This window comes from Cervus canadensis, chromosome 22 (assembly GCF_019320065.1).
Source record: "Cervus canadensis isolate Bull #8, Minnesota chromosome 22, ASM1932006v1, whole genome shotgun sequence".
Lineage (NCBI taxonomy): Eukaryota > Metazoa > Chordata > Mammalia > Artiodactyla > Cervidae > Cervus > Cervus canadensis.
In genome coordinates, this window is record NC_057407.1 from 33280149 (window position 1) to 33856864 (window position 576716).

The 576716-nt window shown below is 38.8% G+C and overlaps 1 protein-coding gene, 1 non-coding gene and 1 pseudogene across 13 annotated transcripts; 2 read left to right on the forward strand and 1 right to left on the reverse strand.

Annotated features, from left to right (window-relative positions):
- Positions 1–229644: 229644 nt before the first annotated feature.
- Positions 229645–452800, forward strand: CHL1 (cell adhesion molecule L1 like). 11 transcript variants are annotated; one of them, XM_043442808.1, is made up of 28 exons: positions 229645–229663; positions 276193–276266; positions 362257–362437; positions 367681–367786; positions 370899–371086; positions 384189–384311; positions 385377–385547; positions 386491–386538; positions 388638–388758; positions 393757–393941; positions 400899–401030; positions 409482–409622; positions 410213–410324; positions 411781–411947; positions 416618–416783; positions 422482–422606; positions 425992–426093; positions 426271–426468; positions 427851–427921; positions 432551–432773; positions 434018–434133; positions 434373–434577; positions 434789–434911; positions 439943–440122; positions 443339–443500; positions 444093–444224; positions 446219–446291; positions 449172–452800. In XM_043442808.1, exons 3-28 carry the CDS (start codon positions 362347–362349, stop codon positions 449386–449388), a joined length of 3678 nt encoding a protein of 1225 aa, XP_043298743.1. In that variant the 5' UTR covers positions 229645–229663; positions 276193–276266; positions 362257–362346; the 3' UTR covers positions 449389–452800. The 11 variants fall into 11 exon arrangements, with proteins under 11 accessions (XP_043298743.1, XP_043298739.1, XP_043298737.1 ...); XM_043442804.1 differs by lacking the exon at positions 229645–229663 and adding an exon at positions 230991–231256; XM_043442802.1 differs by lacking the exon at positions 229645–229663 and adding an exon at positions 230991–231222.
- Positions 247178–248809, forward strand: LOC122424708 (annotated as a pseudogene). Its single transcript, XR_006264500.1, has one exon. The product of XR_006264500.1 is annotated as a calponin-2-like (transcript).
- LOC122425217 lies at positions 320822–320924 on the reverse strand. Its single transcript, XR_006264763.1, has one exon. It is a non-coding gene; the product is annotated as a U6 spliceosomal RNA (small nuclear RNA).
- Positions 452801–576716: the final 123916 nt, after the last annotated feature.

Below are 576716 nucleotides of genomic sequence, written 5' to 3' on the forward strand. Positions count from 1 at the left end.
TTGAAATAGTTATGGCTTCCCTGGTAGTTCAGCTGGCAAAAAATCTGCCTGCAATGCTGGGAGACCCTGGTTCGATTCCTGGGTTGGAAAGATCCCCTGGAGAAGAGATAGGCTACCCACTCTGATATTCATGGGCTTCCCTGGTGGTTCAGCTGGTAAAGAATCCACCTGCAATGTGGGAGACCTGAGTTTGATCCCTGGGTTGGGAAGATCCCCTGGAGAGGGTCATGGCAACCCACTCCAGTATTCTTGCCTGGAGAATTCCCATGGACACAGGAGCCTGGCAGGCTACAGTCCATGCGGTCACAAAGAGTCGGACATGGCTGAGCGACTAAACACATACATAAATCTAAAATATGTTCAAAGATGTGAGAAATAATATGACTATATTAAGAGAGAAATAGAAAACCTCAGAAATATCCAAATGAACTTCTAGAGATGAACAACTCAATATCAGAAATATAAAAATGACACCGGATAAGATTAATGGAAGAGTAGATAACCCAGAGAAAAGATCAGAGGAATCGAAAGCCTAGTAATAGAAAATTTCCAAAATTAAGCACCTGGAAAAAGGACTGAACCAAAAAAGGTACAGAAATAATGAACTGTGAGACAATATCAATCTATATTTGCAAATCTGATGAAAACTAAAACCACAAAATCAAAAATTTTAACAAACCCAGACAGAAGCAATATAAAGAACACCACACCAACTTGAATAACAATCGAATTACTAAAAACAAGTGATTAAAAAAATTCTTAAAAGCAGCCAGACCAAGAAAAAAGAAGATTACAAAAGCAGCTAGATAAAAAAGACAATTATAGAAGACTTCTTACCTGAAACCATACAAGGTAGAAAACAATAGAGATTTGTGAAGAACTGAAAAAAGAAACTTCATCTAGGAATTTTTAAGTAGAATATGTTTCAAAAATGTAAGTGATATAAATACATTCTCAAACAAAAGCTGAAAGGATTCATTGCCAGCACATTTGAACTCCTAGAGCTGTTAAACAAATTTTTTTTCAGGCAAAAATAAAATGATTCCACATGGAAATTTTGATTGACACAAAGGGAAAAAAGAATGTCAAAACTGACAGACACGTATTGGTATCCTCATTGTCTAGATATTTTACTATCACCTTTAACCAAACTTTCACTGAAAATGCTCACAGTGTCTTGAATATGTAATTCACTATAGATACATGCAATTCAGTTATCAACCAAGTTTTTGCTGCTTGCTCAACAGTACTTTTTTCATTATTCTTTCGTTTCTGAGTAAATTTCCTAGAGGACTCTTCTAGAAATTGTGCAATCTACTTTGCCGTTTTCATCTGCTTTCTAATTCTTTCAACTACATAGGGGTAGTTTGACAATAAGAGAGAATTCTCTTACTACTGAACAGTTGGCAGTATATTCAGAAATTTAAAGAAACAAAACACAGGCATGTATGGATTACCCTCGAAAGGATAATGTCAAATGAAGGAAGTCAGGGAGAAAAAGGAAGTCGAGAATAAAGGACTTCAAAACACATACTATATAATTTCATTCTGTAAAATTTTAGATAAAGCAAAATTATAGCAAAAGAAGCTACATTAATCAAGACATTGTGGTATTAGCATGAAAAGGTTAATGTACTGAAAAAGAGAATCTAAATATAGACCCACATATATCTTGTCAGGACTTCCCATGTGTTAATAGTGGTAAAGAACCCGTCAGCCAGTGCAGGAAATGTAAGAGATGTGGGTTTGATCCCTGGGTCGGGAAGATTCCCTGGAGGAGGCCATGGCAACCCACTCCAGTATCCTTGCCTGGAAAAATCACAAAGAGTGGGGAACCTAGCCGGGTACAGTCCATGGGGTTGCAGAGTCAGACACCACTGAAGTGATTTAGCACAGCACAGCATGTATCTTGTCATTTGATTTTCAACCAAGCTGTGAAGGAAACTCAATGAGAAAAAGACAGTTTGTCCACAAAGGCTGCTGAAACAATTAGATATGATATATATTTAATGTGTATATATTGAAATTAGACCCTTATTGCATATCATGTTAAAAGAAATGAACATAACATAAATAAACATAAGAATTCATTATTATTAAAATTTTATAGGTTAGGCAAATATTTTTAGATATGGAACATTAAGAATGAGCCACCAAATGAAATTATTGAAAATTTGGAAGTTCATCAAAATTTGAAATTTTGCTCTTTGAAAGACACTGTTAGCAAAATGAAAACTCAAGCCATAGACTTGGGAAATAGATATTTCAAAACATATTTCAAAAGCTTATGTCTAAGATATATAAAGAACTCTTACACCTTTATACTAAGAAGACAAAATGAAAATATTGGGCAAAAGGTAAAAGAAAATATATGAGTGGTAAACAAATACAGGCCAAAAGGCTCAACAATGTTAGTACATATGCAGATGAAAACCATTAGAAGTTGCCACTACACATTCACTTTCATGACTAACATTTAGAAGAATTACCACACCAAGGGTTGTAAAGATTGTGGAGCCCTTGGACCTCCCAGACCTTGCAGCTGGGAATGTGAAAATTCACAACCACTCTGGAAAACAGCTGGTCAGTTTCTTAAAACTATACATATTCCCATCAGCTCGATGTTTGGTATTTACCTTCAGTTCAGTTCAGTTCAGTCACTCAGCTGTGTCCAACTCTTTGTGACCCCATGAACCGTAGCACGCCAGGCCTCCCTGTCCATCACAAACTCCCGGAGTTTACTCAAACTGATGCCCATCGAGTCAGTAATGCCATCCAGCCATCTCAGCCTCTGTCATCCCCTTCTCCTCCTGCCCCCAATCCCTCCCAGCATCAGAGTCTTTTCCAATGAGTCAACTCTTCACATGAGGTGGCCAAAGTACTGGAGTTTCAGCTTCAGCATCAGTCCTTCCAATGAACACCCAGGACTTATCTCCTTCAGGATAGACTGGTTGGATCTCCTTGCAGTCCAAGGGACTCTCGAGAGTCTTCTCCAACACCACAGCTCAAAAGCATCAATATTTCGGTGCTCAGCTTTCTTCACAGTCCAACTCTCACATCCATACATGATCAGTGGAAAAACCATAGCCTTGACCAGACAGACCTTTGTTGGCAAAGTAATGTCTCTGCTTTTTAATATGGTATCTAGGTTGGTCATAACTTTCCTTCCAAGGAGTAAGTGTCTTTTAATTTCATGGCTGCAGTCACCATCTGCAGTGATTTTGGAGCCCAAAAAAATAAAGTCTGACACTGTTTCCACTGTTTCCCCATCTATTTGCCATGAAGTGATGGGACCAGATGCCATGATCTTAGTTTTCTGAATGCTGAGTTTTAAGCCAACTTTTTCACTCTCCTCTTTCACTTTCATCAAGAGGCTTTTTAGTTCCTCTTCACTTTCTGCCATAAGGGTGGTGTCATCTGCATATCTGAGGTTATTGATATTTCTCCCTGCAATCTTGATTCCAGCTTGTGCTTCTTCCAGCCCAGCATTTTTCATGAGGTACTCTGCATATAAGTTAAATAAGCAGGGTGACAATATACAGCCTTGACGTACTCCTTTTCCTATTTGGAACCAGTCTGTTGTTCCATGTCCAGTTCTAACTGTTGCTTCCTGCTATTTACCTTAGAGAATTGAAAATATACGTACACACAAATATGAAGCAACTGTGGCAGGTAAAACAGTGTATCATGAATGAACAACTCCTATTATAAGACATTGTGGAATGTCTTAGTGAATTTCAATACATAGATCATGGCATAACTGTGCTAAAAGACCCTGGAATAAAGACAAGGATGGGTTTCTGTTTCCACCAACCATTTAATTAAAAAAAAAAAAATCAACAGCAAAGAATTGAAGGAGCTGGGATATATGATTGAGAAAGCAACTAGCTTGGAGAGTTCACAAATGAATAATCATGCATTGATTGGATTTAAAATACTTGACCCTCTTAGGTCAATAATAATAATTCATACTCCAGGTCTCTTAAAAGCACTTGACTGGTTGAATAAAAAACATGCATATTCCAAGTTAAAGGTTTACACAAATCTTATTCTGTGCCATGCTGTTAGGGTTCAGTACTGAAACAGAATATCCTTTGCCGCTGTTTTTGAACACTAATCTTTTCAAAAGGAAATGCATTCTCTTTGTTCTTTTTTAGACTCCAATAAATCTAATAATTGAAAAGATTTTAATAATTATAAATGCTGACATTTATTATACTTTAAGAGAAAAAGTATAATATATATGATTGAACTATTTGCATTTTCATAGGGACAATTGGCATTCACTTAGCAATTTCAACATGATCAAAGATAATCAGATTTTTTTTCCCTCAGACTTCAATGTAATGCTTTGAACTAGCTATTTAAGTATAGGCTCTGCAAATGAAGAAACAGACAAAGGATTAATCTCAAAAATATACAAGCAACTCCTGCAGCTCAATTCCAGAAAAATAAATGACCCAATCAAAAAATGGGCCAAAGAACTAAACAGACATTTCTCCAAAGAAGACATACAGATGGCTAACAAACACATGAAAAGATGCTCAACATCACTCATTATTAGAGAAATGCAAATCAAAACCACAATGAGGTACCATTACACACCAGTCAGGATGGCTGCTATCCAAAAGACTACAAGCAATAAATGCTGGAGAGGGTGTGGAGAAAAGGGAACCCTCTTACACTGTTGGTGGGAATGCAAACTAGTACAGCCACTATGGAGAACAGTGTGGAGATTTCTTAAAAAACTGGAAATAGAGCTGCCATATGACCCAGCAATCCCACTTCTGGGCATACACACTGAGGAAACCAGATCTGAAAGAGACACGTGCACCCCAATGTTCATCGCAGCACTGTTTATAATAGCCAGGACATGGAAGCAACCTAGATGCCCATCAGCAGATGAATGGATAAGGAAGCTGTGGTACATATACACCATGGAATATTACTCAGCCATTAAAAAGAATTCATTTGAACCAGTCCTAATGAGATGGATGAAGCTGGAGCCCATTATACAGAGTGAAGTAAGCCAGAAAGATAAAGAACATTACAGCATACTAACACATATATATGGAATTTAGAAAGGTGATAACGATAACCCTATATGCAAAACAGAAAAAAGAGACACAGAAATACAGAACAGACTTTTGAACTTTGTGGGAGAATGTGAGGGTGGGATATTTCAAAAGAACAGCATGTATACTATCTATGGTGAAACAGATCACCAGCCCAGGTGGGATGCATGAGACAAGTGCTCCGGCCTGGTGCACTGGGAAGACCCAGAGGAATCGGGTGAAGAGGGAGGTGGGAGGGGGGATCGGGATTGGGAATACATGTAAATCCATGGCTGATTCATATCAATGTATGACAAAACCCACTGGAAAAAAAAAATAATAATAATAATAATAAATTAAAAACAAAACAAACAAAAAAAAACAAACCATATTTCCTTGTAAGAAGCTCTAAAAAAAATAAATAAATAAGTATAGGCTCTGGAATAGCTGTTCTAATCATAAAGGTGTGTGTGTGTGTGTGTGTGTGTGTGTGTATGTTAAGAAATTACTGATGGCAGAGAAATAGTTACATGCAACAAAACACCAAGAGGGATTTAGTAGGTCTCATAAAATGCTACATCCAGTGCTGTGACAAGCCTAATAATGTCAGAGAAATGAGAGGCAATAAAGTCTTCCTTTAATTTATGATTGGTGAAGCATCTGCTGAGATGAGGTACATAAACCACAAAAGGCGCAAGGAGGAGAATGTGTATGCCTTAGCATAGGTTGCGGTGGGAGGGATATAAAGGAAACACTGTACAAAACAGGAAATTTTATGTCTTCTACATTTAATGGTGCTGAGAATTACTGACTTGTATCAGCATTGCACAGTATTTACAAGATTAGACAATTCCTTTCCCCACAACTTAGCCTTTAAGCACTTATTTCATTTTTTTAATTTAATGAGCAGTTTATTCTAATGAGTGGGCACATTAAGACTTTATCGTTTATACTTGATTGTTCAACGTGTGTTTTCATGGTGTTATAAAATACAGCAAATCTTATAGTCAAAAATGCACTCCTCTGGCACCTGGCTTTCTATCAAAGTTAGGTTTGAATCCCTAGCACTGTGATGACTCCTTAATAAATACATTGAGTGTTTAAGAAATTTGATTTATTTTGTTCAACATTTGTGCATGCCTGAAAGTTAATTGCACAAGATTATCTTAGACTCCTTAAATTGTAGGAATTTGGGGTAATAACACAGGATGTAACTTTGGGAAATTGCTGCAAAATATAAATAACTTTAGTATTTAAACCAGTGATACCTTGGCTCTGATTAAGATCATCTTCTTATAAAGAAAAGTGAAAAGTGAAAGTGAAGTCGCTCAGTCGTGTCTGACTCTTTGCGACCCCCATGGATTGTAGCCCACCAGGCTCCTCTGTCCATGGGATTTTCCAGGCAAGAGTACTGGAGTGGGTTGCCATTTCCTTCTCCAGGGGATCTTCCCGACCCAGGGATTGAACCCAGGTCTTCCACGTTACAGGCAGATGCTTTACTGTCTGAGCCACCAGGGAAGTTCCAAAGTGATTGGGCTCGAAAACCCCTCCTTAATTCCCTAGTGAAAATTTATTTAAATTCCAAAACTTGTTCTTATTTCAGTATTTTAAATAAATGAAATTTTATATCACATCTAATAGTAATGCAAGTTCCCACAGACGTCAACTTGCACAGGCAGATATGGCAAGAGGTCCCTGACAAATTTGTGTGATGATATTCATTGAAGACTTACACTAAGTAAATCACAGAGAAGTGGATTTGAGCATATTCTGATGTGCTTAATATTAAATGAATTTCCTTCAGTATTATACAGACATTCTAGAGTGTTCTTTTACCCGGAAATGAAAGGAAGAAGAAAGAAGGTCAAATGTAACAGTTTCCATTTATTTGTGCCAAATTTTACAAGCAGATTTTAATTTTGATTCCTTTTATGTTATAGCATTGTGCCTGCTGATTCTGCATACTAATATTGATTAGTATTGTATTAGACTTGTTGATGTAGGTTTTCCAAATATAAAGTCTTAGAAGTGACTGTGTTTCACAAGCATAAATACGGTGACATAACTCAGTACTGACTCATAGACATGGTTATTCCCTTTTCACAGGGGAGTGCTGAGAAATAACATTATTCTTCCTATGTTACATGAATAGTAAATTGTAGAAAGGTAATTCAAATGTAGCTCTTCAATTTTCAAATGCATTAGATATTCACTATTTTCTTAGTCAAATTGTGAATAATTTTTAATTTTAATGAAAGAATTTAAACATATAGAACTCAGCTCTTTCTAGGGTAACTGTTTCAGTCCTATGAAAGTAAATTTCTTGTTGATTCCTATACCTAGCAGGGCTTTGGAATCAGTTAAAGGAACTTAACGAAAAATAGTAAAAATTCCTAGGGATGAATCCTATAGATTCTGAGGCAAATATTGGGTGGAGCCCAACATTCTATCTATAGACTAAGCTCCTTTGGTATTTCTGTTGTGTAGCCAGGTGTGGGGTTCCTGGGAACTAAGATATGTGACTTCTCTGAGAACTTCGGGGCTTCCCACGTTCCTGTGGCTCTTATTGCGCAAGTATTTTCCCTGGCCTAAGAGGACTGTTCACACAAGGTGGTAGATTAAAAAAGCTCCCAGGACTTTCTAGAGTGAGTTAGACCATTGGCAGAAATTAAATAACAGTTACTTTCCTTAGGATTGGCCTCTTGTTTTTCATTCCCCTAAAGAAATTCTGGTCACATGCCTTAGTTACTTACACAAGTATTTTTCAATATGTATGTTCTTATTAAGTCAGCAACTATAAATATTTCTTATTTAATGAGCTTTTTCAAGCATAGAGAAACATAGAATTTAAGGTAACAAATTCTAGACTTACAGATGGATTATGACTTGGTGACTATAAATATCAGACAAAAATACTGACTATGAAATTATGTTGTGCAGAAGATATATGATAGCACTTTTTACACTGGTCCACTTTATTATTAGTATTTTTTTGCCTTATTATTTTAACTAGAAAGTTCTCATTGAACATAACAATCTGTAACTAAGCAAAATACTACAAATAACATAATCTTTTATATCATACAGAATGTTTTCTTCAACAATCAGTCTTTCCAAATATTTTTGGAAAATTTCAAAAATTTTCAAAATTTTCATACCTACAGAAATGCTGAAGTAGTATAACATTGCATGCACTTTCCTTTATATTTATGGCTATTAAACCACACCCTCTGCATATTTATCTACCCAGACACACCTTTTTTTTATCTGCTAAACCTTAAGAAAACAATATATAGGAGTTCAGCTTCTTGTCTCTAAACATTCAATGTGCATATCCTAAGGAATATACATTGTCCTCCATAACCTCCATACCATTATCACACTTAGGAAGATTAGCACTAATAAATATCATCTAACATAGGCTTTATTTACATTTCCCCCAGAAGTCCCCAGTGGCATTTAGAACTATTTCTTTTAAAAATTCAATTCAAACTCAGTCAAGTGTCATGCACTTTAAAAATATTTTTTAGTCCCCTTTAACCTCCCCCTTGCTGTTTTTATTACTTTTTCATTAGATGACATTTTTTTTTAAGAGTTTGAGCTCATTTTTGTTTATCTGTTGTAAGAGTCAGACATGACTGAGCGACTTTCACTTTCACTTTTCACCTGGTAGAAAAGTCTAAATATTTAGGCACTACGGGCATACCAGGTTTTACTGCACTTGACTATGTTACACTTGCAGATACTGCGTTTTTTAGTAAAATGAAGGTTTCTGGCAAACCTGTGTCAAGCAAGGGTTGATAGCACTAGCACTATTTGGGAATATCATTTGCTCATTTCATGGTCTCTGTCATATAATTTTCATAATATTTCAAACTTTTGCGTTTTTACTATATTTGTTATGGTGATGTATCATCTGTAATGTTACTACAACTCAGTGAAGGCTCAGATGATGGTCTGAATTTTTTAGCAACAAAATATTTTAAAATTAAGGCATGAACGTTGTTTTCTAAGACATGATGCTATTGCAGACTTAACAGACTACCGTATAGTGTTAACTTTATATGCACTGGGAAACAGAATGATTTGTGTGACTTGCTTTATTGCAATATTCACTTTATTGACATTGTCTGGAAGCGAACCCACAATATTTTGTTGAAACACCTGTACAGCAGTTTCCCCTCTTATCAGTGAGGGAAACTTTCCAAGACCCCCAGTGGATGCCTGAAACCACAGAAAGTACTGGACCCTATATATACTAGGTTTTTTTTTCCTATATATACATAGCTATAATTACATTTTAATTTATAAATTAGGCACAGTAGGAGATGAACAATAATAAGTAATAATAAAATAGAGCCATTATAACTATATACTGTAATAAAATTTATGTGAATGTATTTTCTAAGTATCTTATTGTACAAAGCTAATGCCTTTTCCAGCTTAACTAAGCACTTACCTCACACTGTGGCCATAACTTTTGCAGTTTGAGGTAAGATAGCACAACTAGCATGAGGGTTTTTTCCCTCACAATTTCAGCGATGGAAGATTCATTCTTACCACAGATTTTAGTAATCAGCAAATGATTTTTAGACTTTCCTTAATAAGCTGAGAACTTTCAGCTTTTCACAGAAAAGAAGCATCTTATGGCTTCTTTTTGGCATAATCCTAATTGCTAACATCACATCTCTTTGCTTTTTGTGATCATTACTGAGTGAAATAAGAGTTACTTGAACACAAGGATGGCAGTCCTTGGACAGTCCAGTCCATCTGCTAACCTATAGAGCTTTTAATACTAAGTGACTACTATGTGGGAAATCCTGGATCAAAGGAATATTTGGGATGCTTCATGTCGGGGCAGGGGACCAGTCTGGAGCAAGATTTCATCATGCTACTCAGAATGGCACTTAATTTAAAACTTACAATTATTTATTTCTGAAATTTTCCATTTAACATTTCTGGACCTACACTGACCTCAGGTAACTGAAACCACAGAAAGCTCAGCTGTCAGTAAAGGCGGGGGAAGGACTACTGTTACCTCTCTTCTTTCATTCTCTCTATCCCTCATATGCTGTGTCTCTTTTCCTCATCCTTTAACCCTCCCTGTCTTCTTTCTTTATTTTAAAATTATTTTTATTCATATATGCAATATTTATTTAACGCTGGCTTCAAACATACACTAAAGCATCTTCAAAAAGTAACATAATACATTTTCTGCAAAGTATTTTGATAAGATCTCCTCATATGGAAAAATAACATTTGGCTTAAGAATAAAGTAGCCAGAATATTTGGTTTAGAGTACTTTTTAACTTTTCATTTTGGAACAATCTCATACATAAGAAAAGTTATGATCAAGTCAGGGAACTCTACTATGCTTTTCACCCAGATTTCAGGAATATTAATATATGAACATTTTACCAGACACATTTTCTCTATATTTTTTCTAAAGTGTCTGAGAGTAAGTTGGAGACATGAAACCCCATGTCTCCTAAATTTTCCAATGCGTATTTCTTTGAAACTAAAATATTTCTCACATAACCTCAGTATAATTACTAAAAATAAGAAATTGGCATTGAAACTTTACTAGTTTCTGATCTATAGGCATTGTTTAGATCAAATTTTAAATTCATATTCTGAATTATTTCACTAATGTTGAATACACATTAGAAATACAACAGAAAAAATAAGCTTTCCTGTCCAGGATTTCATCCAACAGCACATACTTCATGTTGTTGCCATGCTTCTCTAACTTTCTTTAATCTGGAATTGTTCCTCAGACTTTATCTTTCATGCCGTTGACATTTTTTAAGAATAAAAGTCTTTCTTTTGTTTCTGCTTTTGTAGATTGTCCTACAATTTGGGTCTAGCAGATAGATTCAGGTTATGCTTTGCTTTTTTCACAGGAGTACCTCAAAGGGATGATGTGTCCTTCTCAAGGAAGCAAATCACTATTAATGGTGATTTTAACTTTTTTTTTTAATTTTTATTAGTTGGAGGCGAATTACTTTACAATATTGTAGTGGTTTTTGCCATACATTGACATGAATCAGCCATGGATTTACATGTGTTCCCCATCCTGAGCCCCTCTCCCACCTCCCTCCCCATCACATCCCTCTGGGTCATCCCAGTGCACCAGCCCCGAGCACTTGTCTCCTGCATCCCACCTGGGCTGGCGATCTGTTTCACACTTGATAATATACATGTTTCGATGCTGTTCTCTCAGATCATCCCACCCTCACCTTCTCCCATAGAGTCCAAAAGTCTGTTCTATACATCTGTGTCTCTTTTTCTGTCTTGCATATAGGGTTATCGTTACCATCTTTCTAAATTCCATATATATGCGTTAGTATACTGTATTGGTGTTTATCTTTCTGGCTTACTTCACTCTGTATAATGGGCTCCAGTTTCACCCATCTCATTAGAACTGATTCAAATGTATTCTTTTTAATGGCTGAGTAATACTCCATTGTATATATGTACCACAGCTTTCTTATCCATTCGTGTGCTGATGGACATCTAGGTTGCTTCCATGTCCTGGCTATTATAAACAGTGCTGCGATGAACATTGGGGTACACGTGTCTCTTTCAGTTCTGTGTGTATGCCCAGGAGTGGGATTGCTGGGTCATACGGCAGCTCTATTTCCAGTTTTTTAAGAAATCTCCACACTGTTCTCCATAGTGGCTGTACTAGTTTGCATTCCCACCAACAGTGTAAGAGGGTTCCCTTTTCTCCACACCCTCTCCAGCATTTATTGCTTGTAGACTTTTGGATAGCAGCCATCCTGACTAGAGTGTAATGGTACCTCAATGTGGTTTTGATTTGCATTTCTCTGATAATGAGTAATGTGGAGCATCTTTTCATGTGTTTGTTAACCATCTGTCTGTCTTCTTTGGAGAAGTGTCTGTTTAGATCTTTGGCCCATTTTTTGATTGGGTCATTTATTTTTCTGGAATTGAGCTGCCGGAATTGCTTGTATATTTTTGAGATTAATCCTTTTATAAAACTCCTAGAGGAGAACATAGGCAAAACACTCTCCAACATAAATCACAGCAAGATCCTCTATGACCCACCTCCAGAATATTGGAAATAAAAGCCAAAATAAACAAATGGGACCTAATTAAACTTAAAAGCTTTTGCACAACAAAGGAAACTATAAGCAAGGTGAAATGACAGCCTTCAGAATGGGAGAAAATAATAGCAAACGAAGAAACAGACAAAGGATTAATCTCAAAAATATACAAACAACTCCTTGATCACTTGTCTAAGGAGGTATCTGCCAGTTTTCCTCACTATAGAATTCCTATTTCCCTCTCTGAATTTATTTATTTTTTTTAGGGAAAATATTATGTTTATCATCAAACATTTACCCAGTAGTTTTAGTGACAATGATGATTCTTTCTGAAATGATTTTTTACCCTAGTTTTACAAATAGTGATTTTTTTTAACTACATAGTTACTTCTATATTTATTAGCTTACATTCTAAAGCATGGAATAATTCTATCTTATTCCTTCATTCACTTATATCATATTGAACACATAGATAGTTTATTCTCTCATTTCAGTCATTCCAGTCGCTGAGTCATGCCTGACTCTTTGTGACCCCATAAACTGCAGAATACCAGGCTTCCCTGTCTATCACCATCTCCCAGAGCTTATTCAAACTTAGGTCCATCGAATCGGTGATGCCATCCAACCATCTCACCCTCTGTCATCCCCTTCTCCTCCTGTCTTCAATCTTTCCCAGCATCAGGGTCTTTTCAAATGAGTCAGTTCTTTGATCAGGTGGCCAACGTATTGGAGTTTCAGCTTCAGCATCAGTCCTTCCAATGAATATTCAGGACTGATTTCCTTTAGGATGGACTGGTTGGATCTCCTTGCAGTACAAGGGACTCTCAAGAGTCTTCTCCAACACCACAGTTCAAAAGCATCAGTTCTTCGGCACTCAGCTTTCTTTATGGTCCAACTCTCACATCCATACATGACTATGGGAAGAACCATAGCTTTGACTAGCCAGACCTTTGTTGGCAAAGTAATGTCTCTCCTTTTTAATATGCTATCTAGGTTGGTCCTAGCTTTTCTTCCAAGGAGCAAGTGTCTTTTAGTTTCATGGCTGCAATTACCATTTGCAGTGATTTTGGAACCTGAAAAAATAAAGTCTCTCACTGTTTCCATTGTTTCCCCACCTATCTGCCTTGAAGTGATGGGACTGGATGCCATGATCTTAGTTTATGAATGTCGAGTTTTAAGCCAAAATTTTCACTCTCCTCGTTCATTTTCATCAAGAGGCTCTTTAGTTCTTCTTCTCTTTCTGCCATAAGGGTGGTGTCATCTGCATATCTGAGGTTATTGATATTTCTCCCGGCAAGCTTGATTATAGCTTGTGCTTCATCCAGCCTGGCATTTCGCATGAAGTACACCGCATATAAGTTAAATAAGCAGGGTGACAATATACAGCCTTGACTTACTCCTTTCCCAATTTGGAACCAGTCTGCTGTTCCATGTACACTTCTAACTGTTGCTTCTTGACCTGCATACAGATTTCTCAGGAGGCAGGTTTGGTATTCCCATCTCTTGAAGAATTTTCCACAGTTTGTTGCGATCCACACAGTTAATGGCTTTGGCGTAGTCAATAAAGCAGAAGTAAATTTTTTTGTTTTTTGGAAGTCTTGCTTTTTCAATGATCCAACAGATGTTGGCAATTTGATCTCTCATTCATCTTCCTTTTCTAAATCCAGCTTGAACATCTATCTGGAAGTTCACGGTTCACGTACTGTTGAAGGCTGGCTTGGAGAATATTGAGCATTACTTTGCTAGTGTGTGAGATGAGTGCAATTGTGTGGTAGTTTGAAAATTCTTTGACATTGCCTTTCTTTGGGATTGGAATGAAAACTGACCTTTTCCAGTCCTGTGGCCACTGCTGAGTGTTCCACATTTGCTGGCATATTGAGTGAGCACTTTCACAGCATCATCTTTTAGGATTTGGAATAGCTCAACTGGAATTCTATCACCTCCACCAGTTTTGGTCATAGTGATGCTTCCTAACGCCCACTTGACTTCGCATTCCAGGATGTCTGGCTCTAGTGAGTGATCAGACCATTGTAGTTATCTAGATCATGAAGATCTTTTTTGTACAGTTCTTCTGTGTATTCTTGCCACCTCTTCTTAATATCTTCTGCTTCTGTTAGGTCCATACCTCTTTTGTCCTTTATTATGCCCATCTTTGCATGAAATGTTCCCTTGATATCTCTAATTTTCTTGAAGAGATCTCTAGTCTTTCCCATTCTTTTGTTTTCCTCTATTTCTTTGCACTGATCACTGAGGAAAGCTTTCTTATCTCTCCTTGTTATTCTTTGGAACTTGCATTTAAGTGGGTATATCTTTCCTTTTCTTCGTTGCCTTTAGCTTCTCTTCTATTCACAGCTATTTGTAAGGCCTCCTCAGACAACCCTTTTGCCTTTTTGCATTTCTTTTTCTTGGGGATGGTCTTGATCACTGCCTCCTGTAAAATGTCATGAACCTCTGTCCATAGTTATTCAGGAATTCTATCAGATCTAATCCCTTGAATCTATTTCTCACTTCCATTGTATAATCATAAGGGATTTGATTTAGATCATACATGAATGGTCTAGTGGTTTTCCCTACTTTTTTCAGTTGAGGTCTGAATTTGGCAATAAGGAGTTCATGATCTGAGCCACAGTCACCTCCTGGTCTTGATTTTGCTGACTCTGTAGAGCTTCTCCATCTTTGTCTGCAAAATACAATCAGTCTGATTTCGGTATTGACCTTCTGGTGATCTCCATGTGTAGAGACTTTTCTTGTGTTGTTGGAAGAGGGTGTTTGCTATGACCAGTGCGTTCTCTTGGCAAAACTCTGTTAACCTTTGCTCTGCTTCATTTTGTACTCTAAGACCAAATTTGCCTGTTACTCCAGGTATCTCTTGACTTCTTACTTTTGCATTCCAGTCCCCTATAATGAAAAGGACATCTTGTTTGGGTGTTAGTTCTAGAAGGTCCTGTAGACCTTCATAGAACCATTCAACTTCAGCTTCTTCAGCATTAGTGATTGGGGCATAGACTTTGGTTACTGTGATATTGAATGGTTTGCCTTGGAAACGAACAGAGATCATTCTGTCATTTTTGAGATTGCACCTAAGATCTACATTTTGAACTCTTCTGTTGACTTTGAGGGCTACTCCATTTCTTCTAAGGGATTCCTGCCCACAGCAGTAGATATAATGGTCATCTGAGTTAAATTCACCCATTCCAGTCCATTTTGGTTCACTGATTCCTAAAATGTCGATATTTACTCTTGCCATCTCCTGTTTGACCACTTTCAATTTACCTTGATTCACAGACCTAACATTCCAGGTTCCTATGCAATATTGTTCTTTACATCATCAACTTTAATTCCATTACCAGTCACACCCCAGCTGGGTGTTGTTTTTGCTTTGGCTCTGTCTCTTCATTCTTTCTGGAGTTAGTTCTCCACTCTTCTCCCATTATTCTCTAGCCCATTACTATTTTATTCTATATCCCATTACTATTGCTATTTATCCTCTGTCAGTAAGTTCAGTTGTTTAGTTGTGTCTGACTCTTTACAACCCCATGGATTGTAGCATGCAAGGCTTCCCTGTCCATCACTAACTCCCAGAGCTTGCTCAAACTCATGTCCATTGAATCGGTGATGCCATCCAACCATCCCATCCTCTGTCATCCCCTTGTCCTCCTGCCTTCAATCTTTCCCAGCATCAGGGCCTTTTCTAATGAGTCAGTTCTTCGCATCAGGTGGCCAAAGTATTGGAGTTTCATCTTCAGCATCATTCCTTCCAATGAATGTTCAGAACTGATTTTGTTTAGCATTGACTGGTTTGATCTCCCTGCAGTCCAAGGGACTCTCAAGAGTCTTCCCCAACACCACAGTTCAAAAACATCAATTCAAGACATCAATTCAAAAACATAAATTTTGCACTCAGCTTTCTTTTTAGTCCAACTCTTCATCCATACGTGACTACTGGAAAACCCATAGCTTTGACTAGACAGAACTTTGTTGGCAAAGTAATGTCTCTGCTTTTTAATATGCTGTCTATGTTAGTTATAGTTTTTCTTCCAAGGAGCAAGCATGTTTTAGTTTCAAAATCACTGCAGATGGTGACTGCAGCCATGAAATTAAAAGATTATTTATCTTACTGTTCACATTTTCTGAAAGGTAATCTTCTCACTATATATGTGTATCAAATCATCACATTTTACCCCTTAACCTATGATTTGTCAATCATATCCCAATAACGCTGAGAAATTTTTCTGAGAGTTGGCTGAATTTCAAATGAATAACATAATTCAGCTAAAATTTGTGGGGGAGGGAATCTGAGAATCCTCAGTAGAGAATACCTGAGACATTGTTCAGCCATCCCAGAAGTTTATAACTCTCACTGTGAACTAGTATATTTGCCATCATCATTTATACATCAGTGTCATGTTTGATTACTATGAATCTGTTCCCTGATTCTTCTGTAATTCTGTCCCATGAACTACCATGTTCTGCTGGTAAATGAGGTTTTAGTTACAAACCTATAAACCAGGAAGCTCTGGGGGAGCAAACAAGCCAGACTTGCTTAAGTAAGCAAGCACCTTTGGATCTCCAAATGAGGCTTGCTATGGTTTTCAAGTGTCTAGAGTCATGAATAAATTATTTCAATAATTTTAATGTATTGAGTACTTTCTATTGTCCAATCACTATTTTAGGGGTTTACCAGGAGAATTAGATTCATCTATCTTACATATCAAAAATAAATAATGCTCAAGTTCACTTTTATATATTGCAACATATAATCAACATTAATTTTTAAACTAAAAAAATAGCCATGATTTTATAAGAAGCATGAGTAGAATCTGATGCTCATTAAAATCCCCTGCCATTCTCTATAGCTTATTTTCTAAGAAGTAAGACTGATAAGGACTTAAACCAAATACTCTAAAATCCTGAGTATTTTTTAGAGGATTACCTTTGATATATTTGGCTCACACTGTCAACTGCCTGAAAGATTTTTTTTTCTTTTGTATGAGCACCTTTAATGCCTTTTGATCAATTAAAAAGAATGGACAACAATACAGTGCAGCAATCTCTCTGCTAAGAATTTACCCCACAGATGTATTTGAAATTGTGTGCTTAATATATAAATTGGGATGCTAGGTGCAGCATTATTTTTAATAGGAAAAATTTGCACAAAAAAATGTTTATCAGCAATTGGTTAGATAAAATGTGGTGATGGTGGTGGTTTAGTCGCTGAGTTGTGTCTGACTCTTCACGACCCCATGTACTGTCGTCCACCAGGCTTCTCTGTCCATGGGATTTTCCAGGCAAGAATCCTGGCGTGGGTTGCCATTTCCTTCTTCAAAGGATCTTCCCCACCCACGGACTGAACCTGAGTCTCCTGGGTTGCAGGCGAATTCTTTACCAACTGAGCTAGCAGGGAAGCCCTCTACCAGATAGAGGGAGCAAATACTGCTGTGTCATTATGTACAAATAAATGTGTATTTATTTATACCAGAGACACCTGTTCACATTGAAAATGTGTGTAGACACATTAAAAGTTAGCATTCTGATCTCTTCCTTTTAAAAATTAATTTTCCATTTATTGAAAACACCTATATGAGATTCCTTTTGTGCACTTACTGAATTTCAGCTGCATATTATTTGGTAGTCCAGGGCAATATATTTTATCTAGTGTTTAAATTGTCTTTACTCTTCAAGTAAGATGACTCACCCAGCAAGGAATTTGCGGTGACAAGTATTATTTTAATCTCATCTTGCTCTTAGTTTTACTGTCTTTTTGTGAAGGGTGAGAATCCCTAATATTTAAAAACTTATGTTAGTATTATACAACAGTCTTTAATGCTCTAGTAATAATAATTGCTCTTTAAAAATTGAGTTCTGATTCTTGCCCTGCCATCTAACTAAAATAACAAGATGCACCGTTATTTAGGATTGATGTTCTTATCTTAGGGTGGTCTTAGGGTGGTCCTAGGGCTTAGTAACACTAAAACCTTCAAGACCTTAAAATGAAAAAATGGACTCAATTTCTTCAGAACTAAAAGCTTTCTTCCTTCTAGACAGCACTTTTGCTTCTAAAAACTACGATTAGTGTCTCAATGTGCTTTGTGAGAACCTAAACACAAATACACAGCTGATTGCTGAAGCTGAAGCAACCGCAAGGGGTTGAACATAAGCTACAGGTTTTTTGTTTTCTTTTTTTTAAGTGTAGTATCCTCTTTGTCAGGTTTTTTATTTTCTTCAAATGTAGTGCAATAGCATAAACCTTTTTTTTATAGCTGATACATAATGTATGATTGCCTATAAATCTGAGATTTGTCTACCGATGGACATGTTCAAGCACCGCAGTATAATAAATGTATTACAGTGATTGACTATAATAGCCCCTCACAGTCTAAGTTCAAAGCATTAGAGCTTCTGGAATTTCCAAAACTTTCTATGTTCCACCTATTCCATCCCCTTCACCTGTTTAAATGGCAGTAAACTAATTTATGGGGGCTGCCCTGCTGGTTCAGATGGTAAAGAAACTGCCTGCAATGCAGGAGACCTGAGTTTGATCCCTGGGTCTGAAAGATTCCCTGGAGAAGAGAATGGCAACCACTCTAGTAGTCTTGCCTGGAGAATTCCATGAACAGAGGAGCCCAGAGGGCTGTAGCCCACGGGGTCACAAAGAGTCAGACACAGCTGAAGTGACTTTTTTTCTTTCTTTTCTTTTCTAAAACTAATTTGTAAATCAGTTAACGTATAAATGTTTGGGTCACCCACTTGCACACAGGAGACTGGTCGTCATAAGCCCACTGACACTACCAAGTCCTAAAACTCTTGAATTCTTTTCATAACGATGAAACAAGTTAGTATCATACATTTCTCAGGAAATGCTAAGTTAGAAGAAAATTATGCTAAATATTTTTTTGATGTTCTCAATGTAGTGGAAGTATCTAGCCATTCCTTGTCCCCAGTGTGGGTGGTGGGCTGCAGCTTCCAGCTGATGGGCAAGCAGCGGTAGGACCTGCTCTTCAGAAGCTGTCAGAGCGATGTGTCTGCCTCCCCAGACCACTGATTCAGTCAACAGAAGGTACACCTAGAACTTTGCTGGGATATCATGAACTGAGGAGGCATATCTCCTTGACATGGAGATTTGAAAATAAAGTCTGAATCTTCCAGACACCTTCATGCAAAGATATTTGAACCCCATCATTGGGTAGAACAGAGCTGACCAAACACTGGAAAGGGGCCTGGTCTGGATAGCATCATGTGTAATCCTGGATCCAGCTTTACCCGAAAATTTTCTTTTCCTTGAATTTTCTTTCACGTAAGACAATAAATTCCTCTCCCCCTCACACACACATGCACACATGCACATGCACACATTTCCCTTTCTACTTAAAAACCAGTTTGAGGTGTTTTTTGCATCAAAAGTGTCATGAAAAATATACTTTCTAATTTTATTGAAAAAGAGGTTGATGCACTCAGGAGGGCTTGTCTAAGGCTGTTTATAAGCACTTCACAAACAGCTGGCAAATGGGGGAATTTCTGATTCAAATGTCAAGGAAAAGAGTGGTCACATTTAAGATTTCCCTGGTGGCGCAGTGGATGAGTCCACCTGCCAATGCAGGAGACGTGGGTTCAGTCCCTGGTCCTGGGAGACTCCACATGCTGCAAAGCAACTAAGCCCACTTGCCACAATCACTAATTGAACGCTGCAACAACTGAAACCCACACCCTCTAGGGCCTGTGAGCTGCAACTACTGAAGCTCGTGTGCCTAGAGCCTGTGCTCCAAAACAAGAGAAGCCACCGCAGTGAAAGCTCTGACACCACAACGAACTAGCCACACCTTGAGGAAGCATGTGCAAAGGTAAAGGATCCAGCGCAGCCATAAATAAATAAGTTTTTTAAAAGAGAAGTTTGATCTGGAGGCATCATCTTAAAAACAAACTAAAAAGAATGGCCAAATTTATTTTGACAAGGTCATGCAGGTATTTTGTATGACACTCCAGACTTGAATAAAAGAGACTTGAGTTTAAGCCCTAGATCTAGCACTTACTGGAAAGTCACTTATTTTCTTAGAACTCTACTTATAAAGTGGAAATGATAATTGCCTTCTACTTTACAGGACTGCTATAAGAAAATTAAGTAGTGGATATGTAAGAGCTTTTAAAATTATGGTGTACCTAAAAATAGGATGAATTATTAACAATAATAGTCAAGTGTGCTTTTCCACTTATGTTAAGTAGCTTATTTCCATCTTTGTATCTATTTTTTTCCTTTAGATAATCTATTCAGGTTTACCATACTCTCAGAATTATTAAATTTAGACCTGGAAAACTGATGCAATGCATAAAGCTAACAATGAGTAGCAGCTTAACATGGAGTGCTTAAAAATATTTTCACTTGAACATTTCATCTGAGGGGATCTTTTTGACATTGGCATATTTTGGGAAATTTTACTTAAAGATTAATAGAAAGAAAGCTTCTTTTCTTGAGACTATAATAAGGTTCCCATGAAACCAACTAAAGTTTGATATTTTTTTTAATTTTCAGAAAGTCAATGTAGAACTCAGCTGTTTACTCTCATTAATCTCTTTCTTTAAACATAACAGGAGAACAAACAGATGGAGCTGTAATGTAATGTAAATCAAACTCTCTACTTGAACATATCCAAATAATAGGGTTTCCACATCAAGTGATTAGAAGCCCTCATGTGGAAACTCAGAGCAGGAATTTGTGCTGAATCACCCAGGGAATCGAAGTTTTGGAAGTATCTGAGGTACTTGTTAAAATTAAAGATTCTGAGCATAACTTTTGAACCCAAATTGATCATTAAGTCCATGTTTTTAGTAAAGCCTGTGCCGTGATCCCTGTCTTCCAACTTAGAGGACCACTCTATTATACTGCATTAAGGTGAAACAAAATAGAGTCCAAATAACATTTCAGAGGATGAAAATAAGTAACAGTGATAATAATGACAAAATTAAGACACTAATAAAAGAATCATATTCCTCCACCCCGATTCCACCCCCATCATCAAAAACTCTTCCAGCACAAGGAGCATAATTGCCTGCTTCTCTCTGCCTCTTTGATTACTCATATGATGCTATGGCCACAATGAAGGCAGTGCTTCAGAAACTTGGTGGGTACTTGAATCCCCGAAGAGCTTCTTCACAGCACAGTTTCCCTGGCTCTACTGTGTGCCATGTCAGATAAAGGTCTCCAGCACTGGGACATCAGAAGATGAATTATACACAAATACCAAGTTTGATTCTGATCTGTTTGGAGGGCCAGACTCTGGGAAACCATGTACTAAATATGACCTTGACTTTTTCAACTTGTTTATGGATCCTGAGGATCAGTAAAGACTAAGAAAGCAAAGATCAGGCAACTGCAATAATACTATCCATAGAATTTATCCATACATATATACCTTTAACCATGTCTTCCCATGAACTTAAAACTCATATCCCAACTGACTACTTAACATCTCCAACTGGATGCTGAATAAGCATCCCTTAATTGTTCAATCACCAAGCCGTGCCCAACTCTTTGGACTGCAGCATGCCAGGCTCCTCTGTCCTTCACTATCTCATGGAGTTTGCTCAGATTCATGTCCATTGAGTTGGCGATGCTATCCAACCATCTCATCTTCTGCCACCCTCTTCTCCTTTCCCTACAATCTTTCCCAGCATCAGAGTCTTTTCCAAAAAGTCAGCTCTTCTCATCAGGTGGCCAAAGTATTGGAGCTTCAGCTTCAGCATCAGTCCTTCCAATGAATATTCAGGGTTGATTTCCTTTAGGATGGACTGGTTGGATGTCCTTGCAGTCCAAAGGTCTCTCAAGAGTCTTCTCCAGCACCACAGTTCAAAAGCATCAATTCTTCAGTGCTTATACTTCTTTATGGTCCAACTCTCACATCTGTACATGACTACTGGAAAAAAAAAAAGCTAAGTGACTACTGTAAGAATGATCACTGACTTACCATGAACCAAAGAGAACTGTCATTCCCTTCCCGCCCAGGATGCTGCCTTAACCTAATTGCATCCACCTAATTTCTGAGGCCAGAAAACTAGGAGTCATTGTTCTTTCCTCTCTGTCTGTGAGCCCTCTTGGCTAAAAGTTTTCTGCTCCGTATTAGCAAATCCTGTTGCCTCTACATTCAGGTATAACACTCAATGCTGGCACATGTGTGTGTTCAGTGAAATAAAATTTTCACTACTTCCACACTCATGAAAGCTACCATTCTTTCCCTTCTAGGTTAATGAAAATAATTTTAGTTATTTTCTCCCTCCTTCCATTTTTTGTTGTTGTTCAGTCACTCTCCTGTGCCCGACTCTTTGCGACCCCATGGACAGCAGCACTCCAGAATTCCCTGCCTTTCACTATCTCCCTGAGTTTGCTCAAACTCATGTCCATTGAGTTGATGTCACCATCCAACCATCTCATCCTCTGTTATTCCCTTCTCCTTGACTGCTCAGCATTCAGAGTAATCCTTGAACATTGCAATCAGGTCATGGTTCACCACCTCTTTACAAATATGATTAATATATTGGACACACTTTGCTTAGAATGATTCCAGCTTATACCTGTTGCCCTGATACTTTAACTAGGAAAACTACCTTTCTTTCTTAAAAATATCCTGATTTGGAAAAAAAAAAAAAAAAATATATATATATATGATCACTGTTTGCAACCTTCCATTTGTTTTGAATTGTGCTTAAAATTAAATGTACCTATTGATTCTGAGCTTTAATGTCCTGAAGTGTTGTCTGGCCCTCCCTGTTCCTTAGCTTCATCTCATGTACTACACCCCTCCCATCACACTTGCTCTCTGATTCTTCACCTCAGAGGTTTTGCACAAGAGCTTTTCTTTTCCTGGGAACAGGCTTCTTCCAGAGCTTCCCAGGGCTAATTCCATCTTCTTATTCAAGTCTCAGTTTTAATGTCACCTACTCAGATAGCCTCAGCTCTCAAATAAATTTCCATTTATTATCTACCAATGCTTTGCATTTATTGTTATCTATCTTCTAACCACCATGTCGTATTTTGTTTCATCAATTACTGGTTTATTACCTGTCTCTCTTACTATAATTTCACAAAACCAAAAAATGTATCTGTCTTGTTTACGATTTTATTCCCAAAACCTAGAGAGCCCTCAAAAAAATGTGTGGAATGAATGAATAAGTCCAAATAATGAAGTTCTGTCTTATCCCAGTAGAGCTTACAGGGTCAGGCAAATTCTGCCTTTCTAGCTGAATCACTAGTCAAAATTTCTAAAGCAAAATTTTATAAAATGTCATTTTTCATATCTTTTTATTCTTTGTTTCTCTTTTTTTTTTTTTTTTGCCAAAATGCTGTAAAACATTACTCCAAATATTTTCTCAATTTAGGTGGATACTGAAAAGTTACAAATCTGTCTTGAATTTGGTGCCAAGTCTATCTCCATCATTCTTCAACTCAGACTCTGAGCCTTTGTTGTGAAAATGGTAGTCCCTCTGAAACTTTTTCTGGACTCTGAAAACGTCTAGTCTGTGAACTTTTTGTAAAGTATCCTGGCATTATAAGATGCCTGAGGGCATGAGGGATGAAGTAATTTGGTTAGCATCACTGGATTGCTCAAGTAGTTTATCCCCTACTCACCCATCTCTATCTTCTTTCAACAAACTGGAAGTCATAATTACTCTTACCTTTGTCCTTACCTTCAGAGAGTAGCATTTAACCTCCTACTTTTTGTCCTGGGCCTCTATGTACTTTGACTCAAAGAATACACAGGTGGGAGGTAGCGTCCTTTTTGTTACAGTTCAGTTCCCAAGGACATGGGAGAAGCAGGAGAAAGTGTTTCAGATCAAGGGTCCCAGGCTGTCCTCCTGATAAGTTGTGACACCTTGGGTTGTATCCCAGTTTCAAAAAGTGGCAATAATAAGAGTGCTTACCTCTAGGGAACACAGCTCAATGTTACGTGGCAGCCTGGATAGGAGGGGAGTGTGGGGAAGAATGTATATGTTTTTGTGTATGGCTGAGTCCCTTTGCTGTCTACCTGAAACTGTCACAACATTGTTAATTGGCTATCAGTTCAGTTCAGTTCAGTCGCTCAGTTGTGTCTGAATCTTTGAGACCCCATGAATTGCAGCACGCCAGGCCTCCCTGTCCATCACCAACTCCCAGAGTTTACTCAGACTCATGTCCATCAAGTCGGTGATGCCATCCAACCACCTTATCCTCTGTCGTCCCCTTCTCCTCCTGCCCCCAATCCCTCCCAGCATCAGGGTCTTTTCTAATGAGTCAACTCTTCGCATCTGGTGGCCAAAGTATTGGAGTTTCAGCTTCAGCATCAGTCCTTCCAATGAACACCCAGGACTGATCTCCATTAGGATGAACTAGTTGGATCTCCTTGCAGTCCAAGGGACTCTCAAGAGTCTTCTCCAACACCACAGTTCAAAAGCATCAATTTTCGGCACTCAGCTTTCTTCACAGTCCAACTCTTACAACCACACATGACCATTGGAAAAACCATAGCCTTGACTAGTCGGACATTTGTTGGCAATGTAATGTCTCTGCTTTTTAATATGCTATCTGGGTTGGTCAGAACTTTCCTTCCAAGGAGTAAGCGCCTTTTAATTTCATGGCTGCAATCACCATCTGCCGTGATTTGGAGCCCCAAAATGTAAAGTCTGGCACTGTTTCCACTGTTTCCCCTTCTGTTTCCCCAATACAAATTTCAAAGTGTTTTATATGTGTGTATATATATAGACAATTTAATTTTTAAAAAAAGAGTGCTTACTGCATCAGATGTTGTAATGAGTCATACAAAGCACTTAGCACAATCATTGGAATTTATTAAATACGAAATAACTATTATCAGTCCACTTCCCTTAGGATTATAGCTTTTATACCTGCCTCTAACCTGCATTCTTCCTGTTAGTAACTGAAAAACATTTGAGGTAGCAGGACCAACACAAATCAGATCCATGAGTTTAACTTGACAGGAAGGCCCGAGACAGCTATCTAGTTGGCTGGAACATAGAAGTCAGAGGGCAGAGAGAGCAGACAGTTGTTATGTGTGTGGAGGTCTGATAGCTCATGGAACACCATTAACAATGAACAAAGTTTCTTTGAAGCACCAATTTCTCCTCTGATTCTGTACAAGAAGAGACTGTATATGAATTGATGGGCTTTTATTTCATTTAAAAAAGAAAGAAAGAAAGAAAAGAAACAATAAGGAAGTGTCTTAACTTATTAAAACATGTCAGGTTTAAATGTGTATAAAATTTGGAATTGGCCTGTCTACTATCATTACCCCTCTCTTCTTCACCTTCCTGTAATCATCAAACCAGTGTCTCTTGGAATTCCCTTGTGGTCCAGAAGCTAGGACTCTGAGTTGTCACCGCCGAGGGTGTGGGTCAATCCCTCGTCAGGGAACTAAGATCTCTCGAACTTTGCACTTTCACCTTAATTTAAATGAGATTATTGAAGAACTAGACTTGACTCCTGTCTGAGCACAAAGCTTTCCTAAAATTTCTTTTATATTTCCTTTGAAAAACATGCAGCCAGCGGTCAAATATATATCTGCTGAAACCATATGGTAATTCAAGTCTATGATAGAGGAATTTTCCAGTTTTTATCCTCCAGGCCTGACCTCAAACTTCTAGGTAACAGATTGCTAGGTAATTTTTAATTAACTCTTCATCCTTAGAAGAATTTGTTATTAGACAAATGTGCAGTTGACAGCATGCTGTACAATATTCTCATTATGTTTGTAATCTAAGGAGAGCTTTCTTTATAGTAGTCTACTAACAGGAAATTGGTGCTATTTCATTTTTTAACTACTAGGCTAGGTATGAACTGCTCAGTACATTCATTGTGCATCATATTTTAAAATATAAAAACATATAAAAGCTACCTGCAGAATGAAACTGACAAAAATAAAATTTTCTGATATTGCTAACCTCTGTTTTTTCCCTCCTCAGGGGAAAACACATCCTATTTATTGCAGCTATAACAATATTTGTGTCATTTCATCATGTCATTCCATTATCACAATTCAGCAGACTCAGCTGAATTTGAGACAAATTTGTTGAACTCAGTTTTTTTTCCCTTTTGGTCTTTTCAAACCAAATGTAGATATAATGTCAAAGAAGTGCAGAGTTGACATTTATTAAACTATGTAATATTTTGGGACGAAATAGTAGGTCATACATAATTTTCTTACATAAAGCTAATTTTAAAATAGGCAGCTTGTAATGGATAAATTTTATCTTATTGAGTATAATGTTTAAAAATGGATATGAGACTTTAATTAGGGCTATGTTTTACAATGACAGTTGGCTCAGAATTTTTTTTAACCTAAGTATAGTTGATTTACAATGTTTTAGATGTACAGCAAAGTGATTCAGTTAGCTATATAGATAGATTACTTTTCAGAATCCTTCCATTGTATGTTATTACAAGATGTTGAATATAGTTCCCTGTGCTATACAGTAGGTCCTTGTGCTTTTCTATTTTTACGTATAGTATTGTGTGTCTGTTAATCCCAAATTCCTCATTTATCTCTCCCCCTGCCTTCCCTTTTGGTAACCATAAATTTGTTTCCAATGTCTGTGAGTCTATTTCTGTTTTGTAAAGAAATTCATTTGTATCAGTACTTTTTAAGATTCCACATGTAAGTGATTTCATATATTTGTCTTTCTCTATCTGCCTTATTTCACTTAATGTGATAATCTCTAGGTCCATCCATGTTGCTGCAAATGACATTATTTCATTCTTTTTTTTTCATTCTTTTTATGGCTGAGTAATATTCCATTGTGTGTGTGTGTGTCTGTGTACATAAAATCACATCTTCTTTATCCACTCATGTGTCCATGGACACTTAGGTCACTTCCGTGTCTTGACTATTGCAGATCGTGCTGCTGTGAACTGTACATACATTTTCTTTGAATTAGAGATTTTTGTCTCTTCCAGATATATGCCCAAGAGTGGGCTCTCTGGATCATATAATAACTCTGTATTTAGTTTTTGTTTTGTTTTTCTTTTTTATTAGTTGGAGGCTAATTACTTCACAACATTGCAGTGGGTTTTGTCATACGTTGATATGAATCAGCCATAGATTTACACGTATTCCCCATCCCGATCCCCCCTCCCACCTCCCTCTCCACCCAGTTCCTCTGGGTCTTCCCAGTGCACCAGGCCAGAGCACTTGTCTCATGCATCCCACCTGGGCTGGGGATCTGTTTCACCATAGATAATATACATGCTGTTCTTTCGAAACATCCCACCCTCACCTTCTCCCACAGAGTTCAAAAGTCTGTTCTGTATTTCTGTGTCTCTTTTTCTGTTTTGCATATAGGGTTATCGTTACCATCTTTCTAAATTCCATATATATGTGTTGGTATGCTGTAATGTTCTTTATCTTTCTGGCTTACTTCACTCTGCATAATGGGCTCCGGTTTCATCCATCTCATTAGAACTGATTCAAATGAATTCTTTTTAACGGCTGAGTAATATTCGATGGTGTATATGTACCACAGCTTCCTTATCCATTCATCTGCTGATGGGCATCTAGGTTGCTTCCATGTCCTGGCTATTATAAACAGTGCTGCGATGAACATTGGGGTGCACGTGTCTCTTTCAGATCTGGTTTCCTCAGTGTGTATGCCCAGGAGTGGGATTGCTGGGTCATATGGCAGTTCTATTTCCAGTTTTTCAAGAAATCTCCACACTGTTCTCCATAGCGGCTGTACTAGTTTGCATTCCCACCAACAGTGTAAGAGGGTTCCCTTTTCTCCACACCCTCTCCAGCATTTATTGCTTGTAGACTTTTGGATAGCAGTCATCCTGACTGGCGTGTAATGGTACCTCATTGTGGTTTTGATTTGCATTTCTTTAATAATGAGTGATGTGGAGCATCTTTTCATGTGTTTGTTAACCATCTGTATGTCTTCTTTGGAGAAATGTCTGTTTAGTTCTTTGGCCCATTTTTTGATTGGGTCATTTATTTTTCTGGAATTGAGCTGCAGGAGTTTGCTTGTATATTTTTGAGATTAATCCCTTGTCTGTTTCTTCATTTGCTATTATTTTCTCCCATTCTGAAGGCTGTCTTCTCACCTTACTTATAGTTTCCTTTGTTGTGCAAAAGCTTTTAAGTTTCATTAGGTCCCATTTGTTTATTTTTGCTTTTATTTCCAATATTCTGGGAGGTGGGTCATAGAGGATCTTGCTGTGATTTATGTCGGAGAGTGTTTTGCCTATGTTCTCCTCTAGGAGTTTTATAGTTTCTGGTCTTACATTTAGATCTTTAATCCATTTGGAGTTTATTTTTGTGTATGGTGTTAGAAAGTGTTCTAGTTTCATTCTTTTACAAGTGGTTGACCAGTTTTCCCAGCACCACTTGTTAAAGAGGTTGTCTTTTTTCCATTGTATATCCTTGCCTCCTTTGTCAAAGATAAGGTGTCCATAGGTTCGTGGATTTATCTCTGGGCTTTCTATTCTGTTCCATTGATCTATATTTCTGTCTTTGTGCCAGTACCATACTGTCTTGATGACTGTGGCTTTGTAGTAGAGTCTGAAGTCAGGCAGGTTGATTCCTCCAGTTCCATTCTTCTTTCTCAAGATTACTTTGGCTATTCGAGGTTTTTTGTATTTCCATACAAATTGTGAAATTCTTTGGTCTAGTTCTGTGAAAAATACCGTTGGTAGCTTGATAGGGATTGCATTGAATCTATAGATTGCTTTGGGTAGAATAGCCATTTTGACAATATTGATTCTTCCAATCCATGAACACGGTATGTTTCTCCATCTGTTTGTGTCCTCTTTGATTTCTTTCATCAGTGTTTTATAGTTTTCTATGTATAGGTCTTTTGTTTCTTTAGGTAGATATACTCCTAAGTATTTTATTCTTTTTGTTGCAATGGTGAATGGTATTGTTTCCTTAATTTCTCTTTCTGTTTTTTCATTGTTAGTATATAGGAATGCAAGGGATTTCTGTGTGTTAATTTTATATCCTGCAACTTTACTATATTCATTGATTAGCTCTAGTAATTTTCTGGTAGAGTCTTTAGGGTTTTCTATGTAGAGGATCATGTCATCTGCAAACAGTGAGAGTTTCACTTCTTCTTTTCCTATCTGGATTCCTTTTACTTCTTTTTCTGCTCTGATTGCTGTGGCCAAAACTTCCAACACTATGTTGAACAGTAGTGGTGAGAGTGGGCACCCTTGTCTTGTTCCTGATTTCGGGGGAAATGCTTTCAATTTTTCACCATTGAGGGTGATGCTTGCTGTGGGTTTGTCATATATAGCTTTTATTATGTTGAGGTATGTTCCTTCTATTCCTGCTTTCTGGAGAGTTTTAATCATAAATGAGTGTTGAATTTTGTCAAAGGCTTTCTCTGCATCTATTGAGATAATCATATGGTTTTTATCTTTCAATTTGTTAATGTGGTGTATTACATTGATTGATTTGCGGATATTAAAGAATCCTTGCATTCCTGGGATAAAGCCCAGTTGGTCATGGTGTATGATTTTTTTAATATGTTGTTGGATTCTGTTTGCTAGAATTTTGTTAAGGATTTTTGCATCTATGTTCATCAGTGATATTGGCCTGTAGTTTTCTTTTTTTGTGGCATCTTTGTCTGGTTTTGGAATTAGGGTGATGGTGGCCTCATAGAATGAGTTTGGAAGTTTACCTTCATCTGCAATTTTCTGGAAGAGTTTGAGTAAGATAGGTGTTAGCTCTTCTCTAAATTTTTGGTAGAATTCAGCTGTGAAGCCATCTGGTCCTGGGCTTTTGTTTGCTGGAAGATTTTTGATTACAGTTTCGATTTCCTTGCTTGTGATGGGTCTGTTAAGATCTTCTATTTCTTCCTGGTTCAGTTTTGGAAAGTTATACTTTTCTAAGAATTTGTCCATTTCATCCAAGTTGTCCATTTTATTGGCATAGAGCTGCTGGTAGTAGTCTCTTATGATCCTTTGTATTTCAGTGTTGTCTGTTGTGATCTCTCCATTTTCATTTCTAATTTTGTTAATTTGGTTCTTCTCTCTTTGTTTCTTAATAAGTCTTGCTAATGGTTTGTCAATTTTGTTTATTTTTTCAAAAAACCAGCTTTTAGCTTTGTTGATTTTTGTTATGGTCTCTTTAGTTTCTATTGCATTTATTTCTGCCCTGATTTTTAAGATTTCTTTCCTTCTGCTAACCCTGGGGTTCTTCATTTCTTCCTTCTCTAATGCTTTAGGTGTAGAGTTAGGTTATTTATTTGGCTTTTTTCTTGTTTCTTGATGTGAGCCTGTAATGCTATGAACCTTCCCCTTAGCACTGCTTTTACAGTATCCCATAGGTTTTGGGTTGTTGTGTTTTCATTTTCATTCATTTCTATGCATATTTTGATTTCTTTTTTGATTTCTTCTATGATTTGTTGGTTATTCAGAAGCGTGTTATTTAGCCTCCATATGTTTGAATTTTTAACAGTTTTTTTCCTGTAATTGAGATCTAATCTTACTGCACTGTGGTCAGAAAAGATGACTGGAATGATTTCAATTTTTTTGAATTTTCCAAGACCAGATTTATGGCCCAGGATGTGATCTATTCTGGAGAAGGTTCCGTGTGCACTTGAGAAAAAGGTGAAGTTGATTGTTTTGGGGTGAAATGTCCTATAGATATCAATTAGGTCTAGCTGGTCCATTGTGTCATTTAAGGTTTGTGTTTCCTTGTTAATTTTCTGTTTAGTTGATCTATCCATAGTTGTGAGTGGGGTATTAAAGTCTCCCACTATTATTGTGTTACTATTAATTTCCTCTTTCATACTCGTTAGCGTTTGCCGTACATATTGCGGTGCTCCTATGTTGGGTGCATATATATTTATAATTGTTATATCTTCTTCTTTGATTGATCCTTTGATCATTATGTAGTGTCCTTCTTTGTCTCTTTTCACATTCTTTATTTGAAAGTCTATTTTATCTGATATGAGTATTGCGACTCCTGCTTTCTTTTGGTCTCCGTTTGCATGAAATATTTTTTTCCAGCCCTTCACTTTTAGTCTGTATGTGTCTCTTGTTTTGAGGTGGGTCTCTTGTAGACAGCATATATAGGGGTCTTGTTTTTGTATCCATTCAGCCAATCTTTGTCTTTTGGTTGGGGCATTCAACCCATTTACATTTAAGGTAATTATTGATAGGTGTGGTCCCGTTGCCATTTACTTTGTTGTTTTGGGTTCACGTTTATACAACCTTTCTGCATTTCCTGTCTAGAGAAGATCCTTTAGCATTTGTTGAAGAGCTGGTTTGGTGGTGCTGAATTCTCTCAGCTTTTGCTTGTCTGTAAAGCTTTTGAATTCTCCTTCATATCTGAATGAGATCTTTGCTGGATACAGTAATCTAGGTTGTAGGTTTATTCTCTTTCATTACTTTCAGTACGTCCTGCCATTCCCTTCTGGCCTGGAGGGTTTCTATTGATAGATCAGCTGTTATCCTTATGGGAATCCCTTTGTGTGTTATTTGTTGTTTCTCCCTTGCTGCTTTTAAGATTTGTTCTTTGTGTTTGATCTTTGTTAATTTGATTAATATGTGTCTTGGGGTGTTTCGCCTTGGGTTTATCCTGTTTGGGACTCTCTGGGTTTCTTGGACTTGGGTGGCTATTTCCTTCCCCATTTTAGGGAAGTTTTCAGCTATTATCTCCTCGAGTATTTTCTCATGGCCTTTCTTTTTGTCTTCTTCTTCTGGGACTCCTATGATTCGAATGTTGGGGTGTTTCACATTGTCCCAGTGGTCCCTGAGGTTGTCCTCATTTCTTTTGATCCTTTTTTCTTTTTCCCTCTCTGTTTCATTTATTTCCACCATTTTATCTTCTACCTCACTTATCCTATCTTCTGCCTCCGTTATTCTACTTTTGGTTCCCTCCAGAGTGTTTTTGATCTCATTCATTGCATTATTCATTTTTAATTGACTCTTTTTTATTTCTTCTAGGTCTTTATTAAACATTTCTTGCATCTTTTCAATCTTTGTCTCCAGGCTATTTATCTGTAACTCCATTTTGTTTTCAAGATTTTGGATCATTTTTATTATCATTATTCTAAATTCTTTTTCAGGTAGATTCCCTATCTCCTCCTCTTTTGTTTGACTTGGTGGGCATTTTTCATGTTCCTTTACCTGTTGGGTATTTCTTTGCCTTTTCATCTTGTTTAGATTGCTGTGTCTGGAGTGGGCTTTCTGTATTCTGGAGGTCTGTGGTTCCTTTTTATTGTGGAGGATTTACCCAGTGGGTGGGGTTAGACGATTGGCTTGTCAAGGGTTCCTGGTTAGGAAAGTTTGCGTCGGTGTTCTGCTGCGTGGAACTTGATTTCTTCTCTCTGGAGAGCAATGGAGTGCTCAGTAATGAGTTTTGAGATGGGTCTATGTGTTAGGTGTCACCTTGGGCAGCCTGTATGTTGACGTTTAGGGCTATGTTCCTGCGTTGCTGGAGAATTTGCTTGGTATGTCTTGCTCTAAAACTTATTGGCTCTTGGGTGGTGGTTGGTTTCAGTGTAGGTATGGAGGCTTTTGGTCCGTCTCTTATTACTTAAAATTTTTAAAAACCTCCATACTGTTCTCCATAGTGCCCCCCCCCCTCAATTCATACTGATAATTTATTATTACCAATGGTGCAGGAAGGTTCCTTTTTCTCCATAACCTCTTCAGGTTTTATTTATTTACTATTTAAATAAATTTATTATTTATTATTTGTTGACTTTTTGATGATGGTCATTCTAACAGATGTGAAATGATACTTTGTTTTAGTTTTGATTTGTATTTCTTGATAATTAGCAACATTAAGCATCTTTTCCATGTGCTTATTGGCCGTTAAGTATGTCTTTTATGGAGAAATGTCTGTGTAGGTCTTCTGCCTATTTTTTGATTAGGTTGTTTGTTTTTTTGATATTTGAGCTGTTTAAGCTGTTTGTGGTTTTTAGAAATTAACCCCTTGTTGGCTGCACTGTTTGCAAATATTTTCTCCCATTCTGTAGGTTGTCTAAAAATTTTTTTAAGTATATTGTCATAATAAGGGAAGATTAAAAAAGAATAATGTATAAATTTATAAATGATTTCATGGTTTTCCAAAGGCCTAAATCTATATATTATCCTATTTTTAAGCTTATGAAAAAGCTAGAAAATGACTAAGGTGCCTAGAATAATGACTGCTGACTGTTCTGTAGAATTTATGGAAACATATAAAATAGACATGTTGCTGAGTTCAGTAATTAGATTATCTGGCCTTTTAAAATATATAATACCCATTATTCACTAAGGAAAAAAATTCCTGCTTGATCAGATTTAAAACCTACTGAGGAATTAAATATGTGATAAAAATGGCATTTCTCATTGGTGGGGAAAGCACAGCCATTTAGACAGTGGTTGGCTTTCATTTAGGAAAAAATAAAATTAGATGACCTACATTACAAAATGTATCAAAATAAATCACAGATGGAGTCAATATTTATCTATAAGTAGACTAATCAATAAAATATATAGAAGGAAATAGGGGAATTTTAGTACCTTGAGTTAAGCATGGTGTTGTTGAACAAGATACACACCACAGGGAAAATATTGAAATGTTTAATTGTATAAAAATTTTAAGATGGGATGGGATGAAAATACAGCAAAAAAGACAAGTTAATTTTGTGACCCTATGGACTGTAGCCCACCAGGCTCCTCTGTCCGTGGGATTCTCCAGGCAAGAATATGAGAGTGGGTTGCCACGCCCTCCTCCAGGGGATCTTCTGGACCCAGGGGTCAAACCCTCAGCTCTTACATCTCCTGCACTGGAGGTGGGTTCTTTACCACAAGCACCACTTGGGAAACTCACTAAGTTGTATTCAGATCTTTGTGACTCCATGGACTGTGGTCTGCCAGGCTCCTCTGTCCATGGAATTCACCAAGCAAGAAAACTGAAGTGGGTATCCAGTCCCTCTCCAGGAGATCTTCCCGACCCAGGGATCCATTGCAGGCAGATTCTTTATTATCTGAGCCACAAGGGAAACTTGTATTTATGAAAAGGACGTCTCAAGTGAACTTTTGCATTACTGACAAATCCCACTCTGGTCTCCTTCGTGAGAAAATACACTTCTCAAGACCACTGGGAAGACTGGTGGCTCAAGAGGAGAACCTGCAAAATGTCCATTGCACTTAAAAGTGACAATTGTGCCTGATTCTCTCCAGAGAAATGTCGGGGTTGAGAAGTGGGTTTGTGAGCCATCACAGAAGTTGCTGTTGCGTTAGGTTTAGTTTGTTCTCCCAGAATGTGTCTGACTCATGAGTGACCAGGGTCTGGGTCATAGTTTGGAAATAGGTTGAGTGAAGAAGGCATTTCAGGACCTGTCCACACAGGTCAGTCAAACCCTAATGGAAAGTAACTGGAGCTGAGTTACTGCAGGATTCCCAAGCATTTGCCCAGGTCAAAAGATGAGAAGGCCAGGACTTCATTGGTGGGTCAGTGGTTAAGAATCCAACTGCCAATGCAGGAGACATGGGTTCAACCCCTGGTCCGGGAAGATTCCACATGCCTCAGAGCAACTAAGCCCACGCGGCACAACTACTGAGCCCATCCTCTAGAGCCCACGAGCCCCAAGCACTGAACCCATGTTCCGCAGCTACTGAAGCCCGTTCACCCAAGAGCCAGTGCTCTGGCTCTGTAAGAAGAGAAACCACTGCAATGAGAAGCCTGCAAACCGCAGCTAGAGAGTAGTCCTTGCACGTAGCAACGAAGACCCAGCACAACCAAAATTAAATAAATAAACATTTTAGAAAAGAGATGAGACAGCCCAACAGGATCCATGCAAGCCCCACGTGAGAGTCCATTTTAATTGTCTGCCAAGCAGAGAAAACTCCACGTCATCTTACTGCAGTATCTATCAGTTAAGGGCATTTTGCTAACCCCTGCCCCCTTCTTTCCCTTCCTCCTTCCTCAAATACCTCAGCCCTACAGGGGCTAGAAATTAAAGTTAGTAAAGCTGGGAGAATAGAAGAAAGCATACAAAAGCCAGCCATATCCCTTTTTTTCGAACTGTGGCTCCCCTGTACAGCTCAGACAGAGCCCAGATAGGCTCAACCTTCAAGCCAGTTTCAGAGTTTTGAGCATCAAATGAGAAAGTGCTCTTTCTAAATCTGTGCTGTTTCCATACTATCTATATACTGTTTGCATTTTCCAAACCTGTACTATTTGTATACTTTACTAAATCTGTGCTACTTGTATTACCTAAACATGACTAGAAATGAAGTTACCCAATTTTTCACCCAACAGCTAGGGAAGAACAAGTTTCATTTAAGTAACAAGCAACAACAACAACAAGTTTCATTTCAGTAAAGAGAAAGCAGAGTGAAAATGAATTAACCCCTAGAGTCCTGCTGATTTCAATACTGGTCACATGTTTAGCATATATAAGGGACAAAAGGGTAAGTCTGTAATTCTTAAAGGTTGCCTAGAAAATCAGTCTACTCATTAAAATATACAAATCACCGGCAAACACAGGAAAATATGCTCAACCCAACAAGCAATACAGGAAATGCAACTCAAAACAAATTAAGATTTGTTTGGGCTATTAGACTGGCAAAGACTTTTAAAACTTAGCTATGAAAACTGTTTATTAAATTGCAGAGAAGCACATAGTCTCATATTATTTATAGGACTTTAAAATGGTTTGATCATTTTAGAGAATTTATAAGAAACTATCAAATTTTAAATGGGTCTCCCAGCAGATCCAGCAATTCCATTGGCATGGATTAAACATGAGTACTTGGGGATACTAATTTATTCATTCAGCAATATTTTAAACCATCTACAGTGTCCACGATCTGTGTTAGAAACTGGCAACATAGATCAGTGAATAAAAGACAAAATGAATAACACTTGTCATCACTGAGCTTATTCTAGGGTGGAGTGATATATAATATGTACAAATTTTTTAAAAAATGATATGCTAGTTTATAGAAGAATGCTGTGGAGACATAATGCAAGCTAGTGGACATCAGGTTTGCTTCTGTGGAGGCAGCAACACATGAAGTGGGGTACTGAGGTTATACCTATGAGCAAGGTGAGCAGGGGATAGTGTGGTAATCTGGAAAAAGGAGATTTCTTGGTAAGGTAATACTGAACACTAAGCCTGTGAGATAAGAACAAGTGTGGAGTGTTTGAGAAATAGAGAGAAGTACACTTCAGAATGGGCTTCCCTGATGGCTTAAGATGGTAAAGAATCTGCCTGCAATACAGGAGACCCAGGTTCAATCCATGGGTCGGGAAGATCCCCTGGAAAAGGGAATGACAACCCACTCCAGTATTCTTACCTGTAGAATTCCGTGGCAGAGGAACCTGAAGAGCTACAGTCCATGGGGTTGCAAAGAGTTGGACATGACTGAGCAACTAACACACACACACGTGCACACGCGTGCACACAGACACACAGACACACACACACACACACACACTTTAGAATCCAGAGTACAAAAAGAGGGGCTGGATTTTGGTGGAAGAAGGAAAAAATCAATAGAAACTGGAGGTAAGAATGAACATGTGGGTGTAGACTTATGAGATGTGTTGATGCAGTGGATGGAGTGGGTGGAGCTTTTCTAGTTTTTTTCTGACTGCTTTAATGTCATAGGGAAAGGAATGTTCGGGATTTGCAAAGACAGGAGGAAGTATGAAATAGTCATCAAGGAGACCTGGAGAGTGAAACGACTAGGTGATTTCTCTTAAAAATTAGTTAAATTTTTTAATTCTTTTTTAAATTAGAAACATAAAGGTATACTATATTTTCTCTAATGTAAGCATTAGTGAAAAAGAATTTTGTTGACCCAGAGCTCCTGGCAATTTCACATGTAATTCCACAGTGTATCTCCCAGAAGCATTCTCTGAATAGGGTAAAACTACCGCTCATACATAAATACAACGCAACCACATTATGCTGATTAAAATTGAGCCATAACTTTCATAAGCTTTAAGGCAACTACTTTTTTAGTGCTGCTTTGTCTCTGCTTGTTCACTATTAATTTATGACTCTGATTTTCCAACTTTACTATATGATGTTTACTTACACATTTACAGGAAGGAGTTTTATAGCAACATAAAATTAGATATGGGGACTTAACTGTTTTTTTTTTAATATGTCTCATGGAGCACATTTTTATTTAGAAACAATAAACAAATTGCTAATAAAAAAAGATAATCATTTCTTGGTGTGTTTATGTAGGTTTGTTAACCACGGATTACTGCAAGAAAAGAGGGGACATTCAGGAACCCAGGAAAGTGTGAAAATCCTCTAGTTGTAACACAAAGAGGAAGGCAGGGTTTACTTAAACTCACTTTCATAAAGATTTATAAAATTTAAGCAAAGAACATTCGCCCTCTACTGGATTATTTTGGAAAGAATATAAGGAAATGTTAATTTTTTTTTTTAATAAAGGAAAAAGGAAAAGGAGGATGGAAGAATAGAAGGACAGAGAAAGAGAAAGAAAGAGGAAGGACAGGAGGAGGAGGTAGGGAGAGAAGTATGGTCGAGAGAGAAGGAGGAAGAAAATGTTTGTGGAAGGAACTATGTTACATCTTACATTGCTGCTGTCAATCTTGAATCTAGTCTATATGTATACAACTCAAATTCTTTTATTTTGTTTTTTCATTTCTAGTCTGGAGATGGTCCCCAGAATAGAAGCCATTTAATATACAACCTTTCTGTGGTATTGAATGTCACTAGACTAATAGATAATTACTACCAGTTTAATGGATGACTGAGTATCATTGTCATATAAAAGTTAAATTTGATTTTGGAAATTTAACAAGATTTCCCCAACGTTAATTAGTTATTCATTAATACAGTTTAAAATGATTAATGCCTTTCAATAAGTAAAATCTGTGTTTAAATTTGCATTCATTATCTGAAAGGTTAGAAGTTTAGTGAGAGTATCTACATCTTCATAGGCAACCTGGAGGCAAAAGTAATGGGCAAATATGAAAGGGAACACCAAGTTCATGGTGATCCAGGCCAGGGACTCGGACATCTTTTGGGGCTTAAAGTTAGTGGAGTTGGGGGAATTTCTCTTCTGTCTCAGGTTCATTACCCCAAAGATACTAATTGTTTAATCTCAAAGATTCCTTCCCCCATACCTTGTCTTTCAGTCTAAGGCCTAAAGGCATGGCACGACCAGAATTCTCTCCCTCTTCTAAGTTTTCCTGTGCTCGTAAGAGAGTGATTGCCTAAGACATCACATCAGGTGGCCAAAGTATTGGAGTTTCAGCTTCAACATCAGTCCTTCCAATGAACACCCAGGACTGATCTCCTTTAGGATGGACTGGTTGGATCTCCTTGCAGTCCAAGGGACTCTCAAAAGTTTTCAGCACCACAGTTCAAAAGCATCAATTCTTCGGTGCTCAGCTTTCTTTATAGTCCAACTCTCACATCCATACATGACCACTGGAAAAACCATAGCCTTGACAAGATGGCCCTTTGTTGACAAAGTAACGTCTCTGATTTTCAATATGCTATCTAGGTTGGTCATAACTTTCCTTCCAAGGAGTAAGCATCTTTTAATTTCATGGCTGCAGTCACCATCTGCAGTGATCTTGGAGCCCCCAAAAATAAAGTTAGCCACTGTTTCCCCATCTATTTGCCATGAAGTGGTGGGACCAGATGCCATGAGCTTAGTTTTCTGAATGTTGAGCTTTAAGCCAACATGTTTGATCTGTACCCCTTGAATTTCTAGTTGTGAATAAGGTAAAGATTTTATTTTGTTTAAGCTTGTTGGAGTTAAATTTCTGTCACAGACAGAAGTTTCTTTCTAATTTCTTTTTATTAATGTTATTCAAATTATGCTTTTGACAGTACATTTTCTTTTTTTAACTAGATAAAACTCTGCTCAAAAGCCCTTATTCTTCCTTGCTATAGAAAAAGATAACCTTTTTATTAGCTTGAATAAAACAAAGTATTGTGTTAATAGAAGATAAAATGTTGTTTTTGAATTTGAGGCTCTTTATGAATTATTGTAGCTCAAATCACCCAGGTTAAGATTGATTTATCCTTTAATTCTGCACACAATTTGTCCTGCTGGCAAATCCTTTTTTGTAAGAAGTAGGCTGAGACTAATGTAAACATAAGTCCCAGAAAAACTGTATTCAGTGAAAATAACATTACTCTATATCTCACCATCAAAGCAAAGGACAACCACTTGTCTTTTCAAGGGGTTGTAAGTCAAGAAAAATTCAGTTCAGTTCAGTTGCTCAGTCATGTCCATCTCTTTGTGTCCCCATGGACTGCAGCAAGAAAAATTAGGAATAGTTAAAGAGATCATGGGGGCTTCTCTGATGGCTCAGTGGTAAAGAATCTGCCTGCCAATACAGGAGACACAAGTTTAATCCCTTGGTCGGGAAGATCCCCTGGAGAAGGAAATGGCAACCCACTCCAGTGTTTTTGCATGGGAAATTCCATGGACAGAGGAACCTGGTGGGCTGCAGTCCATGAGGTCACAAAAGAGTCTGACACAACTGAGCGACTGAACAACAAGGAAATCATGATACTATGTGGATGTGAACTAGGAGCCCAAGGGAAATTAATGGAAGACTTGACATTCATCAGGAGGTACAAGGTTGGACAGATAAAATGAGAGCACTGTGTACATTTTTTGTGAGTGAAGAAGCAGAGCTATGGGAAAGTTCTCTGTGGCAGAACAACAAGACCAGTGTGCAAAGACAGCCTAGCAGTCTGTGATCCAGGGACCCGCTGCCACAAGAATGGCTGATGGATCATTCGAAATCAATAGTTGGCACTGAGAAAAGCTGTATTCTGTCCCTTCAGTGTTCAGTCTGTTTCCTTGAGAATATTACGATGGATAGAGTTCATGAGGATGAATTCATTAGAGAAAAATGTAGTGCTACATCTTAACTTTTTCTAGAGATATGGATTAGTGGCCAAATACCAATAACCCATTCCATTATAAAAGGATAGAGAAGGGAGGACATCTGTAAGACTTTAATATAATCTGCTTTGAGATGACTAATAGGGACTCTGAATTCAAACCAGCCTGAGCCTATGAATGCTTGTCACCAGATCACAGCACAGAGGAGAGAGGCACTCCCTAGCCAAGCAGTAGTCCCCAGATTGTTGCTAGTGATGCAGGATGTGCTGGGCTCAGCCTCAGTGTGGTTCACCCTTCCTGTTGTGAGACATCACTCCTGGCTCAGCCAATTTCCAACTCCAGTTTTTGTGCAGGAGGCCTTGTCTTTCCCCAGTTCATCTTCTACGCTAAAGTGAAATACGCACAATGAACTCCTGACCTCTTAGTTTAAAAGCCACCATTAGTTCCTGTTTTCACACTATAAAGTCTGAACAACTGTATTAGCATGATGCATGAGACCTTTCATATCCCGGTCTCTATTTGCCTCTCTGGGCTTACCTTCTAAATTAAAGTTTACCCTTTCAGAACACACAGTTGGCCATCATATGCCGTAGTACACCTTTGGTGTTGATTATGCTGTAGATGCTTGAGATGCTGTCTATACCATCCTTCCCTTGTCCAGTGCCTACTCAGCGGGCAGGACCCCAGCCAAGGCTTGATTTTCTGGAGGAAGTGTTCTCCAGACCTTCAGGTTCATATTAAATTCTCTTTCTATCTACCTTGAAAGTATCCTTACACACTTATTGAGAGTTTGTGGTCGTATGTCTAGTGCTCATCCATTGCGTTTTACTCCTTCTAGGGTAAGAAAGTGAAGTCGCTCAGTCATGTCCAACTCTTTTGCAACCCCATAGACTGTAGCCAAGGCTTCTCCATCCATGGGATTTTCCAGGCAAGAGTACTGGAGTGGGTTGCCATTTCCTTCTCCAGGGGCTTTTCCCAACCCAGGGATTGAACCCAGCTCTCCTGCATTGTAGGCATACGCTTTACCGCCTGAGCCGCCAGGGAAGCTCCATGGCTTTAGGGTAAAGCCATGGTCTATTTACCTTCCAGTGGCCCAGAAGAGGTATTCAATAAATATTTGTAAACTGAAAGTAACCACAGTTACTGATAACTTGTAAGATGTTACTGTCTCCTGTGTGAACTTCCTGTTGTACCAGATAATTTATTAGGAAGTTAATCTGGGTTTTATTCTTCCCTAATTATTTATTTTCCTTTTCTTCTTGCAGCTAGCTTCTTGCGCTCACTTGTATAATAGTTTCTTAGGAATGCTATAACAAATTACTATAAAGTGAGTGGTTTGTAACATGTTCTGTTATAGTTCTGAAGGCTAGAAATCTGAAATCAAGGGCTGGGCAGTACCATGCTTCCTCTTAATGCTCTTTGAAGAATCCTTCCTTGGCTCTTCAGAGCTTCCAGGGGTTGCTGGCAATACTTAATGTTCCTTGTCTAATAGTTACATCACTCCAATTCCTTAATCCATTTTCACATGGCTTTTCCCCCGCTGTGTCTCCAAATCTCTATCTTCTTATAAGGATATGCGTCATTGGATTTAGGGCTTCCCTGGTAGCTCAGCTGGTAAAGAATCCGCCTGCAATGCAAGAGACCCCAGTTCGATTCCTGAGTCGAGAAGATCTGCTGGAGAAGGGATAGGCTACCCACTCCAGTATTCTTGGGCTTCTCTGATGGCTCAGCTGGTAAAGAATCCGCCTGCAATGTGGGAGATCTGGGTTCAATTCTTGGGTTGAGAAAATCCCGTGGTGTAGGACATGGCAAAACATGCCAGTAATTCTTGCTACCCACTCCAGTACTCTGGCCTGGGGCATGAAGAGTTGGACATGGCTGAGCGACTTTCACTACGGCACTTATTTTCAAATAAGGTCATATTCACAGGTACTGGAGATTAGGTACTTCAACATATCTTCTGGGGACACAGTTCAATCCACGATACTTTGTCATAACACCCAAAGCAGATGTTGCCTTTACATACCCCACCTTCCCTGTTCTTCTCACTTTTGTTTTCAGAACTGATTGTGCTTCTTGTTGAAAATATGCTGAAAGGATGGTTAGTGAATCTGAAAGAGGGACTAAGCCAAGGAGAGAGGGGAAGAAACAGAAGTTTTGATGGAGAGAGAGAAAGTGAGAGAGAGAGAGCAATCCCCAAACTGGAATGGATAGATCCCACGTGCCACAACTAAGGCCCAGTGGAACCAAACAGATAAATAATTTTTTTAAAAAATGAAGCCTTTTCCAATGCCAGTGGGTTTGCATGTCTTTTTGTCTACCACAGAATATGCTATAAGTAAAGATAGGTAAAAAGTTCTGTTATATGCACAAAGTTCTGTTATTCTTACTATGTGTTGGTGGTTCTGTGTTGACTTTGCAGAAGACCCAAATTTAAGAGAAAAGCCAGTGATCTTAAGCAGCTGAAGACTGTTTTTCTTGGGAGCTAATGTTCTGTTGGCACCGGCTGGGGTCTGGGACCCATTCTCCTCCTTAATCAGAGGTTTAACTGAACACTCTGATCTCCTCCTAGGGGCTGGAAAAATCAGTCTTTTCTTTAAAGCAGAGGTGGGTTTTGGTGGGTGAGGAGGACACGTGAACACAGTATTAAACAGAAGAGTGATCAATCGCTCCCTGTGAAGACATGTCCAGTGCTGGCCACTGGGAGGAAAGTCTGCAGAGGGATTGCTGCAATGGCCTCCTTAGAGTTTCCTGACACCTGCCACAACGCAGAGTTCCTGAGCCACCTCACTTGCAAGGCTTCCCTCAGTATGCTTTGGGTTTTCTGTTTGTTAAGATTTAAATAATGAATTTCTTTTCTCTCTCTCACTATATATATATATATATTTCCTGCCATAGCCACTTTTGAAGGGAAGTACAGTTTCTGTAGTAACGAATCTGCCTGCCAATGCAGGAGATGCAAGAGATGCGAGTTCGATCCCTGGGTCGGGAAGATCCCCTGGAGTAGGAAATGGCAACCCATTCCAGTATTCCTGCCAAAACCCCATGGGCAGAGGAGCCTGGCAAGCTACAGTCCATGGGGTTTCAAAGAGTCGGACACGACTGAGCACACACACACACACAATTTCAAGAGTAAAAACATTAGATGAACAGATGGCAGAAAGATACAGTTTTGAGGTAACCAGTGGGCAGTTCAGGACAGATGGTGGATGTGAAAAATGATGGCAGGTTTCCGAATGACTAAACATTAAAATAAAAGGTTTTTTATCATTTTTTTTTAAGTACCAAATGATACTGTAAAAATCTGCATGACACATCTGTAGAAGAGATTCTCATGTTTTTCAAAGTATTCTCCATTGCGAAGTAGACCTAAAATATTCTCAAGTAATATCACAGTTCAATGGTTAAATACCTTTGTAAAACGTGCAGATCACCTTTCTTACTTGGAGTTACAATGCACATCAACAAATGAGATGTTTTAAGAAACTCCTGCAGAGGAAATCTGCTAACCTAGTGGGTCCAAAATTATCTGGTCATGTATTCCTTTTCTGGGCAACACCTACAACATCCCCAGAACTGATAATCCAAGGGACACACTTTGGAATAGAGTGGTGGGATTTACATGAGTTTACCCAAAAAAGGCAAAAAAAAAGTAAAGGCAAACAAAATGTCTTAATTGCCAGGCTCGTCAATGTTTTTATATCACATACTTCACTTGGGAAATTAAAATCATGTGGTTATAGAATGCCCTAAAACCTTTCTCCCTGACCTTAACTTTCCTATTATATGACTCAGGTGAACAAGATATGATAAAGCAGGTGAGATGATAAAGTGTGTGTGTGTTCATGCTAAATCACTTCAGTCATGTCCAACTCTTTGAGATCCTATGGACCGTAACCCGCCAGGTTCCTCTGTCCTTGGGATTCTTCAGGCAAGAATACTGGAGTGGGTAGCCATGCCCTCCTCCAGGAAATCTTCCCGACGCAGGGATCCAGGGATCCAATCCGCGTCTCTTTATGTCTCCTGCATTGGTAGGTTGGTTCTTTACCACTAGTGCCACCTGGGAAGCCTGGGACGATAGTAAGGTATTTTATTTATGAGTGTAAAAAAACAATTGTTACACAGCAATGTGAGTGTACTTAATGCCACAGAACTGTACACTTAAAATAGTTAAAATGATCAGTTTTATTTTATGTATTTTATGTAATTTTAAGAATGAACTCAGAGAAAGAAAGAAGGGGAGAAAGAATGAAAAAGAAAGAAGGGAGGGAAGGAAGGAAGGAAAGAAGGAAGGAGCATACTAGTGGGGGAGGGAAGGAGAGTAAGTAGTTTTTGGTAGCAGTCCCTCCAAAACAGTATTTTCAAGGTGGTACAGTCTCCCTATAAAAGGAAAGAAGCAGTGTTCCAAAATACAAAAATAAATGTCTCCACTTATCACAACTGAAAACATAAGTGTTTTTCTTTGATGCACATCGTATACCATAAGTTTTTGGTAAATTATCTTTGCCTTCATTAATTTTTTTAATGAAGCTTGCTTAACTCTTTACCTTCTTTTTTCCTTTCTTTAGACAATTCTTTTATTTTACAAAGAGAAAGATCAATAAGTAAGTCATCTTTGGCTTGTCAGAGCTTTGACAAAGGGAAGATTGCCTTTCACAGTGGAACCATTTTCCATTTTGTCATATGCTGCAATTGCCTCAAATTAAAATGTACTTTTTTCTTGTTGCTTTTTAATGGAAACTTTTGTAGTTTAGAGATTTTTACAAGTTGGGGATTTTTCTCTCTTGCTACAACCTCATTTTAAGGTTGTGTTGCATTTTAAAATGTTTTATTACTGTCAGAAGATTGAACAGTTAAGAGATTTCTAAGCTACTGGAACTTCAAGGATGTTCTTGACAGGTTTAAAACATTTTTAAGGGCTTCCTTGGTGGCTCAATGGTAAAGAATCCACCTGCCATTGCAGGAGACACAGGTTCCATCCCTGATCCAGGAAGATCCCACATGCCTCGGGACAACTAAACCTGTGTGCCCCAACTGCCGAGTCTGTGCTCTAGGGCCCAGAAGCTGCAACGACTGAGCTCACTAAACCCACGCCCCCTAGAGCCTGTGCTCTGCAACAAGAGCCTGTAATGAGCAAGTCGTGCACTGCAACCAGAGAGGACCCCCTCACCAAAACTAGAGAAAGCCCCTGCAACAGTGAAGACAGCACGGCTAAAAGTAAATAAACGAAAACAAACGTTAAAAAATAAAATAATTTTTTAAAAAAATTTAACTGACCTCTGACACCCAGTTTGAGTGAGGCAGAAAGAGGGTTATAATAATTGAGTAGCATGACAGAAAAGCTCTATTTGTCTCAAAAATGAAATTTTAAAATAGAAAATCATTGAAATATTTTAGAATGATAATTAACCTTATTGTTATAAAGACATTGCATGAAATCATTGTGCAGTTTTTCTGAGTGTGAAAGAATTGATAAACTTACATATATGTTTTGAGTAAGTTTTTAGCTTATGAATCCAAGTATAATTAGCAGCAAAAGAAAGATGGAGAAAATAGTCACACAGTTTAGAAAAAATTTCCTTTATTCTCCTCCTGGGAATATTGCTATAGAGCTTGATTCAATCTTGAATAAAAATATATAAATTTGATCATATTACAGCATCATTCCCCAGAGGACTTACCTTCTGTTGCAAATAGCTTCCATGTTTTAATCCTTATCTTTGGATGGTGATATGTCTTCACTAAGAGCAAAGAGCTAGCATGTTTTTTGGTATGTTCTAGTCTCAGCAACCTGTAGAGAGGATTTAGAGATTTGCAGTTAGACATTTAGTTACTAGCCATGAAAGTCTGGGCATACTATTCAACTGAAATCTCAGTTTCCTCATTTTTTTCCTTAAGTGAAAAAAAAAATCACAATCATGCTTAGTAGGCAGTTTAACATTTACTTTTCTTAGAAAGTAGATGCTCTTGGAAAGCATTAACCATTATTATTACTTATTCATTCACTCATCTGAAAAATATTTTTGGACATAGGGCTTCTTCAGGATACCCAGGATACATCAGTGAACAAGAAAAATAAAGATTCCCACTTTCGCTGGGCTTGTAAATATAATAGGAAAGTAATAAATTTAATTTCTAAATGAACCACATGCAATATTAAAATGTGATGAGTGCTATGACAGTGAAAATATGAGTCTTAATTGCTCAGTCATATCCGACTTTCTGTGACTCCATGAACTGTAGCCTGCCAGGCTTCTCTGTCCATGGGATTCTCCAAACAAGAATACTGGAGTAGGTTACCATTCCCTTCTCCAGGGGATCTTCCCCACCCAGGGATCAAACCCAGCTCTCCTGCATTGCAGACAGATTGTTTACCATCTGATCCATCAGATGGTATAGGAAAAAGAAAAGAACAGAGAAAAATAATAGAAATGCTAAGGGCTAGAGGTGGCAACTAGTAGCACAATTAAATAAGGTGCTCCTATAGGTCTCTTTAAGATGAGATTTGAGCAAAGACTTAAAGGAAGAAAGAAAATGGGAAGAATGTTCCAGGCAGAGAAAATGGTACAGCAAACTCCACCATAGATATACACATGTGTGACCTTTTGAGGATAGCAAGAAGACCAGTGTGACTGGGCTGGAGAGACTAAGAGGGAGAGAGGTGGAGATGAGGTCAGAAAAGAAGGTGTGGGTAGGCATAGGGATGGATCTTGAGCTTCTTTTAAGAATGTGGGAAAGTACTTAATGAAATAGTGAGCCTGTAGAATCCCAAACAAAAGAATGACATTATTCTAAACTGTTTAGCTAATTATTTCTTCTAGGTCAAAAAATATTATCTCTGGTCCAACAGCCTGCCAGTCAGTCATTCAGCCAACAAATATTAACTGAGCATATTTCCAGACATTGTGAAATGGGGAATGGACAAATGTTTGATAAAATATGCACAATTGGCTTAATCTTTTGAAACAGCAAGAAGAAAAGCAAAAATACTCAGGAAAAAATTCTCGGTATTTATATTTTCTGAATGATCCAAATAAGTAGCGCTATAAACATAGTTTAGAGGGCTCCACATACAATGTATTTCATTCCCTTTGATAATGTTCTATTACTACCCATTAGATGAGATTACTTTTTCTCAAACCTTCCTTAATTTTGAAAGTTAAGTTTAATTGTATCAGGTTTATCACTAATTAAGGTTAACAGATTTTTTATACTTAGAGTACAAAGAAATTTTAATTTTCAAAACAAGGAGAGTAATGAAAATATTTCTGTCATGCTAAATTCTTCATAATATTAAACTGCTGATTAGTAACTCCTCATCAATATTTTTAATGTAAATACAACTAAGCAAGTTTTTTTTCATCTTTCTCTTATATTTCATCTTATCTGAAAGAGAAGATGCATGATAGAGCTGAAAGAATATGGGACAAGTTTTTTTTTTTTTAATTTCTCTGAGTCATTCCTCATCTTTTACAAAAAAATAGTAGTGATTTTATAAGAATTAGTTCAGATAAGTTTTATAATGTTCTAGCCCTATGCTGATAAATGTTAGATTCCTAGTAAATATTTGTGGAATTAATTATTTTAGCTAAAATAAATTTTTCATCCACCTGCTTTAAGTGAACCCTTCTATCTCTCTTTATGCTATTTCCCTTTTCAGCCCTTTTCATGATTTTCTATTCCCATCCTTCAGCACACCCTCTATTAAATCCTTCACCTTTAAATATTTTCAGGATCCACTGTCTCAATAATTTTAACAATATTTTAATTGATTAATTAACTCTACCTCCTATAACCCAACCCATCATTCATATCATTTCATATCACTTACCTGTTGGCTTTCTGGTTCAAATGGCTTCCAATATCCAAGATGGTAAAAGGCATTTGATCTGATGAGAAAATTGTGGTAATTTCTTAGTACCAAGAATTAAAGAGTCTAAGTTTCTTTCTAGCCTCAGGGAGATGGAGCCCTTTGATCAAATTGTCATATATGATGTATGACACTGAGAACAAAGCCAAGGAATGCTGGGTGTTTGAATGAAATGATGTGGCAATATAAATTCCTCAGGTGTAAGAAATGTACCACTCTGGTGGGTAACGTTGATAATGGAGGAGCCTCTGCTTGTGCATATGGGAAATCTCTGTACCAATTCATCAGTTTTGCTATGAACCTTGAAGTGCTCTAAATAAACTCTTCAAAAATTTGATGCCTAGTGGAAGAGTGGGGGACTTCTGAAGTAGCATTAGTGGTAAAGAACTCACCTGCCAGTGTAGAAGTAAGAGATGCAGGTTCAATCCCTGGGTCAGGAAGATCCCTTAGAGGAGGGCATGGCCACCCACTTCAGTATTCTTGTTGGAGAATCCCATGCACTGAGGAGCCTGGTGGGCTACGGTCCACAGGGCGGCAAAGAGAGTGACTTAACAGGCAGGCACGCAGGGAAGGGCAGGTTGAGGCTCACATTCTGAATAACTGTGCACCCTCACCTTTCTGGTCAAATCCAGACTACTCAGCCTATTTTGAAAACCTTTAATAGTTGGTCACTATATTCCTCATCCAAATTCAGACCTCTTTCATATCTTTTGACCCCATATAAATCCCTCATCTTGTCCTTGAAACACATGTTAAGTTCATGTACATTTCCACTTATACTGTGTTCTTCCACTTGTCTGTTGTGGACAGAAGAGTCTTTGTTGTCTTCTCCATCCATCTTTGACAGCTGATGCAGTGGTAAAGAATCTGCCTGCCAATGCAGGAGACTCAAGAGATGCATGTTCAATCCCTGTGCTGGGAAGATCCCCTGGAGAAGGAAATGGCACTCCACTCCAGTATTCTTGCCTAGATAATTCTGTGGACAGAGGAACCTGGTGGGCTACAGTCCATGGGGTCGCAAAGAGTCAGACAGGACTGAGCAACTAACACAACACAACAACCATAGTTCCAACTCCAATCTTGATGAACCAGCTCAAATTTGACCTCTTTTAAAATGCCTATTTTCCCTGCTGGCTCAGAGGTTAAAGCGTCTGCCTGCAAAGCGGGAGACCTGGGTTTGATCCCTGCGTCAGGAAGATCCCCTGGAGAAGGAAATGGCAACCCACTCCAATATTCTTGCTTGGGAATCCCATGGACGGAGGATCCTGGTGGGCTACAGTTCCCGGGGTCGCAAAGAGTCGGACATGACTGAGCGACTTCACACTAAAATGCCTATTTTCCCTGCTATAGTTTATATTTCTCTCTCCCTTTTCCAGGCTATTATGGTAATTATTAAACTTTGTTTGTTGGAAGATTTAATGACAGTATTTTTATGTCATCTATTGATAATGTATGTGTATTATACTCCCCAGGGCAATGGACAATGAGCCCTGACAGAGAACAGGATGAGGATAAAATGATTACTTGCAAATGGTGATCATTTGCAAGAAGTATTTGCTGATCATTTTCAGTGTAACGCAACTAGACTATGTGCCCTCTTACAATGTAGGGAAAGTTTCACACTTTGAAAATACATCCATAGAAACTATTCATTTGCAAAATGAGCTAGCAAAGTAAAAGAATGTGAGAAGTAATAGTATATAAGTCATAGCTTTGAGATCTTAAGATTTTAGCCTTCCCCTAATGCAAATCTCTCAAAAATAACTTAAGCAAAGAAAATAGGAACATTGAGTGACATGGTGTGGTTGAATGCATCTTTTGATTTAACTTGTCTGTTTTGCTTTATTCGATAATATATTTTTCCTCTGTCTTTTCACATCACTGACTTTTAGTTTAATGGTTTTCAAAGTGTGTGATGGGGCTTTAGAAGTGAATACAGGCAGACAAAAAGTTTCTCCATGTGTTTGTCCCATGCCTATATTTTACACAAGGTCAATAACAGGCTTCAGTGTTTTTACAATTACCAAGAGGATGAGATTTGTTATTGTGTGCAGATCGATGTGCTGATGCCTCCATTATTTATGGGATGAGATGAAAGTCATACAGCCTGCTGAGAACAAAGGCAGGTGTATGTTTTATATCTATATTTTTGATGAGTTCTTTCATAGACATTGTACCTTCCATAGACCAGTGACTACCTAATGTAAATTTCAGGTGGAGTAAAGCTGTCCACATTTAGTATTTTTTATGACTTACATTTATGGAGCTAGGGAACAAACATCTCACTTTGGAAAACTATATGTAGCAGGTAGATTGGAATGGTTTGTTTTTAGTTCATATTAGTTTAGCTTCTAGCATTTACGTTAGAGAAAAATGACCCAAACTTGGGGCTCATCTCTAAAGTAATTTTAAGAGCTCATCAGTTCAGTTCAGTCGCTCAGTCATGTCCAACTCTTTGCAACCCTATGGACTGCAGCACGCCAGGCCTCTCCGTTTATTAACAACTCCCGGAGTTTACCCAAACTCATGTCCATTGAGTGTGTGATGCCATCCAACCATCTCATCCTCTGTCGTCCCCTTCTCCTCCTGCCCCCAATCCCTCCAAGCATCAGGGTCTTTTCCAATGAGTCAGCTCTTCGCATCAGGTGGCCAAAGTATTGGAGTTTTAGCTTCAACATCAGTCCTTCCAGTGAACACCCAGGACTGATCTCTTTTAGGATGGACTGGTTGGACCTCCTTGCAGTCCAAGGGACTCTCAAGAGTCTTCTCCAAAACCACAGTTCAAAAGCATCAATTCTTCATCACTCAGCCTTCTTTACAGTCCAACTCTCACTTATACATGGAAGAAAAATGTATCTCAATGATTAAAGTGCTTCTGAAATACTTTAAAATAGAAAATATAGTTTCATGGGTTTAGAAACTAGTGAAGTGGTTTTACAGTAAACAAAATACATTGTCAAGTATACAATCATATTTTCGACTATCAGCAGAAACTTAATCCTTTTTCTTCCTTGTAGTACATTTGGGTTTAGGCATGACCATGGAACAAACAAAGATTATTTGTCTTCACTGGGACTGGGTCTGCATTCTTAATTGTATGATCTGTTGTCTAATTGAGAATTATGTCTCCCATGTTAATGAAACTCATTTTTTTCATTTGAAAAATGAGAGAGTAATGTTCAGTTGTGCACCTCAATTATTTTTTTTTCAGTTTCTGTCATTTTAGCATTGCATAAATACATTTTAGCATGGATCAAATAGCCTTTTTATAAACTCATCAAGAAGTTAGGAGTTATAATTATATTTTCCCTCTAAATAATAATTTACTAATTTAATCTCCTAAAACAGGTACCATAAAATGCAGACATTATTTTTAAACAAATAATTACAGATTAGTAAATTAGTTTGGGAATGGTTATCTCTAGCAGATGAGAATGGAAATATCAGGAAGGGTGAAGGGAGATTTTATTTTTCTGTAATGTTTACATATTTATCATGACAATGATAATGAGTCATAACTTTAAAAAAATCAGGTAATAAAAAACAAAAGAAATATAATTCACCCCCAATGTTGGCATGATTGTATGGAAAAGGGCATTTTCAGAAAATATTGACAATAATGCAAGATATTGTAATTTTTCTGGGACCAAATTTCATGATATATACCAGAAAAGCTAAAAACAGTTCTATTGCTTGAATAATTCAACATTTAGAAATTTATCCTAAAGCAATAGTTTATATTTAATGATGAAATATAGGCATTTCCTTTGAAATCAGGAAGAAATTATTGCCCATTAATACTGCTTGCAGTCAGCATTTTATTATATGTCCTAGGCAGTGCAGTAAGATACAAAACAGGCATAAGAAGCAGCTAGATTGGAAAGAAAGAAACAAAATCTTAATTATAGCTCATATGATTATCTTCATAAAAATGTATGAAAATCCACAGTTAAATTGGAAATAATAAAAGATTTTATCAGTGTTGGTGGATGTTAGTAAGCATTTCTACATATCAGCAATCAGAAAATATAATTTAAAGATAACCAAAGCTGCCCCCTAGAACTGTGCACATAAGCATCTTCATTACCGCAGTATTTAGATTCAAAATAATCAAGAAAAGCCTAAATGCAAAGTATTAGGAAAATAGTGTAATAAATAAAGATACAGTCCAATAGTGGCATGTTGCTTCAGCCAGGGACCCTGAAGAAAACAGATAGTTTTCACTAGCTAAAGCCATTTGAAGAGGGGCTAATAAAGGTGTGGGAAAGTAAACCATGAGGAATCCAACAATGGAATGGGGAGGAAGCAATAAATGGGAATCTGGAGGGAGAGAAAGTCTCTGATGAGAGCAGTCAGTCAGAGCTGACCCAGCAAGGAGAGACAAGTGGAATAAAATTCCATGAGCTCTGGCTTTGTTATTTGCTGTCCTTCCCTCTGAATCCAGAGGTTAAGGAAACTGTTTTATCTCCTCAGAGATTAGCCTCAGAGAAAGAAATCCATGTAGGAAGATGTGACACACATTTGGAGGATCAAATGGGAAATACAATATAGTCTTCAAAGTTTATATATTAAAAAAAGTGACTTAGTGAATACAGATATGTTCCCTCTCCATATAGTAAAAAATAAATAAAACAACTGTATATTTAATATGATTCACACATTCTTTCTCAAACAATCTTGAAGAAAATAAGCAACTATGTTTATGGTTTCCGCTTTGTTGTTGTTTAGTCTATAAGCAGTGTCCGACTCTTTGCTACCTATGGACTCTACCCCGCCAGGCTCCTCTGTCCATGGGACTTCCCAGGCAAGAATACTGGAGTGGATTGTCACTTCCTTCTCCAGGGGATCTTCCTGACCCAGGAATCGAACCTTCCTTTCCTGCTTTGATGGATGGATTCTTTACCATTGGGCCACCAGGGAAACCCCATGGGTTCAGCTTAAGATAGTCTTGGAGGTGACTTTTAACATTTGATATACTTCTTTTTACTTCTTTATTTTCAATCATTCTACAAGGAATAAATACCCTACTCTGAGTCAGAACAAGAGATTACTGTTTTTGTAAAATTATTATCTCTTAACTTGCTTTTCCTTTTATTCTTTTCTGACTAGTTTAAGGGCTCCAAGAAAGTTATGAATTTTTAGTCTTTTAATTTTTTCTAGGAAAAAAGAATCATCTAAGAAACAATTTTTTAATGTAATAAGTACCCGACTCTTATGGACTATCCAGTCCATGGAATTCCCCAGGCTAGAATACTGGAGTGGGTAGCCTTTCCCTTCACCAGGGGATCTTCCCAACCCAGGGATCAAATCCAGGTCTCCCGCATTGCAGATGGGTTCTTTACCAACTGCGCTATCAGGGAAACCCTTAAGTACCCCATAGAGACAGTGTTTTCAAGATGAACATTGAGGTCTTTGACTCTGTTCTGAAAGAATAGTGGAGTTTAAAAATAATTTCATTTCTGACCCATCACAGTTTACTCCAAATCAAATAAGATGTAGGAGAGGAAATACCAGGCAATTTGAAGTAAATAGATATCAGACAACTGTTGTATCTGCTGGTGTTGAACCTTTTATCACAAGAAATGTGGCTTTTAAAATTTCCCCCCAATACTTTTTGGCTTAAAGACTCCTTTGTCAGATAATAGTATTGCTGCATCAGTTTTCTTTCTATTAATGTTTTACATCATTTACTTTTTTATATCTTCTCAGTTTCAGTGCATCCATGTCCTCATATTTAGATCGCATGTAATTTGTTTTATTATCCAAACTGGCAAACTTTACCATCTATCAGGAGTATTTTGTTTAATTAATCACTGCTTTACTTGGTGTCATTTCCTCTTCCGTTCATCCCACTGTATTGTCGTTTTACTCTTTAACTCCCCTTCTTTTAGACTAGAAAAAAGGATTTATTCATCCACTCCCTCTGTTAGCTTGTAATTATATACTTCTTTATTATTCTTCCTGTGGATTGTCCTAGATATTGTAATGTGCATATTTGACTTACTAGAGTCTATTATAAAATAGTGCTTTTACTATTTCCCAGTCAATAACAGGACCATTGAACACATGAACTGCCTTTTCTATATTTGTGGTCCTTAATTTTAATTCAGCATATATTTTAAATGATTAAAATATTATTATTATTATCATTTTGGAAATGTGATACTATTTTGTATTTAACTAAATGTTTATACTTTTCATTTTTCTTCATAGCTTCCTGACTTTCTGTATTATAATCTAAGACAATTTGTTTTCTGCCTAAAGAACTCTCTTTTTAAGTTTTTTTTTAGTGGGAGTCTGGTGAGAACAAACTATTCCAAATTTTGTCTCAAAATATCTATTCATTTTACCTTATTTCTCTATTTTCTCTGCATATAGAATTCTAGGTTATAGTTACTTCTTTTAGCACTTTAACGGTGTCGTTGTTTGTCTTCTGGTCTTTTACTTTTCTCTGTTTCTTCTTCTTCTTTTTTTTTCTATTGAAAAATTAGCACCCTTGTTGATGCTACTCTGAAAATACTGTCCATTTTGTTTTTTAATTCCCTCTGGCTTCATTTAAGACTTTTTAAATTTATTACCGATTTGTATTTTCATTCTTTTTATTATGATGGGCCAAGGTGTGGTTCTATTTCATATGTTTCCTTGTGGTTTATAGTGGTTCTTGATGCCATTAGATTTGAAAACACCTTGGTCACTGTAGTTTTTCATTTGTATCTTTTCCTTTGGATTGGATATTTTCAATGCCAATTGTACTTACGTATGTCACCTTTTATTTATTTTTTATTCTCCTTTCCATATTTTCCATTCTTTTTTTTCCTAACTCCATACTTCAGTCCAGAATATCTTGGTGAAAGTCTTTCATTTTTTTTCTTGAGCATAATAATTATTCTAAAATCCCTAAGTTATAACTCTAATATCTGGAATGTGTATGATTTAGTTGATATTGTGTAAATTTTTTTTGTTTTTTCTTGATTCAATTAATTGATTTATTTAATACCAGACATGGTGAATGAAAAAAAAAATTTAAACTCTGCAGGCAGCCAAAGTAAGAACAGATTACCTCAAATTCAGTCAGGGTCTGTGGTGACTTGATGACCTGCAATCATTGTCAGCTCTACAGGGGCTACAGCTGAACACCTGAGATGTTTACTAAAATATTCCCTACTTGCTTGTCCTGAACTCCAATTTTCTTCTCTCTATCACACTGAAATCACTTTTTAGTCATTCTCTCCTCAGCCTCTAGCTTCTTGTCATGCTCCTCTTATGAACTGGATGATATCTCAGGAGACACTGGCAAAACATACTGGGGTCTCTTCTGTGCACCTTCTTTCTCTGTAGGACTTAACCCCTCCTTGTTTTCTACCCATTCTCATGAGATGGCTGGGTGCTCTACCAGTAGACTTTTACTGACTGCAAAATCTCTCACTTTATGCCATTTAAGAGCTGGCAGATTCCGTGGGTGCTGGGGCAAAATTAAGGCTTCCCTCAATCAGTTTACTTCATTCCAAGATATTGGCTTCTGACATCCTGACTGCATCACAATGTTCTCAGGGGTTTCAGTCATACTTTTTGTGTTTCCTTTTATCAGCTTTTCTAGGTGGTCTTGATGAGAGTGTTGATCTGACAGAATGTATTCTTTTACAATCAAAATGAAAGTCTGTTGGTGTCATGACACATTCAGTAAGAAACTCCAAGTGCCTACCGGTTGTCTCTAATTTTGAAACGATAAGCCTTCATAGAAACTTCAAAATAGATAACATTCCTTTTGTCTGATTTTGACTAATGTATAGCCTGATAAACAAGAACCACAAGCATTACAAAGCAGAGGAGATCTGATAGAAAGAAACCTTTGCAAAGGTGTTGGGAGGGCTTGAAGAGTGAGAGGGAAAGATGAAGTTACTAATAAATGAGCAACTATGGGAAGCTGGTATTGCCCTTAGGGATGAATGCAGTCCAGAGCTCAAGATCGATGTTTCCCTGGGGCTACTGGATCACCTGTTGCTCCAACTGTTGCTTGGAATGACTGCGGTCCCACCATGTTGAGATAGGGGCCTGCTTTCCTGCCGATGCTTGTGCAGTATTGAGGCTCGCAGTTTCCTGGAGCCGCCTTCCCCACGGTCACTGCATTGCCATGGCGCCTGCTGGGCCTGTGGCTGCTGCTGGCACAGGCTCATTGACTGAGTATGAATCCAGGGTCCCAGAACTGTCTGCTGCTACTGTTGAGACTACCTCTTCCTTCCTTCTTTCATTCTTCCACCTTCCAATTTCCTGTCACTTCCTCCTTTTGCTGTCATCTGAATGAAAGCTAGCCACCAAGGAAATCTGGGAAATGTAGTTTTGAGACTTTTGGCCCCCTTGCAAAACAGAAAAGGCCACAGAAGGGCGAATATGAAGCCAAGAGTCAAGTACCAGCACAGCCAGCTGGCAGTAGCATAAATCAGACAGGTATGTTATTTGTGTATTTATTTCTCTATTCATTTTTCAGGTAAGTTCATTGAGACTCAGATAAGTGAAAAGATGTGCTCAGTATCACTTAGTATTGCTAGAAGGAATCAGACCTATTTTCCCTTTACTAGGAATTTCAGGGCTCCCGCTGTGGTATAATTCTATTGTAGACAAGGAAACCAGTCCACACACTTAATAATACACACATACACATTTAATGTTCTTTTTAAAATATATCTGAGTGTAAAATACTTTTTCACCCTTTTATAATTTGTAGATCCAGATCCAAATGTATATGTAAATAGTTAGGTCTAGTAGCCCATGTTTTTCTAATGAGTGAGGTATGCTATTAGTCTAAATAGAAAGATGCTATGTAACTCACCTTCCCTATCAGGGACTGAAAACCTGGCTATGGATCCAGGTTGTTATTGTTCAATCACTAAGTTATGTCTGACTCCTTACAACCCCGTGGACTGTAGACTGCCAGGATCCTCAGTCCATGGGATTCTCCAAGCAAGAATACTGGAGTGGGTTGCCATTCCCTTCTCCAAGGGATCTTTCCAGCCCAGGGACTGAATCCAGGTCTCCTGTATTGCAGGCGGATTCTTTACCATCTGAGCCACCAGGGAAGCCTTGTCCTTCACTGTCTCCCAAAGTTTGCTCAAACTCATGTCCATGCAGCCAGTGATGCCATCCAACTATCTCATCTTCTGTCACCCCCTTCTCTTATGGATCCAGAAGGAACATCCAAATCACACTCACAACTGCTCAGCTCCCTTGGCCATGAATACTACACTGGATTCTGACCCATGAGACTAGAATTTCTGCTAGTGGGATCGCCAGAAACAGGGGCGATGAGATGTGCAACTATCATGGCAGAAATGGATCAAGCATGATATCTACTACTGAGGTTAAAGTTTTATACTAGAAGACTGATATGTGTGTATCTGCTTGGTAGATCATATGTTACAGTCCTCCATTCTAGCTTCAAGAGAGGTTGAGAACGTCAATTTCTGGCTCCTACCTTGGGAAGGATCAGACTTCTAAGCTGGGGAATTAGTAAGCAAAAGCAGTCAAAGAGAATATCACATAGCAGAACAGACCTTGAAACCCCACTTCCTGTGCCCTCAATCAGGGAAGGAATGGAGATGCATATATAGAGAATGGACTTATGGACACAGTGGGGGAAGGAGAGCATGGGATGAATGAACAAAGTAGCATAGACATATTTACACTACCAAATGTAAAATAGATAGCTGGTGAGAGGCTGCTCTATAACACAGGGAGGCCAGCCAGGTACTCTGTGATGACCTAGAGGGTGGCATGGGAGGAGGGGAGGAAGGTGATATAGGTAAAATTATGGTTGATTTGCATTGTTATATGGCAGAAACCATGACAACATTGTAAAGCAATTTTCCTCCAATTAAAAAAGAAAACCCACTTCCTGTGTCTAGATCAAAAATATAACGTTCATAAAATGCATTGTATGTGGCCTTTTATAAAATTTCAAACAGTCTTGGGAGAGGTTAACACATGTCATATTCTTCTTGTTGGATTACTACCACACTAAAACAATGAATGAAAATAGAGTGTAGCTTTTCCTTTAGCAGTCTTTTTACTTGGAAATATTCTTTGGCCTTCTCTATAGCTATCAATAAATTTTCCTCACTACAATTTCATTTTTATCTCAGACACATTCTGTCAGAGGAAATTATTTCTTGTTCCCAGTAATGTAACAGGAACTTATACATAAAGAAATACCTCTCTAATTCAACATGTAAATCCCCAGTAATTTTAATACTGAAGTAAGAAAAAAATCTGCATTTAGAATTGTTCAAATTTTGCCAGAGATTAATATGTAAAACACTTCAAAGGAAACTAATTTCCTTTCCTATAATTAATGTCTATCACAATAGCATCTACAATAGAATTCCTCACTTAAGGATGAAATTTGAAAATATTGCCATACTCTATGATAGTTTTTGATCTACCTTCTATGGACTCTGCATTTAAATCACATTAAAATTATATGAGAAGATTGCTTTTGTGATATTCATGTCTATGTAAATATTGGTATCAAAGGTGTTATTAATTTTCATTCCAACTTATGGTCAGGTCCTTAGTTTATTCATTTCAGCGTGACTTCCCAAGTAGATCACTACACAAACTCCCAGAGCCCTACACTTCTCTTCTGGATTTTCTAGTAATTAGGTCATGGGGCGAGTTAATCAGAGCCCAAGTAAAGTCCCAGGATCAGTTAGGCATACCTCTTATGGGTCAGTGAGGGAGATTCTAGCTGCTGATGCAGTAAAGTCTGCACCCACCTTGGGTAAATTTTGCCAGTGCCTGAAAACAAGAAGTAGGAGGTGGACACAGTGGTCACAGGGAGTCCTGAGGCAATAGTGGCTCTCACAGGACTACTGCAGACCCAGAATATTTCCTTCAGGTCTCTTTGCCAGATTTCCCACTCAGCTCTTTTTGAGCAGTGGACCCTCTTCCTTCTTTATAAACTTCTTACTAGACAGTATCCATTTTATCCTTCTGGCTTTTTAAAGTTAATTTTTGATTGGAGGATAATTGCTTTACATTGTTGTGTTGGTTTCTGCCTTCTGCACAACAGTGTGAAGCAGCCGTAAGCATAGCTTTATGTGGGCACGTGGCTGCCCACTAGACCACTGGTGACTACATTTCCCAGCCTTCCTTGCACTTGGATGTGGCCATGTGACCAACTTTGGCCAATGGAATGTGAACAGAAGATACATAAGCAGGTTCCTTCAATATCTACTTCTAAGTAAAGAAAAGTTTTTTGCCACTAACCTTCTCACTTGTCAGCTTCCTGAGGGCTGAGTCCTGGATGTGGCCACGAGGCAGGTTTGATCACAGACACAAGAATAGCCCTCTAGGGGATGACTGAGCAAAAAGATGCAATAGATCACCACCCTGGAAAACTCAGCACTATAGTGATAAGGGAAGGGCTGTGTGATTTCATTCACTGTATTTTGAGCTATCACAGCTGCAAATTATCTGACTGGAGTGGATTCCAGGACTCTGGGGCAACCTTCATCTAATTTCTCTTCTGGGTCTTCCGACTGTTCTTTGATTCCATGTCAATCACAAGGAGATTCTCCTTCCTGCTTTCTTCCCTGTTAGTCACTTTCTTCCTTTTATGTTCCCACCACTCCCCAGCAGTATTACCATTTCTTTATAACATTTCTCCAAATCCTATTCACACAATGATTCCATTTTCCTCTCAGGAAAATAAAAATTCTTTTGTTCTTTCAAAATAAACTTTGATATCCTTTTAAACCACGAATCAAATTTATCAGTAACTCCAAAATTATTTTCTATTTCTCTGAAGGCCAAGAGAGTTTAATCTTCAGATCATTTCTGATTCAAAGGGGAACTATTTGTAATTTTTTTCCTAATATGTCAGAGAAAGGAAAGTAAGATGCCAAACAGCAAATTTCCATATTCAATTTATAATGCAGTATTTTTCCAACACCCACGAGTCCCTCTGCAATATCTAATTTTAAAAGCATATATTACTTATGAAATTGATAAAATGCCATAGCATGCATCTTCCACCACTGACTGAAAGAGTGCCTTTTCTTTCACAAAATACTTTTCTCTTTCTTCTAATTTCCACAGCATACTAGATGGGTTTAATAAAATTCTAAAATATTAGAGCAGAGAGGGATTTAGTGGAGCAGTTGTTTTGGTTTCTCTACTTCCAGTAACAGGTCTGAGAACCGGGTTAGCTGGGCAGCTTACTCAGACTGATGGGTGGGGCAGTGGCAGGCGAGAACTGAACCCAGTGCTTTTGCTGTAATAAAATGCCTTCTACCTTTCTGCGTGTCTATTGCTATTGAAGGGTAATCTTGTCACTGACTGTCAGTGTAAAAGCAATAGTGTTATGATAGCAATTGACAGTTTGCTGAATTTCATGACAGTCAGTATATAAATTAACAGAGTTCAAAGGTCCCAGTTTAAAACCACTGAGGCATTCAGCACTCTGAGCCCTTCTCATATCTTGTTAAAACTGCACTCTGATACAGACACAGCACTGATTCACAGTCTATTTTAATTAATGTGCTCTTTACAATTGACAACCTAACTTCTTTCTCCTTTATTTCTTTCTCTCTGTCAGCAGAACATGTACTTGTTAGAAAGCCTTCTATTTGTTTATCTATACTACACACTGCATGCTTCTCATCCTTGGCACTTTCATCCTCTGTAAGAAAATGGAATATGGTTCCTTTTGATCTCCTTTTAAGAAACCTGTCAATAGTGGTAGCACAGTGACTGTCTTGTGGGCTGTGTGCTACGGATGCCTTTTTGTTGTTGTTTCACAGTTTAAGACTGCTGATTGATTGCTTGCATATTCAGTGCACTGACTCTTACATCCAGACAGCTGTTATCTGTAACAACCAGGCCTGGGAGGCAGCTTGTTTGCCTCTCCACTCTCTATCTCAGCAAGAGCAACATCATTTTGCCAATTGTATTCCTTCCTTTCCGTAGTAATCACTTTCCTTTTATTTTTCCCAAGTCATTCGTTTCACAGTACTCATGAACCTCTCTAAATAATGCAAGGTTGTCATGACATTCCCTAAGGGTAACAGGAGGGACATCTCATATGTATGGGCATCTTGACTTGATGTCCTTTCATTCCCGCACGTAGGGCTAGATACTGTCCTTTCCACTACCCTGTGGCCTTTCATTCCCACCTGCATCTCCAAATCTGAGAGAATTGTTTAGTGCCCGTACTTTGTCTATCCTGACAATCGTTGGGGACAGCACAGAAGACCTAGATAGTTATATACTATATAATCTGAACAATCAGTGCTTACATTTCCATTGCCAATGTTATACTTCAAACTTCATTTTAAATAAAGAAGTTAAAAGTGCCGTGGAGAAAATGAAGGTCTCTGACTACTCCCCAAATCTCATCACTTATATTCCTTCCCAGAGACATTCTCTATCAAGGGGTCATTGAATATCATTCCAACCCACTTCCTATATTTTAAACATAAATGCACTTGTATAAACCATATATATTGTTTTGGCTTATCAGTTGTCTATTTACACAAATGGTAGCATGGAGAAATTATTATCTTGCAATTTGCTTTTTCCCCACATCATTATGCTTTTTAAGATCTATCTATAATACTTCAAGATGTTAACTGCTATATATATCAGTCTTTTGTGATTATAGTCAATTTTATTTAGTCATTTTCATCTGGAAATACATTCATGCTGTTTCTGATTTTTTGCTATTACCCCAAATGCTGTAGTGAATATACTTAATTATGTCAGTAAATGATTTATATATATTTATAGTGAAAGTTGTTCAGTCGTGTCCAACACTTTGTGACCCCATGAACTATAGAGTCCATGGAATTCTCCAGGTCAGAATACTGGAATGGGTAGCCTTTTCCTTCTGCAGGGAATCTTCGTAACTCAGGGATTGAATCCACATCTCCTGCATTGCAGGTGGATTTTTTACCATCTGTTGAACGGCTCTATGAAGACCTACAAGTCCTTCTAGAACTAACACCCAAAAAAGATGTCCTTTTCATTATGAGGGACTGGAATGCAAAAGTAGGAAGTCAAGAGATACCTGGTGTAACAAGCAAATTTGGCCTTGGAGTACAAAATGAATCAGGACAAAGGCTAACAGAGTTTTGCCAAGAGAATGCATTGGTCATAGCAAACACCCTCTTCCAACAACACAAGAGAAACTCTACACATGCACATCACTAGATGGTCAATACCAAAATCAAACTGATTATATTCTCTGCAGCCACAGATGGAGAAGCTTTATACAGTCAGCAAAAACAAGACCAGGAGCTGACTGTGGCTCAGATCATGAACTCCTTATTGCCAAATTCAGACTTAAGTTGAAGAAAATAGGGGAAATCACTAGACCACTCAGAAAGGACCTCAATCAATCGCTTATGATTATACAGTGGAAGTAACAAATAGATTCAAGGGATTAGATCTGATAGACAGAGCGCCTGAAGAACTATGGACAGGGGTTTGTGACATTGTACAGGAGGCAGTGATCAAGACCATCCCAAAGAAAAAGAAATGCAAAAAGGCAAAAGGGTTGTCTGAAGAAGCCTTACAAATAGCTGTGGATAGAAGAGAAGTGAAAGGCAAAGGAGAAAAGGAAAGATATTCCCATTTGAATGCAGAGTCCCAAAGAATAGCAAGGAGAGATAAGAAAGCCTTCCTCAGTGATCAGTGCCAAGAAATAGAGGAAAACAAAAGAATGGGAAAGACTAGAGATCTCTTCAAGAAAATTAATGATACCAAGGGAACATTTTATGCAAAGATGGTCACAAAAAAGGACAGAAATTGTATGGACCTAACAGAAGCAGAAGATAATAAAAGGTGGCAAGAATACACATAAGAACTATATTAAAAGATCTTAATAATCGAGATAACCATGATGGTGTGATCACTCACCTAAAGTCAGACATCCTGGACTGAGAAGTCAAGTGGGCCTTAGGAAGCATCACTATGAACAAAGCTAGTGGAGGTGATGGGATTCTAGCTGAGCTATTTCAAATCCTAAAAGATGATGCTGTGAAAATGCTGCTCTCAATATGCCACCAAATGTGGAACATTCAGCAGTGGCCACAGGACTGGAAAAGGTCAGTTTTCATTCTAATCCCAAAGAAAGGCAATGCCAAAGAATGCTCAAACTGCCACATAATTGCACTCATCTCATACGCTAGCAAAGTAACGCTGAAAATTCTCCAAGCCAGGCTTCAACAGTACATGAACCATGAACTTCCAGATGTTCAAGCTGAATTTAGAAAAGGCAGAGGAACCAGAGACCAAATTACCAACATCTGCTGGATCATCAAAAAAGCAAGAGAGTTCCAGAAAAACATCTCTGCTTTATTGACTATGCCAAAGACTTTGACTGTGTGGATCACAACAAACTGTGGAAAATTCTTAAAGAGACGGGAATACCAGACCACCTTACCTGCCTCCTGAGAAATCTGCATGCAGGTCAAGAAGCAACAGTTAGAACTGGACACGGAACAACAGACTGGTTCCAAATTGGAAAAGGAGTGTGTCAAGACTGTATATTGTCGCCCTGTTTATTTAACTTGTATGCAGGGTATACCATGTGAAATGCCGGGCTGGATGAAGCACAAGCTGAAATCAAGCCTGCTGGGAGAAGTATCAGTAATCTCAGATATGGAGATAACACCATCCTTATGGCAGAAAGTGAAGAATAACTAAAGAACCTGTTGATGAGAGTGACAGGGGAGAGTGAAAAAGTTGGCTTAAATCTCAGCATTGTGAAAACTAAGATCATGGCATCTGGTCCCATCACTTTATTTCAAATAGGTGGGGAAACAATAGAACCAGTGAGAGACTTTTTTTGGCTCCAAAATCACTGCAGATGGTGACTGCAGCCATTAAATTAAAAGATGCTTGCTCCTTGGAAGAAAAGCTAGAACCAACATAGATAGCATATTAAAAAGCAGAGATATTACTTTGCCAACAAAGGTCTTTCTAATCAAAACTATGGTTTTTCCAGTAGTCATGTATGGATGTGAGAGTTGGACTATAAAGAAAGCTGAGCGATGAAGAATGGATGCGTTTGAGTTGTGGTGTTGGAGAAGACTCTTGAGAGTCTCTTGGACAGCAAGGAGATCCAAACAGTCCATCCTAAAGGAAATCAGTCCTGAATGTTCATTGGAAGGACTGATGCTGAAGCTGAAACTCTAATACTTTGGCCACCTGATGAGAAGAACTGACTCATTGGAAAACACTCTGATGCTGGGAAAGACTGAAGGCGGGAGGAGAAGGGGACGACAGAGGATGAGATGGTTGGATGGCACCACCGACTCAATGGACATGAGTTTGAGCAAGTTTCAGGGGTTGGTGACGGACAGGCAAGCCTGGCATGCAGCAGCCCATGGGTTAGGCAAAGAGTTGGACACAGCTGAGCGACTGAACTGAACTGATATATATGGAGTATGGAGTTCGATCCCTGGTTCTGGAAGATCCTCTGGAGAAGGAAATGACAACTCACTCCAGAAATCTTAGCTGTGAAATCCCATGGACAGAGAAGCCTGGTGGGCTATGAGTCAGACACAAATGAAGCAAGTTGAGCACAAAGAGAGAGAGAGAGAGAGAAGTAAAATGGTAAAATGAATGGGCCAAAAGGATGTGTGAATTTCCATTTACTTACTTGCCAATCATCTTTCCAAATAGAACATGTAAACTTTAACTCTCAAGGGTAGTGTATGAGAATACAGTTTCTCTGCTTCCTTCTCAAAATAAATGTAAATAGACTTCCAAAAATGATATATTAACACTATGGTTTTAACTTGCATTGTTCTGATTATTTCTTATTAGGAATCAGAAATATTCCTATTACTTTGAATTATTGTCAGTTAATGAGCACATGAAGTGGCAGATATAACCTTAATTTGAATCCTGAAATACCTCAATTTTCCTTTAAATATAAGAAAGTCTCGTTCATTCATTCATTCATTCTTCTTCTTCTGTTTATTGAATGTCTTCCAAGTTCCAGAGACTGCACCAGTGTCTAGAGTTCGAATGTTGCACAGTGGCACTGTCCCCTGAAGGAGCATACTATCTCGAGGGAGAAACAGATATGTAAACCAGAAGTCACAAGGAAATGGCAACCCACTCCGGTATTCTTGTCTGGGAAATCCCATGGTCAGTGGAGCCTGGCAGGCTACAGTCCATGGGGTGGCAAAGAGTTGGACTTGACCGGGCGACTGAGCACACACTGCAAAGTCAGATGAGTGCCATTTTAGAGGACGACGAATGGACAGAGAAGGACAGTCATGATGCCTACATAGAGATTATCCAGAAAAAATGTGAGGTTAAGGGAGGTGAGACTGATAAGGCCAGAGAAGAAGTGAACCAGGCAGAAGAACAACATGTGCAGACGCCTGGAGACCAAGGAGCACAGCAGATTCTCAGCTCTATCATGGAAACATAGAGCCTATTTGGGAGCAAAGCTAGATATTGTCTGGTGTTGGATCATGACTCAACTCTTCTGAGTCTCAAGAAGAGCTCTTGTTACCATTCAGGAGTTTCAGTGGCTCTTGCAAATAGCAAGGATGATTTTTTTCTCTGTCCACACCTGTGCTTTATCACCTTCCCCCCTGCTTCTCCTATCAATGAAGCAGGAGCCTATTCCTCAATGGACCATCTAATCTCAAAAAGTGGAGAACAGAGGCAAGATTTTTCAGTGGCTTATTCCCACCTATGATTTATTCAAGAGAAGCAGAGGCAAATTATTATTAGTTCACCAGTTGTATCTTATTAACACAAGGCACTAGGTTACTATTATGATCAAACTGAAATGATCAGTATATGTTGTTACTTTTGTTTTTCTTTGTAATAGATTTTTCTAATCATAAATAGTCTGATATCTTTCTTCTCTCTCCTTTCTTTTTTTTTTTAAATGGAACCTGGAATAATTGCATATCAAATTTTAGAAACTATTGTAAGTGCTAGAAAGCATCTCAACATTTGTCCCTTAAAAATTCCAGTTTACCTATATGCAAAACAGAAAAAGAGGCAGAGATGTACAGAACAGACTTTTGGACTCTGTGGGAGAAGGCGAGGGTGGGATGTTGTGAGAGAGCAGCATCGAAACCTGTATATTATCAAGTGTGAAACAGATCGCCAGCCCAGGTTGGATGCATGAGACAAGTGCTCGGGGCTGGTGCACTGGGAAGACCCAGAGGGATCGGGTAGAGAGGGAGGTGGGAGGGGGGATCGGGATGGGGAATACATGTAAATCCATGGCTGATTCATGTCAATGTATGGCAAAACCCACAATATTGTAAAGTAGTTAGCCTCCAACTAATAAAAATAAATGGAAAATATATAAATAAATAGATTTAAAAAAAGAATTCCAGTTTATAGAATGTATTACAAGCTACTCTGTCAACCTGTTCGCAACTTTAAACTCTTAAAACCTAAGCTTAGAATTTTGTAGCAAAAATCTTTCACAAAAGCACTGTTTCTGACTCTAGAAAGTAGCCAGATTGTGGAGTAAAAAGAAAATTAGAGTGTAAAAGTAGAGGGCACGCATTTATCCATGTTTTTCCTACAGAGTTTCTTCCTAATGAGACATTGTGGTAAGCAGGGTTGCAAGTTGAGGAAAGGTTAGACTGTTTATCTTCATTATCAAGAGTCCTGGGGAACTTAATAAGCCTCAAGGCACATGCTGAATGGCTTCTGTCCTACTTAATCGAGTGTGCTATACTTCCAACCAAGATAAAATCCTCAGAATATATTTTCAAGTTATTTCTGTGAAGGCATACTATACTTTCAGAGGATTGATCAAGCTTGATACAAGCCCTCTTGTCTGAAAATGTAACATCATTTCTGATAAGAGTTCAGTTTGTCCAATCCAAAAAGGAAGAATTCATTTTATTTTAAATTGATCGATGAATTATGAGATCATGTTTTACAAGCTGAAAACAAGTTCATTATTTTTATCTTAGTAATAATCATAAACTGTCTCTTCTCTGAATTGTGAAGATGATGCGGCCAAGCTATGATCAGTCACTAGAACTGTAGTGTGTCTTCCCTGTAATGATGGTGAGTTCATTGAGATCCGGTCCTCAGTATTTGCTTGTTTCTTTCTGTGTACCACTCTACATGGGTGAGATTGCTGACTCTGATGAAGCTGTAATCTGAGGCTTACACTGGAGTTGAAGTTAAATGAGCTTCAGTCTGTAACCGCTTCACGGAAGGTATCATGGACAGATATTTGCCACATGTTAATACCCAATTAGGGATTCCATTATTCATAAACATTCTTCTCAGCTGGGCCAAAGGGGACAGGTTGGCTAGTCCTAACAGTGGGTCTATAGATTTTGAGATGATTAGTATGTCTGAGTATTCCAGGCTGAATAAAATTAATTCAAGTTATCACTGATCAATGCTGTGTCAACAATCCCTTAAAAATGGGGACATCTGCTTTTTTATCCATCCATCCAAGACATCCATCCACCCACCTACCCACTCATCCCTGCATTCATTCACTAATAGATCACACAAACATATTGAGTATTTATTCTATGCCAACCATGTGAATGTGCTTCTAAGTTGCTTCAGTCGGGTCCTACACTTTGCAACCCTATGGATTGTGTCCCGCCTCTGTCCATGGGATTCTCCTTCCTAGAATACTGGAGTGGTTAGCCATTCCCCTCTCCAGGGGATCTTCCTGACCCAGGGGTCGACCCTGGGTCTCTTATGTTTCCTGCATTGGCAAGTGGGTCCTTCACCTCTAGTGCCACCTGGGAAGCCCTGTGCCTTCCATGTGAAGCTACATTAGTACGTAAGCATAAACTCTTACCTTCCTGGAATTTCTGAAGAGAGGGGAGGATAAAGAGATTACCAGAGGAAACAGCTCAATGGCCAGGACAAGTGCAAAAGTAGTATATTTTGAGGACCTGAAAGAAGTTTGGCAAAGCTGGGCTATGGTGTACAAACTAGAAAATCATATTCCTACAAAGGCATATTCTAATGATCTACAATCAGAACGATTGCAATAATGCTGATAGAGTCAAGGTTTTTTGGATTTTCTGATGTGGTAGACAGTATCCTAAATGCTTTGTACCTACTAACTTAGACCTTGCCTGTCAAGGTGTGGTCAACAGAATAGGTAACAGCAGCATTACCTGGAGCTTGTGAGAAATGAAGAATCTCAAGTTCATCCTAGATCGGATGAATCAGAATCTATGTTTTAACGAAAGCCCAGGTGATTCCTGAGTATGTGAACAGTTACCAAGATTTAGACGAAGAGATGATGCTGTGAAAGTGCTGCACTCAATATGCCAGCAAAATTGGAAAACTCAGCAGTGGCCACAGGACTGGAAAAGGTCAGTTTTCATTCCAACCCCAAAGAAAAGCAATGCCAAAGAATGCTCAAACTACCTCACAATTGCACTCATCTCACACGCTAGCAAAGTAATGCTCAAAATTCTTCAAGCCAGGCTTCAACAGTACATGAACCATGAACTTCCAGATGTTCAAGCTGGCTTTAGAAAAGGCAGAGGAACCAAAGATCAAATTACCAACATCTGCGGGATCATCAAAAAAGCAAGACAGTTCCAGAAAAACTTCTACGGCTTTATTGACTATGCCAAAGCCTTTGACTGTGGATCACAACAAACTGTGGAAAATTCTGAAAGAGATGGGAATACCAGACCACCTGACCTGCCCCCTGAGAAACCTGTATGCAGGTCAAGAAGCAACAGTTAGAACTGGACACGGAACAACAGACTGGTTCCAGATAGGGAAAGGAGTACGTCAAGGTGTATATTGTCACCCTGCTTATTTAACTTATATGCAGAGTACATCATGCGAAATGCCAGGCTAGATGAAGCACAGTTGGAATCAAGATTGCTGGGAGAAATATCAATAACCTCAGATATGCAGATGACATCACTCTTATGGCCGAAAGGGAAGAAGAACTAAAGAGCCTCTTGATGAAAGTGAACGAGGAGAGTGAAAAGGTTGGCTTAAAGCTCAACATTCAGAAAACTAAGATCGTGGCATCTGATCCCACTTCATGGCAAATAGGTGGGGAAACAATGGAAACAGTGAGAGACTTTATTTTCTTGGACTCCAAAAATCACTGCAGATGGTGACTGCAGCCATGAAATTAAAAGACACTTGCTCCTTGGAAGAAAAGCTAGGACCAACCTAGATAGTGTATTAAAAAGCGAAGACATTACTTTGCCAACAAAGGTCTGTCCAAAGCTACGGTTTTTTCAGTAGTCATGTATGGCTGTGAGATTTGGACCATAAAGACTCATTGGAAAAGACCCTGATGCTGGGAAAGGTTGAAGGCAGGCGGAGAAGGGGACGACAGAGGATGAGATGGTTGGATGGCATTACCAACTCAATGTACATGAGTTTGAGTAAGCTCTGGGAGTTGGTGATGGACAGAGAAGCCTGGTGTACTGCAGTCCATGGGGTCACAAAGAGTCGGAGATGACTGAGCAACTGAACTGAAGTGAAGACAAGAGACATTTATTGTTGTTAGCTATTCACCACAGATCAGGAAAAGAAGCTTCTGTAAGAATAAGTGTCTTGCCTAAGATCAACACTTAGCAAATATAGGGGAAGAATTTGTATTTGGAGGTAGAGTCTTTTCTTAAAATATTTGTTTACTTATTTATTTGTCTGCATCAGGTCTTAGTAGCAGCAGGTGGAATCTTTGTGGCATCATGTGGGATCTTTTGTTCAGCGAGCAGACTCAGTAGTTCTGGGCCTGGGCACGTGGGATCTTAGTACCATAACATCAGCGATCGAACCTGTGTCCCCTGCATTGCAAAGTGGTTTCCTAAGCACTGGGCCACCATGGAAGTCCCGAGACTTAAGGTTATTCAGGTTAAATGAAGTCATCATGACGGGGCCCTAACCAAATATGTCTGGTCACTTTTATGCAGAAGTGTACTCACAAAGGAAGGGTCACATGAAAACACAGTCAGAAGGGATTGCCTTATCACACAGTAGTTCTCATTTTCTTTTCATAAGAAACCTATATCCTGCTCAGCATAGTGCCTGTAGTAGTAATGTAATGTTACTTGCTCAGTCGTGTCCCACTCTTTGCGGCCCCATGGACTGTAGACCACTAGGCTCCTTATCCATGGGATTCTCCAGGCAAGAACACTGGAGTGGGTTGCCATTCTCTTCTCCAGGGGATCTTCCTGACCTAGGGATCGAACCCAGGTCTCTCCTGTTGTAGGCAGGTATACCAGTTTATATCCACCAACTGTGTAGAAGGGTTTCCTTTCTTCCACGACCTCCCCGGCATTTATTCTGTGTAGCATTTTTCATTAGGGCCATTCTGACTGCTTCCAGGGAACACATCGTTGTTATTGAAGGGGTACTTCTGTAATAATCGGTTATTTGGGGCATCTAATCTGATGGTTTTCTTTGAAATGGTGCAAGGACAGTGTATCTGCTGAAATTGGCATCTTGTAAGTTGGCCGTCTTTTGAAGGGCTGTGCTCTGCCCAGGGACCTGTTTTTGAGGGCCGGGGATGTTTACAGCCCTGCCTGCCTTGTGAAGAGCAAGTTCTGAGCGGCCGTGATTTTAAAGTTGTAGTTGCAGAGCAGAACCACAAGGAGGCAGCACTTCCTCATGCCCCACCCTGGTTACTGGTGAAAAAGGAGCCAGGGAAAGTCGGGTCCTAGGTTGTAAATGAGTGTTGAATGTGTTAGCGCAAACACCAAAAGGTTTGTGCCGCTTTCCTTCATTCCTCTTACCCATTACAGTCCACAGAAATAGCATCATCTGCCAAACCTCCCTCCTGAGGGTGCTGTGAATCTGGGTGCGGCCACTACGAAAAAGAAGGCTGAAGCTGGGAACCCCAACAGCCGGAGATGTGAAGACCAGGGGACTTTTCAGAGCTCTTCCATCCTAGATTGTGCACCATCCCTGGGGTGCCTTTTGATTGGTTCAGCTCTGCTTGCGTGCTAAGTCGCTTCAGTCGTGTCCGACTCTTTGCAACCCCATGGACTGCAGCCCCCCAGGCTCCTCTGTCCATGGGATTCTCCAGGTGAGAATACTGGAGTGAGTTGCCATTCCTTTCTCCAGCGGATCTTCCTTCCGTTCAGTTCAGTTCAGTCGCTCAGTCGTGTCCGATTCTTTGAGACCCCATGAATCGCAGCACGCCAGGCCTCCCTGTCCATCACCAACTCCTGGAGTCCACCCAAACCCATATCTACCGAGTCGGTGATGCCATGCAACCGTCTCATCCTCTGTCGTCCCCTTCTCCTCCTGCCCCCGATCCCTTCCAGCATCAGGGTCTTTCCCAATGAGTCAGCTCTTCGCATGAGGTGGCCAAAGTGTCAGAGTTTCAGCTTCAGCATCAGTCCTTCCAATGAACACCCAGGGCTGATCTCCTTTAGGATGGACTGGTTGGATCTCCTTGCAGTCCAAGGGACTCTCAAGAGTCTTCTCCAACACCACAGTTCAAAAGTATCCATTCTTCGGCGCTCGGCTTTCTTCACCATCCAACACTCACATCCATACATGACCACTGGAAAGACCATAGCCTTGACCAGACAGACCCTACTAAGTATCAAACCCGTTTCCCATGTCTCCTGCGTGGGCAGGTGGGTTCTTTCCCATTAGTGCCACCTGGGAAACCCTCACGTGTCGGAAGGGCCAGCTGGATCTGGAGTTTGTGGTGCCATCCGGAGGTGGACCAAGCACTCCAGGTCCAAGGGAGGTTCATTTGCTGCTCATTCTCCCAGCTCCCTCAGCCTTAGGACAGTCCAACCTTGATTTGGAGCCTGCACGGGTCCAGGTTTGTGACACCAGCCCAGGTCCCCAAAGCCTGAGGGGATATAGTAGGCTTTGTTTTCTGCCTTTTTTAAAAAATTACATTATTATTTCATGTTTGAGTATAGTTTATTTTACACTGTTGTTTTTCTTTGCAGTATCAGCAAACATGATTTATTTCTAGATATATATTCAACTATTAATTTCACAATCTTTTTTTAATGAGATTGTGTTGAGTACAGTTCGTACGCCCTACAGTAGGTCCATGTTGATTATCTATTTCATATATATTTGTGTGTATATATTAATCTCAAACTCCTAATTTCTTCTTTTCCCCACATGTTTCCTCCTTGGGAGCCATCAGCTTGGTTTCTAAGTCCTTGAGTCTCTTTCTCTTTTGGAAATTAGTGCATTCCTATCAGATTTTACATTCTCCATGTATGTAATATCCTAAACTGTTATCTTTCCTGTCTGACTCGGTTCACTTATTGCGTGATCATCCTGAGTTCCCCCAAACTGCTGCATGTGGCAGTGTGTCCGGCTATTTTATGTCTGAGTAATATTCCCTCGTCTGTATTACCACAGATTGTTTACCCATTCATCTCTGGATGGACATCGTGGTTGCTTCCGGGTTGTGACTGGTGTCATAGAGCGTCAGTGAATAGTGGAGTGCAGTTGTCTTCCTGTGTTATAGTCTTCTGTGGATATATCCAAGAGTGGGATTACCTGACCATAAGGCAGCTCTTTTTTTTTTTTTTATAAGAAACCTGTCTACTGATCTGCCTACTGCCTGCACCCCCACCCCCACCCCGTCAACGACGTCTGCAGCATTTATTGTGTGTAGGGTCTTTGCTGACGGTCACTCTGACTGCGGTGAGGGGACATGTCGCTGATCTTTGGATGGATGTGTGATGCGTGCTTGGTCGCTTCTGTTTTGTCAGACTCTTTGCGACCCCATGGTCTGTAGCCCACCAGACTCCTCTGTCCATAGGATTCTTCAGGCGAGAACATGTGCCCTCCTCTAGGGGATCTTCCCAATCCAGGGATCGAACCCGTGCCTCACGTCTCCTGCATTGGCAGGTGTGTTCTTTACCGCTCGCGCCACCTGGGAAGCCCCTTGGGTGGGTACATCTCTATCACTGGTGGTGTAGGGGCGTCCAAACTGGTGTTTTTCTTTGACATGGTGCGAGAACAATGTACTTGCTGAAACTGACGTCTTGTAAGTCGGCCCTTTTTCGAATTCTTCTTCTACTGCCCTTGAGGGCAAGGGATATCTTCAGCCCTTTCCAGCCTGTGAGGGCTTCCCTGAGAGCTCAGTTGGTAAAGAATCCGCCTGCAATGTGGGAGACCTGGGTTCAGTCCCTGGGTTGGGAAGATCCCCTGGAGAAGGGAAAGGCTACCCACTCCAGCATTCTGGCCTGGAGAATTTCATGGACCCTATAGTCCATGGGATCACAAAGTGTCAGACATGACTGAGCAACTTTCACGTCACTCTGTGAACAGCAAGTCCTGAAAAGTTTTAAATTGTAGTTGTTGTATATTTCCACAAGGTGGCAGCACTTCCCTATGCCCCACTCTTGTTACTGGTGAAAAGGAAAAGAGGGAAAGTCTGTCCTGGGGTGTAAGTGAGTGTGGAACGTGTTAGCACAAACACTAAAGGCTTGTATCCCTTTCCTTCATCCCTTTTATCCTTCACAGTCCACACAGATAGCTTCAGCTGCCTAACTTCCTTCCTGAGGGTGCTGTATGCCAGGTGAGCAACTGTGAAAAAAGCCTAGAGCTGGGAACCCAACAACTGGAGATGTGCAGACAAGGGGACTTTTCAAAGCTCTTCCATTCCAGAGGCTGCACCATCCTTCAGGTGCCCTACACTTGGTTCAGCTGTAGGAAGAATCAACTGGATCTGAAACTTTCTGGTGCCATCCCAAGGGGGGACCAGGCACTCTAGGTCCAGAAGAAGTTCATTTACTGGCACATCCTCTCCAGATCTCACAGCCCTAGGACAGTCCAGCCTTGGGAATGGAGCCTGAATGAGTCCAGGTATGTAACACTTGTCCAGGTCCCCAAGGCCTGATGGAATATAGGCGGCTTTGATTTCTGCCCCCTTTTAAAAAAACATTATTATTTCGTGCTTGAGTATAGTTTACTGACACTGCTCTTTTTCTTGAGGTATACAGCAGTGAATCATTTCTAGATAGACATGAACTGTTCATTTCACCACACTGTCTTACGAAATTGTGACGGTGTTGAGTATAGTTCCCGTGACCTACCCTATAAATCCACATTGATTATCTATATCATATATTGTTGTGTGTATATATTCATCTCAACCTCTTAATTTATCCTTTTCCACACATGCTTCCTCTTTGGGAACCATCAGCTTGGTTTCTAAGTCCTTGAGTCTCTTTCTGTTTTGGAAATGAGTGCATTCCTATCAAATTTTAGATTCTACCTATCAGTGATACCCTAAGCTATTATGTTTCTTGTCTCTCTCTCTCTGTTCACTTATTGCATGATCATCTCGAGTTTCCCCATCTTATTGCACATGGCAGCATGTCATGCTATTTTGTAGCTGAGTAATATTCTACTGTATGTATGTTCCGCAGGTTGCTTATCCATGCATCTTTGGATGGACATTGATTGCTTCTGGGTCATGGCTATTGTCAATAGTGCTATAATGAATATCGGGGTGCAGTTATCTTTGCGAATTATTGTTTTTTCTGGATATATTCCAGAAGTGGGATCATCTAATCATAGATCCCTCCCTTGTTTTGTAAGAAATCTCTCTACTGGTCTGTGTAGTGCCTGTACAAGTTTATGTTCTAAACAACAGTGCAGGAGGTTGGGGTGTGTGTGTGTGTGTGTGTGTGTGTGTGTGTTTCATCCATGATCTCCTCAGCACTTACTGCATGCAGGGTTTTTGTTGATGGCTATTCTGACTGCTGTCAAGGGACACTTCGTTGATCTTTGGATGGGTACTTCTCTAATAATTAATGATTTGGGGGATCTAATCTACTGTTCTTCTTTGAAATGGTGCAAGTATAATGTATCTGCTGAAACTGGCATTTTGGAAGTCCGCCTTCTTTACCTTCTTATTCCACAGCCCTGCCCTGGGACGTTTCTTGAGGGCAGGGGATGTTTACAGCCCTACAGGCCTGGTGAAGAGCAAGTTCTGAGCACCGGTGGTTTTAAAGTTGCAGTTGCGAGATGTGTCCACAAGGAGGCAGCACTTCCTCATACCCTACTCTAGTTACCCGTGAAAAGGGAGACTTAGGGAAAATCGTGTGCTATGTGCCCGCAGAAACACCCGAAGGTTTGTGTCCCTTTCCTTCATCCCTCTTACACTTTACAGCCCAGAAAAACACCATCATCTGTCAAATCTTCCCACTGAGGGTGCTGTATACCAGGTGGGCAACTGTGAAAAAAGGAGGCTGGAGCTGGGAACCTCAACAGCAGATGTGAAGCCCAGGAAGCTTTTCAAATCTCTTCCATTCCAGAGGGTGCACCATCCTTCAGGTGCCCTACACTTCCAGGTTTAGGAAGAGTCAACTGGATCTGGACTTTGTGGTTCCATCAGGAGGGGAACCAGGGACTCCATGTCCAAGAGGGAATTCATTTTCTGGCACATCCTCTCCAGGTCTCTTAACCTTAGGTCAGTCCAGCCTTGGGAATGAAGCCTGCATGGGTTCAAGTTTGTGACACCAGCCCAGGTCCACAAGGCCTGAGTGAAATATAGTGAGCTTTTCTTTCTTCTTTAAAAGAAAAAAAAAAAGGATTGCTGCTTTTGAGTTAGTGATATATATAACATTTTGTATCTTTCAGTTCAATTCAGTCGCTCAGTCATCTTTGCGACCCCATGAACTGCAGCACGCCAGGCCTCCTTGTCCATCACCAACTACCGGAGTCCACCCAAACCCATGTCCATTGAGTCAGTGATGCCATCCAACCATCTCATCCTCTGTCATCCCCTTAAGACTCCATTATTTCTAAACACCATAAAGGACCTTTTTCTGTTTTTTTCCAGCTTCTAGAGGCCACTCACACCCTCTTCTTCCTTCAAAGGCGACCAGGCTGGTCTGAGTACTTCTCCTGCTGCAATCTCTTTTTCTCTGTCTTCTACCTTTTTCTCTACATTTACAACTTCCTCTGATACATTGGAAGAACTTGATAATTGTGGTTAGTCTTTCTAGTTTAAGGTTAGCTGATTACCACACTTAATTTTCCTTTGCCATGTAAGATACCATATTCCTATGTCTGGAAATTAGGCCATGGACATCTCTGGGGGAACATCATTGTACCTACTGTAAATAGATAGATGGAAGGATAGATAGATAAAATTAGATAGTTTGATACATAGATCAGTAGCAGAGAGATATTCTTTCTTCAGAACATATTTGTGAGGTAGGTGACAGTGGTTTTATGAATGGGGCACATTCAAGATTTAGGCAGTATAGAGCAAGTAATTTATTAGGTTTTAATTTTGGCCATCAAAATAGCAGAGGCAGATTCCTGGAAGCAAGTTACATCTAAGAAAGGTACATTGAGCTGGGCAATAAAGAACTGGATATATACTGGCTGAGGCAGGAAGGGACCTTTATGAAAGGAGGGACAAAGCAGAGATCATGGATACAACAGAGGGCGAGAAGCGGCTCCAGTGGATTGGAGTGTCCTTTTGGTAGATACTGATCAAAATGTGGCCAGAAAGCATGATCCAGTTCTGCTCACTCTTACAGTTAGGGAGGTCTAATTTAAAACAAATCCAAGTATATGGTGTGTGAATTATCCTGGGGATTCAGAAAAGATGCTGGCAATCAGTAAAGGATTTGTTACAACCATAACACATGACATCACCATGTTTATAGGAAAAAAATTGTCAAATATAAGCAGTTTGCTGTGGTTCACCCTAAAAGCCTGTCAGTTCAGTTCAGTTCGGTCGCTCAGGGTCATTATTACTTAGCAATGGAGGTGGGAGGTCAGGAGAAGGTCGCGGGGATTTTGTAGAACGTCATTCTTTAAAATCACCACAAGAGGGCGGTAAGGAATCATGCTTTACCTACACAAGACAACAGAATGGCTTTTTTTCTTTAAACACAAAAATTATTTGTAGAATGTGTTACAAAATGGAGCATTGAAAAATGTTTTTTTTTCTCACTTATATTTTGTTAATCATGTTTAAAATAGCACTGTTTGCATCCTCAGAGTGTACTGGGTGCTAACTGGACATCATTCATACAGAGAACACACATAAAATCACACTTCTTCCATTTTCCATATGTGTGTCTGGGCACACTTAAGATGCAACCGATTCATCCATAAATTATAAGCACCTCATCACTGTCAAACTTCTGATCTATGATGAGAAATTAAAAAGAATTTTAAATGGAGAAATCTCTATGTTAAATCCATTTCCCCTTCCTGTTTCTGAAATGAAATATTGAAGTGAACGTAAAGGGAGTAGACTCCTGGTTCATGCTCAAAGGTAAGTCAAGCTTCTACTGTTTACTGTTCCTACTGACCTTGATCAAATTGCTCAACTCTGCTGGGAACTGAATTGTGTATCTAGAGGATTAAGCAGTGCCGCCCAGCATTTTGGAGTTAGACACACCCACCGTAACTTGCTATGGCATTGATACTGTAATGGTAACCTCCATTCCGCAAAGGGAAGCCTCGGAGGCTTGAAAACCTGGCTATTCTATCCTTTTTGTATAGATTTCCCCTTTTCCCCCCTTTGTCTTGTTTATAACAAAAATTGACAAGCATTTTAATAGGGATATACTTAATTTCTCTAGAATCTTCTGAGTCTTCCTCCTTACTGTTTGTGCACATGTGTGTTGGAGCTTATCTATGTGTGGGTCTAGGCGCATGTGTGCATTCTTGGTGTGTACATGGGTTTTTGCCTAAGGCGTGTCCGTGCACCTCTGTGTTCATGTTGGTGTTCATGTGAGCTGCATGTGTGCATGTGTGTGTTGCACATGTGAGTGTGCCTGGTTGTGTGTCTGTATGAAGTATGTGTGTGCGTGGACATACATTGTGTGCTAGGTATCAAAGTATTTGCATTCATGTGTGTGAGGGTAAGTGTGCGTTATGGTCAGTTCCCATGTGATGTGTGTTCACATGTGATGCGTGTGCACATGTATGTGTTGGTATGTGTGTTTGTGTACATATGTATGTCCTTGATTTGCATGTCTGTGTATAGTTGTGTTATTTTAGGGGGTAGGCAGGGAGACTCAAATTACATTTGTGTGTTTATGTGTGTACATGTGCAAAGAAGGATAAGAAAGTAGACATTGTCATTAGACTCTTCATAATTAGACAGTCTACTGTGGCTCAGTCTTTATCTGAGCCATGAGAAGGTAGTGTGCTGTCTACACCCATCTCTGGGTTCACAGGAAATGCTTTGAAATCTAGTGGCTGGAACTAGTACAGATTTAGCCTTTGCTCTATTTCCACCATGGAACTCCTTTTTTACTATGTTGTGTAAGAACCATTTTAAGTCCCACCAACCCTCCCCTTAATCTTCATTTCTGCTGTGTGAAATTTGTGGTTGAAACTAAGAGCGCTTTAGAGTAAGAACACAGGTGATTCATCAGTGGGTGAGGAGAAGGTATTTGTTCTGTTACTTGATAGTCTTACTTTGGCATTTTACAGTTTTTGCTCTTAGGTAATATGAGGAACTGTGAGTCTTCAGAAAAGAAAGGTGCAAGCTATCCTTTGAATTGATCATTTCACTAACACAGTATTTGATTAACCTCAACAGACTCTTGAATAAAAACATTTTCAGCTAATGTTTTTAAGGCTCCATTTATGGCAGGAGACACAGGAGATGCAGGTTCAATCCCTGGGTCAGGAAGATCCCTTGGAGGAGGCAGTGGTGATACAGCGAGGTGCCCCCTGGCAGTGCTGGCAGAATCCCAAGGACAGAGGAGCCTGGCAGGGCCCAGGGGTCCATGGATCCGCAGAGTCAGACACATCTGAGCATGATTTATGGCTCTCTGATAAAGAAGACTCAGTGTTTTTTGTCAAGAGAACACACTGATCATAGTAAACACCCTCTTACAACACAAGAGATGATTCCACACATGGACATCATCAGATGGCCAACACTGAAATCAAATTGATTATATTTTTTACAGCCAAAGATGGAGACACTCTATACAGTCAGTAAAAACAAGACCTGAAGCTGATGGTGGCTTAGATCATGAGATCCTTATTACAAAATTCAGGCTTAAATTGAACAAAGAGAGGAAAACCACTGGGCCATGCAGGTATGACCTAAATCGAATGCCTTATGATTAGACAGTAAAGGTAACAAATAGATCCAAGGGATTACACCTGATAGACAGAGTGCCTGAAGAACTGTGGACAGAGGATCATAACATTGGACAGGAGGCAACGACCAAAACCATCCCAAAGTAAAAGAAATGCAAGAAGGCAAAGTGGTTGTCTGAGGATACTTTACAAATAGCTGAGGAAAGAAGAGAAGTGAGAGGCAAGGGAGAAAGGAAAAGATATACCCAACTGAATGCAGAGTTCCAGAGAACAGCAAAGGGAAATAAGAAAGTCTTCTTAAGAAAACAATGCAAAGAAGTAGAGGAAAACAATAGAATGGAAAAGACTAGAGATCTCTTCAAGAAAATCTGAGATATCAAGGGAATATTTCATGCAAGGATGGGCATGATAAAGTAAAGAAACAGTAAGGACTTAACAAGAGCAGAAGAGATTAAGAAGAGGTGGCAAGAATACGCAGAACTGTACCAAAAAAAAAAAAAAAAAAAATCTTAATGACCCAGATAACCACTGTGGTGTGTTCACTCACCTAGAGCCAGACACTCTGAAGTGTTAAGTCAAGTTGGCCTTAGAAAGCATTACCATGAACAATGCTAGTGGAGGTGATGGAATTCCAGCTGAGCTATTTCAAATCCTAAAAGATGATGCTGTGACAGTGCTGCACTCAATATGCCAGCAAATTTGGAAAACTCAGCAGTGACCACAGGACTGGAAAAGGTCAGTTTTTATTCCAATCCCAAAGATGGAGAATGCCAAAGGATGTTCAAACTATTATACAATTGCATTCATTCCACATGCTAACAAGGTCATGCTCAAAATCTTTCAAGCTAGGCTTCAGCAGTATATGAACCAAGAACTTCCAGATGTTCAAGCTGGATTTAGAAAAGGCAGGGGAACCAGAGATCAAATTGGTCGCATCTGTTGGATCATAAAAAAGGCAAGAGAATTCCAGAAAGACATCTATTTCTGCTTCACTGACTACACTAAAGCCTTTGTATGAATCACAACGAACTATAGAAAATTCTTAAAGAGCAGACCACCTTACTTGTATCCTTAGAAACCTGTAGGTGGATCAAGAAGCAACAGTTAGAACCAGCCATGGAACAACAGGCTGGTTCCAAGTTGGGGAAGGAGTACCTCAAGCCTGTATGTTGCCACCCTGCCTACGTAACTTATATGCAGAGTATATCATGTGAAATGCTGGACTGGATGAATCACAACCTGGAATCAAGATTGCTAGGAGAAATACCAACAACCTCAGATATGCAGATGATACCCTCTAATGGCAGAAAATGAAACGGAACTAAAGAGCCTCTTGATGAGGGTAAAAGAGGGGAGTGAAAAAGTTGGTTTAAACGCCAGTGTTCAAAAAACTAAGATCATGGCATCAGATCCCATTACTACATAGCAAATAGAAAGAGAAAAAATGGAGACAGTAACAGATTTTATTTTCTTGGGCTCCAATATCACTGCGGATGGGGACTGCAGCCTGGAAATTGAAAGATGCTTGCTCCTTGGAAGGAAAGCAATGAGAAGACTATACAGGATGTTAAAAAGCAGAGAGATAACTTTGCCAACAAAGGTCCATCTAGTCAAAACTATGGTTTTTCCAGTAGTCATGTATGGATGTGAGAGGTGGACCATAAAGAAGACTGAGCATTGAAGAACTGATGCTTTCAAATTGTGATGCTAGAAAAGACTCTTGAGAGTCCCTTGGACCACAGGGAGATCAAACCAGTCAATCCTAAAAGAAATCAACCCTGAATATTCACCAGAAGGACTGATGCTAAAGCTGAAGCTCCAATACTTTGGCCACCTAATGTGAAGAACCCATTCATTGGAAAAGACCCTGATGCTGGGAAAGATGGAAGGCAGGAAGAAAAGGGGTAACAGAGGATGAGATGGTTGGATGGCATCACCAGCTCAGTGAACATGAAATAGAGCAAACTCTGGGAGACAGTGAGGGACAGGGGGGTCCTGTGCACCTCAGTCCATGGGGTCGTGAAGAGTCAGACACAACTTAGAGACTGAACCACAACTACAAATTTTTCTTTAGCAACAATGCCAGAATAGAGCTTGCAAGTCCTTTTCTTGGAAAGAGTTTTCTTCGTTCCTAGTTAAGCTAGCTTTCCAAATTAGCGCTTGCTAGTTGAAGAATTGTTTTTTTTTTTTTTTAAAAAAAAAAAAGGCAATGGGCTTGCAGTCAAAGGGGTCCTTCTGGAAAAACCACATATTTGTTTAAACCCCTAATCTTTGAAACTTTTTATTCATGACATCATATGAACACCCACAATATTTTGGTCAGCCTTGTAGAATAAGGAGTTAGATTATATGTTGTTTTATGATTTCCTCTTTGTGTCTTTTCTTTTTTTAAAAAACAGGAGCAGCTTTGGCTTTTTTTTTTTTTTTTAAATCATACCCCGCACACCAACAAGTTATGTAGTAAGTTTGCTATAAACTTGCTGTCATTGAAATTTTATGAATTTCAGTACTCTCAAAAAACTAGTATTATTCAGTCAGGTTATATTTGAAACATGTTGGTGTAGATGATTTTCTGCAAAGAACCAGGATACTTCAATTCCACATGACCCAAAATAGTGAGTTTTCTGCTTCTGAAGAATGTAAATATTCAGTGCTTACTGGCATTATGAGAAACAAGATTTGAGGAATAAGATACTGCTTAACTACCTGAAGTTTCTAGAAATGGACAAGATTTTCAAACTTTACTCAAAAGGAGCAGAGAAGTTTAGGTCATATTTTAGTACATATCCTATAGGAGTATGAGTTCTCTCTTTGAAGAAAATACAGGCAGATTATGTTTCTTAGTTGACACTATCAAAACCAAAAGTTAGAAATGTGAATAATGTGATCAAGAATTGATCAACAGGCTACTTCCATTACAAAGCTGATTGATTTTTCTAGATCCATGGCTACTCTCTCTATTCTTCTGATCTGGATTTCTTGATTTATCTTTCCTCATTTCTTCTACTTTCGATTATTTCATCCATGATCCCACATTTTTCTTACCCACTTGGGCCTATAGCTAATCTGATTGGGTGATCTCTACTGCCTACATGGCTTAAAGGACAACTTTCAGATCTATATGCATTTTCCAAACTCAGTTTAATTCAACTGATGTTGATCAGTTTCTGTATGTAAAATAACAGCTTCAGATTTTGAAGATACACAATGACGGCTTTCTTCCCTATACTTAATTTAGTTATAGCCCCTTAGGTGCAACCACAAATCCTAGTCAGTTTACGGCTTCCCATGAGTTATCTCATGTGAGACTCAGTTGTTCAGTGGAGTGCTCAAGTGCAAAAATAAAAACAAAATATTTTTAATAAACGAAGAAAGTCTCCATTTACTTCACTGCTCTTGAGGTAGCCTACTCTTATGATATCAGCTTCATGTTTACACAGATTAGCTGATAAAAGCAAGAATGATAGTAAATTATTAATAGTAACTGTGCGTTTTTGTGTTCTTTCAGTCATAGCTAATTAACTGTACTGTTAATTGTTACTGCATCCACATGGTTGACCCTGTGTCTCACTGAGTCCAGTTCTTAAGAGTTATGCAGTCTTCCCTGATCAAACTCACTCTTCTACTTTAGGAATGGAAAGGACAACGGGAAATTATACTAAATGTTGTAACAATAAAGTTGGGTATCATTCCTGATTGCAGATATGTCCTGGGTAAGACAGACACATTCGCTAATAGGATGCAGAGATAAGTGTGTAGAGACCCATGAGTGATTTTTACACACATGAGCAACTTGCCTCAAATTGTCTTTCCGTTTTCCAGCCTTTGTGTGTGGGTATTGTGTTCAGTCGTTCAGTCATGCTTGACTCTTTGTGACCCCATGAACTGTAGCCCACCAGGCTCCTCCGTCCATGGTGTTTTCTAGGCAAGATTACTGGAGTGGGTGGCCGTTTCCTTCTCCAGGGGATCTTCCCTACCCAAGATTGAACCCGGGTCTCCCGCATTGGCAGGCAGATCCATTACCACTGGTTGCCACCTGGGAAGCCCTACTTCAGCCTCATTTACTTTGTGTTACTTATCTTCAACAAATTATATTTAATCAGCATCTGTTGAGTGGGGGAATCCATGATAAGTTCTAGGCAGATGCTAATACAGTTGGGTGAACATGTATACAATAAATAGTTAAGATCAAGCATTGAGTGAAAAGCTAAATAAAGGAATGCAGGGCTTCTCAGACATGGAAACTCTTGTTTACCTTGCACTGATCCTTGCATGTAACTGACATTTATGGGCCCATAGTTGAACTGTTTTTTGATGATGTCTTTCTTGTTGGCCCTCTGGGCCCTGTCTGCATGTGTGGTACTTTGGTGCCTGCCTACTCCCCTCCTAGAATCTTCCACATACCTTCTTGCCTGGACCTTTGCTAACTATTTGCTCTTTGAAATAGTTAGCTGGAATCTTGTGCCAGGACTTCCATGACCAAGTGATTCTATGTTGTCTGTTATCAACTTCAAATTTAGGGTACTCCATATAAAAGCCTGAACCACTCAATTATTTAATCACTCCATTTTTCAAGAAAAATCATGAGCATCTATTAAGTTCTAGGCCATGCTACAAGAAGGGGATCCTCCATTCAATAGAAGGCATTTACTACCTGGAAAATGAACAGAAGGGCAAGGAAACTGTTAATTTCCAAATTTCCAAAAGACCACCGGGCTTGAGCACTAAAAACCTGTGTTATACATAAAAACACAGTCTTAAAATCTCTAAAATGATCTCAAACTGAAAAGTATTCAGTGAATGATTTCTGATGATGTCAGTGGATATTTGACAATATCCATTCTATTTTTTTTTAGATGGACAAAACCTATTCTATTAGCTCAACATGGAATAAATGGCATCAAACAAAGGAATTGTAGTAATTGGAATTACAAGAATTAAAACAAAGTGGCATTTTACAGCATAAATTAATGCAAATTAGATCATTATTAGCATTCTAGAAGAACTACTTAAATGGGTTAGCTAATAATTATTTTGATTTTTCAGCTTTTAAAATGGTGCCTCTAAAGTGATAGCAGATGCTTTGTAAGAGTTTGCTTTCCTCGATCAGTTTGATATAACTCCACTGAGTAGACTGTGCCCTGTTAAAGGTCACTGCAGCTATTGCCACACGATCATAAACTCCAAATGAGTGCCTTCTAAATGAATGAAATTTTACTGCAGAATAATTCTGCTCATTTCTGCCAGGCTCTATGTATGCTTTAAAAAATTTCAGGAACGCAATCCTAATAAGCTGCTAGGAACTCAACTTCATTACACAGTTATGGTCACCAATTTTGCCTGGGAATGACATATAAAATCTCTCAACTGAGCAAAACGAGGTAGATTAATGTTGCATAAAACATATACAGTCTGGATTACAAAATCACCAAAGCTATCTCTTGAATAGAAAAGTCATCCTTCTTTCGATATCTATAATTGAAAGAAAAATTTACCTATGACCTAATATTTCTTACTCTCACTAAAAGAAAATTCTGCATAGTAGAAGTAAACCTTGGTATAGGAAAATTTTAGTAAATATTGTTTTGTGTGCTTGCTCAGTTATGTCTGACTCTTTGCAACCCCATGAACTCTAGCCCATCAGGTTCCTCTCTCCTTGGGATTCTCCAGGCAAGGGTACTGGAGTGGGTTGCCATTTCCTCCTCCAGGGGATCTTCCCACCCAGGGATCAAACCCATGTCTTTTGCATCTCCTGTATTGGCAGGCAGATTCTTTACCACTGCACTATCTGTTTGCTGGCTAGGAAACACAAGTATTATTTACCATTTTGATGAACCCAGTTGCATTTGCACATTTTATCTTCAAAACTAAAGTACAGTTTTTCATAAGATTTTCCAAATAAATTGATTAGATTCATTGGAGTTGAAAAATTAAAATAAAATCAATTTCAGTGAATAATTATTTTCAAGTAAAATGCTGAAAATGGTTGACATGTTTGCAGTGTAAGAGTCCACAAGGGAAGCTGGCTGCATGGAATGCCAGCTGGCCTGTGACTGATCTCTTTGTCTTTCATTTCTTCCTCTTCTGCAATCCTTCTCTTAATCCTCTTCAAATACAGCTTTTATCCTGTCACTCTTCTACGCAGAATCTTTCAACTCTACTTAAGGTGCATATCCTTGAGCTTCCACTTGTATACTTAACATATCTTTCCAACAAGAGAATTGGTCTGGATGATCAGCCCTTAAGGGGTGAATAGGGTAAGTATAGATACTTAGGAGCTGTGCCGTATTGAAATCCACACATACGGACAAGCCACTGCAAACTTAGCTTTCCCAGTCACCAGGAGCAGGAAGGATAGTGGGAGAGTGTGCAGGATGATGGCAATAACAGCTTCCCCACCCTGGCCTTCCTCTCTGGGGAGGTTATAACAAGCAGGTAAATGCTCCCTGCAGGCAAGCAGCTGTATGGGGTGAAAAGGCTTCAAAATTCCATCAATTGGATTATCAGTTCTTAAATAATCGGGAGCTGATCATTGTACAAACAGTGCCTTGAAGCAGAGTTCAAATGCCACTCAAAACAGGAGTGAAGCAAGTATTCTTATACCCATGCCTTAAAATATATGTATATATATATGTGTGTGTGTATATATATATACACACAGCATTTTATTTATTTATTTATTTATTTTTTTTAATTAGGTGGAGGCTAATTACTTCACAACATTGCAGTGGGTTTTGTCATACATTGACATGAATCAGCCATAGAGTTACACGTATTCCCCATCCCGATCCCCCCTCCCACCTCCCTCTCCACCCGATTCCTCTGGGTCTTCCCAGTGCACCAGGCCCGAGCACTTGTCTCATGCATCCCACCTGGGCTGGTGATCTGTTTCACCATAGATAGTATACATGCTGTTCTTTCGAAACATCCCACCCTCACCTTCTCCCACAGAGTTCAAAAGTCTGTTCTGTACTTCTGTGTCTCTTTTTCTGTTTTGCATATAGGGTTATCGTTACCATCTTTCTAAATTCCATACATATGTGTTAGTATGCTGTAATGTTCTTTATCTTTCTGGCTTACTTCACTCTGTATAATGGGCTCCAGTTTCATCCATCTCATTAGAACTGATTCAAATGAATTCTTTTTAACGGCTGAGTAATATTCGATGGTGTATATGTACCACAGCTTCCTTATCCATTCATCTGCTGATGGGCATCTAGGTTGCTTCCATGTCCTGGCTATTATAAACAGTGCTGCGATGAACATTGGGGTGCACGTGTCTCTTTCAGATCTGGTTTCCTCAGCACACACAACATTTTAATCAACTATACTCCTATATAGTTGATTAAAATGTTGTGTTAGTTTCAGGAGAACAGCAAAGTGAATCAGTGGTAGTGGTGGTTTAGTCACCAAGTTGTGTCTGACTCCTCTGAGACCCCATGGAGTGTTAGCACATAAAGCTCCTCTGTCCATGGGACTTCCCAGGCAGGAATACTGGAGTGGATTGCGGTTTCCTCCTACAGGGGATCTTCCTGACCCAGGAATCAAACTCATGTCTCCTGCATTGCAGGCAGATTCTTTACCATTGAGCTACCAGGGAAACATATGTACATATATCCACGCTTTTTTTAGATTCTCTTCCTACATAGGCCTTTATAGAGTATTACGTAGAGTTCTCTGTATATAATAGGTCCTTATTACTTATCTATCTTATATATAGCAGTATGTATACATCAATCCCAATTTCCCAATTTGCATCTCCCCCCATTCCCCGGTAACCTTAAGTTTGTTTTCTACATCTGTGACTCTACTTCTGTTTTGTAAATAAGTTCATTTGTACCTTTTTTGAATTCCACATATAAGCTATGATATTTGTCTTTCTCCAACTTAACTTCACTTAGTATGACTCTAAGTCCATCCTATGTTTCTGCAAATGGCATATTTTGTTCTTTTTGGTAACTGAATAATATTCCATTGTATATCTGTACCACATCTACTTTATTCATTCCTCTGTTGATGGATATTTAGTTTGCTTCCATGTCCTGGCTATTGTCATTGCTGGTGGGACTGTAAACTGGTGCAGCCACTGTGGAGAACAGTATGGGGTTTCCTTAAAAAGCTAAGACTAGAACTACCATATGTGCCAGAAATCCTACTCTGAGGCATATACCCAGAGAAAACCATAACACCCATGTTTTCTGAGAGACAGTGTTGCTCAGTATTAGCTGTGTAGACTTCATTAGCACACTGCATGGGTTTGAATCAAAGCTCCAACTTGAACTGGTTATTTGCCCTTGAACAAGTTATTTAAACTCTACTTCTCAGCTTCCTCATTTGTTTCACTTTGATTATAATGATAACTATGTAACAGTGAATATATGTAAAACGCTTAGAACAGAGCCTGGCACATAGGAAGTAGTACACGATTATTTGCTGTTATTGTAAAAGATTGATTCACTGCATAGTATGTTCTAGGAACTGTGCTAGAAACAAGGGGTAAAATGGGGAGGGATTTGGCTTTCCTGTCCTAAAGATTCCTTAGGAATGTAGTGCTTGACCTGGAATGAAGCACTAACAGGTTAAGGTGGTAAATGCTGTGATCAAGGTGGATGTAGGATGCTTTGGAAGCTCAAGACAGGGGTGCTGAAAGCAGGCTTTTAGGGAAGACTTACAGGGAAGGACTGTCTGAGTGTGACTTGAAGGCAGATTTGCCAGGATGCTAATGGAAAAGACCCTGATGCTGGGAAAAATTGAGGGCAGGAGGAGAAGGAGACAACAGAAGTTGAGATGGTTGGATGGCATCACCAACTCAATGGACATGAGTTTGAGCAAACTCCAGGACATGGTGAAGGACAGGGAAGCCTGGTGTGCTGCAGTCCATGAGGTCGTAAAGAGTCAGACACGACTGAGCGACTGAACAAAAACAACAAAGGAAGCACCAGCTTTCCAACCCCTCCCTTAGTAAGGTGCCTGGAAATTCTAGGGGTGTACCAGCAGGGGAGGAAATCCAGGAGACAGTCAGATATCATTTCCACTTTAGCATTTCTAGTAACTTGTCTAGAAAGATTCTGGTGGAGAGTGGCCTGGATCTCAAGTGTGAAGTTATTCGTTTTGGTTTATTTTCTTTTTCTTAATATTCACTTCCAATATACCGGTTGTATTTACAATTTTTTTTTTTCTTAAAATAGCCCCTCCAATCTATATAAGCTTCAGGTCCCACAAAATCTCTGTCTACTTCTACCCCTGAAACAAATAGCTTTCATTTAAGGTGGAGGTCCCAGGGGTTGAAGTTGGTAAACAAGCCTTTGTTGTCATTGTTTGGTCGCTAAGCCATGTCCGACTCTTTGCAACCCCATGGACTGCTTAAAGGAAGAGATACCACCTTGGACCAAAGCTCCAGGTTGAAAGAGCTCAGAGCTTTGGATAATCCCAAAGAAATCAGTAATGTCTGCAATAACACATTTAAAGTTGCTCCTATCTCTGCTCAAGAACTTAATTGTGCTGAGATTTGGATCCTTGGTTTATTTAATGCTCAGTTCACCTTCTCTTGACTTCTTCCTTTCTTTTATCTTTGGAAGTCATACAGAGAGAGCAGGCTCAGAATATGTGCTTTCATGTTTTATAAACAGCACTGAAGCTTAAAGAACGAGATCATGAGGCAGTGTCTCCTTAGATATCAATTGAACAAAAAATCTTCCCCAGCTTTTTACACTGAACACCATGATAAGTAATAAAAGGATCTGTCTAGGTATATACAATAATATACAATATGTACAATAGTGTATATGCAGTAATATTTCTATGCCTTAGTCATTCTTAAAATAGGCCAGAATGAAATATTAGAAAAGCCCATTGTTCACATGAGTCCATTATTTTTGTTTATGCTCATAATGGCTTTTTAAATATGGGAAATTCAAATGCACACATTTTAATCAGTATACTACCTAATGTATAAAATTACTTTTTAGAAGGGAACAAGGAAAAATGATAAACAAATACTAAAATCTTCATAATGGGGGAAACTTTAAATGAAGAAATCCAGCACATTACATTTGAACTCTTTCAGAACAATATGTTCTGGCCACAGATGTTAATGCATCTCATTTTCCTAAGAGGGAAAAAGAGAAAGAATGAGAAAAACAAACTAACAAATGCCATGGAATTATAAATCAATAAGGGTTATTATGTTCTGTGCTTTTAAACCTCTATTTATTCTACTGGACTATAACATACCGCTTCTTGCCCTAGTGTAGGCTGAGATAAGCCATGGTCTCAGGTACACTCAGAGACTGTACACATTCTCAATCAATTGCTGAGAGGCCAACAACCTCTTCTTTTTCAAATAAGCTTGAGAAAAATTGGGTTGTTTTTCCAAAATGGAGGAAGTAGATGAGAAGCGCTCATTCTCTGAAAAGAAATCATGTTAATGAAATCACAAAGAGAGCTTTGTTCATTTAAATACCATAAGGTCTATCAGAATTGGTAATAGACCACATAATTGTCTCTTTTATATCTCTGTCCAATCTTTGCTAAGAGGCTGGCCTCTCTCGTCCTCCTAATGAGAAAGAAAACTGGAAGGAACTCAGCTTCATGATATTTAAAATCCTCCCCAAGGCACATGGGCTCCATAACAACCACAAAAATCTATTACCACATTAATATAATTCTTTGAACTGTTAAGCAAACAAACAAAATATATCAGATAAAATACTGTGCTACTATAAAAAAGTGAGACTTGTGTTATGCTTAATAGTGTTTTTCTAATTAGTTTACAATGTCTATGTATATTACTTGGTTAATTACTTTTTAAATGAATACGCTTTCAATTTGTAAAACTTCCAATAATGTTTGACTACATTTATATTGATACATATGCAAAAGCAGAATGGAAATGAATCATTCTCTTGTCTCTGTGTATTGAAAATTTTCTTTGTTATTTTCTCTATTTTATACATTTTTCAGAACAATCTTATACTCTTGTTGTGTAGGACAGCTTTGATTTAATTTTAAAAGCTACAACATAAATAGTATTATTCATTAACATATATACCAGAATAAAGATTAATTTCATTTTTAGTGGAATATTCCTAAGAGCTATTTCATTATATCAAATGTGCCAGCTCTACTGGCATGAGAAGGTTCACCCAGGTTATTTTTTTAATTATCTAACCACAGGGTGAATGTGGCGCATGGAAATTAATTGGGAGCACCTGTTCCAAGGTAGCTTTCTGACAGAGGAGCATCAATCTTCCCATTGCATGTAATCCTTCTTCTAAAGAGACAGGAGATATCTCTTTTTGGTAAAGTCAACATATTTAGCTGTGGCAGCAGATTTTTTATTCCAGCAGCCTCCTCTAGTGCTTCTAGCTCCTGTAACAAAGGGATGGGTCGATCAAAGTATTTTTAAATGTAAGTCGATTGTGCAGCATTGTTGGGGAAACCCATTCAGAACCTGCAGGTATGTCCCTTGCATTTGAAGTAGGCCTGCGGGCTTTAGATGTGATAATGGCAAGTGGATAAATGACAGCTCTGGGCATCAGTTTCAAGGAAATGCTTATCTTAACAAAGAAATCAAATGGAGGAAAACGAATAGTACGTTGTGGGTCCTCCTCTCCCAAGCTTGAATTGTTCCTTGCTGTTCCCTGCTTCCTGAAAGAAGGCAAAGGTCAACTGTTCACCTTCCTCTGCTGTTGGAGTTGGCTGGTTATCTTCTGTTTATGCAAACTCTCTCTCTCATACTATACACACACACGGCTCTGAAGGCGTGGTTATCAATACAAAAGTTCCTGGTTATTTCACTGATGCAGAGAGATTCTGTACCGCTTCACCAATTAACAGAATTTTTTTTAAATATGGCTCAATTCTTTTCACAGTGATTTGAAATCACAGTCCAGCTGACTGAGCATGGCAACTTCAGGTTCAGTTTCCTCATTTGTAGAATGTGAGCCAGAAGGACTAGAATATCTCTAAAACCCTCCTCGTTCTCCACTTAGTAAGGTATGCTTTTGACTCTGACTCGTAAGGTGTGATTATGCAAATTGTGCTACATAGAGGTGTGTGTTGCACAACTAGGAGGCAAGATGCTGGAGTTCAAAGCCTGACTTTTTCAGTTAATAGCTACACGGCTGGGCAAGTTAGATTCCCTCGTCTTTAATGAAGAGAGCAGTTCTCATAGGATTGTTGTGTGAATCAAGTAAGATATTATTGATACATCTCAGTGTAAAAGAACAGCTCAACACATAACTTCTGGTTTATTTTTATTATAAGTTTTATCATATCATTAATCTTCATTTTGCTTAGTATCAATTTCTTGTCTATAATGTGAGGAAAACAATGTTCTCCTAAGGTTATTATGAGGATCAAATTAAATGAGCTAACTGTATTTACTAAGTATTTAAATGATAGTTGCTTTATATTATTATTATGATGATTAGTAGTTGAGGATATGCAAACTTCAGCATTCCCCAAGTTTAGTCTATGTGCTATCATTTACATATGGAAAGAAAAAGGTAGTGAATCTAAATATCCATGGTGCCATATTTATGTACATATGTATTATGAATAACTATCAAATGATGCCTATATTACCACATTTTTTCTTTTGTAACATATTTATTTAAATAAAAGAGGCAAGTCATGTCGGACAAAAATTTTAAGGAAATAATCGTTCCAGTGGTACAAGGGAATGGTAAAATTTTTCCACTTTTTTTATGTACCGCCTTAAGTGCCAGTGATATGCTAGACACTGCACCACTGCTGCGTAACCAGGACCTGCCTGCCTGACATTATTCACCACCTCAGAACTGCACAATGGATTTCACATGGTGGTGTGAGATTGCCTTCATCTCTAAGCTGAACTGCTTACTTTATTACCACCACAACACATACCCTACCACCTGGGCTGAAACTGCCAGTAAGTAGATTCCCAACATCACATACTAATAAAGATCAAGATGAGAGCACATGCCAATTATTCCTCACTTTTCTGCATCCTAGTGTGATAGAGGGGATTGCAGAATTATTTCAAATCAAATCCAATCAATGTACCAGATCGCACTTTCTCACAAGGGAAGCTTTAGAAGATTATGGCATTTGAGCAGGGGATATCATAATCTTTATTACCACTGAGCTTGGTTACTATCAAGGGGGAAAGAAAGAGTTAAGATCAAGGAAATGCTATCCCAACAGTAGATGAAATGAATGAGTTTTACTAAGGAAAACAATACATGGGGTAGTTATAATGGCTTTTTGCTTCAGGGAAAGGTAATCCATAGCATATTTTTCATTAAAGAAATTAATTGTGATTGCCTATCACTACAAGAGTAAACAGGCTGGGCATGGCTTTGCACACTGTTGCTGAATATAGAAACAAGAAACAGCAACGTCTCATAGCCTTTCTCTTGCCAACTCCTTTGTCTGAAGCAGTGCAGCACAGCTCTTCCTATGCACGGGAACAAAGAAGCAGAGGAGAGCTCTCACCAAAAATGCAGACTTCAGTTACAGTGTCATTTGATTTTGCTTCTAGAGAAACCCTTTCTTGAAAATGTCCCTGCAGTTTGACACCACGTCAGTAAAAGGAAATTCATGCAACACAAATACTAAATCTATATCCTTGCAAGCTCCAGTGTAGCTGTGAAAAATTGCTAAATGTGTTCAAGAAGAATCTTGATGTAAATTAACCTAAACTTTCTCTATGGATATTATCAATAATTCATGACATAAATTATGCAACAGGGCTGACAGTATTTGATAGAATATACAGAATGAAATATGTATGTACAAATATACATGCATATTTATACACTTGTTTCTGCATAAACATTCATACATGTTTTCACATATAAACAAGTATGTGCATATACATGCATGCTCATGCGTAGACACACATATATTTCTGCACACACACATACAGAAATGAGGTAGATGAAAGAACACTGCACTTTGTGTGAGTGATTCACTTCTGCTTTTAGGTCCTCCATCACCTTAGTATTTGGACCAGTGGTCCTTTAAATCATAAAAGTCTTTCATTCTGTGTCCTCCAGGTCTTGTCTCACCAGATGTGGCACAGGTATCTTATTTAGAATAAGCCAAGGTGATTAAGCTCACAGACTGGTATGTGTTGTTTTGGGGGAGTGAGCAGGGTGGTCCCCTCAACTCACCATCACCTATTCATATCTCAGACCTTCTGTGGGCCTCACAGACCTTGTCTGTGGCCTTTTTTTACATCTCATTAGTGTCTTTTCCTAAAAGCTGCAAAGTGATTCTCTTTCTTTAGTGTGCTTTGATTTTAAGGCCACCCTTGACTTCAGCCAAAGTAGAAGACTAGATAGTTAATTATTTCACCAAGTATAAAGGAGTCATGTTAGATTGTTTTTAATGTTTCTGTAGTATTTTCTAATTTTCACTGGTTTTTCAAAGTTAACAGAAGAAGTCTAACTGGAATTTTGCAACAAAATTGGGTTTCCTTATAGCCCAATCCAAGAGAAAAATGCCTTCACTTATCTGTTAATTTTCTATTTTTAGGTGAGTTAGCCTTTTATTATTATTATTATTTTTTTTTTGGTTGTGCAGGTTTCTCATTGCAATGGCTTCTCCTCTTGTACAACATAGGCTGTAAGCAGAGGAGGCTTCAGTAGTTGCAACCCATGGGCTCGGTAGTTGTGGCCCATGGGTTTAGTTGCTCCAAGGCAAGTGGAATCTTAGTTCCCTGACAAGAGTTGGAACCCACATATCCTGCATTGGAAGGCAGATTTTTAACCACTGGACCACCAGGAAAGTCCCTGTCATTATTATTACCTCTGTGGATGTTAGTTGGACTTCCATGGTGGCTCAGTGGTAAAGAATCTGCCTGCCAATGCAGGATATGCAGGTTTAATTCCTGGCTAGGGAAGATCCCCTGAAGAAGGAGATGGCCATCCACTCCAGTTATTCTTGTCTCGAAAATCCCATGGACTTCTCTGTCCATGGCGGGCTGTATTTCTTGGGTCACAAAAGAATCAGATGTGACTTAGCAGCTAAAGAACAACAACGAATGGATATGAGTTAGCAGTTTTTGAAGCCTGATCATAAGAGAATATTTACATTTTATTATTTACTTATATAGTTTTTGTAATTAACTTATTATTAACTCAGATTTACAGATGAGAAAATTTTCACAGATATGTTAAGTATCTGTCAAAGGTCACACAGTTAGTGTGTGCCAGAGCTGAGATTTAATTTGGAGCCATCTAGTTGTAGAGTCTATATTGTTAACCAATACACTGCACTGCCACCATTGAAATATTTGCCAATGGGACTATGAGAAATGGCTGAGAGTTCTGACTAAAACTCCTTGAAATACAAAGTCATCTTTCAATATCATGTTCCCACACACTGGGACTTCTTGACAAATATTGCTCAGTCATGTCCAACTCTTTGCGACCCCATGGACTGTAACCCTGCAGGCTCCTCTGTCCATGGGAATTCTCCAGGCAAGAATACTAGAGTGGGTTGCCATGCCCTCCTCCAGGGGATCTTCCCAACCCAGGGATCAAAACCAGGTCTCCCACATTGTAGGTGGATTCTTTACCATCTGAGCCACCAGGGAAGCCCATGAATACTGGAGTGGATAGTCTATACCTTCTCCAGGGGATCTTCCTAACTCAGGAATCAAACTGGGGTCTCCTGGGTGGATTCTTTACCAGGGAAGTGGAGCGATGAGGGAAGCCCAACTAGCTATGTTACCTTGCACTGATTACTCAAGTCTCTCTATTTCTGTTTCTTTTAACTCTAAAATAGTTGTATTAATAGTAAACAGTTGTTTACCTCACAGAGCTGTCATAAGAGTTGTATGAGATGGTTCTTATAAAATACTTCTTTGTCTAGCATATAGTTAGTGCTCAATAAAGGTAGCAGCGGTAGTCTCATCCTTGTCATTGTTCAGTGGCTCAGTCATGTCCAGCTATTTGCGACCCCATGGACTGCAGCATGCCAGACTTCCCTGTCCTTCACCATCTCCTGGAGCTTGCTCAAACTCATAGCCGTTGAGTCGGTGATGCCATCCAACCATCTCATCCTCTGTCATCCCCTTCTCCTCCTGGCTTCAATCTCTCCCAGCATCAGGGTCTTTCCTAATCAGTCAGTTCTTCACTTCAGGTGGTCAAAGTACTGGAGCTTTAGCCACAGCATCAGCCCTTCTAATGAATATTCAGGACTGATTTCCTTTAGGATACACTGGTTGGATCTCCTTGCAGTCCAAGGGACTCTCAAGAGTCTTCTCCAACACCACAGCTCAAAGGCATCAGTTCTTCAGTGTTCAGCCTTCTTTATGGTCCAACTCCCACATCCATACATGACTACTGGAAAACCCACAGCTTTGACTCTCTGGACCTTTGTTGCCAAAGTAATGTCTCTGCTCTCTAATACGCCATCTAGGTTGGTCATAACTTTTCTTGCAAGGAGCAAGCATCTTCTAATTTTGTGGCTTATCATCGTAGAGGAAAGAATTTAAATTTTGATGTTAGGGAGTGCTGAGATTGAATCCTGGATTTTCGACACCTGTATTTTAACTACCCCTCTAGCCTTGCTGGTATATTGTTATCTGTTTTGTATGGTTATTTTATATGTATGCATAAGTTATTATACATTTAATAATCCTTTGAAACAATATAAAACCCTATGTGTAATATATATCATTATATGTAATATATGGGCTTCCCAGGTAGCTCAAACAGTAAACAATCTACCTGCAATGCGGGAGACCTGGGTTTGATCCCTGGGTCAGGAAGATCCCCTGGAGAAAGGCATGGAGAATATTTTCCAGTATTCTTGCCTGGAAAATACCATGAACATAGGAGACTGACAGACTACAGTCCATGGGGTTGCAAAGAGTCAGACACAACTGAGAGACTAACACTTTCACTTTTCATATATAATATATAGGTTATTATATATGTAATAATCTCACAAAACCCTAATATATATATGTAATAATCCTTTGATATTAATATAACATTACATATATAAAATAATTCTATAAAATAAACATGTACATGTGTATATGTCTACATATGTATATATATACACGTTTGGGAGAGTGTGTATAATACACACAGATACATAAGGGAAAGGAGAAAATGAGACAGAGAATATTAACATTGAATTACTGCTGGGACGCCCTTGCTTCTCGTTTGAAACTGACATATCCAGTTGATATGCATAAAAGTTATATATACACAAATAATTGTCAGATCAGCAGTTATAAAAGGGTAAAATAAGGTACAACTTAAATACCCCAAATTAGGGAATTATTAAATGAGTAACAATATACCAATATAATTGATACACAGCCCTTGAAATAATATTTTTGTGAAATATTTAATTACTTGAAAAATCTTTACAGCAGGTTTCTAAGTAAAGAAATCAGTATATAGGACAGATTGTGCATCAGAATCCTAATATCAAAAAAAGTGTATAGATATGGATAAATATACACAATAGGAAGAACTCAGAGTAAAATATCAACACTGGTTATTTCTGCAAGGTGTCATTATCAGTGATCATTATTGTCTATGTGTTCACTAATGTGCTTTTGTGATTTAAGTGGTACTGCACATAAAAATAGATTATGTTTGTAGTAATAATAATAGTAAAAATGACAAGTGTTATTTTGTAAAGTAAAAATGACTCAAAGTCTTGATAAAAATCTCGAACCTGCCGTCCTTTCCAATCCCATCCTTGGGTTCTGCTCCATCACACATGTATCCATGGCATCGTCCGCCCTGCCATCACCTCCATCTGCTTCCTCTTTTCTGTCTGCCCAGCCACATGCTTCTAGGGAAGTTTCTGTGTGTGTTGACTTTTCAAAGTAGCTTCTTCCATCTCAGGTCATTACTGGTACTTGACTTTCTACTTTCCAGGGTGTCTTTTCCAACGGCATAACTTTTCTGGTGTGTCCATTTACATGTGCATGAGCTCCTGCTGCCTTCGTTTAGGAAAGCGCTGACTGCCTCTTCTTTCCTTTGTCTCTCAGCTCGGGGCCTCATAGGGAGTCTGAGACCAAGTTGTTGCTGTTTAACGGACACGGATGGTGACAGTTGGCCACCTCGGTTCTTCATCTGTCTAGGATCCTAGCTCTAAATCTTGCGCCAGATTGGAAACATGTAGCAAAGCGGTGATTTGAGTCACGCAGTACACCCCCGCCTTATTGCCTGAACTTAATACAGCCGTCAGGCAACCATGAATCTTTCACCTGGGGCAGAGAATGAGAATTAATGGACGTTTGTAATCCAAAAATCAATGCTACCCCCACAATACATCTGCTCGCAGTTGAGTCATTCTCCTTACTGGGTATTTTTTAAGTGTGTTGGACGCAAAGACAAAGGGGAGCAGTCTTGGATTATGATGAAAGCTGTAACTATTTTGTGTATATGTAGCTTTAAAAAAATTTTTTAAATTAAAATATAAACTTCTAAATCGCCATAGCCACATAGAGGTCGTGTAACAGTGTAAATAAGGGCTCTGACCTCCAGTGTCACAAATTGGCTGGGAGACTTTGGGAATATTTTACTCTGATTTTACTTTCTTCATCTTTAAAGTGGAGATAATAATACATTCTTTATATTTTTAAGGGCTGCAAGAAAAGACACTGTAAAATGTTTAACACAGCATCTGGCACATAGTAAGATGTCATTGGATTGTTAACTACTGTACACACTAAGTATGCCCCACACCCAAAAAATAGATATGTCCATGACCTAATCCCTAGAACTTTTGAATATTACCTTCTATGGCAAAGGAGTGAATATTATTTTATACAGCAAAAGATGTGATTAAGTTAAGGATCTTGAGAGGAGGCATTTATCTTAGATTATCCGATGAATCTAATATAATCACATGTATCCTTACAAGAGAGAGGCATAGGGAGTTTGGACGCAAACACAGAGGGGGTGAAAAAAAAGAAGAAGGAAGGAGATGACTTGAAGATGGAGACAGAGATTGGAGGGATTTGTCCACAAGCCAGGGAATCCCTGCAGCCCCCAGAGCTGAGGAAGAAAGAAACAGAGTCTCCCCTGGAACCTCCAGAGGGAGCCCAGCCCTGCTTGATGCAACCTTGATTTCAACTCAATGAAATGTATTTGAATTTCTGAGAGAACATGAATTATGAGAGAGAATGCATTTCTATTGTTTTAAGTCACCAAATGTGTGGTATTTTGTTACCACGGCAATAAGAATATAAAACAGATTTTTTTTTACACCTGCTGTAATAAATTCCTAAAAATGAGGAAATAACTTTGCAATTGGACAATGGATAGAGACTACAAGAATTTGGAGAAGCCTGAGAGCAAATGCCTAGATTTTCTTGAAGAGACTATTGGCAGAAATTTGGACACTAAAGGAGATTCCTGTGAGAAATCAGAATAAAGTGAAGAACATGATAGAAAAATCTTCTGTAGTTTTAGAGCCTATGTATATGCGCATCACTGCTAGCTCAGACAGTAAAGAATCTGCCTGCAATGCAGAAGATCTGGGCTCAATCACTACGTCAGGAAGATCCCCTGAAGAAAGGAATGGCTACCCATTCCTGTATTCTTGCCTGGGGAAATTCCATGGACAGAGGAGTCTGGCAGGCTAGATTCTTGTAAGAGCTCGGAATAGGGTAAAGAGTATGATAGAGACATCTTCTTTAGTTTGAGAGGCAATATGTAGGTGTGTGTATATATATAGTCATAAATAAAATGTTATCAGGAACATGAATGCAAAGGCACTGCTGGTTTGAAGTCAGGATGAAATAAGGAATTTATTATTGGAAAAATGAAAGAGTATCCTAGTTGTATAGTGACGGAAAATTTGGCTGCATTGTGTCTAATAGTTGTGTCAAAAGCAGGACTTCTAATCAGCAAACTTGGATAGTTAGCTGAGGAGATTTTGGTGCAAAATCTTGAAAATGCAGCCTGATTTTTTCTTGCCACTGATGGTAAAAATCCAACAGGAAAGAAATAAATTGAAAAGGGAACTGTTAAGTAGAAATGAGCCAGAATTTAATAATATGAGGAATTCACAGCCTATCCAGATTGGAAAAAAGCTAAAATTGGGGGTGTCACTGTTAGGAAGTAATGTTTTTGAAAGAAAGCCAAGGATATGCGTGAACAACAATGTGATGAAGGCTTTACAGGTTTGTGACTCATGGATACACTCAACCATCCCAGACAAAGCTAGGAATAGAGATAGTGTTCCAGGAAAATCTGTGGAGGCATTCTTGCCTAATGGTTTGACAATTTATGACAAACATGGATGACCCACAAGGTTTTTTGAGAATGTTTTGTCGGCAGAGTAGAAATACCACTTGACTAGAAAGAAGGGGATAAAAATGAGACAAAATGAAGATAGACTATTAGACTGGGCTTTTACAGGAGCAAACACCTACAACCCATCAAAGAAAAGCAGTAATGATTCTAAAGACAGAGTGTGGGGAGCAGAAGGCAGAGCTGCAGACCCAGAGGGTATAACTTCAAGCTACAGAGAATAATTATCAGGCCTTGAAACCCCAAGAAATTTGCCTACCTGATTTTGAACTTTGTTAAGATCAGTGAACCCTTTATTCCTTTTATTTTCTCCCTTCTAAATGGGAATGTCTGTAATTATTATCCTATCCTTTTCCCACCATTGTGTTTTGGAGACAGATAACTTTTTGTCTAGGTTTCACAGGTCCACAGAGGGAGAGGAATTTTGCCCCAGGATGAATCATACCCAGAATGTTATCCATATATGATTCAGATGATTTAAATGCTGAGATTTGGAATTTCAGAGGTGATATGTTTCGATGACATTTTGGACTTTAGTTGGTGCTGTAATGATTTGAGACTTTGGGGAATGTTGGAATGGGAGGCATATATTTTGCATGTGAATGGACAGAAATCTTCAGAGGCCAGAGAGATAATAACTCTGCTAGGCTGAAAAATACCCCCCCCAAAATGTGACATACCCCTATCCTAATCCACAGAACCTAAGAATATCACCTTCTATGGTAAGAGAGTGACTATTACCTTATAAGGTAATTTATGTGGTTAAGTTGAGAATCTTGAGAAGAGGAGTTTGTCCTGGATTATCTGGGTGGAATTTAAATGCGATCGCACATACTCTTATAAAAGAAAGGATTAGGGTGTTAGAGCTAGACACCACCAGAAAGAAGATACACTCAGCAAAGAAGACCACATAAAGAGGGGATCAGAAAATAGAGAAATGCAACTACCAGCCAAGGAATGTGAAGGGTTGATTGATGGCAGCTCCCAGAAGATAGGAGATTGCATACTATAGATTCTCCCCAAGAGCTTCAAGGGGGAGTTTAGCCCTGTCAACACCTTGAATTTGAACTTCTGCCCTCCAAAATTGTGAGAATGGATTTGTGTTGTTTTAAGCCAAAAGGTCAGTTGTCATTCCAATCCCAAAGAAAGGCAATGCCAAAAAATGCTCAAACTACTGCACAATGGTACTCATCTCACACGCTGGTAAAGTAGAATGCTCAAAATTCTCCAAGCCAGGCTTTAGCAATACATGAACTGTGAACTTCCAGATGTTCAAGCTAGTTTTAGAAAAGGCAGAGGAACCAGAGATCAAATTGCCAACATCTGCTGGATCATCAAAAAAGGAAGAAAGTTCCAGAAAAACATCTATTTCTGCTTTATTGACGATGCCAAAGCCTCTGACTGTGTGGATCACAACAAACTGTGGAAAATTCTGAAAGAGATGGGCATACCAGACCACCTGACCTGCCTCTTGAGAAACCTGTATGCAGGTCAGGAAGCAACAGTTAGAACCGGACAAAGAACAACAGACTGGTTCCAAATAGGAAAAGGAGTACCTCAAGCCTGTTTATTGTCACCCTGCTCATTTAACTTATATGCAGGGTATATCGTGAGAAACGCTGGGCTGAAAGAAGCACAAGCTGGAATCAAGATTGCCAGGAGAAATATCAATAACCTCAGATATGCAGATGACAGCACCCTTATGGCAGAATGTGAAGAACTAAAGAGCTTCTTGATGAAAGTGAAAGAGGAGAGTGAAAACGTTGGCTTAAAGCTCAACATTCAGAAAACTAAGATCATGGCATCTGGTCCCATCACTTCATGGCAAGTAGATGGGGAAACAGTGGAAACAGTGGCTGACTTTATTTTTATGGGCTTCAAAATCACTGCAGATGGTGATTGCAGCCATGAAATTAAAAGATACTTACTCCTTGGAAAGAAAGTTATGACCAACCTAGATAGCATATTGAAAAGCAGAGACGTGACTTTGTCAACAAAGGTCCGTCTAGTCAAGACTATGTTTTTTCCAGTAGTCATGTATGGATGTGAGAGTTGGACTATAAAGAAAGCTGAGTGCCGAAGAAATAATGCTTTTGAACTGCAGTGTTGGAGAAGACTCTTGAGAGTCCCTTGGACTGCAAGGAGATCCAACCAGTCCATCCTAAAGGAGATCAGTCCTGGGTGTTCATTGGAAGGACTGATGTTGAAACTGAAACTCCAATACTTTGGCCACCTGATGCAAAGAGCTGACTCATTTGAAAAGACCCTGATGCTGGGAGGGATTGAGGGCAGGAGGAGAAGGGGACGACAGAGGATGAGATGGTTGGATGGAGTCACCGACTCGATGGACATGGGGTTGGGTAGACTCCAGGAGTTGGGGATGGACAGGGAGGCCTGGTGTGCTGCGATTCATGGGGTCTCAAAGAGTCGGACACGACTGAGCGACTGAACTGAACTGAAGCCATCAAGTTTGTGGTAATTTGTTCCATCAGCCTCGAAACCAAACAGAACTGTTTTATTCCTTCACAATCATCAAAGAATGAAAAAGGTATTCACCCAAGATAAGTATAAAGTGTTACTGATAGTGTCTTTATGCCTTTATAATTCATTTCTGATGATATTTCTGATACACTCAGTAAGCACTTTTTGACTGAAATGTGTGTCTCCAGAATGTGCAAACAGGCATCTTGAACCTTTCCAAAATAGTCTCAAAGGCCACATTTCAAAAGGTTATCCTCTTCCCAAACACCCTTTTGAAACACTCATTTCAGGTAAACAATTTTCCAAAAGCAAGCTTAAAAATGCAACTTAATCAATGGCATATCAGCAGCAAAGAGCCACTTTCAAAACCACATATTTACATGGTCAGTTTACAAATTACACATGAGATTTCCCTGAGATCATTCTATGAACCTGTTAAAACAAACACCGTTTTTACACTTCATTTTGGGGTAGGAGATTACTCAACCCCCAAAAACACACTTCAAGTTATTCAAGGCATGGAAAAATTCTTTGTTTTGCTTGATTAGACTTGACTCAGAATTGCTGCAAACCCCTTGCTTAGTAGCAGAATGTTGACTGAAGCTGCCTTCCACCATGAGGGGGAGGAGAAGGCCCTGTCAAAACCCACAAGGAATCTTTTTCTTGTTTTTAATCATCTCACACAGTGCTGAATAGTTTATCTCTCATAGGAGCTGTCTTCTTTGTTCTCCCTGTTATGAAGTGAAGGGGCGGGGGAGATGGTCTGCTCTCAGCCGAATCAAATACAGTTTTGGAAGATAACCGGGGAGCTGAGCCTTCTTCCTACCCCTGGTGAAACACTGTGTCTGGGGAACAGTCTGCTCCACTGTATACTTGTTGCCTTCATCTGACTTGGTGCCAAGACCCCAAATGAGCCTTACCCAGGTAACCCAAAGCCAAGGAGAGAAAAATGAAAGCCAGGAGGAGTTTATTTATGAGCCCCAATTAGATAACCTAAATATTGCATCCAAATGGTGAGTAAGCCAAGACTTGAGAAATATCAGCATGAATTAGGAGACTGTGAATAGCAAAACTGACAAGGAATAGACAGAATGCACAGTGAATAGTCAAAATATTAAGAACATATTTTAAAGGATTAAATGCCAGTGACAGTCAATTTGACTTGGTTAAACTTCAATATGCCTCTCTTTTTTACAGTTTGTAGATTTTGGCTGGTAGGATCTGGTTATGTAGATAAGAGTACGTTACTATGGAGAAATACATTACCAAATTTTTAGCCAGTACTCCATGCCAGGTACTGCCTTAATATTTTATATTCACTTCTAATATCCTAGGAAATGATGTCAGGTGTAGATATTGACCAATAAATATTTTAAAAATTTGCTTCAAATGACACAGCTTATAATCACTGAAGCTAAGGTTGATTTCAGGCGTACCATCTTTCCATTAGATTTGCTAATGGCTGCTTAGTCAAATCCTCTAAATTTTACTAGAATTACTAAAATTAAATTTAATTTACTCTTCACCAAAGACTAATCTGTTACTTAGTAGCTTCAGTCATGTCCAACTCTTTGTGACCCTATGGACTATAGCCTGCCAGGCTCCTCTGCCCATGGGATTTTCCAGGCCAGAATACTGGAGTGGGTTGCTGTGCCCACCTCCAGGGAATGGTCCCCAACCCAGGCCTTGAGCCTGCATCTGTTCTTTACCACTCCCTGTTTAATGTTGCAGGTGTGATCAGGGGACTTCTCACCAGCACTCTTTTCAGATGTAGGTGGGGTAAAATAATAAAGCAATTTAATTAAGCAAGACAATGCAACATTTTAAGAGCAATCAGCACATATTATATCTAGATACCTCCTTCAGCTTTTTTTAAAAGTATGTTTATGTTATTGTTTCTACATTTTAAAATGATTATTTATTTTTTGCTGTGCTGGGTCTTTGTTGCTTTTGCACAGGCCTTCTCTAGTTTTGGTGAGCGGGGGCTACTCTCTGTTTTCATGCATGGTCTTCTCATTGCAGTGGCCTCTCTTGTTGTGGTGCATGGGTTCTAGGTGTGCAGGCTTTAGTAGTTGCAACATGTGGACTCCTGTGGTTGGGGATCACCAGCTCAACAATTGTGGTGCCTAGGCTTAGTTGCTCTGACGCATATGGGATCTTCCCAAACCAAGGATCGAACCATAGTCTCCTGCATTGATAGGTAGATTCTAATCCACTGTTGTTCAGTTGCCCAGTCATGTCTGATTCTTTGTGACCCCATGGACTGCAGCACACCAGGCTTCCCTGTCCCTCAGCATCTCCCGGAGTCTGTCCAAGTTCATATTCTTTGCACTGGTGATGCCATCCAGCCATCTCATCCTCTGACATCCTCTTCTCCTTCTGCCCTCAATCTTTCCCAGCCTCAGGGACTTTTCCAATGAGTCGTCTATTCACATCAGATGACCAAAATACTGGAGCTTCATCTTTACCATCAGTCCTTCCAGTGAATATTCAGGGTTGATCTCCCTTAAGAAGGACTGGTTTGATATCCTTGTGGTCCAAGAGACTTTCAGGAGTCTTCTGCAGCACCACAGTTCAAAGGCATCAGTTCTATGGGATTCTGGCTTCTTTACGGTCCAGTTCTCAAAACCGTAGGTGACCACTGGGAAGGCCATGGCATTGATTATATGGACCTTTGTCGCAGAGTGATATCTCTGCTTTTCAACACATTGTCTAGATTTGTCATCGCTTTCCTACCAAGAAGCAATCGTCTTCTGATTTCATGGCTGCAGTCATCGTCTGCAGTGATTTTGGAGGCGAAGAAGAGGAAATATGTCACTGTTTCCACCTTTTCCCCTTCTATTTGCCATGCAATAAGGGGGTCGGATGCCATGATCTCAGTTTTTTTTTAATAGTTAGTCTTAAGTTGGTTCTTTCACTCTCCTCCTTCACCCTCATCAAGAGACTCTTTAGTTCCTCTTCACTTTCCTCTGCCATTAGACCTATCCACTGTGAATTCGCTAGGGAATTCGCTCCTTCATCATTTTTAAAGAGGATTATTTGTTCTGTTTTGCATGGGACTGAAGAAAGTGACATTTTACTAATTGAAGGCACTTTTTCAATTTATTGAGAACCTGCTCATACACCTTGAGAGTTGCAAAAGGAACAAAGGAATTAATAAAGGCTCTGCTCTCAAGGAACTCCTAAATCAAAAGGCAAAGAGTAGCACTTCATGAAATAATTAGGGAGTACACAGGAAAGTCGGTTTAGGACAGAGGTGTCCCTCATTCAGATCTCACTTTCTATTGCTTTGTAACAAGTTCATTGTCTCTATCTGGAGAATAAACATGAACTTTTTCTCATCCAATATCCATCCCCTGGGGTTTGCACCAGTTCTTTGTCTGTTGTACTAACACACTCTCTTCATTAGCCCTGCAGAATATGAGTGAATATCATAAATCAGTTACTTACAATTAAGGAAAGTTGAAAGAATACACTTCAAAATGAACACAGTACAGGACTTGTTAGATACAGGTAATGAGAAAGACTTACAGGCAAAGAGGACTGCAAGGGTTTTTTAATTTGTTTTTTTGGCTGCACTAGGTCTTAGTTGCGGCGGGATCTTAGGTCTTCGTTGTGGCATGTGGGATCTTCAGTTGTGACAGTCCAGATCAAGTTCTCTAACCAGGGATTGAACCTGGGCCTCCTGCCCGGGAAGACTCTGGGGGCACAGAGTTTTCACCACTGGGCCACCAGGGAAGTACCAGGACTACAATTTTTTGAGATGGTGGGACCAAATCAATGGCATTCATTCGTTTATACATTCAGAACATAGGTGACATAGAGGGAGAAGCCATTCATGCATTGTCTTTCTTCCCCTACTTCTTTCCTTGCCAGCAGAAAAGGATCCTGATTTTGGCTCCTCTTTCCTCTGCTCCCTGCTAGTTCCCGGACTTCTACACAGTATGAGTAATGCAAGAAACAAAAGCAGGAGGGATAGAGAGTGAAAACAACTGAGTGTTTATAGAAAAGTTTAAGGTACCTAGTGGAGAAATGGGAGCCATAAGAAGATGACAGAAGAGGAGAAAGAGGATTTTATAAAGTTTTTATTTGAATTTTGAATTAACAGTTCTTTTCTTCTCTTCAGTTCAGTTCAGTTCAGTTCAGTTGCCCAGTCATGTCTGACTCTTTGCTACCCCATGGACTGCAGCACACCAGGCCCCCCTGTCCATCACCAACTCCCGAGGCCTGCTCAAACTCATGCCCATGGACTCGGTGATGCCATGCAACCATCTCATCCTCTGCCATCCACTTCTCCTCCGGCCTTCAATCTTGCCCAGCATCAGGGTCTTCCCCAATGAGTCTGTTCTTCGAATCAGGTGGCCAAAGTACTGGAGTTCCAGCTTCAGCATCAGTCCTTCCAATGAATATTCAGGACTGATTTCCTTTAGGATGCACTGGTTTGATCTTGCAGTCCAAGGGACTCTTGAGAGTCTTCAACATCACAATTCAAAATCATCAATTATTTGGTGCTCAGCTTTCTTTACGGTCCAGGTCTCACACCCACACATGACTGCAAGAAAAACTATAGCTTTCACCAAACGGAAGTTTGTTGGCAAAGTAATGTCTCTGCTTTCAAAATGCTAGCTAGGTTGGTCATAGCTTTTCTTCCAAGGAGCAAGCGTCTTTTAATTTTGTGGCTGCAGTCACCATCTGCAGTGATTTTGGAGCCCCCCAAAATAAAGTCTCTCACTGTTTCCATTGTTTCCCCATCTATTTGCCATGAAGTGATGGGACCAGATGCCATGATCTTAGTTTTCACAATGTGGAGATTTAAGCCAACTTTTTCACTCTCCTCTTTCACTTTCATCAAGAGCCTCTTTAGTTCTTCACTTTCTGCCTTAAGAGTGGTGACATCTGCATATCTGAAGTTATTGATATTTCTCCTGACAATCTTGATTCCAGCTTGTGATTTTTCCAGTCCAGCATTTTGCATGATGTACTCTGCATATAAGTTAAATAAGCAGGGTGACAGTATACAGCCTTGACATACTCCTTTCCTGATTTGGAACCAGTCTGTTGTTCCAAGTCCAGCTCTAACTGTTGCTTCTTGACCTGCATACAGATTTCTCCGCAGGCAGATAAGGTGGTCTGGTATTCCCATCTCTTTAAGAATTTTCCACAGTTTGTTGTGATCCACACAGTCAAAGGCATTGGCGCAGTTAATAGAGCAGAAGTAGATATTTCTCTGGAACTCTCTTGCTTTTTGATGATCCAACAGATGTTGGCAACTTGATCTCTTGCTCCTCTGCCTTTTCTAAGTCCAGCTTAAACATTTAGAAGTTCATGGTTCATGTACTGTTGAAGCCTGACGTGGAGAATTTTGAGCATTACTTTCCTAGCATGTGAGATGAGTACAGTTGTGCATTAATTTGAACATTCTTTAGCATTGCCTTTCTTTGGGATTGGAATGAAGACTGACCTTTTCCAGTCCTGTGACCACTGCTGAGTTTTCCAAATTTGCTGGCCTATTGAGTGTAGCACTTTCACAGCATCTTCTTTTAGGATTTGAAATAGCTCAACTGGAATTCCATCACCTTCATTTGCTTTGTTCATAGTGATGCTTCCTAAGGCCCATTTGACTTCACATCCCAGGATGTCTGGCTCTAGGTGAATGATCATGCCATCACAGTTATCTGAGTCATGAAGATCTTTTTTTGTATAATTCTTCTGTGTATTCTTGCCACCTCTTCTTAATATCTTCTGCTTCTGTTAGGTCCATACCATTTCTGTCCTTTTTTGTGCCCATCTTTGCATGAAATGTTTCCTTAGTATCTCTAAGTTTCTTGAAATGATCTCTAGTCTTTCCCATTCTATTGTTTTCCTCTATTTCTTTGCATTGATCTCTGAGGAAGGCTTTCTTATGTCTACTTGCTATTCTTTGGAACTCTGCATTCAGATGGGTATATCTTTCCTTTTCTCCTTTGCCTTTTGCTTCTCTTCTTTTCTCAGCTATTTGTAAGGCCTCCTCAGACAGTCATTTTGGCTTTTTGCATTTCTTTTTCTTGAAGATGGTCTTGATCACTGCCTCCTGTACAATGTCACAAACCTCCTACTGTCTTGCTGGGGCTTCTTCTTTGCCCTTGCATGTGGGGTATCTTTTTTTGGTGAGATTCAACATTCTCCTGTTGATGGTTGTTCAGCAGCAAGTTGTAATTTTGGAGTTCTCACAGGAGGAGATGAGCACACATCCTTCTCTTCTGCCATCTTGATAATGTTGTTTTTTCTTCTCTTAAGAAACAGAAATTAATGGATATGCTATAGCTTTTATCGCTTCTGGCCCCAGCAAGATAATTTTGACTAGAATATTAGCAAGAAACTACACCAGGTAGGTGCCAGCTTGCATTCAGGCTTCATTTACTTCACACCTTCTATGAAGCAGCAGCAGAGCCATTGAGCAGCAAGCCATTGAGTATAAAGCAGCGATCAAGGCTGAAATCATCTCCAGGTCTCAAAGAACTTACACTCCAGTGAAAAGGCAATGACATCAAAATTAATGCAATAGGAGTATAATTTGTGAGGATACACGGTGATTTTTACACGATAGTGTTTATTCCACAGATCAGATCGTTGAGGTAGTATAATCAGTCTCATCTGACCATGACAGAGCTCACAGAGTCCAAGATCTGTTCAGAGAAGATAGATACAATCCGTAGCAGGGCTGCGATTCAAAACATAGGTTTTTCTGATTCCCAAGGCCTTCACTTTATCAGTGGAAGATAGCCATTAGCTAAGAGGGGAAAGAACTGGGAGTCTAGAACTGACGTTGGGGAGATGCCAACACTGATGGAAAGAAAAGCTGTTGGAAAACAACTAAGTAGAGACTTTAGGATGTCAAGGAAATACAGGACAAGATAATACAAGGTTGTGTGATATTTCTGAAAAAAGAATATAAGTAGACGGTATCATCAGGAAAAAATTAAGGATGACATATGGTAAAAAAAAAAGGTCTATTATTTTTGCCAAGGCTCATATGAAGAAGTATAGATTTCATTACGGTGTGCAGCCCCTTGCTTCTCCTACAATGCAGAGCTATGCAAAGGCAATATGTTTTGAGAAAATGGTGTGCAGCACAGACCCCTTTATTCAGTTTAAAATAATAAGATGTTGCAAGGATAATCACTAAAATGAACAGAAATTTCTAAATATTCGAACAATGAGCTTCTTGATAAGTATTTGAAAGAGGAAAGAAAAAGCCAGTTGAGATGAAGCTATTAAACAATGCCACTTGGCAACACAACTCCAAGGGCCCCATTCATGTTCAGTTTCAAGCTGTGCTTCAGGGCATGCCTTGTTTGTAGTTCACAATATGAATGGTGCCCTCTAGAGTTGTGCAATGAGGCCTCCTGTAAATATGCTGCTTTGGGAGCAATGTCCAAAAAAAGTTGGCCTAAGAATGTTGTTTAGAAGTGTCACTTTGTGTCCTTGCATAATTGTTCTCATTATCTGGGCCTTTGTGTATATAAAATTGAGAGATTGAATCAGGAGAATTTTGTGATAATCTCTAAAAGCGTTGACTAATATTTATGTTTATACACTTCTTTCCACTAACACAACCTCATTCAATATTAATAAGATATTTAAAGAAGTGCTATATTAATTGTATTATCATCATAATCTTTTATGAAAATAAAGAAACTAAAGTTCAACAAGTTTAACCTATTTGTCTCTGATTTGTCTACTGACCACTGGTGGCCAAAACAAAAATTCCCAACATCACACCCTATGCAGAAGGGAATGATATCTAGAAAACAGGACTGATGGAATGTTCACATTTCTTTCCATAATCTGTTTGCATGTAGAGTTGAACAATGTTCCTGTTTACCAATGCAGAGAAGCAATTACTGATATCTAGTCCTTATTCATGGAGGGATTTTTAAAGACCCATGAGTTATTGCTATCTATTAAATGTTTGCAAGGAAATTTATAATTGGATTTCTGGTAGCTCTACATCCATTAAGACTTTATGGTAATTGCATAAACAACAAATACATGAGGCCAGTGTCAAGCCTTAGTAAAAATATCGTAGTAACTTAAATAGGAAAAAAAGATCTTAAAGTATAGTTTTCACTTTTCGCTAAATTAAGTCCACCTTGCCTCTTGATAGCTCAACAAATGAATGATAAGATTTTGAAGCCACATGAAACAGAGGCCCAAGTGTTTGCAAAGGCAGGCAGTCTTATCTAGTTGAAAGAGCATAAGCACTTACAGTCCCCATGCTGAAGTAGTCACTTTAGTAGTGTCCAACTCTTTGTGACCCTATGCACTATAGCCCCCGGGCTCCTTTTTGTCCATGGGATTCTCCAGGCAAGAATACCGGAGTGGGTTGCCATGCCCTCCTCCAGGGGATCTTCCAGATCCAGGGATCCAACTCGTGACTCCTGCGTCTCCTGCATTGCAGGCAGATTCTTTACCCACTCTACCACCCAGGAAGGCACACAATCCCCATACCTTAATTTAAATTGCTATGCACACTTTAATATCTGTGGGTTTTTGAACAAGTGATTAGCCCCTGTGTGGCTAAGTGTCTTCGGCCCTGAATTGGAGGTTCTCCCCATCTCATGCAGCTGGAGTGATGACTGAGTGGGAGAAGTGTGTGAGGTGCTAATGGGGTATGGCAAGTGGTGGTCTCTGAGTTAAGAGTGGTCATTTTTATTAATACTTAAAGTTCTGCATGGAAATCTCTAACTGCATGTTCATCTACTACATTTCAAGTGGTGGTTCAATTAAAGCATTTCAGTTTGACATTTATTACAAATAGGCATGTTTCCCATGTGACCATGTATAATGCTGATGATGAAGGATTACATGTTGCAGATTATTCTTGTAAAAATATACGACAGCTAATTTAAATTCATACTATTGATTAGAGAGGTGGAGACAAGGTTTATTAAAACTAGGCAATCGATTTGATTATATCAATATGCGTTTAGGGACCTGTGGTCAATAAATTAGATCTACTGTTTCTTCTCTTCCATTGTAAGATATATGGGTTTTGATCAATAATTCTGAAGTGGCTTTCCTTTAACTCATGGACACTCAGCATAAACTGAACTGAATGACATGGATGTTAATAAAACTTTCCTGGCTTTCCAAGCTGTGGTTTTATTCATAAATGAATGGACATAAACATCATCTCATTTGTCAGATAAAATTCAATCATGAAGTATATTATGGTTATTGATATCCCTTTGAGTGGGAAAGAGCTGGGCTTAAATCCGAGCTTTGCTATTTATAGGTTGTGTGTTACCACACAAGTTACTTGGTCTCTCCATGGTCTGCCCATCAGTGTAACAGTCAGTAATAATACCTAACTCATAATTTGTGTAGAGGGTTAAATGGAATAAATATTATTTTCATTGAAAAAATTAATACATTATCTGGCATGTAGTAACACCTCAGTCATTGTTACTTTTGTTAGGATTATTATTTATATCATTCCATGATTTTGAAATACTTAGCAAATGTCTTTAGAAAAGTTCTTTGAAAAGTCTTTCAGCTAAGAATTTTTATATTGTAGATTAATGAACTTTTATGTTTGATGATATTTTTAGAGAACATAGAATTAAAGCCATCATTTTTAGTTTCTTCTTTTTGGGTTAGAACATCACAAGACAGAACACATGAAATAATCAAAACCAAAGTGGTGCCATAAATTCAGAAAAATTGTCACATTCTTTAGAAACATTTTATTGAAATAAAATATGTATAGTACACTGTTGTGAAGACATTAGTAAAGCCATCACACAGGAAACAAAAGGATGTAAACACTTTGCAAACCATTGCTTCCCCCTTAGTTACAGAAAAGCTAGAAGCTGCTAAGAGCAGAAAGTAGAGGCATTTAGTGTTTCTGACACAACTCAGGTTGGCAGCTTCTGGGTCTCAAAATACTTCTCATTTCCTTGGCAGTGATGGGAATATTATGGGGTAAGAGTGCACTGAAATTGTGAAATGATATTTTCATACAAATATAAGGAATTTGCTGAGGGCAAGTAAGGAGAAAGCGAATTCCAATTGTGCAAATCCTCTGACCACCCAGCCTTAACAAATAGGAGCAAGTGAAAGCAGAGGAAGTCATTTCCTTAGCACAAGGGTAATTGCACTGAAAGGAAACTTGTGTTTTCAGTAGCTCAAGCCCAGTGGTTCTGAGGGTAAATAGAATCAATAATACTAGCAACATAGTAAGTGCTAAATGAGTATTTAATGAATTAAAAACAGACTAGAAAGCCAGCTATCAAGAGGCATTCGAGAACCATAGAGGGGAAGAGACAATCAGATCACCAATGAAGCACAAGTTGCAATTATATCTTCTTAGTTGACTTGACATCCAATTTATTTTTTAAATTACAATGCAGTTTATTTCCACAGTGTAAAATTGGGAAATGTAGAAAAGAAAAAGGTAATAATTTGAAAGATAGCAATATGTGATTTTTCACCTTAAAATGATTTAACATATAGTAGTATGTAATTTTTCACCTGGCTCAGCATCTTTCTAACCTTGTAACCTCAAGTGACTTAATTAAACCTTCTTAAGCCTCAGTTTACTCATGTGTAAAGTCATAATGCCTTCTTAGTGTTTTGAAGGGGCTTCCCTGATAGCTCTGTTGGTAAAGAATCTGCCTGCAATGCAGGAAACCCTGGTTCAATTCCTGGGTTGAGAAGATCCCCTGGAGAAGGGATAGGCTACCTACTCCAGTGTTGTTGGACTTCTCATGTGGTTCGGCAGGGATGATTAAGATAATACATAGGTTTAATACAACACCTGGAACATAATAATTGAATGTCAAACAGGCAGAATAGGAAAATATTATATTTCACAAATGTATGTCTAGTATTTTTTTTTTCATTGTATGGGTGACAGCGCATTTCAGAACTCATATGTTTATATCCTGCTTTTCTCATTTTTATTATAAGCAATTGCTAACATCAGGAAAACCTCCTCACAAATAACATATTGAAGGGTCACATAAAATCCTATCACAAGAATTTATCTAATTTTCTTGAATTATCTCCTATTAATGGAAATATAGGTTGTTTCCTCTCATTCTCTTGTAACCAAGTCTCCATGAAGCTTTGTTCATCAATCTTCCATTAATGATTCTTCTAATGCCCCAAACCTCATCGTGCCATTTCCTCTGCTCTACTCACCTCCATCATTCCACTTTAGCCACATGCCTTAGTTAAATACCTCAAAACACTTTCAGTTCAGTTCAGTTCAGTCGCTCCGTCGTGTCCGACTCTTTGCGACCCCATGGGCTGCAGCACGCCAGGCCTCCTGTCCATCACCAACTCCCGGGGTCTACTCAAACTCATGTCCTTTGAGCCGGTGATGCCATCCAACCATCTCATCCTCTGTCATCCCCGTCTCCTCCTGCCTTCAATCTTTCCCAGCATCAGGGTCTTTTCCAATGAGTCAGTTCTTTGCATCAGGTGGCCAAAGTATTGGAGTTTCAGCTTCAACATCAGTCCTTCCAATGAATATTCAGTACTGATTTCCTTTGGGGTGAGGAGGGCCATGGTTGATTCAATTTTTAGTCCTGCCTATGTCTTTTGACATCATTCGGCCTCAATTTTTCCCCTGTAACCTAAAGGACCAAGTGACCTCTGGGTTACTCCCAAGCCTAACATTCTCCTGTTTTCTGTTTTGAAATTTTTCTATAAAGGAACAGGTGTAATAAAAAGATCAATAGCTTTCAAGTCACCAAATCCACTCCGTACTGTCTTAATATATGTGACTAGATGCCAGTGTTTTGACTACACAGCCATAAGACTGTCACTCATTCCCTTACTCCATCAAGGTGCCCTTTTGAATCACTGGATCCCTCACCCCCAACACACACATATTTGCCATTCTGAAACTCCAAGGCCGACAGCCATCTAGATGTCCAGCCCAGTGAATCACAGCCTACAGCTTAGCATACTCTGGTCTCTATTTTGTCTCTGACCTCTCAAGCTGTTTATCTCCAGTCAACTACGCTCTGCTCATATTAGTGTGGGTTTTCGTTTGCTTGGTTTTTGTTTGTTTGTTTGCATTTTGTTATGAACTCTTTTCTTGTCTCGCGACCTCTCTACGTCTCTTCTATGTCTGTTGTTCTCCCCAAAACTTTGCATGACTACCTCTATGTTCTTTCTTAGATGTCCATTAAAGGACTGTTTCCTTAGAAGAATCTTCTTGCCCATAGCATGTCGCTTTCCCTCTCCCCATTTTATAACTCAGCCCCTAACTGGATCAGTGATTTCCTAACAATGATCACAGTTTGAATTTATATTCATCCTTTCATTCATTCATTGATGTGTATATTTTTTGTGTGTTTGTGTCTCCCACTAGAATGCAAGTTTCATGAGGACAGGATCTATAGCTGTCTTTTCTTTTTATCAAGGTATAATTGATAAGGTATAATATTAACTTCAGGTATACAACATGATTCAATATCTGTATTCAGTATCTGTATTGTGAAATGATCATCTCATTAAGTCTAGTTAACATCAGTCACCATACACAGATACAATTTTTTTTTGAGATTTTAAGAACTTTTAAGATCTACTCTCTTAGTAACTTTAGAATATACAATACAGTATTATTAACTATAGTTACCATACTATACATCCTCATGACTTATTTTATAACTGAAAGTTTATGCACTGTTACATTAACAGCCTCTACTATGCCACATGCCTGGTGTATGTTTTTGCCCTCAAATATTTTTCTAGTAAATGAAGAAATATCAGTTGGCCAGATTTCTACAGAAATTCTTCGAACACATTAGTAAACAAGGAAACAAACAAAAAACCTTATCTCAGCTTTGTTCAAATATGAATGAAAGAGGAAACGGCAGGAGTGTTTAATATGCACTAGCTAGCTGTCTTCCTGCACAGCCCTCACATCTTTTGAATGGCCAGAACACCTAGTAAATCAGCCTTCAGCCTGATAGAGGATGAACTGTAGAGAATGGATTTCAACAGAGATGAAGTGAGGACGATCATAGCAATCTTCAGAGTACTGAGGTGATTTATACATACAGACTTCTGGATAACCTGCCCCTGAATTTCTTCTAGCCTCCTTGTAATATCACTGCCCGAGAAAGATACCACAGCTCTGGATGCCCTATCAGTATTGAATTTCACTCAGCAATATAGCTGTAAAAAATGCACACATCTTCAACATTAATGATTCAAGTGGCTGTATCAAGAGAATAGCCTTTTGCATGGAGTCCTGCTTTTTCTGAATAAGGCACACATGCTTTATGTTTCTATTTGGGCTCTCTTTTTTCTTCCCCTCCAAAAATTTAGGTTTATCTTATCACTTCCAAAAATTTTCTTTCTAGAGGTTATAATGTCTTGGTTTTGATTTGTCTCATCCTATTATTAATAGTAACTTAAAAGGGACAAAAAATCAATATTGAATGTTGGCCATTGTCAAACTACCATATATTTTCCACCTAATTAACATTAGACCTCAGAGACTATAATGGACTCTAGTTCCTGGAGTTAACCATTGGCCAAGGAAGCATTTGTTCTGAGGTCAAAAAATTTCATTCATGCTGCAAATCACTTTGCTCCCAGTCACTGTGCAAAAGGCTGTGTATGTTTATCAAGGATTTTTGGATGGCTCCTTCTATCTGTTTTTGTGCCAGGATCTTTGAAGGGAGCATTGTGCTTGTGCAGTGAATTCCAGTTCATGACAGAAAAGAACATTTCTTCTCAAAACAACCTCTTTAGAACCAAGCCTTCCATGTCGTATTCCCGTCCTGGGTATTTGGTTGAACTTTGCTGTGTATTTGTGTGTGGGTGTGGGTATGGGTGTGTTGATCCTATAGTTTTATGTCTTAGCACCACGGGTAACCTGTTTCACTACTCATGGTAAAATGTGCAGAGGCTGTTCTGCTTTCCAAGTTTCCATATCTTTCTCAAGCAGATTTCCCTCCTATTCCCCTTCCCTGTTCTTTTCATCCAGAGAGCCTCACGTTGGACACGCATTAAAATCAAGATTCAGAGAAGTAGCCATTTCCACTACCTTTGTAAACACATGCTATTTCCGTTTTCAAAGGGAAACTCAGAGAGCGTTTTCCACTGGACCATCCGGAAGGGGCCAGTCTGGATTCTTCGGGCTCAGGTTTTACCAGTTGCTACCAATAAGGAATCATTTTGTGGTGTCTCCAGGATTGAAACCCTCTGCCACTTTGAATCCGGTTTTTAAATGTCCTTTTGCAAAGGCTGCCAAGAAGGAACTTGTGTTTAGAGAGCCAGGGTTTCATTTGCAATTGAAAGGGACAACCATATCTTTGTGGTTTTTAAAGGCACGGGAAAGAGCAAAAGTTGGTTAAAGGAGGCAACTCACGGGAGCGTCCCCTTTAGCTTTGTGTAGATTTTACGGACAGCAATATTTTTGGATTGTTATTGTCTCTTAAATGCTCTCCTTAGCGCCTGTCATGGGCTGCTTGGCTTCTGACTGTGGGTGGCTGGAAGTCAAAGTTATAAACCAGGTCACTTAAACCCAAAATTTAGCCAGTGGCTCTTTTACATTTGTAAGCAAGAATATCTCTAGCCTCCCCACAGAGCAAGTGTGAGGACTGACCTTTCATGGATCACAGGAAGGAAGTCCCACTTCTCAAAAGAGAAGTCAGACTAGTTTTGACATAAAAAGACTTTGCCAACAGAGCTCTGGGCAGAGACAGGAATACTCAACACCGGAGGAAGCAGAGTGCTTGCCAGTGGTAGGAATACGAGGAACTTGAAGGTAGGAAAAGGGATATGGGGTGGGGGGGAGGTGCCTAAGAGGTAGGGAGAGGAATGTAAGAAGCTAGAGTAAGGAAATCAAATGGATCACACTTTATCAGGACAAATAATATGCTATGCTGTCTTTTTCCAAATGTGTGGCTGGGAAGGATGTAACTTTTCCAACTTTCTAGGGTTTTATATTTTTAAGGCTTTAACCATCATTAAAGGACTTGACAGGAAGGAGGAAAATAAGATATATACAGGAAGCACTCACAGGGAGGTACATTTTTTGAAATTAATTTTTATTAAAATATAGTTACTTTGCTATGTTTTGGTAGTTTCTGCCATACAGAAAAGTGAATCAGCTCTACATATGCATGTATTTCCTCTTTTTTAAGTAATGTATCTTTGTCACTCAGCTGTGTCTGACTCTTTGTGACCCTGTGGACTGTATCCTGCTAGGCTTCTCTGTCCATGAAATTCTCCAGGCAAGAATACTGGAGTGGGTTGCCATTTCCTCCTCCAGGGGATCTTCCTGACCCAGAGATCAAGCCCAGGTCTCCTTCATGGCAGGTGGATTCTTTACAGTCTGAGCCACCAGCAAGCCCCCTCTTGGTAATGAGAACCTACTGTCTAGGGCAGAGAACTCTACTCTCTGCTCTATAGTGACCTAAAAGGAGGCACGTTTTTGAAAAGCTGTTTATCACTAAAGGGAGAAGCAGGTACAGGTTTGGTCCGCCCCTAATTACCCTGTCCTTAGAACTGGGTTGAGGCTTCCCTGATAGGTCAGTTGGTAAAGAATCTGCCTGCAGTGCAGGAGACCTGGGTTTGATCCCTGGGTTGGGAAGATCCCCTGGAGAAGGGAAAGGCTACCTACTCCATTCTGGCCTGGAGAATTCCATGGACTGTATAGTCCATGGGGTCGCAAAGAGTCGGACATGACTGAGCGACTTTCACTTTCACTTTAGAACCTGGTTATTAAACAGGGTGGGTTGTTCAGGTAACGTGCATGTCACGTGAAGAGCACTGAAGGAAGGAGGAGCGTGGAGACTTGGGGAGGGTGACTGCCGTTCATCAACTAGCTACAAGGCTTGGGCCCAGGCCCTTCAGCCTCTGGCCCTCAGGATCTTTGCCTCCAGAGAAATGTGCTTTGGTGAAAAGAAAGCTTTGTGTTTCTTCCCAACTATAAGTCAGCCCAGTTGGATTAATATTCTGACTCAACAGCTGTGTGATTGTGGGTGGATATTTCAGCTCTCTGAGCTAATTTTCTCATATTTGCAGGAAGATAATACGACCTGTTTTACTGGAATGGGTGAAAGTGAAAAGTGTTAGTCACTCAGTTGTGTGAGACTCTTTCGGACCCAGCCAGACTCCTCTGTTCATGGCATTTCTCAGGCGAGAATACTGGAGTGGGTTGCCATTTCCTTCTCCAGGGTATCTTCCTGGCCCAGGGATTGAACCCAGTCTCCTGCATCACAGGCAGATTCTTTACCATCTGAGCCACTAGTGAAACCTGGGTCTGATTAAGAAAGAAGCTATATAGTGTCTGGCATGAGGTAGGTGCTAAGTCAGTGATAGCTGTTTTCTGTAAAATGAGGGGCCAAATGACTTTTGTTCTTTTTAGCCCCTAGAACTTTGTCATTCCATGGATCACTGTTAATGATTTAACATTTTTGAATATGGACATATTCATTACAATAACATAGCACATATTTATTTCTTAATATCTTTACTAAGACTGTTTTTCTTTTGCTGATTTCACCAATTTATTTCAAAAAGAAAGAAATGATAGAATCACTAGGCCACATTAAAACAGTTCTCCGCAAGAGAAATTGTTTCCATAATGGGGACTTTTCAGAATATTTTCACTGTGTGTCTGCACCTTTGCAAACAATCTAAGATAAAGTGCCTTCTATCTCTCCTGGGATGTGATTTTACAATCCAGTTATTTTACTGACAGGAAGCATCTTCTTCTTTCTAGTCAAAATTTACCTTAATTTCCACTTGTGCCATGCTAAATAATTCACTCTTCTCTTTGATCTGCTGGATATATATATGCCAAACCTGTTTTTCAAATTTTTCTCTCTCTCTTTCTCTTGGTTTCTGTGTACATAATGAGATGAATAGCCTTTAATCAATAGCTTCCTTACCAAAAATATATATGTGCTTTTGCTTTCAGCATTCACTATGCTCCTTTGCTGCTGAGAATGTGTGAGGTAAGTAGATGCAGCTAATACAGTTCTCATTAAACTGAAATCCTTGGATTTTAAGCTTTATGGAAACATATGAAAAAAGCAAAGATATGAGGAAATAATTTAAAAGTAAAATGTTCACCCAGGTATTAGTAAAGCCACAGTACATTGCATAGTCCTTGGTGGCTTAAGTGTCACCAGCATCACCGTTTTCCACATTTATGAAAGATACTCTAAGACTATGCAATATCTGGACAATATCTGGGTGCATTTATGTAGTATATCAGAACACCTGGAATGTAGACTTGGCTGTGTTTTTTGTAGAAAGGAATTCCTTTAAGAGATAATGTGGAAGGCACAGGGAAGACACAGAAACCCACAGAATGCCCTAGGTTCTATGCTAGAACCAGCATTGGACTTAGAACAGGTGTGATTTCCCTTCATTCCCTGAAATACGATATTTAGTTATGGTTTGGGAGACGCGTGTGGACACAGGAAACCACAGTGTATATTGGGGGAGGGGTTGTTGTTGTTCAGTTGCTGAGTGGTGTACAACTCTTTGTGACCCCGTGGACTGCACCACACCAGACTTCCTTGTCCTTCACTATCTCCCAGAGTTTGCTGAAACTCATGTCCATTGAGTCGATGATGCCATCCAACCACATCATCCCCTGTCACTCCTTTCTTCTGCCCTCAACCTTTCCCAGCATGGGAGTCTGTTGCAGTGAGTCAGCTCTTTGCATCAGGTGTCCAAAGGATTGGAAATTCAGCTTTAGCATCAGTCTTTCCAATGAATATTCAGGGTTGGTTTCCTTTAGGATTAACTGGTTTGATCTCCTTGCTGTCCACAGGACTCTCAAGAGTCTTCTCCAGCATCAGAGTTCAAAAGTAGCAGCTCTTCAGTGCTCCGCCTTCTTTACGGTCCAGCTCTCACATCCATACATGACTACTGAAAAAAACAAAGCTTTGACTATTTGGACTTTTGGTGGTAAAGTGATCTCTCTGCTTTTTAATATGCTGTCTAGGTTTGTCATAGTTTTTCTTTCAAAGAGCAAGCATCTTCTAATTTCATGGCTGTAGTCACTATCCACAGTGATTTTGGAGCCCAAGAAAGTAAACTCTGTCACTGTTTCCATTGTTTCCTCGTCTATTTGTCATGAAGTGATGGGACCAGATGCCATGATCTTAGTTTTTTGAATGTTGAGTTTTAAGCCAACATTTTCACTCTCCTCTTTCACTTTCATCAAGAGTCTCTTCACTTTCTGCCATTAGTGGGGAGAGCTGTGGGTGGGTATGTTTTACTTTATTGGGGGGAAGGCTCTTTCTCTTATAATTGAAAGATTAGGGATTATTTGCTGCTGCATTACCACCACCTTGTCCTATGTCTTATATACATATATAGATTGATTGATTGATACTGGCCATTTTCTGTATGCTTCCTAAACTTAGTGAACCCATGGTTCTACATCATTATACATTGTTTATTGTTGAACTGTCAACTTTACTTCACATGCTCAGCCAGTAAAACAGAAAGTACATCAAACCCTTGATGCCTTTGTGAAAAGATCAGAAATTATTCTTGGCAATGAAAAACTAGATCTACTACTGTGTAACAAATCTACATATCTGAAATATTATATTGTGCTATTTTTGTCTGTTTCCCTGAAAGAGGGAAAGAAACATTTATTAAAGCAGTTAATATTGGGCAAAGCCTTATGTTCAGTTCACTCAGTCATATCCAACTCTGCGACCCCATGGACTGCAGCACACCAGGCTTCTCTGTCCATCACCAACTCCTGGAGCTTACTCAAACTCATGTCCATTGAGTTGGTAATGTCATCCAACCATCTCATCCTCTTATGTTAAGCCTGTTAAAAACAACATCATGTAGAATTCTTTCATTGACTCTTAGAGTTAGTTTTCAGACATTGTTTGTGGTCCACAAAATAGTTTTTCTTCCCTTTTTTCTTTCTAACAAAATGCAGGTGCTCAGCTAAAAGTACTTCCCAGATTCCTTTGTCTCTTCCAGCCAGGGTGGTAGAATTCTTACCAGTGGAAAACTATGAGAAATCTGTTGGGCATGGGGGAATGTCAGGAAAAACTATTGCTTTCCTGTTACAAAGTCCACCTCTTACAGGTCTCTTTCAGTCAACTTTTTCTTCCTCAGGATATACTTGTCTAAATATTTCCTCTACATATAGTTAGAATCATATCAGCAGAGTCATTGTTTCTCTTTCAATCATCAAACATACTTTAGAAAACTCAAGAGGAGAACAGAAGTCTAATGTATTTATCCATATTTTTGCTGACCATGTTTTTTCCTCCTTCCTGGTGTTTCATTCTTTCATTATTTCCTTTCTTTTTAGAAAACTCCCTTTAGCCATTCTTTTAGGGTAGGTCTGATGATGAAAATTTTCTTGGTTTTTCTTCATTTAAATATGTCTTGACTTCCCCTTCCTTTCTAAAGGATATTTTCACTGGTTAAAGAAATCTGGCTTGACATTTCTTTTCTTTAAGGACCAGAAAAATATTTTGTCATGTTTTCTGGCATATATAACCTCTGATAAGAAGTTGTCATTCCACTTGTTTTCTTCTGTAACTGTGCCATTTCCCTCCAGCTGCCTTGAAGAATTTTTCTCTTTGTCTTCAGTTTTCAGAAGTTTAAGTATATTATATCTTGTCATGGATTTCTATTGGCTCATTTTGTTTAGCATCTGATTAGTTTTTGAGTTTGTAGGATTATGTCATTTGCCAGATTTGAAACATTTCAGTCATTATTTCTGTGGATGCCTTTTTTTCAATTTTGCCTTCTTTTTTTATCTCTCTCTCTCTGGTACTTTGAAGAGGGGTTAAATTGAATAATGTTTAGTTATAGTCCAACAGGTCTATGAGGCTGTTCATTTCTGTTGTCTTTTTTCCCTGCTGTTCAAATTGGGTAATTACTGGTTTTCCATCTTTCCGTTCACTAGTTCTATCCTCTATCTCCTCCTTTCTGTTTTCTTCAATTCTAAAATTTCAGTTGGGTTCTTCTTTATAACTTTCATTCCTTTGCTGAGGCTTTCTAATTTCAGTTTCTTTCATGCATGTTTACGATTGCTCGCCAAAGCATTTTATCATGGCATCTTTAAAATATTTGAGAACTCTTAGAAATTCATCTTGTATCCAGAGCTGTTGGTTTTCTTTTCTTTTTCTTTTTTGTAGAGTTTGAGATCCTCCTCGTTCTTGGCATGATGAGTACTTTTTTTTTTAATATAGAAACATGCACATTTTAACAGTATAAGACAATGGATTTTATTTAAAGCTTCTGCTTTAGCTGACTTGCATTGACATCCTCTGGCATGTCTGGGAAGAAGAGGATGTTGTTTCCTTACTGCCAAGTAGAAGTCCAAGCTCCCTACTCAGGTTCTGTTGTCATCAGAGGGGTAGAGCTCATTAATGCTGGGTTGGGGTGAAAGATCTGGTTTCCCGTGTAGTCTCCACTGACAGTGTGGAGGCAGGAGCCCCATTATTTGCCTGTGGGGTGACACTCCCAGCTCTGAAGTTTGCCTTCTTTGACACTGCCCAAAAGGAAAGTTGTGGCTCCTCATCACAGCCTCATGTGGGAAAAAGCCTAGGCCCTTCCCTTGACTTTTGCGCTTAGGCTTGAGGCCATAGTTCTCTTTGTGATGTTTGGCTAGTGTACAGTGGTGACTATGCAGTTTTTTGTTTTTTGTTTTTTTCCTATCTTGCTAGGCTTCTCCTGCCTCTAACTATAGCTAGCACACCTTAGCTTTGGTTGGGCCTTATTTATTTATTTATTTATTGGCCTACATTCATTCATTCATTGAAATTCTCAGGTTGCCAGCTTCTTCAACTCCAGGTCTGAGGTATGCCCAAGAAACTCACTGCCAGGTCATGCCTTGGGTCTTTTTTGTTGTTGTTGTTGGACTCCTTGGGTCTTAAAGTCTCTAATCAATCTGCATTCAATCAATATCAATCAATCATATTCTCTCCACCTTTCTTATGTTTGCTTTAGCTATATTGTCCATGGTTTTTAGTTATGCTTAGTGGGAGGTATACAGAAAAGTATTTCTATTCCATATTCCTTGAATCAGAAGGCACTCAGGAATATACATTTTTACTTAGTAATTTTTATAATTACTCCCAAGTGATTCTGAGTCAAAGATCTATGGGTTACCCTTTGAGAAACATTATCTACATAATGAATCTGAGAACAAGACAGACTAACTCAAAAAGTAAATGTCAAATACTCAGGTTGTACAACACAAAGTTTAAACTAGAACCCATATCTCCTGGCTTCCCTTTCAAAACCCTTTCTTCCTCATGACACTAAATAAAGCAGCTAAAAATACCAAAAGGAAATAATGTACCAATTTCACTAGTATTTATGAAGATCAAACAGTTTGCCTAGAGATAATGCATAGACTTAAAAAAATGTAGAGGCACAATCTTTCTAATACATTTGTTTCCCACAAGCTGCAATATAATTTCTACTGAGGAGGATTCCAGGCAATTGCTCCAAGATAGGGTATTGTCTGCACATGAAAGGATTGTTCTTGGAAATAAAAGTCTACACAGTCTACTGAGGGTGCTGCACGCTGCCTGCATAGTCTGACTCACACACAGGGAAGCTTTTCCAGTTATGTTAATACTCATCTGGCAGTGGCCTCTATAATTGCCTAAGTTAGTTGGTAGACATGCAGGCAATGTTAATTCCCTGCAAATATAGTTATTCATAACTTGGTGTCAAGTGCATCGTCCTCAATAGAGACAACTCTTCAGATGTCACTGGCATTGGGGGCAGGAGGGCTGTATTCAGTCATCTCTGGGGAGCTCATGAAATCTGGAGAGACAGGAAATGGTGTGGGAGCGAAGGCAGCATACAAATGCTTCTAATGAAATATGGGCATCCTTCAGTGGCTCCCTTTCATTTGACTGGCCCCATGCACAGGTTGTACCAGATGGCACTCTCATGGTTTCCATCAATGTGGAAATGCGATGAAGGAGGGGAAGAGAAGAATAGATGGGGGAAAAAAAAAAAAAACCAACAATCTGCACAGCTGAAAATAATTACGATTATGTAACTAATGACCCAGGGAATTAGAGGAAGCCAAACTGGTTGGAACTCGGGCCACATGCAGGCAGATGTCACAACTTAATGACAAAAGATGAATTGCTTTATATCCTGCATAGTAACACATGATGAGGGCTTTTGATTCTTCGTTCCAAACCCCTGTCTTAGAATATAGTCATAAAGAGAACCATATCCTGAGTATCTTTCCATTTTGAAGGGAAATTGAGCTAGCAGCAGTCCTGAATTGTTAAAAATGTCAAAATAATTTCAGTAAATCTTAGATTGATATTCATTTTGACCTGTAGGAGTAGCAGGAAGCAACCTGAGGGATGTTGGAGATAGCCCTTCTGCCACTGAAATATAGACTATGCATCCCTGGAGGGTTGGGTTCAATCTTACACTTTTGCGGTCATTTAAAAGCATTTATTGAGATTCTGCCATGTATGTGGCCCTACTTAACAAGTGTGTTGGAAAGATGAAAGAGATGCTACCCCTGCACATCCTGGAGGAGTTCACAGTGGTGTGCACTTTGTAAATATTGATTGGGGTAGATAACCAATTGCTATTCCTTAAACAGACCCTGTCAAGGTTGCTGAAATTCCCACTGTCTCCTTTCAAAGCTCTGAAAGCTGACATTCAAATGCTGGTAGTTCAAGCATTCATTCTGAATTCATTCACTCAGTCATTCAGCAAATCTCCACTGGATATCTATTATGTTCTAGGTACTGAGCTTGGCCCTAGGTTTAACCTGGTGAATATCATTGTTTAATATTAACAATATTTAATTATTATTATTAAGTATGGACAATAGTAAGTTAACATAATATTAAATAAAAACATAATATATGAATATATTATGTCTTAAGCTATGGTTTGTTTAAAAAAAATCAATGGTAAAGGTGGAGTCATAATCTCAATATTTAGAAATCAATGGTGGAATTACTGTTACAAAGTTTTATGAGAAAAGGTTAGATGCATTAGTGTCTCATCTAATGTATCAGCCAGTTAGGGGGAAAAATGTAAAGCAGATGCCATTAATATTTTGAATCTTATAAAAACATGTTTATGAAAAACACATTAGGGGAGTGGATAGCTCACAGGTTTGGCAATGAAAGACCAAACATTTTAAATCCATATAATTGGTTGAAATCCAGCCAAAACTGGATAACAAACGCAACTCTTCCCCATCTGCTGGTTTATGCAAATGGGTTGGTGATTTCATTTAGTTTTCTAGGAGACAGGTGTCTCTATTGCTAAAGCAACTACTCAGTTGGCATCCAGCCCCAGTTTCAGGAAAAGTCTTGAATTTAGCTGTGGGGTAGGGCTCAGCTTACAGCATGATCCTCAGAATCCCTAGATAAGAGAGAGAGAAAGGCCAGAGCTGAAAACCACTGGAAGTTGGCGTCCAGTCTGTCAGAATTTGGATCAGCCATGGCAGACAAGACTCTAACTTGCTGCACATGCATTCTCTACCTGATTTCTTCAGAATTGAAGATCTGCCAGGAAGATAACTCTGAAAGAAGTTTTTGCTGGAGACTGTCTAACTCAGATACCAATACCAAGCCTGATTGGATAGGACCTTATTTCTTTCCATATTCTCCATATTCCATATTCCAGATAACCAGAGAACACAAATATTTTTAAAAACTCTTTTAGGGATAAAATAATCACAGATACAATATCACAGTTAAAGGAAACCCAGTTTTTTTAGTGTTCATTTATTATTTGTGAATAGGGAAGTGAAGAGCACAGACTATGAAATTAAACTACTTCTGGTTCAGATCCTCTCATTGTCACTTAGCTGTGTAACTCTGGGAAAGTTACTTAACTTCTCTGGTCCTCATTCCACCCATCCATAAAATGGAGATAATAGTATTACCAAGGCCATAGAATTGTTATGAGAATTGAATGCCTGCAATATATTTAGAACTGTGTCTGGCATATATTGAGTCTTTGTACAAGTTACCTCACATTACTGCTTCTTTAATTCAATGAAAAAAACTGCTCTCATTATTTAATTCTAACATCAGTTCTTCGACATAGGTATTATGCACCGCCATTTTACAGTTGAGGATATTAAGCTTCAGAATGGCCAACGGCAGGGAAGAATTAAGGTGGCTCATTGAATCTGTCTAAGGCCAAACCAAGATCTCTCTATTGCGGCCAGTTGCTTTAGATCACACAGCAAAGTAGGAGAGCAGACTGCTACCCAAGATTTCTTAGTTCAACAAACCTGTCAGTAATTTCTAGTTCCTGGTTTTGTTAATGCAAAGACAAAATATGTGCAAAAATAAAAAAAATACTGATTTTTATGACCTCTACCAAAAATAACAAATTGAAGTCCAAGAAATTTTAATTTTTCTTAAAAAATTATTGATTGCTACATTTTAGCAATTATTATGCTAAATTCTGGGCTCATAGTGATAAATAATACAGAGAAAGTGATTACTGGAAATTTTCTAATAAATTCTAATTACTCAGATTATTTTTTTCTTTCACAAATTCCTCTGATAATTTTTTTAAACCAAGTTGCGAAACTGGTTCTGATTCTGTTGACTTTTATTTATAGATAAAAAATATATTTACTTACCCATAATATTTAATAGCAACTAGGATCTTAAATTTTTTTAAAATTATCATTCAAGGCCCTTGAAGGAAGCGATTGTTTTAATTATTATTCCACTGGACTTGGCTCATTAAAATCTCTGTGTGTTCTTGATCCTCTCACAGATGAGTGAATAAACTGGTGACTGTAGGATGACACTTCCATGACTTCATAGGCTTCCAAAAGAGGTAGACCATAATGAAGGCATGCATGAGAGGACTACGAACCAGGGAGGTGGCACACATTGAAGTTCCCACATCATCATTCATACTAATCTGATTAACTCTCTCAGTTTCATTTCCAGAGTGCAGGGATCAGGAATTTTGGCAACCATCTGGGTAACAGAAGTCCCTCCCCAAGGATCTTGTAAATTTCTGCCCATATGTTCCCTGTAAAATTGCATTGCCTACAGCTTTCTTCCCACAGCTCATGTCTGCAAAGATGACCAGCCGACCAGATCTTGTGACAGAGCCCCTCAGCCTTTCAGGAATACGCCAAGGTGGTCATTTCTCACTTGGACTTATGTGTGATTTTTATCGATAATATGAGCACTGCGAACAATAACAGATATATTAAAGATGAGGAGACATTGTCTGATACTAAGCTTGCAATGCCCAGAGCCGTTAAAACAGCACTTTGCATCGTAAGACACAACTTCCCAGATAGTTCAGGGTAAAGAACCTGCCAGTCAATGCACAAGATGCAGATTTGATCCCTGCGTCAGGAAGATCCCCTGGAGCAGGACATGGCCACCCACTCCAGTATTCTTGCCTGGAAAATCTCCTGGATAGAGGCGCCTGGCAGACTATGGTCCATGGGGTCGCAAAAGAGCCAGACATAACTTCAGTTCAGTAACTCAGTCATGTCTGATTCTTTGCGACCCCGTGGACTGCAGCAGGCTAGGCTTCCCTGTTCATCACCAACTCCAGGAGCCTACTCAAACTCATGTGCATCCTATTGGTGATACCATCCAACCATCTCATTCTCTGTCATCCCCTTCTCCTCCTGCAGTCAATCTTGCCCAGCGTCAGGGTCTTTTCAAATGAGTCAGTTTTTCACTGTGGGTGGCCAAAGTATTGGAGGTTCAGCTTCAGCATCAGTCCTTCCAATGAATATTCAGGACTGATTTCCTTTAGGATTGATATAACTTAGTGACTAAACAAGAACATTATAAGACACACCAGAAAATACTGCCCCCTTCTATCTTACAGTACAACACCTGGGAAGCAGGCTTTAGGAACACACAGTCTAATGTAATTCTCTCCAGGTGAGCACCCTTCAGGGAAAAAGAAAGATACAACAGATTATCTTATCTGGATTATCTTACATTTGTCATTTTTAACAACTTCAAACTAAGGCTTGATTCATAGAATTATGATTATTAAACTTATCTGGATTATCTTACATTTGTCATTTTTAACAACTTCAAACTAAGTCTTGATGCATAGAATTATGATTATTAAAATGTTTGTCGTCCTCGGCAGGACTTTCTCTTATCTGATTTCTCTAAGTCCCAAGACAGCCCTTGGTAAGAATGTCTTAAACTTGTAAGCAACTTTCATCAGCTGAATAATAAATGCAAGTTTCCCTATTTTGAAAACTCAAAGGATCATGTGCTTAGAGGTTCTGTATGTTTTCTGTATGTTTTCTAGTTTTCAGACTAGAGAGAATATTTATCTCCCTGGGTTCATTAGAAAATATATATGATGTTCCATCATGGGGGTAACCAATGAATATTTAGTTCATTGTTCAAAGATACGGACTTCTAAGAATGGGCTTCCCTCGTGGCTCAAACAGTAAAGAATCTGCCTGCAATGCAGGAGACCCAGGTTCGATCCCTGGCTCAGGAAGATCCCCTGGAGAAGGGAATAGCTACCCACTCCAATATTCTTGCTTGGAGAATTCCATGGACAGAGAATTCTGGCGGGCTACAGTCCATGGGGGCACACACAGTTGGACACGACTGAGCGACTAACACTTTCTCTCTAAGAATATTCCTATTCTTATAAAGGTTACCCTCACAGCCTTGCTGTTGAAAGCGAGAACCATACAAATATTGGGTGTAGATCCATTACAGTCTGCCTCCTGTGCGCCATCAGAAACCACGTGTTACAGGGTGAGAATGGGCAAAACTTCACCTCACATCACTTTGATCTTTCAATGAAGAAACGTATTTTGGAAACTAGATTGTGTCTGCTGCAGCTCAGCCTGGCCTAAAGTACCAAAATTTCTCTCGTGTTATATCTAAAATTACTTTGGGAAATGAATAGATATCAGATTGTGTGATTTTCTCATGGGGGCTATTGGCAGATGACACCCTCATGGGGTGGGTGGTACATTCTCATGGGGAAATTGTTGGTTCCCCTGTCAATCATCCTATAGAGATGTGGGTCGTGGAGAAGAGGAGAAACGCATTCAACTTTAGAATTACACAAATTATAATCATCTCTTCTTTGTGGGGATATGGATTATTTTGGTATAGCCTCCAAAGCTCAGGGAAAACTAGAATGATTTCAGTCAGTTGTATGTGTAAACTGTCACTTGTCATGTAGACATGTTGAGATAAATTAAGAACATGGCTAGATAAGGGATCCTGAGATTATATATGAATCTGTGCACAGATTCTGTTAATCAAACTCCACCTGATTAATTTGCCAGATATACCGGTGATCTACTTCTCATCTATAAAGCATAGTCACTGACACCTATAGCTAGGGTGAGCAACCCAGGTGGTTTGCCTGAAAGTGTCTTGGTTTCAGCACTGAAAGTCCTGAAACCCAGGAAACCATCCGTGTAGGGAAAACCCAGATAGTTGGTCACCCACTGAATCTGGTAACACAGTGAGGTCACACCTCACTGACAGTTAGTAACACACTGAATTTACCCAGGAAGAAGCTCTGTGGTGACTCACGCCCTTTTCTTCCCACCAGTTGAACTGAACTGAATGTTTACCAAGAATCTGTTAGAACATTTGTTCCCAAGCCTGTTTAATCACTTGCTTGTTGTTATAATTATATAATTTAATTAAATATGATGTAAACAGAGAAAATATCCATGTGAAAATGGAGAGTGGTATCTCTATGGAAACTAATTTGACAGTGGAATGTAAATTTGCTACAAAGAATGTTAAATCTAATGTAACAAAACAGTTGTAAATGATTCATAAAATAATATATATCACAGACTTTTACATTCTCATTCCTCATTATAGACATTGAAAATGGAAATTACAAACAACCCATTATTAGTGTTGTTTATGTAAGAGAAATGAAACACTGATCAGATGATCCATGCATAAAGAAAAGACCTTGGTCTTCAAGAGATCGGTGCTGCATTTTTTTATGTTTCAAACTAAAAATGTGTAAGGCATGTATAGTTAAATTTTTTATTCCATGATCTAACGAATTTCTTCTATTAGCTGATTAGTCTAATAAGTTCTTTAAAAAAAGGTTTTTTAATTGCATTTGTAATTATTCCCTATATTGGTGTGCTCTGCTTTTCCTTTATCATGTCCAAACTTTCAATAAGATCCTATGGACATGTTACTCTCCAGCAGTCACTGTATGTTTGGCTTTTAAAAAATATTTATTTATTTTAAATTTTGGTTGCATCAGGTCTTAGTTGTGGCATGCGGGGTGTTTGTTGTGGCTTGAGGGCTCATTAGTTGCAGCACTCCAGGTTGCAGTGTGTTCCGTAGGTAACCCTTGGTCATTTGGGATCTTGGTTCCCTGAGCAAGGATTGGACCTGAATCCCCTGCATTGGAAGGTGGATTCTTACCCACTGGACCACCAGGGAAGTCCCCATCAATCACTGTATGTTGATGCTTAACATCGTATATGGGGAAAAACAAAGAGTGCAAATATAGGTTGTAAGCTCTGTCTGCCAAGGACCAGATCTATTTTATTTGCTATTTCCTGGTAACTTACAGGCCTGCAGCCAAAAACTAAGAGATCCTTATGTGAAGAATGCTTGATAAATAGTCAGTGAATGAAAGAATGAACATCTCTCAAGAACCCTATAGTCAACCTTGAAGTTTTAAATGTTAATTATTAAATATTTAAATATATCTTATTTATTTAATGATTCCATTTTTTTCCCTTGGAAAAATAATAGGCAGATCAGGGCACTTTTATAAGCATTGGAAAGACTACAAAGATGAATAAGATACACAAAGTACAAATATGAGAATATTTGAAATTTAATGTTGAATTTAGCATTGGTATAGACCACTCAGAACAGAAGACTGGAAAATCAGATAGGATATCATATTATGCAGTACTGGGTGCATGCAGACTGAATAACTGAAACTAAGATGAGGGAAGAAAGTAATCAGCGCTCACTTGGCCTTAGCATTTAGTCACTATAAGCTCAAGTCTTGGTATCAAACAGACCTGCATTCAAGTCAGGACTCTGACAGTTACAACTATTTGACCTTGAGTAAGTTTCTTAACCCCTCTCAGCTTCAGTTTTCATATCTTGAAAGTGGAAATAATGATGCTTGATTGGTTACCCAGGATCAAATACAGTAATATATTTGCAGATGTTAAACTTATGCACGGTTTTTGATTCACAACAATCACTTGGCATCTATAAGCTATATTTAAGGAAAATGGGCTGTAAAAATTAGAGAAAAGTTTCAGGAAGAGAGTAACATGAGAGCTTCCAAATTGATGAGCTTCCAAATTCCAAACTTCCAAATAAGTTTGGATATGGGTAGAAAGGATTGTAGGAAGGACAGAGGAAAGAAGAGAAAGAGTTTTCAGGTATAAGAACAGTAGGAACTGCATACACACAGGAGATATTGGTGAATGTACAATGAAGAACAAAAAGATTGGACATCAGAAGAAAAGGAAGTGATTACTTCATATGGAAAACAAGGGAATTGCTTTAGAAGTTCTGAGAAAAAAAAAAACATTTATTGTAGCCCGAAACATTTAGCCATTCTAGGGTAGAGGGTAGACACCTAAATTAAAGAGAAAAAGATCAGGTATCAGGCATTCTGTCTCTCACAAAAATAAGAGCCCATTGAAAATTGCTCGTGCAACCATGGGGTAACTGAGAAAAGGAAAAGAGAGAGGAAAAAGGGCAACCACAGAAGCTATCCAGTCTCTACATCTTCCCACTTGCAGAAGCAATAGTGCACTGTCTATAAAAACCTTCATTGCTGCTGTTGCTGCTAAGTCGCTTCAGTCGTGTCCGACTCTGTGCGACCCCATAGACGGCAGCCCACCAGGCTCCCCCATCCCTGGGATTCTCCAGGCAAAAACACTGGAGTGGGTTGCCATTTCCTTCTCCAATGCATGAAAGTGAAAAGTGAAAGTGAAGTCTCTCAGTTGTGTCCGACTCTTAGCAACCCCATGGACTGCAGCCTACCAGGCTCCTCCGTCCATGGGATTTTCCAGGCAAGAGTACTGGAGTGGGGTGCCATTGCCTTCTCTAAAAACCTCCATTAGGACATCGGATAGAAAATTTCCTCATCTCTTGATTCTGGTATAGAGTTTGCAGTACTTAAGTTATTCAATTCAAAATAGTCTTGTGCACTATGCTTTCAACCACTTCATTAATTTTTATTTTACGGTCATAAAGTTTCTGTTATTTCTGCAAATTTCCTATCTGGTTAGTCTCCAGGAGTTCTTCCCTTTTTACCTTGTCTTCACAAGAGCTGGTTCTTCTCTCAGTGTTTGCCCACTCCCTCTCTTCAGCTGGAATCTTATTCCTCTGCCAAAAAGATCTTTTCCACCCATGCTAACCTACATATTTTTTCATTCTCTAATCTCCTATGGATGCTATCAAACATGTTTCTCATTGACTTTTATTTACATATAATTCTTAGATTGTGGGTAAGTAAATATGTCATGTATCTTTCTATTCCATTAAATCGTAATCTTAACCCCCACAGTATTTATTCAACAAGTATATGAGCACATACTATGTACTAGAGACTACTCGAGGAGTGTGGTTATAGCAGAAACTCAACAGGCACAGTCTCGACTCTCATAGACCTGAAATGTAACAAGGCAAGAGAAATGAGAAATAACTAAGTTAGATATTTTCTGAAAACGATAAATCCTTAAGGAAAATAACCAGGGAATGTACTTGCAAGGGACTGTGAGGGTAAATAAAGCAGGGCATATAAAATAGAGGATTCAAGAAAATCTTTTTGTTGAGACTATGCTTGGAATGAGACCTGAGTGATGAGAAGGAGACCATGCAGGGACCCGGGAGCAGATTATTTTGGGCAGAGGGGACAAAAGCAAGGTCCCTGAGGCAAGGCCAGGTTGACCTGTTTGAGAGAAAGTAAGGTAGATAGGGCTGGATCCCAGTAAGCAAGCAGGTAGTGATGCACAGGCGGAAAGGAGTGGACCATGTAGGTCCAGATGATGTGGACAGAGTTTGGATTTTACTCTGAGTGAAATGGCAAGACAGGGCAGGCTTTTAAGCAGAAGATACCATAACTGGACTTGAATTTTAAAAGATTCCATTAGCTATTAGATACTAATGATTTGGAGCAGGGTCAAAAAGTAAATGTTTTAAGTTACTATTGCTGAAGTCCAGGTGAGACATGATGAGATCCTGTGCTAGGACTGCAGCAGTGAAGTTAGAAGCAGCAAGTGACTTAGGGAGACATGTTGAAGGCGAGCCATGTAAGGATTTGCTGATGAAGTGAATGTCAAGAGCAAGAAGAGACTTTAAGGATAAATCCTTATGTTTTGCCTGAAGCATTTTAGTGAATGGTGCCATTACTCAAAAGCTGTTTTTTTTTTTAATGTATTGATCAGTTCTCATCAGAAAGAGAGGTTTTTCTCAATAAAACTAATGGTGGCTCTGTTTAAAGGGAATGTAACTCTACAAGATATGCCAATGTCTATCAAATAACTCCCTAACTGTTTTTTTTATTAAAAATAATTCCCAGTACTATATATCTGGCTTCCCTGGTGGCTTAGATGGTAAAGAATCCACCTGAAATGTGGGAGAACTGGGTTCAATCCCTGGATGGGGAAGACCCCGTGGAGAAGGGCATGGCAACCGACTCCGGTACTCTTGCCTGGAGGATCCCACGGACGGTGGAGCCTGGTGTAGTCCGTGGTGTCACAGAGAGTCAGACACAACTGGGCGACTAAGCACAGCGCAGCATAACACACATCAGCAGTTGGCATTCTTCTGCAAAGGACCAGAGAGTAAATGTTTTCATCCTTGTGGGCCACACTTCTCCAAGCAGAGGCAATTTATAAGTGAATAATTATGGCTCTGTTCAAATAAAGTTTTGTTTACCAAAAAATAGGCATGAGCTATAATTGGCCAGCTTATGATCACCATGATTATAAAATTACTTCCTGACAAAGCTAATAGATGACCCTATTTCATACAATTCCTCAAAAATGTGTTTTATTTAGGAAAGAAGTCTTCACAAGATAATGCTAAACCAGACTTACGACCTTTTTTATTTTTTAGAATCATTTTATTTTCCTCATTAAGAATTCCAGTAAGCATCTGTGCTCAGAATACTTACCTCCAAACGTGCAAGGTATAGAATCTGGAACTCTGATATGAGCCCTTTGATTAAAAGATCTTTCTGTTTTCAAATCTCACTAGAAAATGGAGGTTAAAAGCCCTTTTAAAATTGAGTGGCAGAAGTGGAATATTTATTGTTCTTTTAAATTCAGTTCAATTATTCCAAGTGGCATTTCATTCTTCTAATTTATTTTTTGAATCACCCATCTTTGAAAGATGTCATCTGAATTTGACAATTACTTCCCCTTTGTGGGGGTCAAAGCTAGTTACTGTCTGTATCTCACAGAAAAATACAGCCCCTATGCACTAAAGGTTATTCATATTTACTCCAAATTGTGATGTATTGAAGTCACAGCTTTTATCTAGCCTTTGAGGTCCTGATAACAAAAAGGACAGGAAGATCAATAATCACATGATGGGTAACTAATTGCTTTTGCTTCAACCTGCAACCTTCTATCCTGCTCAAAGCTCATTCCTAAGTCCATTTGGCAATCTCAGATATTGTTTTCAACCTTCACTCTCAATAGTCTGGATTCCACAATGAGTTAAAAAAAAATATGTTAAAGCATTTTCTACTGACAGTGCTTTACACATACATACTCCTTAACACCACCCATGTAGGAAATTTATTAGAGGTCATTACTCAGATGACTATTGAGAAAAGGAACTTCTCTTTGCTAAAAGTGATGGTCTACTACATGGGATTTAATTAATTTTCATTATGCTTGTAATGATTTCATTCACTATCGCAAAGTCAATTTTCTCATTCAAAAAGCATTTATTAAGTGCTTATTTAGTAGCACTGCTTTTAGCTAATACATTTGCATCAATGACCAGAGGCAATGTTCTTGTCCAAGGCTTTACAAAATTAAAATATCGAGTCTTTGCATAAGGTAGGTTCCCCAACTGTGTACATTAAGACACAAAAATGTCTATAACTTCTATGGGAGTTTTTATAGGTAAAGGATTCTGGAGTCTCTACTTGCCAGTGTTGTAACCATGGGCAAGTTCATTAGTCTCTTTGTGCTTCAGTTTTCCCGCCTACAAATTAGGAATAATAAACCTACCTACATCAATGCATTATTAAAAAGGAAATATTAAGTTAATACTGCAAAGCACTGGAGTGTGTTAAAGATTTTTAACTAATAAGATAAAGTAACTTGTCTTAAATCACAAAACTAGCAATGGCAAGGCCCTTCTGTACAATACGCTCTGAAGAATACAGAAAGAAGTAAACAAACGGGGAGATCTGGCATTCATATGTCCCAGTAAACAAGAGCATCATGGTCCTCAGTCTGGTTTTTCCTTTAAGCTTCATAATTTTAATATTACTGAGTGGGAAATAAATCTCCACCCATGCAAAGTGAGAGAGAAAATGTGCCTTTGCCCATTAATTTCTCTCTACAGGTGGGCAACAACTCATCTGTGAGCTAAGAGGCCGACAATTAAACTGAATATATGAGTTCATTCTTGTTGGTGTTCTCAGGGTGGCATTGAATTACAACTGTTTTCACACCCTCCTCTTGAGAATTTGCTGGGTGGAAGCGATTGTAAGGGGTGGTTTTTCCAGTAAATCAAATATGTGCAATTTTCCCATTGAAGCACTGCTTAAATTTTTGTTGTTAACTTTTAAAATAATGAAACTTTGTTACCAAACTTTAAGCAGTATAGTTATTCATAACTAAAAGATTTTGAAGGTCATTTTTTATTCCTGTGGTTGTTCTTATAGCTCTTCATGTCCGACACCCTCAAATGTGATATTTCTTTTGCATTTTGATGAGTGATTAATCTTAAAGATGATTGAGATAATTTTTGCATGACCATATGCTCATTCTTTTCCACTCGTCTTGCCCAGTGGCTGCCCTCAATTTAGATCAGAGATAACTTTTCTTGCTTTTTCTTCTTAACTACCAGTGCTTTAATATTTCATCCTTAATTTAAACCCTTGATTTAAACCCTACTTCCAAGTGTGAGCCCAAAGGTATTTCTTAGCTAGATGAGAAATAGTAAAAGGAAATAAAAGGAAAAAAAATGGCAAAATATTCAGCTCTCTTTCCTTCCTCTTCCTCTTATATTGGATGGTAATATTGCTAAGAGAGATCCTGACTAATATGAGAGAAAAGAAATATGATTTTGCATCTCTATTAAGAACGAGCTTCTTTGGTTGATTAGCCTTCTATGCCTAGGCCCAATGTTGTGTCACTTGAGAATGTTTCTTGGCCAAAGTACAGATATATAATCCCATCCTGGTGTGTGGACAAACTGATGGGGATGGTATTGGGAATAGGTCCTGAAGAGATTCAATTAAGTCAGGAGACAGTCTCAACAGAGAATGAAATTGTTCTGTATATTGCGAACTGAGTAATGGACATAGCCATTGCCTTAGAATCATTTCCTCAGTGTTGCAAGTCCTTTAAAAGCTTTCTCGAATAAAGCCGATTTGCTTTCTTGGAGTCTTGTACTTTTAATGGGCTTCATGCTGTTACAAATACTCAGACAGGACTTCTCTTTCAATTCCCTGAAATGTTAGATTAAATTCCCTTTGTGAGTCTTTTGGAAGTAATCTTGGACTAAGGCGGTGGGGAAATAATTGCTATAGATTAGTGTGTTTCTAAGTGTGGTCTCCTAACCAGAAGCATTAGCATTGCCTGCTAATTGTTAGAAATACAGATTTTGTAGCCTGACCCCAGCCCTACTGAATGTGAAGTGCTTGGAGGTGGCCCCCATCAACCTGATGCTCTCAGGTTTAAAAACCTATGTCATAGAGAGGTGCTTAACAAAGAAATGCATGCCTTTCTATAAAGTCTGCAAAAATGCTCTTACCTATTGTTCTGATATTGGACTCTTTCGGCATCCAGGGTGAATAATTATTTCAATAAGTAATCTAACCAAGCCAATCGTCGTCATCTTAGCATAAAACTTTCCTGACACTGTCATATACTATATTCTGATGTGATATGGTCACTTGCTACTTGCCCACCAAATTATACCAGTGATTGACTTTCTCATTTTGATCAAAAACATAACTCCTATTCTACATGTCCTATAACATTTAGAAAAACTCTCAATGCTTCTTTTGTGTCGTTGTAAGTGTGGTTTCTCCCATTGTATAGAGAACTTTATGAATTGTGGGTATATTCAGTCAAGAAACATGTGTTAATCTTATGTGTTGAAGTTGAGTAATTAGGCTTTATTTAATTACATCTCTGTTCTATAGGTCAATTGCATTATGTTCTCTGGGCTTAGTTTCATTACCTTTAAGATGAGGATGATAATTTTTGTAGTTAAGTATTTGTGTAATGCTTATATGCCAGATATAAGTTTTGAACTCTTTATATGAATTCATCTTATAATGATGAAGTGGTAAGTAATTCTTACCACTGCCCTAAAATGTAGGAATCATTTTAATCACCATTTTTCGGATGAGGAAACTGAAGCAGAGAAAAAATAACTTTATCAAGGTCCTAGAGCTAGTATATAATGAAGGCAAGAACCCAGGAAACCTGAACTCAATAACAGGTACTGAACATCAATGCCTATTTCTTTATAACCTGATGTTGTACAGTTATCTGAATATCAGATGAGGTAATACATGTAAATTAGCTCAGGACCTAAAATGAATACTTTTAACATAGGGTAGCTATTTTAAACTACTTCAAAAAACATAGTTAGTCCTGTGGAAGGAGAAAGACATGGGCACAAATAAAACCAATAAAATGTTATGAGTGTGTATTAGTCTATTATTGCTGATGTAACAAATTACCACACACTTAGTGGCTTAAAAAACATGAATTTGTTATCTTACCACTCTGGAGGTCAGAAGTCTCAAATGGGTCTCAGTGGGTTAAACTCATGTTTTTAATAGGGTTGCATTCTTTCTGGAAACTCTAGGGAATAATCTGTTTTCTTCTCTTTTCCAATATCCAAATGCTACCTACATTCCTTGTCTTTAGACCCTCCCATCTTCAAAGACAGCGATGACATCATTGCTTCCTCTGCTTCCATCATCACACCTTTTCTGACTGACACGCCTGCCTCCTCCCTCTTCCATTTTTAAGAATCCTAGAGATTACAGGGAATAGTCCAGGATAGTTCCACCATCTCAAAAGATGTGTGACTTCATCTCATTGACAAAGATCCTTTCACCACATAAAATAGCACATTCACAGTTTTCAGGAATTAGGATGTGAATGTCTTCCGCGGTGGTGAGGGCACTTTGTTCTGCCCATCACAATGCATTTTATTATTTATGTATTTATTTGGCTGCATCAGGTCTTAGTTTCAGCACACGGGAATCTTTGTTGCTTCACGTGGGATCTTTCTTTCAGCTCACATACTCTAGTTGTGGTGCTCAGCCTCAGTAGTTGTGACACACGAGCTTAATTGCTTCGTGTCATGTGGGATCCTATTTCCCCAATCAGGTATCGAACCCGTGTCTGCATTGCAGGGTAGATTCTTTGTCACTGGACCACCAGCAAGTCCTCCACAATGCATCTTAGAGAAGTGTGTTCACACACACAAAGGACACACATGCATACACACGTACGTGTGTGTACACAAAAATTACAAAGCGGAGAGTGAAGAAAGTCAGGAACGTTTTTTGAAGAAGCAACACATGAACATAATTTTTGTTTATCTTTTTTTTTTTCATTAGTGAAACAAAAAGGGAGGAAAGATAGATATTTCCCAGATAGCCCAAACTTGAAAACAGGCCGCCCTATCTCAGTTGTAGTTTCAACAACTGGAAGGTTGGATTCTGGGGGTAGTAAAGTGTGGAGTGGAAACCAAAATGCTAAATAGTGGAGAGATAATTAATTTCACTGAATGACAAGCTAAGGCATTGGATTTTATTTGTTGATAGTGGGCTTCTTTTTCTCATGAGACACAGTAGGGTACACATTGCAGATACTTAGTCAATACCGCTGATTCACAAAACACCCAACTGAATAAACACAGAGGTTATCACAAAGTTTGGTCAGGAAAAATAAACCTACTGATAACTCCTTCTCTGTTCTGAAAGCAGTATCTGACTTGAGCATTTCATTGATCTCCATTATGTTCCATGGGGAAGTGGAGGAGCATTATTTGTCCATGAGCTGCTCTAGGCAACCTTAGTTACATACTGTGGTTGATTTAAAGGAGCTCTTGCTCTCTTAGGCCAAAATGTGCTGTCTGATGGTCAGTTGCAATGGTCAACTTGGGACCTAAACAAGTATGATGGCACATTAATGTGCCAACTTGGGGGCATCCCACCTGACACCTTGGTTCTCATGCACAGAATAATGTCAGTAAGCTATGAACCCAGCTGTGAGCAAGACCGTGTGTGCGTAGGTGAGACAAGGATGCTCACCAACAAGGCAAGGTGTGTTCTCTGGACTCACTGAGTATTCCAATCACATTCTTTCACCTCTCTGTGCTGACATGCTTGTCTGAAAGCAAGCTGTGCCCTGTGGCCACAGAAGTAATAAATAAAATCATCGATTTGATAGCTTCTTTCTACAAGTGGCTCCAAGTTCTAGAGTTGTCTAATCATTGCAGCTCCAAGCCTCAGGAGAGGAATGGACAGGTGCTATCAATCATGTTCTGAAGAAAGAGAAAAGGACAGAGCTGTGGCTTTACCATAAATTCCCTCCTCTGGCCACTTAGTGCATTTTCTTTCTCCAGACTCATTTGCTCATCTCAAGGTTGTCTCAATGCTTTGTCATTTTTATAATTTGTTTCTTATCTGTACATCTTTCCCTTGGTAGAATCAAGGAGAATACTGGAATTTCTTGAGTTGAACCATCCTGATCACAGTTTTCTGCCTCAGTCTCTAAAGCAGACAAAGAAGATCCTCCTTTCAAAGAAAATAACCATCCTCTATTCATTTGCTTATTCACTGGCAAAATATTAGCTGAGTTATTACATACTCTGTATGTGACAATTTGCAAGATACTATATTGCTATATACAAGGCAGAAGCACTGTTGCTATTTTCACCAAATGATCCAGTTAGTAGGGAAGTTTGAGCTTGGCAAAATAAATAAATGAATAAAATAGGAACGCTTCACTGAACCTACATCCAGGGCAGGGTTGGGCCTAAATCAGAATGCTTTATTATCTGTAGATCCCCACATTGACTCTATGAGGTATAGATGATACTGTCCTATTTCTACTAACTTGTCAGAGAGTTCATAATTGTTGGAACCAGGATTCAGCTTCCAAAGCTTGTCCTCTTATGATCACGGCTCAGAAAAGAAGTATGAGTGCCCCCAGGAGTCTGCCATCAATTAAGATTTGACATTTCCCCAGAAAACCAGAAACCCACAGCCCCACATCCAGGCAACCTATTTTATAGCCAGAGCTGCATGTTGCATCTCATCATCATGGTAATGAGATGCATTCCTCACTAACCTCTCCCTAGACCTCCCCAGATCTCCCATCCCCAGGGGAGCTCCTTGAAGATCATTTATGAAAATCAGCGGTAAGCACCAGTGGCCTTTTGAAACCTCTCAGAGAGTGCTTAATGCAGTAATTGTTTACTCTGGTTTGTAATGAGAGAGAGTAACATGGCGATGTTAGAGACTGATTAATTTTTCTGAATGTATTCCAGAGCAGAGGCACCTTGAAGAGCAAAACTCATTTTCTCCCCCTGTGGATTGGCCTGTCTTGATTCAGGCAGCCTTACTGTACCCCACCGGCACACCTCAAAGCACAGCTTGCTTTAGATTTGCATAATGTAAAATTGCAGTGCTAAATTATTATCATATGTAGCATCACTTATCACTTTCTTACCTCCAGACTGGCGAAAATGTTTCCATGGAACCACTGATATAATGAAGGTGGTCCATGGCTCGCTAGTTTACTCAGGGGATCCACAGTTTTATTTCTCCCCTGTACAACAAGCAGAAAGCAGCTAGCATTTACAGGGCTCAGAGTGGCCATTTTGAGATAGCTAAGAAGAAAAATAAATACTGAGCAGATGTTGCAGGCCATCAAATAAATAAGAAAATGATGTTTTTCTATGAAATAAAGCAAGTGAATGCGTGGATAGAGCGGAATTTCTAAGATATGTGTGTATGTGTGTGTCTTCTATTTGGAAAAGGCTCATTTATGCCAAGTGGGCTTTTGTTACAGGGCAGCATGTGTGTTGCTGGGAACTGAGGCCTTGTAAATTGGCCCTTACCAGCTGCTTTGTCTTGTCTTCTAAATTGCTTGAAAACCTATTAAGATATATGACCCACATAAAAGGAGGACCAGAGGGTTTCTGTATGATGGCCCTTGGGGATCGGATTTTACTTTATCGCCTATTAATGCAGAAGGGATTTCATCAGTCAGCTTACCCTTCTTTCACCCCCAAGGGTTATAAAAATCCCAAAGATTAGCCTCCCTAGGATATAATCAAAGACGTGAATACCCAGACAGTCGTTTGACAAAAGGATATGCAGGGAGTGAAGGCAGGGAGAAAGCATGGGTCATGGGGTAGAGATAGAAGTTGAGTTTGTGCAGAGAGTTGGTTGACAAGGCAAAGCCTCAAAATATTAGAAAATTTGTCTTGTACTTAGAAAGATATGAGCAGATCTTTGTTACTGATTTTATAAGGAGATAGCTGGTCTTTTGTTTTTCTTAAAAAGAAGGACATCCTCACCAAGCCATCTCTGTTTAAAATCCTGGCTTCAGTGGCCTGGATCATGCTGCTATCTCAGCATTTTAACCAAGTTTAGAAGTTGTATGTTCAGTGCATGTGTGTTCTAAGTCACTTCAGTTGTGTCTGACTCTTTGCAACCCCGTGGACTGTAGCCCACCAGACTCCTCTGTCCATGGGATTCTCCAGGCAAGAGTAATTTAGTGCCTGGTCATGCCCACCACCATAGGATCTTCCTGACCCAGCGATCAGACCCCTGTCTCTTACGCCTCCTGCATTGGCAGGTGAGTTCCTTACCACTAACGCCACCAGGGCTGTGTGTTCAGATGGAGCTTCAATGCCTTCATGCTTAACACTGACAGAAGAAAGCTGAGGCTGGCCATTCAGCCAGAAGAGGTTTGAACTTTGAGCCGATATGTTTAATTTCCTAAGCCAAAGGGCATATTATACAGGTCAAGAAGCCACAGTGAAGAAGTCACAGTTATAACAGAACAGGGAACAATGGATAGGTTTCGAATTGAGAAAGGAGTATGAAAAGGCTGTATATTGTCACCCTGCTTACTTAACTTATATGCAGAGTATATCACTCAAAGCATTGAATTGCCAGTATATATAAATTGAGAGATCCAAAAACACAGCTGGTTTTCTAGGTGCTCTTGATAAGCCTTCATTGTCCCCTATGATTGTGCACCCTCCCGCTTTGTCCCTTTTGTGCTCCTTCCTGACACCGGTGAATATTTCAGCTTCTTATACTGGAATGTGCCAACTGCGTCACTCGAGCTCCCAGTGGCCTTGTTTAAAGGTGTGTGATGGGTCCCTCAACCCTCTGCTTCTATCTGCATGACAGCCTCATTGAGGTCACCCTCACTCTAATCGCCGGACCTCCCTGTGCCTCAGTGTCCCAATTTGTTCTGTGCTTTTGGGCTCACTTCTTTTGCCAGGGACACCACAGAGATTTAATAGAAAGGGTCTGTGAGATTTCTAAGTTCCCAGAAACAAAGGCACCTCTCAGGTCAGACATGTCACATTACTACTCTTTGAACGGGTGGTTTTGATCTCGCCTCTGAGAGCTGGTCTTGGGGCTTCTTCCAGCTTCAGCTGTATTGTGCACTCTGGGATCATAAGGACACAAAGCGCAGTCGCTCCCTCCACCCCTTTTATTCCTCAGCCCGCAAGATTGGCAGCCCGCTCTCCGCAGCCCTGCATTTATTACTTGGGAGATGATTGCCCTCCGTTTATCTGTGACTGGGTTTTGCTTAAAGAGGGTGGCTTCCTGCCAAAACGAGATGCATGCCTAATGAACTTGGATGCTGAGAAGCCTGGGCCCCATAGAATCCCTTGATGCTAGCCTGCAGCCACTGGAAAAATGGAGACAATTCCAGAAGGTTAATCCTGACTGAGTCAGTTTCATAAGTTTGGTTTTCCATGCACATAATTCTGCTCACAGAATTGTAAATTCTTATTTTCTTTTCTAAAAACTGTACCCTAGGAATCGAGATGGGTGCTTGCTAGTCTCATTTTTTTTTTCCCAGTAGAATTGTACTTTCCGTTGTGTTTGTTTTTCTTGAGAAAAAGGCAAGTATGAGTGTGTATAGAAATGTAGAGTGGGTGGGAGAGAGTGGGATATACGCTTATAATCCAGACAAAATTCTTCTGCGGTAAGGAGGGAGATGAAGCTCTTCGAGTTTCTCATCTAGAAGCGAACACTGGGCTCAGAGTGCACAGTGTGTCTGACTCAAGGTAGGAAATTGGAAAAACTGGGCCAAACGATGACCACATAGATTTCTGATCTCACCTTGCCTTGTCAATCCTGTAGAAGATTAGATGGTAGGAGTAGAATGAGTCCTGAAGATTGAGTGATCTCAGGCTGGTATGGGCTTTGCAGACGCACAACTGATGGTTTGCAGAACGTAGTGGCTGTTCAACCCAAGTGTCTGAAAGGAGACAGATCGCAGCCTATCCAGTTGTGACCCTGAAGTGACAAAGCCAGAGCAGCCACCCGGCCCCATTGTTAACTCTTTGATTTACATGTGGGAGGCTTCAACTCATCTCATTGGCAATAAAGTCGCAATAATGTGGTCCCTGACCTCACGGCACCCCCGATAAGCTCCCTTTCCCCCAGTGCATTAGCCACACACCAGGAGGAAAATTAGTGCACTGAAGCAGGGATTTACCAAATGTGCTCCCTGGGGACTGAAAAGAGTTAATGCAATTTTCCAACCTGCCTAATTTACTCCAAGCGGGTATTGTGTTCTCTGAGAGAATTGTAGTCCATGTGTGCCTAAGGGTAAGGAGGGGGTGCTAAAGTAGGGAAAATACAAAATGATACTTTTGCCCAATATATCACATTACAATATATTTACATACAACTCTTTTCCTAGCCTACAAGTGCTTTAGCATTCCAACAGTCTTGCAAAATAGATCTTTTCTTTTTTTCCTTTTCTATTTGCAACACCTAAAGAGTATAAAAGAGCACTGAGAAATCAGCGAACCTGAGTTTAAAACTTACCTCTGCTGCTAACTTTCTGTCCCTGAGCCGGTCACTTTCAGCCTTGTCAACCATAAAATAAATAATTAGAGTTAGATGACTTCTGAGGGTCATTATGCTTTATGATTTAGTGGTTTGTTTGCAAATATCAATATACTCAGAGCACCTCTTTATCACAACATTATTAAAATGCATATAGCATCTTTTCTCCTCATTACTCCGGGAACTATCTAAAATAAATTTATGTATTCCTCCCTAATAGAATACTTAAGAACAAATGAAGCTGGTAGGGCTGTTAGGTCACTTTTATCAGCAGCAAACACAGCAAAATTGCCACCACCTTTGATTGCATCTACGTCTGAATGGTAAGAAAGGCTTGACAGCTATAAACCAGGCCACCCAGGACCTTCTAACTTTTTTCACCTTTTATCTTGCCCTGATTAGTGACCCCAGTGCCTGTCAGAAACACCTGGAGTTTAAATATATCAGGCAGGCAGGTAGGATCTTTGAAGGGTAGATATAATCACTGTACACAAAGCTATCTCACGAAAGTAGAAAATCCCACAAGCGATTCCAGTTTTATGGGTGAAAACAGAATAAAGAAGAGACAAAGGAGGGCCGTGGATGGAAAAAAGTAAAAAATTATTTCTGTTGTCATTCAAACAATGAATAACACTTTCTGAAAATTTTGTTCTGAGTCCAAAATATAATCTAGTTTTCTGTTGTTGATCCTTTAACTTCAGGTTAATAGGGTAGTCATACGCACTTGTAGGCATTTGAACTTAAATTTATATAAAATTAAATATGTAGGTGCTCAGTTATACTAGTTAACTCGAAAGTGCTTTTTCTTAAATTTTATTCACATATGTGGACTACTTTATTCAACAGTGCAGATATATAGCATTCTCAGAAAGTTCTAATAGACAGCTCTGGAAATAAAGGAATGAATATTTAAATCTTCAGGAGCTGTTTGGTTTCTCATTTAATCATTCATTCCAAATATATTAATTTAAGCTCATTGTGCTGGATGCTGAAAAAATTAACCACTTACTAAATGCTCATTAGAGACTAGGCATTGTGAAAAGTACTTGAATACATTATCTGGATTTATCCTTTGGTGCTGGGCATTTTATATCTATTTTACAGAAGAGAGAACTGAGGCCCATCATCACACAGTTGGTCAGTTCAGAGCTGGGATGCATTATTAGTCTTTCAGATGCCAAAGCCTATGTTACTCTGGGATAAAAATGGTTTCTGGCATATTATCTGATGAAAAATTAAATTCCTAGACTCAACCACATTTGTGAGAACTCTTTGAGGTTGTGTTTTTATAATTTTGGAAAGAATTCTCTTTGATAAAAAGAACCTAGGCTTTTAATGTGTGGATCACATCAAAGGCAAGGCAGAGCAAGCCAAAGGGACAAAAAGGAAACAAAAGAAAAAAGTATAAAGGCAAGCATACATAAATAACCCACGTATTTGTATTTTAGGTGTGTATGTTGAATCACTTTGGAACTGCTGAAGACTTCACTTTTGTCCCCTGAGCTGCAGCATCCTTCCCAGCCTCCTAGGTAGAAATAAGTGTTAGGTACTTGATATGCAGTGTGTTTCTGCCCTGTAAAGCAATTCAGTTGAGAAGCAAAGAATTGCACTTCAGACTTTATACGTTTTATCCCTTGGCAACCCACTATAGTGATATTACAAACACCGATACTGTTAGGCTAATGGAAGTAAATATTGTAAAAGCTGTGAAAGGCGCTGTAACGTGCTTGCTCCTTCATGCAAAAATAATTTACTGAGCACCCACTCTGTGCTAGGCACTGTGCTATACATAGACAAGCTCTAAACAAGATGTCATTAAAATAAATCCTTTCACTTGAGAGCTCACAATTAAATATCAGACATGGGTGCTTATTCCACTAGCTATAAAATTATATAATATAATCAGTGCATGCTTGCATGCTAAGTCACGTCAGTCATGTAGACCCTGAGGTCTACAGCCGTGCCAGGCTCCTCTGTCCATGAGATTCTCCAGGTAAGAATACTGGAGTGGGTTGCTGTGCCCTCCTCCATGGGATATTCAGGACCCAGGGATAGAACCTGCATAGTTTATGTCTCCTGCATCGGCAGGTGGGTTCTTTACCACTAGCGCCACATGGGAATAGTGTTGTTAAATGTTGAACCAGCTCATCAGGAAAAACAGCTCAGATTTGTATCATTTGCAACTGTCATGCTGCAAATACATACTCTTACCATGATGAATGTTACCTAGGTTATGCTCAAAATCATTCAAGCTAGATTTTAGTAGTACATGAACTAAAAATCTCCAGGTATACAAGCTGGGTTTAAAAAAGGCAGAGGAACCAGAGGTCAAATTGCCAACATGTGTTGGACCATGGAGAAAGCAAGGGAGTTTCAGAAAAACATTTATTTCTTCTTCACCGACTATGATAAAGCCTTTGACTGTGTGAATCACAACAAACCGTGGAAATTTTTTAAAGAGATGGAAGTACCAGACCACCTTACGTTCTTTCTGAGAAATTTGTATACAGGTCAAGAAGCTACAGTGAAGAAGTCACAGTTATAACAGAACATGGAACAATGGACAGGTTTCGAATTGAGAAAGGAGTATGAAAAGGCTGTATATTGTCACCCTGCTTACTTAACTTATATGCAGAGTATATCACTCAAAATGCTGCACTGGATGAATCACAGGCTAGAATCAAGATTGCTGGGAGAAATATCAGCAGCCTCAGATATGCCGATGATACCACTCTAATGGCAGAAAGTGAAGAGGAACTAAAGAGCCTTCTGATAAGGGTCAAATAGGAGAGTGGAAAAGCTGGTCTGAAACTCAACATGAGAAAAAACTAATATCATGGCATCTGGTCTCATTACTTCATGGCAAATTGAAGGGGGAAAATGGAAGCAGTGACAGATTTTATTTTCTTGGGCTTCAAAATCACTGTGGATGGTCACTTCAGCCATGAAATTAGAAGATGTTTGTTCCTTGGAAAGAAAGCTATGATAAACCTAGACAGTATATTAAAAAGTAGAGATAACACTTTGCTGACTAAAGTCCATATAGTCAAAGCTATGGTTTTTACAGTAGTCATGTTCAGATGTGACAGCTGGACCATAAAGAAGGCTGAGCATCAAAAAATTGACGCTTTCAAATTGTGGTGCTGGAGAACACTCTTGGGGGTCCCTTGGACCACAAGGAGATGAAAGCAGTCAATCTTAAAGGGAATCTACCCTGAATATTCACTGGAAGGATGATGCTGAAGCTGAAGGTCCAATACTTTGGCCACCTGATGTGAAGAGTCACATCATTAGAAAAGACACTGATGCTGGCAGAAAGCCTGAAGACCAAAGGAGAAGGGGGCAGCAGAAGGTGAGATGGTTGAATGGCATCACCGACTCAGTAGACATGAGTTTGTGTGAACTCTGGGAGACAGTGGAGTTACAGAGGAATCTCAAGTGCTACAGAGTTGGATACAACTTAGCGACTGAACAACAACGACGACCATGATGGATAATGTGTTACTAACATGACATCACTGAATGTGAAGCTGGGCAGAGATTGGTAATCATAAGCAATAGCAGTCAGCTTCAGCATACCATATATTGAATTATACTGTATTATGTCTTATGATAGATCATGTCATATTAGTACATATACATACATATATAAATATGTGTATTATATATATATGTGGGGGTGGGGGGTGGGGGTGGGAGGTGCTTCCCTGGTGGCTCAGATGGTAAAGAATCCACCTGCAGTGCAGGAGACATGGATTTGTTCCCTGGGTTGGGAAGATCCCCTGGAAAAGGGCACGGCGACCAAGTCCAGTATTCTTGCCTGGAGAATCCCATGGACGGTGGAGCCTGGCATAGTCCATGGTGTCACACAGAGTCAGACACAAGTTAGCGACTAAGCACAGCACAGCATAAAATATATCAGAAGTTGGCATTCTTCTGCAACGGACCAGATATTAAGTATTTTCATCCTTTGGGCCACACAAGGGAATGGCTTCCGACTCCAGGTTTCTGGCCTGGAGAATTCCACGGACAGAGGAGCCTGGCAGACTATAATCCGTGAGGTTGCAGAGTCAGACATGACTGAACAATTTTCACAAATATATATTCAAATGCAGTGTAATATAAAATCATATATGATAATTCCATGTTAAGATGATATAGTCTACTAGTTAAAAGAGTTTAGGCTTTAGGCCTCAAAATGCAGTCAGTCTTGTCATCTATATGGTATTGGCCTCCTCTTATCTGACCTGCTGAAGTAACTGATTCTGCATTCTCTATTTAACCACATGGATTGCTGCCCTCAGCATACAGATGTCTTCTTCAGTCAAAAGCTTCTCTTTAGCTTTCCCATGCACTCCACCTCTTACCAGTTAAGCTATCTTCTTTTCAGCGGCCAAGTGTACTCTGTCTTCAAACCTGTTTAGTCAGTTGTCCTTCCTATTTTAATTAAGTAGTTTAAACGAAGAGCAAATGAACTGCTCAAATGCAAAGAGAAAAAAAGAATCTAGGTTTGGGGAATCAAACAAATTTTGACCTTAAATTTCAGCCTAACTATCTGTTAGCAGTGTGATTTGAGTGAACTACTTAGGCCTCTTAAGCCTGAGTTGTCTCAAGCAGCAGTGCTAGCCGAGTGGTTTTTCCAGGGGAATTTTGTGCTTCAAGCTGGTATGCCCCCTCCTTTCCCCCCAAAATAGCTAGTAGCTACCACACATGAGCTTCTGCTGTTAGGAGCACCATCTTCCCTACGACCCACTGCGTCACTCAGGGTGACAGCCGTATATTGCCAGTCCCTCCCGAGCGCTTAGTATTTCTGTGAAGGGCAGGCAGACACCATTTTGTCAATCGCCTTTGTTGACTGAAGCCCCAGAAGCTGGTGAGGGAGATGTATTAATGGTGGGGCTTCGTCTCTATTGTATTTTACTGAAATTGCATTTCAGCTGCAGAAATGCCAAATGCCTGCCAGTGAAACATAATTTCTTGAAGTACCACATATTAAAGAGCATCATATTTCATCTCTCTGTGCCTGTGGTTTATCCAAACAAAGGAAATGGGTTGTTACCAAGGAAAGCATAACTCAAAATTCCAATTATGACTGTTAAACCACATGTGAAATTACTTTTAATAATTAAAAATAGCTCTTGCCACTCTGCAGTCCTAGCTCAGCATTAGGTATGGTGCCATTTTAAGGAAAGCTAATAATCCCAGGAAATCCCAATGACCTTAATTGCCTTCACATCCACCCTTCAGTGACCTTTATCGCTTAGATGGTTAAAATCTAAAATAAATGATACTAATATATCTGATGTGCAACTGCATCATGTCCATTTATTTTATGCATTTGTTATGTTTCCATGACATGTTTTCTTTAAAGAGGTGAACATGCTTTGTAAAGACTTTTTATGGTCTATTTTTTAATTCAAATTTTATAGCAGAGAGAGCAAAATTTCAGTAAGGAAATCATCATTTCAGAGAGGAGGCAAAACCATGGAAGGAAAAGAAACTAACTGAAAAGGTTGGCGACGTAGACATGTGTAGTTAATTATAAACTCCATTGGCAAAATGCAAATGTAGCATCCAACCATAAAAATGCATGAGAGGGCAGTGAGAGCTATTTCCAGAAGCAACAAATTAGTAGAAATACTTGAGTCTTGTATAATAATTTATTTTACAAAAGATTTTAAGATTTAGAGAGCCACAGCATCAAAGCCAGACTCCGTCTTGGCTACTTATCATAGGAGTCAGTTTTTATACCTGTGTTATCTCATATCTAAGAATACTCTGAAATTCAAATGGTAAATGGTTCTTAGTATAGGCATCCCAAATTTAATTGTTTCTCATACTTCAAATAATTGGTGTCACTTTTATGAAGGCACTTCATTCTTCTTTTCAAAAATTACTCTGTTTTTACATGTATTCAGTCATTTACATGCATACTCAGTCATTTGTTCATTCAACAAATGTATCCTGAGCATATATTATGTGCTAAGATTGTATTTGTTGCTTGAAACATACAGATGACTTGTATATCATCTTGTCTTTAAGCAAGAGAAAAGAGTGAGGAGAGAAGAAAAACATCATGATGACTAAAAACTAAAATAGGAGAGATTTATGTAATATTGAATGGTATTTGGCAGCATGTCTGTAACTCTGCCTGGTTGAGGGAGTCAAAAACGGAGAAAGATGGTTATTATCCAGCTCCTTTTGCCTTTCTCATGAAGGTAACATCATTAGGTAGGACTTGGAGCATTGTCCTTGGGACATACAGTGAAGTCTTTATGACCTCTGTCCATGGTGCCGAAGGAAAGCCTTTGGTTCTCCCTTCCAGCGGTCTCACACACACACCTATGCACACACCCAAATGTACACTCATCAAAGCAACCATGTATCCTTTGATCCTGATGAATACTTTTGCCCTGAAAAAAAATGATTTCCAACTGTTTTTTTTTTTTTTTTTTTCCCTGTGTGCGTGCATGCTGGGTTGCTTCAGTCATGTCTGACTCTTTGTGACCCTATGGGCCATAGCCTGCCCAGCTCCTCTGTCCATAGGAGTCTCCAGGCAAGAATACTGGAGTGAGCTGCCATGCCCTCCTACCACACTTAGAATTAAATGGAAATCCCTCACTCTGACTTATGAGGCATACGTGAGTTAATGTGACCTGTCTGTGAGGCTTTGCCTCAGTCCACACTTCTCTTTTATGCTAATCTCCAAGAGCACTGACTTTCTTTCTATTCCTTGAACAGGTCAGGCTTGTGTCCATTTAAATCCTTAGCATAAGTTTTCTCTGTGCCTGCCATATTTCTTCAAAGAGCTTCAGAGGCTTGAATCCTTTTTGTCAATTACATCTTAGTCTAAAAGCAACCTGTAAGAAAACTTACTTAACAATGCTATCAAAAATATCCCAGTCTCATCACCCAGTTAGTCTCTATCCTTCTTTCTCGTGATAATAGTGGCTATCTGAATGTGACAATTTCTTATTTATATGAGTTTATGATCTGCCTTCAGAATATAAGCTCCATAAGAGAGGGAATTTTGTGGCTCATACAGAAATCAGCTCACTGTACACAGAAATGAGCCTTTAGCCATTTGCAGTCAACCTATAAACCAGTCTAGTAATCCTCTCATGTGGCTATTCACACCCTTGTATAATCTTCTCCCAAATGGAATATAGCTGACCTGGTTACCAATGGGACAGTATAGAAATTGCAATGTATGACTTACAAGACTGGGTCATAAAATAGATTCTGACTGCTGCCTGTATTTGAAATTATTCACTCTGGGCAGTCAGGCACCTTTTCACTCAAGTAGACCATAGAGAAGCCCAAACAGGGAGGAACTGAGGATCCCTGCTAACAACCAGCACCATGGGAGTCAATCATCTTGGAAGTTGATTCTCCGTCCACTATACTGATGGCAAAATCATAGAAACCCTGAGCCAGAACCATACAGTCTGCTCCTGAATTCCTGACATGCATAGCCATCGTGGTGTGTGTGTGTCTTCATCGCTCAGTCTTGTCTGACTTTGTGACCCCATGGACTGTAGCCCGCCAGGCTTCTCTGGCCATGGAATTCTCCAGGCAAGAATAGTGGAGTGGGTGGCCATTCCCTTCTCCAGGGGATCTTTCCGACCCAGGGATAGAATCCGGGTCTCCTGCATTGCAGGTAGATTCTTTACTGTCTATGATGCCCATAGTCATCATGAGATAATGAATATTTACTTTACTCTGTGCTGCAAAATTTCAGAGTCACTTACTAGGCAGCAACACATATTAATACATCCATGCTGTGTGACTGTCAGGCTCTTCTCTTAAGACACTGCCTCTCACGTAGCAGTCAGTATTTGTTGGGTATATTAAAGAATGGAAGGATGACTGAAGAAAACGCCTTCATTTCATTTAATTGCATTTACAGCTAAGACTAACTGTAGCATCACAGCAAGATAAAAAAATGTAGCCAATTATAAACATGTTTACTTTACAAAAGAAGGCCATGGTGAGGTCAATACCACATACGTGAAAACTAAATTCAGGAGAGGCCTGCTTTCCTATTTAACTCCCCTTTTCCTTTGTCCTAACAGAGTAAATGAGCGGGAGGGCATTTGTCTCATTCGCTCTTTACTCAAAGGTCTTTAACTTCTATTTGCAGGTATTTTTGCCTTCTAATCTTTCTCCTCATTGTTTCTCCAGCCTTTGTCATGATAACAGATGTACTTTTTGTACTCTTTCAAACCCGGCCATTTTGGTTAAGAAGGAAAAAGATTTAAATCAAATTGTGGTTCATTTGTGGTGCCCTCCACAGACATTTATAACCGACAATTGAATGCATCAGTTGCTTTAAATAGCCTGACTAATAGTCATTCATAACAAAAAACAAAGGGGCTGGCTGGTGAACACTTCTGCAGAATGGAGGGAGCTTGGGATAATTTAGATTTAGAATCTAAGTTTTCCCAGAAATCTCTGAAACATGTCTGTATTATAGACACTGATTCAAACTTAGAGCAGAGAGCAACATTTTGGGGCCCAACTGGCGCACTCGTAGCTCTTGGCAATAAATTCTGCCTCTGTAAACATCATGGTTCACATTTCAAACATTTGCCCTGCCTCTTCTGAGGGCTCATTTTTACTAACAGTGATGAGTAGCCTCCATTTTAACCTGTGTGAATTCCATGAAAGGCAAAGACACAGCAAAACCTTTTTTGAAATTTGCTGCATGTTGGAAAAACTGAGCTCATCCTTGTTACCGCGGTGTGTCTTTAGCTGCCAATTTTAAATGGAGAGACACATTGAGAAGCATAAGGTATTTTGTTTTAATGGTATTTTATTCCCGTGTTTCTCATTTTTGGACAGATAAAATAGAGTATCGTGGAATCAGCACCATTGTGATATCTTGCAGTGTTAAATTCTCCAAGTAGGAAATGCTTAAGCCTCTGTAGTTTTTGACCATGGATTCACATTTCAAATGAAACTACATTCGGGGTGTGAAAAACAGCAGATGCAAAGGGAATTTTTAACTATCTCTCTTTACTATTAGGAGGAAAAATAAAATTGGCAGCAATAGACTTGTTCATCTTTTGCACTTCTATTCTTAATGGTAATTGTATGACCAAACGATATACATTAGCAATGGCAGCAGGAATAGCAAATTACGGAGCTTTACTGGCACCATCCTACAAATAGAAAACAGAACTGGAAAAAAGAGAGATTAGAGTTACCGTTGATCAGCTGTAGTGATTTGAGGTTAGCGTTTTGCAATGCACAATCGTATTAAATTCCAACTAGTGCAGGGTTCTCCAACAGCAGCACTGCTGACGTTTGGGGCTGAGTAATTCTTTGCTGTAAGGACCAGTCTTGTGCAATGTAGCATGTAGGTATAGCTGCATCCCTGGCCTCTACCCATTAGATGCCCGTAGCATCGCCCCCATTATGACAATCCAAAATGTCATCAGATCTGGCCAAATGTTCTCTGGGAAATGAAATAGTACCCTTCTCCACATTGAAAATTATTGCTCCAGAGTATCAGTATATAAGTAAAACCACAGAACATGGAGAAGCATTAAATCAAAATTTCATTGTTTCTATCAAAAAGATTCCCAGAAAAGGTCAGCCAGCAGCATTGACCAAACAGAAGCAGAGGCTCACACAGATGAAAGGCGCTTTAGGTGAGAGATGAGCTCCTTTTATTATTGAATGGCTCCCTGAGATGTTGAGGGTGGTATAGATTCACTCAGAGTTGCAGAGCTGGCTTGAGTCAGACTGGAAACTTGATGTTTTCCTACATGCATAGTGTCCTCTCTTCCTATCTGTAGCCAGCTGAGTTCCTGTAAAGCTTGGGTTTACATCTTAATTTTCTAGTAAATGAGCTAGGTTTGCTTTGTCTTAGCTTACTAGAATTACCAATCGTGTAGCAAATAGAAACCACCACTCCCTTCTGGAGCAACTGTCTGCCCCTTCAAGGGGGTGGGTAATGGGGGTTCTTGATGTTGGACTTGCTTTTCTGTGCTGGATGACTGCTATAATTGTGCTAATGGTATGAGTTTGTGCAATCATGCTCAGTCATGTCCGACTCGATGTGACCCCGTGGACTGTAGCTGACCAGGTTTCTCAGACCATGAAGTTTTCCAGGCAATAATACTGAGTTTAATGACTATGAAGTGTGGCATGTTCAATACAAATCTACAGAATCCAACCTTATCACCTGAGGTCAAAGTTTGGCTCTGTTACTATCTGTGTGACCAGGGGCCTATTAGGTAACTTCTCTAAGCATGTGTTCATAATTGAAGTGTGGAGGGTAAAACTGAACTTAAATCATAGGGTGACATAAAGATGAAATGAAATGATGTGCAAAAGTAGTTGATCATAATATTTGCATATAGAAAGCATTATCTAAAATAAGTGCTATATTGTTGCTGCTCTTATTAGTGTGTGTGTGCTTAGTTGCTCAGTCATGTCCACCTCTTGGCAATCCCATGGACTTAAGCCCGCCAGACTCCTCTGTCCCTGGGATTCTCCAGGCAAGAATCCTGGAGTGGGTTGCTATTTACTCTTCCATGGGATCTTCTTAACCCAGGGATCTAACCCGCGTCTCCTGTGGCTCCTGCATTGGAAGGCAGATTCTTTCTTATTGATAGTACTGTGATTAAATTGAATAATTTCCAAATGTGCATAGAGAGATGTGAGTATTCTTTGTAGAATACACAACGCAATGTGAAAAAGAAAAAGTGTTTGCATTAACAGAGAGAGTTCCCAATCCCACCGAGGACTGACAAAATCTCTGTAGGAAATATCCAAGAAATCTAATTCTGAGAAAAGTATTTTAAAATACAAGGCATTCTCAGAATTGTTATAGTTTAAACTAGACTTAACTACAGAAATAGTTTTAATATGCTGCTGATGAATAAGACAATCTAGCACAAGTCTGTGTGTTTGAATGGGGAAAAAAATAGAAGATTTGTATGTTCTTTTTAAATCTCATGTAGTGAATGACTCCTCTTATGCCAGGTTCTGCCCCTCTCCATGGCTCACAGCCTTCCCCAAGATAAGTCGGTAATGAGACATGCAAATTGCTGATGCCTTTGCCCTCACCAATTCAACAACTGTGGGACTCTGAACTATTAATAAAATACAATAAAATATTCCAACATGAATTGTAGCTTGAAAAGAGATTTTAAAATGTCATGCCTTCTCTGAGAACCCTTCCAAATGAAAAATGAAATGATAGCTGGCAGAGGGACACAGGAACAACTACAATTTATAGACTTTGAAACAATTTCAGAAATTTCCTGTGGCTCATATCATTTTGTAATAATTAAAAAAGACAATACTGTTGATTTCACGTGGTCTGTTGTCACTCTGCTTGTGGGACTATCTCGGCATGTAATTTGGTTGCCTTACTTATTAGGCTTCATTGATATCCACTTGAGATCTGGCTTTTGTGCAAAATATAGGCCCAGTGTTTTCATTTTGGTTCCTCAGCAGGTTGTAATGATGCCTTGACACTTTATGATAAGTAACTAAAATACTATGCTGCATCTATATATTTAGGGGGCAATGCATTATTTAACATATATATATTAATTATATATGTGTGTATATATATATATATACACATATATATATATTCCATGGTATTGAATGAGCAACAATTGAAATCCTACTGTTCATAGGCAAACTGCCCTTCTCCTCTGCATAATAAATAGCAAATCCTCATTGTTTGTCATCTGCCTGCTCACTGTCCTGATAGCTTCTCATGTGGAAACAAATTAATCCATGTTCAGCTCTAAAGGAGATAGCAGGATGTGATAGAAATGGCATGGATTTGAAGTTAAAAGAACCTGATCTAACCCACTTACCGGCTATCTGAACTTGAATAAGGCACATATTTTGAGCTTATCATATAGAGGTAAAACGAACCTGACTGACTCCCTCCAAGAGTCACCTTGAGAAACAAATGAGGTAACATACATGGACTACTTTATAAAATGGGCAGCATGATGCAGACTTGAAGTACTATTGGGAGGGGCGAGGAATGTGGAACCTGTCTATCACCAGGGTTCAGCCATGTCTGAAACTGACTACTGAATGGTGGAGCCATTCTCCCAGGAGTCTGTTTGTATAAGAGCCTTGGCGCCTGCTTGAATCAAAGCCATAATAAGAGATGATAAGATTGGCAGCCAAAACAAAAACAAAACAAACTTTGATCACTTGAGAAAGTGAATGATTGTGAAACCAGTGCAAGACCTGTCATTAGATTTCTCTTCTGGTTCCATCTCTTTGGCCTCTTCTATGAGTCACATGCAAAGAGGGTAGGGATGTTCTAAACAAAGGCTGGTAGAGCCTGTAAGAAATTTGGAGAAGCAGCAGCTCTTAGAGATCATTTACATACAGTGAAACTTAAAGTGAAAAGAGACATTTCTCTCACGTACCATAAGAGAACATCATTTAACTTTGACAAGTCAGATGTTCCAATTCATCACTGACAAGGCAGTGCCTGGCATTGCACACATTCCAGGGTCATCACTGAAATATTGGCGAGCATCTGTACAAGACCTTGACAGCCACCAAACCTATCTGATGTATTACAGTTCCCACTCATAGGGGGCTACCTATCTCCTGGTGAGTTCTGCTTATGTGTAGTAGCCCTGACACCCCAATTTGGGCTATCTGTGGCTCTGTCTTTGCTTTCTGAACCTCTTTCTTCTTGTGATTTGTTATCTGGGTTTGACATGATTTGGGATGACATTAAGATTTGCTTTACATTAAAATTCAATTTAACCTAATTTAAAATGTTGAATAAAGAGACAGATTAAAATACACAAAACCTTCCTCACATGATTGTTAGGGTTATTGAGAGAGCATCTTTTTGCTGAATTTTTCTAGATATGTCTTAATTCTTTCTCCTATAGAAGCTGGCTTATTCAGTGATTCTTTTTATTTCTAATACAATGATAGAATTATTCCATCAAATACCACTGTGTGTCAGTTGCTGAGTTGTGTCTGACTCTGCAACCCCTGGTGGACTATAGCCCACCAGGCTCCTCTGTCCAAGGGATTCTCCAGGCAAGAGTACTGGAGTGGGTTGCCATTTCCTTCTCCATCAGATACCACTAGAAAGAACTAATTTCTATTGTTTTCCACCAAGAGAAGCTTAACTAATACATGAGGAAAGAGAACTTTACAGGTGACTGGAGATTCAACTTTAGTAAGGAAGGGGGAAAATCAGTGTAGTTTGAGTTATTCAGCTGTATTTTATTCTGGAAGTTTCTGTGAAGGTTATTTTCATGAGGAGATTAATATTTAAATAAGTGGACTTTGAGTAAAGCAGATTGCCCTCCTCAGTGTGGGTGGGCCTCACCCAGTCAGTTGAAGGCCTGAATAGAACAACAACTTATCTTTTCAAATAAGAAGAAATTTTTCCAGCAAACTACCTTTGATTTCAAACTGAAGCCTTCTTCTGGGTCTCCAGCCTACTGGTCATATTCTGCAGATTTTAGATTTGTTGGAAAGACCCTGATGCTGGGAAAGATTGAAGGCTAAAGGAGAAGAAGGCAGCAAAGAATGAGATGGTTATATAGCATCATTGACTCAATAGACTTGAGTTTGAGCAAATTCTGGAAGAAAGTGGAAGATAGGAAAGCCTGGCATGCTGCAGCCCATGAGGCTGCAAAGAGTCAGACACAACTTAGTGACTGAGCAACAATAATCATAAATCAATTCTTTAAAATAAATATGTCTCTCTATATATAGACATGCTGTTGATTCTGTTTCTCTGGAGAATCCTGACTAATACAAACACTGTCACCTGGCTAGTTGGCATAAATATTAGGCCCTCTGAAACAGCAGTTCTTAGACTTAACTGCTATAAAATTGATAAGAATCTGTTGAAGACAAAGGAGTGAAACCATTGAAAAGTAAAGTGGAGATTTTATAAAACCCCTGGTTTCTCTTGTCTGTACAGCAGACTTGGATGTGAATGCTTTATAAATGGGTGCATGCCTATGTTATTTCCCTATTTCTGTTGTATCAAATTACCAGAAATGTATTGGCTTGAAACAACACAAAAGCATTATCTTACTGCTGTGGAGGTCAGCCATTTAAAATGAGTTGGCAGGGCTGTGATTCTTCTGAAAGCCAGAGGAGAATCTGTTTCCTTGCTTTTCCAGTTTTTCAGGACTACCTACACTCCTTGGTTCATGGCCTTTTATAAGAATCCTAAGATTATACTGGATTCACATGCATAATCTAGGTCAGTCTCCCCAGCTCCAGATCCTCAACTTCATCAAATCTTCAAAGTTCCTTGTGCCATGTAAGGTACCACATTCATAAATACTGGGGTTTAGGACATGGACATCTTTGGAGGGAGCCATTGTTTTGCTTTCCATAGTGCTACATATGGAAATGTGATCCTGTAGGGGTGTTATAGCTCAGATAAAGGTCAGGGGCTGTTTTTTTGAAGGTAAAAGAAAGAAAACCCATTTACTTATTTGTCTGTATTGTCTTGAAAATATAGATTTAAAATCTTCTCTTTTAACTTGGAATAAGAGAAGTAGTGGAAGCAATCACAAAACAGGAGAGATATCACTGAAAGCATAAGAATGCTTACTAACTAGTGAGAATAAATGTGTGAACATGAGAGTGAGGGCCCTTGTTCATGTGGAAATTAAATTCCTTGTGAAAGAAGATAAATAATAAGCCTACAACAGATTGGAACACATTTCAAGAGTGGAACCAACAGAACTTGCTGGTAGATTAGACATGGGAATTGAGAGGAAGGGAGAAAGGAAGACTCTGAGCATCTGCTCCGTGGGTGACCCTGCGTTATCCTCCGCAGAGACGCCTAAACACAGCAGAGGTCAGAGCCTCCCTCAATGGTCAAAGTTTAGTAAAAGGGTAAACTCAAAATCTAAGAATGGAAATGTAATTAGCATCCTGTTATACACAGAAAAGAGCAGACCAAAGCCCAATATACATTTGAAGAGATCTTAAGTCACTGCTCACCAAAGAAATGTTAATTAAAATGATGACTTTTTGAATAGAATTGGAAAATACTGACAGACATAGTAAAAATTACAACACAATGAAGCTACCTGAAAACCTATCTCAGTCATTAGAAAGTGACATCAAACCTTGGAAAAGTGGTAGGGAATTAGACATCTTCCATTATTGTTGGGAAGAGGAATGGAAATTGGTACTAGTTTTTTTTTTTGTTTGTTTAAGTGTCTCTATCAATATATCTTTTAAAATTTGAATTGTGCCATTTGTATGGCTCAGTAATAACACATTAAAATGTAAAGAAAAATTACAGAAGTGTACAAAGAGATAAGCACAGGAGATTCAGTGCAGTCCTGTTTAATGGAAAAAAAATCAGACCAAATTTAAGTGCCTCTTAATAGAACACTCATTAGATGTACTATCCATATCCATGTAACAAATACTCCTAATGAAAAGGAGAAGGTAGATTTACACATACTGTTATTTTTGTTTGTTTTTTTCAAATGTTAATCTTTTTGTTTCGTATTGGGGTATAGTCAGTTAACAATGTTATAGTAGTTTCAGACTCAGCCATACACACACATGTATACATTCTCCCCCAAACTCCCCTCTCATTCAGGCTGCCACTTTACATTGAATAGGGTTCCTTGTTGGTTATCCATTTTGACTATATCAGTGTACATGCACTATTAGATATTTGGAATTTAAAAACACATTGGTAAATGAAAAATGCACTGCACTATCTACAATTTAATATATGTCTGAAACCTTAAAGAAACCGAAACTTTATAGGCTGTATGTATATTTATAAATAGGAGCAGAATTCTATTTGAGTGGAGAGTCAAGAATGGTATTTACTTATATTTTTTTATTATTGTAAAATGATATTGTACTAATGTGACATTTGTATAATTAAAAAATTCTAACAGTGACAAATTTTAAAAATACAGTTGGTTCAGTAAGAACAATGGATAACAATGACTTACTTGCTCTATGGCTACAAATATTTGTCAAAGCTTTGCCCATTGGATAAGCCCCAAATTCTCTTGATCTTTTAGTGCTTTTTGTATTGATGTGAAAATCAGATACTTTTCCCCCTCAAAAGGTGGCAGAACATCTTTGAAATGCAAAGCAACATAACAATGCAATACTTAAGGGCTTTATTCAACTGCAAGGTCAGTAGAAATCAACCCTATGTTGAGGCTTTCCTGCAAAGCTATCGCCATCATTACTTGCATAAAAGGGACACTACATCTCAAGCAAGAGAGAAACAGGGCCCCTCTTCTCTATGCTGTTCATACTCTACCTGAGGTCTTACAACCAGGTGTGTACGCTACATCTGAAGCATGTGCAAAGAAGAAAAGTACGGCTGGTAAAGGACTTGAAACAGTGTCCTATGGGGAATTGTAAAATGAATGAGGATTTACTTAAGCTGGAGAAATAGCATCCTCAAATGACATATGATGGTTGACTTTAAGCATTTCTAAGACAGCTATGCAGAAGATGAAAGGAGCTCATTCTGTCTGCATGCAAAATATAGAAAATAATCACTAGTGTTCCACAAAACCTGGACGTGCACATCTTCTCAATCCTGGGAGCTATTATTGTCCTATTTGACAGCTGCAACATACTAAAAAAAAAAAAAAAAAAAAGGTTGTTTTCCTTTTCATAGTGCTATCCCTGAGAAGTAGCCACCAGCCAGGAGCTACGCATCCTAGCCTCTGTGAAAGTTAGACGTGGCCCTGTGAGTAGGTTCTAGTCAAGGGTACATTAATGAAAAAGTTGGGAGCCATTTCTACATGTGATATATTTAAAAATGCATACACATGTGTCCCCTCAGCCCCTGGCACACACAATATCCTGTGTGCCTACTTCCATGTGCTTTTCCCCTCTGGTTAGCTGGAGGAAAAAGTTGCAGCAAGACCTAGGAACCCAGTGCTAATTATAATGGATCCTACATCATCCTCGGTCCCTGATTGAGCATGTGGAACAGGGCTGGCCCATTAACTTGTTTACCCATCCTGTTCTGTGATGTAGTCAGAACAGAACTCAACTTCTAGTGAGTTTGGGCCATTGCACACACTGAAGTCTTCTGTTAGAGCCTTCAGCCTATCTCGATTCATTCAACAGACTGAGAAAGTGAAACTCAACAGATGAGTGCCAAATTCAAAAGCAAGCTATGGAGTGGTTCAGTTAGACTGGAACTCAGGCCGTCTCATGCTGAATCCAAATCTCTTTCTCTTGTATCTCTCTGCCCTGCAACATAACTAGGATCAACATTACAAATGAGAGGAACAGAAATTAAAGTTTAAAATGACAAAACTAAAATAAGATAGTAATGAGGATGATGTACTTCATTCAAAAGAAAACAATCCATGGACTGGGGGAGTGCAGTGCTTCACAAGAATGGACCACTGTTCCCAAGGGATTTGGGTCAAACGTGAGTTTACAGAACATTGGAAGAAGCAACATGGGAACTGGGTGATTGGTGAGTGATTGTAAGGACTTGACTTACAAGGCCAGCAGGTCCTGTTTTCTAGGGTTAAGGTAAGCTAGCTAAAGTTGAGTTGGAAGACTGTGATTGTTACATGTTAGGTTCCCTTGGCAGTTCGCTTCCCGTTAAGTGCAGGTGTACTTAGCTCTAGATTTGTGATACGGGCCGGGCCACTGATGTGGTCTCCGTTTTGTGGGTCCTGACTCACAGATTACCTTTATGACAACCCGAGGAGCGTTGTGTAACAGGCCTGTATTTGCATTTCTTCAAGAAGCAGCAGTGTTTGCTCCCTCTTCAGAGGTGTTCAAAAGGGAGCGCTAGAAAAAGAATCTAACAGTGGATGAGCGTCAGAGTCAGATGATTCAATGTTTTTTATGACCTGAGATTCCATGATTCAGTGCACATTTGAAGCACTCAAATCATATTTATTATACAAACACTGTGCACTCAGCAACAATTTAGGGGCCCTGTGGTCTCCTTAGCAAGGCATAATGGAAATGCTAGGAACTGAGCTGGAAAAAAATGGATAAGGACCTTAACTACTGCTGGTTCTAATGGATTTTTCGTTTGGATATGTTTGTGAGATTGAGGTTAATAAAGAACTTCATTACAAACATATGGATTCTTTGAACAAATAAAGTTCCTGGATAATTTGTTGACTATGGAAAAGCTTACACAAATGTAAAAACCCATGTTGTTAAGCATCTGTCCTTCTTACAGGATGCTGAGGATCATATCCAGGGAACCATGAGTAAGGGAATGAAATGTCAGAGCAGATCTCTTTGGTGGATAGTAGTGAGGTTGATACATGGATATGGGCTGTAATAGGCAGACAGTGACTTCAGGTTAAGTAGCTGGACTGTGATAATTTTCACAGACTTTTATAACTCATACCTGGTAGGGTTTGAAGCAAATTCACATTGCAAATTCAAGTTGCAAATTCATGTGCAACTTCCCCTCCCCACAGCAAAGATGAACATACCATCTACTTTGTGTCTGTTACCTTATTCTCTAGAAAGGAGAGGGGAAAAGAGTAGAAAAAGAAGCCAGGAGAATATTGAGGTAAGCACAAAATAGATTTAGCTCGAGTCCAGGTGGGTTTCCCAGGTGGTGCTAGTGGTAAAGAACCTGCCTGCCAATGCAGATAGATGTAAGAGAGTCGGGTTCAATCCCTGGGTCTGGAAGATCCCCTGGAGGAGGGCACAGCAACCCTCCCCAGTATTCTTGCTTGAAGAATCTCATGGACAGAGGAGCCTGGCAGGCTGCAGTCCATGGGGTTGCCCAGAGTTGGACATGACTGAAGTAACTTAGCATACATGCATGTAAGTCCAGGTAACTAGCCTAAATTTTTGTCCTTAATTAACATTTTCCCAGACTTCACCCAATAAAGAGACAGGTGCAAAAACTTGAAGTTATTTATGTTGGTGCTCATCATGTAAAATTCCAAGGTGATTTCTTTGTTCAACAAACACTTTTTAATCCTCTACTATATATCAGACACTGATCAAGGTACCAGGGAGGCAATGATAAGCAGAAAAAAAAACAACATAGATTGTATATTCCAGTGGAGGAGATAGGCAAAGTAGAAAACTGCAACATGCACCATGTGTGATAGTGATAAGTGCAAAGGAAGAATTTAAATAATATTTGTTGGAGGACATTTCAATAAAAGTCATTAGGAACTGATTTACTGAGATGAGGAGTTTTGAGCAAGTTGTGAAGGAAGTGAGGATGTGAGCCAGACAGATGGCTGGGGAAGCTTCATTCCAAGTAGAGGGGACAGCAAATGCCAAGGTCCTAGGCTGTGTCTGGTATCAGAAAGCTGCATGGCTGGAGCAGGGGACAGTTGGGAGAAAGGATGAGACAATGACATTTGAAAGATAACAAGGGTTAGAAAAAAGTAGGACCTTGAAAGACCTAGTTAGAACTTTTCATTCGGTTGCAATGAAAACTCTGGAAAAGCTTAAGCAGAAGATTGACAAGATCTTACTCTTTAAGGTGATCACTCTAGCTTGTGGGTCAGATAGATTTGGAAAAGGTGGAAGCAGGGAGATGAATTAGATTATTGCAAAAATCCAGGCCAGGTGGTTTGGTCAGGGTGGTGGCTGTAGGAACCATGAGAATAGGGTGAATTGTCAATGTTTTGAAGTTAGAATTGAGGGATTTACTGGTAGATTGGATATGGACTGTAAGAGATAGAGAAGAGTTAAAGAAGATATAAAAGTTTTAAGTTTGAACTACAAGAATAGATATTAACCAAGAAGGAGGATCTTGCAGAAGTTTTGATTGGGGGAAAGAACGTTTGTGAAAAAGAAATCATGAGCTCACTTTTACTTACAGTCAAACTGAACTTACCTCTTAGGCACTCATGTAACAGTGATCAAATAGGCAGATGGATATACAAACATAGATTTCAGAGGAGAGGTTGTAATGGAGATAGGAATTTAGGAGACATCAACATAGAGATAGGTATTTAAATTGACACTACTGGTGTAGATTACCTAGCAGTGACTATAGATATCAAAAGCAGAAGAGGTCCTAGGACTGAGCCCTGAGCTCCTACAACATGCTGAGGTTGTAGAAAAGAAGAGGAACCAGCTGAAGAAATTAGGGAATAAAATGATCAGAAAGGTAGGGGGCAAATAAGACAAATGAAATGTCTTGTAAGCAAAATAAGGAAAATTTTCAAGTAGAGAGAGATCAACTGTGGCGAGTGCTCATAAGAGTTTGGTACTATGTGAGGTGAGTTGTGATCTGGGATTTAGTAACATTGAGGCCATTGTCCACATTCAGAAAGCCAGTTACAGTGGCAAGTGGGGTTACAAACTGGCTGTAGCAGTGGCAAGAGATATGGACGTGGAATAATTGGTCACTTGGAATATAGATATCCTTTCAAGGGAAGAAAAGAAATTGGGTGATGGTTTAAGGGGAAGGTGGGATCAAGAGAGATAGTTTTATTTAACATGGGATAAATGATGACATATCAGTATGTTTATGGGAATGATTCAGTAGATTTTTTTAAATTGTTTTAAAACGGAGAGGGGAAAATTGCCAGAGAAACTTGAGAGAACAGGAAGGAGGAAAAGCTCTAGATCATGTGTAAGTAGAAGGTTTGGCATTGCTGCGGACACAAGGCAGTCTGTGTTTACTGGTAGGATACAAGGAAAGTGCATGAAGCCAAGTGCAGGAAGATGGGCAGATGTGATGGGTACTGCTTACAGAATTTCTAGTGTGATTTTGCTGAAACTTTCTAGTAAAGTAGGAAACAAGGCCAAAGTTTAACAGTAATTTTGGGGAAATACATCATGAAATTTTGAGAGAGGAAAAAAAGGTTTGTAAGCCTCATTCTGTCCTCCCTTCTTAACGCACCAGTGGCAACTGACTTTATCTAGGCGCTTACTAGGAATTCAGAATCCTAGGTTTCATTACATATCTGGAAAATCAGAATCTGTATTTTAACAAGAATCCCCAATTTTGTTTTGATTTGTTTTGCCCATTAAAGTTTGAGAGACACTGACTAGAAACCAAGAGAGAAAATTGACAAATGGTATATACTATGCTTGACAGGCAGTGGTAAGGACCAGGTTTTTGATGAATTTAAGATACTGTCAATCAGAATATTTTGTGTCTTCTCCAGCCAATTTCAAGAAGAAAATTTTTCTAAAGAAAGAGGGTGAATCAAAAATAAGGAGGAGTATTTTATGAGATAAATTTCAAAGCTGAATGTTTAAGATTTAACGAAGGATGGACTAGAAGAGTCGATGCAGAACGTAGGACATCAATCCTGCCCCTAGGTGCCATGAGAGGAGAACTGGAGGAGAGAAAGAGTCACCCCTTGAAAGTGCTGCAGGAAAACTGACGCCATTGGAGGAGATTTCCATTTGATCAAGAAGAAGCAGATGTTTGCTGATGATTGACCTAGAACTCCACGAGGCTCCTTGAAAGAGTGTTAGGAGATAGGGAGGGAGGAATAAAGGTTACAAAAGGCAAGGGGGATAGAGTCTGGAGCCTGGAGGATGAAGAACAGTGTGGGAAACATGGACATTTTGTGATGGTCAAGCTAACCCAGGCAAGAAGCATAGTGATTAACCTCAGTGGTCCCAAGGTAGAAAGATAAAGAAGCTGCTAGCATTGAGGGAAAAGAGGGATTAAAGGGGCTCTTGCCGGAATAAGAACAATTGTGGGGTTCCCATTTGATTTATGCTGTTGGAGGCAAGATATCCTGCTGAAGGATAGTCTTCCTCTGAGATTGCAGACACCTGCTGAGTGGAGCCCTGCGGGGCTTGGGTTGTCCTTCAAGCATAGCCTCTCTCTGGACTTATGCTTGCAGCAACCTACGAAGGAATGCTTAACAATAGCATATCTGATTCAGTTATAACAAACTATAGAACATCAGGGAAAAAATTAGAATATGAGGAAGAAAGAAATAGACCCAAATAAACTCATTAAAGCAAAAAAGATAATATAGTTGATGGGCATATTGGTCAGCGTCCTGTCAATTATATAGTGTATTATATCCTGCCAGCTGCCTGTTTTAGTCATTTACTTTGTCTTAGTTTTTGACACTTCCCTCATTAATTAGCTGTTGTGACTCTGCTAATTCTAATATTGATTATAAACCTTATGACTAAAATCAAACATTATGTATATTTTTTTTTCTTTGCCTGTTAGTTAATTCCAGAGACAAGCTGGACAGTCTTGGGAAAGCTTGAGAGTTTCTAGGATGATGCAGAGAAAACATAACAAGCACTATTTAGTGATAGAGGAAAACTTAGAAAGCTTTTCTCCTTATCCTTTGTTTCCTGAGGCCTGCCATGCTATCTTGACCACCTTACATATGATCCTGTACACCAAAACCTTTCTAATGCCTTCAAATTATGATTTCATCAAACTGTCAGAACTTTTGTGAGTACCTGGAATTCAAACCCCCAAACCTAGCAAATAGTTCCATCATCTGTGTTTAAATCTCAATGGGACTTTTATAGTTCCTTCCCCGGGGAGCAAAATTCATGTTCTTAAAGCTGAGCTTACATTTCATGCTGAAAAATTGCAACAAACACATGAAGTTTTTTTTTTTTTTTTTTTTTTTACAACCATATAAAATTGAAAGACCAAAGAGAACAGTATTTCAAAGTGTCTGATGTAGTGTTTGATCACAACCTGAGGGAATCAATGCACCTTTAAAAAGAAACTCTTGGGGCTCCTCAGGCAGCAAATTCAATCATTTGATAATCTACTCATCATGATTCTATTGTACACTTACCCTGTGCTGTGCTTATCCGAAGGAACTCAACAGGCTCTTGCAAGAGTAGTCTGTAGGAGTAAAACCTATTTTATTTTGAAAAGTCAATATAAAGAAAATACAACACGTGAACCATGAATTTTCCAGGACATGACTATCATGATAAAAAGATATTGTTATCAGTTTACATCAAAATAATAATGCCATAAAAATGGCATGAAGAGATTCTCATTCATGAAGAGATTTAGCAGACCACTCTATAAGACTTACTGCTTAGGTATTATCAGAAAGCCTGCCCAAACTAGGTGAAGTGAAAATAGCAATAATAAAAATAGAAGAACACTTTGGTTCCTGAAGCGGAGAGATCCAGAAGTAGAATAGCTTCAGGCACAGCTCGCTTCAGAAACAGCGCTTTTTCTCTCTTCTTTAACTAACTTCTCAAGCAGCCTTCACTGTTATCTTAAGCTTATTCTCCCTAACCAAAGGTAGGTTTCTCCCAAGAGATTTTGAGCTATTAAAAGTTTCTGAGAACTAATGGCCCACATCAACACAGTGAGTAACACTAAGAAAAAGTGATAGCTTCCCTACCTCTCCCACTCATCTTCATCATCTAATTAGAAATTCCCAAAAGGGGCTCTGATCTTACCTGAGTTCTATTCTTTTTTCAAAAAAAATCTCTTTATTTTGTGTTGGTGTATAACTGATTAGCCATGTTGTGATAGTTTCAGGTGGACGGTGGAGGGACTCAGCCGTACATATACACGTATCCACTCTCCCCCAAATTCCCTTCCATCCAGGCTGCCACATAACATGAACAGAGTTCCTTGCGCTATACAGTTGGACCTTGTTGGTTATCCCTTTAAAATATAGTGGTGTGTACATGTAGAGCTGTATTCTTAAGGCCAATCATTTTAGCCAATCATTTTCCCCAGGAGATGAAATATTAATTTATTCAAGGTCACCATAGCCAAGGATGGGCAATAGATTATGACTGACATCTCTCCAGAATTAAGGGAGTGGCAGCCCCCCAAAAGCACTAATATTAAGGAGGAAATGAAAGCAACATTTATCTACTACAGGAAACATAGCAAGCAGAATTGAAGCAACCCAGAAATCCAAAAGATAATGTAATCATGGTACAGCTAAATGACAAAGCCCTGTGACTTACTATAACTGGGTTATCACAGAGTGTCATGTCATGAAAATTATTCATAACGAGTGATTGTTTAAAAGGTAGTTTACAAAACAGTAAATATAACAGGATCCTAACTGGATAACATTTTGCTGTTACAAATGAAAAATGTTTATATTATATGAGAGTGAAAGTGAAAGTTGCTCAGTCATGTCTGACTCTTTGCAGCCCCATGGACTATAACAGACCATGGAATTTTTATCCAGAGAAAAAAAAATACTGTAAGGAAATACAATAAAACATTAAATATGACCATCTTTGGGAGAAGAGAGTATAGAAATATTTTATAATTGTTTTGAATATTGAAATATTTGCTGCATTTCTATGATGTTACTGGGTTAAATACTATAGGATACCAATTTAGTATTATGAAGGATTCTTCTTTATAGTAAATTTTCCTATAAAAACATTTCTGAAAGTGAATATCTCACAGCAGGTGACATTTTTAGCCATTTCACATCTATGCAACTTTTATTTTGTCTACATATGCAAAATGCATGTGAGATGGAAATATGAAGATGATCGAGTTATTTCTACATGTGAAAGTTTGGAGAGAATAATATGTGATGCAGTGAAGCTAACAATAATAATAGTAATGCAAAAACAATGTCTTAAATGAGCAGATTGGATAGAAGAAGCAGAAATGCATTAGCTGTAAGTTACAAAAATAAAGCTACACTGGTTTAATAAGCAGTAGTTTATTTTTCTTATATAATAGTAATTCCAGATATAGTAGTTAGGGACTGGTTCAATAATAGCTCAACGCCCTTAGCATGCTACCACACTTCTCCCCTTACATTTCCCTCAAGCCTAGCTCTTCCTGTTCTCAAGACGATTATTAGATGTTATTTCTACCTTCATGGCAAAAAAAATAGAAGACAGAAGGGAATAGGGTAGAACCAGCTCCACTGATTTTCTTTATCAAGAAAGCAAGCATTTTTTCAGAAACCCCAGCAAACTGTTCCTCACATCTTAGTTTAGATCTTTGTTTTTTTGTCTTAAGTCTTTTGAGCCAATACTGAGACAATTGGCTTCAGGCAGGTATGAACTTACAGTACCCCATTTTAGCAGCATGGTGTCTTTAACACTTTGTACCTGGACGTCATTAACACAGGGCGTGGGAGACCTGTGGAAATCTGTGACTCACTCTTATACAAGCTGAAACTAAGGAATTAGCAACCTATGAGAGCAATTCTCGGCTAATAGGGACAGAAGCAGTGGATAAAGATACGGTGCCTGTCCTTAAGTCACTGTAGTCAAAAAAGAAGAGTAAAAAAGAAAACAGATACTTTTCACCATTTAAGGGGTGTTCTCTGGGGTAGGCTATGCAGGCGCTGTGGACTGAATTGTGTCCTCCAAAATTCCTATATTGAAACCTAACCCTTAATGTGGTATCTAGAGATGATGCCTTTGCTAACTGGAGTTAGATGAGATCATGAAGATGGGGCCCTCATGGTGATATTAGAGAGTTTATAAGAAGAGAGAGAAACAGGGATGGCTCCCTCTCAGCCACGTGAGGACACAGTGAGAAGGTGACTGTCTGCAAGCCAGGAAGAAGTCCTCACCAGGAATCGGCTGGCACCTTAAACTTAGACTTCCTGCTTCCAGAACTGTGAGAAATAAATGTCTCTTGTTTAAGCCACTCGATCTGTGGCATTTTGTTATAGCAGCTCAAGCAGACTTAGACATCAGGTTTGTTCTCAGATCACAGGGTACAAAAAGCTAACCTTATCTGGACATCAGGGACAATTTCCTGGAGGCTGCTGCTGCTGCTGCTAAGTCGCTTCAGTCATGTCCAACTCTATGCGACCCCATAGACAGCAGCCCACCAGGCTCCGCCGTCCCTGGGATTCTCCAGGCAAGAACACTGGAGTGGGTTGCCATTTCCTTCTCCAATGCATGAAAGTGAAAAGTGAAAGTGAAGTTGCTCAGTCATGTCCTGGAGGCTCGGATACCTGAAATACTTCCTCCAGACTTTATTATGTCAAATATAGTTTCCTCTCAACTATGTTTCTATATTCTCTAGTCTTTTCTTCAACACCCACACATATTCTCCTCTAATTAAGTGACTGTGATTGTGTGTTTATCAGTTTCCCAACCTTATCTACCACAAGCTCCTTGAAGCCAGAGTGCCATATTTTTTGTGACCATTTTTGTATGCCGCTTGCTTAACACACAGTCGCTACTCAAGAAATTATAGTTCCATGAAAGAATGAAGGCATGAATAAGTAATTCATTTCAATAATCAGATGAAGGTTGCTTTGGAGATAGTCAAAGAAAGAAGAATTTTGATATAGACAAAGGAAACATTAAGAAAAGGGTGAACACAGAATGCAACATGGTACACGCAGGAAGTGACAGGTAGATCAGAATGTTTGAAGCAGACAGTTGGGGTCTGAGAAACATTTATAGAGGGCTTATTCTGTATTAGGTAGTATTTTTATTCACCATATTACTTCATTTAATGCTCATAGCAACATTTTGAGATAAGCGGCAGTATAATCCCATTTTGCTGATAAGGAAATTGAGGCACAGAGTTGTAGAGAAATGTGCTCAAGTTTGCACATCCAGAATAGTGAAGCCAGAATATGAAGCCAGTTAGCCTCTTTAGTCCACTTTGCAGTGATGAGGTTTGAGAGAGAGGCAGTGACCACACTACTAGCCCCTATGAGGAGATTGGATTTTATTAAGTAGATTATTATTGGAAGCCATTTGGTTGTGAGAGCTAGTTGGTCAGCTTTCATTTAAAGGCAGATTCGAGGTTTAAGAGAGGAGGTGCAACATTTCAACTGAGAAATGTGGAAAGCCAGGAATTGTAAATGAGACAGATTTCAGAAACACTTATTAGGTAAGGCCGATAGAGCATTGGGCCCATAAAAACTGAAGAATATAGAAATACAGTGAGTCAAGGATGATAGTTGGAACAATAATTTAGGTGACTGGGTAGACAGTCAATTAACTGAGATGGGGTATCCAGGAAGAAAAGGTGGTAAGGAGAATATGATGCATTTGGATTTGCCTGTGTTAATTTTGAAGTGCCTTGGGGCATTCAGTTGCAGAAAAGCAATTGAATATAGAAAGCTGAGATTCAGATTTTAAAAGTTGAGAGGAAAAAAAAATAAAATAAAAAAATTAAAAGTTGAACGGCACCAGCATGTAGGTGGCAGTTGAAACATGAGAGCAATGAGATTGTTATTGTCAAATTTATGTGCATGATTATTACCTGTCAGTACACACACAATTTTGGAAGCCCAATTATTAAAAGAAAAAAAAAAAAAGTCTTCCACTGGGGTCTGCTCAGTTAGCTGAATCTGCAAAATACATTACAAGATGCACAAGTAGCTTTATTGGTTTTAGTCTCTAAATGTGTCCCTAAAGACCTCTACAAGAAATAAGTAACAGTCTGCTGACCTAAATGCCCCTAGAGAAGCAAAAATAGAATAAATGGGAAATAAAACAACAATCCCTTCCTGTCTGCCAAACGTAAATGATGCCCATATAGAAACTGAAATCTGATGGCTTTTCAGTACTCTGTTGCAGGATGTTTTCTTCCATATATGAATATAGGTTGCCTCAATTTGTCTCAAATCTTTATCTTGGCTTGTTGCTTATAAAAACTTTATATGTGGCATTGGGAGAGGACTTTGAAACATTTCTTACAAGAGCAGACATAATTAATGTATCCAGTTGTGTGGGACTTTCTAAGCCCCAGGCGTTGAAGACAGATACACTAAAGAGAAGGTTGGCCTGTCTTCATCCTTTCAAGCCTAATCATTCTTGATCCCAGCTTATGAAGGTGTTGAATTCAGGTGAAAACAGAGCAATGTTTAAAGGGGTATCTTTAAATGACTCTTGACCAGCCTTTCAATGACTAACTTTTCAATGACTCACTTCTTTCTCAGCCATTTGCAAAAGTAAGTGTTCCATTCAATTATTAACTGCTATGCTCTGAACAAGACATGTGTGCTTACAGAGAACAGGACACTGGACCTAGTAAGGAGAATTTTTTGGAGTATAAATACATGGGAATTTGAAATCAAGAGATGTGTTTAAGGCCCGATGTGATGCTGATTTGCATGTGCTTTTCAGAAAGCCTTTTAACCATTCAGGCTCTCTGTATTGTCTTTAGTAAACCATGAACTGTGCAACACTCCAATCTGACATATTACAGAGTCACTTAGCTATTGCTGCATAGCAATCCGTCCGCTAGCTCAGGGGCTTAAAAAGGCAATTGTTTATTGTTGTAGTTCATGCAGTTGCTGGGCAGCTGAGAACTTTGCTTAGGTTTGGCTTGGTTGGGAGAGATTCTCTGGACAGTTCTGCTCCCTGTGTTCCTCAGCCATCTCCTGGAACCAACAGACTAGGAATGTTTCTCATGGTGGTAGTTGAACTACAAGAGTACAAGCAGAAACCTGCGAGATCTCCTGAAATCTAGGCATAGATTAGGCATATATTCAATACAGTCTTATTCTATTGGCCAGAGCAAATCACATGACCCAAGTCAGGGTCATCTCAGGGTTCCACGGCAAAGTGCATACAGACCAGCATGCATACCAGGAGGGGTGTAGAGAATTGGAACTAGTCATGCAATATACCATATTTAGGAAAAGTTAAAATATAAAAATACTTTGCTAAATTTGAAAAGCTGCTTGAATATTATATATATCATGATTAATCAAACTTCAAAGAAGTATAATTAATCAAATTTATATAGTTATCTTTTATCTAAACTTTCATCAAACAAAAAGTTCTAACTTTCAGTATATACAACACATTGTTCAATAATCTGCTCTGTTTCAGAAGCAGAACAAATACTCTTTCATCATCATTGTAACATCTCCAGTTTATATTTTAGAAACAAAAATCCATGGTATTAACAATAGAACATTTTGTGGTTTTTAGTAGGCCAGCATAAGGTTGCCAAAGAACGGACAAAGACAATCACAAAATCTCCTGTATCTGTTAGTAAATTACCTGCCTGGCATATGCTTTTGACGAAATATCACCTTTCTTATTTTTTTTCCCACGTTTTGAAGAAGACTGATACTTTTCTCCCACTCTAATCACATATCTGAAAGGTGAAATTCTTTTCCCTTTGACATTACTACATCATTCTAGAAACCAGAATTTTCTCCTGGGTCAGTCTGGTTAAGCACCACTCAGAAACTAGCTTTAATCTATAAGCAGAGTTCTCTGTGCCCGAAGAACTTGTGAAAAGATAGGATAATAGGCAGAAGCAGGTTGGACATTTGTAAAGATAGCTGGAAAGAGTTTAAGCAGCATTCAAATTTCTATTGCTATTTACTGCCTACTTATCCAGGTATGTTGTTAATTAAATGCATATTTTTTTTTAATTAAAGAAACAATGATCTGAGTCTTCTTTGGCATTCCAGTGGTTAAGACTTCACCTTCCAATGTGGGGCATCTGGGTTCGATCCCTGGTCTGGGATCCCACATGCCTCTCGGCCAAAAAACCAAAACATAAAACAGAAGCAGTATTGTAACGAATTCTATAAAGGCTTTAAAAATAGTCCACATCAAAAAATGAAACTTAAAAAAAAATAATGATCCAATCAGATAATTTCTTTATTTGGGATTTTTAATATTTCCCTCATTCAGCCTGCCTTCTTGAGGCAAAGAGATGGATATAGGTGGTTTAACCACCCCCATAACCATCCAGCTTTATTTGAGGGTGGCCTTGGAAACGAGCCAGATTGCATTGTTATCCTTCTGTCAATTACAAATGTGCCAGACACCCAAAGCATCAGGGAGGAAGTGCAATTATTAGAAGTTACCCAAGAGAATATGCCCAATGTCATCCCTGACTTACTAGGTGACCTTTAGAAAATCAGATGCGTAAAAGAGGGATGATAAATTGTTCTGTAGGACAATCATGCAAATGAGTAGAAGCCTCAAAGATAGAAATTAAGGCAAGGAGAATTCCAAAGAAACCAAATTTTGCTCATAAAAGAAATGTCTTCTAATACAAAGAGAACATAATCCAAATAATGACTAAAGCTCTTCCCCAGATATCAGTCATAATTTATCACCCCATCCCTATTCATGTGTGTTGATCCCCAATGCCTTCCTCCTGCCAAAAACCCATGTCTTTAACACCCATTCTTTTATTTGTTGGTGAAGCACTAATGGCTTCATAAAATAAGTTCTGAAATCCTGATCCCAATGCCAAAAAAAAAAGAAAAAAAGTGCTTTCTGTTGGCTGTGGGGCTATGGAACTTAAGAGTGAGAGCAGAAATGAGAACGCAGATAAATCCATTTACACTATGTGTCTGTGATGATAACAACTCCTCTGATCTAATCGAGGTCCTCCAGTGAGGGGACTGTATTGTCAGAGCAGGTATTTAAAAAGGGAACTTTTCTTCATCACCAGAGGATTTACCTTTTCAGAGTCTGTGCCTGTTCAGAGATCTTTTAGTTATCAAAAAAGTTGAGTAAGAAGAAAGCCGATACGGACTGAGCACTGCCCATGCACTGATCGCTTTCCTCGGCATCTTATAGATACGTGTGTGTATATATCAACTAATGAGCAGCAAAATAACTGTAAGAACACTTACATGTGAAGTGAAGGACATCGGTTAAAAATCTGTACCATGGACAGAGCCAATCTGGGCCTCATTGTACACTGTTCTCAAAGGATCTTGATAACTTAGAAAAAAGGTTGTGTAAAACACCGGGCATACAACAAGGTATTATCTTAGAACACCATGTGTCATTCATGTTTCCAGACCTTCATCCTTCATATAATGTATACGGAAGCACTACCATTCGATTCTGAAGCTAACCCACTTGGAGTTAACATCAGATTACCACAAGTGAGAGGGCATGATCCCCCGAAAGGCTGTCTTCATTTAGATGCCGGCAGTGATTTTGGGGGTCCCCAGGCTACCTGTACTTCTGACCAACTGGTTACAAAACAAGAAAGTTCTCATGATCCCTAGCCAAGTTCAATAATTCATTCATAGGACTCATGAGACTCAGGAAAGTACTTTGCTTACATTTATTATGAAAGATATAAATCAGGATCAGCCACCTAAAGAGACAAATAAGTTGATGTCTAGGAGCATGCCAAATGCAGAGCTTCCATGCCCTTTTGCCGTGGAACCAGGGCTTGTCACTCCATTAGCACACTAGCATGTTCATCAGCCAAGAATCTCCCCCAAACTCTGGTGTCCAGGCTTCTTACTGGAGTATCATTACATAAATAGGTGTGATGGAATCATTGGCTACATGGCTGGACTCAATCTCAAGCGTCCCACTTCCATCCCTCCTTGGAGTTTAGACTGATTCAAGGCCCCAATCCTCTAAGCAAAGGTTGATCCTTCTGATGGACACAGCCCTATCCTTAGTCATCTGGTTAGCATAAGCTGAGGTTGATCTAGGGGGCTCATGAATAACAGAGACACTTACTACTTTGGAAATTCCATAGATTTATAGTCTTTCTCCCAGTAACCAAAGGCAAAAGCCAGTCAAATTCCTTATTAAGCAACAATTATGTACACATAAATTTACACATATAAATAAGTATAAATCTGTACATGTGTGTGTCTCCTTTATATATCTCTCTCTATATATAATAAGATTCTATTAGCAAATTATGAACTAATTAATAAACAGATAAATCAATAAACAGATTAATTTATCAATTAATTAATAAACTAAATTGATAAACATATAAAAATCATTATAATATTTCTATCAGATGAAACAAATGTTAGGCAGTGTTCCAACAGCCTTACTCCGTTTCAAGTTTAGTAATTTGCTAGAAGGACCCAGATTAGCACAGTGACTGATTAAAAAATAGCTTGTAAATCAGTAAGTTTTAAATGACAGGGGTTTCAGGTAGGTAGAAGCCAAAATGTCCGAAGACAGGGACTACAACCCAAATAATTAAAATAAAGACAGAAACTATCCTATCACTTAGGAAACATACCTGAGGGCTTTTGTAATTGAAGTATCATAACCATTCAGCCTTTCTGTCTTTCTGTCTTATTAAACCCATCTCACATTATTTTATGCTTGAAGTGAAGTGAAGTGAAAGTCACTCAGTCATGTCCGACTCTTTGCGACACCATGGACTATACAGTCCATGGAATTCTCCAGGCCAGAATACTGGAGTGGGTAGCCTTTCCCTTCTCCAGGAGATCTTCCCAACACAGGGATCGAACCCAGGTCTTCTTCAATACAGGTGGATTCTTTACCAGCTGAGCCACAAGGGAAGCCAAGAATATAGGAGTGGGTAACCTATCCCTTCTCCAGCTGATATTCCCAACCCAGGAATTGAACTGGGGTCTCCTGCATTGCAGGCAGATTCTTTACCAACTGAGCTATCAGGGACGCCCTATTTTATGCTTATTCCCTATAAATACTAGCATCACCTGGTTAAAGGCCACATCCTTCACATTTCATAATACTCATCACATTGTACTGCAGAATTTCTTTCTTTCTGTTACCCTCACTGAGCTTCCTGAGACAAGGGGTATTATCCATAAATGTTTAATTTTACTGTACATGCTCCATAGCTTGACACATAGCAGATGCATAATAAGTATGTATTAAATGAATGGCTGAATACTAAGAATAAATGATGCACTAAGAAACATTTGGCCTAGATTGTCCTCTGGCCTGACTGGAAACTCCACCAGGAAGTTATATTCTCAGAGGCAGTAGGAATAAGAGAAAGTTTCCTTTTTCATTTTACAAGAATTCATCCTCTCAAAATTAACCTTCTCCCAAATTGAGTGATGATCTAAATCCATGATGAGAATTTGACATGATTCACTTATTTCTAGTCTAAAAATTGGCAGTTTTAAATTCTAAAGTCTATCAGGCACTTTTCCGTCTGCTAATACTGATAGAATTAATTAATTACTATTGATAGTGCGCTAAAGAGGCAGAAATCGCTGTCCTCATGGATCTGTTACTCTCAAAACAAACAAACAAAAATTATATTCTTGTATCCTGCTCATCCTTCTCTCTGCCTTAGTCCCTACCTCGCCCTCTTTTTTATCAGTAGGGTAACTTTGTGTCTGCTAGTTGTTCTCAATATCCCAAACTTGTACCTTTTTAAAAAGTAGAGAAATAATCATCAGAAGGGAAAATATTGAGTATCCTTTGTTCAAATCTCCACAACAGCCCCAGGTTTTAATGCACTATGAAAGCTGACGTACTGCTTGTTTGATTTGCTTAGCAGGAGCACATCATGAAGATTCCTTGAGCAGGGAAAACAGCTGGTTTGCCAAATCTGCACATTTGGCTGTACAACTGCCTCTATTGGTAGCTCCAGGCTAGCAATATTTTTTCCTGACAATTTACATGCTGCTCCAGCCCAAGGTGTCTGAAATGAAGTCTTTGCATACACAGAGAAAAGAACTTGGCTCTGGACTCTGGTCAGAACTCCACTTTGAAAAGGAAATTCACACTGATCCATGGTAATGTGATAAGGCAGTGCATTTTCAGCACAGATTTGTATGCAAGTCTCATTGTTTTATCCGGCTTTATGTAAAATATAGTGTCAATAGTCCATATTGTCTGCGTTAAGACTGTTATTCACATTGCAGGATCATGCCTACCTTAGCCACTTTGTAATCCGGAACCCCTCACACACATAAAGACAGAGATAACTGGAGAAACACGGTTGCATACAAATTATACCGTCCTGACAGGGAGTCCATTCTCTGTTCCTCTCAGACAAAGCCTTTTAATTCCTCAGGTTTGGTTTGATTTTGGTTTGGTTTTTTAGAAGGGAAAAAAACAAAAACAAAACACCCAACAGATCATTTTCTTGGATCTCCAAATTTCAAACCACTTGAAAGGCAGATTTCATCAAACTAATTAAAATTTCTTTGTGGCTAATCACTTTGGGGACTCACTTAACTTCTGGAGAATATCTAAATAGAATTTTAATTTTATTTGATTTCACTCTGAAATGAAATTAAATAGGCACATTTGAAACCAAGTATAAGAATGGTATATGCTGTCACAGGGCTTACATTTCATTTTGTTAACAACTGATTTTCCCTATTATCCTTAGGTCCCAGGGTACAGTGTGTAAACATATCACCGTGAAATATAAAATGAGCTAGAAAAATAATTGAATTTTATAGAAATTCTCTAGGGTTTTAAAAATCTGACATCTATTAAAATTCAGAGATTGTAAAAGCAATTAGAATTATTACAACTATCTTTAAATTGGGAGAATAACAAATCACATTGTGAGAAACTCTGATCCAAAATTTTCTTATCTTTCTAAAAAAATTGAAACAGCCACATACTACAGGAAAAATTGCAAGTACAATAAAAGAGAAACAAAGACATTCTCCTCTCATCACAATACAACTCTCAAGAGCAGAAAATTAGAATTGATTCATTAACTGCCATCCAGTCCTGAAATCCCATTCAGATTTAACCAGTTGTCCCAACTGCATCCTTTGCAGTTAAAGGAGCAAGTTTGGGATCACAACCCACGTTTGGGTGTAGAACAATCCCTTGGTCTTTTCTTGAATTCATGACCTTGACACTTGAAGATCATAGGCCAATTGTTTTATAGACTATCCCTCAATCTGAGGTTGTGTGAAGACTTGCTAGGATTAAATTTAGGTAATGCGTCATTACCAGAAATATCACTGGAGACTGCTATATTCTTCTCCCTGTATCCTTACATAGGTTGTGATTTCAGTTTCTCTCATTATTTGTTCGTTTGATCCTTCTTTTAAAAGAGTATATTGCATATTTCTCCAATGTAGAGTTACACTTTTATCCTTTGTGAATAATGGTTATTTCATTAAGTACATGGAAATTGTATACATAACCCATTCCTTACAATACTTTCAATTAACTTATTTATTTATTTATATCTATATAATGAACTCTGAGGCTTTCCTAGGGATTCACATGTTAAAGAATCTGCCTGCAGTACAGGAGACCCAGGTTCAAACCTGGGTCAGGTAGATCCCCTGGAGGAGAGGATGGCTACCCATTTCAGTATTCTTGCCTGGAGAATTCCATGGACAGTGGGGCCTGGTGGGCCTCAGTCCATGGGGTCGTGAAGAGTTGTACATGACTGAGCGACTTTCACTCACTCACTTGTTCATAATAAATTTATGGTTTTCTATTTTATTCTGTGGCTTAAAATTATTTGTTAGGTTTATTTTGATGCATTAATGTCTCATTTTGTCAGTGGGAATTCCCTGTAGCTGGCTGTTGCACCTTCTTGAAATGTTCTCATTATTATTATTTTTTTTAAATATGTCCATGTTTGCTGTCATAACAAGATTTTCCAGGATCACATTTTACTTCCTTTTCCTCCTTCAGTCCTGGAATTAGCCATTTCTCCAAGGAGCTCCAGAATGATAGATTTGGGTGTTTTTTGCTATTGATATGTCACTGTATATGGATCTGTGTGTATAATATATATATATATGAAAGGGCTTCCCAGGTGACTCAGATGGTAAAAAGTGTCTGCCTGCAATGCAGGAGACCCGGGTTTGATCCCTGGGTCAGGAAGATCCCCTGGAGAAGGAAATGACAACCCACTCCAGTACTCTTGCCTGAAAAATTCCATGGACGGAGGAGCCTGGTAGGCTCCAGTCCATGGGGGTCACAAAGAGTCAGACACGACTGAGCATGTATAGGTCTGTGAATATATTCACATTTTCATCTATACTTATTTACATGTGCATCATTATATATATAAATATATACACGTATATATATATATAGAAAACAAGTTCATGGCAATACTGCCAATTTCAATCTAAAACTACATATTTCAACCTAATTCTCTTCTTTATTTGAGAATAATCTTCCTTATCAGCCTTTCTCTGACATTGAGAAACCTGGCTTCTGTTAATTTTATATACTTATTTGATCAACCCTTCTGCATCTAATAGCCTATCTTGGCCAGCACACTCTCTTCCATAAAATTCCCTCCTCAATCCACTTGTACTGAGACACCTCACACTTGGCATCCCTTTAGGTGATACCCTCAGATCTCCACCAGGTCACTGCTCTGCATGGATATCTGTCTCACCCCAGGCAATCTGCAACATGTGTTACAGAGTAACCCTGCTACCTAGACATGCCTCCCCTTCCCTCCCACTTATGGTGCATGTACTTACTTTGTTCAACTCTATCGAAGTGTTTAAGATGGTTCTAGAAGAGAAAGAAAGAAAACGGGAGGGAAGGAGAGAAATAGAAAAGAATCAGGAAAGGGAAACAGAAAAGAAAAGGCTAAGACATCTTTTAAAGTTCCTACTTATCTCCATTGTTATATATTTTCAAAATACAGTGTCATATTGTATTCACACACCAAACTCATTATGTATAAAATTTCTATAACATTGAATATTCCCATGTGTTCCTAAAAAAACTGTATGTGCTTTTCTTGAACTTGTGGTATTAATGAATATTTAGCTTGCTCACATTGCTCTTATTTTGCCAGCTCATTGTCAAGAAGTCAATCAGATGGTGGAGATCAAGGTGCATTTTAATAATGTCATGAAAATATATTGAAGGGCACCAGAGTAAGACTAAGCAATTATTCACAGACCTGTCAATTTCCACAATTTGTGTTGATATCTATTTTACAAATGTTAGGAAAGAAGTCTTTATTTTTCAACACTGGTTTGTAGTCATATATAAAAATAATAAAGTAATAATAATAATAGTAAGAATAATGAACAGACAGATAAAGCCATGATTTACAGCAATCTGACTTACTTGTAGTGCACACTAGCATGTTACAAAGCAATTTATCATGTCAAACAAATCTATAATATTACAGAATGGGTCATTTACTATATTACAGCATTTTTTTATTAGAGCTTTGAAACTATTAAGATACCTTCTCGGCAAGCATTTTTAACTTTTGGAAGAATCTTTGTTTTCCTTTTCTGCATTTTCAGTGAAGTAAATCTGTTTCAATAATTAACTTACTAAACATGTAATTGCAAGACAAAAGCTCAAATCCATAACCCTTTTTTACTACAGTAATGTTTTCATTCCAATTTAAATTAAGCTACCAAAACATCTATATGCTTACATAAACAAGGGGAAATAATGACCTAGGATAAGTCTATTGAAAATGTATTTGTCGAACTAAAATATTGACAAGTTTGTCCTCCTTCTCAATCCATGTCTGGGAAGTGTAAAGATTTACCCCTATCATTGAGCACATTCAATTATTTATGGCCCTCTTCTGTCCCCTTCACAGCTACCTGGGTTACTTTTGGATTCATTAGCCATATTTCATCATATCACCCCAACAGACCAGAGTGTCACTAATGAAGTGGTAAAACAACACTGGGCAAATGTCAATGTTTTTCTCCAACCCCTGAAACAACAGAGTCTATATCTGTGCGTATGTTTTCTATACAGTTTCTTGTTATTGTTCCATTTAAAAGTGTTGTCATTTTAAAAGTAAAGACTCGTGGGACTTACTGAGTGGTCCAGTGGTTAAGACTTTGTACTTATGGCAGGGAAGTGGATTCTATCCCCAGATTGATCTGGGAACTAGGATGCCACAAGCTGTGTGGTGTGGCCAAAAAGAGAAAAACAAAAAATTAAAGACTTACAAGACTTACCGCCCTCTCCTTTTCAAACCGTCTAAACTCATGCAAAAATTTTAGGCACATCACATATTTCATTTGTGTTTATGTTGTTGGTAGTGTTAGTACACAAAACATAAAGTACTGTCTGAGAAAGTATTTTGTAAAAGAGTAGGGCTTTGCTAATCTGTAGAAGTGAGTGAGGATTTGAGGTGAGTAAGATTGTGGTGTTCTGTATTCAGCTGACTTAAACTGTTATCACTTCCTCCTGGAACATCCCTGGTCCTGACGCTCCTAGGTTCCCTAGCTACTTTCCCTTCTTCCTATTTCACTGTCCTCATTCAGGACCTAGTAAGGAGTTGAAACTTGTTTTCCATCTTTCTTATTTCTTCTGTCATGAACTTGTTGAAATTTACTGGTACCATGACCCATTTCCTTGGAACTCTTTTCTAAAGTTGCAGTCAGGTATTCCTGATGGTGTTTTAATGGATGGAGGGATGGATGCTACTCTGTTAACAGGGTAAGGTGCAAAGTGACTCTACCTTAAATATAAAGAGGAACACTAATAGTGATCATTACTGAACACCAGATGGACTGGAAGGCAAGCATTTATAGAAGGAGATACTTCTGGTAGACTCAAGTTCTCTACTAGTAATGAGAGCCATGCCAAGTAGAAAATACTTTTTAAAAAGAATTAAAAAAAAAGATTTCTTTCTTTTATAATAAAATACACATCACATAAAATTGACTATTTTAACCACTTTACATGTACATTGGTATTAAGTACATTCTTATTGTGCAGACATCAGCAGCGTCCATCTTCAGACTCCTTTTCATCTTGCAAATCTGAAACTCAAAACTAAAAACTTTCTTTTTCAACAGCACCTGTGGTTGTGCCTCCAGCTGAGGCAGTAGAGCCAGGGTGCAAATCCTGGCTCCCCACTTTTGCTAGCTGAATGACTTTGAACAAATTGCTTAATCCTTTTGTCTCTCAATTTCCACACTCACAAGATGGAGAATCAACAAATAGGAAAAGGAGATGATATAAGGATAATGTTAGGAAATACTAGTTTTTAATGGCTCAACCTGTATTTGTTTAATAATTAAGGGAGGGCATGAGGGAGACACTGGAGCAGGACTGCCTGGATCCTAATCCTGGTCCATCCACTACAGCAGATGTCCCCAGCCTCCAGGATCTACTACCTGATGGAGCTGATGTAATAACATTAGAAATAAAGTGCACAATAAATGTAATATACTTGAATCATCCCCAAACCACCCCCCACTCCCAGTCCACTGAAAAATTAGCTTCCACAAAACTAGTCCCTGATGTCAGAAAGGTTGGGGACTGCTGCTTTACTTACTATATGTAAGGTGTTATTAAAGTTACTTACCTCTTCAGATTCCTCATTCTTCATCAGTAAAGCTTAGTATTATTATACTCCTGAAGTTAGCAAGAAGATTACGGAAACACCTGAGAACACTTTAACATTATTTGTCCCATTGTGGACATTCAATAAACATTAGCTAAAACATTAGAAACTCTTATATTCATATAATAGTAGTATATGCTACAATAATGAATGTCTTCAAATCTATATAACAGAGAATGATAATAAATATTTCTACTTAATGTTTTATATATTATCCTTTAGACATACTTTCTAATTTTAAAATTTTTCTAAAACAAAGATGAGTCATGTGTATAACTCTTTTTAACGTAAAAGGCATTTACAACACAGCAATATTGATGAGGAAAAATAAATGTGAATTTGTTCAAAATGCATTAATTTCAGAACTGGTTCTGAAAGGGCTAATGGTAAGTCTTTTTACACATATGTCATGTTCACAGAAGGGAAATGTGGCTTTAATCAAAAAAGACCACATGCAAAGCACTATGGATTCTCTGCCAGAATGAGTTTGTATAGCCCTAGTAATAACTGAAGCATTACATTCTGTTAAAGTATTTAAACAAGGAGGCCGTTAAACTGAGGTTGCTCTAATGCCTTGGTAGCCTATGAAAGCAAACCAAAACCTAAGCCAGAGTCAATGCACTTGAATCTTAGAAAGCGAAACTTAAAAACAACCAATCACAGCCAACCAGGATTCCCAAATACGGCAACCACTTAAACTATAACTATAACCAATTCAATACTTCTTTTGCTTTGCTTTGGGGTCTTCTCTATAAAAACTGTGTCCCTAGAACTGAAGCACTGAATACCTTGCCCCAAAGTCCCATGATAGAAAATTAGACAGTCTGTCTCCATAACATTCTTCTGTTATTATTACTTGTCTATGTTAAAGTTGGTGAATTTTGAGAAGAGACATTGTCCTTAAGGATTTTTTTTCCCTCTCCTACCTGGAAAAACACACTATGCCTTCAATAGTTATGTGTTTGTGTGTGTGTATGAGTAAATTTTATATCTTGAAACAATCATGTTGTCTGTTTGCTATTCAATGGTATGTGAAGTCAGCCGGCGGGCTTGGTCTAGTAGCTGAGACGCAGGTGCTAATATTACAAATATATAGTGGTACAGACTTAATGGGCATTTAAGTTAGCAGGCAATAGGAAGAAGGGAAGAAAGATAAATAAAAAACCTTCACCGTTAACAGAGGTCGCTGTTGTTTGGAGTTATGGGTTAGTGGAATAAGGCTGCTATTCTTTTCGATGTAGAGAGATTGTGTCTGTATTTTTCTTTTTTGCTTTCTTAAAGCCTTTATTTTTCACAGCATTTTTAGGCTTAAATGTAAATTGAGAGGGAGGTACAGCAATTCCCCATATTCCCCCTAGTCCCATACATGCATAGCCTCCTCCATTATCAATATCACTTACCAGAATGGTACATGCTTTGCTAACCAGGGATAAACATTCACGGACACATCATGGTGATAGTGGTGATTTAGTCGCTAAGTTGTGTCTGACTCTTGCGACCCCATGGACTATAGCCCATCAGGCTCCTCTCTCCTGAGAATCTCTTGCCTGAGATTCTACAGACAAAAATACTGGAGTGGGTTGCCATTTCCTTCTCCAGGGGATCTTCCCAACCCAGGAATCAAATTCGGGTCTCCTGCATTGCAGGCAGATGCTTTCCCAAATGACCTATAAGGGAAGCCTCGGACACATCATAATCATTCAAAATCTATAGATTACTTTACAGTTAACTCTTAATGTTTATATTCTATGGGTTTGGGTAAATTTATAATGGCATATAGCCATTATTATAATGCCATATAAAGTATTTCCACTGCCCTAAAAATCTGTGCTCTGCCTATTCATCTCTCTCTCCCCCACCTCCCAACTCCTGGCAACCACTGATCATTCTGTTGTCTCCATACTTCTGCTTTTCCAGAATGTCATATAGGTGAAATTGTACATGTAGCCTTTCAAATTGCCTTCTTTCACTTAGCAATATGTATTTAAAGTTCCCCCATGTGCTTTCACGGTTTAGAGATCATTTCTTTTTAGTGCCGTATAATATTCCATCGTCCGGATGTACCACAGTTTATTTTTCCATTTACCTACTAAAGAGCATCTTGGTTGCTTCCAAGCTTTGGCAATTATGAAAAGGGTGCTATGAATATTCATGTGTGGACTTTTGAGTGCACATTTTTCAACTCCTTTTGAGTAAATACTAAGGATTATGATTGATCATATGGTAAGAGAATGTTTAGTTTTGTAAAGAAACATTCAAACTGTCTTCCAATCTCTATTTTTCTTAATATATTTGTAATTGTGCAAAAATATGTGAAACAATTCAGCCAAATGGTAAATAATCTAGACTGGAAAGCGGGCAGGTGATCTGAATAGATATTTTCTCCAAAGAAGATATAAAGATGGCCAAAAGGTATATGAGAAGGTCCTCAATGTCAATAATCATCAAGGAAACACAAGTCAAAACCAAAATGAGACATTACTTCACACTTGTTAGAATGTTTATTTTCATAAAGACAGGAAATAACAAGTGTTGGCAAGGATGTAGAACAAGAAAATTTTGTTGCATTGTTGTTGGGAATGTAAATTGTAAATACCAGACAGCATATTAAAAAGCAGAGACATTACTTTGCCAACAAAGGTCCATCTAGTCAAGGCTATGATTTTTCCAGTAGTCACGTATGGATGTGAGAGTTGGACTATAAAGAAAGCTGAGCGCCGAAGAATTGATGGTTTTGAATGTGGTGTTGGATAAGACTCTTGAGAGGCCCTTGGCCTGCAAGGAGATCCAACCAGTCCATCCTAAAGGAGATCAGTCCTGGGTGTTCATTGGAAGGACTGATGTTGAAGCTGAAACTCCAATACTTTAGCCACCTGATGTGAAGAGCTGACTCATTGGAAAAGACCCTGATGCTGGGAAAGATTGCAGCTGGGAGAAGAAGGGGACAAGAAAGATTGAAATGGTTGGCATGACCAACTTAATGAACATGAGTCTGGGTAAACTCCAGGAGTTGGTGATGGACAGGGAGGTCTGGCGTGCTGCAGTCCATGGGGTTGCAAAGAGTCGGACACGACTGAGTGACTGAACTGAAATGAACTGATGGAAAACAGTATGGAGGATCCTCAAAAAATTAAAAACAGAACCACTGTATCATCCAGCAATTTCACTTTTGAGTATTTATCTGAAGAAAACAAAAACACTAATTCTAAAAGATATATGTACCCCTCCCCATGTTCATTGCAGTGTTATTTATGATAGCTAAATGGAAACAAGTGTCCATCAATGAATGGAAAGAAGATTGATATATATACATATGACATATATATATATTACAATAAATATCAGAGAAAGCCAAATATTGTATGGTCTCAATTACATATGGAATCTAAAGAGCAAACAAGCAAACAAACTGAAAATAGGTTCATCGATACAGAGAACATACTGGTAGTTGTGCAACGATGAGGGTAGGCAGTGGGCAAAATTTATTAAGAGTGTTAAAGGTCCAAACTTCCTGATATTAACTAAATAAATCATGAGGATATAGCATACAGCATGGTGACTATATTTAATAAAACTGTATTGAATTTGAAAGGTGCTATGAAAGTAGATCTTAAAAGTCCTCATCATAAGAAAAAAATGGAAGAAAAAATTTGTAACTACATATGGTGACTTATCATGGTGATCGTTTCATGATGTACACAAATTATTATTTTGTACACTTGAAACTAATGTTATATTACTTGTCAATTGTATCTCACTTAAAATAACAATTGACATAAAGGTATATATTAGGAAATTATGAAATTTTATTAAGGGACTTAAATAAGAAAGCACTTTTATTTTCTTGACTGTGAATTCAAGTATTTGTTTACTTTAAATAATATATGAGTTTAACATATGAAAAAAATCCCAAATCATTTTTAGTTGAATAAAATTAAAGATTTTTAAAGTACAAAAATTTGTCCGTATCTCACAAATTAAAAGAACAGCAAGGTAAAGATGAAGAATAAAATAGTGTCTCTTAGAAACTAGCGTCTAATTAGTCCTTAGCAGAAATATTTGTGAGGTCCACCCCATTGGCGCCTATGCCCTTATGGCATTTGGCATGGCTTAGGTGGATTAAAGAAAACTATTTCTGGGTGACCAGGAAACTGAAGTTGGTGAAGATATACTGGCAAGCTACACTATTTCAACCTGTGGGTTAATTGTGAAACTCTCTCACCATCAATGTAAAATATTTCTTCAATAAATTCCCACATACAAAGAAACAGGAAAGAGAAGGAAACAGCCTTTTTCAGTCAAGGCAATTTGTTAGCATTGCTCAAGTCTGTGTAAGAATGCAAACTAGCACTTTGGTGAAATGTCTTCTCTTATATTCAGATCAGTTCTTCCAAATCCTTATGTTCTCTCTGAGCTCATTTGGTTGCACATTGCTCCTGGGAAAAAACCAGGAGGGTTTGTGAACCACATACATTTGTAATCTGAATGACAGCAATTTAGTGTGAAATGTTTGACAAATATCGGCAGGTTGATTATTTACCAAAAGTTAATACTGCTGTTGGATCAAAAGGGGACAATTTATTAATTAAATTGGAAGACAAAGGCTTCATCACCCTGCTATTATTAAAATACGAGTAACCACCTGTTTTCTTGCATTTTAATCTAATCCAAGGTTCTCGTTAAGAATAATAAAAACATTGTAATCAAGCTGCAACAAAATGGGAGCTGGATAGTTCTATATGTGCCCTATTAGTTATCAAATATTTGACTTGATAGAAGGGTGAAAGCTTACTTTGTGATGGCCATTCACATACTTAAATGTGAGAATTATTAGCTAAAAATATGTAATTTCTAAAAGCCACTATCTGTCCTTACTTTTAATCTATTTTGACTAAATAGTATAATAAAGATAGCTAATATTTATTCCATACGTAGGATAGTCATGTTAAAAACTTGACAGGAATAAATGTATTTAATCCTCAAAACAATTCTATGAAGAGCAGTATTATTACTCTCAGTTTTGCAGATGATGAAACTTAGGCAGTGGTAATTAAGTAAGGTCCCAGGTCACACAGAAGTAATTATCAGAGAAGGAGTTAGAAATGCTGCCCACCTGACTCAAAGATTTCACTCTTGACTTCACGTAAAATGCGTTATGCATTTAACAAATATTTAAAGAGTTCAGCTACTATTTTCTAAACAAGGCATTAAAAGTGAAAGTCACTCCGTCATGTTCGACTCTTTGTGACCCCAGGAACTGTAGGCCACCAGGCTCCTCTGTCCATGGGGATTCTTCAGGCAAGAATACTAGAGTGGGTAGCCATTCCCATCTCCAGGAGATCTTTCCAACCCAGGGATCAAACCCTGGTCTCCCGCATTGCAGGTGGACCCTTTACCATCTGAGCCACCAGGGAAGCCTAAATAGGTATTGCTTCAGGCCAGAATTCTCCATGCCAGAATACTAGAGTGGGTAGCCTATCCCTTCTCCAGCAGATCTTCCTGACCCAAGAATCGAACTGGGGTCTCCTGCATTGCAGGCAGATTCTTTACCAGCTGAGCTACCAGAATGACAATTGTTAAACTTATTACTTAAGAAGACTGTTTAAACCAATTTTGTCAGCATAATAGTTTGCTTTTTTAAAACTGTATAGTGTAGTCACTCAGTCATGTCCGCCTCTTTGTGACTCCATGGTCTATTGCCCTCCAGCGTCCTCTGTCCACAGGATTCTCAAAGCAGGAATACCAGAGTGGGTTCCCATGCCCTCCTCCAGGGGATCTTCCCAACTGAGGATCGAACCTGGGTCTTCTGCATTGCAGGTCGATTCTTTACTGTCCAAGCCAGCAGGGGAGTCCATTTTTCAAATATTTTGATGTACTTCTTAAGTGATGCCAAACAGCCCTCTTTCCAGTTTCTACCCGTGGCAAGGATACTCTAAGATGGTCTCCATCTTCCTTTCCTCCTAGGATTCATATCCTCATGTGATCTCCTCCAGTCAGTGTCACTGCTACCTATAGCTTTACCCAAAAGAAGTCAGATAAAACGTGATGAAATGTCTCTCTGTGGTTCTGCTATATAGGATTGTAATGCTTGTCTTGCTATAAGACTTTCTTCCTTACTGGCTTTGAGGAAGCATCCTGCCGGGTTGTGGGTAACCCTATGGTGAAGGCCACGCTGTAGCCGTGACCAACAGTCCATGGAATCGGGGTCCTCAGTCCAGCAGGCTAAAAGAAACTGATTTTGCCAACAAACATGATCTTGGAAGCAGATCCTTCCCCTTTGAGCCTTGAAATGAGACCCCAGTTCTGTTCAGCATTTTCATTATAGTTTGTGAGAGACCCTGAACCAGAGGGTCCAGTTAAGCTGTGCCCAGATTCCTGACTTACAAAAACTGTAAAATAATAAATGTCTGTTGCTTCAAGCCACTAAATTGGTGGTACAATTGTTATGCAGCAATAGATAACTAATGAACTACCCATCGTGGTCTGAATGTTAATTCCCCTTTTAGAAGCTTCATGAATAATAATTAAATTATATTAGTATTGTTGGTTTTACTATAATAACAATAGAGACTGCCCTTTATAGACTACCTACATGTCCCAGATGCTTTCACTTCACTATGTTATTTACGCAAATTATCTCATTCATCTTTATAACAACCTTATTAGGAAGGCTTTATTATTTTCAGTTTAAGACTCTCAGGCTCAGAGGATGTAAGTAACTGGCTCAAGGTCACACAGCTAGTGCGTAAGGGAAGCACAGTCAGAGCCAAGGTACACTGTGTTTTTCACTGTGCCATCCTGCTTCCTATTTCATGTGGTTAAAAAAGGTAATTTAATGTTTATTAAATGTATTTCTCTATGGTCAAACATGGTTCTAGGAGTCAGATGGCTACTAGCATATCACAGCCATGTGACAGCATGATGGATCTGGTTTTGGATGGTTTACTTCTATGGGCTTCCGAAGTAGCTCAGTGCAGAATCCACCTGCCAATGCAGGAGATGTAGTTTCGATCTCTGGGTCAGGAAGATCCCCTGCAGAAGGAAATGGCCACCCACTCCAGTACTCTTGCCTGGAAAATCCCATGGACAGAAGAGGTGCTGGGCTACAGTTTTGGGCATCTCTAGGAGTTGGACGAGACTGAACATGAACGGTTTATTTCTCACCTCTTCCATCCCCTCACCAAGTCTTGTCTATTATAGACTAGAATTTTCTGGGCTACAATCACTTTTACCACCTCCCATATGATGCATTTTTGAATTATTTCATTTCCCTTTGGCTTCCTCTTAGCATTTTCAAGTTTTTAGAAAAAAAACTTTATACCAAAAAAATTTATATCCCACTGACAGTATGGTATCTTTGCAAACACACAAAATTGAAATACTCTCTGTAATACTAATAGAAATAAAAGAACCTTCCCAAATCACAAAGAAAGTCATTTTCATTTTAAAAATTGACATCCAGTTGACATTGAGTAAAGAAAGTGAACATGAATAATATGATTAATAAATTTTATATGATTAATAAATTTTATAGGATTAATAGGTATATCTAGATATTTTTAAAGTAAAAAGATACATGACACATATTTTTAAACACATGAACCAAAAAATGCTGTGTATTAGGTCAAAAATAAAAACCACAATAGAGTCTCCAAAGCAGAATAATTGAGTCAAGAGATAATGAAGTTAGATGGGTAGGAATTAAAGAATTGCCAAGCATCACTCCTTGAAAGATTGTAAGAAGCTACACTTCTAACTAAGCCTTGAAAAGAGAATATGAAATACAGATATAGATAAATCTTCCTCGACTTACAGTGTGGTTCCATCCTGATACACCCCTGGTAAGTCAAAACTAGGTAAATCAAAAGTGTATTTAAATACATTCAACCTATTGAACATCATACTAACAGCTTAGCCTAACTTAGACTGTTGTTATTCTTTAGTAGCTAAGTCATGTTTGAGTCTTTTGCGACCCCATGGACTATAGCCTGCTAGGCTCCTTTGTCCAAGGAATTTTCCAGGCAAGAATACTGGAGTGGGTTCCCATTTCCCAATTCAGGGGATCTTCTCAACCCAGGAATTGAACCAGCATCTCCTGCACTTTCAGGATTCTTTACCACTGAGCCACCAGGAAGCCCAACCTAATGTATGTTTAATAGACTCAAAACACATTAGCCTACAGTTCAGCAAAATCATCTAAAATAGAGCCTATTTTATAACAAATTGTTGAATATCTCATGGAATTTGTTGAACAATGTACTGAAAGTGAAAAACTAGAATGGTTGTAAATGAGTGGGTTGTTTCCGCTGGTGCTCATATGGCTGACTAGGAAATATGACTCCCTACCTCTGTCCAGCATCAAGAGGGAGTCTCATATTGCATATTGCTAGCCTGGGAAAGGAGCAAAATTCCGAATACAATTTCTACTGAATTTGTATTGGTTTGCACTACTGTAAAGTCAAAAAATTAGAAGTTGAACCATTGTAAGCTGGAGACTTCCTTATATTGCAAACGGTTTAGAAACGTGAAGATTTTCTAAAAGCTTTATTTTATATTGGAATATAGCTGATGAACAATGTTGTGATAGCTTCAGCTTGACAGCAAAGGTACTCGGTCACGCATATACATGTATCCATTTTCCCCCAAATCCCCTCCCATGCAAGCAGCCACAAAATATTGAACAGAGTTCCCTGTGTGACACAGTAGGTCCTTGTTGGCTATCCATTTTAAATACATGTCAATCCCAAAGTCTGTCTCTTTCCCCCCATGGTTTCCCCTGGCAACCATAAGTTTGTTCTCCAAGTCTGTCAGTCTATTTCTCTTTTGTAAATAAATTTATTTGTATCACTTCTTTTTTGATTCTGCACATAAGGAATGTCATATGATATTTCTCCTCTGTCTGACTTCACTCAGCATGTTGCTGCAAATGACATTAAGAAATGTGAAGTTTTAAGAACATCACATTGGGCCCAGAAGATTGAAGCCATGGTGACATCAGGAGAAACACTTAAAAACCTAAGAGCAAACACAAAAAATAGAAAAAAAAATTTAAATAAATGAAGCAAGCATACATTTCAAGAAGATAGAAGAACAACATAGGAAAATCAAATAAATGGGTGTACGTGTTTGCTAAGTCACTTCAGTTGTGTCTGACCCTGTTATCCTATGGACTGTAGCCCTCCAGGCTCCTCTGTCCATGGGATTCTCCAGGCAAGAATACTGGAGTAGATTACCATGCCTTCTGCCATGGGATCTTCCTGACCCAGGGATCCAACTCACATCTCTATGTTTCCAGCATTGGTAGATGGGTTCTTTACCACTAGTACCATCTGGGAAGCCCTAAATAAATAGGGGGATGTATTAATAAAGATAAAAGCAGAAATTAATTACACTATGTAAAATGGGCTATTCCACAAAGCACCTGCACATTGACAAGGAAAAAATATCAAATGCCTTCATCCTGCTATTGAATTTGTTGGTGCCATTGGTCAAATTTTCATGAGATTTCAGGATATTGCTGTCTTGTATCTTCTACATAAAAGCAAATATGGTAACCCCTCAACTGATATTTTTTGTCATGTTTTAATATCAGCATATGAGAAAAGCCTAGAAAGCAACTGTTCTGTGTACTAATGACTTTTAAACCCTGGGGTTTCTGCTGTTAAAGCTCTTTCTTCATTATCAGCCATGAAAATCAGCATTCCAAAAGAAATTTGGAAACCAATTATTAAGCTTGATAATTATAAATTGGAAAATAAATTTTTAAAAAATCATTGATTCGAAGATTCTTCCACAAAATACACTAGTGATATTAAATGCTTTTGTGGGTCTATTTCCTTTCTCAAAATGTCTTTCTTTGAGCCTTTTTTCCTCTGGAGACATTTCACTTTCATATGGAAGTCATATTGTATCTCATCTAGAATATTTGCAGATGATTGTCTTCATTTATCAAGAAGCACATATTTAAATAGTTTGCAGCATTTCGGCTTTCTTCGTGAAGCAGAAGTATTCATCATACTAGTTAAGGTTTATATTACCCTGTAGCAAAGCAATTTATCATATCCCTACATCAGCAAATTCTTTGATTATTAAAATTCTCTTGCAGATGTACACGTAGGAGCATACCAAGCTTCTGTCTAATGAATTTTCTTTATTATTTGACCTGAAGTGCAGGGAAACTAGATATTAAGACGTGTGATTTGAAAACAGTGATAGAAGATGCAGAGCCAGATTAATTTTGTTAGTATCAGGGAATACCTTACCAGTATTTAACACAATGCATATGACATGCAAACAACCCTTAAGAAGCACCAGCATGAATCATTTTTTCTCCTTTAGAAATGATTTTTATTTCCCAAATTCAGTCTTCTCTAACATGGTACTTTTGTGAAGCTCCAAAACCATCAGATCAATCTTCAATAGTAATTAATCAGTCAGTTTAGTCGCTCAGTCATGTCCGACTCTTTGCGACCCAATGGACTGCAGCACGCCAGGCTTCCCTGTCCATCACCAACTCCTAGAGCTTGCTCAAACTCATGTCCATCGAGTCAGTGATCCCTTCCAACCATTTCATCTTCTGTCATCCGCTTCTCCTCCTGCCTTCAATCTTTCTTGAATTATACATTAAGGGGACATGTAATTGACTCAAGTTACTAATGACCACTCTCTTCCAAGTTGTTCAACTATATTTCATTGAGTATTTATTATGTATTTGTCTATCTATTTAACACTGTGCTGGTTTCCTTTAGAGATGTGAAAGTTTATATAGTGCTCCTGGCTTCAAGTAGTTTGCTGTTTAGCTGGAGAGTGAAGTTTTCTGTCTAGTTGGAAAGCAAAGATTTTCCCATGTAAGCTAGGAGATAACCACATAAGGAAGAAAGTAACTGAATGGCAAAATGTAATCTAATGGGGAATTAAGGAAAGAATGATCCAAGAATGTAAAATATCCATTGCCTACAGGGGCATTGGCAAATAACCTAAGCAATAAAGCAGATGCAGTCCTTGGGCATGGAGGGTAGGGCAGGAGAAGGGATGAAGGCCTGAACCGGGAGGAGGAGAACAGCTATAAACTGAAGACCACAATATCCATCTGAAGAAAGTGTCTACAAGTAAGTGATTCTGCTTCATTCAATTTATTGCCTTTTGAGAATGAGAATCAATATTGCCATGACTGGGATTTTTCAAGACCCACAGGACCTCCTGATTTTTATGGAAAGTTCTCAGTTTTAGTCAGTCAACAAAAACCGAGTCTATAGACAACAAAAAGTAAATAATTTTTGATTTATATGATAACCATAGGTAGAGAGAATTCATGTTTCTTGAGGCTGGTATTTAACAAGTTGATCTGAAGGCCCCAACCATGCTTACATCAAGTACTGTTATGCCAAAGGGGTCAGGATCTATAAACACTTGTGTAAAAGGGATGTAAATGAGGTGTGTAGAGGGTTACTTCTTGGCCTAATAGAGCTTCATCTCCCTTTTTACTATCCTTTGCACTCATGGTGCCTCTAGAAGTTGTTGTTGTTGTTCAGTCACTAAGTCATGTCCAACTCTTTGCGACCCCATGGACTGCAACATATGAGGCTGCTCTGTCCTTCAAACTCATGGCCATTGAGTCAGTGATGCCATCTAACCAACTCATTCTCTGTCACCCTCTTCTCCTCTTGCCCTCAACCTTTCCCAGCATCAGAGTCTTTCCCAAGGAGTCAGCTCTTTGCATCAGGTGGCCAAAATATTTCAGCTTCAGCATCAGTCCTTCTGGTGAATATTCAGGGTTGATTTCCTTTAGGATTGACTAGTTTGATCTCCTTGCAGTCCAAGGGACTCTTAAGAGTCTTCTCCAGCACCACAGTTCAAAAGCATCAATTCTTTGGCACTTAGTCTTTTTTATGGTCCAACTCACATCCATACATGACTACTGGAAAAACCATAGCTTTGACTGTATAGAACTTTGTCGGCTAAGTGATGTCTCTGCTTTTTGATGTGTTCTCTAGGTTTTTCACAGCTTTTCTTCCAAGGAGCAAGCATCTTTTAATTTTGTGTCTGCAGTCACTGTCCGCAGTGATTTTGGAGCCCAGTGAAATAAAATTTGCCAGTTTCCACTTTTTCCCCATCTATTTGCCCTGAAGTGATGGAACCAGATGCCATGATCTTAGTTTTTGATTGTTGAGTTTTAATCCAGTTTTTTCATTCTCCTCTTTCACCCTCAGTAAGCGACTCTTTATTTTCTCTTTGCTTTTGGCCATTAGAGTGGTATCATCTGCATATCTAAGGTTGTTGATATTTCTCCTGGCAATCTTGATTCCAGCTTGTGCTTCATCCAGTCCGAAATTTCGCATGACATACTCTACATAGAAGTTAATGAAACAGGGTGACAACACACGGCCTTTTTATACTCCTTTCCCATTTTGGAACCAGCCCATTGTTCTGTGTCTGGTTCTAACTCTTGCTTCTTTATCTTCATACAGGTTTCTCAGGAGACAGATAAGGTGGTCTGGTATTTCCATCTCTGTAAGAATTTTCCACAGTTTGTTGTGATTCACACAATCAAAGGTTTTAGCATAGTCAATGAAGTAGAAGTATATGTTTTTCTGGAATCTCCTTGCTTTTTCTATGATCCAGTGGATGTTGGCAATTTGATCTCTGGTTCCTCTGCCTTTTCTAAAGCCAAGTAGATGGTTGCATAAGTGGTTATAAGTATCCATATCAACAAAAATATAAGGGCAGTGATCATCAACTTCTGCTGAAAACTTGAATCACCTAGGAAGTTTTAAAAAATTCTAATGACTTGGATATACCTCTTATCAATTATATCAGACAATTCTGGGGTGAAGCCCAGCCATGAATATTAAAAGCTCTCCAGATGATTCCAATTACAATCATGTAGAAGAACAGGGGATTTAATATCAGCCACTACACATAAAAATCATCATTTTAAAACCTCACGCCTTGTGTCAGCACTTATTGCTACATAACAAATAACCCCTCCTGTAGCTTAGCATCTTAAAAACCATACTTGATTGCCATTTGAGCTGGGCCCAGCCAGCTGGTTCTTCTGCTCTTCTCACCTGTGGTCACTGGTGTAGTCGTCTGGCTGAGTGACTAAATATGGACTCACTGACATATCTGGCAGTTGGCAAGTCATCAGACAAGGGTGCTCATTTCCCTTTTGGCATGTCTAATAGCCTCACTTGGGTTTATTCACAATATGAGCTCGGGTTTCCAAAAATAGCCAAAAAGAGTAAACCCTAATGTGCATGTCTTTCTAACTCACCTGTTGTGTCTTGCTCCTATTAGTTGACTGGACAAAACAAGTCACATCATGAAGCCTGATTTTATGGGTGAAGAAATAAACTCCATCTCATGATAGGTGGAGTGCTAAGTAGTGTGCACAGGGGCATGGGAGATTAATAAAGCTGTCTTTTAGAACAATCTACGATACCTCTCATTCCAACTTAACCAGATTTTCTGGAGGTAGAACATAGACAGTGACACTTTAAAGAAACGCATTAGTTAACTCTGAGGAGCAACCAGGTTGAGGACCAGTGATTTTGACTTGCTAAACTACAGATTTGTGAACCCCAACCCCAGAGATACTGATTCAATACCTCTGTTGTGGGGAGGCTGATACTTCACAATTTTAACATCCTCCCAGGTGAGGTTGATGCTACAATTTTTGCCTCTACATTTAGAGTATGTTAATATAAGCCACAGTACAAATGTATATTATTAAAATAGTTTCTAATCACTTGTTTGGCTCTCTCTTCCTAGTTTATTAGTTCTACTACAGATTGGAGCAGTTGGACCCTCCCTACTCTACACTGTTACCAGATGTATGGGAAAGAATAAGTTCAAGTTAGTTACTCTAAGCTGAGCATCATGGAATCCTTGATTCCATTCCTACTATAAGCTCTTGCTTTGTTGCTTATAACTCATTGCACAACCCCCTCCTCCATATCTTACCATGAGGTTCTTTTATTCTTGGTAGAGCTGATCCTTACCCCTGTTTCCAGTGTAGGAGCTGAGATCTTGCCTTGTTCCCCAAGTTCAGTCAAAGAACTAAGCCTTCCATTTACTCTTGAAAATCTTCCCACTGTCTACTGCACAACTCATGGACACATCCCACCCACTTTATATTGCTCTTGCCTTCTGGGTTTCTTCCCTGCATGTTGATGGTCCCTCCCTGTGCTGGCTATTTCCCATTTCCATCCTTAGACTCATACTCCCTCCTTCTCTGCTCTCTGCCTGTTCAGGGAGCGTGATGGCTTGTGCACGGCATTTCCTGGGCTTTCTTGCTAGCTGGTTTCTTGTACATCTGTGCTTCTCAGAGTAGGGACCTTACACCAGCCACATCACCATCCTGTGAGAGGCTGTGCCACAGGGTTTGGCTGGTGGCAAGCACTGGCTTCCCTGATAGCTCAGTTCGTAAAGAATCTGCCTGCGATGCAGGAAACCCCGGTTTGATTCCTGGGTTGGGAAGATCTGCTGGAGAAGGTGTAGGCTACCCACTCCCGTATTCTTGGGCTTCCCTTGTGGCACAGCTGATAAAGAAATCTGCCTGCAATGCAGGAGACCTGAGTTCGATCCCTGGGTTGGGAAGATCCCCTGGAGAAGGGAAAGTCTACCCACTCCAGTATTCTGGCCTGGAGAATTCCATGGACTGTATAGTCCATGGGGTTGCAAAGAGTCGGACACGACTGAGCAACTTTCACTTTGAGGCACTGACAGGAGATGTATACACAGACAGAATGAGTAGCAGTTTCTTTTTTCAGTGGTTGCTTCTTTGTCCAGGCTGCATTTTCTGCCAGAGGCTGCATGCTGCCATAATTACAGCTCATATATTGCTGCATGGTTGTATCTCCATTTTGTCTCCAGCAACATTATTTCCTCCTCCCCTCACCTGGAGTGCAAGTGTGCTAATGGTGTCCTCCTATTGCTAGACTCTAGGCCTCAGCCACCACTGTTATTTCCTTTAACCTGTCTGCACATCTGCAGATACTTCCTTCCTTACATGATTGGACTCTGCTTCCTACTGGAATCTTTATATAATGTCACCTGTAGATTTCTATTTCCTAGCCTTCCTTACCTTGAGCCACTTTACCAAAGACATAGCCCAGACCATGAGGAATAATGGAGATGGAAGAAATGTGATTTACTTAATTGTCTGGGTTCTTACAAAGGCAGTATCAAGAGCAGGAAGGCACTTCAGGTCATGACACCAGGAGTTCGGGGTCCTTCTTACAGTTCTTGAAATCTCAGTGTATAGACAACTTCTCACATAATGCACACACATTTTGTGTATACAAAAGCACCTATATGTATTTGTGAGTGCATGACACATAAGCAATGGATTGGTGCGTGTGCCAAAAAAAAAAAAAAGCAAAAGAATAAAAAAGCTCTTTTGGCAAAATGAGAAATGAAACCTTGAAAATTTCTTGGCGGCTGCTTTGGTTGTCAGAATATATTTGTCAGAGAAACAATAGGATCTGGTTTGAAGAGCTCTTCTGTTTAGGGGGAAAAGTGAGATTAAACAAGAATATGAACCAGTTCATAAACCTAACTGGATGTTAATGCAGATGGTTTGCTTCCAAGTTCAGTGGTCTTGCCTATTCAGCAACATCATACTTGGTTTGTTAGCTTATTGTTTATGTTTTGGTCCGTCTGGGCTGCTATAACAAAATACCACAGATTGGATAATTTATAAACAACAGTAATTTATGTCTTACAGTCCTGGAGGCTGGAAATAGTAGGTCAGGTGACAGCATGCCAGGTAAGGACCCCCTTTCCGGTCTCAGACTTCTCGTGGTCTAACGTGGTGGGAGGAGGGAGGGAGCTTTCTGGGGCCTCTTTTAAGGGCACTAATCCCATTCATGGGGTTTCCCTGGTGGCTCAGCCAGTAAAGAATCCTCCGCCTGCAAAGCAGGAAACCCAGGTTCAATCCCTAGTTTGTGAAGATCCCCTGGAGTAGGAAATGGCTACCCACTCCAGTATTCTTGCCTGGAGGATTCCAGGGGCAGAGGAGCCTGGAAGGCTATGGTCCATGGGGTTGCAAAGAGTTGGAAGCAACTGAGTGACTAAGTACACACACAATCCGATTCATGAGGGCTCCACCTTCAAGGCCTAGGCCCCACCTATTACTACCACCACCCTGGGCAGTATGTTTACAACATACAAATTTTAGAAGAACACAAACACTACATATATAGCAGTTTGTTTTATTTTTAATCTCTTCTGAATGAAACAACACTTACAAAGCAAGGTATTTCTCCCAGAGCAGTTCATCAGTGGCAAAAATGTCCTTGGCACCACATATAGAGAATAGTCTTGAACATACCCAAATTAACCATTATGCGTGTGTGCTCGGTCATGTCCAATTCTTTGGGACCCCATGGACTGTAGCCCACCAGACTCCTCTGTCCATGGAGTTTTCCAGGCAAAAATACTGGAGTGGATTGCCATTTCCTTCTCCAGGGGATCTTCCTGACTCAGGGATCGAACCTGTGTCTCTTGTGTTGCCTGCATTAGCATGACTTTAGTTTATGGTCTGAGTAAGGAAGAGTTGTAGGTACAGAAACACAGTCTTGTAAAGATTCTACAATTAAACAGACAAGACAGTTTTGGTTTTTTTTTCCTAAAAGCATCACAAATACTTACAATGATAAAGAGCTTTTCTCCTAAGAATATTGGACAGTTTTTGCAATTATAGATCACTTTTCATAGATGGAGGATCTGAGAGTAGGCAAGGGAAATTCTAGCAGCAAAAATGTAGCAGGAAAGGAGGAGCAAAAGAAATTACTATCAGCATATCAAGGAATCATAACTCGTAAAGTCTTACATGTATTTTTTTCTAAGCAATCTATATGTTTTTGCTTTAATTTACCAGGGTCTTTTGGAGAAGGAAATGGCAAACCACTCCAGTATTCTTGCCTGGAAAATCCCATGGATGGAGGAGCCTGGCAGGCTATGGGGTCACAAAGAGTTGGACAAGACTGAGCAATTTCACTCACTCACCAGGGTCTTTATTTTACTTTTACTCTGCAAATGTTCTTTATGACAATTTTTTTAAAGTTCGTAATTGTTCTAAAAAAAGAAAATTTATCATCATAACCATCTTTAAGTGTACAGTTCAGTAATGATAAGGACATTCACACTGTTGTGCAACCAATGCTTTTAGAACCAATTCATCTTACAAAACTGAAATTCCAAACCCACTAAACAACTATCTCCTCTTGGTGTGTTTTTTAAGTGTGCATGTTGGACACCTTTTTTATTCATATTTTATGTTCTTGAGTGTTTAACTTTATCATGTATTATAAATAACCCATCAGAATTAATGTGGACTTAAAGTAAATATTTCTCTCAACTAAGATACACTTATTTTACAAATATTTTTTAAACTTGAACTCTGTGAGACACTGTGTCTGCAGTGTTGAGCAAAGCAGATGCATTCCTGCTCATGGTAGGGCAGAATCTGTGATGGAGTGAGGATCAAAACATCCAGAATAATGATAATAATTACACTGACTGACATAACTGTATAAATAATAATAAGAATAACAGCACCATACACCCCGGGGTTTGTTTTCTCAAGGGATGTTAAAATTGTGCCTCTTAAATCCACCCCTAAAATTTATAATGGAACATATCAAGGATAGACTTTGGCTGTATATTTTAATAGTAGTCCCACCTGTTCTAGAGACCTGGCCCTACATAACCCCCTGATCCTCACAGTCATTGGCTTACTTTGGCAGTTCTACTTTGCAGAGCCATAGCTACAGAATTTAAATTCTGTCTTGGGCCAGGAGGGGTTGAATTTACAGACAGACATCAGCTCTGCACAGGTATCTAAAGGAGCTCAAGGATGTCGACACAATCCTGAAATGACGCACCCCTCGAGTGCCCCTGATATCACCATAGATAGTTATTACATTACTTGTTCAGACCACATTTTATCTGCTGTTGTTGTCATTCAGTCACTCAGTCGTATCTGACTCTTTGTGACCCCATGGACTGCAGCACGCCAGGCTTCCCTGTCCTTCATCATCTCCTGGAGCTTATCTACCTATTTAGAAAAGAAAAACAAGCACAGTACAGTCAACAACAAAACCTGTCCTTCGAGATGCTTAAGAACATAGATGCTGCGGTGAGACCTTGGATTTCCTATTCTGGCTCTCACAATGACTAATTGTGTGACCTTGGGCAAGTTATTTAACCCCAGTTTACCAACCTAGGCTTAAGCTAGTTAACATGCATGAAGATTTTAGAATAATTCTTGGTGCACTGTAAGTACCTGGAACTCTTGTAAGCACAGCGCAGGTATGCGCTACTGGAAGCTCGGTGACTTGGTGGACTATATAGCAATTTGTGCTTCCCCGGTGGCTTATGTGGTAAAGAGTCTGCTTGCAATGTGGGAGACCCAGGTTTTATCTCTGGGTCCAGAAGATCCCCTGGAGAAGGAAATGACAATCCACTCCAGTATTCTTGCCTGGGAAATCTCATGGACAGAGGAGCATGGCGGGCTACAGTCCATGGGATCTCAAAGAGTTGGACACGATTGACCGACGAACACTTTTACTTTCAAGCTTTCATAGCAATTTGTAGCGGGTGCCAAGATATAAATCACCATATTCCCTAAGTCCATGTCATGCCCATCTCCACATCATTCTGGTGTCTGGGTTTATATAGCTTTTCATACCACCTGGACAAAACTTCAATGAGTTGAAAGACAAAGCTCTTAGCCAGTAATAATATTCTTGAAACCAAAGAGTTTGAGACAGAGACCAGATGCTGTCATAAAGTCAGACTATTGTCATGGGAAGGGCTTTGGAGGAACAACCTCATTACCAAGTTCACAGACAATGTCTTCCTACTATTTTTTCCTAGCTACCCCAGGGGCTGAGCAAGAGGATTCTTTGGGTCACTCTAAGAGGATTCTTTGACACTCTAAGTCACTTTCTATAACTATGTTCACAGCATGAACACTGTCATCAGACAATTTCATCTGAGTCCAGACATATCATTCATGATTCTCATCTACAAGGGGTAATATCCAAGATTCCTTCCAATCAAAGTGCCTTTAATTTTAGTAATCCTTCGTATAGCAAAAGGCAGTCATGACACCTGTGACTTTCATATGTACATATTACTACTATTCCTGTCTTTAGATCTAAATTTAAAGCTCATTCTTCAGAAAGCCTATGCTAATGCCCCACCTTGATTAGGTCTGGTTAATATCTGTCCCTGTAGCCAACACCCCATACCTCTTCACAGTTACAGTAAACACATTTGCATTATTCATTTCACTTATACCTTCTCATTAGACTCTAAGTTTCATGAGGGTATCAAGTTGGATGCTTTTACTGATCTGCCTGTGCCAAGGATAATCCTAATTTTGGTCATTTTTGCCAATATCTAAAGCCTATTTTGAACCCCATAAAATGTCAGAATTTTCAAGTTTCTTTCAATTAGTTCTTCCTTTGATTTTTATTACTACCTAATGTTCATAGCCCTTATTTCTAGATTCATTAAGATTATGACTAATTTCATGATGCAGTATAAACTGAATTCAGGGAACTCTTATAGATTGTTGCCTGAAAAAGCTCCAGTGGTTTTGCTATTACTTTGTAACCTAACATCTTACTCTCTGCTGTGGCAATCTTGCTTTGGCAGGATCCAAACAGAATGAGCATAAATCCTAATACAATGTATTCATGGGACTCATTAGACTCATTAGTCCAGCTCCCTTGCCTCACTTAAATATATTACACCTGTTAATTCCTACTAGGTTCTTTCAGGCTTTAAAGTGCCCATGAATTCTCACCTGAAACTATATATATTGGTTATATACCACCTCCAAAATGCTTCAAGGTTTATGCCCTAGAACATTTTTATAGGGTAATAATTTCTACAGACATGAATTTTAAAAACATTTTATCCTCCTCTTTTATGTGCTTTCCAGAAACTTAGATATAGAGTTATTATTATTGTTTTCCTTGGAGAGCTAGCCATGACATTATATTTTATGTAACTGTTCTTTTGTTTATTAAAAACAAAGATATCAACAATAGCAATAGCAATTAGCATTTACCAAGCACTGTTTCGAATGTTTTTGAGATGTACATTTTTACGTGTAAATTTCATAATAATTCTATAAAGTATTTACTATTACTTCCATTTATACATGAAGAAATTGAACAGTATATAAGCAGATTTATTTAACATGAATAAGTTGGTAAATGAATAAGCATTCAAAACTGTTTCTTTCTGGGTCCACAGTTCACATATTTTCAGTAAGTGCTACATCAAGTATGTAAAAATTATTTAAATTTAAACAAATCAACTTTGCCTGAATCCTTTGTAAAAATCCATAAGCCACAAAATCATAAGCCTTGTTTACTGAGGACAAAAGTGTGGCCAAGTATCAATGTGACTTCTATGGTGTCTTTTCACAGAGTGGAAGGTAGAGACAGAGTTTTTAATGCTGTTTTAAGTAGTGCTTGATATAGTCCCATTATATGACATTTATTTCTGTATCTATTTTGAAAGAAGAAGGATAAGAACATTGACAACTTCGGTTGTTAGGAGAAGGCAATAGGTTTCCTCTTCCTCCCCAAATTGACATGTTAAAATTAATAATAGGTAAAGAAAATTGATATGCTTGTAACGATATATGGCAACAACCAAGATTAAATTCAGTATTTTGCTAAATGCAACGAGAAAAACCAGAATTAGGTTAAGAAATCATGGGTAACAAAATATTTATATAGTTGACATTAGAAGTCATAACAGGAGTCTGTTCAGCTGAAAGACACAGGGAAACCAACCAGAAATAGCTTGAAGCAGTTATTCTAAAGTATGGCTGGAATCACCCAGACATTATTTAAATAATGGCTTCCTGGGCCCCAGCCCTCTCTGTTTCTGATGAAATTGTTCTCTTTCAGGGCCATTGCATAGGGGTATTTCTAAAAAGCTTCCTCAGGCATTCTAATGGCTGCTCCTGTGTTATTCTCTATCACTACATAGTAACTTCAAAATTTAGCAACTAAGAACAACAGACACTTATTATCTCACAGGTAAGGGGAAGGCATCTAGGTGTAGCTGAGCTGGGAATCTCAGGCACAGGTTCTCTCCCAAGACTAATCAGGTTGTCAGCTGAGACTGCAGTCATCTCAGCCTCCACTGGGGGAAGATCTGCTCCTGAGCCCACTCGTGTGCGTGTTGGGTAGTCTCATTCTCTAGCCAGAGACACCACTGTTTTTCCCATGTAAGTCTCTCCAAAGAGCACCCCACATTATGACAGCTGGTTTCTCTTAGAGTAAAGTGATCAAGAGAGCAAGGGAGAGAGCCAAATGGCCCTTACCATCGTGTGTAAACTAATCTTGGAAGCAACATCCCATCACTTATGATATATTCTATTCTTGAGAAGCAAGCACTTAGGTCTCCCACATCCTTAAGAGGAGAAGATTACACAAGGATTTGAATACCAGGAAGGGGGATTGTTGAGGGTCTTCTTAGAGGTAGCCTAAGACAACCAGGAATGAGAACTGGTTTAAAGAAAGAGAGTTTTGTCCTCTCACAAAACAAGCAGCCAGAAAGGGGTTCAGTGGTGAAAATGTTCAGGGCTGCCAAGAGAGGAGCAGAATAGTAGTTAGCTGTTGGCATCTGATATGAAGAGGAGAGAAAACAAAAAATAAGAAGATCTATGCCAGACAGGCCTTTCCCTTTCATTAGGAAAGGAAATATTTTCTCTTAAGTACTGTTGGAAGATTCTGTTTTGGTCTCTTGAGCCATAATGGGTCACTTGGTCTGTCCTAATTGGAAGTGCAGGTCTGGGTGGTAGGTATTTAGCTGCAACGTCAGCGTAGGAGCAGCAGGGGAGCTTGGGGCTGACTGTAGATTTGGAGTTCATGTCACTAGTGTGTGTACCCAGCGCATACAGTTCTTTGTATCTTACTCTCTTAATTCACATTTACAAATCACATTATGAGTTCTGCAAGTACGATCAATTTACCTCTAGAGATCTTATTTCCCATAACTTCAAACTTGTCACAATATACTCATGGACTGAAAAGTAGCAAATAGCTTTGAGTCAGTGAAAGAGTTGTACTCAAGTTCATGGAGCTAAATTTACAGAAAATTCCTCAGATCTTCATTTTCAATTTTATTTATTCCTTTTAAATTCATAGCCATAACAGGATTAATGAATAATTCATTCAACAGCTTGAAAAACACATTTGCCTCAGTTTTTCTCCGTAGGGTAATCTCAACATTTTAGCATTTCATAAAAGAACTTTTATAATCTGACCACAGATTATGGCCTTTGGCCTTGCTCCCCTTTGCTGCTTCTACGTGCTTTTCTCTCCAGCTGCTTACATCCTCTTCTCTACCTCCCTGCTTCCTCTGCCTGCGATGCCCTTCTCAACTCATCTTTCAAGGTCTACATCACATCATACAATTTCAGATGCCTACAGGGACCAGGGAAATAATGTAAATGAGGGGGAAATGTGCTGGTAGTTGCATATTAAACACATAGAAATAACACTTGCAACAAGAGATGTGTTTTATTCCATTTTTCTCAACATTTTCTCCATTGTTGATCATTTTTTGGTCTTATTTTGATAAAAACCGGAATGATCAGCCTAGGCTCATCACTGCCATGCAAGATATAACTATAATACTATCATATCCTCTATTTCCTTAAAATGTTTTTTCCTAGAGTAATTAGAGATCTAGATTTTAATATGAAATGTGCTATTTTGTATGTGTGTGTATGTATGCTAAGTCGCTTCGGTCATGTCCAACTCTTTGCAACCCTATGGGCTATAGCCCTCCAGCCGTCTGTGTCCATGAGATTCTCCAGGCAAGAATACTAGAGTGGGTAGCCATGCCCTCCTACAGAGGGTCTTCGCAACCCAGAGATCAAATCCCCTGTGTCGTCTGCTTACAGACAGATGCTTTATCGCTGAGCCCACCCGGGAAGTCCATACTACTCTGTACTGTGACCTATATGTAAGTTCTCTTCTGGAGTGGGATATGTGAGGGTCAAATATATATATTTTTATTATATTCCCAGCGTAGCATGTGGAGTACATCTCATAGTTGAAACTCTAAATTCTAGTTGCATTAATACATCTTGAATGGAGAAACAAATTTTTTAAATAGTAACTGATATGGAGAGGACACAATCTAATTAGAGAATAAATAAACTTTGACTTAGAAACAAAATCCTTGAAAGAGAAATTTCCTGGTTGGACAGCTTGGATAGAAGATTGGACAGTTGAGGTCATGAGAGTAAATAGACTGATAGAGATCTTGGTTTCCAACCTCTTTTCATTTCTAAAATGAGATCATGCTTGGCAGAGTCACTGGATCAGAATCTCACCCACCAGCTCAGTCCAAGTACATCTTCTCTACCATCCTTCTAATTTCAGTCCAGCAAATGTGGGAATGGAATTGCCTCACCACTTGTTTGCACTGCAGACCAGAAACATACTGGGGATTTTCTGATTTTCTCTTATAATCTACTCTCTACTTTGAAGCCAGGGCGATCTTTTCATAATGCAAATCTGATTATGCCTCTCCTATTTAAAACAGTTTAGTATTTTCCCGTTTCATACAGCACAAAACAAAACTCCATGTTATGGCCCAGAGGACTCTTTTGAATCTGGATTCTTCCTGTGATGCTAAACTCTTCTCAATCTGTGCTCCAACAAAGCTGCCCTTTTAGTTCTTTTTATTCATCAAGCTCCCCTCACATCAGAGGTTTAACCATTCCATTCCTTCTGCCTGGGCTGATTTTTTGCCTTTTTCACCTTTCTAATTTGCTCCCTTGTTTCATATTATCACAGTGCTATGTTACTCCCTCTGGGACCATTTCTCTAAGATCTTTGGCCATGGTATATAATCTCCTCTTATGGGCGCTGGTAGCCCCTGTTCTCTCCCTCACTGCTTATGTCATTCACATATTTGTGTGATGTTTTGATGAATGTCTCCTTTTCCAACCCCCCTCCCCACTAGACTACAAGCTTCTTGCAGGTAGAGACTGTGTCTGCTTTTCCTCACCATTTAGTCACAGCACTTAGCACAATGTCTAGTATGTATATTGTGTGTGTGAATGAGTAAATTAATGCATAATCTGATTGACTTAAAACATATGCTTTACTCATCTTGTTATTTCTCCTAGTTCAGCAATTTGTATTCCTAGAGGCCTGAATAGAGAACAATTGCAAGTGTTGATTGCTGCAAATGTGCTGCTATAGAGTGGGCTACGCAGACAGCCATTTTGTCCTGTCTGGGGATAAATAGGCATAGTTTGAGAAATGGCAATTAGAGCCAGAATTCAGCTAGTGAATCACACTGACCACCACTTGAATAAACCCATGGGTTGAAATCATGTCTGTCCCTCCTTTGGAAGCCTGGGGCCTAATGCCTTTGTTTGCCTGTGTTTTCTTCCTGGCACAGTCTGTGAGCTCAGAATGAAAAGATTATTATCTTTAACCAGCATCTCATATTCTTTGATTTTTATCAAGCTTTTCACATTTTCGTGTCAAGAAAGCTGAAAATGATTTATATCTAAGATTGATTCGATGATATTTTTGCAATCAGTTGACTTTAAAAAAATTACACACCAGAGCTTAAAGAGAAAGTAAAGTCTTGTGATAATTTCATAATGCATCCGTTCTTTCTATTCCAAAACAAATTGATGCTGTTATGCATATTTTGACTAAACTGATTTTACACACAGAAAGATAAAATATGTCACCTTTAAGAGCTAAAACAAGATTCCACCATAAATCTTAAAACTAAAAATTCTGTCAAAACTTGATTATCCAGTTGAAGAAAGATGTCTTATTTTTAGGCATTCCTCATAAAGTCTACCTCTTAATTTTCCTATAAGCAGGCTGGTGTATTTCTCTATCAAGCAACTTAAGCATATACTTTTATATGCCCTTGGGTCATTATTCAAACCAGACTAATAAATAGTAGAGGTAGTTGATGCTAACAAACCTTACAGGAATAAATATAAGAACAAAGGGAAAAGAAAGTAATGTGCTTCTGCTGGAAGGAAAGATAGTGGCGAATACTGATTAGGAAAGTGGTCTGGGAGTTGTTGCAGAAAACCTCTAAAGCATGCAGCTTAATGTGCAACCGCAGAGAAAGGGCACAGAGAATGCTCGATCAGATGGCTGAGGAAAGACAATATAAATCAGATTTGGCATCATTAATCTAAGCTTGAGTGTTAGTGTCATCTAAACAATTGTTCTCTACTTTGCTCCTGGTCAAGAGAGGCGGAAGAGGAATGCATTTGATGCTGAAATGGCTTAGTAACGAGGCAGCCATAGGCATTTAGTGGTCTGAGGCTGGCAAGTAGGAAAAAAAAGATTCACAGCCCTGCTGGTAAATGGAGACTAAGATGGGTGTCACTGCCCTTTCTTTTCAGATGGGCCACTGGGAGTTAAATAAACAAGAGATATCATTGAGTTCACATTAAACTGAACCCCAGGCCACTTGGGCCAGACTTGATGAGGCATCTTCATTTCAGGACACCCTCAGATTTCTACCCTATCAGTTTAGCTTTGCTGCCTCCCTTGACAAGTATTTCTGTAGGTTCTTTTTTGTCCACCTCTTGAGTTACTGGTTTGCTATGAGACCTAAACAAGGTAATAAATGTAAGATAACCAACACAATTCCTCATCCATATTAAGTTCTCTATTATGTTTTATTACCCAAACGACTAACCATTCTTGATTTTTCCTTTGTTTCATTCCAGTCCATTTTACTCTGACCATTCTTCCAGTGTACTGTATTATAGAAACATAGATTTCTGAGCTGAGAAAAAGCATCTACTGATAACCTTATTTGCAGACGTGGAAATTGAGTCTCAAGGGAAACATAATGAGCCTTAGATCACACAGTTGTGTTTACACAAAGACTTTTCTCTCATTTTCCCCAATGCCCAGATTGAATCCTTAGTTCAGGTTTTGTGTATGGGAGGTAAAGACACGAGGTTCTCCCTATTCTGTCTTTGAAGTGCCATCCCCAGCCCATCGTTCCCATCTGGCCATCTTATCAAGGACATGCTTGCCTCACTGCCATATCTTCCTAGCTTACTTCCCAGCTTGTCTCTCTCTCCTAATCCATCCTACTCTCTACTGAAGCTCACATTTCTGGAACCACACCATTTTGGCTGTTGCTCAGGCTTCATGGATTCCCACTTCTAAATACAAATAAATCTAAACTCCTTTGCCTCTCTTTGAATGCTCATTGTCGACTGCCTCCCTTCCTGCTACCACTCTTCAATACATTCCTTAAGTCCAAATGGCACACTGTTCTCAATGTATAATAAACAGCTGCCATTGTGCCCATCTACATGGATTTGCTTAAGTGTTCCCACCACTGGGTTGTATGTTATATTATATTAATATATTTCTTTCTTATCTAAATTTTGTTCACCTTCAGTCCAAGATAATTTGGAATTAAAAAACTGTGAAAATGCTAGCAATCTCCAGGAAGTTGTTTGCATCCATATATACAAGTATCTATATATTAATACTTGTATACAAGCATATAAGCACTGTGCTGTTTCTTTGAGTTATTCTTGTTCCAAAATTAACCTCTTTCACAATTTTATAGATTAAAAACTTCATGTGAGTATAGGTTGAAAACAGAAAAAAAATCAAAGCAACTCTTATTTCTAAAACGTTCTTATTTGCAGGGTCAGTTCTTTGATATTAAAACATTGTATTTATTTAGCTTGATTTCTTTTTGATAAATCAGAGTTGGCTGTTCCCAATACCTTGATATCCTATCTCTGCTTGCAAATTGATTTTTTAATGAATTGGTGCAAAGCTGCTTTGGATCCTTCTGATGGCATTACCCTTTTACCTTTGCAAATCTGAGTTGACAGTGCTACAGGATGCAATGGAAAAGATTCCCATATTGGACTGGTTGTCTTGTCCATACACAGACAAATCCATCAACAAGTCAACATAAATCTTGTTTCGGGTACTTTTAGCGCATAAGCTTTTCCTAGAATCTTCATAACTGTTTATGGTTCACAGATGTTATGCAAAATATCACTATGAAGGGTATATTTTTAAAGGATGCATTTGACGTTGGTGCATCTAACACATATGTGCTTAGTTGCTCAGTCATATTAGACTCATTGCAAGCCTGTGGACTGTAGCCTTCCATGCTCCTCTGACCGTGGGATTTTCCAGGCAAGAATACTGAAGTGGGTTGCCATTTGCTACTCCGTCTAACCTGTATAGACAAATCTAAAATTATCTTTAAAAGTATTGAAAATATTAAAGTTATTGCCAACAGAGACAATTTCACTCCATCTGAAAGCAAATTTTAAAGGTAAAACTTAAGTTTACAAACTCCTCAAGTGTCATAAAGTGTACTCTGGAATGGTGGGCTGACATAGCTGGTTACTAAGTCTTCTAACCTGAACCAGAATTGATTCTTGAAGTCTACCACATGTCACACTCCAAGTGCTAACTTGCCAAGTGAATGGCCTTCAATTGTTCTCAGCTCCAGGCTTATAGAGCAAAAGCCATAACTGATAACAAATGAATTCTGAGGTGATAAACTGCAAGACACCTCTTTGAAAATTCGAAGTGTGGTTCTTAACATTTTATCTGACATTAGAGGAGGCGTGCCACAATCTAAATGTAGACCTTTTGGTCTTCAAAGAGTAGGTTTGAAATAAGGTATACATTTCATTCCTACCAACTTAGCAAAATGTATTTTTATTTTGATATATGGCCATACTCTCTGGGGTTGTATTTCATACTGGACTGTAGCAATATCACTAGGATTTTATTAATGTGTTCATTAATTTGATTTATAGCTAATATTGTTCTGGGCTTATTTTTTTAATTTAAGGTGAAATACTGAAGAAATTCCTTTTCCTTGTGGATATAACTTTGCATGGCTCTGTATATTTTCTGGAATTGGAATTCCATATTACAAGTTGGGATTACAAATTTTTAGGACATTATTAAAGAATTATTTAAATATGCAAGATATAAAGAATCTTGATAGTTCAGGGTGTATTTTTTCATGAATCAAATTTAGTAAATTTTATCCAATTCTAATTTTATTCAGAGATTAGAGCCATCCATGAGAGAGAGCAGTGTAGACTCTGGAATCCAAGCCAAGTAATTTTGTAGCTATGTTACCTTGGTTGAGTCATGAATTCTCTTTCGGCCTCAGTTTCTTCTTCTAAAAAGTTTGTGAAATCTAAGTATTTGCTACAGTGGTTAATTGTGTGCTGCACATAATAAGTTCTCCAAAAATGTGAATTACTAAAATTGTTATTTTTTTGCATGGAATCTCATTCTTTGTTTATCTTCATTTATCTTCTGTTTTTTCCTGGATTTTTAAAATTCAGTGTTTTACTTATTATTCTCCTGTGTGCTTGTTTAAATCCTCAAACCTAGAGTAAAAGTTATATTCTTGTATTTTATGTTTTCCTTATGATGTCTAAATTATGATAGTGAATGATTACTAAATTCAAAACTTTGAAGTATATTAATAGAAGCAGATCATAACCTGAGTGCCATATTCCATGTAAAGGATGGATAATTTTAACACATTTTCTCTCTTCTTTAGAGCATGTCACACACTTTTCTCTGGTCACAGAGGTAGAATTTGAACAAGGCTGAGCAAACTATTATATAAAAGCTGCCTTAGGTCTAGATTGTAACAGGAAGGGCATTTAGGTGAAACAAATCAATCAGAAATTTCCCAAATTTTCTAACAGAATTAGCAAAGAAAGAGTTTCTCTTCCCTCATCTACAAAATATGAAGAATAATATTTAATACAATTATGTTGATTGGTAGATGAATACTAAAGAACTTAGAAATGCCCTAGCATAAAGTAAGTTATCAGTGTGTGTTATAACTGAATATCAGCTATTATTATTGTTGCTACTATTGATATTATCGTCCTTCCAGGATTACAAAAACAGTTTATAGCTGCAAAGGCCATTTTGCTCAAGGAATATCTAAAGAAGAAATGAAGCAAAAACAAAAAAAAATTAGGAATAAAGGAAGAGACAGCAGATGACATACTGCTTGGATCCATGGAGTCATCCATGCCTGAAATCCAGTGTATACTATCAGAATTTCCAACACAAGAGCTAAATTCCCCTTTAAAAAAAAAAAAAAGGCAAAACAAACAAAAAGCTAAGAGGAGCTTTGTGTTTTCTCTTTTCCATCAAAAGAATACTGAATAATCTTTCCACTATAGCATGTAGCAAGCAAGTGAGAAATTTCCTGGCAAATTTAATTAGTTAGCAAGATAAACTTGATATTTAAGACTGGATGTCTTTCCCTCTCCCCTTCCTCCCCCTCTCTCTCTCTCTCACACACATGTACACAAACACACACATTAAGCATGTACAAGATTTCTTGTGCCCAATTTATCCAGAAAATTTCTTCAGTTAAATAATTGACTCCATCTGCATGGTCATAATGAATTAATAATGGAAATGATGCTGAGATAAAAGAACATTTAGAATCATTACAGTTGTTCCATCTAATTAGGAACCCTAGAATGACCAATGGGAGGGCAGTTACTATCATCATGACTTGATATAATAGATACCCACACAGTGTAAACAAAGCAGAGAAACAGGAGCTTCTTTAAAAAAAAAAAGTCAAGCAAACAAAACCAAAACAAAACAAAAATATAAGACTAAGAAAGAAAGATCTTAATATCTCTGCTTTAAACTTGTGGAAGCAAGTGGTCTTTGGGCATGAAATTGTGATTTGTGTCTTCTGCATATTGCACAGCTTGGATCATTAAACAACTGAAAATAAGCCTTTATTTTTCCTTTTGTTATTTGAAAACTTCAGAATAAATTAACACAAGTAAGCTATGCTCAGAAGTTTCCTATATGAACAATGTTCTTAATAATTTCTACAGGAATGTTACTTTAATCTGAATTTGTGTTGGATTTATGGCCACTCACAGGGTTAAAAAAGGAGAGAGAGATGACTTGCTGTTAAGTAATTTCCATGTTAACAATGCACATTGTTTTGATTGGTATTCATACACTCAATGAATTGTTAATTCAAAGGTAATTTTACTGGTTAAGGAAGGTCCTTAAATAGTAATATTTCTATCCTGTGTTATTTCTCAATAATAATAGTATATTACTCAACATACATGTAATACCAAAAATTTCTTGTCCAAACACCTCTCTTTATCATACTTGGACATAGTCTATAATAGCCAATATTTAATATAATCTGCAACAATAATATTCTGTAATAGTTAATACTGTAAAAACCTAATACTTCTGAGAATTTATCAGCTAAACTTTCTCCAAAATTGCAAAAAATTTGAAGTCAATATTATAAAATATTACAAAGTAAGTCTCATGAAGTAAATAAATAAATACCTATTTTTTCCCCAATGATTCTCATTTTATTACCCAAATAAGCATCAGAGCAGCTTGAAAGGTGTTATGAAATACCACCTTGAATTAGTTCTTTCACATAACAAATCAACATGAAGAATGTTTCAGGTTATTTGTGAAGAACAAGCTTGCATTTAGCTTGCAGATCCCAGGATAGATAGTGTATTTCCTGAGACATGTTGGAGCTTTAGATTTTCCCTACTTTCTTCCATTGATTCTCCTCTGTCTCCTTTTCAGCTGTTTCTTCTCATTGCTGCTTTATTTCCTCATGTCGGCTCTCTCTCTTTTCCTCTCCGTCTCTGTATCATTTTCTCTTAAGACAGTTGGTGGCATTTGAAGATGAGGTTTAACTATTAGCACAATCTTGCCTTTGCGTAGCTGCCTTTCCCCCAAGGAATTGGCTTTCCTTTGAAATTGGCTTTAGATCTGACAGGGCGCCGGCAGTTTCACATTACTGCTAGCCCAATAGAGAAAATGAAGCCAAGAAATGTGATCAGGTTATCCTAGGGCAAAAGAAAAGGTTGGTTTGGGGAAATGCCTAATTTCCATGATTCATCAGGGATTTGCAAGCTTGATTCTCCTGAGGAAATCAGAATCTGGTTTTCCATTTATCCATCCGGCTTTTCCGAATTACCAGCTCTAGGTGGTTTTAAAGATAAGGCATTGGAATGGATTGTGAATGTTCAATTTAATTCCTGATATGAGGTTATCTTAAAACATAGGTCAGAATAGCAAGCCCCCATATCCTACGGCTCCCTCCAACCACCACCACCAAACAATCTGTATCTTTCTGGGGTCTTCACTAGATTTCCTGTTGGAAAAACTTGGAAGAAATTTAAACACTTCTCAGTGAGGGATATTTAGCCAAAATTCAGGAGTCAGGCACTAGTTTAATTAAGGAGGGATTTTCAGAATCTTATATTCTTTTAAATTTTCTGGTTTCAGAGAGGGGGATATTGAACTACACGCTGTTTCTTTAAGGAGTAAGGAACAAATAAATCTGGCATTCTTTCCTTCGTCATTAAATATAGGATGAAATACTATGCATAGACTCTTGAGGGTTTGTATTGCACAAAGCCTTTGAAAATGACCAATATCCACCACCATGCTTTTTCTGCTCTGTGTTTCTTAATGTTATATATCTGAAAAATAATAGAGTCAAGAATTCATAATTTAATTTTGTACAGGAATTAGATGTGCTATATTGTAACATAGTTCAGCATTCTTATGACTTTGCAATACAAATATGAGATACTTGTGAAAATTCTAGGCAACATCTTTTTCTTCATTTGCACAGTACAAATTTAAATTGGCCATCCTCATGTCCTCAATGCAGAGAGGAGTTCACCTTTTAAAACTTAGCTTTGTATTACTCAGATAATCAAAGCAAGCGTGGGGATGTAACAATAAATGCAGGTGAAGAGGAGGATCCTAATTAGGAACCATCATTCAATGTCATTTCTACATTAGATTAAGAAAAAACCCATTAGAACACTCCGTCTTATTTTTCTCAAGAGGTCATGATTCAAGCTACTAACCTCATCAGAAAAAAACAGACATAAACACTCTTTATCCACTTCACCCCAGTCAAGCTAAATTTAGGTCTCATTTGCCTGTCACCAACATGTTTTCTAAATCCATTGTAAGCATATCTTCATTTTGAAGAACTTCCTACAATAGCCTGTATGTGTTTTTGTCAAACTGAGACAGTGTATTGGAAATGTAAAGATTCTTTGGGCCCAGAGACTAATTGTCCTTCTATAGACTGCCCAGAGTACACCCAAGGAAAAGAAGGTTTATAAATTGATCCTTTGCATTTGCTAACCTATTGAGACCACAATGGAAAAAGTGAAATTCAGCCTGTGTTTATGCAGATGTAGTTTTGTTGCTTCAAATAAATCGATTTGGATGACCATACTGAGATTTCTTTTTGTAACTGCATTGATCATAAAATTAGTCTTTTGATAGAGTCAACCTCTTATGCCCACGGCCACTGCCTCATGTGTAATTTCCTTCTGAATTCAGAAAATATGTTACTAATTAATGATCTAGACTTAATAGTAATATTGATTTAGAAATAATGCTGTTTCTTCACTAGTAAAGTGAAGTTCAGAGTACAAACAATTAATAGATAATTCAAGAAGGAAAATTGCTTGACTATTTTGTACTAAAATTGATTTGATCTGAATTATTTGGATTACTACCTCAGTTATTCAGTTTACTGGGGGTAGATATGATTTAAGTCGTGGTATTAAAGTGAATGGTCATGATTTTTAAAATAAATGCACAATGTTGCTTAGCTTAGATAACACCAAATTTCTAATATTTTGAGAAATGTATATATACATATATTATCAACCAAACAAAAACAGTTTATATAACTAGTGGCTTTCCTGGTGGCTCAGATGATAAAGATTCTGTCTGCAATGCAGAAGACCGAAGTTTGACCCCTGAGTCAGGAAGATCCCCTGGAGAAGGGAGTAGCTACCCACTCCAATATTCTTGTCTGGAGAATTCCATGGACAGAGGAGCCTGGCAGGCCCCAGGTCGAGTCGGACTCAACTAAATGACAAACACTTTCATAAGTACTGTGAAAAAAAAAAAAGTGTTTTTTTTTTAAACCAGAATATATTTTGAAAGCTGTATATGTCTGACATCCTAAGTAAGAGGAGAGAAATGATCCAGAGAAAAAATATAACACAAACTTTGATTTTGTATAGTTCTTCCTTTCCTTTCTCTTTTTAATAGATGGTTATCCATCATATGTGAGAACACGGCTATCGTCTTGGTTGAAATAGACAGTCTTCACTTTTCCATTTGATTTGTGCATCGTTTTTGTAGTATATACATATGCAACATGCACTAGGTAGCAGACACTATGTGTCACAAAGGTGGCTAAAATATGAATGATTCTAAAGATGGACTGTATGTAAGCACAATGGCAGAGATGAAAGTGACCCTATATCACACGCCATCTGTTGACAGCTGACAGAGCTGATATGCTTCTGTTTCGTAAAATGGTCTTGACTACATCCCCGGAAGAACATTAGTGAAATGCTCACAGATAGAAAAACTTCTGTATAAATATGCAGAGGTAATATACTGTATGTTTAAAATCACTGGAACCAGAGCAGGCAGACTAAGATTCAAGTGTGCCCTCTGTCACTTTTCAGCTGTGTAAACTTAAGGAAGACATTCAACACTCTAATATTCATTTTTGCATCTGTAAAATGGGTAAATAATTACAGCTATTAAGGATAAATGTGGAGATTAATGAAGTAATATATGTCAAGCATTTTGCATAGGATCTAATGTAATAATTATTACAGTAGTGATAATACAGAATGGAGTTCCACTAGTATAAGTGGCATTCCAGTTGCTATGGAATCTCAGAGGGGCATTTCTATGAAATAACTTTGGAGATCAGAAGCAGTCTATTGGAGAATAAAAAGGTACATTCAGTTAAGATAGATCAAGATGATAGAACAGGAATTCCAGGAGCAAGGAATAGAGAAATTAAATACTGAGTATTAAGAAACAAGATGTGATTTTGGGGAATAAGTGTCAAATTTGAATGAAAGCAAGTATTAGGATAGACAGGCAGAAACATAGTTTGACACACAATTTTCCGGGCTCTTGAACGATAGGTCTAAAAGTATGATCTTTATTTCACAAGGTAGTTGAAAACCCTCGCTGATTTTTGAGCAGATAGTAGGATGGTTTGGAGATGTAGGGAAGTGGATACAGAAGGACAATTTACTGAAGTTCAGACTAAAAGAAATGAGGTCATGGACAAGGTGGCAGCAGAAATGGGGATGAAGGGACAGAAATGAAAGATAATTCTGGGATAAACTTAATCGGACTTGGCAAATATATGAGGTGATGCAGAGGGGAGGATCGGGGTCAAATAATGAATGATTCTTGGTGCCTGCTATAGACTGAATTGTGTCCCTTCTAAAATTCATATGTTGAAGCTTTAACCTTCAATATCTCAGGATATGATTATATTTAGAGATAAGGCATTTAAGGAAGTCATTAAATTAACATAAGACCCTCAGATTGAGCCCTCATCCAATCTTACTAGTGTCCTTATAAGAAAAAGAAAATTAAACACATAGAGCCTAGGGATGTGCACACATAGAAGAAAGAGCAGGTGCAGACATGGTGAGAAGTCAGCCATCTGCAAGCTAAGGAGAGAGGTCTCAGAAGAAACCAAACTTATTAACACCTTGTTATTGGAATTCTGGCCTCCAGACCTATGAGACAATATGTTTCTATTGTTTCAGTGACCCAGTCTGTGATATTTTGTTATGGCAACCCTAGCAAATTAATACAGAGCCATTCACAGAAATAGAAAAGTAGAAACAGCGTTTTTAGATCAAGGCAGAGAATTAGTATAAGCAGGAGCATGTTGCCATGACTCAGGCTTAGTAAAATATCAATAATAATTATTTTGTAATAATCTGATGGTTATGTTGTAAAGGTTAAAAACTTAATTCCATTTGGTGGAAAACATATCTTATGAATGTTATTAGAGCAATTGATGCTTGCTAATATAACAAAATTTTTGCCCCTTTTCCAAAATTCTAGTGACTGTACAGAATAAAATCTGTTCCACATTCACATACGTTCACAGTAAGTACTCTAGGTTGGGTGTCCCTTCTCTTAAAGTTAATCCAGAGAGCCCAGTTTCTTCTCTCTTGAAGCACAGATGTTTCCTCCTTTGCTTCCAGCCACATAGAGCAAGAGAGGAAAAACTTGATTGTTTTATGGCCATCCTTGGAAGTGGTGCGTATTTCTTCCATCCATATTCCACTGACCAGAATTCAGTTGAATGATTCCATCCAGATGAAAGAGATCCTGGGAAAACCAATTCAATTGTATGCAAGGAACAAACGGAGAATAGAGTAGTGATTGACCTTTGTAGTCTCTGCCTTGTGGCCTACCAAACTTCTATTTTGCAGTTCTATGAAATGTAAAAGGAGGAAAGGAATAGTTAATTTATTATATATTACCATCTCAAGCTTTCCTCGTGACTCAGTGGTAAAGAATCCACTTGCCAAGCAGGAGACTTTGTGTTCGATCCCTGGGTCGGGAAGATCTCCTGGAGAAGGAAATGGCAACCTGCTTCAGTATTCTTGCCTGGGAAATCCCATGGACAGAGGAGCCTGGCAGGTTACAGTCCATGTGGTTGCAAAGATGTTTGAATAGAGGAATAATTTAATAGTATTGATTTTTAATATTTATTAATTATTTGGCTGCACCGGGTCTTAGTTGCAACATGTGGGATCTTTGGTTGTGAAATGCAGGATTTTTTTTCCCAGTTTTTGCATGTGGGATCTAGTTCCCTGACCAAGGATTGAAACCAGGCCCCCTGCATTGGGAACATGGAGTCTTAGCCACTGGACCACTAGGTAAGTCCCTGGAATCAATGTTTTAAAATAATTTAAAATCTTACAATTATCCCCTATTCCTGTATGCATGACACTTATAAAGGTCAATTATATAGTTTATCCCCATTGCATTGCCCCATGTGGAATAAGGATGAACTGTATATTATTTCAAAGTTTTTATTTTTAGTACATAATAGGTATTCAGCAAATACTTGATCATTTATTGAAATATAACTTCTTCAAAGCAAATGCTTTAGGAATATTTGAATCATTTTATTTTATGAAGATAGATTAATTTTGTTATTTTGTCCCTTGGTTACTTTCAGTACTATTAAATCAAGGCAAATTTATCATTAAAAAGGCATGGGATACTTTGTCACAAGACAAAAAATATGATAGACACCAGCTAAGCCATCTCCACTGCTGTAAAATTAGAGAACAAAACCAACTGATTACAATTCTGAGATACAGCCTCCAGGATGATTAAGAATTTTATTATTCTGCTGAATTATGCTTATATATGAGCATCATCCCTATTTTTCCCATCGTGAGAAAATATCAATTTAGATGGAAACATCTTATTTGGCTCCACTTTGGTGGTTCTGTTGTTTTGATCAAATACTGTGATTGTAAACACCCAGGAGCTATTTTAAATTGTTTACCTCTCAGAATAGAATATATTTGTTTTTAAATTTGGCCAGTTACTACGATAAGCCAGTACTTACCAAGGGCCTTAATGAAATGCCTACTTGGACAAATTGGACTATAACCACAGTGATGCATGGAGGGAAGACAAGTCAGCCTTAGGGACTGCATTTCACCTGGCATGAGTTCTTTGTCCTTCTAAAAGGAAAGATCCCTTTGTTTTTGGAGGCTTGGCATTGGCCTGACAAAGTGATGAGGCTACTGCCTGTGCTTTCGAGCTCCTAGCAGGATGCTCCCCTTGTATTCACTTCCTGAGTATCCTGCAAGCAGCAGGGCTATCACAGTTACATTTGAGATGAAAGGAATCCCCATCATAGCAGATCCTGAACATCTCCACAGGGTATCACTTGGTAAGGATTAGGCTGTTATGAAGGCAGGGAGTGAAGCTCTCCAAATTTAGATACAAAAAGGAACTATTGCTTCTCTAAGATACTCAAGGTGGTCTGTAAAACATACTGAAGTTCCATTTATTCCAAAGTATTGGAAAATTAGCTGTTTTTCATGTTTACCATATGCAGATTACATATGTATGCGTTGGATGATAATTCAGTAACTTTACAGGCTCTTTATTTTTCCTAAGATTATGTATATGAACAGTGGTATCATTAAACAGTTTTACCGTATTCTTCACTTGAAGGGCCTCTGAAATGCTCTCAAAGTATAAGGTTCACAAATGCATCTGGTTATCAGTTATGAGCCTGTGTCTAATTTCCAATTCCCTTTAAACTCTGAATGTTCACTTTACTGCTTTGACCCTAGAATACCACATATTTTATTGATAGGGTTATTTATTTCTCAAGAAATATGACATAAACATATCGAATGTGTTTTCTAGGTGAAGCACTTTTAGTATGTAATACTATACGATTTACATTTTCCCTTTTTCTCTCTCTGTGTTACTCCTGCTTACTTAGGGAAGCAATGTTTGCTCGTGTTTAAGGCTCTTTATTTTTCTGATCTTATTACATACTTTTTTTTCTGACTTTAACATGCACCATAGATATCCCATTTAACAACACTTTCTGTATCCTTTTACTAAAATCCAGTCTCTGGGGAATCAAAAGCACAAACAAAGTCATCCATCTTCAACAAGTATACAAGATTACACCTACTTGATGGAAGTAAGCACAACTTGGTGATGCTCCCCACAGCCAGAATTCCATTTAACTACCAATTCCCAAGGAGGATAATTCATTTGCCAAAGGATATGAACAAAAACCATAGTCACCGTTTCAGAGAACATCTTTTATTTTCCCTCTTTGAGATAACTCCAACAAGGGCGTGTTTCACCTTACATTTAAGATCACATGATGGTGAGAAAATTCTATAACTTAAAGGATAGGAGTTTATTACGGTAAGGATAAAATAGAACAAAACAGTTGGGCTTCTACAGCGTTTTACGGGAAACCTCTTCTGACCCCGCTATAAACAATTCCTTTGGTAAAGTCCCCATTTTATGTTGGTTTGCTCTGTCATCAGTGTGGAGTTATGGCTTGAATAAATTCTTGTTGAGGGTTGAAGGTTGGCATGGGAATGCCTTTCTTTTCTAGATGTTATAATGGATGTGTGTAATTCGTCAAGTCTGGAACATATGCCTTGCTTTATTCACTAACTTTCAGAGAAGTTAATGGCCAGCTATCACCTTCAAAATCTGGCAACAGAATTTAACATTTAAATACTTTGAGTAAGAATCAGTCAGAAAGGCTTTGCAATTCATCCCTAGTAAACTTGTTAACTTATTATCAAAATAAAAATATTTCAATAGCATTTTAAGTTTTTCAAAAATTATTATTACAGTTCAGTAGATATCTTGGTGAGCATTTTATATTTTCACTATATCTAAATTTTGGAGTGGGTGCATGAATTAAAGACATGATTAGGCTACTAGTTAATATCAGTTTATAGAAACTTTATTTGCAATTTATTTCCGTAGCATTTAGTGGAAAATTGCATTTGGATTACATTAGATTTATGGTATTTTTATTTGTGTTAAAAACATGGTATCCTCCAAATATTTACTTTATAAATAAAAAAGTTTGGGAATATAAAACAAACTTTTATTTATTCTATCATATCCTCTTCTTTAACTGGACTCTTAATACTTACCAGTGCCTTGAAAACTCGAAGTTGCATTATACATGATGTTTTATAATTTCTGATTTTAGATAATTATGAAAAATTAAAAATATCTCTGCTCATGATATCCAACTGTTGTATGAAAGAAAAGACATGATAAAATACTGGATGAAATATTGAGAATACTTTTCTTTTGTTCATGATAATTGTATCTGGTCCTGGAATAAACATCAGTCTAATTTTGAGAAACAAAAACAAAAGTTGCTCCCAAATTCATTTTTCATTGGATGAAGCAAAGAAAACTTGTTTGGTATCTAAGAATTGTTGTTGATTACCTTGGGTGTAAGACTTTTGTCAGTTAATCAGCCCTAGCTGTTTCCACCAAAGCCAGATTTTCTTTAAGCCTATATAGTACAAATAACACTATATTGAGCAGAGAGTTATTTCGTACTTCCTCTTAACCTATTCATTCAAATTTAGATAAATTTTAAGCTCTTTCATTTTAAAGTGGATTATCTATATATATTCCACTTCATTTCAAATGCAAATGATTAAGTGTTCTGCATTCTAATCAGTAAACAGCTCTGTGACTAAATCATAATTTAATGACCTCTTCCTAGAGAGATAATGATGCAAAATTTAGATCTGAAAAGAAGATTCTCATTTTTATCTAATTGAGCTGATCTTTCTGTAAAATCTCTGCAGGCTTCTGTAGTTGTGCTAATAATAAATTCTGGATGAAATCTACATTATGAAAGATGCTAGAATTTTATTCAGGAAATATAAATTATTGAACCATCTTTATGGTTGTATGTACATGTGATATGTGCCTTTTCTCGTGTGTGTGTGTGTGTGTGTGTGTGCACTGTGTGTTCACTTGTGTCCGATTCTTTGCAGCCCTGTGGACTGTAGCCTTCCAGGCTGGAGTGGGTTGCCATTTCCTTCTCCAGGAGTCTTCCTAACTCAGGGATCAAACCCGCGTCTCCCGTGTCTTCCACATTGACAGGCGTGTTCTTTGCCACTGGGCCACGCGGGAAGCCCACCATTTTCTCTTTAGCTGGGAGCATTATCTGTTTTATTAGAAGTAAGAGCTAGGGCTTTTAGTTTAAACAGTCACATATACTTTAAGTAAATTGAAAGAAAAAAAACAGTCTTTTATTTTTACTCACATATTTCCCTTTCCAGATTCTTTATTTCTTCCTAAAGATCTTACTTCATCTGTTATCATTTCCCTTCAGCCTTAATAACTACTTTTAACACTTCTTGTAAGGCAGTTCTGAGGGTGATAACTCTTTTTAGTTTTCTTTTATCTGGAACTATCCTTATCTTGCCTTCATACTGGAAGAACATTTTCACGGGATCTAGACTTCTAGTTTTGCTTTTTTTTCCGTTAGCATTATTAATTTGCTATTGTATGTAATGTGTTGCTTTTCTCTCTGTCTTCTTTTAAGGTTCTCTTTTAATCTTTATTTATTTATTTTTTTTAGCAGTTTAATTACTGTGTTGCCTAGGTGGGGCTTTTTTTGTGCTTATTCTGCTATGGGGCTGAATTTCTTGAATCTATACATTTCTGGCTTTTATAATACTTGGCAAACTTTTGTTACCATTATTTCTTATTTATTATTACGCTTCATCTTTCTCTCTTTTGGGGGGACTCCAATTATACACATATTAAGTATTTTGAAGCTGTAGTAATTTTCCCCCTCCAATTTTTTTTGCCTTTGAAGTTGGAAAATTTCTATTGATGAGGTTGGAAAGTTTCCATTATAGTTCATTGACTCTTTATTGTTACCTTCAAATTGTTATTAAGCTAAATGAAAATTTTGAATTTCAGCTATTAGATTTTTTCAAATCAAGAATTTCCTTTTTGTTCTCTTTTACAAGATTCTATTCATCTGTTTATATTTCCCAGCTTCATATTCATTTTGAGAATATCTTCTTTTATTTCCTTGAGTATGAATATAAATATAATTGGGTTTTAAATTCGTTGTCCACTAAGTCCAGTGTCTATCACCTCAGGATTGAACTCCATTGTCTTTGAGTAGAGTTCACATATATTTATCAAATATTCAGTAGCTCTGGATTGTTTTTTGAGCATTGTAGATATTCTGGATTCTGTATGTTCTCCAAATAATATCGATTTCTATTTTTCTTAGAAGGCAGTAAAATGTGGCTGAGATCAAATGAGAGTCCCTTTTGCAGTAGATGGTTGAAATCTCAGTTCAGTTCTTTTAGCCTCAACAGAGCTGTTTGGAGACTGTCCTACTAATGCATATTTCAGAGGATTGCCAGAGGCTGGGCAGTGTTTATACACAGAATTTAGGACTCTTCCTTTGACTTTCTCCTTGATGGGTTTTTCCCTTTCATTTTCCAGTCAGTCTGGCTATGCAAAATCTGTCCTTCTTTAAGCCAGTAAGTCTGTAATTTTTCTTTCCTTATTTTATCCACTTAGTATGGACAGACTGAGTCCTGCCCTCTGGTGAAAAGGTATAAAACAGGACACTCATCCAGTGCTGTCTCCTTCCTCCAGCGTCTACCCTTTCCAGTATCTGCCTGTTTGGGGAAACTTTCCAGTGTTTTCAGGCATTATGTTTACATTCTATCCATACATTATAGTTTTTATCTATAAGAGGGTTGGTCCTGAAAGGAACCCTAACTAGAATTCCACAACTTTACATTGAAAAGAATTTCTTATATTACAAATCTTTAAAAACACAATTTTAGAACACTGTTTAATCATCATAGGGTTGCAGAATAATCTATTAGGTTGAACAACATGAAATCACCATCATTGCAGGATTGGTGTAGGGACAGTTTCATATGATTCAACCTAGTAACTATGTTCTCCTCTATTTATAATTAATTCTATCACTGAATATTTATGGGCATATTGAGTTGCCTATATTTCAAGTTATTTACATGCTATAGAGTCATAGAAGCAGAAGTCCTGGGTCCAAGTTTATGGACATCCTTAAACTTATTGAGTATAATTGCTGATTTTATTATTTATTAATATAATAATGTGCATGCTAAGTTGCTTCAGTCGTTTCTGACTCTTTGCAACCCCGTGGACTATAGCCCACCAGGCTCCTCTGTTCATGGGATTTCCCAGGCAAAAATATGGACTGGGTTGCCATTTCCTTCTCCAGGGGATTTGCATGACCCAGGGAGTGAACCCGCATCTCCTGCCTTGGCAGCCATGTTCTTTACCACTAGCACCATCTGAGATGCCCAATGTAATAACACATGATGAATTATACTTTTCTGAAATGGTTGCATGAATTAATGACCTCTAAAGTGGCATCTGTCCTAAAATTGGGTAATGCAATTATATTTAAGCTTTACTTTTTTTTGTATTGTTTTTTCATTAGCAAAAAATATTATCAAGGTTTTTAACTGGAATTGGGCCTTGTGTTTGTTTTCTATTTTCTACATTGCATATATTCATTGTACTTGTCAGATCCTATATATTTTCTCTGGATATTGCACCAGAATATTTTAGGGACCCTGGAATATTTCAGATTTTCATCATCAAATTTCCTCCTTTATGTATATTTGAGATATCAAAATCTACTTAATTTTAGGAAACTTTTAAGATGGTTTCTTTATATGAGATAGGAAAAATTTTAAATGTGTTTCACATTTGTATTAGTGTATAGACTAAGCAATAGGAAAAAGAAGTAAGCCAGTAAGTTTTGCTTGTTTGAAGGAAACATGGGCAATATGTTATGTAATACTTATATGTATTACTCATGCCTATAGTTATGTGCCCTTAAGTGTTTTAGTATGAGATGGCAAAAAACTACCTGAGTGAGAAAGACAGTAAATATCCTGTGTTTTAAGTTATTTAAATTGTATAGAGTCATTGAAGTGGAAATCCTGGGTCCAAATTTATGGACATCCTTAAACTTACTGAGTATAATTCTGCTATGTAGCAGAAGATAGAAGAACTAATGCCCATACACTAAGGTAGATCTTTCATGTCAATACAAACAGGGGATTCAGAATTCTTGCTGTGGGCCTACTGTTCTGTGGAATAGAGTTTAGAATGCCTTATTGAGTTTGTCTGTTTATCATGTTCTGAAAACAACATGAAAAGATAGATTGATAAGTCTCATTTAACCCCTGAAAGAAAATAAATCCAATGCAATGACTAAATAATTGCATTATGGTTTGTAACACAGTAAAACACATGCTATTAACAGCAGTTTGTGCTTTAGACACATCTCTGCTAATTAATTTGTTTATTTTGCAGGAAAAAAGTCAATTGAAAGCATGAGTTATGGCCCCTAAACACTATACGGGGAAGACTAATTGGTCTAGGGCTCTCTTTTAAAGAGTGAAAAATGTGCCCCCAAAGAATGTACTATTATATCACAATTTTTTTTAAAAAGTAAGGCCTCCATATATCTAGATTTATGTCAAATTTTAAGAATGCCTTAAAACAAGGCTGACAAATACCTATGGAACATAAGAATCACTTCTTGTATAATATTAATGTCAGGCATCATTATTAGATCACTTTGTTCTTTCCTGCTGAACTGAGATATAGAGTGAAATCCTTTAGATAGAGTATTTCAAGGTGTCATTGCCAACCAGATAGGTAATGTCATGAAAAGGAGACTTTTGCCATGCACATCCCTTTTACTAAACAACTTATCCCAAGATAATAATCTTACTTGGGCATTTATAGTGAAAAAAAATGATTCTGATCACAAGATACAGGAAACCAATGCAAATTACTTTATGTAAAAATTTTTTTTTCCATTCACCTAGCTACAAATTGAGATTTATTCCAGTTTCAGCTTTTAATAAACATTGAACTTTGAGCTTATTTGAAGATCAAGGTCTTCAAATAAGAATATCAAGTATCTGTCTCTCTCCTTTTCTTTCCTCCGTGGTGCGTTTATCCTCAGGCATGCTCTAAGTGTTGATAAGAAGCAGCCTCACTTACATCAGACCTGCTGAGGAATCATCAGTTTTTGTCCCAGTTGTTCAGAGTAAGTCCAAGATATGTTTCTGATTGACTCCTTTTGAATCTGTCTTTCATTGCTCTGAGCAGAGGGATGGAAAATGTTGGTTGGTCTTGACTGTATCACCTGGACCAGAGGTAGAGAGGAAGCACTGGCCTGAGCCTCCACTCAGCTAAATAAACATAGGGGGATGTTATTCCCTAGCACTGGTTGAGCCATATTAATGCAGATAAATGCAGGGAAATAAAAAAAAAAAGCAGTATCTACTGTACCCTCCATTCTTATTTTACTTTACTGCTCTGAAGATTGAGATAACAGTTGTATTACTTAGGAGAAAGGCTAAATAAATATAATACAGAGACCCCAGAAGACACTGGCTCAAAGAAGTGATAAAGTCAGTTCATGGTAATAAGCGGGTTCTGATTTACAGAGTCATCAGGAATTCAGGTTGCTGGATGCTTTTTTGTCATCTTCAATGTAAGCCTTTAACCACTGCAGCCTAGCTAGAAGGGAAAAGAGCTAAAAGTATCTAGATTATTTTTAAGTCGATGACCTGGAAATTGCCAACTACATTTCTCTTTATATCCTTTTAGTGAGAACCTAGTCTTCGGTTTACACTTTGTCATGAGGGAAACTGGGAAATACAGTCTTTTAATGGGTGGCCATGTGACCAGGAATTAAAAAAAAAAAGAATAGATTTGAGGGGTGAGGCACAAGGAGAGAGGGGAGTAAACATCCTGCCATACATAATGTCTTATATTCAGAAGACCCACTAGTTCTCTCCTTTTTCTCTAACACGGTTACTTCATATAGACGGCAGTAAAACTTATTGGCCAAAACCAACTGGACAGAATAGATGAAAAAGATAAGCTAAGTCCTTTACTTCAGCTGAATTATGTTTCCTGTAATGATCAGTCCTTATTCTTCTGCATCACTCATTATCTCATTATTTAGCATACATTTTGTTTGCTGTAGCAAAATTGGAATAAATTATCTTCCAGAATGGCAATGGCTTGTCACATTCTAAAATGATACAAGATTAAAAGCGAGGAGATTTTAAAAAATATTTTCTAGGCCACTCATCCCATTGTACCACCTTGAGAAAATTTCTGAGCCTTACCCAAGTATAAAAAGAAGCTGTAGAAGAATATGTTAGCTGAGGTCCTTACCAGATTGAAAAGATTTTATACTATGTTTGGAGTACAGATTCAGATGAAATTCTCATCTTCCCCAAATATCAGGCTTTTCCCCCAATAAATGTGAATTCCTCCTATATACCCCAGTTCACAGGTTTTTGAGATAAAACTTGGTTGCCTAGGACTTTGGAATGAATCACCAATATGAAATTAAGCCAGCCATAATTGACAGTAAGGTGTTTCTAACTGGAGGACAGGAAATCTTCTGATCTCCACAAGAAATCAACAAATGCCTTGAAGCCTGAAATTTGACAAGATATAAGCAATGTTTTAGCTATAAAAGTATAGTGTTATTAATGACCATAAAATTACTTAGTCCTATTAAAATCCAATGAAAGTATCTGGTCCGATGACTTCCTAAGGGTGAATCACACATATTAATGATCCACAGCATGAAATACAAGATTTTACCTTTTTATTTGTTCCAGAATTATTGCCCTTTGATTTTTAATACATGTCCTTTTGTTCTCACATTAAAGGATAAGTTAAAGGAGTATCGACTCTTGTCATTTTAACTCCTCAGAGTTAATGTGGTCTTCTTTTGCTTTATTAATGTCTAAGCTGAAGGTGGCTGCTTTGTACTTCCAAGGTTGCCTTTGAGGGTTTATCCCTCAGTGGAAACATCGTGCTTTCCTTTATTACAGCAGTTGGCTGGAAAACCTCTGTCGATCTGTGACTATTCTGAACTGCTAGACTGAAATACCATTTCCAAAACTATAGCTCTTCTGCTAAACAATTTTTCTAGGAATGATGCCATATCACTAGCTACTAGCCTTTGCCAAGAGCCAATATTCCTTCAATGGCCCTACTCTGGGAATGATACCAAATGATGGTTCAGGCTGAGGGTAGGTAGTAAATCAGCAGTAAAAGCTGAAAAATACCCCAGCTTTTAATATCCTTTCTCTTTTTTCCAGATGACCAGCCTATCTCTCTCACCTTCTGCTCCTGTTCATGAAAGAACTCCTTTTCTCCCCTGCATTTGTGATTTGATAGCTGAAATTTTATTTTACACAATCTTGCTCAATTGTGAGCAAGAAATTCACACCTTTCAAGGCTAATGCAATCACATTTTCATGTGACATAAGTATCCAGTCTCTCTCCGGCACCCACATGCAAAGGTGTGACGGCTGATAGATGAGGATTGTTTGTAGAGTGAGAAATGTGCTGAATAGAGTGTCAGACCGGAGAATGGGAGCCAAGAGAGGATTTCAGAGCAGCAGCAGAAGGTATCTTCAGCAAACATCCATTCAGGATGAAGGCTGCCTTCTGGTGTCAGGTTCCAGTCTTTCTAGAAGCAGAGGCAGTAGATCTGTAAGTTTCTTGGGATGGGAAAGCCTGAATTGGTTGCCTGTCCTTGAACATGTATTAAAAATATGAAATTATCCTTGGAGGTAATAACTATGAAGTGCTTCTTGGATGTGGAAGTTTAAGTCACTGCTTCCATTTTGAATTCCTTAAAAAACAAACAACAAACAAACTTCCTTTAGTTGGATAAAATGCTTTCTTTCTCTCAAATCCTATTTTCCTTTCTTGGTTAATCATTTGCCTGTCTTCCTTCCTCCCTCCCTTCCTTCCTTTTCCCTAGTCTACCTTTTCCCTCTCCCCCTCACTTCTTTCTTAAAATGTACTTGCCTGGGGTAAAGTTTTTTGTGTACATGAGGACTCAATGTTTGTCCTTAAGCCATAGGTTTACTCTTGGGCTATTTCCTGATTTACAAGCAGAATCATGTTTTTTCCCCTTATAAGAAAAACTCATGTTTAAGAACTGACACATCATCTTCTTGTTTCAGGTATCATGCCTTGCTATTCTCTTATATATCTTTGGGTAGTTAATTTAAAAACAAGCAACTAGCCTTGCCTGTAGAATTTTCCACTGTAGTCTCTCTCCTAGAACAATGGTAATTAGTAGGTGCTCAACAAACTTTTTTTTTTTTTTTTTAAATAGGGATCCAGATGTCAAGCAAACACACCATAAAGCTAAGAAGAGCAATAGGTTTCAGCACTCTATTGCTTTGACCAGGATGGAGTTCTGAGTCTTCTGCTCAGCAGATGCTTACAAGAAGGTATACTCAGGAGATCAATTTGGCTTTCTGTCTTCTTGACCTCTGAAATGTTTTCTTACAGATACAGTACTTTCCCTGTCGGAATTTTATTCAATATTATATCTTTGTTTCTACTTTAGAAAACATGCCATGTGAATAATGATGCCTCAGGCAAAGAAATTACTCCAGCAGTTCAGTTTAAACTCAGGACAAATCCTGCCCTCACTTGCATTTGCAATTTGCCACACAGTCAGTAAGAGCCTTGCCCACACATGAACTGACAGAATTGGGGCTCAAAGGTTAGCAATGATTAAAATTTAAAAGTCCATTTATTCATTTGCAAAATATTTGATTCAGTTGCTTCTGAAGCAGAATCCTGAGTTGCCTTCCCCTTGCTGCTCACTATAGCGGCATCCAACTCTGAGGGGGGCTCACATCTCTAAATGCCCTCATTGTTCAATGGACAAAACCAGACTGTAAGGTCAATCTCACTGCCTTAGTAGAGTAAAACTTAGAAGTCAATGATTCTCTAACCATCAAAGAGAACTTAAATTCAACAAAATTTTTTAAAAAGTGGTATTGTGTGAAATTTTTGGAAAATACGATTATGGTGAGGGAAAAAACGAAAGGGGTATAAAAATCACTTTATACTGCAGAGATTGTAATTTTCCCAGATTAATTTTGGAATCTTCAAATAAAAATTGCATTTTTGGGGGGAATTGACAAGGCAACAGAAGTGGCCTTTTGTAGTGGAAATAAGCACCCAAGACTTTTTTCTATTTTATAATTGATTAATACAGAATAAGTAGGAAAAGATGTTAGGGAACAATATGATAAAATTATTGATCATAAGTAATAGGACAATTAAAAAATGGTAACAGAAGAAGGTGCATACATTCAAATACCAATAATTTGCCAGTTTACGGAAGTAGCATCATTTGTAAATTAAATAGCAAGCCTCATCACGCCTCTAAATGAGTAATGAGAGCAAAAAGGAAAAAAAAAAAAAAAAGGTCCATGGCACCACACCCTTTCAACATGTAGCTCTGGGAGAAAACCAGACTGGCGACCTGTGTCTGGAGTATGTACTGAGTGGAGCTATCAGGAGGCAGATGGACTTTAAAATTTCTCTTTTGCAGATAAAAGGGGCAACGATCCTCCCTCTTTTAACCATAGACGTGGAAAATGGCGAGCAAAGTTTGGGCTTCGTCCCTTGCTTTTCACCATGAAATAAAAGTCTTAAGCCTGTAACTCTCCCTGTCCCAAGGGAGGGAGGAAAGGGAGGGGGAATAAGCGGCGTGGGTGTGGGGTGGGTGGGCAGAACCACCGCAGAGAGGAGCTGCGCGAGCCTCCCTCTGCGGGGAGGGTGTGGATCCGAGAGCAAGCCAGAACAGGTCCGCGTCCTCGCGGCCACTGCCGGCGGTGGGAGGGGCGCGGCGGCCTCTCCGCGGGCAGACCCGCGTGCAGATCGGCTGGGAGCTGCCGGCGAGAAACTCCCGTGCATTCGCCGGGAGCTGCTGGATTTCCACGCCCTTCTCCCGCTCCAAGCCAGCTTGAAGGAGCGGTTTCCTCGAAGGAAGGTACAGAACGGATCTGGTGCTGGGAGCGACTCAGGTGTGCCGGGGGTGGGGGGTGGGGGCGGTGGTTGATGTGCTTGTCTTGTTAGCCCCGGGGAGCTCCGCAACTCTTTGAGCGAGACCGAAGGAGGATAATGGGTTTGCTCCAGCGGGATTCAACCCCTGGTGGGTCGGTGATGGTGCGTACTCAGGGCTCCGTCATTGCACAAAGTAGGGTGGTCCGAGGGTCCCCCAGCCTTCGGCCAGTTAGAGACACCCCCTTTCCCAGCCCCGCCCCCTGGTGGCTGAGGCTGGATTCAAGAGGTTCTGGTCGGTCGGACGGAGCAAAGCGGCTCCTCGAATCCTGCTCCCACTTTCTCCTCCTGGTCACGGGTAGGTAGGTTGACTCTCTGTCTTTTCTCCAGCCTCCCTTACCTGCATCTCTTGCTACCCTTTGGAGAGGATTCCAGACCCTCCTGGAGATTCCAGCCTCACCCGGGTGGGGGCTGCGAAGTCCAGCTGGGTTTGAGGGTCAGTCCTGGCGTGACTCTTCCCTGCCCCCTACCATCTCTTGGGTCGTAGGGCGCCAACACCGCCGCCCCACTGTCTTGCTCCCACTCTCAAGGGACGATTACACATGCCGGTGGGGTTTGAGACGCGCCGTCAGCTTGAAAAGGGAGATTTTGGACACCTGGGTTGGTGGGGCGGGGGTGGGGGACGAGAAACCCGGGAGGGTTAGGGGCTCCACCTCCCCAGACCACCGAGGGGATGAGGGGGCAGGTCGGGGGCGTGGTTGCCATGGCTCCCTGGTAGCGGAGCTGGGGGAGCTAGAGATGCCAGTCACGGATGGCCCCTTCTTCCTCTTTGTGCCTCTCTCCCTCCCTCCTTTTTTTGAGTGAGTGTGCGCGTGGGGGTTGGGGGGAGCGGGGAGAAAGTGATTAATCTGGAGAGCTGGGACTGGAGCCGGGAGGCTGGGGAACGCCAGCCAGCCCCTTCATTCCCACTCTTGCTCACCGCGAGCCTCACTTTCTCAGCCGGGGGCCGGACTGAGGAATTCCTGCGAAAAGCCAGGGGCTGAAGAAGCCGCCACCGCGAGGGCTCAGGTACCCACACCCCGAGTGGCATCCTTGGGTGGTCAGGCTGTCAGCCGGAGGGCGGGCGGCGAAGGGGTAGTAGGTGAGCTACTGAAGGCAGGTGTGTAGTGACAGCAGGGCGACAAGGCGCGGAGGAAGACTCGGGTTCAGCCAAACGCGAGTGGGCGCCGGGGTTCAGCTCCGCCGGGGTGGGTGGGGGGCGGCTCCCAGAGAGTCCCCAGAGCTGGCAAGTGGTGCCAGGGCATGCGCGTGCGCGGTGGCGCGCTCACGGAACGCCCGAGGTGGGGGGCGCGTTTGCGCGTGCGCGCGGAGGTGGGCAACTGGTGAGCCACCTGGGCTCGGGCAAGGCAGAGTGTCTCGCTGCGCTGACGTGGGCTCGTAGCTCTGAGATGTGTGGTTCTGGGCGAGTCGTTTACCCCGTGCCTCAGTTTCCCCTTTTAAATAATAGGGATGGTATCAATACCTTCCTTTCGGGTTTTTGAGCAAGTAGAGTGAGATCATTCCGGTAAACAGTTTAGCTCAGCGTCTGATGCGTAATCAACACTAAAGTTATGGTTGCTGACCCCGTTTCTGTTATTATAAATTAATCCTCAATTGAAGTAGATCAGGCGTCTTCTCTTTTCTCTGCATTTTTACTGAAGGCGAAATACTGATTTCTAATTTTGGAGACCATCGATTGACATTAGTATTACTGTCCAGTCCATCTTCTACAAAGCTTTGATTTCCAGCAGATTGGAAGACATAAATTAACCAACTGGATGGAGAAAGAAGCTTAGAAAGCTGTTTAGGGAAACTTTTAGTAACAAGAGAACAAAAAATTGTTGACTTCCCTGCTTTGTGTGTAAAAATGTTTCCTCTGTCATCTGCTAATGTTGCAGTTGGCTTTGTCTTAATTTCATTATTTTTACGATGGATCACCCTGTGACTTTCAAAATTTAACTTGGTTCTAGAGTCTAGTGTATAATGGGGATTTCTATTTTATGGCCTTAAGTATTGCTGTGGATTTCCCTCCAATAATGGCAGAGCACATAGTGTATAACCATTTCTCACAAACTCTTGAATATTGTCAGTGAATAAATGGAGACAAACGGTTATTTCTGGGCAGGTAAGAGTACTGGCTACCACAGTTCATGAAAATCTCTTTCCAGAAGTGTTTCTACTCTTCACTGCAGAAGTTCGGGACTGTGATGATTAATGTATGTTTTCCAGATTGTTCTCTGTTGCACCTAATGGGTCCTTTTCTTTAAAGATAAGGCTATGGATGTTTATTACTGCTCTTGGTTGTATAGGTGCTCCAACATACCCAGTAATGAGGAAGTTAATGTCCCCTTTACCTAATTACAGGTCTGCTAGAATTTGATATTGCACATACTATATTTATTACCTTAAAGTGAATCCATCTCCTTAAATGAACTAGTATTAAATTCATTTAAAAATTAGTTGCTTTTTAGAATATTGGCATATTTTGATGGCTCTCAAGCAAGTGAAACCAGACAGATGTCACCATCACAAAGCTTCTTATGACTTTTACAAAATAGAACTCACCTAGGAAAATATTTGCTGGATTGGAGCTTGGTTTTTATAATTAGCTTCTGAAATCTTTGAAGATTGAAGATTGTTTGACCCAAATTTGCTTTTCAAAATATTTTAGACAGACTCATTTTTTTATGGGGAAATTTAAAAGTAATGATTTAAGGCAGATTTCAGATTCTACTAATTTTTATCTAATAAAAGAAAATTAAGTCATAGAACGTGGCTAATGGCATTAGATTTGAAGAAATGAATGTCAGGAAGCCCTGTATTAGTTCATATAGTAGAGTATTGCTTCAAGTTTGACTTTTGCAAGACAACCAATGCCCTCTTCTTCATAGTGAATATGTCATCTTTAAAGGGTACCTTGAGGAATTACTGTGACAGCTTGCCTGAAATTCATGTGATCATTTACATATTCTTTCCCAGGAGCATTGGCATTAAATGTTCCATTTATTGGAAATTATTTTGCCCTTTGATTTATGACAGCCAGCAGTGCCATAGTGTCTAATATATTTTAGAAACAAAATTTAGCTTTTTACTATTTTATATTTTCCCTAAAAAAAAAAAAAAAAGTCTAAAAAGTCAATCTTAGATTTTGCACCTGGAAAGCTGAAGTTAGGCTGAAGACAAAGGGTAACAGTAAAAAACCATGACAAATCCAGATTTGGGGAGCTAATTGACGTGCTAAGGTATAATCTAGAGAAACAACGTATCTCTGTACCAAGGCTATTTTCAGTGATGTACTGTATTATTTGATTCAATCAGTGTTCCTTGTTATTTTTTCAAAACGAGACCAAGAATACTGTATTTTCAATTATGAGCATTTTGATTACAGCTTCACTCTAACTAACTGATTCAGTCTGAAGAGAATGCAATTATTATGGTGATTTACATACAATATGCTAAGTTAACACAGCTAATGAGTGAAAGCATAATATTCTTCCTATTCATTCTTGGAAAAATATTGTGCTAAGCATTCTTTCAAAGAAAAGATTACATTATTCTCCAGCATTTATGTCTACCTACAGGTAAATTTTGGCACTGAGCCATTTTCTCTGCTTTTAAAATGGAATCTCTCACATTTTGGAGATCCTGTGCCTCTCCCCACTTTTGCGGGGGAGGAGGCTGGGGAATGGAAACAATCCTCAGTTTAATTAGCTATGGTGATTTCTCCTTTCTCTGCATCTTTGTTGGGGGAAAGATTCTGTATTTTCTAATTTTGGAGGCTGGTTAACACCTTAAACATTACTAATTACTGCAGTTTATTTTATGTGTGTCGCAATAGTGTAGTTGGTTAATTATAGCTTTCTCATTAGCACCATGTAGAGAATAATGAATTAACACATCCCTTTGATCAAAAGAACATCTAAGTTTATCTTCTGAGAATAAAAGTGTTATTGTGTTACTGAAAGTCACTATAATTTTCCCAAGAAACAAATTGGTTGGAATTCTCTAGCACTGGAATAAGAAGCTTGATGAATGAGGGAGTGGAGCAGCGGTTGCTTGGCAACCTAACATTATTCTGCAATTTCTCCTGGTATATTTATCCAGTAAACTAGAAAATTCTGTTTTGTTAACGAATGTTTTTAGTCAGTGCACAAATAGACCATAACTAATTGAGATTTTATGTATTGTGGATTGAAAAAATGGTCTTGCTTACCTTCCCATTGTGTTTAGATAATAAAAGTACAAAAAGAATATTGTTTTCAGTTTTTAAATTTTTTTCTGTAAAAATTTTTACTTAATTTTCACATTAGTTTATTACTACCAAAAATTGCAACTTGTTTACCTCTTTGGAAATCACATTAGGCGTATGTGTGTGTGTGTTTGTGTGTGTGTGTACATGTGTGTTACAGTTGTGTTTGTGTACAATTTTTCAGTAAGAATCAGAAATAAATTTTGAACTGTGGTGAATTCTTCAGAAGTTGTGATTTGCTGGTTGAGATGATAATTTGGTAAATTTAGGGAGGCATAAACATTCAATCCAAGTGATTCCAGGAGTTGATAAGAATAGTAAATGTGCTGAATGGCTAATACATAAATGCAGTCTGTTCTTTGACCAGGGATTTTTTTTTTCCTGGTGGTCTTATTACATTCCCTCTTCAGACGTCTGAGTACATCTCATTTCCTCTATAGTTGTGAAGTAGAAGCTTAGTAAAGCCAGGCATTGCCCATCTTCCAATCCACCTCTCCCTAATTCCAGGGACGACAGTGTACCAATTTCCTGTTTAACCTATGAAGTTTAGTCTGCATCACAATTCCCTTATCAGATGGCAGAATCTTTTTGAGGCCACATGCTTCATTTTACTTATCTTTTAAACACTACAGGTTCTGTCACAATGGGAAGCAAACAGGGTGTGGTAGTTATTACATAAATATCATGGCTACAAGAGTCAGGCTGCCAGGGTTCCCAATCCAGTTCTGTTAATTCCTCAATGCGTGGTCCTGAGCAAGTCATTTTAACCTCCCTGAAACTGATTTCGTCTATGGAGATGTGGCGTACTATCTATACCCAAACCAGTCAGTCCTAAAGGAAATCAACTCTGAATATTCATTGGAAGGACTGTTGCTGAAGCTGAAACTCCAATACTTTGGCCACATGATGCGAAAGGCCAACTCATGGGAAAAGACCCTGATGCTAGGAAGGCAAAAGGAGAAGGGGGTGGCAGAGAATGAGATGGTTAGATGGCCTCACTGACTCAGTGGACACGAAACTGAACAACCTCAGGAGACAGTGGAGGACAGAGGAGCCTGGCATGCACAGATTTGGACATGGCTTAGTGACTGAAAAACAACAACAAATCCGTACCCAGCTCATGTGTGTTATTATGAGCGTTATATGCAGCAATCTATGTAGACAACTTACTAGAATGCATTAAGCACTCAATAAATTCTCGCTTTTTTATTATAATAATTTTTATTCCATGCTCAGTGTGTGAATGGATAAAAGATAGACACGAGTGTGTCTATGTATATGAATAAGTGTGAACTTATTGATGGCTCAGCTGGTAAAGAATCTCTCAAACTCGGGAGACCTGAGTTTGATCCCTGGATTGGGAAGATCCCCTGGAAGAAGGTATGGCAACCCACTCTAGTATTCTTGCCTGGAGAATCCCCGTGGACAGAGGAGCCTGGCGGGCAAAGAGTCAGACATAACTGAGCTACTCAGCACAGCACGGCGCAGCACATCATGTTACTACTAAAATCATGGAACATTGTTGATACCTACATCAATTAGATGTACATATGCAGGTAGTGATAGTTTCACATGTTTGACAAATCCTGGGTAGTAGTTTTCAGGCTTGACTGAAATGAGAATCATCTAGAGAACTTTTTAAAAACTGCCAACCCAGATAAATTAAGTAAGAATTCTTGGAAGTGGTGAACAGGCATGTGGATTTTTTAAAAACTCCGGTGAAATAGTAATGTCAGAGTTGAGAACCACAGCCTTAGATTTGGGGAGGTCTTCTATAACATTGTGCTGGCCTGAGGCATTGACTTACAGTTACCTTGGCATCATGAAATGAGGTTGGAGAAGAAGAAAAGCTCTGACAAACCTCTGAGGTTTTTCTTACTAATCCCTTTGGTTTATACAGCACTTTATTCTCCAAAGAGCTCAAATGTGCTTTTCATTTACTATGTATTATTTCATTTTTCAGCCAAGTGTCCCTGTGAAGATGGTAGGAAAAAGTCATTATCCTGATTTTGCGGATGAATGGAGAGGGCCATGCAGAAACTACGTGATTTGATTAGATTCATATATTTAGAACAATCCTAGATATCAAGATTCATGTCACTTTTGGGTTCCAGATAGTTCTCAGCTTTTGCAATGAGATTTCAAATGAGGGAGAGAAAGTTATTGTTTTTAGATTAATTAATTGTGTAGGAAAGAGTTGTATAGATGAGAATTTCTATGTTTCTTGATATAATTCTGCATTATAAGGAAAAGCAGATTTTTTTTTTTTTTAAGAGGCACTGTAGTCTATTTTAGATCCAGCCCTATGTCCCTTGGACTGAACCCAGCCTACATATGTGTTTTCTTTGGCCTAAGACATATTTAGAAAATACTTAAGCCAATATTTTAAAGCCAGGGATTTCACATAAAATTCGTATTTCTGACTTATCTTGAGAAACATGATGATCTTGCAGTATTGGACTTGAATGCCCTAGTAGCAGGGTACCATCCCCTAGAACAGGGTAGCATGTTCCCTTGGCAGTGTTAAAGGACCCAGAGTTTTTTTTTAATCTCCTCTGGGTAAAAGTTGGCACTCTCTTGCTTTCACTTGATTTTTTTTTCTTGTATATAAGTGGTACCCAAATGGGGCAATTGAAGGGAGTTTAAAGAAGAGACCAACCACATCTTTTGGGGCAGAGTTGAGGCCAGCCAACAAGGAAGGCTGCTGAGGCAACCCTGGGCTCTCACTGCCCTTAGTCTAGAGGCATGACAGGAGAAAGAAGTCACTGAAAGAAGTGGGCCATAGCTCTGGGGAAGGTTGCCGACAGAACCTGTGGTTTTAGAGAAACATAGCCATTGTCAAGTCGCAGGACACTGGTCTTCTCCTACCCCAAGATCTCCTGCTTCCTCCCAGTGGCCGTACCCATCAGCAATCAGAGGACAAAGGAACCTGGTCCAAATGATCTGCTGCAGTTGGTTCCCTCTGCACAGAGCAGCCTGGAGGAAGGTGGAGAGTAAATATGAATCTGGAGAGCTACTGAAGAATATCCAGCACACCCTGAAGGCTTCACATTTATAGAACCTGTATAAGGGGGGAGAAGAAAACCCGAACTGCCAAAAGCGGGACAAAAGGGAGAATCCTGAAATCTGCATTCAAGGCCATCATTTTCTCTTCCCCTTTGTTATTCCTTCCTCTGATCTTCCTTCTTTGCCCCAGGTGGGCATGCTTATGGCCAGAAGTGGGTTTCAGCTGAAGCTTCAAACTTCAAAACCAACTTACCCTTTCCCTTGAATTATCTCTGTCTTCCAAGAGAAAGCTGTAAAGCACAGTGACTAATGCAAAGAATGGATTCTAGCTTTTTTGGTAACAGGTTTGCATTTTTAACAGAGGTTCCTCTCTAACAAAAGCTTTTGCTGTAAGTGGTGATTTTAACCCTAGGGATTATAGATGTGCCCAAGAAGTGGAGATACCCTCAGATAATACTCTGATAGCCTAAAGTCATTGTGACCTGGATATTTGGATCTCTGAAGGGCTCCCTCTCTGTGATGCAGTGTTATCAGGATAAAGAAGATGAGGAACTAGATAAGGGGTATATTGGTAGCATCCTGATATGAGAAATTTGTATTTACCCTGGCTAAGGAACATATTTCCAAAGTAATAGAAAGTAAATTGGTGAGAAAATTTTGGAGATTTTTAATGATTTGTTGCTATTAGAGCCGACTGTGAATTTAGTTTGTTACTGTGTAGAAGACCACTAAAGAAAGTGATGTGACAGGATATCAGCTTACTATGGGATGTCTTACATATTGATGTGTTCAAAGAAAAACACATCTCCTGTGCAAAGGTTCAAGGGGAAGACAAGTATTGACCTTTTCTGAGACCCTTGACATTCAACACAGCATTTACATTCATTTAGAAGATTACTGCTGCATATTTCTATTTAAAAAAATCATTATTTGAGTACTTTAAGGTTTTGACAGAATTTTCCCATATCTAATTTGACGTTTTCAATAACGGGGCAGACAAAAAGGGATAGGTTGTTAGCTCATTTTATAGAGGAAAAAAACTGAAATAAGGTTGAATAGTGGGCTGGGCAGTGGTGAAGCCAGATTAAAAGTGCAGATACCGTCATATGTAACTAATACACTCTATGGCTTTTAAATTTCTTTCTTTGAAAGAAAAGAGAAATATTGTATAACTGATTTGTTTTTAAAAAGCAAATTCAGAGTTAACATATAAGCTGAGGGATGCAAAGAGTCTAGGGGAAATACTGAAAAATTCACCAGTTTTCTGTTCAAGGTTGAATATAACCCTACCCAAAGATAAGGAGATTCAATTTTTTTTATAGCTTCCTTAATTCCATTATACATTGACTGATTAAATGATTGATTTATTGGGTATGCTATGAAATATTGACAGTGACCAACATTAAAGGCTTTTATTGAATAACTGCTTTGTGCTAGAGACAGAACTGAAGCTATGCCAGGCAAGCAGTTAAATTACCTGTCCCTTACTAAATGTTTATGATGTATTTTATAATCTCTGCATCAGTGTTTTGAAGAAGTTACTGTTATGATAATATTCATTTAATGCTGAGTGTCACAGACATAGGGTGTCCTTGTCCAGGGTCACACAACATGACTTGGAAGTGGCTAAGCCAGTACTCCAACTCAAAAGTATCTAATCTCCAGCCTCAAGCTTTTAACTACTACACTGTGCTGCCTTTGAGTCCAGCAGACCCCTCAACACCCCATCTTAGTCAAGACTACTGTAACAAAGTACCGCAGAAGGGGAGGTTTGTAAGCAGTAGAAATTTGTTTCTCACAGTTCTGGGGACTGGAAGCCTGATATCAGGATTCCAGCATGGTCTGGTTCTCATGAAAGCCTTCTTCTGATTTGCAGACTGCTGACTTCTCATTATACCTTCCTGGTGAGAATGAAAAAAAGAGTTCAAGAGTTCTCCAGTATCCCTTTTATAAGGGGACTAATCACATTCATGAGGGCCCCACCCTCATGATCTAATTCCCTTGCAAATGCAACACCTCCAAATAGCTTTTCATTGAGATTAGGGTTTCAACATATGAATTTGGAAGAGACACACATTCAGTTCATTACATAGCCATTCTCTTCACTCTTGGACTTCATTTCCCACCTGGGCAATGCCCATGGTACCGGCACCCTGGGATAAGCAGGATTCTCTAACTATGGTCTTTGTCAAGGGCCATCCAGATTTGCCTCTTCTGTGTATTATTTTGTCATATGGAAAGTATATAATTAAGGGCTCCTCCTAAAGTATTATATGATATTGAATGCTAATCCTCAGAGTGGTGGCATTTAAAAAGAAGATTTAAAATTCTTGTTGCCAAGATTTGCTATGAGACACTCCCATGTGGGTGAGACACTCTTATGTGGGAGATACATTGGGAGAGAAAGACATTTGTGTTTTCTGCAAAATCATGTCATAAAAGTGTCTGATGTCTGAGTCCTCTTAAACAGTGTCCTGGGCACCAGTATATGTAAAAATCAACCTTTACCCTCACCAAAGCTTTTGCTTGCCTTCATTACCATCTTTTATTTCTTGGCAGAAATGTTTCTGATACTCTGTAATCTCAATATGCATAGATTTCCCTCACATCTGGGTATTATATGTAACCAATTGCATTACATGGTTGGCATTTCCACAAAGGTGTATCTGCCACTCCAGATTAAGATAGACATAGTTGGCAATGGCAGATGCCATATCCCAGGCTGGCTGTTTTTGAAAATGACACCTATCATAATGGTGGCACTGTCTTTATTAGCAGCTGTCAATTAAGATAAGGCTTTGGAGGGAAAAATCAACCCTATTCTAGGCATGGTCAATATATTTGGGAATTTTGAGAGGTATTTGATTTTTGGGGTATGTGGTATTTAGAAAAATGTTAATTTTTTAATATGCAAAATATAAATAGCATTCTCGAACACTGACTCCAAAAGACTTTTTTATGTAATAGATAGTGGGAGAAATGTGTTTGCTTTCTGCTTTGTCTAGACAGTAGATCCCATTTCCTTGGACTCTATGGAATGAATTTGCTATAAGGCTTTTGTTTGATCCATGACTGCTTCTTTAGAGTTTAACACTTGGCTCCTTAACAAATGCGTTTATTTTTGTATTATAAATTCAGAGACTTTGTAAACTTGTTCTGTACAATGCATCTAATGACACAGTGGGGAAATAATTTATTCAATTAAAATACTTAAGGCATTGTTCAGTGGCAAAGAATTGAAAACATTATCCTTGGTGGCAAGTAAAGAAAGAAAAACAATAATAATTTTACTATCTATAGACTGCACCAGAAGGAATAATAGACTGTTTGGGTTGTTCATTATTGTTCACTAATTTGAGACATATAGTATTTTCCGGAAAGGAGATCTGAGTGAATGGGTAAACATAGAAAGCCAGAATAAAGGTGTTTAAATTTGACCTTGACCCTGCTTCACATTGTGATCTCCAGCAACTTTCCATGGAGCTAAATTTCAAAGGGTCTCAAGAGACCTTTTTCCATGCATACAAGTTTCTGCATGTAATTGATTTGGGCTGAATAGATTCTGAACACAATTGATTTGCTTGAAATAATGCTAAAGGACCAGGAATGAGCAATTCAGGTGCATCTCATGTGAATCAAGTTCAAATAAATTGGATTTGACCTTAATTACTATCCCCTCAAAAAAGGAATGACAGTCGTCAGGGTGAATACCATCCAATTATATATAAAAATTGATATGAGTTGTTTGAATTGGAAATTGACCTCCGTACACAAAACCTTTTGAAAACTTGGTTTCTACCTTCTATTTTCCTGTCTCACCAGCTGTAAACTGAGGATAAAAGCATTAACGCACCCTCCCAGTGGCAGTTAGAGGATTAATGAGCTAATATTTGTAAAGTGCTTTGAAGATAGAAGTGCCAGCTATTATTATTACTAATAAACCATTTTTCTCCAGTGTAATTTTGGACAGCAGCCATTAAAAACCCATTACTGTATTTAACAGTAAAACAATCTGCTACAGCCTAGTATTTACTGCCTCAATTGAGCATGCATTCCACTTCCTTTGCCCCTCCAAATTCTGAACTGATGAGGAGGGACAGGAAGGTGTTTGTCATCATTTCCCAAGTTCATTTCAATAATGGGGTTTAACAGACTGGATGCTTCTGGAGTAGACTCCTTTGATTTTCTCCTCCAAAAACGAGAATGTGTTCTTAATGGGAGGATAATTTGGCTGCACATTTGGTTCTGTGTCCTATGAAAGGAATGGAAGCCCTATTCTTGATTTTTATTTAGCTGGATTTGCAATGCTTTTAGTATGTTTGAAGATTGCATTCCAATATGTTCTTGGTTCTTTAAAACTGGTTCCATAAATGAAACAAGATGATGTGGGTGGCTGTAAGTGTATACGTGCATGGGGTGAGCAGAAAGGTGTGCACTGTTCACAACTCAGTCTAAAACTGAAGTGGAAGGAAGACTGAAGTAATTATGCAGCTACTCCAAGTACATACATATTTAAAAGATAAAATTGGAGGAGTAATTTTTATTCTGTAATTAATGTATGCTATTAAATCCTTTCAATCCCAATTTATTTTGACCTGTGTAGATGTCCTAAAATATTGAATGATGCATTCAGTATTTAATGGTATTAAATACTCATTTTATCCATACTGTTTTACTACTGCAAATAAGACTGAAAATATAGATCAATGACTATAGTGATACGTATTCATTTAGAGTTTACTTATAGCTACTTCCAGTATTTAAATCCTAGGCTAGTATCTAAAAACTGAAAAAAAAAAAAAAAAAAAAGCATCATAGCAACCTAAATCTTTGCAAAGATTCACCAACTGCAAAAATTTTATTATGGAAATACCTGCCTTATTCAGTGACTGTTTACTTTTAATTTAGAACTATCTCAATAAGTTCAACTGTTTTATTTTAGTGGATGACAAAGTGTAAACTGCAGTTTAGAACAGATGAAGGAAATGTTGCAGATTCGTTCACAGACAAAAGAATTCACAGCTAACAATCTCTTCACCAAGGGAGGATAGAAAGATTAGAAAAAGACAAGTCAGAGATTATGGGTATATGGCTGGTCCTGAGTCAGTAAGAAACCACAATACAGTTTGAGATAAAACAGAGAAACATTTTTATGTATCAACTATGGGAGTAGAGATCGTTTATCTGAAAATCATCCAAAACCCTCTTAACTAATGATACAGCTGCTTAAGAATGTTAAATATAAAACAGCAATGATAAAACCTCCAAACCTTTTACAAGATATTCTTCTAGAAGCAGTGCACTGGTAACTATCCAAGGTACTGTTGTTTGCAGATAAGATTTCATATCATCCACTGCAAGGGAATCATGGTGCATTTTTGTATACTATTACTATCACTTAGGGAAACTGTGATTTGTAAGTACCATCACCATTCCACTGACTTCTGAAATTGAGTTCATGTTATTTTCATCATTTCTTTTTTGAATTGTGTACTGGGAATTCACCATATGTTTAAGAATTCAGCAGATATGTGTTTTGCGTATGAGATTACTGGGGAAATGTGCAAGCTGCTTATTGTTGGGAAGAAAAATACCTGGAGGCTTATGTGTAGCTAAGAAGGGCAATGATGAAAACTGATTCAGAAATGGGATCATGTATTAATAGCAATTTGTAAAATGTGAAGGGCCATTGTCCAGTTTATCTACTGCTACATGGTAAACTAACCCGTAACTTAAACAAGTTAAAATTCCATTCTATGAAATCTCATGATTTTGTGAGTGATTTCTTCAGCTCTGCCGCATCACAGCTGAGGTCACATGGTGATTTTCAGATGGTTGCTAAGCTGGGCTGGTGGCCCCAGGATGGCTTCGCTTGCATGTCTCCTGCTTTGTCCAGTTGCATTGAGCTCAGTTGGTCTCCTTTTCCTTTTCATGTAGCCACATGGCCTCTTCACCAGTCTCTCCAACAGGTTGTTGGACTTTACATGATGGTTCAGGGCTCCAAGAGCTCAACTTAGAAAACTGTCAGTATTGTTAAAATCCAGCCCTGGAGCAACGCTTCTACTGTAATCCATTGGTCCAAGCTATCAAAGACCAACCCCTTTTCAAAGGGAGGACTCCTCTAACTACATTGCTGGAGGATTCTAGTAGACAGGATAGGAAGAAATTCTGTAAAAAGTCATGCTCGTAACAGAATTATCAATCCTACTGTGACACGGTTTACTCCATACATGATTGATTAGAAAGTGGAAGAAAATGAACAAGTAGAACCACTCTCTGTCCCAAGTGGACACTCCATTCTCTTCCTCATTTCCTAAATATCTTAAGTCTTCCTAAATACCTAAATATCTTCAGCTCAGAAAGAAACCTGACTTTGAGAAGGAAGTATGACATAAGGATGAATGTGGGCTCCATGGAAGCACCTATGGTTTTGTCTGGAGAGAGAGGCTAGAACTGAGAGAAAAGAGGGGTGAGTTGGCCAAGAATAGTTTAGGCTAAAGATTCTTTAGTGGGATGGGCTTTTCTGGTGCTTTTGTCCTCTGATCCACTTACGTTTATCCTTAACTCTTTTCCTTTTATGTTAGAAGTGGTTTGGGTTTGGGAGAACCAGGAGGCTCTTCATCAGAGTCAGAAGGGCCAAGGTGAAACTGGAATGCCAGGAATCAAGGAGACTACTTAGGTTGTGCAAACCTCCAGATTTGAAGAGGGAAAGAAAAGGGCTGCTCCATTTCCTTCTATTTGTCCATTACAGTCACAGATGGAAAAGGAAGCAGGCTTCCTGGCCTGAAATGATGATTATACATTTGGATGCATCCCTCCTTTACCTGTAACTTTCAGAAGCATGACTGTAATGGGAAGGTGCTAACAGGTAGCAAGGACCATTATTCTTATATCTTCTGTCACAGAACGAGAAGCAGGTGAAGAATATACAGCAGGGGAGCTTTCTTGGGATATTTGTTTCTCTTCAGATGGTCACTGAGAGTAGCTAAAGAACAGCTACCACCATGCCTAATGCAGGTTCATTTTGTGTTCTCATTGCTTCTCTATTTTCTCAAAACTTTCCATCATATTCTTCCTTCTATAGCATGTCATTTGTCTCTAAGTGCTTGGAAACCACGCATGCTATTTTTCTTGCACCTGTGAATCCCACCCTTCTGATAAAAGTGAGTTGATGTGTTTCTCCTGAAGTCTTGCTGAAAGGTATTGCACCATATTTTTCATATTTCAAAAATTATTTCAACAGGCAATGTGTAATGTACATAACCCTAAAATGCTGTGCTATGGTGAATTTAATTCTATCCTGGTAATGCTGTGAATTGTCTTTGAATGAAAGACACTGTATAGATATATCATTTAATTTGATACTCATAACAGCTAGTTATTTACACAAGGTATGTATTCATCCTGTTCAGAAAGTTAAGGAAACTCTTTAAACTCATATGTGTGAATGCAGAACTTGGACTCAGGTTGTCTGATTTTGTCTCAAAGGTCTTTTAATGACAAATCATTTGTGACTGATAAAAAGGTTTCCTTATTTAAGAAATACAGATTTTCTGAACAGGTTTCATTTTTCGATGATATAACCTGAAGCCTTATAAATGTTAAGTTCTGCTCTCTTGGATTTGAGGGAAAAAATGAAACAAATGACAGAAATTGGTGGTAGTTGTAAGCTGAGGTTTCTATAATGAGCTTCTATTTTAAAAAATGATTGGGACTGCTGGAACACAAGCAGTCCTAGGTTTCCCTGTAGTTTCTTTTGATATAGCAAAATATATTTTTACTGTAGCTGAGAGTGTCTTTTCTCTCCTCTCCCTTTAGCAATTTGCCATTCTCTGTCCTCTGTATTCTTTCTCTACTTTAAACAACTGTAAAACTTGCTTCAGCTTTCTTCTTGACACACCAAGATTTATTTCTTTATATAAGCCATTCCGGAAAATTCCTTGTTCAGTCTTCTAATCACTAGACCATGGCAACCTTTCTCTCACAGGATTTCTGCCTTTTATTGTCACCCTTCTCCACTAAGACCTAAATGTCACAGTTAAAATCCCCTTTCTCGCTTGTCACTTTTGACCACTATGTCACTTACTTCCTAAAAATTCCCCCCGGCTCCCCACTGCTTTGACCGCCAAGTAACTGTCACACTTGCTTTCCACATCCAGCCGGACTCAGCCTTCATGATTCCCTCTATTTTCCTGTATCCTTAGAGACCCTCTCCTGTTACTGAACAGCTCGCCAGTTCCTGTCTGTCTTCTCAATACATTTCCTGCTCTCCTTTCTTCTTAAAGTTACAGGTCACTCAATAATCTCCAGCTCTAAGACTGTACTCACTGAAATGTAACCATCGTCGCAGTTTTTGTCCTATCTTTGTGCCATCTACCATAATTCACGTACATTTTTAGCTAGCTCATTCTAAAGACAATGACTGAAAATGGAAATTTTATTTCATTGCTATCAGTGAAACACCACCATCAGGGGAAATAATGAAAGGTGCAGACAAATGTAATACAGTGAAAACAACACAAGGTCACTACATTCCAGCAAGATCCTGTTGCCTGCTGAAGGCCTCGGGCTTCATTCAGTCCTGCTCCTTCTTTATGAAATAGGTTGGTAGGTCTGTCCGTCCGGTCCTGTGGCGCCGCGCCCGCCAGCCATGAGCTCCACGCAGTTCAACAAGGGGCCCTGTACGGGCTCTCGGCCGAAGTCAAGAACCGGCTGCAGTCCAAATATGACCCTCAGGAGGAGGTGGAGCTCTGAAGCTGGATTGAGGGACTCACTGGCCTCTCCGTTGGCCTGGACTTCCAGAAGGGTCTGAAGGATGGGATCATATTGTGCACACTCATGAATAAACTGCAGCCAGGCTCAATCCCTAAGATCAGCCGCTCCATGCGGAAGTGGCACCAGCTAGAAAACCTCTCCAGCATCATCAAGGCCATGGTGAGCTGCGGCATGAATCCTGTTGACCTGTTTGAAAGGGGGAACTTGACTCAGGTGCAGGCGTCTCTTCTTGCCCTGGCTGGGAAGGCCAAGACAGAGGGGCTGCAGAGTGCTGTGGACATTGGCGTCAAATACTCGGAGAGGCAGGAGCGAAACTTTGATGATGCCACCATGAAGGTGGGCCAGTGCGTCATTGGGCTCCAGATGGGCACCAACAAATGTGCCAGCCAGTCCGGCATGACAGCTGACGGCACCAGACGGCATCTGTACGACCCCAAAAACCATATCCTGCCCACCATGGACCACTCGACCGTCAGCCTCCAGATGGGCACAAACAAGTGTGCCAGCCAGGTGGGCATGACGGCTCCAGGGACCCGGCGGCACATTTACGACACAAAGCTGGGGACAGGCAAATGTGGTAATTCCTCCATGTCCCTGCAGATGGGCTACACACGGGGTGCCCACCAGAGCGGTCAGGTGTTTGGCCTGGGCCGGCAGATATACGACCCCAAGTACTGCCCTCAAGGCTAGTGGCCGATGGGGCTCCGGCAGCTGCTGGAGATGGCCCAGGCCCAGGGGAGCCCTCAGAGTGCCCTCCCTATTACCAGGAGGAGGCAGGCTACTGAGACACCCGTGCGGGCCATCTCCCCACATCATCGCCCCATCTGGGTTTTCGGGTCTTACTGTGTTTTTTGTCTTGTTTTTCTACATGTCTGAATGCTGCCAGGTGAGACTCTGGGGGAAAGGGGTGAAGGCCATGTCCAGATACATGTGGGGTGGGGGGGTCCCCACCAGGGCAGCTCCAAGCATCAGGTTTCCCAGTACTTTGGGCCAAGCTGTTAGGGGGAAGAAGAAACCCAGGCAGGGAGGGGAACTGGCCCCAAGTGGTTCCCAGTTACGTCTTCCCTGCTTCTCTTTTCTCTGCCGATCAGTTTGTGGTTTCTGTACCCACAGAAGTTTCAGGCAGTTTTAATGAAATGAAAATACTTTTTGTTCAGGGGAATGGTGGCGGGGGGTCGGGGGGGGATGCTGAGAGAAGGTCAGGCCACAGTCCCAAAATACTGTGGGCCTCATGGGTTTCCCTAGGACTCTCAGACCACCAATCCTGGGCCCTCCCAGGGACCCAGTGGGGACACTGAGGCCCAGGCAGGACGTGGAGTTCTGAGTGCTTGAGACAAAGCCAGCCTCCACCCCCCACACTTGTCCCCACTCCCCCACCAAGTACTGCACAGGGACCCCCACCCAGAGGTCCCCCCAGGGACCAGCCCCTGCCCAGGAGCCCTAGGACCAAGAAATAATGTGAAAATACCAACTGTGGACCAAAGTAAATAAAACCTCTTTTTGAAAAAAAAAAAGAATGGAATAGATTGGTAAAGTTAAAGTGCTGGTAATGATGTATTAGGACCTACTTGAGCCTTTCAGGTTTCTGTAGTCAGAAGGATTAAAAGACAAAGGATGTTCACTTACATCATGCCCAAAGCCACCTTCTAAGATCCTCTCAGTACTGAGAGTACTATTCTAGGACATGCAGCCGAACTTCAGGAGGGTAAAAATATCCCTAAGAAAAATTCATCACAGTCCTGTTCTCTCTTCATTCTGTTTCTGCATTTAGTGTTTATGTGACAATTTAGGAAGTTCTTACTGTGTGGAAATTACAACGTTGAATAGACAGATTCCAAGATGAGTTAGACACAAGTGGTGGCCTGAAGATGCTTACAGTTCAGTTCAGTCGCTCAGTCGTGTCCGACTCTTTGTGACCCCATGAATCACAGCACGCCAGGCCTCCCTGTCCATCACAAACTCCCGGAGTTTACTCAAACTCATGCCCATCGAGTCAGTGATGCCATCCAGCCATCTCATCCTCTGTCATCCCCTTCTCCTCCTGCCCCTAATCCCTCCCAGCATCAGGGTCTTTTCCAATGAGTCAACCCTTCGCATGAGGTGGCCAAAGTATTGGAGTTTCAGCTTCAACATCACTCCTTCCAATGAACACCCAGGACTGATCTCCTTTAGGATGGACTGGTTGGATCTCCTTGCAGTCTAGAGACTCTCAAGAGTCTTCTTCAACACCACAGTTTAAAAGCATCAGCTCTCACATCCATACATGACCACTGGAAAAACCACAGCCTTGACTAGATGGACCTTTGTTGGCAAAGTAATGTCTGCTTTTCAATATGCTATCTAGGTTGGTCATAACTTTCCTTCCAAGGAGTAAGTGTCTTTTAATTTCATGGCTGCAATCACCATCTGCAGTGATTTTGGAGCTCAAAAAAATAAAGTCTGACACTGTTTCCACTATTTTCCCATCTATTTGTTGTGAAGTGATGGGACCAGATGCCATGATCTTAGTTTTCTGAATGTTGAGCTTTAAGCCAACTTTTCCACTCTCCTCTTTCACTTTCATCAAGAGGCTTTTTAGTTCCTCTTCACTTTCTGCCATAAGGGTGGTGTCATCTTCATATCTGAGGTTATTTATATTTCTCCCAGAAACCTTGATTCCAGCTTACGCTTCTTCCAGCCCAGCGTTTCTCATGATGTACTCTGCACATAAGTTAAATAAGCAGGGTGACAATATACAGCCTTGACGTCCCCCTTTTCCTATTTGGAACCAGTCTGTTGTTCCATGTCCAGTTCTAACTGTTGCTTCCTGACCTGCATACAGGTTTCTCAAGAGGCAGGTCAGGTGGTCTGGTATTCCCATCTCCTTCAGAATTTCCCACAGTTTATTGTGATCCACACAGTCGAAGGCTTTGGCATAGTCAATAAAGCAGAAATAGATGTTTTTCTAGAACTCTGTTTTTTGATGATCCAGCGGATGTTGGCAATTTGATCTCTGGTTCCTCTGCCTTTTCTAAAACCAACTTGAATATCTGGAGGTTCACGGTTCACGTATTGCTGAAGTGTGGCTTGGGGAATTTTGAGCATTACTTTACTAGCGTGTGAGGTGAGTGCAATTGTGCAGTAGTTTGAGAATTCTTTGGCATTGCCTTTCTTTGGGATTGGAATGAAAACTGACCTTTTCCAGTCCTGTGTCCACTGCTGAGTTTTCCAACTAAATGCATGCCCATAAAATGTTATTAATATGAGTATATATGCATTTTCTAGTGTCTTGCATTCCTGAAATGTTATGAACCTCCAGTCCAGTTAAAAAGCTGAGACATGTACATAAAGAAGTGCACTGTAAAATAAAGGATCACAAATGCCAATGTATGTATTGGAATGCAATGGATGTATTGCATTGTATTGGAATGTATTTACGATGTGTGGTCGAAATAGAGAAAGATTACTTCCAGCTTATGCACTACTAAAAGATGTCAGAGAAGAGGCAGAACTTGAAAGGTGAAGAAGAAATTCCATTGCAATTATAATTTCTCTGAAATAAAAAATGTTCAAACCCTATTTAATGAGCACTTGATTTTTAACAGTATTTATCAGTGTAACATCAACACAGTTTACCTCAGCATAGTGTGATCTAGTGCTGTTTGAGAAAACCTGATGTGATAATGTACGATTTGCATGCTTTTCTCAAGTTCTGGAAGGCCTTCCCACCCTAATTTGGAGTAGGCTTAGAGAAAGCCAAGCATAGTTGGAAGATGGTGACTTCACAGCCTCTGTGTTTAGGGAGCCAGCCAGATGCCTTCTTGGTTGGCAGAGAGGTCAAGGGTATGGGCATTCTGAGCCATCACAGGGCTATTTGGTGCCCGTGACCTTGTGATGTGATTTTCACTTTTGAGATGGCCAGAAAACCAATAGAAAAACAGCACTATCATTTTTTTTTCCATTTGGGTTAATATCTTCTCTGTGTTTCAGATTACTGCTATTTCTGTATCCTCTGCTCTTTTCTAGGACCTCATTCTTCGTTAGGCAAGCTCCGATAATGCAGATACGGCCATTCTGTTGTCCGTTTTCTATACCTAATATGCATGTGAAATAAAAACACAGAGGAAAGGAAATTAATGATAATGAATTCCAATATTAGGATCTGACTATGAACTCGAACGATTCTCTAAATTCTTGTTTGTATTTTTGTATAAACTTACAACTTTAAGTAATTTTACTGTTAAAAAAAAAAGTACAAAAGTAAACACCCACAGTATTGGTTAGTAATGATATTCTTCCTTCTGACAGCTCTTTGAATAATACACCCTGTATTAATTGCTATGAATTTTTCATTCATACCTAGAAATACACAAAAATTCAGAGTTCCATTTGACGAAGTGCTTCCATTAGCAGAGTTTATAAAGCAATAGTTCCAGTGATGTGAAATATTCTAACTCCTCTGAAGGAACTTCTTATAAAGATTAATTACACACATCTAATAAGTAACAGTGGCAAGGCATAATTTAAAGACTAAAAGTTGAAAATTTAAACACGTTTAAACACATGCACACACACAAACATTCGTATATAATTGATCTTTTGTATATCTACAAAACCTCACTTATGTTGCATTCACTCTCTTAGGCTATGCTTTCTCATAAAGCATTCATCAGCAAAGTGAAAACCTCTTAAAATTGTCAGTGGATTCGCCTTTGCCACTGCATGTTTATTGAGGGCAAAAAGTGACATCTATTTCTTGGCCACATACTAGGTGATTAATTATAAAACTGTTCTGTGCATTGAAGCATCTCTCAAAAGCTTTACAACTTGACTTTGACAAAGGTGTCATTGACATCTATTGAATGATTCAATGGTGAAATTTACTTCTGAGTTTGCCATTTTATGATTTCTGAATTTGTTTGACTTTCAGTGTTTCCACTCATTTTTCATTTATTGACTCCATGAATCAGTCATTTTAATCAAATTTGTCAGCTTCCAGCCTAAACCTTTGAAAATTGGTATAGTGCATGTTTGGAGTGGGAATATATGTAGTTGACATATTTTAAACCTAAGAATGTAGGGTCTGAGACCTAGCTGCCAGAATATGTGAACAAAATACGAGGTTTAAAAAGCACTGCTGTATTTTAGAGGAGCACTGCTGATCAAATGATATTTAAAAACTGTGTCAAATGGTACAGCTTTAGACTGAACTACTGTGAGAAAAATAGCATTACTGGTATTTGAAGTTTGACCCAGTGAGGGTGAAATCCATTTTTGCAGGTGTATGGCACAATAATTCAAAATACTACAGTTTTATTTTTCTTTTTGATGTCCCATAATTTCAATTTGACTTTCCTGTATGACAGTTGGAAAAGTCTCCTTGCTTTTTCTATTCTTTTCAATGTTGTCAGAAGAGTTTAACTATTCTCGTTCATAAGTTAATGAGAGTTATTTATGAAATAATATACTAGAGAATGCTCTTATGAATAAAATAATGACCTCTGAACCCTAGAAGAGTCAGTATATGTGCTGTTTAGTTGCTAGGTAGTGTCTGACTCTTTCTGATCCCAAGGACTATACTCTGCCAGGCTCCTCTGTCCAAGGGGTTTCCCAGGCAAGAAAACTGGAGTGGGTTGCCATTTCCTTCTCCAGGGATTGAACCGGTGTCTCCTGCATTGCAGGTGGATTCTTTACCACTGAACCAGCTGGGAGCTCCACTTAGTGTGTATCAGACCTGTTTATAAAAAACAAAACAAAAAACTTTGTACTTACAGACGCTGTTAGTAAGATGTGATTTTGCCAGAAGAATCTTAATATCATATTTACCTTAAAAAAACTAACTGCCTATGAGTATTGACAATATATTTGCGAGACTGTTTCCTCCACAGGCACGTGCCATTGACTACTCAAGAAGCATTGCTGGACGTGACTTTGAAACAGACCACATGGACTATATATTTTTGGAAAGGGCTTCTAAATATTCATACCAAGATAACTAGCATTTGCCCATTTTCTAGCGTTTTCCCAAGTTGGCAGTGGTTTCTGGATGCCACACCCTGACTTCCTTTCTTCAGCAGTGTTGATTAATGGAAATGCCTTGATAGAGGCTCCAGACCTAATACTGAATTCAGCAGTGCAGAAAGACTCCAAATCATATTCTTCTGTGTCAATATTTTCACTAGGGCAATGTAAGATATTAAATCACCTGAAATTAGTTATGTGCCATTTCAGCAACACTTTGAGCTCAATCTGCTACAAGCTGCTTGTGCTGATTAGCAGTTTAAAAGTCTGCAGAGGAAGGGGATTTTTAGTAGCTTGATTTTTTTTTTCTTTTCGTTCCTATGTGTATCGAGGGAGGAATTACCTTCTGTACAACTCCTGAATAATTTGATCTGACCAGATTGATGCTGGAAAGTAATAGTATCAGAAAACTTTACCTGTGGGGTTATAGCTATGCTACCAGGTAGAAAACAGAAGAAATGATGTCTTCAAGCAAAGTGTGTGTGTGTGTGTGTATGTGTGTGTGTAATTTTTGATTTCAAGGAGTCATTCATTCATTCATTCATCAAATATTCATCGAGCTATTTATAAATCGCAGGCACTGTGCTAAGCATTAAAATGAAGACAGATTCCCTGCCTCCTAGAATTTGCCATTACTGAAAATGTCAGCCAATAAATAAGTAAACAATAAAATCATTTCAGGGAAGAAACAAGGACTGTGATAGAGAAAAATGAGAGGAGGAACCTACTTTAGAAAGGGCTCTCTGAGAAGGTGACTTTCAAACCGAGCCTGGAAGGGAAGAAGCAAATAGAGGAGCCAGAAGAGCAGAGTTCCAGGCAGAGAGGCAGGGAGCGGAAAGGCAGGGTAGAAGTCATGAATTTGGCATCATCTGGAACTGACAGAAGGCTAGGATCAGGAGTGCAGTGAGCATGGGAGAGCTTGGCACAGGTGAGGTTAGGGCAGATCATATAAGGCCTTGTAGGTTGTGTGTGAGCATATGGATTTTAAATGCAATACAGGAACTTCAAAGGAGTGCAGCCAGTTAAGCAAATTAAAATTTGTGTTGATTAAAAAAAAATTTTTATACAATTTTTAAAGGTCAGTTTCCATTTATAACTATTATGAAATATTAGTTATGTTTCCTGTGTTGTACAAACATTTTTGAGCCTATTTTATACCCAAGAGTTTGTACCACCCACTCCCCTGCCCCATTCCACCCCGCCCCCACAAAAACACACACACTGGTAACCAATAGTTTATTCTCTATATCTGTGAGTCTGCTTCTTTTGTGTTACATCCACTAGTTGGTTGTGTTTTTTAGATTCCACATGTATGTGATATCATACAGGATTTGTCCTTCCACATCTGACTTAACTTCATTTAGCATAATGTCCACCAAGTCTATCCATGTTGCTGCACGTGGCAAAATTTTGTTATTTTTTATGACTGAGTAGTATTACATCGTGTATATATACCACATCTTCTTTATCTGTTCATCTGTTGATGAATACTTAGGTTGTTTCCATATCTTGGTGGTCGTAGATAATGCTGCTATGAATATTAAGGTGCATGTATGTTTCAAATCCTGAAAGATGATGCTGTGAAAGTGCTGCACTCAATATGCCAGCAAATTTGGAAAACTCAGCAGTGGCCACAGGACTGGAAAAGGTCAGTTTTCATCCTAATCCCTAAGAAAGGCAATGCCAAAGAATGCTCAAACTATTGCACAATTGCACTCATCTCACATGCTAGTAAGGTAATGCTCAAAATTCTCCAAGCCAGGCTTCAGCAATATGTGAACTGAGAACTTCCAGATGTTCAAATTGGTTTTAGAAAAGGCAGAGGAACCAGAGATCAAATTGCCAATATCTGCTGGATCATCAAAAAAGCAAGAGATTTCCAGAAAAACATCTATTTCTGCTTTATTGACTATGCCAAAGCCTTCGACTGTGTGGATCACAATAAACTGTGGGAAATTCTGAAGGAGATGGGAATACCAGACCACCTGACCTGCCTCTTGAGAAACCTGTATGCAGGTCAGGAAGCAACAGTTAGAACTGGACATGGAACAACAGACTGGTTCTAAATAGGAAAAGGAGTACGTCAAGGCTGTATATTGTCACCCTGCTTATTTAACTTATATGCAGAGTACATCATGAGAAACGCTGGGCTGGAAGAAGCACAAGCTGGAATCAAGATTGCCGGGAGAAATATCAATAACCTCAGATATGCAGATAACACCACCCTTATGGCAGAAAGTGAAGAGGAACTAAAAAGCCTCTTGATGAAAGTGAAAGAGGAGAGTGAAAAAGTTGGCTTAAAGCTCAACATTCAGAAAACTAAGATCATGGCATCTGGTCCCATCACCTCATGTGAAATAGATGGGGAGACAGTGGAAACAGTGTCAGACTTTATTTTTTGGGGCTCCAAAATCACTGCAGATGGTGACTGCAGCCATGAAATTAAAAGACGCTTACTCCTTGGAAGGAAAGTTATGACCAACCTAGATAGCATATTGAAAAGCAGAGACATTACTTTGCCAACAAAGGTCCGTCTGGTCAGGGCTATGGTTTTTCCAGTGGTCATGTATGGATGTGAGAGTTGGACTGTAAAGAAAGCTGAGCACTGAAAAATTGATCCTTTTGAACTCTGGTGTTGGAGAAGACTCTTGAGAGTCCCTTGGACTGCAAGGAGATCCAACCAGTCCATCCTGAAGGCGATCAGTCCTGGGTGTTCATTGGAAGGATTGATGCTGAAGCTGAAACTCCAGTACTTTGGCCACCTCATGCAAAGAGTTGACTCATTGGAAAAGACCCTGATGCTTAGAGGGGTTGGGGGCAGGAGGAGAAGGGGACGACAGAGGAGGAGATAGCTGGATGGCATCACCGACTCGATGGACATGAGTTTGAGTAAACTCCGGGAGTTTGTGATGGACAGGGAGGCCTGGCGTGCTGCGGTTCATGGGGTCACAAAGAGTCGGACACGACTGAGTGACTGAACTGAACTGATGTTTTGAATTAGTGTTTGTGTTGTTGTTTTTATCAGATATGTACCCAGGTGTGGAATTGTAGGGTCAAATGGAATTTCTGTCGTAGTGTTTTTAGAAACTGTCATACTACATTCCACAGTGGCTGCACCGATTTACATTCCCACCAATAATGTACAAGGGTTCTATTTTGTCCTCCACCCTTAACCAGCATATGTTGTTCGTGTTCTTTTTAATGACAGCCATTCTGACAGGGGTGTGGTGATACCTCATTGTGGTTTCGATTTGCATTTCCCTGATGATTAGTGATGTTGAAAATCTTTTCATGTACCTATTGGGCATCTGCATTTCCTCCTTGGGGGAAAAAAAATGTCTATTCAGTTTTTCAGGCAGATTAAACAACTTGATCTGATTTATGTTTGTAAAAAGAAATTGCTTTTGCTATTTTGTGAAGAGTAGAAATCAGTCCTCTAAAATGTGAGTTATCTACACATTTGTATATTACACAACCTGTATTAGTTCTCTATTGTTGCTCTGAACAGTTACCACTACTTTGGTTGTTGTTGTTCAGTCACCAAGTCGTGTCCAACTGTTTGAAGCCCCAGGGACTGCAGCACCCCAGGCCTCCCTGTCCATCACCAACTCCTGGGGTTTGCTCAAACTCATGTCATTGAGTCAGTGATGCCATATAACCATCTCATCCTCTGTCATCCCCTTCTCCTCCTGCCTTCAATCTTTCCCAGCATCAGGGTCTTTTCCAGTGAGCCAGTTCTTTGCATCAGGTGGCCAAAGTACTGGAGTTTCAGCTTCAGCATCAGTCCTTCCAATGAGTATTCAGGATTGATTTCCTTTAGGACTGACTGGTTTGATCTCCTTGCAGTCCAAGGGACTCTCAAGAGTCTTTTCCAGCACCACAGTTTGAAAGGATAAATTTTTCGGTGCTCTGCCTTCTTTATGGTCCAACTCTCACATTCGTACATGACGACTGGAAAAAGACCGTAGCCTTGACTATATGAACCTTTGTTGACAAAGTGATGTCTTTGCTTTTTAATACACTGTCTGGGTTTGTCATAGCTTTCCTGCCAAGAAGTGATCGTCTTCTAATTTCTGGCTGCAGTTCACCATCCACAGTTATTTTAGAGCCGAAGAAGAGGAAATCTGTCACTGCTTCCACCTTTTCCCCCTCTGTTTGACATGAAGTTATGTGATTGGATGCCATGATCTTTGTTTTTTAATACTGACTTTTAAGCCAGCTTTTTCACCCTCATCAAGAGGCTCTTTAGTTGCTCTCTGCTTTCTGCCATTAAAGCCATCAGTTTAGTGGCTTTAAATTTCTTTTCTTACTGTTCTGGAGGCCTACCGTTCTTTAGACTACAAGTCCTAAAATCAAAATGTCAGTAATGCTGTGTCCCTCTAGAGCCCCTAGGGGAGAATCTGTTTCTTACATTTTTCAGCTTCTAGAGTCCACCTGGCTTGTGTTAAGGTTTCTGTGAAGATGGTTTCGATGTTAGTAAATGAGTTACTCTTTTAAAAACTGTTAGAACAGTGACTGGTATGAAGCATTTGCTAAAAATGTATTTGCTGCAATTGTGAACATTATTAGATTCAGTAAAGAATCAAAACCCATGTTAGTTACATGCAAAGTTCGTTGGAGAGAAAAGTGCAAAAAACCAATTGAAAAAACTGAAAAGGACTGTGTTAGGTACTAATTGACTGAGGGTTAATTTTTAAGGCTTCTATTCATTCCGAATTTAATATTGAGCTCTGAGTGTATACTAAGTTCTGTGTGAAGTTCAGGAACAATAGCGAGCAACTGAATGGGTACCACCACTCAGAGAGACTACAGTCTAGCTCAGGAGATGCACGATTAATAGATCAATAATAATGCTGTGATGGAGGCTGCACAGGGTATCAGACTGTCTCTTATTTGATCCTTAAGTTAAACCAAATTTAATATCTTTGAAGCCTGATAATGAATATAAATGAGAGAACCATCCAGTAAAGTGGAGCCTGAGTTGATTCTCAAAGGATTTTTTTTTTTTTTCTTCTAAGACAGCACGTAAACCAAAAGTGAAAGCTGGCTCAAACACAAAATGATTACATTTCACATGCTCATAATCACACTCACGAACATACACACACACCACCACAGTCTAAGAACTGAACAATGATTGTGCCTCTCTAATACCCAAAATAGAGAGCGATACTGAAGAATGTATAATGAGAGAGGTAGTGTTTTGCTGTCTTCTTTTAAAAGTGGGAATATTTCTATGACTTCTCAGAGGAAATTTTTACCCTGTGGTGCTTAATGATTTATGTCTTTCCCTTCATTTTCTACAGTTCTTCCTTTCCCCAGGACTTAGCAGAAAATTCAGTAAGGAAAAATACTTTCTGAGTAGACTTCACATAGGAGAGTTTTGAAAACAGCCTAAGAAGCATGTCTTAGTCCTTGTCAAAATATTGTCTTGCTGAAAATTAAACATTTTAATGAAAACTGGAATGCATATCAGGTTAATCCATGCCTATTATTTCAGGTAAGTACTTTCACTAGGAGTCTTCAGAGGTAAAATTAATATTTATATCATACAAGCAAGTAGCAGGTGTAGATATTACCAGGATCTACAGGGAATATAAATGTTAGCCATCTCCTCTCTACTCCACGTTCATCTTACTTTTTCTTCAATAGCCACCTGTGAATGCCCATCTCTTAAAACCAAGCAGGGAGCTGTCTTGTAAATCATTTTTAATATTATCTGCCTGTTTTTAGAAAACCTATATGTTTTTAGAGAAGCTATATGAGAAGAAACATGAGACAGGAAGTGATAGATTAGCCCTGAGAAGCTAGAGCCGAGGTTGGGATCTAGAGAATCGCTGGGTGTGTGTGCTCCGTTAGTGATGCTGCGGAGCTATCCGTGCTAGCTCCTTGGACCAGATAGGAGAGCACGGTGCTTCTGAGCTAAATGAGAACAAAAAGAGCAAACCAAACTCCTGTCTTTTCTCTTAACATTTTTTGATTCTTCTTGTCTGAAAATAAGAGCCGAAAGACTCATATCATCTTGAAAGACAATAGGTGATGTGTGGCATGGTGCTACACGTGTTTCACGAGGCCACGTCACTGCAGAAGTGTCATCTGACGTTATTGCCTAGGAGGCTTCCAGCGTTTCAGGCAAATGGCTCTCCTTAGAACACCTACATTCTTTTCTCCTCCTGGGTTTCCCTCTTTTTGTCTCTCCCCACTTTCCCCCATCTTTCTACTCCTTAAAATACCTGTCCTCATTGCTCTGGTCTCCTGTTGACAACTTTTGTTGTGATATTTGGACTTTCCTCTGTTTGCTTCCAGCGGTGGAGGCAAAGGGGAGAAAACCAGCCGATACTTGTGAGTTATTGGGTGGTGCTCCCTGGGATGTCCACACGGGCTCCAGGAAAATGGTTAACAGCATTTCTTTTTTGCTTATTGCAATTAAATGCCCTTGTGTATTTATCGATCTACAGATGGATAGACAGACCGATCTATCCATACATCTGTTTATTTTGGCATGCAGTTGGGGTAGAGGTGGACAGTGCCTAACTGGACTTCATCTATGACTAGATTGTTGTCAGGATTACAGAATCAAGGCTCAGAAGAAGTCGAGACCAAATTTAATGAAGTTACTGGAACATTTAACAGTTATGTGTCTGTGCTATGCTGCGCTTAGCTGTGTCCATCTCTGTGACCCCAAGGACTGTAGCCCACAGGCGCCTCTGTCCGTGGAGATTCTCCAGGCAAGAATACTGGAGTGGGTTGCCATGCCCTCCTCCCGATGATCTTCCCAACCCAGGGATTGAACCTGAGTCTCCTGCATTGCAGGCGGATTCGTTACCATGCGAATTTCAGTTTACCTGAGTATGTAATGCCGACACAGGGGAGAGCTTGAAGAATCACTTTGCTTCTATCTAAGTGGTATACTTTCGGATGGAATCCTAAGAGTTGAATAAAGTCCCTAAAAGGCTTACCCCAATCATCAAAAAATTTTTGAACTGTTTTTCTGATTAAACTGTACAAACTTGTCTGTTTATATGTTAAATTTTCAAAAGAGTACCCTCACATGAATGTAAGCCTCATTACTTGTACTGTTATATAAGTGTAAGTTACATGTGCAACAGTGGCAATATCTTTAAAATGATTATACCTAAGTGGTTTCTTTATTTCTAGTTGTTTTTGTAGTAAAATAAACCAGATTATAATTTACATAAATTGAATGCCCCACAGGACTACATATCTTCATGTGGTATATCTTGTGGTAATACAAATTTGTAATAGCTCATTAGCCCCTGTGAAAGCCCACTGACATAGGATAGCAGTATATTCCTGTCAAATCTAAGAATATAAGTGGCATCTTTTTCATGCAGATTTCTAAATCCTCTTATTACCTTGATATCAGCTTAATAGCATATTTTAGACTTAAGATAGGCTGTCCTCTGGTTCCTGGTGCTTGATTTAATGGTGGATTTGACCATATGTGTATCAGATATGGAAAGTAGTGTCCGTTAAGTGGAGTAAAAATGTTCTTTTAGGGAGGGGAAAAAACATGATTTAAATCATTAGGTTCTCATGGGATCTCATTAAAGTTCTCTTTCTTTAATACATTGTGCAGCCTAATAGTTATCAGGAATCCTGCAGTGTGCATTGCTGATAGGTTAGTTTACACAGGATTAATTGTGTAATTTTGCAAGCAACCAGCACAGTGAACATTGATTTTTGTATTAGCCCTGTGTGTTGATTCTAAGGAGATTCTGCTTTCTGTTTTAGGATGGTGTTACATTTCACTGTTTATTAATTATAATTTCTGCCAACATGGTTTGTGTCTGATACAATTTATTAAAAGTCTGTCCTAGTCTTGTTTTCTAATTGTTACTTACTTCAGAAACTTCATTAATTTTGAGCACTGATGTGTAAAAATGACAGGAAAAAGCATCATTCCCCAAATGTTCACTGACCAGGTCCTTTCGCCTTGTGTTCATTGAGATCTTGCCCTAGAACACAGAAGCAATTCAGTGGCATCCACTCTAGGTATACTCAGTAAGTAATTCATGCAAGAAATAACCTGCAAATATTACATTTCTCAAACCGAAAGAAGGTGAAGGTCCACAGTGGAATTGGCTATTCTGAAATTGGTCCATTTTTTAGAATATGTAGGTCTCTAGAGCCTAGTATTTCCTAAAATATTTGTGAATATGGAAGGATCAGAGGAAAGGATGTTTTGCTTGAATTTTCCAGATAATTAGTTAGCTCTCAGCTACTCGTTTTTTCACTCTTTTGGAATTATAAAATGACTCTAGATTTCTGTGGGATCCCGATAGCTGGGTTCAGATTATACTTTGTAAACTTGTTTGTGGCTTTGAAAAAACAGAAAATAATGTTGATTGCGTGTGATTTTAACCTTAATCTGTTTCTGGTCTTGAACTTGCCAATTAGTTACCTGCCCGAGCCCCTCCTCAGTCCACCATCCTTGCTTTCCTTAGATAAAATTTCCTGTCTCCATTTCACCGAGGGCTCACTAAGGGAATGAGGTGAACCCTTCTTAGCGTTTGCTGCTTTTGTTTTGTTTTGCTTTGAATGGATCTTCCCTCTCCCCCTCCTACCCCGAATTTCTGCAGTATTATAAAGCCCTAATAAGGAGCTATACAAAGTAAGTACTTAAAATGTGTGCTGAGTGACCCACTGGCCCCTCTTGGAGGAGACCTCTTGAACACTATGTTGCCAGGGCTTCAAAAAGAAGCTTGTTTCTGACGGATCAAAGGGTCTCTTGTATAATAAATTCAGAGCATTTGGTATATAATGAAGAGAATAAAACTTGTCTTTTAAGTTCCTGTATGATGCCCAGATTATGTGAAGAGACTAAGGAAGTGGTGCTTCTCTCGACTTTCGTGTTATCACGTTAAACAGAAATAGATGAAAGCAAACACTTAAAACTGACAAAATCCCAAGTAGGAAGCTATGGTCCATAGCTTGTTCACTGGTTCATAACAAACCACCAGCTGATGATTTGGTAAAATAAGAAGAAATAGTTTTCCTTTCACAGGAAAAGATTGAGTTTGTTTTGTGCTATTTTAAACTGTGCAACTTCACAAAATAAAAACCACTTTAAAAATATATATATATATAAACTAGGTTATGACATTGTTGAGAAAGGACTGGAATTGGAATCACAATCTGGTGTTCTACACTTGACCTTTGTCACTTGCTGTGTGTGACATTAAAGAAGTAACTTAGCTCACTGGATTGTATTTTTCCTGATTTAGAAAGGAACCTAATAAAACTAACATACAAAATTACTTCAAGAATTAGATAAAAAAAATCTTATAGTGCTATAAAATAATGTAAGATGTCATATTGTTTTAAGATAGGTATTTGCAATAAAATTTGATTAAACAATTATGACATATTTTAGTTCCCTATTTTAAGGCTGAAAAATCCTCTTTTTATGTTGAACTTTATCTTGAATAGTTTGAATGACCCAGATCAGAGGGGTCATTGAGACTGTTGTGCGTGAGTGCTAAATTGCTTCAGTTGTGTCCAACTCTTTGCGACCCCATGGACTGTAGCCCACCAGGCTCCTCTGTCCATGAGACTCTCCAGGCAAGAATACTTGAGAGGGTTGCCATTTCCTCCTCCGGGGGATCTTCCCAACCTAGGGATCTCCTGCGATTCCGATTCCTGCATTGCGGGCAGATTCTTTACAGCTGAGCCACCAGGGGGGCCCTTGAGACTGTTGTAATTGTGTTCAGTATATTTAATGCATGAATATGTGTGTGTATTTCAGAAGAGTCAGCTTTCTCCAGATTTTCAAATATGTTTGTGATTCTAATGGTGTTAAGAATCTCTTAACTGCATAAAAATCACTACTTTTCATTTCACCTTGGTAGTCCTCCTGCTATAGGACTAGATATCAGAAAAGTGATTTTAATATATTAGTTTATATTTTCTCAGAGTTTTTGTCTAACTGAAATTGTGCATATTATACTATCTCCCTTTTTTCAGATTCCCTGGGGGATAAAATCAATGCAGATTGGAAATCCAAATAACTTTCCCCAATATTTATTAAAAAAAAAAATTACCTTGAAGATTTCCCATAATTAAGGCAAATTTTTTTCTTTCCTTCCTTCTTTCCTTCTCTTTTTTTTACAAAAACACCGTCACCATCACTACCACCACTACTGTGTTTTCTTCGTTTTGCTTTAAATGTCTTGTGTAATTGCACATGCACACTTTCATAGAGAACTAAAATAGGCCTAGCCCTAGGTGGACAAAGTTTGAAATTTTGCAAAATAGGTTTACATTAATTTTTTTTCTGAATTTTTATTTTTGATATCTTAAAAAGTTAATGTTAATTGAAATTTTCAACCAAAAGTGTATCTTTCAACTTTATTTCTTATTTTCTATCACCCCAGATGTATCTCACCCTCAGTGTACTGGTCTGATCTTCAACTATATTTTCACCTTACTTAACTCAATATAAATTTTATTTTAATGAATATTTTTAAAAGAATCACTAATGACTTTCTATCTCTTCATGTCAAAAGCTCTTATATTTCTGATTGATTTGCTGATCAGTTTTTGGCAGGAGTGGAAATCATGGCAATCACTGCTGGTTGACCAGAAAGTTATACTGAAAATTCACATATTCATCTCTTTGACTCAGAAGTTTGACATCTCCTGTGTACTGAGCTCATTATGAAGGGGCACTGGGGAATCAGGATCTATGTCTGTGTATTGGGGGGGGGGGGGTTGTTACAAATTATTAATGTGGTCTTTTGAGTGACACAGTTATATTTGTATATTATAATGCTTGTACACAGTTCCCTGGAGCCCTTCATACAGAATTATTTTGAGTTGGTCCCCATTAAAAGCATTTTGAGAGTTGCCATTGAATTTGCATAGTTTTTCTGCATTACAGTTAATTAGAATTAGTATTTTATTATAATAAATGAGTAGTTCGATAGTTCAACTATCATTTGAAGTCTATCACTAAATGATAGCATATTTTAATCTTTGAACATCTTATGACATCTCTTTGTAGCAGGTTTAGATTTTTTTTTTCAGTTATTAGAATAACTTTTCCATGCTCTGCTACTTATTTATTTACATAGTTTTAGAAGTTAGGTCTTTGCCCTTTGACTTATTTTGCAGAACAAAAGAACAAAGTTTCCATTTGCCAACGAGTCTATATAAAATAATACATACAATGTCATCATGTTAGACATTATCTCTGTTTTTTAATTGAAATATAACTTTATTTTGCTGCTTTACTGAGGTATAATTGACAAATAAAAACTTTATATTTAAAGTGTACAACATATGGCTTGATATACATATATACTGTGAAATGATTGCATTGTTTCAGTCTCATCTCTTTTTTTCTCTCTTCTCTGTCTTTATCTTCAGCTTCCCCAGACTTCATATATTTTCCCGACTCTGCCCTTTCCTTAGACTACTTCTCAGCCACCTCTTTTGCTTTCCCATACCCACCCTATGCCCTGAAACTGGAATGCAGTTTCTTTCTTTTCAGCTTGATAAATTGGGCCATTTACTTACCTAGTTCAAATAACTATGCAGCCTTTGGGAGAAAAGTGTTTTCATTTCTTATCATGTTTATTTTGATGCAAAAAAAATAATTTATAACTGTTAAAAATATGTCTATTCATTGGATCATCTTTAATCTCTCCTTATCCCTTCCTCCCACAAAAGCAATGCTCATAATGTGTTTTTTCCCAGTGTTATTCCCCAGGTAGCTATAGATACATATCAGTTTTTGGTAAAATTGAGCTCAAACTCTATAAAATTTTGTTGGTTTCCCCTTATGTTATGACATAAGAAGTTTTTCCAGCATTCAATATTCTTTGAAAATACATTTGAAAAATACACAAGCTAGATTTCCAGTTATGTGAGTATTGGCCCAAGCATATGAACGTAAGAGGATGTTAGGTTATTCAAAAAAGCAAAATGTTCTTAATGTTATGTATAGCTAAACAGTTTATGGTTTTTAGATATTCACTAATATATATACATAGTTGTATATGCATATATTTGTGTGCATAGCTATATCACTATTTGAATATTGACATATAATTTAAAAGTAATTTTTATTTATTAATTTATTTTTTTATTGTGCTCGGTCTTCGTTGCTGTGTGCGGAGTTTCTCAAGTTGTAGCAAGTGGAGGCTGTTCTTCGTTGTGGTGCGTGGGCTTCTCATTGCAGTGGCTTCTCTTGTTGTGGAGCATAGACTCTAAGGTGTGTGGTCTTCAGTAGTTGTGGCACACGGCTCACTAGTTGTGGTTCATGGGCCTTAGAGTAAAGGCTCAAGAGCTGTGGTACATGGGCTTAGCTTCTCCACAACATGTGAAATCTTGCCAGACCAGAGAGCAAACCCATGTGCCCTACATTGGCACGTCAATTCTTATTCACTGTACCACGAGGGAAGTCCTTGAATATTGATATATTAATTAGGGAAAGGAATGCACTGAATGTTAATAGTATTTATGTTTGATAGATGATACCTATTTTATATGTATATATGCATATATGCACATGTATATGTGTATATGTATATGCACATACATACACACACACACACACACACACGTTAGTATTTTACCAAAAATCTCTACAGTGAACATTTATTACATTCATAATAAAGCAAAAAGCCCTACACAGTTATCCACTTAAACCAACTGTCATTTCCTACAAAGCCTTTCTAAAATGAAATTCCTGGGTGAAAATGAGTTTTTCATGGATGGAGTAGTGAAACCACTTGAAAATTCTTTGTCTGCTAAGGTTCACTGTGGTGGACTAAAATACATACCATACTGAAAATATCTGGGAAAGGTAGACAGAGGATTGAATCTTCATCTTATTTCGTAGGGGGTTAGAGTTATAGCCCTGGGTGTTCTTTGAGTAAGCTGAGAAGGAAGTGGACAGTCTGAGAGCCACAAGCCAGTGGTACAAGAACAGTGAAGGCCAGTCAAGGCTTGAAAGCCACATGAGCAAATACTCTGACCAAAGCAGCAGGTGGAGTGTGGCTCATGCAGGAAATTGAGAATAGCATCCTGGGATCGGATTTGTTTGGACAAGTTCCTTTTTGGGGGGACATAGGGCTCCCATTCATGGGTGTGACTTAGCATAGTGCAAGACACAGACAAGTAATAAATACTTAAATGAATAAACAAAGACTCCTTGTACAATGCTTTGGGACAGAAAGTCCTAATAATAGCTATGTTAACTTCCTCTCCTACCTAAATATGCCTGAAAGACATTCATTTTTCAGTCTTTTAATGGTTTGTAATTGCTCTCTTTAATCATGATTTGAAATGTTTGTGTCACTAAGCTTGCAGCTCTAAACAACGAGTCAGTTTTAAAAGCATTCTGATGCTGCAGTAAAGTCTTTGGCAGTATTAAAGCCTATCAAAATTATAAAGCTACATTCTGGAAAAATGGTTCTGTAACCCTACGAAGTATGTAAATTTTTTGTGCTTTAGTTCCTCATCTCTGGAATGAGGACCTTAAAAACAAAATGAGGACCTTAAAAGCAAAAAAAGTGTCTACCTCATAAAGTTGTAAGGGTGAAATTAATTCATAAAATATAAAGTAGAAAAGTGCTTGGTTTACAGCATGCCCATATAAACATATCCTATTATCATCTCTAAATGGGCCTTACTCTTGCTATTCACTTGCCCATGGTCAACTGATTTGCTCAGGCTTTTGTCAAAGGATCTGTGCTTCTCTGATATCTGAAGTTGAGTTTCCCTGGTGGCTCAGACCGCAAAGAATCTGCCTGCAATGCAGGAGACCCAGGTTCGATCCCTGGGTCAGGAAGATCCCCTGGAGAAGGGAATGACAACCCACTTCATTATTCTTGCTTGGAGAATCCCATGGACAGAGGAGCTTGGTGGGCAACAGTCCATGGGGTCACACAGGGTTGGACATGACTGAGAGACTTACACTTTTTCTGTGAGATTATTGTTACATGAATTTGGATCATATATAAAAGCAAAGTGCTCCTCAACCAGTTGTTTTCAGAATTGCTACTGCCAGTTTGTAATGGGCATTCCTACTTCCTGGGAAGACAATCTCCAATTGCATTAGAAAGTGCTATAAAATCAGATCTAGATCCTGTTTGAGATCTAAAAGATGATCGATTTGATTTATTCTTAAAACGTTGACATTTTTGTTTATTGCTTTCAAAGCCATTTCAAATACGTTTTAATACTTGCATGCATTTGACATATTGAGACGACGGGGGAATGTGTCTGAACATCATACTCCAAGGTGATAAACAGAAGAACAGCAGGTCCAGAAGAGAGAGACTGACCTCTAGGAGGTGGGACTTTTAATTCATATTATTTAGAAAAGCTCCAGCTCTTCCTCTGGTGTCATATGGAGCTTGGGTTCAAGCTTTGTGGTGTGACTACGGAATGTAGTTGAATGTGATTGTTTTGCCACTTTGGCTTTCATGGTTGGAAGAGCACAGAGGGAGTGATGAGGAATCTGTGCCTTTTAGATGCACTCTGAGCCTCAGGTCATGTTCCTCCACCTCAGGATTATGCTACAACAAACTGCCTTAGATGCTTGGCTATGGCTGCTTAGCTGGGAGTTTTATCAGAAAATTTCACCTTTTTAAATTATTCTTTCTATTTAATAATGTTGGTTCTCCTCAGGTCATCAACAGAAGAAATCACAGCCACGTTTGATTGCAGAGAAGACAGGAGTTAAGTAGTTTCCTCAAGGTGACACAGCTCTTAATTGGCAGAGCTCATTCATTCAGACACTTATTTATTAATTACCTTCTCTGTGTTACCTAGTGGCATTGAATCAAATGCCAAAGTACCTGAGTGTAATTGATATCATTGGTCAAATCCAGACCCTTCTAGACCAGCCATCCACAAGGGGTTCTTGAGAGGGTTTATTGGTTCTCCATGATGTTCTCAAATAGTGAGATATAAACCCTCCTTTCTGTGAATAAACTATGAGTGCACTTGCCCAAAATATGTCTTGACCTTTTTGGAAACTGTTTCTTTAACATACATGACCTGTTGTAGTAGTAGAATTCTACTGTGTATGAATTGCTTCCCAACTCATTTGTGAGGGATGGTCTCTCTTGCAAGTTTTAATAATCTTAAGATTGTAGAAAAGATATTATGTTGACTTTCCTGGATTCTCAAGGTTTTATGTATTTTAATCTATATTTTCTGTGTATTCATCTTTACCTGCAAAAGACTTTTTAGTTTTCCTCTTTATGAGTCTCATGATCTCAGCCTCTTCAATGTTTTAATTATCCTTCTGTGTACCTCATTCAGCTCCATTATTGGAGAAATTTTTTCCTGTAATCATTGACTTTTTAAGCAAAAAGAATCTCACAATCACTGTTGACACTGTCATGTTGTAGATGAAGATACTGAGTCCCAAAATGGTTAGGAAACTTTCTATTTATAAGCAATGCTAGTAACAGAGCTAGGAATAATATTTATTAGGTAGCCCTGGAATATTCTTTGCTGATTTCATCGTATTATGCTATTAACCTCTTTAAGACAGTTGAATGTATATCTCAAAATGTGGCAGAACATAGATGTATAATTACTATGGAGTCTTTCTATCAAACTCATGGCACTTGATGTGAATGGTATAGAAGGAAAAGTAGGCTACTGGAGAAAGTAGGCCTTGGAGAAAGACTGGTTGCACATCTTGACTCTGCCACTCATTCTCATTGTGCCTTTGTACAGACTAACCTATATAAATTTGTTTCATCATCTATAAAATTATGGTCAATGGTACCTAACTTAGAGGGCACTCTGTTTCATGAGATAATACATAAACTGCTTATCACAACATCCAGCACAAAATATGTTGTCAACTGATGTTAGAAAAAATTCACATATGACCCTTAGTAGGAGGTCAACAATTGTTTTTAGTAAACAAATACTAAAGCTAGTGGTCAAGAATAGGAACTCTTCTTTTCGAGTATTCTTTAAGAAATGTTTGTAGGAAGAAATTCACCATTTCTATATTGCTTGTGTGAGGTTTTGCTTGTAAAGAACTTCTAAAAGCGTACATTTACTGTTTGCTTTTGTTTTCATTTTATTATGCATATTGAAGAATTTCCCTTGGGTGTTCATTTTTACTGTACCACCAACTACTGTCTATTTCCTAGAGAGTATTATATCACTTCCTTTTTTTTTTTTTAATTTTTTTATTTATTTATTTTTTTTATTATTATTATTTTTTTTTTCCAGTGGGTTTTGTCATACATTGATATGAATCAGCCATGGATTTACATGTATTCCCAATCCCGATCCCCCCTCCCACCTCCCTCTCCACCCGATTCCTCTGGGTCTTTCCCAGTGCACCAGGCCCCGAGCACTTGTCTCATGCATCCCACCTGGGCTGATGACCTGTTTCACCATAGATAGTATACATGCTGTTTCTTTTGAAATATCCCACCCTCACATTTTCTCCCACAAAGTTCAAAAGTCTGTTCTGTATTCTGTGTCTCTTTTTCTGTTTTGCATATAGGGTTATCGTTACCATCTTTCTAAATTCCATATATATGTGTTAGTATGCTGTAATGTTCTTTATCTTTCTGGCTTACTTCACTCTGTATAATGGGCTCCAGTTTCATCCATCTCATTAGAACTGATTCAAATGAATTCTTTTTAATGGCTGAGTAATATTTCATTGTGTATATGTACCATAGCTTTCTTATCCATTCTTCTGCTGATGGGCATCTAGGTTGCTTCCATGTCCTGGCTATTATAAACAGTGCTGCGATGAACATTGGGGTGCACGTGTCTCTTTCAGATCTGGTTTCCTCAGTGTGTATGCCCAGAAGTGGGATTGCTGGGTCATATGGCAGTTCTATTTCTAGTTTTTTAAGAAATCTCCACACTGTTCTCCATAGCGGCTGTACTAGTTTGCATTCCCACCAACAGTGTAAGAGGGTTCCCTTTTCTCCACACCCTCTCCAGCATTTATTGCTTGTAGACTTTTGGATAGCAGCCATCCTGACTGGCGTGTAATGGTACCTCATTGTGGTTTTGATTTGCATTTCTCTAATAATGAGTGATGTTGAGCATCTTTTCATGTGTTTGTTAGCCATCTGTATGTCTTCTTTGGAGAAATGTCTGTTTAGTTCTTTGGCCCATTTTTTGATTGGGTCATTTATTTTTCTGGAATTGAGCTTCAGGAGTTGCTTATATATTTTTGAGATTAATCCTTTGTCTGTTTCTTCATTTGCTATTATTTTCTCCCAATCTGAGGGCTGTCTTTTCACCTTACTTATAGTTTCCTTTGTAGTGCAAAAGCTTTTAAGTTTCATTAGGTCCCATTTGTTTAGTTTTGCTTTTATTTCCAATATTCTGGGAGGTGGGTCATAGAGGATCTTGCTGTGATTTATGTCGGAGAGTGTTTTGCCTATGTTCTCCTCTAGGAGTTTTATAGTTTCTGGTCTTACATTTAGATCTTTAATCCATTTTGAGTTTATTTTTGTGTATGGTGTTAGAAAGTGTTCTAGTTTCATTCTTTTACAAGTGGTTGACCAGTTTTCCCAGCACCACTTGTTAAAGAGGTTGTCTTTTTTCCATTGTATATCCTTGCCTCCTTTGTCAAAGATAAGGTGTCCATAGGTTCGTGGATTTATCTCTGGGCTTTCTATTCTGTTCCATTGATCTATATTTCTGTCTTTGTGCCAGTACCATACTGTCTTGATGACTGTGGCTTTGTAATAGAGTCTGAAGTCAGGCAGGTTGATTCCTCCAGTTCCATTCTTCTTTCTCAAGATTATTTTGGCTATTCGAGGTTTTTTGTATTTCCATACAAATTGTGAAATTCTTTGGTCTAGTTCTGTGAAAAATACCGTTGGTAGCTTGATAGGGATTGCATTGAATCTATAGACTGCTTTGGGTAGAATAGCCATTTTGACAATATTGATTCTTCCAATCCATGAACACGGTATGTTTCTCCATCTGTTTGTGTCCTCTTTGATTTCTTTCATCAGTGTTTTATAGTTTTCTATGTATAGGTCCTTTGTGTCTTTAGGTAGATATACTCCTAAGTATTTTATTCTTTTTGTTGCAATGGTGAATGATATTGTTTCCTTAATTTCTCTTTCTGTTTTTTCATTGTTAGTATATAGGAATGCAAGCGATTTCTTTGTGTTAATTTTATATCCTGCAACTTTACTATATTCATTGATTAGCTCTAGTAATTTTCTGGTAGAGTCTTTAGGGTTTTCTATATAGAGGTATATCACTTCCTTTTAAAAAGATGCAATTAAACAAAATTGAACCAAGCATCTGGGCACAGATTTTTGAGGGTATAGAACTCCATGATTTGAATCAAGAGCTTATTTATTCATGCAAAGTAAATGTCAATTGATGACAGAAAGATTGATGACAGAAAGACGTATTTTCAATCCTAGTGTCTTAAGAATATGGACCCAAATATTGACTAAACACTGAAGTGCTCTAAGTCTATTTTTTAAGTCACTAGAAATTCTCCAGTGGTTAAAGATTGAAATTAGGTACATTTTAAAAGGAAAAGGAACATCAACGACAGTTCCAAATGCATATACTGCCCCTCCCACACACATGCATAGAATATGTCTTTTCATTCAGTGTATATTTAATAAGCAACCAGTTTTTGATAATTTGACAGCCACTGCACTTGAGTATTAGGGAAGCAAAAATTAATAAAAAAAAGTGTCTTGGCCTTGAGGAACTCATAAACTTGTGAAAACACACACACACACACACACACACACACACACACACACATTGTAAAGAAGTCTTCTTCTGTCTCATGAGAATAATGTATGTACCTGCCCACACAGGTCGCTTATACAACAGTTGTCAAGGTTCCTATGCTGCCTCTTAAGATAACGTGTGGTTTCCACCTGTTGACTGAGTTTGAATTCGGGACACTGATCAGGTGTCCTTCCCGGTTCCTTTGCCTCTCTCCTGGTGATGATGGAGATCTAAGCTGCCCCTCTGGTCACTGAACATTTTCCAGGTCCCATCCCTGGGCTAAGTGTTTTGTACATGTCAGTCATATCCCTCAACACTTTCTGCAAGGTGGATACCTTTATCCCTTATTGGGACAATTGGAGTTCTGAAAGTTTCTGTGACTAGCCTGAGATCACACAGTACGTGCACACGTTCACCTTACTTTCTTTTTTCATAGTCACTTTACTTTTAGCTCCTCTGGCTCTTTTTCCTTATGCTCCTGTGTCCCTTTTGTCAGATACACTGGTTAGTGTGCTCCCTGTTCTATCAGAGTGACATTTATACCTAGGACTGTCTGGTTAAAGAACTGAAGTAACACTAATTTTTGATACATGTAACTTTTATACATTCAATCACTAATTCTTCCAAAATTTATGTTTTAAGCTTCATTTCATTGCCAGTCAGTGGTACTGGGATTACAGCAACAATCAAGATTTGCCATTTTGGAACTCAAGATTCACTGTATTAAATATAGAATAGAAGCTATCAGAAATATTTAGGATAGCCATTGATCTGGTTCATTTTATCTAAAATGCGGCTTGAAATTTACATATAATTTGTTGTAAATTCAGTGGGTATGGAGAATTCACCTTAAAAATAACCTAGGATGGTGTCATGTAGAAGCATTGCGTATTATTAAGTAATTTTTTTCCTCCAGCATTGGAAGAAATCACTGTTTCTTTTGCTGAGTGCCTATGAAGTCATAGGTTTGCTTGTAAAGGCCATGTTGTGTGAAAAATACTATTTTCATAATCTAAATAACCTCAGGGCAGCAAAGTGTTCATATCAGGAAGGCATGTAAACCTGAGTTCAGCTGACTCAGAGCTCCTGTTTTACACTTGTCATGGGTTTGCTGTTCCCAGGTGGACCCTGATCCACTTTTTTAAGTGCCTCTTACTTTGAGAAAGTTCTGTTTCTCCCTCCAGTATTCTTTGTTATTTTTTCCACAAATGAGTAGAGTTTGACTAGTTTGATTTGCCTACACTATAGTTTCTTTGTCATCCCTCCCTTTTTTTTTTTAAGTAAAAGCGAACAACCAAGAAGGGCTCAAATGCCTGTATTGCTTTAATATGCTTCTAAATTCTTCAGATTCCCTTTCAGTATTCCTCATTCCTCCTATGACGTTTGGTAGGTGTGGCTATTCATATCTCATAAGTAGAAAAACAGGGATTTTGAAAAATAAACAATCAACTTACCTCTAAGTGTGGAAAAGAAGATACTAATATCTGTATCACTGGTGATAGGAGGAAGGATAAAGGCCTTAAACAAACCAATTCAAAAGATTATATATCCTGCTAAATATAATAAAAGTAGGATGAGAAAGACACCTTAGGCTGCACAGTGTAGTATGTGTGTGTATGTGCATGCCTATATGCTCAGTCACTCAATCATGTCCAACTCTTTGTGACTCCAGGGACTGTAGTCCACTTGGCTCCTCTTTCCATGGCATTTCCCAGGCAAGAATACTGGAATGGATTGCCATTTTCCTCTGCCAGGGGATCTTCCTGACCCAGGAATTGAACCCATGTCCCCTGTGTCTCCTGTATGGGCAGGCTGATTCTTTACCACTGAACCACCTGGGAAGCCCATGTATGTGCATACCCTTATAAAATAATATTTAAGCCTATACCTCCCACCTATGTATATCCCAAATTTGTACAGATTCATGGTGTGCTAATATTTACCATAAGAAAACAAAAAATCAGACAAATTTAAAAGAATTAGATACAATGAGATAAAAATAGCATATATGCTTGTATTTTATTATCAGCATATATGCCTTAATATATGTATTTATTATGAATTATATATATATATACACACACACACACACACACACACATATATATGTTCTAATATTGTTGCATTCTAAAGAATTGTCTTTGTATGCCTTTTTGGAGATCATACACCCACAACATGAAGGAATGAAAGGAGACCTAATAACACAGAAATAACCCTTTATAAACACCAGTACCAAACAGACACACATACACACTCACGCACAGTGATTGGATTAGCAGCGCAGAACTTAAATCCATGATTAATGTGAGTGCCTTCTCAACCAAAGTTGAAAGAAGCAGATGAGAACTCAGCAGGCATATGCTGCTACTGTGAGCATACAAATCAGTTTGATCAGTAGCTGCAGTCTTCATGCCTCATGCCAAGACACTCTTGAAATCGCTAAGTGAAAGTGTGGATAACTTCAGCATGGTCACTGAGCCCTGTTGTCTTGGGTGTGACTCATGGAGATAAAAAGGCGAGTCCCATTGGGAAGAGCTACCTACAAAGCTGTATGAGATGGGTGGATTTTGAAGAGATGTCTTAAACCGACTTAATGTGGAATCCTGGCTGTAGAATATATCCAATTTATCACTGGCGTGTATAAAGGATATCATTTAACTTTAGTCTCAGTAAATGAGGTAGGACAGTCAGCAAATCTCATTTGGAATCCACACGTGAAAACATTTCATTTTTTCTTTTCCCCACTAGGTGACTATGGAAACACAGAGGACGCTGGATACAACAAATAATGGCCTGTTTTTATATTCCTGTATTTAGGGGAAAAGTTTCTATTAGCCTGTAGATCTCTATAAATACAGTTATACTCGAGCTATGTGTACTATGAACCCACTGGTTAGGGGCCATGTTAAATGTTGTTTTGGGCTTTGTGAGCCATGCATAAATAGTTCTTTTTGTTATAATGAAAATTATAACAGTAACAGTGTAAGAAGTCGGCCACAAGGAACTAAAATGAGGCCACCAAACAAAAGTATACAGGGCACAGTCTGTGCAGTATGTCACTTGGTCAATTGGAAAGCAGTGAAGACTATTCTCATTCCTGCCAGGGTGGAATTTTTCTTTTCAGTGTATTGGTGTCAGTTTTTCTCCGGAGGCATTGCAATCTGCTTATAGCATTTTGGCAACAGCTTTTGGAATAAGGCCAAAAAGATCGTCAAATAATGCACAGAAACGAAGTGTATTGCTTGGATATTTTAGCCATCTTTCTTCTGAGGGCCAAAGATACTGTAGTTCTATAAACTCTTTAATTAGTAGTTTCCACTGTAATGAGTTAAAATTACTAAATGGAATTTAGCTCTTTAGAATGATGCTCATTAAGTTAAGACAACTGGTATGATAAAAATCTTTGACTCATTTTGACCGTCCTTATGTTCAGCAGAAAAATCTTAGTTTTTCAAAGATGTACTCTTGGGAAGGCATTTGGAAAAAGCTTATAAATAATGTTTTAGAGGTTGGGAGCCAATCCACAAATCATTCGGGAGTTAACAATAAAAAGAGTGTGAACTGGTTGAAACAGCTCCTTCATTTCACATGTTGGTTTTTTAAAAGATGGGAGGCTTGCTGGGAACACACCTGGGTGAGAGATGGCTTCTTGAACGGAAGGTTTATGTTAACTCTAATTCATAGAGTTCTGATCTCGGAGAGTGCTTCCTGATAGAGCGCTCATCGTTTCAGTCTTTACAGTTTTATATTGATAGATGGGTCACAGCCTCAGACAAAAGCAAGTGGCTATTGTGAAAAACAGTCCATGGAGGACTGCCAAGAAGAAATTCGCGCAAATTGTGGTCTGTTGCAAAATACTTGAGTTTGTGAACGAAGACACATCAATAATTCTATCAATAAGAAGAGTAATTTTGTGGCTGTTTTTTCCATCTCTGTTTCATTTATTCGTAGATAGAAATCTGGAGGCTGTATTTTATCCTCAGCAACAGAGCAATGCTGTTGTTTCGGTATCTGGGAATTTTTTCAAGGGTTAGTGAGGAAGAAAAAATAAATCACCTTCTTAAACATGGAAAAGGTAAAAAATTAGTTTAAAATGCTTTCTTAGATGGGGATTATCTCTAAAATTACAACTTTCTAATCTATCTCTAGGTGCTGTAAACTACAATGACCCTGTGTTAATACCACAGATATCATAGTGGAACTGAAGGGAACTTAATTTACTGGTAAGAATATTGTCTTTAATCAGGTGCCTTATGCATTTTCAAAGCATCGGTCACACAGAGCTTACCCCTTCATGATCTGAAGGGCTTTCAGCTTTAGTAACTGTCCCTTGGATTTGGATCAGTGTGGAATCTGACCTGAGTCCTCCTTTGGAGCTTGTTCAAACTCTTTGTGCAGTACCAGGCTGAATTGTAACAAATTTCAAAGGGTTTGGAAGAGAGAGAAAAAGTCTTCTTTTAAGGGCCAGATACACACAGATCTGGTTATGGAGAAGTTACTTAGCCCTTTTAAACTTCCATTTCCTAGTTCATAAAATTAGAATAATAGTTGTAATTTCCTGTAGGTGTGGGTTAAATCAGATTATTTTGGTAATGCATATTAGCAGTGTGTTGAGTCCATATATTATTCAGTTAATGTTAACCCTTACTATCATTATAAGTTTTTAAAGACAAAGTGATTTGAGGAAAAAATAGTATTTTTTATTGAAGTATAGTTGATATATACTGCTGCTGCTGCTGCTGCTAAGTCGCTTCAGTCGTGTCCGACTCTGTGTGACCCCATAGACGGCAGCCCACCAGGCTGCCCCGTCCATGGGATTCTCCAGGCAAGAACACTGGAGTGGGTTGCCATTTCCTTCTCCAATGCATGAAAGTGAAAAGTGAAAGTAAAGTCACTCAGTTGTCCGACTCTTGGCGATCTCATGGACTGAAGCCTACCAGGCTCCTCCGCCCATGGGATTTTCCAGGCAAGAGTACTGGAGTGGGTTGCCATTGCCTTTTCCATAGTTGATATATAGTATTATATAAATATAGTGATTATATTATATATTATTGTAGTTATAGTGATTCCCACTTTTTAAAGGTTATACAGGTTATACTACATTTATAGTTATTATGAAGTACTTACTATATTCCCCGTGTTTTATAATATAGCCTTTTCGCTTATTTTATACCTAATAATTTGTTCATCTTAATCCTGTATTCCTTTATTGCCTCTGCCCCTATTTTCTCCCCACAGGTAACCACTAGTTCTCTGTATCTGTGAGTCTGCTCCTTTTTTATTGTTGTTGTATTCACTAGTTTGTTGTATGAGGAAAAAATGGTATAAAGAATAATACTCTTTTTACTTTTTCAAGAGCACATTTTGTAACCAAGAGAATATGCACTCTTGTAGAATTATTTTTGGGTGCATGCAAAATCTTTCTACATACTGGTTGTATGTGGGGACCTTAGTAACTATAAGGAAGGCAGTGTGGAAAGAGATGGGACTTCTTGAGTTTTTGAGTCATTGCTCCTTACCTACTTCCTGGTAACCAGGAGGGGCCTTCTAAATGAATGTAGGGCTTTTCTAAGAAGAGGTCTATGAGAAGACTGTGTGTGTGTTTTGAATAACCTGTGCCCTCTGTCTCATTCAGGTGAGTGATTTTACCCCTCTGCTGTAGTGTTTAGATCCTTCTTTTGGAACTCTGGGCAGTCTTTCTAACTCCAGTGAATCTACTGGTCTATTAAAAGATTAAAAAGCATTTGAGATATATTCCTAGAAAAAACTCTTCTTGAAATCTGATGAATAATCAAATCCTTTGATGGTGATGGTTATTAGGAGTACATTTATTATGTCAAAACACTTTCATGATTTTATCCTAATGAATTTCTAGATCCTAAGAAACCTAGGTAAATCTTTTCTGAAATTAAAGGATGAAATACAATGTCTAGTGTATTAAATAAATCTTTTCAGAAATTAAAGGATGAAATACAATGTCTAGTGTATTAAATTAAAAAAAAAAAGATGTTAGCATGCTGCCATGAGGAACCTTAACTATGGTTGTGTCATGATGATATATTAATAATTGTGTCTTTTGACATCATGGAAAAGGATGGCAACTTACAAAACAACTGCTCACTCATGACATACATTCTTAACTTAATTTTATTGTTATGTTTGTTTTCTTGTGTTCCTCTCGATGATCAATCAAATCATTATTTAATTCTACAAAATAAGTTCCCTTGCTGTCCATCTGTTTTAGTGCTTGAGAAATTTAACTGTGCAGCTTCCAGGAAGTGCTTAGGGAATCATAGTCCCTAAGGATACACACAGACACAAACATGTACAAACATATGCAAACATACTTTAGTGTTAATTTTCTTTTGAGAATCTTTGATTTAGAGAGCCCCTCACAATCTCCCAAGAATTAAAAATATGGGGTGAAGTAATCCCCAAAGCACTGATAGACTATAATATATGAATACTAATTTTACCATTATATTTTCAACACTCAAATGTGTCTGAACTTGTTCACAGCATAGTCCACACGTTTTAAGTGTAAAAAAAGAAATTTGAGCTTGAGTTTGTGCATAGCATATTAACATAATTTTATTTATATGTTTCAATCATTGCCAATCCTATGTATAATTTATCCAGAGATGATACTATCTATATATCTTCACAGAAGGATTAAGTAGTTGACTGATAGAGTCTGTATTTTTGTGGAAGATCATAGTAAAATGTGTGCTCTGATAAAATGATGTGACACATTGGGTCATGTGCTGAGACTGGTTGCTGGTGCTTATCTCTACACACGGCTCCTCCTACTGATTTATGGATTTGAGTGATTTTTTTTTTTTTAATCAGACTCTAGGCTGCATGTCCTGAGAGGAGGTAAGACAGGGTAGTATATTCCTTTGCATCTTAGTATCATGCTGTTACTACCTAAGAGAAGATTATAGCCACCCTCGCTTGTTGGTCTGTGAAGCTGTCATGAAGGTATAGGTTATGTTCCAGTGAAATCCATGTCTACTGTCAGAAAGCACTTCACATGCTCAGTTATGTCAGGGCTTGACTCCCAATACTCTGTGGAGGACAAGATATAACTGTCCTTTCTGAAATATTCTCAGTGCATTGTGATGCATATACTCCATGTGGTGGTTAATTTTAAATGTAGGTTTGACCAGGCTAAGGGATGCGCAGATAGCTGATGAAACATTGTTTCTAGGTTTGTCTCTGAGGGTATTTCCAGAGGAGATTAGCGTTTGTGTTAGTAGGCTGAATAAAGAAGACTTCTCTCACCAACTTGAGTGGGTATCATCCAGTTCACTGAGGGCTTGAATAAACGAAAGACAGAGGAGGGTGGACTTGTTCTCTGTTCGAGCTGAGACACCCACCTTCTGCCCTTGGGCATCAGCATTCTTGGTTCTTGGGCCTTTGAAAAGAAAAAAAGTGAAGTCACTCAGTCATTTCTGACTCATTGCGACCCCATGGACTATAGGAGGAGCCCATCAGGCTCCTCCTTCTGTGGAATTTTCCAGGCAAGAGTACTGGAGTGGATTGCCATTTCCTTCTCCAGGGGATCTTCCTGGCCCAGGGATCAAACCCTGGTCTCCTGCCTTGCAGGCAGACGCTTTACCGTCTGAGCCACCAAGGAAGCAGGGGCCTTTGAAATCATATTGAATTATTCCACCAGCATTGCTGGTTCTTCAGTTTGCAGAGAACAGGTCATGGGATTTCTCATCCTTAATCCTGTGAGACAATTCTAATTGTACCTCTCTCTTTGTTCCTGTAGATATGCTACTGGTTCTGTTTCTCTGGAGACCTCTGGTGAATACACTGCACAGATGCAACTTGTTTGGCTGATCCTGCATCTGTCTTATTCTGTTTTAGGCCTTACACTCAGTTTCAATGATTTGTTTACACATTTGTCCCAGTAATAGGTCTTTGAGGGCAGAGTACAGTACAGAAATATGTTTGCTTTGTTACCACTGAGCATAGAACGTAGCACACACTAGATGCTTTATAAAGATGGGGCATGGGGACAAAGGAAAGGAAGAACAGTGGGAGGAAAAGTTCTCCTGATAGTTCACTCCTTGGACACCTTCTGGGCTAAATTTAAATTCTCAGATTGCTTTTTGGCATCCCTAATATAGGCAATCTTGCTGGTAGTTTCTAGTCTCACTAAAACTTGATTTCTCATGAATTCTAATGTTCCCTTAACTCTCCTTTCTCTAACATCCCCACCTGGCTAAGAGACCCAGGTCTTGTTGGCATTGCCTATGTCTAATTCACTTCAGGACCATTCTGAAATAAAAGTATGAAGAATTGTTGAATGAGTCTTACCCAAAATGAAATTCTCTCCGCAAAAGATTTGAAGTTGAAACTGAGTAAAACTGATATCCTGAGAAAGAAGTTCCTCTATTTTGAATAAAAGGCTAATTTTTCAGCATCTTTTAAAATGGAGTTATTCTGAGATGGTAAGATTCCATTGGATGCTAAAATATTTTGCATAAGGAATGAACATTGCATATTTTAAAAGGATGATATTAAGCAGTGTCCTTTTTCTTTTTTCCTTCCCATGATATAAGAACACCAAAACTAGCTCCATGCTCTTGTCCCAGAATTAATCATTCCTATCCCTATTTGATGTTTACACCTTTTCAATATTTATGGACTGTTCTGTTCCTTTATTGTTGTTTATGTTCTCTTGAGACATTCAGAAGCCCTGCATTTCTTCCTTAGCCAAGCACTCCATTCCCTTCATCATTCTTGTGGCTGTTCTTTGGATCGCCTCCAGTTTGCATACATAATTTTGGTATCGAGGTGCCAAAAATATGTTTGTTTCAATGGGAGTCTTATTGAAGTTGCTTTTATTCAAATCACGCACACAAATAAATGTGATCTCTGCTGCTGCTGCTAAGTCGCTTCAGCCGTGTCCGACTCTGTGCGGCCCCATAGACGGGAGCCCACCAGGCTCTGCCGGCCCTGGGATTCTCCAGGCAAGAACACTGGAGTGGGTTGCCATTTCCTTCTCCAATGCATGAAAGTGAAAAGTGAAAGTGAAGTTGCTCAGTTGTGTCTGACTCTTCGAGACCCCATGGACTGCAGCCCACCCGGCTCCTCCGTCCATGGGATTTTCCAGGCAAGAGTACTGGAGTGGGGTGCCATTGTGTTCTCAGAATGCGATCCCTAAGGCATGAAAACTCAGTGAGGGCTCCAGAGGGAAACAGGTATACAAATATATTGTTAAAGTGCTATAGGTAGATTCTAAGTCACTAGAGAAATGGCATCTCAAAATCAAAAAATTGTAGAATGAGCATCAAGTGAAGAATTTTCTTTTAAGGCCAAGGTTTGTGATCATTTTGCAGGTTTTGTTGTTACTGCTAGTCTGCTGGCTTGTAAGATTTTAACAGGATTGGGTTTAGTCTTCTAAGCCATTTTCTAATCATTTACTTATTTTCTCTGTTTTTGCACTTTCAGAAGACAGAGTCTCTTTTCAGTGGGAAAAAAGTTTCTATTGCTTTGCAGAGGAAAGACCAAAGCAAAATGTCCGTAAAAATATTAAAGACAAAGAGACACTGAAACCCACCAAAACATAGGTGATCTTTTAAATTAATAAATAGACACTATGGATCTTTTATTGTCATTTAAAAAGGCTTTTCAAGTGGCAACACAACATAGTGAATGAATAAAATGTCTGCGAACATAAGTAGCACAAGCAAACAAATGATTCAGAATAGAATCCAATGAATAGATAAAATTGTCTTCCCTCAACAAAATGCCATTTTTGCCCTAAGGCAGTCCTTGTTGGGGAAAAATACCATGTATAACATTGACACAAATCATAGGCATCTCCCCTAAACAGCAGATTATATTGAACTGCACATGTGTGAAAGTATTTCAGGCCTTCCTTGGAGAGGAGGCAAACCAATGAAATACATCACTGCTATCGCTAACTGAACTGGGGAGGGCGATGGAGCAGGCACTTCTGAGAGCCTGGTGATGAAGCAGGGAATTAGGAAGTAAATCAAAGCCTCTTATCACAGGCTAATATAGCCCGTCATAAATGATCCTGCCGCTGAAGGAAGCCTTGTGCACAGAGAGCAAAGATTGGAGCCTCCATAGATACCACAACATTCCCTGCCCAAAAAACAGCAAGAAAAGGAGTGAAAAGGAGAAATGCATTGAAGCTCTCTAAGAACCCTGTACAGTATAATCTTCTTTTCTTAAGGGCAGCATTCACTATTAGAGAACTGAAAATGAATATTTTTAATAGTATGATTGAGGTCTGCTTTTGAGATAGTGAGTAGCTGGCACTGTTGTCTTGAGTAACTTTCTTGCAAACAGACTATAGGAAGTGCTTCCTTATATTTGTGATCCTTCCATGCCTATTTTAGTGTTTTCCTAAAAAACTACAAACAGCAGGTATGTTATATTTTATATTTGAGTGACTATTTTATACTGACCTTGGGTTTGATCAAGGATTTCAGTCCATGCTAATTGTTAACTTCTTGTTAACCAGTTAATCAGCTGTTATGTGATTTTGGTATTTCATTCCACATTGTGAATATAGGAACACATTCCTTAACTGTGTACAATATCTCTATATAGCATATTCTCCTGTCATCATATTATACATATTTTATAATATTTTAAACTTGTGCCACGTGTAAGATGACAGTAAAAGAAAATGAATCTTATAAATCACTTTACATTTGTCTAATATAGTATTCTTCATTCATTTGTAGGAAACAGACATTTTTAAAAAAATTAATTCATTCAACAGTTATTTTTGTTTAACTATTAGGAGACACTTGGCTGAAGATACACCAGAAAACAAACAGGCAGTTTTTACCCTCATAAATCTTATCTCTATTATGGTAGACGCATATTCATTTGATTATCATGCAAACAACTATGAAATTGCCCCTCTGATAAATGCTAGTTAAGAGAGTTAAATGGGGATTTGACCTATGGGAGGTCAGAGAAAGCCTCTCTGAGAAACTGAGGCCTGATCAGAGGTAGAAAATAAACTGGGCAAGAGCGAAATAAGAAGGATCCATTTGATTAGAGAATTTTATCACCATGGATTTATTTTTCTTGGAAGGGAAGTTGTGGTGGAAAATGAGTCCAGGTATAAGGCAGATAACCAACCCACTCCAGTATTCCTGCCTATAGAATTCCATGGACAGAGGAGTCTTGTGGGCTACAGGTTGCAGAGAGTTGAACATGACTGAAGTGGCTTAGTACGCATGCACAGGGCAGAGAATGGTGCAGTGGATAGTAAACTGATGAAGAGAATGCTGCTAAATCGCTTCAGTCATGTCCGACTCTGTGCGACCCCACAGACGGCAGCCCACCAGGCTCCCCTGTCCCTGGGATTCTCCAGGCAAGAACACTGGAGTGGGTTGCCATTTCCTTCTCCAGTGCATGAAAGTGGAAAGGGAAAGTGAAGTCGCTCAGTCCTGTCTGACTCTTCACGACCCCATGGACTGCAGCCTCCCAGGCTCCTCCGTCCATGGGATTTTCCAGGCAAGAGTACTGGAGTGGGTTGCCATTGCCTTCTCCGGATGAAGAGAATAGGTTTGGCTAATTAGCCAACCTCTCTGACCCTCAGGCCTCTGATCATAATCTTTACATTACAGAACTGTCTCAGTGAGTGGTTGCTGTCATCATCATCATCACGGTCTTCACCTTGGGTTCTAGCATTGATTTGTACTATGATTTTAGACATATCATTTCATTACTTTGAGTTTCAACTTCATACTTCTATAAAATGGGAGTGTTGGATTAAGATTGCAAGCTTCCTTCTTGCTGCAACTTTCCAGGACTTTTCAGGCAAATCTAAAGCTGGAAATTTCATGCCAGATATGGGAAGTTTGTATGCTGACAGGTTGGGGAAAGTGTTGTTTTGGGGAAGTAAATTTTGAAAAGAAGCACAGTTCCACCTTTTAGCAACTTTACTTATATTTCTGTAAGCCACATTTTAGGAGTTTCTATTATCTTAGATTAAATTTTATAGCACGTATTTCTTCTGCTAAAAAGCCTTTAACATATTTTGGTGGGACATTTACTTTCCCATTACAGTTGGTTTCTCAAATCATTCCCTTTGTAATTGTCACATTTTTACAGTTCTGTTTAAAATGAATTTAGTTTTCCAACTAAAAATATCAAGCTGAGTTGGAAATGGAAATTCTAGGACTGTAAAATCAAATGATAAAAAAAACGAGGCTTCAGGCCAAAATTTTCAACCGCCGTAACATCTAGAAATACCTCCAGAATAGTGTTTTCTTATTTCTTATAAAATGCATAGGAATACGTATAAGATTCTTTTGGTCTAAGCAAAATTCTACAACATTTCTAAATCTAGAGGATGACTTAATTTTATATCTTTGTATTTAAGTATTAATACAGAAATATTTGGTTTGATTGGAGCATCTTCTTCACTCCATTTATGTTTCACTTAAAGTACTCCTGTTTTAGCTTTAAACAGTTTACTTTCAACTTTATTATATTAAACATTTAACCTTTCTTCTAGTGCTACAGGTATAAGAAAACTCAGATATATGATTTTTCCTACTTGGTATTTTAAAAACTCACTCTGATGTTTTGTGTGATAAATACTCTAAGTGCTTACGTATATTTCATCTTAACCCTTAAGGGATACATATTAAACATAGTAAATAGGACAGGGACCATTGTCCCTAAATTATGGGTTAAAAAACTGGGATGTTGACTCATTCAAAGTCAAATGCAGGAACTTTCCTGGCAGTTCAGTGGTTAAGAATTTGCCTTCCAATAAAGGGGGTGCGAGTTCCATTCCTGGTCAAAGAGCTAAGATCCCACATGCCTCAGAGTCAAAAAAACAAAAACAAAACATAAAACAGAAGCAATATTGCAACAAATTAAATAAAGACTTTAAAATGGTCCACGTCAAAAAAGTCTTTAAGAAAAGTCAAATGCATATTTACTGAATAAGAATTAGATTGATCTTATATCTCCTAGCTTTGAGACTAATGTACATTTTACATTCCTCCCTGATTTTCCAATGTAGTACAGACTCCTCCCAACTTAATAGAAGCATGCAAACCCTGACATGAATTAGATATGGTTAAATTGGCCAATCATTGTCTGATTGGCCTCAATGATTATAACATTAAATGATATTTCATGTTGATTTCTTCTGCTGTTTTTTTCTTGTGCTATTTCCCATTTTATTGGCCTTGGTATGGTTATGCTTTTCATTTGTGAATGTCCAATTATCACGCCTTCATGTTGGATGGAAGACTGATCAGCATGGATTAATTAAGGTAGTGAAATAATTACATTTATTATGATATAACTATAGAGTAACCAACATTAGCACGGCCTAATTATCTAGTGGTTATGAGCATGTGCTTAGGAGATTTGATTGAAGTGAGTTTGAATTTGACCTTCAGTACTTGCTAATAATGCGTGCTTTTGTAAGTTACTTAATCTCTTTGAGCCTTAGTTTTTTTTTCTTTAGTGCTGCTGCTGCTGCTAAGTTGCTTCAGTCGTGTCTGACTCTGTGCGACCCCATAGACGGCAGCCCACCAGGCTCTCCCGTCCCTGGGATTCTCCAGGCAAGAATACTGGAGTGGGTTGCCATTGCGTTCTCCATCTTCTTTAGTAAAAGGAGATAATAGTACTTACAGAATTTATTTTTTATTCGATACAATTATATAAATGCATTGTATTTTATACATGGCAAAGCCTTGATAATGATTAACAACATTACTTTTATTGCCTTGACTACAAGACTGTGTACATATTGGATTATGACCCAGTCACCCTCCCTTAGAACCATGGTCTTAGAGGATGGGATAGGTGGTGCCAATCTGATGATATTCAGCATCCTTCACTGGGGATTTATTGTACTCAAGCTAGAATAACAGAGCTAGTATCAGAGAATAATTCTGCAAACAAGCAAGACAGAAGTATGAGGAAGTGAGATGGTTTTAATGGTTTCAGAATTCAGAGGCTTTTGGTGCTGCTGCCCCCTCTGCCTTTTATATATATTTTTGTTTGTAGGCTGATAAATTCCCTTAATTAAGTTAGTTTGAGTTGGGTTTATGTGACTCATTAATGAGTCCAATAATACAATTTCTTAAACACATTTCTTCATCTTCAGTTAACATTTATTCCTCCTTTGTTTTAGTTCAGTCACTCGGTCGTGTCCGACTGTAACCCCGTGGTCACACAGCAGGCCTTCTGGTACCTCACTTACTCCTGGAGCTTGTCCAAGATCATGCCCGTTGAGTCGGTGATACTATCTAACCATCTCATTCTTGGCCGCCCTCTTCTCCTTTTGCCTTCAGTCTTTTCCACATCAGGGTCTTTTCCTCTGTTTGCATCAGGTGGCCAAAGTACTGGAGTTCCAGCTTCAGCATCAGTCCTTTAAATGAATATTCACACTTGATTTCCTTTAGGATGGACTGGTTGGATCTCCTTGCTGTCCAAGGGACTCTCAAGAGTCTTCTCCAGCACCACAGTTCGAAAGCATCAATTTTTCGGTGCTCAGCCTTCTGTATGGTCCAACTTTCGCATCCATACATGACTACTGGAAAGACCATAGCTTTGACTCTACAGACTTTTGTCAGCAAAGCAATGTCTCTGCTTTTTCATATGCTGCCTTGGTTTGTCATAGCTTTCCTTCCAAAAAGCAAGCATCTTCCATTTTCATGGCTGCAGTCACCATCTGCAGTGATTTTTGGAGCCCAAGAAGAGAAAATCTGTCACTGCTTCCACTTTTACCCCTTCTATTTGCTATGAAGTGATGGGACCGGATGCTGTGATCTTGTTTTTTTAAGGTTGAGCTTTAAGCCAGATTCTTCGCTGTCCTCTTCCACCTTCATCAAGAAGCTCTTTAATTCCTCTTCGCTTTCTGCCATTAGAGTAGTATCATCTGCATATCTGAGATTTCTTGTTACTATTAACAGTGTTCTATTACCTTTTTATTTACATGGTTATTTTCCTTCTTCCTGTTACTTAAAATCTTACCAGGTGGTGCTACTGGTAAAGAACCCACTTGCCAATGCAGGAGACTAAGGTCAATCCTGGGTGGGGAAGATCCCCTGGAGGAGGAAATGGCAACCCACTGCAGTATTCTTGCCTGGGAAATCCCATGGACAGAGGAGCCTGGCGGGCTACAGTCCATGGAGTCTCAAAGAGTTGGACACAACTGAAGCAACTTAGCATGCATGTGTTACTAAAAAGCAAATTCCCTTTGGACAAGAACATTCGACCCTCTTTCCTCAGGTATTGAAAAATCCCTAATACCTAGTAGACACTCAGGTAATATTGGTTGAGTCAATGGACAAAGGGAAAAAGGAGGGAATTTTGAAAAAATGCTCTCTAATCAAAAGTGCATCCACATTTTTTCCTGAATAGAGCCGGTAAATGTGCATATTCAGCTTTTATTGAGAACTTAACGTTGAGCTTAGTCGTCATGGGAGATGTTGGACATCTTTTGAGATTGTCAGTGTCATCTTCATTTTACAAATGAGGAAATGGAGGAACAGTGAGATGATTTTGGTGGTAGATTCTATAATGCTCTACCCAGATCAGCCTTTGGGAGCCAGGTATGCCTCCCGTTGGGCTTCCCTGATAGCTCAGTTGGTAAAGAACCCTCCTGTAATACAGGAGACCCTGGCTTGATTCCTAGGTTGGGAAGATCCCCTGGAGAAGGGATAGGCTACCGACTCCAGTATTCTTGGGCTTCCCTTGTGGCCCAGCTGGAAAAGAATCTGTCTGCAGTGTGGGAGACCTTGGTTCAATCCCTGGGTTGGGAAAATCCCCTGGAGAAGGGAAAAGCTACCCACTCCAGTATTCTGGCCTGGAGTCCATTATTCTGGATTGTATAGTCCATGGGGTCGCCAAGAGTCGGACACAAATGAGCGACTTGCACCTTTTTCCAGTTCTATACCTCCTGTTGCTTGGGGTGCTTCCAGCAATCAGTACTCAGGGTCAGAGTTGCCTCAGATGAAGAGAGTACCCCTTTGCAGAAGGTTATGTCTCCTTTCCAGGGGGGGACATCTACTCTCTGATGTAGAGGAGTGAAGACCCAGCATGCTTTTGCAAACTAGGACCGCTCTAAGGATCATGCCCACTTCACAAGTCCCTGAAGGGTGGGCTGAGGGTTCCCTTTAAGCTATATCACAGCTCAACTTTTCCCTTTGGGCGTAGCATCCTCCTTCCTGTCTCTTCCACATGCATTGATCTCAGATAGCTCATTCATAGACCAGAGTGAGCTTTCCAGGGAAAGCAACCTGCCATGGTAACTTCTGAAGGTCCCTCCCCAGTAGAGAAGAGGCCTCTCTGAGGAGGTAAAGCTGGATGAAACCTTCAGGCTTGGGAGAAGTATAGCTCTTAAGTCTGAGCAGAGAAAGAGCTAGACTTTTTCCCTAGGGTCTTAAAAATGATTGTTGCAGCTGGAACACAAGGGGCTGGGGGGAGAGAGTCTTGAGAGGTGGGCCCCAGACTGTGTGTGGCCTTGTAAGTCGCAGAGAGAAGCTAGACTTGTGTTCCCACTGTTCCTGCCCTTCTTTATGCTTTTGCACTAGCATTCTTCTCCCCCTGTCTCTGGCTGCTCTGCCCCGTAGAGCCCATTTCTGTCCCATGAAATTGTACTTGAATTTGTGTTTTCTTTCAGAATGCTATTTTTAGATAGATCCTTTCATTCTTAACCTTCTCACTGGCTTCTACTGTAATTATAGTCTCAAAAAGCAGTTGTTTTCTGGGAAAAGGATGTTTTGAGCTATTATTTGTGACTTAGTCAGTTGTGTGTCGTTTAAGAGATGTCGTTCTGTATCCACTAAAAAGGCTAGACTTCCAGTTGCTATGATACAAAGGCAATGGGAGATATTTCCTAGAGTTTTGTGTGGTTATAAAAACCTTGTTAGACATTTTTAATGATTATAGTTTATGCCACTTTGATTTACGTTTGGGAGGTCATTCAAATGACCTCTAGAATTCAGTAACTTCTAGGTCATGAAGAGGCACAGATGGGCATTATGCCATCTTTGTATTTGATAACTGGCAGGCATGTGTGCGTGTGTGTGCACTCTCTGGAAAAAAGTGTAAATGCTAAAGGTTTTCATTTATTTTGGGCAAGTGTCATTCCTTGATGGAAGAAGCTTAGTAGCTGAAATCTCAAATCTGGAAAATGCAGAGATAAATGATTCCTATGTATGCTGCAGACTGTTGTTCTTGTCTTGTTTTCCCCCAGTATTTCCTGACAACCTAGAACAGTAGTTTGCACCTTTTAGTGCCCATAATAATTACCTGTGGCACTTTTTAGATCTAAGGCTCTCTGGGCAGCTATTCTAACTTTGTACGTGAAGCTCAGATAGCTGTTTTTTGCTGTGGTGGTTGCTCTTTTCAACTTCTACTCATGATTTTATTGACAAGCAGGGTTGAGAAGCACTGGTCTGTTAAAATACCTAACAGGAAGATATCTGGGAAGTGAGGGTATTTCTTCTTTTGTCTGATGTCACATTTTCAGCTTTAAAAAAATTGTCTGGGATCTTTGTTCTCGTTTCCAAAAGCACATCGAGTTACCTCGAATTTACAGCAGCATTCATCAATTAATGTTTTTGCTTCTTCACTTTCTTTGGGCTTCTGCTTAGAAATAATCACATGTTAGACAAAGTAAGAGAGTTCCATGCCTTAGTTTGTGTACGTGTGTGCAAGACAGAGAGAAGAAATGAGAAAAGAAAAGCAATATTCATGAATGCAGTTTGAAAAAAACAGTAGAACTTTTATAAGTATTCTATATCCTGCTCTTTTATTAAATCTCTAAATTCATGGCTCCTCTGTCCATAGGATTTTCCAGTTAAGACTACTGGAGTGGGTAGCCGTTTCTTTCTCCAGGAAGTCTTCCCAACCCAGGGATTGAACCCAGGTCTCCTGCCTTGAAGGCAGATTTTTTACGATCCGAGCTACCAGGGAAGCCCAATGTATATCACCTGAGCATGTAACTTCAACCATTACACAGTAAAGCAGCAGAGCTTCTCCTTTTGAGGGATGTACATTTGTCACACAGCTTTAAGGAAGAAATTCACATAGAACACAAGTGAATGGTGTTCCCTGAAGTTGTACAAGGGGGCGCTCTTGCTTTAAGGACTTAGAGCAGTGGTTTTCAACCAGGGGTAATTTTGTCCTTCAGGGGACATCTAGTAATATCTGGAAACATTTTTACATTTTTGGTTGTTACCTTTGGGACAGAGGTAGAGAATGGGGCTGCCACTAAACATTCTGCAACACACAGAACAACCTCCTATAAAAAAGGAGTGATTTTGCCCCAAATGTCATTCACACTGAGGTGGATAAACTCTGACTTAGAGTCGTAGCTATCCTGCATCCACAAAATCCCCATGTAAATTTGGAGGTGAGGGCAGGAATCTTATCTATCAAGTGCTGTATTCTCAGTGCCTAGCAGAGCAGTTGGCATACAGTGGTTGCCCAGTTATTTGGGGGATTACTGAATGAGTCAACGATTTGGACTGGACAGCCTTGTGTTGCCAGACCTGGAATCTAGGCAAAAGGATTACAAGCAAGAACAGTCCTGCCTGGGTCTGTGGCTGTCCTTCCATGGAAACTACAGTTCAAGGGAGACTTACTACGTAGGTGATTAAAGATATTTCCATGGGTTTTCCATGGTGCCTGGCATTCTCTAATTCATTATTCCTTAAAGTTTTGTCCACCTGGGCTCCTTTAGGGGTTAAGGCTTCATTTCTCCTCTAACATAGGGACATTAGTTTTAATTGGTTATGGCGTGAGTACCACTGATGGAGTATAAAATAATCATAGGTAATTTAAGATTAAATAACAGACATATACATCAAACATTTTTTCCTTTTTAATTCTCTTTCAGTACTTCAGATTAAGTAAAAAAAAAAAAAAAAAACAAAAACCTAGATTTGTGCTTGTATGAGTTTATAAATTTTAACTTTCTACTATCTGTTTCTCATAAAGAGACCAGACTTCAAAATCCAAAGATTCAGCTGGTTAAAATGTCTGTCTAGAACTTAATTTTTGAGGTTTCAGTGTATTTATTTTTTATGGAATGTGGTACTTATCTCCCATTTTATAGTAGTGAGAGAGCATATTATCTTAAAATACTTTCAGTTGAAAAGTCAGTTAAAAATAAGCGCAAGTAAAAAAAAAAAATAAGCGCAAGTAATGCATGCATATGAAAAAAAATCATGAACTTATCCCTTGAATGACTTGAAAAACATTGAATTTGCTTATTTTGTTAATTTGGTATCTCCCCTTGAGGAAGATGGACTCTTGAGAACTCCAGGCTGGGTGGTTCCGACAGAGGCAGCAAGTTCTGGGGATGTGTTTGTATGTCTGTGGGACCACGTGGGAGAAGATGATGGAGCCTGGGAGAGGGTAGCTCTCAAAAGAGGGAGCAGGCCCTGGAAGGACTCACTGTGCCCTTTTAAAGGCCAACTGCATCAACGGCAAACGTTCAGTTCTTCCCACGTGGCTGTCTGTCGGGGCAGCACCAACATGCCTCCTGCTTTGAGAGGCCTGTAAGAGTAAGAGGGGCTATTGTTTCATGGGGCAGTCAGTCCTGCTGTTTTGAGTCATGGAATTCTGAATCATGCGTCATAGATTCTCTTAGTCAGCAGGACCTCAGCTGTCCTTTAATTCAACCATTCCTTTGGGCCTGAAGGCGTTTGCATTACCATTGCCGTAAGTGGTCACCGACCCCTACTTCACCTCCTCTGACATGGGGGGCTCCTTCCTGAGGCTTCTAGGCCCATGTCTGTGTAACTCCAAACCTAGAACTGTTTGTGTAAGCCTCAAATATCTCTCCCAGGAATTTTCTTTTGTTTCTTCCAGTTCTGCTCTTTGGGCGCCCCAAAACAAAGTCTTATTCCTTTTCTATGACCCTCTTATGTTTGAAAAGAAGTTTTATATCTCACGTGAGTCAGCTTTTTTCATTGGAAAACATCCCCAGGTCCTTCAGCTCTTCTTTCCATGGGCTGCTGTCTGTCCCACCTCCCATCTTGGGAGCTCACTTCTGAATGAGCTGTTAGTATGGATCAATTTTAAACTGAAGCACCTAGACCCATATAAAAATTTCCAAGTGTCCCTTGGGGGAGAAAAGTAAAGTGTGACAATCACATTGTTTATTCTAGATACATTATTTCTTTTACTATATTCTAGGACTACCAACATTTGGGCAATTTTATCACATCATTCTTTAACAGTCTTTTTAAAGAAAAAGACTATAGCTGTGCCACACTGTATTTAAAACTTATTTTAATCTTTATTTTAATTTAGAACTTTAAACTTATTTTAATCATCTTTTTAGTAAAAGTATGTGTGATTTGTGTTGTGTGCATGTAGGAGGATATAGGAATTGCAGGAAGTAAGAGTAAACTGTTAAGTACCAAGAGAAACTAGAAGTTTGAAGACACATGAGATATCTGACGTCATGTGTAAGCTGAGAAGCAAGACATAAGTTTTATTTTCCTTAGCCTATTTTTTAACTTATACATGCATGTGCACACACACACACATATGTGTGTGCATGCTCAGTCACTTCAGTTATGTCCAATTCTTTGCAACCCTATGGACTGTAGCCTGCCAGGCTCCTCTGTTCTGGGATTTCCCAGGCAAGAATACTGGAATGGTTTGACATTTCCTTCTCCAGGGGATCTTCCAGAACCAGGGATTGAACCTGGGTCTCCTGCATTGCAGGCAGATTCTTTACCAACTGAGCCACCAGGGAAGCACATATGTGTGTGTGTGTGTGTGTGTGTGTGCGCGCGTGTGTGTGCGTGAGTGTGTTATAGGAGTAGGAACTGGCAACCTGCCATATATATATATAAATAAAATAGGAGTATAATTGCTTTACAATGTTGTGTATATAGATAGCTATATGTATACTATATCCCCATCCTTAGCCTGTTTAAAGGGAGTTTTTCCTCCAACTTTGGTCCTTGAACCATTTATATCAGCAACATATTATCAGGGAGGTCTTGCCTGAATATCCCATTTTGCTGTCTCTTCCATCATTCCCTGCTATCGCTTTTCCCTATTTTATTTCTATTCATGGCTCTTATTGCTACCAAGCATTTTATATCTTTTTATTTATACATTAAACCAATGGATTAAAGCAGGGACTTTGTTTTTCACCAGGGTATCCACAGAACTGAGCACACAGCATAATATCTGTCACAATAAGATTTTGTTAATGAATAATTGAATAAATGAGTAAACTAATTTCTTGGGATGTTAAGTACATATGTAAATTCCTGGGCTCCACTCTGGACCTGCTGAATTAGAATTTCTGACTGTGGGGCACAGGATTCTAATAATTAATCTGTGTTCTAAAATTTTAGCAGGACTGTTTTTGAATAAGTGCACACAGTGTTCAGTACACCAAAAACTGAAAATAAAATACAAGAAGCAAATTTTTGAAATGTCAGAAAATGGTTCTTCTTTTTTACATTCTTAGAAGACATAAATCCGTATCAAGCCATTAGAAACAACCATTTCCATCTTATGTTTTTAAGAAAGTCATTTGCATATTGCTGACCAATTTGGGATCCCCACCTCCAAAACCATAACATATGATGTAAAGTATGCTTGTCATTTAAAGAGGTAAAAAGGACTTAATAAAACCTGTTTTTGTGTATAACATAGTGAGCTCAGCCTGGTGCTCTGTGATGACCTGATGGGATGGGATGGGATTGCAGTGGGAGGGAGATTAAAGAGGGAGGGCCTATGTATGTACTCATGTACTCATGGCTGATTCATGCTATTGTATGGCAGAAACCAACACAATATTATGAAGCAATTATCCTCCAATTACCAAAAAAAAAAAAAAAAATCCCTTTTTGACTATGATGCCACCATAGCTTGAGGAGTCACTCTTACTTCCTAAATCACATTCTCATGCTATTATGATAACAAAGATCTATGCGTATATGGGAACTTGTAGGCTACTGTAACTTACCAGACAGACAAATGAGTAGATCATTTTTAAAAGTTAACTCATTGACACTGGGGTATAGTTTGTGAAACTTGTTCAAGATGCTGACCTCAAAAATCAATGCACTGGATGTTAGAAAAAAAGAACTACCTAAAAGCTTCCTATGGAAGAGACACTCTTATTTTCCTATAAACTTCATTGCTAATAACATAAGGGGGAAAAGCAGTAAGAAACAAACAAGATTAGGAAACCCAAAATGGTTTTTAAATGAAATTATTTTCCCCAGACATTTCCATGAAGTCTCAGCAGCTTTGCAACCACCAGCTTGTTGGAAATCAGCCTGGTTTTTGACAGTTTGAGAAACCATTCTGTCTGCCCCCTTTTCTACTTATTAAATTAATTGTACTGTTTGTTTTTCAGAAATAAATGAGAATCATCTGAACGATGAGCTAAGCTGTTAAATCCCATGGTGGTTTAGGTCACTTAGTTCTGCCTCCCAGGTCACTGGATTGGACAAAACCCCTGTTTTTACCTTTGATCATTGTACAAAAAGAAGGTCCGGCATTTCGTAAGACAAGCAGAGTGAAACAAAATCGCATACAAAAATTACTCAATGCTGCGATTCACTGAAATATTATCTATTTAGCATGATGTTTACTTAATTTTTATCTCCGAGTAAACTACTGGGTCTTAAACAAAAGGTAGAAAGAAAAAAGAGGGGAAAAAGGAAGAAAGGAGGAAGAGAGGGAGGGAGGTAAGGGAGAGGAGAAAGCATGCAGGCTCCTCTGTCCTTCACCACCTCCCGGAGGTTGCTCAAATTGGTGTCCGCTGAGTCAATGATGCTATCTGTCTCATCCTCGGTTGCCCTTTTCTCCTTTTGGCTTCATTTCTCCCCAGCATCAGGGTCTTTTCCAGTGAGTAGGCTCTTCACATCAGGTGGCCAAAGTCCTTAATGACAATCCTTAGTGGCAATTTTATATAATCTCATTTAGATATTTCAGGAGTATTCCTCCCCATAGTTCAGAATGGTCCTGAAATATGAAGACTGAATAATATTTAATCCAAAACATGGTGCAAAGTGAAGGAAATTTGGAAAGCAGATTCTTCTGTCAGTTTCCCTGCTAAATGCTTTGCACGCAAGTAGAATCCAGATGCCCAAGCAGCTAAGCTTCTCGGAAACAGGATTGAGCCGCCCCATCGACCCGCTTCTGTCCACTCTAGTGCCCTGAGACTTGTAGTGATTCATCAAATGAACTCCTCGCCATCTGAAAGAGCTAATTTAGTGTCATCCGCAGGGTGGTGGTATTGATGAATTAAGAGGTTATAGCTCTTGGAGTAGTTAATGAAAAAAAAAAAAAAAGAACGCATTGGACGTAATGAACATTTAACTGAAAATCTGTCATGTATCCTATGGTTCTGAATTTCAGCAACTTCTTCATTGTACCACTGTGACATGTTTCCTGTTCGTTCTTCTGTTTTCTTTTAAGAAGGAATAATGTTAGAGAAAGGAGATGAGCGTTTGTTACCAGAAGCTTCCAGTGATGAAATGTGCTAGACAAGACATAAGAGGTCCCTTGTTTCCACTTTCATTTGTCACTGCTCCAGATCGCTCCCTCTAGCTGAGATTTATTCACGTAATTGATTTATCGAGTCAGCTTCTTAAAGACAACAATTATATTATTTTTATTTATACATATATTTGCTTGAATATATCTTACTTTCAGATTTTCACAGACCTTGGAACGTAGAGAACATTCACCCCATCTGTGTTGGGTTAGTGGGTGTTGAAAGAGTAATTTTAAGGATGCCAGTTTTTGCTTTGTTCTTAGCTGCATACACTTGCATAAGCAACTTTGGTGATATCCATGTGCAGAGTCACACGGTGGTAGGGCAAAGGGCTGATATTGATTTGAAAAGAATGACCTTTTCCTGTGTGTTCCTGCCCAGTGGTCAGTTTTCTAAGATGGATAGTGTCCATAGGCTGCACTCTCACTGTAGATGGATTTACAGAAATGCCCTGCAGTTTTTTGCTCTAGTTTCTTTCTCTATTGGGTGCTTCACTCTGGTGCTGCCAATGAGACCTCACTGTAAGGATAACCAATGAGCAGTTAAATGAATTGAACGCTTCTTTTTATGTACTCTATTTAGATGACACTAAACTCATTGCCACATGAATAGGACAGGTGAATTATTTCTTTCTGCACTTAAAAAGAGTCCAAGCAGTAAGTGATACTGTTCATAACCTCCACCATTATTGGTCTCTTTCCTACACCAGGGAATCATTTTGAAAATGAACTTGTAGAGGTCCTATTTGTATTCCAATGGAAATAAGAACTTGGTAATATCAATAGTAAAATTGCATAGGCTTTCGAATAAACAGATCGTGCAGAAAGGGAGAAGTAGTTTTGAAAACAACGCTATAAAAGGTCAATGATGAGAATACTGGCCGTTTGCACCTTTGATAACTCAGGACAGTCACACTTTCACAATGTCCCTGACCTGTATCATTTACATATACTATGGAAGTATATTGTGGACCTACTGCGTGCCATCCATGAAGCCTGCAGAGGCAAATATTCACTTCCTATCTTTGAGATATTCTGAATTGGGGATTTGGGGACTGCTCATTATCTAGCTCAGAATGAATGATCCTTGCTCTTTTAACAAAGGGCATTCTGATTAATAAAATAGTCTTGGGCTTGTAGGGAAAATGTGTCATTCTGTTATACAAAGACCTTCTTTCTTTTTTCATAATGTATTATTTGCATAAAAGGCCAGAATGCTAAGTGAATTAGACATCTACAACTCTGCGTAAACAGTTCTTTCCAGTCCTTGCTTCCTGGTTTATGATTGGAAGCATTTTTGAAAGAACTTTGGCTTGGACATTGGGAAAGGACTACAAGTGAGATACAGACTTTCATCTATTTTTAAAATGAGATATAGATACTTTGTAAATTTACTATTGTGATACTTTTATATCACTTACTACTTTCCATAACCTAAAGAATAGGGCTTTTTCTGTATCCTCATTTTATAGATAAGGAATTGAGGTTCACACTGAATTTCTTTTAGACAAAAACTACTGAGTTTCCCACACCCACACAAAATCTGATTGATGTGTGATCCCCAAACCCATGAGAAGGATGACATTATGGAAGACAGGAAGAGTGTAGCTCCTACTGAGAATGTTTCTCAAATTTCTATACAGTAATATATTTTCCCTACGTTCATTCAAAACCTGTGTGAGAGAGGTGTGGGAAATACAGTGGCAGGGACTTTTAAGTATGCACAATGAAGCAGAGGGTTTAATGAGGTGGAATTTTAAGGTTTTTAAACTTGATGGTTGCTATAAGGTGGGAGTGCAATGGAAAATGAGGTGGTAAATTTGGATAAACATTCCAGGAATCTTCTGGAATAAAAGAGGTTTTTCCTCAGTATTCAAAGTTCTTGAAATCTCTAGTGCCTGGTCAAAATAACAAGCCTGCTAAGGAAAATAAATAAAAACGAATAAGTCATTCCATGCAGAGAAATAAATGGTACCAGCAGGTATTTAAAGGGGGTGGCAGTTCTGGGTCTCTGCACCTCGTCCACTCGGAACAGGTTAGTTTCTCAGTGGCAGTTGTGAAAACGTCTGTAAAATGTGATAAGGTTAGTAACCATGGCCAACTTTGTTGTGCAGTATCCTTGGTTAAACATAAATGCTGGAGAAAGAGCCTTCGTCCTTGCATTTTGAAAAATTAGGTGGCTTAGTTGGCACATGTTACCAGCAGCTGTGGCAACAACAGCAAATGTGGTGAGGAGCCGGGTAGGCACTGGCCATGCAGCTCTATCTTCATGACACGCAGACTGTTTTTACGCAGATTGTAGGTTTCTTTGGGATGTCTTGGAGTTGATGGAACTTGTGGAAGAATTAGTCCCTTTCCTTGATATGCAGGCTGGAGCCACACCTCTTTATTTGTAAAAATGTTACGCTCTGGCTTTGGCACCAGTCACATTAGGATAGAGGCTTGCTTTCTGATGGGGTGCAAAACTTCTCCCTCCTCCTCTAGGTTCTTTGGATGGTCTGATAATTAAATTGACGTGAGACAGACTACAGGAGAAAAACAAACTTAATTTTGGATGCAGGGAGCTCCATTAAAAAAAAAAAAGAAAAATAGGAGACTCAAGGTTAGTCACTTGGGGCTTATATACCATCCTGAGCTAAGGAGATGGGGGTAGGAAACTTGGGCTTCAAAAATGTGGAAGCCAGTTCATAGGAAGGTGAGAAGAGCATGTTTGGTAATCGGATGTTTGCCTTGCCATCCAGATACGTCTTCCAGATATAAAAAATATCTCTGATAATAGCTCTCTTCTTGGTACAGGCCCTCTATCTAAAATTTTATAGGCAGTTAAGGGAGAGGCAAAAGGCTTTACCTGAGTCTGCTGGGTCTTAATTGGCTTCAGCTGGAAAAAATCCACAAGACGAAATGGCACACTCGGGGGGGCGGTGGTGTATGCGGCTCCCCCATCAGCGGCAACCTATCTCAGAGAACTTGTGTAGGTTTCATGCATTGAGAAGTTAGGATGAGAGTGTGATTTTCACTTAGAGCAAATAAGCTAACAGCAAATGGGATAGTCCTGGAGCACCTGTGAGCACAGTGTGCCCCCCCCCCACCCCCCGAAGCTCTCAGGTGGGAAGGGAGGTTCTTAAATCTGAAAACTCCGAGACACAGTTGTTTACCCTTCATATGATCACATCGCTAGTTATTAAAACAATAGTTACTAATCAAAGCTGTTCCCTGATTCTCTTAGGGTCCCGTGCTATAGAATGAATATTTGTGACTCCTTGAACATTGCTAAGTTGAAGCTGAATCTCCAGCAAGATGGTGATAGGAGGTGGGGCTTTGGGAGGCAATTAGGACTTGAGGGTGGAGCCTTCACGAACGGTATTAGCGCCTCTTTCAAAGAGCCCCACAGAGCCCTTCACCCCTTCCGCCCTGAGAGAGCCCAGCTGGGAGACCGCCGCCTGTGACTCTGAAGAGGGTTCTTAGCAGGCGCTGAATCTGCCAGCGCCTTGTCTTGGACTACTGCCCAGCCTCCAGAACTGTGAGAAATAAATTTCTGTTGTTTATAAGCCACACAGTTTACGGTACTGTTATGGCAGACTGTACAGACTAAGACATCCAGGAAATCGTCTCACTGCCCCCTTACTTGAAATGCTACGAAGTAAGTCTGCGGGAAGCTGGTTGGTGACTAATCTCAGGTCTGCGCCTCCGTAGCTTTAAGCAGCATAATTTGTCCTCATTATTTTTCATATTGGTGAGTCTGCTTCCTTGCCTTCATTTGCTATTTGTGATATGCTTTTCATATTTCACAGTGGTCAGGATCCTATGTTTTTGTTAGTTTGTGCCCCTTCCCTGTATACATCAGGTTTTAAACAAATACCTATAAAACAACTGAAAAAAAATAAGTGATACCATTTTTAAGGCGGATTTACTTGGTAGCAAGATCTCTTCTCAAAATTACGCTAAGAAGACGCTTCATGCTATCACTTCCCTCATGACTTGTGGCTCCAAATATAATGAGAATTTGTTTCTTTGGCTTGGTAGCAACTTCCTTTGCATAAAATCCTAATTAACCACTATGAGGAGACTTAGGCCTTAGGTTGGGATTATTCATTTTCTTCTATTTTTTGTTCATATTTTAGTTTTTATTTACTTCTCCTTAAAATTGTATTCACTTCCAAGAAGTTTTAGTGTTTTGAAGTTTCCAGTGGCTGATAATACCTTAAATTATGAGAATTTACATTTTTTAATTTTGCCAAAAGAAAATTAAAACTAAATGTATCCCATCTGTAAAATTTCCCCTCTTGACAACCTAATATCACCTTATAGATATTTTATTCATGATCTTCAGTGATTTAACATTAACACCTAGTTAAATTTTTCTGTGCATCTCAAAGGCAAGGCCAGATTCATGTTTTCTCCACTGAGTTGTATAAAACTCAAGAAAAATGCTAAATATAATATCACTTGCTGGTAACTTCTGATTTAAGATATTTTGTTAAGAAAATAGATTTAAAGTATGAAATAATTCTGATAAAACAATAAAAGCAAATTGAACACATTTTCGTAAGAAGTTCTAACAATTTTCATAGAAATGCTTTTGTCAGTATTCTCATCTCTAACCATGAGTTTGATCAGTTGCGCTGTTGATGGTCAATTTCAAAATGGTATATCTTTCCTATGGAAAAAAACTTGCTTTGGTTTTTCATCACAGCTGGTAGTTTATTCAATTCATATTTGTTGACATTGTCACGTTTTTTGTTTATTCTTGCTCTAAATGTGTTTTTCCAACACCTGTTCAATAGATTTAATTCTCTGCATGCAGATCTTCAGTGTATTCCACAAGCATCTATGTTTTGTTTTATCTCAGTGAGTCAAACACTAATTTTGCAAAAATGAAGTATAAGATCTTCAGGAAGCCATAGCAGTGATATGAAAAAGTCTTTTCAGTGATGACTAGTTGGTGCTTTGGATTCAGTTTCATAGTTAGTGGAATTGTTTATACACGTTCCTTTTCTTTTACCCAAGATTGTTATACATGCCATAAATATATGTTGCAAAGTTTAATAGTTATTCAGAAGCAGCTATGAATCTTAGTTTTATTTAGCACACTGAAAACAACTAAAAAATAATATTTGGAGTTAGGCAGGTTTGGATTTAGATGCTGTGTTCATTAGTAGGACTCAGTTTTAGGAAACAATTTACTCTGCTCCTCTTGAAATGTTATAGAACATAGGGTTTACAGACAAAACTGATTAAGGTGGTGGCCAAAAATTAACCTAATTTAGACTTCACTGCTAATGAGTCTTAAAGGAGTATTGAATGAGATATGTTTTTTATTGCTGTTGTTGCTCTCAGATTGGTAGGTAGAACTCAGCCCAAATTGGAGTTGAGCCTAGTATTGCTGAAACTTGGCCTTTGTTCACTGGTGCCTGGTAGAAACCTGGAGACAGAGTTTTGAGTGAAATAGGAAAGAACAGCTTTATTGCTTTGCCAAGCAAAGGGGGTCACAGCAACCTCAAGCCCTCCAAAATGTGTGCCCCACCCTGGAGAGGGTAGTGAGGAGTCTGACAGCATTCGCAGAGCAGGGTGAGATCAGCTCGTGGCTGGTGGTGAGGGATGTGGGAGTCAGCATCATTCATCATCAGCCTTCTGCGTCCAGCTGGCCTGGGGTCTGCGTGCCTGTGAGCAGCATACAGTTAACTTCTCCCGCCTGTTCCAGGTTTCAGTGTCTGCAAAACAGCTAAAGGGCGTGGCTCAGAATATTGTCTATAGTCCTTGAGGAAGAACTAAGTCTTCACCTTTGTTTAATAGCTGAAATATTTTGTCTTGCATGACTGTTTTCCTTTCTTTCTGCATTTTCTCACTTCTTGGATTGAATTTATTCTTTAACTAAAGTTGTTTTTTTTTTTTTTTAAACAGACAGAAGGCAGGTGGAGGACATGGGTGGGGAGTCTATTCTGGGATGGCCTCATAGGGTCCTACTTGATCACACTAGAATACCACTCAGGGGTTTCCCAAGAGTTGAAAGAAGCAGCCAGATTACCCCAGCCATTACCTTAGCTGCCCAGTTGGTACACAGAAAGATTTGGGGCCAGGAAGGTGAGAGTGGCTTTTTGAAATGTTTTGGCTTTGTGCCATGTTCATGGTTGGTGATAAGAGGGGATTCTCTTTTCCCTTGGCAACGCTGGGGAAGGAGTCCAGTGAAACATTAGCACAAATTGATGGTGCCTGAAGATGGGAGACTGGCAGTTGGTTCCCTGTGACCTCGCTCAGTGATGACTTCTTGTGCTGATGTGAGCAGGGCAGAAGAAAACTGGAACGGGAAAGTAGAGTGGGCCAGTAGAGCAGCCCAGACTCTCACTATTGGGCCCAACAGGAGTGCCTGCAATGTCCCATCTATCAAGCAGACCTGGTATTAAGTATCAGCTCCAGCTGTCTTGTTGGTACCTAACCTAGGGGGTTTCTCAGAGCAGCGACAGGAGGAGCAAGATGCTCTGGGCCCTGCAGTTATGGGTGGGAGCTGGGTAGAGGTGGGAGCTGGGGACTGCGCAGGAGCTGATCCAACTGAAGATCCAGGCTGTAAGAGTGGGTTCTAATTCCAGGATGCTAGAGAGAGAAGTGGATAAAAGAAGCGATGACATTGCTCTCCTCATTCTAACTCCTTCCAGCATAGTTCTGGCCAAAAATAGTGAGGAAGGGAGCATTTTAAATCAGCCTGAGACTTAGTGATAAAGAGTGACTTGAGTCTTATGGAATAAAATAGCATGGAATGGTGGGAAAGGAGAATTTGGCAAAACCATGTTGAAAGCAACATTTGAAGGAAAAAAATGAAATCATTTCAGGCTAGTGTTTCAACTGAGGTAAGAATCCTTGATCAACCAGTCACAACTGGATTAGAGAGCTCCATGAGGGCTTCTCTATTTTATTTTCCCTGCATGTAGACCCCTTGTGCCCACTAACTTTTTTTTTTCTAGTAATAGGCAGAGTGGTTGACGGAGAGATTATGGAAGACTGCTTACCAAGGAGAAATTTCCATGAGTTGAAACACAGGGAATTTGTGAGGGTGGAGAAACTGTTACAATTTTAAATTTTGAATGGACATTGCCATAAATAGAAATCCAGAGATGCAGAGCTGCAAAGGCTGATATTTTCATTCCACTGTGGAAATCAGGAAATGTATGATAATGTTATCTGACAAAGAGATTCAGAGGAGCAATGGAGACAGGAAAGGGAAATCAAAGTGAACATTGATGAATGTGGTTGAGAGTATTGGGTGCTGGGTATGCATCGTGGTTCTTCCTTTCATACATACGCTGGGTTCAAAGCACTCTTATGAAAAGTCAGCTTTCATGTTAAGTGAAGATCATGTTTTTGTGACATATCTATTTGGTAGTCATATCTCAAGCTATTAAAAATCACATTGTGATAAAATACTGTTTTGATATGTGCTTGCTGTGAAATTGTATGTAGACATTTTCTGCAACATAGCAAAATTTCAACAGAATTGGTTAAGTGAAATTTTTATATTTGTAAATAATATGGACATAAATAATTTTACCAGTTGCCATAAAGACATTAAATTTTTATACCTATTAATTACTATAAAATTGCCATTTTTTTACTTTACCATAATATTGCTACTGTTATTTAAAGCATTATTTGTACAAGAATTTATAACAATGCCAAAAATGGGAAATTTATTCTTTTCAAAGCATCAGAATGTATTTATTTGTTGCTATAGGTGTTTTATTTCTCTGATAACCTTGTTTTTCTGTGAAATTTGTGAGTACTCTTGTACTATTCCAAACTCTAGGGGTAGTGATAAATGTATTTCCAACTCATAAGTTCGTTTTTACTCCTATCGATACACTCTTCTTCTTCATTTCTAAATGGACTTTATGATCTTCTTCAACATCTTAGGTATAGTAAGGGATGTATTTTTAATTCATAAATTTCAAGCCTTCTTTCATTTTCCCATGGCACTTTTCCTCTCAGAAACATTTCAAGAAGACAAGCTCCTTTCATTACAAGATACTGTGTTTTGGTTCTGTGGACATAGGAAGATGAGTTAGACACTAATTCTTCCCTCAGGTACCTTAGGTAGGAAGTTAGTAGTTTAGCCATGATACTTTAAATTGCAAGAAGCCTAAGGCAAGGGAGACTTTTCATGCTCATAACTAGAAAGGCTGTGCAGTTGTTCACATTGTGGCAAAGACATTACAAAAACAGGCAAGAGTTTTCTGAACTAGTTCAAAGTCGCCGTCAGCACATTTTGTGATAAACGTTCCAAAGATGACTACTGCTGGGTTCGTACTGTGACTTGATTCATCCTCCCATTCATTCATTCACCCAGTACTTACTGAACTCCTATGACTGCCTGACAGTTGGTACTGGGGATACAGAGATGAATAAGACAAATTTCCCCCTTTATGGGAGTTATAGTCTAAGCTAGGGAAAAAAATAACAGCCAAACCAATGAAGAGATGAAGTGTCGGATGGTGATATTTCCTTTTATGAGAAGTAAAAGCAGGGATGTGGGCCACTGTGGTATTCATGTATAGTCTGGGGAGGCCTCTCTGAAGGGGTGACATCAGATTAGAGATGGGAAGGAAGTGTAGCTATGTGAGTATCTGGGAAGGAGCCATTGAAGTGAGAGGAAGAGCATCTGCAAAGACTCTAGAAAAGAGAGTTTGGCATGTATCCTAGGAACAGTGAGGAGATCATAGTAAATCAAATGCTTCATGGAAGTCCTGTGCATTTTTCAGTCTCTTTGGTATCGCTGAGTGTACCAAGCTGGAATTTGCTTAGCGTCTTTTTCATGGCCAAAAAGAGATTGCTTCTCCTGTGACCACATTCAGAGTTCCTCATCCAAGAACCTGAATTAGTATGTTTTAGTTTGGCAGCCTTTTTCCACAAGTATTTAAGCTTTTGAATTTCTTGGAGGTAGTGATCACTCCCAAACTTCATTATTTTCTCCTTAGCCCCCATCATCTCCTTTAATCTTATTCAGGAGCTGGGTCTTCTCTGGACCTTTATTGTTTTGCCATTAAGCCTCAGCAATACTCATTGGAGCTAAATTCAGCACATCCACATTATTCCCTATTGCTTCTCTCTCCTGTTGTCTCTGTGGATGGATGAAATTGTGTATGTTAGGAAATTATCAGCTTCATGAGTTTGATGTTAGGTAAATTTTCTTTTATAATAATATCCTTCAAAAATTTAGCTAAGCATGATATAAGTATCTTTCATACTTAAACAGTTAAATTTTTGAATGCTTCTTATGTTTAAATTATGGTCTGCCTGCCTATATTTAAACTTGAGGTGGCAGGTGGCAGATGATAATATGCACTGATGTGTCTGCTAACTAGTCTTATCTAGTCTTGCCCATATGGTAGTTTTTCATACTCTGCGCAGAGATTCTTTCTGAAATATAAATTTGGTCATACCATCTTTCTGCTTAAAATTACTTTCTGTTCCTTAAAATTGCTTTTGATTATCTTGGATGAAGACCAGCTCTTTACACAGTTTACAAAGTTTCAGTAATGTCAACCTAACTAACTTGCAGGCTCAACTGGGAACACAGTACCACCCCCCCACCCTTCACCAACTCCCATTCACTGACCTTTACCTTCCTCATTTTCTCCAGGCCTTCCTGACCGCAGAGATTGGCACATGCTCATCTACCTGTGCCCTCTACACTATCTTGCCTCTTTGCCCAACTGCACATTCTCCCTTATCTCAATTCAGTTGTCACTTCATTAGTCATTTTTGCTGGGTGCATCCATCTCCTCCCTCTAAACAGCACCCCTTCCCTCCTTCTTTGCACTTAGCATATTTTCCATCTTATCTATATTTGTGTGATTAGTTAATGTCTTTTATTCCATATGAGTATAAGCCCCATGGTAATTAGAACAATATCTATATTTGCTTATCACCGTGTCCCATGGCTTAGCCCTGGGCTGGGTATATGGTAGGTACTTGATCAATATTTGTGGTATGAAGAATCAAAAATGAATGGGCAAGAAATAATGGATGGATGAAAATACATGAATGTCCATAGCAGATCTGCTCAATAAAACTTTCTTCAATGATAGAAATGTTCTATATCTGCCTGATCCAATATGTTAGCCTGAAACCACATGTGGCTGTCGAGTACTTGAAGTGTGACTAGTGTGACTGAGAAACTAAATATTTAATTCTATTTCAGTGTAATTAATGTAAATGTAAATCTCAGCATGTGGCTAGCGACTGTGATTTTGGAAAGAACAAATCTGGACATAGTACTGTCTCACATGGCATTTCTGATCCCTATAAAACATGTACACATACACATACATTTTGGGTACTATTTAGATATATTACTATCCCAATGTAAATGAGTTTGCCTAGGTTAAACCATATTCAAATTAATATGCAAAACTATTAAGCCAACTAAAGTTATCTTTAGCTTAGAAGAATAAATAAACCCAGTATTCAAGTATTCTCTAGGCCTTCCTGGTTCAGTGGTAAAGAATATGCCTGCCAGTGCAGGAGACACCAGAGATGTGGGTTCAATTCCTGGATCAGGAATATCCCATGGAGGAGGAAATGACAACCCACTCCGGTATTATTGCCTGGAAAATTCCATGGACAGAGGAGCCTGGCAGTCTACAGTCTATGCGGTCACAAAGAGTTGGACACCACTGAGCATGCAGGCACCATGGAATGCATTATTCAAGTAAGTTAAATGAGGAAAGAACTGATTTTAAAGTTCAGCAACTCACAATCTTCTAAAGCTAGGCACTGGAATAAAAATTTCTGGTGAAATTTATTATTATTATTTTTACTCTAGTGTAAGGTAGGCTGACATACAGACTACCAATAGCTCCTTGTTACTGTAAACAGCTCATTACTTAGTTTTAGGCTCCCCTACCATGGGTTTCAAATTTTAAATAGAATATTTGTGGCCATTTCTAGGAGTACCTAAGACATTTGTAATTGAAAAAAATCTTCTCCCAGATTGGTACATTACAAGGTATATTTTGCCTCAGTCAATGCATAGTTTTTCCTCTGTGTTTCTTTTATTTATATGAGGATTTATCCAGTTGTTAATGTGCAAGAAATATTGATATTTGTTTTCTTACATTTTCTATATAAACCACTGTGATCCTTGTAGCATCTTCATTTATTGTTCTAGTGAACCATGTAACTTTTCATTGACATTTTTATGAGGCAAGCAATATCTCCATTTTCTAACTAAGCAATTTAGATCGTACCTTCTGTTAAAATGGGCTCCAGGCTGGTCTTGTTCACCACTGTACCTTAAGTGTCTAGAATGCACTGTGCACACAGTAGGTGCTGGTTGGGGTCATTCTACACATTAGCTAATAATGAAACTGCCTCTTTCGGGGAGAATAGGCAGGATAGGGCTTCCCTGGTAGCTCAGCTGGTAAAGAATCCACCTGCAATGCGAGTGACCTGGTTTCAATCCCTGGTTTGGGAAGATCCCCTGGAGAAGGGAGCAGCTACCCACTCCAGAATTCTGGCCTGGAGAATGCCATGGACTATTCCATAGGGTCGAAAAGTGTTGGATACAACTGAATGACTTTCACTTTCAGACAGGATTAGTGAGCACAAGGTTACGTAGCTATGGAGTGGCAGGACTATGCCAAGTTCTTACTCACTGGATGACTCATTATGTAACATCACATTAATATCCTGAGAATATATTCTGCTACCTTAAAAGAATTTGTTATTTAAACGTACTATTCATTGGTCAGATAGAAACAAATATACTATGTTGTGAGTGCTTTTAACTTCCACAGTATTACTTTATTTCAGTTGATGTGTATTAAAGGCAAGAGTGTGTCCAGGTTTGCTTCATCACCATCATAAGAAACATATCTTATGAACTGCTGTAGTTGCTGTGTAGAATTAGTATTTTGCTGCAGAGAGCGCAGATGGCTTACATGATGTTGTAAACAGAGAACAGTAGACACCTAGAGACTATCTGTGTTGCCTTTTTTCCCAATAGTCTGTTTTTTTTTTCTGTATTCATAAGACTGTTGAATGGGGCATTTAATAAACTTAATGTTTTATAATGAGAAAACTGTATTTCCTGAAGTTGAAAAAAGGCCATTTCTACTATTCAAAAGGGTAGTTCTTAGTCTGAAAGGAACACTTGTATAAAGACAAGCTTACATAAAAAAAGGATGTGTGTGAAATTTAAACATTATTAGTAATGATATAAAGATACTGTTAATTGAATATACATATTGTGTGCCTAGCCATTTTCTAAGAGTTTTATATTGTATCTCACATAACATTTTAAATGCTATTACTCCCTTTTTATAGTGGGAAAAAAAAACCTGAATTTGAAAGTTCAAGAAAGTAATTCAAGTTCTAAAAACTGGTAGTCAGAATTGAAGACCTTCTGGACTCTGAGCTTCATGGTGGGGAGGTTGAGTCTGGATTCTGCCCACTACTGGGCGTCTACCCTGAGAAAGCCACAGTTCCTAAAGATGCCTGTTGCCCTGTATTCATTGAAGCATTATATACAATAGCTAGGACATGGAACCAACCTAAATATCCATCAAATGATGATATATGTGGTACATATGTTCAATGGAGTATTACTCAGCCATAAAAAGAACTAATTTGAGTCAGTTCTAGTGATGTGGATGGACCTAGAACCTATTATACAGAGTGAAGTAAGTCAAAAAGAGACAAATAATGTATATTAACACGTATGTATGGAATACAGACAAATGGTACTGATGAACCAGTTTGAAGGACAGCAATAGGATTGCAGACATAGAGAACAGACTTGAGACAAAACAGGGGAGGAGAGAGTGCGATCAATGGAGAGAGAGTCGCCTTGACACGTGTCCATTACCATATGTAAAAGAGATAGCCGGTGGGGACTTGCTATATGACACGGGAGCTCAACCTGGCGCTCTGTCACAAGCTCGAGAGGTGGGATCGGGTGGGCAGCAGGAGGGAGACTCCAGAGGCTGATTCACATTGTTGCATGGCAGAAATCAACACAACATTGTAACGCAGGTACCTTCCAATTACAAAATATTTTTTTAAGTCTGGATTTTGGTTCAATTGTAGAGTATTCCGGAGATAGACTGTAGACATGTTTTCTTGGTTTGGTTTTTCTTTATCTTTGGTTGCACTGGGTCTTCGTTGCTGCCTCAGGTTTCTCCTGTTGTGGTCAGCGGGGGCTACTCTGTAGTTGTGTTGTGCCGGCTTCTCATTGCGGTGACTCCCCTGTTGCAGAGCATGAGCTCAGTAGCTGTGGCACACGGACTCAGTTTCTCTGCCGCATGTAGGGTCTTCCTGGACCAGGGATTGAACTCATGCCCTGCACATTGGCAGGGGGATTCTTAACCACTGGACCACCAGGGAGATCCCTAGACATGTTTTACATGACTTACCTTCTCTGCGTCTATGTTAACCTCATCCAAAAGTTGGAAATAATACATACCTCATTGGATTGTTTTATTAAGATTAAATGAATTTCCTATAAAGTTCTTAGAATAGTCCCTAGCACACAGTATGTATTATATAGTGTTTGTTACATATATAGCCAGTCAAGGAAATTGTTTATAATGGGTTAAATGCTTATTGATCTTAAAATGTATTAAACATCTGCTTGGAAATTGAAGGTTATTATTTGATACTTCAGGTATTCCCAGTCCTAGAATTAAATGGTAATGTCTACATGCTAGGATCAAAAAGTAATTCTGAGGAAAATTTATATTTAAAAAGTAAAATGAAGGAATGGGAATAAGTAACTAGTGCCCAGATTGTGAGGGCTTCCCTGGTGGCTCAGATAGTAAAGAATCTGCCTGCAGTGCAGGAGACCTGGGTTCGATCCCTGGGTTGGGAAGATCCCCTGGAGAAGGAAATGGCTACCCACTCCAGTACTCTTGCCTGGAAAATTCCATGGACTGAGGAGCCTGATTGTGAAATCAGATTTTAATGGTCTCTATTTGTACAGACACATTATATTAATACACTTAATTTGCCTGTTGGCCGAAGAGCATAGCGTTCAATCCCATGTAATTTCTCACTGTCTACTACATTTGTATTCATGTGTTCCTTTTATGGTTTTAAGACCAAACATTGCTTGCATTTCAAACTGCAGTCACTGTGCCTATGGTTTCGTCTTAAAAATACTATGAACGTTATGCAAAAAGTGTTGTTTTGTGCTGGAAATTCAAAGAAAATAAATACTATGTTTAGATGGCTGTATTTCTAAATGCTGAATTTGCTTACTCATCTTACTCCATATTTGCCCATTTCCACCTGTTGTCTTTGATATGACATTTTAAATTGATGTAGGAAAGGGAATTAACTCAGAAGTCAGTAGAGTAAGGCTGTGACACATCCATTTATTACATGATGCAAGTGTTTCACTTTGTTCTTTTAGCATCTTTGTTTTCTGTAACAAAGTTTTACTCCTACTGTCTAGAGATTTTACTTTTGCACATATAACATAATCATGAAAGCTCCAATGTGAGCATTTGTGTTTTACTCCATGTGGCAGAGAAGTGTGTGTCTGTGTATGTTCATTTGCACACTTCTGTGTGTGTTGGGAGGAAGCGTGGTCACTTCAGTACTTCCTCAACTCATGACTGAATCTCTTGTTCTAATTCAAGGAAGAAATAAAGAGCTCTTCAAAATTATAATACTGAGTACTTTATTTATCTTTGTGAAAATTAGTCCAGGAAGCAAATTGAAATTATGAGGCTGTCCCAGATAGAGTTACTTTGCTTAACTTAATGTATTTACCCACTGCCTTCTTTGATTTTAACCTTTCTAGGCATTCTCTCTGGGGATGTTTTTTCTTAAGGCTCACAGGGGACTCCACTGAAATCATTTACTAGATGTCGAAGTTCTTCCTACAGTCCCCGCTGCGCTAACTGGATACTGATCTGGGAGCTGTCATGTTTGGAAAATAGCGTGATGCCACGAGTTAATTTCACACCCGTCATGAGATCTTTGCATGAGATCCCAGGGGGCCATTCCGCGTGTCACAGTACTGCAAGCCATTCGTTAGTTGCTTTCAAATCAATGACCCATGGCCAGGAGATCTTGTCGCAACATATGGCAACACCTGTCACCAGGTTTCGTGATTGGCATAAAATTAACCTGTTTTCCTTTTTGATTTGCTGCTTTTTTTTTTAACCATATCTATAAAAAGGATGAGTAGAAATCGCGTTTGAAAGCAATTTTCTGTCACTTCAAGAAGCATAATGGTAGATTTGGGATACTGGACCTGAGGAATGGACCATTTGCTTGCAGAGGTACACACACAGTTACTCAATAAAAGGGGTATTTTACAACGTTATAAATGGCAGTCTGCAAATCTCAGACAGGAAGTAATGTTTTAGTATCTGAACTCTATCAAGGATAGGAACAAAGAAAGAAATGTTAGTTTGAGTCTTGTTAAGGAAGAAAAGGCAGGGTGTTTGGTTTCCAGGTAGAAGTTTGCCTTTGGCCTTTAAATGATTTCAAGCAACTTGGAATTACTCTGATTTCTCTGTGTGTATCTTATGCCCAGATCTTTGTATTCTTAAGGGGACATGCATAAAATAGACCTATACAATAACAACATTCAGCATTATGATGAGTATCTGAGAAAAACAGATTAATGATGTTTGACCTTTCGACCCTTAGCAATTTTCAGTTACTTTTAAGGATGAGGACAGGGAAGAAAATAGCCAATCACTTACCTGTGACTCTGCACTTTAGTGAACAACAACAACAAAAAGATCAACAGATTTCTCAGTGGAGATTATACCTGGCTCCTTTCACCACTCTACTGTTTTTTTTTAAATCTTACATATATTTTGCATACATTTAGCTTCTTAAAATGTTTATTTTCATTGAAGGGGGGCTATTTGCTATAGCTGGTCTGTTTCTTGATTAACTGTGAGTTTTGATATTCAAATACAATAAACAGTCATCTTTTTTCCATTTTTCCCACTCCAGTTGGGGCTGGTTGCTCTAAATTCTGGAGTGATCCATTTTTTTCCTGAAATTTCTTAAATAATCTTCATTACTTAGTGAATTCCCTTTGAAAGTATAAATGTTAGTCCTTGTATGGTTTTGGAAATTGATGGCTGCTGTGCTGAAAGGATGGTGAATTGGGATGATGGAAGGAGTAGGGTGAAGGGCTGAGGTAAAACAATAGAGAAAGAGGAAGACACTGCTAGAGACAAAGAGAGGAGGACAGCAGTTGCGAAAAAGTAGGGGTTGGGGATTTAGGCTGCTTAGACTTGATTAATAGATGCCGTAAAAATGAAATGCTGAGCCAAGGGAAAAAAATTGAACTTGAGGAGTCCCTTGAAAATGTGTTAATGCCTTTACTTGGCAAGCAGGTTTTCTTTTTCCCTACTGAGTATAAAACCATTGCATAAAGAGACGGTGGTTTTGTTTTTTTTTTCCCACATAGTCCAATTTTTTTCTAAACTGCTGATTATGCTCAGGTTGGGATAAAATCATCATTTCCACTAAACAAAAAGAAAAGAGAAATGACAATAGGTCTATACTGGTCTATGCCACACATATGGGTGTATGGAATATCTTCACTAAGTCAGGATTAAGGTAAATTTTTAAAATAGATTTCAAAATGTTACTGGTAGACTAAGATATTTATTTTAGTTTCAGCAACAGTGAAGACAGTTTGTACTTAAAAGAATGGGAGATTTTACAGTGTTGTTTTTTTTTCCAAGAGAATGTTGTATTGACATGGATGGTACATAAAGTGTGTTCTAACAAAATTAATCTAGAAAATTCAAAATCAGTCTTAAGAAAATAATTTGCGGCAAATCATTTTATCATTAATGGCAAACTGGAGAACCTCCAAAATAGATAAGAAATAAAATGTTGATAGTATTTTCATTACTGGTAAAACTGCTTTTGGTATATTTACTGCATGCAAGCAGAATCTGAGATACACAACTTTAATCTGTCAAAATGCAAGCATACAAGAATAGCACAAGAGGCTAGAGTTAGAGGGTAATAAAAACCATCACCTTGACTATAAATGACTGAACTATAACTATAAAGTAGTCTAAACTATGTCTATAAAATAGTCAACTAAATGACTGTTTCTTTGAGGGATCAGTGAAGGATAAAGAAATGAACTACAAGAACTTTCAGGTGCTGGATGGTTAGTTTAACACATACTGTTTTCTCATGGGTTATACATGGTAATCTTTCTTCTCCCTGGCTTTAGTAGTTAACTGTTAGCAAGTGTTGACTTCCCAGGTGGCTCAGTGGTAAAGAATCTGCCTGTCAAGCAGGAGGTGTGGGTTTGATCCCTGCGTCAGGAAGATCCCCTGGAGAAGGAAATGGCACCCCACTCCAGTATTCTTGCCTGGAGAATCCCATGGACAGAGGAACCTAGTGGGCTACAGTCCATGGGGTTGCAAAAGAGTCAGACATGACTTAGCGACTTAACAGTACCAATTAGTTAGTACCCCTCCTCCCCATCCCTCATACATGCATGCACACACATATTTGCAAAGATGCACACATGTACACAGAGATGTATACACACAGAGATTACACAGAGATGTATACACAGAGACGTACACAGATGCGTAGACATATGCACATGCGTACACAGATACACACACTTTGTGTAAAACTGTTGGCCAGTTGAGAATAACACCTTCTCTAACCTAGTGGTTCTCATCTGGAGTGATTTTGCCCATCAGGGAGCATCTGACAATGTCTGGAGAGATGGTTGATTGTCACAATTTGGGAGAAGAGGAAGGGTGTTAGGTCTTGTGGTTTAGATGTCAACGATTCTCCTCAACATCCTAGAATGCACAGGGCATCTTTCCACAGCAGGGAATTATCCATCCAACGTTTCAGTAGTGTTCAGGTTGTAAAAACTTAATTGTTTTGAGTGACTTAGTCTCCTTATTAATTGTTCGGTATTTTGGAGTTAGTCCTTTTAAGACTTCTACTCCCCAAGAAATTGCCAAGGAGCCTGGGAATTTACTTGGCGTTTAAAGGGCTCACACCACAGAGCCCTGAGTACAGTTCCCTGAGCTATACAGAATGTTCTCCTTAGTTGTCTATTTTACATATCGTAGCAGTAGTGTATACATGGCCATTCCAAGCTCCCGATGTGAACCAGTTTCTCAAAATAAATATATGCAACTATATGCTTATATACATATCTTTTTGCTTCTGTTTCTCTGAAAAACTCTTACTGATATACAGGTCTGTTCCATCTTAGAAGAGTGGCCCTGATGTCTTCTGGTTCCTTCCTTGCTTTTACCTGCCCCGTGACTAGTTTTTAATATCTGAATCACACAGTCATGACCAACATTCCAGCATCTTGTAAATTATGAGGCTGGTAAATTGTGATTCTGCTGGTTATTTTGCATTGCGAGGGACCAGAAATCCTCGGTTTTCATTGTCTGCCTTAAGTCTTGTTAAGTGGTGTGTTAGAGAACACTGGGAACAAAAAGTGCCACCAAACTGGGCATGCATGGTAAGACTGAACAATGAGGCCCTCAGTTATTACAGGGTAATTTGGGCACAGGGTGGGATTGGCAGACAAAGATCTGGAAGCATTGGCAGCTGCATTCCACACTGCCTCGTGGCCACTGGGCCAATTTGATTGTTGACCTAGGGTATAAGAATAGATGCAAGGAAACAGGACATGCATTCTTAAGTCTAGATTTTTGAATGGATAGCTTTTTTTGTGGATGGAGGGAATAGTCAGTGAAAATTGTCATTATTATGTGGGAACTAATGGGACTAACCAGCAGAGAGGCTGTCTGGTCCTAATGATTATTAAACCATATCTATTACCTACAAAGCCCTTGATAACAGAAGTCACATGTATGCACAGTCCTAGGTAGGGTCAATGGAAGAACACCAAAAAATGTAAGGGCACAAGATGACATCAGCTCTGCCAACAGCCATATGTGGTGCTGGGCCCCTCTGAGACTTAGCCACCTTATCTATTTAATCATTGGAGCCTGTAGTAGTTAATTTTATGTGACAACTTGGCTAAGCACAGTGCCTAGATATTTGGTCAAACATTATTGTAGGTGTTTCTGTGAAGATATTTTTTTCAGATGTATCATACATGCTCAGTCACTCAATCACATCTGACTCTTTACAACCCTATGGACTGTAACCCACTAGGTGCTCTGTCCATGGGATTTCCCAGACAAGAATACTGGAGTGGGTTGCCATTTTCTTCTCCGGGGATCTTCCCTACACAAGCATCAAACCCACATCTCCTGCATTGCAGGCGGATTCTTTACTCCTGAGCCATCTGGAAGTCTTTTTGGATTAGATTAGCATTTAAATTGGAGACGCTGAGTAAAGTTGATTGGCTTCTGTGATGTGGGTGGGCCTCATACAGTCAGTTGAAGGTTTTTTACAGAATAGAGTCTACCTTACCTAATGCCAAGAAGGAAGTCCACCAGCAAGTCTTCCTGTGGACTAAAAGTGCAACTCTTTTCCTGAGTGTCCAGCCTCTTAGTTTGGTCTGCACGTACTAGACTGAAGAAACCCTGCAACTGTGTGAACCAATTCCTCAAAATAAATTTCTGTATCTACAACTATACACACATATACATATCTTGTTGGTTTTGTTTCTCTGGAAAGGTCTTAGGAATATATAGGTCTATTCCATCTTGCTATAGTGGCTCTGTAGTTTTCTGTTCAGCCATTTCTGTGTCCTCAAACAAAAGCCCATGGAAACTTCTGGGTCTTTAATTTCCTTATTTATCCTCTGCCTAGTTGTTTTATCCATTATTGAAAATGAAGTGTTGAAATTTCCAGCTGTTATTATTGAATTCTCTATTTCTCCCTTCATTTCATCCGTTTTTGATCTTGTATATTTGAGAATGGTTTAAGGTACATTTATGTTCATGATTGTTTTATCTTCTGCTGGGTTGACTTGCTGGCCTTGTGTTAAAAATTTCCCTCTTTCTCTTTAAAGTAACCATGTTTTCCTTAAAGTCTCTTTTGTCTAATGGTAGTATAGCCACCTAAGATCTATTTTGGTTACTTTTTTCAAGGTATTTATTTTTCCTTTTACTTTCAGCCTATAAGCATCTTTGAATCCGAAGTTACGCACTTCTGAACACCATGTAGTTGGAAATTGTTCTTTAAACTCTTTTGCCAGTCTTTGCTTTGAAATTAGTGTTCAATCCATATACATCTAATGTAATTACTGATACAGTAGAATTGACATCTAGCATTTTGCTATTTTTCTACATGTCTATTTTTTTTTGTTTGTTTTTATTCCTCCCTTAGTAACTTCTTCTGTGTTAAACAATTGGCAGTGTACCATTTTACTTCCCTTGTTCTATTTTCTGTATTTTAAATTTTATTTTTTTAGTGGTTGCCTTGAGGATTACAATTAGCATCTGACCTAGAACAACTTACCGGATTAATACTAACTTAATAACAATTAAAGATCCCGATGCATTCCTGTTACTTCTTTCATCTTTTTTTAAAAGTGGTACCATATTTTATTTTTTCTGTTTTTTAATTTTTTATGGAGTATAGTTGCTTTATAACATTGTTAGTTCCTACTATACAGCAAAGTGAATCACCTGCATGTATAGGTATATCCCCTGTTTCTTAGATTTTCTTCCCATAAAGGTCACCACAGAGCACTGACTAGAGTTCATGTGCTGGACGGCAGGTTCCCAGTTCAGCTCACATCAGTGGCTCAGTCGTGGCCGACTCTTTCGACCCCATGGACTGCAGCATGCCAGGCCCCCTGTCCACTACCAACTCCTGGAGTTTACTCAAACTCATGTCCATTGAATCGCTGTTGCCATCCAACCATCTCATCCTCTGTCATCTCCTCCTGCCTTCAGTCTTTCCCAGCATCAGGGTCTTTTCCAATGAGTCAGTTCTTCGCACCAGGTGGCCCAAGGATTGGTGTTTCAGCTTCAGCATCAGTCCTTCCGATGAATATTCAGGACTGATCTCCTTCAGGATGGACTGGTTGGATCTTGCAGTCCAAGGGACTCTCAAGAGTCTTCTCCAACACCACAGTTCAAAAACATCAATTCTTAGGCACTTAGCTTTCTTAATAGTCCAACTCTCACATGCATACATGACTACTGGAAAAACCATAATGATGATTGGACCTTTTGATGATATGGACCTTTGTTGGCAATGTAATGCCTCTGCTTTTTAATATGCTGTCAAGGTTGGTCATAACTTTTCTTCCAAGGAGCAAGTGTCTTTTAATTTCATGGCTGCAGTCACCATCTGCAGTGATTTTGGGCCCCAAAAAATGAAGTCTGTCACTGTTTCCCCATCTATTTGCCATGAAGTGATGGGACTGGATGCCATGATATTAGTTTTCTGAATGTTGAGTTTTAAGCCAACTTTTTCACTCTCCTTTTTCACTTTCATCAAGAGGTTCTTTAGTTCTTCTTCACTTTCTGCCATAAGGGTGGTGTCATCTGCATATCTGAGGTTATTGATATTTCTCTCTGCAAACTTGATTCCAGCTTGTGCTTCATCCAGACCAGCATTTCTCATGATGTACTCTGCATATAAGTTAAATAAACAGGGTGACAATATACGGCCTTGACGTACTTCTTTCCCAATTTGGAACAGGTCTGTTCCATGTCCAGTTCTAACTGTTCCTTCTTGACCTGCATACAGATTTCTCAGGAGGCAGGTCAGGTGGTCTGGCATTCCCATCTCTTTAAGAATTTCCCACAGTTTGTCATTATCCACACAGTCACAGGCTTTGGTGTAATCAATAAAGAAGAAGTAGATGTTTTTTTGGAACTCTCTTCCTTTTTCGAACGGATGTTGGCAACTTGATCTCTGGTTCCTCTGCCTTTTCTAAAACCAGCTTGAACATCTGGAAGTTTATGGTTCACATACTTTTGAAGTCTGGCTTGGAGAATTTTGAGCATTACTTTGCTAGTGTATGAGATGAGTGCAACTGTGCAGTAATTTGAGCATTCTTTGGCACTGCTCTTCTTTGGGATTGGAATGAAAACTGATGTTTTCCAGTTCTGTGGCCACTGCTGAGTTTTCCAAATTTGCTGACTTATGGAGTGCAGCACTTTCACTGCATCATCTTTTAGGATTTGAAATAGCTCAACTGGAATTCCATCACCTCCACTTGCTTTGTTTGTAGTGATGCTCCTAAGGCCCACTTGACTTCACATTCCAGGATGCCTGGCTCTAGGTGAGTGATCACACCATCACGGTTATCTGGGTCATGAAGATCTTTTTTGTGTAATTCTTCCGTGTATTCTTACCACCTCTTTTTAATATCTTCTGCTTCTGATAGGTCCATATCATTTCTATCCTTTATTGTGTCCATCTTTGCATGAAATGTTCCCTTGGTATCTCTCATTTTCTTGAAGAGATCTCTAGGCTTTCCCATTCTATTGTTTTCCTCTCTTTCTTTGCATTGATCGCTGAGAAAGGGTTTCTTATCTCTTCTTGCTATTCCTTGGAACTCTGCATTCAAATGAGTATATCTTTCCTTTTCTCCTTTGCTTTTCACTTCTCTTCTTTTCACAGCTATTTGTAAGGCCTCCTCAGACAATCATTTTGCTTTCTTGTATTTCTTTTTCTTGGGGATGGTCTTGATCCCTGTCTCCTGTACAATGTCACGAACTGCTGTCCATAGTTCTTCAGGCACTCTGTCCATAAGATCTAATCCCTTGAATCTATTTCTCACTTCCACTGTATAATTGTAAGGGATTTGATTTAGGTCTTACCTGAATGGTCTAGTGGTTTTCCCTACTTTCTTCAATTTAAGTCTGAATTTGGCAATAAGGATTTCATGGTCTGAGCCATGGTCAGCTCCCAGTCTTGTTTTTGTTGACTATATAGAGCTTCTCTGACTTTGGCTTCAAAGAATATAATCAATCTGATTTTGGTATTGACCATCTGGTGATGTCCATGTGTAAAGTCTTTTCTTGTGTTGTTGGAAGAGGGTGTTTGCTATGACAAGTGCATACTCTTTGCAAAACTCTATTAGCCTTTGCCCTGCTGCATTCTGTACTCCAAAGCTAAATTTGCCTGTTACTCCAGGTGTTCCTTGACTTCCTACTTTTACATTCAAGTCCCCTATAATGAAAAGGACATCTTTTTTGGGTGTTAGTTCTAGAAGGTCTTTTAGGTCTTCATAGAAGCGTTCAACTTCAGCTTCTTCAGCAGTACTGGTCGGGGCATAGACTTGGATTGTTGTGATATTGAATGGTTTGCCTTGGAAATTAATAGAAATCATTCTGTTGTTTTCGAGATTGCATCCAAGTACTGCATTTCAGACTCTTTTGTCAACTGTGATGGCTACTCCATTTCTTCTAAGGGATTCTTGCCCGCAGTAGTAGAGATATAATGGTCATCTAAGTTAAATTCACCCATTCCAGTCCATTTTAGTTCACTGATTCCTAAAATGTCGACTTTCACTCTTGCAACCTCCAAGAGTTTGACTGCTTCCAATTTGCCTTGATTCATGGACCTAACATTCCAGGTTCCTATGCAATATTGCTCTTTACAGCATCAGACTTTGCTTTTATCACCAGTCACATCCACAACTGGGTGTTGGTTCTCATTAATTATCTATTTTATATGTGGTAGTGATAGTATGTGTATATCAATCCCAATCTCCCAATTTATCCTATCCCCCTTCCACCCCGGTGTCCAAACATTTATTCTCTATTTCTGCTTTTCAAATAAGATCATCTGTATCATTTTCCAAGATTCCACATATGCCATATTTGGTTTTTTTAAATGTTTAATATGCAGTATTTTAAATCTATACTTATTTTTAATATGCAACATTTGTTTTTCTCTTTCTGATTAATTTCACTCTGTATGATAGTCTAGGTCCATCCACATGTCACAAATGACCAATTTTGTTCCTTTTTATAGCTGAGTAATGTTCCATTGTATATGTGTACACATTGTTTTTATCCATTCTTCTGTTGATGGGCATTTAGGTTTCTTCAGTGTCCTGCTCTTGTTAAATAATGCTGCATGGAACATTGCGGTTCATGCGTCCTTTTGATCTATGGTTTTCTCTCGGTTTATGCCCAGTGGTGGGACTGCTGGGTCATAATGGTAGTTCTATTTTAAGTTTTTTAAGTAACCTCCATTCTGTTCTTCAGAATGAAGAACAGTGGCTGTATCAATTTATGTTCCCTCTGACCTTGCAAGAGGGTTCCCTTTCCTCCACACCCTCTCTAGCATTTATTGTTTGTAGATTTTTAATGACGACAATTCTGACAGGTGTAAGGTGATACCTTATTGTGTTTTTTATTTGCATTTCTCTAGCAGTTAATGGTATTGAGCATCTTTTCTTGTGTTTGCTCGCTATCTGTATGTCTTCTTTGGAGAAATACCTATTTAGGTCTTCTGCCCATTTTTTAATTTTTTAAAACATATTTACTTTTGCTTATGCTGCTTCTTTGTTATTGCATGAGCTTTTCTCTAGACGCGGCTAGCAGGGGCTACTCTCTAGTAGTGGTGGGATCTTTGGTATCAATAATTGAACCTGTGTCTGCTGCATTGGCAGGCAGATTCTTTACCACTGAAACACCAATGAATTCCCCTCTTGTTTATTTCTTTGGTATCGGACTGCATGAGATGTTTGCTTATTTTGGAGATTGATCTTTTGTCAGTTGCAAATATTTTCTCTCGTCCTGAAAGTTGTCTTTTCGTCTAGTTTATGGTTTTCTTTGCTGTGAAAAAGCTTTTAAATTTAATTAGATCCCTCTTGTTAATCTTTGTTGTTATTTTCATTACTCTAGAAAGTCGGGTCAAAAAAAATTCTGCTGCAATTTGTCATAGAGAGTTCTACCGATATTTTCCTCTGAGAGTTTTATAGTCTCTGGCGTTACACTCCAGTCTTTAATCCATCTTGAGTTCCTCTTCTCTGTGCTGTTATTGTCATACAAATTACATCTTTATACAGTGTAAGCTCATCGGTACAGTTTTATAATTATTGTTTTATGCCATTATCTTTTCATTAAGAGAAAAAAGTTTACAAAAATACATACAGTGTGTAACATATTTTCTTTACTGGTGTTCTTTATTTCCTTGTGTAAATTCAAGCTAACATCTAGTGTCATTTCACTTCAGTTTGAAGGAGTCAGTATTATTTCTTGTAGGACAGATAAGCTAGCAACAAATCAGTTTTTGTTAACCTGGGAATGTCTTAATTTCTCCTCAGTTTTGCAGAATTGCTTTGAGTGACTTAAACGTTTTGGTTGACCATTAGCACTTTGAATATGTCATCCCCCTGTAAAACATGGAAAACTTCATAAATTTGCATGTTATCTATATACAGGGGCCATGGTAATCTCTGTGTTCTTTTAATTTGTGTGCTTCCAAAGTATACAGTATGGATCCCAGCATACTACAGTGGAAATGAGGGAGACTTGGTGGAAGCTACTTCTGCTCCCTGTTTTCTCATAAATCCTGCCTTTGCTACTTACAGTCTGATCTATGGGCTATGCTATGTAAAAATGTAGGACCTCCAGGGAAATAAAATTTTTATTTTCTGTTCAGGGATCTAAGCACAGTCCCCACTGTTTGAGCCTCTGTTTTCAAAAAGCCTCCACTCACACTCTTCCTAGATTTCAGTTTGATACCTCCTCATATGCAGAGCGATTCTATCTACATAGTTAATGGATTTCTCACTTGTCACAGTGATTCTCACTTTTGGGAAAGAGACACATGTCTTTCATTTGAAGAAGGCATTATTATATTTATTTCATGAGGCACTTAACTAAAATCTGGTAATTTGTTCTCACTTACAGCCAATCTATCCACAAATATCATTACCATTTAAGGCCAAAATGACCATACAGTCTCTCCCCAAATTCATGAGTAGCTTTCTATTCAGTCCAGTATTTTACTGTTAAAAAGAACAAGTTCTGTGGAGATGCAGTAAGACGAAGAACAATAATTTAAATGTCCTGAAATTAGCAATTACATGTGGTTTATTTTACTCCTACATAGAGCATTATGACTGCTATAGTTTGACTTATCTATGCATATATGTTAATAAAGTATCCATTCACCTATCTATACCCCTTCATCCATCCATCTAGTAAGTCAACTATTAATCAATCCACTTGTAATTCATCCATAATATGTCTGTTTGTTCATAGGAATTCAGTTTGATACTAGCATATGGCAGTTATCTAATAAATATGTGTCATGTTGAATCCTTACAAGGAATAGAGAGTAGTGTACAGCATTGTCACTCTTAGCATTTGGGACTGGGCAATTCTTTTCTGTAGGGGTCTATCTCCTGCAATGTTGGATGCTTAGCATCAGCATCCCTGGCCTTCCAGGAGATGCCACTACTACCCTGCCAGTTGTGATAAGTCAAAACACCTTCAGATATTGTGACATGTCCTCCCCCCTCTCCACTCAGGTGAGAACCACTGGTATAAAAGACACTATTTCTTTCATCATAATATACATGTTCTTTAAAATCAGTATTTAACAATGCCTAAAGATGGGGGTCTTCCCTGGTGGCTCAGAGGGTAAGGAATCCACCTGCAATGCAGGAGACTCAGGTTCGATCCCTGGGTCGGGAAGATCTGCTGGAGAAGGGAATGGAAACCCATTCCAGGACTCTTACCTGGAGAATCCCATGGACAGGAGCCTGGTGGGCTACAGTCCATGGGGTTGCCAGGAGTTGGACACAACTGAAGAGATGTAGCACGGGGCAACTAACACACTTAGGGTGAGTCTGGTGCCCTCTAGAGGCCAGGGTGTGAAGGTGGCAAAATGCTTTAAGGATTAAGCCATGGGCTTAGGGAATGTGCATCAAAAAGATGGGATATTTATTTGGATGCATGAATGGATTTCTGTGTTTCTCAGGTTTACATTCTCTCACACATTGGTTCATCCACTCACATATCATTCCACAAGCATTTATTGGTTACCTTTTATGTGCCAAGTACTGGGGATTCATGAGTGAAATATAAGTCTCTGTTCATATGGCACTTGGTAGCTTTGGTTAGAACCAGGAAAAAGAAAAATGTCTAAGCAAAAGGTATTGCTGCTAAGTGTTCTGTGGATCAAAGCAGAAGGTTGTGAGAGAATGATGGGGTTACGTTAGATTAGTGAACTAAGAAGGATTCTGACGTGGCATTTAATGTGAGACCTGAGTAGTACAGGACAGCAAAGCAAAGATGTGAATGAATTATTCATTCATGTTGACTTATTTCTATCCACACAAGGTTTATGTTAGGAGTGTAAAGAGACGATCATTTGCTGGCATGTTGACTTACATATACGTGTGAACAGCACTAGAATGTTTGTATGGAAATTTTTATACACTGTTCCAAATAAATTGAAGTCTGGCTCATTTCTAAATGAAACTGTGTAGCCCTACCAGTGTAAAGATAGTCACTCTCATAGCAATGCCATGAACACTGGACCATTAAAAAGCAAATGGGAGATATTCAGATTTTAAAGCATCCTGTGACAAGAGCTGGAAATTATTCAGAGAACATGATAAATACAGTTTCTGCGTTCATGTTATTGTATATAACTGGGGAGATGGGGGTGACTAGAGAAAACTGCTAAAAGAAAATCCTGGTCTGATAGATTTATAAGAAAGCAGAAAATAATACTTATCTTGAATGGCTTCTAACTTCGTTAGCCCCTCCCTAATTTTTCTTTAAATTTGGCTTGTACTGAGATACCCATTTTAAAATAGGCATAACTGAATAAGTTGATTGTATTTTAGATAATTATGTGTACTTGTGGTAATAGAAAACTGTGGACCTGTATGTGGATCCATTTATAATTCCATTGGTGGAGAAAATGAAATTAAGTCTAAAATATTGTAGAATCTGTTGTCATTCTTTGACCAGTCACAATAATGTAGTCTGATTTTTATGGTCCTATTTCCTGTTTGAAGAAAAATCCTTGATAAATCTTTTAGGGTATACTTGCCTTTTAGAAACAGGTTTGTCTATTGGAAGTAGAAGGTTGTTTGCAGGCATGATTGAAATAATTAGAATAATGAGTTCATTACCACATCTTTACCTTTTATACTAAATGCTAAATCAAGTCAAAACTGCAGCTGCCAAACATCTTGAGGAAATGTGGAATTCTTTGCAAATGACAAGATAGTTCTTATTTGAGGAAGATATGGTTACAGCTGGGTAATTTTGGGCATTTCAGAGAAATCTGAAGTCCCTCCCACTGTTTTCTCTATAAGTATCATTGGCGTGTAAAAGTTGTGTCGCCAGAGACTCCAAAGTCTATTTTTATACTGCAATTAAGTAATTGAGTACAAAATTCAGTATAGTCGGTGGGAACATGACTGGATGAATAAAGGAAAGCGAGAGAGAAGATAATCATTTCAATTCTTCCCTTAATTTTACTTTCTACCCTAGTACTTAAAAATCACAGTCTGACAGGTCCAACTGTGCTTCAGAGTACAACCCGACTCCTCCACAGCTGTGTAATCATAGACAAATTATTTAGACTCTATGCTAGTTTACTGAACTGCAAAATGAAGTTAATAACACTTACCTTCTTGATTTGTGAGGATTAAATGAAGTGTTATACATAATAGCATGCATATAACATAACCAAGACTTAGTAAATAATAGCTTCATTATTAGCAATTTCCTGCAGAAGTGACAACAACAGGAACAACAGAAACCCTGGGATTTTTTCCCCCTTGCTTCTGTGGTCACTGTTAACTATGAACCTGTGTGACTCTGCATTGGCCCTTGAGGTAGGGAAGAAAAGAGGTTGCCGGGAGAGGAAGTGGTGTTTTCAGATTTGTGATGTTTTTTGTTTAGCTTCCCTCATTATGTTTCACTCTGGCAAGTTTTTCTCCTCGCACTTTTATAATTGAACATAATTATAATAATGAGCAACACATGAGCGAAATTCACAATGAACATAATTCATAAAACTCATCACCCTCCTTTTCAGAATTCTGGTTCCAAGATAAATATCCCAAGGGAGAGCTCCTTTAAGCCCCCTAAGATGTCCATGCCCACTCATCTCAGTTATATCACCCAGTTTGTCTCTTGCATGGCACTTACCATGACCATTATTTCCATATATGTTTCTTTTTGCCATCATTAAAATATAAATTCTAATAGATCAGTGATCAAATCTGTCTTGGTTATCATTGTATCTCTGGATGCTAGCTCTGTGCCTAGCACTCATAGACACTCAATATGTTCAGTTCAGGTCAGTCACCCAGTTGTGTCTGACTCTGCGACCCCATGGACTGCAGCACACCAGGCCTCCCTGTCCATCACCAACTCCCGGAGTTTACCCAAACTCATGTCCATTGAGTTGGTGACGCCATCCAACATCTCATCCTCTATTGTCCCCTTCTCCTCCCGCCTTCAATCTTTCCCAGCATCAGGGTCTTTTCAAATGAGTCAGCTCTTTGCATCAGGTGGCCAAATTATTGGAGTTTCAGCTTCAACATCAGTCCTTCCAATGAACACTCAGGACTGATCTTTAGAGTGGACTGGTTGGATCTCCTTGCAGTCCAAGGGACTCTCAAGAGTCTTCTGTTAGGGGTTAAAGATATTTGCTTTTCCTTCAAACCATATTTCCCACTTGGCAGATTTATATCTTGGATTATTTTATTACCTTCTCTTACATAAACTTGAACAGAAATACTTTAAAAAGCATGTGGCTTTGTAATTATTTGTTATAATAAAACTCTGCTTTGGGGAAGAAGAGGGAGACCACTCTGTAATCTATAATCTGTTCTAAAGTTTCTTCTGTAGAGATTATAAGTGCTACTCTCTAATTTGACATAGTTAATCTTTTTGGTAATATTTTCAATGCATGAAACTAATTGGGTTTAATAAGAAATTATTTAATTTACTTACAGCACCCTTTTATTGTGATGTGCCTCCAAATGCCAGATAAATTAAAAAGTTCTGTTCTTGTAGAACAACATGATATCTTGTATTTTACTGATATCATTTATCTAGCTTCATTTTACTTTGACTTAGATTGAATTACCTCTTCTCCAGAGTACAGGATAGAACAAAGCTAAATTAAGGCGACTAAGTCAATATGCTTTGTACAGTTAGTATATTTCCCACCAGAAACTTCATCACTACTTTAAGATTTAACCCTTGTTTTCCATTAGAGGGCGTGGGTTAATCTAGTATCTTGTCTCCCTAACTTAAATTGTATTAAATCCTTTCAAATTTCAGGTGCCAAACACATACCAAGGGTGTCCAAGTTTACACACATACACGATTTATATACAAACATACACAATTTACATACACACATTATCAGTTTACAATATAGCCATAAGGTAATTAGCAATTGGTTATGGTTTACTGCTAATGAGGTCAAGGTTACAGATTTAGTGTTCCTCTGAGTCTATTTTTTTGGCCTAGTTCCATTGCCACAGATTTTACCCTGACCCCTGGGCTGCTGATTCACAAAAGCTGTTTGTCACCAGAGGGGACCATGTCGGAGATGTGAGCCATTTCCTGCCCACCCTCCACCTCGACTGGTCAAGGCTCTCACCATTTTCCCGACAAATGGCATGTGGGCGCCAGGCAGTGGGGGAAGGAGGGGGTTGTCTTCCATCTTTGCATTTTCTATGTGTCAGGTTTTGTTCATAGGGATGTCCCTTTAAGTTTTTTTTTTTTTTTTTAATCAACAGGACCATGAATACCATCTTTATATGGAGAAGACAGGTTATTAAAAAGAGCTGGGGATAAGCTCAATTGTGAAAGAGAGAGGCATTTCCCTATTCCCTATTTCATTTCCCTGTTCCATTCTTTTGACTACCTTTAATCAATTTCTTTTTCGTTGTGACACAGATCAAATGATACTGAAGTGCAATCTAGGGGAAATATGTGAACTGAAAGTCTAGAATTCAGGTCTCTCTCTCTCTCTCTATATATATATATATATACACACACACACACACACACACATATATACACACACACACATATATACACACACACACACGTGTGCAGGCATCATTTATTTTGCATTAATTTTGTGGTCTGAGACATTTTTTTCATTTAAGGAGTTTTGTAAAACGTGTGTTTATGTGATACTTTGGAGGTTAAAAATTCACTGCTGCAAAGTTCATTTCTTTTTACCTAAAGATACGAAAACTTGGTATAGTTAGTACCATGAATGAAATCATGGAAAATAGGTTACTTGGTCCTTGGATTTTTTTGGTTTAATCTTTCATTATAGATTAGGATTATTCTGAAACTAAATCAAATATGAGAGATGGTATAAAAATCTAACTAAAACAGTAACATTTACAACTGATTTTAATTATTTAAGGTAGTTACATTCTATAAAGTTGCCACAAATACTGAGTGAATATGAACCATTGTTCCTAAGGGGAACCACAGGGTTAGGTTTTTTAGAGCTTCTGATTACAAAATTTTCATTAACTAATCAATGCATAACTTTGCTGTATGTATGTTTCTGTTCAAAGACCTTGTTGTTGTTCAGTCACTAAATCATGTCCGACTCTTTGTGACCCCATAGCCTGCAGCACGCTAGGCTCTCCTGTCCTTGACTGTCTCCCGGAGTCTGCTCAGATTCATGTCCATTGAGTTCGTGATGCTATATGACCATTTCATCCTCCCCCACCCACCCCCTTCTCCTTTTGCCCTCAATCTTTCCCAGCATCAGGGTTTTTTCCAATGAGCTGGTCTTCAAATCAGGTGGCCAGAGTATTGGAGCTTCAGCATCAGTCCTTCCAATGAATATTCAGGTTTGATTTCCTTTAGGATTGACTAGTTTGATCTCCTTGCTCCTTGGATCTCCTGTCCAAGGGACTCTCAGGAGTCTTCTCAAGAACCACAATTCAGAAGCATCAGTTCTTTGGCACTCAGCCTTCTTTATGGTCCAAGGCTCACATTTATACATGACCACTGGAAAAATCATAGCTTTGACTACAAGCAGTTTTGTCAGCAAAGTGATGCTCTGCTTTTTAATATGCTGCGTAGGTTTGTCATAGCTTTCCTTCCAAGGAGCAAGCATTTTTTAATTTCATGGCTACACTCGCTGTCTGCAGTGATTTTGGAGCCCAAGAAAATAAGATCTTTCACTGTTTCCATTGTTTCCCCATCTATTTGCCAGTAAGTGATGGGACCGGGTGCCATGATCTTAATTTTTTTGAATGAATATTTTAAACCAAATTTTTCACTCTCTTCTTTCACCATCATCAAGAAGCTCTATAGTTCCTCTTCACTTTCTGCATATCTGAGGTTGTTGATATTTCTCCCAGCAATCTTGATTCCAGCTTGTGATTCACTGAGCTTGGCATTTTGCATGATGTACTCTGCATGTAAATTAAATAAGCAGGGTGACAATATACAACCTTGATGTACTCCTTTCCCAATTTTGAGCCAGTCATTTGTTCAACGTCTGGCTCTAATTGTTGCTTCTTAACTTCTCATACAATTTTCTCAGGAGGCAGGTAAGGTGGTCTGGTATTCGCATCTCTTTAAGAATTTTCCACAGTTTGTTTTGGTCCACATAGTGAAAGACTTTAGCACAGTCAATGAAGCAGCAGTAGATGTTTTTCTGTAATTCCCTTGCTATTTCTTAGAATATACAGTTTATTTATTAACATTGATCTCAGGTCAACATCACTGTAACTTATTCCTAAATGAAACTTACCTAATACATCTGTTTTCCCTGAAAAGCTTATCACAGCCTTTTTGAATTTAGGATTGGTAGACAGTACACTTACAAATACATACTCGGACACTTCAGCTATGTCTGAGTCTTTGTGATCCTCTGGACTGTAGCCCTCCAGACTCCTCTGTCCATAGGATTCTCTAGGCAAGGATACTGGAATGGGTTGGCATTTCCTCCACCAGGGGATCTTCTCGACCCAGGGAGTGAACTGGAGTCTCCTATACCACCTGGATTGCAGGTGGATTCGTTACCACCAGTCCACTTGGGAAGCCCCACGCTTTTAAATAGTGAACCATTTTATATAGTGAAAGCATGAAAATGAGGTAGTTCCCTAGTGGTCCAGTGGTTAGGACTCTGCTTTCACTGCCGAGGACACGAGTTCAGTCCTTAGTTGGAAAACTAAGATCCAGCAAGCAAGCTGCATGGCACAACAACAACAACAAAAAAGGCCAAAAACAAAAGGTATAAAAATAGGAAAAACTAAATAGACTGTGGAAAGGACACTCCAGTATGAAAACTGCAACAAGAAGGCAGAGCAACTCATTCAAGGCAGCTAGAAACAAGTGTATCAAGCAACTCCAGTCTTTTCATGCTTTGTATATGTTTGTGAATGACTGCAAAAGTACTGTGTTGATTTGAGGGCTACAGATAAATTTTAGTAAGTATGTTAATTTGCAGATAGAGTCTGCCAATAATGGGGGCCACCTGCATATGCTTGTTAGGTTAGAAAAGGAAAAAATTAGTTCCCTTAGTCATTTAATGAGCCCCTGAAATACTTTGGTTTAGTATTTCCGTCTCTTGGTTCTTTTTTTGCTTAATTGAGTGACAAATTCTAACTCGCCATCCTTGATAAGAGAATTTTGGAAGGAGCCATGTGTTCATCACTTTTTCCTTCCCAACACATAGCCCTATTTCTGGAGTATGCTGTGCTATGCTTAGTCATTCAGTTGTGTCCAACTCTTTGCAACCCCATGGACTGTAGCCCACCAGGCTCCCCTGTCCATGGGGATTCTCCACACAAGAATACTGGAGTGGGTTGCCATGCCCTCCTCCAGAGGATCTTCCCAAACCAGGGATCAAACCCAAGTCTCTCGCATTGTAGGCAGATTCTTTACCGTCTGAGCCACCAGAGAAGCCCAAGAATACTGGAGTGGGTAGCTATCCCTTCTCCAGAGGATCTTCCCAACCCAGGAATTGAATCCAGGTCTCCTGAATTAACAGGCAGATTCTTTACCAGCTGAGCTAGCAGGGAAGCCCAAAAGTTGGCTTAAAACTCAACATTCAAAAAAGAGAGATTATGATATCTGGTCCCATCAATTCAGGGCAAATAGATGGGGAAACAATGGAAACAGTGACAGACTTTATTTTCCTGGGCTCTGAAATCACTGCAGATGGTGACTGCAACCATGAAATTAAAAGAGGTTTGCTCCTTGAAAGAAAAGCTATGACCAACCTAGACAGCATATTAAAAAGCAAAGACATAACTTTGCTGACAGAGGTCCATATAGTCAAAGCAATGGTTTTTCCAGTAGTCATGTATGGATGCAAGAGTTGGACCATAAAGAAGGCTGAGCGATAAAGAATTGATGTTTTCAAACTGTGGTGTTGGAAAAGACTCTTGAGAGTCCTTTGGACTGCAAGGAGATCGAATGAGTCCATCCTAAAGGAAATCAACAGTGAATATTCACTGGAAGGACTGATGCTGAAACTCCAGAACTTTGGCGACCTGACGCGAAGAGCTGACTCATTGGAAAGGACCCTGATGCTGGGAAAGATTGAAGGCAGGAGGAGAAGGGGACGACAGAGGATGAGATGGTTGGATGGCATCACCGGCTCAATGGACTTGAGTTTGAGCAAGCTCTGGGAGACGGTGAAGGAAGGACAGGGATGCCTGGCGTGCTGCAGTCCATGGGGTCACAAAGAGTCAGACATGACTGAGCGACTGAACAAAAACAAATCCCCTGAAAATGTAAATGTAAACTTATAATGGTGTCATACACATCAGCCTAATTCTGCTTCTCTGGTTTTTTAAAATATATTCTGCCTGCATCTCTTTATTTTTGAGCTCCTTACAAATTGAACAAATAAGCTGTGTAATTTTCTTCATGCTGAATTTGGTTTCATTTTTTTATTTTCTTCCTCAGAGGAAATTAAATATTCTTGCATTGGAAAGATGGCCCTATCGCTCTGGCCGTCCACTTGGCTTTCTTATAACTGTATTTAAGGCCACTGATACAAACTTATAGAATATGTAATTGGTTTACTTATGCTGTCAAGTAAGACATTTTTTGAATATTGATATTTTCAATTAATCATTCTTCTGCAAATTGGAGATTTTTAAAGGACACCTCTTGTTTCTTTTTTGAAATGATGACTGCTTTGTATTTGCATTGGCTGCCTCAGAAGGGTTTGACCAATGCTTTTTCAAAATGATTGTTAACCAGTGTAATGAGCCTTGGACCAGTTACCAATCCAGTAGCTTTGGTTAACACATGTCTGCAGAAGGATTCCTACCATCCTGCTGACTGTGCTGGTCCTGTTGAATGTCACAGCAGGAAAATTGTCTCTTGCACCTGGGCTTATGAAGCCTTTGCATGTTTGGAAATAGTCCTTCTGAGGCAGGACTTATATACTTAGCTTTGAATAAAAGTTGTTATGTTAATATCAGTTGTTAAACACAGGAGAAAGGCTCATGATGATTCATCTTGCATTTTTCATAAATGTTAAACCTGCTATTTGTATGTAACTCTTTATTGCATTTTTAGCTGTGTACAAGCTCTGGAAGTAAGAAAGGTGTTTCTTACAAATTCAAAATCCCTAAATACTGACTCTATGTTAAGTCTCATAAACCTATCTATGCCACAGACATACCATTTTCATTAAAGATGCTTTTAAGTCAGGACTGTAAATTCTTGTATTGTTTCTGCAGACAGGGAAAATGTTGCTTGAATGGGTGCTAATAATTTTAGGCGCTGAGGGGTGGTGATATGTGTACTTATTTAATTACAAAGTTTTGCTTGCCTCTACTGTATACTTGGAGAAGGAAATGGCAGCCCACTCTGGTACTCTTGCCTGGAGAGTCCCATGGACGGAGGAGCCTGGTGGGCTACATTCCATGGGGTCGCAAAGAGTCGGACACGACTGAGTGACTTCACTTCACTTCACTGTATACTTGGGCTTCCCTGGTGGCTCAGTCCATAAGGAATCCGCTTGCAATGCAGGAGAGCCAGGTTCAATCACTGGCTCGGCAATATCCCCTGGAGAAGGAAATGGCAACCGACTCCAGTATTTGTGCCTGGAAAATCCCATGGACAGAGGAGCCTGGTGGCCTGTAGTGCATGGGGTCACAAAGAATTGGACACAACTTAGCCACTAAACCGTCACCGTAATGTACTTACGTATTGCTATTTTGCTTACAGAAATAGTCGTCCCTTTAAGTTATTAATTCAGTACATCCTTTTAAAATAATTTTTTCTAAATATAAAATTTTTATATTAGAAGCATTGCCTACAGTACCGTAGTAGAAATTAATGCAGTGAACATAATTAGTAAGTTTGATTCACTATGCCCCAGGAGATAAATCTTCTTGGGGGAAAAAATTGATATTTTGGTATGAAATACCAATGCTTTTTAATGATTTGTATCAGCCTGACTTATGGGTGTATGGTAAAACTTGATAAATATTTATTGATTGGTTGTTTGGATATAAAAATATAGGTACAGCATAGTGCTATAGGTTGGTTTATAAGACAAATATTGCCTTTAAATAATGAACTATTGATTATTAAAATTTAGAAATGCTGAGGTAGAAACTTGGAAACATTTTAGCTGGAAGAGAAATGGATATATAACTGGCTGGCTCATCCCCCTGTTTTTCTGAAGAAAGAAAAAGTAACAAATGTAAAATATAAGTCAGTAAATACTGGATGTTTATTAGAAATCAAAGGTCAAGCAAGATATGCTCTCATGTGTGAGATACTGGCCAATCCTCTTCATCTTTCTCCTATGCACTCCTGTCAAAGATTCCAAATGATGATTCTGGCTTGAAGATATCATTGAATATATCATTCATGTGTGTGTTACATTGTGCATTCTAATGTTGTTAGGGGAAATACATGATTTTTAACAATAAGCGTAGAATCCAGGAAGTTATTTTTGAATCCACTGACTTCAATTAGAAAAAGAAATGTATCGGAATTCACCTTACTCATGTAATATTGCATAACTACATATGCTTAGAAAAGCAAACTTGGATTATATTTTTTGACTGATACTCTAAAACAGTGACCGAAACCAACTGAAACCAAGATTCTTCCTGATAGATTTGGCATCTAAGAGAACCTCTTCTGTTTTCTTTTGTTTTTTCTCTTTCATGTTCACTATTGTTACTGTATGTTTAAAATAAAAAATTTAAATAATAATATTTTTAAAAAAAATCAATGTATTGAAACTTAACCCCCCGAAAAAAAACAGTTTACCAATTTCCCCATATTCTCCATATCTATGAGCTTGTTCTTTTTAAGATTCCACCCATGAGAGACCACACAATATTTGTCTTTTCCTATCTGAGTTATTTCATTTAGCATTATTCTCTTGAGGTCCATCTATGTTGTCACAAAAAACAAGATTTCATTTCTTTGTGGGCTGAAGAATACTGCATTGTGTGTATATATATGTGTATGTGTGTGTATATATGTGTATAGATAGATACATACACACACAAATTTTATCCATTCATCCTTTGATGAATCTTTAGGTAGTTTCCATATCATGCTTACTGTAAGTAATACTGCAGTGAACCCAGGGATGTGAATACTCTTTCTTTCTAAATAAGGATTTAATATATTAATAATAGTACACAAAATAGAAACTAAAGGCGGAATAGTTAATAAGTTCAATTCACCACATTCCAGGATGGAACACATCTTGACTTTTAGAAGTGAAGTTGGCCATAATTCAGCTTGCAAACTACTCATGGTGGAAATGCATGACCGTATATGTCTAAATGGGAGGGAGTCGATGCCTTAGATGTATTCTTTTTTGTTGATTTCATAGATATTTATGGGATGCTTACTGTGTGCCAGATTGTAGTGCTGTTCTATGATATTTTAGGTTTCTTATTGTAATTCTGCTTACTAAAATGATACTATAAAGATAGATGAAGCTTTGACTTTTTTTCTTTCCTTCCTTTTTAACTTGAAAATTCAACTGAGTAAATTTTAAAGATCTATTTGGCTATAATGAATGATTCATGAATCAGGCAGTATCCCGTGTAGTCTATAGAGAAGAGCCACATACTACAGAAAGGAAACTGTTTTAAAGCAAGACAAAGAGTACATAAACAAAAAAGGTTCTTTCAGGCTTTGGTAACCTACCTATGGGCTTCCCAGCTGGTGCAGTTGGTAAAGAACCTCCTGTCAATGCAGCCGATGCAGGTTCGATCCCTGGGTTGGGGAGATTCCCTGGAGGAGGAAATGGCAACCCACTCTAGTGTTTTTGTCTGGAGAATCCCATGGACTGAGGAGCCTGGCAGGCTACAGTCCATGGGGTTGTAAAGTTGGACACAACTGAGCACCCGTGTACATATATTTCCTGTATATTTGGCAGATACCCAGGAAAACTGAATAACTCTCCAAAGTGGCCCAAGTGATCATCTGAAAAACATTATTCATCAAAGACAAAAGAAAGATATTTGGTGGCAGGAGAGGAGGCCAATTAAGGAAGTTTATCAAGAAAAATCATAGTAAACAAAGTAAACAAGGGTAAGGTTATCATGTCTATTTAAATCATTGCCTTCTCGATGAATAATAGTTTCTAGAGATTTAGAGTCATCTTTCTCTTCCTGGTATGGAGAGGGAGACACCCATAGAAATGGAGATTTGCCTCGTAAGTGTAAACAGTGTAAACATCTCTCACAAATGAGTAACTTCTCAGTTTTCAGAACTTTTCCTGTGTCTGCTAGTTCTTAAAAATAATCATCCTAAAATAATCCTTATTCCAGAGAGCCATATTTGGGGCTGGCAAATTCTCCCCTTCAAAAGGAAGTTTGTTTTTTTTTCTTTTGTTCTGAATCATCCATCTCTACCAGAGTTCCTGAATAAAAAATAAATGAAAGTGTTAGCTCTATTCTAAGACAATGGAAAAAAAAATCAGTTTTCTGCTTCTGGATATCCAGTATTCTTGCCGGGAAAATTCCAGGGACAGAGTAGCCTGGTGGGCTACAGTCCATGGGGTTCCAAAGAGTCAGCCGTGACTGAGCACATAAAGTCAGTTAAAAGTAGTTAGATAAGAACATGAAAAAGGCCCGTAAAGCAAAGCAGTGATGGTGGCCTTTCTTCTGTATTTACTGTGTGTGTGTTCATTTGTGGAAAGTTGTGTATTTACTAGTAAGTATTTGCTGTTGGAGGTAGCACTAGTGGTAAAGAATCTGCCTGCCAATACAAGAGACACATTGGTGTGCTACAGTTCATGGGGCCACAAAGAGTTGGACACACTTGAGAGAGTGTGTGTGCACGTGTGTGCTCACACACACACACACACACACACACACACTTGCTGTTTATCAAATGGCAGACTGCTTATCTAGTGAAGAGGTATGCTCTGTTCTTCTGATTGAGACTTAGGTTTTAAATGGTGGCTGGAAGTCTATTTGCACAATCATCTGCCAACTCTAATTCTTCCTCATTCGGTTTGAGTTTAGAAGATGGAGGCATAGCATGTTTCTTACCTGGGGGAGAATGGAAATGGAAATCACTGCCCAAGTCGTTCCAGAGAAATAATTTCTAATTTCCATCAAGCTCTCTATCTTTGTCTTTGCTGTCATGAGGAGGTTAGGCCCCTTCTTAGTGAATGCTATGCTTTATCATATTCTTTGGAATATATTTCTAGAGTCTCTTGGCAACTGAAATTCTTATTTTAACAACTCTTTATGCACTTACTTATTACTTGGTGAATACTTACTTAGTTTTTCTCCAAACTGGAAATTACACATGTCCTATCACTGCATTCAGAACTATACTCCAATATATAGATTTACATATTTTTACAGATAAATTGCAAGTGGCAAAAACTGAGCTAACATTGTTCTTGTTTAGTCGCTGAGTCATGTCTGACTCTTTGTGACCCCATGGACTGTAGCCCATCAGCCCCTCTGTCCATGGGATTTTCCAGAATACAGGAGTAAGTTACCATTTTCTTCTCCACGGGATCTTTCCAACCCAGCGATCAAAGCCGTGTTTCCTGCATTGACAGGTGGATTCTTTACCACGGAGCCACCAGGGAAGCCCAAACTCATATTACTTAATATAATATAAGAAATTTATTATTTTCTATGTGAAAACTATGTGAAAACATGGATGGATCTGGCCTCACAGATACTGGTACAAAGACTCGAATGCTCTCATGTCTCTTATTTCTGTCTATATTTCTCTTTGTGTTTATGTTTCATTTTTTTTTCTTTAAATTACTTTCCCCATGAATTTGTTACCATGACCACTGTTTTTGACCCATGCTTTAATAAATTTATAACCACAGAGGAGGAAGAGAGGCTTTGGACATTCTCAGGCTATTGTTTTCATTACCTACTTGGGTCACACATTCACGTATCACAATGACCTGGAGAGGTTAGATGTTGGGGATGCCCCACCTTAGACCATGAGCCCATACCTGACACAAAATGGGTGGGAAGTAATTAAAAAAAAGGTGGGATGCAGACACATGGTAGCTATTTATCATATCATGAACAAAAAAAAACCCTGTAAGAGGGGCTTTTAGACTTTAGAGCAGAATAATTAAGCTAACGTATGTAACATTTTTTAGGTTGAAATATACATGCATAATGATATCACTAAAGTGCATGGTGATCAAGGGGGAAGGGTGAATGATAGGAAGTGTGGGGAGGAGAAAATGTGCACTGGGGAAGAACAGAAAGAGGTGTGGGGAGTCCTGAAGTTAGTAAGTGAAGAGGGCACAGATGGGAGAGGTACCAAATGAAAGGACTAGCACAGAGAGCTAGAGGATGGAGAGATAAATATGAGGGAGAAACACAAAGATAATGAGAGAAAAGGACTAAAGGTTGACATAGGGGAAGAGAGAAGAGGTCCTAAGAACATAATTTGTGGTTAAGAAAATTAGTGATATCATCTTTGTATTTGCTCTTTTTTGCTGAGTAGAACATTTCAGCATTATTAGGCATATTATACTTAGGGAACTGTGGGTAACATTGATTTCATACTTGTAAAGTGTGATGTGAACTGTGGGTAACATTGATTTCATACTTGTAAAGTATGATGTGAACCAATGTAATGACAATTCTCAAATAGTGGTACTTTTAATCAATGGGAAATAGAACACTATATTTTTAAATTGTACAGTACTTCAGAAACTGAAAAGAGAACAAAACTGTTCCCAGTCATGCATGAATGGTGTATATTACAGCAATCCTCGTTCTGACAGAACATTTCAAATACCATTTGGCTGTTATTTCTCCCTGGGTTTGCTTTGTATCCCATGGAGATGATCTGACCTTAAGCATTTGTTAGCTTCAAAGAGAGCTTAGTTCTTGCCTCATCTCTGCAGGGCTGAAGAAACAGACTCTTGGTTAACAACAGGAAACCACATTGATTTTAATATTGTGAATTCTTTACTCTGATGCAGGAAATGTTTCTGGACCATCACAGTGGGCTAGTGGTTATGGAGCTGAATGAGACTGAATTTCAGATTAGAGCTGAATTTCAAATATAAACTAACTCTGTAGGTCTTGCATAGTTGTAAGGTGCAGAGGTAGTGTATTAGCTGGCTCACTTGAAAATCATCTGTGATTATGTTAATGGGCTCCTGAGTGGATTTATTTCCATCTAAGTGTATAAAACCAAACTTCTTGACTGTTTTCTGTGCTTGTAACTTCCCAGAATGAAACAATATGTCAGCATATGTGTGTTGGTGGATAAATCCAGTAAGATCTCTCTCAGAATCTCAGTCCCATTATGATCAATAGACATAAAAATATGTTCTTTTAGGAGATAAACCTATTGGAGGTTGAGATAATATAGAGGGACAAACAGATAATCACAGATCTGACCCAATATAGCTTGACTAATAATTTTTTTTTAACATTTTTATTTATTTGTTACTTCTTAGAAGGAAAAAAACAGCTTTCTGGAGATCCAATTCACATATCACACACTTTGTTCTTTGAAGTATGCAATTTAGTGGTTTTTAATATATTCAGAGTTGTGCAATGATCAGGAATCAGCTCTAATTCCAGAACATTTTCATCTCCACAAAAAGAAACTTTGTAGTTGTTAATAGTCACTCCCCGTTCCTCTCTTACCTGGCCCCTGGCAATCAGGAATCTACTTTCTGTCTCTGAATGTAAATATTTTGGACATATCATGTGAGTGGGATTATACAATAACCATACAATATATGGTTTTTGTATTTGACTGTTTTCACTTAGCATGAAATTTTCAAGACTTTTCCACATTGTGACGTGTTTCAGGACTTCTTTCTTATGACTAATAATTTTAAGGGTACAGATAGTCCTAGGGCACAGGTGAAACCTTTTGTAAAACTGGACCCCTTGATTGCTCTGAGGCAGCAAGAAAGGACTTGGGAACGTCACTGGAGGTCAAGGACTTCTTCCTGCACCTCCATCATTTCCTGAGGGAGATGTACTTGACCTCTGAAGCTCTGAAGTCCTTTCATGCTGCTTCGGAGCATGCATGGGGCCCAGTTTCATGTAGGGGGTCTCTAAGTGATGTGTGCTATTTTCATTACTTCTGCAAAGCAATATTTAGATCATAAAAATCTGCATTTTATGTTCATATAATATAGCTTTTTTCAATAGACTATGCCCCACTAGTGTTAGATTCTGGGTTGTTTTACTATGAAGTGAAGTGAAGTCACTCGGTCGTGTCTGACTCTTTGTGACCCCATGGACTATAGCCTACCGGGCTCCTCCATCCTTGGGATTTTCCAGGCTAGAGTACTGGGGTGGGTTGCCATTTCCTTCTCCAGGGGATCTTCCCAACCCAGGGATCGAACCCAGGTCTCCTGCATTGCAGGCAGACGCTTTACTGCCTGAGCCACTGGGGAAGTTTTACCACAGGCAGTGCTAAAGACAGTCACTTCATAGACGAGGGCTCTCACCAGTCAATGCTATTAACTTACTTGCCAGGAAGTCTGTCACTACATGTTTAACCAGAGATTTGACTGGATCACTGTTTTTATTTCTGAGGGGTGGCCTCTTGGTGAAGGGAAAGAATTTGAATGGCAGATCTGCTGTTTAAGCCTGTTGTTGTTCAGTTGCCCAGTCGTGTCTGACTCTGCGACCCCATGGACTGCCGCATGCCAGGCCTTCCTGTCCCTCACCATCTCCTGAAGTTTGCCCAAGTTCATGTCCATTGCATCGGTGATGCCATCCAGTCATCTCATCCTCTGATGCCCTCTTCTCCTTCTGCCCTCAACGTTTGCCAGCATCAGGGACTTTTCCAATGAGTCAGCTGTTTACAAAATGACCAAAATACTGGAGCTTCAGCTTCAGCATCACTCCTTCCAACGAGTATTTAGAGTTGATTTTCCTTAAGATTCACTGATTTGATCTCTTTGCTGTCTAGAGTACTTGTAGGAGTCTTCTGCTGCACCACAGTTTGAAGGCATCAATTCTTGGTGTTCTGCCTTCTTTATGGTCCAGGTCTCACAGTCCTACTTGACCACTGGGAAGACCATAGCCTTGACTGTACGAATCTTTGTTGGCAGGGCAATGTCTCTGCTTTTCAACACACTGTGTAGATTTGTCATAGCTTCCCTCCCAAGAAGCAATTGTCTTCTGATTTTTTAGCTGCAGTCACCATCTACAGTGATTTTAGAGCCCAAGAAGAGGAAACCTGTCACTACTTCCACATTTTCTCCCTCTGTTTGCTATGAAGTAATGGGGCCGAATGCCATGATCTTAGTTTTTTTATAATATTTAGTCTTAAGCTGGCTGTTTCACTCTCCTCCTTCAACTTTATCAAGAGGCTCTTTAGTTCCTCTTTGCTTTCTGCTATTAGAGTGGTGTCATCTGCATATCTGAGGTGATTGATGTTTCTCCTGCCTATCTTGATTCTAGCTTGTAACTCATCCTGCCCATTATTTTTCATGATGTGCTCAGCATATAGGTTAGACAAACAGGGTGACCACAGACAGCCCTGCCATATACCATTCTCATTCTTGAACCAATCCGTTGCTCTGTACAGGGTTCTATCTTTTGCTTCTTGACCTGCATATAGGTTTCTCAGGAGACATGTAAGATGGTCTGGTGTCCCAATCTCTTTAAGTACTTTCCACAGTTTGCTATATTGCACACAGTCAAAGGCTTTAGCACAGTCGATGAAACAGAGGTAGATGTTTTTCTGGAATTCCCTTGCTTTCTCTGTGATCCAGCAAAAGTTGGCAACTTGATCTCTGGTTCCTCAGCCTTTTTCTAAACCCAGCTTGGATATCTGGCAGTTCTTGGTTCACATAATGCTGAAGCCTAGCCTGCAAGGTTTTAAGCATGACCTGACTAGCATGGGGCTTCCCTGGTGGCTCAGAGGCTAAAGTGTCTGCCTGCAATGTGGGAAACCTGGGTTCGATCCCTGGGTCGGGAAGATCCCCTGGAGAAGGAAATGGCAACCCACTCCAGTATTCTTGCCTGGAGAATCCCATGGACAGAGGAGCCTGGTGGGCTACAGTCCATGGGGTCACAAAGAGTCAGACACAACTGAGCAACTTCACTTCACTTCACTTCACTTACTAGCATGAGAGATGAGTGCAATTGTCCCATGGCTAGCGCATTCTTTAGTAATACCGTTTTTGGGAATTGGGATGAGGATTGACCTTTGCCAGTCCTGTGGCCACTGTTGGGTCTTCCAGATTTGCCGACATACTGAATGCAACACCTTGATGATATCATCCTTTAGGGTTGTGAATAGCTCTACTGGAATTCCATCGCATCAACTAGCTTTACTAGTGCTTCCTAAGGCTCATTTGACTTCACACTCCAGAATGTCTGGCTCTGGGTGGCTGACCACACCATCATAGTAATCTGGTTCATTAAGATCTTTTTTTGTACAGTTCTCTCACGTATCCTTTTCATCTCTTCTTGATCTCTTCAGCATCTACTAGGTCTCTACTATTTATTGTGCCCATCTTTGGGTGAAATACTTAAGTATTTATTCTTCCTAATTTTTTCCCTCAGTGATGTGAATACAGAGATTAGTGAAACAGCCCCTGATCTTAAATTTTTTTACAATCTAATGAGAGGAATTGGAGAAGGAAATGGCAACCCACTCCAGTATTGATGCCTGGAGAATCCCATGGACAAAGGAGCCTGGCAGACTGCAGTCCATGGGGTCGCAGAGAGTAGGACACTACTGAAGTGACTTAGCACAATGAGAGGAATACAAGACTAACGTCACAGATAATGAATCTAAAACCCTAAATATGGCACATGGCATTGAGTAAAGTCTCTCTATAGATGGCAGAATTTTAAAATTATAGATAGTATGAACAATGCAATGATGAAGTGCTACAGCATAGCTGAATTCTATGAGAAGGCTAAGGTTTTAGTGGATAATGCATTTGGTACATGTTTCAGGTTTACTCATTCTGCTGACATTTAATGAGTAATTTCCTATGTGCCAGACACTATAGGAGGGTAAATGAGACAGAATTCCTGGTTCCTGTGAGCTTTCAGTTTTGGAGGGAATATTGCCTGGTAAATAAATAACATGTTGTGGCATTACATGAAATAATACAAAGGCAAATGCTATTCTTAAATGTGTATTTTCTCACTTATCTGTGGAACCTAAAAAAACTGAACTCACAAAAATGAAAAGTAGAAGAGGGGCTGAGGTGTGGGTGCAATGGAGGGATGCTGGTCAAAGGGTAGAAACTTCCAGTGAAAGGTGAGTAAGCTCTGGGGATTTCATGTAAAGCATGGTGATTATAGTTACCAATACTATAATAAACTTGCAAGTTAAGAGATTAGTTGTTAAATGTTAACACCCCACAAAAATTTGATAATTATTTGAGGTGTTGGGGGTGTTAAAAAAAATACACATACATTATGATATGTGTGCTTTAGCTTTCAGGAAAGCAACAAAGTCTCTAGAAATGTAAAATCAATGTATAAGTTAAAATCTTGAGACATGAGTAAGCCATTACTGGCTAAAGTAGGAAGATAAAGCTTTTCAGGGAGAGAGAGTTAGATGGGCAAAGCATAACGAAAACAGTGGGCCAAGGAGTTGTAAATACTTGTAAATACCACTGGTTCCTTTTTGGGTGATGACGGGAGAAAATGGTGGGTAGGATAGTGGTAAATTACACCAAAAATAAACCCACACCAATGCTACCAATTTTTAAGAACTTGTGATGTTCTAGGTACAATATTAGGTAGAAATGTTGCATCACTGAATTCTCATACCATATTTGGAGGATGTAATATCTTGATTTTATAATTATCAATCTAGTTATTTATAAAATATATAGAACTGTCTTATGAAAACCCATTCTCCTTACATGAGTTTGCACAAGGAGAAAAGATGGGTTTGTATATTATGTTCCCATAGGCTTGAAGGTTTGTACCTTATACTAACCTGATGGGGAAGCAATGAAACCACACCAGCACTTGTGGGTGGCTTCAGGACAATTAGCCCCCATCTATAGTTTGTATCTGTGTGTGTCTACAAACAGGGTAACACAGATACCTGTGAATAGTGAGTTTGCTTGGAAATACCATAAAAACTCCACTTCCCTTTCCCTTCTATCCAGGTTGCAGCTCCTGACCCCACTTTAACACAAAGTATTTAACCACTTCTATATGATTTCAGTACGGGAAGGACAAGATCATTACTGGGTTTCAGAAAGATAAACTGGTCAAGAATTTGAAGAAACAAATGAAAGCTTAGAGAACATATGGTTAGAGAAAATTTCTGGAAGCCCGCCATAATATGACAGCAAGTGAAATAATGAATGTAGAGAGGCAATCATAGATTGAAAGACAGCAACAAAAATGAATAAGATGTGCTGAGGACGCTGAGGGGACTCAAGATTTTAGCTCTGATCACGGTGGGTTGTGTTGCGGGGATGGTGGTGCTGAGATGGAAATTGCCATAAAAGGAAAATGAATGCACCTGTGGATTTGCTGTTTAAGGACTCTAAATGTTGAGGTTTGAGTCTTCCTGCTAGAGATAGTTTATGGGTAGGCAGGAATCTGATCTGAAGCAGAGTCACCAGGGGTTTCCCTGGTAGCTCAGCTGGTAAAGAATCATCCTGCAATGCAGGAGACCTTGATCGATTCCTGAGTCAGGAAGATCCCCTGGAGAAGGGATAGGCTACTCACTCCAGTGTTCATGGGCTTCCCTGGTGGATCAGATGGTAAAGCATCTGCCTACAATGTGGGAGACCCGGGTTCAATCCCTGGGTCGGGAAGATCTCCTGGAAAAGGAAATGGCAACCCACTCTGGTATTCTTGCCTGGAAAATCCCATGGACAGAGGAGCCTGGTAGGCTACAGTCCATGGGATCACTAAGAGCTGGACACAACTGAGTGACTTCACTTTCACTTTTCCCTTTCATGTATTGGAGAAAGAAATGGCAACCCACTCCAGTGTTCTTGCCTGGAGAATCCCAGGGCCGGCGGAGCCTGGTGGGCTGCCGTCTATGGGATCGCACAGAGTCAGACACGACTGAAGTTACTTAGCAGCAGCAGCAGCAGCAATTGTTGATTGAGAAAAAATGTACAACATAAGGGTTAAGTTTTATTTGGAGCAAAATGAGGACAACGGCCTGGGAGACAAGATGTTAGTTCTGAGAAATTACTCTGAAGAGTTCAAGGGGACGTTCAGTATATGCATGTGCTTTTGGTGAAAATGGTACATGCAATCAAGTCCACATTTTTGCAGAAGGTTATTGCTAGTCACGAGAAGCAGATGTCACCATTTATCATTTTAGTGCTTTTTTAGATATGAAGGGATACAAAAACTGGGCTCATAAAATCTCCTGAAAGTGTCTAACTACCTGAAGCCCTATTCTGTCAGTTTTCCCCAGAGCACAGAGTGCCTCATTTCTGATCTCTACGCTGAGGTGGCAATCAGGGTGTGTTGGAGGTCAGTGGTCACAGCAGCTTGTGATTTAATCCTTGTAAAGGCAGAAGGCAAGTACCAATTTTAAGTTGGCACAATGCATATAGTATTATCTTTGGAGTCACAAAATAATATAAAAGAAAATGTGTATAGTAGAGAGAATGTTCTTTGCACTTGGAAATATCCAACAAATGAATTAAAGTTGGGAATGTTGATGAACTTAAAAACGTTCATAAAACTGGCAGCGACACAGGTCCTAAGTATAGTTTTTAGCCAGAGAAGTTTAAAATCTTTCAATTTTTCTTTCAATCATTTTTTCCTTAACAGAAAGGAGCAGAAATGGCTTGCCCAGGAAAAGCCTCATGGTCTTTAGTTGTTAGTTCTATAAATAGGACTTTATAATTTTGTTGCCTTAAAGACACACAAGATAAGACTCTTGGATTTAAGTTTTATTCAGCGACCTTACTGAGGACTATAGCCATGAGGCAGCCACTCACTTAGCTATGAGAAAACTTCTCTGAAGAGGTAGAGAAGAAGCAAATCTCTCTCTCTTTCTCCCTCTCTCTCTCTCTCTCTCTCGATATATATATATATATATATATATATCGTGTGCATACGATTTCAGTTGTGTCTGACTCTTTGCAACCACATGGACTATAGCCCACCAGGCTCCCCTGCCCACCAGATTTCTCAGGCAAGAATACTGGGATGGGTTACCATTTCCCTTCTTCAGGGCATCTTGACCCAGGGATTGAAGCTGCATCTCCTGGTCTCCTGTACTGGCAGGCGGATTCTTTCCCACTCTGCCCCTTGGGGAGCCCATGCATCTGACTAAGGGCCGGTGTACCCCAAACACAGGGTGCCTTCTCCTCCTGTTCATCCTGAATTCGTTTTGGTTGCACAGCAGGTGGGCAAAGGCAGTGGGATATGACTTAACCCTTTGGAACTGGTTGGTAAACCCACGTCCTTTGGTTCTTCTTTGTTCACAACTTGCCTTTTTACTTAACAGAAGGTCAGATACATGATAGCATTTGTGTAAAAAATAGATATATTATTATATAATACGTGTTTCCATAGAAAAATGTCTGGAAGTGGTCATACTTTAGGTGTTGACTGGGGTGAGGAAGAAGAGACGTGTAATCTTTTCATCTAATTATTATAATTACATATTAATCTAATTGTCATTTTAATATGTATCATATATAATCATTTTCTATGAGAATTTCATAAGGGTATATTTTTGTTATAAAAAAGGCAAAAAACAAAAACTTTAAAATGATATATGATACCCACTGAATACAATTTAAAAAGTATTAATATTAGAATCAAACAGCGTAAGATTATTTCACATTGTTAACGTATGTGTTACGGAAAGCATATAACTCTACCACAGAAAGTTGTATCTAACTAGTTATAGTACAGATAAACAAGGTAATCAGTTCTGAATGATGTGTAAGGTGATGATGTTTTCTTATTCTTATTTCTTGTTCATGGAAAGCAAGTACAAGATAAAAAGGGGTTAGAGATCTAGGTCATCAGCCCAGGATGCTGCATTAATTCTTCTGATAGGAGTACAAAGGATTATCAGTCAATTTTGTCAGCTCTAATGCCATCTAATGCTTATAGTGCCATCATAAGAGTAATTGATGAACCAAAGGAAATTGCAAGCTTTTTATAAATTTCTCTTCAGTACCTCAGAATCATACTTTGAATTTTGTAACTTGAAGAATAGGATTGCTTTTTAGGACTTGTTTAGTGACCAGCTTTAAATTTCTAACATAACTAGCCATTTGTACATCTATTAGACTATTTTAAAAAATACTTACACCTTTTTATAAACTTGAATAAAGAAATCCCACTTTGACAACCCCTAGACTGTGACAAGGCATAAATATTATTTCCTTAATGTGTCCCAGAACTCACTGATCATAGTTGATTTGCTTCATTATATTGCACCTGAAAGTTTAGAATTGACAAGAATACTTTATGAACTACAATTTTAAAGACAAAATAAGTTGAAAGTGATAGTATTACTATATGATCTTTAGCATTTTTAACTAATAAATTGCCTTGGATGCTTTTGCCTCAGAAAATGGAAAAAGAAATGTGGGAGCAAAACAGAAAAGATGCAAACAATTAACAAGCGCTTGTGAGATGGTTGGATGGCATCACCAATTCAGTGGACATGAGTTTGAGTAAGCTCCAGGAGTTGGTGATGGACTGGGAAGCCTGGCATACTGCAGTCCATGGGGTCGCAAATAGTTGGACATGGCTGAGCGCTGAATTGAGCTGAACTGAACTGTGAAATAATATAGAAAGAAAATCAGAAGCAAGATACCCCAAATCATGGTCTAGTCATCATCATCCAGTCTGTCCTCCCTGAATGACTTAGTAATGACTGGTTCATGCACTTGATAGTCATTATCAATTGTTAACAGCGATGACCCTCCCAGTCAGTATAAGAACCTTAAGTGCTTTTTGAATATTAAAGAGAAATAAGACCATACCAAAGTGCCAGTGGTTAGAATGTATTCTTTATACCTTTGAAAGAAGCCAAGGTTAAGGTCAATGATACCATAGCTTCTTCAGATTTATGAGTATCTTTGTTGAAAGTGCCTTCATATAGGAAGTTCATATCATATAATAATTTCTTGATGTTTGCATCTTGACCCAATCCATTTTTTTCATCATTTTTTGTAGATACTGATAGTTTCCAGGACTTAAAAGAAGATGAGGGTTTTCACTCTTTTCTCTCACAACATGGTTATCAGGTGCTTTGGGACATGGACAATCTTAAGGGGAAGTTTCCCAGGAAAATAAATATTTATTAACCATCAAATGTACACATGTGCTCATATATATGTATACCCTCTGCTGTCAGCTCAGTGGAGTCCTGGGCACTAAACCTTCAAGGCATTGTGATAGAGTTCTGCAGGAAGTTTCCATAGAGGTGTTGAGTTGCTGTTCTAGTCACTATATTCAGCTACTCTTCACATTGGAAAGAGGAAAACACTGTCAATGCAGGAATGAGTAGGATTCTTAGCCTAGAGTACAGTGGAATTGTAGACTGTAGGGCTTGCTTGATTTTTATATCCTATTTATGTAGGGGTACTTGTTTCTGGACAAATATTTCAAGCGAGTCCTTCTGTATCTTGAACACTATTTGTTTTACCATGGAACATTCTCATAACATTTTTCCTGGTGATGAGCAAGCCATCTGATACTTAAAAAAATAAAGATAGCTGGAGCACTTGTAATAGCCAATTCTACATTTGATTAGAAATTGAGAAGAGTTTTGATTAAAACCTTTCAAATATTACCTGAACTATGCACGCATGCATGCTTAGTTGGTTAGTTGTGTCCAACTCTTTGTGACCCCTAGCCCGCCAGGCTCCTCTGTCCATGAAATTTGCCAGGCAAGAATATTGGAGTGGGTTGCCATTTCCTCTCCAGGGGATCTTCCTGGCCCAGGGATTGAACCTGCACCTCCTGCACTGTACAGATTCTTTATCACTGAGCCATCTGGGAAGATTATGGGTCAGAGGTGGCACTATGGTAAAGACTCCATCTGCCAGTGCAGGAGTCAGGAGAGACTCCAGTTCAATCCCTGGGTCGGGAAGACCCCTTGGAAGGAGCAGGGCGTGGCAACCCACTCCAGTCTTCTTGCCTGGAGCATCCCGTGGACAGAGGAACCTGGCATGCTACAGCTTATGGGATTGCAACGAGTCGGATACAACTGAAGCAACTTAGCACACACACACACACACACATATCATATCTAAGCAACTCTAGCATAGTTTATTTTGAAGTATTCTAAGGTAAGTTTTAGAAAATGCAGTACTTCACTTCTGTTGGCAATTGTCAGAACCACTAAAAGCTATGCAAATAGTTGGCTTCACATAAACCCTGATAAAAATTAATCGTATTCATTGAAAGTTGTACTTCTATTAACAGTTGTTATTGAAACAAGCCTAGCAATGTTTACATCAATATTTTACATATAAAAATCCTTGCTTACTTTAATGACAAATTAGGAAAATTTAATTTCTGAGTTGTCTTTGGACAAACAACAAAATCGTTGTATTATCAACACTGTACATTTATGCAGAATATATTCTTTTGTGAATGAGTATATAAAATTCATTCATTCATTTATTTATTAAGGTTTATTGAGTGTCTCCTATGGTTTTGACATGCAGCATAAGGATGGATAGGATCTGGCATGTGCCCTGAGGAGGATAAAATCTCTTACAAATATGTGCATGAAGCAAGTTCAAAAAATAACTTGAGAACCCTTATTTTAGTTTTATAAGTAGAGCATGCACATGAGAAACATTTGACTAATACAGGAAAGTAAAAAAGGCATATGAAAACCATCTAAAATCTATGTATGTTTTTAGTAAATTTTCTTTTTTAAAAATGTAATAATTGTTATAATAAATATTGTATATAATTTATTCTTTAAAAAATTACAATTATACATGCCCCCCACCCCACATAACCCAGATGTCACCCTCATTTGGATGCAGTAGGCTAGAGGAACACAAACTGGTTTGCTCTGTTGTGGACTGGTCATCTGGAGTCCCTCTCGGAAGGAAGCTAATGTCATGCTTTGTGTCACTAGAACTCCTTAAATGGTTTGAAAAGTGGTGACACAAATTTATACACATGCAAAAATTCACTGAGCTGTACACCTAAGTTTTGTGTACTTTAGAACATCTGTGTTATTCCTCAATTTTTAAAAAGTTCACTAGTTGATTATCACTGTGTAAGAGTTTTGTGAGAAATGACTCAGTGCATGACTTACATATGGGGGTGTAAGATACATCATTTTCTCCATCGCTGTAGTCAAGTGACCTTGAGATCTGGTTCTTTTCTTTTTCTCCATTTTGAAAGGATTTGAATTAGATATTGTCTCAGAATACTGCTTGGTAAGAATTTGGGATCTGTAGGTAAATAAAGGGAGAACAGACAGACAAAAAAATGTTAGATTCAGTTCTATTCCTATCAGTGTTCAAGCACAGTATTTTGCTATTTAACAAATGGTATTATATTAATGATATTAGTTTATCCAACATAATTATTAATTAATGTTTATCCAACATAATTATTAATTAATTAATGGTGACACTTTCCTGATAAAATCAATTTACTCATAGTAAAAATATACATTTCTTTCATCTCCTGCAGGGAGGGTGAATTATAACTCCAAACAATTCTTTTGTCTTGTCACTTCAGTGACATGAAACAGTTTGAATGGATTTAGCTGTAATGTACAATATTTCCTTTGTTTTCAGAGCAAAAAGCCCATTAACAGTTATTTCAGGATTACCGTGTTTATGACACTTGTAAATTGATTTATGGTATTAGCCAAGCATGTGAATGAACAAAAGCCTTTTCATTTTCTTTGTGTTTATCCTTTCCCAGTTTCAAGGTGTTGAGTGATTCAGATCACACTTTAGGCTTATGGAAATATGCTGGACTTCCTCCCTATAAGACCTAATTTTGGAATGAAGGGACTCGTTTAGCTTGACAAGCACATAAAATGGAGTTGCGTAAAGGGGCACTTGAGGTCCCGGGGAAGTGAAGGTGACATCCACCCCATCCTGACAATGTCAGATGGCTTTATATAAAACACTTTGTGTTAAAAAGTGTCACTAATTCTCAAGCCCTTATTTTTGAAAAGAAAATGCAATTTACATAATTCTATGATATGACACTAACCCAGACTATTACACAAATCCATTGAGTTATTTTTAAAGCTACAATTTGAATACCAATGTCATAATATATCTCTTCCTGCTGATTATAATAAAAGTTGCTGATCTATTTCAAGCTTCTTAGTTGAAAAATGTTATTTAATGATTTAGCATGCATGAAATTAATTCCGACCCCTAGAAATCATGGTGGCAGCAGCAACTTCATGCTGTTTCCCAGGAAAGAGGAACGTCAACACAGCACTTTTGGGGGCTGATTACCTTCTATGCCTTCTTTAGAAATGGCAGATGGACAGCCGCTGACATGGCTGCTTTGTGTAGCTGCTGCAGTAGAAATAAGGCTTTTAGGAACAGTGATCACGAGAGGGTTTTTTTTTTTTTCTTTTGAAACTGATTTATTATGTTTTCTCTTTAGAAATTTGACCCGAGCATGTTTGTGAAAAATTATTAACAGAAAGTAGCAAGAATGTGAAAAATACCACCAAAATAAATTTTAGTATCTCAAACTAGCTACCTTCTAAGCTGTTTTTGATCCATGACCTCACTGGTCAGATTCTGGTTCATTTTAAAAGGAAGTAGGAATGTCTTTATTTTGAGATTAAATTATATGAATTTGTTTTACATTATTTCCTTCAAGGAAGAAAGTGTTTATAATTCAATAGGACCTTTGGAGAACAACAGTGTCAGAGGTTTTTGAATAAACATGACACCGTTACTGTTAAGTGTAAAAAACGAGTGGCTGTTAGGAATGATTATTATTCAGAATATATTAACAAAAGCAACAAGACATTTAATTTTAAAATACTTGTGTTTCTCTTCAATGTAGAAAGGTAGCATATAATAGTTCAGTGTGACAATGTAATCTTGATTTATTCTATTCCTTTTTGCCTTTCTTATACTTCCTTAATGGAATTTAAAGCAGACTCCAATAGAAACAATGAAAAATCAGTGAGTTAAGACTCAAAGCGTGAAAGAAATACCAAAAGGCATTAAGTATTCCACTAACAGCTACCCAGATTAAAATAATTACTATATTTTGGGTTTATATTTTCTTTAGTTGGACCATGACATTACAAACTCATAAAGCAAAAAGAAACAAGCATTGTGTTATATAATGGTTGTTCAGAATGTGTGGAACAGAGATACACTCATGCTCAAAGGGACTCGAAATTTTATGAATCTAGTTCAAACAGAAGTGGTCTGGATAGCATGGTAGCCATAAAGGAATCTTCCTATTGTTTTTTGTTCTACAAGTAAGCTAGTGGAAGTTCTCAAGACTTTGTTTTGCCTTAAGGAATCTACTTACTGCTATTGGAATACTTCAGGGTAATCTCTGATTTTTCATTGATTGAATAAACATTAAAAATGTCTTTATTATGGAAATATTAAAATATACCTCAAAATAAATAATTTCCATATATAGCTATTGCATAGCTTCAGCATTTATCGATACTGTATTGATTCTTTTATTCTTTCTGCACTATGTCAGTTAGCCCTTTCTGCATTGCAGCCATGCTAAAACAGATTGATTTCATACAAGAAACATTTATTATTGTTGCTTAGTCTACCATTTGTTTTGGTATATAGAGAATGAAATATAAATATATATTTTTTCCTTCTACTCTTCTACTCCTCTTGAGTGGGTCTCTGAAACAAAAGGCATATTAAATAAAGGTGCATGTTTCTGTTAATGTAAGTTTTACGTGATATGGGAGCCCTCATAAGGAAATAAAGGCCTGAACAAGTGGTTATACCTGAGCTTTTTTCATGCTACATTTGAGAAAGAACAGAAAGTTGTAGAAATGTGGTAGAAGAAAAGGCATCTGAGCTAAGGGTAGTGACCTGCAGGAAACTTGGCAAGGTCTGTTTATTTAGATTCTTGACAGCATCCCTCCATCTTCAGAGATAAGGATGTTCCTTTTCCTCTTGGTAGAGGGAGGGGCAGCTCTTACATGAAGGTGTTATGAGTTTGCTTCAGTGGAAGGTCAACGAGTCCTTCAGGCCTTCCCATTCCTAAAACTCCTTCAGCTTAAAATACTCAATCCGTCAAAGTGCATGTTTGGGGGTAGTGTGTCCTGAATCCCAGGCAGGACACAGGCAGTTCTGCTGATCTTAATCAGTCTTGGGTGGATACTGATCAGGCTGGCTCTTACATGTGTGTCCAACTGGCAGGTCATCTGGGGCTGGCTCATCTAGGGTGGCTAACCTCCCACACTGGTGGCTGGATGGCTGTTGGCCAGGATCCTAGAGGGTGATGTGGAGATGTCGCTCATCTTCCGGTAGGCGAGTGCAGTCTATACTGAACAGAGTTCCAAAGGAGAGAATAAGACACGCATGAGTTCTTGAAACCTCAACTCAGAGTTCACACTGTTGGTCAAAAGCCAACCAGATTGAAGAAGTGAGGAAATACATGTAAAGTCATCTGCCAAAGCATGTGGATGCATGAGAATGGAAGACTTTTTGTTATCAATCTACCATGGTCCACCCACACCAAAAAAAAAAAACCTCTCCTATTTAGTAGAATGTTTAAAATCTATTAATATCATTTCACCAGTAAATACAGTCAGCAAAAACAAGACCGGGAGCTGACTGTGGCTCAGATTATGAACTCCTTGTTGGAAAATTCAGATTTAAATTGAAGAAAGTAGGGAAAACCACTAGGTCATTCAGTTCAGTTCAGTTCAGTTACTCAGTTGTGTCAAACTCTTTGCGACCCCGTGAATCATAGCACGTGAGGCTTCCCTGTCCATCACCAACTCCCAGAGTTTACCCAAACTTATGTCCATCGAGTCAGTGATGCCATCCAGCCATCTCATCCTCTGTTGTCCCCTTCTCCTCCTGCCCCCAATCCCTCCCAGCATCAGGGTCTTCTCCAGTGAGTCAACTCTATGCATGAGGTGGCCAAGCTATTGAAGTTTCAGGTTCAGCATCAGTCCTTCCAATGAATACCCAGGACTGATCTCCTTTAGGATGGACTCATTGGGTCTTATTGCAGTCCAAGGGACTCTCAAGAGTCTTCTTCAACACCACAGTTCAAAAGCATCAATTTTTCGACACTCAGCTTTCTTCACAGTCCAACTCTCACATCCATACATGACTACTGGAAAAACCATAACCTTGACTAGATGGACCTTTGTTGGCAAAGTAATGTCTCTGCTTTTAAATATGTTGTCGAGGTTGGTCATAACTTTCCTTTCAAGGAGTAAGCGCCTTTTAATTTCATGGCTGCAATCACCATCTGTAGTGATCTTGAAGACCAAAAAACAAAGTCAGCCACTGTTTCCACTGTTTCCCCATCTATTTCCCATGAAGTGATTGGACCAGATGCCATGATCTTAGTTTTCATAATGTTGAGCTTTAAGCCAACTTTTTCACTATCCTCTTTCACTTTCATCAAGAAGCTTTTTTTTTAGTTCCTCTTCACTTTCTGCCATAAGGGTGGTGTCATCTGCATATCTGAGGTTATTGATGTTTCTCCCGGCAATCTTGATTCCAGCTTGTGCTTCTTCCAGCCCAGCGTTTCTCATGATGCACTCTGCATTCAGGAATGACCTAAATCAAACGCCTCACAATTATACAGTAGAAGTGACAAGTAGATTCAAGGGATTCAATATGATAGACAGAGTGCCTGAAGAACTGTGGACAGAGGTTTGTGACATTGTATAGGAGGCAGTGATCAAGACCATCGCCAAGAAAAAGAAATGCAAAAGGCAAAATGGTTGTCTAAGGAGGCCTTACAAATAGCAGAGAAAAGAAGAGAAGAGAAAGGCAAAGGAGAAAAGGAAAGATATTCCCATCTGAATGCAGGGTTCCAAAGAATAGCAAGGAGATAAGAAAGCCTTCCTCAGTGATCAGTGCAAAGAAAAGGAGGAAAACAATAGAATGGGAAAGATTAGAGATCTTTTTAAGAAAATTAGAGATACCAAGGGAACACTTCATGCAAAGATAGGCCCAGTAAAGGACAGAATTGATACGGACCTAATAGAAGCAGAAGATATTAAGAGGAGGTGGCAAAAATACACAGAAGAACTATGCAAAAAAGATCTTCATGACCCAGATAATCATGATAGTGTGATGACTCACCTAGAACCAGACATCCTGGAATGTGAAGTCAGGTGGGCCTTAGGAAGCATCACTACGAACAAAGCTAGGGGAGGTGATGGAATTCCTGTTGAGCTATTTCAAATCCTAAAAGATGATGCTGTGAAAGTGCTGCACTCAATATGCCAGCAAATGTGGAACACTCAGCAGTGGCCACAGGACTTGAAAAGCTCAGTTTTCATTCCAATTCCCAAGAAAGGCAATGTCAAAGAATGCTCAAACTACCACACAATTGCACTCATCTCACATGATAGCAAAGTAAAGCTCAAAATCTACAAGCCTGGCTTCAACAGTACGTGAACCCTGAACTTCCAAATGTTTGAGCTGGATTTAGAAAAGTCAGAGAAACCAGAGATCAAGTTGTCAACATCTGGTGAATCACTGAAAAAGCAAGAGAGTTCCAGAAAAGCATCTACTTCTACTTTATTGACTATGCCAAAGCCTTTGACTGTGTGGATCACAGCAAACTGTGGAAAGTTCTTAAAGAGATGGGAATACCAGACCCCCTGACCTGCCTCCTGAGAAATCTGTATGCAGGTTAACAAGCAACAGTTAGAACTGGACATGGAACTACAGACTGGTTCCAAATTAGGAAAGGAGTATGTCAAGGCTGTGTATTGTCACCCTGCTTATTTAACTTCTATGCAGAGTACTTCATGTGAAATGCTGTGCTGGATGAAGCCCAAACTGGGATCAAGATTGCTGGGAGACGTATCAATAACCTCAGATATGCAGATGGTACCACTCTTATGGCAGAAAATGAAGAACTGAAGAGCCTCTTGATGAAATTGAAAGAGGAAAATGAAAAAGTTGGCTTAAAACTCAGCATTCAGAAAACTAAGATCATGGCATCTTGTCCCATCACTTCATGGCAAATGGATGGGGAAACAATGGAAACAGTGAGAGACTATTTTGGGGGGCTCCAAAACACTGCAGTTGGTGATGACAGCCATGAAATTAAAAGACGCTTGCTCCTTGGTGGAAAGCCATGATCAGCATACTAAAAAGCAGAGACATTACTTTGCCTACAAATGTTGGTCTAGTCAAAGCTTTGGTTTTTCCAGTAGTCATGTATGGATGTGAGAGTTGGACTATACAGAAAGCTGAGCACCAAAGAATTGATGCTTTTGAACTGTGGTGTTGGAGAAGACTCTTGAGAGTCCCTTGGACTGCAAGGAGATCCAACCAGTCCATCCCAGGGGAGATCAGTCCTGGGTGTTCATTGGAAGGACTGATGCTGAAGCTGAAACTCAATACTTTGGCCACCTGATGCAAAAAACTGACTGATTTGAAAAGACCCTGATGCTGGGAAAGATTGAAGGTGGGAGGAGAAGTGAATGACAAAGGATGAGATTGTTGGATGACATCACTGACTCAATGACATGAGTTTGAGTAAGCTCTGGGAGTTGGTGATGAACAAGGGAAGCATGGGGTGCTGCAGACCATGGGGTCACTCAGAGTCAGACATGACTGAGCGACTGAACTGAACTAGATAGTTGAGTGAAAAGTGTTTTAAGTCAATATGATTTTATTACTCTAATAAAAGCCCTACAGGTTATCTGTACTCTTTGAATCAAAATATTATTACCAGAGGCTATATCCTAATTACCACTAACAACAACGTTACCATCAGGGTCACTAGTAGTAAATTGCATTTATTATCCTGTCATGTGTGCTAGGGCTTCCCTCATAGCTCATTTGGTAAAGAATCCGCCTACAGTGCAGGAGACCCTGGTTCGATTCCTAGATCCACTGGAGAAAGGGATAGGCTACCCACTCCAGTGTTCTTGGGCGTCAGTTGTGGCTCAGCTGGTAAAGACTGCGCCTGCAATGCAGCAGACCCGGGTTTGATCCCTGGGTTGGGAAGATCCCCTGGAGAAGGGAAAGGCTACCCACTCCAGTATTCCGGCCTGGAGAATTCCATGGACTACATAGTCCACGGGGTCGCAAAGAGTCGGACACAACTGAGCAACTTTCACTCACTCACTCACTCATGTACGCTAAACATATATTACCTCACTTAACGCTCGCTAACGATGCTTACAAGGTGTTAACTCATATTCGTTTATAGAGGTGAATGGTAAAGGTTAAGTGAAGTGCCCACGGCTACATAGTTAGTGAGTGATTGCTTTCAAGTCATGATAAACTGACTCCATTCTCCATATTCTTATTTACTACATATTATTCTCTATTGTGACTGGTCACCCGGCCACAGTATCTTGACATTTACTTACGGAGGCCAGGTGGAATGAGAAGGCTAAGCCACCTCTCCTTCAGTTCCCAGAGCAGAAAGTGGATTTAAGGTAAGGGAGTAAGTTGTTCACAGATTTACCACAGTGAAGCTGTGTTAAGAACATGAGACAGATCTACGGGTTCACTTTCTAATGTTGTTGATGTGTATATGTTAGAGGCTGCTGTTTCGGGGAAACAAAGACCTTCATTTTCTTCTTGCTGTATTAGAAGTGTCTCATGTGGTATGCATGCCTATCCATGTTTCTGTTGAAACCAATGTGTTCCTAGTTGTTGTCACGCTAGTCATTCTGGAAAAGGTAAGGAAGTCAGGAAGGGTCAATTTAATAACAGTGAGACATCCATTTCCTTTTGAGTGAGATGTCATGAATATTTTGTTTCTTTCTGAGCAGGATCTAGTATGGCAGGAATATATAGCCCAGTTGGTCCAGATTCATGAAAATTCGTTGGTTCTTTTTTGGATCTGAGTTAATGTCATTTAATCAGCTTTATGTGACTATGCCTCAAAAGTAGTTTAGTAGTATATTTTTTTATTGTCTTAGAGTCAGCACCATCCTGAGTTCCAATAATGACTTTTATTTTGAGTTCTGATGTAAGGCGTTAAATTCATATTCTTTAAAACTTTTTTTTTTTTTAATTGATGACTGTGCTGGGTCTTTGTTGCTGCGTAGGCATTTCTCTAGATGCAGACAGCCAGGGCTACTCTCTAGTTGCAGGGTGCAGGCTTCCCATCGCAGGGGCACGCAGGCTTCAGGAGCTGCAGCCAGTGGCTCAGTAGTTGCGGCTCCCAGGCTCCAGAGCACAGACACAACAGCTGTGGCTTAGCTGCCCTGGGCCATGTGGGATCTTCCCGGATCACAGATCAGACCTGTGTCTTCTTCATTGACAGGCGGATTCTTTACTGTTGAGCCATCAGTGATTCTCTAAATTTGTATTCTTTGGATAAAGATAAATGAGAATGTGTTTTTATTGTTATTGTATTGCTGTAAAACCTAATTACTAAATAGTATGCCCTTTTATGCCTTCTGACTGTAAGATTCTGAGTGACTTTCCCTTTTCAGTATGAAAGCTGTTTGGGACTGTCATCATCATCACCTAATGGAGTGTTCCTTGCAGGGGGTCATATTTTAACTTCCAGTGACTTTTATGTAACAGCCTCTTAACATATAAGTCTCAGGTAAATTGAAGCTAATCCCTGCAGGTGATAAGGTCAGATATAAAACTAACCATTACCCCTATTCTGGAAACTAAGGAGGTTATCATTGTTTGTTATGGGGCTGAATTTATATGCTTATTTTAAGCCAGGGCTTCGATGTGGCATGCTTTTATGAGAGAATTTCTTGGATCAAGACCATGTGGTTAAAATCGTTAAAATTCCAAAAGTCATACTGTCACTGTAGAACAATTCATATCTATGAGATACTTTACTATGGCAATTAGACACAGTTGAGCTCACTAACCTAAATCAGTAATTAATTGAAATTAAGCCTGTTCTCACTTATTTGACTGTCTAGTATTTTTATTTGCTGTTTCAGGGTAGGATGATAGATTAATCTGGAAATTTGGTCTCTTAATAGCATTTGAAAGCCTTACTCCGTACAGATAGAGGACCACTCACATAAATAAATCAGCATTGACTATTAAATCAGTATTGACTATTAATGGAACAGAATATTAAATAATAAATTGCAGGTAAATATTTATATATAACTATAAACAATGAATTTAGATTACCATTATCACAGTGTTTTGAGAGAAGGAAAAGGAAAATTCAAAGGTCAAGGAATTAACATTTTCATCTTACTTTTTTACCTTAGAAATAGCTAAATGATTCATTCTCTCTCTACAAATAATGTAGAACTGAGTTTTTGTCCTCAGGCAATGTTCTGCTTTTTATAATGAAATCAATTTTTTTCCACATTTTATTTTGTTGACTGGAATAATTCATTTCACCAGGAAAATGGTGTCATTTAACATAATAACCTATTTGAAAATACTTTTAATTACCAACAAAAGTTATTTTTAATTGTAGGAAATATTCTGAACCACACAAGGCTAGTTTTCTTCTTTTTTTTTTTTTTTTCATTTTACAAATGGGTCAAATGAGATAAGACAAAGTAAAATTGGCATTACTCTAAGAACAAAGATTCACGACATTTTGTAGGGAGGTTGGGAGTATTTTCCTTCATGATAAATATAACTTTAGTCAAAATATAGATGGGTTGTTGTCTTTTAAGACTTTCTATTTTATAATAGTAACACAGAGGTATTAGTTACTACTTTGGATTTTACCTACTCGCATAAATATATGAAAAGCTCTAGTGCATAATATCTTGAGGTACAACTTGACAGGAAATAAAAAAAAGTCAAGATATTGGAGTTAAATATAAATTAAATTGCTTACCTGACTCTTCTTAAATTTATTTTTCTACTAGTTGTAATGAATAAATAAGTAAATTATTTTTACAGAAAAAAATAAAGTACCTGGAAAAAATAATTATCACATTTTAAAGCAAATTCATTTTCAGGGATACATTATAGCATTTGCAAGTTTCCTCTCCCATTTAATAGACTGCCTTTTCATTGTGTCAGTGGTCTCCTTTGCTGTGTAAAAGCTTTTAAATTTAATTAGGCCCCATTTGTTTAATTTTGCTTTTGCTTCCTTTGGTTTAAGAGACAGATCCAAAAAATTATTTTAACAGTTTACGTCAGAGAATGTTCTGCTGATGTTTCCCTTTAGAAATTGCATAGTGTCTGGTCTTAACATGTAAGTCTTTAATCCATTTTGAGTTTATTTTTATATATGAAAAATATAAGTTCATTGTTTTACACGTAGCTGTCCAGTTTTCCCAGGACCACTTATTGAGTATTCTTGCCTGCTTATCATGTCTTTTTGCCTTCTTGGTTGTAGATTAGACCATAAGTGTGTGGGCTTATTCTGGGCTTTCTATCCTGTTTCGGTGACCAGTGTTTTGATTTTGTTCCAGTCTCATACTACTTTGATTACTGTAGCTTTGTAGTATACTCTGAAGTCAGGGAGTGAGAGTCCTCCAGCTCTGTTCTTTTCCCTCAAGATTGCTTTGGCTATTCGGGGTGTTTGCGTTTCCATACAAATTTTAAAATTATTCATTCTAGTTCCACAAAAAAAATGCACTTGGTATTTTGATAGAGATTGCATTGAATCTGTATATTGCCTTGGGTACTATGGTCATTTTAACAATATTAATTCTCCTGATTCAAGAACACAGTGTATCTTTCCATTTGTTTGTTTCATCTTTAATTTCTTTCATCAGTGTCCTAGTTTTCCAAGTAAGGTCTTTTACCTCCTGTTGGTGTTCAGTCTCTCGGTCATGTCCAACTCTTTGCTTCCCCATGCACTGTAGCCTGCCAGGCTCCTGTGTCCATGGAATTGTCCAGGCAAGAATACTGGAGTGGGTAGTCATCCCTTCCCCAGGTGACTTCCCAACCTAGGGATTGAACCAGGATCTCCTGCATTGCAGGCAGATTCTTTACCATCTGGGCCACCAGGGAAGACCATGAGATGGTCATATATATATGGCCTTCATTATGTCAGGATGTCTGTCACCAAAAAAGAACACAAATGACATATATTGACAAAGATGTGGAAAAAGGGGAACCCTCATATACTGTTGGTAGGAATATAAATTGGTGCAACCACTGTGGAAAACAGTATGAAGATTTCTCAAAAAGATAAAAATAGAACTAGCATATGACCCAGTTTTTTGCTCCTGGGTATGTATCTTTGAAAACCACAAAAGACTGATTTGAAAAGACACATGCAGACCAACCTTTCATTGCAGCATTGTTTACAGTTGCCAGGGTATGGAAACAACCTAAGTATCCACCAACAAATGAATGGACAAAGATGTGGTACACACACATATATACACATACATACACACAATGGACTGACTACTCAGTTCAGTTCAGTCGCTCAGTCATGTCCGACTCTGCGACCCCATGAATCACAGCACGCCAGGCCTCCCTGTCCATCACCAACTCCCAGAGTTCACTCAAACTCATGTCCATTGAGTTGGTGATGCCATCCAGCCATCTCATCCTCTGTCATCCCCTTCTCCTCCTGCCCCCGATCCCTCCCAGCATCAGGGTCTTTTCCAATGAGTCAACTCTTCACGTGAAGTGGCCTAAGTATTGGAGTTTCAGCTTCAGCATCAGTCCTTCCAGTGAACACCCAGAACTGATCTCCCCTGGGATGGACTGGTTGGATCTCCTTGCAGTCCAAGGGACTCTCAAGAGTCTTCTCCAACACCACAGTTCAAAAGCATCAATTTTTCAGTGCTCAGCTTTCTTCACAGTCCAACTCTCACATCCATACATGGCCACTGGAAAAACCATAGCCTTGACTAGATGGACCTTTGTAGGCAAAGTAATGTCTCTGCTTTTTAATATGCTGTCTAGGTTGGTCATAACTTTCCTTCCAAGGAGTAAGCGTCTTTTAATTTCATGGCTGCAGTCACCATCTGCAGTGATTTTGGAGCCCCAAAAAATAAAGTCTGACACTATTTCCACTGTTTCCCCATCTGTTTCCTATGAAATGATAGGACCAGATGCCATGATCTTAGTTTTCTGAATGTTGAGCTTAAAGCCAATTTTTTCAGTCTCCTCTTTAACTTTTATCAAGAGGCTTTTTAGTTCCTCTTCAATTTCTGCCATAAGGGTGGTGTCATCTGCATGTCTGAAGTTATTGATATTTCTTCTGGCAATCTTGATTCCAGCTTGGGCTTCATCCAGACCAGCATTTCACATGATATACTCTGCATATAAGTTAAATAAACAAGGTGACGATATACAGCCTTGACGTACTCCTTTCCGAATTTGGAACCAGTCCATTGTTCCATCTCTGATTCTAGCTGTTGCTTCTTGACGTGCATACAGATTTCTCAGGAGGCAGTTCAGGTGGTCTGGTATTCCCATCTCTTGAAGAATTTTCCACAGGTTGTTGTGATCCACACAGTCAAAGGCTTTGGTGTAATCAATAAAGCAGAAGTAGATGTTTTTCTGGAACTCTCTTGCTTTTTTCAGTGATCCACCAGATGTTGACAACTTAATCTCTGCTTTCTCCACCTTTTCTAAATCCAGCTTGAACATCTGGAAATTCAGGGTTCATGTACTGTTGAAGCCAGGCTTGTAGATTTTGAGCTTTACTTTGCTAACATGTGAGATGAGGGCAATCGTGTGGTAGTTTGAACATTCTTTGGCATTGCCTTTCTTGGGGATTGGAATGAAAACTGACCTTTTCCAGTCCTGTGGCCACTGCTGAGTGTTCCACATTTGCTGGCATATTTGGTGCAGCACTTTCACAGCATCATCTTTTAGGATTTGAAATAGCTCAACTGGAATTCCATCACCTCCACTTGCTTTGTTTGTAGTGATGCTTCTTAAGACCCACTTGTCTTCATATTCCAGAATGTCTGGCTCTAGGTGAGTGATTGCACCATCATGGTTATCTGGGTCGTGAAGATCTTTTTTTGTACAGTTCTTCTGTGTATTCTTGCCACTTTTTTTTTCTTTTTTTTTGCGACCTTTTCTTAATATCTTCTGCTTCTGTTAGGTTCATACAGTTTCTGTCCCTTATTGTGCCTATCTTCGCATGAAATGTTCCCTTGATCTCTCTAGTTTTCTTGAAGAGATCTCTAGTCTTTCCCATTCTATTGTTTTCCTCTATTTGTTTGCACTGATCCCTGAGGAAGTCTTTCTTATTTCTCCTTGCTTTTCTTTGGAACTCTGCATTCACATGGGTATATCTTTCCTTTCCTACTTTGCCTTTCGCTTCTCTTCTTTTCTCAGTTATTTGTAAGGCCTCCTCTGACAACCATTGTGCCTTTTTGCATTTCTCTCTTTTTTGGGGATGGTTTTGTCACTGCCTCCTGTACGATGTCACGAACCTCCGTCCATAGTTCTTCAGGCACTCTGTCTACCAGATCCATCCCTTGAATCTATTTCTCACTTCCACTTATAATCGTAAGGGATTTGATTTAGGTCATCCCTGAATGGTCTAATGGTATAATAAAACAGTACATTATTATAAACTATTAAATAATATGTAATGTATTATGAATATTAGATAGTAAAATATGTTATAAAACAGTAAAGTATAATAAAACTACATGATAAATAATGTTTAAATATCTATTATCATGTCTCAGAATAAAAACAAAATCACAAAAGTAAGGAGAAATTTATATTTTAACCCTTAGTATATTTCTGTCAACATGGAATGAATAAACTTTCTGCTGAAGTGGAAATTAACTGATGCTCTTATGTTTTTCTTGAGGCAAGTCTGGATTCATGAATTTTAGTTGTAGTGGCTGGTCCTTATCCATTCATTCTTCCTTATTCCCTTCCCTGTATCCTGCTATTCACTTTCTATTAGTGTGATAATTTTGAACATGAAAAGTTCTTTTGCTAGGGAAATAAAATATTAAATTTCTGACAGTGAACATCTCAAATGAGGTTATATGCTTAAAATAAAGATTGAAAAACAATCACCTTTTGAATGAAATTACCTAACTGAAGTTACTCTCAAAGCCACTGACATTAGAGTGTACTAGAGTACATTCCTAGTAAAAATTCCTCTGATCAAAAAAAAAAAAAAAATCATGGGAGTAGTTAATGGTTTACCATATCAACTGTCCTTTATTTTAAATACAAAGAGGAAAAACTTACATTTGTGTGCAGTTATTTGAGAACAGTTCCATAAAGAGGAAATTATTGCCAACAGAAAAGTATATTCAACTGCTGTTACGTTGACCATTTACAGTACATGAGCTTAGAGTATGTGTTAGTCTTTTTTGTTTGTTTCTTTGTTTCCAGGTTTGTTTGTTTGCAGCCAGCTTCCCATCAAAAGTAAGAGAAGACGTTACAATTTTCATTCTTTCTGGGCTGCTTCCTTCCTGAAGAGCAATGGAGGCATTGTTAAGTGGAAGAGGATTAATCACATCTCTGATTTTCTTCCTGTTAAAATTCTCAACAGCTGTTGATATACCACTTTCAGGTAAAGTGACAACATTCAATACCTACTTTGGAAGCCCATATTTGCATTTTGATTTTCAAGTTGAATAATTATATATTGAACATGTGATTTTTCTGCCATATTTCTACCAATCTTACAGTAATCTACATGGAATTCATGTTCTCCTTTTAAATTTTTCAGAAGGCTTATACTTGGCTGCTTGCTATAATTAATTAATTTTGCAGCTCAGGCTTTTATACTCTTAGGCAAACTTGGCACATAACAAGAAATAGAACCTATAGATCAGGTGATATTTTACCATGTAAGGTAATCTGCAATGTTAGCAACAGTTATTTCTTTTATGTATTTGATTAGTTTATTATAGAGAGAGTTGTGACTCAGAAGTTAATGGCATTCAACCAATCAGGACAAAAGAGGAGCTGAATGAACTTTGTATTGTTTTTCACAATAATTACCTATTCAAGAATGAAAATAATTAGAAAAATATTTAAAATGCATTTTCATAGTACACAACTAAAAATGTAATATGATAACACCTCTGCAAATTTAAAGCATTCTATGGGGTGAATGCATATCAAAATGTTAGTCATTTAGGGGGTATATGTATCTTAGCATATGTTGGTATCAATAAAAATGGATGTAAATCTTTAACCATTGTAAATAGTTAACCATTATAAATAGTAACTAGAAGTTGAAAAATAGCATACCTGGAAACACAATTGATGTAATAATGTATCAAGTATTTAAAGTACAATTTAGGAGAATTTCTCTTGTTTATAAGCACTTGGGATTATTTTCATATTTTTATCCATACAGTTCAAGTATTGATCCCTACTGTCTCTTTTATACCTAATTTGGAGAGTCATAATATAAGATATATTGATCATTATAGTCTTAGCATTGGAAATATTCTTTGCAGATCATCTAAACATCAAAGGATTAGTCTTGACCTCAGACCTATTGTACAGATGTACAAATTTAAACTTCTCTTTTATTCAAAGTGAAAATCTGTTAGCCTACACATCGTATATATTGGCCTATATGTACAAACACTGGTTGAAAACCTGAAATGATACATCTTTAGTTGATTCTTTGGGTTTGAATATGCAGTGCCAAATTAAGAGCAAGGTTCTTAGCAATCCTTATAGAAAAGAGGTTAATAATTTTACATTTTCTTCCCAGTAGTGCCAAAGATGTACTGGGATTCCTGATTCAGGTTTCTGAGCAGAGACTATACCTTTTCCTTCCATCTTTTTCATTCAGTTCATCAGTCGTGATAGGAAATTTTGTATTAGTACATAAGACACATTTTTTTTTTAAATTTCTGGTTGTCTCAGTTACTTATGCATTTTCATGCTGTAATGTCCTTAGACAACAGTTGTTATAAAATATTAATGACATGTTTTCAGAACATCTGAAAATTACCCATTTATTTCAGTACTCTAGAGCTCTCACTGGCAAATGAGTAAGGCAGGTATTCAGTTTGAATGTCAACGAGTTTGGTGTCTCTGTAATTGGCCTAATTATGGAGGAAAAGATTTATAATGTAGAATATATGTTCTTATAAACACCCAAAGGTTATTAGCTTCATTCCCTGAATAATTAGTTATGGCTGAGACTTTACAACCTTAGCAAATTTAACAAAGAATAATGTTCTAATAAACAAGTTGTTCACAAGTTACTAGGTGATATCTTAGGGACCATTGCTATTGCGCATCACCCCTCATCATATAACTGTAACAACATTTAGATAATATGAATTTGCAATATGCTCACGACCTGCTCTACACAGAAAGAGGTGGTAGTCAGAAACAAGGTAAATGTCAATGAAGTTATGAATGTTTTCTGCATGTTATTAAAGTGTTTATAAATATCCAGTGGATAAAGCCTGAACTTGGGCTATTGCCACTAAACTGGTAAAATTCAGTTATCAGATTCATTAGGCAAAAGTAAAGAAAATTGAATTTTAGAATTGGAAATGGCTGAGTTGTTATACTAGGCTGGCCATTGGTGTTCAAAATGTGATTCATGGACCACTCAGGGTCACAGAGATTTGTTCAGGCAGTCCATTAGATCAAATGTTTCATAATAATACCAAGATGTCACTTTTTACTTTTCCACCATGTTGATATTCCACTCTGCACTGATGTTCCAAAAGCAATGGTGCTAGAAAGGTACTTGCCCAGCACAGATCAAGGCATTGGCACTTATGGGATTCCCCAGGACCATATACTTACATTAAAATAGCAACAACAAAAATTCTAAAAAGAAAACAAAAAGTAAAGTTTTGCTTAAGACTGTCCTTGTTGATGCTTTTGAACTGTGGTGTTGGAGAAGACTGTTGAGAGTCCCTTGGACTGCAAGGAGATCCAACCAGTCCATCCTAAAGGAGATCAGTCCTGGGTGTTCATTGGAAGGACTGATGTTGAAGCTGAGACTTCAGTACTTTGGCCATCTCATGCAAAGGGTTGACTCATTTGAAAAGACCTGATGCTGGGAGGGATTGGGGGCAGGAGGAGAAGGGGACGACAGAGGATGAGATGGCTGGATGGCATCACCGACTCGATGGGCATGAGTTTGAGTAAACTCCAGGAGTTGGTGATGGACAGGGAGCCCTGGCATGCTGTGATTCATGGGGTCACAAAGAGTTGGACATGACTGAACTGAACTGTCCTTGTTGAAGCAGTTAAGTGTTATTGATTTTATTAAATCTTCATCCTTGAGTACATTCTTCTTAATATTCTGTAGGATGAATTTGGAAATAAATATAAAATAATTCTGCTATGTAACAAAGTACTATGACAGTCTGCCTTCCTTGATTGTTTCATTATGTGAGTGCCAAGCCAGATATCATTTTTACTGATAGGCAAAATTGCATTACTTTGATGGATATTTTCCCCAAAATGAACCATGGGAGCCTGTCACTTCAACAGAAATAACTGATAATACGTATTGTCAGTGATAAAATATGAGTGTTTAGGCACATATTAGAATTGTGGAAAGCTTGTATCCTCTACTGAGGCTGACAGCATCTCCACAGTAAGGCATTTCTACGATCAATGATATTAACAAATGTGAAATTTTAATATTGTGTAATGACATGTGTCAGTATCTGGAAGATTTACATAACTCACTTAACTGATAGTTTTTCCAGATGAATATTACATGTCACAAAATCATGCATGATTTAAAAAGCACCCGTGGATAAAACATTTTAATATGACAGAATATGAAAATAAATCCATAGAGTTTCAGATTTCATACTGCAAGAAACCTTTAAGAAACTATACTTGGTGAGTTTTGGGGTACTATCCAAAAACAGTTCCCACAAAAATCAGAAAGTGAAAGTGAAAGTCGCTCAGTCATGTCTGACTCTTTGAGTTCCCATGGAATGTAGTCTGTGGAATTCTCCAGGCCAGAATACGGGAGTGGGTAACCTTTCTTTTCTCCATGGGATCTTCCCAACTCAGGGATCAAAGCCCGGTCTCCTGCATTGCAGTCAGATTCTTTACCAGCTGAACCACAAGGGAAGCCCACAAAAATCAGAAAGAACTATAAAATATCTCAGCCATTTTTTAGGTACACATCTATGTAAGGCTGGCTTTTCTTCATTTATTGCAACAAAACAACTTACTGTAACATATGGAATACAGAGGTAGATACAAGAATCCAGCCGTTGTCCATTAAGATATTAGAGATTTGTAATAATGTAAAACAATGCCACTTTTCTCACTACATTCAGTATTTTTGATGAAATGTTATTTGCTTTAACACATAATAGGATTGTTTTAAGTGAATATTTAGAAGATTTTTCACTTTTAATTCTAATATGGTAAATATTGTTAAAACAACCTACCTTTACAAAACCACTTGAAGATATAATATTTAAGAATGCAAAGGGATCCAATGACCAAAAAGCCTGTTTACTTGGCTTGAGTCTCTAATTGTACAAATGAGAGAAGTAGAGTGTGGCTCCGAGCCTGGCTTAGGGTCACAGGGTTTGGGGCCTGTTTGTAATTCCACTGTGGAATACCACCCGTGTGTATCACACTCAGAAAATGCTTTCTCAGAGCCTATTTGCCAAAGTCAGGTTTCAGCTACTGAACCATTTATGCTTTCTTACGAATTCAATCCTGTTTTCATACAGAGCTTGTTACAGATGTATTAAAATTGTAGTGTCTTCCTTTGAAAGCTATTGAATGCTCCATGACAGATTTTTAACGTATATCATGATTGGTATCCTGTTTTAAAACTTAATCCAAGTTTGAATCTTCAGCATTAGGACGTTTATTTTATGGTCATAATTCTCAGAAATGCCATCCCTCTGCTTGAATTGGTGAGCTATAAAGCTATCCGCTACTTCTTATATTTGTCTGGAAGGTATTTAACATGTCAAAATGAAAAAAAAAAATTATCACAAGATGAAGGAGTATCTGAATTTGTGGAATCCTCTTCAAAGAAACTGTTATATATTAGCTATTATTTTTAGCCTAACGATCATTAGTGTTAAATTCTATAAGGAGGAGAATACCCTCAAGCTCCCAAGGTGGAAAAATATATTAAAAAAATTTATAAATTGGAAGTGAACAAATGAAAAACAAGCTCAGGGGAAATATAACAAAATCAATAAATGGAAATAAAAATAAAGAGGAGAGGGTTATTTTTTGGTAATAATTAGCAAAATATTTCATCATTTAAATATGCTGTTATTCGTTCATGGCATGACTGTGGGAAACCTCTATGCTCATAGGTTGTTTGTGGTAAATATCCTCTTTGACATGTTTACATTTATCCAGGGTCGTTACCATTTGTATCCATGCCTATAAACTTATCATAGGTAACTAATTCAATAAAGGAAAGATCTATATACTTGAGGAATGAAAAAATAGTCAATTTCCAAAAATAAAATTATTAGGTAAGTTATCAAATAATGGTCAGTGACCAAACATTGTCAATTGTCAATGACCAAACCAAGTAAAAATGCATAAACACATCAACATAGGTGAAATGCCAATATAAACTTGGATGTTTTAAAATTACATTGTTACATTATTCTGGTTTTATAAAAATATATGACAACCTAAATGGATGCAGTGAAGTATATTCCCTACAGCTAACTACATTTTGCAAAGAGGAGGTCAGAGCTGTTCTCTAATTGTACTTACTAATATAGAAAGAGCGTTTAAATTATTTTTGTTGTAGCTAAACTGACTTCAACCAGTTTTTGGAGAGCACATGATTTAAGTCCATATTTTAATATTTAGTTCAACAGGTTCCAACAATCGTGAAGCAGTCAACAGTGCAAGTTGCCTTTCCTTTTGATGAATATTTTCAAATTGAATGTGTAGCTAAAGGAAATCCAGAACCAAAGTGAGTATTTTTTTTCAAACTAAGTAGTTGTTTAAAAGTATGCAATCCTTTATACTAAATTTTACTCTAATCTTTATAAGCTTATTGGACTATAAATCGACACATTATTGAAAGTAAAAATTTCCAAGTGAATGATAGCTGTGTCTATAAAAACAAACCTTGGTTATTTTACGCATCTTCTTTTGCCAGTTAAAATTATTTTTATCATAAATCATCTTAACGTTAAATATTTAGCATACGCTTTGGTACTGTGGAAACATACACCAGTTATTTATGGGTGAACAAGCTAGATAGAAAACAGAAAATACTTTATTCTACTTATTGAAAGGTTGCATTTATTAAACCAAAGTTAATATATTTATAAATGTTATTCTATACATATTTATTATTGCATGTCTTAAATGTGACACATATGTTCAGTGAATAGTTACTTGATATTTTAAAATTTGTTATAGAAATGTTAACTCAGATGGCAAAATACAAATGACATGGTATACTTTATCTAGTATTTTATTATTAATGAAAAAATTGTTACTATAGGTAATTATAATCCCTGAAAGTTTTTTCTAAGTACCTACTAGTTTGGAGAGAAAGAACTGTGTGAGTACTGAAATTAAGAAGGAAAAAGATATGAAGAGAATTCAAGATTTTTAAGGTTCTAAATGATTCTAGAATGAGAAGCAAACCTACAGACTTTTATTGATTTACCTGATCATTTTACATTCATCAAGGATGAAAGAATGGAAATTATTTTAAATTGTGTTGTGAATAACATTTTTATTGCCTGATAATTGCTTAATAATTTTAAAAATTATTAGTGAATCATTAACATTCTTAATTGTCATTTTTCTGTCTTTTACCAACTATAATATATTTCATATATGTGAATATGGGTAAATTATAATGGAATGAAGGAGAATGTATTAATTACTGCAAATATGGATCAATCAATATTATTATATATAAACATTGGTTAGCTTGATTATATCAAGAGATAAGACCATACAATCATGGGAGATTGTTAATGATGAGCTATATTTATCATGTCAATATCCAGTATAAAGTTTAATTATGAACTACTAATTCAAAATCATGAATAAAGTATCTGCTATTAGCACTATTTATTCTTCTCAAGTCATATCTAATATAGTTATGTAAGAATTTTTTAATGACTATAGATACTGAAAGAATATTCAATACTACATTATTATTATCTTCATTAGATAATTGATATTCTGTCTGAAAACTCAATAAAATTCAATGGACGAAAACAAAATTTTATACATATGAAATAAGTGGTCAGTTTTTCTTTTTTTAAAAGTGTAAATAAATGCCTTATTATGTAAAACAGAAAATAATTAGAAAACAAGAAAGAAAAAAAATCCCATCTTAATAGTAAAAGGAACAAATCCAGAAATTCCATTTGTTAGTAACAGCAATATCACCAAAAGTGATATAGCAAAAACTATGTAACATCAATTATGTAGCATGTATACTAGGTAGTAGGATTAAAGAAAACTTGAATGAATGAAAAGATATAACATGGCACAAATTGAAAATGTTTAATTTTGAATATACAGAGTTATCCTAGTCAAGGTGTTAGAATTTTAAAGAAATGATTCTATATGTTATTTGTACCTAAAACCAAAAAAATATAAAATATGCAGAGAGAAAAGAAGTAAGGGAAGTTGTCAGGAGACAGGCATGCTCCTAAGAAAATTGTGTCTCATAAGATTTTGTTATTCTTTTTGAATAAGCGTCAGATTATATAAGACTGTGTCATCCTGGAGCATATTCAAATTGGTATGCATTATTAATATATAAAATAAAATCTAATTGGGAAGTCACTATATATCTATTCGATTTTAAAGATTAAAAACAAAAAAAAACCTTTTTATAACCATGTCCATTGAACTGACACTGTTACATATGGGAGTGGAAATTAAATTGTGTATGTTTTTTCTGGAATATAATTCTTCAGTGCTTATCAAAAGTGATGAAATATTTCCTATATTATTGGATTATCAATCTCACTTTTAAGGAATTAGCCTAATAAAATATTTGGAAAAGTACCACCCAAAATAAATATGTAGAGTTTTTGTAACAATATTGATCATAAAAGAGAAAAAGTGAAAATGGTTAGGTAAATTTATTAGTAACCATAAGACAGAAGATAATATAGTCATAAAATCTATCTTTAGGGCATTGTAATAATTGGAAAAACTCAAATGGAAAAATTATACATTCATTGTGGTCTCAATTATGTTACAAATATGTCTAAAAATATTGATAGACTATATCACCCAATTTGATAATAATTGCTTGTGTGTTTTTGAATTTTGAGTGAGCTCTTCTCAAATATACACACACACACATACATGGACATATTGTATATTTATAATTTTTAGTCTCCAAATAATGTAATATCTCAAATATCAGTAAAGATCCTACATTATCTTTTCAATTAGATAAGTTTTAAAATATATCTTTAATTTTAAAAGAACAGAATGAAACCTATCCTTTTTTCCCCTTCCAATTGTCACAGCTTTTTCATGGCTTGTGTCTCAATCAGTTCTGGCTGCTACAATAAAAATACCATGGACTGAATGGCTTAAACAACAGACACATATTTCTCACAGCTCTGGTGGTGAGAAGATCAAGACCAAGTCACTGACAGATTTAGTATCACCGGCAGCTTTGGTGTCTGGTGATGACCTGCTTGCTGTTCACAGCCAGTCATCTTCTTGGAACCTCACATGGCAGAAGGGAGCAAGAATGGGATCTCTTTTATAAGGACACCAATCCCATTTCTGAGGACTTCACCCTCATGACATAATCACCTCTCCAAGGCCCTACCCTCAAATACTATTACAATACATTGGGAAATAGACTTCAACATATGAATTTTAGGGAGACATAAACATTAAATCTACAGCAGTTTATAAGATTTCTCAGATTATTTTAGATACCTTTTTTGTATTGTTATATTCAGTTAAATAGATGTGTATATACACTTTATTTTCAAATGTCTCGGTTTTCTTATTTCTGTATATTTGTTTGAAAATAAGTTATGATTTTTTTCAAGGTTGCTAACTTTAGTTTTATCTTACAGATTCTTATGGAATAAGGATGACAAGCCTTTTAATCTCTCTGACCCTCGGATAGTTGTATCTAACAGTGGGGGGACTTTCAGGATACCAAATGACGGGCACATATCTCACTTTCAAGGAAAATACCGCTGCTTTGCTTCTAATAAGCTGGGGATTGCTATGTCAGAAGAAATCGAGTTTATAGTTCCTAGTAAGTATTTCGGTGCTTCCCAGGTGGCAGAGTGGTAAAGAAGCCACTTGCCAATGCAGCAGATGTGGGTTCAGTCCCTGGTTGGGGAAGATCCCCTAGAAAAGGAAATGGCAACCCACTCCAGTCTTCTTGCCTGGAGAATTCCATGGAGAGAGGAACCTGGCTGGGCTACAGTCCATGGGGTTGCAAAAGAGGCAGACACAACTTAGCAACTAAACAGCAGCAGCAACAGTTAGTATTACAGAGGAGATTTCATTTAATATTTTAGTGAAGTTTAGTAGGATTTATACTAGGCTGCAATGAAATAAGATTATTAATTTAATCAGCTTATAATTGCCTTATATTTTATTTGTAAGGGAAATTATCTTCCAGGTCTTGATATTTAGAATTTGATGACCTTGAAAGTGACATTCTTTCACTGCGTTTCACTAATAATACATGTAACATGGGGAAAAATTTGTTTTGCTTCATCAAATGAAGTTAAATATATTAGTTAGATTTGGCTAGGTTATGCTTCAGTCACAAGTAATCCCCAAGCCCTTGTGTTAATATAGGGTTGTTCCTTGATGAGGCAGTTTGCTGTAGGTCTGGCAGCTCTTCAGAGCAACTGTTCTCCATGTAGCTTATCAGAGATCCTAACTGATGGGTATACCATCATCCTGTCTCTGCACCATGTGAAACTTGTACCATCTGGGTCAGAGAGTGGGGGTATAGAACACTGCTTCCCACAAGAAGTTACACAGGCAGCTTCTACTCACCTTCTTAGGTGGAGCAGAACAAATGGCTTAGCCCCACCTAACTTCAGTATGAGTGCCCAGTGATATTAGTATATGTTAGTAATATCTTCCATACATCATAACCATGGAAAATTACAAGCTCCCTTAGCATTAAAGCTGTTATTTATCAGTAATTATCCCCAGGAGTAAGCAACTTCTTTATTCAGTTCAGTTCAGTCGCTCAGTCATGTCCAACTCTTTGTGACCCCATGAACCGCAGCACGCCAGGCCTCCCTGTCCATCACCAACTGCCGGAGTTTACCCAAACCCATGTCCATTGAGTCGGTGATGCCATCCAACCATCTCATCCTCTGTCGTCCCCTTCTCCTCCTGCCCTCAATCTTTCCCAGCATCAAGGTGTTTTCCAATGAGTCGGCTCTTCGCATCAGGTGGCCAACGTATTGGAGTTTCAGCTTCAACATCAGTCCTTCCAGTGAACACCCAGGACTGATCTCCTTTAGGATGGACTCATTGGGTCTTCTTGCAGTCCAAGGGACTCTCAAGAGTCTTCTCCAACACCACAGTTCAAAAGCATCAATTCTTTGGCGCTCAGCTTTCTTTATAGTCCAACTCTCACATCCATACATGACTGCCGGAAAAACCATAGCCTTGACTAGATGGACCTTTGTTGACAGAGTAATGTCTCTGCTTTTTAATATGCTGTCTAGGTTAGTCATAATTTTCCTTCCAAGGAGTAAGCGTCTTTTAATTTCATGGCTGCAGTCACCATCTGCAGTGATTTTGAAGCCCCCCAAAATAAAGTCAGCCACTGTTTCCACTGTTCCCCATCTTTCTGCCATGAAGTGATGGAACTGGATGCCATGATCTTAGTTTTCTGAGTGTTGAGCTTTAAGCCAACTTTTTCAGTCTCCTCTTTCACTTTCATCAAGAGGCTCTTTAGTTCTTCAGTTTCTGACATAAGGGTGGTGTCATCTGCATATCTGAGGTTATTGATATTTCTCCTGGCAATCTTGATTCCAGCTTGTGCTTCCTCCAGCCCAGCATTTCCCATGATGTACTCTTCATATAAGTCAAATAAGCAGGGTGACAATATACAGCCTTGACATAGTCCTTTTCCTATTTGGAACCAGTCTGTTGTTCCATGTCCAGATCTAACTGTTCCTTCCTGATCTGCATACAGATTTCTTAACAGGCAGATCAGGTGGTCTGGTATTCCCATCTCCTTCAGAATTTTCAACAATTTATTGTGATCCACATGCTTCTGTGCCATCGCAGGCGCCAATATGCTACTGGAGATAATGGAGAAATAATTCCAGAAAGGATGAAGGGATGGAGCCAAAACAAAAACAACACCCAGTTGTGGATGGGACTGGTGTTAGAAGCAAGGTCTGGTGCTAAAAAGAGCAATATTTCATAGGAACCTGGAATATCCATGAATAAAGGCAAATTGGAAGTGGTCAAACAGGAGATGGTAAGAGTGAACATCAACATTCCAGGAATCAGCGAACTAAGATGGACTGGAATGGGTGAATTTAACTCAGATGACCATTATATCTACTACTGTGGGCAGGAATCCCTTAGAAGAAATGGAGTAGCCATCATAGTCAACAAAAGACTCTGAAATGCAGTACTTGGATGCAATCTCAAAAACGACAGAATGATCTCTGTTCGTTTCCAAGGTAAACCATTCAGTATCACAGTAATCCAAGTCTATGCCCCAACCAGTAATGCTGAAGAAGCTGAAGTTGAACGGTTCTATGAAGACCTAAAAGACCTTCTAGAACTAACACCCAAAAAAGATGTCCTTTTCACTATAGGGGACTGGAATGCAAAAGTAGAAAGTCAAGAAACACCTGGAGTAACAGGCAAATTTGGCCTTGGAGTACAGAATGAAGCAGGGCAAAGGCTAATAGAGTTCTGCCAAGAAAATGTACTGGTCATAGCAAACACCCTCTTCCAACAACACAAGAGAAGACTCTACACATGGACATCACCAGATGGTCAATACTGAAATCAGATCGATTATATTCTTTTCAGCCAAAGATGGAGAAGCTCTATACAGTCAGCAAAAACAAGACCGGGAGCTGATTGTGGCTCAGATCATTGACTCCTTATTGCCAAATTCAGACTTAAATTGAAGAGAGTGGGGAAAACCACTAGACCATTCAGGTATGACCTAAATCAAATCCCTTATGACTATACAGTGGAAGTAAGAAATAGGTTAAGGGACTAGATCTGATAGACAGAGTGCCTGGTGAACTATGGATGGAGGTTCATGATATTGTACAGGATACAGGAGTCAAGAGCATCCCCAAGAAAAAGAAATGCAAAAAAGCAACATGGCTGTCTGAGGAGGCCTTACAAATAGCTGTGAAAAGAAGAGAAGTGAAAAGCAAAGGAGAAAAGGAAAGATATACCCATTTGAATACTTATTTATTACCAGATCTGATCTCTGTAGCATGGGATCTCTGAATACTGACTTTCACATTTGGTCATTTATTTTCCTGAATTTTAAGGTATCCAGTACTACTTGATTCTAACCAAAGGCTTTGAAGAAAAAATTCTTAGATGCAAAACAGAAACTCTTGACAGTTTTATAATTTCTTCTTGCAGAGTTCTAGACCTTTCAGGATATGGACACCTTATGTTGGGGGAGTAGAATGTACAGAAACCTGGGGAGAACAAATAATGAAAAACGTGTGTGTGTTATCCTTAAAGTTGGGACAGGAAACTGGGTTTAAATTTTTTAAGTTTTCTGTATTGTTCTAGAGGAGAGACTATAACTCAAATTCAAAATCTTAACAAGTATGTGTCTTAAAATGTATAGAATAGTTACACTATACATATAAAACAAAATATGAGTGATTATCAAGCTCTGCTATCAAGAAGAAAAAGAAAAAGGCAAGAAAAGAGAGAGAAAGAACTATAGAAATAAATTTAAACATGTCATTAATTAAAGATGAAAGTAAATAGACTAAATGCTCCAAAATTTAAAAAGTTATAAGCTATTTACCACATTACACATCTAAATCATGAGAAAATAAGATTCTTGAAACTAAAAGGGGGAAAAGATGTTTCATCTTTTTAATAGATAGATATATTGAATAAATACTGTTCAAAAGAAAAGTACATATAGCTCTATTAATATCAATCAAAATAGACTTTATTTTACAAAGGCTCCCTGGAGATTAATGTACCAGACATACATAATACGAAAGTGTATGGAGCAGAAATAGAAGCACAAAGAGAAATAGACAAATCTACCATAGTGATGAAAGATGTAACATGTGTTTCATTATTTGGGAGCTCAAGCAGAGGCAACATTAGAAAAGCACATGGAGGATTATAAGAACCCAATCACAAGCTCTAGCTAATCAGCATGTATGGAACATTATACCTGAAACTTCGGATTGTTTTTCAGTATTTGATGATGCATTAGCTATGAAGCAAATATGACCAAAATACAATTGAGAAATGGGTATTTAAAAAATCCAGAAAAAACATTGCAAATGAATATAACTGAAGATAATATTAATGTATTTATAAATAATTTTACAGATCTCTAAGTTGGAGAAGGAAATGGCAACCCAGTCCAGTATTCTTGCCTAGAGAATCCCATGGACAGAGAAGCCTGGCAGGCTATTGTCCATGGGGTCGCAAAGAATCAGATACAACTTAGCGACTAAGCCACCACCATCAAGTAAAAAGCAAAAAACAAAGTGGCAAAAGATATAAACTTGTACCTCAGACTGAAATACTCAATACAAATATAAAAATGTGCTTAATATAATTAGTAATCAGAAATAGAGCTATTGTAACCTAAATAATAAAAGCATTTGATTCCTACAAAATTGGGAAATACAGCAGAATCTGAAAGTAGCAATTTTAGGTGGTACTTTGTGGGCAGGAGGAGCAGTGGACGACAGAGGATGAGATGGCTGGATGGCATCACTGACTTGATGGGCATGAGTTTGAGTAAACTCTGGGAGTTGGTGATGGACAGGGAGGCCTGGAGTGCTGCGATTCATGGGGTCACAAAGAGTCGGACAGGATTGAGCGACTGAACTGAACTGTGGGCGGCATAACACGTATCCATCATGGAGAGTACAGTTTACTGCTTGGACTGTGGAGCATATTGGTCACTGCCTGCTTAGTTAAAGATACTCTCACCAATGCCCAGAAATTCCTCTTCTTTGCTCATGTGCATGTGCCCCTTACCCATGTGCGCCAGGAAGAGCTGTGGCAGCATTGTTTGTGTTTTAGAAATATACTGAACAAAAACACAAGTTCATTTGTGATATAATGAAATAATTGTGGCATATTCATACAAAAATTACTCAGCAGTGAAGACTGATGAACCTTAGAGATGTGCTGAACAATGAAAACAAATCTCTAAAAGAAACATAAAATGTGATTTCATTTATATAAGATCAGTATATGTAAAAATTAATAGAATATTATTTAGGATTATCATTTCATGTGGTAAAATCATAATGCATAACAAGAAAATGATGAAAACAAAATTTAGGATGGTAGTTACCTCTAACGGGATGTGGAACAGGGAGGATTATTACTATAATAATCTATCTACACCAGATAGAAAGGTAACAGTGCTTTTATGTTTCTCTTATGATGGGTGGTGGGTAAAGAGTGTTGCATGTCTTTCTTTCTATTCTTTACATTTATTTTATGTGGTCTTTATATATACAAAATTAATTAGTATGTAGCATACTGATTTGTCTTAGATATACTGGAATTATTAAGTGTGATGTTAGGGCATAGTAGTGGGCAGAGTAGTGACATTCAGACTTGAAAACTGGCCTCTGGAGTTTGGGTTTGAAATGACAGTAGTGAGTGTTCATGAATTCTGGGTTAGAAAACTGTGACTGAGAATCATAAAGTCACATAGATATAACAATACAGCCATAGTTATAGTTCTATATTATAGACTATATTGCATCATTTATATTATTATAAACTATAATATAGTGTATCATATAGATTGATAAGTATATAAGATAATTAACTGAAGTAAGATGAGGATGTAGGAGACCGAGGGAGAGGAAAGAAAGATATAAAAAAAAAAAAATCTGTTGTACCAGACAAGGCATTAGGCTGATCCCTAACCTGAATTCTAGTGGTTGCTATGGAGACACAAAGGAACAGGCAGTTGCTAGACCTATAGCAGAGAAATGGTACATTTTAGTATAAGGTTGTGCAATTAAAGGATTTTGAAAAGAAAATGTTTTCTGTCATTATCAAAGCAGACCAAGTGAAGGCATGAACAATGTAAGGGTAATTCTGGCCAGAATTGGCTAGTATCGTAATTAAGAGATGAGAGTTGAATCTGAGCTATGTAGTGGATAATTGCACCATTTTTTCTGGTGCTGTAGAAAAGAGGAAAGTAAATTAGGTTTCTCATGCATCATTTCCAGCTCCTCCTAAAATTACTTCATCATCTAACACCTTTCTGCAATTATTTATATGTTGAATAGGACCATCAGCCCAGTTCTTAGGAGTTTATAAATCAGAGACCATTTAAGGCTTCCTACAAGTTTTATCAATTGATTCTTCTCTTAAGGTGTAGAGAATTGATTCTTCATTTATATTACTCTGTGATATGAGTTTTAAAGTTTGTAAAACTTTAAAGTTTTAACTCTCATTTCTTTTTTTTGTTTGTTTTTTCTTTTCTTTTTTTTCCATTTATTTTTATTAGTTGGAGGCTAATTACTTTACAATATTGTAGTGGTTTTTGCCATACATTGACATGAATCAGCCATGGATTTACATGTGTTCCCCATCCCGATCCCCCCTCCCACCCCATCCCTCTGGGTCTTCCCAGCCCACCAGCCCCGAGCACTTGTCTCATGCATCCAACCTGGGCTGGCGATCTGTTTCACACTTGATAGTATACTTGTCTTAATGCTGTTCTCTCAGAACATCCCACCCTCGCCTTCTCCCACAGAGCCCAAAAGTCTGTTCTATACATGTGTGTCTCTTTTTCTGTTAACTCTCACTTCTTAAACTTTTCTTTAGAACAAACTTAAAGGCTTGATTCTAAGTTTGAACGTAGGTACAGTAGCTGAAAATCTGGTCATTACCCCCTACAGACAGAAAACTTTATACACTGTGTTTAGTTATCTACTTTTAACAAAATTGCAGTTGACTTTGCCAGGAAAAGAAAGAGTAAACTAAAAAATAAAACAACCAAACACAATGTACTGTTTTCAAATATGGAGAAAATCATTCAATTGAATGGATTTTCTAAGATATGGCATGCTAAGTTAGGCCGTGAATTATTCAACAGATCTTCATTAAACTCCCTTCATGTGTCAGACACTTTTCTAGTAATTTGAGATACAGCAGTGAACAAAAGAAAGGCTATACCCAAGAAACCTAAATCCTGTGGGTGTGGTCAGTGAGTCTGGAGAGAAGGTGAGCTATTTTCTTGCCTTCATTATGACAGATATCAGTGAAGTTAGAATGATGATGTAAATAATTCCATTTTGGCTGTTCAGTTTTACTTACCCTTGATGGCACAGATCAGCCTTCTCCACTTAACGTTCTTAGTCTATCTTAGCCTATACTAATTTTTCTTATAGATTCTGTGTATTATTTACACATCATAAATTTTACCAGCTTATGTACACAGGTTCCTTTTATCATAAAAATTTTCAGTTCAACTATCATTAGAAGCCAGTATTAGAGCATTTCCCTCATCCCTGAAAGATTAGGCACTCTCTCTCCCCACGCCCAGGCACTCGCCAGTCTGACGCTTGCCTCTAGAAATGTTTTTTTCTGAATGTTTCATGTAAATGAAATCATACAACATGTGATCTTTTCCATCTAGCTTCTTTCCACTTAGCCTGATTTTTGTGATTCATTCATGTTCTAGGATAAATCAGTAGTTTGTTCATTTTTATTGCTGAATAATATTCATATAATAATGATACAGATATATACCACATTTTGTTTATCCATTCACCAGTTGGTGTCCATTTGGATTGTTTCTAACTTTTGACTATTATAAAGAAAAATTAGTAATAATCAGTAATGTTAGGAATATCCATGTGTAAATTCTGTGGAATTTTAAAAGCATTTTTTGTTGTTTGGAAGAGACTCTGACTGTCAAATATATTAATCAGGGTATTAAAGGTGAGAATGATATTATCCTGTCCTATTCTTCCTTCTCTATATTTTCTTATAAATGCTGCGTGAATTCATATTATCAGTGATTGATTTACTGGCTAAAGAGTAAAAGAATGAATAAAGGTAAAAATGCAGTATGCATTACTCGTAAAGTAATGCAAGGTATAGCAGATTTAGTGGTGAAATCATCTGTATATTGTTTTACTAGAAACTACCTAGAATTTCTAGTGTGCTGGGTTTCTACATTGGTATGAATTTCTCAGGTCAGTTTCCTTAAGACATATCTTGGCTATTTACTGCTCTCATTTGGGAAGGGTAGAATAGCAAAAGTAGGGGTCCAGTGGAATACACTAATTTCTTCTTCTACTATATGCAGACTAACCTTAGGAGGATTAATTTGTTCAGTAGAGAGTACAACTTAAGAGTTTTAAAGGTTTGGTTAAGACCGAGGATTTTGCTCTCATGCGTCCCAGTATGTGAAGGACTAGAATGAAATGGACTGCATTGGGCTGTCCTTCCTTAGTGTGAATTCATTACCAGTTCATAGACTGAAAGGCAGTGCTATTTCTCTGCACTTCTAAGTGGGTTAATAGGGTACTCTACAGGAAATGGGAATCAATTAAATCTCTTTGCAGACAGAAACTGGAGTTCAGGGTGATACAGCATGTGAGCGCAGTGGCTTGCGTTCATGATAATGATGCCAGACTGTCAGCAATTTGCTGAGCACATTCAAGGGAAATGGAAGGCACTCAAAAGCTCTCCAGGCCAGTCCTGTAAACAAAGTGAGAAGTCAAAATAGATAAAAACTCTTTGGCATAGGAACGGGGACAGAATAATTCATTAAACAACCCATAGATTCTCTATGAAATACAGTCTTTCATCCCTCAGGTGCCCTCCCTACTTTCTTTGATAAAGTTAATTCCAAATAGTTGTATAAAATGTGGAAGTTGTTACGATATAGGCTACATGAAAGATCAAAAACAACAGCAAAGGAAAGCTTTGTCCCTTTGCCCATCTCTATATAATGTGGCTGGGTTTACCATGTAAAGTGAAAATATTTGAATAAGAGCCAACATATTGAGTGATTTTTAAGTGCCTGACACTATGTTAATTGAATTATATGAAAGAGTTTATTTAAACTTTGCCACAAATCAATGAATTAGGTGTCATGTCGAATTCCATTTTATGAATGAAGAAACTGAAACACATTAAGTAATGGGTTCAGGTCACATAGTAAGGGATGAAGCCAGGATTCAGCCCTAAGCAGCTGGCCCCAGAGCACATGTGTATAATCCAATGCTACACATTTTTGCCTATGCTTTCATCGTTCTGTTAACACATCCTCTGGATGAGCTAAAAAGCATTTATCCTTCTTTGTTGAAAATAACCTTGGCAATAGGTTATCAGACTCAGAGAGGGAGAATATAGGGAGATTTGATTTTTTTGTTTGTTTGTTTTTGTTTTTTTATTTATTTATTTGTTTATTTTTTTATTAGTTGGAGGCTAATTACTTCACAACATTTCAGTGGGTTTTGTCATACATTGATATGAATCAGCCATAGATTTACACGTATAAATCTATGGGAGATTTGATTTTATTCTTTGGGTATCAGAGAAAGATAACCTGTAGGTAACATAAAGATAATATGTAAGTAATGTAACTTGGTAATAGTTAAGTCACCAGTACCTTTTCATTGACATGGTTAGTCGGAATTACTTGTATTTCATTAAACTTCTCTGATGAGATTTCATTACCAGTTCTTTACGGTTAAGTTGGTTGCCATGTGGGACTGTGCAACTTGTCCTTAAGAAAAGCCTCTGAGGGAGGCTTTTGAGGAGCCCAAAGAGATGAATTGAAAGGATTCTAAGACACCAGAGAAAAGTAAAAAGGGGGCACAGAAAGTAAGGATAGTGGTCTGAAGCAAAACAGCCAGTTAGTTTTAGTGTCTAGGCCAGAGCTGTTTATAGGCTAGTCTGTAGATAAAAAAATTGTTTTTCACAAGTCTGCTATATTTCAAGTACAAAGATGCTATTTTTTTTTAGTATATCAGTTGAAAGAGTTAAGATGATGAGTTCCAAAACTAATTGTCAGTACCTCAAGTATAGAGCCCCTAGAGATTTTGTATTTGCAGGTTTTCTGTGCACTGATAGCCTCAATAAGAATACTAGCATGTAGCTAATTTGCCTCTCAGAAAGGCTTTTCATGTTAGGTGGGTTTTTAGGGAATTGCGCCCTTGGAGTTATTACTAGAACTTTCTCTGCTATACTGAATAATGAATGCGGAAGCCTGTTGAAAAATAGTAAAGGATGGGTGTTATGCTTTGCTTGATTTTCTTATGAGGTAGACTGATAGGGACTAAATGTTTATGGATCTATCTAGACTTGATTATTACAGGATTTCCAAACATTCTTCAAATCCTGCTTATGTAGACGCTAATGTAGAAGTGGACGCTGATCCCTTCGCAAAGACACCATTACATAGTCAAGTCCAGTCACGACTAAGTGATACACAATTAAGTGATTTTGTTTTTGATGTTAATAGAGCACTTATTTGACATGTGTTGGTGAGTTCCAGCAGTGTAGTTGCCTCACACAAAAGAAAAATGACTGTTTACAATTCATGTTTTTAAAGTATTGCATCTGTCCTAACTCAACAATGCTAATGTTCATCACCAGAGAAATACAATTAGCAAAAGTCATTGGTTGGAGTTATTTTTAAATAGTCATTTTTTAAATTGAATTGAGGTAGACGTCATGCTTGCAGTTGTTATAATAATTAAATTTCACATTTATCTGTGAATGTTAAAATAGTCACTTTTTTGCTTTGCATCAACTTTGCAATATAGTTTGAAAGTTGAAGAGTAAGATCTAAAAAAACCTGACAAATTTATATCCTTTACAGTGTTTTTTCTCAGGCCTTAAATTATTAAATATATAAATATTCTTCCCGGTTTCCAGGTATTAATTTATCTTTGGTTAAAGCTGTTCCAGATTTATGGTATGTGATAAAGGCTTTGGTAGACTTCTAAATCTTATTTTATCTTTTTTATTATGAATGCCTTGGAAGCCAGTTGAGTAACAGAGTTACACTTTTGTAATTAGAATTTTACAATCTAGATTTAATTAATGCAAGGATGATAGTGATTCACTGCTGATACTATCTGTTTGAATTATTAAATTTTTTCTAAAGAGACAGCTCTCCAATTAGGACTTTATACAACTTAATTAGCGACTTTACAGTAGATACCACCCAGGGAACTGTGTGTTCATATTTGGCACTGTAAAGTTTGCTCGTTGCAAAACAGGATTACATGCGTCTTTCATTTCCTAATCTGTTTCCCTTCCTCTTTTGCTTCTATGATCTGAGTATAAACAGATAAATAGATTCAATAACTACCAAACAACATTGCTAACTTCATTAACAATAAATACTGAGCTTTAGTTAGAGCAAGTTTCACTAAACAAGTGATTTGAATTTGGAACTTAGGGTACATACTAGTTCTGTAAGTTACTGCACTTTACTTGGTATATTTCTGCAAAATGACTTGTGTAACATTTGCTGTCAGTCAAAGCTAAGGCTTTACCAAATAGGTGGTATTGATAGTTTATCAAAAAGGTACATGTAGGGGATACACTCAGATGTTCTTCTGTCTTTTGTTGGAAGTTTCATTCTACCTAGAGCAAAAGCATGATTCCAAGATGGTTCAGTTCAGTTCAGTCACTCAGTCGTGTCCGACTCTTTGCGACCCCATGGACTGCAGCACGCCAGGCTTCCCTGTCCAGCACCAACTCCCAGAGCTTGCTCAAACTCATATCTATCAAGGCTTAGCTTTGACTAACAGCAAATGTTAAACAAGTCATTTTGCAGAATATATACCAAATTCGTGTCCAAGATGGTTCCCATCTCAAATTTTATTTCCAGACTTGCCAAGAGAAATCTTAGCATGAGTAGACCACGAGGGAATCCACTGAGAGCTGTCACATGCCAACGCCTGTCTTTTGAACTGGCAAAGGCAGTGTAATAATGGCACTGTCCCCTGCGATGTTAAGCCGTGAAAGGTCCTTGAATTCACTGTAGCTAGTGCATCGATAAGAAATGTCAGCAAATTCCCTCAATCACTAAGGAGTTAGAGTAGGGGATGGGGGTGAGGAGCAAGGGAACCGCACAAAGCTTCTCAAGAGGAAAATTGACAGTAAATGAATATATCTTTAGACTCTGAAGAATAATAATAATCTTTTGTGAGCCATATTTTAAGAATGAAATATAGAGATGGAAAACTGCTAATAAATTCCATCAGGTCAGGACGGCTATAAATACCTCATAAAAGACTTTTCTCATCTATCAAACCCTAAGTAATTCTACAGTGCAGATTCCCCTACCAAAGTTGAAAGGTACAAATAATGTTGAGGTGGAATATATTTTGAATATTCTTAAAACTATTTTATAAATAACTTCATAAAATATAAAACTTCGGTGTTGTATTTCAAATTCTGCACTGTTGTGACTTACATTCTCAGTAATTGCATTGACCTTTTTAAGGAAATTGATTCCAGCATGGGAGAGAAACAATATGTTGAAATACTGCAGTCTCCTGTCCTACATCCATTTCATTTCACTTAAAATTTTATTTACTGGGAGTGATTCCAGTGTGGATGGCTCTCTTTGCCACTTCTAGTGGTCATGTTCGGCTTTTCATTGTATTCATACCATTTTTTCCCCATGTGGGCTTTGAATTGTGTATTTTGTTTGATTATGATCTGAATGGAATATTTGCCAGTCACATTCAAGGGCTTCAGAATAAAGCAAAAGACAGAAAATAAGTATCTGCCTAAAAATAAATCATAACATTTGGAGAAAAATGATTCCAAATCTATGAAAACTTAAAACGAGCAACTCCTATGACTCAGAGCTTATACCTCTTCACTGAGAAATATGCACAAGCATATTGTTGCCTTATTGATGTCAAAGCAAAAATATTTGTTATCTACAGTTACAGAATGCAGAAATATTTTTAAGGTTGTATAATGATGCAGCACAGATTGTTAACAGTATTTTGCTCTGCAGGACATAGACAAGAAGATTTAGGGTGTTGAATTTACTAAAAATGTTCCAATTTCTAAAAGAAGAATGCTTTAAGATAATACTTGTAACATTAAGCATTACTTGTAAGGTTAAAAATTTTAAATGGTGTCTTTAAATGATTTTTTTATATCAGATGCTCCAAAATTCCCCAAAGAAAAAATCGATCCTCTTGAAGTGGAGGAAGGTGATCCAATTGTCCTTCCATGCAACCCTCCCAAAGGTCTGCCACCGTTACACATTTATTGGATGAATATTGGTAAGTAATATTCTGTTCTATCAATAAGGGGACATTTTAAGTTCATGCATCGTTTCAAATGACATACTGAAATGAAGGATACAAAATTAATATGAACTTATGAATGTGAAATCAAGTATAGTTTAAAAACTATTTCCGTCTATAGTCTGCTGTAAGTTCTGAATATACATGAAAGCACTAGAAAACCACTAAATATGTCTTGATTTTGTCATATCTGGAAAGAGTAGAGTCTGTTAACAAGATACAATGTGTCTATGAAGGAAATACTTATTTTCCAAACATCTTACTTACCTTGGCACTATTATCCACGTCAAAGTTGAGAATGGCTTGTATCTGTGTTGCTAACTTTATATTCCTCTTTTAATATGTTGCACTACTTAATACAGTGATGCACAAAGAAATGAGTATTAACTTCTGTGTTTAATTTTCCAAAAGCTATCATCAGCTCTTGCGTTGGGATTCCAGCTTCTTGTAAACCCTACTTCTGGCATGTGTCTTGGCAGGTCTATCTAAATCTTTCCTCATTGTGACCCTCAGAGTAAAGTAATAATCGTACAGTATTTGAAAGAAAGCAAAAGAAGCTACTCTTGATTGTAGCCAGAGTTCCAAATTCCATCCATCATAGAACTTAACTAGGCTGCATCATGGAAGAGGGATTAATATCTCAGACACAATTTTGTGAAAATCTGTTTTTAACAAATATGATCCTAATATAATAAGAGTAATAATTAGGCCATTATCCGTTTGGTTTAGTTTTCAAATAAGTCAAAGCAGACCCATAGAGCAGAAGTAGAATCCTAAATGGTCAGGAGAGGTTGAATGCTCAGACTAGTTGTCCATTAGTGACTTGAGTTAATGGTGATAAGCACTCTCTCAGTGATTTTCTTGTTTTTTTGTGTGTTTTATTTCTTACTAATTGCTTCTATAGTAAGACCAGACTTGGGAGGAATAGGAAGAGCCTACATGAAAAATAAAATGATATGAAAGAAAGGATACTGAAAAAGAGGCAACGAGGCATAATAAAGGACAATTGCCCCTTTTAATGACAAGATACTTCTCTTCCAGAATTAGAACACATTGAGCAAGATGAGAGAGTATACATGAGCCAAAAGGGAGATCTGTACTTCGCAAATGTGGAGGAAAAGGACAGTCGGAATGATTACTGTTGCTTTGCTGCGTTCCCGAGATTGAGGACTATTGTGCAGAAAATGCCAATGAAACTAACAGTTAACAGTTGTAAGTTGAAATAATTTTATTGTGCCAGCATGAATGAGGGAGACAAATGTGTCTGTAATTTTATTCTGGTTGAAGCCAGTTAAAGCTGGGTTGATATTTTCGAGCATTGTTTAGTTTAACTCTGGAGACTTCCTTCCAGATGAAAGAGACATCTGCGGCTGCACATTAACAGTAGCTCTGACTCCTGCAGCCAGAAAATCAAATCTCAATTCACAGGACAAGTAGAGAGTCGAGTCATTTTCCTTGCGTGAAATACAGAACAAAATTCCAGGGTTTTCTCAGCAAGTCTCAGGCTCAGAATCTCTGTGATTTCGGATAAACTGGCAAGGCTGAAAATCTGGGAGAAAAGAACAGAGTCAAAAATAACAAGAAGTAATATCATTTTTATCACATCAAACTTTTTTTGTGTTTCCCAAATTGGCAAAGTTATTTGAATTGCTTCTCTTTCCTACTTGATTCTGCAGATGGCATTCTGGGTTCTTAAATTTGAAAACTGTCATTATTAGTGCAAGAAATAACCAAGATTCAAAGGGCAGAGATAATCTCCAGAAATTCATTGACTGAATAACTGGCTCTGGTAGAGTCAAAAGTTGGCATGACCATTCCATTGTCTAACGTGGTTCATAATTTTTTCATAATTTGGTTCATCAATTTGTTGTGTGTTGATTATGCCAGGGCTTCACTATAGTATCCTTCAGCAACCTCAGTTCTCTTTAATGGAGCTCTAATTTGTGTCCTTTCCACCCAGATTTCATCTATGGTAGCTCAAGATTAAGCTCTTTATAAATGTTTTTCAACTATGTTCCCAAAGACGCTGTTCTAGTGAAGCATGCTTATACCTCATTTTGTAATTTTTGTAGGAGAAAACTATGGCTTGTCATTGTTTTGATGTCAGCATCTACCATTATGTTTGTGAGTTTTTTCTTCCATTTTTTTATTTCAGTAAAGCATGTTAATGACTCGAGTTCATCCACAGAAATTGTTTCCAAGGGTAAGTTGATGACATGTAGAATGTTGACATTTGTTTTCACCTGTGGTCACTCATTGTCATTTCAGAATTTGAAACTGAATACCTTCTGAGTTTATTAATATACTGATACTATTAGTAAGCAGAGGGTTAACATAGAGGGTTAACAAGAACCCTTAACACAGAGGGTTCTATTTTCTCCCATCCCCGTTAAATGTATGTAATAGGGGGTAATATTTACAAATGCATAACTATATAATTACACCTATATACTTATTGATGATATAATTACCATAAGTAAATACAGATACATATATAAAATTATGTTTTTCATGGAGTAATTATTATGGGTCTCCCAAAATGCCTGCAGTTTGGCAGAGAGCTGTTACATGAAGAAAGGAAAAAGCAATGGTTTTTGTAACAGGGTGTAACAGAAGGAGAGAAAGCGTTGAGTGTAAGAAAGTCAAATGGTTATTTTCCTTCCTAGACCTCTTGAAGTACTTACGACACAACTGTCCATTGTGATTCAGTGAGAAAGAATATAAGTTGCAGCATTTTCCAAGCTCACTTGTCTATGAAATGGTTTTTATTATTTAAAAAAAAATTTTCCCATAGAACATTTAACCAAGTGATATAGTAAGTAGTTTTTCTACAGAGAAAAGAATCATTTGTCTGAATGCAATAAATATTTCTTTCATAATTGGCACCAGCAATGAACCCTCCATGATAATTTTGGTAATCTAATATACTGATAACATCACCAGGGCAGGATGAGGGTTCCCCTTGGTGCACCTTCAGTTTGAAAATGGACTGATTAGGTATATATAGGCAACATCATTTCCTTTGAGGTCAATAACACAAACATATAGTGTTATATCTTTTCAGCACTCAATAAAATCATTACACATGGATGGGAGGGGAGTTTGGGGGAGAATGGATATAATAGGCTGTACTCCAATATAAAAGTGTAAAAAAAAAAATCACACCGCGTATAATACATGTTCAAAAATTATTCTTCAAAAAACAAATAAATGCTTGTCAGGAAGCGATGGCAAGGTACATACTCTGTCAGTACCTTCCATCCTCCACTCTGATAGCAGCCCTCACCTCGACACTTCGCTTATCACATCAAATCACATTGACATTGGATGTGAAACATAATTTGTGTGAACACTTGGAACAGAAACCAGAATTTGCATTGAACACGGAAGCTTCCTCAGTTTCCATTGTATTTGAAGGGTTTCTTAGGAAAATGGGGCTTCTCTGGTGGCTCAGACAGTGAAGAATCTGCCTGCAATGTGGGAGACCTGGGTTCGTTCCCTGGGTTGGGAAGATCCCCTGGAGAAGGAAACAACTACCCACGCCAGTATTCTGGCCCGGAGAATTCCATGGAAAGGGGAGCCTGGTGGGCTGCAGTCCCTGGGGTCGCAAAGAGTCAGAGAGGACTGAGTGACTTCCACTTTAGGAAAATAAGAAATGGAATATTTCCTCCCCAGTTACTGAGATGGCTTGTGAATCTTTTTGTGCAACAGTGTTTGTCTTTGAGGATATAAGACTGAAAGTAGAGTCACCTAATTGATAAATTCATAGATGCCTGGTTGTGCACCACAGGCTTCTTGAATCAGAGTTTCTGGGTGTAGGGACCAGGAAACTGTATTATAAGAGGAATCCTGTCAGATACTTGGGCACATTCAAGTCAAGAAAAATACACACGGCCATCAAACATGACCAAGTATGATTAGAATGTGGAATATAAAACTATTGACTGTCAATGAGCTTAAGGCTTTCATCAAGAAACTAATTATCTTGAACACTGTTTGAACTTCTGAATTTGAAGATGTGGTTTGAATCATAATCTTTATAAAACTTAATGCAGCACTTAGTTAATGTATCTGAAGGGCGACCCATGCTTCCTGGTAAGAGTGGAATCTATTTAAGTAGGAATATATTAAAATGTGTGAAATATATGTGAAATAGATGTGTGAAAATAAATTAAAATGTGTGTGTAAATATACATACACACACACAGGTCCATATGGTTAAATATGTTTTAGGAAGGATCGAGTGCCAAAGGAGTTTCTTAGTTTGAACAAAATCTGACTCTGTTCTGTTCTGTTCTGTAGCAAATTCGATCAAGCAGAGAAAACCCAGACTATTGTTGCCTCCTCCTGAAAGTGGCAGTGAGTCTTCTGTTACCATCCTCAAAGGGGAGACCCTGCTGCTCGAGTGTTTTGCTGAAGGCCTGTGAGTAACTTGACTCTGTTCATGACTTTTTCCATTCTGTCCTGTAAAGAATGAGATAGCAGTGAAGAGTGTGCCTGCATGCATCTTTAAAAAATGATTTCTTTTAGAAGAGAGAATCCTGTTACTACATTTCTGGGGAAAGTAATTTGCACTTCTCTCTGCAGATTTCAGGCTGTGGCCGAGATTGATTTATAATTAGATAGCTCTGTCAGTTGGTGAAAGTGTGAATGGGGATGCCAGTGACTGTTCTCCTGACCTCAGTCAACACGGGGATGCATCCTTAGGGCGTGAGGTTGTGAAGAGTCAGCCCGTCACTGTTGGTGCCAGGGTTATGTCTTTCTGCTGTTGTTATTTGTCCTGCTTCTGCTCGTTACATTTCCCCAGGTTCGATGGATCTCTATTTATTATTTTACCCACCTGTCCTTTGCACACAAGCAGTTCTAGATCACGCAAGTTAAATTAAAAAAATTTTGTTTTTGTCTGCACTGGATCTTTGTTGTTGTGCATAAGCTTTCTCTAGTTACCGTGTGTAGGCTTCTCACTGCAGGGGCTTCTCCTGCGGCAGCGCATGGGCTCTGGGCACGCAGGCTTCAGTAGTGATGCCATGTGAGCTCAGCAGTTGTGGCTCCCGGGCGCTCGAACACACGCTCAATAGTTGGGACACATGAGTGTAATTGTCCTGTGGCGTTGTGAAATCTTTCTGGACCAGGGATCAAACCCATGTCTCCTGCATTGGCAGGCGGGTTCTCAACCACTGGATCACCAGAGAAGTCCCAGCTCATGCAATTTAAGAGTTTCACATCAGAACCAATGAATCAAACTTTTTTTCACACCTAAAGTACAGTTGAGCAAGTCCTCCAAGAAAAGACTTCACTTGGTCACCTCTTGAAATTGTGATCCTTGTTGAGTAGCTATCATAAGTCTGTGTAAACAAGGATCATCTTATTTAATACCTGATCATACAAGATTGTCTCTTTGCAATCATCACCCTTCTTTACCACCGCATACCCATCCCTGCCACTGGGAATCCCGTGGGAAAATACATCCCACCTTACTAGCACCTGAGTTTACTTACTCAGTTTGTAAACTCAGGGCTTTTTATAGCTGGTCATCTGGTTCAGGGACTAGAATTTGAAATTCATATTCATTCATCGTTCACTGAATATTCTGAATGAGTGGTTTTAAATTGGTCTGTGAACAAAAGGAGCAGATTTTAATGGTTTTATAACCCCTAAGCTTTGTAAATTTCTCTTTCCATCCTGCAAAATATTCAGGTTGCTTATCTGTATTAAACTGCCCAAGTATATTGCCATAAAGTAATTAGATGTGCAGTGACATGGCCTCTGTTCAGGAATTTTGTGTCTGTATTATATGAGGAGATGAAAGCGTCAGGTTCGTTTGGATCATGTTGGTAACTGCCTGCATTTTGCTCTTATTTGTATGTGTTTATAGTGGTAGAAATTACATTCTTCCATGGTTCATCACTATTCTTGGTTGACTCTTTGGGCAGGGAAAACATGTCAGTAATTCATTTCTCCTGTTTCCCACAAATGCCATAACTTACCTCTTGAGTGGGCTGCCAACTGCATGGGATGGTCTTCAATATAATAGACTCATTTCAGGAAATGCAGTGTCATGAGCCAGTAGGGAAAAAGTGAGCACTGCATGTGTTGTCTTTGGGACTTGAGGATTCCTAAGGCCTTGTCCGAGAAGTTCATCTGAAGGGTTTTCATAGGTTTAGGCTAAGAATCCTATCTAGACTAGTTCTCTTCCAAGTGAATGTGATATATTATAAAATTTTTAGAGTACTTGAAAAAAAACATATTCTAAGAAGTTTTATTTTAAAATGTAATTTATTATTTACTTTTGACAGCGCTGGGTCTTCATTGCTACATGGACTTCTTCTCTAGTTGTGGTCTGCAGGCTTCTCATTGCAGTGAATTCTCTTCCTGCGGATCTCAGGCTTCAGTAGTTGTACTTCCTGGGCCCTAGAATACTGAGTCAATAGTTGTGGTGCTTGGGCTTAGCTGCTCTATGGTATGTGGGATCTTCCCAGACCAGGGATTGAACCCATGTCTTCTGCATTGGCAGGCAAATTCTTTACCACTGAACTACCAGGGAGGCCCTCTAAGAAGTTTTAAACCACGAACTTCCTACTGTAATAGATTAATGAAGATATTGTCCTCTGTATTATGTGTCAGGCACTGTGTCTTGCGCTTTACATACATTAGCTCATTTTATGCTCGCCACACGCATCTCATCACTCATTCCTGTTGTAGGTTAGGCAAGGGCAGGCCAGAGAGTTGACTTCACCTCTCTACACTTAGTATGCAGTGGAGGCTGGGATTCCATCCTGTCTGTCTCCAGAACCCTAAACTACCTCTAAATTGAACTTCTTCAGCATATTTCAACCAAATGAACTGATGTGTTCAGTTAAAGGCAGGGTAGACAGAGGATGGCACTGTGCCTGAGTCTAAAGGAGTGGGATATAGTAGATGTTTCAGAAAATGGCTAGTACTAATGAAAATGGGGATACCATTAAGTAAAATGGGAAAGCTTTCAGAGGGAAAGGTTGAGGGGTTCAGATTCTGTAAGGTGAAAACTAAGAATAGCTAAAAACAACATTGTGAATTTCATTCAGAAGAGAAAAGTGTTAACTCCCCAAAAGGAGTGCAGACGCTGAGCCCCTCGATGGAAAGAGCACATTCATGGACCAGTTCACACTCACTCACATCCTGTGAAAGCTTCGTTAGGCTTAAAGGCAAATTCCCTCTGCTGACTGTTGGGCTCAAATTTTCTTTGTCTTTTCTCTGTTTTCTGAATTCATGGGTTGAAGCTAGATACAATTCTCTTGCAAACAAAGGAAGTTTAAGAATTAAAGTTGACTGGGCAAGGACCTAAAGAAAACTTTGAGATGATGGTATGGTGTGGATTTATGTCTAACAATGGATTAAGCAATATATTTTCCTTCAAAAATTTATTGTTCAAGTGCTGTTAGTAAATGTTTACTAAATTTTTGAAAAAGGAAAGAAAAATATTAGCAAGACAATAGCTGGATGTTCTTGCAGTGGTACAGATGTGTCCCCAGATAAATTTGTCTCATAGTCATATGATACTTATTAGATAATCCTTTTATCCTGTTCTTTCAAAGAATAGGTATTAGAAGATTAGGCTGGTTTCCAAGGACTGGCAAAAAGAAAAAATAAAAAAAAAAGATTTTACAGCAGGTGAGATGCTTGTACCATTAAAAGTATGGGCTTACAAAAATCCCCTGATTTGGAAGAACTAAGGTCCAGAGCAGCGGCACTTTGGCAAATTGCCGTTTTGACAGATGGAGTGCAAAGCAAGCAGTTAGGAGGTATGGGTTATGCATCCTGTTGGGTGGTGTGCTCAGGAAGCCAACAGCAAATACACTGTCATAGCCACCTATCTGAGCGCCCTTACTATTTCCTACAGAAGTCAGTAGTATTTCCTGTATTTTAAGCCCAGTGAAATGAACGGTAGTGGTGGTTCCAGACAAGTACGTGTGCAGGGAGGGAAGAGACTAGATGTGTGTAAAAATCATCATTTTTACCTCTGTTTTTTTGCATAATAACTGAATTATTTTAACCATTGCCAAACAATACAATTTAAGAAAATTGATGCAAACAGTATGAATTGTTCACTTATTAACTAGTAACTAATTAATTTGCCTATAAGCATATATTCTCAGAATTCATGGTTAGGAAGGGGGAAAAAACAGGAAAAGCGCAAATAAAATAGAAGACACTGGTCAAAAGAACAAGTTTAGTCAGACAGTTTCAAGTTCTAATGTGTCATTTATTACCCCAGTGACTTTAAGCAAATTAACTTCTTGAACTTTAGAATCCTCACTGGTAAAATGATGATAATGATGCTCCCATTTAGAACATACTCAATAACTTTCAGGTATTAGTGATAAAAAGAAATGTAGTGAGAAGAAAAAAGTCATCAGTAAAAACAGCAGAAATACTTCTTCCACTCAGTCATACAGCTCAAGTGAAGAGGAGGAAAAAAAAATCACCCATCAGTTAAAATCAGGCATCACTGTTCTTCACATCATTTTTAAATCGCAAAAGTCATAGAGCATCCCACTTCTCCACTTGTCTGGTTTGCATTCAAAAATTTTCATTTCAAAAATCCCAACAGATGGAATTTTTCTGTTTTAAACCTAGCTGGCTTGATTCCTCATTCTTGTTTTCCACCCAGATAAGGTGGAAAATGTCATTGTGTTGGTGTAGGACAAGTTATCAATTTGGGATTTGTTTTGTTCTTGCTTTTCTCATTTGTTGTTTATATTGGGTGATCTCATTTTTCTAAGCAAGAGAGATTAGGTTCATTCCTTGAATCCTGTATTCCCTACTAGGGTGACCGTCTGCCTGGATGACCCAGTCTATGCTTCAGAGCCCACGTTGGCCTAAAATGAGCTATTCCCAGGTCCAGCCAGTACACTGGGCACCCGCATTTGAGTCTTATTCTCCAATAGCAGCCTCTTAAGGATTAAGAGGGGTGTCACGGCTACCCTCTGCTGAGTGTTGGGTCTTACTTTATGGTGTTTTTCAAACTCATATGGGGGAGAGGGCTGTTATTTCTGGCCCCTTAAAAACCACCCACAGGGAGATAGCATACTTGGAAAAAAAATCTTATACATTTCTATGGGTCCAGTCATCTATCCTTCATCTAACCATCCATATTCAGCACTTCCATGGAGCTAGCCCTCTTAGTAGAGGAAACAGAAGATTTCTGAAGTGGTAGCCTATTAAAGGAGCTTGCAATGAAGGAGACATCATCCAACCCTGATCTTCGCCACGGATGGTGGATGTTGGTGTGCAGGTCTGTGCGTTGGGAAGGCTGATGTTTTTCAGTGGGACTCTTGAGTGCAGACCTAAAAGCAGCACAGTGAGGGAAGTACCCTGTGGATTTCTTTATATTTTATTTTTCACTTTAAAAAATGTTGACCATTTACATATTGTTTCACAGGCCAACTCCACAAGTTGATTGGAACAAAATGGGAGGTGATTTACCGAAGGGAAGAGAAACAAAAGAAAATTATGGCAAAACTTTGAAGATAGAGAATGTCTCCTATCGGGACAAAGGAAACTATCGCTGCACAGCCAACAATTTCTTGGGATCAGCCACTCATGATTTTCACGTTATAGTAGAAGGTACATTTCCCATGTTGATTTATTTTTCTATTATTTAAAAAAGGAAAGGTGAATTCATATGTATAGTCAACCTCAAATGCATATTTATTAAAATGAATAAGCTGCTTCAGCATTTAATTGTAGAGTGAGCAGTGGAATATATTAGACTTCAGTTAATCAAGTTTGTCATTTATTCCACAAAACCACACAGAAGGGACAAATGACAAGAAAAGATCTCTGGTTAGGGATTGGACACAGATGACATTGACTGGTCACTAAACCTAATCTCTTATATCATCTTATTATGAGAAAACATTTACTGTAATATGTGTATAACACTGCATAATATGAAATCTTAAAAGAAGAAAGCATTACCATCATAGGAAGTATTAGAATAGGCCTGAGAGAAGCTTGGAGTTTCCCAGTCCTGACATTAACTTCCCGGGTCCTTGACCAATTTACTTCACCTTTTCTGTATCTCTATTTCTTACCAATGAAATGAGGGAGTCAGACAGATTACGATCTTTACTGTTTCCTATTTGGGGGAGATCCATCTCTTGGGTTCAGATGATATTTAGTCTGTTGCTGGTGGGGAAAGAAAAATTGTATGATGTAAGGGTTATTTCTCTGCCAAAAGGTGCAAAAAAACCCATTATATTCATATCCTCTTTCTGTAAACTCAAGCTTTTTGATCAGTAGAGCCTGGTATATTGTTTGTTGTATTCACAGAAATAAGTAGGCAGTGATGTCACCATTGAAAACGGTGAGCCACAGTATTAGTTATCAGGGCTCTCGCTGCTGGGCAAATGTAAAGGTTACCTAGTCATCCTGTGAATTTGATTGATGCAGACCTATTTCTGTGGTCCTGATAACAGTGGAGTTTTTATGTATGATTTGGTTGACTGTATTGATCAAATTAATGGGATGATTACTGCATTTGTGCTTTTTCAGTTCTGTGCAGGCTTAACTATTGAAAGAAATGATCTCTTTCAGCTTTCTATTCAGTGAACTAGTGCTCTAAGGCTTTCATTTATATTCCAATGAAGTTCACCTTTTAAAGCTTCATTCTGCACAAGGAATACCTAAGTAAAGGCCCACTGTTTTAAGTAATGGAAAAAAGAAAGTCTCAGATGCAAGTTATATTAACAAGTAAATGTTAAGATAACTTTTAATCATGTTGCTCTTTGGAATAGCGGCGTATTTCCAAAACCCGTCTCTCAGTGTGGGCTTCCCAAGTGGCATTAGTGGTAAAAAAAATTCGCCTGCCAGTGCAGGAGATGCAGGAGACACTGGTTCAATCCCTGGGTTGGGAAGATCCCCTGGCGAAGAAAATGGCAACCTACTGCAGTATTCTTGCTTGGAGAATCGCATGGACAGAGGAGCCTGGCAGGCTACAGTCCATAGGGTCGCAAAGAGTTGGGCAGGAATGAAGCAACTTGGCACATCTCACAATGTGTGTGATTAGTTAGGTTAGGAAGAAAGGAAAACCAAAGATGAGAGGATCATTCCCCTTAATTCAACAAAAGCAAAACCTGTTATAAAAGAAAGCCTGTTGTTATGCGTAAATATCAACAGTTGCCAATAGTGACATATTCCTCTGACATTATTCACCAAGAAATGCAGAGAGGAAGATTTTGAGAGATTTTTCCCGTAATTTTAATCAGTGTTTGATGCCTCTGCATAATACAGCTATACCGTACAATAAGGATGTTTTTCTGTAACCCTTTGCCCGCCCCGCCCCCTCCAATCCCAGCACCAACACAGACGAACCAGACAGGTCTAATTGTTAGCTGCTCTTACTCCAAGTTGCTGACTATTAGAAATCCTTCCAGATGGCTGGAACATCGCTACGGTAGCTGAATATTTTAACAATCTGGCCATGGATTTCTTGACTGTGAGACTGAAGCTTTCAGAAGAACTGCAAAGGTTGCAAAAAGAAAAGATAAATCAAGGATGTAAAATTAATTACGCAGTTTAAAATGTTGACTGTAGGGCTCCAAAGGAATATAGGTTTCCTGAACAAATTGTCCTCGCTATTCATAAAACAGCTATTAGCAGTATTGAGATGTAAATAATGTTTTTATGAGGGACATTTAATCCTTTATCCTTAATGAGAAACTACTAAATGTGCCCTCAGCTGTATGTTTTAGGAGTTTCTCTTCACACATGCAAGTGAAAAGCAAGCCCAGCTGAAGAAGTCTTTCTTTTAAGTGTGAAGGCAGTGAATACATCCTTCATTAATCATATGGATGGATAAGTTCACTTTCACTCAATTTTATTCCGCCTTCCTGCACCTTCTTCTTTCCCTTACTTTTGTCTCTTGCTTGGAAACTAATTAAATAACAGGATTAGTCATATGAGAAAAGAGCAGTGTTACTGTAAACTTTGACAGTGTAGCCCATTCTGAAAACATCCAATGTGCTTAAGCAAAAGCACATTGTATTTTACCGTATTCTCTATATCTGTGGTATTTATTCTTTATTAATGTAATAAACACAACCAAAATCTGTCATCACTAGCTGGGGAACTAAACTCTCACAAACCCACCATGCTGCTCTGTCCATGGAATTTTCCAGGCAAGAATACTGGAGTGGGTCCCAGTGGGTCACTGACCCAGGAGTCCAACTGGCATCTCTTTCCTCTCCTGCATTGGCAGGCAGATTCTTTACTGCACCACCTAGGAAACCAAAATGGCATCTAAAATTTTCTAAATACAAAAATCAAAGTATGATCACAGATGTGCTTCAACTGCGTCCAGCTAACAGTGTTTGTGTTGTAAACTTTTGCATCATGTAGGGCTTTTGAAATTTAGTAAGTGTAATAGGCAAGTATTTATACATAATTATATAACCATAATTGTGCTGCATTTTAAAAAGATGTCATGAATTTAAACACAATTCAGTAATCGACCTATTTGAGAAAGTCTCATTTTCAAGTAACAAATATACTTTTAAAAAGTTGCAGTGAAATCCAAGTTTGCTGGACCTAATAATTTTTGATTTGTAGGAATATAGATATTGAATAGAAATCTGTTACTAAGAAAATTACCTCTGTGTTGTATATTTCATAGGTACCAAGTTTTCTGTTTTGTTTTCCTTCTAGTGGTAAACATCTCTAATTAGCTTGCTTATTACATTGTAAACATTCAGACATTTGCATCTCAGTTTTGAGCATCGTGAGACAAATTTATCATCTTATTTTTTTGTTTACAATTATGACTGAGTAAAATTTCAACATAAGTCATTTTCATCAGTTACCAGAGATTTATGGATAATAGATGAAAGACTGGGATTCAGTGATGATGCTTTCTCTCAGAAATTGCCATTTTAATTATTCTTTCTTCTCTCTTAAGCCTTTCCCCCGCTATCCTTTCAAATAGGTCTTACCTGTCAGGAATACAGTTGCATGTTCCAACCTTTGAAAAAATCTGTTCTGGTGTTCCTGCTTGCCCATAGCCTCCTTGCCACCTCCAGACATTTCCCATCCCCTCGCCAGTGTCCTCAGGCTCACTATGGTAGTAACCTGTATGCGTGGGAACAAGCCAGGAGAACTGAGTAACTCACCAAAAGGGCCAGAGCTTAAACCACATCTTCAGCTAAAGACTACAGAGGATGTTTGGGGCTTCAGAGGAGAGGACAGCATCTCCAAGAAAGACTGGAGACGGAAGAGCCAACATTGGATTTGTCTGTGTTTGCAGGGCCGGGCAGACAGGGGGACACAGAGTGGACTGTAATGTCTAGGCCCTGCAGTTCCCTCCACCAATCCTAGCCCATGGGATTCTCCAGGCAAGAATACTGGAGACAGCTTCCATTCCCTTCAATAGGGGATCTTCCCGACCCAGGGGTCTAACTTGGGTCTGCCGCATTGCAGGCAGATTCTTTACCATCTGAGCCACTATGCTAGCCGTTCTTGGCACGTATTTCTGCAATAGCTCTATTCCAGAAACAGGCCTTCTAACTAAACTATTTTATGCAGTTAGTGGCGAGATCAAAGTTTTTTCCTGAATCGTTTGGACCTTGATTATTTTCAGCTCAAAATAATCTGCATGCCAAAGAGATGTTTTGGGGTGGCAAATTTTTGCTCCCCCATACTAAGCAGAGGAGACATCAGAAAGAGCAATTCTGCCCTGGCTCTTCATAGCTCACTAACCTAAGTGATGTAGTCTAGGTGCTCTCACTGCAGGTGCCAGTTGTGAAAATCTCAGCCTGGGCAGGTATTGAGAGGAATGACGCAACAGACCCAGGAAGAATATGCTTCTAAGAACAGGCCTGAAGTCCCATTCAAATTGCATGACCAAACGTACCTTTGCTCAGGACTAGCTTACTTCTCTAGGAGAAACAGGGATGAGAAGCATAAAAACAAATGTCTAAGCATTTATAAAGAAGGCTTATCAGAAAGGGTTCAGGTGAAGTTTAGTGGGGGCTTCCCAAGTAGCTCAGCCATAAAGAGTCTGCCTGCCTATGCAGGAGATCTAGGTTCGATCCTTGAGTTGGGGTTTCCTGGAGAAGGAAAATGGCCACTGACTCCAGTATTCTTGCCTGGAGAATTCCATGGACAGAAAAGTCTGGTGGGCTACAGTCCATGGGGTTGCAAAAGAGTCAGACACGACTGAGCAATTAAACAATAAGAACAAAGTTGATTGATGATTTCTAGTGAATGTGCACAGATGATAAATGTTGGAGAGCTTGGATCTGGAAGTACAAAATGAAAGTTGGTACAACTGTTTGGCCTTTGTTCCTGTGATCCAAATGAATGAAATAGTAATGAGTTAGAAATAACACCACATTTACTTGGGAGTCTCAGTGCTTGTCACTCAGCAGGTCTGCTGGTCCATGGAATGGCAAGAACAGAAAGTGAGGCTTCTGTTACTGGTGACCCTGGGCAAGCTGAATGACTTCTCCAAAGCTCACTTCTCCATCTGTAAGGTTGAAGGGTTGATTAAGATGGTCACTGAAGCACCTTTTAGCTAAGATGTGACAGTGTGTGCATGTTCAGTCACTGGGTACTGCCCGACTCTTGTGACCCCATAAACTGTAGCCCGCCAGGCTCTTCTGTCCATGGGATTTCCCAGGCAAGAATACTGGAGTGGGTTGCCATTTCCTTCTCCAGGGGATCTCCAGGGGATGCAGATGAACCTGCATTTCCTGCATTGGCAGGCGGTTTCTTTACCACCGCATCAGCTGGGAAGCAATATCTAACAGTAGTATATCTTAATGCTGGTACCAAAGAATTAATGAAATTTGTAGGATGAGAATAGAAATAGAAATCTTGATTTTATTACTCAGAAAGATTTAGGGAAGGGTCATTATTGCATGATATCCTTTCTTATTTTTATTAAGATATAATTGACATATTACATCATTAGTTTTAGTTATCCAGTATAATGATTCGATATTGGTATGTATTGTAAAGCAATCACCACAAGTAGTGTAGTTTATATCCATCAGTACATAGTTGCAATTTTTTTCTGATCAGAACTTTTCAGATATATTCTTAGCAACTTTCAAATAGGTAATACAGTATTATTCATAAATTATAGCCATCATGTTGTATACTGCATTGCCATGATTTCTTTTATTTTTGCATGTTCTAAAAGCAGTAGTCTTACTTTTCTACTGTAAATAAGAAATCTTTCATGGTTTTTCTGTAACTCAAGTGTTTTATTTTACAGTGGCTATATGAAAAGATCAGAAGAAAGTAACAATGATGTAAAAATGTACAGAAGTACACAGTACAGACATACACACAGAAGTAAAACTCTTCACCTTAAAAGCTCATATGCAGTTTATAATTTGGACTGCTGCGTTTTAAACTATGTGAATAAATTTTTACGTAATGTAGATTATGAACACACATATTTAACTTGGAATTTAACAAGTCTGTATCCTGTCGAATAATTACAAAGGCATGTCTCTTGCTCAGACTTGAACTTGCCAAGGATATTTGTATTTCTTTGTTTTTCCTGGTGAGTTTATGGACATTTTCCCCCACATAACCCCCCTTTTCCTCCTTTGTTTTGTAACAGATTCTTCAAATGATACTTTTGTTTTACACAAATATGTATCTTAAAGACTTTCCTTTTTGACTAAAAATGTAAATCCAAAACTGTCTTGGGGGAAATAACCAAGCAACACTTGATGGGGATTATTACCTGCAGGTACTGTGCAGTTTTCTCTGAAATCAAATTATCCAAACCATCCATACTTTAATATGAATCTTTTATTCGCTCCTGACATAGTAATATACTTAGGGTGACAAAACATGACAGTGATGTTTGCACTTAGAGAAAAATACTGAAATACCACTCAACATTATAATATTGGTGTATTAGGACACGGAAAGATGCAAGTAATTTGAGTATATCTTTTCCTCCATTGTTTTGAGGGCAAAATGGCAAATGTTGCTTTTAGGATTCCTTCTCCTACCCCCTTGCAAAAAGAATTTATCTAGGAAATAATGTTTTCCAAATTCCTAAGATGGACTTTTGGATATGGACATATAAAATGCTATAAAGTCATTAATTAAGAAATATTTAAAATAAGGGCTGAATGTTTTAATTTCATTAAAAATTTTTCAAAATATGTTACTTGAAAATCAGCCAATTTTGGATGCCTTGCTTCAGCCTGAAATAAGCTGTGGTCAGCACGCAGTAAACTTCACCCTCCCTTCATTTTTCTGTAATGAGATAGATACTGGTGTAGCTAGGTTAAGTTGAATGTAGATAACTGTTTTTAGTGTGTTGATTTTGCTATACATGCTAAGATTCCGAATGACAACACACACACTCATAAAAACGCATACCCACACACAAACCCCATCCCAGGCAAAAACAGTGCCTATCTTACCTTAGAGAAGGCTTAATGTGAAACACCCTGCTGTGTCTGCCACCTGCTGGTGCATAATGGAAAAGCAACCCTTAACGTTTTTGGACCCTCTATAACAGATAAAACACTGATGAGCTCTTCCCTTTATTTCCAGAGCCCCCTCGCTGGACCAAGAAACCTCAGAGTGGTGTATACAGCACGGGGAGCAGTGGGATCCTGCTGTGTGAGGCTGAAGGAGAGCCTGAGCCCACGATCAGGTGGAGAGTCAACGGCTTACCAATTGAGAGTAAGTAAAAACCCCAATCATGCGGCAATGCTGAAGGCAGTGTTTGCCTGGGACACGTAATGGTTAGACATCCTTGTTATGGCTAAAGTGGAGTTGGTAAGTGGTCCTTACTGTCAGACAGATCTGACCAGAGAATCCAGAATTGCATCTTTCAAAGAAATTCTGTTTATGCTTACATTTATGGAAAAGCCATGGATACATTTGTTTGGCCATTATATTAGTTATAAATAAGACAATTGAATGACATAGAGGATGCATCCAAGGAAGATGTTTTCTCTGCCTGAGAAGGAACAGGTACAGGGACCCAGTGGTTGAGCGTGCAGCTGAAATTCAGGACTTGCCTTGGATCCAGGTAACGGTAACTCCTCACTGGGTTCTGCTCTTTACAAGGACCCATTCGGGCATACCTCTCTCCATAATCTGAGAAATCCACAGGGCCAGAGACATGCAAAGCCAGAACCTGGCTCACTGCATGTTTTCAACCAAACCTGGGTCCCCAAGGCCAAAAGAATCCCCTGTGCAGTCAGTCAGCTCTGAGCCCTTCCCAGATGGGCTTGGCGTGGAAAAGCAGAGATGGGCCTAATCTCCCCACTCCAGCATGTTCTAGACTAGGGCTCCAAGAAGTCCCAAATCCTCAATTTGAACCTAGAGCTCTGGTCATCTTGAATGTCTTTGTAAAGGTTGTATAATAGAACAAGTCTTGTTTGTCAATTGATTAGCTTAATTTAGAGCACTTACAATATTGAGACATATGTGTGATGCTTTTGTTAGTTCCTTTTGCCTTGGACCCACTCATATCAGGGTGGGCATCCTAGTGACATGTGGATCTGGGGTCCCAACCAGGCTGTGTACTCAAGCTTGGGGAGGTTGATCAGGCAACTCCAATACAGCTGGGAATCTCCTAAAACTTAAGTTTTAAATTACAAAATGGTGCTAATGGTAGTTGATTGTAATTGAATGAGATCAACATAGTCTACCACCTAGGATAATACTTATCTGTAGAATATTGTGACAGTTTATAAACTGTGGATCCAGAGGGTCTATGTTTGCATTCAGGCTCTAGCATTTACTGTCTGTGTGATTTGGTATATTATTGTGCTCCATGGCAGCTTCCCACCAGCTATCTATTTTGCACAATTCATCCCACTATTACTGACCCTCTTTCAACTTGTTTCATCGTCCGTAAAAAGAAGATGAAAATAGCACTGACCACTGGGATTGTTATATAGATTAAAGGAGGCAAACATAGAGAACGCTTATCACAGGGGCTACCACACAAAGAATACTCCCAAAATACTGTTTAGTATTGTTTTCACAAGGCAAATACTCAGGAAACTTTAGTGCTTATTACTATTATTTTTGAGAAACACATCTGTTTTCTTTCCTTTGTATGATCATAAGTACAGTGTCAATGACAAGCAGATAAACTGACTGAACACATTTGATGATGAGATTGAAAATTAAAATAATTATTTAAAACTACCTATTACATACATAGGCTTGACTATTAATCTAGAATTGCTCAAATAACAGTATGGCCATATTTACTCTTTGAGAAAGTAACTAAACAAAATTGCTTTCAATTTTGAAATTGTTATAGCTTTCAATGTGCCTGCTTATGTAAAATAGAAATTCTTTGGCAAAACACTGAATGGTTCTGAAAGTTATTTTTCTTTCCTTTTTATATTGAGGTGTGCTTTATATTAAATTGAGGTGTACAGCATCATAGTTTGATATTTATATACATTGTACAATGATCACCACGATAAGTCTACTTAACATCTGTTACCTTACAGAGTTTTTGTTACAGAATTTTCTTACAGAATTTTTCTTCTTGTGATGAGAACTTTCAAGATCTACTCTCTTAGCATGTTTTTTTTTTTTAATTTTGGCTGTGCTATGTGGCTTGTGAGATTTAATTCCCCAACCAGGGATGGAACATGGGCCCTTGGCAGTGAGAGATTGGAGTTGTAACCACCAGACTTCCAGGAAGTTCCCTCTTAGCAACTATCTACTGGGCCACTAGGAAATTCCACCTTCAGTTCAGTTCAGTTGCTCAGTCGTGTTAGACTCTTTGTGACTTCGTGGACTTCAGCATGTCAGGCCTCCCTGTCCATCACCAACTCTTTGAGTTTACGCAAACTCATGTCCATCGAGTCAGTGTTGCCATCCAACCATCTCATCCTCTGTCTCCCCTTCTTCTCCCGCCTTCAATCTTTCCAGGATCAGGGTTTTTTCCAATGAGTTGGTTCTCTGCATCAGGTGGCCAAAGTATTGGAGTTTCAGCTTCAGCATCAGTCCTTCCGATGAACACCCAGGACTGATCTCCTTTAGGATAGACTGGTTGGATCTCCTTGCAGTCCAGGGGACTCTCAAGAATCTTCTCCAAGACCACAGTTCAAAAGCATCAATTCTTTGGCAATCTGCTCTCTTTATAGTCCAACTCTCACATCCATACATGACTACTAGAAAAACCATAGCTTTGACTAGACAGACCGCTGTTGGCAAAGTAATGTCTCTGCTTTTTAATACACTGTCTAGACTGGTCATAACTTTTAATCCAAGGAGGAAGCATCTTTTAATTTCATGGCTGCAGTCACCATCTGCAGTGATTTTGGAGCTCAAAAAATAAAGTCTGTCATGGTTTCCATTGTTTCCACATCTATTTGCCGTGAAGTGTTGGGATGCCATCATCTTAGTTTTCTGAATGTTGAGTTTTAAGCCAACTTTTTCACTCTTCTCTTTCACTTTCATCAAGAGGCTCTTTAGTTCTTCTTCGCTTTCTGCCGTAAGGGCGGTGTCATCTGCATATCTGAGGTTATTGATATTTTTCCCAGAAATCTTGGTTCCAGATTGGACTTCACCAGCCCAGCATTTTGCATGATGTACTCTGCGTATAAGTTAAATAACGGTGACAATATACAGCCTTGACATACTCCTTGACAGTTCTAACTGTTGCTTCCTGACCTGCATACAGATTTCTCAGGAGGCAGGTCAGGTAGTCTGGTATTCCCATCTCTTGAAGCATTTTCTACACTTTGTTGTGATTCACACAGTTAAAGGCTTTGGAGTAGTCAAAAAAGCAGAAGTAGATGTTTTTTTGAACTCTCTTGCTTTTTCGATGATCCAGCAGATGTTGGCAATTTGATCTCTGGTTCCTCTGCCTTTTCTAAAACCAGCTTGAACATCTGGAAGTTCACGGTTCACACTGTTGAAGATTGGCTTGGAGAATTTTGAGCATTACTTTGCTAGCGTGTGAGATGAGTGCAGTTGCGTGGTAGTTTGAGCATTCTTTGGGATTGCCTTTTTTGGGGATTGGAATGAAAACTGACCTTTTCCAGTCCTGCGGCCACTGCTGAGTTTTCCAAATTTGCTGGCATGTTGAGTGCAGCACTTTCACAGCATCATCTTTCAGGATTTGAAATAGCTCAACTGGAATTCCATCACCTCCACTAGCTTTGTTCATAGTGATGCTTCCTAAGGACCACTTGACTTCACATTCCAGGATGTCTGGCTCTAGGTGAGTGATCACAGCATCGTGATTATCTGGGTCATGAAGATCTTTTTAATACAGTTCTTCTGTGTATTCTTGCCACCTCTTCTTAATATATTCTGCTTCTGTTAGGTCCATACCATTTCTGTCATTTATTGTGTCTGTCTTTGCATGAAATATTCCCTTGATCTCTCTAGTTTTCTTGACAAGATCTCTAGTCTTTCCCATTCTGTTGTTTTCCACTACTTCTTTGCATTGATTACTGAGGAAGGCTTTCTTATCTCTTCTTGCTATTCTTTGGAACTCTGGATTCAAATGGGTATATCTTTACTTTTCTCCTTTGCCTTTAGCGTCTCTTCTTTTCTCAGCTATTTGTAAGGGCTCCTCAGACAACCGTTTTGCCTTTTTGCATTTCATTTTCTTGGGGATGGTCTTCATCCCTGCCTCCTGTACAGTGTCATGAAACTCCTTCCGTAGTTCTTCAGGCACTCTGTCTATCAGATCTAATCCCTTGAATCTATTTGTTACTTCCACTGTATAATTGTAAGGAATTTGATTTAGGTCATACCTGGATGGTCTAGTGGTTTTCCCGACTTTATTCAATTTAAGTCTGAATTTGGCAATAAGGAGTTCATGATCTGAGCCACAGTCAGCTCCCGGTCTTGTTTTTGCTGACTGTATAGAGCTTCTCCATCTTTGGCTGCAAAGAGTATAATCAATCTGATTTCGATATTGGCCATCTGGTGATGTCCATGTGTAGAGTCTTTTGTACTGTTGGAAGGCAATGTTTGCCATGACCAGTGTGTTCTCCTGGCAAAACTCTGTTAGCCTTTGACCTCCTTTGTTTTGTACTCCAGGGCCAAGTTTGCCTGTTACTCCAGGTAGCTCTTGACTTTTGCATAATAAAAAGGAATTCTTTTTTGAGTGTTAGTTCTAGAAGGTCTTATTGGTCTTCATAAAACTGTTCAGCTTCTTCAGCATTACTGGTCGGGACATAGACTTGGATTTCTGTGATATTGAATGGTTTGTCTTGGAAATGAACAGAGATCATTCTGTCCTTTTTAAGATTGCATACAAGTACTGCATTTTAGAATATTTTTGTTTACAATGAGGGCTACTCCATTTCTTCTAAGGGATTCTTGCCCACAGTAGTAGATATATGGTCATCTGGGTTAAATTCACCTATTCCAGTCCATTTTAGTTCAGTGATTCCTAAAATGTCAGTGTTCACTCTGGCCATCTCCTGTTTGACCACTTCCAATTTTCCTTGATTCATGGACCTAATATTCCAGGTTCCTATGCAGTATTGCTCTTTATAGCATCAGACTTTACTTCCATCACCAGTCACATCCTCAGCTGGGTGTTGATTTTGCTTTTGCTCTGTCTCTTCATTCTTTCTGGAGTTATTTCTCCACTGATCTCCAGTAGCATATTGGGCACCTACTGACCTGGGGAGTTCATCTTTCAGTGTCCTATCATTTTGCCTTTTCATACTGTTCATGGGGTTTTCAAGGCAAGAATACTGAAGTGGTTTGCCATTGCCAAAATATTTGACCATGTTTTGTCAAATATATAATACAGTATTATTAACTATTATTGCTATGCCGTGCATTATATCTCCATGACTTATTCATTTTTTTTAAATTTTTTTTTTTACTTATTCATTTTATAATTGGAAGTTTATGCCTTTTGTACCTACCTTGCCCATTTGGCCCATCCCCCTGTCCTCCAGTCTCTGGCAACCATTAACTGTTCTCTTATCTATGATGTTTTGTTTTCTGTATTTCACATATAAGTGTGATCCTATAGTATTTTGTCTTTTTCTGACTTATGTCACTTAGCATAATGCCCTCAGGGTCCATCCATACTGTCATGAATGACATGATTTTCACATTTTTATAGCTGAATAATATTCCATGGGGGCTTCCCTGGTAGCTCAGCTGGTAAAGAATCTGCCTGCAATGCAGGAGACCCTGGTTCAATTCCTGGGTCAGGAAGATCCCCTGGAGAAGGGATAGGCTACCCACTCCAGTATTCTGGCCTGGAGAATTCCTTGGACAGAGGAGCCTGGTAGGCTACAGTCCATGGAGTCGCAAAGAGTCATACACAACTGAGTGATTTTCACTTTCTAATATTCCATTATATAGATAATGGAATATATGTGTATGCAGATAAAGAAAATGTGATATATGTGTGTGTGTATGCATGTATGCATATATATCACATTTTCTTTATCTATTCATGTGTTGATGACACTTTCACCCTCATTATTAATATCCTCAATTTGAGACTTTTCCTCATCTCTTTAGAGAACAGAATAGGAAATGAAAGTAAGACTTAAGGTATATCTCAGGGAAATTAAAACAGTTTTTGTTTATAAAGAATGTTAAGGACAGTAAAAGAATGCAGAATCTCTGGAACATAAAATCATAAAATTTTATATTTGAATGGCACCTGACTGTATATGAAGAACATTCACATACTGCTTTGTCCCCAAATGAGCTTTTAAAGGAAGTACAATTATTCATTATTAACAAATCATTTCATTCAATAATATTTTATTGAATACCTTCATCCTAAGAGCCAAGCGTTCACCTTGTTGCTTGGGACATAGCAGTGAATAAAATGAACAGTTCCTTTTCTCATAAACCAGACATTCTGGTGTGGAGAGACAGGCAATAGATAATCATATAGATGTGGCAAAGTGAGAACTAGCTGGGGAAGGGGGTGGATGTAAGAGAAGTCCAGAACCAAGAGTTGCTATCAGATTTTAGGATAATACCAATAAGACCTTTGTGGTTATTTACCTTTGAGTAGAGATTTGAAAGAGGTGAGTGATATAGACACGCCAGTACCAGTGAAAGAGCTTCCAGGGTGGAGAAGTCAGTGACTGTAGAGACCCGAGGTGTGTTTGGAGTGTTGCGGGAAAGCGGGGACCACAGTGTAGCTAAGCTGAGTGAGTGGGGAGGCCATGCTGAGAGAGACTAGTCTGGGGGTGCCGGGGCCATGTCACATGTAAAGGGGAAGGTCACAAAGGGACTCAGAATATTGTTGTGAATCAGATACGCAGCTCTTCAAGTATTTAGAGCAGAACAGAGACAGGCTCTAATTTATTAACAAAGATGTTTTCTCAACTCTGAACAGAGGAGCAGTTGTAGCAATTCTCAACGGAGGAGCAGTTGTAGGACTCCAAGTAAGAGCTGCCTTAAAGATACTGGGCCCTTGGGCTAGGTTGGTGGTAGTTAGGTTAGGTTATGGATTTATATCCCCAATAAGCTAATAGGTTTGTAGGTGGATGACCACATGATAGCTGAAAATAAACAAGCTCAAGAGAGCACTGCTGAGAAATGGCCAGCCCTGGAACCAAAGCCTCATCTGCATCCTTGGAGCCCATGCTCTATGTTCTTTACACAGTTTTCCTTGTTCCCCTGCCAACAGGTCATAACCATTTATAACTTGGATGTCTGATGACTGGGAGATTATTGAAGGGTTTGGAATCTCTGTAAGCATCTATTTTTAGCAATTAAATATTTTATATGTAATATTTTTTAATCAAATCAAAATAATTACTATTATTGATTGCAAGCCTAACCTTCTTCAAATGCTTTGCATCCAATATTTCTGGCCCTGAAAGGGATATATTTTTTTAATTCTCCAGTTTGTAAATATGTCAAATGAGGCCCAGAGAGATTGCATTACATACTTGAGGATGCACCCCAAGTGAATTTAGAGCCATAAATGGAACTGAAATGCAAAAGTTCAGAGCTGAAGTTTCTCCCCCTATATTTCATTTTTGCCCTTTGAACTGATCAAAGACAACCTGAGTCAGGAAGAGTGGTTTTTATTTGACTAATAACTTGAGTTATTAGTCAAATTAGTTGACTAACAACTACATCTGTATTCCCATTTTGGGAATAAGTTCATCTGTACCATTTTTCTAGATTCCACATATATGCATTAGTATATGGTACTAGTTTTAAAAATTAATTAGATATATGACTAACTTTGTAATGTCATTTAAATGAAACATTTTACCACGTGTGCTCCTCATTCAGCATCCCTAGCTAATGTATTTTTTTCTTCCCATTGCTTCTTTCACGTGTCCGAGTAAGACATGTGATTTGGCACATGGCCAGTTGCTGTGGGATGTGGTATTTTCTGAAAGACTGTCCCCCTGGCCTGCTCAGCAGCCATGCTGGTGCTGATCTAGCAGATTCTGAGCAGAGTTAATGAGATAGCACATGTGGCGTATCCAGCAGAGTTCCTTGGCCCTTCATTAAAGTAGCATAAATGTTAGATTTTCTCATTTCCAAAAGATATTTCCAGAATTATACATGGATAACCAATGGGGTAGGGATTTATTGCCAAGAAAGGAGAAAAAAGCTGGCCTGTGCTCTCAAGAAGAATTGAGTCTTCCTGGGAAAGTGAAATACACGAGCTATTTATCTGAAGTGGTTAAATAGCAAAGAAAGGCAATTGAAAGGAATGGTGTAGATGGAAAATTGCAGAAGGGCAGGAAAGTGAAACAAAGGAGCAACATGTCAAGGGGAAAACAGCAGCCAGTATTGGTGGACTGGGGGATCCAGCTGTGTTGATCATCTGGTTATGCTGGGCAGTAGCCGGACCTCAATTTATAAGAGTGAGATTCAGTTCCCAGTGGGATTTCAGTGCTAAACAGAAAATCTGGAATCTTGTAGGTATGGAGAGACTTTGGGCTAGAGATCAACAGATATGTTGGCCATGAAGACTCATTTGGAGGAAGACTGAAACTGCAGAAGGGCTGGAAAGAAAACTGCATGGTTCATATTAAGAAATTCTAAAGGATTGGCTTTGATGAGCTATTATTCACCCTAAACTGGTCTTAAAATATAAATACTGTGTGACACGTTTAATGAATGGCATATAAATATTTCAGGTTCTATTTTTTATCAAGCTGATGTTTTTTTCATCCCTTGTAGGAAATCCATTTTCTGGTGATGTCATCTCTCCCGGGGAAATCAGTTTTACCAACGTACAACCGAATCACACCGCTGTGTACCAGTGTGAAGCTTCAAATGTCCATGGCACTATCCTCGCCAATGCCAATATTGATGTTGTAGGTAAGCATGCGTGCATGCTCAGTCACTTGGGTCATGTCCTGCTCTTTGCGACCAATGGACTGTAGGTAAGCATACACGGGAGCAAGCTATCTGTCTGCTCTTATCTTCAAGAAAATGTTCAAGTTGGACTCAGCACCTTCACTGCCATGACCCCCAGTTCAATTCTTAGTCAAGGAACCAAGATCCTACAAACCATGCAGCATAGCCAAAAAAAAAAAGTGGCGGGGGGAGGGCGGAGGGGATCAAAGTACCTTTCGCCTTACATTTGAGTGTTAGACCCCATACCAGACTTCCAGAAAGGTACTGCATTGGGATACTTCCTAATTCAGGAATGTATGCTGTGATTGGAGAAGGAAATGGCAACCCACTCCAGTATTCTTGCCTGGAAAATCCCATAGACAGAGGAGCCTGACGAGCTCCGGTCCATGGGGTTGCAAAGAATCAGACACAATAGTGACTAAACAGCAATGCTGTGATACTCAGCTGTTTTCCATTTTTATTAATATGACCAGGATGTTGAAAAAAATGAACTTTCTTATATTATTTCTTACACTAAAGTTTAAAGTTGTATTTATATTATTTTCACATAGATGTTCGTCCACTGATACAAACGGCAGATGAAGAAAACTATGCTACAGTGGTTGGATACAGGGCTTTCTTACACTGTGAGTTCTTTGCTTCACCCGAGGCAATAGTGTCCTGGTAAGCTGTTACCCAGTTTTCTTAAGAGAACATCAGTTGTAGATTTCCCATGTTCCTCCATCCATCATTTGACAGGCTGCATTGTGTCAGTGTTATTACGTGTAGCAAGTGCCTCTAAGAAGTAAAGTAGCAAACTTATTTTCCTACCTCTCCTGGAATGATTGACAAAATCTGGATTCTCCCACGTGGGGAAACATGGAGAGCCATTTTTGCTTACAAAGAAAGCAAAGCATTGAAGCAATGACAAAGACAATTCTATGAGTAGATTTAGGTTTTCATTATGAGTATATCTAAGTCATGTGTTGTTGTTTTGTTTTGGATATTATCTACATTATTATTAAGCCTGCATTTCATTACAAATGCCTATGTTTAAAACATTTTCAACATGGGAATCCCTGTCTTTGCCTTCCAAGACAGGGGGTATAGATTCCATCTGTGGTTGGGGAAACAAAAATCCCACATGCCCTGCTGCCAAAAAACCAAAACATTAAACAGAAGCGATATTGTAACAAATTCAATTAAGACTTTAGAAATGGTCCACATCAAAAACAAAAGGAAAAATACTTTGAAAAAAGTATCTGGTTTACTGAGATTTGGGGTGGGGCGGGGGGCAACCCTTAAATTTTGTCTCTTAGGTAAGTCTCTCTAGCCTTACCCTAGTCCCAACCCTGTAACATCTCATGTGACCAGCAGCCAGAATTTGTCCTTTGGCTGCTTCCTCTCCTGCAGCCTCTTATTGTGAAATGTAGAAGGTGAATCAAGTTGTGGCAGCAAAATGCTTGGAAAATGGATGAAGGTTGGAGAAAATGACTTTGGGTTGATAAGGGTAAATGTAATCCACGTCCACAGGACAGGGACGACTTCCTGGCCTATAATATTTCTGAATGACCAATGTTCCCTCTGGACAGCTGGAGGTTCAGAAGGTTCATTATCTCTTTCAATTACTAGCTTTCCCATTTAGTACCCCGCAGCGATGATTAACTAAAGAGTTCACCATCAATAAGGCAGAAACAATTTATTAAACTCTGAGGACAGATGCAAAGTGGTACTGAGAGCTATTATAAATACAGTAGAGGCACAGACCTCATACTCAAATTTCCTCCAGTTACAGTCTATTTGGGCAGGTAAGATATGCACCTATCAACTATTAACAAAAAAAATTGTAAGGACTTCCCTGGTGGTCCAGTGGTTGAGATCTGCACTCCCAAGGCAGGGGTTCAGTGGGTCCAATGCCTGGTCAGGGAACTAGATCCCATGTGCCGCAACTAAGACCCAGCAACGCAGTACAACCAAATACATAGTATTTTACAGAATTGTTAAGTATAATGGAAAATTTCGTAAGGTTTGCTAAGTTTGTGAAGAAGGGATAAGATTGAATGACACCAGTGGCCAGTTTGAAAGAAGAAGATACAATTCAATCATAGCCTGAATTGATTCATGCTTTCTATGTCCATAGGCAGAAAGTGGAAGAAGCAAAACCTCTCGACGGCAGAAGGTATCATGTCCATGAGAATGGCACGTTACAGATCACCGAGACCACAGAAGAAGATGCTGGTTCCTACTCATGTTGGGTAGAAAATGCTAAAGGAAAAACAGCAGTCACAGCCAACCTGGATATCAGAAGTAATTTTATTTTCATTTTACTTTGCATGAACTGTCACATGGCTTCAGTTTTCCCTTTTCCCTAGGTCAGATTTCATCTAAAAGACCATCACAAGAATTAGAGGCTATGTCAGTGATGTGTCCATAGCTTTATACAATTATAAGAGAGAGGTAGCTCTTCTTGGTGATGGATGACCAGCAACACTTTAAATCCCCTATTTTGGCATATTTCTGTAACTGTTTTATTTCAATAACTACTCAATGAAATGTCATCAATATTCAACTCATAGAACTAAACATTTCACAAATAAATTCATCAGGGATCCGTTTTGTAAAGACTAGGGCATGACATAATGGCAAAGGTTTTCGTCCTGTTTTTAAATCTTAAAGAGATTTGTGTTTATTCTCTTGTCCAAGCAGCCTATTTTATTTCTAAGTGCTCACAAAAGTTAAGTATGTGCCAAAATATATCAGTGTCCCAAAGAGGAGCATCTCTGCACCTTGACTCAGGCTAATTGGAACCCAGACCCACAGGCATCATCAATATTTTGATTTTAAAATTGCTCAGAGAACCCTTTTCAGAAATACACAGAGAATGGTGGCTCAATGGTGAAGAATCTGCCTGTTGGTGGAGGAGACACAGGAGACGTGGGTTTGATCCCTGAGTTGGGAAGATCCCCTGGAGGTGGAAATGGCAAACCACTAAAGTATTCTTGCCTGGAGAATTCCACGGACAGAGGAACCTGGCGGGCTACAATCCATGGGGTCGTAAAGTCAGACACGACTGAGCTTGCACATAAGTGTGTATAGTAAATGTAGGGAGGACTTATGTTTCTTGTGGCAGGTCACTGTCGTGACCAGCTACTACCTGTACTTAGGTGACAGGGTGCATATTTGTGTAATCATCTGTGTTAAGTGTTACCTTAGCATTTCTCTTTCTCTCTCACACACACACTCCTTTCCTTCTCATATTCTGTCATTGCTTCTTTGCTGTCTTATATTTTCTTACCTTTTCATTTTGCATTTTGTTTTCTATTTATTATAGCTGATTAACAAACAATGTTGTTATAGTTTCAGATGAACTGTGGAGGGAGTAAGCCATCCATATACATGTATCCATTCTCCTCCAAATTCCCTCCCATCCAGACTGCCATATAACATTGAGCAGAGTTCCTTGTGCTATATAGTAGGTCCCTGATGATTACCCATTTTAAATAGAGCAGTGTGTACATGTCCTCCCCAAACTCCATAACTATCCCCCCATCCTTCCCTCTGGCAACCACAGACTCAGTCTCTAAGACTGTGAGTCTGTTGCTGTTTTGTAAGTTCATTTGTGTCATTTGTTTTTAGATTCCACATATAAGGGATGTCACACAATACTTCTCTGACTGGTTTCATTTAGTATGACGCTCTCTAGGTCCATCTGTATCTTATATTTTTTTATTCTTTCCTTGTATTTTTTTTTTCTGTACCCAAAGTGACCCAACCTGCCAACCCCATGGACTATATTTTTAAGGAACATTAATATTCTGTGATGTCAACTTATATTGGATGTCTCTCTGCCTTTACAAATGATACATGTAATTTTTAAAATACTCTGATAATGTCAATGAAGGTGATTCTTTTTATACATTATTTGTTGTCATTGTTTAGTCACTAAGTCATGTCCAGCTCTTTTGCAGTCCCACGGACTGTAGCCTGCCCAGGTCCTCTGTCCATGGGATTTCCCAAGCAAGGATACGGGAGTGGGTAACCATTTCCTCCTCCAGGAGATCCTTCCAACTGAGGGATCAAACCTGCATCTCCTGCATTGCAGGCAGATTCTTTACCACTGTGCACACCACCTGGGGAGCCCTTTATACATTATAAAACCAACCTGACCAAAGTTGAGCAACTCTGCCAGGTGAAAGATAATGAGAGTGAAGTCTGGTATCCAAATAAACCTTCACCTCCCTACTGCCCAACACAGTGCTTGGCCCAAAGTGGACCTCAAAACTGCTAGTGGCCAGAGAGAAGGCCAAGTTCATAAACTTTTGGTCTGCTCTAATGTCCATTGTGTACGTCAGAGGTATATAGGAACCATATCCATGAGAGTTAAGGGCATATATTTTTTTTAACCCAAAAACAATTTAAAAGCATCATGATCAAGTGGGCTTTATCCCAGGGACACACGATTCTTCAGTATAAGCAAGTCAGTCAGTGTAATACACCACATTAAGAGCGTAATTGTTACAAATGAAAAAATAATGTCAGGAGTGGAGTTGATTAAGAGGCTCTACCGCAGAGTGATTAAGAGCATGAGGTTTTTTTTCCCTAGTCTGTCAATTCATCCCACCTTCATCTTCTCCCACATAGTCCAAAAGTCTGTTCTTCACATCTGTGTCTCTTTTGATGCCTTGCATATGGGATTGTCGTTACCATCTTTCTAAATTCCATATTTATGCATTAATATACTGTACTGTTTCACTTTCTGACTTACTTCACTCTGTATAATAGGCTCCAGTTTCATCCACCTCAACACCTCAAATGTGTTCTATTTTCTAGCTGAGTAAGATTCCACTGTGTATATGTACAGCTTCCTTGAGATTTCCCTGGTGGTTCAGACGGTAAAGCGTCTGCCTACAATGCGGAAGACCTGGGTTCAATCCCTGAGTCGGGAAGATCTCCTGGAGAAGGAAATGGCACCCCACTCCAGTATCCTTGCCTAGAAAATCCCATGGATGGAGGAGCCTGGTAGGCTATAGTCCATGGGGCTGCAAAGAGTCAGACACGACTGAGCGACTTCACAGCTTCCTTATCCATTCGTCTGCCGATGGACTATTGTAAATGGTGCTGCAATGAACATTGGGGTTCAAGTGTCTCTTTCAATTATGGTTTCCTTGTTGTGTGTGCTCAGCAGTGGATTGTTGGGTCCTGTGTCAGTTCAATTTCTGTTTCTTATAAGGAATCTCCACACTGTTTTCCATAGTGGCTGTACCAGTTTGCATTCCCACCTACAGTGTAAGAGGGTTCCCTTTTCTCCACACCCTCTGCAGCATTTATAGTTTATAGACTTTTCGATGGTGGCCATTCTGACTGGCATGAGATGATACCTCATTGTGATTTTGATTTGCATTTCTCTAATAATGAATGATGTTGAGCATCTTTTCATGTGTTTATTAGCCATGAAAGTATGAGTTTTGGTCTCTTCCAATCTTGAGTTCTAATTATAGTTCAGTCCCTTACTAATTAGAAAATACTAGTATCATTACTTAATTTCATTTTAGCCTTTATCTTCTCTGTAAGGCAGAGATATTTTCATAGAATTGTTATAATTATAAAATGTCACAATGAATGTGAACTTCAGAGTCTTGTTAAACAAGTGCTTATCAAACAGTATTGGTTATCATTCAATAGATTTCTGACTTTCAAATTAGGAATAGGATGTTTAGTCATTTACTTGGAATTAATTCAGTTTGACAATTTCTTCAAATTTCATGCTTGGGATATCAAATAATTAATTTTACTAACACTTTCACATTTTAATCAGCTTTTTGAGTAACAGATAGATAGCAAATACTAGGGATTGATAGTGGAGTTGGAAGTCAGCTTCTGAGAGGCTTAGCAAGTACCACATTCTGGTAAAGTCTATCTGCCTTATTATGGTCCTTAAGAGTAAGGATTATACTTTTGAAACACTTATAATAAAACATTTTTCAGTGTAGCCCGGTACCAATGTTTGAGCTTTATAGTGTTGATATTACTAGTTTATTTTCAAAATGTGACTCACTGTAACTCATTCAACAAATACATATTGAGTACCTACTGTATACAGGCTCCCTTCTGGGTTCTGTGAACACTTGAGTGTAGTAACAAAGTAGACACAGCCTCTGCCTTCATGGGGCTTAGGTTCACATTCCACACCTTCATGGAGTTAGTTCATCTGTGCATAGGCTGCACCATTTAACCTCAGGTTTGAGCTGATAATAAGCATGGTAATAGGAAATTACTTGATTTTCCTCTTTTCTTTATGTTATTTTTATCACATATCCAGAAGCACTATAAGGAGAACTTATATTATTTTCAACATCTAGATGCATTTCCTTCCTTGCTTTCTTCTTATTCCCTTTGTCTAGGAAGTAGAAAGGGATAGTGCTATTAATTAATACTTCCACTGAGGTGCCCTGGCCGGGATGGAACAAAATTAGTAATGATACGTGATGTTAAGAAATGACAGTGTGAGAACTAGTGCATGAAGATTTGACAGTAACTGTTGACCATTTTGGTTGATTAAATGACAGGCACTTGACAATAATCCCACTGCTGCCAACTTCCTGATAACTTAAGTCTTTCCCTGAGAGCTCAGTTGGTAAAGAATCCGCCTGCAATACGGGAGACCCTGGTTCAGTTCCTGGGTTGGGAAGATCTGCTAGAGAAGGGATAGGCTACCCACTCCAGTTTTCTTGGGCTTCCCTGTGGCTCAGTTGGTAAAGAATCTGCCTACAATGCGGGAGACCTGGGTTCGATCCCTGAGTTGGGAAGATCCCCTGGAGAAGGGAAAGGCTACCCACTCCAGTACTTCTGGCCTGGAGAATTCCATAGTCCATCGGGTCCCAAAGAGTTGGACACAACTGAGTGACTTTTACTTTCACTTTGACAGTAAAGTAAGCTGTTCTGTACTTCTGACTGGTATCTTTGTTTTATAAAAACAGATGCTACAAACCTTAGAGTTTCTCCTAAGAATCCTCAGGTCCCCAAATCACATACACTGGAATTACACTGTGAGAGCAAATGTGACTCACATCTGAAATACAGTTTGAAGTTGTCCTGGAGTAAAGATGGAGAAGCCTTCGAAATTAACGGCACCGAGGATGGCAGGTAGGTAAACCATTACCGTATCTCATGATATTGGCTTGGGATTAAACCTTGCGTTTGAAAGAAAAAATAGTGGTAAAAGTATTTACACTGCATTAAGATATAAAAACTGATTATTACATTTCAGTCTTTAAGGCAATATTTAAAAGGTCATATAATGTACTTCTTTCGCTTTGCCCTCAAACATCGGTCTTTTCATTTTTGCTAGCTGTTTTTCATATAATGTGTACCATCCTGTAAGTGCAGGAAACACGTATTCCTGTTATTTGAGGAATGCTTGTGCATGGGCTTGGGTGCTCACCAAGCCATGGCAAGACTGGAGGAGTTAGGCCTAAGGGCGCTGCTTCCTAAGCTCTGGGGTTCTCGGGGGTGTGGTACTGCGGCCGCAGTTCACACGGCCGACATCGCTGCTGCCGCCACTGCCCCCGCAGCCCGCTGGTGCTCCTGCTGAATCCAGCGCTGCCAGTTCGGACACGTGCCAGAGTCTGCTCCCGGGGCCCTGGGAGCTCAGACAGCGAGGAATCTGCCTGCGATGCAGGAGACCTGGGTTCCATCCCTGGGTCAGGAAGATTCCCCTGGAGAGGGGAATGGCAACCCACTGCAGTATTCTTGCCTGGAGAATTCCATGGACAGAGGAGTCTGATGGACTACAATCCATAGGGTCGCAAAGAGCAGCAGGACACGGCTTGGTGGCTCACACAGCCCCAGAGGAGGAGACGGTGTCCTTTACCTTCTCCGTCCCAGTCTCACAGGAGTCTCTCTCGTGGGCAGAACCTAAATCATACCGTGAACCCTTCCCATTAGTTAGGTATGAACAAGTTCATTTTTGAGCCTTCCACTTTCTTTGTAGAGAATGTATAAAAATAGAGAAGAGAATATAGAATAATGTATGAATAAATGTTGACTAGTTCGAAACATTATTAAGTACATCAAAGAAAATATTATTTACTGAATACATATGCTGTCTTTTGAAAGCAGAGAACAATTCTTCTTTCTTTGGCGTTGTTGCTGAGTGAGGTATTAAACATTGACCATGTTTGAGCCAAGTCTCACCTGCAGGCTTATTTTGTTGTCCTTCATTCTGAATGTCTAAATCTGAAGATCCGTAGGCAGGACTTGCTTTTCTACACGAGGTGGTGGCAATGTCATTATTAAGAGCATGGGCTCTGGAGCCCAGAGGCCTGGGTTGGAATCCCAGCGTTGTCACTTACTGGGTTTGTGACCTTAGACAAGGTGCCTAACTTTTTCTGTATTTAAAAAATTTTTATTGAAGTAAAACTTTTACAGTGTTGTGTTATTTTCTGCTCTACAGCAAAGTGAATGAGCCAGCCGTATACATATATCCCGGTTTTTGTGTTTTTTTTGGATTTCCTTCCCATTAGGTCACAGAGCATTGAGTAGAGTCCCCTGTGCTCTATAGTAGGTCATCATTAGTTATCTGTTTTACACATAGTACTGTGTACACAGCAGCCCCAGTTTCCCAGTTCATCCCACCACCACCCCACCTTTGTATCCATACATTTGTTCTCGACATAATCTGTCTCCATTTCTGTTTTGCAAATAGGTTCATCTGTACCAACTTTTCCTATATTCCACATATATGTGTTAGTATTTCTGACTTACTTTACTCTGTATGAGAGTCTCTGGGTCCATCCACATCTCTGCAAATGGCACAGTTTCGTTCCTGTTCGTGGCTGAGTAATACTCCACTGTGAGTATGTGGTACATCTGCACCCATGCCTCTGTCGGTGAACAGTAAGCTTGCTTCCATGTCCTGGCTATGGTAGATAGCGCTGCAGTGAACATTGGGGTTCATGGAATATCTTTTGGAATTATGCTTTTCTCTGGGTTGCCTAACTTTTCTGTGCCTTAGTTTTATATTCTGTAACATAGTTTAGTTCAAAAAGGTTTTTCAGGGTAAGTTCATCATAGGATTATCATGTATTAACACCGAGTACTTAGAATATACTCACTACTCAGTCCCATTTAGCTGTGACGATTCATTCTACTCATTTCTCCAGTCTTGTCTCCTTTCTGTTACCTGGCTGGTCACTTTGGGTATTTGTGGGTCTGCGTGCCACCTCTCTCTAAAGGTATTGATTGGTCTCAGCCTAGGTACTTAGTTTATCTTTCCTATGTATGTAATGTTTGTGGAAAGACAGCATACCTACTGCAGCCAGTTGTCAGGGACACAAAAGGAGAATAACGCTGATACCTAATAGGCCACACATTGCAGCAGAGATCTTTAACCTTTGGTTAGGTGTCCATTGATTTGTCAGCTGCTCAGATATCCCCAAATTCTCCCTCTTTTTTCACTACTAATTATCTGGGATCTTCCATATAATCTCTGGGTTATAGCTGAATAGGAAATTAGACTTACGGCTTGTTGGTGATGTTACCTGCATATTTAGGCCCTGAATCCAGACAATTCAAAGCAGCCTCTTTCTGTCTTTCTGTGACTCAGTTTTATAGCTTCTGCAGGATGCTGGCTTTGCCTGTCTGGTCACCGAAGTCATGCAGATATTCTGATTTTCTTTAAATACTGGGTAGGGGGAAGGACAGTAACCTTAACATAGAAGGGATATCTGGGGTGGGAAGCGCTGGGAGTGACTGTTGCTGGCTAGTCTTGACTGGGGCCAGAAGCAGGAGTGAAATTTTAGCAGGAAGTTGAGGTCACAGGTGTCCGCTAAATTTCTGTAGAACCATTAGTAGGCTCCTCTCTCTCGCCTTCTGCTGGGCTGCCATTTCATCACTAGGCTGGGAGCCAGAGCTTTTTACCTAGAAAGTGGTTAAATTTCTGATCCAAAGGCACATAGACGGGGGAAAAAAGAAGTGAAAATACCTGCTTCTCTTCCTTCCTGTCTCCTGTCACGTACAGGGGTGTGATGAGTGTTGAAAACTGCCACCCTGGGCCTTTATACCTGCCGGATGCCTCATGTTATTTTAGTGCCTCTCATCCTTGCTTTCTCTTGATTATCCTCACAGCAAACCTATTAGGAAGGCTGGAGTGATCTCAAGGGAGTTTCTGTGGATTTCTATCCTGCAGGTGGCTCTAGACAATACAATGTTGTTAACATCGAAAAATGAAATGGAAAATGGATGTGACATCAAACCATTTGTAAAATTTAGAATGTGCCTAACAAATATAATGCGGACCATGATGACAGAGTGAAGGACTGTCCTGCAGGGGAGATTGGAGTGGGATTTGGGATGTGTCTATATGTCTGTGAACAGGAGGATGAGAGGGAAGAGGTGTCAGGAGCACAAGTGGGAAGGCTTTATCTTGGCATCACGGAAGGGGTACTTTTTCCCCTCAGAAATTGCAGCAAATGAATGGGGTAGAGCTTAGGGGTGGAAGATAAGGATTCAGAGCTATAAGGCATTAGATTAGGCAGAGATTATAAGGATAGAAGGGTCCCTTCCTAAGAAATGAAGAACTAAGGTAGTTTGTTCAAGCAGAAAGGCAGAAGGAATGGGAGTTGGGGACATTAAGAAATGTGATGAGTTATGAGCCAACAATGAATTGAATCAATTTGATTAATATTATTAGTAACACTCTCTGAGCACGTACTAAGCCAGGCTCTGTACACCAGTCATTTTGTGTGTTTTCCCTCATTTACTTCTCCTGAAGAGAAAGACAGTATTGCTATACCCATTTCTTAGATAACATGAATTAGGCTCCAAGTTTTGTTCAAGATTACACAGTCATAGTTGGAGCCTCAAACATAGGTCTCCAAAGAGAGAAGCATGCTTTCATGTTGCCTGGAGTGAAGTTTGGCTGCTACACAGACAGAATGGAGCAAGAAAACAATGGAGGTTAACATGGGTTGGGGACTAGCAAGCTAGATGTTTCAGATGAGGGAGGTGTGAGACACTGCAAGGAAGGTTGTCAAGGAAGATAATTAAACAGGTAAAAACAGGGGGAAAGACTAGGAGGGACAGAGATGAAGATGAAGCCAGAGAGCAGGTGCTATAGGTAGAGTAGAATCCATTTTTAAAATGTATAATATGCTTAACAAATGTAATGAAAGGGCTTCTTCAAGCAGAATACAGTTGACCTCTGATGGAAACATAAGAGAGACCTAAAGGGTTGTGTTCTTAAGCACTGAGAAATTGGAGCTATTTCTTATTTTTGCACAGCAGAGTGCATCCTTGCTAACACAAATAGTCAAATTTTGATGTGAGCGACTAGTCCCTAGGTATCTTGTTCAAATGCAGAGGCCCTTACCCTGTTCCCAGAAGTTCTGATTCAGAACCTGGACTGAGGCCAATGAATGGAATTTTAATAGCTTCCCTTGGTACATCATAGCTACCAAATTTCAAGAACCAGTGGGTCATTCTACCTTGATTAAAAAGAGGCACATTTCTGAGTTCTTAAAACACAGAGCATTACAGAAAAGCTGCCGTTTGTTTCTGGCCTGAAGCAGCCGCGCACCAGGGGATAAATCTTGGCAAGAAGATTGTAGGCTGGATTCCTGCTCCTCTGGGCCCTTGTGGATGTGCAGGGCTCAAACAGCCCTTCTGAAGAGGTTATTAAATCATATTTCTTCATCCAAGCAGCTAAACTTTGCAAGGTTGTAAAGGTATTTAATATTCGGATATTTGTACCGAATGGACACATAGCTAACATGAACTGAGAAACTGATTTATGTCAAAGCTTCTTCCTTAGAATTATAGTGAGTTTCTTGACTAGCAATACCAGGTAGTATCAAGTGGCAGATCGTTCAGTTATTGGCATAAAGCTAAGGGGCTGACTTTGTCTATAATCAAAGAGCAGAACCATATTTCACTTTACTACGGTTTTAAGTGGTTTCTTTTAACTCAGAATTTTCAACAGTTTATATGAGTTTTATATTAAAAAAACTATGTAAGATTTTCTCTACGTCTCCACAAGGAAGACATTGTTTATTTCAACCAAATAACAAACTGCTGTGAACATATCTCAGATTTAATGGAACTTTATTTTTTAAAAAATCACTTGAATAATTAGGCTAATAATTCACAGGTATAGAATAAAAGGTATAATTTATTTAAAAAACCATGTAAGCTCAATTAAAAATTGGCAAATAATAAAAAAAGCATCAAATAATTTCCAAAAAGAAGTCCTACTCTGCCATCTAGTGTTCAAATAAGTCAGTTTAATTTGTATCAGATCTTAATGTGCATTCTGTGTGGGAGGTGGAAGGATGGAGAAAAGAGAAAGTTGTCAAAGACAGATTACCACACTTCATCAGAGATATCCTGGCTCTGTAGAACTGAGGTGTCATTCAGGAATCCATCTTTGTAAGAAACATCCTAGTCGATCCTATGTAGGTGGTTTCCCAAACATGCAGTAAGAATTATTCAAATTCTTAATTATTGTACAAATTCTGTATTATTGTACAGTCTTTAGACATACCAGGCAAGACAGTTTCATCACTGACCCATGAATCACAGATGGTTGGATTTCATAAATTAAAAACCAACAAACCCGATCCCTTTCATGACTTGTAGACATTTTTGTGTGTTTGAATTATGTTTTATCCCCAGTTTTCAACTATTGAATTCTCCAATAAAATGCATTATGTGACAGACTTTTTAAAAAAATTCTTCCTTGAAATATTTTCCATGGGGAATATTTCATTCATGGGAATGAAAGGATTACATTTCTTTTCTTTCTATTATTTTCATCCTCATCACAGACTCACTTTTTTCCTGGTAGGATAATTATTGATGGAGCTAATCTGATGATATCTAATGTCACCATGGAAGATGAAGGTATATACTCATGTTCCGCTCACACTGCTCTGGACAGCGTTGCTGATATGACGCAAGTAACTGTCCTTGGTAAGTGCACTAACTAATAGAGAAATCTTTGTTCATTTTTTTTTTCCCATTACTGATTAAATTCCACTGTTCTTGGCAATTAAGCCAATGATTATTTAAGCCTGTGCATGTTTGTTAGTTTAAATTTTTCAATTAGTTACCCTACTTTCAAATGCTTTTACCTCTTCTTATTCTAAAGAAGTTAATTAATGCTTAATTTCTTTTTTCTGCTTGGGTAATGTTGCCAGAAGCAGTGGGAGGTAGGTGATGCTATCAGCAGAAAGAAAACTGAAGTACGCTTGAGTTCCCCGGACCCTTGAACCGTACACAGACAAATGTGGCTGAGGGATAGAGGTGGGCCAGTGTGCAGAGGTCAGGGTGGGGTCCAGTGGTGATTAAACAGTGATCCTGATCTAAACCAGAGGCCGGACCAAGCTCAATTCCCAGGGCCCTATTCGAAAGGAGAGGGAGGGACTTGAAGGGTTCTTATGCAGAAAAAGTCTTCTGATTTTTTTTTTAATAATAATAATGCTAATTAGAAAGAGATGTGCATGCCCCTTTGGTATAATCAGTGCAATTATGCTTGCAGTCATCCATGTTTGCAGCTCATAGACTGTTGGATAGCTCTCCTAGTTTCCCTTCTGGATTCAATCTCACCTGCTCTCTGAATCCGGAAAGCGATAGACATCCCTTACCCTCAGCTTTCATTTGCTTCAGCCAGTGGGGAGCCATGGCCGTAGACGTGGTGGGTGGAGGGTGTGTTCTCCGGATACTCCCTCCCTGCTGGCTGGCTGTGTCCCTCTGCCATCGTCATCTATGCTCCAAGAGAGGCTTTGTCCACACAGCTCTCCCTGATGGAATTCTAGTAACTGCCCACTCCCCACCCCCAACCCTTCACCCCGGATATTCTGCTCATGTCTTTTGAGTCTTTGGTTACAAACTCATTGAATTACCTTAAGTTGTGTGAACTGTTTACTTTCTGCTGGGAGCCTGACAAAGACATTTTAGTTTTCTCTTATTACTGTATTTCAGTGGGTACCACTTAGTTTTCCTTTAGCTTGCTGACAGTCCTTAAAAGTGGTTTGGTGAGAGAAGGAGAGAAAGTGTTAATCACTCAGTCGCATCCAACTCTTTGCGACCCCATAGACTGTAGCCTGCCAGGATCCTCTGTCCATGGAATTCTCCAGGCAAGAATACTGGAGTGGGTTGCCATTCCCTTCTCCAGGGGATCTTCGCAACCCAGGGATCAAACCCACGTCTCCTGCATTGCAGGCAGGTTCTTTAGTGTCTTAAGCCACCAGGGAAGTATCTTAAATGCCTTGACCATGTGTCTAGATAAATCCTTACTATTAACAGGCATTTGTATCCTTAGCACTCTGGTCACTGGGATTCACAGGGAGGTTGCCTTCCATGGGTACAGAACGAGAGGAAAGTGTTCAGTCCCTTTTGAGGTAGGCTGGTGGAAAATGAGTAAAGAGGCTGGATTTTTACGAGTGAAGCCAATGACCACCATGTTTCAAGTGAAGCAAATGACCACCTAAAAATCCCCCCAAATGTTAGGTTTTTACCTGTCAGATGATAGGTGGTATGGACTTGGTTCAAAAGAAACCTCTTTAGGAGATGTATTTCAGCTACTTCAGGCAACTAAAAGTAGAAAGTTTCAGTCCTTAGTAATCATTCCAGTAAGTGATTCACCAGATAAAATGGTTAAAATTCAGGTAAACTGGAGTTTGTCCCAAGTACCATTTTAAATGTCAATATCAGGATTCATGGGCTTTGCCCTCAAGTATTTTGAGCAATAGCAAGGAGATTGGCATCCCTACCACCTAATACATGCCATCTAAATTTTCTTGTGAAATTTGATATGCCAGTCTTGTAATTAGGCTGCCGTCTTCTAGAACTATTAAAGTTTGATAATTTTAAATAGTGGCTATATGTACTGTTTATTGATGAAACAATTGCCAAATGCTTTTGGAGTGAAAATAAAATAATAAATATTTAATGAGATAGGGGGCATCCTCTTACCACTTCTTGGAGTTTATACCCTCGTTTTTCAGGTCAGTCTCTGATTTTAAGAAGCATATCCCCATAACTGACAGTAACAAATGTCAAATCCATGTATAGTTTCTAAAAGACTCTTTTTCCTGGAAAATAGTATTTTAAAGCATATGGTCGACCCTTTTCAATCAGAAGTTACTTTCAAAAGCCTTGCCAGAAGCATCCTTCAAGAGCAACATTCTTTTAGGTCTCAATTGCAGTCCATCTATCGTAGTTCCATCTGATTCTCAGAAAGAGCAGATTTTAATGTCAGACAAAACAGGTTGCACTGGTTGTTTCAAGAAACTTGAGAAATAGTAGACTTAGTACATGCTGAAGAGAAGCTTAAGTTCTCTGAGTTCAGATATCCTCAAGCCTGTGGAGGAAATAAATTCTTATTTAGGGCTCTACAGTAAATTATCATTTAGGATTCTACAGGGGGAACGTAGTCACTGACCACATTTTAAAAAGAAACATGCTGTCTTCTGAAGTGAAAACAATGTTTGTCAGTATAAATTCCCAATAGTTGTTAAATACAGGGATAGTGCATGTTTTTTCCCACTTGGAGAAGAAAACTCACCTAAGGTGCCATTAGACATGACTTTGACTGTCTCCTCTGAAAAACTGTGTCCTTGAATTCACAAGAGAAGTGAAATCAAATTTTAGAAGTCAGGATCATTAGTGATACCAATTTTTTTTTTCTTTTCCTGTTCCTTTTAAGTTTAAAGTACCAGAAATTTCCATGTACTTTAACACGCTTAAAATTTGTCATTGCCTACTCAGGTTTCTAGTCTCTATCACAACATTTATGAGCTCAATATCTTCTTCCAATATAAATCCCTTTCCTACTCTTCTTTAGAACTCCAGGTATAATATACTGATAATTCATTGTTATAAATGAAAAATCCAAAGCCTACTGTAGAAAAGAAAGCCTAAATTCATGTTCTTATTTTCCTGTACTTATAGGACCTAAGTTTATCATTCTAATATGATAATTACATGCATGATTTAAGTGATAATACACTGTTTACTTAGTCCCAAAACATTTAACTGCAAGGCACTGGGGATGTAAAAGATGAATAAAGCATGGTCACTACTCTGGAAGGTCTGTTTAGTCCCATACAAGAGATGAACCAAGCATACAAATAAGTGTATGAGTCACAGTAAAGGGAGGTAATACAGTTGGGAACAGATGTGGATGGACCTGCATTTGAAATAGAACCAGAAGGTCAGGTGAGATTTGGCAGGTCAGAGTGGAGGCAGGGGCAAGGAGGGGAAGCAGGGGATTGCAGCGTGCCTGAGTGAGGAAGTGGGATTGACAAGGCAACGATCTGCCTTCTCCTTACCTTGATTTTTCATTACTAATCAGATGTTCCGGATCCACCAGAAAACCTTCACTTGTCGGAGAGACAGAACAGAAGTGTTCGACTGACGTGGGAGGCTGGAGATGACCACAATAGCAATATCAGCGGTAGGGAAGACGGCGTAGCTGTGCCCTCCAGAGTTAAAATTAATATTGAAGCCACCGGTGCATGAGTGGATTATCCATAAAACATCCTTTGAAACATTTAATATTATATATAAACCTCAGCAGAACTTAAACATTCTCAGTCATTTCTAATGTGTTTTTCTGTGTTTCCACTGCCAGAGTATATTGTAGAATTTGAAGGAAACAAAGAGGAGCCTGGAAGGTGGGAAGAACTGACTCGAGTCCAAGGAAAGGAGACAACAGTCGTGCTCTCTTTGGCTCCATATGTGAGATACCAGTTCAGGGTCATAGCCATGAATGAAGTTGGGAGAAGCCAGCCTAGCCACCCATCAGGCCATCACGAAACACCCCCAGCAGGTATGGACGCTCACACCTCAAGTTTCTAACAAAATATTTTAGTTTGCCGCATCCTTGAGCATCTTTAAAAAAAAAAGGATTGATGACATGGTGTATGATTTTAGATTTCCTCCAGTAGAGACCTAACAACATGGAAAATAGTCAAAGGACATCTGTCTTATAAGTTGTATATAAATATTTGAGGTACATGAACAAGCATTATTCTGAGCAATTTCTGATAGCTAAGTATTATGTTAAAATCAGATACCATAAATAAGTTGTAAACTAAAGTTCAATATAAAAGTCAACTTTCTCTTTATTTTTCTCCTCATTTCAACTTTCTGAAGTAAAACTCTTGACATGTTATAGATAGTGCATTCAATTTTTATTGCATGTAATGCCATTTTATGCATTTATGCATTTTTGTATCTCAATAGATATCTAATATCTACCTAAAATGTCAAGATGCTTTAAAAAAATTTCTCAAGAACCAACATGCTGTAGTATATACAGAATTCAAATTCAAAATACAATATTGTAAACATGAGCCTTATACAATGTTATAAACCAATAAAGCAAAATATTGATAGTGCTGTAATGATTTGTGTTACTGATTGGAAATGATTAACAATGTGGTAATAGCATGGTATTTTTTCCCTCTCTGTCTGAAATAAATATGCTAGGATATAATTCCCTTTGGGGGTTGAGAAAATATAAGCAGAGATAATAACTTAATCAGGTACTTGTATGATTTTAATATAAGTTCATCTTGGCACTAAACTCCATACTTAACCCTTCTTATAAAATAGATTCATCCGAATATATTTCATGAGGACATTACCTGCTGTTTCCTATTTGATGCCCCTAAAACTTATCTTTTGATATTAATATATGACCTTTAATTTTATTCACTTAGAGGCAAACATTCACGTCACATTTCTAATAATAATTCTAAAAAAGTAAAGCAGATTTAAAACTAAAATGTATATTTAAATAGTGTGTTTAGAATTTTAAGAGCAGGTTTAAAATGAAGACATTTTCAACTTTCTATTCTCCAATGAATAATAATTATATCACTCCATGAACATGATTTTACTCCTTTTATATATATATATATAATATATATATATATATATATATAAAAACGCTGCTTTCTGTGAGGTGAGATGTGTTGACTAACTATTGTGATCATTTCATAATATATATGTATAAATATTATATGTGAAATATATACATTCTAAAATCATTATATAAAAGTGCTATGAATCTTTTTACAAACTGGGCCAGATATAAACAAATATAATCAAAGTTATGTAAAAATCTGTTTTTTTATGGGCAGAGGGATGATATATCTATAGATCATACAATAGGGAAAAGTAATTTTCATATTTATACTTTTTCAGCTCCAGACAAGAATCCACAAAATATAAGAGTTCAAGCTTCTCAACCCAAGGAAATGATTATCAAATGGGAGGTAAGGATTCTTCATGTTATTTATTATCTTTGTGTTCTTTTTACTTTTTTTAGGTCCACATGCTAAGTATAATGATAGAACAATATCTTTTATTAATATGTTAATATATTGTAAAATAGAGTTTAACTATTGTAGATAATTTAAGAAAGTTTTTATAGGCTGATTTCATTATAATCCATCCCCCAAAGTTTATGATTCCTAATATTTTTATTACCAATATTCTTAATCCTCTCCCATTCAAAAAAAAATACTGAAAATCTTTCACTGTCTTTTGGTACATGGCCAATAAAGATTAAGCATATCAAAAGTATGACCCCTAAGAAACAGTCACCACTTACTAAGCACTATTAAGCATTCTGTGAACTCATATCAAATTCTGAGACCAATGTTGTCAAGAGAGCATCATTAATACTGTGTCTTAGATACAGAAACGGGTCCATGGATAGACTGGCCCATTACCATACAATTAGAAATCAACAAAACGATGATTTCCACATGAATATCTTTGAACTTCAAGCTCTACTCATTTTCTCTTTATATATATATATATATATAATTTGTTAAGAGTTACTAAAATAGACTTTCCTCTTTGAATTTTGCACAAAAGTTTGTATCTGCTCAGATTACACTAATTTTTTTTAATGCCATTTCTAAATTTCTTCTGTAACAGTGAAAAACTTTTTCTCTCCTCTGTTTTGACGTGTTTCATGAACAAGTATTTTAACTTACTTGAAAGTAGGTTACCATTTAGTGATTCTGAGTAATAACAGATTTCTGATATTGAAGTCACTGAATTTTACAAGCATTTTTTAATGTATGCTGGAATATATTAATTTATTTCCACAACTCATTCCAGATGTGATTTTTGGAAGAATTTTAGAATGTACAAAGTTTTGATTTCCTTTTTTCTTCATCATGGATTGATCTTATATGATAACATTGCCCATACCTACAAAATATGTAGTCAAAATTTTTATGTAAAACTAACCCTTTATTCCCATTTCAGTGAGAGTAAGCTTTGCAAACTTAAAATTTGAAAAATAATTGGCAATATACAGAAGTTAAATATAGTCAAGAATAGTATTATTTTCTTGAATATATGGCCACAAATAGCTACTACCACATTTAAAATTATGTTAGCATCTTATCCTTTTAGAGTATCTATTGTCTTTTAAGTTCCATAGAAATTTCTATTAGGTAGATGATATAACTGGATTAGATGACAATAATAGTGTATAATTATCAGGTCACTTCCTCAGAGAAGTGCACCATTTTCCACTAACATTAGTTCATTAATTGTCACGACTCCTCTGGGAGGGCTATAGTAGCTCCATGCTGTCAGCATTACGTTCAGTAAAGAGAAGCTGGGGCTACAGTTTTGTGATCTTACCCAGATGCATGCCCTGAGTCAGTGATGAAAAGAGGGCTGGGATCTGCAGTCCTTCCTACTGATCATTCTATTCATAAATCACTCTGTCCTCCCCCCCAGAGGTACACAAGACTAATTACTAGTGCTCTCTTCTTGGAAGAATGGGATTAAACTATGAAAGTGTTTACAGTTTGTCTTTGAAAAGTAAATGACACGTAATTTAGTAATTAACTGACCAGAGGAAGGAAATAGAGATTTGAAACTAAGCTGACAATTACCTTCATAATATATTCCATTGTGTTTCATGTCATTTTGAAATGTCAGAGGCCTAATAACTATAAGCATAACCAGTGAAGTTTAAGAACATTTACTCATCAGTTATTCTTTTGCATGAATTATCTTGTAAACTGGAGTTAAATGCCAGCTATTTCCCCAAGCTGACAAGCACACAGAATAAATTGATTACCAGATCCCCTCCAAAGATTGACTTACAAAATAATTCCTATCTACAAGATAATGATCAGAGAGGAGCAATTTGTCTTAAAAAAAAAAAAGGAAGAAAATGTTGATCTTTCACAAAAGGATTAAATAGGAACAGACTGATTGTCCCTAATTCTCTTTTGGTTTATGTTTTCTTTTTAGCATTAACTATGAATAAAAGTATTAGCAGGTCCTTGGTTTATATATGGCAGTCAAAAATAGTCTTTATTTTCCTGAATGTATAATCTAGTGGGAGGGACAGACAATAGGCAAATACAGGAGAAATAAAATAATATCATTATGAAACATTCAGTGGAGAAAAATAATATACCAACTTTTATTTGTAACTTATTAGTGAATGTGCATTTATTCATTGATAGGTGAACCTTATTTTTACAGTCAAAATGGATGTCAGTTTTCTTATTTAACTCGTTTTATTGTATATACATTATGTTTATAAATTTGGCACATCAAATATTAAGGACTCACTTTTTTAAAAAGTGACATTAAATTTTAACTTAATGATGGAACTACTCTTTTTAGTTAACATTATTTTCTAAGATAATGATGAGTTTATACTTTATTCTTAAGTATAAATGTATTTATGTTACATTTGGACTTCAATAAAATAGCAAATATCTAATCTCACAGATTCCAGAAAATGATCAAAACAAACAAAAACCCATTTCATTAATGTTTGGGAAATAGCAACTTCTCAATTACCTGGTTATATGATCACAGCCAAGTGGTTTAAGCCCTGTAAAGGATGTAGGACTTATTATTTCTACTACAATTGTAATCAGAAAACCACCAGCTTTAAAATGAATTTAGGCAGTACAAAAAATCTGTCCAGTTTCTAGATCAGTCAGTATAACCTTGCTTTGTTCATAGATCTCTTTGAAAATACAATAGAAGTACAGTTTTGTTCTAAGAAATTATACGTAGAAAGTTTTACTAGCAGTTCCATGGGTTTTCAGATCCTTTGAAGGGCATCCACAGACCCCATCTAGAGATGCCTAGACACCAAATTAAGAACCTGTTTTATAGAGATCCTTTCTTACGAGCAGCTGCGTGAGGGAAGGAATGCTGGAGATCTTCCCCCGCTCCCCACCCACACCCCTGGCTACTACGGTTTGTTATCTTTGTTTGGGATCTATTTGTGAATTTGTTGAGGTTTTGTTGTTCACTGTCTGAAAGCCAAATACGAGGTATTCCTGCAGTTTCTTTGGGAGTCTAGGCACCAAGGAGGCTGGCGATTTAGGTAAGATTGTTTCTTAACAGTGTTACCTAGGGTGGCACAGTGTGTTTTAAAATTTTTCAGAGAGCTTTATCAAATGCAACAATTTTTCTCGAAGCAAAACATGCGTAAACTGAATAATAGTATTTGTACATACTTATTGTCAGTTGGGACTGAAGGTAATTGTAATTCCAGATTGTAGAATGGAACTAAAAGCTTGTGACCTGACTGACTTATCTGGTCAATGTGACAGCCTCTGGTACGTTTATCTATATGAGAGTAGGAAATATCTTGGGGCAAAAGTTTGAAAGCAAAATATAAACAATGGCTGTGAAAATCTCAGAAAGCTTTTGATTTCATATTTTTTCCTCTTACAGAACTTAACTATTAACCCTAGAATAAGCACCAGACTTGAAATTATTTTGCCGATATACTACTCTTCTTTCAATTTTATTCCATCCAATTCCTCTATTAAGTACTGATAAATTAATCTGAGTCAAGAAGTATTGCAAATTCTATAAAAACATTACATATGGTTATTGAACCACTTGCATATACAGGCAAAATTATTAGTTATACAAGTGACCCTTATAAATCTATGGCTAAAATCAAATTTTTATGTATTGTATATAATTCATTTAAATGCATATTCCCATTTTTGTGATATTATGTAGATGGCTTAAATCACATTAATGTTTTTTAATTAAAGTATTTAATTAAAAGCTAGAGTGGAAATAACCAATCTCTTATTTGAGAAATTCCTCCAGTAAATATTTCTATACAGCAAAATAAACTGGAGGATGGGAGCACTTTCTGGTAAAAGAGAAAGAAACAGAATGGGCAAGGAGCTGGGAACTACTGTATCGTAAAGAGGAGCTGTATCTTCTGGGTACTAGTGCATGCAAATACATATTATCCAAAAAGATTTACTTGCTCTCTGTCTTCTCTTGGAAGGAAGATGGGGGATAATGGATGGAGTCAGATGGAAAGAGTTTTGACTGAAAAGCCATGAAAAAAATCCCATTTATATTAAGGGATCCTGGAGTAGGAAATGGCAACCCAGTCTGGTATTCTTGCCTGGAGAACTCCATGGACAGAGGAGCCTGGCGGGCTGCAGTCCCTGGGGTTGCAAAGAGCGACCAACACTATACTTAGGGAACTCATAGCCATGGCCTTTTCATTTCTGCCAGTTCTTTAGGAATGAAAGAAATAGAATATGGAAGAAAGTGTCAAGAAAAGCTAAAACCCTCTATGAAATTTCTTAGTAAGTTCTTTCATATATGAACAGTTAGAATTAACCACAAGGGCATACTCCAGACATCTAAATTGTGGGATTCTTTCTACTTGGGGAGGGGATGGAGAAACTCTAAAGCTTAAATGAACAGAATGACAAAACTTTTCACAAGCATTTCCAAACCAAAGAGGGGGATTAAAGATCTCCCCCAAAATGATCCCTTTATTGCCACATTTCTTGTGCCACTTAGGGTGGCTTCTCTGCCCCCTGACTCAGCATATCTGTGATCAAGCCAACCTTCTGTTTTAGCCTCTGAAAGCCATGGAGCAGAATGGACCCGGACTGGAGTATAGGGTGACCTGGAAGCCGCAGGGAGCCCCGGTGGAGTGGGAGGAAGAGACAGTCACCAACCACACCCTGCGGGTGATGACACCTGCTGTCTACGCGCCATACGATGTCCAGGTCCAAGCCATCAATCACCTGGGCTCTGGCCCTGAGCCACAGTCAGTGATTCTCTATTCTGGAGAAGACTGTAAGTGATGCACCCGACACCCCACCACTTCTAGAATAGCTTCTCTCAAGTAGACTGCACCCTTGTCGAGGAGCATTTTTGAGCAAGTACTGCATGCAAAGAGGCTGTACTTACAGTGGGAGATAAAAAGAAATTGGACACATGGGTTCTACTTTAGAGCTGACTGCAGGAGAGTTGTCAGGATGGTGGTGAGGAAGAACATTGAAAGGTTTAATTTTATTCAGTTTCCCCCAAAAATGCTACTTCCATAATGAACATCGAAGACCTGGAACCATCAGTGCACACAGGTGCCCAATCAGACGTGCCCTTACTTGTCAAGGACCTCCTAACAGCTGCCTGCTGCCACACCTGGCCTCAAGGCTGGAGCCTTCCTAAGGAAGGTGAGGTGCAGGCCCAGATTTCATATAGAATCACTCACATGCAGAATTTTGAGGTACTAATGACATGATTTTATTATTAGATATTTATACCCTAAGAACTGCTGCAAATAAATTTCTGGAAAAAGGAAAGACGCTGCATTGCAAATAACTAGATAGTAGGCATTATTCTCATTGTTCTTACAGTATCCAAAGTAATATTTTGATCCACGAAGAGAAGAAGGGCAGGAATGTGAAACGACTAGCTCCTTATTTACCTGCCACCTGTGTCCTCACTACTCAGGTCTCCTCACTGGGAATTGATACATTAGCCTTGACTGTGGTGGGTTTGGTTTACTTCTCTGTAGTTAGCTCCCCTGAAGAATGGGGATGATGATAATACCATTTCATGGGACTGTTGTAAGGATTATGTGAGCCAGTCCAGGATAGGCTCTCAGAACAGTGTCTGACACACAGAATATGCTCAATTAATGTTGAACATTAATATGCTCAATTAATGTTATTCATGTTCATCAAACTCCCAAGTCATTTGAGTTATAATATTAGTCTAGTTAACATGTTTCCAAGGCAAGGTGCCCACGGACGATTTCATTGTCTACTGTTTTCAGTTACATTGCTCACACCATATCCATCAGGACAGGGGTTTTTCTGTGTGGTACAGGCCCTCCTCTTCTCTAGAAACCTATTAATATTGGGGCCCTGAAACTCTTCTGTAATGAGAAACTCTCTTCATTCCATTTGAAATTGATTTGAGAAAAGTGCTTTCCGCAGATTAAAAAAAAAAAAATGAAGGATCACCTTTAGAAAAGGATCCTAATAATCGTGTTTGGATGATTTGAAAGCTAATCCTTCTTATGTGCCCAACAGATCCTGATACAGCTCCAGTGATCCAAGGGGTGGATGTTATAAACAGCACATTAGTTAAAGTCACCTGGTCAACAGTTCCAAAGGAAAGAGTACACGGACACCTGAAAGGATATCAGGTTTTTATCATAGCTTTCCTGCTTCTTATTGTCAAATTAATATATTTCCTGCAAATAAGAACTGATTTCAGAAGCTGAAAGAGAAATCTGCTACCACTGGTGATGCGCTGTGGTTCAGTCCCTAAGTCGTGTCCAGCTCTTCGCTATCCCATGGACTACAGCACGCCAGGCTTCTCTGTCCTTCACATTCGTGTCCATTGAGTCGGTGATATGTTAAAGGGTTCCTATTCTCATTGCAGGTAAACTGGTGGAAGACAAAAAGCCTGTTGGATGGAAGGGCACATCCCAAAGAAGTAAACATTCTGAGATTTTCAGGACAAAGAAACTATGGAATGGTTCCTTCTCTGGATGCCTTTAGCGAATTTCACTTAACAGTCTTAGCCTATAATTCCAAAGGAGCTGGTCCAGAGAGTGAGCCTTTTATATTTCAAACACCAGAAGGAGGTAAGACAGTTTAGGATTAATATCTAGTTTAGAAACAACAATTTAAAATAACAAAATCCCAATGGTCAAAACATTTCCTTCCTTATTAGAAGTTAAGTTGTACAGATGTCATATGAGTTAGCGCTTCAATTTAATAAAAAGAAAAAAAACTATAATTTTTTTAAAGAAATTGACTGATTGGAGTATCTATTGTTGGTTTCATGTTTTCCAGTACCTGAACAACCAACTTTTCTCAAAGTCATCAAAGTTGATAAAGACACTGCCACTTTGTCCTGGGGGCTACCCAAGAAATTGAATGGAAATTTAACTGGATATCTATTGCAGTACCAGATAAGTGAGTACATATTTGAATTAGATTCGCCTATTAATGTTTCTTTCTTTTTTTTTGGTTGAGTATTTGGTTTCCCATGCTGAGAATCTAATTCATGGTTTGTAGGCTGGCATACTTACTTATAGCACAGGGGTTTGTAAACTGGCTTGCAGATCAAATTGAGCCTGCTGCCTGTTCTTACAAGTTTTATTGGAACATGGCCATGCCCACTAACTTATATTTGTCTATAGCTGCAGTGGCAGAGCTGAGTAGTTGCAAAAGAGATCACATAGCCCATGAAGGCTAACATATTTACAATCTAGTCCTTAATAGAAAGGTTTGCCAATTCTTGTTTTGAGGGGAAAAAAGTAGTAAGTTAATAGATACCAGAAAATATGCATTTTAACATGTGTATAGGTATTCCCAGGTGGCTCAGTGATAATGCAGGAGACGTAGGAGACATGAGTTTGATCCCTGGGTTGGGTAGATCCCCTGGAGAAGGAATTGGCAACCCACTCTAGTATTATTGCCTGGAGAATCCTATGGACAGAGGAGCATGGCGGGCTTTAGTCCATAGGATCATAAAGTGTCAGAAACGATCGAGCACGCACACACCCATCTATCTAAGATACGGTGAGAATTAGGAAATATGCAAAGAAAAAAGTCAGTAAATGATATAGTGGATAGAGAATAGGTTGGTGGTGGTGGTGGGTGGCCCCAGACTTGGAAGTTGGGGAGGGGTAGGAGAAATGGGTGAATAGTTTGTTTCTATTTTTAGTTTAGGTAAATTAAATGTAAAAATTGTAAACAGAAAAAGAAATGATGTAGTGGAGATTCAGAGCACAGTAACTTCTACCCTACCCTGCCTCTTCTGTCTCTGAGGCATGTTTCTGGTCTCAACTCTGCATATAGTTGTGTTTGTGGAATCCCCCTCCTGTAGCCCACTGCTAGCACGTCACATTTGGACCACCTACAGGCTCTCCCCATGTGCTGCTGTGCCATGAAGTTAAAAACAACATGTTTAGATGAAAGCGGATTATTTCAATCATAGCACATCCCACCTGTTACAGTCTTCAAATCTAAGTATCAGCTCAACATGGAGATTAGGGGACTGAGCTCATAGGACAATGTTAAACTTCGAAGGCATGAATTCCTAAACAGCAGAAACAGCAGGTCTATGGAAGCCCAGTCTACACTGCTTGCATAGGTCAACTGGATCATAACCCTGAACTACCATGAATCCCTTCCAGGCTTGCAGCAGTTCGGGTCAGGTATCAGCTTGAGCTTCTGTTCTGCTTTGAGGACCTACGATTAAACAGGCACAGGCATAACCCTAATAGAGGCAGCGGTTTGGCATTTTTGAGTATTGGCTAGTTAGCAGGATCAGTAAAAATTAAGTACTCTCCCTTCATTTTTCATGAAAACAGGAAGTTTATGAGGTATGTACCATCACTACTTTATGGATGAGAAGTATATAGGATTCACTTACAAAGAGCCATGCAGTAAAACAAGTGTTACGAAAAGATTGAAACCCAGCTCAGCCATTCCAGATGCTGAGCTCTTGAAAGTGAAAGTTGCTCAGTCATGTTGTCTGATTCTTTGCAACCCCATGGAATGGTCCATGGAATTCTCCAGGTCAGAATAAGGAGTGAGTAGCTATTTCCTTCACCATGGGATCTCCCCAACCCAGGGATCAAACCCTGGTCTCCCATATTGCAGGCAGATTCTTTACCAGCTAAGCTGCCAGGGAAGACTTTAAGTCTCTTAATTCCATGAACTGGATTTCAAACATGTAGGAAGCACTGAAGAAACATTTGAGAACTATTCAATGTCAACTTTATTTGTTAAAGATAGATCTTATCTTAATTCTAATAATAGAAAACCTGAATATTAAATTCCTACCTTCATGTTGAACTGTATATAATATCTAAACTTATTTTAAAAACAAGTGCATAGAATATATAGAGAAAAAGCTGAAATATTAACAATAGCTGTGGTTACTGTACTACTTGATATGGAGACTTTTAATAAAATAACGACTTTATACTTACTTCAGTTCAGTTGCATCCAACTCTTTGCAACCTGATGTACTGCAGCATGCCAGACCTCCCTGTCCATCACCAACTCCCGGAGTTTACTCAAACTCATGTCCATTGAATCGGCGATACCATCCAGCCATCTCATCCTCTGTCATCCCCTTCTCTTCCCGCCTTCAATATTTCCCATCGTCAGGGTCTTTTCCAATGAGTCAGCTCTTTGCATCAGGTGGCCAAAGTATTGGAGTTTCAGCTTCAGCATCAGTCATTCCAATGAACACCCAGGACTGATCTCCTTTAGGATGGACTGGTTGGATCTTCTTGCAGTCCAAGGGAATCTTAGGAGTCTTCTCCAACACCAAAGTTCAAAAGCATCAATTCTTTGGTGCTCAGCTTTCTTTATAGTCTTACTCTCACATCCATACAGGACTACTAGATAAAACATAGCCTTGACTAGATGGACCTTTGTTGGCAAAGTGATGTCTCTGCTTTTTAATATGCAGTCTAGGTTGGTCATAGCTTTTTTTTCCCAGGGAGCAGGTGTCTTTTAATTTCATGACTTCAGTCACCATCTGCAGTGATTTTGGAGCCAAAAAAATAAAGTCTGTCACTGTTTTCACTGTTTCCCCATCTATTTGCCATGAAGTGATGGGACCAGATGCCATGATCTTAGTTTTCTAAATGTTGAGCTTTAAGCCAACATTTCCCTCTACTCTCTCATTTTCATCAAGAGGCTTTTTAGTTTCTCTTCACTTTCTGCTATAAGGGTGGTGTCATCTGCATATCTGAGGTTATTGATATTACTCCCGGCAATCTTGATTCCAGTTTGTGCTTCATCCAGCCCAGCATTTCTCATGATGTACTCTGCAAATAAGTTAAATAAGCAGGGTGACAATATATAGCCTTGACATACTCCTTTCCTGATTTGGAACCAGTCTGTTGTTCCATGTCAGTTCTAACTTGCTTTCTGAGCTGCATACAGATTCCTCAATGGGCAGGTCAGGTGGTCTGGTATTCCCATCTCTTTCAGAATTTTCCACAGTTTGTTGTGGTCCATACAGTCAAAGGCTTTGGCATAGTCAATAAAGGAGAAGTAGATATTTTTCTGGAACTCTCTTGCTTTTTCGATGATCCTATGGATGTTGGCAATTTGATCTCTGATTTGTCTGCCTTTTCTAAACCCAGCTTGAACATCTGGAAGTTCACAGTTCACATACTGTTGAAGTCTGGCTTGGAGAATTTTAAGCATTACGTAATTAGCATGTGAGATGAGTGCAATTGTGTGGTAGTTTGAGCATTCTTTGGTAGTCTTTGGATTGGAATGAAAACTGACCTTTTCCAGTCCTGGGCCCACTACTGAATTTTCCAAAGTTGCTGGCATATTGAGTGCAGCATTTTCACAGCATCATCTTTTAGGATTTGAAATAGCTCAACAGGAATTCCATCACCTCCACTAGCTTTGTTCATAGTGATGCTTCCTAAGGCCCACTTGACTTCGCATTCCAGGATGTCTGGCTCTAGGTGAGTGAGCACACCATTGCAATTATATTTGTGAAGATATATATTGTGAAGATATTTTTTGTATAGCTCTTCTGTGTATTCTTGCCACCTATTCTTAATATCTTCTGCTTCTGTTAGATCCATACCATTTCTGTCCTTTATTGCACCCATCTTGGCATGAAATGTTCCGTTGGTATCTCTAATTTTCTTGAAGAGATCTCTAGACTTATATCTATACTTATTTAGCTATCTATTAAGTGATTGAAATATTCTTAGATGGCTTATCTATTTTTGTGGCTATCTGTTCTAAATAGTTGTTAAGTGTGTATCTGAGAGCTCTCTATGTACTTTGCTGAATTCTTACATTGATTGTGGTAGTTTTTCAATTGACTTGGTGGTATTTACAGGAGTGCTCTCAAGTAACCTACCAAGAGTGATTATTTTACTTCTTTCCTTATGTTTGGATTTGTAATTTTTCATTTCCATTTATCTGATTGCATTGTATCTACAATGAAGGCATTTTTAAGTTAAAGAGTAAATATTTTTTTATGGTCTCTTGGACCAAGTTTGAAGAGTGTTTATTCTAGCCCTTTTCTTACCACTAATGGTTGTGCAATCTTGAACATACCATTTCATCTCGGATTATTCTGTTGGTAGTCTTATTATAGCACTTTGTGATCTTGCTTGAATATCAAGATCTTGCTTGTGCTGCAGGTTCTTTGAAAGGCACTATCTAAATCTTATTTTTCCATACAGCACTTTACATAGTGCTAAGTATACAGTAGACATTTTAAAATACATTAATATATCAGTTTCTTGAGTCTTTATATCAGTACTTGTTCAGTGCTACATATTAAACCAGAAACTATAGAAGACTCCAGTAAATCACTGTTCAAATTTTTACAATAAAACTTTAAAAAGTACTTAGCTCAGATGGTAGAGAATCTGCCTGCAATGTAGGAGATCTGGGTTCTATCCCTGAGTCGGGAAGATCCTCTGAAGAAGGAAATGGCAGCAACCCACTCCAGTATTCTTGCCTGGGACATCCCATGGGCAGAGTAGTCTGGCGGGCTAAACTTCACGGGGTCACAAACAGTTGGACATGACTAAGCAACTAACACACACACACACACACCTGTCAAGGATACAATGAAAATATATCAGTGGGGGGAAGCTCATCATTGTTAATAGGTATGGTAAAGCTGGAATGGTTGTCCGGTGTAGCATAGTGATTAAGAGCATGGGCTTTGGAGTTAAAAGGCTGTGGTTTAGATTCAAATCCTCGTTTGCCAGTTAGTGGCTCTAGATCTAGGCAGTGTGTTTATTCTTGCCAGATCTTAAATTACCCATGGATAATATGTCATAATAATTGTATCTACCTCATAGAATTGAGTTGACAACTATGAATAATTAAGACGGCAGGCCACAAGCATAAATAGAAGCAGAAATAGGCATAACGTAACTTGAATTGTTAAGACTACAAAATCTGAGATGTTGATATGCATGTTTCTTTCTTCAGTCAATGACACTGATGAAATTGGAGAGCTAAATGATATCAACATTACAACTCCATCAAAGCCCAGCTGGCGTCTCTTGAACCTCAGTGCAACCACCAAGTACAAATTCTACCTGAGGGCTTGCACGTCAAAGGGCTGTGGGAAGCCAGTCACTGAGGAGACGGCTACATTAGGAGAAGCCAGTAAGTACAGGAGGTTTATACATGCTGCGTTTTAAACTGCTCTGAAAGGAAGGTGCCATGGTAGTCACTATAAATCAGAAATGATTGTGCTCTCAATCTCTCTGACCTTCTGTTTTCCACTGATGTACAGAATTTATTTTTCTTGTTTCTAAAGTTCACATTGACTCAATTTATAGATTTCTGCACAATAGTAATCAAACTATAGCTTCAGTGTATACAAGGTCAGGAACTATAATTTTAATTAAACTAGGGGGCTATAAGGTCACAAAGTAAATCATAAGGTTAGTAGAGCAGGTATTTTTCTTTTGGAAATGTTTCCACCCAGAAAAATGTTTCCCTCTTGCACTGGTAGACATTTTGCAACACTGATCTAACACATTTCACCTCCATGTCATGACTCATCTATACAATGATTCGTATATCAATTTTATTTTACTGTCTACTGGATGATGCCAAGTAATTAGCATGAAAATGGCTCATAACTTTATGGTTTCATTTGTATAGTTTGCCTAATTCAATTTCACTTTTCTATTTTTTTTTTTCCAACTCAGGCCATTTCCCTTCCAAAATTATATCTCCAATTATGATTTTAGAAGTATTTTTACTAAGCTTTCTATGTTATCAACGGGGCATTAGGAGAGAAAATAAGAAGGTAAAACAAGAAAGGGAAGTGGATTGGGGGAAAGGATATACACACTTTTAAGCTTAAAAAAAGAGGGCCTTGCATAGAGTTCAAGTTGATGAGACCTAGAGGGGTACTGGAGACAGGCCAAAGGAAATGGGACAGAGCAGGAAGGGAAATATAAACAAGTCATTTATGTATCATGTACTATGCATCCACTGTTCTGGATGCTTTACCAAATTTTAGATTAAATGAAAGGTAGAATCCATGGGAAAAAGGCAAAAATAGTAATGAAGAAACTTGAACTATCATTTACATAGGACATATATTGCAGTGTACTTAAGTTCATGAATCACTATGAAATGAATGTATTTGTGTGACTGGTTTTGCTGTGACCTTTGCCAGTTTGTTTCTTCCTCTCATTTTGTTACTACTCAATGTAAATACTGAAGAGCTTATGTTTTCCTAAGAGTTCCTATATACTCAGTACTTTCTTATATGGGGAAATGTGTATATGTACATATGTATACACACACACACACATACATACCCAAAATAGTTTCTCTCAAAACTTGAAATTGTTCCCAAGGATGAATTGGACACCAAGTGAACTGAAGAACTTATTTACCTACTTTTAAGTGGTAGGCTTAAAGATGGTGGTTGAAAACACTCTAGTAACTAAAAGGTTTTTATTTGTCAAGAGTTCAAATGGTTAACAAGTGTCTGCCAGCAAGAAAATAAGGCAGAATAGTGGTAATCTAAATATGCAACTGTAGTATTTTCTAAAACAGAGTTTAAGGCCTGGGGAGGGTTACTTTTATTTAAGGACCAACACTATAATATATATCAGAAATGCTAGTCCCATTTCTGGCGATTAGCAGCATGTAAGAAAAAAAAATCACAAAATTACCTTAATAGTCATGCATTCTCGTATATATGAAAATATTGGCAAATTTGGGCTGGTTGCATTGATAAGTTGTTTTCAGAGGGTGGAAAATGCTGTTTATGTGACTATACAAATGATGCTACTCTCTTCTGCAAATTCAATGTATAACTAATGTGCTTGAGCGTCTGACAGCCTATTTCTTCATTCTCATGTCATGATTTGAAAGTGTTTCTTACTAGTATGTTTGTGCTCTTTTTCAGGATTCTGCAATGTCAGCTACTGTCCCCTTACCCTGTTGACACTGAATTCTCTTCTATAGGCCTATATTGCCATATTTACAGAAAAAACTGTCTTTTCCACTTGATTTCAGCATGATCTTTGAAAAAGAAAAAAAAAAATGTATATTTCTATTGAGAATATCCATCTTGCTATCACTAAATACTCTAAAAATGTTAACTTTTGTGCAAATTGGAATCTGTTTCTGTGTGTCTTTCTTTTCTTTGCTCTGCCTGGATGGCACATTTTAAGGTCATCTGGCATTAAATCAGAGAATGGGATTTGATACACAAGCATTTTTTCCCCATAATTTTCTGGTTGTCACTCTGATTTTCAGGTGGCTTGCATTCCATAATCTAAAAGGGGGAAAAAATTGAGTTAATCAGAAATATTCTTTTTTATGTCTTTACTGGTTGGATTAAAATACTTACTTTGCTCTATTTTTCAAAAGCTTGTGCTACTTAACGGAACACTAAATTTCTGTTTTTCAAAGGCAAAATTAATTGTGTTTTGTTTCAATAGTGTTCAGTCTGGAAGGTTTTCTTCAACTAATATAACTGGTCTTATTTTTCTCACGGTGCCATTTTTAATGTCTTCATGTTATCAGAAACTATATATAATCAATTTTTACTCTGTGGTGAAAAGTTGTACCTAAATTTTAACATGTGACACATTCTCACTTAAAGCCTTTAAAGTTAATTAAAGTTAATTCTTAGCAACATTATGGATCAACAGCAAAATTATTGTAGATATTTTGTTATAATGTCAGAAATTAAATGTATATTTTAATTATACTTGTCATATTTTTATCTGCTACAATATTCTACAATTAATACATTGACGTATATTTATTTTGAAGTGTAAAGTTCTTAAACACTTCAAAAATTTCAATACGTTTCATTTAAAAGAACCTATACACCTGTACTTTGATGTAGCTTAAGTTTGTAGAAATTTCAAACATTTAGTATATGAGCATATTATGCTATTCTATCAATACTTATGAAAATTACCAAGGCAAAGGAAGTAATGTAAAGATTTAAATGCCATATGCTTTCATTTATAAGCCAAAGTCTCCAAATCTGGTTCCTACTAGGTTTGTGAAAGTCCAAATTGCACAAAATGACATTGTATAATTTTTTGAAGTCTGTGTTTGGTTTTAAACCATTCATATGACCACGCAAATTTATAGCATCACTTCATCAACAAGTGTATCATTTTTAAAGGACATGAATTAAGTTCATTTACTCCATTTCAGCATATTAAAAAAGAAAATCTTGAAATGTTCATTTTCTTCATCTTCTGATAATTCAGAACTGAGAAAAAAAATGCTACAAATGGCTCTCTTATTCATCTCAAATAACAGTACTTTACTTTTCATGTCCTGCTTTTCAGTGATTACAATTCATATGAATTAACTGTGTACGTTTCTTAGGTAAAAGTGTCGGGAAGATATCAGAAGGAGTAAATCTTACTCAAAAGATTCACCCAGTAGAGGCATTTGAGCCGGGAGCTGAACATGTAGTCCGCCTTTTGACTAAGAGTTGGGTTGCTAACAATAGCATTTTTGAAGATGTCATTGAGACAAGAGGGACAGGTGAGAAATAGATCCTGTTCGGAGCCGGTTTAGACACTTCATCGGTGCTCTGCAGATGGTTTACTTTTACATACTTCCTGTGCTGAAAATACAAAGTACATTGGCTGTGAAAACCATAGTTTAAATTTGTGTTGGCACAGCGTTTTAAAATTATCGACAGGAAAAATATCTCACCAACGTCCAGACTTACCTCTTAATTGTTTTTTAGGCAACTACTCTGGTAAAATGTCTGCAGCTAATTAACATGTATTAATAACAAAAACCAAAAGCAAACCCCCAGAGTCTCCTTGGCAATCTGCATGTAACCAAGGCAGCGTGTGCTTTTGCTTGCTTGTTGCTGCTACTCTGCTTATCTTGATCTGTCTACACTGTTTCTCTTTGGTTTTCATCCTCAGAATCAAATGCAATGAATTAACAATTTATCAGGATTCTCCTGATGAACTGTACTGCAAATCACATACCCTCTAGGGCCACTCCAAGGACAAAAGGGATGCTATTTTGTATGTTTAAAAATGATGTTTAATGTTCCCAAGAGGGGCTTAGTTTCAAAGACTGTTTCCCGTACTCAGCGTGCCTTCTCTTTGTGCAACAGAATATGCTGGTCTATACGAGGACATCTCCACTCAAGGCTGGTTTATCGGGCTGATGTGTGCAGTTGCTCTGCTCACACTAATATTGTTAACTGTTTGCTTCGTGAAGAGGAACAGAGGTGGGAAGTACTCAGGTAAAGTTGCTTCTTACTGTGACTTTAAATTTTGCTAAGTAAATTCTACTTACCTGCTTAGGACATCCCAGGTAGCTTAGACGGTAAAGAATCTGCCTGGAATGCAGGAGACCTGGGTTTGATTCCAGGGTTGAGAAGACCCCCCTGGAGAAGGAAATGACAACCCACTCCAGTATTCTTGCCTGGAGAATCCCATGGACCGAGAAGCCTGGCGGGCCACAGTCCATGGGGTCGCGAACACTCAGACACGACTGAGCAATTTACACTTTCACATTTTACATTTAATTTCTAGACCTTCGTAAGAGACATCTTCAATTGTTTTAATTACACATTAAAGTCTATTTATATTAGTACATTAGTTATACTATATATATAATGATAGTATAATGGTAGATATACTATAGTATATATACTATATGATATACTATATAATGATATATATACTATAGATATATACTATAGTATAATGATAGTATAATGTATATATACTATATATACATTAGTTATATAGTGTACTGAAAGGAAAAGAAATTTTTTCTATTAACTAACCAAAGGGTATATGTATGGTCAAGAAAATTATTTCTAGGTAGTTACTTGTTTTATGAATGAAAGTATTTCATCTTTTTTAAATGAAGTATTCATTTCTAGTATATAAAATAAGCTTTAGTGAGGCATATAATACTTCCATGCTTCTATTTTCTATCTGTAAAATATCACAGATGTTAGGGAGACTTACTAAATCACACACATATATTTTAATAGTATGCCTCTCTACAAATTCATGACCCAGAGATATTTTGCACTAGTACATTCTAATAGTAGTGGCTTCACTAGTCAACTGTGTTAACTTAACCATTTCTGGGAATTCATCCCTTATTCCTCTGATATATATCAGGTATAATACCTCTTGAATTAATGGTACATAAAGTATAAATAAAAATCATCCTAGTAATAGCTGGCTTTAACTTCATTCAGTTTTCAAATGTATTTTATCTTTTTAGATATATACATATTTTGTTGTTACTATTATTTTTTCTGAGTATTCATGATGCTTTTATAGAGGGGGGAAAGATTTACATCCCAGTGCTATTTGTTTGTTGTTGATCAGATCAGTATGAAACTCTTTACTGGCTTCTGATTCATCTAGTATATGTTTTGGGGAGCCCATTAGGTATATTGAACAATCAAACCAGAGAATAATTACTAAATTGTTGTAACATTACATAGAATGCTTATGTAACTATACCTCTTTTCTTGTGAAGACTGAATTCTTATGAATTAGAGTTTCAATGACTAATGGATAGTCTAGGTAAGTAACTGAAAACTGTAAAGAGACATAGCATTTCCCTTTGAATATATGCAACAAACTGTCCTTTGTGAAGTGTTACCTTATCCAGATTCTGAAGGAGTTTCTTCAAATTGTGCTCTTAAACACAAGTCAGCATTTCACACTGTAGGAAAACCAAGAGAAATTCTCATCTCTCTGCAAGTAAGTAGTAAAAGGTGACATGACAAGGGATTTTAGTTCGAGTTTTCTGAGCACAGTGAGGCAACAATCTTTGTCTTCTATCTCCCACTGTTTAGAATAAATCTAATTTAACCTATGGTATTATAGACTTGAATAGATTATTGAGGCAGTTTGGAGTAAGAAGAGAACAATCAAATGATCGACTTTTTAGTTCTTTAGTTTAACAACATAGATCTGATACCAGCCAATGGCATTTTCAAAAAGTTTAGCATAGTAAAATGTACATAATTTGGTTTTCATTAAGAGACTAACTAGGTTTGACTCTTTCATTGAGACACGTTGCCCACATAATACTAAATTCATATGTAACTGCACCAGGCTGTGACTCTGATAACAAAGAGGTAAAACATGAGTGAATGGGTACAAACACAAAACACTCGACTTATTAACAGTGCTTTGAAGATCTAGGTCTTTAAAAATGACTCGTATTATCCTCCACCTGTTTGTGTTTTGTTTTTCTTTTTAGTGAAAGAAAAGGAGGATCTTCATCCAGACCCTGAAGTTCAGTCAGCAAAAGATGAAACCTTTGGAGAATATAGGTAAACATTACACTCCATTTAAAAATGTATCAAAGCATATATCCATCACGTTAAATAAACTTGCTTTTTTTATATTTTCATTTCTCCTTAAAGCTTACAGGACTACATTTTAACACCCCTATAAAGAATAGTGATACAAGTGATTGATAGCAGTTACACCTCACACCTCCTCACACAGACATTTGGTTGCTATCTAGGTAGACTCTGTGTGCTAGGACACTTTCCTTGAAAGGTGTTATGCAAATGACAATATTGTTATTTAGAGATTATCTATATAAAACAGGTAAAATATCTCATAGTCACTCCTCACCGTAGCCATGGTAAACTCAGGTTGTATTCAGTGTATACCCATAAACATGTATTTTGTGTACCTACAAAGGTGATTAAGTCACAAACCATGTCCTCAAGATGAACCTAGTCTGTGTGTGGGGGGGATTATCTATGCAAATGATTGTAATTAATTAAAGAGAATAGGAGCAAAAAAGAGAGCAATTATTCCTAAGATGAGCTCTGCTAAGAGTTCATCCGAAGAAGGTTAAGACAGCCTTTAAAGGATGAAAAAGATTGTCACTCTTAACCCCTGGACCAAACTTATACAAGTGTGCCAAAATGGGAGAAACAGAAGAAATCTGGTAGGAGCTAAGTGCCTCTTGAGGGGGTGTTATCCTTCTCACTCTCTCGCTGTCACTGTGCATCTCCACCTTTCCATCACCCTCTTCTTTACTTACCTGTTCTTGTTGAGGACGCTGCTGTTTTCAGTCAGGGGCTCTGGCAGCTTCCAAGCATATATGATCATTAGCACACAAGAACAGGATCCATATTACAGAGCAGACTCGTTGGCTGTGACTGGCCCCTGCCCTGGATCCATCATTATAAACAAAGATATGGAATATTCTCATTAGCTATCCTGCATTAACTTATGGGGGCTTCCCAGCTTGCTCAGATGGTAAAGAATCTGCCTGCCAATGCAGGAGATGTGGGTTCAGTCCCCAGGTTGGAAGGATCCCCTGGAGAAGGAAATGACAACCCATTCCTGTATTCTCGCCTGGAAAATTCCATGGACAGAGGAGCCTGGCGAGCTACAGTCCATGGGTGTTGCAAAAGAATCAGACACGATTCAGAGGCTAAGCACGCACATGTGCGTGCGCACACACACACACATTAACTGATGTACCTCTGAACCTCATGGTAAGCTCTCCTCGGCTCTATACTTATTTTTCTTTCCTCTATTTAGGAAATACTCTTTATACTTTGATATTTTTTGGTAAATGACTTCAGATACTTTCTAGGAAAAGGAACATTAAAGGGTGAAAGGAGGGAGTAAGAAAACTTTAAAAAATTTTACAAACTAGAAAACTGTGCCTCAAATCCCACAAGGCAAGGGTCCTTGAAGATCTATGGCAACGGTTTAAAATGCTTTTGAAAGACATATTACTTGTTCAATTTTATAAGGAAAAACACTGAAGACATGCCTTATTCAAAACTCATTCCCTCATGTTTTGCGGCTGCTCTAAAAAGACAGGTAACACCACCCCCTGCACTATCTCACCTGGCATCTAGTTTAGAGTAGTTAATAGTTTTCATCACCTTTCCTCAAAACTACGTGTTTATCAGGAAGATTATTCCAGGGGACAGTAACATACGTGAATTCTCATCTTTCCAGCTTCTGGTAATAGTTTCTTTGCTATCCCGTTGCCTGGTCTGTAAGGTAATGCCACATTTGGTCTTTTAGTTTTCTTCTTATTTGTTTTTGTAACTGGAGCATCCTAGGTCGGGAAACAGTTATTGTTAGAGTCAGGGCAATCTGAGTTATGCTGCTAGTGAAAACAACTCCAGATATTTTTCTTTCTCACGTTGTGTGTCCCCATCCCTGTGTGCACCAGAGATGGCTCTGGCCGTCTTGGTCAGTGAGGAGCACAGCTGGTAGGTGAGGATGCCGGGTGACCACAGCAGTGGAACTGGAGTATGGCGCGTGGAGCACCAGCTCTAAAGTGACACGTCACCCCTGCTGACTTTTCTTTGGCCGAAGCAGATCATACGGCACTGCCTAACACAGAGGGCAGTGAAGTACCATCCTGCCCTGCTTCTAGAAAAATTGAGATAATGGGACGATTTGATGGACACCACCAGCTACTAGCCCATTCTATAAAGTGCTCATCATGTGCTAATTAATTTTCCCCCAATTTTTCCTTCTTAGAATTTTATAAAATCTTCTAATTTGGTACACAGCTTTATTATGTGATCGAAGTTAGTATTTAAAAAAAAAATCCTCAGCTAGAAATTAAGAAAACTATCATTTGAAAGACAGTTTACTAACTTAGAGTTGGATTTGTTGAAGAATGAAACTCAGAGCATAAATGCAGGATAGTTGTAGCGTTCCTGTTCTAAAAATGCCAGCTATTCTTTTTCTAATTTAACAACCCTGAGTTTATAACTGTATTGAAGTTCTTCGGTTACAAGAAACAGAATTCGATTGATTAACCTGGAGGAGAGAGACATTTTTGGAAGGATCTGGAAAAATATAGAGGATCAAAGGTAGAGGGCAGCTATCAAGCTTTGATGACCAGGAGTTCTAAAAGTTCCTGAAAGTGAAGGAAATCACTTTTGTTCTCTATGTACGTAAGCAGATTGAATATCTGCATGTCTCAGTTTTAAAGGGAAGCAGGAGTGTTGTGAATAACAGAAAACTTTCTGTTATTCAGCGTAACACAAACTGGTAATGTCTTTCTAAACATTTCATTATGAAAGGGTCATTTAGGATCTGTCTTCAGTGCTAACATGACTGTTTGGAAAATTTCAAAACCTATTAGCATTTTAGCATGAGTCTTGAATTTCATGAATATCTCAGATTTTGTCAAACTATTCTTTTTGATTTTCTAGTGACAGTGACGAAAAACCTCTCAAAGGCAGCCTTCGGTCCCTTACCAGGGATATGCCGGCCACAGAGAGTGCCGACAGCCTAGTGGAGTACGGAGAAGGTGACCACGGTCTCTTCAACGAGGATGGCTCTTTTATTGGTGCCTATGCCGGGTCTAAGGAGAAAGGATCTGTGGAAAGCAATGGAAGTTCCACCGCAACGTTTCCACTCCGAGCATAAACAGAGCGCGTGGCAACAAACCAGTGGTTCACACCAACCTTCCAGATTTAACTGTTCAAGGGAACAAGAACTTCCTTATAGAATAGAAACATTCTGGCAGAAGCTTTCACCCAGAATTCAATCATCCTGCAACTCTGTTAAGAAAAAGAGCACTGCCTTGAAAAAGTGAAAATACCTAGCACTATAGGCCTGTAGTTTTTTTTTTTTTTTTTTTCAGATGCTCAAAGTGCAAACCACGAAAACAAATCCTGTATTTAGGTTCACCTCAACTGAATCCAAAGTCTATCCGGTGAAATGCGTACCTGCCTGGTTCCACTCTTCACTGTGTTTGCATAGATGTTGCTGCCTTCTGGGTTTTCTGCATATGCACATGTGTACTCAGTCTCAGAGAACTGTCTGGGACTTCACTTCATGACAGGTTAAAAGATGGTAAGCCACCTGGTTATTTAAGCTGTAAAGAGGAATATGAATGTCTTATTAAATAACACTTCATTGAATATATATAGTCTAAATTTATTATTTAAAACGTTACTAGCAGAAGTCTTAGGTGAACAATCAACTAGTATTTATTGAGCTCCTAACTCTTTGCCCAGAGATGGTCTTGCTTAAACAGAATTCTTTCAGTTTCAACATGAACTTAGTTTCTGTCAGTTATGACACCTAAAAACATCTTTGTTTTTTATGGTTTTTTTGGACTCAATTCAGCTGCAAAAGAAGCAGTGGTCAGAAGGTTATCTTACGAAAGAACAGGCAAGAGAGGTGTCTGTGATGCTGGGGTCTGATAACTGTATCTATTTGATATCTCATTCCTAAATTGACTGCTTTTACCTTTTTTCTATGTTTGTATAATGGTATGTTCCATATATTTCGTGAATGCATTGTACATATTATGTTAATATTTACACAGTTTAAAATAGAGATTGTTTTATTTTGAAGTGAGAAAAAGAACATTAACAGGCATGTCTGTACAGCTAGAGTATATAGTAATATACCATTTTTCATCAGTCCACAGCTATGACCAATAACATGAGATTCCCAAACTGACGACTCTGTACAAAGCATTTGGATTTTGTTCTTATATGCTTTTCCAACAATCTCAAAATAAAATATCATATAAATATTGAGGGGAATGTTTTCATATTTTTTAAAGTAAATTTTCGTTGTTGAGTGTACTCCTACCCCAGCCTGCCAAAAAGAAAATCCGTTTATAGTGTAAATTCCTATACATACGTTTGCCTATATCACATTTTAAGAATCTTCAGGGTGGGATATTTTTCTGTGTTCTCCTTCTGTCAAAGCTAGTACAAGTTTAGAGAATTTATTTCCTGGCATGTGAGCTACTCGTCCTTCTAAAATTGTACATGAGAGCGGTTTAGAAATACTAGGAAGGGCTGTGCATGTGTGTCAGTAAAATTCAGTGTCGAGCTTCTCATTTTATGGAAATGTTTCTTAACCTTACCATTAAATCCTTAAGTATATTTCTGAATTATGTTTACGTGAAACCAGCTCATTTTTGAACTCTACCCATTGGCAGACATTGTTCAAGCCTTGACTTTTATTCCTGTAACCCACTCTCTTTCTTGTGGACCAAAATGAGGGACTGTGTATAATAGTCAAGCAGTAATCCACGCTGAATATCTAATTATCATTTTAAACCTTGTGTGTCCTCCCAAATGGAGAGGCAGCAAAAAAGAATGTCTTACTTACAACAACACTTGGTGGGCTCAGGACTTGACCACACTTCTGATGTAAGGATTTCCAAAGTGGGAAGGCTCTGTGGTCCTCAAGCTGGGTATGAGGAGCCACATACCCATCCAGCACCTTGAGCTTGATCCCCATCTAATTTTAAGGCAGAGCTTTTCTCAAGGAAGAGTCATCATGTTCTGACTTACCTGGGGGGAATTTCTGGTCCTCAGCTATCAATGCGGCCAAGGTTAGGACTCCTCCCTGAGTTTAGTTCCTCTGGTATCCTGGTTCCTCATCTTTGTCATCAGCTGAAAAGGTTTCTGCAGGTTGGACATAGTCTCAAAAATGCATTAGGATTAATATAAATTTAATCACCTTTCAATTAGAAATGAACACAAATGATGTTTTATTTTCCTGGATCATAGAGTTCTTTAACTTGTGAGCAATAAGCATGTTCCTGCTCATATTTTCTGAATGTCCCAAACATATGGATTTGAAAAACGAGATTGCTTTAAGATTGCCTTTAGCTATGACTCTTCATTACCCTGTTTCAATAGCATTTGGTTTCTACTGGGAATCTGCACAGAAGGAATAGGTCTATGACTCACTTTCTCTAGCCTACAGCCAATATTATTTCAATGTAATAGATTGTATATAATCTCCAGGATTGATGGTGGGGTCAGTTCCTAGGGAGCTGTTCAAGGGTTAGGAAAACGCAAGTTCTCTTCCTGGTTCCAGCACTGATGTTGTACGTAAACCTTAGGCAAGTTGCTTGACCCCTTTGCTTCAAACTCTCTCAATTTTAAAGTGCTAACGATTATCTCAGTTACAGGGTGTTATTTTGTATGAAGAAAAATTTGAAAATGATAAAAGCTAAGATGCCTTCTAACTTCATAAACACACCTATAATCTAATGATACGTCAAAAAGTCACTCCACACATACCAACTTTTTTCCTGTGAACACATAAATATATTTTTATAGAAAAATCTACAGGAAATAAATCTACTGTTCAAATGAGCAGTATGGTTTGCACATGCCATCCAAAATTATTAATCAGAAGGAAATTAAGCAGGGTCTTTGCTATACAAAAGTGTTTTTCACTAATTTTGCATGTGTTTATAAGAAAATGTGAATTTGGTGGATTTATTCTGTTGGTAAAAAGGCATCTGATATTTTAGATGTATCCATATTTATAAAAGTGTAAAGCACAATGGAATTATGCTGGAAGTCTCAAATAATATTTTTCCTACTTTATATTCATGGAAGAGATGAGCTAAAGAGAGAACAATAATGAGAAATGGTGGTGTGTTTTTCTAAGCATTTAAGACATACTTGCCAATTGAAACCCTAAAAATGTTTACATGTCATTAAGGTTTGATTCTTGTAATAATTTTAAATTGACTATGAATGGATTGGGTTTGTAATCTGTGCTAGTATGTATCCTAGTTCCCATAGTGAAATAAGTAGGGTTGTGCCAAAGCTTACTTTGTTTATATCTTAAATTGTTGGATTACATCATCAAAGCAGATAAAAGATATGCAGAACTGATTTACCTGATTTTCTTCTGGCTAGAATTAATATTCATAGTAGAACCTTATTAAAATGTGTTTGTATTGTAGGTGGTGTTTGTATTATGCTTATGAATATGTATGGTTTAAAAATATTTTCAGTATACAAGAAATTCAACTTTCCCAATAAATGTTCAACTTCACGTACTCTAAAAATGTTTGCTTTTTTTCTATCCACATAAGGAGAGTCAGAATTTACGGATCAACCTTACCTTCAGTTGCCTCTGATCCTGGGATATCTGTAAATGAAGTATAAATTAGTAGAGCATAAAGATATAAGTAAGGTATTTTGATCTGAATGATAATTTTTACAAATAGACCATTTAATATCATCCATATCTACAAACTATAATATGCCAATAAACTCTATAGTTATGATAAATGTAACATTAAGATGAACATATATTCATCTGATTGGTTTTAGGACAATGTGGAAGTGTTCCTTTGCAAGAAAACATCCAATAGGCTGTACTTTCCACCAAGGCTAGTGGGTAATTGGAACACCTGATCTGGCTCAGCAGAAAATCTACTGAAAACTGTGATTTCTAAAAAGCATTTTCTGTGTACTAAACAGTTTACATATAGTATATACTTTTTTAATTCTCTCAGTCCTCTTAGAAATGCTTTAGAAAGGTGGGTTTGAGTTTAAAGCTGACTTATTCATGTTTAGAAACTTCTTGGTTTTCATATAGTATGGTCAGAATGTATACTAAGGGAAAACAGGCAAAACTGTGTCTATAAAACAGTTCAATGTATACAACCTAAAAAGCAGTCATTGAAAAGTTGGTAAATCTGCTACAATGCGGTTCTCCAGGAAGAAAATATGGTATCCAAGCTTACTGGATCCTGAAGTTCCTGGCAGACTCAAATCACTCTATCGTCTCCCTAAAGTATCTCGTACCTCCAAGACTTTGATTGTCACATGCGGACTGACACCTTTGAAGTATTTTCTATTCCAAAATTCTTACATCTGAAGTTTTTCATAGATGACTCCTTACTTGATGTCTGCCCTCTGATGACAGGAGGAAAAATGTTTCTAAAGTGGATGCATAATTTTCCCCTGCTAAAGCTGTTCAACTCCCACCCCCTACCACACTGGACAGCTCAGTGATTTTAAGCAACAGTAAGTACTCAAGCCACAAACCATGATCCTCCATACTCAGTCTTCTCCTGTTCCCCACACTCAACCTGTCACTAAATTCTGTTGATGTTATTGCTTGTGAATGTCCTGGATTTGCCCAGGAGCACTTCAGCTAAACCAACTTCATCCCTACTCTGCTCCCCCCAAATGACTTTCCATTGTTAAGAGAGAGCAAAAAGTCTTTAATGGCTCCTCATTATCCAGCACGGTCAAATTCCTCCTTAGGCCCTGAATCCCATCGTTGACATCGTCCCCTTCCTTCCTTCCTTCCTTCCTTCCTGTTACGGTGATTGTATCAAATGCTTCTCAAGCCCTGCTTCGGATTCCTGAGGTGCCCTCAGGCTTGGACCAGCCACAGTTGGAGTGAGTGGCTCTCCATGAATGACAGACTAAATCCAGGTGGAAATGAAGGGGAGTGCTCATGACGGAACTCTTCCAGAAAGCTCTTCCCTTGCCACTATGGCATGAGATGCCAGGGAACCCTGCCTGGTCCCTATTCCTGCTCCTGGAGGAATTAAGGCCCCACAGAGTAAGGGTTTTACAGTGATACAGGGAAATGGGTAGGTAAATTCCAACTTGCTCTCTTGGCCCTTCACACATCCCTTATACAGGATCGTCCCATGGATTAGATCAATCATTTGCATTCAACCGGAGCCAATTGGATAGAATCTATTAATTGTTTTGTTTTCTTTTCTTTCCTCGCCTCATTCTCCCTTTCCATTGTGCCTAATACTAGTTTACGGGGACTGCCCTCCCTAATAAATTAGTAGTCCATATACTGACTGCTGCAGGCTCTTTTAAGGAATTCAGGCTAAGACTCAGCTTTTATCAGCTCCAAGTATTTGGTCAATTTCTTCCTGTCATGAGTCTTTTAAACTTACTTCTTCACAAAATCACTGATCTGTTTCAAAGTTTAATGTCATTTCTCTAGAGAAACCTCCCAAAACTTTCATAACTCAGTCAAATCACATTTTTTTTAGTGTATCAGATTATTACTTACCTCAATATTTGCACTAGTCACTGTTGCAGTTTTATAGTAATTACTTTGTCTATTACTCTGATTATTCCAGAAATTCTTTAAAGGCATCTTCTTTTTTATGAAGCATCAACTGTCTAGCATAATCTCTGGCATCTGAGGGACATTTTTAAAATATTTGTTAAATAATCACAGGAGATATTCCAAATAATGAATGTATTTGAGAAAATGCTAGTCCAGATACGTGAAACAGACTCCATTAGCACCTCTAAACTGTTCTTTCTCTGGGTTCTCTATCTTAATAAACGACCCTGTTATCCACTATGTCGCTTAAACCAAAAGCCTGAAAGGCACTCCTGGGCCCACTGTTTCACATCATCTCCTATCAGCTGTAACTCCAAAATACTTTATAACTCATAGTTCACTACTATTGCTACCACTGTAAACCAAGACCTCTATTTCCTAGGGCTGGTCTTCTTGCTTCATTTTTGTGGTCCTCTGAAATCTGTTAAACAATCCCAGGAAGGCTCACAAAGTATAAATCAGATTATATTAACGGTTTCTCAGTGAATTCAGCCAAGATTCCAAACTCCGAACCACATGACCATATGTGAGGTACTTTACTAGCCTGCCTACTGTTTTTCTGTCTGAAATGTTCCCCCAAATCTTCTATAAACTGGCTTATAGTCTATTTAAAGGTCACTTGTTTGGAGATGTTTCTGATTACTAACTCTGAAGTAGTCAGGGGCTGTTACATTACTCCTTATTTCTTCAAAGCAGTCATTACTAATTGATAGCCTTATATAATTTTTGTCTTCTCTGCACCTATAACAATGTGAGTTCCACGAGAAAAGCAACTTTGCCTATCTTGTTCCCTGCTCTGACACCCAGAATTGGCCCCACCATGAAACAGTTCTCAAAAAATAGTGGTTGAGTAACTGAATGAGCTTAAGCAACACATGGGAAACAACAAATAAAAGCAAGCAAAAAACCAGAGTAATCTGCATATTAAAACTTACTGATCTGGGAGAGATTGGACAAGACGGAGGAGTAGAAAGACCCTGGGCTCACCTTCTCACAAGGTCACATCAAAATCACAAACATTTGCAGAATTGCCAATGATGAAAGACGAACCTACAAGAAAAAAAAAAAAACTACAACTGAAGACAAACTATACACCTCAAGGAGACAGGTGGGAAGGGTGGACTGGTGATATAGTCAAGTCCCATATTCCTGAGTGGGTGACCCACAGATTAATTACATTGCAAACAAACAAACAAACCACACTTTTTTTTTTTTTTTTTTTGCCATTTGCATCAACATGGATGGACTTGGAGGGCATTGTGCTAAGTGAAATAAGTCAGAGAAAGACAAACTGTGTATGGGATCACTTACATGTAGCATCTATGGAACAAATTAGTAAATATACCCGGAAGGGAAACAAATATTCACATATTAAAAAAAATGTACTAGTGGTTACCTTGGGGAGAAGCAACCAAGGAATAGGATATTCAGAGTTACAAACTATCATGCACAAAATAAAGAAGCTTTGAGGATATATACAATACAGGGAAGGTGGCCATTATTTTATAATAGCTATAGATGGCATTTACAATTTAAAAATTGTGGATATCAATGTTGTATACCTGTAACTTACCTAGTATTATACATCAGTTCAGTTCAGTTGCTCAGTCGTGTCTGACTCTTTGTGACCCCATGGACTGCAGCACGCCAGGCCTCCCTGTCCATCACCAACTCCCGGAGTTGACTCAAACTTATGTCCATTGAGTTGGTAATGCCATCCAACCATCTCATCCTCTCTCATCCCCTTCTCCTCCTGCCTTAAACCTTTCCCAGCATCAGGATATTTTCAAATAGGTCAGTTCTTCGCATCAGGTGGCCAAAGGATTGGAGTTTCAGCTTCAGCATCAGTCCTTCCAAAGAACACTCAGGACTGATCTCCCTTGGGTGGACTGGTTGGATTTCCTTGCAGTCCAAGGGATTCTCAAGAGTCTTCTCCAACATCACAGTTCAAAAGCATTCAGTCAGTTCAGTTGCTCAGTCATGTCCGACTCTTTATGACCCCATGAATCGCAGCATGCCAGGCCTCCCTGTCCATCACCAACTCCCAGAGTTTACCCCAACCCATGTCCACCGAGTCAGTGATGCCCTCCATCCATCTCATCCTCTGTCGTCCCCTTCTCCTCCTGCCTCCAATCCCTCCCAGCATCAGGTTTTTTTCCAATGAGTCAACTCTTCTCATGAGGTGGCCAAAGTATTGGAGTTTCAGCTTCAGCATCAGTCCTTCCAATGAACACCCAGGACTGACCTCCTTTAGGATGGACTGCTTGGATCTCCTTGCAGTCCAAGGGACTCTCAAGAGTCTTCTCCAACACCACAGTTCAAAAGCATCAATTCTTCGGTGCTCAGCTTTCTTCACCATCCAACTCTGATATCCGTACATGACTAGTGGAAAAACCATAGCCTTGATGAGACGGACCTTTGTTGGCAAAGTAATGTCTCTGCTTTTTAATATGCTGTCTAGGTTGGTCACAACTTTCCTTCCAAGGAGTAAGCGTCTTTTAATTTCATGGCTGCAGTCACCATCTGCAGTGATTTTGGAGCCCCCAAAAATAAAGTCTGACACTATTTCCACTGTTTTCCCATCTATTTCCCATGAAGTGATAGGACCAGATGCCATGATCTTAGTTTTCTGAATGTTGAGCTTTACGCCAACTCTTTCACTCTCCTCTTGAACTTTCATCAAGAGGCTTTTTAGTTCCTCTTCACTTTCTGCCACAAGGGTAGCATCATCTGCATATCTGAAGTTATTGATATTTCTGCCAGCAATCTTGATTCCAGCTTGTGCTTCTTCCAGTCCAGTGTTTCTCATGATGTACTCTGCATAAAAGTTAAATAAACAGGGTGACAATATACAGCCTTGACGTACTCCTTTTCCTATTTGGAGCCAGTCTGTTGGTCCATGTCCAGTTCTAACTGTTGCTTCCTGACCTGCATACAGGTTTCTCAAGAGGCAGGTCAGGTGGTCTGGTATGCCCATCTCTTTCAGAATTTTCCACAGTTTATTGTGATCTACACAGTCAAAGGCTTTGACATAGTCAATAAAGCAGAAATAGATGTTTTTCTGGAACTCTCTTTCTTTTTCGATGATCCAGCAGATGTTGGCAATTTGATCTCTGGTTCCTCTGCCTTTTCTAAAACCAGCTTGAACATCTGAAGTTCACAGTTCACGTATTGCTGAAACCTGGCTTGGAGAATTTTGAGCATTACTTTACTAGCGTGTGAGATGAGTGCAATTGTGCAGTAGTTTGAGCATTCTTTGGGATTGCCTTTCTTTGGGATTGGAATGAAGACTGACCTTTTCCAGTCCTGTAGCCACTGCTACAGTTTTCAAATTTGCTGGCATATTGAGTGCAGCACTTTCACAGCATCATCTTTCAGGATTTGAAATAGCTCAACTGGAATTCCATCACCTCCACTAGCTTTGTTCGTAATTATGCTTTCTAAGGCCCACTTGACTTCACATTCCAGGATGTCTGGCTCTAGGTGAGTGATCACAGCATCGTGATTATCTGGATCATGAAGATTTTATTTGTACAGTGCTTCTGTGTATTCTTGCCTCCCTCTTCTTAATATCTTCTGCTTCTGTTAGGTCCATACAATTTCTTTCCTTTATCAAGTCCATCTTTGCATGAAATGTTCCCTTGGTATCTCTAATTTTCTTGTAGAGATCTTCAGTGTTTCCCATTCTATTGTTTTCCTCTATGTCTTTGCATTGATCGCTGAGGAAGGCTTTCTTATCTCTCCTTGCTATTCTTTGGAACTCTGCATTCAAATGGGAATATCTTTCCTTTTCTCCTTTGTATTTTGCTTCTCTTCTTTTCACAGCTATTTGTAAGGCCTCCTCAGACAGCCAATTTGCTTTTTCTTCAAAAGCATTATAAGTCAACTATACTTCAAAAAAAACCTGTTTACATTCTGTAAACATGCATACATTTAGAATATGTTCAGCTTATTTTGGTGATAATTTCAATATACATATAAAGCTAAGTCAGATATTTTGTATATGAAAATAATGTCATGTCAATTATATGTCAATTTAAAGAAATAATATACAGGTATCTCAATAAAAATACAGAATTGCACACAGCAGGCCTGATTATGGGAAAACAAATCTTTTTCAAAGCGGATACCAGGTCCTCCTCCCTTCTGCTTTCAGGAAAAGAAGTTGTTTTGTAGGTAGTTAAGTAATCATTAACTCAGTAATTCCAGTTATAAGAGACAATACAAATTTTGGGGGAGGGAAGGTAAATTTCAGCAAGTTACATACAATGAAGTTAACTGCACTACCATCTGTATTAGAATGATTTTCATGGTGAAGATATTTATTTTATAATTTCATGCGGCAAGTATTTATAAGATAATACATTTCAATATAAAATGTAAAAAATAACTTCAAATTAATTTGTAAAATACCAACACATACTTCTTCGATGTTAAACAGTGGGAGCATCTTATAATTATGCTATTTTAATAAAAGATGTAATTAAAAGAGTCAACCACTAGATGGGAGTGTTTACAAGGATATAAACTTTGTGTACAAAGCCCGTGCTCTATATACTCAGGGTCTCTTTTGTCCTTGAAGGCAGTTTTCAAGATTGAAACATGTATTGTATTATGTATTACTTAGATTTTACTCTTTCACTTCTTTTTTTACTCTTTCACTTCTAAATCATAGTCATTACTGAACTTCATTAATTCAAGCTTGGTCAATTACATAGGTATTTTCTAAGGGATTGGTATTTTTCAAATCTTAATTTATGATAAAATTACAATAAATACTTAGGACTTGGGAAAAATAGCTTATTTTCATTTTTTCCTTTTTGGTAGAAAGAGAAGTGACTTCTGAATTGTTTGTATTATTATCAATTTCTAAACAAATTAATATTTTTTTTTGATGGGCTTTCCTGGTGGCTCAGTTGGTAAAGAATCTGCCTGCAATGCAGAAGACTGGGGTTCTGTCTCTGGGTATGGAAGATCCCCCGGAGAAAGAAATGACAGCCTACTCCAGTATTCTTGCCTGGGAAATCCCAAGGACAGAGGAGCCTGGCAGGCTGCAGTCCATGGGGTCACAAGAGTCGACACAACTTAGCAACTAAACCACCACCAAATAAATTGATAGTTCTTCCTTTTTTCTGTAATTAGAAATACCCCCAGTATAAGGATAAAATATTTTCTAGTGAACATCTGCATAGCTAAATTAATAATACCTCTATCATCAGTCTGTTGTGAAGATAAAAATGACTTTAAGTGTGTAAATAGCCAATATGCAAAGTACAAACCACACTATAACATTATTAAACACTTTTAAAAAAGTATTAACTGAAAAGATGTACTTATGATCATGTTGGTAATTCTGCAGTAAAAGGTAAGGTGTCATTTGAAACAAATGATTTTGTTAATAAAGATGACAAGGTGAAACCTGAGTTGACATCTAATACACATAAAACAATTTCAAACTCAGGTTAAACTTTACCTTCAGTACACAACAGTTAAATACCTTAGTGGAATTTGCCACCTCTCATATTATCAGTGTCAACCTGTGGCACTCCAGAAGGGCTTTGTCAGCGCATGAGTCCTGGATTCCATCGCTGGAGTTTTGTGTTCTGCAGATCTGGGGCTGGACCTAAGAATTTGCATTTTTTTTTTTTTTTTTTAGAATTTGCATTTTTAAAAGTTCCCAGATGCTGCTGCTTCACCTGCTGGTCAGGTGATGCCACCTGAAGAATAACTGACCTACAACAATGCCGAAATTTGAATACAACCTATTAAAATTGAGAAAAAATCAGAAATAATAAAATCACATCAGTCATTTCTCTGAATATGCTTTTCATAGTGCCAAATTGACTTTCAGAATGATAAGAATAGCATACCGCCTTGATGATTTACGGTCTCAAATCCACAACACAGTAATATAAAATTTCAATGTTTTATAATATCAGACAGTTGTTTTCTTTTTTTTTTTACACCAAGAAATGCTGATCTAGGAAAAATTGCTCTACTTTCTATTTTATATATATATATATATATTTTTTTTTTTAATTAAGCAAATGAAACAGCTAATTTTGATGGCCTCTAAGAAGTTCTAAAATGGTTGGAAAATTGCTTCAGCATCCATTCTGGTTCTGTGGCAGAGCAATCTCACAGTTCTTTGTTCTCTCCAAGTCTAAACAGAAAGTCTCTATGCACTGGAATAAGTAACACAAGACTTTCGTAAATCCTTCAAAATCCTTGATCCATTTCTAACCCAAGCTATATGCCATTTCTTTATCTTCCCAGCAACCACAGAAGAGTATGTGTTCAGCTGATTACTATGGATCATTTCTAAATTCTCCTACTTCTCAGGATCCTCCAAGCCTCTTGTTTCACAGATCTTTAGGAAGATTTTTAGTTAATGGGGACATCTAGTGTACATGCAGATTGTACCAACATAGAAATTTGTCAGAGCTACACAAGAGAGAGTTACTTCCAGAGAGAAAGCATCTACATTCCTACTTTTTCCTGAAACTGTAACTTTTCAGAGGGATAATATTCTTCATTCTCAGCGTTTGCCATGATGTTAGAAATATTTACAACTGAGGTTGTAGCTTTGGTAAATTCAAATCTTTGACAGGCGAACAGTGTGCAATAATAGTAAAATTAAAATGCAGTGAAAGAGTGCAATTAATCTCCATAGAATTGGTAGAGATGAATGATCATCATATTTAGAATTGGCAAGGGGGATGGTCAACTGTTTATAACTCCTGCTAACACTAACTGGTAAAACATTTTAAAAGCAATTTGGCAGTATGTGTCAAATGTATAAAAGGTCCCAAAATATACTCTAGAAATATTAAGAATACTGTATTTCCTACAATTTATATTAAACTATAAAGGAAAAAATAGCAGTATAACTGTAATTTTAAAAAGGGTCATTTTCAAATAAACCCATTTTGAAGATAGCACTTTATAGTGATAGAATGTCAAACCTTTGGAGTTCATATTCCAGAAGTTAAGATTCTGACCTATATAAAAGCCTAGCATCTGTTTGCATAGGTTTATTTTTGGGAAAAATCTGCAATAGCTTTAATCAAATTCTCAAAGTGGCTCATATACACAATTTTGCATTTAAACAGGGGTTTGGAGAATTTGCTGAAATGCGGTTTATTCACCATTCTTAGGAACTTCGGATCTAGTCACCTCACATTTAGTTCAAGAAGAAACTGAAATCTAAGAAAATAAGTTCCACAAAGTCACCATGCTAGTTACAGCATCAGGTTAAAGTACATAGATACAGCATAGTTTCCTGTCTATACTTAATCCATATATCTGTACACATATGTATTTAACGTGCATGTATGCAACTATGGATAGAATGTGTGTGTATAATCTCTTTAATGTGGTTTGTTTGTGCCCTTACATTTGTCACTGTTCAGGATTAGAATCCTTTGGTTAAAAAAAAACTTATCTAGTTTAAAAATCATTATTTTATATAATGGATTCAGAGAAAGGTACTTGCCCAAGATCACATTGCTTACCTGCAGTGGTGAAGGCAAAAGGCAGCCTTCAATACCGTAGACAGGTAGGCATCTGGCCTTTCAGATTTCAAAACCTGGCTCTCCTGCTTTCCAAGTGTATGATCTAGTGAGTCCCTTGAAATTCAGTCTTCTCATCTGGAATGATATCTAACTTTCAGGTTTGTGGGAAGGAATGAATACAAAAATTTAAACTAAAATAACAAGGAACAAAATAGGTTCTTGACAAATGGTTGCCGGACATGTAAAACCAAATGTAAGGATTTGTAAGATATAATGATCATCACGTGTGAAAGCAAGTAAGATAGTGGCTAGGATTGTCAGCATAGAAATAACCATAATTGCTTACAATAAACAAAAATCCTTTATGATTGATGTTGGTGGCTGTGCACCGCTGGAGCGGTGATGGACAGGAAGGCCTGGTGTGCTGCAGTCCATGGGGTCACACAGAGTCGGACACGACTGAGTGACTGAACTGAACTGATGATTTATGTTATGGATATTTATAAAATATCTCAAGGTCTTAACTACTATCTGTACCACGAGTTATAGGAAAACAGCTTTTGAGTAGAACTATTGAGCTTTTCATCTCACCAGAGGTCTCACATCTTTCTCGCCTGCCAGACACAAAGCTTCCCTAATGGCCATTGCGACCTCCTCCATCCTCCCACTGAAGTCATCACGTCAAAAATCATAATTGGGTGCAGCCTTTCTCACAGAAACGACTGGGACTCATTATAAGTGAAGCAAGTGGTGGAGAATTCTGCACACTCACTTCTAATTGCAGTCCACTGCTGGGCTTCACTTGAGTGGATAGTTCTCCACCTTTTATAATTTAAGGATTCTGAGGAAACTAATGAAACACAGAAGACCTGAACCTCCTTTTAAAGATGTCAGGACACTTACACTTTCTTTAGGTCTATGGGCAAATGACCAGAGCATTCATGACCCCACCCAAGAGAAGTACATATCTGTGTTTATCCTTTTTGCTCACAAAGTTCTTCCTTTCTCTGCCAGTCTTGGTAAAATCAAAGGACAAAGAGACAGCAATTAATTGCTTACCCAACTCCCAACTGTACAGTTAAGTTCACTGCAACACACATTATACTGGAACCCTGCAGATGTTTGGACACATGGCATCTAAAGTGCTGTTTTTACTTTGGAACTGGTGACAATGAGTCACTTGCCCAAATAATTAAAACTGCGTATTCCACACTAAACAAATTCTGTGATCATCACTGGGGCAATATGCACTGCAGTCCAAATTAACAATCCTTCACTTCTTTTCAGACCTATTACCAACTAAAATACATATATAGACATCCTTATGTGATATTAATAGTGACACGGTAATAATAATTGATGATGAAATGCATTAGCTGTTTTTTCTCCTCAAAGTGTATCTCAGTGGTTTAGAGGATGAATGTTGAAGTCAGTATAGTTGATGGGAGAATGGCAATTCACACTGCACACCAACTCCAATTATATACTAATAGCTGTGTCGGAAAGGTAAGACCAATGAGGTAGTCCAGAAAAAAGGGCCAGAACAGACTAACAATGCCTGCCATAGATGCAGGAATAGGGGCTGGCAGCCTGGATGCAGGGTATTTGTCTTTCCTGGGTTTGCAGTTATGAACTCTAGACTATAAGAGTCAGTGAGAGAAAAAAAAAACAAAAAGAGTCAGTGAGAACAAACTCTTAGATTTTGTTGCTGGCATCACCACTCACCAATTAAGTAACTAAATGGCCTTACGGGAGTTGTTTAATCTCTCAGAGTCTGTATCAGTTTAATCAACTGTAATTGAGGAAACTAATATTTTCTCCTTCTCTCCCTCCCCACCTCACTCTCTGCCTTGATGGTTAAGATTTTTAAATGCATGCAAGGTGGCACCAGGCATATGGCCACATATTCTATAAAATTAGGTAGTACTATCACTGCTTTTACTAATAATATTTTAAAGAAAGAATATTTTCACAGGTTCATCACACACTGAAGAAATAAAAAGACCACAGACATACTAAGAATTCACAGGAATCCCTTATCTGTCCTCCTATTTTTCCAAAGTCCTGCCTTTCAAGCAGTAACGAAACTAAATGCCTGGAATCATAAACTTTGCAGGAGATGCCGTGCACCATGGAGGGTGAGCTGACTTTTGAAACATCATGGCTTCAAAGGGGACCCAGGCTCTGCCATTTTTGCCAGTGCTTTAGGGCCAATCACATGGCTGGGCTTCAAATACTCACCCCACCTTCCTCACCAGCTTCTCCTAAGATTTAGCTGTGATACTGCAAGCAAAGGCAATTGCTAAATTTAAAAATACTATACCTATGTAAAATAATGGACTTTTAATGTCATTTAAAATTCAGAGAAAAACAAGGAATAGTATGCCACCCATTTACCCAACATCTGAGATTATCAATGTTAATATCACTTACTTGAGACTATATTGTTACTTATTTAAACAGAACTATTTAATTCCTTTGGTTGGAATCTCTCAGATTCAGGGCTGAAGCACTGATGCTCAGAAGAAATCCCAGGAACTACTTCCACATAGAATTAACAAGAGCTTTGAAAGCTAATGATTTCAGGGTTTGCTCAAACAGTAGGGTTATATAAGAAGATGGGGGATGGCCCAGCGAGTTCAGAGGTAGCTTATAAGGGTCACAGCAAAAGGTTGCTCACTCTGAGCTATCAGCGTGAATCCAAGACATGACAATTTTGTTGAGCTCAGCCACGTGAAAAGAGGGTCTAGGAATAAAGGCTTGGATCCCAGTAAAGTCAGTTTCTGCGGAAGGCCTTCATTACACTGTTCACCAAAGCAGCATGAAGAACTGCCTTCTACCAGAAGCTTACTCCTTATCCTCTAATGCAAAATGAGATTAGTATCACTGCTTTAACACTGCGCGACGTAACATAATGGATAAATTAGAAAGCCCCCTGACAGTCCCCCTGCTAACATCTGCTCTCCTCTGGTTCCTCCTGAAAGGAGCTGCATATGGTAACCTCAATGCCCTCCTACTGTTTACGCTCCATTTGCAGATGGCAGAAGGAAGCTGATCTGTAGGGTACGGTCTGCGCATATCATTATGGTGAGTTATTTCAGCTGAGAAATCAGTATCTAAAAAAGACCGTGACTTTTGGTGCCAAAAATAAGCATTTGTCACTTAAAACTTTCAAAGAGAAGCCTGAGTCTTGCCATCCGTCTCAGGGTACGCACATCAGATGGTGGGTTTGAACGTGCGGCCTCATTATGCAGCGTTCCTGCGGGTGACACATCGGACTTCAGCACACTCCCTCTCACCAGAAAACCATTTGGACTTTGTTTCTTTAGGAGAAAAGACCCCTGTGGTTCTGACTCAATCTCTCTTCCAACAGTCACAATTAACAAAGCTTGATGAGAGCAATGGCTTCCTTCCTGTGATCACAAAGACACCATTTCTCAAAGAAGCGTCCCTGGGGCCCTGACCCTTGGTGATGTCTGCTCCTTCTGAGCGGCGGGTGGATGGCGGGAACAGAAGGCCTCTATGATCAAACGAGTGTGAAACGAGCGCAAACTGTGTCCCCTGCTTAGAGAGTTGAACCACGTGTTAAAGACTGAGACACTGTAGGATGGGTGTTCAGTCGCTCAGTCACGTTTGACTCTTTGCAAACCCTCGGACTGCAGCATGCCAGGCTTCGCTGTCCTTCACCGTCTCCCAGTGATTAATCCAGTGTTTCACAAACGTGTGTTCTTAGAACTCTATCACAGACCCGCACTAACATCAGGTGGGACCTTGTGAAAAGCAGAATTTAGGAATGATGATCTCAGTCATTTTCTCTCCAACTCCTAAATTTGTGGCCTTCTCTCTCTTCCCCACCCACCCCCTCTCTTTTTCCATCCCTCCTTCTCTCTTCCTTCCTTCTCTCTCCCACTTTTTCCTCTCTGTAAACTTAGATGTTTACTGCATAATCTCTACCCATCTAGCTAATGTTAGGCTGTCTGATTCTTCCCAAAGAAGATGTAAGATGTTATTTTCTGCTGTATATGTTTACAAAATGTACCTTTTGAATCTATTACCAAATTATTAATTTTGACTGTGTCCTTCATGGACCAGCTGAAAAACTTCATATTGTTCTCTAAATGGATGACATGACATGATACTTCTCCAGCCAAACGTAAGAAAAACTACTGAACAAACTCTCAGAATGTGGTTTCCTCCTCACACTGAGCCTGCCAAGGGCATAATTGTGACACAAGACCTTCGACAAATTTCCTGCAAAACTTGGGAAAGGGTTTCAAACAACATCAACCCATGCAGTGTTTAAGAGCTCGGGCTATGGATCCAGACAGAGCTGATATGAACTTTCTGCCTCTAAGTTTGTTAGTCACGTGATCCTGGACACATTATTACATTTCTCTGACATTATGAATGACATTGCGGATTTAAAGGAGATAAAGAATTTAAAAGTGTGTAGCACAATGTCTGCTAAGGAAGCCTATTCAACCAGTGGCTACTGTTTGTATTCTATCACTGACAGTATGAGTTTAGAAGGAAGCTTAAATTTTCACTAAAGCTGGTCCTGCCTGCTTCACTAATACCCATGATGCTGATACAGGCCTGGACTTTGAACCGGGTGTTAAAACTCACCCTTTAATTTTCCTTTCACTTAATTTACTTCCCTGCCCCCCTGAGCCTTGTGGAAATTTCTTACATCACCTGACAGAATCATTTCAGGTGCTGAGCTCATGTTTTTAATGATTACATGTGTAATCTATGTATTTATTTTTACTGAGCTGAATAGTTAATAAATAGTGATGGAAGGGGCATTAAAATGGGCTCAAATCTGCGGGTTGTCAGATGCCAGATATCTGAGAATGTAGTAAAAGAACTTACCTGGTGAAAGTTGCAAGCTTTGTGGCCGAGAACCAGCTTTATGTCTTTGAATGGCTCACCAGCATTGAGGGAAAGCCTTAAAGTGTCTCTCCCTTGGTTCTAGAGGAAATAACTTCAACAGAATCACACAGACCTTGAAATGGGTCACCTGAGGTTTAAAGGACACAGGAGGCTAGTGTCTGACTTCTATCTGATATCTGAAGAGCAAAAGATTTAGGGCATGGAGGCTGGAAAAGAGAAAACTGCTTTGGAATTACTTTGCATTACAAGTGTCTGTAGGGGTCAAGGATGGGCAGGTCTTTTCTGTGGTTCTTGTAGGGATCATAAGGTTGTGAGGGCCAACACGGCGTGGAGGGTCAGGGGTTACTGGTCAAATTTTATCCAAGAAGACTCTCTTGGAGGAGAAACATCAGAGACAAGCTGGCCGTGGGCTTCCAGTTTCTAAAAGAACTGCTCCAGAAGGAAATGCCCAGCAGAAATGGAAATCCACTTACCAGTTAATGGAGCTGGAGGAGAAAGTTCCCCAACAGCAGGACAGGGTTCTTGTGTCCACCTTTTTGCGACTCCATGGACTGTAGCCCACCAGGCTTCTCTAGCGATGGAATTCTCCAGGTGAGAATATTGGAGTGGGTTGCCATTACCTTCTCCAGGGGATCTTCCTGACCCAGGGATTAAACCCAGGTACCCCAGGTACCCCACATTGCAGGGAGATTCTTTACTGTTTGCGTGACCTGGGAAGCCGTTGGTGCCCAAAGAACCAACAAAATCCTCCAGGACAGGAAGAATTTGCAACAAACACCTGCCAGGCTTAGAGATGAAGAAAAAGAAACACAAATCAGATATTCCATATATCCTTTACCCAGATGCCATATGCTGGCTTACTGTATACCAAGATTTCCTGGATCTAGACAGCCTGGTTTCCAAACTGAGGATGTGTTTTGTAACTTAAACTAATAAAGGACTTTGAAGATAATAAAGGACTTTGAAGATATTAAAGTGGACCGGGAGAGTCATAGGACTGCCAGACTTTCCATCCAGAGACAAGAAGAGACCTTCTTCCATTGAGCAAAGCGGCAGAAGAAGACTAAAAAAAAGTATCTTACTGGGACTTTCCAGGTGGTCAAGTAGTTCTACGCTTGGAAGATTCCATGCTTCTAATGACAGGTGTGTGTTTGATCCCTGGTTGGGGAACTAAAATCCCTCATGTCATGGTGTGCGGCTAACAATTTAAAAAATAAATTGAGAAAGAAAAGGCTGAAAATCCTAAAGAAACATAAAAACATAAATAGACAAAGTTTTTTTTTAGTACCTTATTATTATAATAGTATTCCTTGCTTTAGCCAATCCCAGTCACTTTGCTAAGCACTTTACCCACATTCAATGATACCAACAACCAAGTGGGATATGTGTTTCTTTTTTTCATGATTTTCAAATGAAACAGTTGAGATCCTAAATCAGTTTGCTGTTACAAAATAGCAAACTGAAGTCAGGACCTAAACCTGTATGATTCTAAACCAGAGTTCTAACCAGAATATCACAAACTCAAACCCAACTTACCCCTAAGTAGAAAATATCACTCTATAGAGAACCCACTCATTTTAATATGCAAACCATATTCATCAACTTTTAGAGTGGAGGTGGTTTACATTTTCTAACGTATCTCATAAAAATCCCCTGAGTCAGATTTGGTACAACGGCTCCGTTTCCAGGTCTACAGAAGAAGCCTAACAGCAAGGAACTTTATTAAAATACTTAGATTGAATTAGATACAAAATACTCTAGAGGAGATCTTCCTAAAAGGAAGGTAAAACTCCCTAGGTTGATCATGAATTATTTCACCCATCAATGTTCAATTACAGCAGCAGAAACCAAAACCGTGGCCATCACTGGGAAAGGAGAGAGAATAGTGTGAGGAGCCAGTTCATCTAAGACTCCCAGAGCCTCCTGACAAATTTGCTTTAATTCAGGCTTCCTTCATCAAATGAAAAATAAATCTGGACATAGAGAGTGGTGAATGGGATCACTGCACGGGTTTGGGGGGGCGGGTGCTGGGATCAGAAGCACAACCAGGGTCTCTGAGGTCCGACAAGGCAGCTTTCCTGAGGAGGGGTGAGCAAGGCTAGGAAGTGCCAGTGGAAGATCATGGGGTGAGGGTCCCCAGAGAATGAGAATCAGGTGTGGCTTTCTTAACATGAGAGAAGCCATTTTGGGCCCAAGTCATTTTAGGATCTAAGCCTGGCCACAATGCTAGCCCTCGAACATGCCTCAGTAATAAGGATCTTAAGAGAACAAAAGGACAAACTTGGCAAACGTAAGACAAGAGAAGTAACAATAGTAAAAATAACAAAGCAGTTGTAAAGGCCCTCAGCTGTTTCAAAGGCAAAGATGAGCCTACAGTGCTGTCCTGAGTTATTGTGCAGAATTTCAATCCCTGCTCTCACCAGATCAACTGGAGTCAGAGAGATGACGACGCTGATGTTGACATTTTCTGACCCTCAAGATTTCAATCAACTAAAGCTTGGACTCTGCCTAACCGCTGAGCTGCTTCATGAATATGCATGTCCCCTTATCTTAAAACTTCCCCAATTTTGTCATAGGTGAGACAATGCTTCCCCGGTGGTCTCCTCACTTTCTGCAAATAATAAATCCTTCCCCATCTTTGGCTTCGTTGTGCCCTGTGGCTCAACACCCACCAAGAGATGAAGCCAGTTTTCAGGCAGCACCTGGTGTGGGAAAGTGGGATGAGTGAGGAGAATATTTGTCCTAATTGCAGCCTCCAACCTATTCTCGGATAACCGTGATGGTGTGATCACTCACCTAGAGCCAGACGTCCTGCAGTATGAAGTCAGTGAGCTTCAGGAAGCATCACTACGAACATAGGTAGTAGAGGTGATGGAATTCAAGCTGAGCTATTTCAAATCCTGAAAGATGATGCTGTGAAAGTGCTGCACTCAATATGCCAGCAAATACAGAAAACTCAGAGGTGGCCCCAGGACAGCAAAGGGTCAGTTTTCATTCCAATCACAAAGAAGGGCAATGCCAAAGAATGTTCAAACTACCACACACTTGCACTCATTTCACACACTAGCAAGGTCATGCTCAAAATCTTACAAGCCAGGCTTCAACAGTACATGAACTGTGAACTTCCAGATATTCAAGCTGGATTTAGAAAAGGCAGAGGAACCAGAGATCAAATTGCCAACATCTGTTGGATCACAGAAAAAGTAAGAGAATTCCAAAAAACATCTGCTTCATGCTAAAAGCCATTGTGTTAATCACAACAAACTGTGGAAAATTCCTAAATAGGTGGGAATACCAGACCACCTTACCTGTCTCCTGAGAAACCTGTATGCAAGACAAGAAGCAAAAGTTAGAACCTTACGTGGAACAATGGTCTGGTTAAAAATTGGGAAAGGAGTACATTAAAGCTATATATTGTCTATCTAGTCAAAGTTATGGCTTTTCCAGTAGTCATGTATGGATGTGAGAGTTGGACTATAAAGAAAGCTGAGTGCCGAAGAATTGATGCTTTTGAACTGTGATGTTGGAGAAGACTCTTGAGAGTCCCTTGGACTGCAAGGAGACCCAACCAGTCCATCCTAAAGGAAATCAGTCCTGAATATTCATTGGAAGGACTGATGCTGAAGCTGAAACACCAATGCTTTGGTCATCTGATGCAAAGAACTGACTCATTTGAAAACACTGATGCTGGGAAAGATGGAAGGTGGGAGGAGAAGGGGACGACAGAGGATGAGATGGTTGGATGGCATCACTGACCCAATGGACATGGGTTTGAGTAAGCTCTGGGAGTTAGTGATAGAAAGGGAAGCCTGGGGTGCTACAGTCCCTGGGGTCACGAGTCAGACATGACTGAGTGATTGAGCCGAACTGATTGTCACCCTGCTTATTTAATTTAAATGCAGAGTACATCATATGAAATATCAGGCTGGATGAAGCACAAACTGGAATCAAGACTGCCAGGAGAAATATCAATAACCTCTGATATGTAGATGACACCACTCTTATGGCAGAAAGTGAAGAGGAACTAAAGAGCCTCTTGATGAATGTGAAATAGGAGAGAGAAAAAGCTGGCTTAAAATTCAACATTCAAAAAAAATGAAGATCATGGCATCTGGTCCCATGACCTCATGGCAAATAGATGGGCGAACAATGGATACAGTGACCAACTTAATTTTCTTGCGATCCAAAATCACTGCAGATGGTGACTGCAACCATGAAAAAAAGCGCTTGCTCCTTGGAAGAAAAGCTATGACAAACCTACACAGCATATTAAAAAGCAGAGACATCACTTTGCCAACAAAGGTCTGTAGAGTCAAAGCTATGTTTTTTCCAGTAGTCATGTATGGTTGTGAGAGTTGGACCATAAAGAAGGCTGAGCACCAAAGAATTGATGCTTTTGAACTGTGGTGTTGGAGAAGACTCTTGAGAGTCCCTTGGACTGCAAGGAGATCAAATCGGTCAATCCTAAAGGAGATCAGTCCTGAATATTCATTTGAAGGACTGATGATGAAGCTGAAGTTCCAATATTTTGGCCATCTGATGCAAAGAGCCAAATCATGGGAAAAGCCCCTGATGCTGGAAAACACAGAAGCAGGAGGAGAAGGGGACAACAGAGGACCAGATGGTTGGACGGCATCACCAGCTCCATGGATATGAGATTGAGCAAGCTTTGGGAGATGGTGAAGGACGGGGAAGCCTGGTGTGCTGTGGGCCATGGGGTCTCAAAGAGAAGAACATGACTGAGTGACTGAACAGTAGTCTATTCCCTGTAAGGGCCATTACAGACGGGCTCTATGCTGGCTCCGGCTGAGGATGGGTCAAAGTTCAGAGTCCTGGCGGAAGGGGAGAAGACTAACCAAAGTTTGTTCAAACAAGGATCAAATCTTGTTCAAATCTTGGTCAGCAGGAACACAACAGTTCAGATTTTCATGTAAGAGGCAAAGAATGGGAATTTGGAGTATCTGTCTCCCACCTAGTCATGTGTAAACTGAGGGAGGTGCCTTGATTCTCATCTAAGTCATTTGGGAAAAGGTTGTGTGCGCGTGTGTGCGTGCGTGTGTGTGCACACATGCGCCATTTTCCAGAACGCAAAACGGTGGGAAGATTTCTCAGTCCTGGTTATTTCCCAGAAGCATGGGACTCAGTGAAATTCAACACTGTGACCTTAAATATCGTTACAGAGTCAGAAGCAAATGTATTTTAGAAAAGGTCTACAACTAATTTCCAAATATCATCAACCTATCAGTTTTCTTTAATGCCACAGCTCAACACGATTAACGTGGGGCCTCAGCCACATTCATTGGTCTACTTCTTCCTCTGAACATTAATAGATACAAATAATACTTACCATGTGTCAGGGGTGACTTGGGCGGCTCTAACAAAATACAACAAGACTGAGTCACTTAAATAGCAGAAAGTTATTTCTCACAGTTCAGGAGGCTGGAAAGTCCAAAAACAGGGTGCTGGCTTACTTGATTTGTGGTAAGAACATCTTTCTGACTTGTAGATGGCAGCCTTCCTGTGTCCTCATGTGGCAGAAAGAGACAGCAAGATAGCTCTTCTTTTAATAAAAACAGTGATTCTATAGGATGAAGGCCCCATCCTTAGGACTTCATTTAAATTTAATCATTTCCTTATAGATCGTTTTCCCAAATACAGTCGCATTGGGGGTTGGGGTTTCAACATGAGGAATTCTCAGAGAGCGTACACATGTGAAATAGAATTCAAATCTTAGGGCAAGATAAGAAAAACTGAAACATAAAACATTGTCTCTGCCCTTTTTCTTGCTCTCTCCCCTGACTTATGTGCATTATGCATCAACCAAACCTCCTCCATCAGCAGAAATACCTGCTCAACCATAAAAGCATGTTCTCCCAGCATCAACAAGATAATTCCTTAAAAGGTAACATTCCTCCTTGATGTTGTTTGGGGCCATGATGATCTGGATTGTGTAGACTGTCAATAATACGTAATTTCATGTACAGCCCTCTGTCTCAAAACCCTTACGTAAACTGTCCCTTGACTTCTAACAGGTAAAACATTTCTCAGAGATTTCTGAGATGCTCAAATTTGGCTCAAACAAAATTTTCCATTTCTTTCTAAGATCGACTGATGAAGTTTTCATCAACACACATTAAGTCCCTAACGACATGCAAAGCATGGAGACTAAAAGACCAATAACTCCAAAACATTAAAAAAAATTTTTTTAAGGGACTTTCCTAGAGGTCCAGTGGTTGTTAAGACTGCCCTTCTAAAGCAGGGAGAGCAGGTTCAAACCCTAGTTGGGGAAATGAGATCCCCTCATGTGGTTCCATACGGCCATAAATTTTTTAAGAAGTTAAAAATAAATTTTTAAAAAGGCTAATAGCTATTAATTTAACTTTCCTTAGAATAACTGGAAAGGTTATAGGATGATAACTTCAGTGTGCTAAATTTCAGACATTATATACAGAGAGTTTCTTTGAATAAAAGCATGAGCCAGAACCCACTGTGAACCATTTTCACATTTCACCTCCTAACATTCACCCTGTTAGCTTATCCATATCCAGCTGTCTGACTTCAAGTCTGACACAGTTCCAAAATCATGTATCTGTGAATTTTACCAATAATTCCACTTGATATACCTTTCTAGAAAAGAAAGTTTCACTCACATTTGATGAATATTGTGTTTGGGGGCGTGGGTAATACCTAGTGGCCTATGTAATAGATATTTTGGGCTTTCTAATTTAATTTTTTCTATTTTCTCCATGTGATTTAAGACACACTGTTTGGGTATGGGTCTCCACATCAAAGCTAAATAGCAAGACTCCAACTGCAGAAAACAACTCATTAAAAAAAATTGCTTAGTCAGTCATTTGTTATACATTATTTTGCTAAGGGGGAATATCTGCCTCAAAAAAGAAACAAATGGAGAAAGAAATAATTGGTCAAATAAATTCCAAATCTTAAGGGTAGAAAAGGGAATTTCAAAGCAGAGCAATTTACAAACATTGTGAGGTAAACAGGTAGGTAAAAGTGAAATGAAAGAGATGAAATTAAACTTTATTCTGAATAAACGTGACATAAATTGGAGTCAACTTTAAGATTCTTGATTTTAGTGGATTGGCTGATAGTCATCATATCTCTTTTCTCCACCCACATTCTATTTTCACATTCTGGACAGTTTGGCAAGAGTATAGTAATTTATTTTGTTCATTTATCAGGATAATAACCAGTAAAATTATCTGATAGATTTCTCTGCAATGGAAAATACAGATTAATTTTTGCCATGATTACTGAGTCTTTATTGTCAGTAATTGCCCACAATTATCCTCTATCCACTGTCAAATGTATTTCAGTGAGAGCACAGTCCTGGAACTACAGACACAAATGTTGGTTATTGGCTCAATTAGCAAGAAAGCATACTTTCCTTCTTTACGTGATATTTTCATTTTCCCAGATAGTTAGGGAAGGTACTACAAGATTGCTCATTGCTATAAAGCCTGTGTTCATCATTGTTCCAGTCCCTTTCGAGTTCACAAGCTTTTATATAGCTAATAGTTTTTCAGACCTCTTGAGATATTTAACCTATCTCTAGTAACTCACATTCTGAAACCCTAGCTCATATACTCTGATTTTCATGGCACTCCACTTCATGTCAGAGTATGTTCCTAACACCCTAACATGGCTCCAAACTTGTATAAGTCAAAATTCATCTTGATAAAATGGCTTTCTTATTTATCAGCTAAATAAGGTAGTACCAGTTGAAAAAAAAAAAAAAGCATACATTGTTTATAATTTACACAACTAGCTAAATAGGTATGAAATCAAATAAACTTTTGAACATAGAAGGGTGTTGCACAAATAATTTTTTATGGTTTACATCACCATATTTCAAATGTAGATACATAACATTTTCATAAAACATGAACACATTAACTGTATATTAGATAAAGTGGTTGGCAGTAAGCCACAAAAGACATAGATACATGAATAAGCTTAACTGAAAGACCCAAAATTACACAAAACTTGTTGAACACTAGTGATTATTCAGAGAATAAGACAAATGGAAAAAAAAAAAAAGAGAAAATAAGACAAATGACTTCCCTATGCAACACTGAAGAATGACCTTTATTCCAAAAAGACGTCAACAAACCTCAGTAGGAAAAGCAGAAAGTCTCCTGGCTCCACCATTCTCCAGAAGCTTCCATTCACCACAGTGGATGTTGGTTGCACCTCCTTTTCCCCTTCTCATCTACTCATTCCCTTTTGCTTATTTTTCTCTTCTCCTTCCTCTACTACAATTTGATGCTCAAGACCTAAATGCCTTTTTAAACTTCTGCCACTTCCTGAGACCCCACTGGAAGCTACATTCTTAAAGGCACCGATGGTCTAGTTCCCAACTTGAAACACTACTAGTTGACTAAGTCTGGGACCAAAGTTGCTGCTTCTCAAAAAAACCCACATACCTCTGTGGGACACTGGAACCAATGCCTGCCTCAGATCTGAACTGCAGTAAACAATACAGTCATCTAGGACTACAAAGGCAATAACATTTCAGCTGTAAAAATTTAGATTCACCTGTAGAGTCCATGAGGGTGTTCTCTTCAAGACTCAGAGAGTGCTGGTGTCAAGGTTTCCATGATTGGTGAGTAATGTTGCTCATGATGTGGGCAGGAAATTCCAGGCACATAAATCATTTTAACCAATGGCTCATGTCACTTACAGAGCATCCCTGACTTGAGTGTTAATTAGGCAGATAACACTAATGCATAAGGACTGGGATATCCACTGAAGTCCTGGGTAACAGCCCAACACATACTTGGAGATTAACCTCCAGCTGTTAACTACCAAAGACATGGAATGCTGCTGCTGAGACACAGGCCAGAAGGACTTCCCAGATGGTCCAGTGGCTGAGACTCCACCCTTCCAACACAGAGGACTCAGGTTCAATCCCTGATTCGAGAACTAGATCCCACACGTTGCAACTAAGTGTTTGCATGCTGCCGCTCAAGATCCCTCATGCCACAACTAAGACCTGGAACAGTCAAATAAATAAATAAATAAAAATTAAACAGAGAGGAAGAAAAAAATAGAACCAAAAAAAAACAACTCAGGCCACCAGCTCAGAACTCTGTACCACTCAGCACTGTGTCTAAAACGTCTGGTCACCACTGACATTATCTAAAGACTAGCCTCTCTCAGGTCCCCAAATCTGGATGCTTTTCTTGGAAATTCTGCTAAAAACCTACAGGATCACTCAGCCCCGAGGACCTATAGGAATTTGCTTCTACCAAGAAGAGGAGCGATGTGGTAGAAACAGTACTGTACTTTGGGGTTCCAGTCCCAGCTTGGCGACTATGTAGGTTTCAGAATGGTGGACCAGTTATCCAATCTTTACTAGCACTGTATTTTCACACACAAAATGTTCATGATGATTGCAGTCTATTCTGTGATGCTGCATGAGGAAGTCAGGGAAGAAAGCTGGTTACCTTGAGGAGAAGTGACTAAGAAGTCAAGGAAGCATGAAAATTTATGATTTTGACTCACTGCTGTCTTTAGGTTTTGGAATTCCATGTTTCAGTGGGCGTCACAGCATTATTTCCTAGTTAAAACATGCAATTATGAATTTCTCCACCTTTGCCATCAATCATCCACAATTTGCTAAAAATAAGGCAAATCAGTAATTTAAAATTACAAAAAGTATGCAAACACGATAGCAGTTGACACTTCATACATATTAGGATACATTTATTACTCTATTTAAACTGCTTTAAAATTGCATAGACATAGACATATGTTACAATTTTTCAAACATTAAAGAGCTAGAGTTTCCCATCAGAGGTCGGCAAATTACTACTCCTGGGCCAAGTCAGGTTCCTCCTCTTTTTGCAAAGTTGTACTGAAACACAGCTATGCTCGTTTACAAATTGTCTTGGACTGTTCTCATACAACAGTAGAGCTGAATAGTGTTGACAGAAGACATGGTCCACAAAGCCTAAAATATTTACTGTCTGGCCCTTTACAGAAAAAGTTGGCTGACCTCAGGTCAATATAATCAAGCTCAGTAAAACAGCATCCTCTTTTTGGAGTTCTGAAATACTAGAATGACCCCGAGAGGAAATAAAAATTAGTCTACAGTGCAAGAAAAATGGTCATAATATTAAAACAATTAACACAGTGATGGCAATTTAAAAGAAACAATTGCAGGGCACATTGTAAATAGGTAAGAAGTCAAAATTTTTAAAAAGCCAAAACAATTTTTTTTTTTTTGCCTATGGACACTGGAGGTGCAATCCTTAATGCACACACAGTTTCCTATTTTCAAGCACTCAGATTGTTGGCTCCTGAGATGATGAGAAAGGAATACATTTTTTTTGGTCTATTTCTATAAATGAAAGGAATAGCAATTAGCCCCTAACCTAAAACAAATGATCTAAATTAAAATAATTATTTTAACTGGTTCTTAAAAGTGGAGGATTATTTTGCATGGGAATAAAATTACACACTCAAATTTTCAGTCTACATGATCCAGTGAATGTGTTAACATTTTCTTGACTTAAGTTAGGGAAGGTCTGGCTTAATGCTGTGCCTTTTTAAATTCAGTTTCTCTTATTTGTGACATGGGTCAGAAGGTTAGAGGTGGTTTTCAAAATGATGGGGTATATCTGCTAAGACATGGTGTATGGTCTAATGGCCCCTGGGGTTAGGTAACTTCAGTCACAGCCCTCAGCAGGGAGATGTGATTGGGACATGATGTTTGATTTCTCCTTGCAGCTCCTGTGAGGACAGAATCACAGAGCCTTCCCTGTCAGATACTAAAGGAGGAAGAGTGGGAGTCATTTCCTCTTGGCTCCTTGATCCCTCACTCTGACGAGTCTCTCTCTCCAGCTCGCCATTGTGTCTGTGGTTCTGGGAGGGAGAAACTGGCTGTGACCAGAACCACTGTGTCCTCAGATTACACCGGTGCATCATCATCTGTAGGTTTCTTGGTTTTCTTTTAAGTTAGCTCCTCCCCTTTTCTTACCTTTTTTTACCAATCTGGGTTTCATTTGTGTTACTTTTTATAAATAACGGTGAGTGCATGTGTGTGCTCAGTCGTGTCTGACTCTTTGTGACCCTGTGGACTGAAGCCCACCAGGCTCCTCTGTCCATGGGATTCTCCAGGCAAGAATCCTGGAGGGGGTCGCCATGCCCTCCTCCAGGGGATCGTCCTGACCCAGGGATCGAACCTGGGTCTCCTGCACTGCAGGTAGATTCTTCACCACCTGAGCCACGAGGGAAGCCCTATGAATAGAGGCAGCTTTCTTTAATTCTTCATATCTACATGTCCTCTCATTTTTGTTTTCACTTATAACTGAGTGACACCTTTTTGAGGGTGGTCTGGAAGTTCTGGGTAAGACTTGCCTCCCTGTTTCACAGAACCGGTCAGAAGCCTCCACGGGCCTTCATTTTTGGTCATCACTGTGCTACTACCTGGAGCAACTGTTTAGCACAATGACTGGGAACTCTCCAAACCAGTGTTCAAATCCTGGTTCAAAACACTCACTGCAAAAAACAATCAACAACAACAACAAAAACCCACTCACTGTGCAGTTATCTTCCTTCTCCACTCCCCAGCATCCGTATCCACAATACCCCAGAATACACGGGAGTAATAACAGTCCCCTCTTACACACCTATTTTGAGGAGTAAATTAGCTACCGTTTGTAAAAGGCCTAGAACAAAACCTGGACAAGGGTAGGGCTTATCACCATAAGGACTCACTCTTAGGGACACCGATGCCACCTCGCTTCATTATTTTTTCCCAAAGTCGTTGAGCTTTTTTTCTTTTTTCTGTTTTGGGATGGGGGCACTGAATTAGGGGTAGAGGGTGGGCAGAGCAAATCCCTTTTCTAATACTGAGGGTATTGCCTAGGCTGGCCAGTGATAGACAAAGGGAAATACACTGAGTGGTTTCCGGAAAAAATTCCTTCACTTCTTCATGAAGGAAGGCGCTAAGAAGAAATGGTCTTCCCTGAACCATCTCCCACCTGTGTCTTTGATTGTGATGGAAAGTGTGATGGTTAGAGGTGCTGCAGCCATCTTGTGACTTCAGAACAAGTGAAAATAATCACAAACATGCCAGCCATGGCATGGAGGAGCTGCTGAAACAACCCAGCAAATACTGTCTTGTAAACTTCTTGGAATTTAGGAAAATAACCTATTTGTTCAGGTCAATTTTAGTCATAGTTGTTGTTTTTTTTTTTTTTTTCTTTCTAGTCAAAAATATTCTTATGGTGCACAATCATCTCTTCTATATGACAGTATCTATCTGTCAGTGCAGAGATCCCTCAAATAATAGATGCAGTTCTTTGATAAACATTTAGATTGGTATTGTTCACATACATTTAATGGTAAAGATACCAGTGGTTTCCAAGCATCAGTTCAAAATAACACATCAATGGCTATTTTATTTTTAAAGGAAACCGATGCTTCAGTAATTGGATAAGAGGGCACTGCAAAAAAAAAAAAAAAAAATGAGCAGTGCATCTCGGGACAAATATTCATGTGTTTATTAGAAGCTTGGCTCTGTCGACCCCTGAGTTCTCCTTACACACGGCATCTGAGTGGAATCCAGGAGGTCCCCTGCTTGCCCTTTAGTAAAATCCAAATGAAATCTTTCATGATTTGCACATGTGCTTCTAACATTTTGGGGGGAAAGGAAAGAAAATAAATTTTATTTAACCTGGCAACCTCTAGCTAAACTGCACATCATGGATATATTTTAAAAAAGTAAAAAAGATGAGAAGTTGATTTATAAGGATGGGAATGAAGAAAAATAGCACTGTCCAGTTTTCTAGCTTTATGGAAGGGCCTCAGACAGAGTAAACCGTGTGTAGAACATGGATATGGAATGTTAAGTTCGTCTTTATCCTCTTGAGGAGGTCCCTGTAAGGACCTGGAGAAAAGTCAAATGTGTATCTCCAATTTGTTCCCTGGGATTTTAATATTTTAATTATATATACACACATATATATATTTATCTTCATAAACAAAAATATATATATACACACATACAAATTTTATCCATTTAAAAAGTCAACACAGTGATGTCTTATTGTTTGTTTAAATATTCCCATCAAATATACTTTGATGGCAACTTTCTACATTGCCTCCTGTTACAATAGGTACCACAGATGAAATATCTCTGCTTATACAGACTTAGGATATCTTCTCAATTTGAACATGAAGATTCACTCTCTTTTATCTTCACACTTCCCCTTTGTATGATACAGGTATCATCCATTTTTCTTTCTCACTACTTGGGGCAGAAATGCTATGGAATTCCTGAAACTTGAATTCGATGACAGAAGTTTTGAAAAATACTTTTTAAGGCTCATTTCTATATATTTTCAAGCATTTCTATCCCCTTGCAAATATGGGTTAGTGCTGCATTTCTCATGAAAGTTAGTTTCAGACACAGGGCTGGCTACCGTCAGTCACTCCCATGAAACCTCTAAGAGCCAGGGCAGGACTTTCCATGTTCTGTGCCTCAAACCAGGTATTCCTGGAAGCAAATGTAGAGGCTTCATCAGCCCAGCCCCACTGAGTAACAGTGAAAAGCAAAGTTGCTACAAACTTGGTTGAAATTTGGAGCACAGGAGAAAAATCAGTGTTACTCTAAACCACTGCTATTACATCAGCAGAAGCTTGACAAGCTGAACCGACACTGTGGACAACACCACCATCCACATGGGGAAGATGGATAAATTAAAAGATAGAAATTAATATATACAGTGTAATATATAGAAAATTATAAATCAACCAGGACTTAATGTATCCTAAAGGTAATTCTACTGAACATTCTGTCATAACTTATATAGGGAAAGATTCTGAAAAACAATTAAAAAAATACTTATGTGCTGAATCTGTTACTGTTTACCTCAAAGAAACAAAATGTAAAAATCTATACTGCAACACCATCATCATCATCATCACCATAAGCTAATTTAGGGAATTGCCTCAGACATTCCCCAACACACCCTGGAATCTGGGCAGCTGCCTTATCCATGGAATCTGAGCAGGCTTCAGTCTCAAAACTGAATTAGCCAGGGGCTAAAGGAGCTAAGGAGGAGAAGGAAATGGCAACCCACTCCAGTGTTCTTGCCTGGAGAATCCCAGGGACGGGGGAGCCTGGTGGCTTGCCATCTGTGGGGTCACACAGAGTCGGACATGACTGAAGCGACTTAGCAGCAGCAGCAGCAGCAAAGGGGCGAAGGAGGATGTGCCAACAAGTGAGCCTCCCGTGGACCAGGAGTGACTGGCCCCCTGGTGATGGCCCCTCACACTCCAAATCCAGCTGGGCATTCAAACAACTATACTAAGCCTAGTGCCCCCAGAGGATGGTGTCCCCTCTGGGCTGGAAGAGCTCTGACAAGCCCCCTGGTCTACACATCCAGCCTCCTTGTTCACAGTCGACCCACTCACATCCTAGGGCACCAGCAGGAGTAAATTTTGACAGACACTGGTGTTAATCTGGGCTCCGAAGGGTAACAGGGATCAAGTAACGGGAGTCAGTCCTCGGGTCTGTGTGCCGCCACGCCACTCTTAACTTCCACCCGGAAGGCCTTCCCTGGTGGCTCAGCTGGTAAAGAATCCGCCTGCAATGCGGGAGACCTGGGTTCGATCCCTGGGTTAGGAAGATCCCCCGGAGAAGGAAAAGGCTACCCACTCCAGTATTCTGGCCTAGAGAATTCCATGGATTGTATAGTCCATGGGGTCGCAAAGAGTCGGACACAACTGAGCGACTTTCACTTCCCTTCAACCCAGGATACAACTTTCCCTAAAGCTCTGGTTCAATCAGGAACCAGAGTGGGGCGGGAGGAAGCGCTGCCGCCTTGTGGACACTTTGAGCAACTGTAACTTACAAAGGGCAGCTTGTGGGCACTTGTTATTCACAAGGCCTACGCTGCTGCTGCTGCTAAGTCACTTCAGTCGTGTCCGACTCTGTGTGACCCCATAGACGGCAGCCCACCCGGCGCCCCAGTCCCTGGGACTCCCCAGGCCAGAACACTGGAGTGGGTTGTCATTTCTTTCTCCAATGCAGGAAAGTGAAAGGTGAAAGTGAAGTCGCTCAGTCGTGTCCAACGCCTCGCGACCCCATGGACTGTAGCCTACCAGGCTCCTCCGTCCATTGGATTTTCCAGGCAAGAGTACTTTAGTGGGTTGCCATTGTCTTCACCACAAAAGGCCTATAGGTCTGTATTAATTAAAAAAAATACCTGCCCAAATAAATGTCCTGAGCCAAGCATTTGAAAGGGAGTTCTAAACCAGGCCCACTGTCAAACAGGCACTTCCAACAGGTTTATTATAAGCCTATGGTTTAAAAGGAAAAACAAACACGATTTCATGCCTCAAACTGCTGCTCTTTAATGCAATGTAAATGAAAATGCAAGTAAGACTTCTCACACACCAGTCAAAGTGGTCATCATCCAAAGGACCATAGAGAAATAATGCTTGGTAGCTCGTGGAAGAAATAGATCCCTTCCACACTGCGGGAGCACTGTGCTCCAGTACTCCTGCTACGGAGATCAGTGCAGAGGTTCCTCACAAACCTGGGAAGAGAAGGGCTGATTCAACTTTGGACCAATCTGCACAGAAATCAATATTTTGCAAGAATAACTGCACCTCTATAGTCACTGCAACACTATTGATAACATCTGAGACTCAAAAGGAATCAAAACGTCCCCTGACAGATGAATGATTTAAAACACGTGGCACATAAATACAGTGGAGTATTTCTCAGCCATGAGACAGGTGAAATAAGGCCGTTTTTAACAACATGGATGGAACTAACCATGCTCAGCCACTAACTGTTGTGTGAGAGGGAGAGATTCAAGTTTAGGAGATCACTTACAGGTGGAGTTTACAATTTCATAGGAACAAATGAATTTCCAAAACAAAAACAGACTCCAGACTTGTGGGGGGGGCGGGGCGGAAATGATAGTTCCCAAAGATAAAACATGGAAGCAAGGATAATTTAGTTTTTTTGCATTAATATATATGCACAAGTATATTGGAAGTACAAAATCAGCAAGGGCCTATTGCTGGGCACAAGAAACTCTATCAACCATGTGCATCAATCCAGATGTACACAGGTTCAAATAAGGACAGTCATATGTAATCGACAAGGGAACCACCCTGTGGCTGACAAACTCAAAGTACTCGGCATTCTAAATCAATTATAACCATGCATAAAATAGAAATTCAATTTTTAAAAGGGTAGAAGAAGCCACTGTATCCCACTGAGGCACTGGAGACCTCTACTATCCAAGCCTGTAACTCATGCAGGCTTCATTTGGAAACTGGATATTTTTAAGGCTAAGGAGATGAGGAGAAGTTGCCATCTAACGAAACCCCCTCAAGCCCTGATTGCCCACTCTCTGGATGGCAGCAGGATCTGTGAATACAGCCGGGCCTTCCTACACCCACACCCAATCTAATACACCCAAAGGATGGTGCACTCTCTGGGCTGGAAGAGCTTTAAAACCTACCCTGGTCGCCTCACGTCCTGAGGGTGTGGGTCCCAGCTCGTCTGCCATTTCACAGTGGTTCATCTCACATGCCACAGCACCCTGAGGATCGAGTTTTGGCAGAGTTTGGTGTTAAGGGTAAGAGGGAGGAAGTAACGAGAGGCTCTCAGGCCTTTGTGCGGGGCGCATTCCACTCTATAACTCCCGCCCTGGACACGACTTTCCCTAAGGCTCTGATTGAGGCAGTAACCAGAGTGGGATGGGAGGAAGTGCTGCCGCCTTGTGGACGCTGCCTGCAACTGCAACTTACAAAGGGCAGCTTGTCAGCACTTCCTATTCACAAGGCCTGAGGGTCTGCATTAATTAAAAACAAAAAACCCCCATAAAACCCCTGACCTGACCAAATAGATGTACTAAGCTAGGCAATCACAAGAGATCTCTAAAGTGAACCCACATTCAGCAGGCAATTTCAACTGGTATATTGTCAGCACACAGTTTAAAAGACAAAACAAGTGATTTCCTGCCTCAAATTGCTGCTTTTTAATGCAATGCAAATGAAAATGACAATGAGGATTCCCTCATACCTGTCAGAGTGGTCAACGTCATCAAGACAGGTAACCTGAGGGGCAGTTTCACTGTGGAGCCAATCCATACAGAAAACAAAATTTTGTGAAGGTAACTGTACCTTCATATTCACAACATTGCTATTTGTAACACACAAGATTTCAAATGAATCAAAATGTTCACTGAGAGGCAAACGGTTAAAAACCATGCGGTACCTCTACACAATGGAATACCTCTCAGCCATGAGATATTATGAAATAATGCCATTTTAGCAACAGGAATGGGCCTAACCATGTTCAGACATTAAGTGTTGAAAGAGAAAGATACAAGCTTAGGATATAACTTAAAGGCTGAATTGAGAATTTCATAGGATGAATGCATTTTCAAAATGGGAAACAGACACAAAGACTTAGAAAAAAGGAAAAACAAAAACAGTGGTTTCCAAAGAGGAAACATGGGGGCAAGGATAATACAGGAGGTTGGCACTAACATATATACACAAATATACTGGAAATCAATAATCAGCAAGAGCCTACGACCTGCAGAGGGAATTCCAATTAACAATGTGCATTGATCTATACGTGAAGAGTCAAATAGGAACAGTCATAAGCACATCTACAACTGAATCATCTGGTTGTACACCTCAAAATATACAACCTCCTAAATCAGTTATACTCATAAGTAAAATAAAACTTCAAATTAAAAAAATAAAAAGAGAAAAGTTGACTGTGTTCCACTGAGGCACTGGGGACCTCTACTTTTGTCTGAAACCTGGACCCCACGCACGCTCCAGTCCCAAAGCTGGACTGAGGCAAAGGAGATGGGGAAGAGGTGTCAGCAAATGACGTTCCCTCAAATCCTGACTGCCCAGTAACTCTCTGGATGGCGCCAGGGGCTGGACCTTCCTACACCAATACCAAGCCTAAGAATGGTGCACTTTCTGGGCTGAAAGAGCTTTAAAATGTCCCTGATCTCCACGTGTCCTGGGGGTGGGGTTTCCAGCTTCCGTCTACTTTCTCACAGCCATTCACCCCACACACTACAGCACCCTGACAGTTTAGCTTGGGCAGCTGAGCTCTTAAGGCTAAGAGAGAGAAAGTAATGAGACTCAGGGTCTCAGGGCTTGTGCTGGCCTATTCCACGGCGACTCCCACCCGGGAGGCAACGTTCCCTAAGGCTCTGGTCGATGCCCTGAGCACAATGGGGCAGGAGGAAGTGCTCCGCCTTGTGGACACTTCTCACAACTGCAACTTGAAAAGAGAAACTTGTCAGTGCTTACTTGCTTCCTTGGTGTCTCAGGCACCTGAATCCGCCTGAAACGCGGAAGACCAGGGTTCGATCTCTGGGTTGGGAAGATCCCCTGGAGAAGGGAATGGCAATCCACTCCAGTATTCTTGCCTGGGGAATCCCAAAGAGAGTAGCCTGGCGGGCAACAGTCCATGGGGGTCGCAAAAAGTCAGACACAACTGAGTGACTAACACTTTGAATTCATGGGGCAGAAACAATACCTGCCCAAGAAAAGTCCGGGGCGAGACATTTCAAAGAGATTTCTAAACCAGGCCCACTGTCAAACAGGCACTTCAACTAGTATACTGTCAGCACAATGTTTAAAGAAAAAAATCTATCAATTTTGCCTCACATTGCAACTTCGTAATGCAATGCATTTGAATGCAGAGTTCCAAAGAATAGCAAGAAGAGATAAGACACCTTCCTATGTGAACAATGCAAAGAAATGGAGGTAAACAATATAATGGGAAAGACTAGAGATCTTTTCAAGAAAATTAGAGATACTTTTATAATAGCCAGGACATGGAAGCAACGTAGATGCCCATCAGCAGACGAATGGATAAGAAAGCTGTGGTACATATACACCATGGAATATTACTCAGCCATTAAAAAGAATACATTTGATTCAGTCCTAATCAGATGATGAAACTGGAGCCCATTATACAGAGTGAAGTAAGCCAGAAAGACAAACACCAATACAGTATACTAACGCATATATATGGAATTTAAAAAGATGGTAAGGATAACCCTATATGCAAAACTGTAAAAGAGACACAGATGTACAGAACAGACTTTGGGACTCTGGGAGAAGGTGAGGGTGGGATGTTCAGAGAGAACAGCATTGAAACAAGTATACTATCAGGGGTGAAACAGATCACCAGCCCAGGTTGGATGCATGAGACGGGTGCTCAGGGCTGGTGCGCTGGGAAGATCCAGAGGGATGGGATGGAGAGGGAGGTGGGAGGGGGGATCGGGATGGGGAACACATGTAAATCCATGGCTGATTCATGTCAATTAATGGCAAAAACCACTACAATATTGTAATTAGCCTCCAACTAATAAAGATAAATGGAAAAAACAACAATAACAACAAAGAACAAAAAAAAAAAAAAGAAAATTAGAGATACTGAGAGAACATTTCATGCAAAGATGGACACATTAAAGGACAGAAATAGTATGGACCAAACAGAAGCAGAAGAGATTAAGAAGAGCTGGCAAGAATACACAGAAGAATTGTTCAAAAAAGATTTTAATTACCTGGATAACCACACTGGTGTGATCACTTACCTAGAGTCAGACATCTTGGATTGCAAAGTCAAGTGGGCCTTAGGAAGCATCAGCATGAACAAAGCTAGCAGAGGTGATGGAATTCCAGCTGAGCTATTTCAAATCTTAAAAGATGATGCTGTTGAAGTGCTGCACTCAATATGCTAGCAAATTTGGAAAAATCAGCAGTGGTCACAGGACTGGAAAAGGTCAATTTTCATTTCAATCTGAAAGAAAAGGAATGCCAAAGAATGTTCAAACTATGGCACAACTGCACTCATTTCACTTGCTAGCAAGGTCATCTCAAAATCCTCCAAGCCAGGCTTCAATAGTATGTGAACTGAGAAATTCCAGATGTTCAAGCTGAATTTAGAAAAGGCAGAGGAACCAGGTGATTGTATTCTATTGAGGCACTGAGGACCTCTACTTTTGTCCCAAGCCTGGAAGCCATTCACACTCCAGTGCCAGTGCTGGATAGTTCTAAGGCTAAGGAGATAACATTCTAATGGCAGAAAGCAAAAAGGAACTAAAGACCTCTTGATGAACATGAAGGAGGAGAGGAAAAAACTGGCTCCTCCTGCATTATTAGAACTCAATAATCAAAAAGTTAAGGTCATGGCATTCGGCCTCAACACTTCATGGCAAATAGAAGGGAAAAAGGTGGAAGCAGTGACAAATTTCCTCTTCTTAGGCTCTAGAATCACCTTGCAGGTGATTTCACAGCCATGAAATTAAAAGACAATTGCTTCTTGGCAGGCGAGCTATGACAAACCTAGACAATGTATTGAAAAGCAAAGACATCACTTTGCCGACAAAGATCCATATAGTCAAGGCTACAGTCTTTCCAGTAGTCATGTACGGATGCGAAAGTTGGACAATAAAGATGACAGAGTGCCAAAAAAAATGATGCTATCACACTGTAGTGCTGGAAAAGACTCTTGAGAGCCCCTTGGAAAGCAAGGAGCTCAAACTCTTAGAGGAAATCAACCCTGAATATTCTTTGGAAGGACTGATGCTGAAACCGAAGCTCCAGTACTTTGGACACTTGATGCAAACAGCTGACTCAATGGAAAAGACCCTGATGCTGGGAAAGATTGAAGGCGGGAGGAGAAGGGGACGACAGGGGATGAGATGGCTGGATGGTATCACCAGCTCAGTGGACATGAACTTGTACATACTCTGGGAGATGGTGAAGGACAGGGAAGCCTGGCGTGCTGCAGTCCATGGGGTCACAAAGAATTGGACATGACTTGGTGACTGAACAGCTACAAAAAGGAGATGGGGAAGAGATGCCAGCAAATGAAGCCCCCTCAAACCCTGACTGCCCAGTCACACTCTGGATGGACCAGGAGCTGGGATCCAGCCAGGCCTTCCTACACCCATAGCAAACCTAGTGCATCCAAAGGATGGTGTTCACTCTGGACTGAAAGAGCTTTAAACTGTCCCCTGGTCTCCACATCGCCTGCGGGTGGGGTTCCCAGCTCCAGTCTGCTTTTTCACAGTCCTTCAACCCACATACTACAGCAAAGTGAGGACTGAGTTTTGGCAGAAACTGGCATTAGTCTGAGCTCTTAAGATTAAGAAAGAAAGAAAGTGAAGTCGCTCAGTTGTGTCTGACTCTTGCGACTCCATGGACTATAGCCTGCCAGGCTCTTTGTCTATGGAATTTTTCAGGCAAGGATACTGCAGTGGGTTGCCATTTCCTTCTCCAGGGGATCTTCCAGACCCAGGGATTGAAGCCAGGTCTCCCACACTGCAGGCAGACTCTTTATCATTTGAGCCACCAGGGAAGCCTCTTAAGGTTAAGAGGGAGGAAGAAATGAGACTCAAGCCCTCTGCTTGGTGCTGGCACATTCCCCTCGGTGGTACAGCTGGTTCTATGAAGACCTACAGGACATTCTAGAACTAACACCCAAAAAAAGATGTCCTTTTCATGACAGGGGACTGGAATGCAAAAGTAGGAAGTCAAGAGATACCTGGAGTCACAGACAAATTTGGCCTTGGAGCACAGTATGAAGCAGGGCAAAGGCTAACACAGTTTTGCCAAGAGAACGCACTGGTCATAGCAAACACCCTCTTCCAACAACACAAGAGAATACTCTACACATGGACATCACCAGATGGTCAACACTGAAATCAGATTGATTAAATTCTTTGAAGCCAAAGATGGAGAAGCTCTATACAGTCAGCAAAAACAAGACCTGGAGCTGACTGTGGCTCAGATCATGAACTCCTTATTGCCAAATTCAGATTTAAATTGAAGAGAGTAGGGAAAACCACTAGATCATCCAGGTATGACCTAAATAAAATTCCTTATGATTATACAGTGGAAGTGACAAATAGATTCAAGGGATTAGATCTGATAGACAGACTGCCTGAAGAGCACAGATGGAGGTTTCTGACATTGTACAGGAGCCAGTGATCAAGACCATCCCCAAGCAAAAGAAATGCAAAAAGGCAAAATGGTTGTCTGAGGAGGCCTTACAAATAGCTGAGAAAAGAAAAGAAGCAAAAGGAAAAGGAGAAAAAGAAAGATAATCCCATTTGAATGCAGAGTTCCAAAGAATAGCAAGAAGAGATAAGAAAGCCTTCCTCAGTGATCAATGCAAAGACATAGAGGAAAACAATAGAATGGGAAAGACTAGAGATCTTTTCAAGAAACTTAGAGATATGAAGGGAAAATTTCATGCAAAGATGGGCACAATAAAGGACAGAAATGGTATGGACCTAACAGAAGCAGAAGATATTAAGAAGGGCTGGCAGGAATACACAGAAGAACAATACAAAAAAGATCTTCATGACCCAGATAATCATGATGGTGTGATTACTCACCTAGAGCCAGACATCCTGGAATGCAAAGTCAAGCGGGCTTTAGGAAATATCACTATGAACAAAGCTGGTGGAGGTGATGGAATTCCCATTGAGCTATTTCAAATCCTAAAAGATGATGCTGTGAAAGTGCTGCACCAAATATGCCAGCAAATTTGGAAAACTCAGCAGTGGCCGCAGGACTGGAAAACAATAGTTTTCATTCCAATCCCCAAAAAAGGCAATGCCAAAGAATGTTCAAACTACCGCACAAATGCACTCATCTCACACGCTAGCAAAGTAATGCTAAAATTCTCCAAGCCAGGCTTCAACAGTACATGAACCGTGAACTTCCAGATGTTCAAGCTGGATTTAGAAAAGGCAGAGGAACCAGAGATCAAATTGCCAACATCTGTTGGATCATTGAAAAAACAAGCGAGTTCCAGAAAACATCTACTTCTGCTTCATTGACTATGACAAAGCCTTTGACTGTGTGGCTCACAACAAACTATGGAAAATTCTTCAAGAGATGGGAATACCAGACCACCTGACCTGCCTCCTGCAATATCTGTATGCAGGTCAAGAAGAAACAGTACTGGACGTGGAAAGACAGACTGGTTCCAAATAGGAAAAGGAGTACGTCAAGGCAGTATACTGTCACCCTGCTTATTTAACTTATATGCAGAGTACATCATGAGAAATGCTGGGCTGAACGAAGCCCAAGCAGGAATCAAGATTGCCGGGAGAAATATCAATAACCTCAGATATGCAGATAACACCACCCTTATGGCAGAAAGTAAAGAAGAACTAAAGAGCCTCTTGATGAAAGTGAAAGAGGAGAGTGAAAAAGTTGGGTTAAAATTCAACATTCAGAAAGCTAAGATCATGGCATCTGGTCCCACCACTTCCTGGCAAATAGATGGGGAAACAGTGGCAACACTGGCTGATTATGGAGAAATAATGGAAACAGTAAGAGACTCTATTTTTTGAGGCTCTAATATCACTGCAGATGGTGATTGCAGCCATGAAATTAAAAGACACTTGCTCCTTGGAAGAAAAACTATGACCAACCTAGATAGTATATTAAAAAGCAGAGACATTAGTTTGCCTATAAATGTCAGTCTAGTGAAAGCTATGTTTTTTCCAGTAGTCATATATGGATGTGAGAGTTGGACTATAAAGAAAGCTGAGCGCCGAAGAATTGATGCTTTTGAATTGTGTTGGAGAAGACTCTTGAGAGTCCCTTGGACTGCAAGGAGATCCAACCAGTCCACCCTAAAGGAAATCAGTCCTGAATATTCATTGGAAGAACTGTTGATGAAGCTGAAACTCCAATACTTTGGCCACCTGATGGGAAGAACTGACTCACTGAAAAAGATCCGATGCTTGAAAAGACTGAAGTCAGGAGGAGAAGGGGACAACAGAGGATGAGATTGTTGGTTGGCATCACTGACTCGATAGACATGAGTTTGAGCAAGCTCCGACAGTTGGTGATGGAGAGCATGCTGCAGTCCACAGGGTCGCAAAGAGTTGGATACGACTGAGCCACTGAACTGAATTCCACTCTAACTTCCCCTGAGGACTGCACTTCCCTCAGGCTCTGATCGAAGCAGTAACCAGAGTGGGGTGGGAGGAAGTGCTGCCATCTTCTGGATGCTTCCTGAAACTTACAAATGTCAGCTTGTCTGTACTTGGGACTCACAAGGCCTGTGGGGCTGAAAATACCTGCCCAAAGAAATATCCTGGGCAGGGATTTGAAAGGGAGTTCTAAAACAGGCCCAGTGTCAGGTAGGCATTTTCAACTGGTATACTGTCAGCCCAAGGTTTAGAACAAAACAAAAACATGATTTCATGCTTCAAACTGCAGCTGTTTTATGCAATGCAAATAAAAATGCCAGTGAGGATTCCCTCACACCCCTCAAAGTGGTAATTATCCAAAAGACTATAGAGAAATAATGCTGTGTATGTCGTGGAAGAAAGATCCCTCCTACACTGTTGGAACAATGTGAACTGGTAGTTGCTCTGTGGAGAGCAATATTGAGGTTCCTCACAAATCTATGAAGAGAGGGACCCTATGAGTGGGCAATTCAAATCTGGGCCAATATGCATAGAAAACAATATTTTGCAAAGATAACTGCTCCTCAGTATTCACTGCAGCACTATTTACCACCTCCAAAGCTCAAAAGGAATCAAAATGTCCATTGACAGATGAATGATTATATAGGCCATCACTTATAAATTGAATCGAGAATGTCATAGGAACAAATGAATTTCCAAAACAGAAACAGACTCATAGACTTGGAAAACAAACCAATGTTCCCAAAGACGAAACAGGATGCAAAGATAATTTAGAAGGTTGGCATTAACATATATACACAAGTAAATTGGAAGTATATAACCAGCAAGAACCTACTGCTGGGCACAGGAAACTCCAATTAACAATGTGCATTCATCCACGTATGCAAAGATTCAAATAATATAGCTTATGCACATCTACAACTGATTCGTGTGGTTGCACGCCTCAAAATACACAACCTTCAAAATCAATTATATTTGTAACATAAAAATTCAAATAAAAAAGAAACAGAAAAGGTGACTGTGTTCCATTGAGGAACTGGAGACCACTACTTTTGTCCCAAGCCTGAAACCCGTGCACACTGCAGTCCCAGAGCTAGGCAGCTCTAAGACTGCAGAGATGGGGGAAGAGGCACCAGCAAATGAAGGCCCCTCAAGCCCTGATGCCGGGTCACACTCTGGATGGCGCCAGGACCTGTGGATACAGCTGGGCCTTCCTAAACACCCACTCTGAGCCTAGTGCCCCCAAAGGATGGTGCACACTCTGGGCTGAAAGAGCTATAAAAAGCCCCATGTTCTCCACACTGCCTGGGGGCGAGGTTCCCAGCTCCAGCCTGTATTTTCACAGTCCACATACCAGAGCACCCTATGGATCGAGTTTTGGAAGAGACTGCTGTTAGTCTGGGCTCTTAAAGGTAAAAGGGATGAAGGAATGAGTCAAGCCTGAGGGTGTTTGTGCGGGCACACCCCAATCTTAACTTCCACCCAGGACAGGACTAAGGCCCTGGTTGAAGCAGTAACCAGAGTGGAGGGAGGGGAAGTGCTGCCGCCTTGTGGACACTTCCTGAAACTGCAACAAAGGGCAGCTTGTCAGCGCTTGAGATTCACAGGGGCCCCTAGAGTGGAAACAGTACCTGCCCAAACGTCCTGGGCCATACATTTGAAAGAGAGTTCTAAACCAGGCCCACCGTAAAGCAGCACCTTTCAACTGGTGTATTGTTAGCTCATGGGTTAAAAAGAAAAAAAACGTGATTCCATGCCTCAAATCTCTGCTTTTTAATGCAACACAAATCAAAACGACAATGAGGATTCCCCAACAAAGAGGTCATCAACAAAAGGGCTGCAATGAAATAATGCTGGGTAGATCATGGAAGAAAGAGAACCCTCCTACACTGTTGGAGCAATGTAACCTGGTACTCCCTCTATAGAGAGCAGTATCGAGGTTCTTTAGAAAACGATGAAGACAGGTACCCTATGAAGGGCCAAATTTACCACAGGGCCAATATGCATACAAACAATATTTTGCAAGGTAATTACACCTCAATATCCACTGCGGCACTATTTATAACATCCAAGACTCAGAAGGAATCAAAATGTCCACTGACAGATGAATGATTAAAAAACATGTGGTACGTATATACAACAGAATATCCCTTGGCCATGGGGTAGTATGAAATAATGCCCTTTTAGCAACATGGATGGACCTAAGGCAGGTAGAATCTAGAATTTCATAGGAATGAATGAATATCCAAAACAAAACACACAACTTAGAAAAATTAAAACCAATGGTTTCCAAAGATGAATGGGGTCAAGGTTAATTTAGGAGTTTTGCATATACATACACATACAGAAAAATACTGGAAATACATTGTCAATAAGGGACTAGTGTAGTTCACAGGAAGATAAAACACTATGCACTACTTTATATGTGAAAAAAATCAAACAAAAATAGTCATATGTACATCTAGAAATGAATTACTTGGCTGAACCTCAAAATACACCACCTTCTGTATCAATTATACTCAAAAGTTCAGTTAAAAAAGAGAAAAGGTGACTGTATTCCACCGAGGCATTGGGGTTCTCTGCTTGTGAGAATCCTGGACCATACGCAGGCTCCTGTCCCACGGGTGGACGGTTTTAAGGCAAGAAAATAGGGAGGAGGAGGCAGCAAATGAAGCCGCTTGGACCATGAGTGCCCCGTCACTCTCTGGAGAGCATTAGGGTGTATGGAGCTAGCTGGCCCTGCCTAGAACACAATCAAGCCTAGAGCGCGCAAAGGATGGTGCGCACTCTGGGCTGGAAGAGCTTTCCAATGTCCCCTGGTCTCCACGTCTCCTGGGGTGGAGTTCCCAGCCCAGCCTCCTTTTACGCCGTCACCCAAGCCACATACTACAGCCCCCTGAGGATGGAGTCTTGACAGGGAATGGAGTTAGTCTGAGCTATCAAGGGTGAGAAGGATGAAGTAACGAGACTCAAGCACTCCCGTCTTTGTACTGGCTCACTCCCCTCTAATTTCCACCCAGGACACGACTGTCCCTAAAGCTCCGGCTGACGCAGTAGCGAGTCGGGCGGGGCGATGTGCTGCCCCCTTGTGGACGCTTCCCTCAACTGCAACTTCCAGAGAAACTTCAGCTATACTTTCCCTGGTGGCTCAGGTGGTAAAGAATCCGCCTGCTATGTGTGAGACCCAGGTTCGATCCCTGGGTCGGGAAGATCGAAGGGAATGGCAACCCACTCCAGTATTCTTGCCTGGAAAATCCCATGGACAGAAGCCTGGTGGCTACAGTCCGTGGGGTTGTAAAAAGTCGGACACCACTCAATGACTAACATTTTTACATTATGGGCTGAAACAATACCTGCCCAAAGAAATGTCCTGGGCTAGGCATTTGAAAGAGAGTTCTAAACCAGGCCCACTGTCAAGCAGGCACTTCATCTGGATACTGTCAGACCATGGTTTGAAAGAAAAAAACAAATAATTTCATGTTTCAAATCGCTGCTTTTTAATGGAATGTAAATGAAAACATGAATGAGGATTTCCTCACAGAAGTCAAAGTGGTCATAACCCAAAAGCCTACTGAGAAATAAATGCTGGCTAGGGCCTTGAAGAAAGAAAACCCTCCTAATCTGCTGGTGAAAATGTAAACTGGTACTACCTCTATGATATGGAGGTTCCTCACAAATCTATGAAGAGTGGGACCCTATGAGGGGGGAGATTCCACCATGGGGTCAACATGTACAGAAAACAATAGTTTTGCAAAGATAACTGCACCTGGATATTCACTGCAGCACCATTTACAGCATCCCACCTAGAAGGAATCAAGATGTCCAGTGACAGATAAATGATTAAAAAACATGTGGTACATTATACAATGGATTATCTCTCAGCTATGAGATATCATGAAACAATGCCATTTTCACAACATGGATGGATGTAGTCATGCTTAGTCGCTAACTTATCTGGGATAGAGAAAGATACAAGCTTAGGATATCACATAGGCTGAATCTAGAATTTCATAGGAATGAATGAATTTCAACACAGAAATAGAATTACAGACTTGGGGAAAAAACAACAATCCCCAAAGATGAAACATGGACGCAAAAATAATTTTAGGAGGTTGGCATTAACATATATACATAAGTATATGGGAAATACATAATCAGCAAGGACCTACTGTTGGGCTAGGAAACTTCAATTAACAATGTGCATTCATCCACATGTGCAAATATTCAAACAAAATGGTCATACATACATCTACAACTGAATCACATGGCTGTACACCTCAAAATACACAACCTTCTAAATAATTTATACTCGCAAATAAAATAAAAGTGAAATTTAAAAAAGAGAGAAATGGCGATTGTATTCCACTGAGGCACTGGGGAACTCTATTTTTGTCCCAAGCCTGGAACCCATGCACGCTCCAGTCCCAAAGCTAGCTATTTCTAAGGCGAAGGAGATGGGGAAGAGGTGCCAGCAAATAAAGCCCCCTCAAACCCTGTTTGCCCGGTCAATCTCTGGATGGCATCAGGAGCTGAGGTCCAATCCTTCCTACATTCATACCAAGCCTCGGTTGGCTCCGAAGGGTAACAGGGATGAAGTAATGAGACTCAAGCACTCGGGCGAGACTTCCCCACAACACGCCTTTCCCCAAGGCTCTGGTGGTTGCAGTTATGAGTGGGGCCGGAGTAAGTGCTGCCGCCTCGTGGACACTTCCCACAACTGCAACTTACAAAGGGCAGATTGTCAGCACTTGCTACTCAACAAGGCCTTGGGGTTTGTGAACAACACCTGCTTGGAGAAATGATCTGGGCAAGGATTTGAAACAGAGCTCTAAAGTGGGTCCACTGTCAAGAGTCACTCTCCACTGGTATATTGTGAGCACACAGCTTAAAAGAAAAAAAAAAATGACTTCATGCCTGAAAAGTTTACTTTTTAATGCAATGCAAAACAAGATTACAATGAGGATTCCCTCACACAAATCAAAGTGGTTTTCCTCAAAAGGCCTACACAGAAATAAATGCTGGATAGGGCCTGGAAGTAAGGGAACCCTCCCACACTGTTGCTGGGAATGTAAGCTGGCACTCCCATTATGGACAGCAGTATAGAAGCTCCTCACAAATCTATGAAGAGTGGTACCCAACGAGGGGGGCCATCCCATATGGGATCATATTTTGCAAAGATAACTGCACCTGAATATTCACTGCAGAACTATTTACAATATCTCACTTAGAAGGAATCAGAATGTCCATTGACAGATGAATGATTAAAAAACCAATAGTACACATATACAATGGATTATCTCTCAGCCATGAGATTGCATGAAATAATGACATTTTAGTAACATGGAAGGACATAGACATGCTCAGATGCTAAATGTTGTGAGATAAATAGCTTAGGTTATCACTTATACTTAGAATCTACAGTTTCATAGGAATGAATGAATATTCAAAACAGAAAAAGAGATGTAGAAAACTGATAGTTCTCAAAGAGGACACATGGCGAAAAGGATAATTTAGGAGGTTGGTATTAACTTACATATACACACATATACTGGAGATACATAATCAACAAAGGCCTATTGTAGGGCACAGTGATCCTCAATTAACACTGTGTATTAATTTATACATGAAAAGTTTCAAATAACAATAGTCATATACCAGGGGCTTCCCTGTTGGCTCAGCGCTAATGAATCTGCCAGCCAGTACAGGAGGTGATGGTTCGATCCCTGGGGTGGGAAAATCCCCTAGAGAAGGAAATGGCAACCTATTTCAATATGCCTGCATGGGAAATCCCATGGACAGCAGAACCTGGTGGACAAGAGAGTCAGACACGACTTACCAACTACACAACAACAACAGCCATATGTAAATCTAGAACTGAATCATGTGACTGTACATCTCAAAATATACAACCTTCTAAATGGATCATACCAACAAACAAAATAAAAAATTCAATTAAAAGAGAGAAAAAGTGACTGTATTCCACTCAGGTCTTGGGGACCTCTGCTTGTGTCACAAGCCTGGACTCCATGCAGTTCCAGTCCCAAAGCTGAATTGTTTTAATGCTAAGGAGATGGGGAGGAGATGCCAGCAAATAAACCTCCTTGGACCCCGAGGGCCTGGTCACTCTCTGGTTGGCAACACGAGCTGTGGATCTTGCTGGGCCTTCCTACACCCATACCAAGCCTAGTGTATCCAAAGGATGGTAGACACTCTGGGCTGAAAGAGCTTTAAACTTTCCCCTGGTCTCCAGCCCTGATCTCCTTTTTCATGGTCATTCCAGGCACATCCTACAGCACCCTGAGGACAGAATTTTAGCAGGGATTGGTGTTAGTCTGGGCTCTTAAGAGGGATGAAGTGATGAGACCTAAGCCCTGGGGTCTTTGTGCTGGCACTTTCCACTCTTAACTACCAGTCAGGACCCAGCTTGCCCTAAGGCTCCGGTTGATCCAGTAACCAGAGAGGGGTGGGAGGAAGGGCTGCCGCCTGTGGAGGCGTCTGGCAACTGCAGCTTACAAAGGGTAGCTTGTCTGCACTTGTGATTCACGATTCACAAGGCCTGTGGTCTGTACACCATAACTGCTGGATGAAACGTCCTGGGCTACGCGTTTGCAAGAGAGCCCTACAACACTCCCACTGTCAAGGAGGCACTTTCAGCTGGGATACTGTTGGCCCGAGGTTTAAAACAAACAGACCAAAAAAAAAAAAGAAAGAAAAACCCGTGATTTCATGCTTCAAACCACTATTTTTTTTTGCATTGCAAATAAAAATGTCAATGAGGATTCCCTCACACTCCTCAAAGTTGTCATCATCCAAAGGGCTACAGAGAAATAATTCTGCACAGGCCATGGGATAAAGAGAACCCTCCTACAGTGTTGGAAGAATGTGAACTGGTAGTCCCCCTGTGGAGAGGAGTATAGAGGTTCCTCACAAATCTATGAAGAGAGGAACCCTATGAGGGGCCAATTCAACTACAGACCAATCTGCACACAAAATCACAAAATAATATTGTGCAGGATAACTGCACCTCAATATTCACTGCAGCATGATTTACAATATTCAAGACCCAAAATCAATCAAAATTTCCATTGACAGATGACTGATTAAAAAACGTTTGGTACATTTTACAGTGTAATACCTCTCAGCCATGAGACACCATGAAATAACACCAGTTTACAATATGAATGCATCTAGCCATGCTTGGTCATTGACTGTTTGGGACAGAGAAAGATGCAAGCTTAGGATATCACCCATAGGCAGAATGTAGAATTTCATAGAATAAATGAATTTCCAAGACAGAAACAGACTCACAGAGTTGGAGCAACAACAACAACAAAAAATGACAATCCACAAAGATGAAACATGGATGCAAGGATAATTTGGAAGTTTGGCATTAACATATACACACAAGTATACTGGGAATCCATAATCAGCAAGGACCCATTGTGGAGCACAGGAAACACAATTAACAATCCATGTGCATTCATCCTCATGTGTAAAGATTCAAATAAGAATAGTCATAAGCACATCTACAACTGAATCACGTGGCTGTGCACCTCAAAATACACAACCTTCGAAATAAATTATACCCCAAAGTGAAATAAAAATTCAAAGAAAGAAAGAGGTAGAAATGGCAATTGTGTTCCACTGAGGCACTGGGGCCCTCTACTTTTGTCAAAGCCTGGACCCCATGCACACTCCAGTCCCAAAGTTGGAGAGTTCTAATGCTAAGGAGATGGTTAGAGGAGCTCACAAATGAAGCCCCCTCCAACCCTGATTGCGCCACTCTCTGGAAGGCAACAGGAGCTGGGATCCAACTGGGCCTTCCGACAGCCGTACAAAGCCTAGTGTATCCAAAGAAAGAGCTTTAAACTGTCCCCTGGTCTCCACAGGTTCCCAGGGTTGGGTTCTCACCTTCTGCTTTTTCAGTCATTCACCCACATACCAATCACCCTGAGGATCCAGTTTTGGCAGACATTCGTGTTAATCTGGGCTGTTAATGGTAAGAGGGGTGAAGTAATGAGACCCAAGTCCTTGGGTCTTAGTACTGGCACATTCCACTCTAACTTCCATCCAGGACAGAACTTTCCCTAAGGCTCTGGTTGAAGCAGCAACCAGGTGGGAGGAAGTGCTGCCGCCTTGTGGCCGCTTTATGCAACTGCAACTTACAAAGGGCAGCTTGTGGTCACTTATTCACAAGGCCTGTGAGGCTGGAAACAACACCTACCTGAAGACATGTACTGGGCTACGTGTTTGAAACAGGGTTCTTCTAGCTCAGTCGGTAAAGAATCCACTTGGAATTCAGGAGACCTGGGTTCGATTCCTGGGTCAGGAAGATCCCCTGGAGAAGAAAACAGCAACCCACTCCAGTATTCTTGATTGGGAAATCCCATGGACAGAGGAACCTGACAGCCCACGGGGTCCCAAGAGTTGGACATGACTTAGCAACTAAACCATCACCGTCTTCCGATCCAGGCCCTCTGTCAAGCACGCACTTCAACTGGTATATTGTCACAACTGGTCTATAGTCAGCCCACAGTTTAAAAAAACAACAACAACAACATGATTTCATGTCTCAAATAACTGTTTTTTAATGCAATATCATCACACAAAGGACTACAGAGAAATAAAGCTGCATAGGTTGTGGAAAAAAGAGAACCCTCCTACACTGTTGGAGCAATGTAATCTCTATAGAGAGCAGCATAGAGGTTCCTCACAAATCGATGAAGACAGAAACCCTATAAGGGGCCAATTTTACTATGAGTCAATAAGCACACAAATAATATTTTGTTAAGATAACTGCACCTCAGGATTCACCACAGCACTATTTACAATATTCAAGACTCGGAAGGAATCAAAATGTCCGTTGACAGATGAATGATTAAAAAACATGTGGTACATACATACAACAGGACATCTCCTAGCCATGAGATAGTATGAAATAATGCCATTTTAGCAACATGGATAGACCATGCTGCAATGCAGATCCCATGAGTGTCAACTAAGACACAGACAAATAAACTATAAGAAAATTTTTTAGTTGAAGAATAATAACCATATGATCATCTCAATAGATTCAGTAAAGGCTTTTGACAAAATTCAATTCCCTTTAAGACAAAAAGTCTGCAGAAAGTGGGCACAGAGGGAACATACATCAACATAATAAAGGCCATATATGGCAAACTCATAGCTAAGATCATATTCAACAGAGAAAAGCTGAAAGTCTCCTGAAAGATCAGGAACAAGACAAGGATGCTCACTCTGACCATTATGATTCAACACAGTATCGAAAATTCTAGCCATAGCAATCGAAAAATAAATAAATAGAAAGAATCCAAAGCAGAATGGAACATGCAGAAATGTCGCTGGTTGCAGATGACATGATACTATGCAAAGATCTAAAGAAGTCACTGAGAAACTACTAAAGCTCATCAATTAATTCACTTAGTTGCAGGCTACAAAATTAACACACAGAAATCTGTTGCACTTCAAAACACTAACAATGAAAGATCAGAAAAAGAAATAATCCCATTTACCATTGCATTAAGAAGAACAAAATACCTAGGAATAAACCTACTTAAGAAGGTAAAAGACCTGTACTCAGAAAACCATAACATTGATGGAAGTAACTGAGGATGGCACAAACAGGTGTCAAGATATACAGTGTTCTTGGAAAGGAAGAATTAATATTGTTAAAATAACCATACCACCCAAGGCAATCTACAGGTTCAATGCAATTCCTATTAAAATATTAATGGTATTTCTCACAAAACTAGAACAAATCAACTAAAAAGTTTTAAGGATACAGAAAAGACCCAGAATATTCAACACAATGTTGACAAGAAAGACTGGAGGAATCACACTCCTAACTGCAGACTCTACTACAAAACTACTAAATCAAAGAAGTATGGTGCTGTCACAAAAACAGAAACATAACTCAATGAAGCGGAGAAAGCACAGAAATAAATCAAGCACTTATGGGCAATTAATCTATGATAAAGGAGGTACAAATACAAGGGAGAAAAGACAGTCTCTCCAATAAGTGGTGCTGGGAAAACTTGGTGCATGTAAAAGAATGAAATTAGAACATTCTCTCATAAAATATACAAAAATAAACTCAAATCAATTAAAGACCTAAACGTAAGACATGAAACTATATAATTCCTAGAGTAAAACATAGGCAGAATAGTCTTTGACATAAATCACAGCTATAGTTTTTGGGATTTGTCTTTTAAAGCAAAGGAATTAAAAGCAAAGATAAACAGATGGGACATAATTTGACTTAAAAGATTTTGTACAATAAAGGAAACCACTAACAAAAAAGACAACCTACTGAATTAGAGAATATATTTGCAAATAATATAACTAATAATGGGTTAATATCCTACATATATAAAAAATTCATACAACCTACCATCAAAAATTTAAAAAAAAAACAATCTGATTTTAAAAAATGGACAGAAGATCTGAATAGACATTTTTCAAAGAAGATATACAGATGATCAGCAGGCACATATAAAGATGCTCAACATTATTAATCAGAGAAATGCAAATTAATACAGCAATGAAATATCATCTTATACCTGCCAGATGGTCATTACCAAAAAGACCACAAAAATCAAATGTATTAAAAGGATCTGGAGAAAGAAGAACCCTTGTACATTGTTAGTGATAAGCTAAATTAGTGCAGCCACTGTGGAAAACAGTATGGCAGTTTCTCAAAAAACTAAAAATAGAACGGCCATGTAACGTAGTCATTCTGTTCCTGGGTATATATTTGAAAAAAATGAAAACAAACACTGCATTCAAAAAGATACATGCAGCCAATGTTCATAGCAGCATTATCTACAATTGCCAAGATATAGAAATGAGCTAAGCGTTCATCCACAGATCTATAAGAAGTGGCACATACATACATACAACAGAATAGTACTCAGCCAAAAAAAGAATGATATTTTGCCATTTTCAGCAACATGGATTACCTTGGAAGATATCCTATGAGGAATAAATCAGAGCAAGGCAGATACTATATGACATCACTTATACGTGAAATCTAATAAATAAAAGCACTGAACAGAACAAAAAGTACAAAGTCTCACAGATACAGAGGACAAACTAGTGGTTACTAGTGGGGAGAGGGGCAAGAGCACAGTAGGAGATTAAGAGGTACAAACTATTATACTTAAAATAAATATACTACAAAGATATACTGTTATAGCCACAGGGAATATAGCCAATCATTTATAATAACTATAAAAAGGAGCATAATCTTTAAAAATTATAAATCAGTATGTTGTACACCTATAACATATAATACTGTACATAACTTCATCTCAATTAAAAAATAAAATGAGTGAAATAGATGCTATTAGTAATGCCTCTGTCTATACGAAGTGACTGAGTCGTTACTGTGGCTCTAACGCTAATGTCTCCCCATAATTATACACTGAAATCCTCATGAATGACATGAATGGTCTTGTAAGAGAGATGCCCAAGAATTCCCTGGCTCCTTCCACCATCTGAAAGTGTCAGTCATTCAGTCCTATGTGACGCTTTCAAACCCATGGACTGTAGCCCACCAGGCTTTGTCCATGGAATTCTCCAGGCAGGAATACTGGAGTGGGTTGCCATTCCCTTCTTCAGGGGATCTTCCTGACCCAAGGGTCAAACCCGGTCTCCTGTATTGCAAGGAGAATCTTTACTATCTGAGTCATCATGTGAGGTCACAGTAAAACAGGTCCAGCACTGAACTAGGAAACATGACCTCATTCAGTCATGCTGGTATCATGAGCTTGGACTCACCAGTCTCCAGAACCAGGAGCTACACTGTCTACGGTACTTTGTTGTAGCAGCTACAAGCTAAGAAATGTAACAAGAGGTTAAATAACTTACCCTAAAGCACACAGCTAGTAAATAGTATATTTGGAATTTAAACCCGGGCAGTGTAGCTCTACCTCTCACATACTGACCTGTACATTTTACTGGAATTCAGGATGGGGGAAAATGATCAGGAGCGCATAGGCCACCATTCCCACCCCCACTCCCAAATGTCTAGTCACACAAAATGAGAAGCAATCAGACTGTCAAAGAATAACGGCCGTAGTGTTGTGTTTGAAAGGATGGTGAGAACTGTTAAAGACAGTGATGAACAGAGTTTAGTTTGGAGGGGTCTGAGCCATGGAATGAAACAGAAAAAAAGGCCTGGCAGGATTATGGTGTATAAGGTGTGTTTAGAGAGGGGGGTTGGAAAAGGTTGCAAAGTAACTGGGCCGTCCTTCTCAAAAAGACTTGGAATGTGAAGAATAGCTTTCTCCTTGTACTCCATTCAAGGGACCACAAAATGTTGATTTTAAAGCTTCTTGACAATATTTTATGACAAGTACTTTGTGAAGATTAATAATTTGGTTATTTGGGGGTAGCATTGGCAAAAGGTGTTTAACCATCACAAGTCTTAAGTTTGAAAAGAGGGATAATAACCTTGTGAGACTTACATGGTTAAGAGAAGAAAATAAGATCAAAGCACTACCTCTGTGAAAAGCTCAAAATGCTAGGGGAAACAATTTTTATAGTAAATCACTGACAGCTTACTTTCTGTCATTCATCATAAACATAACTCTCCCTCAAATATTATGGCTTTTTTCGGGATGATATGTACAGTGTATATAGTATTAAAATATAAAACATGCCTGTCTCATTAGCCATGAAAACACACAGAATCAAAATTAATTACAAATATACATTTGTCAGCTCAGCTGGTAAAGAATCCACCTGCAATGCAGGAGACCCTGCTTCGATTTCTGGGTTGGGATGATCCAATGGAGAAGGGATAGGCTACCCACTCCAGTATTCTAGGGCTTCCCTGGTGGCTCAGCTGGTAAAGAATCTGCCTGCAATGTGGGAGACCTGGGTTCAATCCCTGGGCTGGGAAGATCCCCTGGAGAAGGGAACAGCTACCCACTCCAGTATTCTGGCCTGGAGAATTCCATGGACTCTATAGTCCATGGGGTCACAAAGAGTCAGACACGACTGAGCGACTTTCACTTTCACTTTTCATACATTTGTCATCTATAGGTATACAGTTATGCCTTCTATCAAACAAAATAAGGTTCCCTACAAAAGGCAGCAGCATATAATAGGTAAGTGTCTAAATAATAAATTGGCACAGAAATAATTCCAAAATAGTGAGTATCACAATGGATGGTTGCATTATTCATGTAGTAGAACAATACTTAACACATATCAATACAATTCTCCTTTAATAGAGAATCCCCCAAGCAAAGTAACCATTCCATTTTGCTGTGAAGAGAAATTCCATTTTACAAAGTTGGCTGCGGAGGCTCATACATATTTTATAGCTAGTAATCGGTATTTTCCCAATATAAATTTCATGTTCCAGTGTAAAAAGCAGTTCACAGCAGCTGTTGCATAATTTTTAAATTACAAAGATCTTAATCTTCATGAAATGTAAGAAAGTAAGAGATAAAACATAGTGAAAATAAAAACAGTTTGGAAATAGCTGTGTCTTCAAAAATTAACAATCTGAATGTTCCACTATTCCGGCAATTGTAATAGAAAGCCTACATCCCATAAAGTTTTCAAATTGTTTCACTGCACATTCCTTGTAGAATAATGGGGGGGAAAATGTGGTTCTGACCTCCCAAATTATCATCATTGCAAACGCCAGTTGAGAAGGGAATTTGCTTATACCAGTTTAAGATTTTATCATTTTAAAATCATTTCTATTGGGTAAGTGGGAAGAACACTAAGATGATAAAATCTTCCAGTCTGAGTTTTAGCTTCGTCCCCATCATACTGAACCAAGTGCTTAGCACACATGGCTATATTTCTTGGGGTCTCTTTCCTTGTTTGGAAAAAGGAAGTTTAAATCAGTCTACAACAATTTGTTACAGTTCTAAGTTTCTTGAATCTTATGGATAAGGTCTTCTGATATTTATATGTGATACATTTCTGCTTTCCTTATACCATACATGTTGTATCCTATCAGTACAAGAGTGACTACAGTGTTAATGAGGTTCCAACCACATTTTCAATTCCATGACCAGAGATAATGAACATCCAGTTCATTGATGTTCAATGGGTGTTCAATGAACACCCAGTCATCATGAACATTCAAGATTCTAGTTCCTTGGAATCTGGAAAAGATGCAAAGCACATTCTATTAATATTAATGCTGAGTCAGCACTGTATTCTGATATGTAAGACATTTAGATTTTAGAACATGTATATGTTATTCGCCATGCTTTTCACTCTATGGTGAAAACCTACAATTCTGTTTTTATCTTTTACCAAAGGCCCAATTCACAGGAAATTCCATAAAATTAGATGGTTGACATTCTGTTTAAGCCTGAAGACAAAGTGAAAAGTAAAGAGGAAAAGAAACGCTGCAAGGAAAGCTTTTCATTACATATTTCAGACAGCTTTTGTAGGAGGATTCTGATGCTGTACGGTGGATAGAGTTGATAATTTTTTTTAATTTACTTATTTTGGTTGTGCTGAGTCTTCGTCGCTGTATGGGCTTTACTCTAGTTGTGGCTAGCACGGGCTACTTCTCTAGTTGGCGGTGCTCAGGCTTCTCACTTTAGGGGCTCCTCTTGTTGCAGAACACAGGTTCTTGGGCACTAAGGCTTCAGTAGTTGGGGTTCCCGGGCTCTAGAGCACAGATTCAGCAGTGGTGACTCATGGGCTTAGTTGCTCTGCAACATGTGGGATCTTCCCAGATCAGGGATCAGACTCACATCTTCTGCATTGGCAGGAAGATTCTTTATCACTGGGCCACCAGGGAAACCCCAGAGTTCATTTTATATTGTGTGGTCAAGAGACAGTGATTTTAAAGGCTGCACTAAGTTAAAAGAAGAATTATGCTATTTAAATTTTCTATACAAGGATATTTCTCTCTTCTTCCCTACTTGCTTCTTTACCAATAACAACATGCCTGATTTTCCAACTTGGTTTGCTATACAAGTTGGAATGATGACTCTTCCACTTTTATTGAGCCTATAGCTCTGTGAATACTTTCAGACCCAAATGGTTGTATGAAAAAATATTCTCATTTCAATAACTCTAACTGTAGTGAGTGAATATTATTGATGTGTAATTGAATATCTTATTTAAGATTTTAAATGACAAGGAAGGAAATAATGGCTGTTTCAGGAGTCATGAGTTGAATCCCTAGGTCAGGAAGATCCCCTGGAGGAACATGTGACAACGCACTCCAATATTCTTGCCTGGAGAATCCCCATGGACAGAGGAGCTGGTGGGCTCCCATCCATCGGGTTGCAAAGTATCAGATATGGCTGAAGCAACTGAGCATGCACACACACGGGTGAAAAACCGCAGCAAAGTCTATTCTGACAGATGACTTAGGATGCAATCACCTGCTTCCAATGCCCAGCAGGTGACCTATACACTGTCAAAACTCCAATTCTTAATAATTTGATCTTTTGTTACTTGTTCATGCTACATTATAAATAGACATTTGAATTTTCCTCCACATACAGCTCAGAAAGCCACAACAGGTTACTTGGATTTGGTATGTGCCATGTTTTATACCTCCAAAATTCATAAACTGAAATCCTAATCCCCAATGTGATGCTACTTGGACGTAAGGACTTTGGAGTTGATGAGGTGATTAGGTCATAAGGGTGGCGCCCTTGTGAATGGTACTACTGCCCTTGTAAAGAGGCCCCGGAGAGCTCCTCCACCCCCCCTTCTGCCATCTGAGGACACATATGTGAGTCATCTATGAAACACCAAACATAAAAAAAAAAAAAAGAAACACCAAGCATGCTCTTGCTAGACAGTGAATCAGCCAGCATCTGTATCTTCAATTTCTCAGTCTCTAGAAATGTGAGAAATAAATCTGTTTGTAAGCCACCCAGTCTATAATATCCTGTAACAGCAAACCAAAGGGATTAAGACAGTGTAGGAGGTGAAATCCACCTACTCTCACTCTAAGTTGTGTTCCAAATAGGAACAATCCCTAGGACCATGGGCACAGGTGGACCGGCTTTGGGTCATACATTCACAGCATTTATTTATTCTGTTAACATCCTACCATGTTGATCCTTCTGTATGACCATGTTTTTCCTCATAGTAAACCCAAACCTGGTTTTCTAGAGTATCTATCCACTGATTCTCACTGGATTTTTGATGGGAAATGTTCATTTGTTTTTCACTGCCACTGAAGAGTTGCTTAAGCCATGGGTTGGCAGTAGACTGTGGAAAACAGTTGGAGGCTCACTAGTACCACTGCAGACCTAGCTGGTCTTGCTAATAGCTTTTCTTTATAAATACGCTCAATACTCTCAATTTCTACACTGGTGACAGAAATGGTAAATTCCAAAGCTGCACTTGCCTCTCCCAGGGGAGGAATGAGCTAAGGGGTGTATATTTGTTGTTTAGTGTTATTCACAACTGCCCTGCTTTTCTTAACTCTCCACTACTTGGGAACATGAAGGAGGACTAACTGATAAAAGAATTTAAGTGATGGTAAACAGATAGCATATTAAAAAGCAGAGACATTACTTTGCCAACAAAGGTCCGTCTGGTCAAGGCTATGGTTTTTCCAGTGGTCATGTATGGATGTGAGAGTTGGACTGTGAGGAAAGCTGAGCGTGGAAAAATTTATGCTTTTGAACTGTGGTGTTGGAGAAGACTCTTGAGAGTCCCTTGGACTGCAAGGAGATCCAACCAGTCTATCCTCAAGGAGATCAGTCCGGGGTGTTCATTGGAAGGACTGATGCTGAAGCTGAAACTCCAGTACTTTGGCCACCTCATGTGAAGAGTTGACTCATTGGAAAAGACCCTGATGCTGGGAGGGATTGGGGGCAGAAGGAGAAGGGGATGACAGAGGATGAGATGGTTGGATGCCATCTCCAACCCGATGGACATGGGTCTGAATAAACTCCAGGAGTTGGTGATGGACAGGGAGGCCTGGCATGCTGCGATTCATGGGGACGTAGAGAGTCGGACACAACTGAGTGACTGAACTGAACTGAAACAGATACTTACTTTAACCCCAATTTTTCAGAAATAAAGAGAGTGTACCAAGAAGCCATTCCCAAATGGTGCATCACATAATGCGAATTCTGGGAGGTATTTTAAATTAGAAAAGTGGTGGAAATGTTGGGCAGACACAGCATCTTGCATCTCTCTGTTGAAGGTGATGCATATTAACATGGTTCTGAGAAGTCTGGTGGTAAAGAATCTCTTTTGATTTAAGTTACTGTTTTTCAAACAAATTTACTGCAAAAATTTCCCTTCTAACATTTCCTAATCTTATACAAAATTAATATTCCAGCCCATGCAATGTCAGGAACATAGACTATTGTACAAGTTAATGTGTAACTTAGCATGAAAATAGAATAGTATTAATAAAATGGACAGCTGAACTTTTGCAAGGGAGCTGTCCTAATGCAAAATAATCACATTGTTTCCATTACTTTAACCAAGTGGGAGTCTAAAGGGAGCTAATCAGACAATTTGAGGTCAATAAGAATACCGAGTACCCTCATCTATCAAACAACTATCTTTACTTCCTAATAATGTGTACAACTCTTAAGGGAATCTAATTCATGCTTAGTATAAGATAATTAAAGGAACAAAGACAGATGAAAATCATACTTGCATGAAACAAATCCTATTTGTAAAAAGAAGCAAGTTTCAGACTCCTAGGTGAGGCAGAGAGCTATTTCGATTCTTTAAATGCACAGACAGGCAGACAGAACAGATGACTTTATTTGGAGAAACATCTGTAAAACTTCACTGTGAGTTCCTTTCAGGCTTCAAAGACAGTGCTCCTTACTCAGGAGGAACTTGATTTAGTACACGAAGATGGTGATCACTAATACTAGCAAATCATGGGCATCACGTTATGACTTCACAAATGTTTGTATTCCTGTCTCCTTCCACAAAACTCCTCAGTAAGAGTCTATGAGCCAGAAGTAGCATTGGCCGCTCTATAGTATCAGCCTTATTAAAATATGGAAACTCTCCTTGGTGAAATCAACCCAATTCTACTCATTTCCAACAAAGAACAGTTTAATCATTTGAGGACTGTAGGACTGGAGCTAATCCTATGTTTCAGGGAATTAACCAGCTCTATGGGCATTCCAACCAGTCCATCCTAAAGGAGATCAGTCCTGGGTGTTCATTGGAAGGACTGATGCTGAAGCTGAAACTCCAGTACTTTGGCCACCTCATGTGAAGAGTTGACTCATTGGAAAAGACCCTAATGCTGGGAGGGATTGAGGGCAGGAGGAGAAGGGGACAACAGAGGATGAGATGGCTGGATGGCATCACCGACTCAATGGGCATGAGTTTGAGTAAACTCCGGGAGTTGGTGATGGACAGGGAGGCCTGGCGTGCTGCGATTCACGGGGTCGCAAAGAGTTGGACACAACTGAGCGACTGAATTGAACTGAACTGAACTGATGGGCATTTTATGGGCTTCCCTGTTGGCTCAGAGAGTAAAGAAGCTGCCTGCAATGCAGGAGATCCAGGTTCTATCCCTGGGTCAGAAAGATCCCTTGGGAGAAGGAAATGGCTACCCCTCCATTCTTTCCTGGAGAATCACATGGACAGAAGAACGTGGTGGTTACAGTCCATAAGGTCGCAAAGAATTGACATGACTGAGCAACTAACACTTACAGAGGCATTTTAGATATGGTTACTCATTCTGATAAAGTTTTTGAGAGTGTAATAGCAAAAAGCAAACGTATTTATGGTGAGGCAAGGGGAGAAGTAAATATCAAAAATAGGTGGACACTGCATCACATTTTCAAAGACTTACAAAATCCTTCAGTATGTGCTGTGACTACTAATAGAAATAGTTTCATTTTTTAAAATTTAGCAAACACTTGTATGATTTAGTATGTGGCAGGTAGAATTCTCAGTTCATTTCAAGTATTACTTTTTCCTCGAAGCCTTTGTATGTATTAGGTACCACTAATTATCCCACTTTACAGATGAAGAAATGAGAACAGGGAGACGAAATCACTCCTGAAGGCTCTAAGCTAGCAGGGGTTGAGACAGGATTTGAACCTAGCAATTCACTGCAAAAAATCTGTATTCTTAGCCACCATGTTATATTATTCTGGCCACTGGATTTTTACGTTATGTTATTTCATTAAAAACTCTGTGTATGTGTGTCAGTATCTGTATGTGGCATTCAGGTTAGAAGAATAACTGCAAAATTCCCTAAAACTGGAGGGAGAATGGCAGCAGACACATCAGCTAAAAAGCCAACCTAGCTCTCTAGTTGGAAACTAGTAGCTTAGAGAAATAACCTTTTTGATACACTGAAGTATTGCTGTTAGGAACAGCTGGTTATAGAATATACAAACTTATCTGTATGACATGTTTAAATAAATTTTTTCAAATTTAACTCAAAATTACATATGAGTATTTGGGAAGACCTGCTAATAGATAGGGGCACTTAGACATTTGGAATGTAAGTATTCAATCAAAGCAAGATTTCATACCCTACATTTTTGTTGAATAAGATGCAAAGTGATCATTTTTGAAATTTTTATTTTTAATGTACAAATTATAAGTCACATAAAATGGTAATAAAAATCCAATTTTAAAATGCTGCTAATAAAAGAAATCCTGTGTTAGATAGAAAACCAAACATGGCAATTTTGCTACCTTTAGTCAACTCAACTGATCGGTTGGATAAGCCTAGCAGATGTTTACTTTATAATCTGCATTTAATTAGGCAGAAATCAACAAATAACACTGCAGAACTCCTTGAAATACTATAATTTTAAATGATCTTTTCTAAGGAAAAATTTGCCTTCATTGATATATTTTGAAATTTACTATCTTGATTGGTTTTCTATTGCTAATAAATGGTAAACATTTAGGAATATATTTTCAGTGTATCTAGAAAATTCACTCTAGTCAAGGGATTTCCTTATTACACATGAAGCTAAATAACTTGAAAGTTGTAAAAATCAGAGTCAAATACTTTAGGTCCACTTCATGTTGATAAATATTTTCTGAGTTCTTCTATGAAAGACAACAAAATGGATGTTGAAGGGACTATCAAAATGAATAACATTTAAGTGTTTCCTGATAGGTTTTCATAACCTAAAAAAATGTTAGAGAGTATATATGCATATTTGTAAAATTCACATATTTAATTATATGAGTGTACACACATGCACACACACACAGACATACTGGCAAATACATACAGATACTTACTTGTGTATGTTTGCCAGCAAATTAAAAAAAAAAGTATCACCGGCTTTGAAGAAACCCTCAGGGGTAGCAATCAATCATTTGTTTAAAAAAAATTTCATTATCATTAGTTTTGAAGCACTTGTAGATGTTAATTAGCAGTTGTATGTGGAAAAAATATACAACTGTGAGTATAAATGTTATCTGGAAAAATTAAACACAGAATGGGGAAAAAATTAAGGAACATGCTAAAAATTTATTTTGCTTATATTTTTTTGTGACATATGATAAAAACATCCATTTCTAAATAAGGAAAAATGATTTTTCAATACTTAGAAAATTATATACTACTTCGTAACAAAACACAGTATCACTTTAAGTTTAACATTTTAGTCTTTCTCAATGGGACATAAAATAACAGTAATCTCTCAAATAATAAAATCTCAGACTTAGTCATATTATACGCTTCAACAAGTGTTTTCACTGGAATAATGCAATGTTCTTTATCAGAAAATCCAAAATAAAGAGGTTTGGAGTTAGAAATGAACTCAAACCCTGTTTCTGCATGACCGTCGGAAAGGTAATCACCCTATTTCATTTTCTAATGGGAATGATATGCTCTCATATGGCAAGAATTAAAAACTTCAATTTTTAAACAGACTTTTCAGTTCAGTCCAGTCGCTCAGTCGTGTCCGACTCTTTGCGACCCCATGAATCTCAGCACGCCAGGCCTCCCTGTCCATCACCAACTCCTGGAATTTACTCAAACCCATGTCCATCGAGTCGGTGATGCCATCCAGCCATCTCATCCTCTGTCGCCCCCTTCTCCTCCTGCCCCCAATCCTTTCCAGCATCAGGGTCTTTTCCAATGAGTCAACTCTTCACTTGAGGTGGCCAAAGTACTGGAGTTTCAGCTTCAGCATCAGTCCTTCTAATGAACACCGAGGACTGATCTCCTTTAGGTTGGACTGGTTGGATCTCCTTGCAGTCCAAGGGACTCGCAAGAGTCTTCTCCAACACCACAGTTAAAAGCATCAATTCTTTGGCGCTCAGCTTTCTTCACCATCCAAATCTCACATCCATACATGACTACTGGAAAAACCATAGCCTTGACTAGACAGACCTCTGTTGGCAAAGTAACGTCTCTGCTTTTAAATATGCTATCTAGGTTGGTCATAACTTTCTTTCCAAGGAGCAATCGTCTTTTAATTTCATGGCTGCAATCACCATCTGCAGTAATTTTGGAGCCCCGAAAAATAAAGTCTCTCACTGTTTCCAATGTTTCCCCATCTATTTCCCATGAAGTGATGGGACCAGATGCCAAGATCTTAGTTTTCTGAATGTTGAGCTTTAAGCCAACTTTTTCATTCTCTTACTTCACTTTCATCAAGAGGCTTTTTAGTTCTTCTTCATTTTCTGCCATAAGGGTGGTGGAGTAGGGCGTATAATAACACTCAGGAAATGGTGGGTATCCTTATTTCCTGTCCCACCCTTTATTCTTTCCCAACTTATACCTCTGTGGTATGTGCACCGGAGTGCGGGTGTACACACACACACACACACTCCCTTTCCATTAGGAAGATGTCCAGTTCTTTTCAGAAATGTCATATTGTTCCTATATTACAAATGTTGCAGGATTTCGTTGCAATCATTCTTTGTCATTTTTTACTTTTACTCTGACGTTTCAAGATTTCAGTGAAAATAAAATTTGGATATTGCTATGGAAATTGCCTAATTTTCTCATCAGTTTCATGTAACTTTCTGCTTTGGGTTTTCAGTTTACTTTATATTATTATGCTTCTATGTCCAGTTTAGTTACACCCAAAGAACTGGGTGAAATAACATGCACTTGAAGATATTTAATATAACTCTAAAGAATAGATCTTCAGTGAAAATTTATCTTAGACTGTAAGAGACCCTTAGTCATCACTCAGTCAATATATATGAGCAAACTAGCTTTCCAGATTTAGAAATACATATATAATTCTACAAATATATTATAGGAATATATAAATTTTTAAGTCTAAAGAAATTCATTTTTTAATCTTAAGGGATAAAATGAAAATCATTCTTTTGTCTAAGCACAATGACATTCTTTCACATTTTCCATTTGTATCAAATCCTAACTTCTGCCTTGTGAATACATTTGCACAAGGTCATTCAGCTAATCTGAAAGTATCAACATTCTCTAATAATTCTATCTGTGCATGTGGCATGTCAGAAGATAATTACCAGAAGCTGAAAATATGATTTTCATACAAATACATCAGGACCAATTCTCATTAATGCAGTAATCAGCAGGAAGGCAAAGATGATTCAAAGGATAATTGTTAGAACAAAGTTTGTATAGTACTGGGGAAAAGAATGTGGGCATAACATTGCTAGATTAGCTATAAAACTGGTTAATGCTCTACAGGGCAAGAAAACCCAAACCTTTTAGTTACATTTTCTATCAGAAAATAATGATTTACATCTCTACCAGGCAAAAGTCTAGAAGTTAACTTGCAACTTCATAGAATATGTACTTTTACAATAAGTATTAAGTTGATCAGTGGTACATTCCTAAAATATAGAGAATTTAAAAACCTTTGTGTTGGTCTGATAAGCAATATTCTAACCTAATATGTCTATAGAAGTATGCATGGCCCTGCCTTTGCCTGATTTACAAGTTTGATTCATTTTTCTTAATAAACTATGTCTAATTGACTACCAATACGAAAAGACACCTAAGATGGAAGCAGGACACGTGTATTTATTAGCTAGGACAGTTGGATGAAAACAACAGCATTCATGCAGGTTAACCTATGTTTGAAGGGAATTTATTGGAAAGACTATTTTGGTATTGTTCATTTGCTAAGTCGTGCCTGATTCTTTGCAACCCCATGGACTACAGCATGACAGGCTTCCCTGTCCTTCTCTGTCTCCTGGAGTCTGCTCCAAATACGAGGTAACTTAAATAACAAAGGAGAAACTGATGAGTTTGGAACCAGAAATGGGGCATCTTAGTAGATCAAAGCAGGAGCAAAAGAAAGGTATACTAGTTTCCTAGGGCTGATGGAACAAATGATCACAGACCAGGTTACTTAAAACAAGGGAAATTTCATTTCTCATGGTTTTTCAGTCTAGAAGTCCAAAGCAAGGTGGAGGAAGGGCTCTACCCTCCAAATCCTCCAGAGAAAGATCCTTTCTTGCCTCTTCTACCTTATGGTAGCCTCAGGCATGTTGTGGTTTGTGCAAGCATAACAGCAACCTCTGTGTCTGTCTTCACATGACTGTCCTACCTCTACGTCTGTCCATTTATACTGCATGAGGGCCACTCTAATCTCATGCTGGAGAAGACTCTTGAGAGTCCCTTGGACTGCAAGGAGATCCAACCAGTCCATCCTAAAGGAGATCAGTCCTGGATGTTCATTGGAAGGACTGATGCTGAAGCTCCAATACTCTGGCCACCTGATGTGAAGAGCTGACTCATTGGAAAAGACCCTGATGCTGGGAAAGATTGAGGGCAGGAGGAGAAGGGGGTGACAGAGGATGAGATGGTTGGATGGCATCACCGACCCGATGGACATGAGTTTGAGCAAAGCTCAGGAGATAGTGAAGGACAGGGAAAGCTGGCATCCTGCAGTCTACGGGGTCGCAAAGAGTCGGACACGACTGAGCGACTGAACAACAATCTCATGTTGCTGACCTCATCTCAGGTAAGATGAGGCTATATGACCTCATCTTAACTTGACTGCGTCTACAATCAAGGACTCAATTTCCAAACAAATATTATATTAATGATATATATGGCATCTAGAAAAATGGTCCAGATGACCTTATTTGCAAGACAGAAATAGAGACGTAGGTAACTAATGAGAACCTGCTGTATAGTTCAGCGAACTTAGAGTTCTGTGGTGTCCTACACGGGAAGGAAATGCACAAAAGGGGGGATACATGTATACATATAGCTGATTCACTTTGCTGAATGACAGAAACTAACACAGCATGCTAAAGCAACTATCTCTCACACCTCGTGTGTGCATGCTCAGTCACGCCTGATTGTTTGCAACCCATGGACTGTAGCCCTCCAGGCTCCTATGCCCATGGGATTTCTCAGCAAGAATACTGGAGTGGGTTGACATTTCCTCCTCCAGGGAATCAAACCTCTGTCTCCTGCGTCTCCTGCATGGCAGGTGGATCTTGACCACTAAGCTACTTGGGAAGCCCCATAAAGCAACTATACTCGAATCATTTTTTTCTTTAAAAAGAATGCATGTATGTATATAATTGAATCATTTTTCTACACAGCAGAAACTAACACAACATTGTATATCAACTATACTTCAGTTAAAAAAAAATGAATGCTATGATTGTTGAATGCAAAGTAGTGCCTTATATATCTTGCAATAAATATAGTTTCCTCCTGTCTCCCACCTACTCACGGCAAAAGTTTCATTAAATTACCTCAACTTTATTCATCAGCAACTCTGACCTTGCAGATGCCTGAGAAATTTTGAAAGGAAAACAAAATCTGTCGTCTTCTCCAGCTATTTCCATCACCTTTCAAGAAAAAGAGTTCTTTGCCATAAAATTGCCCTAGTAACACGTTCACAACCAACTGCTGTCTATTTAGAGGGAAAGCAGGCAGGTAAATGGACTACATTGTCTGACTCTTTACTTTTATCATTGCAGGCTGGCAAAGAAGTTTAAAAATACAAGTTAAAAGCGGCTTCAATTTGTGTGCAACTAGGAGATATACAGCTGAACTGTGCCCTGCTGAGCACCTTTAATTTTATTTATTTGAAAAAGAAATAAAGATCCAGCTGTGATGGTGGCAGCAATGCTACTGGCAAGAAAATGAGTGTCACTCTTCCAAGGCAGGATAAAGAGATTGGCCATCTGAGAAATGCGGAAGTACTGTTCCTTATCTCTCTCTGTCTTGAGGAACTAGATAACAATAATGTGAAGAAGAGGGAAGCAGCGGGGGGTGGGAGGTGGTGGGGGTGGGGTGGGGGAAGCAATTCTCCCAGACACCTTTATTCTGCCTGGAATTATACCTTCAGGAAGATTCCTGGTCAGTATTTTGTTCCGAGTGGATTCACATTATTGAACTGCTTATTTGCACCTCCTAATAAGGAGTAGAACTAATTTCCTGAATAGAAAGCACTCTTAACTCCAGTACATTAAACACCTTCTTTTAAATTAGCTACTTACAGTGTAATTATAGAAGCACTTGACTGAAGGCTGGGGTAAGGTGTGTGAGGTGGTGATGACATTCTTAATAGACAGGCTCACTTAGAATGGGTTTAAACCCCCAAATCCTTAATTATTTTCTAAGCTTTTACTGAAATAGAAGAAATGTGGTATCCTCAAACCGGCATGCATCATGCATTCAAATTTTTTCATCAAAAACAAAAACAAAAAAACAACATGCCTGAATGCGGTTGTCAGTGCTATGCAATATTCAAGGAGAGGAGAAACATTCTTGAAAATAAGGCTTAAGATTATCATTCAAAATCGATACATCTATAAAAGGCTGGAACGTATCTGTATGACTCTGCCACACACATGATTTAGATGACATACATTGGAAACTCTGGATAAATGCCTCAGAAGTAGATTTCAGGAAGGGCAGAATTCTCTTTCATAGTCAACCCCTGTCTGAGATCTCAGTTTGGGGGAGAGTGCAGAGTATCATGTAACTGTGAGTTCCCAGTTTCCTGTTCCACGTGTAAGAAACTTAGAAGTTGTCACTCAGCCTCAACAAGAAATAAAAAGCTCAAGAAACAAAAACATCAACAACCCTCTTGGATCCATGAGAGAGGGAAATAGGATACACCGCTGCCCCAAAGATTGAGACAGACAGGGAAAAACGGCACCATAGTTTCCTGGAGCAGAAATTCACTGGCAGAGACTGAGGCAGGAATTAGTGCTGTAATAGAAACTTTAACTGTGAGTGACAGATTGCTGGAGATTCAGTGTGGGCAACTCAGGGCTAAACACTCCAGGGGGACCCACCCATCAGGGGGCACCCACAGACTTGTGAGTTTATACCTCCTGAAGCCTTCAACAGATTTCTAAAGTCACGGCCAGAGAACATTCTCATTGTGCCCCCGGCAGAGGGAGGGGAATGGGAACTGTTTAAATACATCAGAGAACTCCGTTCTTTTACAGCCTGTGCTGTGCTGTCCTTGGTCACTTAGTCATGTCGGACTCTTTGCGAGCCCATGGACAGAAGCCTGCTAGGATCCTCTGTCTCTGGGCATTCTCCAGGCAAGAATACTGGAGTGGGTTGCCATGCCTTCCTCCAGGGGATCTTTCCAACCTAGGGATTGAACCCAGGTCTCCCACATTGCAGGCTGATTCTTTACTGACTGAGCCACTAGCGAAGCACAGATGGCTTGCCCTCAAGGAAACCACTTATCAGAGCCTGATCAAGAATTAGGGGTGCACGTGTCTCTTTCAGATCTGATTTCCTCAGTGTGTATGCCCAGAAGTGGGATTGCTGGGTCATATGGCAGTTCTATTTCCAGTTTTTTAAGAAATCTCCACACTGTTTTCCATAGCGGCTGTACTAGTTTGCATTCCCACCAACAGTGTAAGAGGGTTCCCTTTTCTCCACACCCTCTCCAGCATTTATTGCTTGTAGACTTTTGGATAGCAGCCATCCTGACTGGCGTGTAATGGTACCTCATTGTGGTTTTGATTTGCATTTCTATGGAGCCCATTATACAGAGTGAAGTAAGCCAGAAAGATAAAGAACATTACAGCATACTAACACATATATATGGAATTTAGAAAGATGGTAACGATAACCCTATATGCAAAACAGAAAAAGAGACACAGAAATACAGAACAGACTTTTGAGCTCTGTGGGAGAAGGTGAGGGTGGGATGTTTCAAAAGAACAGCATGTATACTATCTATGGTGAAACAGATCACCAGCCCAGGTGGGATGCATGAGACAAGTGCTTGGGCCTGGTGCACTGGGAAGACCCAGAGGAATCGGGTGGAGAGGGAGGTGGGGGGGGGATCGGGATTGGGAATACGTGTAAATCTATGGCTGATTCATATCAATGTATGACAAAACCCACTGAAAAAAAAAAAAGGAATTAGGAGCACATAACTGCCTTGAGGGGCTTCCCTGGTGGCTCAGTGGTAAAGAATCCATCTGTCCATGCAAGAGACTCAGGTTCAATCCCTGGATGGGCAAGATACCTTGGAGTAGGAAATGATAACCAACCCCAGTGTTCTTACCTGGGAAATCCCATGGACAGAGGAGTCTGGCAGATTACAGTCCATGGGGTCACAAAAAGAGTCAGATACAACTGAATGACTAAACAACAGCAAGCTGTCCTGAGGGAATGGAAATACCCACTCCAGCCCACTCAAGCCATTCTTTCCAGTGTAGAAGGGAAAAACAACAACAATGAACAACAAACATCCCCCAAACCTAAGACTCTCTTGTGAAGGTCACACTACAGAGGCAGAGGCCCATAAAAGGACAGAAATTTTAGGACCACAAAAGCTTCCCTTCCACCCACACTTCACTACCACATTCCTAAGGCCTATTTACAGGCCTATTTCTTCGCATCAGGCGGCCAAAGTACTGAAGTTTCAGTTTCAGCATCAGTCCTTCCAATGAATATTTAGGACTGATTTCCTTTAGGATGGACTGGTTGGATCTCTTTGCAGTCCAAGGACTCTCAAGAGTCTTCTCCAACACCACAGTTCAAAAGCATCAATTCTTCAGCACTCAGCTTTCTTTATAGTCCAACTCTCACTCCATACATGACTACTGTAAAAACCATAGCCTTGACTAGATGGACCTTTCTTGGCAAAGTAACATCTCTGCTTTATAATATGCTGTCTAAGTTGGTCATAATTCTTCTTTCAAGGAGCAAGCATCTTTTAATTTCATGGCTGCAGCCACCATTTGCAGTGATTTTGGAGTCCAAGAAAATAAAGTCTGTCACTGTTTCCATTGTTTCCCCATCTATCTTCCAAGAAGTGATGGGACCAGATGCCATGATCTTTGTTTTTTGAATGCTGAGTTTCAAGCCAGCTTTTTCACTCTCCTCTTTCACTTTCATCAAGAAGATCTTCAGTTCCTTTTCACTTTCTGCCGTAAGGGTAGTCTGCATATCTGAGGTTATTGATATTTCTCCCAGCAATCTTGATTCCAGCTTGTGCTTCTTTCAGCCCAGCGTTTCTCATGATGTACTCTGCATATAAGTTAAATAAGCAGGGTGACAATATACAGCCTTGACGTACTCCTTTTCCTATTTGGAACTGGTCTATTGTTCCATGTCCAGTTCTAACTGTTGCTTCTTGACCTGCATACAGATTTCTCAAGAGGCAGCTCAGGTGGCCTGGTATTCCCATCTCTTGAAGAATTTTCCACAGGTTGTTGTGATCCACACAGTCAAAGGCTTTGGCATAGTCAATAAAACAGAAATACATGTCTTTCTGGAACTCGCTTGCTTTTTCAATGATCCAGTGGATGTTGGCAATTTGATCTCTGGTTCCTTTGCCTTTTCTAAAAGCAGCTTGAACATCTGGAAGTTCATGGTTCACATACTGTTGAAGCCTGCCTGGCTTGGAGAATTCTGAGCATTACTTTACTAGCCTGTGAGATGAATGCAATTGTGTGGTAGTTTGAGCATTCTTTGGTATTGCCTTTCTTTGGGATTGGAATGAAAGCTGATGTTTTCCAGTCCTCTGGCCACTGCTGAGTTTTCCAAATTTGCTGGCATATTGAGTGCAGCACTTTCACAGCATCATCTTTTAGGATCTGAAACAGCTCAACTGGAATTCTATCACCTCCACTAGCTTTGTTCATAGTGATGCTTCCTAAGGCCCACTTGACATCGCATTCCAGGATGACCTACTCTAGGTGTCTGGCTCTAGGTGAGTGATCATACCTTCATGACTATCTGGCCATGAAGATCTTTTTTGTATAGTTCTTCTGTGTATTCTTGCCACTCTTCTTAATATCTTCTGCTTCTCTTAGGTCCATACCATTTGTGCCCTTTATTGTGCCCATCTTTGCATGAAATATTCCCTTAGTAATGTTCCCTTACTTAGTACAGTAAACTCTGTACTAAGGATTATATAACAACAATGTATCCCACTTGAGGACACTTTCTCCTTCCTGAAAACCTTCTGGCTAATCATGTTATCTTAAAATGTAAATTATGGGAATGGGTCTCAAGATCTATATAACCTTGAGACATTCTGTTGATTTATTGTATTAACTAATTTAAAAAGTATATAACTCCCTTGCTTAGACTATTGAGGGGGGCACTCTCCATCCCCTTTCTGATGTCTGTGTCAGAAGCTTTGCCTGTCCTTTTCTCTTTAATAAAACTCTGTTACACAAAAGCTCTTGAGTGATCAAACCTGGTCCCTGGTCCCAAAGTTAAATCTTCTTCGGAGATCATGAATCTGACACTGTTCACTGTACACTATCTTCTTGGGGGCTCGTCCGGGATCTTCAGGACAAGGCAAGAACACTCAGATCTCTAGACTCTCTACTTTCTCAGTATACACTTTTTCTGCTTTTCTTGACTAACTGTATGGTGTGCTGTGTGAAACAGTGACACAGCCTGCGTGAAGCAAGTGATGAGCCCTGCTCTGCAGTTTCACAGTGCCTCATAGTAACTGGAGGTAGCCCAGAAAGGGGATCTTGTCAGGGGTTTATATAGACCTGCCAATGCCAAGAGATATCCAACATCCCTGCGAGGGGAGTAGCCAGACATGGGCAAAGTGTGTGGACCGAACTTTCCTTTCTCGGTCACCTTTTCCTGGTCTCTTTGACCATTTCATAGTTGTGTGGGGAATTAGAACTACTAACATAATCTGTTGGATCATAGACCTTCAAGGCACTTGTGATCATGCTGTTATTGTGTACTTTTACTTAGATCCCATGTATGGAAGTGCTTAGCCTTGCTAGACTAGGCAAGCCTTGCTGGAAAGTTACCAGGAGCATGTAGGGAGCAAGGTGGAACTCCAGCTCCAGGAATGTCTCTCAGGCTAGAGGTTACTCTCTGGGCTGCCTCCCTCAGGAGCCAGAGACCTGAAAGTGAGTCTTTGTCACGGCTATGCCTCCTAGCTATGTGGATAAAGGCCCTGCTGGTGACCATGAGGTTTTTGAGGACACAGATCTGGAACTGCAGGATCTGGTCAGATTGGAAGTGCAGTGGGCTTCTTCCTTTGGTAGTGCTAGCTCTTAGCAGACCAGAGGGGGCTCTCTGATGGCTTCTGTCTCAACTCCCTAGATATTCTTTCTGTGGAAATGAACTGGAAGGATTGGCGCTAGAAGCTTGAGGACAAAAATCACTTTTTCCTCACTGGCTGACCCTTTTCACTATCACACGTACTGATGTGACATGACTCACCACCTCTACTGCAGTCAGGACTATACTCACGAATGCACATAGGCACACGGAACATGGATGCTTCCCCTAGTAGTCCCAGCCTGGGAAACATTCCAAAAAGCTACTCTGCTCCACCCCGGGTGGCATCAGAGAAAAAAGAGCAAAAATCAGAGAAAGGTCTTAATGGTGAGGAACTGGACATCAATCTGCGATGCCATCAGGTCTACCCCTGGTGCATCTCCATCCCACCTCGGTGGTAGAACTGGGAGGGACAAGTAAGGTGCCTGAGTCAGTAAGGGACAGACTAAGTCTCACCAGGGAAGGAAAGCTTTGGTGGAGAGTCTGTCTACACCCCCATCTAGAGCAGGGAGGGATGCCTGGCTTGAACATGAGACAAGGGGAAAGAGGGAGCACAAAACAGCCCTCCTCCCTACTGGAAGCAAAGCAGTTCCTATAACAGAGCTGCTTTGCTGAATGTATTCTTAAAGGACTCCAGCGAGTGCATGCTGAGACTTGATGCTAAGTTTGCGGACATAGAACAGGGAGAGAGGGAAATTTCTGATAAACTCCTAGTATAGAGTACGGGAGGCTCTTCGCAAGTTTACTGACATTGATCCTGAAAATGCAGAGGGACAAATGATCTTAAAAGAGAGATTTCTCACTCAGTTCAAGGCTTCCCTTGTAGCTCAGTTGGTAAAGAATCTGCCTGCAGTGCAGGAGACCCGGGTTTGATCCTGGGTTGGGAAGATCCCCTGGAGAAGGAAGTGGCAACCCACTCCAGTATCCTTGCCTGGAAAATCTCATGGACACAGGAGCCTGGTGGGCTGCAGTTAATGGGGTCGCAAAGAGTCGGGCACGACTGAGCGACTAACACTTACTTACTTACTCAGTTGACTACAGATATTTGCTGTACATTCCTAAAACAGGCGTTTGGACCAAACCAGTCTTTAGAAAAACTGTTGCACTTGGCTCAGCCAATATATTACAGTAGAGAATATGAGGAGGAAAATAGAGGCAAAAAAGAACCAGGCAAAAGACTGAAGCCCCAACAATGGCTGTTAAACCTGCTCTGAAATAGCCTGAGGAAAAATGCCCAGAGTTGTTATTACTGTGGAAAGGAGAGGCATCTCAAGTGGGACTGCCCTCAGGCATCTAAGCTGTCCCTGGCTCCATGCCCAATCTATAAGGGACCACACTGGAGAAGAGACAGCCCTCTGAGGCATAGATCCCAGGGGTTGGACTCTCAGGACAATCAAGGACTGGGGTGTGCCTGGGGGTGCCCACACAAGTCTTGTGAGGAACCCCAGGTATTAATAACTGTGCAGGGCCAATCAGTCCATTTCTTTTGGATACTCAGGCAAATTTCTCTGTGCTCACTGAAGCTCCTGGTCCACTTCCCTCCAGATCCACCAGCATAATGGGACTGTCTGGACGAACCAAATGTTATTATTTCAGTCATCCTTTAAGATGCAACTGGGACTCTACTATTTTCTCATAAGTTTCTACTCGTGCTGGAGTCTCCCTCACCCCTTCTGGAAAGGGATATACTGAACAAGGTCCAGGCCTCTGTTTTTCATGAATATGGAGCCTGCTCTTTCTCTCCCACTAATTGAACAAAATGTAAATCCGAGAGTGTGGGCTGATGGAAAAACTATGGGTCGAGCACAAAATACCATTCCTGTCATTATCAAACTCAACGATCCTCACCTAGTTTCACATCAAAAGCAGTATTCACTAAAGTCCGAAGTTAATGAATGGGCAAAATCTTATTGTACTGACTTCTCATGATGTAAGTGGGATCTTAAACTCTAAAGTTCAGAGTAACAATGGCTCCATCGTTAAAGCTGCTGTAACTCAAAGGGTGTCAAAAGCTCTAGGAATAGACTATCACTTACCCTGTTCCTGGAGACCCCAATCTTTAGAAAAAGTTGAAAAAGCTAATGACATTATTAAAAGACATCCATGTAAGCTAACTCAGGAAACACAAGACAGTTGGTTTAAAGTTTTACCCATAGCTTTAATGAGGGCTCAAACTGCCCCTAAGAAGAAGGGACTGTCTCTATGGCAGACATTTTTTGTGCACAGATATTGTCACACATCCTGAAGCCTTAGAATTAACTATGTGGCTCAGCTTTCAGCTTTTCAACCTCCTCATCGATTAAAGGCTTCCCATTGTGGGTTTCTCCACTTTAAGGAAAGGACTTTCTTCAACTCTGAGAATACCTTCACCAGTAACAATCATATGTGATGCCTCTTCTTGATTTGATGACATCTAACAATTCTAGGATAGACTGATGTAACTATGCACATAATATGACTTTTAATTTTGATTATGTTTTAATTTGGCTTAATGACTATTTTGCCTTACATCTGTAATTGTATAATGGGGTTTGTTTCTAACCGTCCAAAAGGTTTTAAGTAACAAATGGTTGTCCAGGCTCCTTCGAGTGCCACAACTTCCTCCAACTATTACTCAGTGTCCCTGGATCAGAGGCCCTCAATGTGAGGGTTAGGAGAATATGTTGCCTCAACAATTTAGGGACAACACCCCTCAACAGCAGGAAGTAGTTATAGAATGAAAATGATGCCCCTTTCCCTTGGCAACATAATTCTCCTAAAAGAAAAGGGGGGAACGAGAGAGTCAATTCCTAGGCAGGCTGATAAGAAGTCCGAGGTCCCCAAGAAGGAGAAAGGGGTCTGGGGCTCTCGAAGCAGAGACAGGGGTCTGGAATTTTCAAAGAGGAGGGAAGGACAAACATCTTTTTCTTTCTCTCTATATTCCTTAGTCTTAGTCACATAAAAGCCCAGAACTGATGATTATACAACAAGCTCCCTTTAAACTGTACTAAGGATTATATAACAACAGTGCATCCTGCTTGAGGACAGTTTCACCTTCCTGAAAACCTTCAGGCTAATCCTGTAATCTTAAAATGTAAATTATGGGAGTGGGTCTAGTAAGATCTTTACAACCTTGAGACATTCTTTTGATTGATTGTAATAACTAATTAAAAAGTATATAACTCCTTTGCTTAGACTATTGAGGGGGGCACTCTCCGTCCCCCTTCTGATGTCTGGGTCAGAAGCTTTCTCTGCCCTTTTTCACTTTAATAAAACTCTGCTACACAAAAGCTATTGAGTGATCAAGCCTGGTCCCTGGTCCCAAAATTAAATCTTCAGAGATCACGAATCAGACACTGTTCACTGTAAGTTATCACTATTTTTTAAGATTGTGCATGCAGGTGACACTATGCAATATTTGTCTTTTTCTGGCTTATTTCACTTAGGTTACTGCCTTCCACATTCATCTCTGTTGTTTCAAATGGCAGGATTTTCTTTTTGTTGAAGGCTGAATATTTTCCAGTGTGAATACATACTATATTTTCTTTATCTGTCAGTTGATGGACACTTAACATTGTCTCTGTATCTTGGCTATTGTGAATACTGCTGAAATGAACATGTGAATGCAGATATCTATTTGTGATGGTGATTTCACATTTCTAATGGGTATGTACTTAGAATTGGAATTGCTGGATCATATAGAAGTTCTATTTTTAATTTCTTGACAAATCTCCATGCTGTTTTCTATAGTGGCTACACCTATTTTCATTCCCACCAATGGTGTATAAGGATTCAGTTTTCTCTACATCCTTGCCAATATTTATTCTCTCTTGTCTTTTTCATAAAAAGACATACTAGCCGGTGTAAAGTAATATTGTGGCTTTGACTTGCATTTCAATGGTAATTAGTGATCTTGGGTGTCTTTTCAGGTACCTGTTGGCCAGGTATATGTCTTTCTTAGAAAAATATCTACTCAGGTCCTTTGCTCTTCTTTCATTTGGTTATTTTTTGCTATCAAGTTGTAGGAATCTCTTGTATATTTTGGATATTAACCCCTTATCCAATGCATGGTTGCAAGTATTTTCTCCCATTCTATATGTGGCCTTTTCATTTTGTTGATGGTTTCCTGTGCTGTACAGAAGCTTTTTTTTGGTTTGAAGAAGAACTTCAACTGAGGCCTGAATGACAAGCAGAAATTAGCTGTGTGTCGGAAGAAGGATATCACAGAGGTAAAAGTCTAGGGTACAGTGCACGTGGGAAACGGTGTGTGTGTGGTGAGGAATGAAGCTGAGCAGAGAGGTGAGAGCAGACTTGGCATCTCGTGTTTATCTTTGTTGGTGAGAGGGCGCTGAAAAGAATTCCCTCTGAGCAGGAGTCCTCCAGTTATGGTATAAAGAGAGAGTGAAGAGAGGCTGGCAGGCAGAGTTGGGCAAGTAAAGGTGGATGAGGAAGTTAGGCATCTGCTGCGGTCAGGTCTGGAGAGGAGGAAGACCGTGCAGGGGGAAATTGGACAATGTCAATAGACAGCAAGTGCTAAGCACCTGATGTGATTTTGCTTAACCATTTCAATTTGTTAGTTACAACTGAGGAAACCAAAGTTTAGAGAGTTAAACAATTTGCATGTATCAATAGCTTTTGAGTTCCAAAGCTGGTATGTGAATTCTTAAACTTCGTTTTTCCTGTAGCCCAGACTTTTGGCTGCAAGAAGTATTGAGGAGGATGGAGGGGTAGGAGTGGAAGGAGGAATGAAAATGGGAAGATCAATAAAAGGAGTGTCGTTTCATGGCAAAAAAACAAAACAAAGCAAAAAGTCAACAGTGTGGTAAAATAAAAGTTCATCAGGCCATAGTCTGAACTCTTATTTACAATAGCTCAAAAGTTGACTTTAAGACACCCTTTCTTCCATGCTCATATTATTTTGTGGGGCTAGTTCCTCTTCATTACAGGTAGTTCAGAGGCTGAGTTCAACATCACAGTGGCCTCTTCCTCAATTAAACACAGTTTGGCCTCTTCCTCTCAAATTCATGGGCCCTCTTAAAATAAGTTTAAAATTGTTTTTACGATAAGCTCTTTGAATGCCGAAATAGGTCTCTTCCAAATAAACAGGAAGTGAAAGTGTTAGTCGCCCAGTCGTGTCCGACTCTTTGCGACCCCACGGACTGTAGCCCACCAGGCTCCTCTGTCCATGGGATTCTCCAGGCAAGAATACTGGAGTGGGTAGCTGTTCCCTTCTCCAGGGTCTCTTTCCAACCCAGGGATCAAACCCAGGTCTCCTGCATTGCAGGTGGATTCTCAACCAGCTGAGCTACCTGTACTTTCTCATGTACACATCACAACTGATCTGTAAGTTGGTGAGTGTTCTTTGGAGATGGTTTACATGCCAACCTGGATTTCCCCAGTTTATCTGCCCCTGGGCTTCCACTGCTTTCCACTGAAAATTTCAGCATATGGCCTCATCTGCCTGATCTCTGTAAATCATTTCCAGGATAAATGCTCAGTTTGGATACAGCTTCCATTTTACCTGCCATTAATCCACCCCAATCCTACCTACCAGACGCTCTCTCTAGTCTTCCTACTTCTGAATTCAGGGGAAGCCCTTCCGCACTTGGTGTGGGAGGTGGCTTCCTGAATGCCTAGGTGGACTGGGTGACAAAACCAAGAGTGGGATATGGGGAGAGCTGGAGAGTTAAGGGTTCAAAGGCTTAAGTAGGAACAAGGAGAAAGAGGCAATAAGAAGGAGTTGGCAGATACACATTTCTTGTCTTTATCCCACTGAAGGGCGCTGAGCTACGGTGGTTCCACAAGCCTGTCTGGAAATGCCTACATAACCTTGCAGCTGTCACTGTTCTTGTGAAGCTGTGACCCCCTTGGTAATAGTGTACTAGCCTGTAGAGTCACCTCCAGTACCCATGGGGGATGAGTTTCAGGGCCCCTGAGGATGCCAAAATTGGGGATGCTCAAGTTCCTTACATAAAATGACATAGTACAGTTGACCCTCTGTATCTGTGGTTACCACTTTCTGAAATTTAGTAAACTTTGGATCCAATGCTGGTTATATCTGCAGATGCAGAACAACTGGTAGGGAGGGCCCACCATATTTGCTTCCAGTGTTTTTTGGCCTCTTTGCCATCTTCTCCATTACCCTTATTGTTGTATGATTGTACTCACTCCACCAAAGGGTTAGCACACAAATTCTACCTTGGGGTGTCTTGTAGAGAACCTGACCTAACACAAACTATTATTATTGTTGTTAGTATGATCAGCCAAGGGAAATATGATACAAAAATTAAATCTGAGGTCACGGAACTAATAAGGAGCTTATCTGAGATTTGAAATTGGGCCAAATTTATGTAGGATATTTGCCTGATAAATCCCAGCTATTTCAAGAACCATAGGCAGCATTTGTGGCTGTTATGGGTTGAATTCTGTGGCCCCAAAGATATGTTGAAAGTTTAATCCTAATACCTCAGAAGGTGGCCTTATTTTGGAATAAGGTCATTGTAGATATAACTGGTTAGATGTTTATAGTTAGTTATAAGATAATGTCATATTGGAGTCAGATGGACCCTTAATCCAGCTGACATCCTTATAAGAGGAAAAGACAGACAAACGCAAGGAGAATACTGTGAAACAGAAGCAGAGGCTGGAGTGATAGCAGCTATAAGCCAAGGGCTGACAGCCACTACCAGAAGCTAGAAGGGGCAAGAAGTGATTCCCCTATACAGTTTTCAGAAAGAACAGGGCCTCCTGAGACCTTGATTTTGGACTTCCAGCCTCCAGAACTGCAAGAGATTAAACTTCCATCGTCTTAAGGCACTGAGTTGTGGTCCTTTGTTACGGTAGCCCTTGGAAAACAATACTTTGACTCTTGACGTATTAGGAAATTTGAACCTGGACATATCAGGTCAAATTTGGTCTTGACTTCACCTAAAATTTATATACTTTTTTTTTTAAATGAAAGTCACACACTCTTACTAAAAAAAAGTTATGCAATAAATCAAGAAAAGTAAAGGATTTATAAATCCTATAACACAGAGCTAACTGTTGTTAATATTATCTAAAAACATTAATTTTAACTTCTTATTACGTGACATGTCACAAACAGATAAAATTAGGGAGAATATTATATTAAAACACCATATACCCGCCACTTAACTTAGACAGTTATCAACATGTGGCCTTGATTCACCTACACCACCACCCATTATTTTATCATTCCACTAGCATATTTTAAATCAAATCTAAGACAGCATATAATTTTGTCCATGAACAGTTCAGTTTGTACTTCTAAACTATAATGATTCTATTTTGTAACCTAATTAAAATACCATTATTGCACTTGATGTATTTGAAAATGTGTTCAGTATCACCTTTGTTGTTCACTCGTTCAGTCGTGTCCAGCTCTTTGTGACCCCATGGACTGAAGGATGCAAGGCTTCCCTGTCCTTCACTATCTCCCAGAGTTTGGTCAATTCATATCTGTCGGGCTGGTGATGCCATCCAACCATCTCATCCTCTGTCTCTCCCTTCTCCCCCTGCCCTCAATCTTTCCCAGTATCAGGGTCTTTTCCAGTGTTTAAGCTTTCACAATTATTTTTCAAAGTGTTTTTACTATTTTGTATGCTTAAACTGGGATTAAAAAAATATCCAACATGTACCATTTGGTTGAGATATCCGTTAAGTCTCTTATTAATCTACTGGTCCCTTTTCTTTCCTTATTTATTTTCATGCCACTGACTTGTTGAAGAAATCAGTTATTTGTACTGAAGAATTTCTCACACCCTGAATTTTGCAGATAGTTTCTCTGTGGTGCTTTCAACACACTCTTCTACCTGTGTATTGTCCTACAAACTGGTAAGTAAGTCTTAAAGTTTGGGTTCAACATCGTAACATGGATAATTTATAGCTGTAGGTGAGGCTGAATAATTCCTATTGTATCACATCAAATATGCACATCAAATCTTTTTCTGTTTTGTGGGTGTGTGTTTGTATGAGTGTGTGTGCATGTGTGTGTGGTACTAAGACTGAAAGATGTTGGCAAACTGATCTATCTGTTATGAAGCTTCCCACTAGGCATTCATTTTTGGGTTTTGGTTTTACTAGCTATTAATCATCATTCTTCAACAGTGGTTACAAAATGGTAATAACCTAATTTTATCATTAATTCCACATTTATTATCTTGAAATACATCTATATAAACTCTTGGGCTACATTGAGGTAGTCTGAATAGAAAAGTATATGATTCTCTTTTTACCATTTTTTTTGTATGATTATGTAGCCACATGTTTTACATCTTGGTACATTTCAATTCATTGCCATTATTACTCTGATTTCCTTTCAATGTAAGGACAGTAGTGTCCCTTCCCTCCTTGGGAAGTTTAACCAAATGTTTCAGGCTTGTATATATTTTTTTTCTGCCCCAAACCTATTATTGGTCATCTCTCCAAGGCATCCTGTTTTCTTTGATGAGGAAAGACTTTTAGAGACCATGATCTGTGTGCTGGGACTATTCACTAGGACTGGTATAGTCATTATTTCTAGACATTTTAGTGGAGAGATATGGAAAATATCATGTCAAAATAAAGTATGAGTTTATTTTGATAATTTCAATTCAAATATTAGATGAAAAGGCTTTTGCTTAACTTCTTTGAATTTCCATTTGTATTTTTCTAATAATTAAAGTCATGTCTCCTGATGACATAAAAACACATATTTGATTTATTCCAAAATAGGTAGGTAATATGTTAAAATAACAGTATCAGTATTATTAAAATATGATTACAGGTAGCATTTTAAGATTTCTTTTTTTTCCTTTTTTTGCCAAGGGAGGGACAGTTTAAGGGTGTGGGACTGAGAGCTACAAACTATCATACCAATACACTGCATAGCACAGGGAACTATAGCTATTATTTGATAATAACTTAATGGAATATAATGTATAAAAATACTGAATCACCAGGCTGTACAGCTGAAACTAAAATAATATTATAAATTGACTATACTTCAATTTAAAGGAAATAAAGATGCTTTTGCCATATCTTTATTATTGAGATATATTCCAAAAGACTTACACAAATTATCAGAATGCAAAGTTTCTTCTTTACATCTTTAACTAACTTCACTCTCAGGTTCTCTATTTTCCTTTGGAATTTAAGGATTTGTTTTCTATATTACACATTACATAAAACATATTCCTGCTTCCAAATTCAAAACCAAAGTAAGCCAAACTCTGTTTTCTATTTTATTTTTCCCTTCTTTCTCTTATAGGTAACCATTATTATTAGTTTTTGTTGTACTTTCCATCTTTTTATCTCAGTTTAAAGATAACTTAGAATATATACTATTCTGCATCTTTCTGGAAGTATAACGGTTTTAATTTCTGTCATGTAGGTTTAACCATAATTTCGTCTTAATAGGTCCATGTTAAAGAGCGGTGTTTCTTTTTTCTTCTATTATACAAGAAAAAGCTACGATACGTGTTTCATGCATACATCTTTGTCTATCCTCTCACTATTTCCTTAGATTAGATTTCCAGAAGTATGATTTCTAATTTCAGTGTGAATATTTTAAGCTTAGTCACATAAATGCCAAGTTGCTTTGCCCGGATATGATATTCAACTGTACTTTCCCCCACACCATTTGAAGTGCCAATTATCTGTGCTGACAATCTGACATGAATAAGAAAGGCATTATGGAACAGCCCGTTTCTGTAACATTTCTTTCTTTGGTGACTTTCATCAAGTTAAGAGGTAATGAAATTTTGTATGAAATTTCAGATCATTCAAATCAATACTATAATGCAGAACCTTTAAAATATAAAACCATAAAACTTCTACATTATGCCTTGGCATTTCTAGAATGATGTGAAAGTTTTATTTCTGATTTCCTTGTTCTTTTCAGCCTCTAAACACAAAGCACTTACAGGAGAGAGAGCATGATATTCTTAACAAGTTCCTTTCCACTTTAGGATCCCACTCAGATCTGACTTTTGTCCTTTTGTCCTTCCCCAACAAAATTTACCTGCCTCATGTCAGGTCCCTCAGGACCTTCACAAATGAAAAGTAACTCATTTGATAAATCAGCAAGAAATACAGAATCAGTCAACTGTGTGATGTGACTACCAGCAACGCTCATGTTATAGTTATTGAAAGTAAAGTGTTAGTCGCTCAGTCGTGTCTGAGACTTTGCAGTCCTAAGGACTATAGCCCGTGAGGCTCCTGTGTCCATGGAATTCTCCAGGCAAGAACACTGGAGTGGGTAGCCATCCCCTTCTTCAGAGGGGATCTTCCCGACCCAGGGATCGAACCATCTGACTCACCAGGGAAACCATAGTTATTGAAGTAGGTATCTATACTATGGAGGACCATGACATAGTTACAGTTGTATTAATGACACAACTATTAAGTGCCAATTAGCTATCAGGTCCTCTGCTAGGGTACTGGGGTTACAAAGGTGAACTGCAAATACATGTGCCTACTTTGATAGAACTCACTCTCTCCAGAGATCACAAACAAATGTCTCACTGCAGGGCTTCCCTGGTGGTCCAGTAGGTAAGAGTCCACCTTGCAATGCAGGGGATGCCGGTTCGATCCCTGGTCCAGGAAGATCCCACATGCCATGGGGCAACTAATCCTGTGTGCCACAACCACTGAGCCCGTGAGTTGCAACTACCGAGCACACTCTGACACAATACTGTGTGGTCACACACCCTAGAGTCCGTGCTCCACGACAAGGCAAGTCAGCGAGAGAAGCCTGCACATGGCGACTAGAGAAAGCCTGTGTGCCGCAATGGAAGGCCAAGTGCAACCGACAAGATCAAATACATACAATTAAAAAAGTAAACACCCCATTACATAACACGCTTGATATTCAGTTCTGAGTCCCAAGAATGAAGAGGAATGGTGGCAAACTAGTATGTGCTCAAAGAGGTGACCGGGGTAGCAAGAGTAACTGTGCTGATTCCTAAGAGAAAAAGTCAAGAGAATGAGATTTCTAGCTCAGTGGAAGAAGATAGTTCCTTGGAGTTATATATTCTTCAAAGAAATCTTGAATTGGAAAACCATGTTCAAGACTAGAAACAGTTGGCAATGACTTGCTGTTGGCTATATGACCTTTTTCAAACACACGGAGGAGGACACCCAAGTAGACCTCACTTGACATGGTGGCCAGGTAACTGACATTAGTGCTTTTTTCACACATGTGGGACCTGCTTAAGCAAGGAATGAGTTCCCACGTAAACACGGGCGCACATTTGTGTTAATATGGTGCTGGGCAAAGTGAGGCTACTCATACCCCGACTGAAGTGCCCGTGCAGTAATGAAGCTTTAGTGCATGCCCTCTCTCTAACGTGGTCCAGTGGGCATTTAGGGTCTTGCATTTCTAAGACCCTTCGAGTTTCTTTGCACACAATTGAAAATGAAAATGAGGGTTTCATGAAGGAAAAGATCTATTAAATTTTTACTTCTACTATATGTTCATCCCATAGCAATATACTTAAGAAACAATTAAATTAGTGCTTCTGACAGTGATGAGTTTGCTGCTACTGTGGATATATGCCCAGGTTACAGTCTATTAATGTCTCCTATACTATCTCTGGTAAAATACATGTCACAATTGGCATTAAGCATTTCTGAAATTTTGGGCTTAACATTTGCCTCTTATCCTCTAAAATATAAATTTCATATTTCAGTTATGTTTAGCTTGGTCCTCAGTTTATCTGCAGTGTTTACAAATTGGTGTTCAGTAAATATTACTGGCTGAATGAATTAAATAATAAAGCAAGGAAAGAAGAAAGGAAGGGAAGAAGGGAGGAGAGCAGGGATAAAAGGAAGAAGGGGACAAATAATTAGTAACTATCAGATTTTATAAACTCTAGAAAATACTGTCAGATTTTATAAATTAAACTCTATAAATGTGGTAACATGGGCAAACGGGTTACAGGGAACAACTAAAATGCTTTACAACTATGATTACTATTAGTAGTGCTTGTTAACATTTATGGAGTTTACTTTCTGCCCTATATTAAGCTCTTTACAAGTTTCATCCTATTCAGCCTTCAAAATACATGGATGCAGCAGTAACTTTTTATTACCCCCATTTACCATTTCAGAGAGCATCTGGGTAAAGTACTACTAAGACTTTTTCTAACTGCCTCTGTGTTTTCATGGCACCATAGGAGCCTATGATTCTCTAAAGTAAAAACAACTTTTAGCAGGACAGTCTTTGGTCTTTTTTGAATTATAGGTTCCTGACACCATCTTGAAATGGAAGAGAAGATTTGGAAAAGGAACAGTTCCAATTTTAAAATCATACCACTTTCTATTCTCTTTGTCTCTGTATATACAGACGACTCTTACTTATCCCCATAGATGGGATACACAGAAAATCTCCCTGCTAAGAATCATGAGGCCACAAAGACATAAAGACATGCTGTGTTTCCCTTTAATCCCGGAGTAGCTTGAGAAAGCAAACAGAGTAAGATTTTTTTTTTTTTTTCGGTCAACCTTTCTTGCCCAAAGGGAACAGTCGAGTTCAATGAAACATGACAAAGTGCTTTGAGATCTGAGGAGCAATTATATCAACTCGAAGTATTTCATGTAAAGTCAAAGGTGGTTTTATGTCCTTGAAAAAAAGTGTCAGTGCTCCCCTTTTATAGGTTTGTGCTTTGAAACAGTAGAGAAATCAAAACCCTATAATTTAATCCTTTTCTGCTTTGGGGGACACTTGCAAAGATTTGGGAAATAATAATACGATGCCTTGTGCTCTGAAGTCTCGTGTTATGTATTCCCTGTGGATTTCCTAAAATGTGACTGAGACTACTGAGAAGAATATTGCTTTCTAAATGAAGCCAATACTTCTTGACAATTCTTCATTAACAAAATTCACAATTTAGGGGCACCTACTGAGCAGTGAGTGCAATGTATTGACAACTTGAACAGTTACTGAAAATCTATATACCTGGAACAGTTATCCTCGCCAGGGTTAAGTGCATTAAAAAAAAAAAAATTTTTTGGGGGGGGGCCGCTAACTCCCCAAGAGGGAAACTAATAAGTAGTCCCATCTTCTGTGTTTCTGTGCCATTAATCCTGGAGGTTAGCGTTATTGTAATCTGTTTTTTATACATGGTAAGTGCAGCCCTGAAATCTTTGGGAACCCTTTGTGCAATGCTCTCTTGGAGCGAGGGGGTACTGGTTGTAGCATCTGTGTTGGGGTATAAAGTATGTTTTATGTAAGTGTAAAATATGTTTCATCTCCAAAATGAAATAACTCAAGAGTCTATTAAATATAAGAGCCTTTGCCACTGCAGCAATCACCTTTAAGGAGATTAGAGGAAAACAAAAGACTTCCGACCACGTAGACTAACTGCTCAGCGCTTGCTTGCCTCTTTTCTTTTAAATCCCTTTGTGTTACATTATTGAACAAGCCTCTTGGCTCCACACTATTCTCCCTAATCACTAATGCTCCCATAACCTGCCACACTCCTGGTTCTTGCAAACCCAAGTCCAAATGCCAGGCTTCTGAGTCCCTGGAGGGCAACAGCCTAAAGAGGATTGCTCAGATTAAGCAGACTTCTTGCCTTGTGGATAACTGTCTCTGTGATTTGAGAATTTCACAGAAGTTCAAAATTCCCTCAACTTTTCAGCTGATAGTCCTTGATTTCTCTGGACTCTAGGCCTTCCAGAACCTTGAATATACGTTATTTATTCTCTTTCCAGGGAAAAGAAAAGCACATAAGCATGAGGCGTGGCCTGCAGTTCCCAGGAAACGATAGTGAATATTTCTGAAATTCTATTTCTGTTGATCTTACCAGGGGTTTGTGATGAAAAAGGTGAAATGAGGTCCCCCATTTATGGGACTTTTAGTACAAAGGATGCCCTCCTCCCATTCGTCAGGGCTGCAGATACGAGCTCTTGAAAGAGACAAATCCTGACATCTTAGAGGCATAACACAATCTTGTATGTGTGTATGTGTGTTTTGTTTTTTCTTACCAGGTCTGATGTGCAGTCAGGCACTTGGAAGAACGTGTGGCTCCAAGGTGACAGCAAAGGAACAGAGACGCTGATGGCAGGCCACACCATAAATCCATCACCCCAGGCCGTGATGCTGATACCAGTTTTGTTTATAGACCTATTAATGTGTTTCAAATCCACCTGTAAGAGAAATAAGACAATGACAGAGTGACTGATATTTGATGTGTATTATCAGATTTGGTGTCTGATAATATTTTGTCTGGTGTCTGATCTTGTTGTTAGGTTTGGGGTCTACTATCTCCCTGGGCTGTAACTTTTCATGGAGAGACGGAGAAAGAATTTAGGTAGAGTGCTGATTTTTTTCTTCAAAAAAAGAAAAATAGACTTTATGCTGCTTAAGAGGATTTACTCACAAGAATGCTCTGATTTCATAGAGTGTCCACCTAAGTTAAAGAAAATATCTTGGCTGATTAGAATCTCCCTCTTTTGCTTGGATATTACAATAAAACAAATAAAATAGCATATTGAGAGAAAAACTCTCCCTCCCTAATACGCACACACAGGAATTGATACTATTTACATGGTACTTCAAGCCCCAACTTTACTTATTTGGCCACGTGTGTGGCATGTGGGTATTAGTTCCCTGACCAGGGACAGACTGTGCCCCCTGCAGTAGGAGTGTGCAGTCTCACCCACTGTACTGCCCGGGAAATCCGAGCCCCAATACTGATCTCTGACTTTTCCGTAGAAAGACAGATGAGAACCTGTATATCTGAGCCATGTCCCGGGGAGAAGCACTGATACTCCATCAACTGTAAGCCATCTCTACGCCAAAGAGAACTGTGTCACATCCTTTGAAAGTCTCTGACCACTGTGGCAAAGAGGAGAGAAAGAGGAAAACACAGGAGAGTCAGAATGGATTGTTGCACTATCTTATCTTTCATGTCCTCATATTCAGTAAATGTGCTTTTCTCTTTTCATGCATGCCCTGTAGTATTACTTAACTCAATTTTACTATGTAGCTATGCTTACCATAACTGAAATAAGTCATTATTAAATGAAGTTAAGTCATAAAGCACTACTCGAGGCTTGCCTGTGGATTCCACAGGAGAAGCATCCATTTATTAACAATCTTCTCATTTCACCATATTTTCCTCTTACATCAATCACGTAAAAAACATAGATGTCTTTTATCCATTTATTCACACAACAAATATTTCTGAAATCATGCTTATGATTCTTCAAGCATGTAAAAGAAGGTTTAAGAGATTTGTTCTCAGGACTTCCCTGGTGGTGCGTGGATATGAACCTGCCTGCCGACGTGGAGACACGGGTTCGACTTCTGGGCCGGGAAGATTCCACATGCTGAGGGGTCACAACTAGCGAGCCTGTGTGCTGCAACTACTGAAGCCCTCATGCCAGAGTCTATGATCTTCAGCAAGAGAAGTCACCACGAGAAGCCTGTGCACCACATCTAGAGAGTAGCCTCAACTCTCCACAACTAGAGAAAGCCTGCATATAGCAATGAACACCCAGCACAGTCAAAAATAACCAATTACAAAAAAGGACCAATGTGGTGTCCATTTTCCACAGGAACATGACAAGAGAATTGGAAACAGAACTTAAAAATCTCAGAACATCTGTTTAGAGTGTGCTTCACTGACAAAATAAGTGGAAATCCAGACTGTATGATTCATAGGTCTGTATCTCCGAGGCTGGAAGCCTGGGTGTTACATTCCACAGACTCTTGTATCTCTGGATTCAATCTACCTGTGCCAGGGACACATGCTTGTGTGAGCAGAGGAAGATGTAAGAGGCAGAACAGGCCACCTTCCTCCAGCAGTGAAGGCTGACAGTGTTGATTTCAAAAGGCAAGAGCATCTGCAGGGTCTGGCCTGACTCCATATCCTCTGACAGTTCTCACCTTTGGCGGCACCTTTCTGATGTTAATGGAGTTTACAGGATGTGACCTAAAGATTCAGCAGCAGTATTTCCCACCTACCTCCCACCTAATTCCAAGTGTGAAATTCTGTTCTGTTTGAAATAATTAATATTCTTCTCTTTACCTGCTCTGAAATCTACTGATACAGCAATTCTTTTCTTTGCAAAAGAATTCTTCATTTTAAAATAGGATTTGCTGAGAGGCTATGTGTCTTGCAGATATCAGTTCCATAGGTTTTTAATTTGTACTAAATGAAATAAGGGTCCTTTTGTCAGATGTGCTGAGAAAATCTGCATTTGTATCTCATTCTTGAAAATCATGATGAACCTTATTGATCATTCAACACATTGGCATGCGGAAGTGTCTACAAGTCCAGCAACAAAATAACCACACTGAACTTTGTTTTAACAAAGCATCATTTTTCACACTTGATTAATCTAGAGCTGTTTTTTTTTTTTTTTTTTTGATGTAACCTTTTTGGAGCATCTTAGAAAATTACCCTTTAAAAACTTCATTATGGTAAGTGGCATATTGCACCATTTCTGGAAATAGTAAATTCTTGTAATAAGTGATGCTTTTCTTTATAAAATAAAATTAACCACACTGGTTTTCCCAGGATACAGATATTGCAAAAAATAATTTATTACTATTGCAGAAACTATGTCCAGAGGAATATTCATATGAATGGATTTTCAGGTTTTAAGTAGTGTTACAAAAAACTGTCAAATCTATCTAGAAGCTTTTAAAGATAAACCCAAGGCCAATCTCTGTGTTATAAGTATACCTGATTCTCAGCAGGAAGATTACTGTAATTATTCAGAGCTGCATATTAGTCTGCCAAGGCTGCCATAACAAAACACCGTAGATTGGGCAGCTTAAAAGTCAGAGATTTATATCCTTACGGTTTCAGAGCCTGGAAAGTCCAAGCTCAAGGTTCTGCAGGGTTTATTTTCTGGTAAGGGCTCTCTGGCTTGAATATGGCTTCCTCTGAGCAAAAGTGGGGAGAGCGGGAAAGAGACAAAACCATCTTCCTCTTCTTGTAAGGCTACCAATCCTATCAGATTTGGGTCCCACCCTTAGGACCTTATTAATTATCTCTTAAAAGGCCTGTCTCCTAACATAATCAAAATGTAGGTTAGAGCTTCAGTAAGAATTTTTTGGGGACACAAATCAATTCATAGCAAGTGGCTATTCAGTTGATAACAGCAGTGGGGTCATACATATTGTTTATAGTCATCAACTGTTTCGATTCATCAGGACGTCTGTACCTTTTAAAAATATTTTGACTATTGTCATTGATTGAAATTGAGATATTTGAATCACTGTGTGTACCTCTTGTCTAGAGGTAAAACTGAATAGAATCACATGATCTTAAAGTTATTGTTGGACATGTTCTACTGAGTTATCAAACTTATATTAAACTAACATAAGGACATTGACGTAAAATTTTAGGAGACAGAAAATTCTCTTTTCTCCAGCTCTTCTCAGTGTTGTCCTAATGATCGGAGTATTCTCAAAGCATGAATTGCACTTCTCTTTTTTTTTTGGAAACAACACATTTACATTTATCAATGCTGAAGGATAGAACACATTGCACTCAAGATTTTGTTTCTTTGATTTATAATCTTCAAATGTTACAATATATGGCTTATGAGTTTCCATTTTCAGTGTTTCCCCAGTTACCACAATTGTCAGAGGCAAGTCCTTTTCCATTTACTGATTCAGCAATATGAAGAGCTCAAAGTTGTCAGAGGCCAGTCTTAGCTATGTTCCCTTTGGAATATTCTTCCCTGGGGCACTAGGACCTCTGAACCTACTAAACCAAAGTTCACAATAATAAGAAGCATCTTCATCTTCAGTTGCTCAGTTGTGTCCGACTCTTTGCGACCCCATGGACTTAGTCCACCAGGCTCCTCTGCCAATGGGATTTCCCAGGCAAGAATACTGGAGTGGGTGCCATTTCCTTCTCCATGAATTGCACTTCTAACTGTGCCTTCTCAGACTTAGACACTTCAGAGGAGTTGATCCAACCTGAGATCAACACACGTGCAGTCATGGAGTCCATTATTTCATATGTCTTTGTTCAGAAAGGCAATGCCTCTCCTATGTGACTTCAGTCCAAGTCTTTTTGTTTTTTCTTGGAAATCTTCCCGATTTTCCTGAAGGTGGTACACAAGGCACCCTCTCTCCAAGAATACATCCTAATTAGAGTGTTTTCAAATTAGAGGAACAGACCACATTCTGCTTCCTGACATCTCTTGAACATTTTACAATTTACATTAATTAGACAAACTGGGTGGCGTTCTAACAGGTACATTAATCTGACTTTTCCTTGGAGTAAATCACGTAATTAAGATTAAGGCCATTGTCAGAGTAGGGAAGGAACTCCTCCCTGGACTGAATTACATCTCTCTTTGTGATTAACCTTCTTCCCCACAGGTTTTTGCAAAACAAAGAAAATGGGCTCTGAATAGTGTGTATTTTCCCTCCTCTGCTGATTTGGAGCCTATTGGGACAAGTTTTATATAATGTTATCTGTTCTTCAGAGTCAGAAAAAAAAAGTGACAATCCTGTTAACAAGAAAGCGAAGTCAGAGATTCTTCTATTGGGAAGTTCATATTAAGCAATTTCAGGCATGCAACTATTTTAAAATTAATTCACAAAGCAGCTCAAGTGTATTATATTACTATGATAGTGTTTCTGTGTTTATTACCAAATGCTACTTACTGTCCATTCTCTTTTGTCTTTTTCTCTTACCATGAAGGAAATTCAACGTAACATTGAGGTGAACTAAAACTTTTCAACATCCCCTAAATTTTAAATACCATTTGTTTGAAATTTTGACAAACTTCTGGACTTTGGCCAAATCCAAGGGTGTTGATTTCAGAGGCAAATGGACACACCAATGAAAAATTAAGGGTTTGTTGCATTACAATACCAGCTCTGCAAGCAATCAATCATGGTACCTATATTAACTTCTCAGAGTTGCCATTTCCCCTTCTACAAAAGAAATGATAATAATAGTACCTGCTTCATAATACTGTTGTGAGAACTGAGATACTTAACATGAGATAGTTGTGAGAATTGAGATAATAAAAGAAGTTAATGAACTGTTTCTTTCCATATACACACTGTGATTTGAAAACGTGTCTCCTTTTTGTGTGTGTATTGGGTGGTCTGGTTCACTAAATAGACTAAATCCTATCATTAGAACCAGTTTATTTTTCTAATGTATTTAAGGAAGTTTAATGTTACCCTTCTGGAAATCAATGTCTACTCTCATGTTTCTTCCAGGCATCAGGAAGTCCTGATTTGATTGACTTGAGAAAGAAAGTACTTAAGCGCCCCCTGGTGGCAACTCGTGGCTTTGGCTCCTGCTAGCTCCACAGCTAATAGTTCCACAAATACCATAAAGAGCATGCAAAATGAAGTCTTGGCCCATTAAGTTAATTAAGCACCACTCGGCACCATGGTGTGTATGACCCAATCTAACAATTTTCATGATCCAAAAATGAGGCTAAATTTAGAGTAACGTCTCTCCTTTGACGGTGAATTTAGTCACAGCCAAACTCCTATTAGAGTGATTTTAGATTATGTGATTTCTGGGGTAGGCACTCCAAAATTAACTTATAAATTGAATGTTCACATAATCTAAAGCACTTAGCCACCGTTCATTAAAATTTAAATAAAATTTTTTCTCTAACTGCCAACACTCTCTCCACCAAACTATGAATTCTACTTTCTTGCCAACACTCTGAACCAAAGCACAGCAGGATATTGAGTGGTTAATACTATTCCTTTATTTCCCCCTCATTTTTCCCCCTTAGCCTTCAAGATTCAGCATATGTAATAGGTCTTCTCTCGGACTGTAAGCCAGCTGTGACATAGTGACAAGTGGCAGCCAAGTGGATCAATAATAATAATAATCCAGCCACCACCCTGACATGAGCCATAAGTTTCCCTGGCTTTGCTGGCAATTTATGCACCTTGTGTAATGTTGCCACGTATGTCTCGAACTCACAGGAAGAAGACTGCAGTATATCCATTAATGTAGGTAGCGGCAGCCAATTAGTGGAATTAGCGGAATTGTTCAAAGATTCCTAGTTCTAAATGTAGTACAAACACTGCCATTGGGAGTGTTGTACTTTAAATGGGAAGTTCTGATCTTAAAGGGAGAGCCCTCTCATGGCCTAATTAAGTGAACTACTCAACTTTTACTTCTTTTATAAGTTGGTTGAGTTTAATTAAAGTCTTGCAGCACCTATGAAAGAATCTGGTTAGTTCCCTGAGAAGGTATTTGAGTGCTTAAGAACAATGTTTTGGGGTTTCCTTAAGGTAAGTCTGATTCCGAAACTGGTCAAAGTTGATTTTATGAACCACCACTCTGACCCATCTACTTCCTCCTCTTCATTCCCAAAGCTACTACCCTGTTGAGACTCTTACTTTCTTTCTGAGCTATTTTTAAGCATCGCTGACAGATGTCTTCCTCTCAAACCTTTATCCCTCATATCTATCTCACATAGTGTGGCCAGAACAATCTTCATAAGGAACTTCTTATGTTGTCACCTTTTCACTCAAAACTAACATTCTCTAGAAACATAGTCCAGTGATTATGTATGTATTTGCTGTTGATGTTTAGTGGCTCAGGCATGTCCGACTCTTTTGTGATCCCACAGACTGCAGCCTGCCAGGCTCCTGTCCATGGAATTCTCCAGCGGGTAGCCATTCCCTTCTCCAGGGGATCTTCCCAACTCAGGGATGGAACCCATGTTTCCTGCATTGGCAGATGGATTTCTTACCAGTGAGTCACAAGGGAAGCCCCTTATGTATATAAGTGCTGTGCGTAGTCGCTCAGTTGTGTCCAACTCTTTGAGACCCCACGGGCTGCAGCTCGCCAGGCTCTTCTGTCCATGGGGATTCTTCCCTCAAGAATACTCGAGTGGATTGCCACACCCTCCTCCAGGTTATGTATATATACACACACCTAAATATACATGTACTTGTATTTACACATGTGCATAGGTGGGTCTATTTCTTTAAATTCATTTCAAATAATTTCATTAGAAAACAGTTGACCTTTCCCCTCAATACTTTCTAGTACTGAGCATATAAATACACACACACACACACATATATATACACAGGCACAAAAATACATAACATCTTTTTATACTATACAATTGCTTTAATATACACACACACACACACACGTACGTATACAAGTTGTTTATAATATACAATTAAAAAAATTCCAGGTCACGTATGGAAACAAAAAACAAAAAAACAAGCACACCTATTGCCAGATGCCATTTATAACTTGGCTCCTTCCCCCAGAGGTCAGTGAGACTTCAGAACACTTAAGAAAAAGCTGGAGATGAATGTGCCGTAACTCTCTCCATTTAAAAAAAATGGTGAAATGCAATCTGGACATATATGGCTGGTTGGTGTCAGAGCTGGAAAAGAAGGCACCCAGCTTCCTAGTCAAGGGTGCCTTTCGAGCTGTCACATGACCATCATGCACTGATATGCACGTGCTCCCAGAAGCCTCAGGGGCTGCAATGAAGGAACTCAATAGCAGTCAAGTATACAAATCAAGAAAGTTAAAATAGGGATACATATTGATAGAAGCAGCAAAAGGGCTGAGAAAAAAAAATCACCTTGGTTGATAAGTGATGTGCTTTCTGAAAGAAAATGTCCCTCTCCACCCAACGAAGTCCTTTAGCTTCAAACCTTACATTGATTCCTAGAGACTGTGATTAATTCTGTGACCACCTAAAGCAAGTACTACTATTAGCAAAAGAGGGTTTGAGTCTGGGTGATGCCAAAATTTTTTTAATATGGTCTCAGGAGAACATTCAGCTTAGAGGCCCAGTGTCCAAACCATTGGTCTAAAAGTCTACACATTACTTATTTGCCACCTCCTGCCAACAGCTCTACTGCACAGATAGAGGGGACATGGCTGCTCTTCAACAGAGGCAACAGAAAGGACATATCTAGTAAATGGAATAGACTGTTTTGTGATTGGCCTGGACCTTGGCAAAGGAATTGGTTCTTTAGCATGAATTCTCATAAAATCATCTTGTTTAAAGATGCAGATTTCCAGATTATAAGATCCTAGTTCTGTATAGCCAAGGAGCCTTTGAGAAGTATTATTCTAAAGGTGTTCATTTCAATCTTGCATACACACAGCATCACTGGAAATCATGTCATGCATACACATATCCCTGGAGAAGGAAGTGGCAACCCACTCCAGTATTCTTGCCTGGAAAATCCCATGGACAGAGGAGCCTGACGGGCTACATGGGGTTGCAAAGAATTTGACACGACTGAGCATACATACATATATATTTTCATATATACATTTCAAATATATACACACACGTGTGTGTGTGTACTCAAGGACAAAAGGTTTGTGATCTTGGCTTCATTAATAACTTGTAAAAAGCCTTTGTTTGTAAAAGAGCTGAATCATCTAAACTATTTATTATGAATTGTAATTTGCCTAACTGACACTATGAAAATAAAATGATGGAGCAGGCAACAGTTTCCCAAATGAATTCACAATTGAGTCACACACATAAATATGTATATGTGTGATTTCCATCCCATAATGAGTTTGTCTGGACCTCCACTCTCTGAAAGGTGACCAAAAGTTTATAAATGATCAAATAGTTGCTATCATAAACAGAAGAAATCAACACAGATTACAATTATAACACTAAATAAGAATTTTACAGCAACGAAATGTGTTACTTATATATGCTCAGTTCAGTTCAGTAGCTCAGTTGTGTTTGACTCTTTGTGATCCCATGGACTGGAGCACGCCAGGCCACCCTGTCCATCACCAACTCTCGGAGCTTACTCAAACTCATGTCCATAAAGCTGGTGATCCCATCCAACCATCTTGTCCTCTGTCATCCCCTTCTCCTGCCTTCAATCCTTCCCAGCATCAGGGTCTTTTGTAATGAGTCAGTTCTCTGCATCAGGTGGCCAAAGTATTAGTGTCAGCTTCAGCATCAGTCCTTCCAGTGAATACCCAGGACTGATCTCCTTTAGGATGGACTGGTTTGAAATCCTTGCAGTCCAAGGGACTCTCAAGAGTCTTCTCCAACACCACAGTTCAAAAGCATCAGCTCTTTGGTGCTCAGCTTTCTTTATAGTTCAACTCTCACATCCGTACATGACTACTGGAAAAACTACAGCTTTGATTAAATGGACCATTGCTGGCAAAGTAATGTCTCTGTTTTTTAATATGCTGTCTAGGTTGGTCATAGCTTTTCTTCCGAGGAACAAGCGTCTTTTAATTTCATGGCTGCAGTGACCATCTGCAGTGATTTTGGAGCCCCCCAAAATAAAGTCTGTCACTGTTTCCATTGTTCCCCGAGCTATTTATCATGAAGTGATGGGATTGGATGCCATGATCTTAGTTTTCTGAATGTTGAGTTTTAACCCAACTTTTTCACTTTCCTTTTTCACTTTCATCAAGAGGCTCTTTAGTTCTTCTTTGTGTTCTGCCATAAGGGTGGTGTCATCTGCACATCTGAGGTTATTGATATTTCTCTCAGCAATCTTGATTCCAGCTTGTGCTTCATCCAGCCCAGCATTTCTCATGATGTACTCTGCATATAAGTTAAATAAGCAGGGTGACAATATACAGCCTTGACATACTCCTTTCCCGATTTGGATCCAGTCTGTTGTTCCATTTCCAGTTCTAACTGTGGCTTCTTGACACAGGAGGCAGGTCAGGTGGTCTGGTATTCCCATCTCTTTAAGAATTCTCCACAGTTTGTGGTGATCCACGCAGTCAAAGGCTTTGGCATAGTCAATAAAGCAGAAGTAGATATTTTTCTGGAACTCTCTTGTTTTTTCTATGATCCAATGGATGTTGGCAATTTGATAGACACTGTATATATGTATATACATATATACACACACATGTACACACAATATATATACATATATATACACACACATACACTATACATTTTGAAGAGTTGAAAAGAGAAACTCTTTAAATCTAAAATCAAAAAGCAGGCAACATGAGAGAATTAACTGTTTGAGCACAGATTATGCTGAATTTCTTGGTAACATTAAGTTCAGAGCCTCTAAGGAACATCTGTGTTGTAGAGACATCAGCTAAGCAACTGAATGTAAATTGGAAATTGAGGAAAGGTATGGTCTAGATGAGAGCTTATTATCCTTGATGCTACTGATACTTTTAGCTGGATATTCCCTTGATACAAGAGGGTCTCCCATGGATGTAGGATATTACAGCATCCTCAGTCTCTGCATACTAGATTCCAATAACACATTCACTCCTCTAGATGCATCCACCAAAAATGTCTCCAGTGAGTGTCATGGGGAGTGTGTGTGTGTGTGTGTGTGTGTGTGAAATCACTCTGGCTGAGAACCACTGGTCTAGATACAGAAATGGGTGAATCACAGCTGGTGGGAGTTGTTGAAGCCAGTGAGAAAGTTAAATATGTAAAGAATTATGAGATACAAAAATACATACATATTTATAGGGTAAGTATGGCAGGGGATGAGGAAGTGAAAGAAATTCAACCTAAGAGGTGGGAGAGAGACCAAGCAAACAATTTCTTTCTAACAGTCAAAGAGTTTCAGGAAGGAGTCATTTGTTCTAGAGATGGAATACCTTAAGTCTCCACTGATATGAGAAATAAAAGATCATTATTAACTCAATGAGTCCAGTTTTAGTGGATTGGTGAGGGCAGAAATGAACTGTAATGAGGAAGAGAACACTGATTAATTCTTAAAAAACATAAAATATGAAGGGAATCAAAAGGGAGGTAGCTAAGATAGGTATGTGGGACAGATAGGTTGAATATATTTATCTATTTTTAGTGATAAGAGAGACAAGATTGTTAAAAAGTTGAAAAAGAGCATGTAATATGGGAGAAGCCAAAAAATTGCATTCTGAGACTCACAGGAACAACACTAATGTTGTTTTAAATAAACAACATTACTGTAACCGGACAGAGAAACGTGACATTTCGGTCATGGTGCTGATCTCACCTTGTAACTGACAGTAAGACAGGTGTCCTTATTTAAAGGCTCCATTTTCACATGCATGAAAAAGGAAGCATTTGGAACGTGAAGGAACATTAAGAAGTTAAGGTCAAAAGAAAATGTCAAGTCTGTGAAAGGAAAGGACAATGCCTGGAAAGAGCCAAGGGGGATGCTAGGGGCAAGGAGGAATATTAAACCTAAACTCAAGTCACCCAATTACAGTCCACTGGAGTCACCTCTTCCTAGATTTTTTTTTATTTTTTTAAGACATTCGGATCTTTTTAGCCTGGAGAACTATAGCATGTGCAATAACCACACCTTGTCTTGTTAAAAAACTGTAGACATCTGAGAAACGTTGTTATTCTTTCCCCACAATGATTGATGTTAGCTTTCCTTGGCTGGTTTGTTATTCTTTCATCCCCAAACATAATTTGGGAATATTTTCAGTGAAAACATAGAAATAATTACTCCTCAAATTATGTGTGTTTTGGAGTTCAGATAGCTCTAGTCTTCTCAAGTACTGGAGTAGCAAGAAGACAGATAAATCCAGGGACACCATTATGCTCTCTTGACAATGAGGAAGTTTAATAACAAGGTCTCTAGAGTACCTCCAATGTTGAAAATTGAATTATTATTTTCCTAACATCCTGGGAACACTAGCAGTATAACTTAGTGGCTAAAGTTACAGTAAATCTGTGTGTGTGTGTGTGTGTTTGTGTATGTGTGTGTGGTGTAATGAGGCATTTTCGTTAAGTCAGGCAATTCAGGTATATTAACTCTTTAAACCATAAAATCATTATCTAGTGCCCTGAGGCAGCAATTTACTAAATGGTATTCTAAGTAGCCTGGAAAATTTAATGGAGCCTCTGAGAAATGACCAAAGGCTTTGGACTGGAAACTGTTCTTACACTGTCCAGCATAAAACCATATTGGTGTGAAGATGAGCCATTAACAACGTTTCAAATATAACATATATGTATCCACATTTTGGTGATTTATTCCCAACAAAATGTGCATTTGCTGACATGGAAGAACAATCTTCAGAGGAAATGGATCTGTAATATATTACTTGATATGTCTTTCAAATCAAGCTGCCATTAAAGACAAGAATTTGTGTACATGGATCGATCAAATAAATGACCATTCAATCTGATGAATGTTATCACTAAAAAATGACAAGTGAACAATAATATAAGAATATATAACAATATTGAAATACCCTGTCTCAGAAGTAGCAAAGCTTTTGTCTTAACTCATATCTCATAGAAAATCTCAATAAATGCTCAAGAAATAGATTATTACTTTCTTACAAATAGTAAGAAATGTGCTCTTATTATTCATATAATGGAGAAAGCAGGTAAATATTTATAAGACAACTCATACCAAAATGTATATTAATCAAAAGAAGACAGATTATTTAACAATGAAAAAGGAATGTGGCAGACAGTGTTTAATTTTATATATTCTTAGCTTTAAACCTCTTTCTTCACCCTCACTGGTTAAATCCCCAGATTACCTTAGTACATTCCGTTTGTTCAATTTTTTTAAAAAAATTATTTTTTATTGAAGTATAATTGCTTTACAGAATTTTGTTTTCTGTCAAATCTCAACATAAATCAGCCACAGGTACACATATATCCCCCCCTTTTGAACCTCCCTCCCATCTCCCTCCCCATCCCACTCCTCTGTTGATACAGAGCCCCTGTTTGAGTTTCCTGAGCCAATTCCCATTGGCTATCTATTTTACACATGATAATGTAAGTTTCCATGTCACCCATCTCCTAGAGTAACGGAAATAAAAACAAAAGTAAACAAGTAGGACCTGATTAAACTTAAAAGCTTTTGCTCAGCAAAGGAAACTGTAAGCAAGGTGAAAACACAACTCTCTGAATGGGAGAAAATAATAGCAAATGAAACAATTGACAAAGGATTAATTTCCAAAATAAACAAACAGCTCATACAACTCAATACCAGAAAAACAAACAACCCAATGAAAGAGTGGGGAAAAGATCTAAACAGACATTTCTCCAAAGAAGACATACAGATGGCTAACAAACACATGAAAAGATGCTCAACATTATTCATTATTAGAGAAATCCAGATCAAAACTACAATAAGATATCACCTCACACTGGTCAGAATGGCCCTCATCAAAAAGTCTACAAACAATAAATGTTTGTTCAATTTTGAGTGTGTGTCTTCTCCAGTCCTGGGGATAAACCATGGCTACAATGATTTCAGGGAGTTTTGGATAACCTCCAACTCACTGCTACAGGGATTGGTTTGTGTTACCCAGGCATCGACCAATCACCACATGGTGCTCCAGGTCTGATGAGACTGGCTTCCAGACGGTTCCATGAACAGAAAGTTCAATACTCTTCATTGCCCTGGTTCAGTTGCCCAGTCGGTACGGCTCTTTGCGACCCCATGGACTGCAGCATGCCAGACACGCTTCACTGGTGTTGGTACTGTTAGTGGGCATCAATCAGGAAACACTGTTCTGCGTTCTACTGGTGGCCATCTTGTGAATATGGTCAAGATATAAATAAAAAACGAATATGTGGGGAAAGACACACAGCAATCACAGAAAGGTCAAGCTCTTATTAAACCAAGGATTATCCTAATCTACCCCTGAGCTTCAGTGTACATGAACTTCAGTTAATCCTTTTTACAGTTTAAGCCAATTTGAATTGGATTATCTTTTATTTGCTGCCAGATGCATCCTTCACTATTACATAGACTGCAATCATCTTAATTTCATTAGCTTGAGCTGTAATTTCTTCATGTGTCAAATGAGGATACATTTGTCTGTCTATATTAATAATATTATAGGAATATCCAACCAGACATATGAAAATACAGTTAACCCTTGAATGATGTGTATTTAAACTATGTGGGTCCACTTACAGGTAGATTTTTTGAAAGAGTAAATACTACAGTACTACACAATCTGTAGTTAGCTAAGTCTGTGGATGAAAACCTGTGAACATTGAGGAACCACATATGCAAACAGTCAACTGTAAATTATATATGGATTTTCAACTTTGCAGAGGGCCCATGCTCCTAACACCTGTGTTGTTTAAGGGTCAATTCTACTTTCTAAAATACTGTAAAGAATGTATGGCACTATTATGTGACCAAAATAAAACAAATTTATTTTTCTTTTAGGAATCAAGTTACTCTCAGATGACATTCTATTTTATAAAATAATTTTTAGGTTTTTTTGTTTTTTTCCTTTCCTAAGTCATATTGGCTGCCAGATGTGCAGTTCACAAATTGAGGTTTAAAATCAAGTTATTGGTCATAAAAGTGGATTTTCTTTGGTATATTTCACTAAGAGCTGTGGGGACAGTTTCTCTCTTGATCTGGATTCACTCTGAAGATACTCTACATCAAAGAAAACCTAATCCATCCTAGAAGACACATAAGAACAGTTTTGTTACTCCACAAAGCTCTGAATTACTGCATTCCTGTAAAAGTTGTTCAACTTTTCATGATATATGTGTACTCCTTTTCCTTTTCACTAAAATATGTTAAAGGTTCTTATCTTAAAGATAACTTTGAAACTTTGCATATGAGCATACTCAATGTAATAACAAAGCCCACAATTGTCACTTTTATAAGTTATTATTAAGAATCCATAAACATACATAGCTTGGAAAAACACATGTACACTTAGAATTCCTTAAGTATATCTGTGGTAGACTATTTCAATGCTTTATTTCCCCTCTCCCAGCAAAGGAATTATACACCAAAAACTTGTCCAGTAACTCTGCAGCATCTCTGATCCCACTCATCCCTGGATAGAGATTGATAACTTGCTATCTGACCAATGTGAATTTGGTTTATAAGGCAGAGTAGAGGTTTGAAATGTTTCTCTGATTGGGCTTGACCTCCTGTATCTCTGCCTCTGTGGTGAGAACATGCCAAACTCTCTCTCTGAGAGTAAAAGCAAACACATAAATGAAACCAAACTGCCCAGCCAAGCCTAGCTTAGATCAGGAGAGCTATGTCCGGCCCGGCCTACAAAAAAGTCAATCCACAGGCAATTCAGAGATATGTGAGATTTAATACATGCTTATTGCTTTAAGCTAATGAGTGTGAGGAGATCTGCTAAGCAGAATTTTGTGGCAATAGCAAATTGAAACAGCTATGTGTGTGGGTATGTTTGTATGGATGTTCAACACTGTGAAGTATATAAAGATATATAAATTCATTGTCCACTGACTGCAACGAGCTAATACTTTGAAGAAGGGGATGGATGAAAATAGTTGCAATAAATAGAAGGCTATCATAAGTTTTTAAAGACTGTGAAAGCCAAGACAGATATCTTTACCATCACATCTTTCATATCCAGCCTATATTTTCTGTTGTATGATTCCAACTGGGCATGAAAGGGATAAGTGATATAGTCTATAACAACTGGATATTTTTATTATTTCATCACTATCAACTGGAATCCATGGAATAATCTTCACTTCTTTATTTCAGGTTCAATCCTAATACTCTAAATTGTGTTTCCAGAAATGCAGAAATCAAGTATGGTTTCTTTAGCTTATTCAGTTTATACTCACCATTCAAATGGCTGTCCCCATTACCGCACAAAAACATATTTGAGGAACCAGCTATTTTATGCTCTCATAACCTTTTCTCTGTCAAAGAGTTTTCTATTGCCTTTTTTATAACGCATTCACTGCCCTCATGTTGGTGGTTTTAAAAGATAACTGGAATTTTAATAATGAGGTTAACTTATTGCTAGCATTTGTCCCTTTTAGACTGAAAGAGTACCTGTTTTCATCTGATGGATAAAAACAAATTTTCCAAGACTCTGTTTTATGTTACCTTATATCAACAATAGGAAGAATGTATGGATGTGGAAGATGAAAACATTAATACACACACACGTAAAACCAGAAATATCAGTGTAGAATTAGATAATATAGTTCTATTTTTAAAATCTGATGCTTTTTGCATAACCAGGCTCCCAAATATACTTGAACTGTCTCTCATACAGACCTGGCAAAAAGACTTCCCAATCAATTGTCCAAGGTGAATGCCTAGGTAGAAATGTCTGATTCAAGAAAAATTCACTCATGTGTCCCAACTGGAAGACCCCACATGCCACAACTAAAAGGCTTTGCATGCTGCATCTAAAGGTCTGGTGTGCCACAATAAATAAATAAAATAAATATTAAGAAAGAATGATTCATGCATACAAGGTGTGTTAGTGTTCTCTAGAAAAACAAAACCAGTAAGATATATGGATATATAGAAGAGAAAGATCTATTTTTTTTTTTTGAGGATGCTTTTTTTTTTCTTTTGAGGAGAGAAAGATCTATTTTAAGGAATTGATTTGTGATTGTGAGAATTGATAAGCCCAAAATCTGCAGGGTAAGTTGGTAGGATTGACAACCAGGGAAGAGTTAATGTTACTGCTGCAGTCTAAAGGCAATCTGCTGGTAGAATTCCCTCTTTCTCTGGGGAAGGCTATCATAAGTTTTTAAAGACTGTGAAAGCCAAGACGGGGAGATGGGTTTTTTTTTTTTTTCGGTCTATTAAGTCCTTGAACTGACTGGATGAGGCCCATTCACATTTATGGAAAGTAATCTGCTGCTGATTAAAATGTTAATGTCATCTAGGAAAAAATTCCTTTACAATAACCTTCAGACCAGTGATTTGACCAAATAGCTAGATACCATGCCCTAGCCAAATTGACATAGTAACCATCACAGAAGAATGGACTATGGGTGGCAAAGAACAATCAATAGTTTCTTCACAAAGAATTGGGTTTGTGGATTTTAAATAACCCATTGATTGTCTAAAAATGTTTTTAATTCAAATCAGAAGTTGATGAAATATAAAGAAAAATCATTTTGTAAACAGTGCCAAAATCACTTGAAACTGAAGACTCAAGGGAAAAGACAAAACACTGGGCAGTAATTATCAGTTTACTTTCTCTCTCCTAGGCTTAAATTTTCTTACCTATTTCTGTAAATATTACCTAAATGCCATTTCCCCCCTTGCCTTAGCATTCCTAGACAGTTTCACTGTCACACAGAACAAAACACTTAACGTTTTTGTGCAGAAAACATGAATCTCAAATATCAGCAGAATATCATCTTTATGGAGATGTGTTATAGCCAGAGAAAAATATAAACCTTCTATCCTCAGTGGGATTTTCTTCTTGAAAACACTGAAAGTCTATTATAAAGCTTGTCATAAAAATCTCTCCCTGAGCCCTAGATTATCCCATAACTACCTAGTGATCCAACACAAGGTATGATGTTATTATAGAAAACTCACATACTCACATCCTCTTGCAAAAAATAATCTCAGTAAGACCTAAAGAAATAATAGCAGTCTTATTTCACATTTGTTCTTTCCTAGAAGATGAGGACCGTCTTAGACTCATTCAAGTTCTCAGATATAAACCGATTTGTCAAAGCATTTTCAACACTGCTAAGTGAAATGTAGCTTCTCTGGGTCACTCAAATATCTCCAAATTACATTTTTTCATAACCCTTCAATATAGGGACTCATGCTGATGCTCTTTTACCATCTTATTACTCAATATGGTCAACTCAGCAATATTTGCCATTCTAGAAGTTCTTGTCTGTTTAATAAGGCAATTATCAGCTTTTAGAAAATGCTTAGCATTCTTACTTGTGGCAAGTATTTAGGGTTGGATAAAATGCTTGAAATGTGTTAACATATGGGTAGATATGATAAAGCAGTTTTTTTTTCCCTCCAAATTCGGGATCAAATACTGGGTAATGTTAATAATTGCAACTAACACTTTTGAGCATGTATGTGTGCCAGGAACTATAAACTCCATGAAGGCAGGTGCTTTTTCTGTATTATTCATCACAGCCCAGCCAGCACTTAATGCATTATCTGGCTTATAATAAGCATATAATAAATATACTCATTGAGTAGATGGAGGCAAGACCTCACCTAAGACTCATACCCACTTCTGAGTTAGATTATATTCCTCATCTTTAACATGAGGTAACTGAATCTTTGCAAGAATGAAACATGTGTCCAAAGTTATATGACTACTTAGTGTCTTTGTTAGGACTAGAACTCATGTCTGTATCCAAAAACAGTCCTCCATCTCTATGCCATACTGCTTTTGAATTTCCACAACTCACAAGAGAGAATATGAGTTTAAAAACTTATAAACTATATTATGTGGATGCTGTTCTTTTTAGATGCTTTTTAACTCACAGATTGTTTACTGAAATATTAGTACATAAGGAAATGATAAAAATGACTATTATCGAGGATTTAAAATTTGTTCCTGTAACATTTATGCAAATAAATCTACTACACAGCAAGAGAGCTGTTACTTTTTTCTTTTCAAAAATTATTTATTTTCACTGAAGTATAGTTGATTTACAATATTATGTTAGTTTCAGGTGTACATATCCTGTTTTTTACATACTTTATATGTATTAGTTTGTATCTCAGTCTCATGCTCCTAATTTGCCTCTTCCTCTTGCCCTGTTTCTCTTGGTAATGACTAGTTTGTTTTCTATATCTATATATATTTGGAAACCATTACATATATCTGGATGCTAAAGTCAAATAGAAAATACTTAGTAAAAACAATTCCTGTCATCATGAACCCTACTGAGTATAACAGAATTGACATTATCATGGTTTAGCTAGACACAAAAGGACTGATGCTGTATGCCACTGACCTGAAGTAGCTAGAATCATCAAATTCTTAGAGGCAGAAAGTAGAATAGAGATTAACAGGGCTGGAATGGGGAAGGGTGAAATGGGGAATCACTATTGAATCGGTACAGAGTTTTAGTTTGGGATAATGAAAACATTCTGGAAATGAATACTAGTGATGGTTGTCCAACAATAGAACTCTACTTAATTCCACTAAACACTTAAAATGGCTAACATGATAAATTTTATGTTACACATATTTATCACCATATTAAAAAACAGTCATGGTTTAGAAGATACTGAACTAATGCTGGGAAGGATTGGGGGCAGGAGGAGAAGGGGACGACAGAGGATGAGATGGCTGGACGGCATCACCGACTTGATGGACATGGGTTTGGGTAGTCTCCGGGAGTTGGTGATGGACAGGGAGGCCTGGCGTGCTGCGATTCATGGGGCCACAAAGAGTCGGACACGACTGAGCAACTGAACTGAACTGAACTGAACAATTGCTACTGTTAAGAGAGATGTGCTTACTAGATATTGGTTTTAAAAGTTAGAATTACCAACAAAAAATTATGATTAACATAAAATCTGTTTGATTTTTAAGATTATATATTTTACAAGTAACAACGTAACTATTCCCACTTTCTCTAAATCTTCTATTTCACAAGTTTTCTATGTTTTCTAGTAGTTCTTGACCTTTTGGGAAACAGGAAAATTCTTAGAATCTACTATCATCCATAGAATCTCTTTCTACAAAACTCACAAATATTAACAATTCAGTGCAGAAGTCTACTGGATTCAAAGAGACAAGAGCCCCTAAGCATGTGTACCTTATTCAAATCATTAAAGATCATATCCTAACACCTGAAATCTGATGATGAATTTTTCCCCCAATGGATCATGTCTAAAATGAGATGGTGGGGAAATACACACTTGCATTGTGGGGAAAGTGTAGTACACTACAAGTCATTCCAAATAATAGAGGAAGTCTTCATGACAGAAGCTGGTTACCAAGACTTTGTCAACCATCTAACACTTGGCCATCACTTAGAAATTACTGTAATGTTTTGCCAGATGTCACCATGCTGGACAGCACTGTCACATGGCAACCCCCCAAAAAAATCTCAGTAAAATTCATTTACTCAAGACAAAACAATAGATTCTAGCTATTTAGATGATAGATGGCTACAGACTAAAGAACTTGGGGGATTAGAAGTGTTTCCTAGCATTTTACCCACCAACTTACACATTTGATATATTTGCCATATCCAATTAGTATCTATAATTAATGTTTTAAAAATCAAATTTAAATATAACTTCCAAGTTTTTCTAGGCAATCATAAACACACACACACATATTTTTACTAACTGATATTAACATAAACACAAAACTACAGTAATTAAACAATTTGTCACTTAAAACCATTTAACTCCCCCAGCACTACAGAACTACATTTTGAAACACTGAGATAAATAATACTAAAAAAAAAAAACAAAAAAAAAAACTGAGCATTTAAATCATTCTGCTTTAAAATGTTTAAACTCTGTTTTGTCTTTCTTGTGGAGTTCACAGCATTCTGTTTGAATACTAAATCTCTAAGTTTTAAGTTCACTTCCCTTAGAAGTAGAGCTGAAATTGAGAATTCTGGTACAAGAAGTTTTGGGGGGAGTGGGGTGGGGAGAAGAGTTGCTCTTTGAGAATGAAGGAAAGAAGCAGAATAGGGCATAAGAGACTAGCTTAGATCTAATCACATGGATGGGAAATGAAAGCCAGGCACCATGGTTAGCGCCCCCTGGAGGCAAAGCAGTGCCAGGGAGTCTGCCCCAGAGCAGATGGGCAGGCGAGGCAGGGGGAGCAAAGCTTATCAGCCACGCAGCTGTGAATTATTATCCAACACTTGAAGAGGTACCACTCCAGTATCCTTGGGCTTTCCCTGTGGCTCAGCTGGTAAAGAATCCGCCTGCAACGCGGGAGACCTGAGTTTGATCCCTAGGTTGGGAAGATCCCCTGGAGAAGGGAAAGGCTACCCACTCCAGTATTCTGGCCTGGAGAATTCCATGGCTGTACTGGACAAGACTGAGCGACTTTCACTTTCACTAAAGAGGTACAGGCGATTTGTGTGTGACACCATCTGTGCCCATGACACAGAAAAAGCTAACTAAACGCTACCAAAGTTTTGCTGCCTTCAAAGTCTTTTTTACACCTATTTATGAGCAAATTATTACGATTCTATTGCATCTGGCTTTATGTTACAATCTAAGTTTTCAAAATGGATATAGATTCACTGGCACACAATCTTGAGCATTAGCCAAGGACATAGGTAGCACACTTAAAACATTAAGTCCTGGAAATAAGTAGTAGCAAACATGTTTTTAACATGAGATATATATGCATACACACATACACACACACACACACACACACACATACTGTTGTTGTTCAGTCACCCAGTCATGTCTGACTCTTTGCGACCCCATGGACTGTGGCATACCAAGCCTCCTTGTGCCTCACCACCTCTGGGAGTTTGCCCAAGTTCATGCTCATCGCATCGGTGATGCCATCCAGCATACATATATATGTACATATATGATGTATGTATGTAGGATATATACACATATGTATGCATATATACATGTGTATATACATATGCACATATACACACATGTACATAAACATATACACATGTACATAATAGAGCAGAATGCAAAGTCTTCATGAATGTGTAAAATAAAACAAGAAAATTTTGTTTGGGGGTTACATTCTCTACAACTCTGACATATGTTTTTATTCTCCTCCTCCAGTAGGTGTTACTGTAAAGGATGCTTTAGATTAAGAATCATTTATTGAGAGCTAAGTATAGCCCAGATACTGTGCTGAGTTATCTATACACACATCACCTCTTATTCACCTTCCCTCCAAATCCTTTGCATCCTGTGTTCTTATGCCTCTTTAGAGATAAACAAATGGATGTATGACCATCTATGATAACTTGCCATACAGGGAAAACCCAGATTTCAAACCCAGAAGGAAACCAAGACAAAATCTGGAGTCAGAGAAACAATATGAATTGCCCAGGTTTTATTTGGTAAACAGCAGAACTGTGTTGAAGTTAATAATGTGGGTTCCAGAGTTTAGTTTGCCTGAGTTCAAACTGCAAGTCCTTCCACTTATTAATAACAAACTAGGGGTACTTATTTAACTTTTGCAAACCTCAATTTTCTCCTCTGTAAAATGTACATAGTAGAAATCCTGTGTTAGTGTGAGGACTTTTTACAGATTTAAAAAGGTTTAAGAATAGTATGTGGCATGTATAGTCATCTGTAAATTTTAGCTATTTCCTGTCTTCATACTTTGGTTCTCATTTCACAACTGTAAATTTGGTATCTTCCCAAGATGGCTATTTTAATCACTTGTATAAAAACAATAGATTCCTTCTCATTAATTTTAGGAGTCATTACCACTATCAATTCACTCCGTGTACAGACACAATTCAAGACTTTCCCTTTATTCCAGGACTCCATCCTTTGCTTCTAACTTTGGACAAGATATTTGACCTCCCCACCCAAGCATGGTTCTCGTTTTCTGACAGAGGGATCATTCAAATACTGTTTAAGTTAAAGCTCGCTTTCTAAGTTTATTTTCGGTTATTGTCTTCCTTTGTTGTGGTTGTTGTTCAGTTGCCTGGTCATGTCTGACCGTTTCTGACCCCACAGACTGCAGCACGCCAGACCTCCCTGTCCCTCACCATCTGCCAAAGTCTGCCCAAGTTCATGTCTACTGCATCGGTGATGCCATCCAGGCATCTCATCCTCTGATGCCCTATCCTTCTACTCTCAATCTTTCCCAGCATTAGGGATTTTTCCAGTGAATCAGTTATTCACATGAGATGACCAAAACACTGGCGCTTCAACTTCATCATCAGTACTTTCAAGGAGTATTCAGGGTTGATTTTCCTTATGATTGACTAGTTTGATCTCTGTGCTGTCCAAGGGACTCTCAGGAGTCTTCTCCAGAACCACAGTTCGAAGGCATCAGTTTTTCAGTGCTCTGCCTTCTTTACGGTCTACCTCTCACAACCATATAAGTACCAGTGGGAAGACCATGGCCTTGACTATACCATCTATATTGACTATATTGTCTTTCTTTATCCAAAGGGAAATCAGGTTTATTTTCTTTTCATAAAGGATGAGAAAGCATTTTAGAAATCAATATGAAGATAGAAATCCTATAAACTGAATATTTGTCCCCCTGAAATTCATGTGTTGAAACCACATCTCCAACGTGATGGTTTTAGGAGGTGGGTTCCTTTGGGAGATGATTAGGTTATGAAAGTAGAGCCGTCCTGAATGAGATTTGTGTCTTTAAAAATGAGACCCCAGAGAGTTCTCTTTCTCCTTCTGTAATGTGAGGGTGAAGGGAGAAGATGCAATTTACCAACCAGGACATGGTTTCTCACCAGACACTGAATGTGCTGGTGCCTTGATCTTGGACTTCCTAGACCCCAGAACCATGAGAAACTAATTTCTGTTGCTTATAAGCCACCCAGTTTATGGTATTTTTATAGGGGAAAACAGAGAAGGGTGTGGTGTATTTAGATATAGAAGAAACATGAGGATGGGACCAAGACACATCTTTTAAGAAGAAGTATTCTCTTCCCATTTGTCAGCCAAAATGCAAATTAATTTTCAGCTCCATTTGATATCTAAGACAGTTCTGAACAAGAAGGAAAAACTTGTGCTCCTCCCCCTCATTCTTGTGAATGCATAGTAAATTAACAGCAAAGTAATGATGAATATGGAAATCAATCAAAAGGAAAAATATAGTTTTCACACACATATTTCTAAGTGAATTAATGATTTCCTTTATTACAGTAAATGTGTCAAGACAGTAAAATGTGAGGAATAATTAAAAATGTAAGATTAAATGCTGTTGAAACTCTGCCCAACCTTATTAATGCACCACTGAGCTTAAGCAAAAAGCTGGGAGAGCAATAGAAGTTATAAGAAAGTGTTACAGCCAGAAATTTTCAAATAAGGAGCTAAGAAAAAATGAACTAAATCATAATAGGTTTAAAAGAGAAGTCAAGGGAGGAGACATAAGCAATTCAATTTTAAACATGGCCAAGGGCAAGGAATACACATAAAGAATCAGTGTAACTGGGAAAAAATAATCTTGGAAATAAGTCAAGGGTGGCTTTGAAACAGAGGATTCAATAACCTAGTACTTAGCTCTTGGCATAGTTCCATAAAGGAAAACTTGCATGATGTTTCTTCTTGCATGAAGCCAGTCCAAACGCTTTGAATCAATGAACTGGTTATATAGATCAAATCATTTTGGAAAACTCTATCTTCTCTCCAAAAAGAGAAAAGAGACTAGAGGCTATTCAGGGAGTGAATGATTCAAAAATTCCTGTATGCGGTAAAGGTGCTTACCTTTGATTTAAACAATGTATGTTTAATCCCAGCATGAATAAAGCACAATACCAGATCCTAGAGAACAAAGACAGAAAACACCTAGGATCTTTCCTTGAGTTCATTTAGATTTTTTTTGCTACCACCTTTTAAAAATTTTATTTTAATTGGAGGATAATTGCTTTACAATCTTGTGCTGGCCTCTGCCATACATCAGCATGAATTGGCCATAAGCATACGTATGAGCCCTCCCTCCCGAACCCCTCTCCTGCCCCCTCCTCTCCCCATCCCTCCAGCTTGTCACAGAGCACTGACCGTGGGCTCCCTGCATCTTACATTAAACTCCCATTGCCTGTCTATTTCACATGTGGCTATGTACATGTTTCAATGCTATTCTGTCAAATCATCCCACTCTTTCTTTTCCCCACTGTGTTCAAAAATTTGTTATTTATATCTGTGTCTCCTATGTATGCAGGTCAGGAAGCAACAGATGGAACTGGACATGGAACAACAGACTGGTTCCAAATAGGAAAAGGAGTACATCAAGGCTGTATATTGCCATCCTGCTTGTTTAACTTATATGCAGAGTACATCAAGAGAAATGCTGGGCTGGATGAAGCACAAGCTGGAATCAAGATTGCTGGGAGAAATATCAATAACCTCAGATATGCAGATAACACCACCCTTATGGCAGAAAGTGAAGAAGAACTAAAGAGCCTCTTGATGAAAGTGAAAGAGGAGAGTGAAAAAGTTGGGTTAAAATTCAACATTCAGAAAGCTAAGATCATGGCATCTGGTTCCACCACTTCCTGGCAAATAGATGGGGAAACAGTGGCAACACTGGCTGATTATATTTTTTGGGCTCCAAAATCACTGCAGGTGGTGACTGCAGCCATGAAATTAAAAGACACTAGCTCCTTGGGAGGAAAGTGATGACCCACCTAGACAGCATATTAAAAAACAGAGACATTACTTGGCCAACAAAGGTCTGTCTAGTCAAGGCTATGGTTTTTCCAGTAGTCATGTATGGATGTGAGAGTTGGACTATAAAGAAAGCTGAGCACCGAAGAATTGATGCTTTTGAACTGTGGTGTTGGAGAAGACTCTTGAGAGTCCCTTGGACTGCAAGGAGATCCAACCAGTCCATCCTAAAGGAGATCAGTCCTGGGTGTTCATTGGAAGGACTGATGCTGAAGCTGAAACTCCAATACTTTGGCCACCTGATGTGAAGAACTGACTCATTTGAAAAGACCCTGATGCTGGGAAAGATTGAAGGCAGGAGGAGAAGGGGACGACAGAGGATGAGATGGCTGGATGGCATCACCAGCTGAATGGACATCAGTTTGGGTAAACTCCGGGAGTTGGTGATGGACAGGGAGGCCTGGTGTGTTGTGGTTCACGGGGTTGCAAAGAGTTGGACACGACTGAGCGACTGAACTCCTTTGCTGCCTTCTATATAGGATTGTCAGTACCATCTTCTTAGATTCCATATACATGCATTAACATACTATATTTGTCCTTCTCTTTCAGACTTACTTCATCTGTATAATAGGCTCTAGGTTCATCCACCTCATTAGAATACATTTATGCCAAATTATACCAACTTACACCGACTACTTATACCAATTCATTAGAACTGACTCAGTTGTGTTCCTTTTTATAGCTGAGCACTATTTCATTATGTATATGTACAATAACTTCCTTATCATCTGCCAATGGAAGTCTAAGGTTCTTCCATGTCCTGATGGTGGTGTAGTTGCTAAGTCATGTTCGACTCTTTCCCACCCCATGGACTGTAGTCTTCCAGGCTCCTCTGTCCATGGAATTTCCCAGGCAAAAATAGTGGAGTGGATTGCCATTTCCTTCTCCAGAGGATCTTCCCAACCGAAGGATCGAATCTTGGTCTCCTACATTGCAGGCGGAGTGTTTACTGACTGAGCCACCATGGAAGCCCATGTCCTAGATTTTGTAAACAGTGCTGCAATGAACACTCGGGTACATGTGTCTTAGTCACTTATGGTTTCCTTAGGGTATATGCCCAGTAGTGGGATTGCTGGGTGGTCATATGGCAGTTTTATTCCTCATTTTAAGGCTTGAAGGTGTGAATGGGCCCAGAGGAGGGAGAAACCAATTCTCCCTGGAAGGTCTTCAGAGCTGAGGGTATAGGATAGGAAGATAAAGATTAAGTTAATGGTTTCGAGGCAGAAAGGCTGGCACAGGCAAAAGCAGAGAGTCATGCTCTAGGTGGGATCTACAAACTGAGTTCATGTTCCTGATTAACCAGAAATATATGGAACAACTGGGAAAGTGGTTGAAGACAGACTAGGCTAGAAATGCAGGAGAGAATCAGAAATTAGATAATTAAGGATATTGATGTCATATTAAGGAATTTGTACTTCTACCAACTCTTTTTGGGATCCACTAAAGAGTTTTGCATAAGATAATGAAATATATCAGATTCATAGTTTATAAAAATGGAGGGGGGGAGTATAGTGGCATTTAAGAGCTTATGCTTTAGATTCAGACAGAAGTGAATCTGCACCAGAGCCTTAACTTAAAACTAAACGCTAACCTACCTCCAGTTTGGTCACATGAAAAGCTGGATACTATCATCTGTGCCCATGCTTGCTGCTGCTGCTGCTAAGTCACCTCAGTCGTGTCCGACTCTGTGTGACCCCATAGATGGCAGCCCATCAGGCTCCCCCATCCCTGGGATTCTCCAGGCAAGAACACTGGAGTGGGTTGCCATTTCCTTCTAGCTACACATTATAAATAAATTTTATACTCATATAAAAAGAGTATAAGTGTATACTCTTAGCACTGGACCTGCTTTGTCACACTCTCAGGTGCTCAGCCATGTCTCCTCTTTTGCGACCCTATGGAGCCCACCAGGCTCTTCCGTCCATGGGATTTCCCAGGCAAGAATACTGGAGTGGGTTGCCATATCCTCCTCCAGGGGATCTTCCCAACCCAGGGATCACACTTGTGTCTCTTACGTCTCCCGCATTGGCAGGCAGGTTCTTTACCAGTAGTGCCACCTGGAAAAACCCAATGTGAAATAAAACAGCTATTGTTATGATGGTAAAGAGAGAGATGATGCAAGAGCATGAAGTTAAACGGCTACTGAAATAATCTAAGGAGGCACGGGTGAGGGTGGTGATAAGAACGTAAATGAAGTGGGTGTCACGGGGGGCTGAGAGGTTGAGGCCCTATTCAGGAAACCAACTAGGGTCTGGTGTCAGCAGATGCAAGAAGATGGTGTATATTTTTCTTAACCATTGAGATTAAAAGAAAATGGAGTCAGAGGGGCTAATGGGAGAGCAATTAGAATTTTCAAATCATTATTTAACCATAAATGTTTACTTTAAGGGAGAGAAGACATGTATTTCTGAGAGCCTGCTTCTACATTTTACATTCTTCCCCAAACAGAAATGCAGACAAGAAAAATGAGAGATGGGGACAACCACATAGAGAGATAATAAATGTGCATTTAAAAATACAGTGAATTGATGCTTGAAGGATTATGTTGACTAAAAATGATTTATAAAGACATTTGAGATCTTATTTACTTTTAAATACACTATTAATAATGCAATATTTTCCCCATGCTTGATTTCACTGATATTTTTTGACTACTTTAAAATTCCAGGAAACACAAAACACATTTATGGGTAATTACGGTGCTTCAATTTGCTTATCTCTCCACACAAATGACAGTTCTTTCAAGCATCAATAAACAATCCAGTCCAAAGTACAAATGGGTTTAAATGTAATATATTTAATTTGCTAAAATTTTACAACATTCCCCCAGAAAATCACAGTTTTAGCATTTTTACTAGGTGATTTATTTTTTCTTCTACTTCACTTTAGAAGTCAGTCCTATGCAATTTAATCTTTCAAAGAATCCTTCTGCTGATAAACCACAGAAAGTACATGTGGCTGATTTGACCCAAACCTTTCAGTCAATAAATGAGAGGGAATCTTATGAAAGGAAATGCAATCAGGATTTTCACAGAAGTTTTTTCCTGAAGGGTAAAAATAATAGCGGTGTTTGACTTATTTTTATACCTGGGAGCAGAAGATGTCCTTGCAAAATATCTTCTTGGCAGAGCTCAAGTAGGACAGACAGTTCCAAAAGATAAGCAAAGCGTGAAAGATAGGAGCAACATCAGAAAAAAGGAAATAAACTAAGAGCATTTCCCAAAGCATTTAAAATGACAGGATAAAAAACTTCGTTTACATTTATCGAACATAAGTTTGGTGACTTTCTAAAAATGAAAAGATGGACTGCAGAACACTTGTAACCAGGATGGTACAGATGGTTTTTTAAAAATTTCCTTCTGCCCTTCCTTTCTTCCATTTTTCCTTCTTCCCTCCCTTTCTTTTCCAGAAAGTCCAAATTTACCTCTTTCATTGGGATGAATCTATAAATAAGATGAATGTTCACGACACATTTAAGAAAATGTGCTTTAATTTACTGTGTGCATTATTTTCCTGTGTAGCCAAGAGTCAAATATTAAGTTGCTTTATGTGAGGTGTGACTGACTGTCTTGGTAAGAAGTATCACATGGGATTAACATTATAATTAATTTTATCAATTGCATGTGTGTGCTTAGTCGTTCTGTCAGGTTCAACTCTTTGCGACCCCATGGACTGTAGCTCACTAGGCTCCTCTGCCCATGGGGACTCTCTAGGCAAGAATACTGAAGTGGGTTTCCATGCCCTCCTCCAGGGAATGTTCCCAACCCAGACATTAAACCCAGGTCTCCCTCAGTGCAAGAAGATTCTTTACCGATCAATTACTACTTCTCCTCTATTCCTCCTCTGCTCCTGAATGTCCAGGATGTTTAGTGTTAAAGACAGAAAAAAATAGGGGGGACAAAGGCTCCCAAACTCTCATGATCATTGCCCTGGAGATTCAGGTACTGAAGTAAAATAGAAAGTTTGTTTAAATGACATCCTGTCTGCTTTTTATTATATTCAGTTTAAGAGGGAATTTCTGTAATGGACAAAACAAGCCAAGTTTGAGCCTGCAATGAAAGCCATTTTCTGGATAATTGAAGCTAAAGATATTTTTGATCTTCAAATGCCTAGGTACACTTCAGAGAAAAGTATTTTGGAGAGTTTTACATGATTATCTCCGTTCTCACTGTCCTGAGCAATATGTTAAGAGAAACTTGTTTGAGTGTTCATGCAGAGGGACTCTGCTTTTTTAAATTTTTAGAAATTTATCTTCCTTTATTTGGCTGCACCAGATCTTAGTTGCAGCATGTGGGATCTAGTTCCCTGAGCAGGATTTGAACCTGGCTCCCCTGCATTGGGAGTATGGAGTCTTAGCCACTGGACCACCTGGGAAGTCCCAGAGGGACTTTATTTTAACTTTTGCAAATCTGGAGAAACAGATGGACAAAGGGGAATGTTTAGTAAACTGCAACTTTCAAAAAGCAACAGTACAGGACATGGAACAATGGACTGGTTCAAAATCGGGAAGAGTACGACAAGGTTGTATATTGTCACCCTGTTTAACTTCTATGCAGAGTACATCATGCAAAATGCCAGGCTGGATGAATCACAAGCTAGAATCAAGATTGCCAGGAGAAATATCAACAACCTCAATATGCAGATGATACCATTCTAATGGCAGAAAGCAAACAGGAACTAAAGAGCCTCTTAATGAGGGTGAAAGAGGAGAGCGAAAACTGGCTTAAAAACCAACATTCAAAAAAACTAATATCATGGTCTCTGGCCCCATCACTTCATGGCAAATAGGAGGAGGAAAAGTGGAAACAGTGACAGATTTTATTTTCTTGGGCTCCAACTCACTGCAGATGGTGACTGCAGCCACCAAATTAAAAGACTCTTGCTCCTTGGAAGGAAAACTTTGCTAACAAAGGTCCGTGTAGTCAAAGCTATGGTTTTTCCAGTAGTCATGTGCAGATGTGAGAGTTGGACCATTAAGAAGGCTCAGCATCGAAGAAATAAAGCTTTCAAATTGTGGTGCTGGAGAAGATTCTTGAGAGTCCCTCAGACTGCAAGGATATAAAATCAGTCAGTCATAAAGGAGATCAACCCTGAATATTCATTGGAAGGACCGATGCTGAAGCTCCAAGATTTGGCCACCTGATGGGTTGAGTTGACTGACTGGAAAAGACTCTGATGCTGGGAAAGATTGAGGGCAGGAGGAGAAGGGGGTGAAAGAGGATGAGATGGTTGGATGGCATCTCCAATTCAATAGACATATGTTTGAGCAAACTCTGGAAGATAGTGAAGGACAAGGAATCCTGGTGTGCTGCAGTTCATGGGGTTGCAAAGAGTTGGACATGACTCAGCAACTGAACAACAACACTTTTATTTCAGAATCTGTGTGTTTCTCACACTGACAATCTTTCTCATTACCAATTGCCAACTTTGTATATTTTCAAGGCTTCCATATTAGATGCAGAAGTTTCTCCATAGAAGCTGATCAATGAAAATATTTGATATAGAGAGGACATAAAAATTGCAATCTTCTTATAACTGCAAGCAGTTATAAGCATATAAGCATAACTCGTTATGACAGAAATAATGCATGCATATGCTAATGAACTAGAAAAAAATGATAGGAATCAATAAACATTAGAATAAATTAATTAGAATCAGTATCTTGGTATATTTAAGCATATTCTCATATGAGTATAGAAAGGTACATCTTCTGGATGTGAAAGTTTGCCATCTCTAGTATATATAATTAAGACTGTTGACTATTCATTAACCCTGGAATTAGATCTACCTGACTGAAAAGCAAAAAGTAGTCAATATAGGTAGAAACCTGGCCTGTTGGAGACAGAAGAGAAAATGGAATAAAATGTTGACCGCTACTCCTTGGCTGTGGAATGAAGGATACATATTAAAGCAATCCAGGGTCCTTAGCCTGGTGACTTGGGATCAGTTCAGGAGACTTAGATTTTTAGAGGCTGGGTTAGCAGAGTTTTCTAGATAAAAAGCCTCTAACCCCTGTCTTATCAGCTCTATTATTATGTGCTGTGGAAGAAAAACAGATCATGAGAGTGTGACCTAAAATAGACTCTGTCCTTGGTGCCTTATGGGCACCACCCCATCAAGGTTTCAACTATCAAAGGTATCCCAGTAGCAGTGGCCACATGTGATGTTTTCCATGACCAGCCTCTGACTGTAACATTGTGTGACTTTTAGAAGAACGTCATTGGTGCACTGTTCAGATTCAAGGTTTCTCTGCTTTGGGCAGAAAGACAGAGAAGCACTAATAAATGCTTCATATCAAGGAGGATAAGGTGTTCTAATGATTAAGAAATGGAAAAAAAAAAGTGACTATATATTCTTTCTGCATTAGTGGAACAGATTAAAACGGTTTGGTGTACTTAACTTTCAGCAAGATGGAAGCACACTGGCTATATCGTTTTATTTTTTTGCACTTAATATATCATATCATCAACATTCCCATGTTTCTCTTTTCACACATATTCTTTTTTTTTTTTTTTTTTTATTAGTTGGAGGCTAATCACTTCACATTCATTTTTAACGACAGGTAATTTCTTTTTAGTCTAGACTTCTTTTTTGCTCTAAAACTTTATACTGTGCTTAAAAAAGAATGAAATCTTGCCATTTGCAAGAATATGGATGAATCTAGAGCTTATCATATTATGTGAATTAAGTCAGAAAATAACACAAACATAATACGATATCACCAGTATATGGAATCTAAAAAAATGATACACATAAATACAGAGTCACACACATAAATAACACATAAATAACAGAGTCACAAAGAGAATGTATGTATGGTTACCAAAGGGGAAAGAACAGGATATAAATTAGGAATATGCAATTAACAGATACAAACTACTATACATAAAAATGACAAGAAAAAGGAAATACTGTGGAGCACAGGAAACTAGATTCAATATCTTGTAATAACCTGTAATAGAAAATCATTGAAAAACATGTAACTGATTCATTTTGCTATACACCTGAAATGAACACAATGTTGTAAATCAACTAAGCTTCAATAAAAAAATAAAGAAAACAGAGCACATAAAAAATAAATATTACACTGCCATAGTCAGATTTTACGGAAAATAATTTCTATGAATTTGACAGGTCATTGTCTTGACAGTTTCAGGTAATTAAGGAAGACTAGCCATTGGTCACAGTACCTACTATATAATCTCTACTGTCTCATCAGGTTCTTGAATTTTGCAGTGTTCACCAGTCTACAGTTAGCTTAATTAAAATCTGTGGAGTTGAAAGTTTATACTTTCTCGCTCTCTAAAGGATCCATTTTCCAAAATACCATAAGCAAATAAACTGGCATGTGGATTTTTCTGTGGCTGCATAATAGTCACACACACTTAACTGTACATATTTACTTCCCCAGAAAACTGACCAATTTTACACTTGCTAACTAGCCAGCAAACTCCAGGTTTCTTCCATCAGAGTGGGGGTGCTCACCCACAGATTTTGCACAAAGGAGTTGCCCAATTACTAGTAACTACCCTTAAGAAGAGGCTAAAAAGATGAATTTGTACCACGGCCATCACCTTCCCCCCAAACTGAGTTACACTGTTCAAGTTAGCTGGCAAAGATGCCTCTGCTGTTGTTTCCTGGATTTCAACTGGAGAAGTGGTAACTAGAACCAGAGGAGAGACTTTCCAACTAATGAAGTGTCAAATTAATATCAAACTTTAAAAGGGATCATTTGTGGTTTGTACTTCCTGTGATGTGCACTGGCATCGATGGACATCCCTTCAATTTTTTTCCACAAAGAGGACAAAGACTGAACTGGCAAAATTATCAGCATGGATATATCTTGCCCTTCCAGGCTGCAAGTTTTGCCTGATATAAAGTCATTACCATTTTTCCATTTCCTATAGACTTTCCTACATGCTTGCAATGTGCCAAACTGTATGCCTATAATACAGAAACTTTAAAACACTAAAGGTTGACTTTGATTTTGCCACACTCCTAAAAAGGCAACCCTAATTTTCTTGAAGGATAAATAACTTACATACACAACAAACTCACTCACACACACACACCTATATAGATCTTCTTGGGTGACTCAGTGGTAAAGAATCCGCTTGCACTGCAGGAGATGTGGGTTTGATCTCTGGGTTGGGAAGATCCCCTGGAGAAGGAGATGGCAACCCACTCCAGTATTCTTACCTGGAGAATTCCATGGACAGAGGAGCCTGGTGCGCTATAGTCCATGGAGTTGCCAAGAGTCAGATACGACTTAGCGACTAAACCATATTATTATGTTCAATTGTGTTCAGTTACTATAGTGTTCAATAGTGTTGAAACAGTTAACTATGCTCTTTATATATATATATATATATATGTTTAAAAACATATTTCAATAAAACAAACACATATTAAAATAGTCTTTCTAGTAAAGGGACAATCCCAATATGTAAATGATGTGATGAGATATAAATTTAAACAGTTGGCTTTTATGCATGCTGAACAATACATGTACCTGTTTCTAATCTTCATCCCTCTAGAAATAAAACAATATATCTATTCCTACATATTACAGGGTATATCCCCTGGAGAAGGAAATGGCAACCCACTCCAGTATCCTTGCCTGGAAAAGCTCATGGACAAAAGAGCCTGATGGGCTGCAGTCCATGGGGTCGCAAAGAGTCTGGCATGACTGGGCGACTAACACTTACTTACTTACAGGGTATATGGATCAAGTTTACCCAGAGGCGTATCAGACATTCTACCAATAACAACTGATTATTACTCAGTATAAGGTATAACAAGTGGAGTGAAAGCACAAACCAAGCACAATCCATGACACTTAAACTGAGAAGGTCAAGAATTAGTAGAAGTATACACCGTGTACCAAAAGGAAAGATGGGGAGATTGCCCTGCTGACCCAGTGATGAACATTTCGCCTTGCAAGGGAAGGGTGGCAGGTTTGCCAAGATCCTACATGCCACAGAGGAACTAAGCCCGTGCACCTCAACTACTGAGTCCTCATGCCACAACTAGAGAATCTGTGCTACAACTAAGACCCGACACAGTCAAACAGATAAATTAAATACTTTAAAAAAGGAAAGATGGGCACTGGATGTACCCGAGAGAGGACCAGCAAAGGCAAGGAGGTATCTGTAAGCACCATGTGCTTGAGGAGCTCCTCACAGAAGGATTTGTTTATGACCAATAAGACATTTCACATGAGTGGTGGAAAAGCTGCACTGTTCAGTAAGCCTTCAATAGTGTTGGAACAATTAACTATGCTCTTGAAAATAGAAGTCTCCAATTCATACCAATGCTTACACAGAGCAGTTCCAAATATGGAACACAGATACAAGCACATATCTACGTCTGTTGTTGAGCCCTGAACAACTCAGGTTTGAACTGTGTCGGTCCACTTAATGCAGATTTCATTTTCAGTATATACTACAGTACTGCATGATCTGTGGTTGAAGCTCAGATGTGAAAGTGCAGATAAGAGGGGCTGACTATGGGCTTTGAGCTAATTTTGGTGTCCAAGGCCAGTCCTGGAACCAATCCCCCTCAGATATCAAGGAAAAAATACAAAGGTAATACAAAGATTTTCAGCTGTGGGGGGATATTAGTACCATTAATCCCCACATTTTTAAGGGTCAACTGTATATACAAACATATGTATATACACCTATGTGTGTACAGGTGTGTATATACTGTTTCAAGCAATTGCAAAATTGGGTGAAGAAGATCTTTTTAATGTTTTAAACTAATGGAAAAATGTGAGATATTTTACATCATATTTACTATGCACTACTATAAGAAATATTAGGGCTTTCCAGGTGGTACAGTGGCAAAGAATCTGTCTGCCAATGCAGGAGAAACAGGAGACTCTGGTTCGATCTTGGGTTGGGGAAGATCCCCTGGAGGAGGAAATGGCAACCCACCCCAATGTTCTTGCCTCAAAAATCCCATGGACAGAGGAGCCTGGTGGGCTACACTAGTGTTTAAGCCTGAAGGATAGTAGTCTGAAAAAAATATCTGCAGTATATGTAAAAAATATATAAAAAATAGTATCTTGTGTATGAGTTTTTCCAAATCAAAAATATAACTAAATATTATAGAAATGTGGGCAGTACATATATACATATATGCATTTAATATAAGATATAAAAATGACCTATAAACTGAAGGAAATTTTGTTTGAATTTTGTGGTAATAATGTGAATGCTTATTCAAATAATAATTAGAAGGCTCTGTTCTCTGGTCTAAAAAGAACGACTATTTGCTGGCATGCAAGCAGCTTAGAAATTTTCACTCTACTATAAAAACTAGTAAAAAGCCAAACAGAGTGAATGGGCAACAACTCTTCTTAAATCCATGAGACAGGAGAGCACAGGGTAAATGACTGACTCTCAGATTAGAAACAAACAGGTCAAATTCAGAGAATCACAAAAACCCATAAGCAGAACCCTCCACAGGAACTAGTGTCAGAGTAGGAAAACCTCAACTATAACTGATAAACGGCAGGAGAGTCTGTGTGGTCACATCTGAGTCAAAAGCTCCAGGGAGTTTGGTCACTGGGGGCACCTGCACATTTGTGAGTTTTATTTGTAGGACCTAAACTAGCTTCTCACACTAAATATCAGAGAAAAATCCCTTATGCTTCTGGCAGATGGAGGGGAAAAGCAACAATTTTGAAATACCTCAGAGCTTTCTTTTTTCCTCAAGCTAGTCTGCACTCAAGCAAGCCTATTTTTACCAGATATTAACCAATCGGGGGAAAGGGTAATACTCAACTTCAGCCACAGTCATAGAAATGTAGAGCCCTTCCCCTCCACCTACATGCCCCCACCACATTAGTATTTATAGCAGTTGCTTTTTCCTGATACATCAGGGCCAATCATCAAGAAAATGTTACAAGGCATACTAAAAGACAGAAAAGGCAATATGAAGAGACAGAGAGAGCAAGCATCAGAACTAAACTCAGATTTGTCAGGGCCACTGGAATTACCAGACTGCAAATTTTTAAAAAAGTTATGAATATGCTAAGGGATCTAAGGGGTAATGTAGATATTATGCAAACAACCGACAGGCAATGGAAACAGAGATGGAAATCCTAACAAAGAACCAAAAAAGAAATGCTAGATAACAAAAACCATTCTAACAGAAATGAAAATGCCTTCGATGGATACAGCTGAAGAATTTCTGAGTTTAAGGGTATCTCAGTAGAAAATACCCAAACTGAATAATGAAGAGGAAAGAAAATTAAAAAGCAGAATATGCAAGAACTGTGGGGTTACTACAGAAGGTTTAACATACATGTAATGAGAATACTGGAAGGAGAAGAAAGAGAGAAAGCAACAGAAGATATGTTTAAGGTACTATTGACTAATTTCCCCAAGTCAATGTCAGACAAGCAAGCCACAGATCCAGGAAGCTTGGAGAACACAAAGAAAGGTAAATGCTCAAAAAATTGCACGTAGGTCTATTATACTCAAACTGCAGAAAACCAAACTTTAAAAAATCCTGGAAGAAGCCAGAGGGTAGATAGCTTCCCTGGTGGCTCACATGGGAACAATCTGTCTGCCATGTAGGGAACTTGGGTTTAATCCCTGGGTTAGAAAGATCCCCTGGAGAAGCAAGTGGCTACCCACTCTACTATTCTTCTTTTTTTATTATTTTTTTTTAAATTTATTTGTTTATTTTTTCAGTGGGTTTTGTCATACATTGATATGAATCAGCCATAGATTTACACGTATTCCCCATCCCGATCCCCCCTCCCACCTCCCTCTCCACCCGATTCCTCTGGGTCTTCCCAGTGCACCAGGCCCGAGCACTTGTCTCATGCATCCCACCTGGGCTGGTGATCTGTTTCACCATAGATAATATACATGCTGTTCTTTTGAAACATCCCACCCTCACCTTCTCCCACAGAGTTCAAAAGTCTGTTCTGTATTTCTGTGTCTCTTTTTCTGTTTTGCATATAGGGTTATCGTTACCATCTTTCTAAATTCCATATATATGTGTTAGTATGCTGTAATGTTCTTTATCTTTCTGGCTTACTTCACTCTGTATAAGGGCTCCAGTTTCATCCATCTCATTAGGACTGATTCAAATGAATTCTTTTTAACGGCTGAGTAATATTCCATGGTGTATATGTACCACAGCTTCCTTATCCATTCATCTGCTGATGGGCATCTAGGTTGCTTCCATGTCCTGGCTATTATAAACAGTGCTGCGATGAACATTGGGGTGCACGTGTCTCTTTCAGATCTGGTTTCCTCAGTGTGTATGCCCAGAAGTGGGATTGCTGGGTCATATGGCAGTTCTATTTCCAGTTTTTTAAGAAATCTCCACACTGTTTTCCATAGTGGCTGTACTAGTTTGCATTCCCACCAACAGTGTAAGAGGGTTCCCTTTTCTCCACACCCTCTCCAGCATTTATTGCTTGTAGACTTTTGGATAGCAGCCATCCTGACTGGCGTGTAATGGTACCTCATTGTGGTTTTGATTTGCATTTCTCTGATAATGAGTGATGTTGAGCATCTTTTCATGTGTTTGTTAGCCATCTGTATGTCTTCTTTGGAGAAATGTCTGTTTAGTTCTTTGGCCCATTTTTTGATTGGGTCATTTATTTTTCTGGAATTGAGCTTCAGGAGTTGCTTGTATATTTTTGAGATTAATCCTTTGTCTGTTTCTTCATTTGCTATTATTTTCTCCCAATCTGAGGGCTGTCTTTTCACCTTACTTATAGTTTCCTTTGTTGTGCAAAAGCTTTTAAGTTTCATTAGGTCCCATTTGTTTAGTTTTGCTTTTATTTCCAATATTCTGGGAGGTGGGTCATAGAGGATCTTGCTGTGATTTATGTCGGAGAGTGTTTTGCCTATGTTCTCCTCTAGGAGTTTTATAGTTTCTGGTCTTACATTTAGATCTTTAATCCATTTTGAGTTTATTTTTGTGTATGGTGTTAGAAAGTGTTCTAGTTTCATTCTTTTACAAGTGGTTGACCAGTTTCCCAGCACCACTTGTTAAAGAGGTTGTCTTTTTTCCATTGTATATCCTTGCCTCCTTTGTCAAAGATAAGGTGTCCATAGGTTTGTGGATTTATCTCTGGGCTTTCTATTCTGTTCCATTGATCTATATTTCTGTCTTTGTGCCAGTACCCATACTGTCTTGATGACTGTGGCTTTGTAGTAGAGTCTGAAGTCAGGCAGGTTGATTCCCCCAGTTCCATTCTTCTTTCTCAAGATTACTTTGGCTATTTCGAGGTTTTTTGTATTTCCATACAAATTGTGAAATTCTTTGGTCTAGTTCTGTGAAAAATACCGTTGGTAGCTTGATAGGGATTGCATTGAATCTATAGATTGCTTTGGGTAGAATAGCCATTTTGACAATATTGATTCTTCCAATCCATGAACACGGTATGTTTCTCCATCTGTTTGTGCCCTCTTTGATTTCTTTCATCAGTGTTTTATAGCTGTCTATGTATAGGTCTTTTGTTTCTTTAGGTAGATGTACTCCTAAGTATTTTATTCTTTTTGTTGCAATGGTGAATGGTATTGTTTCCTTCATTTCTCTTTCTGTTTTTTCATTGTTAGCATATAGGAATGCAAGGGATTTCTGTGTGTTAATTTTATATCCTGCAACTTTACTATATTCATTGATTAGCTCTAGTAATTTTCTGGTAGAGTCTTTAGGGTTTTCTATGTAGAGGATCATGTCATCTGCAAACAGTGAGAGTTTCACTTCTTCTTTTCCTATCTGGATTCCTTTTACTTCTTTTTCTGCTCTGATTGCTGTGGCCAAAACTTCCAACACTATGTTGAATAGTAGTGGTGAGAGTGGGCACCCTTGTCTTGTTCCTGATTTCAGGGAAATGCTTTCAATTTTTCACCATTGAGGGTGATACTTGCTGTGGGTTTGTCATATATAGCTTTTATTATGTTGAGGTATGTTCCTTCTATTCCTGCTTTCTGGAGAGTTTTAATCATAAATGGAGTGTTGAATTTTGTCAAAGGCTTTCTCTGCATCTATTGAGATAATCATATGGTTTTTATCTTTCAATTTGTTAATGTGGTGTATTACATTGATTGATTTGCGGATATTAAAGAATCCTTGCATTCCTGGGATAAAGCCCACTTGGTCATGGTGTATGATTTTTTTAATATGTTGTTGGATTCTGTTTGCTAGAATTTTGTTAAGGATTTTTGCATCTATGTTCATCAGTGATATTGGCCTGTAGTTTTCTTTTTTTGTGGCATCTTTGTCTGGTTTTGGAATTAGGGTGATGGTGGCCTCATAGAATGAGTTTGGAAGCTTACCTTCATCTGCAATTTTCTGGAAGAGTTTGAGTAAGATAGGTGTTAGCTCTTCTCTAAATTTTTGGTAGAATTCAGCTGTGAAGCCATCTGGTCCTGGGCTTTTGTTTGCTGGAAGATTTTTGATTACAGTTTCAATTTCCTTGCTTGTGATGGGTCTGTTAAGATCTTCTATTTCTTCCTGGTTCAGTTTTGGAAAGTTATACTTTTCTAAGAATTTGTCCATTTCATCCAAGTTGTCCATTTTATTGGCATAGAGCTGCTGGTAGTAGTCTCTTATGATCCTCTGTATTTCAGTGTTGTCTGTTGTGATCTCTCCATTTTCATTTCTAATTTTGTTAATTTGGTTCTTCTCTCTTTGCTTCTTAATGAGTCTTGCTAATGGTTTGTCAATTTTGTTTATTTTTTCAAAAAACCAGCTTTTAGCTTTGTTTATTTTTGCTATGGTCTCTTTAGTTTCTTTTGCATTTATTTGTGCCCTAATTTTTAAGATTTCTTTCCTTCTGCTAACCCTGGGGTTCTTCATTTCTTCCTTCTCTAGTTGCTTTAGGTGTAGAGTTAGGTTATTTATTTGACTTTTTTCTTGTTTCTTGAGGAAAGCCTGTAATGCTATGAACCTTCCCCTTAGCACTGCTTTTACAGTGTCCCATAGGTTTTGGGTTGTTGTGTTTTCATTTTCATTCATTTCTATACATATTTGATTTCTTTTTTGATTTCTTCTATGATTTGTTGGTTATTCAGAAGCGTGTTATTTAGCCTCCATATGTTTGAATTTTTAACAATTTTTTTCCTGTAATTGAGATCTAATCTTACTGCACTGTGGTCAGAAAAGATGACTGGAATGATTTCAATTTTTTTGAATTTTCCAAGATCAGATTTATGGCCCAGGATGTGATCTATTCTGGAGAAGGTTCCGTGTGCACTTGAGAAAAAGGTGAAGTTGATTGTTTTGGGGTGAAATGTCCTATAGATATCAATTAGGTCTAGCTGGTCCATTGTGTCATTTAAGGTCTGTGTTTCCTTGTTAATTTTCTGTTTAGTTGATCTATCCATAGTTGTGAGTGCGGTATTAAAGTCTCCCACTATTATTGTGTTACTGTTAATTTCTTCTTTCATACTCATTAGCGTTTGCCGTACATATTGCGGTGCTCCTATGTTGGGTGCATATATATCTATAATTGTTATATCTTCTTCTTGGATTGATCCTTTGATCATTATGTAGTGTCCTTCTTTGTCTCTTTTCACATCCTTTATTTGAAAGTCTATTTTATCTGATATGTGTATTGCGACTCCTGCTTTCTTTTGGTCTCCGTTTGTGTGAAATATTTTTTTCCAGCCCTTCACTTTTAGTCTGTATGTGTCTCTTGTTTTGAGGTGGGTCTCTTGTAGATCTCAACTTAAAGAGTCACACAATTGACAAATGTGAACCCTGAGATGACACAGAAGTTGCAGTTGTGTGACAAGATTTTTTAAGTAGCTGTCATAAGAAATAATTCAACAAGAAATTGTGAACATTCTAGAAACAAAAAAAATAGAAAGTCTCAGTGAAGAAACAGAAGATCTAAAGAACCAAACAGACGTTTTAGAGTTAAAAAAATACTACAAGCGAAATTTAAAACTCTAAGGATGGACTCAACAGCAGAGGAAAGAACGGGTAAATTAGAAGACAGGACTGCATAGATGTCCCAACCTGCAGCTCAGAAAGAAGAAAAACAGACTGGAAAAAAAAAACAAAAC

Bases quoted from the DNA above. Each gene is read 5' to 3' on its own strand.
- CHL1 (XM_043442808.1), top strand. From the start codon at position 362,347: ATGGAGGCATTGTTAAGTGGAAGAGGATTAATCACATCTCTGATTTTC. The intron at 432,774-434,017 runs GTAAGTGATGCA...TGTGCCCAACAG, and splicing joins TCTCTATTCTGGAGAAGACT to ATCCTGATACAGCTCCAGTG. The intron at 434,912-439,942 runs GTGAGTACATAT...TTCTTTCTTCAG, and splicing joins TCTATTGCAGTACCAGATAA to TCAATGACACTGATGAAATT.